Genomic DNA, 576,716 nt, shown 5'->3' with positions numbered 1-576,716 from the left:
GTGGCTTTTAATATCAAACTGTCAAAAATGTTGACTTAATGCTAAGTAGTTTCAAACCAAATTATTTTATTTTGTATCATTATTCATCATTTAATTGGTATATTTGAAGACATTAAATTGGAAGTTAATTTACTAATGTACCTTTATAGAGTTTTTTTAATGAGAAGCTACTTTTTAAAATCTAGACAGTGTATGTTTATATATAATAACTATTTTTTTATTTTTTACAACCATTATTAGCTGAACTTTAATTGGAATATACGTATACGTATACATATATAAAAAGCTCAGCTTTCTAAAGGAACAACATTTGTAATGTTATCCCTCTATCATGCTATTCTTAGCCTCTCCATATTATATAATGGGTTGGCTCCTCATAGGACCTTTTTCAAAATCCCATCTTTCAGTTAGATTTTTGCCATGTGATAGAGACAAATCAAGACTCAATAAAGTATTCTTTAAGATTACCTTAATGACTTATAAATATTATACCTTTTGACATTAATTTAGTCTGCCTATGAAGATAATTATGGAAGAAATGTTTTTGTCTCCTGACATTTATTGTGATTTGTAATAGTTTGGGAAAAAGAATGAGAGTATCATAAGAGAGATCTGGGCCCAAATATCAGTATAATAATGGATTTCTTTCTAATCATACTAAACTTTAGGTTTTGTACTTGTAGTATAGATATTATTCTTCATATTTTTATCATTAAATGTGAACATATCCACAAAGTAATTTGTAGCCTCTAAAATGGTTCAGTGTATACTTTTGATGAGGATAATAATGTTGATGATGCCTTAAATTTCTTGTAACTTTTTGTTCCTGGAGCTGGAGAGATAGTGCAATGGATAAGAGGATTGCTTCATATAATGGCCAACACGGGTTCTTTCCTCAGCGTCCCATTTGGTTTCCTGAGCGCCACCAGAAACCATGCCTGCGTGAAGAGCCAGAAGTAAACTTTATATACCACTACTGTGCATTTCCCCAATTTTTAACCCTAGAAACCTATATCCAAATTATTCAACTTGGGTAATTAGACAGAACTTAAACATACATTCTATATTTTATTGTGTCTGGTATCAAGCTATTATTAAATTTGGTTTTTAAAAATTTTCCCAAAAGATGTGTGCTAAAAATAGATAAAGGACCAAATATGCTGATCCTCTTATTGTCTGTATTGCATACCATAATACCCATTAAGTAGAGAGAGAGTAAGAGGGAAACTATCTACCGTAGAGGCAGGTAGATGGGATGGGGTGGGATAGATGGAGGTAGGGATTGTGGAGATATTGGTGGTAGAAAATATACACTGGTAAGGGATGGGTGTTCGATTATTGTATAACTGAAGCTCAAACATGAACGTTTTATAAGTGTAGCTCACGATGATTCAATAAAAAAAGAGGGGCTGGAGCAATAGTGCAGCAAGTAAGATGCTTGCCTTGCATGCGGCCAACCTGGTTCAATCACTGGCATCCCATATGGTCACCCAAACACCTCCTGGCGTAATTCCTGAGAGGAGAGCTAGGAACTGTGTATCACCTGTGCATCACCGGGTGTGACCCAAAAAGAAAAGAAAAAAAAAGAAAAGAAAGATAGAACTGACAGACATTTAAAACTTGATATATTCTACTAGAGAACATAATTACTCTAATAAAGAAAAAATCTATCTATTTATCTATATATTTAAAAAAACTTGTCCCCAAATGCTTAAGAATTAAAGATATAAATATCTATGTAACACACGACCACCTTTGTAATAAATGGTTTAACACAAATAGATAATTTTATTTGAATGAATAGTATTACCTTAAAACTAAAGCTCCTATGTCCTCTAAAGTTGTAGAGATAACTCTGTAAATATGCAGATTAGCAAGGATAACAAATGTATGAAAATATATTATTGACTTTAATACTCACTGTCATCATTTAAACTGAAGGCAAAATAAATGAGATTAAAGTTTTGAAGTAGTGTATATAATTATTTATAGCTATAGAAATAATAATTCATGGTGTTGTGCTGTGATTTAGAGATTTACAATGGTTGTGGGTAGTGTGGCTGATATTTAGGAGCAAAGAAAAGTCTGCAAGACAGAGCACCAGATTTTGCTTTGACTCAAAATGACCCTTTAGGCTAGAGTGTTAGTTCAGTGCAAGTGGACTGAGTTTGATCCTTGGAACCACATGATTCCATGAGCATAGGAGCTAAATACTGAGTTGGAGCTAAATACTGCTTGATTCGTGTGTGGGGGAGGGAGTGGGAATGCACCGCTTTATAGGGAGCTATATGGAATACTTCCGTATTTTTAGAAAATGGATAGAAGTTTTTTGACTGGTCTTCAAGAAGGTGCCAGAACAAGGTTGGGGCACAAGATAGAATGAGGTCAGGGGCCACTGGGACAATGGTGGAGAGAAATAAGAGGACACGGGAGGGAAGGCTATGGTGCTAGAATGTTTTATGCATGAAAACCTATCATTAACAATATTGTAAATTATACTTCCTTAAACATATATTTTTAATGTGCTGGATGCCAAAGCTGAAAACAATATAAAGATAACAAATGATTAGAAAATCTTTCTTAGAATCAGGGAAAATAGTACATAGCACTGGAGTAGTGGTTTACCTTCGATGCGACCAACCTTGCTTGATCCTCAAACCAACTATGTTCTCCCCAATACACCAGGAACCCTGAGCCAGGAAGTCAGCCCTAGTATGACCCTCTCTGCCTTCCTTTCCTGACTCTGCCCTCCAAGTCTGTTCTATGTCTAGAAAGACAACTCAAAGGCTAAAGAGCATGTTTTGTACGCAGAAGGCCCTGGTTCAATCCACAGCACCAAATGATCCCAAGCCCTTATTCTAGGAGTGACTCCCAAGCACCAAGCTAAAATTGGATATCATAAACCAATAAGATCCAAGTTATTTTATTCCTGGCTATCAGTACTTATGTTTAAAAATCTTATAAATCAACAGATGTTTCAATTCTTTTTCAAGTTTGATTCATTTTGAAAAATTGTTCTGAAGCAAAATTTTTTGGAATTATTCTATGTTGTAGACCAAATATCATCCATTGGGCAGGGCTGCATGATTTTTAAACAGATTTTCTGAATTTGACTTTCCAATATTACATTGTCTTCTGAGCACTCTCTGGGGTGACTTCTGACCACGGGATCAGAGTTGGTTCCTAAGCATTGCTTAGGTGTGGTCAAAAATAAAATAAATGAAGAAAACCCATTATCCCTAACATTTAATCTATACAACACAGCTCCAAAACCATTTGGTGCAAATTGCAGTTCAAAACTTATAAATATTGTTATGTTTTGATAAAAATAAATAATTTTCAAATCTGTAACAGATGCTTAGATATTAAACATACATGCTGATTCACTTGGACAAAAACCTGAGTAGAAGGTTATTGTTTTAGCATGTATTCTGTGGACATGAAAATTTCAGTATGCTTTTTAGTTAAATTGGAAGGTCATAACAAAGCCAAAAGATTAAATCATATCAAAAGTTCTGGCTTGCCTTATGAAAATAATTACAAACATTATATTTAAAGAGAATTTAGCTCATCTATCAACTTGGTATTAGTCATCATTGATGTATCTAATAGAGAGTATTGAAAAATGTTGAATTAAACTGTTTTTATTAGAATTAATTGAACTGAATCACTAGAAAAAATCAAATGTATCACCTATGAAGTGTAATTATCTTTCTTTTTCTTAAAATAGTACATTCATGACTGAGTTACATCTTCTCACACTCAAAAAACTATAGAAGCTATTTCTAAGTAGATACTTATACACCATCATTTAATTTTAATAGTTCCTTTTATTTTAACTGCTTTTCTAAATATTGTTAGCTAAACAGCAATTCTTTTTATAATTAATATCAACAGCAAAAAGGTTTCCAGTGGAGCTGAAAAATGTTCATTATTGACTCAAAATTTTTAAATTGTAGCAACTGTAATTGTTACTATGAATATCTTTTTCCGACTTTCAGCATTTTAAATTCTATGATTCTTAAAAGTTAGATATACATTAAAGAATAATTTGAATTCATCTGCTAGTACATTAAGTCAGTGCCTACCTTAGCTTTAATCACCGATGAAAGAAATGAAGTGTTTTACTGTAGCTAAACATTTAGCCATCATTGTTAATGTCCTTGATCCTTCAAATTATTTGCAGAAACTAGATGGTCAAACTTGAGAAGCGTTCTTCCAATAGTATGCTTTTTTTTTCTTAAATCATTTTTACTGATATTAGTAGAGGAGTAAAAGAAAAGTCTGCAAGGCAAATTAAAGTATTTGCAGTAAACTAAACTTCCATTAAAATGTTTTTAGTAAATGCACCTTCCTTATTTTGTCAGTCTTTAAAAACCTGCATCTACCACATTATTCTGGTTAGTAAAATGACCTTCTGTTACAAAATGCAACCCAGAGCTGAACAATGAAGCTGTCTTGCAGATTTTGCTTTTGTGATTCTCCCAGCTTCCTTTCAGCAAACACTTCACCTTCCTACAGAGAGCCATATTAAAGGCCACTTACTAATTTGGGATGAATCTTAATTGTTTTTGCTGTCAGAGTGCAATTGTGTATATGTTTATGTAAGCATAAACATATATTTATACCCAGATTAAAATTACTCATGGATATGTAAAAAATGGCACATTCATACTGTATGTCAGTCAGTCATATATAATAGAATAGAAAAAACACTCTGATTCACAATGATTTGTTCACTCTGGGGTTTCATATTGAGAGCTTATGAAATGACCAACTATATAGCTACAATACATGAGATAGGATTTCTCCTATGATGCTTGAAGGAAGAAAATTAAGGCTTTTCTTTGCACTAAAATGGTTACTTTTGTTACTTTAAATTTTATAGGAATAAGAGGAAAGATGGAAAACCCATCATCAAATCAAATCAAAACCAAATATTACCCCCAAATCTAAAGAATATACACCAACAAAAAAGAATATATCAGTCTTTCAACAGTTCATTTATAATTTTAGTTGAAAATGAAATTTAAAGTTTTTGTTGAAGATATAAGCTAGTTAGAGAATTTGAACAATTGCATGCAATCAACTCTTACACAGTTACAGCAAAATGATTGCATGTTGCTCTAACTCTTACTGGATTCCCCCAATTTTTCCTCATCCTGATGAGGTTCTCTGCTCTATTTCAAAATAAACCACTTGCAAATGCTTCCCCGAGCACTGGAGTTGTTTGAGTGTTGGGCCGAACAGTATGAATCGGTAGTAATAAAAGCATCAGCAGGATTCATTTGCAGCCTCCTGCCGGGAGACACTTTACCTTAGTAGCTCAAATTATATTGAATCGTAATGAATGAAGAAGTGGATCCCTGCCAGGGAATAGTTTGTAACTTGGAAAAGTAGATATAATTACATAATAATTCTGCCTTTGCAGAAGGTGGTTCTGCTTTAGAAGTACCTGATGTTATTTACTGCTGTTACTTGCAGCTCTGTTTAGTCATCATGTTGGTATATCAATCAAATCCAAGAATTTTATGTTCTTTTTATTTCTGTTTTACTACTAAACAAAAAAATATGTAGCGGCATCTATTTCACTCCTGCTATCTATCTAGCATTTCAGCAGCTTAACTCTTAATTCTGCCTTGCATGTTTTTTCACTGATTAGAGCTATTCAAGATAGGGAAATGCTTCACTGTTTCTCCTTATACTTTTGTTCCATACACATGCTTATTTGTTAAAGAATTTACCTGAATGAATTGCTATTATCAATATTTATATATTTAGCTCATGCTTTTCTTCTATAGGATGAAATAGCAAAAGCAACAAGGACCCTTGCATAAGAATACATAAATAAAACTACAGAGTTATTGAAAGTCATATCCAATTTGGGAGTTCTTTAGCTTTCATTTTTTTTCAATATTTATAAAATCAAAACTTTAGCAGTCATGTCTCTAATTATTATTTAGAATTGTCATGATCTTTTTTAAGAGGCAGCTCTATTGAGGAAGTCTCACTTATCATGAACTAAACTATGTGAAAATGGTATATTTTAAATAATAATTTTATTATGTGTCAGACATTTGATTTATGATTTTCAATTATGAAGTTATTTTAACAACACATGCAATCACATTAAGTACTCACATATATTTAATTGCATTCTATGAATGATATGTAACACATAAATAAAAATTTCAAGGATCAATTTTAAAGTTAATTTAGAAAATTTTAGATAAATCTTTGATAATATGAAGTAAAATTGAGTTGCAAGTTAACAATGCAACATGAAACATTTTGCCAGTAATATGGTGATCAAAGTTTCTGCTCAAAGAAACAGATACTAAATGATAAAATAGGGAATGAAGAGCAGCAATTACTGATGACAAAGAGAAAACTAATCAACAGTACTGAGATAAAAATTTAGATTGTTTACTTTTATAGATGTGTTAATGATAATTGTCACAAATTAATAAAGACATTTTATTAAAAGCTGTTTACACAGGGGAAAGGAGATTAAACTGATGATGTTGTAGACTCTTAGGTTTAGTCAAGGTATTACATGACTTATAGTTTTTTGCTTATAATTAATTTATTATTGTTTTAAATTTTATTTTTATAACGTAATAAAATAATTTATTACGTTCCATATTTCAAAGCTAATCACACCACCATTGCACCTTCTCGCCACCATTATTTCGTATTTTATCACCGTCACCCAAGCCTGCCCCAAAGGCAGATGCCAAATGATTTATTTTGTATTGCTTATTATGGAAATCCAATTAAAATGATCCAAAAAGGTTTCCTTAGAGGAAAGTGTGTGAAAATTGTTTCATCTGACCTTGGAGCCAATAAGCTCCAGTATCACTGACATGTTGTTACATGTTGAGCCTTGTGGCATATAAATTTTTTATTGTTTGTTCTTCACAATAAAACTATGAAGTTTACATTTTACTTGGGAGTTATTTTAGAATGACAGAGGTTAATTTTTTTCTCTATACAATGGTGAGCTATAATTCTATCACTGTATCACTATCATCCCACTGTTCATCAATTTACTCGATTGGGCAACAGTAACGTCTCTATTACACCCAGCCCTGAGATTTTAGCAGTATCTCCTTACTCGTCTTTCCCAATGATTGGAAGCTCTTTCAGGGTCAGGGGAATGAGACCTATTGCTACTGTTTTAGGCATATCGAATTCGCCATGGGTAGCTTGCCAGGCTCTGCCATGCAGTCAGGATACTCTCAGTAGCTTGCTGGGCTCTCCGAGAAGTATATATATATCTGTTACTGTATTTTGGATAGGAATACACCACGGGGAGCTTGCCAGGCTCTCCTAATTGGGCAATAGACTCTTGGTAGCTTGTCAGGTTCTCCAAGAGGGAGAACTATGCTATTAGATGTAGCCCAGCTGCATTGCGACCACAGGTTTCTAGGAGCTTGGTTTTATAGTCTCTGGATATTGGCCATTGATAGGATTACACGGCGCTGGGCACAGTCTCTGGGTGTGACTTCCTAGCTTCTGGAAAATGGGGGATCTGGGTGGAAGAGGCCCAATCCTAATCTGAGCAGCCTTGGAGATCTCAGCTCCGGGTCCCTGGATTCCTGCACCGGCTCCCCCATGCATTAGGCTCATCCGAACGGTGGATGGTGGCCCTGAGCATGGCCATGGCTGGGTTCCGGAGGTCCTCAACTGTCAAGGCTCTGCTGGAGGGGGAGAGAGGGAAACGCAACCCTCCTCTCAGAGGGGTCCTGGTGAAGACAGACAGGTGTGGGGGCTAGAGACTGCATAGTTCTCTTCTGGGAGCTTGGTTTTATGGGTGACCTATAGGCCATCTAATTGCAATAATATTAAATGTTAAATACTCGATGTATTCAAAATGCATATATATTCCACAAGAAAAACTAGTGCTTTTCTGTACTAGTTTACTCTTTATTATTATCTATTATTGATGGATTGGTGGTTATGTCAGAAAATAGGACTTGACTCTTGGCTATTCTCTGCAAAACTGTAAGTTTTAAGAGTTCAAACAATTATTTCTTGGATTAATATCTTTCTGTATGCCAGCACTAATTCTCAGAGATTGTGAGAAAAAAATCATAGCAAATTTTATATTGCCTTCTAATAACCTTTATCTATGCATCTTGTTGCAAGGAAATATTTTTTTCTTATGTTATCTTCCAATTACATACAGCTTCTTTCCGTTCAAGATTATATTCAAAAATTTTCTTCAGTGGGGAGTTTACATGACAGCCATCTCTTCACTCTGTGAATAACTGTTCCTCACAACAGTGATTCTCAAATATTCCTAGCACCGTAGCACTGTCATCCCTTTGTTTATGCATTTGTTCGAGTGGGCAACAGTAATGTCTCCATTATAAGACTTGTTGTTACTGTTTTTGGCATATCGAATACACCACTGGGAGCTTGCCAGACTCTGCCGTATGGGCAGGATACTCTCGGTAGCTTGCCGGGGTTTCCAAGAGAGATGGAGGAATCAAACCCGGGTTGGCCGTGTGCAAGGCAAATGTCCTACCCTCTGTGCTATCGCTCCAGTCAAATGTTCATATGTATCAGAATCACCCAATCATCCTTGTAAATTGTTTCAAAAATCTGTATCCCCAGATTTAATCCCAAAACACTAATTTGAAAGGTAGGAAAAGTACTCAAAGAATCAAGCACTTGGAGCTAATGAGATAAGTTATTTTTTAATAGCTCCAGGAATATCCTTTTAAAAAACTATACGTACGGTGGCAAAATGAAATTTGACCAAGAATTACTTTAGAATAATTCAGTGGGCACAGTGTGTTTGGCATCCAAATGAGATTTAGTAAGTAAGACAATTAATCATTCACCTCTTTAAATACTCAACTCTAAATACCAGTTAACTTTTCACCTTTCATTACCTGTCTCTATTTAATCAGCGCCCTTACAGAGACGTCAGAGAGGTCATTTCAAATATCAACCAGATCCCCCACTTACAAGCCTGCAATAACTCTCTATTGGCATTCGAAAAAAAGTTAAGTTTAAACTACTTCCTTTGCCCACAAAGTATATCTGGTCACTTATCTTCCTGCTTATGTCTCCTGCAGTATTTTCTGGTTTAAGAGAAAAACATCTGCTGCTGGAGAAAATAGTACAGGGGTTAATTCGGTGGGCTTTCGTTTAGCCCACCCCAGTTGAATAGGGGCACCACATATTGTCCCTGAGAGTTGTCAGGGAAGATCCTTGAAGTCAGAGCCAGAGTAGAACCTGATCATTGCCAGATAGAGTTTCAATGCCCAACTACCCCTTGAAATAAAATAAAATAAAGCCTATAAAAAATCTTGTCTACAAATATTTTTATACTATCCTAAAACATTAAATGTTCTTTCTGTGGAAGAGTGGCGGGTGTTGTCCTCTCTGCTCTCTGGTTATGGATTGAGACTTCTTTCTTTTCCAACAATTGCAAGTACTTACCATTTCATGTCATATTTCAAATGCCATCTCTCTTTTTTTTTCAAATGCCATCTCTTTAGGTCAGCATTCCTTTCCAAATTTTCTTCCATCAACTCCAGCCCTTTTGCATGATATTCTTACTCCCTCTACACCCACACAAAGCAGACCTACCACCTGCTTCTTCTGCTAGTACAGAAGCATTTATCATTCATTGAATAACAAATAAAACACATGTACACTTCTCTTTTTCCATGGATTTTTGAAAGTTAAGATTGATATATTTACAGTGGTGGGCTGAAGTAAGTCCATATTCAAATAATTGCAAACTAGACTATAGGCATGTCCATAATTAAAAAAAAAATCTCTTCAGCTTCAACTTTCAAATAAAATTATTGGAAGTTACAGACAAAGAAAATTAGGGAGAAATAAGGTAGTAAATAACTTACTCTGTTCCTAAAGTTAATTTGTAATTCAAATGGTTATTTTTTGTTATGAGAGAAGTAGATGCAAAAATGTTTTTAAAAATTTAAAAGGATTTTAACAATTGTTTTTAGTTTGGGTGTATTTAATTTTTGTTGTCATTTCTAGCAAAATTATTTTAAAAGAGCAGCAAACTTAACAGAAAATTTCATATTTAAAAATATTCATATTTATAAACATAAAATCCATATTTAAAATCTATATGTTATACAAAGATATTAAACTGAAATCTCAGCTGATGATAGTGTTATTTCAGTTTATTGCGTTGTAAATATTTTGTAGATACAAAGATATGTGTGGTGTTTTAGTTCAAACACTCAAAAAAATTGTTTCTAGTTTTGGTTTTGTTCTGTTTTCTTTTCTTTCTATAAAACTTAAGTAATTTCTTATCTGAATTGAGCCAATGAGCGGATACCAAAGTAAGAATAATGCATCATTTGGTGAATTGTTTTAGAAGCAGAGACTTTTGTGAAAGAGATATTTGTTGGCTAAAAAAAGCAAATATTTTGGCTGTTTTTTTAAAATATGGGTAATTTTCTCTATCACCATATGGTTTATAGCTTCAGCCATAAGTGCAGAAATTAAAAGACCTAAATTTAGATTATGCCCCAAACAGCAGCATATTCAGAGATTCCCATGAGGTAAATGTCTTGTTTTTATTACTTCCATTATGGTGAACTTGGAGAGCATTTTGGAAAATTCCCAATGACACCAACTGATTCCAAACACACAGTCAATGTTTAGAAACACAATGGAGACACAACTTATCTTCAGAGAATGTTAATTTGAAATTCTATCTCTTAATAAATAATGCATTGGGACTGGAGATATAGTACAGTGGGCAAGGGGCTTGCTTGCATGGGTCTGACAAGAGTTTGATTCTCTCCAGGATCCCTGACACCCAGCTCCTTGTCAGACATTATCCCTCAATGTAGGGCAGGGAGAAAGCATTGAGCACCACTGGATGTGACCTCATCACTAACTCCCTCGAAAAAGCATCCAGCATTGTACAGATATTTCATCTGAGTTGTCAATCACTTTAGGTTAAATTAATTGAAAATAAAATAAATTGAGTGATGTCTATCTGGAAGGGTTGTTCATCTAGATGGTAATGTTTGGCAATCAGAGTAAGCCTAGGAATTCAGTCTTTGACACAAGTATCAAGAAGTAAGTGCATGCAGTATTCACCATATTTCCTGCATTTCCAGAGCCATGAACCACAATTTACTGTCTTTCTTCTGATAATTAAATCTTGATGATTCATAATATTATTTTGATGATCCATAATATTATTTTAATTATTCATAATATTATTCAAATAATATGTGACTGAGCGCTAGCATTATATTTTTTGTTGTTACTTATAACCTTTTTTTTAAAAGTCTATAAAACATTATACTTTATATTCCCTAGAAAATAGAAACCAAGAGAAAATTAACTTTCCTTTTTGTTATTCAGCTTTACACTTTAATCTAGTTATACAGGTTTTCAAATGGTTGTGGCATTCCTGTATTCACAAGTCTGTTTTGCTGGCTTTAATTCATCTTTTATTAATGATAGTTGCTTTTTTCAAATCAGAATCTATCTTATTATATAAACTAATGTGATGGTAATTAAATCATATTGTTACTATAATTTTCTATTTACTAATTTGAAAAATGGAGATAATTGTTATTTCAAAGCCCTATGAAATGCAGTGACTTTAAAAGTGAAGATTATCATTTATAAAACAACACAAAGTTGTTAGTGAATATATGTAACATTGGATTTTACCTGTGAGATTCACCAGAGACATGCTTGAACAATGTTAATATCTCGTTTCTACCACAGATCATTTAGATCAGAATTGTTAATGATGCATCAAGGGCAGAAGTACAGGAAGACCTCATTTATTATTGCAGATAGGTTCTCGAAAACTGCAACTCTAAGTAAAAAGACATAACAAAACCAGGTTCTCAAATAACCAATAAAGACTTTTGGTTCAGTAACCAGGATTTATTTTTTTCTCATGAATGTTAAAAAGGAATAGCCTTGACCTGAATGATATTGAGGACATGCTGTATTTTCTTAAGTTTCCAAGGTGAGTTTCATATGTCATCAGGGTGAAGAAACATGGATGTATGTGATCCAATTTTTTTCATAAACTCTCACCATCTGCATGTCCATAGCTTATTATAGCGTGGAAAGAATGACCTTCCATATAAATGGATAAAAAGGAGATATAAAAGTAAAGGAAAACTTGTGGTGGGGGACCAAGGAGGCATTAAGGCACTTACCTTGCACAGAGATGACCCAGATTCAATACCTGGTTTTTCATACGGACCCCTGAGTACTGCCAGGATTGACCCCTGGGCACAGACACTGACTAAGTCCTGAGTCAAGTTGGGTGTATCTCTTCCTCCCTGTGTCCTCAGTAAAATTAGAGAGAGAGAGGAAAAACTTTTTTATAATTAACTTGCAAAGTTGAAATACTGTTAAATGTATTCAAATTCAATTTTCAATTTTGTGACAAGTAACAGTCAAGGGCATACCTTCCCCAATGAGTGGATGATGAAGCAGTGAACTGTGGCTGCTGGCATAATTATTGGTTTTGTCTGACTTTTGACAGAAAGGAAAAGGGAGAAATTCTAATTGAGTTTGAAAAGCCAATGCCTATTCTCCCAATGTAGCTGTGTACGAATCTGAACAAGCATTGCAACTAAATAAAAAAGTATGGGGGTGCTATTTTACTCCAAGTTGTAGGCTCCTTAGCTGTGAGGTTAGGTCTTTGGCCTGGGACTTCTACTGCGTTTGTAGTATACAGACAAGAGCCTAAATTAAATAGAGGAACCCACAATATATGAATGAAGAGGATCATAAAATAAGGTATCTAGGTAAAAATACTCGTTGCTACCTAACTCATAGATTAAGTTGCTTATAAAGAGAAAATTTTATTTAATTATAAAAAATTCAAACGTACTAATTTGTTTATTATCACATAAAAATTCATGTCGATTTCTATGTTTAATGCTCAGGATTGAGTGCAGCTTTCAGACTTTAAAAATACGTACCACTGAGCCTCATCCCTGTTCCTTAGGTGTGTATTTTGAGATTAGTAGCCAGTACAATTCATAAAACTTGAGATTGCCTGTGCTGTAGGTTTTTCTTTTTTTGGCCGGGGGGTGGTGGTTCGAGGGAGGGACTTGTTTAGTTTGGTTTAGGGGCGATACCAGATGATGTGCAGGGATTACTTCTGACTCTGCATTCAAGAATCACTCCTGGCAGTGCTGAAGGACCATCTGAAATGCCAGGGATGAACCCTGGTTGTCTGTCTGTGTGCAAGGCAAGCAACTCACTCACTGTCCTATCTCTCTGGCAAGGATGCTTTACAATTTTTATTTTAAATATTTTCCAACTTATTTTTACCTCTTAGGAAACGTATGTAGTATATATCATTGCATCTAATTGCTGATACCAACTAGGTGACTTTTAGATCCTAATCAAGAAGTAACTGTCTTCTACTTACAAAGTATGTTAAAAAAAAAGTTCCAAGATTTATGTCAAGCCAAAATTGAGTTGGAGCACTTTAAATTCTTAGACATCTTTTGGTTATCCATTACACTTAAGAAATAATTACAATACAGGCATCTGATTAATTTATTTCTTATGAATAATGTAGTCTTATTTGTGTATGTGAGAATATACATTAGGAATAGATAACAAGGTCTCCATAAGGTATGTTTAATCAGTCATATGGGAATTGAAATTATAATATATTTCTAACTTTCAAATAGGATAAATTCAGGTCTTGTGGAGGTACAAACTACATAGGAAATCATAAAATTCCACACTTACTATATGCTTAATTTTGCAATAAAAATCCAAAGACATTTACTTATTATTATTTAGGTATCATGCTTAAATAATTATTTTTATGGCTTTGGTTGAACACACTTACTTTCTTTTCCCCACCACCAAAATCTTTATGTCCTCTGTCTTTGTCCTTATGTTACCCCTATTTTGTCTCTTCTTCCCTTCCATCCTCTACTGCTGGATAGTCAATTTGGCAATGAAATTGGTGGATTTTCTTCCTTTAGCTTGTTCTGAAACTCCATCACTATATTCCCGCATTACTGATACTTGTTCTAGTACTTAATCCATTATATATTGATCTTAACCAGTCTCATATGACAAGGATAGGTTTAATGCCTAATATATGAAATCCCCACTCCTATTTCCAAATTAATGCCACACTAAATCATTTATGAATGTTTAGGGAAACAATAAAATGAGATATAAAATCTGGGACAATATGGCTTTGACGAGGATTTGTAGAAGACCTCAATACAGACAGTAAAAGGCACAGACATTAATATAATCCTGGGACCGCACAATAGTGCAGCAGGTTTGGCATTTGCTTTGCCCATGGCCAACCCCAGTTGGTTCTCTGCTATTTCATATGGTCCATGGAGCACCGGCAGGAGTGATTCCTAAAAGCAGAGCCAGGAGTAAACCCTGAGCATTGCCGGGTGTGAGCCCAGAAACCAAAACAAAACAGAACAGAAAAGCCCAGATCCCCATTTCCCACTTTTTTTTAAATAGTCTCTTACATCACTTAACTTCCATTTTGTCCATGATAACAGCATTTTTAAAAGGCTAAAATTTGAAACTTCATAATTAAATAGGAAACTTCTAAGGCTAAGCATTTTTACATTAGTGCTTCTATGGTTGCTACACACTATAAAATATTTAAAAAAAAATACCTAACTTGTCTTTGTTCAATTCTTTGCAAGGTATATGTGAATCTTAAGAGGGAAATATTGGAATTAAGGATTTCCTTTTCATCATTCTTGCAGTGTCTTCTTCTCTGTAATAGTATTCTAATAAAGAAATAATGTGCCTAACCAGCTGGAATCTAAAGATACAGAAAAAAAATTAAGAATATAAATTGTTATGAATGACATACCTACTAATCTTGGTGTTTACAATGTATAATAGCTATTTTTGTTGCAGTTTGAAAAAATATTTTAATTATGTTTCTTTGAGCAGTACCATTTAACTGCTAAATGATTCCCCAAGTCTGCAAACTATATATATTCTTTCACCACTGTAACATGCATGCTTTTATGAAAGTTGTATATTCTCAAGTGAGGAAGTACAAAGATAAATGTTCATATTATTAAGCTTATACAATAGTTCATATTGCATAAACTAAAATTTAATATTAATTTATGCTTAACTTAAATAATAACCTATTACATATAATATGTTCTTGGCCATAAATTAATTTATCTGTGTATAATTCTCATAAAAGCCTTAAGAAGCAAGTATTGTAAAACTTTTTTAGAAGAGGAAACTGAATCACCAAATGATAATAACTATTCCAAGAGTACCTAGTAACTAAAAGCAGGAACACTACTAAAATTGTATGTTCTGGTTCAAAACCTATAATTTCCCCACCATTTAAGACTGTTTCCTTAAAGAAAAAGTACTAGTCAAAAAGAAAAGGAATGTAACACAAAATTTTAGATGAAAATGAGGCTGAAAAAAATCTCTGTCCCTGTGGAATCAAGGTTTAGCAAAGTTAGACTTTTCCCAAAATTATGTGTTTTGTTCTATATTATCTGATTCTGAATATAAACAGGGAAGCATACACCATATAAATTCTTTATGCAATACAATTTCTTGTGACAAACCATGAATATTTGCAGTAATTTCCTCTAATACACTAGTATTATTTACAATGTTAATTTGCAAAAATGAATATTTTTTTATATTTGAAATGTTAATTTTAGAGAGAAATCCTGAACACTCAAGCAAAAAAAGAAAATTTTATTTTTAAGACTTTCTTCGAAAGGGAAGAACATGCTTTAAATATCAATATAGCACTACACTGTTAAACTGTTGTTCATCGATTTGCTCAAGCAAGCACCAGTAACGTCTTCATTGTGAGACTTGTTGTTACTGTTTTTGGCATATCGAATACGCCACTGGGAGCTTGCCAGGCTCTGCCGTGTGGGCGGGATACTCTTGGTAGCTTTGCCAGGCTTTCCAAGAGGGATGGAGAAATCGAACCCAGGTTGGCTGTGTGCAAAGCAAACACCCTACCTGCTGTGCTATTGTTCCAGTCCAAATATCAATATAAAATCCATATATTTCAAAGCATATTGGAATAACATTCTGAGGAGTTATATCTGATTTAATTTTAAACCTTTTAAAAAATCATATTTTTATCTCTGTATTTCCTAAATTATTTTTCCCAAAACCAGCCCCACAAAATAGCTACAATAAAAGTTATTCAAATATAATGTCTTTAAAAATTAAATATGTGTTATTTGATCAATTTTAATGTATAGAATAACAGAGATTTTCTTTGTAACTATTTTATTTGTTTTAGTAGAACTAAAGTATAAGTTATAAATAATTTCAGAAATTCACAAAATATTAGTGTTTTGAATAAACTTAAGCACCACTATTATTTATGGAATGTTTTGCACAGAGAATATGTTCCCGAATATTTTTACAATTTTTCCGTTTCAAAAAAAATTAATTTATGACTAGTGTACAATGTTACCAAATCTCAGGATTATGGGTCACACCTACCTGTGTTCAGTTTGGGTTACTGCAGGCTCTGTTCTCAGGGATTATTCTGTGTATGTAATGGGGATTGAACCGGGTTGATTTCCTGAAAGGCATTGTATTACTTCTCTGGCTCTAGCTTAAAACTTTTATATGTGTATAGAATTTTCCACACCAACAGCCATACTCCCCGTGTTATCCCCATTCCAAAGAACTTTCTCTCAAGAGAAATCAACGTTACCTCCTCTCCTGCTGGAAACCATTGGAATCTTCACAGAGTCTAGAAGTTTGCTTTGTTGCTTTGTGCTCACTCAATTGCTTTAGTGAACTGAAACTGTCCAATAATTATATGTTAATTCTTTACTATTTTTTCACTTAGCCTGATTGTCTCAAACAATTTATCTTGTCCATTATGAAGGCTGCTTCTTGATAGGTAATATTTAATAATTCTACTTGGATGCTTCTTACATTTCTCTCTAAGTCACTTAGTATTCTGCATGTAATTTCTTCTCGCTCAAATTTTCATTCTCTCTAAAGGGCAATTTTCTTCTTTGTTTTGTTTTGTTTTGTTTGTGGGTCACACCCGATGATGCACAGGGGTTACTCCTAGCTCATACACTCAGGAATTACTCCTGGCAGTGATTTGGTGATCATATGGGATGCTGAGAATTGAACCTGGGTCGGCTGAGTGCAAGGCAAATGCCCTACCCATTGTGCTATCTCTCCAGCCCCAGCAATTTTCTTCTTTTTCATTTTGTTTAAAAAATTCTCAAACTATGTCACATACATAAATTGCATAAAAGACAGTTGCTAGAATTTTTTATTATAGCAATTGCCAAGTTATTTATCTAGTATATAACTACAATAATTTTAAAGAGATGAGTAGTAATCTTGATAAGCAATAATATTTGTAATTTGAATGATGAAAATAAGAGTAAAGTCACTGTAAAGAATAAAAGTTCACAAAATATTTTCAGTATATGATTTTAAAAACGAAAAATATCCTTCTAAATTTATAGTATATCAAATATACTATAAATTAATATTTTTGTTTTTATCTTGAAACTTTTACTAGAAAAGATGTGGTAAATTGATTCACTGGTGGATATAACATTAGACATTAAAAAGTAGTGATATGTTCTAATATTTTATAATCATAAGAAACCTCAGAAGTCGTCTATAAAATTGTAGTCTTTGTAAATCTGTACCCTATGACATTTGCAGCCCAAATTGAGCTGAACTTCTTTTTAATAGTTCAGCCAAGAAGATAACATTATTAGCCTGAGCTCACATTCTCAGAATAACCTAGGTTACTAAATTCTAACTTTATAACTTATAGCATACTAGAATTTAGATTGAAAGCTTAATCACAGAATTTAAATGAGGATCTCTCCCTTAGTATTAAATGTCATAGAAATACTATTCTTTTAATATATTAAGACATTGATAGTTTTGACTGTTGTTGCTTCCTCATTTAGAGAAATACTAATAAAAAATGATATTGTTCTAGAGACACTAACGATAAAAATTCCCCTTTCTCCCCAGAATGTTGTTTCTAGCATTAAAACACATAAATAAATTCATAAAATGTTCTCCTGTAGAAAAATTTCTTAATATATGATTTTCATGGGAAGTAGGAAACAGGTAGAGTGATATGTTTTAGTCAATCTAAGTTGTTTCCAAAGTTACATTGTTATGAGAGGGGGAAAGTAACCTGGTATTATTATCTAGGAGAATTGTGTTGTGTATTTGTATATATATACTTATATATGCATATATATGTTGAATACATGCATGTGCATGTACATGTTCAACATGTACATGTTCATATATACATTTAAAATATATATATGCATATATATTTTATATATATAACCATTTATTTGATATTTTAGGAATGAATGCATTGATATTTATTTTCTACATTTAAGATAATTTTTCAAATGTTTTAATTAAGCTTTATTAGATTTAAAATGTTTAGTATGATTTATAATACTACTAAGGATAGGGATTTGTGGATACAGTATCCCCACACAGCACCATCCACCTCCTCTCATAGCCCTAACGCGTCCTGTACCCCAGCCTCCCACACTGGTGAGCTCAGCTTTGCAGATAAACCCTCAGGTTCTGTTTTCTTCGTGCATTTGTTATTCCCTTGCTATATTTCTTTATACACCACTTATGAGACAGCTCATGCTATGTATGTGCCTCTCCCTCTGGCTAACTTCACTCAGGACGATAGGATTCAGATCCGTCCATATAGTAGAAACTTACATGACTCTGTCTTTTTTTGCAGTGAATTAGTTTGCCCTCAGGTATCTGTACCACAGTTTATCAGTCCTCTCTTCTTGGACACTAGTTTTGTTTTTCTGTTTTGTTTTGTTTTGTTTTGTTTTAGATCATTGATCTTGTTAATAGTGGTACAATGTATATAGGATATCTTCTGAATAGAGATCTTCCATTATATACATATATATACATATATATGTATATATGTGTGTGTGTCTGTGTGTCTGTGTCTGTTTGCTTAAAATAAAAGTATATGAAAACTAACACATTTTCCATTAAACCTCTCTATCCTTTCTAACACATCAACATATATATATGTTAATATATATATCAACATCAATATATCAACATCACTTTCAGGGTCAGAGGAATGAGACCCAGCATTGTTACTGGTTTTGGCATATGAATACACCATGGGGAGTTTGCGAGGCTCTCCCATGTAGGCAGGAAACCATAGGTAGCTCGCCAGGTTCTCCCAGAGGGAGAACTAGGCTATAAGATGTCGCACGACTACAAAGTGGCCACATGCTCCCGGGAGCTTGGTTTTTAAGTCTCTAGATGGGGGCCAGGGGCAGTCCCTGGGTGTAACCGCCTAGCTACTGGAAAATGGGAAATCTGGGCGGAAGAGGCCCAGTCCGGATCCAAGCAGCCTTGAGCATGGCTGTGGCTAAGGCTCCGGAGGTCTTTGGCCACAGGAGCGCTGCTGTATATATATATATATATATATATATATATATATATATATATATATATATATATATGTGTGTGTGTGTGTGTGTGTGTGTATACACATACATATATATACATATATATGATAAATATCAAGCATATATAATGTGCTATCATTTTTTATTTACTTAGACAGCTACTAAGATCCCAGGGGAAGGAGCAGGAGCCTTTCCCAGTGATCATCAGCCACCCATCTAGAGTTCAAGATGATGGTCCAAAGCACAAAGGCACTGCTCAACCCCTGTGGCACTGGAAACTACCTGGGCCATCTCTGCAGTGCTTGAGAACTTTCAGGGCTGCACACAGAGATGCCCAGAGATCTGTGAGCAGCTGCAGATAAGAACAAGGTTGACTGCATACAAGGCAAGAACTTCTCTAGACCCAGTATTTGAAAGAATATATTTCTTTTAAGCCTCTGAGAGACAGAAATATAGGTTAGGATGACTGCAGTATAGATATAAATGCAGTATGTGCTCTTGGCACAGTTCTGTAGCTTTCCGTGGCATTGACCTTCAAAAGAGAATTAAATCCACTTCGCAAGGTTCAGCTATAAATTGATATGAAAAAAATAGAGAAAGAAGTCATCCAGACATTTGGAAAAGATGAATGAATGGCTCTACTCTTTGTATTACCAACTGCACAGGAAATGTCTCATCTTTTGATGCAGAACATTCTCTAATCTCTCTCTCTATTCTTGAGCCAGATTTCATAGGCATAGACAATTCAAAAAATGGAAAAATAAAATAAATAAAAATGAAATAATAGTAATAGTATTAAATATGGTTTAAATATATAATATGGATAGGGCAAGATTTTGAACACACATGGATATAATTTGACCTAAAAATTTGATAATCATTGGTTCACTAATGAAATTATCAGCACAAAGATAAAGGTATTCTATAAAAAATACTTAGGAAATAAATAAATATAAATAAAACTCATAATGAAGAGAAGAATTAAGATGAAAAGCTCAAGTTATAAGAACACAGATTATTTTTCATAGAATATGAAATAAGTAAATATACAAATTAAAATATTTCAAAATTATTATAATATTTTCAGGAAAATTGTGTCATCATAATTTGCACTGATGACCTACTTTATGAGATATTTGCCTACAATTTCAAATAACTTTACTTGGCAAGGTACACTGCTTAGTAATGCTATTAATGAAGCAGTAGTTATAATGAAATATGTCCTAGAAAGATGATTCATTATTCAGTTCATTACAGAGAAGCAAGTTTCGAGTTGTCTAATTGTGATAGGAACAGAAAGTGGCAAATACAGAAGAAACTTTTTACAAGGAACTATTTAAAAATAATATTTGAGCAAAGATTGGGAAGGACGTTTTCTTCTGGAATTACAGCTAACTTATCTGACTTTCTCTTTCTCATTGTCTTTCATCAGGATGTCTCCCTTGTTGAATATAAATGAATATGACATTCTTCTTTTGTGCCTTGGTGCATTTTAAAGATAAGATATAATGTCTATAATTTTTAAACCATTTTTATGAAGGTGCCTAGATTTATATTGCTGTTAATCACTGCTTTCCATGCATACGTCATTCCAGTAATCATTCTAATACCACACCCATCAACAGAAAGTCTTATTTTGCTATTAGTTTCCCAAGGACTTCTGACAACCTTCTCTACCCCATGTAAGCTCAGTTCCTTAGGCAAAATCTTCAGTTCTGATTACTTTGCCCATCTGTTGTTCCATTATGTTCCATTTTATTTTATATATGGAAATGGTCTCTTCATGTTTCTTTTATGTTTTTAATTGTGAAAGCAGTGACACCTCCATGCATGTAAAGCTATTCTCCTAAAATCCCACAAAATTGTTGCCTGATGATAAGTTGATAAAGCAATTATTTTAGAAGTATATATTTTAGAGGTATATAGTATATAAAATTAATATTATGAATAGTTATGTGTTAATACATCCTAAATTTGCAGAAATGTAAATCCTACAAATCTAAAATACAATATGTTTAAAAGAATTAACGAAAGTTTAATGGGAAAGTCTTATACTATCTTGGGATAATAATTATCCTTAAGCATGTTTTTAGTACTGACTTCAATTTGAAAAACAATTACAAGATTGATTGCGAATTCATTTTTTGGGAAGACAGTTCTGAAAAACTACAGTTGACCATAAAGAAAATGGAAAAATGAGCTTTGAGTGAAATTATGCTTGCGTAGTATAGCATGTGTGTTTTCTTGGTTTAGCCTTGACTGCTTCACAAAACTGTGTAAAACTGGCTGATTTTTTGTATCCTCCACCGAAGGATGGAACACTGTGTGCACAATTCAACTTGTTGAAGCATCCTAGAAAATTTCTTTTATTGTTAAAATTGCAGCAACGACTAGAAATTAATTATTTGTTAGAACACAAAGAACTTTTATGCTATATTCTCAATTTCTTTTTACACTGAAGTTGTGACTTGCAAATGTGAGTGAAAGATTGACTTTAAATATCTAAAGATGATTAGCTGCCAGCTCTAATCAAATTGAGAAGTAATTAGCAAATCAAAACTTGATTAGCTCTTTGCTTGATTTACTAAAATTATAGTTTATGTAGTTTAAATAATGGGGGAGGGGAGTTGTCTATACTCCAGATACAGTAGAATCGACTGTGCTTAGTCAGGGGAGTTGGGATGGTGGGAATCCACTACTTGAAATACTTTTTCAGCCTGGTAGCATTTTTGGTTCCTTTGTGATATTATAGCAGCACACATTAGCATTTTACTTTTCCACGAAGAAAGCTCTTACCTACTAAAATAATAAGTTAATTCTAGTTTAACTTCCACTTTTTTTTTTCTTTGGGGCCACACAGAGTGTGCTCCTGGTTGCCCACTTCAGGGTCACACCTGGAAGTACTCAAAACCTTTGTGATATTAGGGATGTAATGTGGGTCAGTGGTGTGCAAGGCAAGCACCTTAATCCCCATTCTATCTCTATGGCCCCACAATTTAATTTTCAAGTTTTTCTTTAATAAAAATTGTTTGGAATTTTCTTAAAGTACCTCAGTGGGTCAGATGTCATACCTAAGGATACTTGATCAGCTGAATCAGGTAGTTCAATGCTTCTCCATGAGAGGAAATCACTCCTGACCCCTGAACTATCTGCATGTTCCCAAGGGTCAGTTTTTAATTAAATTTATCTGTGACACAGGAAATCAAACCCCATGTCTAACATACACAAGCTAGTACTTTGCCACTAGCTTTATCTGTATCCACTAGAAAACTGATAGTGTTGATTGTGGAGAGCCTCCACGGGACCGTGCTTTGCAACAACAGTTGCACTGTGCTTGTAAATTGCACCTTTCTTGGTAAACAACACCTGTGTGCTTCGAAAACCATTCCTAATAAGGAACAGGATGTCTTGCCACGCCCATAAGCTGTAACTAACCTATCAGATGCAGACACGTGGGCGAAAACAAGCAGCGAGAGGTATATAAGGAGGGAAGCTGCCTAGCTAGGGCCCCCCTGGTTCCTTTTCCTTAGTTCGTCCTTAGTCCATGCTTCGTTCGTCCTTTTTCCTGTTTGCATGAGAAGGTTTCTTAATAAATAGCTGGAAGAAGAATCTCCGGGTTTCCTATTCTGCGGGAGAGAGACTGAACGAAATCCACAAATGACTTGCCCTGTTCAGTCTGGCTCGAGAAAATACGAAAGATCTTGGGAAGGCCCAGAATCTGTCCCATCTTAGTGGGGGATTGCTGCTAGGATTCTAAACCGCAGCACACACAAAAAAATCCTGATCTCCCGCTCACCTTCTAAAGTGGGGCGCACCGAACGCTTATTCTTACCTTTAGTTGATAGTTCGTGCCCACCCAGGGACGCCAGCTGTAAGAGAACACGCAACCCGGAGATTCTTCTTCCAGCTATTTATTAAGAAACCTTCTCATGCAAACAGGAAAAAGGACGAACGAAGCATGGACTAAGGACGAACTAAGGAAAAGGAACCAGGGGGGCCCTAGCTAGGCAGCTTCCCTCCTTATATACCTCTCGCTGCTTGTTTTCGCCCACGTGTCTGCATCTGATAGGTTAGTTACAGCTTATGGGCGTGGCAAGACATCCTGTTCCTTATTAGGAATGGTTTTCGAAGCACACAGGTGTTGTTTACCAAGAAAGGTGCAATTTACAAGCACAGTGCAACTGTTGTTGCAAAGCACGGTCCCGTGGAGGCTCTCCACAGTTGATAGTGTATTATTTTTTTAATTTATTGAATAACCATGAGATAGACCATTACAAAGCTATTAATGATTGTGTTTCAGCCATACAATATTTCTACACCCATCTCTCCACTAGAGAACATTACCCAGCATCAATGACCCTTCTCTGTCTCTGTCTCTCTCTGTCTCTCTCTCTCTCTCCTTTTGTGCATTATGATTTGCAAGACAGGTGCTAAGAGGTCAACCATTTTTTCAGGGTGTTCAGTACTTTTATTGGGAACTTCAAAGTCACAGCTGGAGTAGCTTTTTTAAAACTGAGTGACAACATTGAACAGCTGGGGGTTCCAGAGGTCTAGGGAGGTCGGGGGAGGTAGATAGGCCATCCCGATCCTGAGAAAGTCTTGAAATGTCAGTCTCAAAACCCACATATCCAAATTTGCAGTAGACTAGTTTCTCAGTGAGGTCCATCCCAAGACAGTGGAGATCATTCCCCAGAGGGAATGGTGGCACTTTGGATTGTGGGAGCAAACCGCTGCCAGGGACTCTGCTTGGGCAGGCACCAGCCAAACCCTGCCCACTTTGATCTACCTTGGTTTGTTCAACCTTGCATAGGACCAAGATTAACTGCGACTTTTGATCTCTTCCAAGATTTATTTATGGGTCTCTGGAGCGAGGCCGATAAATGAGCTTGTATGGCTGAGCCAAAGATGGTTTGTGGATGTGGCTCCCACATACCTAACTTTTGAGTTTTAATTTCTTAGAAAACTTCTGAGTTATTGGAGTCCAGCTGGAGGCATGGTGGTGATTTGGGGGTGTCAGGAAGACCGAGGGCATCATTATGCTCCTGATGCCCTCGCCCCTCATGTCCAGGGTGAACCCACTGTGCTTGGCACTGTGCTCTCTGGGCCCCAGTGACAGTGGCATCTGTGGCCTCAGGAAGAGCCAGGACTGAGGTCAGGGCTGCTACCTTTCAAGGCTTGGGGGACTGGCCATAGCTACTAGTCCAGGGGTCTGAGACCCATCCTCAGTCTCTAGACAGTTGGTGCTGATGGAGGGTTTTCTACATAACATGCTGTGGGCAGCGCTGGCAACAACAGGCCGAACTGGAGAAGAAATGGTGGTGGGGACATCCTGCCAGAGGCGAGTTGAGAGGGTAGTCATGGTGGGAAACCAGGTGTTCCCTCAACTCCGGGACCCACAATCCATGGTAGTGCCAAGCTGGGACAGAGGAGCCCGGTTCATTCATGCTAAATTTCTGCATAGGAACCAAGAGCCGCGGCTTCCCTGTCAGCTTCCGAGCTTGTGAGGGAGCCACTGCCATCGTCAAAAGACCCACTCCAGCTGGTGTGCCACAACAGTCGCCAGTTTAGTTCTGCTTAAAGCCACTATTTCTTTTTGTTGTTGTTGTTTTTGGGTCACACCTGGCGATGCTCAGGGGTTACTCCTGCCTTTGTATTCAGGAATTACTCCTGGCGGTGCTCAGGGGACCATCTGGGATGCTGGGAATCGAACCCGGATCAGCCGCATGCAAGGCAAATGCCCTACCTGCTATGCTATTGCTCCAGCCGCAAAGCCACTATTTCTGAGAGAAAATATTTAAGGACATTTTAGGTTGTTCATGCAGAAATGTTATGACTCCATGGGCTTTGCTGTTCAGAGTGCTACTACCACGCCACCAACATCTTCTTCTCCTAGAAACCTGATAGTTTCCTCACCTTCTGTTAGAGAATTGATTATGAGACTCAACATAATAATATAATGTTGAAATGAAAATTTTAAAGGAAACAACAAAAAAAATTCTTATTTCAAAGAGATAGTACAACAGGTAAAGTGCTAGTCTTGCATGCAACCAATCTGGTTTCAGTCCCTAGAATCGCCTCCCCCTATCTCTGATAAGAGTGATCCCTGCGGTGTTGGAGATATAGCACAGCGTGTAGGGCATTTGTCTTGCACTTGGCTGACTCAGGTTCGATCCCTGACATCCCATATGGTCCCCTAGGCACTGCCAGGAGTAATTCCTGAGTGCAGAGCCAGGAGTAACCCCTGATCATTGATGGGTGATCACCAAAAAGCAAAAAAACAAAAACAAAAACAAAAAAAAGAGTGATCCCTAAGTACAGTCAGGAATAAGCCCTGAGTGTAGATGAGTATGGTCCAAAAACCCAAACAGAAATTAAATATCCTTGCTCTTGATACTTTGTTTCTAACTTTATAGTGAAGCATCACACTGTATATGTTATCAATTCATTTTTCTAGAATGTTACATTTCTCATATTTAAACATTTTTATTGAAATACCAGATTTATATAACATTGTTAATCACATTTTTTATGCACACAGCATTCCAATACCACACCCATAACCAGAGAGCGTGCTTCTCCTCTCTATACTACATATTTTAATAAAGGTCTTCAGAAAGGAATGAAAACATAAAAAAAAAATACTTTGAAAAGCTGAACACTGCAGACATGGGAGTGGGGGCAGGAAACTAAAAAGCAGATGCAAAAAGTAGTTCTCAAAATACAACTGCATCCTTAAGTTTACATACCATTTCTATGGAGTATTTTCTAGAATTGTGTTTGAAGTACTTTTGTCTTGTCAGTTAGTGAAGTTTAGAACAAGGTCAGCAAATAACACATTTTACGTGTTGAATTTCCAGTTAAACTGGAGTATTCTAGTCCAATCTGGATTTCAGTAATCTGTCACTCAGGCTAGTATTAGATAAAAGTTATATTTGATGTCAAACTCAAATATTTAAGTTTTTATAATTTTCTTCTTTGAAATGTTTCTAGAGCTTCCATAAAAGTAAACTTCAATTCTTAGCATATTCTTCATTAAATTGATAGATACTTATCTTCACTGCTTATAAACACTAATCATTATTATACAATTCATGTATATATGTGTATGTATCACTGACACTGTATCACTGTCATTCTGTTGTTGCTCATCAATTTGCTCGAGCAGGCACCAGTAATGTCTCCATTGTGAGACTTGTTGTTACTATTTTTGGCATATTGGATATATACAGACATATTTTAATGCTATAGTAAAAATTCTCTAATCTTTACATAGTTTACTGATAAGCAGTTACTGAATTAGATTAATAGCAAAAACAACAATATTTAAAAAAAAACGATTTTAATTTTTTGACATGGTATTCTTGAAAAGAGATTTCTATTGCAAGGAATTTAAATTATGAAACTAGTATTTGTCTTCAGTTTCATGGCACCCAGCTCCAGAAAACTGCTCTTTAAGTTTAGTTCTTCCCTAGCCACAATCAAATAACAAGCTGAGAACAATATTAGATAATTATAAAGGAAAGCAGTTTCTTACCCAAGTGTACATGCATTTTAAGAAAAAGCACTGTAAATAAATCGTGAAAATATCTTAAAGATCCAAAGAAAGGAATAAAATTTTATCACCGTGACATATGGTTGCAAGATAGATATTTAGAATTCCCACAAAGAACAGCATGGTGTTAGTCTGTTTTTACTTACACTTGCATAATATACGCTCATATTCATCTACTTCTGAAACTTGGGAAAGGTTTCATAAAAAGAATGTTTTTATGTTTGTTATAATTAAGAAAACATGGTACCACTTGAATATTTTTTTTCAATTTGATTTTGTTTTTGTTTTGGAACCACATCCAGTGGGGTCTAGGGCTCGCTCCTGGCTCTGTGCTCATCATTTTTTGGTATTGAAGATTGAAGACTAGCTCCTTATCCACTGTACTATTTTTATGGACTCTCTAATTAATATATTTTGATGTAGTAGCACAGTCGTCCTGCTGTTCATTGACTTGCTCGTGAGGACACCAGTAACGTCTCACAAAGGAGTTCTGAGACTTCTTGTTACTGTTTTTGGCAATACGCCACAGATAGCTTGCCAGGCTCTGACCTAGCGGGCAATACTCTCACCTGCTGTAGCCTGCGAGATACTCTTGGTAGCTTGCTGGGCTAGCTACCAAGAGGGGCGGAGGAATCGAACTGGGGTCAGACGCATGCAAGGCAAACTCCCTACCCACTGTGCCATCAGGTTTAATTTTAATGTGGGAATTTTAATTTTAATGTGGGATTTTAATTTCGAATGACATTAAATTTCTAATTTTAATGTCATTGAAATTAATGTTTTATTTACATATGAAATTCAAGAGAAAAAATAGGTTAAGTTCCAACTCTATTATGGCAATAAGTCAAGATTGCTAATTCTTTCTCTCTATCTTTTTTGTTTGTTTGTTTTTGGGTCACACCCTACGATGCTCAGGGGTTACTCCTGGCTCTTCACTCAGGAATTACTCCTGGCGGTACTGGGAGGTTTTGACTATATGGTATGCCAGAGATAGAACTCTGGTTGGCTGCATGCAAGGTAAACACCCTACCCGCTGTGCTAATACTCCGGCCCCATGATTGCTAATTATTTCTGATCAGTTCTGGGATCCCAAATTATTAAAGGAAAAACAGGAACTTCAGGGTCCTGGGCTATGGGTCAATATGAGAATAAAACCCTTACATGTGAGGGGCTTCAAACCTCAACAAACAGAGAAAAAAACTTAAAAGTAAATAGGAACTTATTGCATGTGAAATCCAATAGCTATGTTTCTAGTTAAAAAAAAATGTAAAACAGGAATTAAATCTGCACTCAATTAGTGTTCACATGTCAATACAACCTTCTTAGTTTAATTCAATCTATTTTTATCATTTCCATAGATTTACATACACATTTCCTCCTTCATTTATTCTGTAGTGCCCTTAATTGCATTTATTTATTTATTTAATATACAATTAAAATGATTTCTCTCTTGCCCATCAAGGAATTCTTTCACAAAGCTCTTGTCTGAACTTGAATACAGATTTCTGCCTGTGTTTTAATAGTGTGATTTAGGTAATTGACAGAGACAAAGCCAGTTCACAAAGTTAATTAAAATTTTCCATCTCTTCACTTTCAATTAGTTTCATTGATCTGACATATTTTTTCTATTTAATGTCTCACTGTTATCACTAGGCAGTACACAGGTTATGCTAGTCTGTCAAATAAATAGCAATTATTAAAATAATCTTTAAGAATACACTATTTTGATGTTTTAATTGTCCTCTTGTCTTTGAACAGCTGAGTGTGGTAATTAGTGTTTACTTCATTTATGTAGCAATTTTAATTTGTTCTTTAGCATTTTTCCCCTTTCATATTTGGGAACCAGAAAAGATTTAATGAAATGCAAAGAAAATAGAAATAATATGACATTACTAACTATATTTTTATAGACAGAACATTAATCTCAGGCAAAGGATATTTAAATGAATACTGTGACTTACAGGCCATTTATTTATATTTATGATCCTTTCTTTCTTTGTTTCTTTCTCTCTTTCTTCCTTTCCTTTCATTCTTTCTCTTTCTCCCTTTCTTTCTTTCTTTCTTTCTTTCTTTCTTTCTTTCTTTCTTTCTTTCTTTCTTTCTTTCTTTCTTTCTTTCTTTCTTTCTTTCTTTCATTTCTTTATTTCTTTCTTCCTTTCTTTCTCCCTCTCATTTTCTTTTTTGCAATGAACAGAAAATTAGGTTGAATTCTATTGAAGTTTAAAGAAATTTTTATAGGAATGCTATCAATGATATTTTCATAGATTAATGTTATATTAATTTTCATCAATATTTTGTTTTTGAGGCACTGTAATTTAAAATTCTACTATTATTCTATTATTGCGTGCATATTTTCATACATCATGCCCATGAACAGAGCACCTGGCTCCCTCCACTAATGTTCCTACAATCCCTCTTATCTACCTTCTCTCTCCCCCATAAACTTAGTTCTGAGTATATTAACTTTTAGAAAAATTCTAATAGTCACTAAAGTTTTTCTTTATTGCGAAGTCATGTTTAAATGGTTTGATTTTGTTACACCTGGACTGGAGCGATAGCACAGTGGTAGGGCGTTTGCCTTGCAGAAGGCTGACCCGGGTTCGATTCTTCTGTCCCTCTCAGAGAGCCCAGCAAGCTACCTAGAGTATCTCGCCTGCATAGCAGAGCCTGGAAAGCTCCCCATGACGTATTTGATATGCCAAAAACAGTATCAACAAGTCTCTCAATGAAGAAGTTACTATTGCCCACTGTAGAAAATTGATGAACAAAGGGACCAAAGTGCTAACAGTGCAGTACAAATTTTATACACACACAAACGTGGCATTATTAATGTCTCCTAGTATTTCTGAATTTGATTTATTTAGGGGGTGTGGGATGGAGGTCACACCTACCTCAAGGCTTATTCCTGATTGTATATGTTTAGGGTCCACTCCTGGTAGTACTTGGGAATCATATGTGCTCTCAGGGATCAAACCAGGGATAATCATGTATAAGACAAGCACTTTAACCCCTATAATATCTCTCTGACATTTTCTTTAAAAAAAAAAAGTTCTATTTAGATACATTTATTAAGAGGAACAAGAGAGGGAGAGAGGGAGATAGAGAGGGAGACAGAGAGAGACAGAGAGAGAGAAGCGAAAAGAGAGAGACAGAGATGGAGACAGAAAGAGAGAACACTGGTTTCTGTAGAAGTGAAGAAGCCAAGAGTACAGATCTTGGTTTGAGATGAAGGAGAGTCTTTAGCCAGAGGATGCATCATAGAGTGAATGGAAATAAATGTCTCAAGTCACGGTGCGGGCAGATCTCCAATGCGGAGAATCTTTTCTTTCTCTTATGATGGAGACTTTATTATGGAACTTTTCTCAAACTGTCCCAACTTGATTAACTCTGTTGTTCCAGTATCATAAAGGAGAACAGCCTTGGATTCTGGATTGATTGATTGATTGTGCATGTGTGTGTGTGTGTGTGTGTGTGTGTGTGTGTGTGTGTGTGTAGTAAAAATACTTTAAGAGAAATTTAATGAAAGAAATATGAGGAAGTGGAAAGGAGAGAGATGCATGTTTAAAGGAGAGCAATGGATTCTTCACATAAACAAAAGCCAGTAGTTTTGCTTTGTTTTGTTTTCTTTCCTGTGGGGAAGGGTTTGGGGCCTGTGTTTATTCCTGGCTCTGTGTTTAGGGTTTATTCCTGGTGATGCTCACTGGACCATCTGTAGTTTAGGAGATCAAACCAGCACCATCTCCATGCAAAAGAAGCACACTATCCTCTCGACTCTCTCTCCAGCACAGGAAGAGTAATTTATATTCTTATATTTCACTCAGGTTTTTACCCATAAAATCTCACCTTTCCCATTTTCTCCTCTCACAATGAAATCTGTGCTTCTTATTAAATAGAAAATAAACTATTTTGATATAGCTTTACATATTTTACTTGTAAATTTTCATATTCTACAATTCAGATAGATAATTTAGCTAGGTTAGGTAGTGAAGTTATTTTACTACAGAATGGCATTCTTCTTTATGGAAATCAAGATCACTTAAAAATAAAATGTGTCTTAAAGCAATGACAAAAAAACAATTTAGACAATAAGCACATTACAAAAAAAAAAGTCTTATTTGAATTTAATCTACTTCACTGACTCCCATGAGAAGAGATTAGCTTCATTTTTCCTATAATGGACATCTCAAAATTAATCTCTACTTTTTAATGAGGCCACTTTTCTTTCTTAAGAGTTTGTTCTGTTTATTTAAGAGGAAATAATTATATGCGCTCATTGGTTAGTGTATTATTTTTGTAGAGTCCTTGAAAGGATCATCCTAATTAATTACATTTTAGAACAGAGAATTTAACAAGTAGTCAGAAAATATAGTTGAGATATGTGTTGCTTCTGTGTGTTTATCTAGCACTCTGTTCATCAGTAAGTTCTAGCTTCTATCTTTTAAAAGCAGTGGAAAATGTACGCTAAAATAGACATTAAGTCATTATTATTTGGGGGTAGCTCACCCTTGGCAGTGTTCAGAAACTAAACCAGCTCTGTACTTAAAGGGTCATTTCCAGCAATGCTCAAGGTACCGTGAGGTGCCAAGATTCAAACAGTCCATTGGGGTATCTCCTGATCCTAGTTAAATTTTATGTCCTATACTCTTATAGCTCTGGATATCACAGTCTTAGTATCTTTCAGGCACAAGTATCAGAAAATTACTTGAACTAACTAAAAAAATACGAATTTTAAGGATATAGATCCCATAAAACTAAAGGAAAATCTTACTCTCCTCCTCACCCTGGAATAGGCACCAACACAGCTCTTAAGGAATCATAGCTCCATGATTCTGTTATCTAAATTTTCAGATGTTTTGATTTGAACTCTCCTCTTACTCAGCTATACACTCGTATCCCTACAATGTTCAGAGTCACTTGACTTGATCGTTTGTGAATCAGATCTCATTTCTTCAGTTACCTATCAGCTGGTGAACAGAGACTGTACTAACAGTTCCCAGTCAGACAACCAGTCTTGTACTTGGAAAAGAACTGATGAAAAATCAGCATGTTAAAGAGAGTAAAGAATCAATTAATTACTTCACGATTTTGGTCTCTTTTATTCTAAGGTTACATTGTCTGCTGTGAAATTTAATTGTTTTTAGAGAAATTCCTCATCATTATCTTTAAGGTCTAATTTAATACTTGTATAAACATACAAATGCACACACATCCCATAGCATATTCAATATGCCAAAAACAGTAATAACAAGTCTCACAATGGAGACGTTACTGGTGCCTACCTGAGCAAATTGATGAACAACGGGATGACAGTACTACAGTATTACAGTGATATATATATATATATATATAAACACACATGTATATATATATGTATATATATCATAGCAGAAGGAGACAATGATGGGAAAGAACAAAAAGATAAAATCAACAATTTAAATTTGCTTTAAATATCTGGAGAACCAACAACAAATAAATACAAAGACCAGCAGAAGGGCAGAAATAATAAAAACCAGAGCAGAAATCAATAATATAGAAAGTAAGAAATCAATACCAAAAATCAATGAAACAACAAGCTGTTTTCTTCTTATATATTCTTTAAAAGAATATATAAGATAGACAAACCTTTGAGAAGAGGAATATAAAAGAGAAAAATACACAAAACACAGAATCAGAAATGAAAGGAGAGAAATTATGACAGAAACTTCTGAAATCCCAGAGATCATAAGATCTTACTATGAACAACCTCAACTCAATTGGATAACCTAAATGAAATGAACAGATTCTGAGATACTTGCAATCTCCAAAAACTGAACATAAAGGAAATAGAAAGCCTGAACAAGCCAATAACAAGCAAGGAAATTGAAACTGTAATCAAGAATCTCCCCAAAAACAAAAGTCCTTATTCAGACTGGTAGAAGATTTACTGCTGTTGATTCCTAGGTTCTTCGAAAATATCAATGAAACAGGAATCCTTCCTAACATCTTCTATGAAGCTAGCATTACAGTGATATTCAAATCAGAGAGAGACATTACTAAAAACGGAAAACTTTAGACCAATCTCCTTGATGAATATGGATGCAAAAATCCTCAATAAAATCTTAGCAAAATTAATCCAACAGTGTATATAAGAAAAAAATACATCATGATCAATTGGGATGTATCCCAGACGTGCAAGGGTGGGTCAATATATGGAAATCAATTAGCATAAAACACTACACCAGTAAAACGAAAGATAAAAATAATATTATGATTTCAACCATCAAAGAGAAAACTGTTAATAAGAACCAACATTCATTTATGATAAAGACTTTCATTGAAATAGAGTGAAAGGAACCTTCCTCAAGATAGTAAAGGCTATGCATAACAAATCCACAGCAAATATTGACATAGTTGATGGTGAAAACCTGAAAGCAGTCATACTGAGATCAGTTACAAGACAGATGTCCACTGTCTTCGCTCTTGTTCAACATTTTATTAGAAGTTCTAGAAACATCAGTAAGACAAGATAAAGAAATCATAGGGTTAAAAATTCAGGGGGGGTCAAATTGTCTCTATTTGAAGATGACATGATATTTTAATAGAACACTCAAAAGAGTTCACATACACAAAATAGACTTTTAGAAACTATAAACCAATGCAGCAAAGTGCTCAGTACAAAATAAATACATGAAAATTGGTCACATTCTTATATACCGAATAATGAATCAGAAAAGAAAGGGATCAAAGTATCTATGGCATTCTAAGTAGTTTCCAATAACATAAAACACCTAGGAATTAACTTAATAAACAAACTAGGAAATCTATACCATGAAAACTTCAAAACACTTTAAAAAATAGAAGACATTTTCTTCATTTTCAGAAAATGAAGAAAAATTCCATTTCTCTTGGATTGGAAGAACAAATATTGTTGAAGTGAGCATCTTACATAAACTACTGTATAGGTTCAATGTTATTTACACCAAATTCAAAGGACAGTCTTCAGTGACTTAGAACATTCTAGAATAAAGTTTGTATGAAAATGTAAAGACCCCAAATAGGAAAAACTGTAACAGAAAAATGAGAAACTGGTGGTAACATGTGTGTGTTTGGGGGGGATATCTCATTAACCAACTTGAAACTATACTATAAAGTCATAGTGATCAAAACATGGAATAAAGACAGACTGAGAAATGGGTCAGAATAGAATATCCAAGAATAAGCCTCCACATTTATGATCAACAAATGTTTGATAAAGATACTGAAAGCATGAACTGGAGTAAAGGCAGTTTTTTAAAAGGGGTGCTGGCAAAATTGGATAAACACATCCAAAAATTTAAAATTGGATTTTTATTTCACACCATACACAAAAGTTAATTCAAAATGAATCCAAGTCCTTGGGATCAGGCGACCCAACCTACCCGCACCACATAAATACCTCATCGGCTGACCTCCACTACCTCTACTACCCACCTACTGCCATGCTCCAGGCCACTTTGCAGACACTCAGGCCAAACCTCACACATGAGTGAAGCCCCACAGAACCAGGTAAAGCAGAACTTTGAGAATTTGGACTCCAGGCTCAAGGAGATCCAGAAAGAAAATCCTCTGTCTGCCTCCCCCAATGTCTGGCACCTCAGGGATTAAACCCAGACACCCCACCCTACCAGTGCCAGATAAATACCTCATTGGCCAACATCCACTACCTCCACTACCTAGCCAACACCACGCTCCAGGCCACTTTCCAGACACACCATAAGAAAATACCCATTTTCCAAAATTTCCGCACCATATTTGATGGGTTTCAAATATAGTGTAAACCATGGGAACACTGTAAGGATGATTAGAGGCCACCATAAAAGCCTCCATCCCTCTCAGAGAGCCTGGCAAGCTACCGAGATTACCCCACCTTTCGAAAGGCAGAGCCCAGCAAGCTACCTGTGGCGTATTCAATATGCCAAAAACACTAACAACAATGGGCATCATTCGCCTGACACTGAAAGAGTCCCCAACAGGGCAGTGTTAAGAAGGATGAGCAAGTAGAGGCTTATAAAATCTCATGGACAAACTAGATTGCCAAAACGAAGAAAGATTAAAATGACTGTCTGTACTTTCAATGCACATACGCTGGCATCACTAGCATCCACCGAGGACCTGATGGTGCAAGCGCAGAAGATCAAGTACAACATCACTGGTCTGACCAAAATGAGAAGGCATCGATCACATCAAATCATTTTTGACAATGGAGAAGAACTGTTCCTTGGAACATGCGACAACAGAGGCATTTGTGGTGTCGGTGTCCTTGTCAGCACAAACTTGGCCATGAGCATTGATTCAACCCAAATTGGACGATTATGTTTGAATAGACGTGGATAACTGCCGGAGTTTCTATCTTCATCGTCTATGCACCAACATTCAACTACGATGAAGAGGAAATTGAGAAGTTCTACATGGAACTGGAGACGTTATATAAAAAAGACCACACCATCTACAAGATCATTGTTGGTAATTTTAATGCCAAGATAGGACCAAGAAAGTCGCCGGAATAACTCAACATCGGGACCCATGACATAGAATGGAATGAACAGTGTGAGAGATTGTCTGAATTCATCATTTTGACTAAGATGATCCATGGTAACTCACAGTTCCAGAGGGCCGAATCTAAACGTTGGACATGGGAGTCTCCCGGTGGACAGTTTGACAATGGAATTGACCACATCATATTCAATCGAAGGTTTTGCCTGACCAATGTCACTGTTGTCCCAAAATTCCAAATGGGATCAAATCACCATCTTCTTTGTGCAAAAATCTATTTCAAAGAGCGGTCAGAAAGGACTGCAAAGTTTAAGTTTAAGAAGAGAACTCTTAGAATGACCACCAACTGGAAGCTCTTTGGCACGACTGCAGCAATGTGGGAAGATGCCATCCATCCTTGACAACAATGATGAGGAATTCGATCAACTGGTTCAGCACTTCCATGACTGTGAGAAGAATGCCGAGTGTGAAAAAGCCAAAAGCACAAACACCTGTCTTCAGAAACTCTCAAGCTCATTCGCCGATGTGGTTTGGCATGAGCCTCAGGCAATCACAAGCTAATGCCTGAGCTCGCAAAGCTGTGCAGAGAAGCGATAAAGGAAGACCTCAAAGAGAGAAGAGCAGTAGTGTTGGCCAATGCGGCAGAAGCCAGGAAAAGTATTTGTAACACTCGCCTGTCCTTTGCCAACTGCAAGATGAAGAGGACTACCCTTCGATGTCCCGATGGACTTATCACATCTTCCAGAAAGGCTATGGAGAAGGTTATTCACAACTTCTACTCAGATCTTTTTGATAGACACGTCTACCTGCCCACATACCAAATTCTGCAGGATGGATATGTCGGATATGTCGTTCCCAATGTCCTTCCTTCCGAAATCCGACATGCCATTTCATCGGTAAAGACACATACAGCACTAGATCCAGAAAAGGTCAGATCCAAACACCTGGAGAATCTGCCACCAGTACTCATCAATACCCTGGCTTGGCTCTGCACATGCTATGTATCTGAATTCAAGGTTCCATCCCAATGGAAAACCAGCAGGACCGTTCTGTTGTACAAGGGAGAAATCCATGACATCGGCAACTATTGCCCAATCCGCCTGTTGTCTGTCATCTACAAATTGTTCACTCAAGTCATTCTGAATAGAATAAGCAGAACACTAATCGAAGGACAACCAGGCGATCAAGCCAGGTTCCAAAAAGGACTCAGCACGATTGATCATATCCGCACAGTGACCAAGCTCATTGAACTTTCTCGAGAGTTCAAGATGCTGCTCTGTCTAATATTCATCGATTTAAAGAAGGCCTTTGATTTTGTTGAGACTGAAGTGGTCATCAAAGCCCTATCCAAACACTGCATTCAAATTCATTATATCAAGATCCTCCGTGAGCTATATTATGGATTCACCAACAGGATCCCACCATTCTACAAGGAAATTATCATTGACGTAAAGAGAGGGGTTTGGCAGGGTGATACCATTTCACTGATACTCTTCAGTGCCACCCTTGAGAATGTCATGCAATGACTGGAATGAGAAGGAATGGGAGTGAAGATAGACAGTCAGCAACTACAGCACCTCCGCTTCACACATACATCATTCTAATAACACCAAACAGTAGCCAAGTGGCACAAATGCTGGCCAAACTTTGACCACAAGTGTGGAAAGGTCGGACTGAAGCTGAATCTCACCAAAACAATGTTCCTGAAAAATGAACTAGTCCCTGATGTTCCATTTGCTCTCAATGGAATGAACATCTCCGAATACAGTAGCGATGTGAACCTGGGTCGAGAACTCAACATGAGGAATGACTTGGTGCTACAACTATGCAGGAGGAAGAGAGCAGCATGGAACACCTTCAAGAGCATCAAAGAAGTTGTTAAGAGGATGAAGAACCTCTGGCTCCGGGCACATCTTTTCGACTCCACCGTTCTTCCTGCACTAACATATGCCTCAGAGACCAGGGCCCTATGAAAACAGGATGAGAACGCTATTCAGGTATCCCAGGAGGAATCGAAAGAGCTCTGCTTCGAATATCACATTTCACTCAAGTGAGAGAAAGAATCTGGAGTTCTGAAATCCATAGACTATCAAGAATCAGGGACGCTGTCTCTTTTGCCAAGGCACTGAAAATCAGATTGGCTGGACACATAATGTGATTTAGAGATGACTGCTGGACTAGAGCTGTTACTGACTGGATTCCATGGGACATCAAAATACTGCATGGCCGCCCATCTATAAGATTGTCAATCTTCTTCATCAAAACCCTGAACGATTGAATTGAGAGTCTTTGTGTACCTGGAGCCTGCAGATACCATTGGGCTACACTAACACTCGACAGGGATGAATCCAGACATTACTGGTGCCCGCTAGAGCAAATTGAAGATCAACAGGATGAGAAGTGATTCAAGTGATACATTGAAGGAAATGTATGCAGAACGTTCCTAAATGTGGACCTCAAAGATGTCTTCAATGATATGATGCCAATGGCAAAAGTGACAGGATAAAAAGTAAAAAAAGTGAGACAACATCAAATTAAAGAATTTATGTATGTGGGATAAATTATTGGCGGTCAAAACATCAGATAAAATGCAATATCCAGAATATATAAAGCATTCACAAAAATCAGCAACAACAAAAATATTGGCAAATCAACATATCAGATAATGTATTTGTATCCAGTATATAAAAAGAATTCACAAAGATCAGCAACAAAAAAAACCCAAAGAAGAAAAAAATTAAAAACTGGGGAGAGTTAATGAACAAGGACTTCTCTGAGAAAGACCAACAAATGGCTAATAGAGACATGAAAAAATAATCACTGTCACTTGTTACTAAAAAAATCAAAATCAGGATAGCAATGTCACCTCACTCCCGTGAGAATGGTACATATCAAAAATAATGGGAACAATCTGTGTTGGTAGGGATGTGGTGAGAAAGGAAATCTCATCCACTGCTGGTTCAACTGAAGTCCTGGTTCGACCCTTAGGAAAAACAATATGAAGAGAAATAAGTACCAAGAGTTGTCTCCATGGCTTGGAGACTGGTCTCTCATTCTGGGTAACTCAGGGAAGGGACCACCAAGTAAAATGTGGTCAGAGGTCATGTGGGGGAAGGGTGATGCAGGCCGAATATAGACTAGAGACTGAACACAATGGCCACTCAACACCTTTATTGCAAACCACAACACCTAATCAGAGAGAGAGAACAAAAGGGAATACCCTGCCATAGTGGCAGGGTGGGGTTGGGGGAGACGGGACTGGGGAGGGTGGGAGGGATGTTGGGTTTACTGGTGGTGGAGAATGGGCACTGGTGAAGGGATGGGTTATCGAACTTTGTATGGGGGAAACATGAGCACAAAAATGTATAAATCTGTAAGTGTACCCTCACGTTGACTCTCTAATTAAAAATAAACTAATAAAAAAAAAGAGTTCCCAGTAAACATAAAATTGAGCCACCCTATGATATAACAATTCCTCTTTGGGGTATCTACCGCCAAGACAGAAAAATATTTACTCAAAATGTTGTATGCACACCACTATTCATTGTTGCACTGAATACAATAGCCAAGATTTCAAATCAACCTAAATGTCCAACAACACATCAATGGATCATGAAAATGTGATATATTTATACACAACTAGACTCAATGCAGCTCTAAGGAATGATGGAATCAGGCAATTTGCTGCAACATGGGTGTAACTGGAAGATGATTGTTAATTGTAGTAAGACAGAAAAAGAAAGACAAGCGTATGATGATGTCACTTATATGTGGTATTTAGAGTAACTGGGTGAGGAAATGCAATGGTTTAAAGTGGGAGGCCTAGGTCACCCTTAGCTCCAGAGCCTAGGAAAGAGAATTAAATAAATAGAGTGATGGGGAATCATAGCAGCAGGGGCAGGTGTCAAGGGCGCCCAAGCACATTGGTGGTGTAACGGAATCATAGAGTTAAATATCTAAGCCACAAAGTCAAAAACACTGAAATCATGAGACACAAACTTTAATAACTAAATTGAAAAGGTGCTTTACAAGATGGCAGGCCTGGGCAGGGGTGGTGGGGGGACTGTAGGAGAGGGAATTGGGGAACACAGTTGGAGAGACTTGACATTGAAGGCGGAATTGATGATGGAATAACTTTGTAAATCATAGTGTTTTAATAAAATAAAATTTTGGAAAAGAAAAAGGTAGTTACTTTAAAAAAGGAAAAAAATCAGTTCTAAAATACAAAAAGGTATTGGTTATATGTGTGTAATTGTGTCAATGCATAGGTATTTCTATACATACTTTTTTTTTTTTTTTGATTTAAGGTAAAACAACTTATAGAACCAGGAGAGAACTTAAAGGCGTGGAGCACATGCTTTGCATGTAGCAGTGTCAACTTTGGTTCCCTGAGTGTCACTAAGAGTGTCCTACAACACTGAGGCAGTGTAGCCCCACTTTACAGCACTGCTGGGTGTGGCCCTCAAATAAACAAAAAATATTGGAAAGACAGATAGTGATGTGTTCTATTTGTTAGATGGTGGTCTTCACATTGCGGCTTTTTCTGGTTTTCAGCATATAAACATGGAGCAACATCATCTGAAAAATTGGTATAAATACAGAGTATACCCATAAATCAAAAATTATTGGGGCTGGAGAGATAGCACAGCGGGTAGGGCATTTGCCTTGCACGCGGCCGACCCGGGTTCAAATCCCAGCATCCCATATGGTTCCCCTGAGCACGGCCAAGGGTGATTCCTGAGTGCAGAGCCAGGAGTAGCCCCTGTGCATTGCCAGGTGTGACCCAAAAAGAAAAAAAAATATTTAAACAACCTGCAGTGATATGGATCCTAATAAGCCCAGATACCTTCTAGGTGATTCTGTTGGGCAACAAAGTTTGGGAAAAATATTAGTCTAAATGACAAGATTATAGATAATTCATTTTCTCCCAGGAGATAAATAAATAGGTAGCTCATTTGAATTTACAAAGGACTGTACACATTCATTTCCATGAGAAGAATGTCTTCTGATATCCACTTGGTTATTTCTTACCCCTCTGCTTCATGCATGGCAATACAGTGGTACAATAAAAAGTAGGTTAACAGTTTGCACAAAATCAGTTTCAAAGCACCTTCCTTTTTGCATATTTTGTATTCAAATTCTTGTTTATCAAGGTCAAGAATCGTGGTTTAAAAAATTTATGTACTAAAGTATTTTAAAGTTGTTTCCATTTATTTCTTTATTGCTGCAACAGCATACATACTTTTGTAACTTGAATAACTTAAATTAGCACAGAACATATGTAAAATTATTTCAAAAATTTGAATAAGAGATAAATATATACTGAAGAAGACAAACAGCATTTTACATAGAGCTGGGAGTCAACATAAATGCTAATTTCTATTTCTAAGTTCACTCATATATGTAGGTCATATTACGGATCACTTTTAACAGTAGCAATTGCAATGAAGAAAGCAAGTTGTAAATTAGCCACGTCCTTGAAATATTTGTACCACTCATTTTATTTTTCTATGTTTTATAGCTTTATAACAATTAGTTTAAGTTTTTACCATTTATTACTTTACATATAACTTTATTGTATTTTTGTACTCTAACCATTAGAAAATATCATGATTTTAGTTAACAAGAAAAAAATGACAATATAAAAAGAACTTGACCCAAAAGAATTTGAAGAGAAATTAAACCATTGCCAATAAGATTGATATGAAATGTGAGAAAAGATGGCTATTGGGTTCAATTATAATAAAATCTTAAAAAATGAACTATAAGAAAACATTTTGAATATTTTGTTCTTTACAGATCATGTGCAAATGTACTGATCATATACATTTATATACAATATTACATTTTATTTTCAGGGAAATTTAGGTTATATGGAACCGTAAGAGGTTTCCCAAATGTCATTAATCTTATTTTTTCTAGATTTTGAATGTATTTGTTTGCATTGTACATTTTTCTCATTATATTATGTCTATTATCTGGAAGCTTAGTAGTTTAAATTTTACTCTTATTTATCAAATTAAATTGTAGCAAAAGACCCAACAGATGCAGTAAATGCTGTGTCATTACCATAGTTTTAATAATTGCTTAAAAATACATACACATGTATTAAATCATGACCTTTATAAGCCAGAATATTTTGTTCGAATTAATTCTTATGTAACTGTAATTCAGCCCCAATTTTGGGGATCTTTAAGCAATACACATTATTATCTCAGAGTTTATTTCACTCGCAAATCATAGCTCAGCTTCATGGACCCTCTGAGTCACATTATCATACAAAACTTTAAATATTAAGTTTTGGGGTTTATGTAATCACCTCACACTTTGACTGGTATAACATCAGCTAATAAAACTAGTCACAGGGCTAGGACTCAGTTTTTTGTGACGATTGAAATGACTTAGCTCTGTACTATACAGAAAATACAAAGATTTTAAGAACAAATATCTCAGTCAAAATGAGTGACAGGAAAAAGACAATGAAGTCAAATGGAAAAGAAGTGAAAAACAAATTGACACTTTTTTCATATATCAATGTGTATTGATGTGACTATCTTTACAAATGCAGCTTTAAATTCAGGAAGTCTAGGTTGTCTAAATTTCTGCATGTACAATAGTATGATGCTGATATTGCTGGATTGAGGCACAAAGAAGGAGCAATAGAGCATATTTGCAGAGAGATGCCTTTTGAGGGCATTAAATTGGAGATCAATGTGAGATATTGGAACAGATGGGTGATGTGATCTTTACCTGGGAGATTATATTTAGGTAGACTTCTTGGTAGAAAAAGGACTCAAGATTAGTGCTCATATAATTAAAAGTAACACTTTTGTTGTTGTTCTCCAGCTTTATTTTTTGTTACTCCCTTAAATTATCAATAGCGCCTTTGAAGTTAGTTAATTTTTCAAGTGCATATTCCATGTCTAATTATGACATAAGGGGACATTTATTTTATAATTCTTCTATTCTTTACATCATTGACCACAGTGCTTTAAATTTAATTGTTAATTGACTGATAACTTAGTGATAAATGAGAAACAACCATGGAATCTAGAGTTGAACAAAATCGTAGGCATCATTGAGTCAATTTGTTGAATTTTACAATTGAAAAATTAAGGGCTAAAATTGGTTAACAATGTAGACTAATATCATATAGTGTTTTTAGAATCTAGACCAAAAAGTGGTGAGAAAGTTTTTTACTTTACTCTGATAAATTTTTATACTTTACTCATATTTTTGACCCTATTTATAAAAATCATCGGTATATTTTTAGTTATTTGATATGAGAGAATTGTATGTATCTTGGGTGATATACAATCAAGCCACATCTAATGAACGTCTTATAAATAAGAAGTGATACAAGTGATACAAACAAGAATTACCAATGTCTACCTTTCATTTCATGCGAAGTCCTACATGAAACACTTTATGTGGACAATTTGATACAGTTCTTGCCTCTACTCTATTGAGTAAAACCTTTTAAAGATGGAGAATTTACCAGTACAGAGGTTACCCAATATAAATAGCTTGCCTAAAAATCACACAGCTAGTAAAAGAATGATAAATTCAAGCTGAGACTCACATGTTTAATGGATTGAAACTAGTGACTCTCAAACTCTAGACTGGATTAAAATTATTTGGAATGTTAAAAATAGCACAGCGGATAGGGTGTTTGCCTTGCACATAGCCTGACCAGGTTCAATTCTTCCATCCCTCTCGGAGAGCCCAACAAGCTACCCAGATATCCCACCTGCACGGCAGAGTCTGGCAAGCTACCCGTGGCATATTTGATATGCCAAAAACAATAACTATAAGTCTCACAATGGATACGTTGCTGGTGCCCACTCCAGCAAATTGATGAACAATGGGAAGACAGTGCTACACTTAAAAATAGACACTAGGTTCTTGTTTGTCTACCCATTCATTACAGCAGATATTTCTTTCATTTTCTTCCAAAAGTTCCTCTCCATTTGATATTCTCTTTATTATCTGATATGCCATGCTATTCAGTCTCCTCCATTCTACGGAACATAGATCACTGTCACTGTCACTGTCATCCCGTTGCTCATTGATTTGTTCGCCAGGGCACCAGTAACGTCTCTCATTAAGAGACATATTATTACTGTTTTTGGTATATCCAATACGCACGGTACCTTGCCAGGCTCTGCCATCTGGGCTCGATACTCTTGGTAGCTTGCCAGGCTCTGCGAGAGGGGCAGAGGAATAGAACTCGGGTCGGCCGCGTGAAAGACAAACGTCCAACCCTGCGCTATAGCTCCAGCGTGGAACATAGATATACTGAAAAATTCTTCCATATCTATCAATAAACTATATGGATTTTCAAGCAATAATTTCATGTGTGCTGTTACTAAAAGAATATATGATCATACCATTATTAATATTTTTGGGAATTGACTACATACATGTCATGGTTTTCATATATAAATGTATATACATTTTATGGGAATTTTTATATTTCAAAAATTATAAAAGTTAAGCAAAATAAATGAATATCCTACAGCTCAATCTATGGTTTGTCACAGCTGCAATTTATATGAAAATTTTCAAAGCAATTCAAGAAAAACAGACCATAGCTATTAGAGGTGCTTCCTCTTTGTTGCATTTCTTATTATCATATCTAAACTATAAGTATATCTGTCACTCTAACGCGAAATTATTTTTCATCGTGACTTGGCTCAAGAATTTCAACTATTCCCAAATGCTTAATAAATTAAGTCAAAACGAAACACCCAGCAATTAGAGGCAGTGTCGTATTAGTCTGTTCAGACTGATCTCTCAATTTTATATCTCTATGGTCAAGACATGCTATTACTATTTCTGAATGTCAAACATTAAATATTTCTCAGCCATTATTAACTCAGTTCAAATGTCCTGAATTATTTTGACATTTTAAATTCTATTATTGCATTTATAATGTGGTACTCAAACAATTATAGACCTACATTTAAATTGTTTTTTACTCTTTCTCTAGTAGATTATAAACTTTAGAATATAGATTATATCTGCATCCATTTTTACTAAAATAATTCACATAGGATGATTTTCAGTAAATGATTGGGGATGAACCTTATTTTAAGTAAGAAAGAAAAACACAAAAATATGTAGGAATATACACCTACATACAACCAAACAGAAATATAGGGGGGGCCCATGAAAAATCATTTCCAGAATCCAAATTATTATGAAATTTTATTTCTCCTCTCATTTTCTTTAGTACTAACACTTTATCAAACTTTTTTTATTTTTTAAATTTTATTGTTTTTAATTCATTTTGTTGAATCACCATGTGGGAAGTTACAAAGTTCTCAGGCTTGTGTCTCAGATATACAATACTCAAACACCCATCCCTTCAACAGTGCCCATATTCCACCACCAAAAACTCCAGCATACCTCCCACCCCCCCGCCCCCCACCCCCGCCTATGTAACTGATAAATTTCACTTCATTTTCTATTTACCTTGATTACATTCCATATTTCAACACAAAACTCACTATTGTGGGTGGAGTTTCCTCCAAAATAAACAGCCCTACTGACAAGGAAGCATTTGATCATTAGTTTTCCATTGCTGAGAATGAAGAGATATGAAGTCGCACTGCCGTTGTAGTGGCTGCACAGTTTAGGATTTCTGTATTTTAGTATTTTAGTAATTAATCCAGGGAGATTTATGTTAAAAATTGCATAATTTCCCTTCTTGGCAGTATGGGGCAATGGCTTAGTTCACAGTCTAGAGACATGGCTGTAAGCAGTTTCTGGGACCAAAAGTAGTCTAGCTGGCCACCGGATCATGGTCAATCAGCAGCAAAGAGGCAGCACCAAAGTGTGGCTGCCGGGGTCGAGTCTTGGCGGAGTGTGAGCCAATATTGGCCATGGCCCAAGACTGCCCAAGCGTCCCGCTGTTCCAAGTACATAACTCTCTCTTTTTATTTTTTTTCTCCTTCACGCGCCACCAAGTTCATACCTGCTTATAGTCCTCATAATATGGCGGACACCACGCCGCTTCTCCCCGGAAAGGGAAAAAAAATCGAGAAAGAGGGATATTTCCCCTCCTCGGCCGGTATGGGGCAATGGCTTAGTTCATAGTCTAGAGACATGGCTGCATGCAGTTTCTGGGACCAAAAGTCTATCAAACTTTTTAATCATGCTTTTACTTACAAGTATATTTAATATATGCTATAAAAATACACTCATTGAGGTCGGTTTAGAAATAAGTTCCGTTCGTTGACAGGTATGGAAAGTGCAGTCAGTTCAGAGCAAATCATGATTTGATATGCATGTGTGTCTATCAACACCTTTATGGAGTAAGATATGTAGGTTGTTTTATCTAACAAGTTCCATGGTGTGACTTGTCTGCATAGAGGAAACATTTTGAGTAGCACTTTCGATTAGAACCATGGCTTGCAACTGCCAGCCTGTGGATTACTGGTCTCAAGGTATGAAAATATTTCAAAGTCATTGAGCTATATAGAGCACAAGGTGTGATTCACATCTTCTCTGGACATAAAGAGCTCTATTATTTTAAAATCAATCACTGGGCAGGAGAGATAGCACTGGGGTTAAGGTACTTGCCCTATTCGAAGCTGGCCTACGTTCAACACCCTGACACCACCTCTGGCCACCGAGCACCACTAGGAATGAGCCCTTTGCACAGAACCAGAAGTGAGTCCTGAACACCGCTGTGACCTAATTTCAGTTTTGTGACCCAAATCAAAAGATAATTTGACTTTGAAAATTAAAAACAAACATGCAAACCCAACTTGAATGTAAATGATCAACTTAGCATCAGAGAATATTTAGTGTTTAAGGACCTGTTCATAGACTCCCTTTGAATACTAAATGGTTCCATTGACACATCTAAATATTTCTGGCAGAGGCTCTGGATGAGAAGTTGACTTCTTTGGGGTTGCACAAAGGTGAGGTTCTGTATTTTCTGTCAAAGCATTTGAGTATGTGTAGATCTCCCTCATTGCTAGTAGCTCCTACTCTTCCTAAAGCAGGTGGCATGTACAGTGGGTTGGTGAGGGAACGGGGAAGCAATGGGAAAACACAAGTGATGGTTTGCCAAATTTTAATTTTTAGAGAATAGTGGACAGTCTGCAGCCTTTTAGACTTTCTCTTTAAGAACTAGCCATGTCCAGATCAAAGGAATTTATTAGGCTTTTAGCGCTCCTGTGTGGTTTTTCTTTTCTTTTTTTTTTATAGCTCAAAATGAACAAATTTCCAAGTACAAAAGAAATGCTTTAAAAGAGTTCTTTTAGTCTTTATTTGAAATCTCCTGCTCTCCTTCAGTTCACAGATATGTCGTACACTGAATGGAGGAATCAGACTACTACACTTTGATCATTTCACTATCTTGTTTGATTAGTGTTTTCAAACTATGGAGTTTATCAGCAGGGGGCAGGTTGATCCCTGTGGCTTATAATGGGCAAAGTGTGGGGGGAAATAGGTTTTTAGAAATCATTTAAGATCAATCAGTTTCCTCCTTCAAGGTTTAAAAATAACATCATGGACAGATAGATTTTGACATAGAATAAAATCAGATATTTCCAAAGGGAAAACTGACCAGCATGTACAGTGAATTTTTTTCCATTCTTCCACCCTTTAAAATTGTGACTTCTCATCATTGGATAATTACAAATTTTAATCAAAATCCTTTTGAAAGGGAATGGAAGCAAGGTGTACAACTGCTCAATTTATCTTTCATTTATTGAGCAAACATCACAGTCAGAATGAAGGTTAAGGTTGCTAAATGAGATTTTAAGAATTCAGTTCTTTAGGGGAAGGCAATAATTGGGCTGTGTGCAGCAATGTTAACTATTGCTGTGAATGAGGATTAATCACCCCCTACCCCATCCCCCACCCCACCCCACACACACTATGGATTCTTTAGTTTTGGCAATCCCATGGCTCTTATTCAGTAGAAATTGCTTTCCCTCTGGTAATAAATTAACACTGAAATAGAAGCTTATTTCTCTAATATTTCAGGGGTATTTGGGGGTATAATGTGCTGTCTGCCAGTAACCTTTGAAGGTATTTGCCTGCATCAGAGTTGAGCGATCAGATCCTTGCAGACCTATGCAGTACTGTCTGCTGCGGGTTGTTGAAGTTGGTGGTAAAAGAGACCATGTCAGATTTTTCAGTTTAAATACATGTGACTTGTTTCTACTTTGCAATGCAACCATGGGCCTGGGAAACTAAAATTTAGCAATTGAGTCAGATTCTGGATGGACAAGCATGTTCCACACTTCCTGACTCAAAATAAAGCAATTTGTGAAGCTCGAAGCAATGGCCAGTTTTTAGGATTAATAGATACAAAATATCTAGGTATTCTTCATAAATCAAAATATGTACAGAATTTCAGTTGAACTATTTCATGCTAAAAAGTAAATGACCAACAAAGAAACTTTTAATGAAAAATATTTGGACAGTTTGACAGAAACAAAGATTATCCCAAGTAGGTGTTATTATTGAACTTCATGAATATTTCCACTTTTTAATCAAACTATTCAATTATAGTTTTTATATTTCAGTTACATATCAGTAGTTAATATAATATAATATAATAATATATGATATCTGTCACTGTCACTGTCATTCCATTGCTCATCAATTTGTTCGAGCGGGCACCAGTAACATCTCTCATTGAGAGACTTATTGTTACTGTTTTTGGCATATCCAATATGCCATGGGTAACTTGCCAGGCTCTGCCGTGCAGGTGCGATACTCTCAGTTGCTTGCCGGGGCTCTCTGAAAGGGGCGGAGGAATCAAACATGGGTCAGCCACGTGAAAGGCGAACACCCTACCACTGTGCTATCGCTCCAGCCCTATTATATTATATTATATTAACATATGATATAATCATTATATTATTATAATATAATAATAATATAAATTCAGATAATATATTATTGACTTAAATCAGGAGACTATTATGCATTACTATTTATATTATTAAATATAGAAGAAGTAATTATATTTTTCATTTTTTACATCATAATCATTTAAATTCTAGTAGGTTTTAATACATTTGAAATTTTCTAAACTCTGTTACATTTAACAATAAATATACATCAAATTAAATTTCTTAATTTGCTTTTTTGATTTAGCTGTCACACAACTGGGTACTCAGGTACTACTTATGGCTGGTTGATCTGCAGTGGTTATCTCTCCCAAAAGTTCTCTAATGAATATGTAGTGCTAAGATTGAACCTGGGTCTCTTACGTGAAAACTCTTATCAAATTGTTATGTCAATTAAGTCTTTAAACTATAACATATGTAAAACTTTAATAGGAAAGTTTGTTATCTGCTCACTTCAAATTTATAATTGAAACATTTTTGCTTAAAAATGCAGAAGAAATGGGTTAAGTTTTGGATACCATTTATTTCAAGATGTTATGAATTATGGTTTGAAAAATAAAGGTAGGATAAAAATGAAAACATAATTTCAAATCATTTATGTTAGAAATTTCTCTTCATCTTCACAATTGTTGCTTCATTGCCAATTCCAAGGCTGCTGTTATGATCGCTAAAATGCTCTCTTTGCTTCAAATATTTCCTCCCACACTCTTCCAATACATCCGCTGAATTGAGTCCAGTGTTTTCTTCATAAAATGCAAATCCTCTAATGCCACTCCCCTCCCTCTGATTTTTAAATAGCTCTCCAGCTGTTCCTACCCCACCTTTTCCATGTAATCTACCAACACTTCCACCGTTCCTCCCAGATGGAGCATCTTCAGGCCCCTGAAAGTGTTATTATTTCATGCCGTTGCACAGGCTGTTCTTCGCCTGAGGACTTTGTGTTCATTCTTCAAGAATCTGCCCCAACCATCGCACCATCTGGGAATTGTTTGTTGACACCTTTTCTTTACACCTCCCTCAAGAATGGTGAACAAACTCCTCTGTAGTTGTACTGGAGATCAATTATAGTACTTATCAAGGTATACTGTAATTGTTTAATTGCTTGTTTCTCAGCTAAAATAAGAACGTTGTGAGAGCCAGAAGCATTTGCGAAAAATTTAGATTCATCCCACTACAAAAGTATAACATTAAAATAATTGCCTAGTTTCTTTTCTCTCCTGCCTGAAACCTTTTCCCCCGACATCCACATCTTGAACAATAGCAATAAAATGATCTTTGCTTGCTCCTAACCATATAATTTTCATATTCGAATCCACAGTCTAAAGAAGCTATAAGTGCAGTTATAGCGGTGCAATCTATGTATAGGTTTGAATACAAAGACTACTGTCTACAAAGACTACTGACTAATTCTATAATATTAGCAATTTTCTAATCTCTCTTTGTCCCTTCATTTCTTCAGCTCTGCAATAGTGATCACAATAGTAACTATTCGTGTTGCTATTTTGAATGTTATCCTTTTAAGACCTAGTGCTAAATACTGCTAGAAAAGGACACATAGGTTGTTGCCTTTTTAAACTCTAAACATACTAGACTTAATAATTTTTATCAATCGTTTTCTACTCCATATCTGTTCACTTATTCAGTAAGAAGAGCATGTTTTTAGCATTCTCCCTTTTTCTTATCTTCACACATCAGTTTTTTAAAATAAAAAATGACTCCTTCCCCTTTTCCTTTAAAAAAATTAAACTCAATAAAGTGAATTTTTATACCACACCACCAATATCTCGTTCAAACCCTCAACCTCTGCGATCATATATATTGTCTTTTCTCTTGTTATTACTACTATTAGCTGGTACATATGAAAATCAACATGGTACCAACTCCTTCTTTTCTCATTTGCACTACAAATACAAATTTGCTGCTACTTCAGTAAAGTGAAAGGGTATTCCATCTTCCATATATATATATATATATGTATATATATCCTATTATATAACAACAGAAAGTTAATGCTGAATAATAATACTTACCCTATTTACTTCACAGCAGTGAAGCATATTTTCTTTTTATCTTTTATTCCTATATCGATCTTCCACTGCTACCAATCCACCAAAAGTGTTCCAGTTCATGTTAGTGGTAAATTCTGTTATCCTTTCATCTATAAACAATTCAGTTTTTCTACATATTTCGTCACTGAATCAAACAAGAAATGCCTTGTTAATTTGTCTACTGAAAGCTCACCCTTTGAATTTTTTTCTTTCCTTAGAGGCAACATATTTCTTGCTTCTGAAAATTTTTCTTCAGTTCTCCAGACTCTTTATTTTGGACATTCCCTGTACCTTCTGCCATGTCTATTTTTTTTTTATCTGTCATATAATCTTTGTTATTTATTCTCATGACTTTAATTACAATACTGAAATTGATAATTTTAAAATTTCCATCAGTGCCCTGCTCTAAATGTCAGACTCTTATATTCAACTACTATACTTAAAGGCACTTCTAAATTAGTGTGTATGAGAAAGAGATAGTTCTTTTAAATGTGATTCTTTTAGTTTTCCCACCATCAGAAAAGAAAAATTCCACCTTTTCATTCCTAAAGACAAAATGTTTGGAAGTTTTGTTTACACTGTCTCACATACCCTACTTCAAGTACATCTACAAATTTCCTGATGATTCCATATTCAGTATACATATAGAATGAATCCACTCATTCGATGTAACTATACTGGCATTAGTAATTATTTATTTCACATGTTTTGATAGTCTCCCTTTTTCTTACTGCCAAATTAATAGTTCTTGGAAGAATTCCTGGTATTCAGTGACATTTTATTCAGTGTTAAATGAATTAGGATTTTTTATAATACTACTACTAATTATAATTATTATTTTATTACTACTTCAACTGTTTTTTTCCATACTCTTTGCTTGTAAGTGCAAATATTTTCTTTATTTGTTCTTTATTTTATAATAAATTCATTGTACCTAATTTAAATTTAGAAACTTGGTTGCAATTTAAAATCGGTTTTAAATTGGAATTTTTTTATCTGTTTATTTAAAATGATAAACTAGAATGTGCTACCTTGTTTATTGGCAGTAGCCATTAATGAAAATAGAAATATCTTTTATGCCAAGTGAAGTTACTACTCTTTTTACCAAAGTCTTTAATATTTGTAAAAGTGTCTCTTGTATTTCTGGTAATTATCTTCCTATTGTTTCATTAGCAGTGTTATTATATTTGATTTCAAACTTTTGATTATATTGTACCTCTTTTTCTTACTTTTTCATTAAAGTTTTGGAGTTCTTATTCTCAGCAATTTTATGGTTCTTTATTGGCTTCTCACTCCTCTTAGTCTTTTAATTTAAGTTCCAGTAATGAATTCTTCAAGCCTAATTAATAGTAGGGATACTTTTGGTTTTGTAAATTTACTGAGAAAATAAATCAATTCATCTCAGTGTGAATCAATTGCAACTCTATCCTCTATGATGATACTCCAAAACTACCATATTCAGCCCCCCAAATTCCTAATCAAACTTAGACATGACTTCCCAAATTCTTTTATCTATGTTGTCTGATTTTCTCATCACTGTTGCTAGAGAGGTAGCAAAGATTTCCAAGTTTCAAGTTACCACTCTAAAATAAAGATCTAAGATTTAATCTTGCCCTCAATAGCATGCACTAATTTCAGCAGGCAAATAAGCAGAAGAGGGCGAGATGAGCAAAGGGAAATAAGAAAACCAATCATGTTCTTACAAAGGATTGGAGCAATAGCACAGCCAGTAGGGCATTTGCCTTGCATGCGGATGACCCAGGTTGGATTCCTCCGTCCCCCTCAGAGATCCTGGCAAGCTACCGAGAGTATCCCGCCCACATGACAGAGACTGACAAGCTACCCGTGTCATATTCGATATGCCAAAAAATCAGTAACAACAAGTTTCACAATGGACACATTACTGGTGCCTGCTCAAGCAAATCGATGAACAACGAGACAACAGTGCTAGAGTGCATAATCTTAGACTCAATTTGTCTAAAATGTTATAATACTAATATATAATTGATATAAAAATTATTTCTGAAAAAATTGTAATATTTTAATCATATTAAATCTTCTACATCCATTGTGTATTTCTACTCAACACATTTACTTCACTCTGTGTGGAAGTCGATGTGGAGGTCTCGTTCTGTTCAGCAGGGAGAACCCTTCATGGGGCTGAGAAGGGGACACAGCTGAATGAACAAACGCAGAGCCCGGAGGAGGGAGAAAAAGCATTTATTCTATGGCAGTTACAGTATTTTATACCTCCCTGCTGCTAGGAGGTGGTATAGTATGCACACCGGGACCCCCAAAAGAAATGCAGGGTGTGGAACGGGCTTTAGCTAGTAATAAACAAATGCTGATAGGATAAGATCAGTAAGATTAGGAGTGGCAACCTTTGCTAGGTGTGGCATGGGGTTAGCTAGTGATAAACAAATAGTGACAGGATAAGATCAATAAGGTAAAATGGCTCCCTACAACTCTGCCCCTTTCAAATGTTCAGGATTCACTGGTGACTGGTCATTGCCACTTGGGGCAGTTTATTGTGAGATAGTAAAGTGCATTCTAACTGAAGGACACTATCTGTGAACCTGGAGATATCCCGAGGAGTTTCATGCAAGTTGTCTTCCATCTTGGATTTTCTCTCAGTGGCACATAATCCCTGCTAAGATAGTATTTTGATTTTCAGTAACTTCTACTATTCTAATCAACTTGTCTTGTAAGAACTTAAAAATACCCAGGGCAGGCAGAAGAGCAGTGAAAGGGAAAGGGATTTATCACTTGTCAGAACTATTTACTGTCTAAGTAACTTTAGCTATAGCTTTAAACTTCTCTCTCCCCAACCATAAAATGGTATTCATATTATTTCCTTCCTAATATGATTGTAGCTGGAATTAAGTGGCATCAAAAAGACTAGATGTAAACACAGCACCCTTGTAAACTATGATCAGTCAAATCTTATTTTATATTATGTTAATACAACTAAAGTTGGGTGTTAGAGTTTTCAATGGAATTTTCATTCTTGTGGAGTTTCCAAATATTAAATGCTGGGTAATTAATGAGATCAATTATAGAATATTCAGGAAAATTAAATTTTAGAAAACTGCCAATCATATGATAAAAGTTAATACTGGTAAAAGTGATATTTTCTCCTTCCTCAGCTTCATGAGCATCATAACTCTCACAGCCAAATAAGAAAAATGACAAAGATACCAAGCAGTTATCTTTAACATCATCAGTCCTGATGATGACAAAGACTCTTGTTTTCCCACTGCCCAAACTAACATTTCTCGTAAGCCTAATATTTATGAAAGAAATTAGATTATTTAAAAGAAAGAAAAAAGAAATAGATTTAACTCATCTCTTTGACTATAAATGTAGATGAAATATGGTTTCTATACTTTTGATTCTCTGCAATGCCTCTGGTTATTCTCCCTGTTGTAATAGTCAAGTACATTTATTTCTCCAGGAAGAAATAGATGTGAATTTCATAGATGATAGACTTGACTCAAGTTTTCCCCAGATTATAAAATTCAATTTTCCTTTTTATTGTTTTAAAAACAAATAATTTTACCTGACAACATGTAAATCTGTTTAATACACTCCCTGTGTCATACTTTAAAGAGCTTGTTGAATTCATATTTGTTTTCTATACCCATTCCTACCCTCAACTTCATTTCCCATCATTTTATCTTGACATTTTTAGTATTCTCCTTGTGCTAGGGAAAGTTTCTCTCTTCAATAATTGATAAGATAAAGAAACCTAAGACTTCACGACTAGTTCATTTTTTACTTAGATGATTCTGCAGCCATCATTTGCAGCAGAAAGCACATTCTTTCCCCGAGGCCAAAACAATTATCTCTGACATCATAAAGAAGTTAAACTGGCACATGTGAAAAATGCTTGATGCATTTCATTCAATGAAAAGAGCAGCAAAAAGTTAAAGGTCTTTTGTAAGTGGCATTGACAGGTATTGGACATAAATACTATGGCACTATAATGCATAGATAAATATTTCCTTAGAATAACTGAAAACAACTTTATGTTCATTTTTCAAATCTGGTCAATGGTCAGTGAAAAATCCAATTATGATTGTCACAAGATGAAGTGTGAGGTATGGCTACTGCCCTGAAGAATTTTAAGTATGAATACCTATATCTTTTCAGATCACTTTCAAAGAATAAAGTGCATTTAATCAACAGTATTATATAAAAGGCAAATGTAATTGTATCAAAGTATAGGCTCTTTTTCTTTCATGTATTTCTTTCATTGAAATCTTCTGGCTTAACTTTAATAAATAGCCAATATACAAACAATAGAATGCAAAAATCCAGCAGCAATTTAGCATAGCAGCATTTAAGAGAGGGAAACATTTAAATATGCTTCTCCTAATAGAAATTATTTTTATCACTAATTTTTCATACTTCTAGCCATTATTTTTGGCATATCAAATATGGGTACAGCGGGTAGGGCTTACAGCAGGTAGCTACAGTGAGTATGGGTACAACAGGTAGGGCGTTTGCCTTGCATGCAGCTGACATGGGTTTGATTCTTCTGTCCCTCTCAGAGAGCCCTACAAGCTACTGAGAGTATCCCACCCACACAGCAGAGCCTGGCAAGTTACCCATGGTATATTTGATATGCCAAAAATAGAAACAAGTCTCACAATAGAGATGTTACTGGTGCTCACTCAAGAAAATCGATTAACAACGGACAACAGTGCTATAGTGCTACTAATTTTTGGGTTACAATCACACAATGATAAAACACCCATCTCTCCACCAGTGCACATTCCCCACCACCAATATCCCTGGTTTACCCCCCCCTTTCCCACCCTCCCCCTACCTCCATGGCAGACAATATTTCCCATACACTCTCTCTGGACTGGAGAGATAAGGGTGTTTGCCTTGCATGTGGCTGACCTGAGTTCAATTTCTTGTCCCTCTCGGAGAGCCCAGCAAGCTACCGAGAGTATCTAACCTGCACGGCAGAGCTACCAGTGGTGTATTTGATATGCCAAAAAAATAATAACAACAAGTCTCACAATGGAGACGTTACTGGAGCCCGCTCCAGCAAATCGATGAACAATGGAATGACAGTGCTATAGTGCTACAGTGCTACTCTCTCTCTACTTTTGGGCATTATGGCTCGCAACACAGACACTGAGAGGTCATCATGTTTGGTCCATTATCTACTTTTTGGCACATTATCTCCCATTTCTACTGCTTTCTCCAGCCATCATTTTCTTAGTGATCCCTACTAATTTTTAGTCTATACCTATTTAAAGCTGATCTCATGTGGGGCCATAAACATTTTGTAATGGAAATACTAACATGGAGCAGAAGACTCGAGTTCTCAGTTGTGCTACGGTGATCTCAGTAAACCCACATTTTCTCCCTGGGTTTTAGGTTACTCATCTGTAAAATGAAAGAATTAGCTTAGATGCTCTCTAGGGTCTTCAGCAGCACAAGTACTCCCCAGTTCTAATGATGTGTTATAAACCTTCTCCTGGTCCAAGTGGGGAGGATATAGAACATACAAATCTGACCCCAGGGAATAGTGCACAGTAAATGAACAGAGCTTTTCATGTGTTTTCAATGATTCCTAGATGCATTCATTTTTTTTTTCTGTTAAAGTGAGTATATTGTTTTGTTTTTCATGGGGGATTAATTAAATCAAAATCTACCATGCAGTGACTTTTACACTTTGTTTCTGTCAACTACTAGGGAGTATGCCTTAAATTAACTTGTTTTTCTCAACTTCAAAATTCTCAAATTCAGGGGCAACAGCAATAGTGCATTGGGTAGGACACTTGCCTTGCACACTGCTGACCCATACCCAATCTCTATGATCCTTTAAGTTCCCCAAAGTCTTCCCAGCAAGATTCCTGAGCATAGAAGCAGGAATAAGGCCCTAAGTACTGCCTACCGTGACCCCAAGACAAAACAAATCTCAAATGCTCCATTTTACTCCATGTTTATTAAGCATTGGTTTCAAATCCCTACTTTTACTTTGGACATTATTTCACTATTCCAATTTTTCATTCCCCAAACTCTTCATACACAACCTTCTATTATTCTTGCTGGCTCAGATCCAACATAATTCTACTTGGCCAGATGACTTTTTAGATCAGTAGACAAATAATAGTCCAATAGTATAAATAAATGGCAGGGAAACCAAACATTAAATATTAGCACAAACTAGAGCTCAGCAAAATTATCTGTTTATTTATTTATTTAATTATTTATTTAGAAGTGATCTCAATTGGTGCTCAAGACGCCTAGATGTACCACAAATTCTGGCTACCCCACTAGATGTTCAATGAAAGACCTGAGAATAGCATCTGACCCTGTGTCTCTGGGCCGGGTATCTGATCGTGCCTGCATTTTGAGGGGGAAGGGCGGGGGGGTCCTCCAGGGCTCCACCAGGTAGTGCTCAAGAAACCATGTGTTATTTGAAACCAAACTCAGACTCCTGCCTTACCTTTACCAGCTTCTGCTGTAAATAGCCTTACCTGAATAGAAATTAGCTGGGAATATTAACTCCCAGGCAGAGATGTAGAATGAATGATAAAAGAAAACGAAGACATGTTGGGATGTTAGTCCAGGGGACAGTATAGGTTTATTCGAGGTCAGCTCTAAGTCCTGTATTGGATTTCCGGTACCACTTTCCACCATAAATATTGCTAATGCATCTCCAGAGGCCTCCCAGTCTCACCCTTCTGTGGCCCTGGAAGCAGCCTCAGGCCCTTATATTAAACTGCTAGCCAGGATGTCTACACATCAGGCTTCCTGTTCATAAAATAACTTCCAGCATACAATATTACAATGCCAACCCCATCATCACTGTCACCCTCCACCAACTTTAGATCCTCTAAAATAATGCCACAAACATAAAATGATATAAAATATGTCTTCTTTTTAATTTAGCAAAAGTAGTTTGACTTATGAAAAGTTAGGAAACTTGGTGCTGTTGCTTACAAAACACATAGAATTTTCTTCTTTATTTCAGCTTCTAAATTGAATTGTGTTATGCAAGTACTAAAGAGAGTTCAAATGCTTAATAAAAGCACAATGAACCTAGTGTTGTTATACCTTATGCTTCTAGAGTTTCCCCCTCAAATAAATATGAGATAAGTTAAAGCAGTGTTTCCTGCCTTCTGTTGGTCAAAATATGTTGGGATGTAGCTTTCTGAAACTAAGCTGATAGCTTTTGAGTATAAAGAATGTCAGATAAATGGATGTAAATTGTCTGTCTCATGACCTGAGTGCTCAAAGAAAACATCAAGGGACAAGTGTTTCACAAAGCCAGCCCATTAACCAAGAAAACCCTCTGTCTTTATAAAGGAGAGAGGTTACAGACAGCACGAAAGTAAAAACCTGTCACTTAGTCACAATTTCTCTTGCAGGTGTAAAGAATGCATTCTGTGAGCCAACATTATTCAGCTTGCAAATTCTGTCTGTTCAGCTCTAAGACACTGACTATCCACCTAAAAGTCTGATTAAGAAGAAAAAAAAATAGGGTAGTCTCCAGGGACATACTAATTTCAAGCTTATGTGAGTGTTCCCATAGATAAATTCACCAAGGTTACAATGTGCTTGCTTGGCAATTTATCTAGATTACTGAGAGAGTGCTATAGAAAGAAAAATCCTTTCCCCAAAGCTAAAATAATCATTTCTATTCCTTAGGTGTAAAGAGGAAGTACCTAAGGAAAATTGAATCTTAAAAATCTATAGAATTATAAAGATAGCAGGGACTTTTTCTTTTAATGACCTATATTGAGGGAAGGAGGGAATGAGGGAGAAAGTAGCCAAGGAAAGAAGGAAGAAGGGAGAACAAAAAGAAGGAAAGATAAAGAAAAGTGTAAAAAGAAAGAAAAGGAGGGAGATAAGAATAGAAAAAGGGAAGGAAGAATGAAAAGAAGGAGGAAAGAAAATAGGCAGGGAAGGAAGGAAAAGAGAAGTAAGCATGTGAGGAAGGAGAGAAGAAGGGAGAGTTTTGCAAAAATCTTTCATATAAGATGTGTTTAAAAATGTGCCAATGAAAATATGTCACTGTTTTGTTTCTCAGGGCCATGTATATGCTTAATAAATTCCCCCAAATATGGGTATTATGTTAACATGGAAACACAGCAACTAATGAAAATAGAAAGGATTCTTCCATAATAATTTACTGGTAAAAATGAGAGATGGAAAATAAAAGCGAGCATACACAAAGAAAGGCATCATTGGATTTAAACTAAAATTTTAATAAATGTACATATAAAAATCATACACTCTAAGTATAGTCAATTTGAAGAAGAAAATACTGAGTCTGAAGGATCAAGGGAAGATCTTCAAAGATGTGATATTTGATAATTACATAAAGACATATGTTTAATAACCCTATTGTCGTGATCACTTTTAATATATAATTATCAAATCATCACATTAAACAACTTAAACTTATATTCTTTAAAAGTCAATTATTTCTCAATACAGCTGACATTATAAATTAATCAATAGCTCAAAGGAAAGTTAAAAAGTTCTATGGTAATTTGAAGGCTGAGTTAAATAGGTTTGCATCATTTATTACCTTAGAAATGACTTCAACATGATTATAAAACAAACTACAAAGATTCCAGATGTTCTTCCATAGTAATTTTAAAGTTGCTTGACATCCTAAGGCTATTACAATCTCAACATTCTAAAATAAATGATATTTCTTTAAGCAAAAAACGTGGTTTCTTAATAGCAAACTGAAAAAAATGAATAAATCATAGTGTTTCTGTAGGTCAAGTTACCAAAGAATTTTATAACAGTGTAGGGTATAAAACCATTTATACTGCAGATGTTGTTCATTAATCATGGCAGTGTATACTTTTAGGCCTTATGACCAAAATGCTTTTAACGTTTTACCTTATAAATTTTAGAAGTAAAAGTGACTTGTAAATACAACTAAATTAAATTATTTTTTGTTTTGGATGTGTGCTGGAGGGGAGAGATGATAAAAAGAAGAAATCATCTGCATGATGACTTAAGAGACAGAGAGAAAAGAGATGGAAGAATAGAGCAAAGAGACTTGAAGGAAAAGAAGAAGAGAAAAAGATAAATTGAGAAGGGCTAGAGAGATAATACAGCAAGTAGATCACTTGCTTTGTATGTGGGAGACCTGGGTTCTATCCACAGTACCCCATATTTTCTCCTGAGCACCACCAGGATTATCCTAGAGCAAAGAGTCAGAAGTAAACCCTGAGCAGTGCCATTTTGGCCCCCAATCCAAAAATAGTTTTCACTTTTTAAGGAGAAAGGAGAAAGGAGGCGGGAAGAGAAGAAGGAAAGAAAATATCATAACCTGCCTAAATTTAACTAATAAGTTTTAAGCATTTATAGGCTAATTATAGAATATTCTCTATTTTCCCTTTTTTTTGCAGAGGCAGGTGATTGAGTCACACCCAGTGGTGCCCAGAGCTTACTCCTGACTCTGCTCAGAAATCACTCCTTACAGCACTTGGGGGACCATATATAGTGTCAGGGATCAAATGAAGATTGGGCACTCTCAGAGCAAATGCCTTAGCCCCTGACTTTCTCTATTCTATAAAAGTGAACAGGTACAGTATTGTTTGGCTTTTGACAATGATCTGCTCTGAAGAAGTCAGCATTCAATTGGTTTCCTATAACTTTGACACCCTAACAGACAAATCATTTTGTCATCATCCTGATTCCCACCGATCAACATGTTGCATTAAACCCACCTCTTTGTACAGAAGCATATTCTGTTAATTCCAAAAAGCTTATAACCTTTATAACAATGGCCTCATATTATCTGAAACATCATTAAATTATAGACCCAGAGGACATAATAATCATCTTGTGCATTTCCCTCTGAAATACCAACTGGAAGCCTGAACTGTGGTTAAAAAAAAAAAATTCTTGCTATGTTATTCATAAAGTTTTGATAATATTGTTTTGATAATATCTAAGAACCTATGTCTATTATTTTAAAACATAATCCTGTTTTGACATTAACTTTTCAATGCTCTTTTTGTATGTAACTTATTCCAGATGGCCCTCTCATTAAAACTTCTGTTTGCAGCACAACACAAATTTAGAAGTCAGTAATTACTACTACAGATAATGTTCCTCCACAAAAACCTTCCATCTTAAGCTAGCAGTGACCATTAAAAGCAATTTTCTGCTATCAGTTTGATATTTTGTTCTTCCTAGACAATTATTACACCTATTACAGTCCATTCATTGAGGGTATATTATTCCTCTTCCATGTGATAACATTTCCACGAAAAGCTGCTTTTAAAAAATTCTATTACTATTTCAAACTAGATGCTCCCAGCTGCTTTAATATTTCCTCGTTATCCTGCTTATGATGTGGGCACCACTTGTATCTTATGTTGGTTTTTCCCAATCATCTAAAATTGTGTATCCAAAATTACTGAAGACATTTATTTGTTTTCTGTACAGGAACATTGATGCAGGACAATTGTCTAAGCCCCCAAGAAGGTTTCCACAAAATAGCTTAAAATTGAATTAGCATTTAAAAGTTCGCTTGATGCTGATTATATTTATTGACACTATTTCTAATTTACAAAAACATTAAAGTACCCTATCTATAATATATATTTATATAATTAGTTTGGGACTGGAGTGATAGCGCAGTGGGTAGGACGTTTGCCTTGCACACAGCCGACCGAAGTTCGATTCCTCCATCTCTCTCGAAGAGCCCGACAAGCTACAGAGAGTGTCCCTGCTGCACGGCAGAGCCTGGCAAGCTCACATGGCATATTCAATATGCCAAAAAGTGTAACAACAAGTCTCACAATGGAGACGTTATTGGTGCCTGCTTGAGCAAATCGATGAACAATGGGATGACAGTGATACATAATTTGTTTGAGAGAGTCTCTTGCCCCCATGCCTGACTGTCTTTCCTGGGCCCCTCAGAGGGGATGGGTTCTACCTTTCCTCCCCACCCCAAGCAGAGCTCTTGGTGGCAGAAGACCACTGGAATCTAGCCACAGCCATGCTCAAGGCCCCTCTCCACACGTTCAGACAGGCCTCATGCATGAAGGTACTGGCAGAGGAACCCAGGTGTGTGTAATCCCATCAACAGCCAATATCCAGAGACTTAAAAGCAAGCTCTCAGAAGGAATATCTTATAACCTATTTCTCCCTCTGGGAGAAACTAGCAAGCTACTGACATTCCCTGACCCTGAAGGAGCCTCCAATGTGCATCCCTGGCAAGGCCAAGTAGAGAGAGGCTACTAAAATCTCAGGGATATGACGAATGGAGAGGTTACTGAGCCTGCTTGAGAAATCGACGATCAATGGGATTTCGTGATTCATGATTCGTGATTTCTACATTTTATTCCGACTTCATGTCATTTCTAGTATTTACTCATGTGTTCTCTCTTTGAAATGTGTTCTGTATTCCAAGTGTCCAGGTGCAAAGGAAGAAGAATAACATAGTTAATGGAACTTCTTTTTCATGTGAACATTAGTGAGGGTATAACTTCAAACTACCAGGATGAAGTGCATATTAGAATTCATTGTTATGTACTATTTGGGACAAAGAATTGAAAAAATAGTTAAAAGAAAGACTCTATAAATCCATAGACTTGAGAGGTGACTGATATGGAATATGGAAGGCTGGAGTGATAGTGCAGTGGATAGGGCGCTGGCCTTGCACATGGCTGGCCTGGGTTTGATCCCTTGTATCCATTTGGTTCCCCGAGCACCACAGGCGTGATTCTTCAGAGTACAGCCAGGAACAAACCCTGAGCACTGTCAGGGTTAGCCCAGACACAACAAAAATCATTATATAGATTGTGATAACTATGCACAAAAAAAGTGGTAATTTTGAGCAAATTAAAGGCAACTTCGAAAGACATACATAAGATTTTCCATGTACTGGATAATGAAGAGAAACGAAGGAAATATTTGAATGGGATATGAGAAACTATGGTAACTATCTTTCAACATTTTATACTTACATAACTTAGAAGAAATCTTCATGGACCACGCTTTCGAAAGTGAGTTATAATCGCTGGAGAGAGTATAGCAGGTCAGGAACTTGCTTTACAAGCGGCTGGGCTGTGTTTGGTGTCTGGCCCACCTATGATCTCCTGAGCCCCTCACACAGAGCCAATATTCAGTCCAAGCACTGATGGGTGTGGCCCTAAAACGAAGCATAAAATAACAAAAATGAGGTATAATAAACTAGTCATTAACACATTACTGGACATGAGTAGTAATTGACTGATTATATTTATGATATTTTGATGTGACTACATGACTTTTCTGGCATTTCTACTATTCAATCTTTGTCTTCTTTTTACCTTTAATACCATGGGTTGGAGCAATAGCGCAGTGGGTAGGGTGTTTGCCTTGCATGAGGCCAACCTGGGTTCAATTCCTCTGTCCCTCTCAGAGAGCTCAGCAAGATACCGAGAGTATCCCGCCTGCATGCAGAGTCTGACAAGCTCCCTGTGGTATATTAGATATGCCAAAAACAGTAACAACAAGTCTCACAATGGAGACGTTACTGGTGCCCACACGAGCAAATCGATGAACAATGGGAAGACAGTGCTACAGACAGTGCATAAAACTCAGAAAGGAAAGAGATAATTTGTTTTCATTTTGAGGCCAAACCCAATGATGCTCAGACCTTCTTTCTGGTATAAAGGAACACCTGGCAGTGCTTGAGGAACTACAAGGGGTGCTGAGGATTAAATCAAATTGACCATATGTACAGCAAGCATCTTACCAAAGACACTATGCTGTCCCAAGAATACAATTTAAAATAGATAAATAAATAAATACTTGATGTTTTACATGTCAATAGTGATTGCTATACCCACAACAGTACTGGGTATAACTACAAAATCAGAAATATAAAGATTCGCCCCATACAAACTTAGAAAGACTGAAAGAAGACATATGATATCATGCTAAGCAATGATCAGCTACATGACAGGGTAATGATAAGTGAAAAGTTCACATGGGTCAAAGAATTTGTTTTCTTGGAGAGGAGAGAATTTTATTGTGTCTGAAGGGAAGACAATTTGATTGGGAAGCTTCCTGTAGGCATTGAGTCATAGAAACATAAAGCAACAAGAAAGGGAGGGTTATCTTTCTTGGTCTATTACCCTAGTTCAGAACCTTATCTACACTATGTAAGATGTTTGACTATTCTATAATTTGCAAGGGCCCTGGGCTTTTTCAGAGCAATGACTTTTAACTACCCTGGGCTGTGGTTTCAATTTTATGCTTATTGTTATTTGATCCCCAAACCTTTAAATTTCTCATTGGCACTAATCTTTGGGGCCCTTATCCATTAAGTACCCTACACACCATGTCAGATCAATCTTTTAAAAGCACCGCTTTCATATATCACTCCTCTGTTGAAGAATTCATAATGAGGGTCAATAGCCCATGTCTGTTTCATAAAGCCTGATAGTAAAGTTCATTCATAATAGTAATTGCTAATAATTATTTAATGAAGATTTAATGAAGATTTAACATGTACTAGGAACGGAGCCAAATATCTTTCATGCATTATCTCATTTAATTCTCATAATAAAATTTATGTTAATTTGGCAACTTAATATTAATACACAGAGACTAGCATTTGAGTCTAGAGGTCCGTATCTATTTGTTCATTGAATTCATCATTTAACAAATATTTATTAAATTCATATTATATGTCTGACTATAAAAGAATGGCAGATCACTACTGGTATAATATTATTTCCTAAGAGACAGTTGGCAATGTCATGAGTAATTTTTGTTTGTTGCACATAAAAGGATGACTATGGAGAACTCGGGGATGGTAGTAAATAGCCTACCATATGCACCACAGCTCCTAAACATAAAGTTCTCTGAAACAACATGTGAATAGTGCTGAAGGTAAGAAACCATAGATTCAGAGTCTATAATATCTACCCAATCAAATATACACCATATTCTTACGCCATTGGGAAGTAAATATTAAGATCATTACCTATGAGGTGGAAGCTATAGTACAGTGTGTAGGGAGTTTGCCTGTACACAGCTGATTGGGCTGTAATCCTGGCATCCCGTATAGTTCCCCAAGCACCACCAGGAGTGATTCCGGAGTGCAGAGCCAAGAGGAACCCCTGAATATCCCCTGGTGCATCCCCCAAAAAAACTCACTAACTATGCATTGAATATATTGGTTTTAAATTTGATAAATCAAGGAAAGAAGTGAGTAGGCTACTTTAAAAGAATAAAATGGAAGGGTTCGATTTGATTGTGTTGGAGGAAATTTTCAGAGCCATCCCTTTAAGAAAGCAGTACTTAAATTTAAATCCAGTGGCAGATAAGAATTTACAAGGCTAAGCATGTGCAGAGGCTCTGAAGAGAGAAGCATTACACATTCCCAGAGTAGGAGAATTGCCAGTGGGAATAGACCAGAGTGAACTGGGGTGTGTGGGAGGTGAGAGATGAGTCTGGTCTCTGATTGTCTTATGTATATAAGTCTTTTCTCTCTAATAAGATTGCAGATTCCCAAGAGGAGAACATGACAAATACAGTATTTATTTTCTATCCCATGGAGTACTTTGAACAAAATTGGGACATAATAGGTACACAATAACTTCTTGCTAACTTGACTTGTGCATTTTTCCTAGGAATCCAATTTCTAGATTGTATTATGCCGGTTTCTACTTTGGGGGAATGGTAGCGCCTTTGACAATCTTTCCAATTAATTCAAGGATTGCTTCCAATCGCATACCCAGTCTGAGCTCTGCCATTTGTCAGCCAGTCACAGTGTCTGCATGCTGCCTGGGGCTGCTCTGAGTTTTTTATGTAACCACTATTAGCAAATCACTTGTTGTCAGCTGGCCTTATTGTGAAATTTGAATAAGAAGCATAGATTTGTGTTAGTCTTCCTGAAGAATCCCTGCTAAGTATAATTTTATTCTCTATTGCGTAGTTGGAAAAGTTGAAGTGTTAGAGCAAATATTCAGATGATATTTAAGACGCTGAAAGAACACAAGTAGATCAATACCAGGAATATGCTAACACAAATACTGATAAGACATTTTGAAAATGACAAAGAAAGGGAAAACTCTTTGGAGTATGGTATTTTTTTTTGGAAAGCTTTCTAGTTGTTATTAAACTAAGAGGGTAAATTCTTAAGTGCTTTATTAGATAGAGAAAAATGGTTTGTACAGAACATTTTTAATTCATTCCAAATAATAGGTGAATTATTTTTAGTTTGTGTGTTTGTATTTGGGGACCACACCTAGTGATTATCAGTGGTTACTTCTGGCTCTGTGCTCAAGAATTATTCCTTGCAATGTTCAGGAGATCTCCTCTGGGATGCCAGGAGATTGAACCTGTGTTGGCAGTATGTAAGGTAACCTCTACTTGCTATACTCTTTCTGACCTCTATTCTATTTTATAAAGAAGTGAACCTGTTCGTTTCAACCCGTAAAGTTACCTAAATTCTTCACACTCCTAAGAACTGATAGCTAATGTATACCTTTTGTCAGACTAATATTAATAACAATAATAATAATAATAATAATAATAATATTGAACTTTAACAGTGGAATTTCGATTAATCTTCTTCAAAAGAAAAATAGAGGACTGCTCCTTAAGACTTTAATAAAAGGGTTACTTATCTCTACTATGGATAGGCAAACTAACTAGTCTCTATAAATGATTGTATATCCAGACACAGTAGTTCTCCAGTAATTTAAGTATGCTTACTATAATATTTTCTGACTTTTTTTTAACATCTTAGTGTATTTAATATATACTTGGTGCACTGTGTGTTCTATAAATACTCTCAATTGAGAATATTAATTGATGTTAGAGATCTAACTGCATCATAATACTGCAATAGGAATCCAAAATTATATGCACACACATGCAGAAAGGAGGAGGGGAGGGGCAGCTTTCTCATCATTTTAATAGAACTTAGCTTTAGGCAATACTTAAATTTAGAGGAATTCAAAAATATCTCTCTAATTAGCACCTTGCTCTTTCTCTGTTCTCTTGATTTATGAATTGCCTGCTTTCTGGAGTTAGCCTGATATTCTTTCTGAGGCTGCAAAAATGGTGCAACCAAACTGATCAAAAGGTCAGTTCAAGTTTGCATTTCTTTGGCCTCTTGCCACCCAGAAGATAAAGTTCCCTGAAAGAGGATTTTGTAATCAAGTCAGAGAATGCTGGTGTTTGAAGGAGTAAAAGAGAACAAAATATATGAAAAATTCATGGTCTTTCATTGGCATGCATACTCTTACTCTATTTTCATCAGGCAGTAAATGAGAAGAACCTGAAGTCTTGTTTGTGTTAACGGACCTCTTTTAGATGCTGGACAGCCCTTGTAAATAAATGCTAGCATGTCATGAAAAATTCTACTACCGCATACAAGAATAGATTTTGTCACATCGAGGCCTAAATATAAGCAGTGGTTTCCATGACTGGCCACTATTAACAAAAAATTTGCACTTAAGAACAAATGCATGGAAGAAAAGATGCTTCCTGAGATAACATTGCCATATAGGATACAGAGACAGGTGTGAGATTTACAGTTCATTAGGCATGCTGATTACATTCAGCATTAAATTAATATAGAGAGATACAAAGAAGAGTATCAGTTTTCGCAAGTATATTTTGGAAAGCACATCTGCCTAATCTTTAAACTAAGTGCTGCAGTTGAGGGTGAAGGATTTCCCATCTATAACAAAATTTAATGAGCACATTGAATTGCAGTGCAATTAGTCACATACCTTAAATTCAAAACTCTTAAAAAATGATAATCATCTGTAAGTCAGATATATACGAATGAGGGGCAGTGTGTGATTTATGCTATTAGAGTGGCATGTTGTATTTGAGCTGAATGTGACCTTAGAAAATATTTTAAATTGCCTGCTTCATTTTCCAGGTAATGAAACTGGTGTCAGTGGAGTCAAATTATTTCTCGTTTTTCTAATAAGTTTCTGAAGATTTTTTTCTGATCATTTTTCTTATATATTGGCCCATTTAGCTCTATATTATCACAGGGAGAAAAACTTAAACTTCATACCTTTACTTGCAGAATTACAAATTATAGTTCATTCATTCAATTCTTAATATTTATTTAGTAATTTTAGGATTAAAATGACTGCAAATCATAACAATGGTTTATGCAAATATGTGATCTATTTCATAGAGATGACTTATTTGGGAAGTCAAGAAAAAATATGCTAATGGACTCAACATGCGTTTTTCAATGTGTAACAGACGGACATTTTTCTTTAGCTGTTGATCTGTTGTTTTTGCCATGAAGCAAAGAATGCTTTGGTTTGCTTTTCTTACAGCTCCATTTCTCATATGTCTCAGAGTGACACAAATAGACAGGCTGACAACAGATTTATTACCTGAAGCTCAGCTGAAAAATTAAATGATACAGCTAAAAGCCAGTCTGCCTATAAGCCCACTTGCTCTTACAGGAATGAATGAATGCCAGAGAGAGAGAGAGAGAAAGAGAGAGAGAGCACAGAATAATAAAACAGTAAAAGGTTTTATAGATAAAGGGATTGGAATCAAATAATTTAATCAGTCTTGACTTACCAAAGCACAAACAAAGTCTTAAAATATCTATCCATCTTTAAATTCTTTGTCTTTCTAAATAGAGAAGGGACATCAAGTTATTTTTTAGTGGCTATTAGCTTATTACCCCATATTTGATGATGTCATAGAATTCTTAAGTAGATAGTCTAAAGTGTAAGTATTTTTTAAGATTATCTGTGATGCCTCAAAGGAAGTTAGTTTTAGCAGAGTGATATGTGAAGACAGTCAATAGACTGAAGTTAGAGAACAGAAAAATTTTTGATTTAACTATCTTCCGATAAAATTGCATGTATTAAATATGCAGTATAGGGTGGCCGAAACAGAAATGTCAATAACAACTTTTCATGTTTTAATTGAACATTTTATGATAATTTCCAAGATAATATTGATTGCAAAGCATACTTTTAAAATAACAGTCTTGAATTTCATTTTATTAAAGGTGTCTTTGTTTTAGATAGCTTCAAAAGGACAGATTTGTGTAGATTTGTATTCTTTATTTTTTAATTTCCACAATTATTGTAGAAATAAAAGTATCTTCAAATCTAGAAGACTTTGGTGTGAATAATATGCCCAAAGGTAAAACTAATCTCATGTCTTATTGAGTATGTGCCAACACTTTCTCCACTTTATGATTAAGTAAAGAAGTTATTTCAAAAGAGCTGCAGGGTTTATTATCCTAGTATACTTATGCAGTGTGGGTGAAATAATATGAACAGAATAAAATTATTTTTACTCTGACTGCCACTTAGATAATAAATATATCAAAGAAGTGTATCTTAGAAGGAACTACATCCTAAATTATTTAGCTTTTCTTTTTTTCACCCAGAGGGAAAAAAGATGGAGTATTGTAGCGGGGGGAGTAAAACTGTTTCGACAGTTCATTATTTCACCTAAAAGTCTACAAATCCCCTAATGGGTTTATTCAGATTATCTTAACATGATATTGTTCTTTATGAATGTCTCATTTGCTTATGTAATATTCCCGCTGTCTTAGGTTAACAGCAGATCAATGCAATAAAACATGTGAGTCTTTTTTGATGAATAGAACCCTTAGTGGAAATCTAATAACTTCAAACATAAAATATTGATCATGTGCTACTTATTGTCTTGAAATCGTTTAATATTAAACATCTTATATTTTCATAACATGAAAGCAAAATATAAGGTTAAAGCTTTTTCCTCCAAATTATGCCTTATTTAATCTTTTGACACAGAAAGTCACTTTTTCTGAATTTCATTATGTTATAATAACATAATGAATAAATATGGAATAGTAATATTTAGTATGTCAGTATGCTAGAATAGTTTCTGATCATAATGAACTAACCTGGAACCAAGAGTCAGATTATCTTTTTGCATGTTTGTTTCTTTGTTTTTGATATATCCCCAGCTGTATGCAGTCAGAGCTTATTACTGGCTCTGTGCTTAAGGATTGCTCTATTTTTTAAAAACTGTTTAAAAAAATATTGAATCACCACCAGATACAAAGTTGCATAGCTGTTCATGATTAAGTCTTAGTCATACAATATTCGAGCAACCAATACTTCAACAGTGTCCACTTCCATGCACCAATGACCCCAATTTCCTTTCTACCCCCAGCCTGCCTCTGTGGCAGACACTTTCTTTTTTTTTTCCTTTTTAGGCATTTTGGTTTACAAAACTGTCACTGAAAGATTATCATGTATATTAATTTAAATCCTTTCACCATCCAGTTCTTGTCCAGAGTGATCACTTCCAACTATCATTGTCATTAAGGTCCCTTCTCTATATAAAACAACTGTGGAAAATAAATAATGTCTTTATTTTACTTAAAGCACTTAGTGACAAATTTGTTCTATTGTTTTTCTTCATAAAAACAAATTGAAATTTTATATTGACACAGGTGAACATATACATTTTCTTTTTGTCCTTTTTTTTTCCATACCAGGGGTACTCAGAACTTACTCCTGACTCTGTGCTCAGGGATCACTTCTGTCTGGGCTCAGGACTTAGGGGATCATATGTGGCATTGGGGATTGAACTCAGGTTGGCTGCAGAAAGCCAAGCGCCTTACCCTACTGTACTGTCTCTCCAGTTCCCTAGGGGCTTCTATTTTGTTTTTGTTTGTTTGTTTTTGCTTTTTGGGTCACACCCGGTGACGCACAGGGGTCACTCCTGGCTCTGCACTCAGGAATTACCCTTAGTGGTGCTCAGGGGACCATATGGGATGCTGGGAATCGAACTCGGGTCAGCCGAGTGTAAGGCAAACACCCTACTCTCTGTGCTATCACTCCAGCCCCTTTCTGTCTTTTTTGAACGGTGGCTCACCTGGCAGTGCACAGTGATTACTCCTGGGTCTCCTCTGCATTGTTCAGAACCCCGTTGCCGGATCAAACCCACCTAAAAGGCCAGATATTTGGCCCATGAAGCCCAAGAGCAGTTATTGATTACGGTCCAAATGCCAGCTGCATAAATTCTTACTACAATTTTTTTTGCATGTGATTACATTTATAACATATGAAATTACAGCTAACTTTATTTATTTATTTTTTTAACTTTTTATTAAATCACCATGTGGAAAGTTACAAAGTTCTCAGGTTTATATGTCAGTTATACAATATTCAAACACCCATCCCTTCACCAGTGCCCATATTCCACCACCAAAAACCCCAGTATACCACCCGCCCCCACCCCCTACCCTCTACTGTATAACTAATGAATTTCACTTCATTTTCTCTTTACCTTGATTACATTTCATAATTCAACACAAAACTCACTATAGTTGTTGTGGAGTTTCCACCCAAGAGAGACAGACCTACTACATTTGATAATTAGTTTTTCATTGCTGGAAATGAAGAGATATGTAGCCCCACTGCTACAAGTACATAACTCTCTCTTTTTTTTTTTCCTTTTTCCTTTTCCTCCCCTTTTTTTTTCTTTTTCCCCCTCATCCCCCTTCCCGCACCTCATAGTATGGTGTACGCCACACCGCGTCGGCCAGCGTGGGGCTTTTGCTTAGTTCACAGTCCAGAGAGGTGGCTGCTACATTAATAACCTTCAATATTTCAACAAAAACTTACTGTTATTATTTGGAGTTTCCCCCCCAAGTCAGACCTGTTCAAAAGGAACCGTTTCACATTGCTGACAATTATAAATGTTAAGTCGCGCAGATGCTACCGCATCCACGCGGTTTTGGATTTCCGTATAAAGTCCAGGAAAAATTCTGCCAGAAATTGGATAGCCCAGCTCACAGTCCCAGTGCATTGCTGTAAGAAGTCTCTGGAATCAAAGTCTTTAGGTGAAGAGGGTCTGCTTCATGCTCAGCGGCTCCGGATTTATCTGGGCCGAGGGCATGCCGGTTACACCCCCTTCCCTGAGTTCCTGGGAGCCCCAAGAGTAAAAACCGAATACCTCTGAGTTTGGAGTCATAGAAGATGGCGCTTGCCACTTGGGTGCCACCAACCCGCAGTTTTCCGTGCAGGAAGACAGGATGGGGAGGAAAAAATCCACCCCCTGGCAGCACAGAGTTGTAGCCCAGTTTGCAGTCCCAGTGCATTGCTATTAGATGCTATGCTGGATGCCCAAATGTGTTAGATCTCTGGAATCAAAGTCTTTAGGCAAAGAGGGTCCCAAAATTACAGCTAACTTTAATTGTAAGTGCTATTTATTTTGGTGTTAGTATTATTGCAAATTTCTCTTCACTTTATGCCAATGGGGGCTGGAGTGATAGCACAGCAGTTGGGCGTTTGCCTTTCACGCTGCCAACCCAAGTTCCATTCCTCCACCCCTCTCGGAGAGCCCGGCAAGCTACCAAGAGTATCGAGCCCGAGAGGCAGAGCCTGGCAAGCTACCCATGGCGTATTGACTATGCCAAAAACAGTAACAATAAGTCTCTCAATGAGAGACGTTACTGGTGCCTTCTCAAACAAATCGATGAGCGACAGGACGACAGTGACAATGACAGTGACTTTATGCCAACATGAATCATTTTCATAATGAAAATTAAATAAACACAATATCCACCTATGTTATCCTATTAGGCATATATATGAATCATTTAAGAGAAAATGATGATTTTTTTCCTTGAATTATTTATGAAGTATTAAATTAAATTTAGAGAAATACTTTTTCAATATAGTTTCAGACTTGTGCAGTGATGGTATTGTATTTTTCTTGAATAATATTGATTTATATACCAAGAAGAATTGCTATTAGATGACTAGCTATATTTTGTCTTAGCAATTATTTGTTGATAATATAACTAATTATGTAAAATAGTAACTATCAATCATTTCCAACCATTTTATGTCATTAAATATTCCAGGTAATTGGCTGAAATGTTTAATTAGTTGTCAGACATCTATTTAAAGTATAATATTTATTTCAAATACCCTCAAGCAACTTGTATTTTAAATTAATATATATCTGATCATCACATTCGCTTGATTAATAGATATTTGATGACTAATTTTTAATATATGCCAATAAACAAGAACATTTCATAGGATTTGTAGTTAAGAAAGTTAAATAAATTATGATAAATTATGATTAATATATGTGTATGATGTTCATTATTATTAAGAATATTATTTAAATTTTATATAGACACAGAAACAAATAAATGAGAGATTAAAGAGATAAAAGTATTGTGGGATCAGGGAAATGACTGAAGAGCGTGATTTGCTTGCTGGAATCAATTTGATCGCTAACACTATTCACTCGCCTGAGCACGCTGGGAGGAAATCTTAGTACTGTCATATATGACCCCAATTATCGTCATTATCTTCCTTATCATTGTCATCATGTAACACTAAAATAATGACAGTGAAATAAAAGCAAGCAAAAATTTTAACAGTAACGTAACTCAAGGGAAAACAACGGGCATTTGGTATTTTTAATATTGGTGGGCATAGGTTTGGGCCACATCTGATGATACTTAGGAGGTGTTCAAGATTCTCTTTTGGCTGTTGTTAAATTAACCAGAGATAAAATAGGGATCAGCCACACACAAGGCAAGAACTTTAAACTATGCTCTATCTCTCCAGTGCCAATGTTTTCAGTACTATAAAAAAAAATACATATCTAAATTTTGTGAATGATTAATAACATTGTGAATGGATGCGAATTGAACTGAGAGAAAAGCAAAGGATGATTTTTAAGTTTCATGCTGACAATCTGAAGAATGATACAAGGGAAATGCAATAGCCAGTTGATTATCTCTTCCGTAGGAAAGGGAAAAAAGAGAAAGATATAGATCTTTCTCAGGTTCAGGAGACATAAAATAGGGATAAACAGAATCAACATAAATACTATAGCTCTATAGTGAGTATCAGAGATTTTTCTAGATCATTCACATGGACTGACAAAGTCAGTAGGTCTTTTGTTGGAAATGACCAGAGATGGAGGGCTTAGTGTGGTAAACATTGGAGATTTGATTAGACTTCAAACTTGACTATTCGGGATACCCAAAAGTTGCAGGAAATGCAGCTGATGCAGTTCTGGTAGGTAGCTGACATTAAGTGAAGACTTGCTGGATATTATGATTTAAAACACAGTTATAAAATTTTTTGAAAAATTGATTCAATTAAATGAATGAAATAAAAAGAAAATAAATGAAGGGAGGGCAAAAAGTGGTGTAGTATGAACAGTAACCTCAGTGTCCTGATTGGTGAGAAGAATACATGTGTATAATGCTCATTATTATTACCAGTATTATTTAAATTTATATAGACACAGAAACAAAGAAATGAAAGATTAAAGAGATAAAAGTATTGTGGGATCAGGGAAATGGGATCAGGGATTTTGTGCAACAGCCATTATCATAGATATATATGTGTGTATATATTTATTTATTTATTTATTTTAGAACATTACAAAGCTGTTCATGATTGGATTACAATCATACAGTTTTCTAGCACCCATTCCTCCACCAGTGTACATTTCCCAGCCCCAGGTTCCCTCCCATCAACCCCTGCCCCTCACCCCCTGCCTGCCTATTTGACAGGACTTTTCTTTTTTTTTTTTTTTTGGCTTTTTGGGTCACACCCAGTGATGCACAGGGGTTACTCCTGGCTCATGTACTCAGGAATTAACTCCCAGGAATCATATGGGATGCTGGGAATTGAACCCAGGTCAGCCGCATGCAAGGCAAACGCCCTATCCGCTGTGCTATCCCTCGAGACTCTTGACAGGACTTTTCTTTTCTCTCTCTATTTCTTTCTCTCTCTCTCTTTCTCTCTCTCTCCATTTGGGCATTGTGGTTCGCAATTTTGATACTGAAAGGTTACCAAGAATACCCCTTACCTTCTTTTAATCCTCAGATCTTATCCAGTGTGATCATTCCCAGCTATTATTGCCATACCAGACTCTTCTCTATCTTACCTAGACTTGGCCCCACACACACTTGTGGTTAGTCCCAAGCAGTCACCAGTCCTCCTAATAACCATTATCTTGTTTTTTAGAAGCCAGAATAAATAAATGGGATTTTACATGGTTTTTATAACAAGATGGACAAGATTTGAGCATCAGAAGAGTTTAATATTTTTGTGCATTGGAAAACATCCTTGATGGCTGATTTTTCACTAAAATATGAGCTATCTTTTCCACTTCATGCAGAACCACAACTATTCTGTAGAACAAATTAGTAAGAGGTAAGGAGTGTGTCCAGAGTGTCCAGACTGATGGTTGCAGGGCTTGACAGAGGATGATGAAGCAAGGCAAGTCTTAGGTTCCAAAAAGCCAGCATCAGAGCTGTGCTGTGGCTAATTAACTCAACAAGGAATTTTTATCCTGAAAATATGTTGATATATTATAACCCGCACAACCTAGCAACTCTGTGTGTATCGGATTATTTAAGCAACATGTTCAGTAAAATCTTGATTTTGTGAGACTAAAAGAAGGTAGTGAGGAGACACACATTGCTCAACAAACTGGGCACATGACTTGAATACAGCATCACATAGTTACTGAGCACCACCAGGTAAAGCACCCAACCTAAATATTTTAATATAAAATATTAAAATTATTGCAGCACAAAAGTGGCAGTAATGCCTGGGTACCACTGAATGTGACTCCAAAACAAAACAAAGGGACAAAGGGTGCTGAAATCACCTCTAAAATAAATAAATAGAGAGAGCTAAAATAAATGTTAGACATTCAGTTCCCAAATTCTAGAAAACATTTAGGTAAAAGCAAGGTTATTTTTCAAAGCATATTTAAGTAGTTAATTCTACCCAATCCTTCAGTGCTAGTTTGCTATAGTTTCGTTGTTGTTGTTGTTGTTAAATTTGTATTTGAATATTTATTCTCATGAAGCCGGGAATTTAGCTATGAGTCGACTAAAATAGTTTTAAAATACATGCACAATCAGTGATTCAACGAGGTTTACTTTTGGTTATTTTCAATATTTTTCTATACTAAGGATCAGAAGCCATTTATGGTTAATTTAATTATGAGATAGATATATTGCAAATCATAATGCCCCAAAGTAGAGAAAGAATATGGGGAAAATTGTCTGTCATAGAGGCAAGGGGTAGGTTGGAAAGATGGTAGGGGGCATCTGGGTAATACTGAAAACATTGGTGGTGGAGAATGTGCACTCGTGGAGGGATGGGTGTTTGATCATTGTGTGACTGAAACTTGAACATGAAAGTTTTGTAAGTGTAGCTCACGGTGGTTCAATAAAACAAAAAAATATGAGACAAAATTAACTATTGGGGCCAGTAGAATAGTACAGAGGTTTGGGTCTCTTGCCTGGCACACTGCCAACCTGGTTTGACCCATAGCACTGCCTGTGGACCCCTGCGTACCTCCAGGAGTCACCCCTGAGCTCAGAGACTGGAGTAAGCCTTGAGCACTGCCAAGTTGTGCTCCCAAAACCAAAAATCAAATCAAATAAGCATATATTTATTGTGTAGCCCGATATAAAACGTTTTCCATTCTAATTGATTTTTCTTGGGAACGCTAAATTCATTTTGTTATTGCAGATTAAAGGAAGCTGTCTCCTCCTCCTGCCCCAAGCCCACCTCCGTTGGCTGTTCTAAAATCCAGGGAAAGATTATAATGAAAGGCAGATATTTTCTTAAGAAATTGTTTAATGGAGAGTGCCCCCCACTCCGGAATTTCCTTTTTGGGAAATTCTGCTGATATTTCCAACTTTCTTTGATGCACTTCTGAGCCTGACGTTCTCTGCTGCCCACATCACAACCTGTTATATGTACGCAGAACAGATATGGAAATATCAGTACACTATAAGAAGTTGTGATGTGTAGGCAGCAGAGAATGCCAGGATCAGCTGTGCATATATATACATATATATGTATTATGTATATATATAGGTATATCTATATATATAATTCTTAACGCTCTAGGATAGTTTTATTTTAAGCCTCTAATGCAACAATAACAACAGTCATTACAGTAAAATTAAATAAAATGAATTAATATCTTTTCAACTAGTTGGTCTTTTCCCACCAAGGCCTTTAAGAGATGGGGTCTGGGGCTAGAGCAATAGCATGGCGGGTAGGGTGTTTGCCTTGTACTCGGCCGGCCCAGGCTCGATTCCAGAATCCCATATAGTCCCCTGAGCACCGCCAAGGGTAATTCCTGAGTGCAGAGCGAGGACTGACTGACCCCTGAGCATCGTCGAGTGTGACCCAAAAAAGAAAAAAAAAAACAGAGAGGATCTAAACCGAGGTAATTAAGGTTATAGGGGGCATAGGGGCCAGTATATAATTTGATAAAACTAGTGAACTTCTAAGAAGTGGAAGAGACAAAAGAGTTGTCATACAATGAAAAATCTATGTGAGATCACCACAGTTAGAGGAAGATCTACAATCCCAGCAGAACCATTTGCTGAGTGGTATTTTGGTATGGTTAGCCATAGCAGGAAAAACCTGAAATGCATATTTGTCAATTTTTGATAAAATTATACAAATAAGCAGTAAAACGCTACTTTTAAAATATGTTCATAAAGCCATTTGTTCAGTAATTAAATATTCAGTGTAAAGCTACTTTAACTATGGATGCTTGCAGGATTAAAAACTCTGAAATTTGCCCTACAGTGAACATTTTCTGTCTCTCTCATGGTTATCTTTCTTAAAATAATATCCTGAAGTTCGGTGGGGCTAGTGGGTGTACATTTAATTTTAATTTTCTCTGTATTTCCAGAGTTAAGTACCATAATAGGCTCTAAAAGAAGGAAGAATAATGACTTAAATATTTATTATTTCATGCTGATGATTCTTTCACTTCACAAAGATGAATAATTTAGATTCATTATTGATTACATCCTTTGTTAACGTTAGATTTATTAACAGTTTTAATTGTTTTTCATTAACATCTTTTCTCAATTATTAAAAAAAATTAGAAACTTTGCATGCCTGTGTTATTTGCTTTTCCATTCTGGAGTTTAGTAAGAATGCATCAAAAATATAAGAGATAAGACCTGAAAGTTTTTCTGCAAACAGATATTTATTCTGTCCTTTGCCTCTGTCTCTTTCTGATTTTTCTTTTTATTCTTATACCTTTTAGATAAGATATAATTTTATATAAGATATAATTTTATATAATATATAATATTATATATAAGATATAATTTTATATGAGATATAATTCTAAATAGACATATAGTAAGTTAAAAATAATCATTATTGTCACATAATTTCTTCTACCCGTGTTTTTATATCCTCTTTTATAGTTTGTGTTACATTTTATATACACATATTTAAAGCATGTCAAAATTGAATGAGCAATTAAACTACTGTCTTTTATGATTTAAAAATCCACTTGTTTCTTTGGTTTTATGTTCTATGACATAATTTATTTGAATTCTTTATCTTGCATGTCTGAATAATTACAAAATACTCCTAGATTGTATCATTTTTTTAAAACTTCAATGGCAAATTTACTATCTAAGAATAACATTGTGTGTCAATATATTATTCAAGTAAGTACAAAATAATAAAAAGGTATTTTTAGAAACTGAAATAGAATTTAATGAATAGACATGCCAGACCTTCACTGTGTCTTTTGTTTCTGATATTCCTTACAATGTCTTCATGTACTTTCAAGCTAGGTAGACTGGGGAACTGTTAACACTTCATTTTTAAATATGTTTCTGAGTGCTGGAGCGATAGCACAGTGGATAGGGCATTTACCTTGCATGTAGCCAACCTGGGTTTGATCCCCCGCATCCCATATTATCCCCTGAGAACTATCAGGAGTCATTCCTGACTGCAGAGCTAAGAGTAACCCCTGATCATTGCCGGGTGTGACCCAAAAAGACAAAAAAAAATGTTATAAGTATGTCTCTGCTGGGCTTTGACTAAAGTTTGAAATGTGATTCTGATTTATTCCATTTCTCATTTTTTAAATAACGTAATTTTCAAATTTAGTTCTCAAAATTTACCTTCTTAAAGGGTTCCCTAACCATTATAGTAAAATTAGATAGGTATCATGTAAAATCATCACTAACCTATTCATCCAGGTTAGTAACTCTGTTATATATGAAACAGACCATATTCCATTATGAATTGTGTTTTCTTTGGTGAACTTAAATTTCTCAAAGATCTTGTACCTGTGAAATCATAGTAGGATATAGATCATATACCTTTGTCAGATAGACTTCAAGTTATAAAATAATTTTTTTAAAGAATGAGATTGTACAAAATAATTGACCAGTATTTTTGTTATTATTGTTGTTGTTTAGCCTGTTAAGTTACCCATAGGGTATTTGGTATACCAAAAAACTATAATAACAAATCTCAATGGAGATGTTACTGGTGCCCACTTGAGCAAATTCATGAGCAATGGGATGACAGTGATGATGATGATGATGATGATGATGTTTTTGGCCCACACCTAGTGGTGCTCTGGTCTTACTCCTGACCTTTGCTTAGTGATCACTCATACAGAGTTTTGGGGGCCATATCTGTGCTGTGTATTTAACACAAGTGTGCAGTGTGCCAGGCAAGCACCACACCTACTGCACTATCACTCTGGTTCTGGGCTAGGGGTTAACACAAAAATATAGAGTAAGATGTTGAAGTTTTATAACAACAGGCTAAACACATAAAAATGTACTTCTTCTTACTTATTTGGATTTCTAGTTAGTAATTATTTTGTTTCTTGATACATAGAAAGTAAAAATACTTATTCTTGCAGTTGTCTTTAAGTTTATTATAATCTTTGAATATAACTCAAATGCTGTTAATAAAAATATAAAATTTTTACATATATGTATAAACCTATGGAATCACATAGGTGACAGGTAATAGCTACAGTGCCTATATGGAAAACATGCTGGAAAAAATACACTGTTTTAAGATGAAAATAAAAATAGATCCTATGCTTTGTTTGATCTCTATGAAATATTTTCATAAGCAGAGTACTATTAATAAGGTCTCAGTGACTATATAACAGTAAGAAATTTGAAATACTAATTAAATTTGTTAGTTTTATTTATTGCTACGGTACTATTTTATTGTTCAAGTTTCTTATTACAGGTATGAGACAGTTCAATTTAGCTACTCAGCACATAATATGAACAATGTTAAAGAGAGATTTATATATCATAATGAAAGCAATGTACATCTCCCCTTTTAATTCATTCAGTTTTCTAGATCCATAATCCACAAGGGAGTATCATTATCTACATAATATTCTAAACTAGTAGCTATTATTTTGGTTTATGTGATTTAATTGGCATGTACAAAATCATGTGAAGTTCAATAACCTCACAATAACTAGGCAGCTGTTAATCCTGAAAAATTCTAGTTTTTTCCAGCCTAGGCAAATGTATAATAAAATTAATTAACCTCCCATTTATTCCCATATTTTTATTGCTTATATGGTAAGGGAATCAGAAACAATTAAGTCACTGTCACTGTCATCCCATTGCTCATCAATTTGTTTGAGCGGACACCAGTAACGTCTCCATTGTGAGACTTGTTACTATTTTTTGGCATATCAAATACGCCACGGGTAGCTTGCCAGGCTCTGCCATATGGGCGAGATACTCTTGGTAGCTTGCCAAGGTCTCTGAGAGGGGCAAAGGAATTGAACCTGGGTCAGCCACGTCCAAGGAAAATAGTAAAGTAAATAGCATTTTTAATATTTATAAAATACCATAGAAATAATGAGTATAGATCATGAAATGTCATAATTTTGTTGTGCTTCTTTAACTGTAATTACAAACTACATTTCTTGGCATGGTGCATCAGTGGCTTGTTTCCGTGGCTGTGCATATGTGTCAGCAAGGCTTCCCCTTTCCGTAGTGATGAACAAGAGAGGAGAATAGGATAGGGATAGAAACAGAACATTATCAATGGCTCGGGTTGCTGGTATAGTCCTTTTGTTTATTACATAATACTTTATAATGGATGTCTGTGTATGCATAGCTTAATATAGAATTTTTTGTTTAAACCTTAAAAAATGGAAGAAAAACAGGAAAATAATACTTTCTTCACTCTTCTGCTTTGCAATAGTCAGTGAACTTTACTGATTGATATGCTGAGAAACAGGCAGAGTTTGCATGGCTGTTCCATTCGATCACCTGTATCTTTATGTTGCTTGTTTCCTTGTTCAATAATAAAATTTAAAAGACTTAATCTCTTTTACTTCATATCCTGTGATATTTTTGTCTAGGTTAGGTTTCTACCACAACTCTTGGTGACTTAAAGCAACCATCATTCAGTATATTTCATGATCTTAGAGGATCAAGATTTGGGAGTTACTATAGAGGAATTCTGCTTCTAGCAGCATTAATATTCAGCTGGCAGATGGACTGCTGCATAGTTTTTCCTAACTAGCATGTCTGCTTATAGATTCTGTTGTATGGGTGCCGTAAGGATAGACTTAACACAAAGATTCAGATTCATGAGAGCAAGTTTTCTACAGCGCAAGATGGAAACTTTGCAGGCTTCCTAGCCACACAGACCTTATATGCTGTGCTCAAGAGGTTACAGATAACCACTTAATTAAAGTTGGGCATATAATGTAGTGAGTAAATTGTCCATTTGTAACCATGTTCACAAACCACTTTGCAAATATATATTTAACATTGTGTTTAGTGCCATCATTTTGTTAATTCAATTAATTCATACACCTTTCTTCCCAGTAATTTCCCCTAGAAAGAATTCCATATCAAAAGATTCTAAACTGATTAAATTTCACTGGAACTCACAGGATGCTTTATATAAAGGTGCCTTCTGCTTTCATTTTGACTGCTTGTTATTTCCATGATTCAACCCTTTTTTCAATGGCATGCATAAGTGCATGGTACATATCTTTTAAAATTTATGACAAATGTACAGGTATTATTTCTCTTATTTGTTATAGTAGATGCAGGGGAATAAACCCTCATGTAAACGCTGCTTATACTTAGGTTAATATTGAGCTTACATGTTTCATATGCCACTCTAGAAAATGTACATTACTTCAAAAAATTCTATCTTGGTTCCCAGGTATTCTATATTTTGACTATGGCCTCTTCTATCTCTCTAAACTTACTGCTCTTTTCAAAAGCTGCCATTACCAACTTTGCCTTGCAATAAGAAATGTAGCTAACTTACTTTGTATCATTTCCCTCTTATTTTCTCAATTTGTAATGCTAGCTCGTTCTGTTAGGGTCTTTTTATTCAGACATTTTCTGTTCCCATGCTTTCTACATGGTCTATAGCTGAGAGGCTTAAATATCTTAATAAAGATACAAATACACCTCCCATAGTCTGAGAACTTGACCATGATTAGCAGTTAATGGTCAATTAGATATCTTAGAATACATCTAGATTTTTACAGAACTGATCCTTTTTGTCTTAAGGTAAACTGTGGTATTTTAATGTCATATTCTATTCATAAGTTTAAATTCTTCTAGAAAAGGAAATTTATCTATGAGTTGTGCTACCTATTTTCTGTTCATGTATAAGCAAAATATATGCTTAATTCTTTTTGTTTGTTTTTGGCGATTTAAAAAAATAAACAATTGGCTTCTAGAATATTCCCAAATGAAATAAAAATGATTTATTGAGGTTTGGAAAGATTGTACAGCAGGTAAGGCACTTGCCTTGAACGTAGCTGACATGGTTTTGATTTCCAACACCCCATAGTGTCCCTGAGCACTGCCAAGAGTTATCCCTGAGCACAAATTTAAGAAGAATTAAATTCAAGATTTCATCTAAGGACAGTAGCGAAGAGTTATAAACTGTCTGCTAGCGGTGATGTGCAATAATTTTGTACATCAATGTTCTAAACTTTAACATGATTGCAACCATATTATCTAAACTATAATCTTTTTTATTTTAAATTTTGAACTCTTCCAAAATTCTTCTGCTCTGCATCATGATGGTTAATAAATTTAATGAGGCCAGAAATATACATAATTAATATAAAAATTTTGCATGTTTAGGCATTGGAGAGAGAGCAGGACAAGTTGGATGCTTGCCTTGTATGTGATTTACCCAGATTCAATCTGCAGAGACTATTATGATCTCCTATGAATCAATAAGAGTGATAGTGATCCTTGAGCACAGAGCCATGGATAAGACCTGAACACTGATGGGTCTGCCCCAAAAATAGGGAAAAAAATTTCTTTGCATGTACAGACCTAGTATCACTGTATCACTGTCATCCTGTTGATTGTAAATTTGCTGGAACGGGCACCAGTAACGTCTCCATTCCTCCTTACCCTGAGATTTTAGTAGCCTCTCTTTACTCATTCTTCCCAGCAGTGTTGCATTGGAGGCGTTTTCAGGGTAAGGGGAATGAGACCCATCATTGTTATTGTATGTGGCATATCAAATATGCCGTGAGGAGCTTGCCAAGCTCTGCCGTGCGGGCAGGATGCTCTTGGTACCTTGCCATGTTCTCTGAGAGGGAGAACTGGGCTTTAAGAAGTCCCATGACCATGAACTGTGGCCTCATGCTTTCTCATGCTTCCATGTTTTATAGTCTCTGGATCTTGGCTGTTGATGGGATTATGAAGTGCTGGGGGTAGTTTGTGGGTGTGGCTGCCAAGCTACTGGAAAATGAGAGGTCTGGGTGGAGGAGGCCCAGTCTCTATTGGAGCAGGCTTGGAGATCTCAGCCCCGGGTGGAGTATTCGATATGTCAAAAACAGTAACAACAAGTTTCACAATGGATACGTTACTGGTGCCCACTTGAGCAAATCTACGAACAATGGGACGACAGTGCTATAGTGCTATTGTGGCATCCCTGAGACATAACAAGTATTCTATGTGTATTTATTTAAAACCTACCTGAATACCTACTAAACTCTGATTCCTCTATGCAAAATTGGATCCCCAAAAATGAACAAAGAAAACCAAACCTTAAATAATGGTTAGTGACAGATTATTTTATAAGAGGTAATAAATAATACAATATAAATAGCACAATTTCTGCACCATTATCATATGCCAGATTTTGTTCTAAATCCCTTAAATATGGATGGATTTAGACATATACTGTTATTATAATCCCATTTTAGAGATTTGGAATTTTAAGACAAAGTGATAGCTTATCTTGTTTAAGTTCACCACGGTAAGTGATGAGTTCTGGGCTCTAATATCTGTATTGAAGAGTTCTACTGCATAGATGTATTACATGATCGGGTCAAGAGACATTGTGCATAAAATTTTAATGACATTCAATACAAAAATTGATCATCTGGTAAAAACCCATTTCTACATTCATATCCTTTCCATGATTTCTTAATTTATCTGTCTGTACAAGAAGTCAGACCTGCTCTGGGGATTTTTATTATATGTTCCCTTGTACTTCACAAGTGGAGGTTTTAACCAGACCTTGTTCCACAGAATATCTTGCCATTTGTGAACTTGTCTCATTAAATATTTGTTAACCGTCTGAGAAACTGGCTATCTGACCTCCTAAACTTCACCTTCTAAAAGCCTAAGAAAAAAAAAAGATAATTAGAGTCCAATTTAATTCTGAAAAAAGTGTTCAACAATTACATATAGATTTTCCCTTTCATATTTTCTGCTACAATATTTATAATGAATCCATTCTCATTTATATAATTTTTCTCCATGTGACATTAGTTAGAAAAAGTATTCTTGAAATGTCTACACTAAAAGTTAATGTGACTTCAGATTTATTTCATAAAACTGTTGCTTAAAACTATATTCACAAATAAGTTTATTTTAATAGATTCTTTTTTTTATTTTCCTTAGTAAATCTAATAATATGATTAGAGTTGTTCAGATAATCTTCCATCTCAAGGTTTTATTCGTTTCTGATTCATTGTGTCTATTATTAAACCCAGCTGTTGATGTTTTTGAACAAACTGATTTCTGAATTAACTCTACATTGTGTTCTATAATAACCCCACTTCAGTATTATCATGGGTTGCTCCCAATTTACTTTTAGATAATTAAAGCCTCTCTTTATTTCTATCCAAGTTGCCTGTTTTATTTCCCAGAACACACGGATGTGATTTCATTCATGTTGCTCTAGGGGTCTAAAGTTGATAATCATTTTTCTACATCTGCCCTCATCAGTGTCTGCTTGCAATATACGTTGCTATATCCCTATCCCTTGGCTTCCTCTCATTAGCATTCACATTCCCACTGATATATTGTGTTTTCCTGCCACAAGCCATTCCTTGTTGTTTTCCTATAAAGTCAGTACCATTGCATCAGAATTGTTCTAATTTCCCAAGTATATTAGATATTTTTCCTTATATTGACTTGTTGTTATGATGATTATTATTTACACATGAATGCTTCTGCCTTAGAACGGATCATTTCTATTATTTGAAATATAAAATGTATACATTTCACAATACCTGAATAAGCAAATCACAAGTTGGTACAGAGAGAGAAGAAAATCTAGGTCACCACAAGAAGCCAAGCTTCTCTTCTATTTTTCTAAAATTAAAACAAAGGAAAAGTGGTATAGATAACTATTATATCCAGTAAGCCATATTTCTATTAAATATTAATGAACAGAATGTACAGTTATAATTATTAATATATGCTTTAATATGTGTTTATACAAGTATGGGTATATTTTCTATTTTATATAATTCACACATTCACTTTATATGCATTCACTTATGTGTGTTGTTATATTAATATTGATGTGCTGTTATATTAATATTTAACCACCATGTTCTTATTCACTACATAAGCCTATAATTGTAGAATAAGTAATTAAAAATTCAAATAGTGTATGGAATTGCTAGTACACCTTAGCTATTTATTTGTTTGTTTATTTTGGTATTGAGACCACACCCAGCAGTGCTCAGGGATTACTCCTGGCTCTGTGCTCAAAATTTACTATTAACACTTCAGGGATCTATATGCGGTGCCAGGAATTGAATCCATTTCAGCCGCATGCAAGACAGATGCCATTCCCACTGTACTATCACTCCATCCCACCTTACCTATAATTTAGAATTGATGAATACAATTAAAATTTTTGGAATTATACATTGCTAATAAAGCATACTAGGTTTTTTTTTTATGCTTTGGGTTTGAGAGATATGCCAGTTTAGATTTTGGTGCTCAGGACTTTCTACTGACTCTGAACTCAGGGATCACTCCTGGCAGTGCTTGAGGAACGGATGCTACTGGGTGTCAAGAATTGAACCTGGGCGAGTCCTGTACAAAGCAAGTATCCTACCTGTTGCACTATCTCCCCAGCCCCCACACTGATTTTTTTTTGTTATCATTACATGCTAATTTCCTAGGAAGTCTTTCATTTTATAGATTTATTTTAAAGAAGATACAAAAAAATATAGTTGATTTGGTAGGGCATTTTTATAAAAGGAAACATCATTATCTATCTTATGTATCTTCCTTAATTTACTATTTATATATTTTGCCTAATTGTTTATTTTTGTATTTTTTGAACCACACCCAGTAGTGCTCAGGTATTTTCATGGAATTTTATGCCTAGCTATTTTCAGGAATTAATCCTGGGTGACTCAGGAGACCATATGTGGTGCTGGGGATAGAACCCATGTAGGCTATGTGGAAGTCAAGCTCCTGTGGCCCCCACCTAATTTCCTTTCAAACCAGAAGAATAACACCTACACTGAAATTTTTGTATATATACAGATAACAGGAAGGTACATTTTACATATTGGAGACACGCAAACCTCTACACATTGTAGCAAACAAATGTTTTTCCATTTGAATATAATTTGTCTGTATAGTATATCTTTTAAAGAATATTTTCTTTTGCTTGTTTTAGCCTTTTACAGAAATTTTTTGAGAAGAAAGAGTTAAAATACCAGAAACATAGGTTTTAATGTTACCTGTTCAATAATTACTCATGTGTGATACATATATCATAAGAATCATCACAAAGAGTTTAGGTTTTTAGAGAGAGACAGAGAGACAGAGAGAGAAAGTGTGTGTGTGTGTGTGTGTGTGTGTGTGTGTGCGCGCGTGTGTGTGTGTAGGGAATCTTTCCTATTTAAAAAACGCATGTGTAGGTAAACACTTTTGTAAAATTCTAGGCTTTCACTTCCTGGCAGGGAGACAAGATAGTTACAGTTATTTTTCTATCTTTAGAATCTTAGTTGATTCTAGTCATATGACAGAATTGGATGCTGGTATCTGATGTCTAAAATTTTTATGTACCTGAAATATTCAATCATTCTCTTGTTGAAATAATTTTATATCTTTTATTATATAGACAGTATTTCAATGCAAAAATAAATTAATCGCCTCTTAAAGCCATCATAAAACAATACAATCTTGTAATATTGTTAATATATTTAGGTCGCAATGGACTTAATCCCTAGCACAGCGGGTAGAGTGTTTGCCTTGCATACAGCTGACCCGGGTTCAATTCCCCTGTCCCTCTTGAAGAGCCTGGCAAGCTACTGAGTGTGTCCTGCCCGCATGGCAGAGCCTGGCAAGTTACCCATGGCATTTTCGATAAACCAAAAACAGTAACAAGTCTCTCAATGGGAACGTTACTGATGCCCGCTTGTGCAAATCTCAATGAGCAATGGGATGACAGTGCTACAGTGCTACATTTAGGTCACAATAATAGCAATGTATTTAGTATTTCAGCAGAATATTGAATACATATATGTATGTATATGTATATATGTTGAGTGTGAGGGAGTTTCAAAATTAAAAATCAAATATGAGACTTAAAATTATAAGATTTCTATATTTTGCTTATTTTCTGCTGAGTTTTACTATAATACTTTGTATTCTAGCCAATGGGCATAATATACTATTTTAAAAATATGCAATTTGTAATTCAATGATATTTTCTTTTAATCTAGACAATAATAACTTAAAAATAAGTCAGACCATCTGTTCATAATCTTGCATAAAAACTTGGATCATCATATAACCAAATTACTTTAAAGTATATTATAACATATTTAAACATTGCTATTTTCCAATTCAGTTTTAGCTACTAAGTTTATAATTTCCACTACTGTTTCCAGTCTTCATTATCCAGAACCAAGAGTTAAATAGATGAGCTGAAATCACTTGTTCAAAACTAAATAACAAAGTTTTTACTTGTTCCTAAACATGACTTTTATCTTAAATTCTTATTTTCAAAAAGCTACTTTTGACAATTCCTCTTGGCATTTAATCAGGTTAAAGCATCGTCTGTCTTTCTGTAAATGCTAGTGAAAAATGCCAACTTTGAACCAGTGACACTGTATTACACGGTTTGTGTGTTTTGCAACTTAACATACAAGGTTTTCCTTATAGTTTATTTCTCCCTAAGAGCCGGCACTTTGTTAATATGACTGTGTACAATTTTCTGACAAGTGCTGAACCTACGCTAACAAAAAATGGTTCTTATTTATGATGTGTCAAATTACTGCTCTGAGAGTAGACCTTTTAGGTTGCATTCAGCCTTTAATTTGACTGAATTTAAATGGCATAAAATGCCTTTTAGTTGGGCCTTGGCTGGCATATTATATATCTCATTTCAATGAAAAACATTCACATGCAAATCCAGTTTGTTTGGAGTGAGGACAAATGCGACTATCATGACTGATGAAGGCTTTTGATCACAGTTCCCCAAACTGAAACCTTAAAAAGGGAGAGGCTATTTGGACTGGCATCTGCAATCCCATGAATTATTTAGTTCACATTATTCATAAATCTCTTTGAAGAGGTGGTTTTATGAGATTTTTAAGGAGGAGTAGTTATAGTTGTGTTGTCAGTTTCAATGCATGCTGTAAGTGCTTGTCTTTGCATGTATACTTTCTTTAAATGCTAAGTGTATCCTGTAAAATTTGTCGTCAGAGAGATCTAGTAAATTAATTACTTAGGTCATGGAATCTAATCTCCATTTCTTCTCAAGTCCTGCCACCTCCATAGTTTGATGTGCTAGAAGAAATAGTAGAATTAGCATAAAGTATAACAATTCAAAGAGTGTGCACAAATTGGGCAAAACACATCAACAAAATGTACATTTTCTGTTCCAACTTTATCATGGAACAAATTAAAAGCCCCCTTCTCTAAAACAAATCATCTTCCCTCAGCAACCTGCACTTAGGCAACAATCTCATATTTTATTTAGTTGGTGACTTGATTGAAAAAAATAATGGGGGGGGGGCACCCGGAATTGATAGTACAGTGGGTAGAATGTTTGCCTTCCAGGCAGCCAACCCTGATTTGATTCCAGGCACCACATATAGCACTGCAAGCTGTGATCCAAGAATAAGTCCTGTACAAAAGCAGGGTGTGACTCTCCCAAAATGAGCCAAAATTTAAAAAAAAAGAAGAGATAAAAGACATTGCTGAGGTCCACCATAGGACAAGCTTCTTCTGAAACCAAAATATTAGCAGTACTTGGCAATGCATTTACTGCCAAATCAGTAATTTATCACCTCCTGTCATTCATTAAAACAAGTGAAATAGCATCTATGTGGTGGAAAGATGCACTTGTGTGATAGTGAAAAATACTGAATATTATATTTAAAATATTTGAAAATTATGATAGACCCTGCCTTTGGTTTATGGAAAGATGCACTATAAATGAATGTAAATGCTCTTTAATTAACTGTTCCTTACAAAGAGAATGCATGTTAGGTATTTTATTCTAGACTTTAGCAGTTTCAGAGTGAATGACTTCAATTTTTGGAAATAATAACCTAAATTTAGAATTAGATTAAAGAACCAGTGGAAAACATTCTGAAGGTTATCTTTTTCCCTTGTTACAGTTTCACGTTAGGATGACACACTATATAGAAAAATAACAGTTTTTCTATTTTAAATCATTATTTAGGAATGGAGGAGGTTGATCTTGATAGCTCCACAGAAATGATGGCATTTGGACCCCTTAGAATTAAAGTAGTTGCGTGAATTACACTGAAACAGATTAAATAGATTCCCTTAAGTTATTCCTAGCTGCACTCTCCATTTATAGTTGCTATTTTGTTTTCTGGAATTAACCAATTTTCTATTAATTAGGACTTAGAGAACAGTGAGCTTGTGTTTGCTTCATAACATTTGTTTTAATACTGTAGACCAAAATCAGCATGCATTTCTGGGTTTTATAGCTTTATTTACACATCTTCTCAAAAAAATTCTCATGAAGACATTTGACTCATTCTGTTAAATGTTTGCTTGTTTCATTTCTGCTCCTTTACATATCTCTTGTCACTTTAAGTCCTTGGGGTTACTGTAAGTTTAAGCTATTACAAATGCTCTTCCTTCATATCAATCAATTTTATAGACTTTCACTCTAATGATTATAAGACTCTTGTAAGTCAATAATTGTTTACTAGGTGATATTTTGGTTCTCTGATTAAAAACTATTCTCAAAAGTTTATTAATTTCTTCCCAGGTAAATATTAAAAAGTAACTACTATAAATAACATAATAAGAATTAAATAAACTAAAGTATTTGCATATGATTGCAAAAATGATTATATGATACTCTATTATATATACATATATACCTGTACAGAGAGATCATGTCCTATATTTTTTCTCACATAAACTTTTGTGTAAGGATGTGAATGCTTATTGATGGATTCTGCATCATAATTGGTAAAAGATTGGTGGCTCAAAGGTATCAAAACTTCAAAGTATTTCCATATACTTTTATTAAGAACGTATTAAGAATTTATTATTTATTAAGAACCATACATAATGTCGTTACTATTTTGTCATTGCCATTAATAGGCATAAAATATTTCATTTTCTGGTCTATTTGACCAAGACTTGATTCAATAAGTGCTGTCGGGGATGTGTAATAAACGAACTCTCATTTTCTGTTCATATAATTGTTACATAGTTTAACTTCTCTGGAAAACTGTTTGGGGACTCCACAAATAGAAGTTCCATAAGATCCTGGAGTCCAACTGCTAGAAATCTACCCCAGGAACACAAAATCATTATTGCAAAAGACATATGTACACCTATGTTTATTGCAACACTGTCTACAGCAGTAAAGATGTGGAAAAGTCCAAATGTTGACTAACAAATTTGTGTATAAATAAATTGCACATATTTATATATATATATATACAGGTGAAAAAAATATTTCATTTTCACATGGTTAAATGAATCAAACGAACTGTATTTTAAAATAAACTACTGAATGGGTAAATTTTAATTTACAACTAATTTAAAAACACATATAATTATAGCTTCTAGAAAATTGGAAATGATTTCTATGTATTTATAATATTTACAAGACTTTATTATTTTTTTTCTTTTGGATCCAAAACTGGCTCTACTCAGAGTTTACTCCTAGCAAGAGCTTAAGGATCACTCTTGGTGGTACTCAGAGGTCCATATGTGATATCAGGGATTAAACTAGTGTTTAAGGCCAACAGCTCACCTCCTGTACTAATTTTCTGACCAGAAAACATTTTATAAAATCTAATATTGTTTGAATATCACATGTTGATAACAATTTGACATATTTATATTAAATTTGTCCATCAAAATAAGTTCCTGAGATTCTGTAGAATAATATAAAGCTATTATCTAACACTGCTCTATATTACTAAGCTATAGATTTAGAACATTTCAAAAATATGTTGCTGATCTAGTAGTAACATAAGCATAAAGTATAACTTAAAATTTATTCAAATACTTTATTAAAATACATTAATTTTTGCAGTGCCATAATATTTTATAGTAACATATGACTGGTACATATATTAGTTTGTGCATTTAATGGATAGCATATTCCAGAGGAATGAGTTTTGACAAAGCCTTGAAAACTTCTCCCTATATTTCACGAGAAAAAAGTAATAAACCTACAGAAAAATATTAATAAAAATTTTGAAAGCAGAAGGAAGCACGTACTTCACTATACCAAAGCATAAAAATGTGAAAGCATAAGAAAAAGAACAATTTATGAATTGGGAATGAATAAAGCTTAAGATATTCTTGAAGCTAAAATAATATAAAATAGTGTGAACATTTTATATGTAAACAACTAATTCTAAACGCATGAAAATAGAAAAAAAACTTTTTAATACAAAATGTCAGATTTTGGTTCATACAATTACATCCATATTTATAGAATGAGAAAACATTCTATGAAGCATGTAAAAAGGAAATAACATAAATTCCTGGTCAAAATACACAATACAAAATACGAGTTAGAAACAAACTTGTCTTATTTATCTAAAAGGCAATAAAAGGTATTTCATAGAGGAAATAACTCATCTTCATGTTTTAATATTTAAAATTATTTAAATAATATGTTAATTTTATTTTATTATAAATGATTATTATTATGCTTTGATAATATTATTATTATTACTTTTCCGTTGATCGTCAAATTTCTCGGGCAGTCTCAGCAACCTGTCCCTTCATCCTATCCCTGAGATTTTAGAAGCCTCTCTCTACTCGGCCTTCCAGCGATGCTGCATTGTAGGCTCTTTCAGGGTCAGGGGAATGAGACCCAGCTTGTTACTGGCTTTGGCATATGAATACACCATGGGAAGCTTGCGAGGCTGTCCCATGTGGGCAGGAAACTCTCAGTAGCTTTCCAGGTTCTCCCAGAGTGGGAAGTAGGTTAAAAGATATCTTTATTTATAATAAACATAATAATAATAATATCTTTATTATAAATAAAAAAAGTTAAATTATGCCTTGAATGCACATTGCACATTTCATATAAAATTACTTCATTTAATATAGATATCAAGATCTTGTGGAGCAGAAGGTCAAATATAGATATCAATATAGAGTTGCGTGTGATTTTTATATATATTTTTCATTTAATCATGTTTTAGTTAAAAGTGTTGTCAAGAAATAGTACTGTTGAGTAGGTTGGAGAGATGTATAGCAGGTAGGCTATATACTTGCCTTGTACACAACTGCTGATATTTTATCCCCTGCATTCCATATATTTCCTTAGCCCCTCCAAAATTGATCCCTGACAACAGCCAGAAGTACGTCCTGAGAACTAGTTGTGCACCCCTCAAACACATACACAAAAGAAAACATTAATACTTAAAATAGCAACATATTTAATTGACTCACCAAACATTTTATAATATAATTTTTAAACATACACAAAAGTAGAGAAACATACAATAAACATTCCAAGATTATTTTGAAGCAGTCTCAAAGGATATATTTTTCTCAATTTTTTAAAAAAATGTGATGCAAAAATATCTAGCTAAATGTTAGACACCATTTTTTAATTAAAAACATTTTTAGAATCACCATGAGATCTATAGTTGCAAAACTATTCATGATACAATTTCAGTCTTATAATGTTCCAACACGCATCCCTTTACCAGTGCACATTTCCCACCACCAATGTCCCCGCCCCCCACAGCCTGCTTCTAAGGCAGACAGACACTTCTCTCTCAATATCTCTCTATCACTGTCTCTGTCTGTCTCTCTGTCTGTCTCTGTCTCTCTTAGTTTCCTTTTAGGCACTGCCATTTGCAATACTGTTCCTCTAGTTTCCTAAGCCATCCAAAGTTCATTCAAATAATATTTTTAAACTGTACACATACATTTGATATATCTATCTATGTCTATATCTGTAGCTAAAAATTTCAAGTTTGCTTTTTAATTATTTGTCTTCCGAAATCTATTTTCTAAATTAAACGTTGCCAAAATTCTAATGCGGTTTCTTTTTTAGGGGGTTGACCACACCCCCTTGCACTCAAGGCTAATCCTGGTTCTGTACTCAGGAAATATTCAGGGAACATATGTGGTGCCAGGGATGGAACCCAGGTTGGCTGAATGCAAGGCAAGTGCCTTCCCTGCTGTGGTATCTTTTCAATCTAATCGTTACTCATATACAAGATTTAAATGAGTTCCTGATTTTTTTGTCCCCTTTGTTTACTAATTATTGGAAGTTCAATGTTGACTTATGATCCTATAAAGAGTTGATACTATTTAAATCATATTGCTTTCTTTCATGAAAATATTTAATGTCCGGGCTGGAGGGGTAGCACAGAGGGTAGCATTTGCCTTGCATGCAGCCCACCGGGGTTAGAGGGTTAGATTCCCAGCATTCCATATGGTCCCCTAAGCACAGCAGGGAGTAACCCTGTGCAACGCTGAGTGTGACCCAAAAAGTAAAAAAAAAAAAAAGAAAGAAAAAGAAAAATATTTTTAATATCTGTTAATTTCCTTTTTCATAATGGTATGATAATGAGCACTTTCTGTAAAATTGTGGTTTTCACATAGTTTTCTCTATTTCTTTGCTGGAGCTTTACTGTCACTGTCACTGTCACTGTCATCCCATTGCTCATCGATTTGCTGAGCGGGCACCAGTATTGTCCCTCATTGTGAGATTCATTGATACTGTTTTTGGCATATCCAATACGCCACGGGTAGCTTGCCAGGCCTGCTCTGCCGTGCAGGCTCGATACTCTCGGTAGTTTGCCAGGCTCTCTGAGAGGGGCCGAGGAATCAAACACGGTCAGCCACGTGAAAGGCGAACGCCGTACCACTGTGCTATTGCTCCAGCCCAACTATGAAGAGAAATTTCTACTCATCAAATATTTGGTTTTAAAAATGATTTTTTCTTTTGCAAAGCTTTATACTTTTATAGATCCCATTTGCCTTTGGAGATAGTTATAAAACCACACTTCAAGTCGATGTTGAAAAACTTACTATTGATGTTTTTGTCTATGTGTTATTTCTGTACACCCAAACCTTCAGAATGTTATAAATCACTATTAATCCAACTATTTATCTCTTTATACATGGATATATACATATAAACACATATAAACGTTATATATACATCACGTACACACACATATACAAACACATTATATATATATATATTGTTTCTCTTGAGTTTAACTATTTTAACAACTCTTTCTTTCTCAAGCATCATTTCATACATTTTCCCCTAAGTGTGAAATTTCCGTAGTTAAGAAAGAAAAGCTTGTGAACGACATTAGCTAAAATCACACTTTTCCAAGTCTTCAAATTCTAATGAGGCGTAGAAGAAAATTGTAGTGTCTAGATAATTTTAGTTGATAGTAAGAAAAAATTATTTTGGATAAATCTCCAGTGATTCATTTATTGAAAGATTGAGTTTAACTTTTTCAGCATAGTTGGTAAAAAAAATTAAAATGGAGGAAATGTAGGTGACTTTTTAGCCCTGAATTGTAACTATTACAATGTTCATATATTGAAAGACTAATTATGTGTTAAATATCATAATTTAAATATAGTAGTGGGCTGGAGCAATAGCACAGTGGGTAGGGCGTTTGCCTTGCACGTGGCCAACCCGGGTTTGATTCCCAGCATCCTATATGGTCCCCTGAGCACTGCCAGGGGTAATTCCTGAGTGCAGAGCCAGGAGTACCCCCTGTGCATTGATGGGTGTGACCCAAAAAGGAAAAAAATAAAAATAAAAATAAATGTAGTAGTAATTTGTTTCAAATCATAATTTTATTCTTTGTAAGAGGGAATAGAACACTCCTAGTATTGATTAACACTATTTTGCTAGATTTTGTCAATAATTAGATGTTGATGTAGTGGATATATATCTATATATGTATACATGTAATTTTTCTAGGTTACAGAGTTATTCAGTAGTACTTTTTTATTTGGATATAAATGTTTTAATGTAAATGTTTTGCATGTAGCTGTTCTATTGAATAACTCAGTAATCTAGGGAAGGTCACCAATCCTCTTGAGGTTTGTAATATGTGTATTTTTTAGTTTTCATTCTATTTCGTTAAGAAATAGTAATGATATATTTATTTCATTTTTATGATGTGGGCATGTGTATGTAGAGTAAATTTTAAAAAGACTATTGTGCATAATAAATGATAATTAGCTTTTATTTTATAATTATGTTTCCTTTAAAATAAATTTTGGGCAAGATAAACATCTAATGTATGTCTGCATTAATTCATTGATACTAGTAAATTCTGTCTCCTTATAAAAACTTAGGACATTTTATTTTTTCCCTTTAAGAATAATAACCCTGTCTATAAATGTACTTGTAGGATAGAGAAATATGTTAAAATACTTATTTTAAAAAATATGATATAACCTTAAAATAAAAGACATTATTCACAAAAAGTGTATGTTAGTTTAGCATTAGTTTTCTGTGAATAAATGCAAGTCATGACCTTGCTATCTATTTGTTAAATGTTTGATCATTATAGAAATTTTCAATAAACTTTTAAAGGAACCAAAAATATGTATATTCAATATTGTAGTATATTGCAAATACAGACTATGAAATAATTTTTATTATAGTAAATCTTAAAATAAGAAATAGGAATGAAAAGAACAGAGAAAATGTGACTGAGTTATATCAGTTTAATATGCTCATGGTATATTTATAGTCCTTTTATTCCAATAAAGGAAACTTTACATAGTTTCAGTTTTCAAACAGTTGTTAGTTAAGTAGTGATATCTCTTCCAAACAGTCAAATTAAAAATTCAATAAGTATAGTTTAGCTAATAGATAACATAGTGTTATACTTTACTTATTTGTTATTTGTGTAGATTTTAAAGTTAAAGTCCATTAACATAATTTGTAATTTTTACTGTTCATGGTCTTCTATAAATAGTTATGACAATTCTATTATAATGGGCATGATTTTCACCATTATGTGCAAAAACTTTCACCATATTAAAATGATCGTTTTTATCATTTATCTAATAATCACCTCTGCAAAACAGTATAAACAATTATATGTTAAAGTTATACCTTGTCAATCTTAGTAGAAAGGTAAAGAAGCATTAATGTCATTTCTAAAACTTTTCCCTGGTCAAAGTACCTTCACTTCATTGTTTTCCATTTTAAACATGAACTGTTAAAATTGCATTTTTAAGATCATTTCCAGTCACTTTTGGGTGGTATGCGATATGCACTTTACAATTGACTTATAATTGGACTGTGCTGACAATGGAAAATCTTACAAGTATTGAACATGACATTTATGACAGTATTGCTGTCATCTTGGCTTCTTTTATTGAATATGCAGAGAATTATAATTGGGCTAACAAGCCTGGTAGCCTGGCCTCTTTCCAATTATATTAACCAGCCTAGTCTAGTATTAGTTGCCTGAACATACAAGGAAACAAGCAGAGCACTTTTATTTTTGTTTCTATTTTATTTCAGTATCTACGAAATAATCTAAGAATAAATTCATCTACCTTTGTCTAATGTTTGAATATTTTTAATAATTAATCGTTCTTGTATTGATAAGTGTAAAGATTCTCTAACTTTTACTTCTCTAATCTTCAATTGAGAGAAGATATTTATAAAATATTGTTGGTATTTTATATAATAAATATAATTACCTTTGCTTAGTTTTTTAAATGATGTTTTAGTGAAATTTATTTCAATCTGTCCCAAATCTTAAGTGATTTTAAATTTGGGGAACAATTTCAAAGAAACAGGGAAAAGTGTATTGAAATATTTTCTTTGAAACTGAAGCAAATAATATTTTTACATGATATAAAATAAGTTCTGCTTGCATATTCATAATAAATATTCAAGATAAAAATAACTACAGGCATTCCACTTTAATCATGCACATCCAAACTTGGGATTGAAAGTCTTTTCTTTTCTTTTACTTTCTGAAGATCTCTCACACCATCTATCACTCTCTCTAGCTGGAGAAATCCACATTCTCTTAGTATGTTTTCCTTTCCACTTTCTAAAAATGTATCTGCTTAAAACAAGACACAAAATAAATCTTTACTATTTGAATTCTGAAATCTACTAAAATTCTGCCAAGATATGAAATACTTAATTTTAGTTAAAAACAAAGCATAAGAAAATATAAAAAAATAGTGGTTTAAAAAATGCATGGTACTGACAGTGTAACAGTTATTGATTTTACACAGTTTCTCTTTTTCTTCTTTAATTAAAGTACCTTTGCTCCATTTCTTTTACAAACATATGCAGTTTTTCCATCTACAGTACTTATTGCCTTCATCTTGGTCAAAACTTTTCTGGATAGAAATATGAAAACAACTTAAACATTTGCCCTACAGAAACAAAACACCACTGCTGTATTTAAAGGGTACAATAGTGTTATTATTGAAAAAAATATACCACAAACAACCAAATTATCTGTCCATAGGGAATTGTCCCTTCCCTCTCTTCTTATACATTGTAGATATATTCACAATTATTAAACTTAAAGATTTATAATTCCATGTATTAAAATTGGGAAATACGGAAAATCAATCAGAAAGTAATATGTATAGCATGATCCTATTTTGAAAATGTGCAGTATAATTGTCACAGGGTTTTGTTTGTTTGTTTGGGGGCCACACTTGGTGTTGCTCAAAGGCAATTATGTGTATGGACTATGTGTATGAAGGTCAGTCTTGGAGGTGCTGTGGAAATCATGCAGTGTCAGGGATCTGACCTGGTTCTATGGCATGCAAAGCATGCACTTGACTTGTTAAGGAATCTCTTTGTCCCTTGTTACTTGTTTTTGTAAGAACTGCAAAATGCCCTATCTACTATAAGCAAACTTAACATTATTTGAGCATTGTGCATTAAAGGATTAGATAAAATTTGCTTATATAAATTTGCCTCTAATATTTTAGCATGCTAAAAAAGAAAAAAAAACTAGATGTTTTTAGTTTTGTATAAAACACAACAAAATAGAAGTATTGAGTAATCAAGTAAATAGGAGCAAATTTCTTGGTTAAAGTTCCTTTAAGAGCCAGGAAGATGGCTTATTGTATCAGAGATCATGATTTGCATGTGAAAGTACAAGATTCTATTACTGGCTCACCTGGTCCTCTGAGGACCAGCTGATCTCAAGAGCACTGCCTGGGAGAAACCTGCGGACATCAAGTCGGCATTAGCCCCAAACAGCATCCGGTATGGCTCCCAAACAAACAAAAAATGTTCATCATCATCATCGTCATCCTGTTGCTCATCAACTTGTCGGAGCAGGCACCAGTAACATCTCTCAATTGTGAGACATTTTTTACTGTTTTTGGCACATCCAATACGCCATGGGTAGCTTGCCAGACTCTGCCGTGCAGGCGCGATACTCTCGGTAGCTTGCCGGGCTCTCCAAGAGGGGCAGAGAAATCGAACATGGGTCGGCCGCGTGAAAGGTGAACGCCCTACTGCTGTGCTATCGCTCAGCCCCCCAAAAAGTTAAAAAAGTAAATTTCAAGTTTTAATGTTAAAACTTTTAGAACTTTAAGAACAGTCAAGAGAGAGATTACAGGAAGAAATAGTACCCGAGTTAAGTCACGAGCCATAGACGGGCATAGTGTCCTGGTTTCAATCCCAAGCACCACATGTAGACATTTCCTCTCCCAAGGGTTACTCCTGAGCACAGAGCTTGGAAAGGCCCTTGAAGACAGCCAAGCACGGTCCCCAAACCTCACAGAACAGAACGCACAATCCATGGATTACATGTTATGAACTGTTATGTCACAGAAACAATGTTAGATCTTACCTTTCTAAGACAATTTAATTTACTTTAATAATAGTATGAATATTTTCCACTAGAATAAACTCTCTTGTTAAGTTATGAAATAAACAAAAAAATGAATGTGTTTATGTATAGACTTAATGCAAGTTTCTTGAAACCATTTAGCCCTGTTATTACCTAAAAAATAATTATTTAAAATACAGTGGACATTCCTCTGTGAACCAGCAAAAGAAAAAAAACTAATATTAATAATGTATGTTCTGGTAGTGGTAAAAACTGTAAAAACTGGAGTTATCTGTAAGTATTGTCATAGATATCTAGATTTGCTAGCAATTATTTTCTTTGGCTCCAAATCACTCAAAATTTAATGATTAAATTAAAATTTTCTATGAGAAGTTTATGAGTACTTAGTTTAAAGTTAAAATTAAGCTTCACTAAAGGCCAGTACAACAGATTAGACACCGAATTTCTCTTTAGGAGGTGAACACATTTCATTTTTTGTTTCAATAGATAAGTTTCAGCATTGCTCAGGCCACTTGCAGTGGTTTTTAGTGCAGGATACCTTCTACATTTTGAAAATGCACCCCAGTCTTCATGTATAACATTGTTTGAAGTTTGAAAATGTAATCCTTTGTCAAATTAATTTTTAAAATAGTATTTAAATTAAAGTAAGACACATTTGTTCAAAATGTTTAGAGATATAATTTTGTCTAACTGTTCTGCAAGAGTATCCTAATTTCCTCCGTTCTATCTCAGATAATGCAATTTAATATAAATAAGCTTAAATGTCTGCTTCTTAATGGAAATAATGCCATTTTAAAGTAATAGAGTTTTCTAGTGGCAAACTATGTGGCCAATCAAGAATCAAATGGCTGGCATTTAACGAATCAAGTGATTTTGATTTGGCTTTGTAAATCCTGTGTTTGCAATTTTGTTTGTGACTCAGGCCAATTAAAGCCCAGCAGGGTAAACGAGTATTTTGGAGAATAGATTTTAATCAGATAGACCTTGACTCAAACTCCAAATTTCCTACTTCTAGCTGCATCATAGTAAACAAGTAATTTGCTTTTTTTTATATTGTTGTGAGGCAATGATAACAAAACTTCCTTCATGAGGTTGCCATTAAATGGAAAATATATGTCTATCTCTTTCATTATGTCAGAAAGTATAGTCCATAGTGATACTTTCCATGATGGAATAGAAAGTAGCAGAATGGGAGACTAACATCCAGGAGTAGTAGAGATAAGAACCAGGAGGTCTGCCCCACAGCTTGGAAACTGGCCTCACATACTGGGGAAAAAGGCAGCTGGGATAGAGAAGGGAACACCAAGTAGAGAATGTTGGGAGGATCCACTCAGGTTGAAAGCGGCGTGCTGAGAGTAGACTATAGACCAAACATGATGGCCACTCTATAACTCTATTGCAAACTACAACATCCAACAGGAGAGAGAACAAAAGGGAGTGTCCTGCTGCAGAGGCAGGGTGAGGTGGTGGGGCTCGGGGTGGGTGTGGTGGAAGGGATACTGGGAACATTGGTGGAGGAGAATGGGCACTGGTGGAAGGATATAAATGAAATGCAAGTGTGAAAGTTCATAAGTTTGTAACAGTAACTCACGGTGAGTCACTAATAAAAATTTAAAAATAAATAGGTAAATAAATGGAAAAAATATATGAAAAGTACCCAGCATCATCTCTTGCATTTAGTAGGCACTCAGAAAAATCAAGTGACCTACACATATGATTCTTCCAAATGTCATGGATTATAAAATTTTGTTCAATAGTAGTAGTACACATAGCTCCACCCCAAGAGCTATGGAGCGATTGCACAGTGGGTAGGGTATTTGCCTTGAAGGAGGCGACCCAGGTTCGATTCCTCCATCCCTCTCGGAGAGCCTGGCAAGTTGCCGAGAGTATCCTGCACACAGTGCAGAACCTGGCAAGCTACCCGTGGCGCGTTCGATATGCAAAAAACAGTAACAACGAGTCTCACAATGGAGACATTACTGGTGCCCACTCCAGTAAATTCATGAGCAACGGGAGAACAGTGCTACAGTGCTACAGTACACACATTTGAACTGTATGAGTTTTTCTTGTCATTAATAAAAATTTATATTTAAAACAAATTATAAACAATTGTTGAAAGGAATGCTATTTGAAATTTTGCTGTGTGCTCTTTATGGATTTAAATGATCTATTAACACAAAATAACCAATTACCATTTTCTTTATTAAAGGTATTTTCCTCTAATTTGATCATATAACCATTAATATATCCATTTTGACTCTATTAGTGATAACATATTTTTGTTACTTAATCTCTAATATTGAATACTCCATTATTAATATAATAATATATACATTGATATCTAATACTCTAAGATCTAATATTTCTGTTCTCTTCTTCTTATGCTATCTTTTCTTGGCACCAGCGGCTGCTTCAAAGAGTAAAGTGAAAGGTGAGCTTCTATATATCCTGCATGATTTTTCCGTGATTTGTCTTCTACTCAGTCTTTTAACTCCTTTTAAATGGTTTTGTTCAGTATATAGATATTAGTCACACATGCTTAAAAATTCAAATATACATTATTCTAAATATTCAGTTTTTGATATTTTCATGAGGGCATGAATGTTTCTGACTTTAATTTCTTGTATTTTTTTTCCTTCTTATTCCAAATGGAGTCAAGTTCTTTTGTGAACTAACCTTCTGTCCACTGAATATAGATAAAATACTGATAAAACTGTAAATTGGAAAAGATATTGAATGAAATGAAGCGGTTACAAAGTCTCAAAACCATTTCAAAGAATTTGGTAAAAAGAAAAAAATATCTTTTCAAATTTTAATAGTGTAAACCGGTTTTTCTATTTGTGCATTTCTCCCCATGTTCTAATTATATAGTGTTGCATAACCCAACAATATGTGCAAGTGGATGGACTTTTTCAATGCCAGGATGTTCTCCTGAAAGAAAAAGGACTTTGTCTGGTAGTGTCAGTGATCATAGTTCTGAAAAAAGTTCAGATATTTTTATGATTCAAGCTTACAGCTTTTGTTTTAATTTTAAACTCCCAAGAACAATCTATATACTTAAAATTCAGTTTAATTTTATACAGCAAGGATATGTTTTCTTTTCTTCATTTTTCTTATAAAGCAATATGGCAATGACTTTATTGTTCATTTGCTACTATCTGCAGTTTCCTTATCTATAGTATGAATATAATTTCCCAACATTTGTTCCGAGAGTATTAAACTAGGTAAACTATGTAAACTATTAGTGTATTTTCTCTAATAGAATTTTATAGAACCTTAATTTTTTTTGTTTTCCATACAATTGACATTCTTTGTGGAGAAATTTTTTTGTTGGTGGTGATGTGGTTTTTTGGATTTTGTGATACACCAGGAAACAACCAGTGTTTACTCCTGACTGTACACTCAGAAATTACCACTGCCGGTGCTCTGGGGACTATATGGATGCCAGGGATCAAATCCAGGGTGACTGAATGCAAGGCAAATGCCCTACCACTATATTATCACTCTACTCCCCAAAATTTCAGACCCTTCATGGTTTGGTATTGTTTTGTGTTTATGTTTGATAAATGGACCAGAACAACTTCTGACTCTTACCACTCTTATATTAAATCCAATACAGGACTTTCTCCATTGTCACTCAGTTTTAGTACCCCCTTCACTTTGATTCTAGTTTTATAATATTTAACACAATGAATAAATTCATCTCTGAAGCGTTAACTGATTTTTAAGGCTTCTCAGTTACTGAGAAGCTATTTTTTGCCTAGAAATATATGTACTTTTGTGCTATGATAAAGATGTCAAATTTGTTACAATTTGTTGTATACTCCGCTTACTAGTTCACTAATTTTTTAATAAGCATAATAAAAGTCTCATTTTTGTTGCCATAGTTTTCTACCTGGTTGTGAGCAAACTAAATACATTAACAGAAAAATGAAAAGAATTACATGATCAAGAATGAATGTTAAGGGCCGAAGCAATAACACAGTGGAGAGGGCATTTGCCTTGCATGCAGCTGATCTGGGTTCGATCCCCGGCATCCCAAATGGTTTCCCAAGCACCACCAGGAGTGATTTTTAAGCACAGAGCCAGGAGTGACCCCTGAGTGTGGGTCTGGCCCAAAACCTAAAAAAAAAAAAATGTTAAGGAACATATAATCATAATCTATATAATCATAATATGTGAAAGTTAAGTAGTAAATATTTAAGAACAAAGAGATAAAAGCAATTTATAGGCCCAGAGAGATAGTGCCATGGGTAAGATGCTTGCGTTGAACATGCTGACGCAGCTTTGATTCCCAATACCACATGTGTTCCCTGAGTCTGACAAAAATGATCCCTAAATGCAGAACCAGGAGTAAGAACTGAACAACTGTGGATGTAAGTACCCTCCAAGGAAAGCAATTTATAATTTTATATTTCTCGTGGGAGTTAAAAGTGTGGTAGAGATAGAGAATGAAATATTGAAATGGATGTTTGATTCTCAAAGAATTCTTTGTGGGGAAGTAGGATTTTACACAGTAAAGCTGTGCATAAAAAAGAAGAGCTTGAAAGCATAAAGATATGGAAATGGAATAACTTGTCTACCTCAATAGATTGAGGCTATCTTTTTAAGTGCAGTGTATTTTTATGATTTTTTTAATGATAGTAAGGTTAATTTGATGATACAATAGAAGTGGAGTGAACTTGAGCCATTACTGCAATTCATTGCTTGACACCTGTCACAATAATCACATCTATGTTCACTTAATCATTCTTAAAATCAATGATGGTAATGTGGATTAAAATATGTAGGTGATAAAAGTATTAACTACAAGAAACCAGTTTTCCTCAGAGAACTATTGCTAAAAATTGAATTACATGTTTCTGTTAAGTTGTTTTAGAACTCAAACTGCCTAGAAGTTAGCAGGGTGAACATTTGTGTGTGTGTGTGTGTGTGTGTGTGTGTCTGTGTGTGTGCCTGTGTATGTGTGTGCATGCGCGTGCGCTCATTTGGCGCTGCCACATCTTATTTACCATTCATTTTGTTCAAATTGCTTTTTTGCACATGTGTTTAGGCCCAGATGGGCGTTAGGACATAGATTACTCTACATGTATATATTTGCATGTATAAAATGTTAGAGAGTCAAGAATTGAAAAGTTCTGAATTGAGCTGTGCCTCAATGGACACTTCTAACTATTGTTTTAGAGATGCAGATTCTGTGTATATAATAGAGAAAAGATTATTCAATGCTTTTATTGTCCAATTTCTATGTCAAGGAAAATGTTCTTCAAATAGGAGAAAACTGTTGAGGGGAATTAATTTTTTTTTAATATGAAGAGAATATATGAGCCTGTCATTATTTTTAAATAGTTCATTTCTAGCCCTAGTTATATCCCAGAGAAAAAACAAAAAAAATTTTGTTACGTTTATTTCTCACTCATTTATGATGTGACACACAACTATGGAAAGGTTCTAGAATATTGGAGAACATGTCCTGATGTCCTGATTTCTTTAAGGAGAAAGAATTACATTACAGAGATCATTATGGCCTGGTAAATTTTATGGCAATTTATTAATAGAATATATAAACCATATTCTTAAACCAACTTATTTGTGCTCATTTCAAACAATTTAGTAAGTCAGAAGTTATAAGTAATGTCATAAATAATCATGTTAGTATTCTTCTCATAATAAATGGGCTTGCCATCTCAAGTCTATGTTATTTCTTAACACATCCTTTCTGTTTTTCTCTACCCTCACATCTTTCTAAGTGAGTTTCATTTAATAAAAACTATCTTGCATCACTATTAATACTGTCGGTCATTATAGTAGTATCAGAGGACAGTAAGCATGATATATCTGTAGGTCATCAAATCATGTTGTAATTGTGCATTTTCTTCTCATTGCAGAAGAAAACCCTAGTAGAAAATTCAATGGTAGTTTGCCAATTCTCCTATTATGGAGGTGTTTTTCACTTTGTTTGGGGAATATTTATTGTTTTGTTTGATTTAATGCCCCATTAGTCTCAATGTCTGTGTACAGGCCAAGGGTTCAGAATGAAAGTAAAGTAGAATGATGCAGTGTTTGTATCAGGAACAAATAAATTGGACCTGCCTTGTTGGATGTATTGATGAGGAGACTATTTTCCTAGGAGATTATTCCTCATTATTTCATTTTTTTTCTCCTGAGTTTCTCCTTAATTCGCCTTGTATTAACCTCACTTCCTCATGGAAAAGTGAGGAGGTAATTAGTTTCTCAATAAGATGAGTAATTTTCTGGAAAAAGCTTTAGGCATAGCTAATCTAAAATGATGAACTCAGAGACAAGAAGAATGATTAAAGGCTGTGTTCATAAAAGTGTATTGTAAGACCATCAAATTGACAAAAATATAGGCAACTTTAATTGTTTTTAAAGTGCACTCTCATATAACAGTTTCTAATTTATAATTTTTCTTTGCATAGGTGTTTTTTTCTTTTTTTTTCTTTTTGGGTCACACCCAGCAATGCTCAGGAGTAACTCCTGGCTTTGAACTCAGGAATTACTCCTGGCGGTGCTTGGGGGACCATAGGAGATGCCCGGGATTGAACCCAGGTCGGCCCCAGGCAAGGCAAATGCACTACCCGCTGTGCTAGCGCTCCGGGCCTTTTTCATGCTTTTTATTACGGAATATATCACTATTTATTTTGTCTATACGTCTTCATGTTCCAAAGTACAAACTACTAAGAGTGAGTGTCATCCTACATCGATAAAGTCTTCTCCAGATATTTATTTGCAAGTCTAAATGAATATTCTCTTCACGTTGAAAGCATTAGCCTTCACGTTGCCTTGCTCATTTTTCTTCCTGAAACACATATATAGACTTGGAATTTCCTTGGACATGTGGATAGATATAATTCATTTGCTACCAAGGTAGAGTACAACTTTGTATAATAATTAGAAATTAGTTTAAGCATTGCTGCTTTAAGTTTGGGTCCTCATTTCCATCATAAGTAAATAATTATAATAATTTTTATTCTATCAAAACATGTCTCATCCAAAAGGCAGGATCATGAGGAAATCCTTTCTTTCAGTTGTTTCACGTGATCTCATCATGTTAATAAAATTGGTATTTCCTGATTCTACAGCTGCTGTGTGAGGGGTTGTATATCTATAATTAAATCCTAGGTTTGTGGCTTAAGGTTTCTAAACACAAAATAGTTTATAATAAGTAGAAGTACAGTGATCTTCATCTAATAGTTAGTTGGGCATTTGAGACATTTGCAAAACAAGAGTTCTAATATCAGACTACACCAAAACAAACTATATTTCAAGTCAAATGAAAAGATAGTACAGAGCTTAGTTGGAAAAATTTTTGATTTGACATTATAATATAAAATATCATGAGGCAAATGTGCTGTTAAAAGCTTTGTTAAGGATTGTCAGAGTATGATGCCACGTTTTATTATCTTCTCTATAGTAAAATACACAAATGTTTACATATATATATATATATATAAATTTACTTCATGAGACTTTCACTTTTTAACTCATTCATTTATCTGACTCTCCAGGAATTGCTGCATATTGGAAAATTAAAAATTTAAATTACCGATTATAGTATGTTATAATGCAAAAGGCTAATTTTGAAAATAAGATAAAAGTGAGTGTAAATACTTGACAGTGTAGAAAGGAGAGACTTTGTAACCTAAATATAAAAATCAGAAAGGGGGAACATTTCATAGAGAATTGATGACGAAGGGGTAAATTGTCTGATTATTTGGAAGAAAATATTTCTAAAAAGAAATCAATAAGGTCAAATTTCTTAATACATTCAGGACCTAGCTTACTTGGGGAATATTCCACCGTCCTAGGTGTTTAGGAAAGTGTGAGCATAGAAGAGTAAATACATTTATTGAGTAAATGAGGACCTAGGTTATGTAAAGATTTTTGTTTGACTCCAAGTGAGATGGAAGCTCATGACAATTTGAGCCTAAGAGAGAAGTGTTCTGATTTTCGTTTAACAGCATGGGTGTTCTGGTAAAAATAGAGTATAATGAGAGCTATTAGGAAGCTTTAACAAGAATCCGGAAGGCGGATGATGGTAGTTGGTCTAGAGTCATAGCAATTGAGTTGCTAAGAAGTGGTCATTGAAGTTACGGTTAGTAGAAGTTGCTGATTGGAAATGAGACATGAGATAAAGGTAAAGTGTAGGATGATTTCAATGTTTTATTTTAGTTTTCTAAAAACTTGAAAGTACAGAGGTATGTTTAGAAGACAGAGAAGACAAGGTGGTAATATTATGAGACCGCAGTTTTTTAAAAAAGTAAAATTAGAAATACCTTTTTTAGCCATAGAGACATACTAACAATTAAAAGTTGTCTATATAATATGAAATTCAGAATTTCATATTAAACTTTATATTTTACACAATACACTCCAATGTTACATAGCATAATATCAACTGTCTTCCTGTGCCTAAACAAAAAGGACATTGGTAAAGAAACCATACAAATGACATCAAGGAAAAAGAAAAGCAATTTAGGATTCTTAGTGCCTGATGGAATTGGGTGTATGTCAGTTGCACTGTTGCAGGCGTGGCTCAATTAACCCTAACCACCCTGTGGATGTAGAAAGGACAATTCATTGTTATTCAACATCTCCCACTATTCTGTTTACAAAACATAAAACATTAAAATTTCAAAACACTCCTGAACTCAGATTTGTTAGAAATTTTCCAATCATAACTCAACAACATAATTAACAGCACAAGAGCGGGACTTGTGCTGATGAGGGACTGATGGACCCAGTGCAAGTAGTGAGCTACCGTGGCATCAAAATGGGTCCAGGCCAAGCACCCCAATACTTAACTATAAGTAAAGATCTCGGTCATGGACAAACTCTGTCATGACTCCAAAGAGGTAGCTGAATAAGGACCCTGCTGGGGTTAGGAAAGACTAACCTGGCCTGAGGACCATAATCTGGAAAAGAGTGAGATGTCACCAGGAAGAACAAACTTTAAGCTTGATATACCTTTCACTGTGCTCATACAAAGTGACTGAATCACTGTATCACTGTCATCCCATTATTCATCAATTTGCTCAAGCGGGTGCCAGTAACGTTTCCATTTGCCCTAGCCCTGAGATTTTAGCAGCCTCTCTTTCCTCGTTCTTCCCAACAGTGCCATATTGGAGGCTCTTTCAGGGTCAGGGAAATGAAACCCATCATTGTTACTGTTTTTGGCATAGGAATATGCCATAGAGAGTTATACAATACTCAAACACCCATCCCTTCACCCGTGCCCATATTCCACCACCAAAGACCCCAGTCTATCTCCCAACCCCCGCCCCCCAGACCCCATCCCCGCCTGCTTAGTTGATAAATTTTACATCATTTTCACTTTACCTTGATTACATTCCATATTTCAACACAACATTCACTATAGTTGGAGCTTTCCCCCCAAGAAAGACAGCCCTACTGCCAATGCAGAATTTGATAATTAGTTTTCCATTGCTGAGACTGGAGAGATATGAAGTCCCGCTGTATCAAGTACATAGAATTTCCCCCCCTCCTTCCCGCGCCACCGAGTTCATGCCTGCTTAATGAATAGTCCTCATATTATGGCTGACACCATGCTGCCTGACGAGAAAAAAGGATATTTCTCGTCCTCGGCTGGCAAGGGGCTATGGCTTAGTTCAGTCTAGAGACATGGTTGCAAGTAGTTTCTGGAACCGGAAGTAGTCTAGTTGGGCTCCAGATTCTGGTTGATCAACAGCATCGTGGCTGCACAAAAGTGTGGCCATCTGGGTTGAATCTCGGCGGAGCATGCGCTGGTATTGGCCCGAGACTGCCCAAGCATCCCACTGTTCCAAGTACATAATTTTTTTCCCCTCCAATTCCCGCGCCTCTAAATTTGTGCCTGCTTAATAGACCTCATAATATGGTGGACGCCACACCACGTTTCTCCCAGAAAAGGGAAAAGAACCGGGAAAGAAGGATATTTCCTCACCTCGGCCAGTGTGGGGCTATGGCTTAGTTCACAATCTAGAGAAATGGCTGCTACTTTGATTACCTTCTATATTTCAAAAAAAAAAAACTCAGTAGTATTGTTTGGAGTTTCCCCCCATAGTCAGACCTGCTAAAAAGGAACCGTTTCACATTGCTGACAATCAAGAGATATTAGGTCTCGGCCTAACCTGTCATGGCCGCATGACAGGCAAAAACCTGTCGCAGCCACGCGTTTTTGGATTTCTATATGAAGTCCAGGGAAAATTCTGCCAGGAATTGCATCAATGCAATCTTTTACTTCCCTTTTGTGCTGCTCATGTGATGGAGAAGCCTGGAGAGAAAAACCCTGCCCTGCTGGCGGCGCATGGGCCAGTAGCTCTGATCACACAGTCTGGAGGCATTTTGGGGGAGCTGCTCGTGTCCAAAGTAGTTCAGTTGCCTCTGGGGTCGAGCTCCTGCAGCAGCAGAAAGAAAAGTACCCACGTGGCATTGTGCTTAAATATCGGCAAAGGGCGGATCCGGAAATCCTGCCCCCTGGGCTCTCCCGGGCTTCCCATGGGTACCTGCACTCTGTGATCTAAAAACCGGCAGTCGTCTCTCTGTGTTCAATAAGAAAGAGTTGAGAGAGAAAAGACCCTGCCCTGCTGGCGGCGCATGGGCCAGTAGCTCCAATCACACAGTCTGGAGGCATTTTGGGGGAGCTGCTCATATCCAAAGTAGTTCAGTTGCCTCCGGGGTCGAGCTCGTGCAGTGGCAGAAAGACCAACAGCAAAATTTTTAGAAACCAATTATTAAGATTATAGCACAGCGGGTAGGGCGTTTGCCTTGCACCCTATAGACCAAGTTTCGATTCCTCTGTCACTCATGCAGAGCCTGGCAAGCTACCGAGAGTATCTTGCCCACATGGCAGAGCCTGGCAAGCTACCCATGGCCTGTACCATATGCCAAAAACAGTAACAACAAGTCTCACAATGGAGACGTTACTGGTGCCTGCTCGAGCAAATCGATGAACAATGGGATGACAGTGCTACAGCGCTACATTTGATTTTGTGAAACTTTCCTAGAACAGAAGCCTCACAAATGTGCCATAGATTATGTATGTCATTTGTCATTGAGTCTCTGCTAGAATAATAAAGCTTAAGTTTAATTATTAGTGTATAATCTATTACTAAATTTAGTGTGGTATTTATTTACATAACATGACACATTTTGAAGGGAACCAAGTCATGAAGATTTATTGTTGAAAAGTTCTCTGTAACCTTCAAGAATAAAATTCACCTTAAATAGATTGAGAACAGGAGGCTTTACCATAATTATTGTACTATCGTTAATTCTTCAAACTTTGATAGATATGAATACACTAAAATACATTTTATATTAGCAAGACTTACATAAATCAGACAGGATATGCTTTCTTTGGAAATTATTAAAATACCTCAGTTTCATCTATATTTTTTGCAAATGAAAATAACAAATCCTAAAGTAACCTATAAATATAATGTAAGAAAAAATAGTAATGCATATCCATTATGGGCAACAGTGTCAGTAGGGGCTCTTTAGAGGAATGATATGAAGAGGAATTTTAAATACTAGAGCATTTATAGTTGCAGGTAAAAAAGTACTAATTAATATATTAAATTTGATTAAAAAATCTAAAATATTAAAAAAATCATGTGTATGCCTTTATAACACTATATTATTCAATAAGATTTAAAAATCAAATATAAATGCTATTCCACTCATTTGAGTTATACACTTTACTTTTACTATTCAGAAAATAAAATTGTATCTAAAATATGTATTTAATTTATTTTATCAAAAATACACACTGTGGCTCAAAAATACAATTTAGATTTACAAGCTCATATGATATTTGAATTATGAGAAATTATGTGGTGATTCTAAATCTGAAACACTTTTTTAAAAACATCACTTCATTAGAAGTTCTTGACGTATATAGCATGCAAATTCTTCCTATCAGAATATATATTCTTTCCATATATTTATGATATGTACTAATAACAAATATACATAAAGTATTTTGTCAAGCAAAAGAAATCAACTCTTATTTCCTATTACAAGATAATAGATTATAAAGGTGCAAACTGTTTTATGAATTTTTAATAAGCATATTTTTAAAATATGCTTGTTGTCACTGTCACTGTCATCCCGTTGCTCATTGATTTGCTCTAGTGGGCACCAGTAACGTCTCCATCGTGAGACTTGTTAATATTTTTGCCATATGGGATATACCACGGGTAGCTTGCCAGGCTCTATCGTGGGGTCGAGATACTCTCGGTAGCTTGCCGGGCTCTCCGAGAGGGGCGGAGGAAAGCATGTTGTATATATTGCTATTTGAGAAATTGTCCTCATTAAAGAATTTGACCATTGATGAGAACTAGCATTATAATAGTATCAGATAGTGGATTCTATGTGAGACTGAGAACATTTTTTTGCCTTTGAGGTCTTTTACTTCCCATGAACACATTTCACCTGATGAAACATGCTGCAAATATTATGCATTTGTATCATTCTACACATGATCATCTCTTCTGAATCATGTCTTGAAAACTACTAAAGGTGTTAGGATGTGGCTCTAGTGAGAGAACGCGTGTCTTGCATCTTCGAGGTCCCAGTTCTATCCCAGGCATTGCATATTTTCCCCCACATTGTCCAGAATGGTCCTAGTGGTCCTTTAGCATAGTCAGGAGTGACCCTGACCCCTGGAGCACCAATATTTTGGGTGTGCTTCCCCAAAACATTGAAAAATAAAGTCATTCTAAAAGAAATTGCCTGCATATAGTTTATTGGAGTGATTTGGTCATCTTTCTCCAGGCTAAAAAGGTTTATCTCCTAATAAACCTCTAAAAATAAGTGGTAAATTAAGGTGAATTAGAATGTTTAACTTTGGCATGAATGATTTAAATTGTACATCTTATTGAATTTTTTATGAGTAGTATAACAGAATAGAAATTACAATGATATTTTTAATGATATTTCTTTTTCTGAATAGGGATATTATGTTTGAAATCTCTTTGAAATATAGCTTTCAAAGGATAATAGGATAGATAGGATAAAATAATATTAATTATTTGGTCAGAGATACAGTCATAATTCATATGTGTGTGTCCTTTGATTTGATCTGCAAAACCATGAAAGGATAAAAATTTAAAAGTTCAGAACACCTTCAATCTACTGTTTCCATTGGCAACACTGGTGCCTTCTAAAGCAATGACAGAGATCATTTGTAGAATACCAAGAAAACTTTCTTATGGAGATTGGTTAGAATACTTCTCCAGTTTTCACTCAGTATCACCCTTCCACAATTTGTTTTCTAAAAAAGATACTACATTTTCATTTTAGAATTTTCTCCTCTGACTACATATACATCTATTCATCTATCTATCCATCAATCTATCTATCTACTTTATTGATCTAGTTGTTTCTACTATGCAATTCCACTTTTCTTTTCCAGGGTCTAACAATTTCTGCAAATTTACAGTCTGTGCAACTCACATTACTTTCCTGTGTGGTTTATGTAAATAACAATAATAAAAAAAACCCTGAAGCTTCCTTCTTGTTCGCAGCAGTATCCCACTGACCTCTTTTCAGCTTGAAAAGGTTCTATCTAGGGCTAACATTTTTTTTTCTCTTCCCACTGGCAATTTTCAACCTACTGTGCTTCTTCATCTGATTTCTTGACTCTTTCTTGACTTAAGAATTAATTATTGAAATGTATCAGATGCACTCCGAAAATGTCAGTGTATTTGGGTGGATTTACAAAGAAGCAAAACTTCTCAGCCAACATGATATTGGAACTGAATTTCAAGTAGGGCCTTTCTCCAGGTATCCTTTTCACAGACAAAACAAAAACATAATGCAGATGATCTATACAATCTCACAAAAAGATTTTTGCTGGAGAAAGCCATTTGTCTCAATCACTTGAAAGCAGAATGTTTACCTTTGCATCTTAGTGCCTTTTTTCTTATCGAGACTTTAACCAACACTCTGTCTAGAACCACAAGAGACTCAAAGAAGCTGTCCATCTATCCAGCTGCCTCCAAATCAGCCTGCGGCTAATTCAATCTGTCCAATTTAGATTGTTATTGATCCTCATATAAAAGGAATTCACAACTGCCCCTGTATTTGGTAGAATATTCTACAAACCTTATTCTCACACACTCAGACAGAAATTCGTATACTGAATAGCACACACACACACACACACACACACACACACGCACACACTCACACATACAGAGCAGCTTTAAACAAAATGATTAAAATCACCTGAAAGAGATGCAAAACATGTATTAAAGCATCCCCAAATGTGAGATTAAAAGAGGAAGAGAAGATTTTAGTCACACGACAGAATCTTAAACAACTATTAGTAAAACAGACTTTTAAAATAGCCCTAATTCAGTCCTCACCTTTAACTTATAATCGCCACATACTTTTACACTATCAGTTATTAGGCAGGGAAATTTACTGCACTTACTTCACTAAATAAACTATACGCTAAGCTGTTTCAATTGCATCTGTTTCATTGGCATCTGCAACAAACAACAGAGACAAAAATCTTTACTCTCATGGGTGGGAAGAGAAAAACAAGCATAATCGGTTAATAATACAGCTACACTTGAAGGTAATTAATAAAGTATAACAAAGAGAATGAAGTTGGGCCATGGTGAGGGTTGAGAAATTATCAGTATTCGTTAAATAATTAGTGTTAAAGGCATTTTTGAGTAAGTGACATCTGGGCAAACTGGAGGCCCTGAGGTAATAGTCTGTAAGACTCTAAGGGAAGAACACTATAAATAAAGAGTAAGAGCTGTACAAAAACCCTGAAACCAAAGTATGCTTGGCAGGTGTTGAAGAAGGAATAAGGGATCTGGTGTGGGTAGAGCAGACTGAAGCATCAAATGAAAAGAGTTAAAATGTGAAGTTTGGATCAAAGAAAGTACAGGGAGTAGGATGCTTGTCTTGCACCAGCACTGGCCAAACCAGATTCTATTCCCAGTACCTTAGATAGTCCTTCAAGCCCTTCTAGGTATGACACTGAGCACAGAACCAGGAGTAGACCTTGAGCACAGCCAGGTGTGGCTTAACAAGTAAAGTAAAGTAGAGTATAAGTTAGAAAGGAAAGTAGAACTGGTGACTCATGCTGGGTAAGTGGGTCAGCTAAAGACTTGACATTTGTGTCAAATACTCGTAATAAGTAATGGGGAAGTGATACATGCTAGAGAAAGTGAAGGACCATGGGTGGGGTCTAGAAGGTGAAAGGCAAATGACATTGTCCCAAAACATTTGTTTTCTGAGATGTTCTAATGTGTTACAGAATAAAAAGATATTAAGTACATGCTGCAGCTATAGCGTAAGAAAAAGTATCATCCATGGCTCTGCTGTAATATGCAACTCTTTGATTGTTTGAAAATAGGATAATTCTGCAAATTAATGAAAACTTTCCATATTTACTACAGATATTTAAGCAATGTCTTCATAAGGTTATTCAAGATTGCTAGTATAACAAGTTTTGCATTTATGTTTTAATATTACATAATATATGGCATGGCTGAAGCAATAGCATAGCGGATAGGGCATTAGCTTGCACGAGGCTGACCAGAGTTTGATTCCTCTGCCCCTCTTGAGAGCCTTGAATGCTACCTGTGGCCTATTCTATATGCCAAAAACAGTAACAACAAGTCTCACAATGGAGACATTACTGGTGCCCGCTTGAACAAATCGATGAGCAACAAGATGACAGTGACAATGACAATATATGGCAAAGTTTTCTAGTAGATTAGGTGCTGTATAAGTATACTCTGTAGAAAAGAATCACAAGTGTGGGACCAATGTAAAGAGTCATAGCAATTGATATATTTAAAGTCTTTGATATACAGAAGTTTCCCTCATTAACTTATAGGGCATTTGAATCAAAGTACACTACTTGGGGCTGGAGTAATAGCACAGCGGGTAGGCTGTTTGCCTTGCACGCAATTGATCTGGGTTCAATTCCCAGCATTCCATATGGTCCCCTGAGCACCGCCAGAATTAATTCTTGAGTGCAGAGTCAGGGGTAACATTTGTGCATTGCTGGGTGAAAAGTACAACTGTTAAGTCTTTAACATTTTACTATATGATGAAATATTTTTCAGTGTAAAAGTTTATGAGTTGAAGCTATTTATAAAGTGTGATGCCCCCATAAATATTTTTTTGTATTGAAGCATAATTTTATGGGAAAAAATGAGATTTCTTTTTTATTTTATGATTTTAGACCATAGCCAGTGTGCTCAACGCTTACTTCTTGCTCTGCTCTCAGAGAACATTCCTCTCAGACTCCAGGCACCATAAGAGGTGCCAGAGATCAAACTAGGCTCAGCTCAAGGCAAAGAAATTGACCTATTGTCTGTGCTATCAAGCCGTCCCCAAAGAAATAGTGAATCCTTTATGTAGATATCTTTTTCATTCTGCCAAAATCTTCTGAAAGCTATTCACTGCACATCAAAGTCTTTCTGTTGTCAAACTTATTCTAATATGCCCCTGCATTATTAGATTTAAAAATAAAATCACTGAATAGCTAATTTATATTCTTCTATAATCAACTTTATCTCATTTATACCTAAATAACCATTTAAAATAAACATGACGCATCATCAAAAGAAATTGAAGCAGGCAAAATAGCCTAAATTGTCCTTGTCTCTCCTTTCCAGTCAATTTACTTCTCTACCCAGGTTTTTGATGGTTATCTGTGTTAGTTCTGGAATTCTGACTGTAGCTATTCTATCTGAATACTCACTTATCTGCATCTAATAATCTCTGGGCTTTACATAAAGTGGGGTATTGAATACTAGGAGTGAAAAGTAGCCTTAATTATACTTCCTATTGCTTTCTTAACTTGAAACGTCTTCCCTGCCTGGTTACTCGCCCTTTCCATAAATGTCCTATCACCCACCCCATTTGTCGCTCTCATGAAGCACTTCACATTCTTATTTATTTCACTAGTCCCAATTACAGTGTTTGATAATTCAAAGGTATTCACTTTTTCATCTGAATTAGTGAATTCAAACATTCAAATCCCACAAATAAATGAAGAAAGCTGTAGGTGTACTATAAATAGGAAAGAAATAACAATAACAGTAAAAAAATGATAATAGCTAATTCTTATTGAGTGCTTACTAAGTGCAGATGCATTCCTAAATGCTTAAACTCATTTTCTAATTTCATTTTTATTATAACTCTAGAAGAAAGAGAATTGTTATGTCTTCATTTTATGAAAATAATTTGCATGGTAATTATTCTTCTGATATGTCTATTTCTATGGTATAACTCAATTCCCCTTTTTTCATATTATTAAATGCCTTAATGAAGCTCAGATCAAATTTTATATAAATTACCAATCTAAAGAAAGAATTACCTAGTCTATAACAGATGTGACTTATGACATATTTATGTCTCACAACACTTTGTGGACCAATGTTTAGGAAAGAATGTACGTTTAAAAAAAGTTTGGTGTACTTAGGTTGTGATTATATACAGAAGTAAGATATTCATAGTAGTAAAACCACTGTCACTAAACCAAAAGTTCTTTTTTTTTCTTTCTATGCAGCTTTTACAAATCCACTGGGATTGAAATGAAACAAAATCATAATTTTATCAGATATTTTCTTTTTTTGAAAAAGGACTCAAATGTTTCTACTTAAATCCTTTTATTACTTCAGTTGAAAGGGTCTGGATTTTCAATCGACATCCATTTTTTCATTGCTACTATCACTACCTTTACTTGTGCCATTAGTTTCCCTTGACTTAGTAGAGTATACTAATTATGGTCTCTTTTTTAATGAACAAGAGTAGAGTAAAACCTATTACTTTAAGGAATATTTTTTCAATGCATTACTATTGTTTTTCTCCATTAGATATGAATTATAAGTAGCATTAAAGCTCTGCACTTTGATGTTTGTAGAATTATATTATGGCATATTTTATATGAAAGTTCAACTTAATCTATATTCTTATTTTACAAAAATTTTCTAAAATTTTCCAATTAACTCCATATATTTTAAGGTGAATTTCTATTTAATGTATTTATTTTTATGCCCTGGTTAGCATTTTCTGAAATATAATTGATACCATCTCTGCTACTTAATTTTCTGAGGCCATCCTCAAACTCTAGAAAATTTCAACTTTTTTTTCTTCCAACTTATTCTTTTATTTTTAGTCCTACATTTGGGAACTTGGGAACAAAGTGGAACTGTTAATACTTCAAAGTGCCGAACACATAAATACTTTCTTTCTTGATTTTTTTGTCATATTGAAATGTTCTGTGATCCACTGAAGAATGCTTTGAGGTACAACATCAAGCTTTATGAGAAGCACTTAATTTTTAATTATTGTATACTTTTTTTCTAACATTTTAGTACATAAAAAAACAGGATGAGAAAAGCATTTAAAAATTTTTCTTTTGGTGTTAGGTTTATAGCTGGGCAACTCTATGTTTATTAAACTTATTTTCATGTATATATTAATCTACTTTAAGGTTAAAAAATGCCAAGCACTGTGGTACAAATAGTTATTCCTTTTAAAAATATTCAACATTGTGAATTACAAAGTTACAGGTATATTTATTATTAAAAATCAGGCATACATCATTCCAATACCAATCTCATTACTATTGTTCACTACCTCTCACCACTTTTCCTCCCATCTTTGTGTCAGACACTTTTTCCTTTGCCTACTGCTTTAGTGTTCCCTTCCTTAATCCCCTTCCAGCCCCCCACCCACACACACTCCCCTCCCCAGTGACAATCTTTCTACTGAAGACCACTCCTTTGGTCTTTGTTTCTATTGTCATTGGGGGTATGATATTCCCCTACAAAGTTTCTTTAGTATTCTACATATGAGAGAGATCATTTCAAGTCTGTTTCTCTTCCTCTGAGGGACTTATTTGTATTCGAGGCATCAAGCTTGCAGGATACTAAGGAAAATTTGTATTAAACGCCCTGGACAATAAATAGTGCAATGGTCAGGCATTTGTGTTGCTCAAGACTGACCTGCGTTGGACCCCTGCTCACCATATGATCCTCTGAGTGCCAATAGGGGTGGTCCCTGCCAGAGCAAATAGCCAGGAGTTAGCACTTACTGTTGGGTATGGACCAAAAACAAACAAAAAGATTACATTATGATATCAGCTAGTTGACCAAGATCTCTATTCAGTGTGCTTATCATAGGGTCAGAGGAATAACTTCATAAACGATTGTAAAACCCTTTACTATAACTTATAATTTCTAAATTTTAGTAAAACTGTTTTCATATAGAAGTAAACACTCTTAACTTTCTGTCAGAAATTACATTCATTACAGAATTGTATTTGTCTATTGAATATTGGGTATAGAAAGGAGAGGAATTTAACATTAAGTAAAAGCAGCCCAATAGATTTTTTTTAAGTTATTAACCAGGCCATCCATTGATTTTTCCATTACTTTATAGTTAAATTTATAAATACCATGTCAGGTCACTTTTATAAATATACAGAACTCTTACTAAATGAGGTCACTTAGTAATTGACCATGGCAGTAAGGGGACAAGAGTAACTTTGTGAGAACTTAATGCGTCTTCTGGCAATAATAATATGAGCAGATTTATGAGCACTAACATCTACAGTAACTTATAAAGAATTTTTAGTTGTCATGAATCACTCAAGGTCCCAGCAAGAGACACTCAGGATAACTTAAAAGATAATTTAATAAAGAGATAATTAACTAACTACTCAACAGGGTATAAGAAAATCACTAGGGAGACTGCCCTGCCCAGCCGTTGATGAAGGGAAAGTTTTTAACAACTAGAAAACACTAGAGGAGGCAACACACTCACTGTGTGGTCCATCTTTCAGAGTAGAACAGGAGATGGGTACACCAGGGAGTGTAGATTTCAAGAGAGGAATGGGTGGTACCGTCTGTTGATACAAAAGTCAATTGTCTTCTGCTAGTTGGTTCCTGAGAATTGTTACAATGACTTGCATGCAAAACTCAGATTTAAAAGAGTCTCTGATACAACTCAAGTAAATGGTGCAGGTTGGTCCCAATGTCCAGGCCTCTCCTTTCACCAGTGCACATCACTAATCCTGTCCCTCAATGCCTGGTCCAGGGTTTGACTTCCTAAGTCCTGTCCCTTGCCTCTTATTGCTTCCATTGTATGATGGCCTGGTCTTCTCTCTATACTATTCTCTAGGATGTGTACATTTTCTAGTATAAAATCTTGTTCCTGTGTCTCTTTCAGCCTGTGTCCCATCAACTCTCTGATGTACGGACTGTCATCAAGTCTCCAGTCATGGCATTGTGTGTGGGTTATTTGCCTGTGCTCTACTCCCCTTGTTGGGCTTCTCTCAAATTGTACCCAGCAGGGACCTGATGTTACTACTCTCCTAGTTTCTGGCCATGGGGCTATGGTAACCTACATGTGGGCAAAAATCCCTGCTGTTCATCTATCTGTGCAAAAGAGCCTGGCCTGATTCTGCAGTTAGTCTGGGTGTAAGTGATTTTGGGGTGAGAGAGAGACAGAGACAGAGAGACAGAGACAGAGACAGAGAGAAAGAGAGTACACTTGTCAGGGGGATTCCTTTTATCTGCCTTTTATCCCATCCCCGGCCATTCTATTACCTATTTTGCTTGAATGGGAGAGATTTAAAGTCACCAACTAAATTAATTACTTCACCTGGAATTCACCCTTCCGCTCCCGGTGTGATCACCTCCACGGGGAAAATTGTAAGCCCTGCTCTCCCACATGGATGTGTATGTGTGAGATTAAAAAAAATAATAATTTCAATATTTTAAAATTCCTGTGGGGCTTGGATTCAGACAATGTTGAAGCATTATATCTTAGAATTTTTGTTCAGGAAGAGAGATGACAAACTACCTTTATTTTTTTTTTCTCATGTTTGTCACTAACTTTATTATTATTATTTTTTAAATTTTATCACCATGTGGAAAGTTACAGAGTTCTCAGGTTTATGTCTCAGTTATACCGTATTCAAACACCATCCCTTCACCAGTGCCCATATTCCACCACCAAAATCCCCAGTATACCCCCTACCCCCCACCCCAACTGTATAACTGATGAATTTCACTTCATTTTCTCTTCACCTTGATTATGTTCCATATTTCAACACAAAACTCACTGTTGTTGTGGAAGTTATACCCCCAAACAAGATAACCCTACTAAGGAAGCATTTGATAATTAGTTTTCCATTAAAAGATTGTATTTTTTCAGGTTTTAGAAAAGGTCGTGCAGCCGCTAATGCGGCCGCACGGCTCGGATGTGTCCCAGTCCCGAATCCCGGAGCCGTGTTAGTTGCTGCTCAGTGTCGCCAGGGCTCCGTCTGGAGAAGGTGAGCTGGCGGCACCTCCTCCTTCCGGCACCCCGGTGTTGCTGGCCCCAATTCGGGTCCGGAGCATTTTCCAGGCCGCGTTGCTCACCAGAATGCCTGCTGCTTCTCTGTGGATTGTGGCAAGATGGCACCGAGGGTGGGTCGAGGGCGTGACTTCTGGCGGCCGGGACCACTTGGAGTTTTGGGCTGGCGCCGCCCCACTCCAGTGCCCCCCCGCGGCTCGGATGTGTCCCAGTCCCGAATCCTGGAGCCGTGTTAGTTGCTGCTCAGTGTCGCCAGGGCTCCATCTGGAGAAGGTGTGCTGGTGGCACCCCCTCCTTCCGGCACCCCAGTGTTGCTGGCCCCAATTCAGGTCCGGAGCATTTTCCGGGCCGCGTTGCCGACCAGAATGCCTGCCGCTTCTCTGTGGAGACAAACTACCTTTAAAGGAGAATATCCATGATGAATATCTCTCCTCCGTGGATTAGGTGCCTGGAAAAGTTGGAATTTTTCGATAACCTTCCTTCCTAGCTCCACAAAGGAAGCCCTCAGGCTGCACCTGAGACCCCTTATCCACACGCTATGTGAGATGTGGGTCTCAGAGTGAGGTGAGGTGAAACTCTTTTCAGGAAAAGCAAAGTCAGTTCTAATCTCAACTCAGGTTCGTGTTGTCATTTTTCACAGAAATGAATTTCTGAAGAGGTAAAAGTTAATTTAACTAAAGTAGTTTTGCTTAGGAGGCAGAGTAGAGGTGGAATGATCAAAGATGAAGGGAGAAGTAGAGAGAAAGGGAAGGCCTGAGAGATACTATAGTGGGTCAGGCACTTGCCTTCGAATCAGAAAATCTGGGTGATATATCCCTGCCACGGCCTATGGTCCCCTGCGCACTTGCAGGAGTGATCCATGAGTGCACGTCTAGGAGTCAGCCTGAGAACAAGTGGGTGTAAACTGAAAGCAAAAGAAAAGCAAAAGATAAAAGACAGAAAAAGCGAGAAAGGAGGAGGATAAAATCACATATGATTTGATTCATCTAGAGAGTTAAAAATAAAACAAGGGAGTAGACAATCTCCAATGAAAATGAACATTAAAATCCTACCAATCGTAGGCACTGGAACCATAGCACATTGGGTAGGGCATTTGCCTTGTACACGGCTGATCTGGGTTCGATTCCCAGCATCCCATATGGTCCCCTGAGCACCGCCAGGAGAAATTCTTGAGTGCATGAGCCAGGAATAACCCCTGTGCATCGCCAGGTGTGACCCCCAAAGAGAAAAACATGCATAAAATAAAAAAAAATTCTTTGGGGCAGGAGCAATAGCACAGCAGGTAGGGCATTTGCCTTACACACAGCTGACCTGGGTTCGATTCCTAGCATCCCATATGGTTCTTGGAGCACCACCAGGAGTAATTCCTGAGTGCAGAGACAGGAGTAACCCCTGTGTATAGTTGGGTGTGACCCAAAAAGTAAAAAAAAATAAATTAAAAAGATCCTACCAATTGTTCTGATTCTGAAGGGCAAGAATCATGGGCAGAGGCAGAGACTGCTAAGGCTATTCAACGATAGAGGTCCCACTGTCACCCTTCACCGCCTGTCCTCCCCCCACTCCCCCCAAAAAATCCCTCAGAAATTCCTTAGGGATTAAAATACATGCATTTAAGTGAATAGCAAATTATGAATGATCCCAAGTCTGATTCTTTTTAGTTTGATTCTTTTTGATTCTTTCAAGTGACAGCACTCTAACTACTTAATCACACATTACATTTTCAGTACCAATTCTCTGACACCAACAAGGTACCTTATATTTAATTCAATTATGACACTTTGTATAGTTAGTGTCATGAAATAGCCTGGTAGGGGAAGGCGGTAAGACATGCACTTGGAGGAACAAGGAAAATACAGATTTATTGTATATGGGTTCTGGTCTAGTGGGACTGCTTCCAAAGGCTGAATGCCCTACCCAAGGTTCAGTTTCTAGACATATAGGGCCCCTCTCTGGGGTAAAGAAAAGTCTACACTTGTGGCTAAGAAGTAAGCCTGATCTGGTACACAAATGTGGTTAAAGTAAGACTGGGAGTCAAGCTTCCCCTAATAGTGACAATGAGCAAAAAAGTGGAATCAGGAACTCGACCTCCTTTCACAATCCTCCTTAAAGTGGGTATAAAGTTCATAAATAGGTACAGGAATCAAAATTCCCTTCACATTGGTACAGAGTCTCTAGTTAGTAAGTGCGTTTAGCAGTGTCTCCAGAAGTACGGATTTTTTTCTGCAGCAGCTAAATAAAAGAGTTACATGAAAAAGATGTTTGGTAAACGGGATACCAAAGAGAACCAATATCCTCTCTTGACATGTGCCAACCAGGAAGCTGCCCGAATCTTAGTCTAGTCTTTGAGAATTTATTTCTTAGTTATGATGGAATATATCCAAATCACATTATTGGACTTTATCTCATATTCCCTTCTCCTCCCTGGAGGCTGTGGTGTGAGACAAAAAGTTCCAAGTCACATCACTTGGCCAGTGTCTCCCTTAAAACTGGGAGAACACTTTGAGCCAACTTGTTAACATAAAATCAATTAAGGTTGAAAGGCTCATGATGAATAGCCTGAATAATGACTCAGAAAATCCCAGTCATGTTTTTTAAGTCTTTGAGCCTGGAGTATCATATGCTTTTGTTTTTGGTTTTTGTTTATAGGCCATACTGGGTGCTGCTCGGGGTTTATTCCTGGCTCTGTGTTCAGGGATCACTTTGGGCAATACTCAGTGGGTATAGGATGGGAAGGGCATTTGTAGTGTCAGGGTTCAAAGATGGGTTATCTTTCACAAAGCATGTGTGATATTATTATACTTTCTCTCTGTCCCCTCCAATACTTAACAAAATAGAATAAAATAGATTTATTACTTTGATAACTGGAAAGTACAGAATATGATTTCTGACATTATTAGATGTAAGCATTTATCTAATATCATTATCATCATATCTCTCTGTCCTCATCATTTGGCTCCACTTCCTGTACTCCATCTTAATTCAAATCATATGCTATTTATTTATCTTCTCTTCCTTCTCTTCACTCTTCTTTTTCTCCTTTTCTCTTTTTCTTTTGGCTCCTTTCTCCTCCTTTCTCCTCTCCTCTTATTTTTTATCTCTCACCATCTCTTTCTGTCTCTTTCTCTCTGTCTCTCTCATTTCACCTGATCTCTAAAGTGACACCTATACCCATCACTGCTTCAAAGCCCATGTCCCAAAAGAGCCTGGAATGTTAATCATAAATATCAGTAAAAATAGATTTTTTTGCCATGTATTTTATAGTTATTTTTTATTAAAAAACTCAAACAACATGTTTTATTTACTCTATTAGTCTTTTGGTCTGACACATTTTCATTGGGCTTTCATAAAAATGTGTGGTACTAAGTACCCACTCACTTCAAATTCAAGATAAAGTGTATGTTGTGAATTTTAATGGCCTTAAAATTAGAAAAATAATTTTCTTCAATCTTTAAAAGGAATATGTAATCTATAAGAATTGAATAAACTGAGAATTTTAACTGAGCATTTGTTGTTCTTGTTTGTAAGTTTATTTTGAAGGAATTTTTTAGGAGATGGTTTATAATGATCAAAATTGATAAATCTCTAAAAATAGAAAAACAATCCTTCACATTCTCATTTTTAAAATGACTTACATTACATGACTTTAAGTGACTTTAGCTCAATAGTATATTAAATTTCACTGAAAGTTATCAAATTAGTGGAGAAAAAAGGGTCATTTACTCATTCAACTTCATTATTCATCATTATTCAACTTTGTTGTAGTCAAAATGGTACCCTAATAGATCCTATGTTAATTGTAAAATATTATTGATGTTGCTATTACATGTTTTACATTTTTTTCCGTAGTATAAAAATATATGAGAACTGTCATTAGATTGATGTCAAATTGTTGGTCTTCTTTCAAATAAACTCAACATAGATATTGAATTTTGTTACTACCTTTTTAGGTGTCTATTATTTTTATATAATTGAATAATAGTGAATAGGTTTCTGTTATAAAAATGGATTATTGTTTTATTTTCAATTTATTTATTGCAATATTTAATAAGTATACAAGAATTGAACAAATTTAATATGCTTATTTCCAAATGTTGACAATGTGTAGCACAAAAAAAATTATATAAGTGAATATCTTGCAAAGTTGAAAGAGTGGTAACATGGTATAAGTATCTAAATTTGAAATTTGGCAAAACAAGTGGATATCTCAAAGTAATCTTCAGTTTTATCATTATTGACTTCCATTAGGGCTTTATAGATTCAGGAGAAGACTATTTTTAGTGGATATTATTAAATTATATATTTATAGCCTCATTAAATATTAAGTAAATGAAACTATCAACTAGAAATATTTGCCAATGTATGTGCATGTAGTTAAGTACCATAGCAAAGGTTCAAATAACTTACATTCATATATACTTAAAAGATTAAAAGAGAGAGAAAAAAATAAGATATTGATTTGTTGTCTGTAACAAATGCGTGATGAACAATACTGTAAACCACAGTATCTAAAAAAGGGAGGAATTTGGGCCGGAGCGATAGCACAGCGGGTAGGGCGTTTGCCTTGCACGCGGCCGACCCGGGTTCGATACCCAGCATCCCATATGGTCCCTCAAGCACTGCCAGGAGTAATTCCTGAGTGCAAAGCCAGGAGTAACCCCTGAGCATTGCTGGGTGTGACCCAAAAAGCAAAAAAAAAAAAAAAGGGAGGAATTTTTTAAATGACAGAAAGTGATTGACTTGTTGATACAAATTTGCATATCTCTTTATTTATTCACCCAGATGCATTTGTTGAGCACCTACTACATGAAAGGCAAATTGTATTATTGTTGAAGTATAGAAAAGAAGTATAGTTATAAAAGAGCTTACAACAGAAGAAAATGTTATGACCCTTTCTTTACAAACTATATAATATGTTAAGGTAAATGAGTAAATAATTTAAGGAAAGTACTGTAAATTTTAAGTGTCTGGTGTTACTGAAAGTGTTGAAACAGAGATAATAGCAATTTTCTATTCAGAGAAAGACTCAATAGGTGGTATGACAAATTATTAGTATTAAAATCTTCATAGAAATTGAGTCATTAATTGAAGAGATGAGTTAATGCACACAAACGTTTGGGGAACAGAGACTGTATTGTCAGTTCTAAGGACTTAAACTTTTTTTATGACCTAAGTGTACAGTATAGAGATTGGAATTATGAGAAATAAAACTGGAGAATGAAAGATTATTCAGAAATTAAAGAGGGATTTTGCATTAATCTTTATGATCCATTGAAGAATATTTAATTAGTAAGTGACCTATTAAAATTTGCTTTAAGTTTTTTTCCTAGGTAGCTATGTTAGGAATTATTTTATTCTAAGCCAAATGAATTTAGTAACTAGTTTTATAGATGTCACCAGGGTGTGGAAAGGAAGTAAACTATCACAGACCAACAGATGGAAAAGTGTAAAGTTGAGTCGCTTTATTTGTTTTTTAATTACTCTGAATATATTATAGGCTTGGCAGTGATTGCTTAGAGACAAAGAGAAGGAAAAATAATAATAATAGGAAGGAATATATATATATATATAGAGAGAGAGAGAGAGAGAGAAAGAGAGGGAGAGAGGGGGGAGAGAGAGAGGAGAGAGAGAGAGGGAGAGGGAGAGAGGAAGAGGGAGAGAGGAAGAGCGAGAGAGAAGGTGATAGAGAGAGTGAGAGAAAGGTGTTTTGGTGGTATCACAGTGTTCAGTAAATTATCACCAGGTTGGTTCTGTCACATAATTTGCTGGTAGGAGCACAACAGAGCAGCTTGTAAGAACAGATGAGCCAGGGCACAAATAAAGCAATGAACATAAATCAGGGAAACTTAATTTAGCATTGGACATCTAGATGGCGGTCAGTGAGCAGATCATTATTACCATACTGCAATGCACAGAGGAGACTCAAAAAATATTTGTTGATGGTAATTATAAAGTTAAAATAAAACATAACTAGCATTCTCCCCTACCATCTTTGTCCAGACAAGACTTAGCTGCTTATCATTATTAGTCAAAAATAACTTGTGGATAAATAATGCATTATTCAAACCTAAAATATTCTAAAATACTACATATTTCTCTTTAAAACAGAATAAAGTATATTTATACACTTTAGTCTGTTTCCAATAAAGTGTTTCATATGTTTATACTTCTGATAATCCAATATTAGTTTAGTTTTATTTGAAGCAGAGGTTTAAGTATATAATCTATTAAATTTAAAGCCAAATATTTCTTAATATGATTAAGATTTCCACTGTAGCACTAATCTCACCCAGGATTAATTTATTTGACTATTATAATTCCCAATTTAACTTGAACCTGTCAATTACACATAATTTCTGATTGTTTTGGTGCACTAAAAGTCAATTTTCTAGCTTGATGATTAAAATAGTTGCCTATGTGTTTCTTTAATTTCCCAAAAGCAAAAAAAAAATGATAAAGATAATTATTAATGTTCGATCATGATCGTGCAAGATGGGGAGTATGGATGCATACAAAAGCTAAATTAACTTGGTATATTCAACCCTGGTAAAGTCTATTTTCAAACTAGGAAATAAAATTTGCATATGAGAACTTAAACTATTTTTTGGAACAGATTTTCATGTACTGTTCAGTCATTAAGCTGATACTCAAAGAAAATATGGTGTTATTTTCTTTTTAATTTTTAAAATTAATTTAATTTAATTTATTTATTTTTGCTTTTTCGGTCACACCCAACATTGCACAGGGGTTACTCCTGCCTCATGCACTCAGGAATTACTCTTAGTGGTGCTGTGGGGACCATATGGGATGCTGGGAATCGAACTCGGGTCGGCCACACATGCAAGGCAACGCCCTACCCGCTGTGCTATCACTCCAGCCCCTAATTCATTTTAAATGATATAAAACAAATGCCTTGGCTTTGCTCTTCCTTCATGTTATAATTAGAATTCTTTACCTGAACTTCTCTGGTAACATTCATTCTCATCTAACTCTCATCTGCAATACCCCAGTTTTCTCCAAATATATTGTTAAAGCACATAGTATTCAAGCAGGTAAAAAAAAAAATAAAAACAGATGGAATTTCCTTCACAAAGGATAAAAGTACAATTGAACACAAATCACTAAATTCCACAAAATCATGAACAATTTTATAAACTAGCAGAAACACTGCATCCTTTGCATTTAAGTATACTGTTATCTAGAACCTTTCTATATGAACATTGTCAATGACAATATCTTTTTAATGTGGCATAGCAGACAAAATAAGTAGAGAGGGAAAGACTTCACTCTGTTTATAACTTGCTGTGTAACACTTTGGTTCAAAACTTAGCTATATCACCCACACTTCCTGCAAGGAATATGAAAATAGAATCTGATCTAGAAGTCATATGCCCAGGTACAGATGAGAACAAAGAACACATACTGTGAAATAATTAATAATCTTTACCATATTTCATTCCTTGGGGATAATTTGTGTCCTCTTTTTCCTTGGCTTGTTTTTAACAACAGATTTACAGACTTTGTAACCCATTAACTTTTGCCAGAATCTATTTTAAATATGTTCTGTCTGCACTGTCACTGCCATCCTGTTGCTCATCGATTTGCTCGAGCAGGCACCAGTAATGTCTCCATTGTGAGACTTGTTACTGGTTTTGGCATATTGAATATGCCACTAGTAGCTTTCCAGGCTCTGCTGTGCGAGGTGCATATTCTCAGTATCTTGCCGGGCTCTCCAAGAGGGACAGAGGAATTGAACCCGGGTCTAATAAAATTTATATCATAAATATAAATGAATATATTTTGCTAATGCATAGACCTGATCGATAATATAATCATACATAGACTTATGAGAGAATTTAGTACTATTTCTGAGGGATTTATTCTTCTACAAAATATTAGACATTTTGTGATCCCTGTATGAGTGTTTTAATAATTTCATTTTTTTCTTGATTTGGGGGTCACAGCTGGTATTGCTTACGGTGTACTCTTGGTTTAGCACTGAGGGATCATTCCTGGCATGCTTGGGGACCATATGGGAAGCCAGGGATTGAACCCAGGTAGGACATGTATAAAGCAAGCCTCCTACTTACTGAACTATCACTGTGTCCCTAATAATTTCATTTTTATAAAAGAAACATCTATGTATATATGCAATTTCTCAAATGCAAAGTTTTTTTTTATCCTCACTACTTTGAAAAATGCTTCGCTAAAAATAAAATATACATGTTGGGAAAGTATTCAAATGATTGTGCTAGTTTTTAAGTTAAAATTTCCATTACTGTTAATGAGATGTGCAGGTAAAATTTACACTGACGTTTTTCCAAACTGTGTCTTTAAGACTTTGGATGATCTTTCAAAGATGGGTCCTTTTATTAGAGGGGTTGTTTTTCAACTCACCTATGTTTTGCTGATGGCATTTCTCTGTACAAAATATTAGACTTGTATGTTAAGGAAATACATTATTTGACCGGTACATCTGTATGAGTCACAGACGACTCACAGACATGAACTTAAGCACCTTACCACAATTCTGGAATGGAGCTTTTGCATAATTCATTTTAAGAACAGGAAGCATTCAGAAGTTAGTGTTCATTCAGAGATATGCTGCAGTATTAGCGGCACAAGGAAATGTGCCTTTTAATACATAATTTATATGAGGTAGATGATATATTTTATGGTTTCTATAATATATTATATTGATCCCTTTGTAATTTTAAGACATCTTAAAATGAATTAATAAAAATGATATCAATTATCTCAGCACATTTTATTTGTTGCTTTTTAATTCACTTCCTTGAAGATAATAATGATTAAATCAATATTTGTTAGAATGTATTAAAGAGAGATAATATATTCATATGATCCCAAGACCAAATTACATAAAGGTATATACACACATAATTTTTACTGACTTTTTTTAGTAGTACCTATAGAAAATTTTAACAAGACTTTCATCTCATCATTTCTTACTTACATATCTATCACACGGACCTGCTACTTTATAAGAGATAGGATAATTATTTATAACATATACAAGGCCTGCTTGCAGTAATATATTATCAGAACTGATGCCATGGGTCATTTCCATTTATTCTCGCCAAGGCAGGAGAGGAAGTGTGCCCACATCTGGATCCCATACAGAAACATTTACAAAACGTTCAGCCTCTACCATCCACTCACATACCACTGAATTATAAGATCAGACTTAAATATACATATCTAAATATATACTGTTGCACTGTAGCACTGTCGTCCCATTGTTCATCGATTTGCTCAAGCAGGCACCAGTAACGTCTCCATTGTGAGACTTGTGACTGGTATTATATCGAATGCACCATGGGTAGTTTGCCAGGCTCTGCTGTGGGGGCAAGATAATACTCTCGGTAGTTTGCCAGGCTCTCTGAGAGAGATGGAAGAATCGAACCCGGGTCATGTGCATGCAAGGCAAATGCCCTACCCTCTGTGCTATTAAGTATATACATATAAACTTATATATGTATGTATTGTTTGGAATCTAATGTTTGGGCACTACTTTCCTAGGTAATCTAAAATGCATATGTTTTCCATGTTCTTTTTTTTTTTTTTTTTTTTTTGCTTTTCGGGTCACACCTGGCCATGCACAGGGATTACTCCTGGCTCTGCACTCAGGAATTATCCCTGGCGTTGCTCAGGGGACCATATGGGATGCTGGGAATCGAACCCGGGTCAGCCTTGTGCAAGGCCCTACCTGCTATGCTATTGTTCCAGCCCCTTTCCATGTTCTTAAATAGGTTGTTTTTCTTGCAAGTGGCCAGCCTCAGTTCAATCCCTAGAACTTGGTATGGTCCCCCAAACCTGCAAATACTGAGCACTGAGCACCAAATCAGGAGTGAGCCCTGAGCACTGCTGTGTATCATTGAAAAACAGTACAAAAAGAAAAAGAAATACCAATTATTTTAAAGGGAAAAACAATATAATTACCCTCAATGCATTTGAGAAAGCCCATAAATAAGCAACTGACTGTATAAATATAAAGTGGGCAGGAGAGATTGCACAGGGGTAGGGCAATTGCCTGCATGGAGCTGACCCCGATTTAATCCCTGACACCTCATGTTTCCCAGAGTCCTGCCAGAAGTGATCCCTGTGTACATTGCCAGGAGTAAGTTCAAAGTACTTTCAGGAGTTTCCCCAAAACAAAAACAAAATGTTGTCATAAAATGACAACTTATAGAGATAGTGATTAGTAACAGAATAACGAATTCAGTAACAGTTAAAATAAGATATTTTGATAATAGCATTGCCTTTCTTAGAGAACAGACTTTGTATCTCAGGAATTCTGCTTTCACTAATGTTACAATCATGAATGCTTTGTGATGAGCACCTACATAAATCAAACAGTGAACAAGTATAGTATCCTATTTCATTTGGCTAGGGAGTATAAATGCAGTGCAATTATAATTATAAATCAGATATACTACTGCAGGTGACTTATGTGAAGTGGGGAAGAGAGAGGAATCTATCACTTCCCTCCCTACCCACTGGGATCCCCTAGGAAGTGGCTGGGGAAATCTAGAACTGATGAAAGTCTGCTATGAGGTCCTGCACGGTGCAGACCTCACATCTCACCAGCCCCATCAGGCAGCTAGCAAGCTGCTCCTAAATTCCACTTGGTCTGCACAACATGGGAAATGATCCCTGACATCCCATTTCTCAGGATGCCCTGGACTCAGACTGGAGCAAGAAATTGCTCTTTGCAGAAAAGGAAAGTTGGTCCTAAAATTTACCTAGCCTTTCAGATTTGTAGCTTTACCCTCACAGAAAAGAATTTCAGAAGACAGAGAATAGATAGTGAAGTAAAACTGCCTTATTTAGAAATTAGAAGAAGGGAGTGGGGAAAGGAGAGAGAGTGAGAGCGAGAGCGAGAGCGAGAGCGAGAGCGAGAGAGAGAGAGAGAGAGAGAGAGGGAGAGAGAAAGAGAGAGAGACATGAATGCATACTTCACCAGAGATGGAAAGAAATGACAATACCTATCTTAGGTGGAGGTGCAGGCTAACCATAAGAATGAGATGTCACTCTGCTTGCTTTTATATAGTTGGTTGCATAGCTTTTCTATCAAGCTGCCCTCCCCACTCTAAGTGGGGCTTTCTATCTAGTTAAGGTAGGAATTGTTCCACTGCTATAGCAATATTAAAAAGAGCATGAAACTTTTTGGTGATCTACGTCCATATTCTTATCACAACCCTTTGTTCCTGTTGAACTTTATGCAAAAAACAGTGAACAAGTCTCACAATGGAGATGTTACTGGTGCCCTTCTTGAGCAAATCAATGAACAAGGGATGACCGTGCTACAGTACGACTATCCTCACCTATGGGGGCCCAGGCTTCTCCTAAGCCAGCTCTGGCTCCAAGTAGAGTCTTCTCAGTTTCTGTGTCCAAAAGTGGGTCCATCAGTAATGCTATTAGTTGCCTTAGGGCTAGTGACACAGTAACCTCTTCAAAATCTATTTTGGTTTCATTACACCACAAGAACTCAGGACAGGGAGCTCCCCTACCTAGCTGTCTACTTAAAACCCAGATAAAATATTAAAATCTTCCTGCTTCCTCAGGTGCCATTCTGTTGCAGAAGACAGAGACAGATTTGCCTTGCAAAGAAAGGGATGACGTTTTAAAAGCTATCCTCCTCCCTCTCACCCAGGGTGAAAACAGAGATGGGTACATCGGTAATGGCCGTGGTGTCAGAATTATGTCCATGAGAAACTATTAATAATAGTATTTTAAGCCAAAAGTACATATAAAATAAAACAAAACTTGGATGTTGAGCACAGAATTGAGTTTGCAAGTGGGCTGAACGTGTCTGGAATGTTATTGTGAAGTGATTTTGGCACTGTCCTGGTAGACACAGTGTACTGATATCACTCCCCTAATTCACATGAATAGCTTCACCCTTGTCAATATTTTTCCTCAGTATAAGGTTTCTTAAGTTAAAAGTGAAATAACAGATGTTAAAAAATAAAATGAAAAATAAAATCTATTGCAGAGCCAGAGAGATAGTACAGTGGGTACGGTGCTTGACTTGCATGCTGCTGACCCAGGTTTTATCGCCAGCATCCCACATGGTCCTCTGAGCACCACGGGAAGTGATCCCAGAGTGCAGGCCAAGAGTAACCCCTGAACACAGATACAGATAGATAGATAGATAGATAGATAGATAGATAGATAAATAGATAGATAGATAGATAAATAGATAGATAGCACTGTAGCACTCTTGTCCCATTGTTCATCGATTTGCTCGAGCAGGCACCAGTAATGTCTCCATTGTGAGGCTTATTGTTACTGTTTTCTTGCATATCTAATATGCAACAGGTAACTTGCCAGGCTTTGCCGTGTGGGCGGATACTCTTGGTAGCTTGATGAGCTCTCCAAGAGGGACAGAGGAATCGAACTGGGTCTGTTGTGTGCAAGGCAAATGCCTTACCTGCTGTGCTATATATATAAATATAAAATATTTTTAAAATATTTACAAATAAAATAATAAATATAAAATAAACATTTTTAAAATATTTATTTGATATAAATAAAATTATATAAAATATGTTACTATATAAAATGCACAATTATAAAATCAGCAGCTGCAGCAGCAGCAGCATCCCATTGACCATCGAATTTTTCGAGTGGTCTCAATAACGTTTCCATTCGTCCTGGCCCTGAGATTTAAAAAAAGCAAATCTCTAAAAAACAATATAAGATAAAATAAAAATATAAAATAAATAAAAGTACTGCCCCTAAAGTACCACCAAGCACACAGAGAAGTGTGATATTGGTGAACTAGCTTTCTTTGAGTGAAGAAAATTTCTGGAATTTGCCTAACATCTCAAGCAGGGATGTGCAGGCCATTTTCCCTAAAGTCACATCTCAAGCCAAAGGAGGCACCTTTTTTTAGTCAGCCAATATATATCAAGCTTTACCAAACAGCTATCCCTCTCTACCCCCAAGCCCCAAGTTCCTTGGTAGGATGGTTACTGAGGGAGAGACTTTAGAGCAACTGATTATCTTCTTTTGATGTTCTCTCCATGGCCTTTGTCCCATTAATTAGTATAGCCTCTTCTTCCAGAGGGTCCAGCCTCTCCCAAGGAGCCATCCGAGTACCAGACATGGAACTCTGTATGTCAATGCTTTTTTAGGATCCCAGGATGGGTCTTTTGTCTCTAATGGCTTTATGCCTTGGGGATGGTTTAGGGACTTGTGAAGTAAACCAATACTCCCCCCCCACACACACACAAATCTTTTCCCCTGCAATAGTTCTTTGTGTTGTTTCTGACTTTTGTCTATTACACTACTACAGTAAAGCTCTAATACTTATCCGTGCAGCCATGAGCAGTATGGCCATGGATTTGCTAGAGCTTTCTAAAAAATATGTAGTCCCTTGAAGAAAGGAATACTTCTAATTCTTAATGGTGGCTAAAATAGAACTGACTATATTATGATATCCCTCTAACAAAATGAATGGAAGGAAAGCAGTGGCTTAAGCTTCTGTTTTCTATGTAAAATAGGCCTATTATGCAGACAGTGATGCCAACACATTTTTTTATATATAATGTGAAAACTGTTCATAAATACAATTGCAGTTGTGTTGCACTTTTTTAAATCTATGTAAGACAAGGCATAATCATTTCATTTGACTGCTAGATACCAATTTATTGTGACTATAGATATGTTTACAATTACTAACATATAACTCACATTTATATTATTTCCCTTCTAGTGCTCTTTTATAGAAGCACGTGATTTGTTGCCATTGTGCCAATTTATTCTGGGTGAATCTAAAAAGATTTCTTAGACACATTTCTTGCAGCTATTGTAGTAGATTGTTTGCGGTATGTCCATCTCTCATTTTGCTGACTATACAACTCCTCTCTGCTCTATTTGCTTTGAACACTCTTTCCCTCTAACAGCTGCCAAAACCGAAGTTCAGTCTGCAGCTGCCAAAGCCAAACTTTCTTCATATGGCTTTGACTGTGACTCTTTCCTCTTTTCTTTCTTCCCATAGTTCTATAATCTAAACATCAAGCTGAAGCATGACAGCTTTTATACCAAACCTTTTCAACCAAAGATTTTACGTTTGTTTGCTCAGCCAGCACTTAAACTCTCCTCTGACCACTGACTGGCAGTTTTACCCATGGCATCTCTTTTTCAATAATCATCCTACTTTGACTGACTCTGCCTTTTATGCATACTTTCTCCTTCTGCATTTTGTGAATGGTCATTTTCCATTTTCTTGTAATTTATGAGATAAATAAAGGCAAAAAGAAGAAAAGGCCAAAAAAAAGACTGATATTTCAGAGAATATTTGAATACCAGCTGTTATCCTATTTACATTTTCTGATCTTTCTGGGTTTTTTTTGTTGTTGTTAAGAAAAAAAATAATCCAACGGTATAACTAAGCTAAATTACTTCTCTTTTGGTCTACATATAACATGCATTTTTTCGTATATTAGAATTCTTTTGTGAACAGCAATTTTTCCCAGATGATATTAACAGCATTGGAGACACTTAGTAGTGGATAACACCACTAAATAACAGCAGCAAAGAATCTTCCACTCTAAAGCATATTAAAAATAAAACAATATGCCTAGAAAACTTCAGTGAATTGCTTAGAGAATTACTCCATATCAAAGATAGATGGAGTCAAGAAGAGACAGGAAGTTTAAATCTATAAAAAGGAAAACATAAATGAGTCTACTTTCTATAAAAAATGAGTAATGCAGGAGCAGTGACACTGTGTCTCTGAATTTGTCTATGGTTTTCAAATTTTTCAATATTTTCATGAACAAAAATATTGAGTAATAAAAATGCTCAGACTTAGAGTTATAAAGTAGAAAAGTTTACTGGAAATTAGAAGAGAAAGAAAAAGTAACTCCCCATGTGGGAGGAATTTAGAATAGGAATAAGTTAGCTATGGTTTGTTTTGTGGGTTTTTTTTTTTAGAAGAAAACCAAATCTGTGTCACAAAGGATGCAGGTAAGGGAATTTACAGGTAAGGGGTTTTCCTGTAGACCCTTTCAAATGAAAATTGAGCTTTTTGCATTTCTTATCAATTGACAAAAGTGTTATAAACACTGCTAGGATCAAACCAAGTGGTCCCACCATTTGCATTAGTAAATTTTATGTAAATTTTAGCTCACAGATGAGCCTAACCTCTAAGGTGAAATTTGATATTGGACATTGTAGATACCTATTTATCATAAAGAGCTCAGGAATTTTTGGAAGTCAAAACTGTAGGATGGAGGCAGTCAAAAATGGGGTTGTTAATAGCAGCTGGCAAGGGGAAATAGAGGTTTCCTCTTTCAGTAGATAAAAATAACTTAATAGAGAAAAATACATAATTTTAGATATATACATATCATTTACTCTTCATTTTATATATATGTGTGTATATATATATATACATGCTGACAGCATATATTTTTAATTCAAAGTCAAGTTTTCAGTAGCAAAGTGTTTGTTGTTATGTAATAAAACTTAAAATTGGCATAAGAAAGACTTAGCAAGGAATATTTACCGATGTGAAATATTTCTTCATATTCAGTTTTTTTAGTCATTGAGGGAAGTCTCAATGGATCATTCCAAAGAAGAATGTGAAAATAGTCGTTTTTTTCTCCAAAAAATCTGTAAGCTTAAAAACGATTTGATATAATTCTTTACATTCATGGAAAAAAAGGTATTATAAGATCTCTTTCATATCAATTATATTTTATTAAATTGCTAACAACAAATCTGTGAACAGACATTAAAATTATGCTATTTATAAATAGATAAATGAGGGTTAGAATATCAAGTGATTTGCAGAAGATCATTGTTAGCAAAAGCTATCTAAATATAGCTTCTTCTTTTTTTTTTGGCCTTTATTTTTTCTAATGTTAGTAATCTAGGCTTTGTTGATGTGAAGGGCAATAGGCAATAGTAATAAAGTTTTTTTTTCCATTCTCTGTGTTCAGGGATTTGTTCTGACTATACTTTGGGTACCAGGTGCATTGCCAGAAATCTAACCAAGATCAGCAACTTGCAAGGCAAACACCCTGTACTATCTATCTGATCCTAAACATCTTCTCAAACTCACAACTTTTCAAATGCACAACAACTCAGATATCCTCTTAACAGGAATCATAAGCATATATTAAACCTATTTTAAAAATATTAATCATCTCTAGTGTCTGCAAGTACCTTGAGAATTCTTAATGTCTCTGAAATGGTATGAAGGTATTCATTCTTCATAAGATCACTGTATCACTGTCATTCCATTGCTCATCGATTTGTTCGAGCGGGCACCAGTAACGTCTCCATTGTGAGACTTGTTACTGTTTTTGGCATATCGAATATGCTACGGGTAGCTTGCCAGGCTCTACAATGCGGGCAAGATACTCTCGGCAGCTTCCCGGGCTCTCTGAGGGGTGTGGAGGAATCAATCCTGGGTCTTCTATGTGCAAGGCAAAAGCCCTACCCGCTTTGCTATCACTCCAGCCCATTCACTCTTTGCTCTTCATAAAAAAGTGAATTTCCTATTTCCATATTAATTTTTAATCAAGAGTCCAAGTTCTTGATTAAAACTAGATTAACACTAATTCTCTAACTCACTACATGCATTATCTTCTTTACACTGTTGTTTTATTTGTTTTATTGGTTTTTGGGACTAAGATCTCATGTTCAGGACTTACTCCTGATCTGTGCTCAGGAATCACTCCTCTCAGTGCTTGAGAGACCATATGCTGTGCCAGAAATTGAACCGGGGTCAGCTGCATGCAAAAATAGTACGAGGTGTACCCTATTTTATTTTTATGGTCCTTTCCATTCTTTTAATTCAATTTTCTTAGCCTCTCTACATTCTCAGAAACTTTCATTTTTATTCTAATAATTGTATTTGAGCTTTTAGATTCATTCTTCAACTATCATCACCTTTTACTACTATTATTATTATTTTGTCATAGTCTTTTAGTATGATTTTTTTCTATTCAAGAGAAGAGCATAAGCAATGATAATACTTAATTTTAAGAACAACCCCTGAATTGTCTATTTATTTTATATATAGTTATTTCAAGTTTATTGTGTAAGCAACTATTAATGCCCCTTCTAACTAGTTTTCTAAAGTATGAAAATATGTATACTGTAGGTATAGAAAATGTATCATTTGTGTTTATGTAAGAATGATCTTACAGTGAAAGGCAGCTCTGTTAAAAATTATGAAGAGACATCAACGTGTAATGGACTTTTTGTGGTGGACTGAGGGGTTCTAATGAGTGAAGAGGAAAAATTCTGAATTCAGAATGAAATGGTGGGTTGTACCAGTATTGTTTTTTTTTTCTTGACACATCAGTTATTATGTTTTGAAGAATAGATGTTGTTTTTAGAGTGACAGAATCTAGTACTTTGGGACAAAGAACAGTCTTGTAAAATGATGAATTTTGTGATTCTGGGAGTTTGTTCTTATAATTGCATGATATAAGAAAACCAAAAACATATTATTTTAGTTCAGTTTTCTTGGTTCACAGATCATTTTCCTAAAATGCATGTGATTTATTCATGATTTTCATTGTCCAGTTTTGCCGTAAGTTTATATTTTTCACATTTATTTATGATTCCATTTTAGAGTTCTGAGAAACTCTAAGTGAAATTGCTAACAAAATTTCATTTAAACTTCTGTTCCTATTTTATTTGATCTGATAATGTGTCCATAATCATGTGTTAAAGTCTGTTCCACAATCTCTCTTTATGTATTATATTTAACAAATACGTGTTTTATTGTTTTCCCATTATCTTTTTTTTTTCTTTTTCGGTCACACTCGGCGATGCATAGGGGTTTCCCCTGGCTCTTCACTCAGGAATTACTCCTAGAGGTGCTCAGGCGACCATATGGGATGCTGGGAATCGAACCCGGGTCAGCCTTGTGCAAGGCAGATGCCCTACCCACTGTGCTAACACTCCAGCCCTCCCATTATCTTTGTGGTAGATTAGTAACTCTATACAGAATACAGAACAGCAAATAGATGTAATTCAAATTGAACATCTACTAAATATTATATTTTGTCTTACATGAAAAATATTCAACACTTTACCCTATAAGTAATAATTTCATGTTTGTTTCTAACATCAAAAGTTTTGCCAAAGTAAAAATGTATAAATTTTCCACCGGAGTTCTTTGTTACTTACCACCTAAACACTTTGTCATTATCAGACTTACTAGGGCACTCTTAACCTCTTAAACGGTAGCTGTGGTAATATTGAGCACACGTCAACATAGCACTGTTCCTCATGTATAAATAACCTGGATGACTGCTTTGAAGGCATTTAGTGTGAAGATAGTCTTTAGGGAAAAGAGGTTTCAGTATGTAAAATTGTGTCTTTGTGCTCATGGACGAACTCTAAGTAATAAGCTTAGTTGTATATTAGGATGCATCCATGCCATTTTTACTGATAAGAAGTAATAGAAGTTTCAGAGAAGTCATATTAGTGCAAATTTGATTCATGAAATTTTCTGTCACTAAGTTTCTTGCAGCAGCCTGGACTATTGTGATCTCTAATTCTATTGCCTGATGTCTGGTCTTCTCCATGGTATATATCAGTTCTATCCAGAAGAGTGCTCTAACTTCTAACTTATAAATCATCACTTCTCTCAAGTTCTCATGTGGCATTACAGAAAGAGTTTGAATCTTATAAGCTTCCACCACATGCTAAAACAAAATCCAAACCAAACCAAATCGAACAACCCTCCACCTCCAACCTCCCCCTGTGTAAACACACAAAAAAGGAAGGGGCACACCAGGCACAGGGCAGCGGTGCTCTATCTCTCCTGCCAACCTCGTTTGGTAGTAGTCTCCAGCTGAGAGGTTGATGGCGATGATGAGGCAGGCGAAGTAAGGAACAGAGCCAGGCTGCTTGGTCTCAGTTGCAGTTTATTCCATTCCCATCTCTATTCTCCTCTGATTCTCCTCCTGCTTATTGCTTCCCCACGCTACTTCATTCTCCTTCTCCTCTGGATCAGAATCTGGATCTGGCTTCTCCAGATCTGGCACTGGGACTGGCCCCCCAGCCCACTCTTACAGCCTAGTTTTAATCCACCAGCATGAGGGGTTGGGGCTTACACATAGGTATGGTCACAATTAATAGGGGTAAAATTCTTTGTTTCAGAGGATGCTTCTTCTAGGACAGATTCTCTTTCAGCAGGACACCTCCCCAAGAGCAGAGTACCATGGGTGTGTTTCTTCTCTCCTTGTCCACCTAACATATAAGCATTCATAATATTAATATTTTGTGTGGACACAGCAAGAGATGCATTAAGCTTATAGAAATGCTCTCCTGGGGTCACCTCGATCTCAGACTACAGTTCTCAGGTAAGATTAGTCTTTCCTATCCCTAGCACCGTCCTAGTCTCGTCGTTGCTTTTGGATCATGACAGCCTTTGTCCATGACCAAGCTCTTAACTTATAGTTAAGCATTAGGCACTTTGGCCAGGCCCATCTCGATGCCAGGGTAGCACATAACTCACCGCTTGCCCTGGCTCTGTCTCGTCCCTCATCGGGACCCTGCTTTTGGGGGTGCTACGAAGTAAGGGCAGCTGAAACTTAAGTCCAGAAAGCAGATGCCTGGGAGTGAATAATATTCAAAGCCAATTAAATCCCATGTTACAAAAGCATATTAACAACTATGTTTCTTTGTCCATACAAAAAGGACATTGCTTTAAAGTAAACTATTCAAAAGACAAAAGGAGAGGAGAAAGGAAATATTAACTTACAATACAAGTTCAGTGTCCTAGAAAGGTCTGACCCTACAAATAAACAGAGTGTGGTTAGGGGAAACAGCTGATTAACTGGTTGGGGAAGAGAGCATAGAGAAGTGGTTACAGATAGACAAAGGAATGGGAGTGACTTGGGAGCACTTTGATGGGTGTGACCCGATATACCTAAGCTCCTTGTGGCAAGAACAGAACATACCAATGTTGTCTTAACATGTTTAGAGATTATTACCAGATCAGCCTAAACTCTTTGTGGCAAGAGAGAAAGGACAAACCAATGATATCCTACATTCCCCCAAACAAAAAACAAACAAACAAACAAACAAAACCCTGTGGTCATATTCTGAAGCAGGTTGAAGAAAGCCCTGTTTTCTTTCTTTCCTGAATGTCACTGAGAGTCTCACCAAAAATATGCATGAGATGCTGCCAAAAGAGCTATACTTTTTGATAAATAGTCAAAACAGGCAGTATTTACCTCCTAAATTAACACACTACCTAGTTTTTGCATGTGCTTTACAAAATAGTTTTATGCAATAAAAGTACAACCAACTCTTGTATTTGTTGGTTTATTTTTGTTATGATTTATTATTACCCAGAGAATCTTATGTCTTTTTGTTATTTGCTTATTCTTATTGCTTCTATAATTCACTTATTATGATTCACTCATTCCTTTATGATAGCTCATCAACAAATTGTTTTCAGGTAATTTGGGTATATGCTTAAAATATATTTTTTCACTGAGATAAATAGATCTATCAAAAATGTATCATTTAAACTATTAAAGCATCATTAATGAGAATTGAAACATAACATAAGAACAGTTTATATATTTTATTAATACACCATTATAATTGGTTTCATTTGGGATCAACTAAGGAAAATTATATTTGTGAATTTCTTTAAAACACTTTTTAAGTTAATATTTATCAAAACTTCTTGAATAAAGTGGAAAATAAACAAAGCCATGATTAAAATTTAATATGGATATCATGAATTTATTTTTTAAAATCTACATAAAAATTTTTTCAACCAACCACTAATAAACAATTTACATGTATCTTTAATATTGATATTTTAGATTTATATATAAAATGCATAATTACAAGTAAATATCATATCAAGATATGAATGTACAAATACATATACATGCATACACATTTTCATTCTTGTCTAGATAATCCTAGTCATACAGTTGTTTTTTCTATACAAGTTATTTCAAGTAATTTATCAGGGAAATGCTGTATTTCTATGCTTTGATTTTATATTTCAGTTACTAGTATTTCATATGTTTGAGTCATCTCTTTATTTCATTTTGATAGAGGAAAATGCTTGGTTTTGTCTGACTTAGTCCTTCAAAAAATGCAGAGTATTGTGGCATCTACATTGCAATGCCCAGACATCGATAAGAAGAAACAGAAAAAAAAGTAGCCATTAACTTTGTTTCGCGTTTTGCTGCTAAAACATAAAATATTGATAGCTCAATTAAAAATGAGTTCAAATGAAATGTGCTTGCTCACTGTGAATTTATATGTAATTCATAAAAAGCAGCTTCTCTGCAATTCCTTTTAATGGGATATTTGTAGACAGAGGATACTGGACTGGGAAACAGGAGGCCTCGTTTCTTTGCCAATGGCAGCAGTAAAATCACAAAGTGACTACGCTTACCTATTGGTAGCAAGACAATTCACCCCGGGAGGCCTCAGTGTACCCATTTGAAACATGACCGACTAAAACACCATAATCGCTAGTGGTCACTTCAAGATTCAAAGCCAGTGGCAGCTTTGTGCTTATTTAAACTTCAAATCCATTTGAATTCTTAGAAAAACCACTAATATTAAAGTATAACAGACATTATACCAAAATGTACCACTTTGAAATCCTAGAAAGATGAAACACATTTTGTGAAGGTGATTCCTGACATCCATGAAAGTCTTATCTAGACAAAAGTGTCAAGTGGCTGGCACAAGATTGGAAACAGTTTTCCTTTTTAGTTTTTAATTTTCAACTAAACGGGGGAATTTTCTTCTTGTTGTGTTACTTTCTTCTAATATCAGCAAATGGTTTTTCTGGTAGGGGTGTGTGAAGGCATGCTTTTTCCATATAAATTACTACACAAGGGCAAACCTACAATGTTCTTAACCTTTGTATAGCAAAGAATGAAATAGTGCTTGAACTTCATGGTAGATGATAGATGGTCTTATTTACAATGTATCCTCAATGGCTCTGCTAACGCCTTTCTTGTATAGAGTAAGGCAACTCTCATTTTTATGAATTAGAAAACAATAATTCTTCCATCAAAGGTGTGTGAGCCCTGAAAGCGAGCACTTTATCAATCTAAATTAGACCATAAACATTTTGTTCAGTGAAGCATAGGCTACAGTTCATTGGTTCAGTAACATTAAATAATTATCATGTTAAGAATAACAGCATTTCCTGAACCTTGCTTAAACTCTTTGGTCAATCCATGAATCAATCTGTATCTCTCTGCAGAGAGGTAGAATAAAAATTAATGTTCCTACTAATACATTGATACAATATGTATTAAATTTGAATATTTTTCAAAGGATTAGTACAAAATCCAGTATTTATATAATTGAGAGGGGCAACATTATCTTGCTTCTAAGGCATGTTATTTCAGTAAAAAATATATATACATGTATATATGCTGGGTAAAATTTCTATTATGATTAATATTTCAGTATGACCTTAGCATTTGAATTTATATTCATGTTATTTGATTTGAGTATTTTATGATTTCAAGAAAATATTTATAAAAATACAGAGTTTTTAGTAAGAATACTTATATTTCAAAAGGGTTCCCCCTTTTTAAAGCGTTGCCCTCTAAATATTCAAAATAAGTGTAGAAAGACCAGAAATATATGCATGCTGGTAGAAGCATTTCTGAAAAGCATTTTTAGATGAAATATCTTTAATTCTTCTTGTTATATCTATAAGATAGCTGATCTATAATGAGTTGAAGAAAAGATTTTGATCTTTCCTAAGACTGTTTTGTCAATGATCAGAAAGAACTGGCTCTATTTCTGACTGAGTCAGAATGTCACAAATCAAGAAAGGTGAAGTTTTTCAGGAAAGAGGATTGTCAATGCACTGAATCTTTACAAGTTGGTAGAGTATTGTATCTATTCCTTGGTGTGTGTGAAATGTATTGATAAAAGGATCTGTGCACTTTCTGACACTATTGGAAACAAGTGGAGGTGTCATGGGGAGAGAAAGAAGTTGAGGTTAGCGGGATCTTTCACAGCCAAAGCAATCAGGAAATATAAAGCAAGTTGGGCCAATTGTAAAACTAACACAAGATTCTTACATGCATTCATATGGAAAAATAATACTTTCAGATTTATCTAACATTTTTATTATAATTGAAGTTCTTTCCAGTTATTTTAGCTCTGAAATTTTTTATTTAAAATATTGAAATTTTCTTCAGTATATTTAAGTCTTTGTGTGGTTAATAGCAAGTATATGTGTATAATCTTTGTCTATTATGCATATTTATTCTTTTTCCTAAGCATAACCTAAGAAATACTTAAATTCCTTATTTAAGCTGTGAATGAAAATGCAGACAGACTACTTCTCAGAAACTATGTTTGTATGTTTCTAATTCAATTCCACTTCTTTTGGCACTGGGGTGACTAATAACAAATATGTAGTTCAAAACAGATTTCCAAAGTGTTACTAGAATATTTGTCACCATTAGGAACCATTAACCTACTTTTTGCCCCTTTTCTTATTTTCTTTGTTTACCTTCTTTCCCTTTTTTCTTTTCTTCTCTCCTCTTTTCTTTCTTTTCTCTTAACTTTTTTTTTCAAAGGTTGAACAAGATGTTTGGTTCAGTGAAGGAGAGCATTTTTGCATATATCAAAGTACAAAGATGCTACTGAGAATCAGCAAACAGAATTCTATATTTTATTTCTTAGTCTAATTTAGGACCTAAGTTTTGCCTTTTTCTCCTCTTGCCAAGAATTATCTTTAGTGTTCAGCAGTTCAGGATGGTCTCATTTTAAGTTGTTGTTGTTTCCAGTTTGTTATTTTTTCTTTTTTCACCATCACTGTGGATGATTTCCTTGCTAAGCCTTAGTCAGTTAGTTCAGTATTGTGAGTTTCTCTAATAGATAGTCCCGTGCTGAATTATTATTGAAAGATACTTTAATCATTTTTTGTTTGTTTTTCTTTCTTGCTCACTTATTTTTCCTGATCTAAGATGTGGTCTTCTCCCTCAAAGAGTTCAGGGAAAAAAACTAAAAGAACTTTGTAATCTTCTTTTTATAAAATGTCATTACTGTCAGCCAGAAGGGAGAGAACACATAACAGAATGCTATGAAATTTTTAGTGGGTCAAGCTGATAATCCTTTGTCAATTAGCCATATGGTCACACTTAAATCAACAATAAAATGGTTAACAATCCAGCTGCAAGGACAAAGAGGAAGAAAACATTTTTATGAGTAGCTAGCAAAGGTTCTACACAATGACGAATATCCCCAAATCTGTATTTTTAGACAAGTGATCACTTTTAAAACTCTTCTAGGACTTTGGGGATCATTCAGGGCTCAGGGAACTGTGCTTATGCATACAGTGATCCCAATTTAATACATGCCCCACACGGATCCACAAACACTACCAGGTATAGCCCTTGTCTGCCTTTTACTACCTGGCCCATGCAATGCACTATCGCCAGACCTATGTATACAGCCATGTGGCCCAGTTATCCCAGAATCATCAGGAGTAACACCCAAGCCCACTGTAGCACTAGGAGTCCTGTGATGCTTAAAAAACACTGAGAATTTAATTAGCTGCATTCAATGCAGTGATGGTGCTTTAAAAGACCTGATGAGTGATAAATTACATACAATATATTTTAGATAAGGACTAAAAACTTCTTGGCTTAATATTCTTAATTTTTTACTCCTGTACTTTAAATTTCTTAAAGGTTAGGTCCCATTCTTAACTTGGTCACTTTGGAAACCCCAAAAGGATGTTAAAGTCATTTATAAAATAATGCATCACTTGTAATAAGTAGTAAAAGAATGTTTGCTAATATTTTAAAATGTATAACATGTATACATACTATATTTTAAATAATAGTTAGATATTACACTTTTACATAAAAGGTATTATATCTAAACAATTAATACTGTAGCTCTGTCATCCTGTTGTTCATCAATTTGCTCCAGCGGGCACCAGTAATGTCTTCATTGTGAGACTTGTTACTGTTTTTGGCATATCAAATATGCCACGGGTAGCTTGCCAGGCTCTGCCGTGTGGGTGGGATACTCTCAGTAGCTTGACAATAAGGTATAAAAATTGGTTTGGGGGATTAACGCTTGACTGGAAAATGATCTTATATCTCTGGCACCTGTCATTAATTACCTTTGGTGCCAAGCTTTTGCACTTTTGTGGATTTTTTTTTTATCTGTCTGTCACTTTTAACCTCATGCCTCCATTTCTCCACATCCTTTTATTTTCTCAAAAGAATAGCAATCTTATGTCACCATTTAGAAATTTGCCAAAATTATTTTAAGAACAAATATGATACACATTGTCAACTGAATAGCAGATTGCAGTCTCCTACTTGATAGAGGAAAGAGAAAATATTATTCATTATACTTCATATGCACGTGGTTTCTTTAAATTTAATTTGAGTAGCCCAAGGACATTTTTTATAGTATTACTCATGGCATAATTTCTGGTCATAGAACGGAAGCAATTAAAAACAGAATGAAAATTGTACTTTGCAATTTAAAGAGGATGCTTTCATGAAACATTTATATGTAATAGTACAATTATCCTATACAAGGATATATTTTAAATAAGGATATTCACTTTTAAAAGCTAGATCATAGTATATTTCATCTAATACCTATATTTTTTAAACCTTTGTCGCAAAAGTACTATCCTCATAAAACTTTTATCTTTTTGGTGACATGAAATGAGTGATTTTATTTTTAAAACAGACTGACGTACATTTGAAGCTACATTAGTTGTTTTCTGACTCATGCATATTTTTAACTCATAAGACACTTTATCAACCTTTCGTAACCACCAAAGTTTCTGCCTCTTTTTTAATACAAAGGAAAGTCCCAGAACCAGAAAAAATGAGGTTTATTTATAATCTAGATTTTTCCCCAAGAATTATAAAGTCTGACCTGTAATAGAGTTCTTTTTAAAATAAAACCTAAGATCATGCGGCACAACCGCTTTTGATAACATTGCAGCCATTATTAAGATTGAGAAGACCATGAAAACACTGAAAAAGGTAGCAGAGATAAATGGTTTATATTTAATAGCTAATTGGCCTAAAATTTTCAGTGTGATAAATCTTCATAATATTCAAATGTCATTTAAGAAGTTTGCATTAAACATTTTTTGCATATTGGGGCCAGAAAGAGAATACAAGTGTCGATGTGCTTGCTTTGCGCATGGAACATACTCCAGTCTGACCCTGGCACCATGCATGATCTCTTGAATACCAATAAAAGTGATCTGATTATTAAGCTAGGAACAGTGCTTGAACATTGCCGGGTGAGCCTTAAAACAAAAATAAATAAGTATTTTGCTCTTGTAACACAATTATTATCAATCAAGAAACATCTAGAAAACATGTTCATAGGGGCTGGAGAGATAGCACAGCGGGTAGGGCGTTTGCCTTGCATGAGGCCGACCCGGGTTCAAATCCCAGCATCCCATATGGTCTCCTGAGCATGGCCAGGGGTAAATCCTGAGTGCAGAGCCAGGAGTAACCCCTGTGCATCGCCAGGTGTGACCCCCCGCAAAAAAAGCAAAAAAAACCAAAACATGTTCATAAACATAACACAAATACATACATTTCCACACACATACACACAATTGCACTCATAATGCTAAAATAAGTCCTTTATTTCTACCAATTTTATATTTTGATTTTAATAAATTTCATCAAAGAATTAAACTAAGAACTCAAACTAAGAAATAAATAGAATATTTAGCAACATGTATTTTAAGAAACATCTATAAAGGGCAGTTGTATATGAAGCATTGGTAAAGAAACTAGTATAAAAAGTTTAATTATGATCTAAAATGCTAAAGCCTTATTAACTCAAATCATTTTACAAATCTTATAATTATTTCAGATTTTAAAAGTCTATATTTTGAATAGTACTTAAAACGATCTCAAAATAATTGATGCCATCCTACTTAAGAGCTTTTTGTCCTATAATAATATAATAACATTAGTGTATTATCATTGGTTCTCCTAATGTAGATATTGGTTATATAATGTTACCTGAGTTAGGTCTTAAGGACAATATACAAAGTTCCATTACTATTAAGCATATTATAACAATTATATTGTATAAGCCTAAAATTAAAATCTATTTAGATCTCTATTAAGATAATCATTTTCATTTGTTATTTTATAATTTGCTTTTTCTTTTTGTCTATACTTACTTCTGTTCTTAAGTGCGTAGATATTTTGCTTCCTTCAAAGTTAACTCTATAAAATAGACTCCATGCCAAACTGGTGCATTTGTGTATTACAAGGTACCTAAGGGTTGATCTTTCATTATTTCAGTTACATACAATCTGATACAATAAACTTACTCAGTGACATGCAAAGGGAATTACACTTTCATTTCTGAGTAAACCATGGTTCAATTCACAGTTGCTATTCAGATAAATCTATCCATGTCTACATGTTATTAGGTACTAAATTACCTTTAAAATAATTCAGTAATTTAAAAAGTAGGAGACTTTTATTAAAGGATTTTCAGAGCAAAAAATGAAATGTAATTTTAGTACATCAACCATTTCTAACATGAATTCGCTGATCTAGAAAATTACTTTAATGCACATATCAATATACAAGCCAGTTGCTTATATTTCAGCAATTTTTAAAAATCTATTAATTCTTTTTAAGCTTCTAATAAAAATGCATAAGAACTAATAATAGTATAATCATAATTGTTCCTCATTATTGTTGTCATACTAAAATAAAATTTAATTAATAAGTATTATTTAATTAAACTTAAAAATGAAAATAGGCAGCAGTGATTAATTTCAGGTTTTAGTCCTCTGAGTGAGCAAATTAAATAAAAAATTAGAAAAATGCATCTTTAATTTTATTAGAATAAAAAATGAATCAATATTTCTGGAATTATAGAGTTCAAAATAACAACATTATGTTAATTTCTGAAAAAAGGACAAGGTGCATTGTGTGGAGCAGAAGGACCTCTTCAACAAAAGGCCTTAGCAAAACTGATTAGCCACATACAAAAAGAATTCAACTAGTCCCCTCCTCATATCATGAACAAAAGTTAATTCAAAATACATTGAATATAACAATATTAAAAACTGGATATATTTAATATATTGAGAAAAACATAGGTATTACTCAATGATACTGATCTCATTGGTGTCTTCTATAATACTGTTACTTATAATATCATTTTGTTGTTTGGGAGGATACACTCAACTGGTACTCAGGACTTACTTCCGACTCTGACAAAGGAATCACTTTTAGGGGTAGTTAGGTGCCAGGAATCCAGCGGGGGTCAGCCACCTGCAAGGCAAGCCATTAACTGCTACACTACCACTCTGTTCCAATAGCATTCTTTTAAGATCACTATATTGCAGAAATAGATACCAATTCAATTTTTTTGAAAGGCTTTTTGAATGAAAAGATCCTTTAAGCTCTAGTGCAAAGACCTTATTTTGACATTTATTAGTTATTTCTTTTAAACATATTGCCTATCTTTATGTATATTGTTGATGGTAATAAATACCTTGTGATTAATACTGGATTTTAAAATTTGAGTGACTATTTTATGCACTGGAGAAACGTAAAATTTCAATGCTAAGTATGCCAAGCATTTTAAACAAAAATGTTTGATTTCTTATATCTTATAAAATACTTAAAGATGTTTATTTATTAATAATGTTTATTATATATTTCTATACAATGATTTTAGGTTAAAGCGAATGTAAATCCCAAAAAAAGCTTAGACATATTATATTTTAAAAATTGTGTATACATATCTGTTAATCCTGAAATTTCTGCTACTTAATATGGTTTGATTTGATATGGTCTTTGAATCACATTTTAATTCATTCCTGTTTATTTGCTCCTCTAGTATAAATCAGGTTATACATTATTTATTCATGTTTCCTTTTAAACCATCTCAAATTCAGTGCTTATTATATTTTCAGAATGTACATAAATATGCATATATTTTCTTTCTCTAACTTTCATCTACTTATGCAAATTTTTCATTTTGTATTTCAGCATTATCATTTTCATAAATAAATTCTGTATGACACTCTTTCATGACATTCCAGCTTATCTAATTGCATGCAGCACATTTACTCTATTCAAAGCTCATGTTTGTATGGTTTCCTCTTTTCTTCTCTAGTCCCATTTCTCTAATCCACCATTATATTTTAAATGTCTTTCATGTTATTCCTCTTATATCCCCTTATATATGTTTTATTTTTACATATTTAAGTAAAAAGAGGGAAAAAGTGAAATTAGTTTTATGAAGTTTCCCAAAAATTAATGTTACTTAGGGGGAGAGTCGAAGCTTAAGTAGCAACTTTACCTTAAAACAGATTTATTGAATACCTTTTAAAGTACTTAGAGCACTACTTTAGAGAAGCCAGAGAGGATAGAGTGGTTAGCCACTTGCCTTATGTAGCATCCTGCCTGGATTTGGTCCTCCAAGGCCTGCCAGGAGTGATATCTCAGCACAAAGCCATGATTTTCTTGTAAGTTCTGACCACTACTGAGTATACCCCAAAAACCCAACCCAAACTAACACAAACTAAAAAAATCCATAAAAGTGATTAATGGAATCAGAACAATAATACAGCAGGTAAGGTTGCCCACAGCTGACCTGGGTGTGATCTAGCTGGGTTAAATCTAACTTAGTTTGATTCGGTCAGATTCAATCCCTGCCAGATTCCCTCCCTGACTGAGTGAACCCTGAGCTTACACCAAAAGTAAGCCTTGAGCATCACCAGGTGTGACCCACAAACAAAAAAAAGTGATTAATGGTTTTAAAATAAAATAAAGATTACCTTTTAAGATACCTATAATGTGAAGTGAAGGGTATGCTTATTTAGTCACATAACATTTTATGTACTTACATAATACTTTATTTACTTGCATAATACTTTAAAGTAGGCCGGAGAGTACAGTAGATAAGGTGCCTGCCTTCCATTTAGCTGACCTAGTGTGATCCCTTGCACAACACATCTCTGAACACTGCCAGGAATGATGCCTGAGTGAAGAGACAGGGGTGATTCCTGAGGACCACCAGGAGTGCCAACCGCTTCTCCTCCGCAAAATAAATAAAAAAATAAATAAAATACTCCTTGCCATATTTTGCATATGCTTTCTATACTTTTTTTTAATGTGATCACCTCTCAAAAATATATTTAGAGGCTGGGGCAATAGTACAGCAAGTATGTCCTTTACCTTGAAGGTGACCTATCCAAATTCAATCCACTACATGCCACATAATCCCCTGAACTCTGCCAGGAGTGGTTCTGCAGTGCAGTCAGGAATAAACTCTGAGCACTTAAGGGTGGCCCAGGAAACAAACAAACAAACAATAAGTATTGACACATTGCTCTTTAGTTTCTCTTTTCATTAGTCTTAATTTCTCTAAAAGAAAATCCCTCCGTTCTAATGGGCATGCTTCTGTCTTTTTATAAACTTGAGTTACTGTGACATTTAAAGTGTTAACATCACTGTCATTCTTAATATTTCTGGTTGCCTTCAATGGCACTGCTCTCCTAATCAACTCGCTTAGTTTCCACAACTAATAACTATTATCTATTCCATTTCACTCTTCATCTTCCACATTTACTCTAGACTTGTATAAATTTATTTTAACTATTGGGACATAGAAAATTTAAGAAAGATGAGCTGTGAAAAGCGCTCATGGGGCCATGATTTTACAACCCAGAAGCCAAAGCTACCTAGCCCAGGTAAGACCCGTTACACTAGCAGATGCCACACAAAAGAGGAACAGCTGGGATGGGAAGGGTTATCCAATGGATTTCATTGCAGAAAGTTATTTCACAGCCCTATGAACAGTGAAAATGGTAACTGATTTACACTACTAGCTTTTGGGCTAGTTTGCTCAATAGGATCAGTATCAAATACCCTACTTTCCCATATGTGTCTACATTTCACATGAGCACCAACAATCCATTCTACTCTTTCTGAAAATACATCCAAATGTACTAGGGCGAGTGCTCAAAGGCTTGAGTGTATGGTCTGTATACAGGTGACCCAGGTTGGATCCCCAACACAATATGGTGCCCCACCAACAGTGACTCCTAAAACTTTAAGCCAGGAGCAGACCTTGAGCACATGAATGTGTGCTCCCTCCCTCCCTCCCTTCCTCCCACAAAAAGGGAAATTTAGGCTCATCTAGAGTTTTCTTTCCTTCTAAGTAAGCTCTAGATTTTGCTGCTACTTTTAAGACATAATATTTTAATGCTAAGATAATTAAATTTTCTATTACCTTTGTATATGTTTTTGTTAACTTGATATAGTTTAGAATTAACAATAATTTGCCCATCAGGGAATATGATATAAATGCTTCTCTCTGAGGTTCTGTATTCCAGTGGTTTTTTTTCATATCGTACAGTATTTCTCATTGTCCTCAGATGCAGACATGAATTTATTATTGCATCTCTTATTTTATTTGTTATGTAATTAATTCTGAACCTTCTGAAAGGTTTTTGAAGTCTTTTTTTCTGAAAGATAATACAGGGAATAAAAAGATTGTCTATTTGCTGAGGTTTCTTTCATTATAAAAACCAGGAATTGTGTCTGTGATTGTTTCACTGAGACATAAAATCTCCGTCATCAGGATTCCTTGTTTAACCAAAGAGTGTTTGCACAGCTTGCAAAGAATACTTTTGTAGGAAATTAAATCTCTGTAGTGCTTCTGTCTCATGGCCATGTTTGCAACCTTTCTGGACCAGAATTTCTATTCCCATGTACAAAGCAAAGCAATAGCCATAACTTCCTTGAAGGACTTAAAATACGGTCTGACAATTAGAATACAAAGGGGAAACATTGTTAAATGTTTGGCATTAGAAATTTTTGTGAATGAATGTCTTTTCACAACTATCTAAGTGTTATACCCAGGAAACATTTAAAGTACTGCCAATATTTCTTAGCTACTTATGCTTTGCTATTGTGCTCAAAATGACATGCCCTTTCTAAAGTAATCATGGAAACAAATGAAAACAAGGTTTTTGCTAAGCATTTATTCTATAGCTTTTGGAGTTGATTAAGTATATTATAGGGCATTGGTAATGCTGACCTTACTGAAATATGTCCTATCAATTATAATACTATGGAGTGTTCTTATGAACTCTACCGTTTATTTTCATTAGCATTTAACATGACTTGCTGTGTAGTGGGTGGTCAATAAATAATGTAAGAATAAATGAAATTGACAAACTTTAAGTTATTTCTTTACAAACATTTTTTGCTCTAGTCAGCAAGAAATATATCTTACTGTGCTATAATAAATGTGAAAAATACATAGTCTCAGAGTATAAGAAATACACTGCGCCTTTTTTAAGACCTCTCTTTTAAGTTATTATGTTGCTTTGAAGAAACCCTAGTTGCTTGTAGGTAATGGTTAAGGGGAAATTAAGACTCTGAAACACAGAATTTGAATATAGATGATAAAAATACATAATCTAAAATCTTGGTGGAAACTCTACAAGCTCAATATAATTGAAGCTGGGAAGGTTGAGGGAGATACAAGAAACAAGTTATCACTGAAATTTAAGTAGATTGCAATTTAAATTTAAAGCCACCTCAATTTTATTAAGAGCGCTCAGTTTAAATCATTTATTATTTTTCAAAATTTTTATAAAAACTGGACCCAGAAACACTATATTTTTGTTGTTTGTTTTGGGATCACACTCAGCAATGCTCAGGGCTTGCTCATGCTCTGAGTTTAAGAATCACTCTTGCCAAGGTTTAGAGGGGACATGTAAGTGGGCAGAGATCAAACCCAGATTGGCCAAAGGCAAAGGCAAGTACTCTGTTTGCAGTACTATCTTTTCAACCCCCCCAAATCGCTAATTTTTATATGACACGTGGCACATAAGTTAGGTTGTGAGGGTTAGAGATAGCAGCACAGGGGGTAAGGTGCTTGCCTTGTATGCTGCTAACCTGGGTTCAATACCGAGCACCATATATGGTGCCCCAAGTACCACCAGATGTAATCCTTGAAGACAAAACTGGTAGAAAATCCTGAGCAGACACTGACCCCATCTAGATTAAATATAAGAGAATATTTATTACAGATAACTAATTTTACATTTTTTATATATTCAGATATTTCCCTTTTTTCAATCTCTTGAATATGCATAAGCATATTCAAGGACTAAGATTACGTGTTTGGAATCTATGGTGTATGAAATACAGACAGCTTTATAGGGTGTGGGCTAAGAGAAGTAGAAAATGCACAAAAATAAGCTACTAAAATGGCTTAATAATCAGTTCAAATCACTTATGACCACTATTTATGGATTAAAGTGTACCCTCCGTTCTCACCAACCCTTCTGCTTCTGATTTGGCATGCATCCAAGTTTCTGCTGTGTTAACATTTGCTCCTGGGAGGAGATGAAGGAATAAAGGTCCATAAGGTTTCCATTGGCCCAGATAGTAGAAACATCTGCTGGATTCATGAGCAGCTTGCTGGCCTAAGTCAGCAGGGAGAGTTGATGCTTATCAACCCTGCCATATGAGTCGATATTTCCTGTGCCCTGGGGCTGCACAAGCTTAATCAAGAAAAAATGAGGAAACATATTTCCCCATCAAAATTTCCTCATTAAATATGCACTATATTTTTAAAAGTAATACCGAGGCATTGCAAATGATTGGTTTAGCACTAATAAAAAACTTCTAACACCTAGCAGAGTTTATTGAATTATCTTATCATTAATTAGATCATTTTTAGTAATGATGGATTTCATGAATTTAGAAATTTGCTTAGAGAGTTATAACCCTTAAACTTGAAAGTTGATTATTGTTCTCAATAAGAAAAGATAATAAGTATATCATGTACACTTCTCTTTTTATTTTAATTGTTGCCTGGATAGGCAACTTTGAATTTGCTAGCCTATGATTTCAGTATCACTACTGAATAGTGTGTGAACTGTAATAGTGTGGGAACTGTATTCCACATGTTGCTAACATTATCCCCGATATTACAATGTCTTTGCAATCACTTTCTAAGTCTAGATTCATCCTTAAATCTGGATTACAAAGACAGTAAATTAAAAAACCTCCAATAGATTTCAAAATTTAAACATTGAATTGTAACAGCGATTAATAAACTCTATCTGTGTTTCATATATGCATGTATACAAAAAGAGAAATATATAGCTAAATCTATCTCTGTCACTCCTTTTTGTTTTCAGGTCTAGTATAACACATAAGAGTTGAACTTGGAAATGAAAAAATTGTCTATGCCAAAGACTTCTAATAACAGTAGGGCTATGAAATTATTCATTCTCAAAACAATATTGGAGTAGATATAATAAAATGTGGCATTTTCATAAATTCCATATACAATTTGTGCAGCAAGAAATTTTCATTTCCAAGTTCAACTCTTATGTGTTATACTAGACCTGAAATGTGAATTTTTATCAGCCAAATATTTAGTTGTAGGATCCACACTGCTAGAGCAGCACAGAGTGATTGTCTTCATGTATATGACAATACACATGAGACCTACCGAGCTTTAGTAGAATGTAGTTCACTCACTCTTAAAATGAGTGATGTACTGCAATGCCAGCAACTAGCAGAAGTTTTGTGACTTCTTAAAATGCTACTGAATGCACAGCCCTTACTCAGATTAGACAGAGTTTATATGGACTATATCAACTCAGAGAATCCTGCAGATCTGGGGACCCAGGGCTCATTCAGTCTTTATGTCTTGCTATTCAGTGCTACTAGAGTTATGCTGTCAGTTGCCATTCTCTGATACAAATATATCTATTCAGGTTTGATACTTTGTTGCTCATTAAATCATCTCAACAACTAAATGTATGTGCTTTTACATGGTATTCTTTTCAGTTATCACTTATTTTAGAGCCTACGAATCTAAACTATACACTAAAGAATTATTTGAATACCAAATTACTTTATTAAAAAATGAGCATTTTGGAATTTTCTAGAAAAAAATTGGTAAGAACTCTTTATTCCTTTACTATAGGAAAGGAAACAGACCATTAACTGTGCTAAAATTTACTATGCCCAGTTATCATTTTGTAACCATATCTCCCAAACAAGCATTCTTAAAATTTGTGAAATAAGATTAGCTGTTAAAAATTCTACCTTAGTTAATTTTATTGCAGTTTTATTTTCAAAGTTTACATGTAAATCATTTCATGCATTATTATTTCCCCTTTCAACTCCCCAAAGTTTATGAACATAAGGTATTAAATTCTTCTCTTTCTTATCAAAAGTATAATTATTTGAGCTAACTTATCTGTACCAATCTATACAAAGTATCAAGTTTTGTTCATTTTAATTTTATCCCACAGCAGTTTCCACTTGCTTTCATAGGGCAATGTTCCCCTAGATCTAATGTGGCACTACAAAGAACTTAAACATCAAAGCATGTAAACATAGACAAGATGGGTGAAATCAACATTAATGACATCTTTGTGCATTCAGAAGTGATCAAACAGTGAAAAACACATCCTATTAACCACTGTGTTATTACATTTTTCCCCAAAGCAGTTTGTTCCTTCAGGACTATTTCAAGTTGACTCATATGTTACAACATATTGATCAAGACTTGAATAATTGAGGAAATGTCATTTTGAACAGGATGTTCCTATGTTCAAAGTTGGTTTTTGAACACAATGTTCAGATGCTCAAACTATATACCTATAATGGTCAACATGATATTTGATGCCCATTAGAGAAAGAAAAACGGTGTTTCTGTGTCTACCACTAAGGAAATGCAGTTTTGAACAAAGAAAATATTTTAAACATAATACTTCTAGGGGGCAGGATATATACAGGAGTTACTTCCGACTCTGCACTAGAGAATTATTTCTGGCTATACTCTGAGGACCAAAATGGATGCCAGGGAATGAATCTGGGTCAGCCTGTGCTAGGCAGTGCCCTACCCACTGTACTATCTTTACTGTTTCTCCAGCCCCTAATCATAAATACTTTCATATGTAGAAAATTTACCAGAAAATAATTATATTTTCCTTTTTCCAAATAACTTCTAAGAGGCAATAATCATTTCTGGTAATTTTGGGTCACACCTGGAAGTTTTTAGGGGTTATTTCTGGCTTTGCACTGAAGTATCACTCTTGACGGTGGTCAGAGGGCCATATGGCATACCAAGTATCAGCTGCCTGTAAGGAAAGTGCCTTACCAGCTGTACTGTAACTCTGACCCCAAGCAATAAACATTTACAAGTGTGCAAAATTTAATATAATTTTATATTTAAAAATTGATTGTCTAAGATCTACAGGAAAAAAATCATACATGCATAGTTTCCTTCTTTTTTGACACAGGTTGAACACTTTCCTAAGGGCTTCGATTTTGAAGAATTATGTCCTACCCAGTCTTTATTTATTTAATTTTTGCCTATAGAAGATTTATTATTGTGCACTCAGCACTATATTCTTCAAGCTGTCTTCAGAAGAGTCCTACCATCTGTGTGTTCCTTTCCAGAATAGTTCCTCCAGGTTGACATCTCAATTTAGAATTCAGTTACATGATTGAGGTTCACTGTAAACCAGACAGTGATTGTGGTCATAAATTTATTTTCTCTGGAAGGCTGCCTCTCAAATGTTTATCAGTTAGCAAGCAGAGCTAGTCAGATCTAGATCTTATTTATTCACCCAGAAAACCATGTTCTAGAAAGATAAAATTACTTTATAAGTTCATGATAATTGTCAGGTAAGTCTGTTTTAAGTTACAAAAAATTAAATCATTAATCTGTTGTACTACTTATAAGATTTGCAGCTTTCTCTTCATTGTAAATGCTTTGCTTTTCACTCTTCTACAACACAATATTTGAAGATTTATTTGCATGTGGAGAAAAGTAGCCCTGTAAATATAAATGAACAAAGCATGAAATTAACTTCTTGTTGAAAAATAATGTACTTGCACTGCTTTTTTTATTTTTTAGAAAACTTGAAATATCTTATGAATGATTTATATTAATGAAATATGTTATATTTTAAAACACCATGCTAGGTATATTTATACTTAATCTAAGTCTGAAATATAATACCAACTTTTGGTTTATTGTACTTTTGGGCAGGAAAATGAGCAAAAAAGCAAGCAAAAAAAGTATAGTACTTATCTGGTACAGAAATAGATCTTTAAAATGTTGGCAATATTTTATAATTGGAATATATTTTAGAGATGCTAAGACAGTACAGCCACTAGGCAATAACAGAAAACATCGGTCTATCATTTCCTAGGATTTCTTAAATGCTTTCTGAAGCTCAGACTTTTATAAATCAAGTAAAACATAAATTCTGTTCTAACAATAAGAGAAATAGAGAAATGTACTCTATGTAAAAAATACCCGAGGTACATGTTATGAAGAAAACGGAACTATCACACATATTTTGAATGAAGGGAGGGCAGATTTTTATTTCTACCTGCATTGTAAAGTTCTTCAGAACCAGCCCTGCTTCTGATAATCAAGAATGAACTCTAATTATCAATCCTATTATAAACCCAGTAAATGATAATAAAAATGATAGTTTTGATATAATGTTATGTAGTTAACTGGGTCACCTTCTCACAGTCATCGTGTAGGTCAGTGGGAAACGATTTTATGGTTATCTCATAGGTTTCTTGGTCTATTTTGAGTATCCAGGAAAACCTATTATCATCCTCTGGAAAGAGAAAAAAGGTGAAATTTCTACAGGAGAGTTATGATTCTTTGGTCAGGAGCTGTGGGAGCCACTGTAAATCTGACAGTGCCTTTTGTCACAGCGTAGAAGCCAAACGACGGACGAGGGCCAGGTTTTGGGTATCGGAGAGTTCTGCTCCAGGAATCGGGAGTAGAGAGGGTCGCTCACAATGGCCATAGTGAACACCAGGATCTGGTGGACAGGATTGTAAGTGGGGAAGCAGCCAATTTGGCACCGTTGCACTCTGCTATCAGAAGGAGAAAGTCCTTCCAACCTTTCCTGGCCTTGCAAGACCCACTGCCCGCCAGCTTTGTTTCTTCCCTGCCTTGGTCTGGCAGTAGCAATGGAACACGGGGCTCCCAAGTGCTTCCTGTCTCTATGGAAACTGGCAAGCGGCACCAGACTGATGGCCATGTTCCATAGAGCTGGGCGAAGGGGTGGCGCAGAAGGTGGACACCAGGTGTTAGACTCTGCAAAGCAAACTGAATCCTGAACGGGTGAAGTATCATCAAAGAAAAATGAATTCTATGTGGCAATCTAGGAAAACAGAAAACTTCAAGTTTTATTTTATTCTCTTTTCAGACAAACCTCAAAGCTAGCATGGTGTTTGGAAAGATAACAATATGACTCAAAATATTTGAATGAACAGAGGGATATTTCAAAGGTGGAAACATTTTGTTATCAGTTATCACTCTTCCCTCTACCTTTCTCACATGCTAGTGCATTCACCGAACTACTCTTTAGAATCATGAACTTGTATTGATGACATTGATGATTTCAATCCAATAGGCTTTAGTATGTGATATGTTTCAGGCCACACAACTATCTTGAATTACAACTTTCACATTAGAAGCTTATTTGTTTAGAATGTCTTCTGTAATTTAGTGGAAGTAATAGCATGCTGTGTGTGCATTTAGATATATTTTTAGACTCTAATTTAAGCAATAAGAATAATATTGAAGTTTTAAAGTTGTAAGTTCTTTGTATAAGTATCCCCAAACCAGTTGATGAAACTAATGTGACAAAGAGCAAAGTACTGAAAGGGGGAGAGAGAGAGAGAGACAGAGACAGAGACAGAGACAGAGACACAGAGACAGAGACAGAGACAGACAGACAGACAGACAGACAGATAGAGACAGAGACAAAGAGATAGAGACAGAAGAGACAGAGAAAGAGAGAGTCAGAGAGAGAAGGAATCTGTCACTGTCACTGTCATCCCATTCCTCATCGATTTGCTCGAGCAGGCACCAGTAACATCTCCATTGTGAGACTAGTTGTTACTGGTTTTGGCATATCGAATACTCCACGGGGAGCCTGCCAGGCTCTGCTGTGCAGGAAAGATACTCTCAGTAGCTTATCAGGCTCTCCAGAGGGGTGGAGGAATAGAACCCGGATCAGCCACGTGCAAGGCAAATGCCCTATACCACTGTGCTATCACTGCAGCCCAAAAGAGAGAATAGCTGGGGAAAAATTATAAAGAATAGGTTAATTGGTTAATTTTATATTAAATTGAAAATAGAGTTGCTTCTTTCTGTTATTTCTTTTGAAAAATTACATTTAATAACATTTAGCTCAGTTTGCCTCCATTGAGCTATTTATCATCTGTGCTTTTCATAATCAAAATATGAGTGTTTTAATATTTTAATATGAGGTCATGTTGGAACATACATACATTCAAAAGCAAGCCAAAATAATTCCAGTAACCAGCCTGTGGAATTAAATAAAATCTTAGACCACAATGACAGTTTTCAGGAAGTATAGTATATTCCAAATGGAAGGCATTAAAACATACGGCAATTTTATCTTGAGATGATTTTGTACTTTATTTGAAATTCCCTTCATTTCTTATCCTTTGTTATTTGTGGTTTTTGTTTGTGTTCCCCTTCACTGTTTTTAAATGTGGGTCTTTCAGAAACTGTTGCTTATTTTCAGGAAGAAAAAACAACAAGGGACCCCAGTTCTTGCTAAATAGGTTATACAATTTGATCATTCACTCTGGAACATCCGTGGCTTTAACTATCACCACCTACACTCACTCACACACACACACACTCACACACACACACATGCACACACACACACAAACACTTAGGTGCTCACTGCTCTTAGTAACTAATTAGTCAGCAGGCACAGTGTTCACTGAGCTGTGCTGGAGGCCCACATTTCATCCTTAGCACAAAAAAAGAGATGGAGAGTACCACTACCTTCACTCCTCAATTCAGGAGATAGCACGGCTTGACTGATGCCATTTGAGGAAGCAAAGCTCTGCTTTAGCATCAGTGTTTAGTACGCATCTATGCCTGTCTGCTCTCTTTCAACAATACTTCTGGATTCAAACATCACTCTTCACAGCTTTGCTTAGTGCTTCTCACTGCTCGTGGCACACTACTGTCTTTCAGTAGGTTCAAGTGAACAAAATCTTAGAATTTTCTTCTTTGTGTCCCAGAGTGCTAAGTCTTTTGTGGGAAAACAGCAAAAACATCATGAGATGAGTGAGAGGCATACAATGCTTATCTCACAGCAGTTGACAGTCAAGACTCAGTTCATTTGATTTTGAATTTGGTAATTCCTAGATCAGAAAGTTTGAAATTGTTTCTTCTCTAAATACGTGCCACTCGAAACATTAAAACATAAATCATCAAAGAAATAATGGACACTCCTTGATCTACTATTAGATCAGGCCAGAAGAATGATCTTCTTGGGATATTGAGTATTCACTCAAATTAAAGTGTCTTTCACGGGATTAAATTAGCAAATGAAAAATTGACCTAAATGCTTTCCATCATTGATGCTAGCTAGAAAGAAATAAAAAGCAATAAGTAAATCTAATAGTTCATGATTATTGTCCATGGAATAGAGAAAAAAGATGGGAAAGGGAAAGAACTGTTGGGATAATGACTAGAGAGAGAAGAGAAAAAGGATTGATGAAAAGATTTAAATTATGGGAAAAGAATTTTGAGTGCAAAATTATTGTGCTTTACAAATAGTTGATAGGCTTTTCAGGAGGAAAACTTACTGATGTTAAAACAGTGGGCAAAATTGAGAACAGAATACATGAAGAATGACTTTTTCTTAGTGAACCGCTTGTAAATGTTCAACCAATGACTATTAAGAAAACCCTATTTATTTGGAGGTTCTTGCCAATTTCAACAGTGAAAATACTCCTATGGTGATCAATTTCAAACTGTCATTCAGCATAAAGTGAGAAGAGTGTAAGTTCATGAGTTTCCACAGAACGATGCAAACCAGCTTGATGGTTTTTGTTTGTGCTTCCCTTCAATGTTTTAAAATCTGGGTCATCTGGGGCTGGGGCGATAGTAGTGCAGGTAGAGTGTTTACCTTGAATGCAGCCGACCCAGGTTCAATTCCCAGAATCCCATATGGTCCCCTGAGCATTGCCAAGTGTAAACCCTGTGCATTGCCAGGTATGACCCTAAAAGAAAATAAAAATCTGGGTCTTCTTCTGCCCCTCTACTTTGATTGTGAGCAAGTTCAGGCAATCTAAGTTACTCTTCACTCTTATATCACAATTCCCTACAAAAGTCAGTCAATATTCTATGTCGTTGCATTTTGAATACCCAGCACCTGTTGGGAGCTCCAACATAAGCTACAGGAATGTAAACAATGTAGAGGATTCAAAGATAAGTAAGAAGGCCTACATCACCTTGCCCCTTGAGATAAGATGCTTATATAAATTATAAAAGAAAATTAACAAAGATGAGGGAGAAAAAAAGTAAACCACCTCCAAAAGTAACCAGCTTCAAAAATATCAAATTGGAAACTATGTATCTTTAAATCTCTCCATAAGTTAGGTAAATTAGAAGAATTTTCTAAAATAAAGCCTGTTGGTAAACTTTGCCAGAGGAAATATTTTCATTTTATTTTTGTTTTGTAGGTCATACTCAGCTATGCTCAGGGCTTCCTCTTGACTCTGTCCTCAAGAGTCAGTTCTGATTGTGCACAAGGAACCACATAGGTACCAGTGACCAAACCCGGGCCAGTGGCATGCAATGCGGGGGTCTTTCCTGCTGTAACATTTCTATAGCCCTAGAAAATTGTTGCATAATATTTTAAATCTTTGAGGTTTGGGGCTACACCTGGCTGTAATCAGAACTTACTTCTGGCTCTATGCTCAGAAATATCTCCTGGCAGGACTCATTGTACTGTAACAGGTACTTGCAATCAAACTTAGGTCAAAGACGTGCAAGGCAAGCATGCTCCCTGCTATCTCTCCAGCTCCAGCCCTAGAAAGATAATTTTTAAATAATCAGCTTTCAAATATATGACCAGTGCATTTTAGAAATTCTTAAGGATAGAAAATAGTGTGAGTGAAGATCATGTATAATGTACCACGGCAAGACTTCCTTCTCCTACATTATCATACACTCTCCTAAGTTTCTGATTATTTTCCAGGCTCTCTAAGCAAGGTTTTATTTCGTTATGCATCTTTTGCATGCTGATTCATGCAATACAAGGCAAGGCATAATCTTACTGCCTCAAAATATGTGTTTGATGCATGTATTGAAGAGGAATCCTTACTTCGGTAACCAAGTCACTATTTTAATTGGGATGAATACTAATTTCCTTGGAAAGATTTTTTCCAAGCTTAAATTAAATGATGAACATGACAAGGAGAGTTAAAAGAGAAAAATAGCAGCTAACTTAATGCTCTCTCCAGGTTCTAACCAGATGTAAAAAAGCAATTCAAAGCCTTGAGAAGATTCACTGCCTACTACACTAGGTTTTGAATTGATTTTGTAAATCACATATCCTAAGGGTATTCAGGATTAGTATATTCTCCACATGGGTTTGCACTCTACTGGGAAAAACTAAATTATTTGACTGCAGGGACTTTAGGTGTCAGATCCCAGGGAACTGAAGTCATAGTAATTTAAAGTCAGATTCAAAGTGGAGAGAAGATGATGGGAAACCGGTTTAATGCCCATTTAAAAGTACAAGGTGTAGGTGTGCTAGTGAAGTAGCAAGAAGAGTCCCCCTCAAAATATTTTCTTTCTTCTCTGCCCAAAAAGAACAGACTAAACTAATTGTCAAATGTAAGTCTAGAGAGGGTATTTGAGTGCAGCACATTCTCTCTTGGTCAATTTTAAATAGAAATTGATGAGGACAGAATTCAGCGAGGTATGTAATTTAAAGTTTTGCTGTTAAAATTCCTCATTTATTTTTTTTTTCCACTGCGGTATGACTCACTTTTAAACAAACGGTGACAAAGTTACTATGCCCTAGCAGCTCTTATAGAAAAATTAAGAATAAAATATTGAACTTTCAGAACAAACTCCAAATGGTTCGTTGACTCTGTTTCACCAAGGCAAAATCACTTAACCTCCCAGTGTCAGTTTGCCCATCTGTGAAATGAGAAGGATAATATTTTCTTAGGGGATGTTTTGAAAAATTATTTGCAAATGTAGTAGACAAAATTGTTGCAAGCATCACTGCTCTTTCTCCACTTCTTTAAAGAAGTAGGCATTATTATTTATGTCCCAGTCAATAGTCAACCTGTCATCTGAGTTGAACTATATGTATTTGTTTATTTTTTATTACTCAAAGAATCTTTTCCATCCCATTATTGGTCAAGTTATACATTACATCCATACCTGGTAACCCAAGCAATGTATCATACAATTAGTCTGAATTTCAAATTTATGAGTTTTAAGTTTGATATTTCTGATAATTATACCTTTTCTAATGTTAACTCATGTTTTCTCTGATTTTTTTTTTTTTTGCCTCACCTCACTTCACAAGATTGAGATTTCTTCATGTTTCTTTACTAGAGGTCACCTGTTTCTGAGCTGAAGGCAAAACATACTTCACTCTGGCACCTGTTGACTTTCAAATCAACTATTATAGAATGTATTGCAGACATCTATTAACCTCAGTTTTCAAACTCTACCCTAAAAATTACTGGGATATATTCTGAGGAGTTGTTACGGTGACTTTGAGACTTTGGCATTGAGAAGACAAAGCTACTGATACAGGATCCTTATACTTGATAGACTTAATTATATAGTGTGGTCATGAACCTCCGTACTTATTTCATTTAGGTCTGGGAAGAAATGCTCCCCTTCAGGCTCTTCCATCTTTTATGGTGCCAATCAACAGGCTTCTTGGTAATAAGATTCGTTATGCCAATAGCTCCAGCATAACCTCAAGTGGTGCTTGTAGTAATGATAGAATCATTACAAAACTATTGAAGATAAGGAAAATACATTTCATGGGTGTGATTATGTCATCGTAATGTTCTTGCATATGTAAATTGCCCTTGACTTAATGAACTACTTTACTCACATAATAGTATTTTAACCTGGCTCTAGAAAGTAATTTTTTACCCATGTTGATAATTGTTACTAGACTTGGCAGAACTCATCTCCAGATAATCTTACTGAAATTACATTCATGAATAATGTTTCCATGTGCCTGAATTTTGTTTTAACTCTTAGAAGTGCTGTTATTAAGTAAAGTTATTACACAAATTATTTTGATGAATTAGTATGCTACTTAGGAAGATGAAAAATTGATTAAGTTCTCATGATATCAAAATTGACAGGGGTCATTTTAAAAATAATGGTTGCTTGATTACAAAATAAATTTTATTGCATAAAATCAGGAAACTATAGAAAGGAAAAAAAGAATTTTATCTTATTATCTCTATCTCTAAATTAGTGTAACCACTTTAAGATTTTGCTAGAAATTCTAGAAGGTAAGCATCTTGGAAGAATTCTTACATTGTTTTCTCTAACATATTTTGTATTTCTAAAACCAGTTATATGTCCTAGAAACCCTGCTAAAACAAGTTTTTATTTGTATTGGTTTTATCAGAAATAGAGTCTAAAGTATCCATATCACATAGACTTTATTCAGGATTATAAGAGCTATGAGGGAAGTATGTCATGCACCTCCTTTGCTGTTTAGAGAATTCTACTAATCCAAAATTATTCTAGGGACTTATCTTCAAAGATAACCAGGTCTAGCACCACATAATTAATGCAAGTCCAAAGGAAATTAATGATTATCATGCTACTATTTGAATATGACTCTCAACGTGTGCTTAGAAGAAAAAGAATTTCTGGAAAGTATAGAGTAGTAAAAGTAGACCTAAAGATATATCAAAACTGTTGTCTTCTGTTCTTGAATTTTTACTTTGCCTTCTGTATATATTATCTACATTTTTGTCATTTGTTTGATGTACATGTTATTTACATGTTATTTGGAGTTAAAAGTCAGATTTAGTGTCACTCTTGGGAAGTTAATCATTTTATGACTTTTATTTAATCAACATTTCCTTTAATCCCCTTTCAGGCAGCCAAGGGCAGTTTCCACTAACACAGAATGTAACGGTTGTTGAAGGCGGAACTGCAATTTTGACCTGCAGGGTTGATCAAAATGATAACACCTCCCTCCAGTGGTCAAATCCAGCTCAACAGACTCTGTACTTTGATGACAAGAAAGGTGAATATATTTTCTTTGAAATGTTTTAATCATATTCCAAAATGTCATAATTATAATGAATTTATTTTTCTGAGATGATTCAAATTATTCCTTGTGATTACCAAACTGCTGCTGCTTGTATTTAAACATGTTAAATATTAAATACTTTAGTTTGCAAGTCATAAACACTAAAGATAACCTATGTCAACTTTTTAATAAAATAAACATTTCTAATTCTATTTCAGAAAAAGTTTTATATTTTTCTTCACAATTATCTTCTCTCCAGATATTAAACTCTTACAGGCTTGTAGTTGTCTTGTGTGTGGCTTAAATATTTTTCCTGGTATTATAATGTGTCATTCTATTAATTTGCATGCTTAATTTAATGTATTTAGAAGATGTTACGTTAGTAATACTTTGAAATTTTATTCTCATGAATTGTGCTTAAAAGTAACAATTTTAGTATTGATTCATATAAGTTGACATAACTATGTGCTTCCAAGTTCAGTTAACTATGAGACTGCATTTATTTAACTTGAACTGTATTTCATTAGCTCACTGTAATTTTTAATAATTATTATAAACTTTGGGGTAAGGAAGTGAGCTTATAATAAAATATGGACCTTACACTTTAGAGAAATTTAAATGACATAGGATACAAATATATGTATATGAACCATATAGCACAACCTTAATATCTGGATTGGTGATACATTTGTGAAAATAACACTAAGAATATTTGAAACCAGATCCACTTGGTAATTATTGTGTAGTCAAATACAGTAAAAGTACCAGTATGACTTATATACTGCTATAGATTTTCCTCTTTGTGTAGTCTAGAATTAAAACGAAATTTGCATTTAAACCAGTGGTTCCCAAAGATATTTGAGCCACTACCCTCTTTTCAGAAAAAAGTAAAAGATTATGCAGACCTCCCCTTCATCTCACCAAGTCTACCTCTCTACCTTTCTTGAGCCAAAACAAACATATGGGGGATGGGGGGAAGAAAGGAAGGAAAAGAAAGTGCTCACCTCAGTGCATCTAACAACATGAATAACACCTAAATATTCCCAGTGTCCCTTGGGGATGGTATCATCCTTGTTGGAAAAACTGATTTAAATTTTATAAGGAAGGGTTGGTAAAAAAGTATTTTCGGATGCTAGAGATAGTATAGTAGATAGTAAAGTACCGTATAGATAGTATAGTAAAGCTTGCCTTGCATGTGGCTGAGCCAGTTCTGGTCCCCAGCACTTCTGATGGCTCTGAAAAAAGCACCAGGAGTGAGCCCTTAGCACAGAGTACTTCAGGGTACAGGGAGAACTCTGGGTAAGGAGCCCTACCTTGCAGGTCTGAGCCTGTGAAGTTCACAGTAAAGCAATGTTGCCCCACATGCTTAGACTAATGTTGGCATCTCTGGTTTCCCTGGACCAAATATAGGAGTTAGGGAGATGGGAGGAAAGTTCTTTTGTTGCAAGTGGTTGATTCGTATTCAATCCCCAGCAGTACATGGTCTTGGAAACACTGCTGGGTATGACTCTTGGGGTCTCCATTAGTTTCAGGGCAACTGGCAATCCCCAGAAATGCAGGGCAGAAGTAGAAACTCATTTCAGGCCCTTGGGGACAACAGATATTTAGGGATGTTGGTGGTGAGCAGTTAAAAAGTATGTTTGTTATGTATGAACTAGGTCATCTGTCGATATACATAGTCCAAGATGATAAAATAGCAATTTAGACATAATGTTTATTAATTTAATAATTTTAGCATTGTATTTAAAGAGATAATTTTATTTGAAAATGTAATACTTCCAATGATAAATTAGTCATACACAAATGTGACTTTTTATTAGAGCAAAGCATTTTTTGTCATTGTATCCTGAAGAAATATAATAATGATCTTCACTATGTAACACATATTGTACTGCTTTATAAGGTGATTTCTGAGAGTTGTGTTTACTGTAACACCTACAACTATAAGGTTAAATCCTCAGGCAAAACAAAATCTATACAAAAAGTCTCTGTCTTTTCTTTTAGTGATTTTATAAGTTCTCCTCTCCAGAACATCTAAAACTAGAATTGATTCAGGGTATTTCAAGCTAATGTATCTTCCCTGTAGAAAATAGAGAGCAACCTGTAATATGAGATTTGCCAATACTTGAAAATAAGGCAGTCCCTCTTTGTTCAGAGTCAGTCATGCTAAGAAAAACACACCAAATCCCATATGAAACTTACCATGCTATATTTGAGATATTTAATGATACAGTCCTACATCTTTGTGCTAGAAAACAGCATATATGTGATCATATTTCTTAGGTGAAAGGGGTAATGCCCCACTTATCTGAGTATTTTCTGAGCTGAACAAATAATCAAAGCAGAAGCAGAAAGGTTGGCAAAGTAAATATTGATTTTTAAAGATGCACATGAGAGTTTGACATGGCAGTTCACTCTAAAGAAAGGAAAGGATTATTTATTCTATTTTATGCAATATTTATTTATTTAGGCAACATTCTATTCTATTCTATGGATATGCACCTAAAGAAGAGAATAAAAGTTTCTCATAACAAGGAAGGAATTGAGTCACCTTCACTTTTCTTTTATAAAGAATAGATTCACATATTGAGAAGGCATACTTAATGTTAAACTTCCATCTGAGTGATACTTCTCAAAATATACTCCTAGATAATAACCTGGTGAACAGTGATTGCCTCCTTAATTGGGAAAAAGTAGAAGTTATTAGATAGAACAAGAGTTTCATTGCACATAGCCTCTAAGATCTTTGCTGCCCTTACCTTATTCTGTATTTCTAAGCAATAGTAACAGGTTCTCTTGCATCAGAGGGGAGAGACAGACTTTAGTTTACCATAACCACGTGATAATTATTGTGATCTGTGTACCTGTCTCACATACATGCCTTACCTGTGTGGGATCCTAGATTTGATCCCTAAAACCACTTCCTTCCTTCCATCTGTTACTGCCCAACTACCCTAGACAACGACCCTACCTCAACAATATAACAACCAAGAGAGTGATCATTATTGAAAGAAACTTACTCTGAACATACTGAGTAATCCCTACACTCCCAATTTATGTAGCAGATTAGAGCTATAATGAAAAAACATGTGTGTATTTGGATATTAGATTTATAACTCTATTGTGATTCTAGTGGTCAGCTAAAACAGAATGACAGAAAGTTTTAATAAAAGAAATCCTGTATTAAGTAGCAATTTAACATGTCTATCCTCTCACAAGTCATTAGTTACTGAAGTGATATTTAAGTGAAAGGAGTCCTTGGCAATAATTCAATAATGCACATCAAATCCAAGACTTTGAAAATAAAAGCTCTAGTTGTTTCATTTTGTGGAGATGTCATATCACCATTATTTCATGATGTAAGTGCAGAACCTAAGATGGGATGCCAGTAGCTAGAGTAGCAGTAACCCACAGGTGTTAAAGCCAATAAAAACTATTCAGGAGAACAATAGGAAAAAAGAAAAAGAATTGGATGTCTGTGTCACTGATTGCACCAGCATCTATAAGAGACTGCCACTGTGAGAAGCAACCTTTCTTCTGTAACTATTTTTATTTCTTTCTCAGATGTTGCCAGTTTCTATTGAGAACATTCCAAAGTTAATATGAAGGAGTAGGTTGCAATATGGGGAGATTTCATTGTCATAAATGATCATAGTATACATCTGAAATTAAGAAGGATTGATCTGAGCTAATCAAATTTTAGAATTTATATATATGTATACACAGGGATTTGTATGCATATATATACATACAGAGATAAAATGATATTAAACACATACACCTAACTTATATTATTGTATTACTGTACTAACAAGTTATTGAGAGGGAAGAAGGGAGGAAGGAAGGAAGGAAAGAAGGAAGGAAGGAAGGAAGGAAGGAAGGAAGGAAGGAAGGAAGGAAGGAAGGAAGGAAGGAAGGAAGGAAGGAAGGAAGGGAGGGAGGGAGGGAAGGAGGGAGGGAGGAAGGAAGGAAGGAAGGAAGAAAGGAAGGAAGGAAGGAAGGGAGGGAGGGAGGGAGAGGGAGGGAGGGAGGAAGGAAGGAAGGAAGGAAGGAAGGAAGGAAGGAAGGAAGGAAGGAAGGAAGGAAGGAAGGAAGGAAGGATGGAAGATAAGGAAGGAAGGAAGGAAAAGAAGACAGAAAGGAAGGAAAGAAGGAAGGAAGGAAGGATGGAAGGAAGGGAGGAAGGAAAGAAGGAAGGAAGGATGGAAGGAAGGGAGGAAGGAAGGAAGGCAGGAAGGAAGGAAGGAAGGAAGGAAGGAAGGAAGGAAGGAAGGAAGGAAGGAAAGAAGGAAGGAAGGATGGAAGGGAGGGAGGAAGGAAGGAAGGCAGGAAGGAAGGAAGGAAAGAAGGAAGGATGGAAGGGAGGAGGGAAGGAAGGAGGGAAGGAAGGAAGGAAGGAGGGAAGGAAGGAAGGAAGGGAGGAGGGAAGGAAGGAAGGAAGGAAGGAAGGAAGGAAGGAAGGAAGGAAGGAAGGAAGGAAGGAAGGAAGGAAGGAAGGAAGGAAGGAGGGAGGGAAGGAAGGAAGGAAGGAAGGAAGGAAGGAAGGAAGGAAGGAAGGAAGGAAGGAAGGAAGGAAGGAAGGAAGGGAGGAGGGAAGGAAGGAAGGAAGGAGGGAAGGAAGGAAGGGAGGAGGGAAGGAAGGAAGGAAGGAAGGAAGGAAGGAAGGAAGGAAGGAAGGAAGGAAGGAAGGAAGGAAGGAAGGAAGGAAGGAAGGAAGGAAGGAAGGAAGGAAGGAAGGAAGGAAGATCTACTCAGAAGAATAGAACAAATGCTCTTCATTGACAGTTTTTATGACACTAAGAGTTCTATAAGACATTCTGAGTTACCTGCAAAATTTGACAAACATCTCAGGAACATGTTCTATTGGTCCATGTTTAGAAGTGGAAAAGTCATTCTGGTTTACTAGGAGTTATTACCTAAAAAGGCATGCTATCAGTAGGCAGTTGATAATACTACCAGGCTACCAGAATCACGGGAGAAAGGGGAGGTCACCTATTCCCGACTGTGTAAGCCTGGAGATTTCAATCCCGCATACCTGGATTTTTCAGCATATTCACTCATGGATGAGGCCCATTTGAGCCTGTAGAAATCAGCTGTGACCATGTCCCTGATCGAGTTCTGTACGTTTTTGGCTGCTAGGGCTTGCTAGGCATGGCGGGGACTCACCCACACCTGCTCCAGGTTGTTCTGGGTGAGACACCTGGTACAGGATCCAGGGACATGTCTGTTGTGTGTTGCTTCTGTTGCCCTCTCAAAGAGATTTATAGCCGAATCTCTGAATCATGACCATTGATGAGCTTCTATGGCGCCAGAGGCAGTTATATTCATGAATTGTTTTACAAGGTTTAGGTAAGAGGATGAGGTTACTATCTAAAACATAACCACAGGTATAATATTTCTCTTTTGGGTAAAATGAGGAGGAGGGGAGTCAATTTAGGTCATTTCAACTTTAAGTATGCTTAATGTGATCTCTAGCTTTCCCTATCTATAAATGGAAAAAGTATAAATCAGATATTCAATAAAATTTGTTCACAGACATTCAATTAATGATGAGTAATAAAGGATTTTTCCATCCAAGTGAGTGTCTGTGTGAGTTTTAATCTGAGTGCTCCTGAGAACAAGGGTGTCTGGACATTGAGCATTTTAAGCGTAATGCAAGTGGTTTCTGCCATTTATCTTTAGCCTTTTAGTTAAGGAGAAGCAGAGCAGATCCCTGTGAACTACTAAAAGACAAACACATAGGGAGACAGAGGGAACATAACTATTAGCATTGCCCAATAGAAAATGCCATGATAATGGCAATATTCTGTACTAATACGGAACAATTGTCAGCAGGCACATACAAACATTCCATTGAAACTAATTAAAATTAAATAATTTTTTTCTCACTAGTTCTAGCCATATTTCTACTATTCAATACAAAATGTGACTAGTGGATTCTATTTTGGAAAGAACAGTTGCAGAAGCCAAGTAACTTATTTTATGCCATAATAGATCTTGTCCATTTGTACCCATCAGTAATAGAATATGTATTTTCCAATCTTGAAAAATATAGGTTACCAAAAATCATGTAGTAGTAGGTATTAAATAAATGAAACATTGCTATTTAAATTGCAAAGCTTTAATGGGGAATAGCGCAACATGAGATACAGAAAGTCAGGTTATAACACTTAATCTTGCCTTTAACATTAATAGAGTGAAAAAGGGGTGCTCAAAGATACCCCACCAAATCAGGTACTGGTGGAAGTTCGATAAGAACATCGTTTTTAGCAGTCTCATTGTCTACTTTGTGTAAACCTAAAGAGCAGAAACTATGAACCTATGAAGTATATTTTTAATTGAAATTCTGTTTCATTTCTGTATAATTTGTATACAGTATGTAGAAGACTTCTCCAGATAACATTTACAAAGAGAAAATAAAAGTCAAGAATATTATTGGTAGGTTGCTTGGGGTCAAAGGAAACTAGAATGATTTTAAGGTATTAGTCACTCATTCTGGCCCTTATCTGTTTCCTTTTTTTTTTTCACAAATCTTGCTTCACTTGATATAAATAATCATCATCATCATCATCCTGTTGATCATCGATTTTCTCGAGCCGTCTCAGTAATGTCTCAATTCGTCCTAGCCCTGAAATTTTAGAAGCCTCTCTTTACTCGTCCTTTCCAATGGTGTCACATTGGAGACTAAATAATAGTTGTGTAGAATAGAGTAGATATAGGGAAACAGGGAGAGTAGAAAAGAGAGGTCATATGAAAGCTATATGATATTTGGCAATAGAAATAAAAACAATCAATTAGATCTTTCTGGCTGTTTCTCTGCAGGCATAGAAAAAACAATTGAAATAGCACAGTCTGATCACTTAGTACTCAGGAAAGAACATGTCAATCCCTTCCTTCTATTGACAAAAATTACTTTGGACAAATATCTCCAAGAGGGCATTCAATATATAAATTCATTCATTCAATAGATAAATCTGTGTTTGTATTTATTTTTACACAAAAATGCAAAAGGCACAAATTTTTTGTAGATTTCTCTTTATTGAAATTTTGCTGTTTTTCAATGGTCCTCTAATATTACCTAAAGAAAATTGCATTCCTGAGGATTGAAGATAATTTTTTATTGAAATCATATATAAATGTTGCTGATATTAATTATCAAATTATACTACTGGTAATTTGACACTATAGTGGAGGCAACAGGAGAGTCATAAAATGAACTAGGTATCCTAGAATAAGGAGTTATAAAGAGATAAAGAATTAGATCCACTGAAATGAAGATACAGGTCTTCCAGGCTCTATCACAACTAGTAGTCCCTGACCACATCTCTTGCCACAATAGGCTTCCTCCAGTGTGATGGATTCAACTATTACAATTAAATATAAATTATTAAAGCTGGTATTAGAGAAATAGTACAGCAGGTAGGGTGCTTTCCTTGCATGCAGCTGAATGGGGTTTGATTCCTGGCCCTGCATATAGCCATTCAGGCACTGCCAGGAGTGATCCCTGTGAACAAAGCCAGGAATAAGCCCTGAGAATGTGTGGGTGTGGCCCCAAACCAAAATAAATAAATAAGTGAAAAATAAAAATAAAACTTCTAAATAATAGGAGGTATTAAAATAGCTAGTATTTCTCTTATTAATTTTTAAAATTATGCCAGTTAATGATATAGTTAATATGAGAACTCAATAATAACAACTTACACTTATAGAAATATATATTTATACTTAGTCCTGATTCTAAGGTTCATACCTGATGGTACTCAGTGGACCGTCTGTGGTGCTGGATATTGAACCCAGGTTGATCATATGCAAGGCAAACACCCAACCTGCTGATAATATTCAATTTTAAAAATAACTCAACATATTTATCTATTTTCAATGTATTTTTGTATTTACAACTCCGTTTAATGGGCATTTCCATTATCTATGAAGAAATGAAGTCTTGCAGATCTGAATAATAAGTAATAGATGATAAAACAGTAGTGAGTTTTTCCAGAAAAGTTTCTGATTTATGAAACAAATCTACATGGATTTAAATAATTCTGATACAATCATTCTGATGCAATCTTTATTTGGATGGTAGAGTTTAAAAACTAGGACCATTAGCCTATCTTTGCTTTCCCACTTTTACTGTTGAAATCACTGCTATTTATATGTTTATAAAATGTCATTCTTAATACTAGATATCTAGGGCATACCTTCTATGTCAGTCACATCATGTTGCAATAATTTCATATATATTAGATATTCTAGCAAATGCAAACGTGCCAAATAATCTAAAAGAATATAAATCAGGCTCCCATCAGGAAATAGTTTATACTCGAGGTAGTGAAAAATGTATATGCTCAACAGGCAATCTTAAGTAAAAGGAGTAGCCAAGAAAAATGCAACATCTGAGTGCCTAATGGTAGGAAATTACCCATTTTTATTAAAGGTTAGCAGAGGGAGTAAGCACCACAACTCTGAAGAGTTCTAATTAGAAGTTATAATTAGTCAGGCTGGTCATAGACATTGAGGTTAGAGATACAAAACTCTTGTTTCCTTCTCATGTCAATGGCTTCCTGTACTGAACCAAACTAATATCATAGGTTAGTGGATTCTGGATAGGGTTGGAAAGACAGTACACGGATAAAGGTGAGTTCCTTGAGCAAATCCTATCCCAGTTTGATCCTTAGAACCATATATAGACCCTGAGAACCAAGAGTAACACCTGAGCACTGAGCCAAGAGTAAGTACTGAGCATTGCTGAATTTGACCCCAAACCAAAAACTAACAAACTGAAATCAAATAAAAATAAAAAGTATACTGAATAGCATATTTCCAGTTCAAGAAGCAAAAAGGCAGCAAGATCTAGATAAATAAGCAGGAAATAACTGCCACAAATTTTCATGCACAATAACATTTTTTTCCGTCTAATTTTCAATGGATTATTCACTTTTGAAACCTATACCACTTTATTCTCACAACTAATTTTAATTAAATTACTTCTTTTAAAAATAAGTCACAACAATGCAACCATTTTACAAAAACAGTAATTTCTAATGTTATACAGAACAAATTTAATATTCATTGATTTCTCACCAGAGATTTCTAAGAAATAATCTTTCACTTTATCTTCTAATGATAATTGGATATTATCATGAAACATAAAAAATTCAGTGATACATAAATAATTATTACTTTAGGACCTTATGCCAGTGATGATTAAGCACAAAAGTGTTATGCATAACATGCATGTTATTCCTACATATAGATAACTACATACATTTTACATACATTTTAAATTGCATTAGTTCTATGGTAGATTAAACTATAATATCAATATTTGAGATTTTGATATTTAAAGTTACATATATACTCTGAATGCTATCGACAAAATTTAAATTTTGGACGTTTTAGAATTTGGCATGATTTTATATTTTCATTCCATTTTAGAGAAATTAGGTTACCCTGATTCTACTAACTTCTACAGTAATTTTTTGTAATGTTTCTATTTAAAAGTATGTGGATTTTTTTTACCAATAAATCAAATGAAAATACCACATTCCTGATTAGTCACATATATCATTGTCCATTTTTAACAAAGCTTATCAACAAAAAAGTTGTTTCTACAAAAGCTAATTAACAAAAAACATTATGCTAGAGACCTTTTTTTTCTATAGTTATTTCTACTTATTAACTTATTTATAGTAATTCAATAGAATTTTTTGTTATTTGCTGAGTGACAGGCATTGTAGTAGACTATTTTTGTACCTTTTAAGGGCACTCATGTGCATGTATGCCTGCTTGCTTGTGTGCATGAGTGTGTGTGTGTGTGTGTGTGTGTGTGTGTGTGTGTACTAGATTATTGGCAATTATTGTAGCTCACTGAGTTCTGTGGAACCTGTTTCTATAACGAATAGAGCTATCTCGAAGAAAGCTCTTTTCCTGAATGAAATCAGATGTCCTTTATCTTCTAATCAAAGATGTTTCTAAGCATATATTTTATAATTATGTTTTTATGTGGATGAAACATTAAACATTAGCTCAGTCAGCAATTATTGCAAAGATTTTAAATCATCTGTAAAGTACCACCATTTATGGTGATGGAAATAAAGTAAAATGATGACTATCGGTTCTGGAAAAATGCCTTCATGTCCGTCATGATATTTAAAATTCTATATTTGAGAATTAATACATATTAAAAAAAAACAAATCCAAACTTCACTAAGTATCTTATGTCACCTATTTATAGGAGTGATAGAGGGGATAAAAAAGAAAAATAGCGATAAAGCAAGCAAATTCTGATAAGGTTACTATATTCTATTTGCTAAATAAGAAACTTCTTTATAAGAAATGAAGGTAATTGATAAATATATTTTCCATGAATCTCGAATAAATCATTTGACTTGAAAATACACACCACTGAAAATAGTACTTTTTTGATTAATTGAATTTCTTTTTTTAAAAGAATAGGGCGATGGGCTAGAGAGAGAATACAGTGGGTAGACTACTTGCCTTGCACTCTGTTGTCCCAGCTTCTTTTCCAATCACCCAAGATAGTTTCCCAAAACTACCAAGAACAATTCTAGATCACAAAGCCAGGGGTAAGAGCAGGCCCAAAAACAAACCCCAAAAATTAGGATTGAAAACTGAAGGTAAGCTTTTATGTACTGTTTGTAAAATCTGAAAAATAATAATGCATTGCAAAGAAACAACAGCATGTTACTATGATCTCTATGTTAAAAATCATCACAGTAACTACAAAGAGCTCTAAATTCTCAATATTCTAAAGTAAGTAGTAAATATTTTTTCATTATTTTTATAGCTTTCATAGCACGTTTATAGTGTTTAAGTAAATGTAAGAATATTTTAACAAAATAAACCTGTCCTTAATGTATACATTCCATTTTTCTTTTGTGATTCCATGTTGCTGATAAATACGATATAATTTCATTCCAAAAAAATACAATGCCTATGGTTTTACTTTGTTTGTGTTTGTGCCCATTCTATGTTTTATTTAATTTATACATATAGCAGCCTATAAAAGGATAATTCTCATATTTATGGTATGAATCACATACTGTAGAAATGATGAATATATTTTAATTTGAGGCTGACTGATGGAATATTGGCTCTTGAACTTTGACAAAATTTCAGAAACACAGTGTCCACTGTATTTTTTTCAGCTGTTCTAAAATTCCAGGAGAAAAAAAATGGATTGGTTCAGTTTCTACTTTTGCCTCTAATGGTTTGAATGAGCAAATGAGCACTGACCTGAAAATCACTCTAATTTACATCATCTATATTCAATAAAGATTCTCTTCAGTGAGATAAATAGATCTATGCAGAATATTCATCTTTCTGTTTATAAAAATAATGTTCACACGGATTGCAAAATGAATTAGAAAGCACTACCTTAAATGTTTAAGTCAGGGAAGGAAAGAGATAGGAAAGTGGGAATGGTTCTTGTCTTTTATGTAACTGACCCAAAATCTATCCCCAGCATCCCACATGATCCCCCAAGGAACCCTTCAAGTAATTTCTGAGTTTAAAGCCAAGAGTAAGATCTGAGCACCACCAGATAGGGCCCCCAAATTTAAAAAAATATGAAAGTATATAGTTTTATACTTAAGTATAGTAATTTATTTTTTTTTTTGCTTCTTGGGTCACACCCAGCGATGCTCAGGGGTTACTCCTGGCTTTGCACTCAGGAACTACTCCTGGCGGTGCTTGGGGGACCATATGGGATGCCGGGGATCGAACCCGGGTCGGCCGCGTGCAAGGCAAACGCCCTACCCGCTGTGCTATCGCTCCGGCTGCAAGTATAGTAATTTTTAATCCCAAGGAGGCTTTAAAAATAAATAGAAATATTAGCCTCAATATCAAAAATAGAATAAAAAATAAGATCAGATGGGCTGGAGAGATAGTACAATGGGTAAGAAGTTTGTCTTGCTCATGGCTGACCTAGAATCAATTCCCAGCATCCTGTATGTTCCAATGAGCACCACTTGGAGTATCCTGAGTGTAAAGCCAAGAATAATCCCTGAACATCACCAGATGTAGCCCAAGAACAACAAAAAGTAAGACAAGGACATAGGCAGCTGCTCATTAATATCAAGACAATGAATGAGAAGTCACTTATGTTATGATCTACTTGTTTTGCTTTGGGGAAATAATATTCAGAATTGTTCATGAATAATTTCTGACTTCCTACATGAAGAAGGAAGTCTCTTGTGGAGCCATAGTAACCTGTCATTGGACCTGGAATTTCTACATACAAAGCATGTGCCCAGCCCATTGAAGCATTCCCGAGTCCCCATTTTAAGTTTATTTACTTGGGTGTCTTAAATATTTACTCCTTTTTTATATGTATAAACTCTGATTTTTTTTCTCATATCATATTTTTAGTATTTCTACTATTCAAAGCAAAATAATACAATCTAAAAATATATTTTCCCAAATCATAATGTGGTTTCTTATTTAATAAGTTGTATAAATGTGTTACATTTATACATGTGTGTTTTTAACATACTTGCTTGATTCTCTTTTATACATTCTTCGTCCCTCTCAGTGAGCTCGGCAAGCTACCGAGAGTATCCTGCCCACATGGCAGAGCCTGGCAAGCTCCCGGTGGCATATCTGATATGCCAAAAACAGTAACAACAAGTCTCACATTGGAGACATTACTGTTGCTCACTCGAGCAAACTGATGACAGTGACAGTGACAATGAATAAAATTTAAGAGCAAGTGCTATTTTATTTCTGAAATGTAGGTGTTTGTGAAAAGTGTCTCTTGGTTTTGTTCCTATTTATACTGAAATTAGTAAATGTTCTTAAGTACCAAAGGGAACTGGGAAGAATACATGTTGAATGATTTTTCTGTATGTTATGTAACACTTACTTTTGTGTTTCTGAAAGGATAGTAGTAGGTAAGCAAGAATAGAGGTAATATGAAAGGAGATAAATTTGCTTGGACTTTCAAAGTCCCTTAAAATATATATAACCCATCTTTCTCTTAACGTTGAAAACTGTGTTGTGTTATCACACTCTTTCCTAAAAAAAGTATGATTTTGTAAAAGGTACATTTTAGAGATCAATAATAATGTTCCCCTATGGAGATGATAATTAGTTATTAGCCACTTAATTCTTTGTGACATAAAATCCTACCTCATGAATTTTGCAAACTTAGACATGAGTTGGTTAGTTAAAGTTAATGAGCTTGAGAGTCAGGGGAGCTGCGTTTGAATCCCAGTTTCATCATGTATCTGTGTGTGATCTTGATCCAACCTTGACGGATTATATATATATAAACCAATCTAAGTTCCAGTTCATACACCTTTTTGAGACCACTGGGTTGTGAAGAACCACTGCTATTGTGTCCAGCTGTGCCCGCTGAAACTCTTCAGAGAGTTTGTTTTGAGATTTCTGATACATCGGAAAGGCAATGTTGCCACATTGGACAAAATAAACACAGTGCAAAAGTCCTTTATATAAGTTTTGAGAGGTTTTTATGTAACAAAAAGCTAAGATCTCAAGTCCTCTCTGTAGACTGAAAGTGACTATGTATAGATAAACACCTAAAAATGGACCTTTAAGTTATTGGAGCATACAGTGGGAGATCTGGTTTTTAAGTGGCAATATTGAACCCCACAGTTTTTCCTGGGTGTAATAACTGTAAGAAGTGAAATGCAATGAAGGTTTAAAATGATGTGAAGGTTAAAAAATCTTGGGGGAGGGGGGTAAGTATTCCATTAAGGCAAGAGAGCATGTTATCAGAGACTCATTTAGAATTTGGTTCTTCCCCCAAACACATGAAACTATGATTGGAAAAGAAAGAAAATTGAAGTTAGTAAAAACTATTCTCTAGCCAAAGAATTGAGAAAGAGAGACAGTTCTCATAAAATAGACCATTTCCTCTCCTCTTGACTAATAGGAGGGTAATGAGTTGCTTTTATAGAATCAAGAGAGGGGAGAAGTCATCACTATAAGCATCACTGCATATCTCATTAGCATCTTCAATCTCTCCTATAAGGGAGGAGATTTACTATGGATATAGCCATAGTGTGAATGTGAAAATGGCTGCCAAATTCCTTCGTCCAATTTCCTCCTTTGTAGTCTGCATACCAGTCTCCTTGAAGTGTGGGGCTCTGAAAATTTTACCAAATTTTGAGCACAATGTGAGAACTCTTTGTTTCTCTGTCCAGGGCTTCTGATAGCTCTGTAATACCTGAAGCACACAGTTAGAACAAGTGATTCCTCTAGGGTGACACATTTAGGAGAAAGAAAACTACTCTTCTTTTATTGTTTTTTCTATTCCTGCCTCTCATTTTACGTTGAGCTGGAGTTCTCAGGCTGAGACTTCCACATCTGTGGAGGCTGCCACTATCTCTATGTGACAAAGAGTGTATGGAAGGATGGTAGCCAACCTGGGAGTATACTGGTAGCTACTTTAAGCAATTTTCTGTGTCCCCTTCCATATATTTGCTCACTATTTAGCAAGTCAAAATATATATTCTCTTACTAGTCCAAATAGTGTTTTGTATTTCTTGTTTACAAATAACGGGGCTTAACTTTTAATACCCATAACCTTAGTATACAATTATATATAATGAATTATATTTTTAAAATAGAAGGAATAAAAAAAAACTTCAATATTTAAACAGCTCAGGGAAGAGAGGCTTTGAGTCTAGAAAGGTAAAAGGAAAATAAAAATGATTTTGGCAGCTAAAGTGTGATATGATGACAGCTTGAACCCAAAAGACAGCTGAGGAAATCACTGTATCACTGTATCACTGTCATTCAGTTGCTCATTGATTTGCTTGAGTGGGCACCAGTAACATCTCCACTGTGAGACTTGTTACTGCTTTTAGCATATTGAATACACCACGGATATCTTGCCGGGCTCTCGGAGAGGGGCAGAGAAATCGAACACGGGTCGGTCAAGTGCAAGGCAAACGCCCTACCTGCTGTGCTATCGCTCCAGCCCAGCTGAAGAAATAGAAAAAAAGAATATATATATATATATATATACATATGTATGTAGAAGACCTACATATATATCTTCTAGAATTAGAAAACCTTCTAATTCTTGAAGACCCCAGAGTATGTATGGCTGTCTTGAAAGTATTGGTTATATAAAATTGTTTTAAACATTTCTAAATATTTATTTTTGACAACCTCCTGTAGTTATCTTCTTGTCAATAAGTAATAAAGATTTTATAAATGACATTCCGAGAAGACTGGCATGAATGAAGTAAGGATAATACCTACTTTACAGAGGTATAGTTAAGATCATCAATAATCTTGGGAATGTATCTATTAACATAAGAGACATGTGATTTAAAAATAACAACTATCAAATTCTGTTATATAAGCATACTTAATTTTAAACAAGCCACTAGCTACAGACTGTCTTGTGCATGAGAAATGCTCATCTGAAATGAAATAGCAGACAAACATAAAGAAATGTTTTTGTTATCTATATAAATAAGGTGGGCTGGAGCGATAGCACAGAGGTTGGGTGTTCGCCTTTCATGAGGCCAACCCGAGTTCGATTCCTCCGCCCGTCTCGGAGAGCCTAGCAACCTACTGAGAGTAAGGAGCCCACTCGGCAGAGCCTGGCAAACTACCCGTGCATATTGGATATGCCAAAAACAATAACATTAAGTCTCTCAATGAGAGATGTTACTGGTGCCTGCTTGAACAAATCGATGAGCAATGGGATGATAGTGATAGTGATATAAATAAGGATTAGAATCTATATCTATTTAATTATAATAAGATCATCTCCTTTAAGAAATACTGATAAAGTACTATAATGGTGTGAGGAGCATAAAAATGATACCAGACAAGAAAATAAGGAAAAAGCTCAAAATAGGAAATGGATTTTAAGATTGCCTTAGGAAGATGGAAGAGCAAGCTGTTTAAAGTAGTTTAAAGTAGTGCTCGAAACTTAATCTGCATTTTGCTATTATATTCCTATCTTGGTACATCTTTTTCATGCAGGCTGCATTGAGGAAATAGAGCCTACTTGGTTTAAGTTGCTTGAAAAACTGTCAGCCACATAATATTCACAATGGAGGGCCTATTAACTGATTTTTGCAGAAAGAACTACCAAAGGAGAGTAAGGCAGTGTAAGTTCAGTAACTTGCTTAAGTTGGAAATGTGGATGGACAAGAATACAAGGAAATAATACCATGTCATCAGACCTCACTTTCCCCCTATTCTCACTATATATTTCAGTGCTCACTCATGGGGATGATGTAATAGCTACAAATGGAAAGGTTAGTTTAAATTGTTATACAGAAGATAATGGAGTTTTGTGGGTGTTTTTATTTTTCCCAAAAGGGTTACTCATTATAGTATTATAGTTTCAGCTTATCTTGTTGGGAAGGAAAGTAAATTGTGAGAGGTAATTGAAAAAAGGAGGTGGGACTGTCTTGTCCATTGAAATGACTTACCTCAGAGCAAGTTTACTGATGAGTCATTCATATCACAAGACTGTCCAGTTGACAGATGGCTAATTCAAACAATGACTAGACAAAGACAGGCTGCCTGCCCTCAGGGAGGAAACTTTGTTTTCCAAATTTTAGTTAATTTCAATAATTTGGTCAAGTGGAAATGACTCTTGCCTTTTTCCTCTTTTGGTCTTTTTCAAAGACTTTAAATGCCCACTCTGATGATTTGAATGTACCAACAGAGATTAGCCTAGAATAAACTGTAAAATATTCATTCTTAGTCTACATAAATGAAGAGTTTTAGTACTCACTTTTTGTCTCTCTCTGTCTCTCTCTGTCTCTCTTCTTCTCTCTCTCTGCTCTGTTTTTGCTTCTTTTTATTTGCTCCTATTTCTGTCTCTGGCTGTTTCTGTCTGTATTTGTCTGTCTCTGTTTCTCTGTCTCTATCTATCTCTTTCTCTCTCTTTGTGTCTCTCCCTGCCTCTGTCTCTATGTCTGCCTCTCTCCATCTCCCAATCATCTCTTTCTATGTGTCTTACTATACCACACCCCACCTCACAGCACCACAGGTACATAATTTCAAGGTCTCCAAACATTCTCACTGATATTTATTTTTGAAGTGAAAGGTGCAATTGTAATAAAAGCTAGTCCAGTTATAATATTGTCCTAAAAGGAAAAAAAAATCTATAAAAATTTATCAAGATCCAGGTGAGGGCTCCAAGTTTTTTTTTTTTTTTTTAACCTGTTCAGGGGAGAACAGAAAAATAAGTCAACAGATAGGGAGTCAAACTAGTGAGATATGCATTCAAGGAGAACACAGGCGAAGACCAACACAGGCTCTGGACACTTCTAGATGTCATAATGAAGGACAGGGTTCTACACCGAGAGAAGATCAATCTAACTCTTCTGGTATGCAGATTTAGATACTGGAGCAGGAGTAGTGAAAAGTGAAATCGAGGTGGAGTGTCAGTTTATGTCTTGGTTGGAAACATACACCTGCAGAAAGTAAAAAGCCAGTTGAAAGTTTAAATTGGTTAAGCATTTTTAAGACAGGGAGATAGCTTCAGTTGTAGAGCACATACTTAGCATATGTGAAGTGTCATACTTGATCCTTGACATTGTTTGACCTCAACAAGCGCCACTCGTGTCGGTCCCAAGAAGTGCTAGCAGTGGACCATACTGACAGAAACATACACACTAACTAGCTAGCTAATGGAATAATGAAATAACTAGATAGCTAATGGAATAATGAAATATCATTGAATGCATATCTCAAAGCATCTCTCACTGTGAGAAGCAAGATCATCTCCAGACAGAGTAGCAACACCCCCACCCCCCACCATCTCATTTTTATCTGATATTTGTTGCTGGAGAAATGGAGTTTTTGTCCAACAGAAAACAGGAGAAGGATGACAGTTCAAAAGCAGAGGTGGGCGGTCAGCCCTGTCAGGAGATCCCTCAGGGGTACATTTCAGGAAGCCATAAAATCAATTGTTTGGAGGGACAGGATACGACCTGAAAACTAGCCAGGTCCAAAAACAAGCAACTAAAAGCCAAAGACTAAACTCCTTCTGTTGGGAGTTTACTGGGAAGAACAAAGGCCTTAATAAAATTAGAGAATGGAGAAGACAAGAGTTTTAATTCCTTTGACTTGAGGATGTCATAGCAGTGACTCCTATTTGCAGACAAAGCACAACTAAGGCTTCAAAATAGATCTATAATCAATTTCCAAACACAGCTTGGGGCCCTGCAGACTGGCAATTCTGACATCCCTACTCTGTGTAGTCACATTTTATATTTATATATACATTTATGCTTTATATTTATGACACCCCATTCAGATGTCATATGCCTTTCTGGGTAAGCAATCTCTTACTACACTGGGTCCCTTTTCTCTCTGGAGAAGCCACATTCTTTCTTAAACATGTCCCATTTTCTCCTTAATACAGCAATTCTGGTATACTATTGTTCTTCTGTGTGTGTGTGTGTGTGTGTGTGTGTGTGTGTGTGTGTGTGTGTGTGTGATGAAAGAAAGAAACCTGGAAACTGTGCAGATTGAAGCTGGCTTCATTTCTGTAAAGAAAATACCCTTTCCTCCTCCTGAGAGCCATGGCTTCCCCAAAGTCTAGGCTGCAGGGATCAACCCCAAAGCCAGTCATGCAGATCATGTAGCTGTCAGGTGCATCTTGACAGCTGCCTTGGTGAGGTCAGCAGGAAGTTATTTTCCATGCTGTTCAGGAGCTCGTGTATACCGTACACATCCTGACCTCCCTGGCCACATACCCCAGTGCTATCATGACAATCTGACCAAGAGTGAAGTGACCTCATTGCAATCACCACTTTCTGCACAATTGATTGTTAATCCTGTACACTTTGCCAACAAACAAAACTGTGCAAACCAGTGAAAGCTTTCAGTGTGTTGTCAACGAATGACTTGAACATCTAATTCAGAAGGTAATGCAAATTGGAGTTTGTGATGATTAGTGATGACTCAAATCTTTGTAAAAATAATTTCCTTTACTGAAATGAGGATATTAGAAAGAACAGATGAATGTAAGATAAAAGATGTAAATAAGGAGAGTAATTTTTGAAAACATTTGGAAGAAAGTGTATTTGTATACATGAGTTCATATACCATATACACTGATGTACTTTGAGATCAATAGTAAGTAGAAGCACTGTATCACCGTCACTGTCTTCCTGTTGCTCATCAATTTGCTCGAACGGATACCAGTCACATCTCCATTGTGAGACTTGTTACTGTTTTTGGCATATCGGATATGCCACGGGGAGCTTGATAGGCTCTACAGTGTGGGCCAGATACTCTCCGGTAGCTTGACGGGCTCTCCAAGAGGGATGGAGGAATCAAACCCGGTCAGCCTCGTGCAAGGAAAATGCCCTACCAGCTTTGCTATTGCTCTAGACCAGTAACTGAATAATTATTTGAAATAAATTGTGAAAATATATGTTCACAGTGGAAAATATATGACATATCAAAAGAGTAAGGGAGCCTTAAAGTGTTATTAATACAAAGTGTAAGAAGAGGTAAGAGTGCCGACAAAATTACTGGATAATCGAGGAAGCTATTAGGAACCTAAATTTAAATGACGTGTGCTACAAGCTATACCCAGAACATGCAGCTTCTGACAAAATCAAAAGATCCACCCTACCTCACGTATCTTCTTTCCTGCAGAAGTCAGCCATTGTCATACTCCCCCAGGTTAAAAAGTTTTAGTTAGGGAATATATGATGGGAAGGAAAGACAGACAGTCAAACACAGTGATATGTAGCTATATAAAAGAAGCATAATATTTAGTATTTTTACATATTTTTTAGAAATTCAGCAAAAATAAAAGTGACTTGATTTTCTATATCGCATTTATTATGACATTTTCAAATATATTTAAATTTTATATGAATTAATCATAGCATACATAATTATTTGCAAGCCTGACTTTATAATATAGTTTTCAACTATATTATTTAATAACAATATTAACAGAGTACACATAATTTCTCTAGCACCTTTCAATCATTACATATATTTTATACTTATATTTTAATCATTAAAATAACAAAATTATTTTCCTGGTTATTGTCTTTTGTTTTGTTTTGTTTTGTTTTTTGGGTCACACCCGGCAATGCACAGGGGTTACTCCCAGCTCTGCACTCAGGAATCACCCCTGGCCATGCTCAGGGGACCATATAGGATACTGGGAATCGAACCCGGGTCAGCCTCATGAATGGCAAACGCCCTACCGGCTGTGCTATTGCTCCAGCCACTGTTTATTGGTTTTTATAGTCCCTCCCACCAACAATTTTTGGTATCAGTTATATTCTTTAAAATTAATATAAATGCAGAAAATAGTGATTTTAATTAGGCATGTTATTAGTGATAAATATGAAATTACTCATCTTTCTTTTACTTGTAACTTGAAAGTTTCCTCTACATTTACCAGATGAATACATGGAAATAAAAGCTCAGGAGTAGAGAACAATAAACACTATTTTTTTGAATTGAACCATGGGGAATTTCTAGAAGATTTATGACTTATTGGATCATTGATTACTCAGATGGCAGAAAGATATTCTCAGTGTGTGCTCCTTTATCCTAATGAAAAAGACTATTAACCCACCTCAAAATGTATTTTAAAAGTTTTATTTTTGTTAAATAGAGATTTCTTTTTAACCCATTTGGAGAATTGGGCATCTACATGAAAATTAGGAGCCCCTTTAGAAGAAGTATCACTGACATTACATATCAAGTATAAGGTAGAATGGAGATAGTTGCATTTTTATTGCAAGGTAAATGTTGTAAGGAGCTATTGAATTCTTTGTGGTCTAGAGATTATGCAGAAAATTCTCATTTTATTAAACTGACCCAAACTGACCCTAAAATTAAAAGGTCATAATAAGCAGACTAGAAACTGAACCCAAGATGCTGAAAATGCCGTTAATACTACCTCTTCCAGTGTTAAGGGAATCACGGTAGGTTTCATGAGATCATTCTTTTTATTGAATAAAACTGAACATTTAAGTAAATGAATAATCATTCTTAGAAAACATAATATGAAAATATATAACCATAAAAACCTGGTAGTGCTCCAGCAGTGCTTCAGGAAATTGCAATTCACTACAAATGTTATAGTGGGTGGAAACTCAGTAGAAAATTATAAGGGCTGTCTAAATCTTAGTACATTTCATTTCTAGTACATTTTGTAAAATATGCATTTTTATTGCTTTTCAGATGCACACAGTGGTGTGTGTGTGTGTTTGTGTGTGTCTGTGTGTGCGTGTATGAGTACTGCATTATGTAGTGGACTGTGCAATTTGTAGACAAGCTGTATTATCTCTGTATCAAGCAAATTAACTTTTAAATTATAAAACTCTAGAAATTCAGGTGAATCTTGTTAAATTAGGCAGCAAGAGGTTTTATTTGTTCTTCTTATAGAAATATTTGTATTTTTGAACTTTTTGATGATTTATAAAATGGACACATTTTAGGTTGCATAGCTTAGTCCAGAGGCCAGTTAAGGGACAATTAATCAAAGTTCACTTGAAATATTTCACAAGAAAAGGTTTTATGAGGCTTCTATTTAAAAATACTTGAATAATAATAATAATAATTGATTTTGTGTTATATTTTTCTAGAGAATATTTAAGCACCTAAATATATACATTTTTATAGGGTGAAAAACATTTATCCAGTAATAAAAGTTTACAGAATATCTTTATAAGAAGAGAACAAGAGTCAAAAAATAGAGTTACTCTGATAGATCAAGATTTCTTAAAGCAGGGGCTGGAGCGATAGCACAGTGGGTAGGGCATTTGCCTTGCACACGGCCGACCTGGGTTCAATTCCCAGCATCCCATATGGCTCCCTGAACACTGCCAGGAGTAAATTCCTGAGTGCAGAGCCAGTAATAACACCTGTGCATCACCGGGTGTGACCCAAAAAGCCAAAAAAAAAAGAGAAAGATTTCTTAAAGCAAATGCCCTAAATCAAGATTCCAGTATATGTTTCCATTATTTTACTTGAATTTGTTTAAATTAAGGGTTTCTATTATATACACACAAACCATAAATGTTATATTCATATATGTTCAAGTGTTTTTAATGATTATGCTATTTTTTTTAAGAATTGTAAGCTCAGGAAAAGCAAGGTAAACATATAGAATACTCTGCTATATCCAAATCAGAGATTGGCATTTGGGCTTTAATTGTTCAGAGTATTAATTTTTTCTTCTTTATAATTTAGTATATTTTAATTTTTAATTTGTGAAACAATGAATTATAACATTACATAGTTTTCGATTGTGCATCACTGATAATTAACTTGGTTCCAGTTTTTAGTGATACAGTAAACAACATAAGGTTTTGAAATAATCAATTATTGAGATGAATTTGGGGATAGTAATGGATAAGTATTTTATTTCTAATCATATTTAACTGTTATGGAGTTATTTCAATATCTTAAGTCTCATTTTTGGTCCACTTGTATTACTAAGCTTTTTTTTATAGAAATGAGATCTATTTTTAGATCTATATTCCTTATTTTAGTTCTAAACTCCATGTCCTGCATTTGGTTTACAGACCAGAGTCCAAAAACTTGCTATATCTTTTGATCTGACAATGGCTGTGATTCTTATTAATAGTGACCTAATTTAAGGGTTAAGTGCTTCTTAGAGCAGTTTCTTCCTAGCGGTACCCTGGTAGTACTCTGGAGGCTACATGTAAGAATCTCTTCCAATCCTTTGAGCTCAGAGATTAAGTACTTCCTGCTCAGTTTTTCCCATTTCTATTAAACAAAAGAAGACTAATATTTGATTCCTTATCAAAACTATCACAGGAACAACTCTATGGAAAACAAATACTTTATTGGCAAGAAAATAACTTATGGGGTCAAGGAGAGAAGATGCCTCAAGTGGTGAAGAACATATGTAATGTGTATGAGGTCCGAAGTTTCCAGCACCACAGAAACTTCTAAGTACCTCTTGGCGTATCCACTATTAATAATAATAATAATAATAATAATAACAATAATAACAAATTGCAAGCCAGGAAGCAAGTATGATCATCACAGAAGATCTATCTTTGAGAAAGTGGAAGTGCACATTTGTTTTTTGTTTGTTAAAGTTAGGGTAAGTGACTCAACACTCTATACATATTTAGGACTTCTCCAGGGGAAAGTGTGCATGTTTATGAGAAAGAACAGTGATAATAAATTCAATTACATACAATGAAGATATATAATCAGGTATCACATATACTGAAAATGGTGAAGAAACATCAGCAGTACATTTTTAGAATGGTCACATGGAGAATGCGCCACTGTTAGACAGGTTATTCCTTGTATACTGTCTCTGTTGATTGCTTCTGTTTGACAGGGACCTTATTTGTACAGTTGTCGCTTTCTTTCTTTTTTTGCTTTTGGATTACACCCGGCAGTGCTCAGGGCTTACTACTGACTTTGAAAAGGGATCACTCCTGGCCAGCTCAGAGGACAATATGGGATGTCATGGATAAAATCTGGGTGGTCATGTGCAAAGCAAGTGCCCTATCCTCTATGTCCACATGGTTCTGATTGAATTCAACAAGAATGCAAAGAACGGAATAGAGAGAGTACCCCTAGGAAGAGATTGCCTACATTTTTACAAATCATCAGTCTTCCGGTTGGGTTTGGCTTTGTCAACCCTTAAAGAGTCTGTTTCAGCTTTTTCAGTAAAGGAAAGCATTCTCACTCTTGCGCTGTTCTCATTAGTTGATTACAGGTGTGGAATAATAGAATTAATATTCACCAGGTAATTGCTTATATCACTTGAGTGCTGAATTTTCATAGGTGGCACGTTAAATCATTAACGATTATATAACTCTTCCATAGTAAGTGAATACCGGTTTAGCATGCAGGTGGTTGGGAGTAGGCCTTCATGCATGCATGCATATGGAGTGCTTATATGTGTGTGGAAGGTGGAAATCAGAGGTCTGATGACCTCTAGCACAGACCAACTCACAAGAATTAAAATTAAATACATTTTTAAGTTCTTGAAGAACACCAAACCTGTGGTGGGATGTGGTGGGAGATTTACTCTGCCCATAGTTCTATTAATTTTTCTGGGTCTGCTTTTTTTCTTTTTTTAACTTGTATCACTGTATCACTGTCACTGTCATCCAGTTGCTCATTGGTTTGCTCAAGCGGGCAGCAGTAACGTCTCCATTGTGAGACTTGTTACTGTTTTTGGCATACTGAATACACTACGGGTAGTGATTAATGTTCTCACACACATATATACACATACATGATTTTAAAAGCTAAAGTATAGCTTTTACAAAGCTATACTTTAAATTTGATGTGTATGAATGATAGTTACTATGAGAACATTTTTTATTTTTTTCCCTTGACATGTTGGCCCTATTCTGTTAATCTCTGTTTGCTCAGAGCTATAGGGAAAAATCAAAGATTGTCTAGAAGTCAAGCTCATGGGGCATTTTTCATTTGGAAACTTCAAGAAGCTGTGCTAGGTACTGTGAACCTGTAGGCAAAGCAGAGTTCTGAGTGAATTTTACTTTTTGTATTAATCATGTGTACTTTAGAGATTATAATTTTTCATTTGTTTTGATTATTCATAATTTTTCCCTAAGGAATCTTATGCACTTTGTATTTTATTAATTTTTTTAGTAAAAGAAACTGGAGTTTAATTTTCATGAGGACTTTCAAAGATATTCCTTGTAGCTATAGTGTTACTAATATGTATGTAGATAAGTATAAATGTCATATAAATGTATATTCGATACAGATATATAGCTAACCCTTTACATAAAAATATAAACTCAGTATATATTCTTTGTTTATTTGTAATCCACATATAAATTTCTACCACTTCCTAAGGTATTATTTTCTCTGTATTAAAGTCTAATAGTGAATTCTCCTTTTGATTTTGTCATAGATTTTACTTTTAATTTTGATCTTTTAGACCTTAGCCAGCTGTGGTAAACTTGTTACCTAATTAGCATAACTAGTGCTACTCCTGGCTCAGCGCTCAGAGGTTTCCTTTGGGGGGGTGTTTGAGGGCCATGTGGTGCCAGTAATTGACCCAAATCCTCCTACATGCAAAGTTTATATTCCAGCTCTTTGATTCACTTATTAAAAATTAGCTTTTTAAAAATAGCTTTCTGACTCACTTTTTAAAAATTCTGTATAAAGCATATTTTAATGCTATAAAGCACTATGCATGTTTAAAAATCATTGATAAAATATTTCTCTATAGAAAGAAAATAAGACTCATATGGTCTTGATATGTTAAATGTTGTAATTGTCATTTTTGAAAAAAGTTTTGATTTTGAGATGACATATGAAATAAAATGATGTTCTTTAGTGGTAGTGAAGAAATTAAAGAGCACACTGATAGCAAGTGACCTTTTATAATCACTTATTTAAAGTGCTTTTAGGTGAGAAGAGAAAAATTTCCCTTAGAAAGCATAGTAATGGGCTTGTGAAGTGGATTTCTCTTAGTATGCTGAACTGAGAACAGTCAAAGGTAAAAATACCCAGGATGCATCCCTGTAAGAATGACCATTTGCTATTGGTATAGACAATAACTTTATACAGTGAAAGAAAAGAAGAAGAGGTGGTCCCATGTATCTTCTGGCTCTGATTCTTTTTTTTATGTTGACTGCAGACAATAATTGTCATTTTTTAGAAACAAACTTATCAAGACCTAAAAGAGCAGTCTCCTTCTTCAAGAGTCTTGTCATGGAGTTCAGCATTACTTTATTGCTTTGAAATGTGGAAGTTATTCTTACAGTTGGAAAACAGAATGTGGTACTTCTTAATTATATGATAAGGGCCTTTAATTTCACTATATAGGTGTGACATAAATGATACTTATTTGGAAAGATTTAATGGCTCTGGTGTAGTGCTCAGTAGAAATGGAATTGGAGTCATTTGTGTTATGCTCCAAAGAAGATTCTCAGGGAAACTTCAACAATGACCCCGCCTGCATGACTAAAGCACAATCAAAATTTTACAACTATCTTCTTTTTACATAAAACTACATATCAATCAATTGACCCTAAAGATCATATCTTTAACTTTGTTGATATAAACAAAATTTATATCATTGAATTAATTGATATAAAGGGGCAGACCAGGTGAAGCAAGAGAGGGAAGCACAGTTCAGATATTAGACAAATTTATTTCAGATAATTTCTGAATAGCCATTTAAATTTGTTGATTATGGTTGTCATCAGAAAGACTTTATCTCCTTCAGTTACAAAAATTAAGGTTTGGTTTCCATAGGGAATAGGTCAATGAATTTAAAACCTGTAAACTGAAATAATCGACTACTTCCTGTGTTGGTTAGGTAGACATTTTATGGTTGATATGTAAGGAAAATATGAAAGTGATGTTTATTTTAGAGTTCTCCTCACACTCTACACAACATTAAAATAGCCATACAATTAAATATGAGAATTTATGATTCTTGAGTTAAAATGAAGTACTTCGGTTTCATTTAGTAAGGTAAACCGGTGACACACAAGGAGAGAGAATACATATGCTGTTTGATGCATTGCATAATATTTTCCTGTTTCTAAAATTGAAACTTATTTAAACCTTTACAATAGTTAAATTTGACAAAAATAGTAAAGTAATGATATTTCTCCTTTGCCTAAAATCCATTAAGAACAGAAATTTAGATAAAGAGAAATTTCACAACCTTGACAAAAACTAATTCATATTTGTATTAGAATTAGAGTGAAACATGGGAAAGATAGTTTTGTACATAGTACTTCCTTCTGCCTTCCTTTCTTGCATGGCAGTTACACTTTATCATCATTCTTTCAATGTAACTGCTTCAGCAATCTCTTTTGAGGATCTATACATACAAAGAATTTTGGACTAGATAAAAATCCTTTCATTTGAAACATTTGAATTCACTCTGACAATATACTATTTAGCTAAAAAGTAGCCTATTATTGCAATTCTGCAAGCACATTTGCTTAGGGTATATTTTTATAACACATAATTTAGAAAATCAAATTCTAACAGGTAACTATTTTAATCAAAAGGTGCTGGCACACTATCTAAAGTATTATTAGGAAATTATTTAAACCAAGAAATTGTAATGAAAGATTAAAGTAACTCATCTTTAGAATGACAGATTGCTCATATAGTTTTCTCTTTTCTAATTCCTACAAAATACACTTTATGGCTTAAGACATATCAGTACCAATTGACTTGAATATTGTTACTAATGTTCGTATGTTAGATGAAATTTTTGATTATTTAGTTAAGTTCAATTCGATTTTGTTTGGGCAACCATATCTTATAATCACCTTACCAGGGAATAACAATGCTAGCTATAGTCCTGTATGTTATATGTTTAATTATCACACAATTATATAACATAAATGTTTAAATATGTTCATTTTAAACATAGCTAAAGAAGCAGTGGAGCTAAATTCACTAGTGGGAGAATTTTATTTCATTTCTCACTAGCAGTGTAAATTTAAATGAAGGACTTGAAGTATATGTATCTATAAAAGGAGACAGATCATCTTTACCTCTTGGATCAAGACCAGCTACTAAATCTGTGAGTCTCAGTTGAAAATAAAATGGAGGAACTCTTATTCAAAATTTATAACCATTTTCAGCTTGGCAAAAGCAAAACATCAAAGGAAATTATTGACAGTAAAGATTTAAATCAAGTTAATAAACCGTCTATTCACACATATGAGCTTGGAATTATGATTAATAAATGAGATTCCAAATGGAAAGTTCATAAGCTACTTCCAAAGACAAGATGAACTCTGTATATGTGTGTTTGTTTATGTGTGTGTGTTTGTATGTGTGTGTGAGTGTGTACATATATGTGTCTGTTTGGGTCTATCCGTATATTCGTATGTTCAAAGGCTACTTACAGAGTTGTACATGCAGGCACTCTCACTGGGGCTCAGAGGATCATGCAGTTTCAGGGATGAACCTGGACCTCCAGCTCACAGAACATACACTTCTACTTTTGTTTCATTTCTTCCACCATCAAAATATGTTCACAATTATTTTTTTATAAATATTTGAGGGGGTCTACTATACTTTTAACAGCAAATGTTTAACTTAGCACTCCCCATTTCATTTTTATTAAAAAAATTAAATCTATTAAAAAGCAATACAGTGAAAATCCAGGTGATAAAATTAGGGTAAAGATGAATGGTACATCAGAAGCACGTTCTCTATATTTTTTTTTTCTCTTTAGAGGAAATCAACTTGATCGTGAGATGATGAATCCTAATTAGGTAACTTTGTCCAAGATTCTAACATGCAGAACTGTTTTGTGTAACAGCAATGGAAATCTCAGTTGCTGGAGGCTCATATAATGTGGATATAACTATAAACTAACTATAAAAGTATTGGGTTAAATTTATATCCTGGATATGACTCAATAGAATCCATGATACCCTGGCTTCTATTCTTGGCACCTCACCCTCCACACACACACACACACACACACACACACACACACACACACACACACACACACACACTACTTTGTATCTTTCTTAAAAAGAGAAAAATTAGCCCATAGATTTTAATTAATAATTAATTTTTACTTTTAAAAAAAGAGCAAAAGTAAATTGATGTTAATCACAAAACTGATTTAGTTATTATGCGGGTCTATGTAAACTCAGTTTGCAAAACTCCAGATGTTCATGAAGTGTTATAGTTACTTAAAGAACAGCACTATGAATATAGTTTTGGGTTTTACAGAGGTCTATTTACAGGTCTCATACTGGTTTCCATAGCACAGAGGGTAGGGCGTTTGCCTTACACATGGCCGACCCAGGTTTGATTCCTCCTTCCCTCTCAAAGAGCCCGGCAAGCCACTAAGAGTATGCCACCTGTTTGGCAGAGCTTGGCAAGCTACCCGTGGTGTATCTGATATGCCAAAAACAGTAACAACAAGTCTCACAATGGAGATGTTACTGGTGCCTGCTCGAACAAATCAATGAATAATGGATGACAGTGCTACAGTGCATACTGCTTGATCACTGGTTTCTGTAGATGCCATCCTTGGTCCATGCTGGTGTCTCACTACTTCCAGCCCTCCATGTCTTGGTGTTTCGGAGATCTGCAGGTGTGCAGGTAATGCTCTGTGGTCTGTCTCTCCTTGTTGGTGCATACTGCTCTTTGTTCCATTGACTCTCCTCACCAGGCCATGTGCTTATTGTTGAGAGCTGCTGATTGTCCTGCCTTCTACCTGCGCACGGAGAGAGGCTTCTGAGCACGTTCCCTACCCTGTACTCCCCTTAAAAGCATTATCCCAGCATTTAGCTATTTTAATTATCTCTCTGACTAGCTACCACTCATTTGGATGACTTAAAAAAATGTCCCATTAGTAGTCTTTAGTAGATTACCTGCCCTTCCTCCACCTTATCTCTCTGCTACCACAATAACACAAGACAGCACTGGGTAAGTCCTAGATACAGTAGAGCCTATAGTCAAAGTTATCAGAAGTTTCAAAATTTCTTATTAGAAAACTATTACTGTTGATAAATTGCTCTAACTACCCGACTGTCATGATTCTAAATTTCTGCTGTGCTCAAGATCACCTGGGGGAAGTTTAAAATATACACACGTACAAGCCTTACCTCCCAAGTTTCTGATTCAATTGGTTTGGATCCCAGCTCTAGCCGTATTTTAAAGCTCCCCTTGGTGAGTTTGATGTGCAGCCAAGATGAAAATCACCAGGTATTTAACTAAATTACTTCTTATCATCTCTGTACAATATTTTTATATTTGTGCAATATGTAAAACATCACCTATAGATTAAAAAATAGTCACCCTATTATAATAATAAAATGGATCTGAGATGATAAAGGTGACTTGGATGGAATAAAAATGGAAAAAAATATAACAGTTATTGTCTTCATGGGACTTGTAAACTGCAGCTCCACATGTAATTGAAAGCCTCTTAGAGCAATTCCACTTGGGGGTGCTTGTTAAATTTTAGATGCCTTGGACTTGCCCTGACCTGATGAATTAGAATCTCTGGAGGTGGGCCCTAGATCATGCATTTTACCAAGCTCCTCTCTTGAACATAAGCACATGAAAATTTTAGAACATGGTCTAGTGCCACATGCTTACTTCACAATCTGTTTTTTTTCCTGCAGCAAACTTAACTGCCAGGACTGTAGTTAGCACTGCTACTCGCCTGGTGACTAGATGACGCATAGTATAGCTTAATGCCTGGAAGAATAAGAAAACTGCTTTGATTTTTTCCCCCTTCTTTTACTTGACAAGCTGTGTCAGCTCTATTTCAGTTACTGAAGCAGTAAAATTCCATCTCTATTCAATTAAAGATAACTGTTCTGAATTATATGGACATTTTAAATTTTATACCCTTGTTCTGTTTATTATATTTAAATCAATCATTCTAATGAGCTATATGTTTTCTCCTTTGCACTTAAGTCATAGGAAAGAAGGTTAACATTTAATATAAAGCATTATTAGATATTCTTTGCAATTTTTAAAAATTTAACCTCAGTTTCTTTATACTATTAAAGTTATATAATACATATAAAGTTATATAACTTATATAATATAAATTAACTTATAATCCTTGTCAGAGCTGCTTATTAGAATTTAATGAATGCATATTGAAGTTAGAATACTCACCACATGTACAAAATCTAGTTATAATTGAGATCTATTGTTCTATCTATATATTTTCAATAAATGTTATATCTATATATGTATATACATAAAAATTAGATGTACATTTAGTTTCTGGGCATCAAAGCCAGGGTATAGTATTTTCAAAGCATGCTGTCCTCCACTAAGTGAGATTGCTGTATTCTGATTAATTGCTATTAGCTAAAATTAAGGAAATTACAACTGAAAAAGTTTGAACAAGTGTTGACATCTCATAAAGGACTTAGGGTAACCCGTTTCATGATAAAACCCTACATCCATTTTTACCTCTTCTGGAGAACAATTGCATTCAATTATCATGCCCAGGACTAGGTAAATGGCTATGAGTTTTTATAAATGTCAACAAAGTAACTCATCCACTAAAATAGCATGTCATTATTGTCATATCGAGTGAGAAATAATAATGGGAAAAAATGGATAACACTGAAAGCATCACTTCTTACCATCTTATTTCTATGGGGGACAAGTTCTTAAATTCAAATTAAGATTCTGCTAGAAATTGTACGTTTCCAATTTCTTATTTCTATGTAATCTACCAATACATTTCATGTTTTACTCATTTCCCTGTAATTATATGAATTGTATTCTCCGTGTGTCCTTTCTTGACAGCCATGTTTCTTTAGTTCAATAAATGTTATCAAGCATTCTTTGACTGTTCCTAATGCATCAACCTTAATTAGTTTTTGATTACTGTTAATTTCATAGCATTTTCTCTTTAATAAGTCACATCAAAATGCTTTCATTTCTGTTTCAGCAAGTTTAATTAGTTTTTGAGCCATGTTTCTATTTTCCCTTCCAATTTTATATAGAAAAAATGACACCCACTTTCTTTGTTTCTATGAGGATATCCATGACTTACAACTTGATGTTTGCCAGAAGCCCTCACCTAAGACATAGAATTTAAAGCATGTTGATTCATAGCCTTTTCATTCATCTTAATGCATGTACTTACATATTTAAAGTTCCTTCTTATTATTTTGAGAGTATGATACAAATCTGTTTGCAAGTTTTAAAAGGGATAAATAACTTGCTTAAAGCACTAGGCACTAGTATTCTGTTTGGCTCATCAATTTAAAAAAACATATCTTATATACAACTACAGACACAAAATATACTCTCTTTTCAGAAATTTTGTCTTAGTTAGCCAAACGTTTGCTTGTCAAATTCTTTAAGACAAAAAAATGGTACCCATAATTTTAATTTTTTCTTTTTTTTGGGGGGGGAGAGTTGTGGGGTGATCTTGTGGCACACCCAGCTGTGCTCAGAGGGTACTCCTGATTCTTTGCTCAGGAGTCACTCCTGGAAGTACTCATGAAACCATAAATGGTGCTGTGGATTGTGGATCTGACCAGGGTTAGATATATGCAAAGCAAGAAGTTCTGTACTACTCCTGAGTACTACTCAGTAATACTGAGTAGAAGTAATACTACTCTGTACTATTCCAGTACTACCTCCATACGACCTCTTTCTTTGGTTTTATTTCTAAAAGTTTTTTCATAACTATAATATTGAGTTATAACCTTTTATAGGATGAATACATTTATTTTAATAATATAAAATTATGATATGTAAAAAACTAAGGCACGCCAAAGGGCATGTGTACACCCGGGCTCTCCGGGTGGCTCTGTCTCACCGCCCGTGTTTGGTGCTCTAGAACCACTGTGTATGGGCTGGATAGGGATGGCTGTTGGCCAAGGACAGAGGAGGGAAGGACGAAGACCAACCTGGTTGCTGATTAGTTACCACTTATTCAATCTTCCATCTTTCTCATCTCCCACATTCCTAGCTCCATCCTCTCTCTAGATCTACTCCCTTCTGGATTCTCTTCTCTTTCCTCCCTTTTTCTCTCTTACCCTTGCCCCTAGGCTACACACAGCCTGGTAGCAAAATCATCATAAGAAAGCCCTTCCTGAGGGCTGTCAGGTTCAAAGGGAACACTACCTAAGGGCATTACAAAGCCCTTCCTGATTCTTAAAGTGTTTTTCTCCTTTCCTTAGTCTAAACACTCATTAACATGTAAATACTATTTATTTTTGTATGGACATAGCAAGAGATACATTGAGGTTTGCAAGGCAGCTCTCCTGGCAACATCTTGCCACAGACTCAGACCACAGCACTCAGGCCAGATTAATCATCCCTCACCCTAGCAGGGTCTGAATCTAGTTATTACTTTTTGTATCATGACAGCATTTGTCCATGACCAAGCTCTTGACTTGTAGTTAAGCATTAGGCACTTTGGCCAGGCCCATCTTGATGCCAGGGTAGCACACAACTCACTGCTTGCCCTGGGTCCGTATCCTCCCTCATTGGGACCCTGATTTGGGGGGTGCTAGAAAGTAAGGGCAGCTGAGGCTTAGGTTGAGAGAACAGATGCCCAGGAGGAAAATATCATGTAGAGTCAAATGACTCCCAGGTTACAAAAGCATAGCATTTGCTAAGTCTTCCTGTATCCATACAAAAGCCTATGCAAAGGACTCAAGGAGAAGAGAAAAACAATATATACAAGTCAACAGAACATTAAGAAAGAAGCTACAAATAAACACAGAGAAATGGGAGAGCTGTGATGGGAGTTACCCAGTAAACCTAAACTACCTGAGACTATGTTATCCTACAGTGATACTTGTATTTTATAATCATATCACAAACATTATTATTCATTGGTACTTATGTGTAATGAGATATGAACTGTGCTCTTTATACTTTTGTAAAACTTTTATTTACTTTACATCAAAATTAATTAGAGCAAAATGACTGTGCATACAAATGCACATCACTATTGAGCAAAACGTTCAAATATCAATGGTTCTAAATTAGTTCTAATATTCAATGCCATATCAATAGTGTAGTCACTATCACTGTCATCCCGTGCTCATTGATTTTTTTGAGCGGGCACCAGTAATGTCTTTCATTGAGAGACTTATTGTTACTGTTTTTGGCATATCCAATACGCCACAGGTAGCTTGCCAGGCTCTGCGGTGCGGGCTTGATACTCTTGATAACTTGCCCCACCTCTCTGGGCTCTCAGAGAGGTGAGGAGATATCGAACTCGGGTCGGTCGAGTGAAAGGCAAAAGCCCAACCGCTGTGCTATCGCTCCAGCCTCAATACGATAGTAGTAATTATAATAATAAAATAATCAATTTTAATAATCATAGGTGCTCTGTAAACAAAAATTAAAGTCCCAATTAGAGAATTGATTAAATTGAATATTATGCTATTCTCACATGAAACTTTTCAGGGAGAAAGTCAATAATTGAAAAATGAAACAATGAGCACTGCTAGTGAGATTAAACATTTGGAACAGCTTTACGTTTCTGTTGCTAGGCTAGAATTATGTGTGAGAGTAGGTGTGGAGGACCAGAGGGGTAAAGAGGAAGAGTGGTGATGGGAAGAGAAGGGGCTGTCAGTTAAGTATCACAGGGATTTATTTTATTTTTTTTATCTTTTTATTAAATCACCATGTGGAAAGTTACAAAGTTATCATGTTTATGTCTCAGTTATACAATAGTCAAACACCCATCCCTTCACCAGTGCCCATATTCCACCACCAAAATCCCCAGTATACCCCCCGCCCCCACCCCCTACCCTCTACTGTATAACTAATGAATTTCACTTCATTTTCTCCTTACCTTGATTACATTCCATAATTCAACACAAAACTCACTATAGTTGTTGGAGTTTCCACCCAAGAGAGACAGACCTACTACCAAGGAAGCATTTGATAATTAGTTTTCCATTGCTGGAAATGAAGAGATATGTAGCTCCACTGCTACAAGTACATAACTCCTCTTTTTTTTTTTCCTTTTTCCTTTTACCTTTTTTTTCCCCCTCGTCCCCCTTCCCGCGCTTCATAGTATGGTGTACGCCACACCGTGTCAGCCAGCGTGGGGCTTTTGCTTAGTTCACAGTCCAGAGAGGTGGCTGCTACATTAAAAACCTTCAATATTTCAACAAAACTTACTGTTATTATTTGGAGTTTCCCCCCCAAGTCAGACCTGTTCAAAAGGAACCGTTTCCCATTGCTGACAATTATAAATGTTAAGTCAGTTTTGGATTTTTGTATAAAGTCCAGGGAAAATTCTGCCAGAAATTGCTTAGCCCAGCTCACAGTCCTAGTGCATTGCTGTAAGAAGTCTCTGGAATCAAAGTCTTTAGGCGCAGATGGTCTGCTTCATGCTCAGCGGCTCCGGATTTATCTGGGCCGAGGGCGTGCCGGTTATACCCCCTTCCCATGAGTCCCTGGGAGCCCCAAGTGTAAAAATCGAATACCTCTGGGTTTGGAGTCTTAGAAGATGGCACATGCCATGTGGATGCCGCCAAGCTCTCATTTTCCGTGCAGGAAGACAGGGTGGGGAGGAAAAAATCCACCCCCTGGCAGCACAGAGTTGTAGCCCAGTTCGCAGTCCCAGTGCATTGCTATTAGATGCTGTGCTGGATGCCCGAATGTGTTAGGTCTCTGGAATCAAAGTCTTTAGGCGCAGAGGGTCCCAAGGGATTTATTGTAGCTTGCTAGAAAATATGAGATATTGCAGAAAAGGGATTCAGTGTCAACCTTTCTGATGTTCTCTCTTTTCTATATCATTATTACAAATGATCCTTCAAACATTCACTATTCATGTAACAAGATACTGCACTGGGTTTGAGTGATCATACAGAACTGACCTTCCCAGCACAGTGAACTGGCCCCCTAAACACAGCTAGGAGTAATCCCTGAACAGAGAGCAGGATTCAATCCTGAGCCCAACAATCACAGAGCCAGGAGTCAGCCCTCAGCTCAGAAGCAGAGAGCCAGGAGTCAGCCCTCAGCCCAGCAAGTTGTGGCCCAAACCACTCCCCCATCCCTCCACATTCCAAAAAGTACTATTGTCTAAGCTATTTTGACTCAGATTTGTCTCTAACAGCCCAGATGGAAATTTTAAGGTGAAAACTAAGCCATTCTACACAGGATCTGACTTAACTTCCTATCGGTCACTACAAAAGGAACATACCTTGTCGATTTTTCCTTATTGATGTTTAGGAAATAACAGAAACCCTTTGCTTTCCCTTTGTGGGAAAGTAGAAGTAAGTACTTAAATAATAAAATAATATTATTTTTATTATAATAAAATATAATACAGATAATTATATTTCATATATTATAATATGTAATATTATATATTATATAATGCAGATTATTATAGAAGACCCCCACAATGCAGTCTTGTATCTGAACCATTTTTTTTTTCAGTAAATCCTAAAATTAGGTCTAAAATAACCTAATTTTAGACCACTCCCCTGAGTGATCCTTTAAACATAGGGGTTCTAAAAATCATTTGGCCTACCATTGCATTTTCATTGCAAAAAGAAAAAGAAAAGAAGAAGAGAGACAGTTCCATTTTCCCTTGTAACTCTAGCTTCTTTAACAGGACAAGCAGAAGGTCCCTGTGCCTGCCTCTCCCCAGTTGCAACTGAAGCTACATAACACCTGTCATCCTTGGGTACCCAAATCATGACTCCTATCTTCAAATTAAATCTTTGTTTTTGACTTACAACCTGATTGTTAGTCAATTAGCCCTGAAATAACAGTCAGTCGCGACTAGCTCCTATTAATCTTAATATACTGATGTGAAGGTTGCTTTCTCTCAGGTTCTAGTTCTACTCAATCAATATGTATAGGTGGTCCTTGGTGAGGAGGAGGGATACATCTAAAGTGTCTAGTATACTTTATATAGTCAAAGCATAGAATAATGTAATAGTTGTTTGGATTAATAAACCTCATTGCAAACTATATGGAAGTAAATATATTTATGGAGCAATGGATATATATTTATACATATGAGAGTTTCCTGGTTTCACATTTATGCAGTAATAGAATCTGAGGTTTTCTTTCTTTCTTTCTTTTTCTTTTTGGGTCATACCCAGCAATGTTCAGGGATTACTTACTCCTGGCTCATGCACTCAGGAATTACTCCTGGCGGTGCTTGGGAGACCATATGAGGTGCTGGGAATCAAACCCAGGTCGGCCGCGTGCAAGGCAAATGCCCTACCCACTATACTATCGCTCCAGCCCCCATGAGTTATTTTTATGCTTTTTAAAATTTTTTTGTTATGCCAAATATTGAACCTAGGACTTCAGATATCTGCGAGATGAGCTCTAACACTGAGCCACATCTCTGGGCAAAAGACATAGTACCTGTCACAGCTTCTTTTTTTTTTTTTTTTGCTTTTTGGGTCACACCCGGAGATGCACAGGGGTCACTCCTGGCGGTGCTCAGGGAACCATATGGGATGCTGGGAATCGAACCCGGGTTGGCCGCGTGCAAGCGTGCAAGACAAAAGCCCTACCCGCTGTGCTATCACTCCAGCCCCTGTCACAGTTTTTTAAATTAACCTTAGCATCAGTGTGGTGTCTCTAATTTCATTGATATACTTTGATAAAGAAGCTTTTTGGATAGCATTACAAAATTTCAGAACATGTAGCTGTAAAAAAAATCACAGTTTTTATTTTGTAACTAATTTTAATATATGTTTATTTTTCACAACATACCCTTCTATCACACACATTACTAGCATGGTATATCTTTTGCATGTTTTTTTTTAAAATAATTGCTGTAATGCATATATTTTCCATTTCCACAGCTGCTGTAGAGTTTTTAAAAAGTCTACCAAGAAAACATTCCCGATGAACCATCATGATTAGTGCCTCTCCGTTTTGCTCTAGAGAAAAACAAATTAGCACTAGAAGGAAAATCTGTTCTGGGAAGTCGCACACTGCTGGTGTAATGACCTAGCCCCACCAGAGGATTGAACAGAATAGATCCATTGTGACTTCCCAAATGATCCTGTCTGGCAGCCTCTGGAGATGAGGAACAACAGCTGAAGTGATAGAGAAAATAAAATGTTCTGCTTGAATGCAAGTTATATTTGCCTGCCTCCCCCAACCCTCTCTCAGAAAGCGTTGCCCTTTCAGACCCAGACACCTGCTATTATTTCATCAGAGCTTTGTGGCAAAAACTAGACTTGGATCAATGAGATCTATCTTCTTGGCGCAAATAATTTCCTGTTCATGGTCACTTAAATTCAACTCAAATCTCAATTTCCTTAAGAAGGCTTTTCTATAGATTAGGTACTATCACATGCCTTCTTGGCAAGAATAGGAAGTAGCAAATCTACATTTTCATAACCCTTCCTCTCTTTAGAACCTATTGCCTCTGTGGGGATTAAGGGGGAAATACAACATATGTTTAATTCAACCTCTCCTCTGTTTATTGAACCTATCCTCATGTCTTTATTTCAGTTGTCATAATTTTGCCCTTACTGTTAGCTTCTTACAGAAGGCAAACTATGACTCACAGAACTGTTTAGGTTAAATCATTAGATATTACATTTAAAGTTTATTATAGTCAACTCTGCACATCAAATTACTTAGCAGAGGTTCCTGTATATTAAATAGTAGATTCAAGTGTTCAAATGTTAGCAAATTATGGTCACCTGTTGATATAGCAGTCAATCAGAGGTATTATCTGTGAGAACAAAATGTAATTGTTTGATTGCAATTATATCACTGCATTAATCTACATTACTTGTAGAACATGTGCACATTTGCAGAGGAAATAGGAAAAAGAAATCAAACAAGTATGATGAAATGTTCATATTGTTATGGCTTTGGAAGCTGCAATGGTTTTTAGATATGCTTAAAAGCATTTTTCAAAATGAATTTTAGGAAAACATGAAATCATATCTAAAAATATCTCCTTCTGAGATTATTTTAGATTGCATATATAAAACTGAGTAATTATATTTTGTGTGGATAACTTTTTTCCCTTAGCTGACATTAAGCCCATATGTCAAAATAGCAGAATTTTAATTTTCTAACTATAAAGTTCTCTTTATCTCTCAGGATATATTCTATTTGTCTCTCACTTTATATTTCTATTCCTCATTGTCAGTTAATGATAAAAATTATGATTTTTTTTTATTTTTTTGGTTTTGTTCTGGACCACACCTGGTTTTGCACTCAAGGCTCATTTGTGATGGGACACAAGAGGGCAGGTGTGCTGAGGTGATTGAACCCAGTTGACCCCTTGCAAGGCTGTACTATTCCTCTGACCTAGTATATGGTAGTTTTTAAAACATTAACCATAAAGCAAGAAAGTGAGTATCCTATTTTAAAAATTAAGTACTACAAATGGTTTAGGAGTAAATGTTTTTCTAACTATTGCCTTATTTCTCAAAGATAATAACATAAAAATAAATATGTATTTAATACATATGTACATAAATTTAAACTTTCATCAATTTAAAAATATTAGAAAAATTCCATTTTAGAATTATAGGTAAGTTGTGCTAATAATTAGGTATATGCAGACTTTTAGTTAATAGATACATTTCTTTTAATTCAGCAGTATAATTAAATATAACCTAAATGGTCCTGGTTTACAACTGAAGCTAAAGCTCTAGAAGGACACTAGAAAATATAAGCTTTATTTACCTATTATATTATTTTATTTCTCACCCATCTTTTTGATTTTGTGGTTGTTGCATGCTCTGAGGATTATCCATCCTTGTTTATGGTGCTTCCATAATTTGTTGTGGTGTTGAGGATAACACCAGCAGAACTGAAGCTAATATGTGCGGTTTCAAGCACACAAGGCCATCTACCTATAAGCCACCTCCTCAGGTCCATGTCCAAGTTTATTATTAATTGTTACCAAAAAAATGGATCAGATATATGCATTACATTTGACTAAGTTCAGGGCAGTAATAAAAAACCAACCCTGATGTTTGTTAAGAATTTGGAAGTCGGGGGCTGGAGTGATATCACAGAGGGTAGGGCCTTTGCCTTGCACGCGGCCAACCCGGGTTCGAATCCCAGCATTCCATATGGTCCCCTGAGCGCCGCCAGAGGTAATTCCTGAGTACAGAGCCAGGAGTAACCCCTGTGCATCGCCAGGTGTGACCCAAAAAGAAAAAAAAAAAAAGAATTTGGAAGTCTTTTCCACATGCATACCCACACATCCAGAGAACATGGATGTTTCAAGATACCGGTTCTGCAGTAAGCCTGTCTGGGAACAGTTAAAGCTCTACCTTTCCGTTCACAACAGTATAACCTTCAGAGCCTGGCAAGATAATAAAATGGTTGAAATGCTTGTCTTGCATGCAGCTAACCTGGATTGATAACTCCTACTGACTGTGATCTCTTAAGCACTGCCAGAAGTGATACCTGACCACAGAGGAATAAACCCTGAGCAAACTCAGGTGTGGCCCCAAACCCACCCCTCCGAAATTCAAAACAAAATAAAAGATAGCTATATAATCTTGGGGAGGATATTTTTTAAGTTTTAGTTTTCTTATCTCTTCAAAGTTGGTAATTATATTAGTAATTTCTTCTTCATGTGCTTTTCACGATGAGTATTCAAAGTGCTCTGAGCATCTGCTGTTTCTGAGCCTCAGAGAATTTTTTTTTCTTCATAAAACAATCACCAATTAGAAAAAACAAATTTGTATTCTAAAGAATATTTGTGTCCGACGGAGTGAGTTTACAATTCTGTTTTGTCATCCTTTAACACATTTTAATTATAATGTATATTTTAACTCTTGTGGAATAAAAGACACAGTAGAAAGCTGGATATAACTATATAAAAGACCTATTTAAAAGTGAGAGAGGAAAGAAAAGTGAGATAATTCATTTCAAAATGTTTATGTACTTCTAGTTATTTGCCCAAAGAGCACAAAAGAGCTAATTTTAAGAGACATATTCACCCTCAGGTGCAGGTCATCATTATTTATAGAACTCCCAAATTGTGACCAGCCTAAATGGTCATTGACAAACGATTGGACAAAGAAGGTGTGATTTATACAGACAATGAAATACTATTCATTTATTGAAAAAAAAACCAACAACATAAAATTCTACCATTTGTAACACCATGGATGGAATTTGAGAATAGTATGCTTAGTGAAATAAATCAGATTAAGAAATTCAAATACCATATGCCTATATTTATTCATATGCCATACATTAAGTCAGATACAAACAAACCAAAAACCCACCAAATTAACTAAATTAAACAAAAGTGCTTTAAGCCAAACAAAGTAGTGCTTAAAAAAAGAGGGAAGGATCAGCGGGGAGAGGGCTAAAAGAATCAATTTTATGGCCTGGTATAGAATTAGACTTTTCAAGGTGATCTTTATATCTATAAATTGATTAATTTTTGTGTTTATACTTAAACCATTGGTAATAAACCAATGTTACTTTAATAATTTCTAAATTGTAATAAAGCGACTTTATAATTTTCTAATATAAGCTATATTTAATCAATACAAATTTGCAGATATATTTCAGACTTTTCTTAGTATTGTGTTAAGGAAGCTTATAGATACTGAAAGAAATTTTTAAACAAGTTTTTTTTTTCTTTTTGGGTCACACCCAGCGATGTACATGTGTAACTCCTGGCTTATGCAGTCAGAAATTACTCCTGGTGGTGCTCAGGGAATCATATAGGATGCTGGGAATTGAATCCTGGTTGATCGCATGCAAGGCAAACACCCTACCCACAGTACTATTGCTCTAGCTCCTAAATTACAGATCTTTCATTGATCTTTTTGAGGTGTTTGACATTAAAGTTAAATGTGAAAATTAAATATAGTATAATATAGTATATATAATAACATATCTGCTAGTTATTATTATTTACTTTTTTAAATTGTCTTTTGGGCCACACCCAGCTGTGCTCAGGGTTTATTCCCGGGGGAGATCAGGGAACCATATAGGGTGACAGGGATTGAACCTGATTTGCAAGTCAAGAGTCTACCCGCCATACTATCTCTCCAGGCTCTCTACCAGTTATTATTAGAGACAACCTTATTAGCATTTTCTGGCTTTATCAGTCTCAGATTCCTAGCTAACATTCACAATGATGATAAATATATATATATATATATATATATATATATATATATATATATATATACACATAGTGAAACTTACTGCACTTTTTCACAAATAAACTTTTTTTTTTTTTTTGCTTTTTGAGTCACACCTGGCAATGCACAAGGGGTCACTCCTGGCTTTGCACTCAGGAGTTACCCCTGGCGGTGCTCAAAGGACCATATGGGATGCTGGGAATCGAACCCAGGTTGGCTGCGTGCAAGGCAAATGCCCTACCCTCTGTGTTATCACTCCAGCTTCTCCCAAATAAACTTTTAAAGGAAATTTCCCAAATTTGAAAACTGAATTTAAGAAGCACACAATTTGACTTGAAGAAACTGAGTACATTCATTTTATTTTATTTAATGAACAACTTCATATAGCTTGGCATCTGCTAAATTGTCATGCTTCATTTAAACATCACCATCAGCTTATAGGTGGGTCTTTTACTACCCTATATTACAAATGACAAAACTCAGCTTCAACTCATGGGAACGACTTTACTAACTCACAACCTGAGGATTGTCAATGTTATGATACGAAGACAGGCAGTGTAAATTTTTAATATTCCATCGAGTGAGGATTAGTCTTGGCCCCCAAAGTTAACAGTAAGTGGGGAATATATATTCCTCCTCCCAGAGTCAATTCCACAGACTGGTAGAAAGAATTTGAATGTCAGCAAGATGGTCATCCATCTGTGTCACAGTTCTGTCACCTAAATGGGAGCCAACCATCTGTGCCACAATCATTTCCTAAACATAAATGTGAATCAGTGCCTTTCCATATATGAGGAAACACTATTGGCCTCCATCTTGATTACTGCTTTTCTCAGTTGTTTTATGAAATATAAGAGAACTGTATCTGTTTTAAAAAGGTATTTACTGTTTTAACAATAACAATCCCACCAATTATCCATTTTAACAGACACTGTTACTTGGAAAGTCATCTAGAAAACAAATTACCAGAGCTTTTATTACTATATTCTCAGAATAAACCAAATGGGATCCTGTCACTTTGAATGAATATTCTTGTCTGATAAAATATTTCTTAATTATAAAAATAAACCATTCCCCAAAAAATATTTTTCAAATTTAGAAGTTTTCAAAATATGCATTTTTTCTTAGTGTGAATGTAACATATGGAATAGTGAATACTAAATTAAATATAAACCCTGTTAAAAGGACTTTCTGTATTTCTTAATCAAGTTAATTTATCCTGTGTACCATGTTTAGCACAGTACAAACTTAGGCATTAATTGCATTAGTATTCTTAAATTTGTGGAATCATATGTTTGATAGTTTGTTTTGTTTTTTGTGAAACATTTTTTTCTTGATTTTAATGAACTGTCCTAAGTGTATCTTATTTTAATGAACTATTTTAATGAAATAAAGTGTATCTTATTTTAATGAACTGTCTTAAGGTATCATCATCATCACGATCATCATCATCCTGTTGATCGTTGAATTTCTCAAGTGGTCTCAGTAACGTCTCCATTTGTCCTAACCCTGAGATTTTAGAAGCCTCTTTTTACTCCTCCTGCCCAATGAGGTAAACTCTTTCAGGGTCAGGGGAATGAGACCTATCTTGTTACTGGTTTCGGCATATGAATACACCATGAGGAGTTTGCAAGGCTCTCCCATGTGGGCAGGAAACTTTTGGTAGCTTGCCAGGTTCTCCCAGAGGGAGACATAGACTATAAGATAACTTTCAGGAGCTTGGTTTTAAGTCTCTGGGTGCTGGCCATTGGTGGGATTACATGGCGCTGGGGGTAGTCCCTGGGTGTGACCGCCTAGCTACTGTAAAATGGGAAATCTGGAAGGAAGAGGCCAAGTCCCGTGAAGGTGTAGCCAAATTTAATCATACTAAACTCAAAATCCAACAAATTTACTAGGTATAGGACTTTGCAATCAGTTAATTTTGCACACAAAGTATAAAAATGAAATTTATTGGGAAGAATTGGGGGGGAGGCACCAGCAAACCAACATTTAACATGACCTAATTTAAAGATAACAACAAGAACATTATGAAGAACTGAAACTACATTTCCCGTCACTTCATGAGAAACCCAAGGCAAATTCAAGACTGCAACTGTATGACTGCTGTCTCCTCCAGTCTGTTTGAATGGAACTCTCCTCTTAGGTCCTCCCACATGCTTTTTGTGTCTTTGTTGTGTCTCTGAGCATCTTCTTGTCTAAAGTTCTTATGTCTATTACATCTTCAAAAGCTATTAGTTCATGTTACATTTAACTTCATCTCAAAGTCTTAAACAAGTTTTTGAAAGAACAATTCTTTTCAATACATTCTGCAAAAAATTGGCTGCATGCTGCATAACCTGGGGAAGAATGGAATATGGTCTCTCTGTAGGCTAATCTGAGTCATGGTGGTTCTCTACTCATGGCTGAAGTTCCTCAGGAAAACCAGGAGTATTACAATTCCTAAGCGGGGAAAAACATAGCACATTTGATCCAGTTGAAAGCAACCCTCCTTGAACCAAAGTTTAAATATAATGGGAATTTCCATGTAACCCTCAAATTCCTTCTTTCCAATACATTTTTAATAATTTTGCACCCAATATTTTATAGAATATACTACTTTGTATATTCTATAATACATATTATACATATATACAGATAATAACACAATATATAATACAACAATACATATAATACATGTATTATTATAAATATAAATATATTTTATATTTTATATATAATGTAAATAATACATCATTATAAATCTATTATTATATAATATTATTATAAATATAAATGAAATATTATAAATATACATGTTTATATATGCATATATAATATTTTTGTTGTGTCTGTTAAAAATAAAATTTTGCCTTTCATTCTTTTGTGCAAGAAAATTTGCTATTGAGTGAGATATGTAGTTCATGTTTAAATTTAGAACCTGGAGGACAGTTGTGACATTTTGCAATTGTTTCTGCTGATTAATTGAAATAAACATAGAAAGTGAAGATTCTTTCCAGCTGTGACTTCTCGGTTGGAGTGATCTTTCTTAAATTGCTCACAGTTTCTACTATTTGTCTTTTCATGTAAAATCATTTTACAAACAAGGGTGAAAGTTCAGTCACTAACTATGTCCCAAGGTGGTAAAAAAAATTCTTATCTCCTTTAGGAGCAATATTAGTTTTTAAGAGCAAATCTTCTGTTCCTTTATAAAAAATTAAAAAGGAACAGAAGCATTTTAATTTAACTCTTAATTCTTTTGCTTTTTTAAAAATAAATTTATCTCCACTGTAAATGTTACTAAAGACAAATTCCCTAAAACCTAAATCCTACTTCCAAAGATGTTTTTTCATAGGGAAAATGCAATATTTTTAAATTAGCTACCATAAACTGTGTGAATAGTAGCAATATATGCTGATATATATATATATATATTTATATATATATAGAGAGAGAGACAGAGATGTAAGTGTGTGCATGTTTGTATATATATATATATATGTTTGTGTGTGTCGGTGTGTTTGTGTGGAGAGAGTTACATAAATAATATGGGAAAAAGCTTATACATGTCTTACTAAGCAAATCAGTACCTAATAACCTTGCATAAATCCTTATTTCAATGCAAAAATATTTTAATTATCACAGAGCTTTGGGCAGGTATTGTGCACTAGGTACTGAGCCCAGAGCCTTAGGCATGACACTGCCCTCTCTATGCTTTACCTCTGAGCTACAGCTTCAACGACAGCACAGATATGTTCAATGGGAACTCTTATTTATTTATTTATTTATTTATGTATTTTAATGAATCACCATGAGATACAGTTACAAAGCTTTCATGTTTGAATTTCAGTCATACAATGATTGAATATCCATCCCTCTACCAGTGCACATTCTCCACCACCAATGTCCCTAGCATACCTCCCCCTTTCCAAACCTCCCCCTGCCTCCATGGCAGACAACTTCCCCCCATACTCTCTCTTTACTTTTTGGCTTTATGGTTTGCAATACAGATTCAAAGTGAACTCTTAAGACAGTTACAAAAGTAAACACAAAGGCTGGAGAGATAATACAATGATAAGGCACTTACCTTGCAATCAGTGGATGCAGATTAATTTTCTGGCCCACATATGGACCCTTGAGCACCCTGAACACAGTGCCAGGAGTTAAACGAAGAAAATAATTCCAAAAAAGAGTTTTGAAAATTGTTACTGTGGCTGGTAAATTATCTATGTACTATAGCCAAGCTAGTGTTCATTTTTAAAGCCATTTTGTTAGTTCAGATATATTTGCTGCCATGCCATTCATTGTATTTTTCACTAGTGATCTTCTATTTATTTACCACAATAAGATTAACTCTTATTTTTTATCAGATTATTTCAACTTTCTTTAAAATACCCAACGCTTACTTACTCTTCCTTTATTGTGTAAGTTTCACTCTATCACTGTATCACTGTCATCTTGTTGTTCATCAATTTACTCCAGTGGACACAAGGTAACGTCTCCATTCGTCCCAGCCCTGAGATTTTAGCAGTCTCTCCTCACTTGTTTGTCCCAACGATTAGAGGCTCTTTTCAGGTTGGGGGAATGAGAATGAGACCTGGTATTGTTACTGTATTTTGCATATCGAATATGCCACTGGGAGCTTGCCAGGCTTTTCTGCGTAGGCAGGATACTCTTGGTAGCTTGTCGGGCTCTCATATATATATATATATATATATATATATATATATGTATATATATACATATATATACACATATATGTATTATATATATATTTTTTCCTAAATGATGTTGTGTTGTGCAGCTGCTTTGCAGCTGCACAGTCCAGAAATATGTTCACTCATGTGTGAGGCTCGGCCCGAGTGTGTGGAAAGCAGCCTGGAACTTGGTGGCGGTGGGGTAATGGAGGTAGGCTGCAGGGACTGGATCCCTTGGGCTAGGGAGGTCTCTCACCACCCCCCTCTAGGGCATCCCTGCTGCAGAGTCTGGTTGGCATGGTTATGGGGGACTCATTCTATGCTCTCTTCTGGGAGAAGCAGCCGTGAGTTCTGGAGGGTGGCCCATCTCCTCATCAGCCAAGTTCCACTCCATTCTTTAAATTATGTTAATAAATATTTCAAGCTTTACTTCCCACTGTTTCTGAAATATTCACCATCTTTAATAGACTTTGCAAACACACATGTGCATAGACTGCTTATATTTCTTTTTCCTGTCCACTACTTGAAAACATTTTCTTTTTTTACTTTCTTTTTTTTTTTACATTTTGGGTCACAACCGGGGATGCACAGGGGTTACTCCTGGCACATGCACTCAGGAATTACTCCTGGCAGTGCTCAGAGGACCATATGGAATGCTCGGAATCAAACCCAGGTCAGCCATGTGCAAGACAAATGCCCTACCCACTGTGCTATCATTCCAACCCCTCCATTATTTCTTAAATCTCCTTTCTTTTCTAATGCTGAAGGAGTGGACTTCTTTCTCAAGGTTATGATTTTTGTAAAAAGCATTGGCAATTCAGTCTCTGAGTTTATCTGAATGAACATTTTTAATTTTCTACTTTGAAAATTAATTACCATTTAATGATAATGTCATTAAAAAATACTGCTGAGCAATCTTACCTCTCAGGTTGAGTGCTGGAATCGAAGTTCACACAGACAACATATTAGTATTCTCTCCTTTCAACATTTTGACAGTCCAGTGACAGAGAAAAACAAAATGCTCATCACGAATTCTCCCACGTAAATTTAAGTATAAATGATAAGGAGTGTTTTCTCAAAAAATAAAGTACTAGATGCTATGAAAAAAATAACAGAATTTTTTTATCCGAATTTAGGAATAATGTGGGTAAGGGCAAAGCTTTCTTAGCAAGGTATACATAACTGAGACCAGAAAGGAAAGGAATAATTCAAGATAGAGCAAGAGAGAATTGCATTAGGTTTAGTCCAAATCAAAATAGATTTGAGTAATGTTGTTTATAATATATATAAAACTGATGAATGCTGGAAGTGACTGCAAGAGAAAAGCCATGAATTTCTAGATTGAGCACATTTTATAGATGGGGTGCACACTTCATGGAGTAAGACAAAACAATGGAGAATAGATATATGCCATAAATAGGGGACTGAATAAATGGTTTGATTTAGTTGCTCCTTGGTTTTGAGGCTCCTGTAGTAAACAGGTATATTTAATAAAATAGATCCATGGCCTTAGGTGCCTGACATTTGCCTGCATAACTGTAATAATTTTCAAAATAATTGGTCTCTCCCTCCAGTTGTTATTTTTTTGGTTTCCTGATGAGTTTTTCATTCTTTGTCCTGAATGCACTAAGGACTGTTGAGCTTGTTTGATTTTCTGATAAACTGCTTGTACACTTTTTGGCATCTTAAATTATTTTTCTTAGCAATACAATACTGTGTCTATAGGAGTTCTAAGTACAGAGTAGGCTCTGAATATATATAGGTTATATGCATGAATGCATAAGGTAATGAATAAATAAATTGAGTTGATAGAAATTGATATGTATATATATGTTTGTCGTTTAACTATTAAAATGACTGAGTAGCTGCATATTAGAACAGAGGTATTTTCATTTTAAAAGTTTCGTTACTATGGTTTAGGCTATTTGTTTATAATGCTCTTAAATGTTTATGGTTTTACTTTATAGTTTCCACCTACTACTAAGTTCAAAAGACTTTCTACCTTGTGTTACTTCTTCCCGGTTTATATTTCCTTCCAAAAAAACATACCCTCTTAGTCCTCTTTAAAAGTATTTAAGATATGTAACATTTCAAAGAACAACAGACAATTATCATAGGTTATTGGATATTCAGCAAGCTACAGTGATTAAACTGAACAATTCCAAATTTGGTGTTCAAAAAAATGTTATCTAACTTACTTTGTAAGAAAATAAAAATATGCCTCTAGCTTCTTTTAGACAGACTAATAATTAAACAGACATCACACAGATTAATGGGAGAAAGAAACAACAAATTAAATTTTGTACATATGGAGGCCTATAGATATGATACCTAGGAAGTGACAAAGTAATCTAAAACTTTCAGAAAAAAAAGCAATACATTTATGAAGAATTAAAGAACAAAGTAACTTTATGTATGGGTATAATTTAGCAAAAAAACTAAAGGGGTTATTTGTACAATTTTATGCCCCTTTAGTTTCTTTTTGGTGATAAGAATGTATCTTTCTACCCCCTTTGTGTTGAAGGTATCTTTGGTCAAAAAGATTCACTTCCTCCTTTCAGGTGCCTTAGGAAGGGTGAGTAGTACTTACTTCTCACCATCTTAAGTGCCTGTTTGTCAAGTAACAGTCAATTCACAGTAATCAATATGCCAAAGTGGCATATTTAGGGTCAGCCATCTGTAAGTCCCATCACTTTCCTACTTAAATTTTATTCTTTATTTTTACGTATTTGATAATAAATATCTAGAGAACAATGTACCCGTATAGAGCAAAGGAACAAGGATGTAGAAAAGTGATAAGAGTTCAAATCTAGATACTGGCAATGTTAAGACATGAAGACAGAAGGTAAAAGCTTGTAATAACTTTGATCTCTATAGGTGTCTTATAACATTTTATTCAGCTAAAATGGTTATATACTTTGCAAATAATGTTGCTACAACTAAATACTTTGTTTCACTAACTTCTTGTTTAAAGATTTCTACCACTGAAATTTTTTCTTATCAGGTATACCTTGTGTGCCAGTTGAGTTATAACTATTCATCTAGACACACATGTATGAATGAATGTGAATTATAAGCTAAAATAATTTGATTCTTTGGTATAGGTAAACCCTTTTACAACCCAGATGTGCCTGCGATTTTAATTTTATACACTTTTTCTTTAAAAATGGTCTTTCTCTGCCAGCATTGTCGTTAGAACATTAGCAGTAATTAAAACCATAAGTGAAAGTTCTAGATGACTGGGCAGCTGAAAAAGAGCAATTAAGCATCATGGGCAAAAAGACATTTACATTTTCCACATAATCAATTGTATAGGTATTAAAGGACATGCGGGATGCCAACTGGAGCAAAAACAAATAAAAACAAAGAGTAAATGAAGGCAAATTATAATAAATAGGATATATTTGTAGTTGTTATATATTTATAATACAGAATCCAAAGTTGGAGCCAAATATTGTATCAGACCTTTAATATTATTAAATTACAAAAGATAAACTAGGTAATTCCCTTACCCTTGTGGTTTATGAAGTTGCTAGGATGGCATGATTAAGAGTGCCTTGACAGGATGGCATGATTAAGAGTGCCTTGACATTCATGATTGCTTTCTTTTTATCCTGCTTTTGAGGTATGGAATACCCCCCCAAGAAGGAGCAAAAAGTATTACTGAGTTGCTTAGAGAAACATGAAATATTTCAAAAGTTAAAAACTATTCAGTGAGATTGAAAGAAATCAAATATGGACAGTTTTCTAAAGAATTAGAAAGTGAATTAGTTTATCTCACTAAATGTCTCTGACAGGGGCTGGGGAGATAGAATAACGAGCAGGGTGCTTGCCTTTCAGGCAGCAGACTAAGGTTCCTTTACCTGCACCCCAGAGGCTCCCCAGTCATCCAGAAATAGCCCCTGAAGACATGATTCCAAAAAGCCAGGAATAAGCCCTGAGCACTTCCAGATGTGGCCCTAGGACAGCAATTATGAAAAGTATCTTAAATGAAAATTTTAAAATAAAGGAGCTAATAAAATAATAGGTAAATCATATTGATAATCAACATAATAGAGTTCTTAAAATTCCAGTTTTATAAGCAATACAGATTTTTCTGGCTCAGTGTTCAATGCTAAAATTACTCTAGGAGCTAGCAGGCTGTTTTATATTTATTAAACATTTAAATGTGAAATAAGTTCTGTGACGATGCAATAAGTCAGTGACTTTAAAGATTGCACAGCCTGATAAAGGGAACAGACACATACATGGTCAGCTGATTTACCTCTTTCCTAAGAATGCTATGTTATACTAGAAATAGGAAGGAAGGAAGGAAGGAAGGAAGGAAGGAAGGAAGGAAGGAAGGAAGGAAGGAAGGAAGGAAGGAAGGAAGGAAGGAAGGAAGGAAGGAAGGAAGGAAGGAAAGAAGGAGGGAAGGAGGGAAAAGGAAAGGAGGAAAGGAGGAAAAAAGGGAAGAAAGGAAGGAAAGAAAGGAAGAAAGAAGAAAGGAAGGAAGGAAGAAAGAAAGAAAGAAAGAAAGAAAGAAAGAAAGAAAGAAAGAAAGAAAGAAAGAAAGAAAGAAAGGAAGGAAGGAAGGAAGGAAGGAAGGAAGGAAGGAAGGAAGAAAGAAAGAAAGAAAGAAAGAAAGAAAGAAAGAAAGAAAGAAAGAAAGAAAGAAAGAAAGAAAGAAAGAAAGAAAGAAAGAAAGAAAGAAAGAAAAAGAAAGTCTTCAAAAAAGAAAGACAGCAGAAAATCTTCACCTATTTATTATCTGTCATTCTTTAAGTAGACAATAAATTGGAATTTTCTTCAAGATACTGCATTTCACAGTCACTTGAAAGTATAAAATTATTCTCTTCATGCATATCACCTCTCTAACTAATATATCTACTTATAGTCCTTTATTGGTCCTTAAATATACTCATTTTAAAATACTCCATATTGATCCAGATTATGCTACTACATGAATGTGTCATGTAGAATTTACCAGTTAGGGTAAGTTGAAGAAGGTTAAAGTTACATTGATAGGAAATGTATTATCAGATTTTGTTAAAATTACAAAGAGACTTTCCTTCCATACTGTTCTCCTTCCATTCTGTGCTCCTTTCCCAGTCCCACATTCGCTCTTATCCTACTATTCAGCTCCAGTTACCTGCACTCCAATCAACTTGCTGCTCAAAAATAAAGTGGACTGCAATGTGCTGAGAACACCCTCTTTTGGAAAAAGTGAAATGGCCACTGTTGTTTCTCATGCTTGCCCTCGGGGCTCTTTTCTCAGTCTAAGTCATTTTCCAAAATACCTCTTGAAATTGTTTTTGCACTGCTTTTCGGAGGTGCCTGACAGATAAAATATGCACAAGTCATTATATGATGTTTATGTAGCTCTTTCCTTGATAAATCAAATTTTGTATTATATTCCCAAGGCTTCTGATCCGATGATGTATCCTGTGTATTTCCAACTGTACCCATTGTGGCATAATGTGAGATGCATCAACTTTTGCCCTAGTTTTTGATTTTCATTAAACTCTTGGAAGACAATAAGATTCTTTACTTTTTAAAGCATTGTAATTTTGAGAAATTATGGAATGAGAGTGACACGACAAACATCATATTAGTGCATTTTTGGCATCTCAAAAATTTTTAGAATATAAATATATTTATAAAGTTAGAAAATGTTCCTATTTTCCTCTCTTCCACTATAGTCTGGTGGTCATGAATATATAACGGTTGTTTAATTCCACTTATGTGGGCATTATAAAAGTGGTATCTTTATCTTTCAATACAACTTTTTATCTTACTTTGAATCAGTTGTTTAGGATTATATAGTTAAACATCTATAGTAAACTATGTTTGCTGCCCACCAAAAAGGGCAGAATAATTTTAATTCTTATATAACTGACAAAGTATGTATTACACAATTATTATAAAGGAAAATGGCAAAAAATAGTTAAAATACTCCATAATCTTCCTCAAAAGCTTATTAAACTTTAACCAGTTTCTCTAAATCTGCTATAAGCATAACTTATTTAACATAAATTGATTAAACTGTTTTGTTTTAGCATAAGAGTATAATCATTATATAGTAACTATTTTCTTTCTATTGTATGTAATAAAATTACTATTATAAAAATAATCAAGTGTTAGATATCTATCTATATTATACTTACTAATTAGTTCTTTGGAAATCTTAAAACGCAAATCTGAGAATTTGATTTGGCACAGTGTGTAGGGCATTTGCACTGCACGTGGCTGTCCTGAGTTTGATTCCTCTGTCCCTCTTGGAGAGCCTAGCAAGCTACCAAGAATATCCTGCCCACACGGCAGAGCTTGGCAAGATACCCGTGGTGTATTCGATATGTCAAAAAAAGTAACGAGTCTCACAATGGAGACATTACTAGTGCCCGCTCAAGGAAGTCACTGAACAACAGGACAACAGTGCTACAGTGCTACATAGTAAGTAATGTATTTCCAAGAGCTCAACGTAAGTCTTGAAAAGAAATGAAGCATTAGCCCATTTTATCAGTCTATTTATATAGGTAAAAATTAGATATGTTAGAAATGATGAAGAATCAATGTGTGGGAATTCTCTAATTTTTTGGAAGGCCAAATAATGCTCAGGGAATGTTCAAGTTCTGTGCTCAAGAATCACTTTGTGTCCTGCAAGGGTCCAAGGGAGCCATATGTGGTACAAGAATCAACCAGTGTTGACCATATGCAAGTGTTTTAACCCCTGCATTCTCAGTCTTGACCCAATGTGTGGGAAATTCAATACAACTTATAATGCTTCCCCCTAACAAAATAATAAATCCAAGACTCACTTGTTTAAGTGTATTCGACTAATTTAAAGGAACAAAATAAAGAAAGTCCCAGTGAAAATAAAAATCAATTTTTATAATATTGCCTCCAAACTTAGAGCTCAAGGGTGCTTTAACATATTTTCAAAGCAGGTTATTAGCTTCATTACTTTTGGTATCATTAAAATATTTTAAATTTAATTTAATTTTACTTTACCACCACCATTAGCAGAGGTTATAGGATAACAAGTACCTTTATTTACAGACCCTTGCATTGCCAAAGCTGACTTTTAGTTCCTGTATTTTTTTGTTTATGCTAATAGACAATAAATTAGAAAAATTAATGAACATATTTATTCATCCAATTACTAATTTTCAATCCTAATGATTGCATTGTTTTGTATTAAAGTGAACCAAAATTTTAAAATCCATAGATGGATAATAAGTATGTTTCAGATAAAAATTAGAATTTGGAACCTTGTAATAGTATTTCTGCCTGTTGCTATGAGGGATTCTAGTTTGTCTGTGTAATAATGCTGTGTAATGGTGGGATCAAAGTCATTATAGCATATGCTTAACTGCTAATGAATAGAACTTCTGTGTCATGATGCTATAATGGGTGAAATATGTTAAAAGATAGATTGTTCATTAACCCCTAAGTTATTATAACTTTTGTTTATTCAATTATATTACATTTACCACAATTTTCTTGTTATAACATACCATTTGAGCATCCATTATCATTCTGACACAAGCAATTTTGTGAGAACACAAATGGGTTTAAATTAGTAAAAGTTAATGGTTTTCTAAAGTAAACTAACATTGCAAAATTACTTTCCCAAAATACATAAACCTATTTTGATAGAGTCCATAACAGAAAAAATGAATAAAACTGCATTCTACTCACATATTTTATATACATATTTTACTTGTATACTGCCCTGAGGAAGCCCAGATGGCTGAAATGTTGGCAGGTTTCTACACCTGCAATGATAATAAACTACTCTGTTATTACCTGGAGTACGTGAGTCGCATGCAGTTACACTTTACTAGCTTCTATATGCAACTGGCAAGTCAACAGTTGATATTGTATTTTTATGGGATTGGCAAATGCATGTTGCTGAATTTTGCGGAGTTCACCTTTAGTAACAGAATGCCAAAGGCCACTAAAATACTTTTGTGTGCCACATTAATCATGTGCTAAAGCAAGACATAGAATGCATTATTACTGATTTAACATATATATAAAAAAATCTTAAATGGACAATTTTATAGGTTAACAAACAAATGGATGTTCCCAAGACACCAAAAGGAATGAGCTAAATTCAGTTATCAGTTATCATTTTTACCTACTACCTATAAACATAAAGAATATATGTGAAAGTCTTGTTCAAAATGTTTTTATTTCTCAAAGTTTTTTAATGTAGAAAATAGAACATATACCATGCTTTAAAAATATAGAAATGATTAAAGATAATAAACATCACTTACAATTCCAGTATCCATGCCATTATTAGTGTTTTTCTTTCCACTTGTAAACATAATTGAGATCATATACAGGTTATATTGCATTTTTCTAAGGAACATAAGCATTTCTTATGTCAGTAATAATTCTTGCAAATTCTTCTCATTTAAAACTCATTCTGCCTCCCATACTTTTTTCATTCGCCTTGTTGACCCTTAATATTCTTTTTTCCCACTGCTTATCTTTACTTTTTCAAGTGTGCTTTGTATGATTTCCTTTAATAGAGTAAAATTGTATATTAAATGCCCTCCTAGTATCTGACATTTTTGTGTAGTTTGGTAAAAAATTTGCTTGGAATCATATGGAATATAAATTAATGAGGAATCGTTTTATTTCTAGTATACATTTTTTTCCATTACATAGACTTTCCAATATTTTTTTTCTTTCTGTCTGAATCAAATTACTTGTATTAAATTGTTAGTGTATCTTTTATTCCTTAGTCTGATTTTATTAATACTGAATGACTCTTTTGTCTGTTATAGATTTAGGGAATTTGGGCTCTAAAGGTGAAACTGTTGATTCCTGAATATTGATGATAAATTTTAGTAATTTATTGAATTTTATTATTTTAAGATCTTTGATATGTAGTAACTTTTAGCAGAACACATATTAAAATTGGAATAACCTAGAAGATTCTCATAATCACTGAAAAATGACGCACATTTTTTTGGCAACACATTTTTTTACATGATATTTAAGATACACTATTGAGCACTGTATAATTGATTCAGAAATATTTCCTATTCACTTATGTATTATATACTGTTCTAGATAAAGGAGGTGCAGAAAATGTTGTATATAATTTATTATAAAAATTGCTCTTTTTAGGGGGGCATGAGTGGGAGTGAGGGAGGGAACATTGGAGAGAAACTTGAAACCCTAGTGGAGGGAAGAAGACACTGGGAGTGGGATTGGAGTTGGGACATAGTATGTCTAAAGCCCAAATAGGAAGAACTTTATAAAGCATGGTTTATTAGTGAAATTACATCTAAAAATTGCTTCATGTATTACAGAGATTGAGAAGCCCCTCAAATTATTTTTCATGCTTTACATTCAGGAAAGCTGGTGACAAGAATTTTAAAACCTGAGGCCAAAGACCAATATCCAGTCAGATTCTAAAAACCTATGAATAGTTAATGCTGAGGATAAAATAGATAAATACCTTAAAATATTCAAATACTAAAGTTTTCGGGAAAATATCCCAATACATACATCTCTGATAAATCTTTTCTGGAAATATTTGCACATATATCAACCCAAACTATCCAGAAACAATGTTAAAGGAAGCATCTGGATGTCCTGTGGCATACTCAAGATGACTCATAATACTAATTTAGAAATGTAATTAGAAATATCAGTTAAGAATGTTAATAATTCAGATAAGGAATCTTTGCCTCATAGACCAGGGACTTAGCAGAAATGAGAAGTGGGGAATTCCTGTGGTATGACAGGAAATAAAAAAAAAAATCTTTGTTAATGATTTTGTATGAAATATGAAGAAAATTCCATATGATTTTGGAATTTTCTTTAACTGTCATTGTTTGTCTTTGAGTAATACCTGGCAGTGCTCAAAGTCTCACACCTGGTGGTGCTCAGGAGCTCATATGTGTTGTCAGAGACTGAACCAATTCTGGCCACTTGCAAGGCAAATGTCTTATCCCTGGATTATCTTGCAGTCACTAGTATGAAATTTTTGGGGGAGAGTGTTTTTGAGAAAGATAATTTTTTTTTCTTTTTTTGGTCACACCCGGCGATGTACAGGGGTCACTCCTGGCTCTGCACTCAGGAATTACTCCTGGCGGTGCTCAGGGGACCATATGGGATGCTGGGAATCGAACCCGGGTCAGCCGTGTGTGCAATGCAAATGCCCTACACGCTGTGCTATCGATCCATCCCCAAGAAAGGGATTTTTTGAGAAATATATTCAAGAATATAGTTTCTGGGGCCGGAGCGATAGCACAGCGGGTAGGGTGTTTGCCTTGCACGCGGCCGACCCGGGTTCGATCCCTGGCATCCCATATGGTCCCCCAAGCACTGCCAGGAGTAATTCCTGAGTGCAAAGCCAGGAGTAACCCCTGAGCATTGCTGGGTGTGACCCAAAAAGCAAAAAAAAAAAAAAAAAAAAAAAATCAAGAATATAGTTTGATCAAGTCAAACTGAGGATATCTCTGAAGTATCCAAGATGTAGAGTGACCAATTGTATATACATTCTGGAGCTCAGTGCACATATATAAGTTACAAATATACTTTACTAAAGAAATAGCTATATATTCTTAAGTATATTAATATAGGTTTAATCTATTACCATGGACTGGAGCAATAGCACAACAGGTAGGGCATTTGCCTTGCACTCGACCAACCTAGGTTCGATTCCTCCCTCCCTCACGGTGAGCCCGGCAAGCTACCGAGAGTATCTTGTCTGCATGGCAGAGCCTGGCAAGCTACCCGTAGGGTACTCGATATGCCAAAAACAGAAACAAGTCTCACAATAAAGACGTTACTGGTTCCTGCTAGAGCAAATTGATGAAAAACCACATGAGAGTGCTATGGTGTTATTACCATGGTAGTTAGTAATAGAAATTAACGTAACACATACATCTTTGTCAGATGCTCTGGAATACAGTGATTAATCAGAAATAGATTCTCATCTATCTTAAAATATATTGAAACAGTTCATTTACATTTCCTAAAATATTTATTTTAATGATTGAGAGTAATATAAAGTTGATGATAGCATGAATCAAAATAATACAAGTTGAACATAGAATAAACTAATTTATAATCAAAAAATACACATTAAATTTTATCCCTGAACCCTATTTGGCTCTTCTTCCATTTGACTACTCAACCTACTTAATGTTCTACCAAGCAAATTTTTATTAATAAACAAAAAGCAAAATTAATTTTTGTAAGTCATTCATTGTTTGCCAGAGCTACCTTTGCTTTGCTTGATCAGAGAAACAACTCTGGTCATAACCCGATGCATTCTGTTCTATTTAAAGATCTTAATGATGACTCATATTATTTTAGTGAATTTGCTTTTAATAATATTATATTAAGAAGATTAACTATTCTAGTCATAACAATTATAGTACATCTTCTTTTCCTAATAATTACTTCAAAGCTATTATTTATGATTGCTTATCAAAAACACACAATTTTATTTTGATTTAATGGAAACATTACATAAATAACAGCTAATTAAAAAATTAAACTGTTGTCATCTTGCATAATGTATATTTCTGTTAGGACATTGAACTTTAAGCATTAAAGAAAGTTTTTGAGGGATTAGAGAGATACTGTGCTCAGCAGGATACTTAACATACATGTGGCCAACCTGAGTTCCATCCCTGGCAAGACATTGTAAAAAACTAAGGCACGCTGAGGGGCACGTGCACTCTCGGGCTCTCTGGGCGGCTCTGTCTCACCACCTGCTTTTGGTGCTCTGGAACCGCAGTGTGTGGACTGGATCAGGACAGCCGGTGGTCAAGGACAGGCAAAGGAAGAACGAGGACCAAGCTGGTTGCTGATTAGTTACCATTTATTCAATCTTCCATCTTTCTCATCTCCTGCACTCCCAGCTCCAGCCTCTCTCTGGATCAACTCCAGCCTTTCTGGCTTCTCTCCTCTCCTCCAACTTGTCTCCCCCACCTTGCCCTCTAGGCTACACTCAGCCAGGTAGCAAAATCAACATAAGAAAGCCCTTCCTGAGGACAGGGCATTCCAAAGCCCTTCCTCACTCTAAGTTTTTTTTTTTTCCTTTCCTTAGTCCAAACACTTATTAACATCTTAATACTAGTTATTTTTGTATGGACATAGCAAGAGATACATTGAGGTTTGCAAGGCAGCTCTCCTGGCAACATCTTGCCACAGACTCAGACCACAGCACTCAGGCCAGATTAATCATTCCTAACCCTAGCAGGGTCTGAATCTAGTTATTACTTTTTGGATCATGACAGCATTTGTCCATGACCAAGCTCTTAACTTATAGTTAAGCATTAGGCACTTTGGCCAGACCCATCTCGATGCCAGGGTAGCACACAACTCACTGCTTGCCCTGGGTCCGTCTTGTCCCTCGTCGGGACCCTGCTTTTGGGGGTGCTAGGAAGTAAGGGCAGCTGAAGCTTAGGTTGAGAGAACAGATGCCCAGGAGGAAAATATCATGTAGAGTCAAATGACTCCCAGGTTATCAAGGCATAGCATTTGTTAATTCTTCCTGTGTTCATACAAATAGGACATTGCTCTGAGAAACTATGCAAAGGACTCAAGGAGAAGAGAAAAACAGTATTTGCAAGTCAACAGAACACTAAGAAAGAAGCTACAAATAAACAAAGAGGAATGGGAGCACTGTGAAGGGAGTAACCCAGTAAACCTAAACTACCTGAGGCTATGTTATCCTACAGATATGATCCCAGAAAAACCCTGAGTGATATGTGAGCACAAAACTGGGAGTAAATCATGAGCATTGTCCCATGTGGCCCAAAACCAGGAAAGAAGGAAGGAAGGAAGGAAGGAAGGAAAGAAGGAGGGAAGGAAGGAATTTTTTGAGCTAAAATTAATTGATATCTCAGGTAACTTTATTAATTTAATTAATATTTTAATTAACTTTATTGATTTATTAATTTATTATTTTGATTAACTTTATTAATTTAATTAATATCTCAGGTAACTTTATTATTAATATTTTGTTGGCGAGAGCAATAGTACCATAGTTAGGGTTTTGTCTTGCATGCACCTGACCCAGGTTCAATCTCAAATATCACAAATGGTCTCATAAGCCTGCCAGGAGTTATCCTTGAGTGGTACAACATGTGCTCCCCCCGACCAAATTAACAACCATATTTTGAAAATCATAAAAAGTACAGTGAATAATGAAACAAACATGTACATTCAACCTATGCTTGAATCATAAAAACAATGTCATCTTGCAGGGCTGAAGAGATAGTCCAGGAATTAAGGTACATGCTTTGCATGCAGATCCCCAATTTGCTTACACCTCCATATGATTCCCTGATTACTGTTGGGTGGAGCTCTGAAGGCCTCAGACACTACCAGGTCATCTCTGGTACAACAGGGCCTGCCCAGCACCTTGTCCCAAGGATGTCACACTGAACGGCCTGCTCAAATAGCTTAATGCCATGGGGATGGGCCCTAGGAGTTCCTGAGTACTGTTCCGGAGACTTTTCAGGACCAGTTTTACAATATTTGGTTCAAATTTTAGCTAAGATATAGAGCATTGCAGAACCAAGTCCTCCTTTTTCTTGTCCTGATCATGTTATTTTCTTAAGTGGAAGGATTTCATGCATGAACAAAGTTATGATAAAGAACATATCTACAGAGAGGGGCTGAAGGAGGTGGAGGATAGGATTTTCAGTGGAAAGGAAGCCAAGGCAAAACAGAAATATTTGGAATGATGAACTCTCTAAACATTGAAATCACCACTTTCCTGGGTTGAAGAGATAGTAAGGCCTTGCACATGGTCAACATGGGATCAATTTTTGGCACCCCATGTGGTCCCCAAGGCCCTGCCAATAGGAATCTCTGTGCTCAGAGACAGGAATAATCCCTGAACACCACTGGGTATGTTCCAAAAAACAAAAATAAAAGGCAAAATTACTACTTTCCTTTTATTTTAAGAGTAAAAGGCTTTAGTCATGAATATTATCAATTTCATAAATTGTTTCATCCATTTTTGATGCAATTGTGTAAAGGGCTTTATCTTCTTTTGTTCTGTGGGTATGGTAAAATAAGTTGAATTTTTTCTATAGTTTGAATTAAATGTATTGCCTTATTGTAGTGAATGCAAATTAGTGAGAATTTACTCTTTTTTCATACTTAGGCTTATGCACTTTGATTTCAAAATGTTTTGTTTAATATTATTTGCATGGATGTTCATAGGGAAATTGGCTTGTCAGTTTCCCGTTTAAATTATTTTTCCTGGGCAAGAGATAACTAACAGTGGGAAAGATACTTTTCTTCCATGCAGTTAACCCAGTTCCATTCTGGCACTGCCTGTGGTCTCCTGAGCGCTGCCAGAACTGATCTCCAAGCTCAGTGTCAAGAGTAATCCCTGAGCACTGCCAGGTCTCAGACCACTCCTCCTACCTAGCCAAAAAATTCTCAATTTTAGTAAAATTTTAACAATTATCTAATCAAATAATACCCCTCTCACATTTAGCTCTTGTGAATATGCTGTTGTGTATACTAGAGGCTCTCCAGTATACATTCACTTTTTAACATTGTACTTTTTAATATGAATAAATTAGTCTCTGGTTGTTCACTGATATTGTTCATATGTATTGCAGAAACTTAAATATATTGTATGTATCATGCAATAACATACACTGTAACATGTCGAACTGAGAAGTATATTTTATATATTCCTTTAGAAGAACTATATCTACAGGCATTTGATGTTTTTTGTTCATACATGAATTGCTGATGGAGAATATCTCTCTATAAGAGTTATAAGTTTTTAAGACATTTCTGTGAATAGAACAAAGATCAGTTCCTCTTTAAGAGCTTTGATTCTATTGGATGGAGACCTAAAATGCAGGTGATAAATAAACAGCCAATCATTGTATCACTGTCATCCCATTGTTCATCGATTTGCTCGAGTGGGCACCAGTAACATGTCCATTGTGAGACTTGTTGTTACTGTTTTTGGCATATCAAATACACCATGGGTAGCTTGTCAGGCTTTGCAGTGCCGGTGAGATACTCTTGGTAGCTTGCTGGGCTCTCCGAGAGGGGCGAAGGAATCAAACCCGGGTTGGCCACGTGCAAGGCAAACACCTTACCCGCTGTGCTATTGCTCCAGCCCTAAGTAGTCAATAATAACACTAAAACAGTACAAAAAAAACCCATGCTGGATTTCCAGTATATGGCGATCTAGTTAAAGAGTGATTTTGCTTTAGTTTGTGATTTAAAAACCTTGTTTGTGTTTTTAAGGCCCAATACATGCAGGTTGTTCGTAGCCATAGTCCAGATGGTGTTGGGATTTATTTTGGGGTTACTTCAACATTGGGGATCCTCACTCTAGGCCCTGGCATCACCAACTTTCTATTCCTAATCTTGCTTTTCTGAGAACACTGAATTTCTTCTTCATAGGAGCAGATTTCAGATCAAGAGTTAGGTCAATCTGTGGCTTTGGCATCACTCTCTAATTTTAGTTTCCTATTTAATTTTGAGACCTCGTGTGTCATACATCACTTGTAATCTCATTATTCGTTGATTTGTTGGAGCAGGCAAGTGTGTAATACATATATATATACATATATGCATATATTGTCATGTAATTGTCATATATAGTGTGTCATGTATATGGTTATTATGTGACTCTATAGTACTTATATACTTCTATAAGAATATATATAAATATTATAAGTTTGCAACCAATGTATTAAATCTGAACTATTACTTTGTTTTGCCTGGAAAATTGTCATATCAATTTTTCCTCGTGATTTATATTTGAGGATAAAAAGTAATTTGTGATACAAACTAATAGCATTGTCAAGCACCGTAGCACTGGTAGGAGATGCATTTTAAAACCATCCTACTGAAAGGTTAAAAATTTATTTATATTTTGGTTACTGTTTCTTTTTAAAATTTATTTTATATAATCACTGTGAGATAATTACAAGCTTTCATGTTTGAGTTACAATCATACAATGTTCAAATACCTCCCTCCACCAGTGCACATTTCTCACCACCAATCTCCCCGGTATATCCCCCCTTTTCCAACACTCCTCCTTCCTCCTTGGCAGACAATTTCCCACATACTCTCTCTCTACTTTTGGCATTATGGTTTGCAACGCAGATACTGAGAGACCATCACTTTTGGTCCTTTACCTACTTTCAGCACACATCTCCCATCCTGACCGATTCTTCCAACCATGATTTTCTTAGTGATCCCTTCTCCATTCTAGCTGCCTTCTCCCCTGCTCATAAGACAGGATTCACACTATGAAGCAGTCTTCCTGGCCCGTGTGTCTACCATCCTTGGGTGTCAGTCTCATGTCATTTTATACTCCACAAGTGAGTGCAATCCTTCTATGTCTGTCCCTGTCTTTCTGACTCATTTCACATAGCATGATACTCTCCATATCTAACCACTTATAAGCAAATTTCATAACTTCATCTCTCCTAACAGCTGCACAGTATTCCATTATGTAGATATACCAAAGTTCCGTTAACCAGTAGTCTGTTTTAGGACACTCGGGTTGTTTCCAGATTTTGGCTATTGTGAACAGTGCTGCCATAAAGGTTCCAATGTTATTTCTATTGCGCTTTTTTGCAACTTTGGGATAAATTCCCAGAATTGGTATTGAGGGATCATATGGAAGTTCAATTTCTAGTTTTTGAAGGAATGTCCAAATTGTTTTCCAGAAGGGCTGGATCAGTGGGCATTCCCACCAACAGTGAAAGAACGTCCCTTTTCCACAACATCCACATCTGCACTGGTTGCTTTTGTTCTTTTGAATGTGTGCCAGTCTCTGTGGTATGAGATGATATCTCATTGTTGTTTTGATTGGCATTTCCCATATGAGTAGGTATGTCGAGTGTTTTTTTCATGTACCTTTTGGCCATTTGTATTTCCTTTTTGAGGAAACCTGTTCATTTCTTCTCCCCATTTTTTGATGGAGTTGGAGGTTTTTTTCTTGTACAATTCTACTAGTGTCTTGTATATCCTGGATATTAATCCCTTATCAAATGGTGTATTGGGTAAATATTCTTTCGCATTCTGTGGACTGTCTCTGTATTTTGGCCACAGGTCACTGTTTCTTTTGAGGTGCAGAAGCTTCTTAGTTTAAGATAGTCTCATTAATTTATCTGTTTCCACTTGCTTGGTCAGTGGTATTTTCTCTTTGAAGATACCATTAGCTTCAATATCTTGGAATTTTTTGCCGATCTTTTCTTCAATGCACTTTATGGATTCTGGTCTGATGTTGAGATCTACAAATTCATTTTTATCTGACTTTTGTGCACAGTGTTAGTTAGAGATATGAGCCCATTTTTTCACATATAGCCAGCACCATTTGTTAAAGAGGCTTTTCTTGCTCCACTTTATATTTCTTGTTCCCTTATCAAAGATTAGATGATCATATATTTGAGAGTGTGTGTACAAACATTTAATCCTATTCTATTGGTCTGTGGCTCTTTGTTCCAATACCATGCTGTTTTAATTATTACTTTTTTTGTACTACAGGTTGAGATTAGGAAAGGTGATGCTTCCCATCTTCCTTCCCACAAGAATTGCTTTAGCTATTCGTGGGGGCTTGTTGTTCCATATGAATTTCAGGAGCGTTTGATTAATTTCTTTGAAGAATATCATAGGTATCCTTGTAGGGATCATGTTGATTCTGCATAATGTCTACTGAATGGGGAAGAGCATTTACCCAATACCCTTCTGATAAAGGGTTAATATCAAGGATATACAAGGCACTGGTTGAACTTTACAAGAAGAAATCATTCAACCCCATCAGAAAATGGGGCAATGAAATGAAGAGAAACTTTCTCAAAGAAAAAATCTGAATGGCCAAAAGTCACATGAAAAATGTTCTTCATCACTAATCATTAAGGAGATGCAGATAAAAACAACAATGAGATATCATTTCACATCACGGAGACTGGCACACATCCAAAAAAATGAAAGCAACTGTTATTGGCATAGGTGTGAGGAGAAAAAGCCTCTCCTTCACTGCTCATGGGAATGCTGACTGATCAAACCGTTTTGGAAAACAATATGGACGTGTTTCAAAAACTACAAATTGAGCTCCCATTTGACCCAGCAATTCCATTTCTGGGAATATATCCCAGAGATGCAAAAAAGTACAATAGAAATGACATCTGCACTTGTAAGTTTATTGCAGCACTATTTACGATAGTAAGAATTTGGGAAAAAAATATGGAGTGCCCGAGAACAGATGACTGGATAAAGAAACTTTGGTAAATCTTTACAATGAAATATTATGCAGCTGTTAGAAAAGATGAAATCGGGGTTGAAGCAATAGGGCATTTGCCTTGCATGCGGTTGACCCGGGCTTGATTCCCAGCATCCCATATGGTCCACTGACTACTTCTAGGAGTGATTCCTGAGTGCAGAGCCAGGAGTAACCCCTGAGCATCACTGGGCATGATCCAAAAAGCAAAAAAAGAAAAAAGAAAAGATGAAATTAAGAAATTTCCATATAATTTGGTAGACATGGAGAGTATCAGGCTAAGTGAAATGAATCAGAGAGAGAGAGGGACAGACATAGAATGACTGCACTCATTTGTGGAGTATAAAGTAACATAATAGGAGACTAATACCTAAGGATAGTAGAACTAAGGACCAGGACCAGGCTTCCTGGCTTGGAAACCAGTTTCAAGAATGGGGAAATGGCAGCTGGGATAGAGAAGGAACCACTAAGTAAAAGATCGTTGGAGAGCTCGCTCGGGATGAGAAATACGTTCTGAAAGTAGACTGTGGATCAAACATGATGGCCTCTTAGTACCTGTATTGCAAACCATAACACTTGAGAGAGAGAAAGAGGGAATTTGCCTGCCACAGAGGCAGGGAATAGGTAGGAGTGGGAGTGGCAGGAGGGATACTGGGAACATTGCTGGTGAGAATGAGCACTCGTGGAGGGATGGGTACTCAATCTTTTTTTTTGGGGGGGGCTCACACCCAGCGGTGCTCAGGGGTTACTCCTGGGTCTCCACTCAGGAATTACTCCTGGCAGTTCTTTGGGGACCATATGAGATGCCAGGGATCGAACCCAGGTCAGCCGCATGCAAGGCAAATGCCCGACCCGCTGTACTATTGCTCCAGCCCTTGTAATCATTGTATGACTGAAACATAATCATGAAAGTTTGTAAGTCTGTAAAAATAAAAATATAGAAAAATAAAGTAAAAGTTTTTTATTGTCAGTGATAACAGGAATATAAAATTTTCTAATATGTACTTGAATTTTCTCATGATTTTTAATTAAAACATGAGCAGACAAATAAGACATATATACAATATAGACTCTTAAGGAACATTTGTGTAATAGAGACAATATTAACAGATGATTGTAGCATAGAAATGGATGAAACTGAAATGGCAGCTATGTTTTAAGCATTCAGAAGAATGGGACATGTTCATGTGAATGGGAATAAAAATGGTATAAGAGGAATATGGAAAAAATTACTTTTCAAGTTAAAAAGAATTTGAAACTGGGGGATCTAGAAGGTGCACCTCACCCAGAGGTAGCCTAGAAAACAGTCTTCAAAGTAGAGATTTTGCAGGCTTTTAAGTGAGTACATGCATTTAGCTGACAAGGGAAAATAATAAATGTGGATGGAAAGCGACAAAGATATGTATTTGTATGTAGAAAGGCATAGTCTTTTTCCAGGTCCACCCATCCTAATGATGAAACGGACTCTCCTTTAGCTGGAACTAATTCTCTGACCTCCAGGTCCCCCTTCTTGCTGCATCTGCCAGGCTGGGACCTAACTCCATAATCAGTTTCCAAACTAGTTTTCTTGATTCATTAGATTCTTATTTAATTACATTCTGCCCCCAGCTCTGATTTAAGACTTCTATGCCACATTATCATTCACTTGTTTTCATGTTGCTTTGCAATTATTGCCTACTTATTTTATATCTGTACGTTTAACCTCCTCCAAATAAATTGCAAGCTCTTAAAAATCAGCACAGGTACTTAGTACTTATTTGGAACTTCCTCTATACATATTCAGTGTTCTGAACAAATGTTTTAATTAATAATTTGTGTATTTAAAAGAACCGTATATTACAAGACATTTGCTTTTTAGGCGTTCCTTTTTGTTGTGTTTTTCTTAAACTATCTCGTTTTCTTTATGTCTTCTGTCACTGGGATTCTCCTATTCTCTTTTCCTGAACAAGTGCTTTTACATTCATACAGACACTACATGAAAACATTTATTACTCCTTTTTTTTTTCTTTTTGGGTCACACCTGGCAATGCACAGAGTTTACTCCTGGGTCTCAGAAAGTACCCCTGGCGTGCTCAGGGGACCATATGGAATGCTGGGAATTGAACCCGGCTGGCCACGTGCAAGGCAAACCCCCTACCAGAAGTGTTATCGCTCCAGCCCCTTGTTACTTCTTAAAATAGTTCAAAAGCAGTTTCTAAGGGATAAGGCCAACTTTTCATATCAAACTAAAGTTTCTTATTTTTTATCACTAAGGGAGAATAGCATAGCAGGAAGCTAGGAAAATAAAGTGTCCTAAGAACCACCAGTGCTCTACTTTAAATTTGTATAAAAGGTAACAACTGTATGAGTCAGTGAATGTGTTTGTTTTGTCTGTGCTGTCAGTCACATTTTTTATTAGTCTCAGATTGAAGACAAACAATGACTGACAGTTTTATGTCTTTTGCCATTTTGTGTCACCATCACAGACAAGAGGGTACTATGTCATCACTCAAGATTATCACAGTTCATGATTTCTGTTTTTTTTAAAGATTGTTTTCCTCATAAATATATGCACAAAACACCTGCTGATTATGCATTTTTTTCTGTGGAAATATTTTCTGATACTATAAATTCCTCTTCGACATATTAGATTAATTATGCTACTGCCAAATCCTAGATTGTGTTTTTAGGTTCTTTTTTTAATTTAGCAGTGCTGGGGAATTCATCTTGGGGTCTTATACAGACAGTGTAGTGCTCCTTTATTGAGCTACATTCTGAGTTTCTTTTAAGGAAACAAGAATCCATATTTAGATAAACAAGTGTTATCAAAGAAGAAGTAAATATGATGAGCTTTTCTTTCAAGTCATAGGAAAACTAACAAATTTCTATCTCTATGTAACAGGCAAGAAGAATAGTAAATGTTCATATTTTAACATAAAAACTCAGATACTTGGTACTATAGTATATTGTCTTACAGAATATGTTTTTGGGGGGAGGAAAAGAAAATTTCTTTAAATAACATATTTATTTTTAAAATGATAGCAATGATAAAAATGGAAAGGTGGCACATTTTAGAAGACCAATTGAAAGCTGACTCTTCTTTTTAATTTTATATCCTGGAATATTTTTTCTAAATCTACTTCCACATTGCATATTCTTCTACTCTTTACAATGAGAGTATTTGTGATGTTTAAAAACCGTTTAGATAAGAGAAAGCACTCTATAAATAGATAGTAACCCCAATAAGCAGAATGGAAGGTAGCAAAATATAATTGCTTAATTTTTATTTTCAAAATTTTTATTTTCTAAAAATGAGAAAAGTACAAAGAAGCAGAAATAATCCTAAATTCCAACATTGAATTATTTTCCTCTTTCACCAAAATATCTAAAGCATTCTGATCACTTAATTCTGTGTTCTTTAATCATATAGGGTTATGCATTTCCTACAGTTTAAAATAATAGTAGTCTTATAATTCGGTGAACTGTGTTTACTAAAAGTGGATGATAGGTTTATCTTTATTATTATAATTAATATTTTATAGCTATTTTTGATCCTAAATTTTGGCTAAAATTTAAATGACTTAAATTGGACTGGAGGATTATGTGAATACTTCCTCATAACTGACCCTATAGTCTTGGTTTACTTATTTCAGAAAATATTTTCAATTGATTATTTGTGCAAAGAAAATTGATGGTATTTCTCTAAGACCTTGCGTATCTAACGTTATTTTTTTCATTTGCAATATCATGTAGAAGATAAATTGATTTGTTATAAAAATTGCTTTATAACCTCTCATTCTCAAAGTTATAATGAAATTGCTTCTTTTGTTTCAAGAATTTAATAACTTTTGGAATAAAAATACAGATTAATTTTAGCTATAGAGATTACTTAACTATGTAACTTTAGTTACAGAGTGACAATATGTTTTCAATAATTTCTCTTTCTCATGTGTGCTCTGTGGTTTCTCTCATTGCTTATTCTACTTTTTTCTTCTCCATTGTGAGAGCTTATAAATTGGCTATATGCATCATTTCCATTTTTTATTACATATATGTGGTTTTGGAATCTCATAGCTGTCTTTACTTTGTTCTTAAATCTTTTGTATAATTACCTTTATCTCCACTTTATTGTATCCTGTTTTCTTTATATATCACACTATTTTCCGTTTATTTTATTTTGTTCTTTTAAAATAGACTTTGTGTCTTCTTCATGCCTGCCAAGGGTTCTGAATGTTAATTTTTTCTGGTTCCTATGAAAAATTCTATACTAATTGTTTGAGATTAGATTGCTTTATTTTCATCAGTAATATTTTTCACAAGACCATATTTTTTAACTTTCTATGGATACAATAGTGTTAACTTTATTAATAAACCTCAGAAGGCAAAGACAGCAGAATTTTAATTCACACATCAGTAGTTATTATTAATATCATCATATTGTTATTATCATTAATATTTAGTGATCTTTAAACTCTATGGGAATCAGAAACCTAAATGTTGTTTTTTCTTTTTTATTTTCTTGTCAGTTTTGCTGAATATTTTTCATTTTTACTTTAGAAGTCTCTACTTTAAAAATAAATAAGGGAAGAGGCTATGAAGAATGTCTGCCAACTACTTCTAAAGAAATAAATTACTTACTTGACATATATATATAGTTGACTGAATCTAGTAAAGAGTTGCTGAGATATGTGCTTCCAGTCTCTTCAGGATTTAAATTTAGAATTTTTTTCTTTTTTGTAGAAAACTAGTGAAATTAGCTATTTGCATCTGTTTTTTGTTTTGTTTTGGGGCAATGCCTAGTGGTGCTTTAGCAATATTCTTGGCTCTGTGTTTAGGAATGACAAAAAAAGCAATTTTATCCTAACTATGAGAAGGAGAGGTTATAAGGCAACCTCTTTGGGACCACGTGTGGTACTGAGGATTAAACCAGGGTTGGCACATGTAGTGCCATATAGCACATATAGAAGTGCCATGTTCTCTGATTCACAGTAAGCCTTTTGCATCCTCTAAAAGTAATCTAACCAAGGAGACGTTAGTGGCAGAAAATGTACACTGGTGGAGGGATGGGTGTTTAATCATTCAAACATGAAAGCTTTGAAAGTATAATAGTAATCATCATCATCATCATCATCATCATCATCATCATCATCATCATCACTGTATCACTGTGTCACTGTTATCCCATTGCTCATCGATTTGCTCTAGCAGGCACCAGTAACCTCTCCATTGTAAGACTTGTTGTTACTGTTACCAAGCCATGGATAGCTTGCTAGGAAATGCCTGTGAGCGAGATACTCTCAGTAGCTTTCGGGACTCTCTGAGAGTGGGGAAGGAATTGAACTCAGGTTGGAGGCATGAAAGACAAACACCCTACCCGCTGTGCTATTGTTTCAGCCCAATAATAATAATAATAATAACAACAACAACAACAATAATAATAATAATAATAATACAATCTACCCAAATCTACTGCAGGATGACATCCATCTGGGAATACTGCTCTCAAATTTTGGTGCTTTATAATTATGTTGCCCAAAAATATCTTTAAGCCACTAGTGATATGTTATGGCTAACTTCTGGTTTGTTTAACCATAAATAGCCTTGTAAATATTTGGTGGGATATCAACTGTCCTTTGTTTTTCCCTGGAATTAGAGGTTCTCCCATTACTGTCTACCACTTGCAGCCCTCATCTTGTAGTCCATCTTGCAGATACAGCCTGTTTTCATCTTCTGCCTATATTTAATTTATGAATTCTATGCCCTTTTTGAATACCATACATGGATCCAATTTTTTTTTGCCTAATTGGCTATTTTAATAAGATCACCAAGGTTCTGTGGAAACAAAATTCTGATTGCTGTAAAAGCATCTATAGGCTGGAGAGGTTAGTGGGTAAGGTAAATACAGGGACTACCATGGGGAAGTGGCTCAGTACAGAGTCTAGAGACTACAGTGGGTAAGGTGTACTCTTCAAAAACCTGTGCTTTGAGTGATGTCCTTAGACACTGCCCACCCAGTTTGATCCCTGGTGATAAGTAGGGGACTGAGCCCAAGTTACACCTGAAATAGTTTCAGAGCACTGAGCCAGGAGTAAACCTTAAACACAACTAGCTGTGATGCCCAAAAGATCTGGTCCAAGACAGCAACAAGAATAGCACACATATGGTTACACGTATAGCATACATATATATTTCTGTTTGCTAAATTTCTTTGTACGTCTGAACTGTGCATAGAAATGAAGTCACCTGCTTGTTCTGGCTTTCATCTCTATTATTATTATTATTTAGAATTTTTATTTTAGGCACAGTAGTTTAAAACATTGTGAATGCAGTTGTTTCATGCATGAAACACTGCAGCACATACCCTTCACAGAGTGGAATTGATAAAGAGATGCCTTTGATGCAATGCCTAACGCACTGCTGAAACAATTAAATGTGCTTTATTAAAGTCTGTAAACAGTCAATGAAATCAATGTCTTTATGTTGCATCTAAAATATTTTAGAATTATTAACAAAAATAATCTTTAAATTATATTAATATACTTCCAAATTTTTTAGAGCCAAGTACTATAGAATTTGTTCATTACACATAATAATCATGTTGTCTTCTAACTGTAGCCAGAACTGTGAACTTAATGAGGTTGCAGAGTATGTGACTAACAAATAATTAGAAACATACGCAAAATAATGTTGAGTCATTTCCCTCTCATGAGACATAAAGCAATTCAAGATTTTAGAGAATATGGCATCCTATAAATGCTATAAGATCACAAATAACAAGGGCTGGTTTCTCTACTTAAAGTAGGAAAATGCAGAAACTAGACTGATATTATAGAGCATAGGATGCTTGATTTGCATGTGGCTTTGATTATCAGTTTGATGATCCTCAAGGACCAACAGGAGTGATCCTGAACACAGAACTAGGAGCACCTCCAGGTGTGGCCCCCAAACAAAACAAACACAAAGTAGGAAGATATTTTTTATTTCCAGTATACCTTTGTATGCATCTTCTTGGAATAGCACACCATAATTTTGTCTCTTTGAAATAAATGTTAGATGAGATTTAGACCACATGGTTACATCTGGTGGTTTTATGGTTAGAAGTAAAAAATAAATTTTCTCTATGAGCATATAGATGTACTGCATGTTGTTGAAAAGAATGACACTTTATAGAAACTGTTTACTTCACACACCACATCATTTTCTTGTACTATGAATCCAGACAAATAGTGAGTTATATCAAATTGTGAAATGTATCAAGTGCTGAAAAAAATTTCCTCAAGGAAAATAAGAATGTGACAAACACCTGGGGAAATACTTTTTTGAAGAACCAAACAAAATATTCACAAACTTTTATTTGTCAGAGATCGGAGGAATGGTTCATAATTTTTTTCTGTATAAGATTTTTGAAAATATTTATCAGGCTCCTAGCCTTTGTATTTTGATGGCTATCAATAATCTTCTATCATAAAACTTCCTATATCAATTATTAGACAGAAATACTATTAATGCACTTAGTTTTCATGTTCAGAAGAGGTTACTGGTAAACGCTTTTCTTAATTCACAAAATTGGACTGAGGTATAACATATAGCAGCATTTGGGCACTAGGGATAATTAATAAATCATAAGTAACAATTTATGTTTATAAATTACTTAACCTTTGAAATTGAAAGAAAATTCTGAAGATTAAAGTTGCTAAAATTGACCTTTATTTATAAGACATGCCTTTCTTATTACATAACTACTAGTAATATTATACTTATTCCAATTTTGGCCAAAATGCAGAGGATAGCAAGTCAGCATGTAGTTGAATCTTTGACATTTTTAGGTCTGAATTTTGTAATATAAGCTTGTTATGTTCTTGTGCTCTGTGACAAATGGTGTATTTTTTTCCTCTGTAACCAACGTTTTGAAAAGGTATGAAATAAATAAACACAAAATTCCCCTATTTTAAGTTCAGAAAAATATTTTTTCTGCATGCATATATATACACATATATGCATGCATGTATATATATATGTGTATATATAGAGAGAGTAGTCACAAAGATAGTATATATTTATCTGTGTGTATATTTATTACTGTAATCTCATAAAAAGTCCTCTAACAGAAATGCCTTGGGGAAAAGTGAATCAAATAATATGATAGATTTTGTTCAGATAGAAAAATAAACGTGTTACATTGATATGCACTCATATACATTTTATCTATACATCTCTCTATTTCTCTCATTTCCAACTTATTCAAAATGAATTTTCAGCTGACATTTCAATTTCACCTTAATAATATGTGTGTAATTGGTGTGTTTGTGTGTATGTGGGTGTGTGCGCATGCGTGTGTGTGCTTTTACATAGCTTGTGCTATTTGTGTTACCGTTTTGACATACTTTCTTTTGTATTCATTTGTTGAGACTACTGATATAGGAGAAAAGTAAATCATTTTGAATGCATGCTTACTGATTTTCTAAAGATAAAACTTTGAAATACACTTGATTATAAGAGCAGTTTTTGTTGAATCATTAGTTTACAAGTGACAATATTTTCAGCAATTTTTTTTCAAATTAGGACTGCATATCGAACATAAAATGTAATTGATATCAGATGATCTTAAAGTAGCTGCACGATACTATTAAGAAATCATCAATCTAACACATTATTTTTCTAAAAAAACAAAATATACTGACAATTCCTAATAAATGAAGTAGACATGGGGTATAATGTTTCATTGTGTCAATAGTTTCTGATCACTCAGATTAGTAAATATTTAAGATTAAATTTTAATTTATGATTTAAAGTAGTATGCTGCTCCTATGTAAATTTTAAAGTAGGTTGCTGAAGTCATTACAAGAGACTTCAAATGCATTTGTGACATGTACTACTGCAATAAGGAAAAGACATTTAGACATTCCTGGCAGGAGACCAAAGCCATTACTTGAACAACTTTTATGACAGTACTCTTGATTCATGAGCTTGCTGAAGACAACTGTGAAGAGCTCAATAAATAGAAGGACAGTTTCTGTATTAAATCCAAATCAGCCTAGTGCTAAGTTCTAACTTCAGTGGAGTTGGACAAAATAAATATAAGCCCTTGTTTACATACCAGTTTCTACTTTCTCTACTTTGAATATTATTTTCCAGTGAATATTGTCCCAGAGTAATATATATAAATATATATACACATATAATACATTTATCATATGCAATTAGCAGACTTAGAACTAATATTTATTCTCCAAATGTATTTTGCAGACTACTAGAGATGAAATCAGTGCACACTAAAAATACATATGTGTAAGTGAGTTAGATAATCACCAGCTCCTATTAACTGGAATTTTACTTAGAAATATCAAATGAGGGAGCTGGAGCAATAGCACAGCAGGTAGGGCATTTGCCTTGCACATGGCTGACCGAGGTTTGATTCCCAGCATCCCTGAGAACCACCAGGAGTAATTCTTGAGTGCAGAGGCAGGACTAACCCCTATGCATTGCCGGGTGTGACCCAAAAAAGCAAATATATATATATATATATATATATATATATATACATATATATATATAATGAGGATTTTACATTTTCATAGGAACTCATTCATTGTATAAACAATGTATTAATTTTTAATTTTTCCATAGTTGGACAATTAGTTTATTTTACAACATGTACATAGTTTAACTTAAATTTGATATCAGAATTAAAACACCACTTATGAAATATATCCATATGCATCATAATTAATATTCCTTTATAATTAACATAGTCCATCATCAATACATTTTATTCTAAAAAGACTTATTTTCTAAAAGTAGAATGATGTTTATGGTTTAGTGGAAAATACTATTTCTTTTTGAATTCAAAGCAATGTTGATGAGAACATATCATGAATCATTTATTCATAACTCACTTTTATAATGTAGTATTATAAGCAGAAAGTTCTACCAAAACTATGACTTTTGGTAAAAGCTGTTACTTTGTAAATTGTCTGCATATTTACGTTTATTTTTATATAGAAGCACTAAAATATATAGAGACAGAGGAGCCAATAAGTTTGCAGTTGCATGGCAGAAGTGACTGACTTTTCACCAGTAATTCTTTCCTTCTTCTGCTTACAGCTAGGTTGCATTTTTCAGCATCCTTTGAAATGAGGCCATATGCTGGAACATGGAATGCAAGAGGAAGTGATATATTCTCCTCCAGTATTAAAATTTTAAATGCATGCCTTCTCTTTTCTCACTTTTTTCTCAGAAGTTGAATGTCTATGTCTGATGCTTTTAAAATGAACATTGCCCTCCATGAATGACCTTGGACATTCCTTTACTGTTTTACTGATGATAAAGGAGCTTCTTGTATTTAAATTCACTGAAATACAACCCTACATCCAACAGGAAACTCATTTTATGAAATAGATAGGTTTAAGGAAATCTAGATTGTTAGCTAGAGATATGAAAGAAGATATAAATATATTTTCTTTTGGTTTTGCAAAGCTCTTTTGTCCCCATAAGTTAAAGTAGGAGTAAGTAAGATACATCCCCCCATACACATACACACTTTATTTAAACACCATGGTTTTCAAAGCCGTTAATGATAATTTGTTATAGGCATTTAATATTCAAAAACCAATCCCACCACCACTAACACTTTCCTCTCCACTGCTGTATCCAATTTCCCCAACTACCCCTCAAGCCTGCCCCCATAGCAGGCCCACAATAATTTATTTTATAATGCTTGTTACCAATAAATTGTCAATGGAATGATTAACATTTCCTTAGGAAAAAATTAGTTAAAATTGTTGTATTTCACTGTGGAGACATTAGGTCCGTGTCTGAGGGATCACTAAGATGTTTCAAATTAAGCCTTCTGTGTTTATGTTCTTATTAGTTGAGATTGATTGGCTTCCACATTACGTCCCAGCCAGTCTGCTGTGTTACTTCTGGATGGTCGTAGAGTTTGGAGATGTTGCTCCAGAAAATCCAGAATATGTAACTGAGCACTTCAGCTGGAGTTAAGTTTTTAACTGGGCAGTGACTTTGGGCTGTGGGCAAGACTGCCAGGGCTTTCAGAAGTATAAGGAGGCAGCGGGAGGTAGCTCAGCCCAAACTCCAAGATCCTCTGGAGCTCTCATTCACAGGGACCCTTGTTCCTGAGTTTTCAGGAGATTAATTTTTCTGTGAGGCTTAGTCCTGAGGCCAGGGAGTCCAGTCAGAAGCATGGTGGTGACTTTGGAGTGTAGGAGAGAGTGGCTGCTGAGGTTTTTGGTGGGCACTGGTCTACCTCCCTCTGAGAATACTCCAGATGTATCAGTAGAAATGGGTGTTAATGAAATTTTTTGCTGCTAGTTGATCTCCTTCAAGATTTATTTATGAGTCTCAGGAACAAGAGCTGTAGATAAACTTACATGGCGCAGGGTGGTTCGTGGTTGTGACTGCCAGGGCTTCTGAAAGTACAAGGAGGTGGGAAGATACTTTAAGTGGACTATATTTTAAATATCTGAATCCATAAATATATAAAGTTTATAAGTATAGGTCACTTTAAACATCTAGGATAACAACTAAAGTGACTTTTAGGTTAATTTTAATTAATAAAATTGTATTAAACACAAACAATTTAGAAATGAATCTTTCAATGACTATTAAAAATGACTGTTTTATTTCAATGGTGGAAATAATTCTATTTCATGTTGCAGTAATGATATTTTGATACTCTATAAATAAGAAAAACAATCCAAATATTTAGATATTAATTGTTAAATGTTGCAAACTCTTTTTGAAGTCAGTTTACAAAGTGAAAGGTTATGTTATTCAAGGAATATATTAAAACATAAAATATTTGAAGTTGAGCTGAAATGATAGTACACCTTATAGGATGCTTGTCTTGCACACAGCCAACCCTAGTTTGATTCCTGGCATCCATATGTTCCCCTGAGTCCCACTGGTAATCATCCCTTGAGTATAGAGGTAGGAATAAGCCTTGACACTGCTATACCACCCCAATCCCTCACTCAAAACATACCTATATATTTTTTAAATACAATGTTGTTTCAAAATGTATTTTTTAAGTTATTTTGTATTATCAATCACCCAATGCACGTATTATTCAATTAATTTATTTATCTGTACTTTTGCTTGTTCAGTCACTCATCCGATAGGGAAAATGAAAATTATACCTAAAAAATATAATAATTGCCATGGACAATAGGTATTTTTGATTGAATTCTCCAGGAGATTACCAAGTAATGAGGTAAATGACAAATACCAGCATAAAACAATGTTTTATGTTACCGTGAATTTATCATTTATTCAACGAATTATTGAGTTTATGTGACTATTTCTGCATTAGAAAACTATATAAACATTTAAATGGAGTTAGTGTCAGATAGTATCGAAGAATTTATCAAGAATAATTTTGCTACATAGACCTTAAAACCACGAATACGAACTAAGGACATGCAGAGGTATTATAAGCTTTTAGGTTAAGAAGCATGGGTTTCTAATCTTTCATTTTTATAAAATAAGTTTTTAGGCATTTGAGGAAGAATATGTTGAGTAACAGACTATAAAAATAAATAAATGTATTTTATATCTTTATGACATTGTGTTTCATGATGGTTTTGAAAGTTTAGAGAATAATTGAAAAAAGTAATGAGTGTAGTATGTGTATAACTGGGCTATGTTTCAAGCTTTAGAAATTTAACTGAGTGGATGAGTTGAAGTTTTTCCACCAGGGAAGATCATAAGAAGGACAATAAATGAGGCAGCTTTAGAAAAGACAGATTGGAAGCATATATATATATATATATATATATATATAAAGTTTATATTCATTCTTTAAACATATCAATACACTGTCCATACCCAAGTTTATTTTGTTTCAGTAAATTTCAGACATGGTAATGTTTTGCTTTTTGAAACATTTTGTGATAACAGATATAAATATGTGAATAAGAATAGTGACTTTTTTGTTTTTATAGATTTGAAGTAAGAAAGATGGAGTTTAAAAATTGAAATTCTATCACCGGAAAAAACTTATTCAAACAGTGACACCATTTCCAGATTTATTGCTTGGATTCTGTTCGCATTTCTGTTCTGAAACTCCATTTACTATGGTTTCAGTAAAAATTTAGTCCAAGCTGAAACTCGGTATCCCAAATATCAGCACTGGAGCAATGGCTGTTTTTACCAATTTTCCAGAAGATTGATTTAGATTGTTTTATGTTGTATGACTGTGAAAGAACAAAACAGAAAAGGATTCACTGGCTTGATATTTTATTTTGTCTGTATGTGTTAACTCCTTTATTTCTGGAAACTTATTTATACTATTACAAATATCTCATACTAATTAAAATCAGTATAATCACATACTATTGTTTAAAATGCCTATAATCGTAAAAAAGTGGTACTGTAAAAATAATGAATGGATAATTTCCTTGATTATCTTAAGTTTTTACAGTATGGAGGTGATTGTGAAACCATACATGTTAATCCCAATTACAGAGCCAGAGATAAGATGCATAATACCTGAATTCAATCCCCAGGTTCAAATCTATGTGCATATGCATGTATATAAAGCTTACTATTGATTATATACTTACTGTTTGTACACATGCATTTTTTACTAATGGTGTATATACAAATAGTGTAAATATATAAAATAATAGTAATATATAATAATTGTATATATATATCAATAGTAAGATATAATAAGTGCAACTCTAGTATACATTGGCTATTTGAAGCTAAGGTGGAGTTAGTTAATTGTGCTTATTGTTTCTTTCTGATTTGCAATGATACATATTTGGTAATAGATTACATGTCGGTGACCAGAACATGGTTAGCTCACTGTCTTTTTCTGGTTCTTATTCTATAGATAGCAGAGATCTCCACTGAATACACAGGAGTAATTGGATTGCAGAGTCAGTGTTTTAAGTGGCCAGTTGATAGCCAAAGTGAGCAAGCAGTCACTACAGGGCTCAGTGGTCTGTGTGCAGAGACTGCACATTGCACAAGGTGGAAAGTAAAGCAGTTGCTGATCTGGGCAGCAGAGTTAGAATCATGGGAAGGGATCTTATTGTCAGGCAGAAGGCAACATAACTAAATATGGTTGGATCGAATCAAAGACCATAGGCAGCATTCTTTGATATATATTTCCAATTGACAGAATTTGGTTTAGTATACTGGCAGGTCTAAACTCTCTATAGAAGGCAATGGAGACAGCTGGGTGGCGAGGTGTGAGCGTCACAAAAAAAAATGAATGATTCTTGCAATCCCCGCAGAGTTGTGATAGTAAACTTACTTCACCAAGTGGAACTAATGGTTGGTGGGTTATTAAATGCATTTTTAAAACTTTTAAATATATGCAGTAATTGTTTTGGTTAATGTTGTATGGCTATTGAATGTCATGCTCTTGGGTACTTATGTTCAACATTAGAAATTTTATTTCCAAGATGATATTTGAAATGACGTTTATTGTCTTGCTGTAGGTTTTATTCTTCGTTATCTGCTTATAAATATTATAAACTTTATTATAAAATCATTGTGTATATAGAATTAATTTAATATATGGAGTTTTAAAAATTAATTTCAATAGGTTCAGCCATCCATTATGTACAAAATATTAATGAGCCATATATTAAACACAATCTATTAAATAATTAACATAACTGTATAGATATTATATGTATAAAGCCTGTGAGAAATACAAAGACCTATGACATTATTCTGATTGGAGGAAGTTTTAGATCAAATGTGCAAACTAGAAAACATGTAAAAACAAGGTTATTGTCTTATTTTAATAATAATCTCTTAAGTCACTATACATTTATTGTAATAAATTGTAATAATGTGTAAGCATTTTTTAATATTTTTAGTATCTTAATAGGTGATATGATTTTTTGCTTACTTATTTCATATCAATATGTTTGACAGTATTTCTGTAAGAGTTATGGATCGCCTTTATAAAATAACTGAACAGTAAAGGAAGGAAAACTGTTAATGCAAATATATGTAAATTCCTACCTGGTGCTTATATAAATGAAGTCAGATAAATCCAATAGTACTATTGTTGCTAAATTAATTTGTTTTAAAAGTAATTTATATGCGATTTTAAATTATGCCAATAACTTTTTTGACAATTATAAAATATGACTGAAATCCTCCAAGCAATTATTTTTGTTCTTTTTTTTCCCCAGTATGAATTCCATATATGCATTTCTGTGATTGATGAACCATTTAGAACCAATAGTATATCGGGTAAATAATTTTTATTCAGAGTTAAGTACTATTTAATGGATTTTTTACTTAGTGGTCAGTGCTTCTAATTTGCAGCTAAGATGAAATCCTCCAGAGGATTAAATGTTCAGATATTTGAAACATTAACTTTCCTCACCAGTGGATGACAGACATCTAACAGCTACTTAAGCATGGCCTCAGAGGGACCTATTTAACCCTTTGGTTCATTTTTAGTCTTTGTTATATGTGGACAATTCCTTTGCATTCTCATCACATATCCTGATACTTTCTCTTCAGTTATTTGTAAGATAATATTTTAAAGTCTGAGTTCCAGTGATTTGCAAATATCAGTCATGGTAAATATTGTATGTTATGTGGTTTCAGAGCAATTTCTTAAGTCGATTGACTTCAACCAATAATATTGCTATTTCTTATTTAGGTTCACTATAGGTTTGGAACTTACTACACAGAAACTTTCATTCAGTATTTCAAATCACATTGCAATTTATTATCATTTCTCTAAAAAGTTTAGTAACTTTATGTTTTAAAGTGTTTTGTTTTCCACAGTGTCAAAATGGGACACCCTTTATTTTCTTTCTTTTTCTTTTTCTTTTTCTTTTTTGTTTGTTTGTTTAGTTTCTATCCCATTGGGGTGTCCTGTAAAGACACATTAAAGAGAACTTCCTACCTCGGTTAATTTTTGCTATGCTCATATATACACAGAGTTTGACTCTTGGTATTAATTTAACGTCCATTCACTGGATAGCTCTTTATGTAGATAGTGACCATACAAGGTGCTCAGATGAAGGAAACAAAAGTTTTGTTCAAAGAGAATTCCAGTGAGTTGTAGTATACCTCTTTTGAAATATTAAAGGTTTTCCTTTATCCTTTCATTCTTGAAATGCTATAATAAAGCAAACTGCAGCTATATCATAAGCATTTACGAATCTGAATAAGCTGGTGGACAAAAGATTCGTTTAAAATATTCATGAATATTTCTTTAGACAATTCCTGTCTTGTCAAGTGCATTATCAAGAAAATGCTAGCTATAGTACAGTGGGCCGGGAATTTGCCAGATTTAATCCCAGCATCCCATATGGTCCCTTAGCACTGCCAGGAGTAATTCCTGAGTGCAGAGCCAGGAATACCCTTGAGCATCATCTGGCGTGGCCCAACCCCTTTCCCCTCAAAAAAGAAAAAAAATAATTGAACCCTGTATTAATTTTGTCAATTTTTAATTTCTTGGTAATATATTTTTCTATTTTATATATATTTACATATCTATGTTTTATAATGATTCAATTATTTTCTTTATCTAAAACCCACTATTCTGAGTCATGTGAAATATAGGTAACTTCCCTAGGTTTATATATTTTATCATTGAAGGAGCATATATTAAAAGCGAAGTACTTAGCTTTCAAAGTCTAGCTTTAAATCTAGGATTGTAACAACCAAAAATGCACAAAACCATATGATTTAGTAAGCTAAGTTGATAGAGGCATTTCAGTAACTAAACTAAGTTCTCATCAAATATCAAATTCAAAATACTTAATATCTACAGTACTGCTATAGACGACTTAACATGTTATATGATATTACTTAGCCTCATTTCAGTCTAATTTAGATGAGGAAGGGATTATTATCCACAAGGTGCCTGACTTATATCAGTGCCTAGGATTCCTGTTTTGTTTTCAAACTCAGTGCATTTCACTTTATTCAATGGAAATGGTTTAAATCTTAGCTTTTACATTTGTTTGTGTTAAGTAATACAACTTAACCTCTGTTATATTATAGAATTTTGACAAGTAGTCAAAAAAATAGAGATAAATTCTTTTTGCCAGGACGCACTGAAAACTGTAAGTTCTGTCAGTGGGACCAATGTTAGAAGATATAATTGAGCACAGGGAGTGAGTAACATGAGATTTTCCCTTTTGGTGACGTCTTAAAAAAAAGAAATATGTAATAAATATATTTTAAATAAATCATAGCCTTGAAAAGTGGTTGATATAGCGTGAATTCTGATTCGGGAAATAAATTTATCTCCCACTGTTTTCCTCTGGCAACTGAACAAGTCATATATATCAGAACATTTAGGAGAGGAACTACAAAATTGGCATTTAAAAAAATGTGTGTTGTATCCGAATGGAGTGAAAAGTACAATTGTAGTCATATTTTCCATACTATATATAGAATAAATATCTCTTGAAAATATTTATGAGCATATGTCTTCATGAAATAAAAGTTAGCAAAAATGGCTATCTATGGGGCTGGAGCAATGGTACAGAGGGTAGGGCGTTTGCCTTGCACAAAGCTGACCTGGTTCAATTTCCAGCATCCCATATGGTCCCCCAAACACCGGCAGGAGTAATTTCTGAGTGCAAATCCAGGAGTAACTGTGTATCACCGGGTATGACACAAAAAGAAAAAAAAAAGGCTATCTACATTATGTGTTAGTGTAAGAATAAATTTTATGTGTTTAACTTATAAAAATTTAGAATTTTTCAAAGTATTACATATTTTATAATTTTATGCTCTTTTCACAAAGCATAGAATAAAAGTGAAGTCCATTTAAGAATATATAGTATTTATGATACCCCTATTGCTTTGCTTCAAATATACATATGCAGTGAATTTTAAATTTTACACAATTTAAATTTTGCTTAATTTAATTATAAGATTGATATTCTAACACTTCCCCTCATAAAATTTGCATTAATTTTAGTCATAATTTTATTATACTCACTTTTAAGAAAGAACAGAGAGAACTCACCATTCACCATAGAACTTTCTTTGAGGATATCACACATGAGAAACCGATGCTGATTGTCCACCAATCTCATTTGAAATTACTAGTTGTAGATAGTAACTCTTAGATGAGAGTTTTTGAGTATACTACTTTCTCAATACATGTTCCTGGTATTGAAATATGACTTAATGGTCTATTAATAGCAATGCTTCAAATACTTCAAATGAAATGAATAAAAATCATTTTTGTTAGCTAGTTCTCAAGGACCATTTTTGCCTTGACTTGAGAATTCCTCCTACATATGTGAAGTACAACATCCGTTATGCTATCTTTTTTATTTCATAAAATGCTGTAATCTGAAGAAGTTAGTTATCAGAAGAGTGATCTGTATCCTAGGTTCTTAAACTATGTACTGCTTCCAATGTTTTTTTTTTAACTTTTAAAAATTATTTAGAAGAAATTTATGGTTAATTATCAGTAGGGTTTGATTTGTGTACCTATTTTATATACTTATATACAGAGGGTTACACAATCCTGAAGCTGTATTCCTTCTACACCTTTCTTTTTATAATGTTTCCTCTCTGTTCAGATTAATAGAATTCTATTATTCTCCCCTTAAGTTCACTGATTCTGTTCTTTATCATCACTGAACAACTGAGTCAAGCACATGAATTTAATTTATACCAAAACACTTTTGATTTCCATATTTTTATTAGGTTCTTCCTATTACAAATATATTTGCTGAATATTTTTTCAAAATAAAAATTGTTTACTAGATTATTTTTCATAAGTTCTTTAATTTAGAAACTGGGCAATATTAGCATCTGTTTCAACTCAGTGTTGATGTATATTGATTACTTTTTCATTCAAGTTTGATTTTTCCTGATATTTGTCTAGCCAATAATTCAAAAGAGAAGGTAGTTTTGGCTATTATGTTAGGACCATCCAGCTCCTATTTAAATCTATCCAAGGAGCACCTCTCTTCTTTGTTTAACACACAGGACAGTTTATACTAGTGAATCATGGTTTTGCCAATTTAATCTCTGTTGGTGCCACATATGTGGGTAGAGAAGCTTCCAGAAGCCAGGTTTCCTATTGGCACTCGGTGGTTATGTTTCTTTCGTCTATGAAAATATCACTTCTAGGACTGGAATTGATTCCTGAGAAATTGCTTCATTGGCCCTGCTGCCCAGTAGCCATTAGTGGGCAGCAAGAGTCTCTAGCCTGTTGAGGAATGATTATTTTTTGAAGGCCACTTATTTCCTCTCATTAGTGGCAAGACTTTCCTAATGTTTCTGACAGGACCTTCATTTGATCCATGATAAATTGATTCTGTATAAGCCACCATCTAGTTCTTGGTTGTGATTAGGAGAACTCAGTCATGCATTGCCCTTTTTCTTTCTACTGGTTGTGATTCCGAATATTATTCCTCAGTTCCTGCTGTCTACATCCAGTGATCGTTTTAGTTTCTACCTTGCAATGTTCTCCTTTAGTTTCCTCTTCTTGCAACGGTTTACAGCTTTGTTAGTGGGGTCTGGAATGATATTTTTACTTCTTAATGTTTTGTTTCCCATGAAGAATCAAGAGGAAAAAAATTACAGAACACCTAGAACTGTGAAATCAAGTGATCTGTAATAGAATAGGTGATTTGAAGCAACAGATGCATTCTATATTAAAAATACTTAACAGAGAGAACAATAGAGGAGTTATGGTACCAGAAAATAAAAGCCTTAATCATCAGTTGTATTTTAGGTGTTTTACAATTGAATATTGGCTCTGGTTACAATGAATATTCTAAGGTAATCTGGAGAAATATCTTGATAGTTTCAAGGTGAACTGGGGAGATAATATAGGTGCTAAAGTTTCTGCCTTGCATGGGGCCAACATTGATTCCATCTCTAGCACCACTTCACCCCCAAGGTGCCGTTGGATTTGTCACCCTCCCAAATCCCCCAGACATGTATTTGTTTTCATTGTTAACCTAAATAAATTCTTCAGACATGTTTTACCTAACTGTACCTGTGTATAGAAGCAAACCCTTTTTGCAAATTTCTCAGAGTAAGAAAGCCATCTTATCACTTCTGATAGCTATCTTATCCAAAGTTTTGTACTAAGATGCAATCTGTAGCACTGCACTGTCCTGTAACAATGTTCTCCTGTTGTTCATTGATTTGCTCGAGTGGGCACTAGTAACATCTCACAAAAACTCTTGTGAGACTTGTTGTTACTGTTTGTGGCATATTGAATATGCCACAGTTAACTTGCCATGCTCTGTCCTGCGGGCAGGATACTCTCGGTAGCTTCCCAGGCTCTCTGAAAGGGACGGAGGAATTGAACCTGGGTCGGCCACATGCAAGACAAACACCCTACCCACTGTGTTATCACTCCAGTCCATTGTGCTATCGTTCCAGCCCATTGCATTAAAAGATGTAATCATTTAATTAAAATTGATAGCGTTAGGGGTAATATAATTTTACTTTGATTTAAAATATTTTAACACATTGAAATCATCCTTTAAACTGTTTCGAGGGCATACAATTTATTTATGCATTTAATTTATGGTGAGGGTGTGGAAGAATCTCCAGCATTTCTCAGGAGGCCAGGAAGCTTCTCCCAGGGAATCTTAGCCAACTAGATCACTGATTCAGTACGAGGGACAGGTGGACTGTAGTACTAGCAATTATTTGGCCACCTCAGCCGTACTTGAGGGCTTACAGGTCCTGTGGTGTTGGAGGCAAAAGAATCTTCCAGGTCTGCAGCCAGTGTGCTTGGTGGACATGCTGTCCTAGGGATCAAAGTGAGATTGGTCACATGCAAGGCATGAACTTAAACTCCTGTGCTATGTCTCTGGGCCCTGGACATAGAATTCAGCTATATGGCTAAAGACAATATTTTGTGTTGTACTATAAATGCATAGTTTAAAACGACAGGATTTTTCAAGCAGTATAACTCTCATTTTCTATATTTATTTTCTTTTCAGCTTTAAGAGACAATAGGATCGAGCTGGTGCGGGCTTCCTGGCATGAACTGAGTATCAGTGTCAGTGATGTATCTCTCTCGGATGAAGGACAGTACACCTGCTCTTTATTTACAATGCCTGTCAAAACTTCCAAGGCCTATCTCACTGTTCTGGGTAAGTGCAAGGCAAGGTACTGACACTCTGTAATCACAAGCATAGCAATGTCTTTGCTAGAGCAATATGATACAATAGCAAACGTGTGTGTGTGTGTGTGTGTGTGTGTGTGTATGTGTGTGTGTGTGATTAGACTAATAGATGTACTCTAGCTTCCTTTCTGGTAGAATATAGCAAAAGACATTTGAAACAGTCGCTTTCCCATTTTATCAATTGGAGAAGGAAGGTGTAAAAATTTATAAGACTTTGCAAGAGCACACAGCCATTGTTTCTTTGACAGCAGGTTCATTGTTTCAAACAAACTATCTCCGCGTCTAATCATTATAGTGTACACATGGCCCTTTCATAAGCCACAGAACAATGAGCATAATAAATCCAATATGTCTTTCAGATGCCCTTCCGTTTTGTATGTCACCTTATGAGAGTCCTCTGGATTCTTAAGACTTTAAATATAACCCTTGTCTAGTTCAGTGCATTTAAATGACCCTGGTATTTCTGTATGTTGTTCTTTTTGTCTTCTGACTCTGTAGTTTTCTAGATTCCTAAATGAAGTACTTAATGTCACTTGTGCATGCAGCTTGTAGCTTCTTTGTGCTTTTTATTCTCTAAATATTGGACCATTTTGCCAAAGGTTAAAGTGACACAGAAAGCAATACATTCATAGAGATTCTGAAGAAATAAAGTTGCAGTTCAGAGCTCTCTGTGATTCCACAGACGTCAGTGGCCCAATCAGCTGAAATTGCTGCAGTTCATTGAAACACACCTGTGTACTGAACACGTTAGAGGAATTTAAAGATTGATTTTTTTTTTTTGCCCTGAACTTATATTCCTTTTTTTGATAGATAAAGGCATAACATTGCATTTGAAGGAACTAATGCATGCTCTTCTTTGGGTTAGGACTATTAAAGTTAATCCAGCTAGTGAATTGCTTTTGTGCATAGGATATGAAATATGTTTCTTTGCAATTCCCAGTGGGACGATTTTATATAAATCTTTGCCAACTTGGCACTAGGGATTCAATATGCCCACTAAAATGCAGTATTTCAGGATAACAGCTGCCTAAAGTCAATGTATTGTTCTTGAGACCTCAAGAATATATAATTGACTGATTTTAGCTTAGTAAATGGTGGTGTGACATAATTTTGAGAAGTAATATGAATGATAGTAGGCATAAAAGAAAACTAGTTAATTAATGGGAATATGTTGATGTGTCATTTATCTTTGTTTTGATGTTATTAGTTCTTTACTGTTGTTTTCAACATCTTTACATTCGATTCTTGCAAACTGAATTAAATAGCACACATTTTACAATAAAAAATCTTTCAATCTGCCTTGATTGCTGGGTGATTTTATATGAAGAGTACTAAACCTCTACCATCACTTCAGACTATTGAGCCCCAAGAATGTGTAATGTTCTACCATTGAAATCACATATGAACTACCTCTGCATGTTATTTATCTGCTTATCTATTAGATGACTTTGACTAGAAAGGGTTATAAGTGGCTAGCACTAAAAATAATATACTCTACAAAAATATAATGTATTTTAATGCAAACACCAAGATGTATTTTCCACTAAAAATGAATAAACAGTAGGCATACCTAAAGTATTATTTAAAAAAGTTACACCAAAATGCATTTTCTTGAACAAAGTTAAAAGAAGGTTAAAATATTTTGAAGGTTTTATTAAGATTAATGAATCAGAAATAAAAGGTGATATTTTAGTTAAAACTTTTTTTAGTAGAAAGAAAAGGAAAAGGAGAAAAACTTTGCTTTGAGAATTTTTTTTCCCAAGTGGCAAATCTACCTTTTTAAATACCTGTAATTAATAGCACTGTAGCACTGTTGTTCCATTGTTCATCGATTTGCATGAGCAGGCACTAGTACCATATCCATTGTGAGACTTGTTACTGTTTTTTGGCATATCGAATTCACCACAGGTAGCTTGCCAGGCTTTGCCGTGCAGACAGATACTCTCGTAGCTTGCTGGGCTCTCCAAGAGGGATGGAGAAACTGAACTGGGTCGGCCTCGTGCAAAGCAAACACCTTACCCGCTGTTCTATTGCTCCAGCCCCCTGTAATTATAAATATTAAAATATAAATGAATGGCTGTTTTTAAGATTTGCAAAAAGTACCTCCACAAGTAGATTTATTTAGTTTTTTTTTTTTTTAATATTGGGGCCACTCCTTTGGTGGGCTAATTCTTGGCTCTGCACTCAGGGATCACTCCTTGCAAGGCTTGAGGGACCATATGGGGTTCCAGGGATGGGACCCAGAACTGTCTCATGTAAAGCAAGCACCTTCCTATTGTACTATCACTCCAATCTTTGTAAATTTATTTTAAACAGTGCTTTATGCATTGTAAATGGTTTAGAGTCTATGAATATAGAAGATGTATATATACACATGCACATATAGGGAAAGACTATATGTAAAACTATATATATTCATATATATATCATAAATGCTTTTATTCTATGGTGGTTTATTTGTTTCTTTTTTAAAATTTATGGTCAGTTAACTCTGTTGAGTTCTGTTTGTCAAATATTCATCACAATAAACCAACATTAGAGAATAATATTTATTTTATTCTTCTTCTTGAATTTTAGGTGTTCCTGATAAGCCTCAAATTAGTGGATTTTCATCACCCGTTATGGAGGGAGATTTGATGCAGCTGACTTGTAAAACATCCGGTAGTAAACCTGCAGCTGATATAAGATGGTTCAAAAATGATAAAGAGATTAAAGGTAAAGAGTCCACAAATAAATATGTAGAAAATAGTTATGCTTGATATCAAACACAACATATTTCCTTCCAAACCAGTCATTTTCTGTCCTGAGTAATAAATAGTACAGGAGGTAAGGTATTTGGATTGTTTCAACCCACCTTTGTACCCTATATGGTGTCTTGAACACAGCCATGATCCCTGAGCACAGAACGAGGAATAATCCTTTTGAACCAACAGGTGTGATTTCAAAACAAAAACATATAAACAGATCTCTTTCTAATTGTGTGCCCTTTGAAAGACAGTATCCATTTCTTAAAGGAACTGCTTGTGAAGCTTTATTGATATCATTTCTGCACAATATAGTATTCTTTTATGTAAAGTAGATATAACAATAATGTATCCCTTGTTTATTTTCATCTGAAGAGTTGGAGTTGAACTCTAACTATGCCAGGCTAAGGGTAAATAAAATGTGGCTGGGTGATGACTGTTTAAGTGTAGCTAGACAAACCCACATCTTCCTAGCCCACAGATGACTGCTAGTAAGCAACCCAAATCAATGAATCCAGAACTAGGAATCACTCTTTGAAATTCCAGAAGCATAGCCAAGAGGAGGGAGGGTATAAGCACTGTTTGCTGCATCTGTTAGGACCTCCAGAAGGCAAGAAATATCTAAGGATTGGCATCTTCTCAACACCTTGCACAAGCTCATATTACTGAGTCGTGTGAGGTCATGTTTGGTACCTTAGGAAATAGGAAAGGACATCCAGGCACTAGAAACCTTGCACGAGTTGCCTCTCAAAACCTCCTGATGTTGGTACGCTGCTTCCTCTGAAACTCATGATCTTGATTGAGGTTCGGGTCAGTCCGAAGGTCTAGAATGGAGGTGTGCTGCAAAGCTGTGCCTGAGATCTCCTGTGAATCACCCAGGTGTGCCCAAATTTTAAAATATAGTTTTAAAGGCACTGGTGATTTTGAAAATTTCATTATACCTGTGACCTGTTCAAATCAGTTACCTTGAGAAGCCTTATTTAAACAACCTTAACTGTGGACCACAGAATTTCCCAGCTCTGCTTGTGTGCATTGAAGAGTTGTTGCTAGGTGTGGGCGAACACTAATACTCTGCTAGAAAGTCAGGGCCTGAGTATTTTTCAGTCACTGAACCCTAAAAACTTAGGTTTTCTAGACCTTTGTATTGTAGCAGTTACATGACCATATGAAAACAAATTCTCAGTGACTGTCCAATCCATACCAATTGAAGCAATGATCTCTTACTGGAATGAGTGAATGTGACTCACAAATTAGTACTGAGGCCGGCTCAAGCCCTTACACTTAGATATTACATGGACGAGACACAATAAACAGATGGAGGATTCTGCGTGTATTGATGGATAAAAACAAACTCCTATAAACAACCATAGGACATACCAACTCTCTAAATCACTTTAAAGCATGATCTCAGGAATGCCCTGTGAAATGAGAAACTCTATAGAAAAGAACATCAACTAAAGCAGAACTAGTTTAATTACAAATCAAGACAGAAATGCTCTAAAACAAAATGACAGAAACCACGGATAGAATGAACTCAACGCTATGGTGGAGGACATCATAAAAAATAAAAGAACTGGAAAAAACACAATTTTGAAAACTGAAGGTCTGGAGAGATAATGCAGGGATTAGGTGCCTGCCCTGACTGAAACCAACCCTAAGTCAAGCAGTGAAAATGGGTGTGGAATTTCAGAGCAACAATGGGATGTCTTGGGAAATTCATTTTACCACAAATCCTATGCAAACTTTCCAATTGACGAAGAATCCCTGTGAATACCCTCAGGCTCACTGACCTCTGATCAAATCCCCTCTAAAATAAAAATTAATTGATAAATAAATAGATAAATAAATAGATCTCTAAGACCATAAGGAAAACGGTCATAGAACATTGGCTTCACAAGGAGAGAGAAAGAGAGTGGAGAAGAGTACTTAGTTCAAGAAATAAAATAATAGAAAGGAAATCTTTTAAGCAGAGGAAGGAGACAGATACCCAGAATAAGGAAGCTCCAAGAGTTTGAGACACAGGAGTCTAATAGAAAAAACAAACCAGCACCAAGAAACAATGTCATTTAAATGGCAAAAGTGAAAGATACAAATGAAATCTTTAAAACAACAGGAGAAAAGCAAATACTCAATATAAGGAAACCTCCATAAGATTTAAAGTAGATTTGCCAAATGAAATTCTAAGGTCAGAAAAGAATAGTGTAGTATATCTAAAGTGAAAAAACCTTCTATGTGGAATTTTAGCCCGGCAAGCTAAGGAAGGTTAGCTTGCCTTCACGGCAGAGCCTGGCAAGCTACCCGTGGCATATTCATATGCCAAAAGCAGTAACAAAAAGTCTCACAATGGAGACGTTACTGGTGCCTTCTCGAGCAAATCGATGAGCAATGGGATGACAGTGACAGTGACAGTGACAGGTTATCACTCACATTAAAAGGAGTGATATAAAACTTTTCAGATAAACAACAAGTAAAATTCCTGGACACTGAACCAGTTCTGTGAGAAATACTAAGTGCTTTCCTATAGAAAAAACCCCACTTGTATGTAATAAGATAATAAACATAAAACAGTAATAAGCATAAAACAGATAATAAACATAAAAAGTAGGAAATAATAAGTATACTAATGTGTCTGTTAGAGTGAAATTGATACACTAAGTATAATAGAGGATAGAAACTTAGAACTTTAGGTGCAAACATCATGGTAACGTCAATACAAAAATTCTGGAAGAAACAGTCAGGATGAGACAAATGAACACTGGTCATTATAAAAAAGGCATGAGGAGAAAATAAGAGAAGGCCAAAGACAATAGAGAAGTTTGACTATCACCAGAATCCATAGGGGACAAATGCAATATATAGATTTATAGCAAACTTAGTCCAGCAGATTGAACTCACTAATCAAATGACATAGTGGCCCTATAGGTTAAGAAACAAAAACTAACCTTTTTTGCTAATGAGGTGTGCATTTAAGTGATAAACATGCTTAAAACATGGTGAAAAAATTATACAAACAAATGAAAATCTTAGAAAAGCAGGTGCAGACATTCTTATATTAGACAGAATTAATTTCAAGTGAAAAATGATAAAAGACAGAGATTGGTGTATATGTATGCATAAAAACTAGTTGTTTAAGTTAAAAAAGAATAAATTTAGTTTATCAATCTAATTTTACATTTTTGGGGAGCGCATACGCCATGGTACTCCTTACTCCTGGATCTGCATTAACTCCTAGTAGCTTTGAGGACCATGTGAAGTTCCAGCAATCAAATCTATATTTGTTGCATGCAAGGCAAGAAACTTATACCCAGACTTATTGCTCCAGACCCTCTAATCTCACATTTTAAGAAACTAAGAAAAGAACAATGAAAAGTCTCAGCCACTGATAGAAAAAAAAAAGCATTTTGAGCATATATAAGTTAAATAGAAATAAAAACTATGAAATATTTTTAGAAAACACTACTTCTGTGAAAAAATAAGAGACTAATGAGATTTAAAAAAGTCTCATGAGATAAAAACAAAAAGGAAGACGCAGTCTGAGATAGTACAAGAATTAAGGTTCATATAAACCTTACCTGGGTTTAATTATCTACATCATGTGGTTCCAGAACATTGCAAGGTGCACTCTTGTATTCCTCTGAGCATTCCTCTCCTTCCCCTATTCTACCTCCTCAATTCCCAGTTCAATTCATAAATTTTGCATTGGGGATTTTCTAATCCCTTTTTTTGTTTCTTTATACTCTACATATAAGAACAAGTATCTGGTATTTACCCTTTACTTTCTAACTCAAATCATTTAACATGACAGCATTCAATTCTATTAAGTGGAAAATTTTCATCTTTTCTCATATGTAGTTAATATTCCACTATGGTGTGTGTGTGTGTGTGTGTGTGTGTGTGTGTGTGTGTGTGTGTATGGTATGTTATCCCATCCAGTAGGGTATCTTTTTATATTAGGTCTAATTTCTTACTGACTGAAGTGGTTTTAATTTTGTTATAGTCCCATTTACTTACTTCTGCTTTTATTTTCTTTGTCAAAGGGGTCATATTGAATAACATCTAAAGTAAAAATATTGGAGAGTTTTTGCCTATGTTTTTCTCCATATATTTTATAGAGGCAGGCTTAATATTCATTTCGAATTTATTGCAATGTATAGCATAAAATAGGAGTTAAATTCATTTGTGTGTGTGATTATTTTCCCAGTGTCATTTGTAAAAGAAAGTCCCATTGCTCAAGAAGTGATTTATTTTTTAATCCAAAAATCTTTTTATGAAAACACAGTGAATTACAAAATTATTATATAGTTGGGTTTTTGTCATACAATATTCTATCTCCAATCCTGCCACCAGTGCCATCTTCCCTCCTCCAGTGTCCCCAGACCCCCTCTCCTAACTCCCACTCCAACTCCAGACAGTGTGAATTCTTTTTTTTTCTTTTTAAAATTTTATTTTATCATATTGAATAATCCTGGAAAAATATACAAAGCTTTCAGGTTTAAGTCTCAGTCATATAATGATTAAACCCCAATCCCTTCACCAGTGCACATGATCCACCACCAAGAACCCCAATATACCCCCTCCCATCCAGCCCCCACCTAAGTAGCTAATGATCTTCATTTTATTCTCTCTATACTTTGAATACATTCAGTATTTCAATAGAGAACTCACTATTATTGTTTGGAATTTTCCCCCAACAATCAGGCCTGCTGAAAAGGCATGATCTAATAATTTCTTTTCATTGCTGAGAATCAAGATTCTATGAGCTTGCATGGCCGTGACAGTGGCAGCGTGGTTTTGGATTTCTGATATTTTAGTTCAGTTCACAGTCTAGATGCATTTCTGTAAGAAGCCGCTCTGGGTGCCAAAATGGGTTAGAAGACCTCTTGGATCATATTCTTTAGGAGCAGAGGGTCTGTTTCGAGACCAGCAGCTCCAGATCTTATCTGGGCCGAGGGCGTGCCGGTAACACCCCCTTCCCATGATCGCCTATGAGCCACAACATTGCAAAGTTCCTACCTCTGGGTGGAAGTCTTAGGGGGTAGCTCTAGCCACGTGGATGATGCTGCCGCCACCATTTTCCATGCAGCCAGTGTGAATTCTTACATAGTGAAGATTTCTTCTTTTTTCAAAGCTTGGTTACATTTAAATATTATTTTTAAGTGCTTGCCTTCACTTGATTTTTTATTTAAAAACTTCTAAAGAAAATATCTATCTATATGATGTATTCATATATTCAAAAACATGAGATTGAATCATGCAATTGAAGTAATCGTAACATTTTCTGAGATATCAAAATGATAGATAAACTGAAAGTTGGAGACCAGGTAAATAATAAAATTTCTGTTATTTACAGATTTATGAGGAGGTTTAATTCTCTAGGAAAAATTGGCTTTATTCTATAACCTTTATATTTAAATGGAAAAAAATTTGCAATGTTCAACTTGCAATTGTTGTTTTAATTTTTGGACATACCTGGCAGTGTTCAGAACTAACTCCTGGTTCTGTGTTAAGCGATCACTACTCTTGGGACTCTGGGGCCATGGGGTGCCAGGAATCAAACCCAGGTAGGGCATTTTCAAGGCAAATGTCCTAGCCACTATTTTATTGCTCCAGCTCTCATCTGTTTCTTTTTCTACCATGAGAGTGTCTTGGACATTCCTATAGTACTTCTAGAAAACTACATTCATCACCAGATGCCTTTCTACAGATTTTAATCTTCTGTCTAGCAAGGATAAATGAATTTTTCTCCTGCAGTGTATGAGGAAGGTATTCATTGTCTCCCTTAAGTTCCCAAGGATTTATATAAACTGTCATCCATGTATAAGTTTAGTAATTTGTAGTTTGAGCATATACTATAAAAAACATATTTTTGAGGTAGATTTTACTTTAGTTTATACAGAATATTATTATAAACTTCAGACATTGTATAATTTTGTGATATTCCTTCTCTTTCTTTTTTTAGGAAATGAGATATCTATATCTATATACATATAGATATACATATACATATACATATATATATATGTATCACCATATCACTGTCATCCCAATGTTCATCGATTTACTTAAGCGGGTGCCAGTAATGTCTCCATTCGTCCCAGCCCTGAGATTTTAGCGGCCTCTCTATACTTGTCTTTCCCAACAATTGGAGACTCGTACAGGTCAGGGGAATGACACCTGTTATTGTTACTGTTTTTGGCATATCAAAAATGCCATGAGAAGCTTGCCAGGCTCTGCTTGTGTGGGCAGGATACTCTGCTACCTTGCTGGGCTCTATATATATATACACTACTCTCTGATTTGTTGCCTACTATCTGAACTCCATAAAATCTGAACTCCATAAAATATGGTGTTGCAGTGATGAAATACGAGTAGAAAGTGTCTTATAATGAGTCAGTCCAGAAAGTAGCCTAGAGCATGGTGGCAGTTGGGTAGTGGATGTTGACTGCCAGGGCTGGATCTCTTGGGGCAGAGAGAGTTCTCAACCTCCCCCCCCCCCCACAACCATTTCGGGGCCCGAGTGAAAACAACCTGGCACCTGACACCACAGAGTCCTCATTTGGTGAGGCATATATATATATATATATATACACATATATGTGTGTATATACACACATATATACACGAAATGCACATATGTATGTGTACATATATGTAAATATATATGAAATACATATATATGTGTATTTCCCTCTATGATTTTATGTAAAATGGGTAAAGAGTATCTTATGATGTGTTATGCAGCCACTTTGTGAGGCTTGGCCTGAGCCTGTGGAAAGCATTCTGGAGCTTGTGTGGTTGCCTAGTGGAGCTCAGCTGCCGAAGCTGGGTCCCTTGGGACAGGGAGGGCTCTCACCCGACCCCCCTATGGTACCTCGAGTGAAAACAGCCTGGCGCTCAAGTCCAGTGGCATGGTTACGGGGGGCCTCATTCTATGCTCCCTTCCGGGTTAAGCAGTTGTGAGTTCTGGAGGGTGGCTGATGAGCAGATTATCTGATGCCAGCAGGAGGTGGCTTATGGATGTGACCCCTGGGTGGCCATGACTGGGGGAAGCAGGCAAAGGATCTCTGTTCCCGGGTCCCATTGACCCTAGAGTTCAAGATCACAAAGTTCCGTATTACCTGGGTTCAGTGGGACTTTGATCATGCGTGAGACTCGGCCCGAGTTAGCCGCATGCAAGGAAAACTTGCCCTACCTGCTGATCTATCGCTCCAACCCCCGTTCCTGACTTTGTGATAAATTATTGAAGCTTACCCGTGCACACAATAGCATTAGTTTTACACTATAAGTTTATGCATCACATGGTTCACATTTGACCATTAAGCTTAAGTTTGCTTTGTTTTTTTAATTTAATTTTATTTTATTTTGCTTTTTGGATCACACGCGGCAATGCACAGGGGTTACTCCTGGCTCTGCACTCAGAATTACTCCTGGAGGTGCTTAGGGGACCATATGGGATGCTGGGATTCAAACCCGAGTTGGCTGCATGCAAGGCAAACACCCTACCCGCTGTGCTATTGCTCCAGCCCCTGGCTTTATCTTTAGTTGCCTGCAAGAACAAGATTTCTGATACGTATTCTAATATCGATCAAACATAGCAAGTGATTTTCAATTTAGATGTAGTGTGATTTTGTTGTGAACTATTTACAAAAGGATACTTAAGCACCTGAAAACAAGTCTGAATCTTGAATGCTGCATTTCTCAAAAAAAGTGGCCTTTAGTCTACTTTAATTAGAATTACCAGAATTAACTTGAAAAATTTAGTTTGCTGGTCTCAGTGCAGACTTCGAATGTGAAATAGTGTATTTCACGTCTAGAAAATATTTAGTCAGTAAAAAAGCATTTAGTCAGTAACTTGGTAAAAGCTCACTATGGTTTGGGATTGCTATAATTAAAGACCAGTAAGAAAGGCATTAATTGATATCGGGAAAGAAAGGGAGAGAACGCCAACCTATTAAATTCAAAAATTGAATCCTAATAGTTTAGGTATTTTTCAAATCCTATTCTTATGAGTCTATAAAATTAAATCAAAATATGCCCTCCTGTTTTAACATTTCTGAAAATTGCTTCAACAATTATTTTAAAAAGGTAACACCTTAACAATAGTCTGTGATAGCTTTGCTTGTTTCATATTTCTCTTTTGAACTCTGTGGAATCTACTTTGAAAAACTGCAGATTGTATTCTTTAAATATTCTATTAAATATTCTATTAGGTGTACACAGCTAGTTTTATTTTCTGCTTCATTTAATATCTGCTCTAGAAAATTTTAATTTGTAATGACTGAAATATTAACATGTAATATTGTGATTATAAATTTTCTAAAGCTAAACATAGAATAAAAAAGGGGTATTAGAGTTAAACTTTCTATATTTTATTTGTATAAAGATTAATTCAAGGTGTTTATTTATTTAGTCATTTACTTACTTATTTATGTCACACCTGGCAGTGCTCCTAGCTTGGCGTTCAGGGAACACAATGGTGCTGAAGATGGACCCTGAGATTCCTTCAGACAAAGCATCTGCTCCATTTCTTGGAGACATTTCTCAGCACTAATAAAAAAAATAGTATTTTTGTATTTAAAAGTATTTATAAATACTTTTGCATGTGCTGTGAGCTTTGTTCATACTTAACACTTTGAGTAGTGCTGACCATTTAAATATGATTCAGACTGAATACTTATAAAAACAAAAAATAAGATAATATTACTGATATTTATAAGTCAAATGTGAGTGTGTGATGGACAAATAGGCATATATTTGAGTTTTCTGAGTTTTGTCAGGTGCATTACATCGAATCTCTGCAGACTGCATGTGAACTATATTAAGTTCATTTTTGAAAAGAGATAAAATGACTGTTCTTTGTAAGTCTGAGTGTTTGGCAAAGTGAATACCAGAGGAGTAAACATCCTTTCTTATATTGGGCTGGAGCGATAGCACAGCGGTTGGGCTTTCACCTTTCACGCAGCTGACCCAAGTTCGATTCCGCCGCCCCTCTCAGAGCCTGGCAAGCTACCGAGAGTATCAAGCCCTGGAGGCAGAGCCTGGCAAGCTACCCATGCATATTGGATATCCCAAAAACAGTAACAATAAGTCTCTCAATGAGAGACGTTACTGGTGCCCGCTCGAACAAATCGATGAGCAGCGGGATGATAGACAGACATATTTAAAGTAAATTTCTTTCTTATATTTAAAATGTTCTTTCTTATATTTTCATTCTTATATTTAAAACTAGTATTACAGACTAATACTTTATATTTAAAGTGTACATACTAATAAAACCATCACCACACTCAAGATGTTGAAGATATTCATTAATTAAAAAGCTTGTGGATGTTTCTTTTTTATTAACTTCATTTTTACCTTTATACCTCCATCAAATTTCATTCCCAGGAAATTCCATGCTATGTCTTTAAACATTAGTTCACCTATACTAGGCTATTATAGGAATCAAATTCTATAGCATATAGTTATATTATTGAGGTTGATTCTTCTCAACATTAATATTTTGAGATTCATCAAAATATTGCATATGTGAAGTGTGAAGTGATTGCATATGTGAAGACTTTTTAATTATTATTGAATAATTATTATGTGGATTTATATTGCTCATCTATTTTCCAGAGATATACTCTGGGTTGTTTTCAGTTTTATCCCATTGCACTCAAGCTTCTATGAATAATTATGCATAGCTTTTTTTTTAATCTATAAATATATTTGTTTTCTTGGGTAACTGCCTAGGAGCAGAATCTCTGAATCATATGCTAGACAGCTTTTAAAAAAATGGGATGTTGATTTTTTACATTTAAAAAATTTGAGGTATCATGATCTATGGTAATATTAATGTGTCTTAGGATACTCTGTTTTTATACCATATCCATAACCAGAATGCCAGAGTACCAGTATCTCTTCGCCTTTGTTACTAGGCACCTAATCTGCCAACCCATCTCCAATCTCCCTGCTGGAGCCTTTGAGCAATAACTATACACTGTATTTTGCCCAAAATGATTACTCTTTTTTAAATGATGTCAAGTCATCTTATATAATATATTAAGATATATATAAGATATATATAATTTATAATTTGTTCTCTGCAGCAAGTAGACATACACACAGACACACACACACACACATATATATATGTCACTACAGAAGTATTAAATCATTAAAATGCCATGTGTATGGTTGAAATAGTATGGTATGGATGCATCATGAATTTCTTGAATACTTGTCACTGGAAACTATTACCTGATTCATCATAAAACCACTTTTTACAAATTTTGATCGAAAATGATCTTAAAGTTCAAGTTTTAGACATCAGCACACAGGGTATGCAAGACCCTAAACTTTGAAAAATGTAACATAAAGGAATAAATATATTTAAAAATTATAAAGCAAGAATAGAATAAAAGCAATGAACAGAAGAAGACAGGAGGGATGATTCAGAAAGAAAGAGCATGTGTGAGAGAGAGAATGTGTGAGAGAGAGAAAAAGAGAGAGAGTAATTGGTTACATATCTAGTATCAATGTATCCACTGGGGCTTGCTCATCTAAATATGGCTTATGTCAGACAGCAGAATTTTAGGCTCCACCTCTCAATATACTGAATGAGAATCTGCATTTTAACAAGACCAAAATGTGGTTTTATGCACACCATTTTAAGGAAAACTGCTCTACCTTACAATACTATGTATTATTATGCCAAAGAGGAAAACAGGAAAGGAAAAGACTAAAACAAAGAGAAAAATAAAAAAGAAAATTTATTTAAAGCATAAAATGACAATGCAAATGATATCACCAAACTATGCAACATAAAGTAAACCTTTTCTAATTCTACAGTTGTGTAACACAACAGCTATCTTATAAAGCTATAAATTAGGAAAAGATACAGTTTGTTTTTCTGCTACTATCTGAGGATAGTTTTGCTTTTCTGCTACTATCTGAGGAGAGGAGTGAAATACAGGGAAAGAACATGATTGGCTTTAGTCAGTGTTATTTCCTTTCATCCTATGCCATCTAATAAGACTATTAAGCTGTCACATAAGCTAATATTAAAAGCAACAAATTGTACCTTTGTTTATCTCATTTCAATGATGATCATTAAAATTTTATGTTATATACTATTGCTATCAGATTTTATGTGTCTAATTAATATTGCATTAAATTATACTTTTAGGAAGAAAACAGTTAAAGGAAGCAGATGTGAGTTCTTAAAACGCAGCTGTTATTAGAAGTAAACAATTAGAAGCAACGATTTTGAGTAATTTCTCATATAACGTATGTGATAATTATATAAGTAGTTTATGAAGGAACCCAGGATAAAGCACAGCAGGTAGGGCACTTGCTTTGAACTCAGCTGGCCCGGGTTCAATTCCAGGCACCCTGTATAATATATTCCTTGATACTTCCAGGAGTGATCCTTCAGTGCAAAGCCAGGAGTCAACCGAGTATCACAGTGTGTGCCCAACTCCACCAAAAAGGAAGTTTATCAAGATAACTTTTTATGCTACAATTACAGAGCAATGAACAAGAAGCCACGGGCATAGATTAATAGTAAAGTATATGTAGCACTGTAGCACTGACATCCTCTTGCTCACTGATTTGCTCAAGCGGGCACCAGTAATGTCTCCATTGTGAGACTTGTTGTTACTGTTTTTGGCATATCTAATACGCCAAGTAGCACAGCGGGTAGGGAACTTGCCTTGCACATGGCCGACCCCGTCCCTCTTGGAGAGCCCTGCAAGCTACCCAGAGTATCCGGCCTGCAGCCAGAGCCTGGCATGCTACCTGTGACATATTCAATATGCCAAGAACAGTAACAATTCTTACAATGGAGACATTACTGATGCCCACTCGAACAAATCAATGAACAATGAGACGACAGTGCTACAGTGCTAAATAAAATATATAAAAATTATAAAACAAGATATTTTATATAAATTTATGATATACCAAAATGTGGGGAAAAATCACAATTTATTTGCTATATCAGAGAACTATGATTGTGTTTATAGCTTTCTTATATGTTAAAGAGATCATTCCTTCTTTTTGTCTTATATTTTATAAAGGCAATGCTAAAAAAATTTCTAAATGCAAAAATCTCAGAGAAGAGCAAAACTGTCACTAAATCCCTTCCCAAAAAGAAAGATGATCCCTATTTTCACCAATTTGAGATGAAACTGAATCATGTACAGTAACAAAAAAACAATATGACATAAGTTAACATATTGAAGTAATAATTCCCATTTAATCTGAAATTGATTCTTCACAAGCAAGTTTGAATAATATTTATTTCAAAGTTTTTGAGTATTTGTAGAATTCATACACACATAATTTTTTTTCTTAACCAAAGACCACAAGTTTCTCATTTAGCTATTTTTAGTAAATTATGTACATCTTAAAATTTCAAGGTACAAATTGTAGCTTATATACATTGTTTTATGTATAACACAAGAGTTGTGTGTTTGCTCTTACCAAAGGGACTGGTTACTCCAAGAATTAAGGTTATCTTTAGTAAACTTATAGTTCTTTTATTTTTCATTTCCTAAGTAAAAAGATTTAATTTTCATTTCTCAAAGTTGAGAGGAGGAAATGTGAAACTAGCACATACCAATTTTCTAAGACTATGTAAACATAGGGTGACTTCCATGTATGTCTGGAATAAAGTCTGCTGCTTTTTGAATGTCATGCAATTGAAAAAATTCTGTTTTCTTTTCAGATGTGAAATATCTAAAAGAAGAGGATGCGAATCGTAAGACGTTCACTGTTAGTAGCACTCTTGATTTTCGAGTGGACCGGAGTGATGATGGTGTGGCAGTGATCTGCAGAGTAGACCACGAATCCCTCAATGCCACCCCACAAGTGGCAATGCAGGTGCTAGAAATACACTGTACGTAAATGCTGTTCCTTCTTCTTTTAGAATAAGAGCAAATCTCTTCATTTGCATTTAAATTTCAAATTTACCTGGAACATCCACAAATGTGCAACAAAATCTACTGCGAATTGAAACAGAACTACTCTTATTTGAATGAATCATTTTCAATGCAATGTGATCCTTGCCTGCATATCTTTCTAGACAGAAAGACAACTTAAAATATCATAAGATATCATAGGCTGATATCCTAATGATATCATAAGAAATGCTATCATAGGGATATCATAATTCCCAGCTAAATGTCCCAAAATTGTGTTTTTTATTTTTGTATATTGTATACATTTAAGGGACTGAATGATTTGAAGTTTTAGTAGAATCAATTAGAGCTAGACATCTGAGAAATATTTTGATGAACAATATAGTATGTTCTGTGTTTTTAGTGTTTTAGTTTTAGGGCCATACCTGGTTGCACCCAGGGCTTACTTCTGGCTTTGTGGTCCCAGTAAGGATCAGAGGACTATATGTAGTGCCAGGGTTTGAAGCCAGGCCAGCTTTATGCAAGAGAATCACCCACCTTACTGTCACTTACTCCCTCCATACATGTTTTTAAAAGTAGCACTGTAGCAGTGTAATCCCATTGTTCATCGATTTGCTCGAGCAGAAACCAGCAATGTCTCCATTGTGAGACTTGTTGTTACTGTTTTTGGCATAATGAATATACCATGGGGAGCTTTCCAGCTATACTTTGTGGGCGGGATACTCTTGGTAGCTTGCTGGGCTCTCCGAGAGGGACAGAGGAATTGAACCTGAGTCGGCCATGTACAAGGCAACCGCCCTACCCACTGTGCTATTGCTCCAGTCCAGACTTAAAAAAATCTCTATGAAGCATACAAATTGTGCAAATTGTGGATGAGTGCAAGAGTCTATACATTATTTTTTCTTCACTTTTCTCTTCATTCTCTTCCTCTCCTTCCTTGTCATTATTATTTGGGAGAGTGCTCCCAAACAGTGCTCAGGAAAATCCTCAGCTAACTAATGGTTAGCTTGGCTGGTGGTTCTGTGTAAGAACTCAAGGACCCTTGGGGGACTATGTGGTGCAAGACATCAAACAGAGGTGGGAAGCTTCAAGGAGACTTAAACCTTGTATCACCTACCTGCCCTCAGCATCATTATTTATAGGTGGTAAGAGCAGTATTAACTAGATGACTCCATTAGACAAAAGGGCAGTAATTTATATAATACTCAGGTGAGTATCTAATCTCAATAGATTTCTATGTTACCATTCAAATAACCTGGCAAGACATTTTTCTCTGTATTCACATTTATAAACAATTAAAATTACAGACATTGAATATTTCAGAAATGAGCAAATGGTGGATTATTATCTATCATATAATTGTGGTTAGTTTTCCAAGTTTATGTACCATTGTAGACAGACTTTAAATATTATTTAAAAAATAATTGAAGGGTACAAGAGACACAGTGTATAGGGTTAAAGTTAATGTACTGAGTTGCATGCAGCTGTCTCTGGCTCAAGTGCAGAAGTGCAGGTCTCCTTATGGTCCCTGGAGCGACCAGAGTATCCTGAGTACATCCAGGTGTGACCCCAAAAACAAAAAATAAAAATTTAGGGCTGCAGTAACAGTATAGTACATGGTGCACTTGCTTGTGATCAATTCACTTTCAACCCATGCATCTCATACGGTCCCCTGGTCCCTGTGAGGAGTAATCTCCTATCAGGAGTAACCACTGAGAACTTCCAGATGTGGACCTCCCAAAAACAAAAACAACATATTTTAAATGAATTAATAACAATAATTGCATAATAATAAAACAATAGAGCACAGGGATTACATATTCAACCTATATTGCTCAATTTTTCAAATATTAAGATCATTTTTAATCTGTGATAAAAGTCTCCATTTGAAGTAAAGATTTATGTGTTCTATAAAATTACATTATCCTAAAAATCTGAGTTTAAATGCTGATTTCTGACATGCTTAATTTGTTTTCATGTATTTATTCAATGAGGATTTACTGAGTGTTTGTTAAGTAACAGGTATTATTTAGAACATGGAGTTATGTAAATAACAATGAAAAATGTACAACTCCAAACAAAAATTGAAATAATTTCTAAGTGCCAAAGTCACTGCAACCACCAAGAGCAGAAGACTCCAGCTTTTTTTCCTGTGTACATTGTTTGTAGCAATAGCAGAAATAGTTACATACAACACAAATATGCAGCAGGAAGTGAAAAGCAAAATAGATACAGCACATTTCACGATATGTATTAAGTGTTATGAATAAATGTCAAACAGTTTAATTGATAAAGATTATAGAGATGCAGGAATAGATGTCAAAAACCGTGTGTTTTAGTATGTAACAAAATATATTTGTGAATCATTAATATAAAAATATATTTCCTTATATTTTATAAACTATGTCATTTGCTATTAATATTTGTGATACAATTAGTAATACACATGGCAAAAGGTTGTATCTTATATATTGACATATATTAGACAAATACTAATATAAAGTACATTTAATATTTAAACTAATATTTTAATAAACCTGCAAGAGACTTTTGCATTATTTTTATGGTTGCTAAGTATCCTGGTTTCTGTCTCACTATAGATCTGCTATAAAGTCTATTAAATAGAACTATCTTTTCTAATTACACCTTACAATCACAAAGTAGATTTATATGTTGTTGGTTAGACTCCAGAGAATTATTTATATTTTTGAGGCAATTTTGTATAGATTTATTAGATGTTATCCATATTTATTATACACTACATATTGTTATTTGACATTATAAATGTCCTGAGAATTTTAACTGATTACTATATTTAAATATAGATTATTAAGCAAACTTCATGGAGAAAAGCAATTGAATTGCCTAATGTTTTAGAAATTTTTACATGAGAAATGCTATACTTGCTGGCCAATTAAAAATAACAACTCGTTCTATCATGGTTTAATATGTAATTGGCTAGAAGGCAAAGACCGGATCTATTTAAATTATGCTTCCTAGTATCTAGCCTACCATCATTCAAGTATGTAAAGTTAATTAAAACTAACTGATGATAATGATGAATGTTCCTTAAGGGATGCAGAACATTCCCCAGAGATGGAATAAGGAGCAGAAAAAGTACAGTGGAAATAGGAGACATTTATCAACATTTTGTATCAAACTTACAGCAATGAAGTAAATTTGATGTAGTCTTCTACATACCTATGAAAAATGGCAAACATATCTTAATGATTGTTTCCAGATGCAATATATTATAACTGCACCTATGTACACAGGTGGTATATACACAATGTGGAAATATCCCGGGATGCAAGGAGGGGAAAATACATGAAAGAGCTGGTTAGACTAGAAATTATAAAACATAAATTTTAGATTCCTACAATAATTCAAAACAGTCTTATTATGAACAAGTACATATATGGATTCAAATAAAAATCATTTAATATCCTTCTCTCTAGATATGAGATAATATTATTTTCTGGCATGTATGACTAGAGTAAATATATATCCCAACTATGATGGAAAGTTAACTACATCTGAAATAAAGTCTCTGTATTATTGTGAAAGATGGGCTGATGAAAATAATGTGAAGTTGATAAGAAGCATAATGACAAAAAAGTTATGGAAAGAATAATATTTGCAGTACTAAATGTTTGAATTCTATAATCCTGCGATATGCAGTTTAGGACAGTATATAAACTACATCATTTAAATGATCATTTCTTTAAAAAATAGTGTCATAAAAATAACTACCACAGTGATGGAGTTTCTTTAAATTTGAAATGTAAGAAATTGTAATGCAGACTTTTCATTGGGAAGCACAAAGAACTACAAGTTTCTTACAGTAAGTAAGAGCATACTTTGCCTCTGAACAGTGTAAAGCACCATTATGTTTTTAGATCCAAATTCTGATGACTTGACCAATTTTTACAGATCTTTTTAAAGCAATAGCTTTTATTTGTCTTACTTAATCTTTAAAAAAGATCAGATATATTAGTCAGATTTTAACTATCAGGAAAAAATAATGCTACTAAAAATGAGAACTAAGCATAAACAATAAAGTAACTGAACCCTCATTTTCTTATGTGTGATATTGACAAACTTACACAAATATCAGCTAGCATTGAAAATGAAAAGACTGATTAGTAATATATTTCAGAATAATAAAACATTTTGAAAAAACACTCTAAGTACTGTTGATCTACTACTGTAGATAAATGAGAACTCTAAATTTAAGTCTGTATATGTGTACATGTCTACAATTTATATTTTGTATTTTTAAAATATAATAAAAATCTTTAATTGTAATGTTTGGTTGCTTGCCCTTTTAATTTATGGATTATAATTAAATTTCCACTTAATCAATCCATCCTACACAGGCATGCAGATCTCTATAACTCGGGTTTCTTTTGAATTATCCTTTGTTATTTATATAAAAGATGATTCCACTATTTTTCCATTTATTATAAAAGCACTTGATTAACTGGCCCAGGTTATGTTGGTTAGACAGATAGGTGAATGTCACAAATAACATTTTAAAATAGCATATCTCAGTCATCTAGCATCTCATTTATGAAATGCTGATTATCTAATTATCTTGTCTACTACAAATTATCCATGGTCCAGAGGCACAAAGTATAAAAGGGCCAGGAAAGGTTAAGTTTTCTGAAATCAAAACAAGTTTTATTTTGAATGACAAAATGCCGCATTAATAACTGACAATGTAGCAGACAGATTTCTATAAAACCCTAAGTATTCTATAAAACTCATGGAATGGAACAGGAGCTGGGAAGATAATACCAGGGTTATTATCAAACTCCAGTTATTATCCAATCGTCAACACCCAGTGGGTTCCCAGCATAGTTCTGGGTATAGCTCTAGAGACAGTGAGCACTATTGGATTTAACCCTGTGTCCTCTAAACAGCATGGGGTGATGTAGGAAGCCCCTGGCACTGCATTCTCCGGTCCTCACATTAAGCAACATGAAGTGCAAAGCCAGAGGTGGAACTCCTTTCCTCTGAAAACTGCTAGGAAGCTCCACAAAGAACAAACAAGCAAACAGCAAATCAACCATTGTGAAATCTATACGTGCTAGAATAGAACCCCCATGATATCTATCCTATCATACAATATTTTCATGTTATGTAATATCATACATAATGTATATAATAACAATTTTAAAATGGAACACTATTTGGGGCTGGAGAGATAGCGAAGCGGGTAGGGTGTTTGCCTTGCACGGGGCGGGCCGGGGTTCGATATCAGCATCCCGTATGGTCTTCCCAGCACCGCCAGGAGTAATTCCTGAGTGCAGAACCAGGAGTATCCCCTGAGAATTGCTGGGTGTGACCCAAAAAAAGCAAAAAAAAAATTGGAACACTATTAAATTTTTATAATTAATTAAAATTAACGTGGCAGATGACTAAATGGCTAACAGAAAATGGAATGTCAACTTCCTTTCTAGCTTGAATAGTTTTAAGTTACACTAACATATCATACATAATAGGCACATAATCATATCTAACTTAACGTATGCATTTTCTATTAAAGTGTATTTTTTCTAAAAATGTATTGCTTAAACTATGTATGACAGATTTTTAACACAAAAAAACAATATCAATATTCTAACTTCATTGGGTACTATTTCTTTTTTATCCTCATGGTAAATCTGGGACCTTGATAAACACCTAAATAGTCTGAAAGTTCTGATTTTTCTATAACGTCCTTTAAGTAGTAAAGATATGGGCTTTTTACTTCAAATTGAGTTTTCAGGACTGGGGAGGTGACACAGAACTTACACATGCCTGATCCCATTTGATCCCTGACACCTTCTCAAACATTTGTGTCCCTGAGCAACACTGGGAGCAGCTCTGGAGGTCTGCAAGTACCTGAGCATCATAACCTGGGTAACACTGCGTCCTTGGTCCCTGATATTGAGCCCTCAGGCTGTGTGTTGGAAGCTCTCTCCCACCTTGCAGAAAAGAGTCTTTAGAAATATCAAAACTTTTTATGTACTGATTAAATTTGACAAGTGAACCAAGTGGACGTCCTGAATTATTTTGCGAGTTAATCTATCTTCAATGTTAAACTGATTAGCTATTTTGGTTTGTTTATGCTTTCTAAAGCACCTCTAATTGTATTAAAGACATAGAATAGTCTGTATTTTAATATCATCATACCAGAACTGTTAATGTGCATTTCATTTGATTAACTACCAAGTTTTATTATTTAACTATAAATTTTAAAATTAAAGTTTCTAATTTTAAATTATTCATCATTCATTCCTTTTACAGTTATTATAGTAACTGAAATAAAATGTTGAGGAAACTAATTTTAAGCTAAAATGTTAGTTGGCTAATAAGTGATGTATTAGAAAATATGAGTTTAGGATAATGTGCTATAGAGCACACAATATTAGAGAGTTATGACTATGAACAAATACATTGATATACATATTCTATTTGTTTTCACTGCTATGTTTTTTTCCCTTAATATCTTCCTGTGACTCAACTTAATAATAAAGACATTTGCTTTGAATCACTTCCCTGATCCACTCAATTTTAAAAATGCCAAGTAGCTTCAAAAACTTGGTGTTGAATTGATGCGCATTTGCTTACATTCTTAACATGTTTTTTATATTGCTTCTTACATAATGTTCAAATTCATATTCAAAGCTTTGAAAATATAACCTCTACAAAGCTGCTCTCAGAACCTGGCCTAAAAATGTATACAATTTACAGTATTTCTTGATGCCCCATACAGACTACACTCATATGTTCATAGTCATATGCATAGTACATATGTAGAAACTCCAACTCTTTTTGCATTCCTTTGCCCTGAATTCCCTTTTTTTAGAAAAAAATAGCAATTTCAAATGCCGTGTATTTTCTAAATTGCTTTGAATACTCTTTCTCTGAATAACGTTACCTGTCTCTGACAAATAATTTTCTTCCTCTGTATTTGACCTAAACAAATCAAAATAGATACTCAGTTCAACATTGAAGAAGATTAATTTGCAAGTTAACTTAGAGCTATTTTGCTCTAAATTTCAGATTTATTTTTAAGTATATATATATTTTTTCTATTTCTTATGACACTAAACTCAGTAGGTTACTGTTTTGGGAGGGCTCCTTATTTGGGAGTAGAAGTTTAAACATATTCATCAACTAAAAAATGATTCCCTCAAAAATAATTTTCACTAAAATGCAAAGGAATTTAAAGCTGTTGAAGAAAACATTCCGTATCATTTTGGGCATTAAAAAAAGAATGTTATGAGTTAAATGGAAAATGAGAGTTTAAGTTTTACTTCAAAAGAACAAACAAAAAATAAACATCTCAGTGAAAGTCAGTGTTACACAGGAGCTAAATAATGGGCAATGTTGTAGTTGAAGTGGTTCTGGTTAACACTTGATAAATCTTGTCAACCCTCTGACTCCTAATAGAAGGAGTAAAAGTTGAGGCATGCATTCAGCTTGATTTATAGACTTTTATACTGAAAAACATTTTAGTGGCCTCTCTCAATCAGAGCATTCAGCAGTTCCTTCATTTCAGAACTAACAACTATGAAAAAAAAAATAAAACTGAACTTCATAAAAAATAAGTTCAAAGTTACAAAGATAGTATAAAGTTTAAGGGGCATATCTTGCATTCAATAGCTCAGTTTGATTCTTATACCACCTGGTCTCTGAGCATGGACGCAGCGTAGGGGCCCCTGAACAATACTAGGAGGCCCAGGTAATTTCTGGTATTATAGAGTCCTTGATTTGAACTATTGGCCATGTTGGTCAAAACCTTATCTCTTCTGAATAGAAACACCCATAAACATAAAATAGTTTAATGCTTCTTGAGTGCTTTCTAATCGGTTTTAATAAGGATAAAAATAGATGATGGATAAAGTAAATATAATTACTTTAAGGAAAGGGATCATTTACATTGGGGGCCTAAAATTATTTGCAATATAGAATGTTGGAGAATATTAGTATTCTTTATCTATTTTGTGTCAGTGATATCCCCTCTGAAACTCCTCAATACAGTAACAATCAAAAATACTTTCAGATATTGCCAAATGCCTTTAGTGTGTATAGGGACAAAATTACTTCTATTAAGAGTCGTGTAAAGCAAATTCTAAAGAGGTTTCACAAAGATGAATTGGGGACACTTTTTATTGCTTTTGTTTTGGGGTGTACCTTGCAGTGTTTAGGGTGATTACTGAGTTTGTGCCCAGATTCATACCTAGGGGTCTCAGACATATTTAGTGCTGAGGTATAGGTCTGAAATATATGTCCTATAGTGACATATATAGGAATCAAAGCTTAGTTGGCTATATGCAAGAGCCTTACTCTTTCTCTACCTTTTCAGTCGGATTTTACTTTCCTTTTGTAATAATTATATTTAGAAATTTTTATAAGGGTACATAAAGTCTTGGTTAGAAAACTATATATATAGTAAGAATGGTACACTGCTAAGTAATCCCAGTTATTTCATTTGCAAGATACGAAAAAACAATTTCAACTTTGCCTTGACAAAATGTTTCTCAGGATATTTTAATTTTAATTATGAATAAGAGGAAGACGTGGAAAGAGAAACATATCTTGCAATATTTGGGGCTACAGTATATAAATAAAATACATTTTCATTTATCACAGTAAATATATATATGAAGATGTAAAAGAGCAAAAAAAGAAAAAAAAGAAAATTGAAGGGCAGATCATTTTGATTCTGTATTAAATTTGTAGCATTTGTACGTTGGTTTTAAAAATGTTTGGATTATTATGAAAGAAAGCAAATCGTGGTACATGTTCCAGTTCTATCAGATGGAGAAAGACTTGGTTTGGAGAAGAATAGAGGACAAAGAACTTAATACGGAGCACATCAAAAGAATCAAAACCTAGTCTAAGACAACTGAAAACACATTCTATTTTGCTGTAATTAAGATCAAAGGAGAAAGGATCAGAGGCCAGAGTGACTAAATAATTGGCTAAATTACTCCTCCAAACCTCAGTTACATGTTTTTATTTATGTATGTATTTATTTGTTTGTTTATTTGTTTATTTATTGAATCGCCATGTGGAAAGTTACAAAGCTTTCAGGTTTAAGTCTCAGTTATACAATGCTCGAACACCTATCCCTTCACCAGTGCACATATTCCACCACCAAGAACCACAGTGAACCTCCCCCCCACCCCCCACCCCCGTGTAGCTCATAAATTTCACTTTACTTTCTCTTTACTTTGATTACATTCAATATCTCAACAAAAAACTCACTATTATTGCTTGGAGTTCCCCCCCCCCAAGTCGGACCTGCTGGAAAGGAAGCATTTGATAATTTGTTTTCCATTGCTGAGAATGAAGAGATATGTTACATGTTTTTACATTGAGATCAATAACAGAAATCACTTGATGTGTTCTATGACACAGTAGTTTTACAACAATGAGTATTAGTAGTAACATCCATTTTTATCATCATTAAAAGATTGTTGTGATGAATAATTTTGTTACACTCAAGTGTTACTAATAATACTTGGAAAATATGAAACTCATACTTTGTTCAACAACAAAAATAATTAGGTACAGTTTTCCAGAGACAAATTTAAACCACTTAATGTAGACAGAGTGATGGTACAACAGGTAGGGCAATTGCTTGCATGTGACTAACCCCAATTCAATCCCTGGAATCCCAGGAGTTAATCCAGAGCAAAGACAAGTGTGTTTACTCCATCCAAAAAAATGAAAGAAAGTAAAAGCTAAACCCACTAAACCAAATAGAAATAATCTCTACTGTGATACATTTGCTTTCATAAACAACCTTAGTATCATTTATGAAAACAAAAACCTACCTTAGATTTTTATAGTGTGTATATTTATAAGTTAAAAGGAACATTACAATATTACAGTTCTAGTAAAACAATGTATAGATGTGAACAATAGAACTTTGCATTATAGATTTAAGGACTATATATTTATAGACTGAATCATTTGGTAGTCCTTATGGGGAGTGATTTTTTTGTGAACAAATAAAATTATCACAAAAGATCTGTTTTTAAGGCAAAAATACGCCTCAGGCCATGAGCAATGAAAATGACTACTACTTTAAGTTTGAAACTGTTTTTAGTCACTCAATAGACTGAAAATATAGAATGATGCATTAATATAAATTTTAGTTTATGGTTGTACTTTTCACTTAGTAAGTTAGCGATCATTTTTCACAAGATAGATTTGACTTTATATGCACTTAAATTACAGTTCCTTGGTAACTAAAAAGTTGAGAATTTTTTACAGGTCAAACATTTTATTTATATTCTGTATTCACTCGTGATAGATGAACATTATATAAATGCTGACACTCTGACAATAAAGATTCTCCATTAGGCAACAGCTTCATCACCCATTGTGCTCTATTCTAAAATCCTTGCTAAGAATATATAAAATGCATTTGGTAGATTGATATCCTTACTTTAATTCAAATCCTGAATCGGTTTAGTAGACAGAGAGGTGAGTTTACTTTCTAGGTTTAAAAAGTTTTTAAAATTATGACTAGAAATATTTTGTCCCTTAATCTACCTTGTAACAGTAACTACACTGTTACTAAATAAGTCTATAATTTGTCATATAAGATATATAAGAACTATGTGCTTTTATATTTTAATACTTCAAACTATGTGTGCTAAAGACATTTTTTCCTATAAAGGCATTTTGCTTTGAAAAAAAAGGTCTACACAGTTCTTTTGTAAGTAAATACAGAGAAAATATTTGTTTCCTTAGAATTTTATGTTTTTATTATTCAGAAAAACTAATTCAATTATTCATAAAACATTAAAAAAATCTAAACTTATTAGACATTTAACATTAAACACATATACATATATTAAAATCTTGGATCTTTAATAAAATATGTTTAATGGAGCTGCATAGTTTAAAATTACAATGATAATTTTTTTCATAATAATTATTTATTATATAATAACTATTTCTCTGAGTTTTGAGAAATTTAAACTAAGCACGCCATTCCATTCATCAGTTATATATATATATATCTGTATTGTGTTGTATGTTAAAAACTGTGTTATTTAACATATAATGCTATTACATTTTGTGTTTAGTAAATATGACATTATTAGAATTTACATTTTAGAACAAACATAAGACAGGTGGAAATGGTTAGCTTGCAAAATAAAGTCTGTTTCACATTTTTTGAGGAGAGAGGAGTTTGGGCCACACATGGAAATTCATGAGCACTATTCCTGGCACTGTGCTCGGGAGTGGCCTCTGATGATGCTCAGGGGAACATGTGTGGTGCTGGGGATCAAACCAAGGTCAACTGCATACAAGGCAATGCTTTATTTCCCCCACTACCTTTATTGTCCTGTATTTAACATTTATGGCATAAGGTATAGATCAATGCATATCCAATATCACTCAGTGATGCTATACACTGAGTAGACCACATGGACAGAGAAATATCTTCCTCCAGAGTAATTACCAATCAGATACTAAGGGAATTGGTAACTGTTCCATAAATACTTCTTCTTTTGCTTATCAAGTAAGAGGACTCTGAGTAGTAACCTATCTTGACTCCCAGTTGCTTTTGGTTTAATGTATCAACAATATATTCTTTATTTGCTTTATAATGGAGATATTAAAAATGTCTTTCATAGAAGAGATGAATTTTTTAAATTATAGTTTATTTATTATGATTCTGTACTTGTCAGGTTTCTCCTAAGAATCAGAATTAATATTGTATGTACATATGTATATGCTTATGTATAATGAATAATTTATTGACACAATTATAGAAAGTGTAAAGCTTCAGTATCTGTCAACTAAGCTCATAAGCTAATAAAATGGTCTTGTTGAAATGCCTGAGAAACCAATGGAGCTGATGTTACAGTCTATGTATGGTTTGAAAGCAAAATAAGACCGAAAGCAATCAGATGTTTCCATTTTATTCCAAAAATAGACAAAAATATCATTTTTTAAATTGAAGGTCAGAAGGCTGAATACTTTTTCATACCTATAAAAAAGTGATTTTTCTATGCAAATTCTCAAATTACTAGATAAAGCCCATCCATTCTATAAAATAAAGGTTTGCTTTATTCAATCTACAAAAGTCAAACGTATTACTCAGAGTGATCTCTAAGCACAGAGCCATGATTAACCTCTGAGCAATGGAGGGTGTTTCCCCCAAGATCCCCAGCAATGACCAAATAAAAAAATAAATATTTAAAAAATTTACAGGATCTAGTGAGATAGTATTTGGGTTGAGGCAAATATCTTGCATTTAATCTCTGGCATGACCTGGTCCTCCAAACATCCTGGTGCAACCCTCTAAAACCGCAAATATTGCCCCAAGGGTCTGGGTAATCTGTTATTGAAGGACTCAAACAGTTCTATATCCTCACGCCATTGCTTTGAAACAGGAGCTCCACTGCCAGGAATTTGCCAACAGGTGCCTATGGATTTCTTGATTGATACACTTGGAAGGTATAGATAAATTAAAAAAAAATCTTGGGGTCAGAGAGATAGTAGAGAGGGTAAGGCACTTGTCTGGCATGTAGCCAACCCAAGTTTGATCCCCGGCACCACATATTGTCTTCCAAGCCCTGCAAGGACTGATCACTGGGTGCGTGAAGCCAGGAATAAATCCTGAGTACAGACAATTGTGGTCCCCAAACCAAATCAAACAAACAAAAAAATACTCCACAAATTCTCACCCAAACTTTCACAATAATGTAGGACTTGCTATCTGTAATTCTTACTTTGCAGTAAAATCAGCATATGTTTTAACCATTACAAATACCAAATTTGCACAATTATTTCAGAATCACACTTTTCTAATCTTTCTTCTCCAAAATAAATGTGGTGATGAGATTAGAAATATTAGTGTTGTATAATTGAATATTTTGAAAATATGTTTTCTGCACTAGTTAAATGTATATGATCAATATGTATTGTGTATCTTCAGATTAATTCTACTTCCTAGTTAATTTTATAATTCAATTACTAGCCATGAAGTATTTGGAAAGTTTATTTGTAACTGAGTATTTCTCTTGATTATCTTGAGTGGTTTGTCAGACTTAAATGATTGAGACTGCGTATCTTTTAAAGGTATAAATTATATTTTAGTGAAATTAACTAATGGACTGGAGAAATAGTACAGTCAGTAGGGTGTTTGCCTTGCACACAGCCAACCTGGGTTCGATTACTCCATCCCTCTCAGAGAGCCCGGCAAACTACTGAGAGTATCTCACCTGCACAGCACAACCTGGCAAACTACCCATGGCTTATCCGATATGCAATAACAGTAACAATGTCTCACAATGGAGATGTTACTGGTGCCCGCTTGAGCAAATTGATGAACAACTGGACGACAGTGCTACAGTGGCAGTGACAGTGCTAATTAATAGACTAAAATTTCACTATTGGGGCTGGAGTAATAGCACAGCGGGTAGGGAGTTTGCCTTGCACGAGGCAGGCCCGTGTTCGATTCCCAGCATCCCATATGGTCCCCTGACCACTGCCAGGAGTAATTCCTGAGTGCAGAGCCAGGAGTAACCCCTGAGCATCGCAAGGTGTGACCCCCAAAAAAGCAAAATAATAATAATAATAATAATAATAATAAAATTTCTCTATTGGTTAGTAATATGTAATTGAATTTAAAATTAGAGACTAATCCTAGGACATTTCAGTTGTTCAGCCACAAATTAGTGAAAGGTGAATGACCTTTAAAAATCTGAAGGGTTCAGAATCTATGTTATGTATTTAGGTGTGGAAATAAGAGAAACCAATAACATGTTTACTATAGGTCACACATCCCAAGATTTCAAAAGTCTCAAAGTAGAAGTCTTATAAAATGAAAGTGTTATCATCCTTTTATGTTAGCTATTTTTGTTTGGTCTATGAAATATGTGTATAGGTGAAATAATGTTTGTTAGTGATTTTGAAGGCATAAAAGTTATAAATAACTTAATTTCTTCCATTAGTGATTATTTTATTGTTATATTTAAATAAGAAATTTTGTGACACTTACATTGTAGCATCTATAACAGAATATTAAACTTTAGTAATCTATTCTAAATAAATATTTAAAATGATTTTCTACCTATACTTAGAGCAAACAGCTAGTACTATGTGCTATAGTATGCATTTTCAAAGAAATTCTGCTTAATGCTTGTGATACAGTAGCTATCTTGAGTTCTTTGTGGGTCCTTTATTATGAATCCCTGGTATTCCTGTAATAATGAAATTGTTGTTATTCAAATGCACATAAATGCATTCAGTCTATAATAATAGTATTCATAGACATCTATAAATAGTTGAGAAACAATTGTATGAAATGCTTGATATTCATCTCAACCATATTTTGCAATTTCACTTTTAAACTCAGTCTTCAGAAATAATCCAACAGCAGTGTTTTTAAGATATTCAAATATTTTTGTCAACTTTTAATGGAGGGGATGGTAGTTTCTTAAAATCACATGCTATTTTTCAACAAGTCTAAGGTAACTCTAGTAAATATATCCAATTATAAGAAATAAATTGTTTGTATGACACGAAGTACATGTATAAGTGATGATGTATAAGTTTTAATGATCTCATTAATATTGTTTTTTTTTCTAGATACACCATCAGTCAAGATTATACCATCCACTCCTTTTCCACAAGAAGGACAGCCTTTAATTTTGACTTGTGAATCCAAAGGAAAACCACTGTAAGTATTTTAATGGCAATGAATTTGTTCACCTCTCTTTCTATCCTGCTCAGTTGCAGAATTAACTGGAGAAATGAAGTTTATCTTTTCTAAGTGGGCAAAATAAATGAGTTCTAGAATAGAACTCTCCAACAAGCCCCCAAACCCTGTGTCTATTAAGTATACACTGAAGACATTCTTTTACTTTGTCACCTGGTGAAGTTTCTGTGCAGATTTCCAACTCTGTGTGTGCGCGGGCACGTGTGTGTGTGTGTGTGTGTGTGTGTGTGTGTTTCATTTTTCTTCCAGTAGGATAAGATATTTCAACCTGAAAGGACTTAATAACTCAGTTTGTGTCACTATATTATAGAATTAAAACGTTGTAAATCGTAGTTCTTCCAAGTCATGTTCTTCCATGAAAACCTTAAAAAACATTGAAGCTGTGCTAGAAAGATGGTACAGAGTACAGCTGTTGTCCTCTCAGCTGAATGCAAACCTAACATCAGCTTGCATACAGCCAACCTTAGATTTGATCCCCAGCAACACATATAGTGCCCCAAACCCTATCACAAGTAATCTTGAGTACAGAGCCAGTATTAAGCCCTGAGCACTGCCAGGTGTTATAAAAAACGTTAAAAAGAAAGATATTGAAACATATCTCAAAATACATTCTAAAAGTACATGAGTAATCATGTTCATAATAAAGGAAATCAAATGTGCATTTATTATGTCGCCTCTATCAGACTTAATTTGAAATGTAATGTGTTTGGTGGAAATGAAAATGAAAAGGTCACAGCTTTTATTTAGTTGGAGACTGATTTCATTGTTTAATATAGGTGTTCTAACACCACCACAAATCTCATAGTTTACTTTTTAATATTCATGTTTATAGGCAGCTAATTCATAATGTCAGCCAAAAAGCAGAGACAAGTGAATATAAAAGAGGGACATTATTGTCCAGACAGCAGTGTAAGTTGCAAAGTATGTCTAACATCGCCGGCTGCAGAGTAAGCATCAAAAAGAGAACGTAAGCGTCTGGTTTTGTTGGAAGAGTTAGGATTACTGAGCAGTCTAAATATATTTAGTAGTTTTGTCGGAAAAGCTCTTGCATATTTATGAGTGCGGCTGTGTACAGTTCATGGACATGTATGCACCTGTAGCACATGTAGAAAAAATGGCAAGAAACATGGTCAGGGATAGGAATTTTCAAATAATTATGGAGAGAAAGATAATTAGTGTGAGGCGTGCTCCGTCCTGATTGCCCTGAGAGGACTGTCTAATCGGGACTCCAAGATCAAGCTGTCTACAAAGTTTATTCATAAGTTTCTGTCTTGATCAAATCAAAGCTGAAAGAATGGAGCGAACCAGGGGCCGGAGCGATAGCACAGCGGGAAGGGCGTTTGCCTTGCATGCGGCCGACCCGGGTTCGATCCCCGGCATCCCATATGGTCCCCCAAGCACCGCCAGGGGTGATTCCTGAGTGCTGAGCCAGGAGTAACCCCTGAGCATTGCTGGGTGTGACCCAAAAAAGCAAAAAAAAAAAAAAAAAAATGGAGCGAACGAGCTTCTCTCAGAGAGGAGCTATGACATCCTCCAAAATACACTCTTAACGTCAGTTTGGTTTACTCCGTCCCCACCCCTCTTTCTTAACCCAGAGGATGCTTCTAAGTTTTCTCTTGCAAACGACTGGGTAGAAAAGCAGAGGAGTGAAAGCACAAGATTGCAAAAAAAAAAAAAAGGTTTTGATTTTCTGAATACAGCAAATTATTTAATTATTGGATGGTTGGAGAGATAACAGGCTGAATTTGCCTGCCAGGAAGTCCAAAGTCAAACCCCGTAGCATATGCTCCACTGAATACCTCCAGGAATGAACTACAAGCTCTGAACCAGGGATATTCCCTCAGCACAGCCTAGTATGCTCAATCTAGTAGAAATGAAACCTGTGTTTCAGAGCTTACTCCTAGCTCTACACTTGGCAGTCACTTCTGGAGCTCTCTGGGACCATATGGGTTGCCAATGATCAAACCAGGATTGGCCTTGTGCGAGACAAGGGCCTCACCTGCTGCATTATTTATAGTCCCAAGTCTTCATATTTTAGAGGGAAGAAAGTTAAAACTTGACCATATTGACATTTTTTTAAAATTTATAAATCATTATTTTAAAAAACTTTATTACTTATAGTAATAATTTTCCAATATTTACTACTCTCTTATCCTTCTTGTCAAGATTTAACAATAAAATATATTATTTTTTATGGCTAGCGTTAAATTATCTTTTTTTTTTTTTTTTTTGCTTTTTGGGTCACACCTGGCGATGCACAGGGGTTACTCCTGGCTATACACTCAGGAATTACTCCTGGTGGTGCTCAGGGGACCATATGGGATGCTGGGAATCGAACCTTGGTTGTCCTCATGCAAGGCAAATGCCCTACCCGCTGTGCTATCCCTCCAGCCCCGATTATCTTTTTTGTAATCTAACACATATACTAATTATTTTCAGTCTAACTTCTAATTCTCATAACTAGTTATCAACCAAACAAATTTTTTCACTTCCTTTTAATTTGAAAACATTTTAATTTTTTATCTTTACATATATGAGTATACTAAATTTCTCTTAATGTTTCATATACCATATACATGATCATGGAAGTATTCTGAATGTAATTTTCATAATACCAGTGTTTTTTATTTTTATTTTATTATTTTTTATTTTTTATTAGTGAATCACTATGAGTTACAATTACAAACTTATGAACTTTCATGTTTGCGTTTTGTTTATATCCCTCCACCAGTGCCCAGTCCCCTCCACCAATGTTCCCAGTATCCCTCCCACCCTCCCACCCCATTCCTTCACTCCACCCTATCTCTATGGCAGGGCATTCCCCCTTGTTCTCTCTCTCTCCTTTTGGGTGTTGTTTGCAACAGAGGCACTACGTGGCCATCATCTTTGACAAATATTTCTTTATTGCACCTAGGTTTAAAAAAAGAGGAGATGTTACTTAAACTCAGTTCAGTCATTGCTCAGAGTTTACATTCATTCTGTTGTCTTCTGCTATTTTAATTGCTGTGCCTGAGTTTTCATGTCTTACCAAAGCAACTTTTCAAAAACTAGAAAAGACTTAGTTTCAAGATGTATTTTCCTATGGCCATCCTTTTTCATTAGACACATTAATATATTTCTATTCTTTCCAGAATCTTTACCAAATGTCTACCAAGCTATTTGTAGCATGAGTTTATAGACAAATTTTTAAAAGTTCTAATGATATGATAAGTTTTGGTTTTGGGGCCACATTTAGTAGTGGTGCTCAGGGCTTCCCCCTGACTATGCATCCAGAGATCATTCATGAAAGTACTCAGGGGACACTATGGGTCCCCAGAAATCAAACTTGGACTTGCAAGGCGAGCACCCTACTTCTTGTACTATTGCCATAGCACCAAAACTTCTAATGGTCTGGTATCTTACGGCTGTCAACACATAAATCTATAAGACTTTTGAAAAAGTCATTGTATCGTTATTTCCCTTCATTTATTTAGCTATAATTTATGGGGATAAGGGAATAGTTGGGACTTACTCTGCAATCTTCAGTGCTACTGATGGCTCTGTTTTAGAGTGACTCAAGGCATTGCAAGGGGAAGTCACATGCAAGTCAATTACTTTATGTTCTTATACTATCTCACTGGTCTTTATTTTATTTTTTTTAAATCCCAGTGTCATATTATTTATACCATAGTTTATAAATAAATGTATTTGCTAAATATCTTATATAATTATTCCCAGCTGCCTTTTCACTATGTCTTCCAATGTAGATAGCTCAACTATTGATATTAATACTTTTGATAATTTCCTAAGTTTAGGCAACTTCTCTAGAATATTCCCAAATCTTCATCCTGAAATCTATCCTCCTGGGAGAGAGATAGTACAGAGGGTAAGGAGCTGGGCTTGCATGACCCAGTTTGATCCCTGGAATTCCATGGGGCGCCCTAAGCACCTCCGGGGAGTCATTCCTATGCACGAAGCCAGGAGGAAGCCCTGAAAATCTCCAGGTGTGACACCAAAACAAACAAATCTACCCTCCTGCATTTTCAACAAAGCTATACACTCCAATAAACGAAAGCATTAACCTTTTTAAAGACAGTCTAATTTCAAGTTTCTCTTTAGTTTATATTGTTTTTCCAAGAGTGTCAGATGAGGCAGAGAGGACAAAACAGAACAAAACAAAACAAAAACACAAGAGAAAACAGAAAAGGAAATCATTGTATTTTCCCAGAAGACGATCTTAGTGATCATAAAGAAAATGGTCTTAATAGAGAAAAGACAAAACAATGGCAAATTGAAATGGATTAATCAGGAAGCAAGAAAGTGGAGAAGAAATAAAGTTAATGGAAAGATAACCCATTATGGAAAAGGAATCATGAGAAGTGGAGCAGGTCACGAAGAAATCTTTATGAAAACCATGACTTAAAATAAAAATAATAGAATATAAATTTAAAAGATACCATTAAGTGTGGGAGTAATTATGATAACCCATAATTAAATTACGGGTTATCACATAGGCCCAATGTGAAGTTCCAAATCTCACATTTTATACTGGTAATCATTGCAAAATGTACAATACATTAATTTGCAATTATTACACCTGATTTCCCATTTTGTTGTTTCAGAACCACTGAGAATCAACACCAGCTTGCTTTAGATGTGTTCCTAAAACATGTAATTGTAACTTTACTGGTTAAATGATCCACCACTAAAAAATGGGGAAAGATCAGAAGTGGATAGCTGAAAAAATCACTTCTTGACTTTGTTAGTTTTTGTTTTTCAGCCACACCAGGCACTTCAGGACTTCCTCCTGGCTTGTACTCAGAGATCACTCCTGGAAGAGCACAGGGAAAGACATGGGGTGCCATGAATTGAATTTGGCAATTCCCCAAATTTACCAGCCACATGCTAGGCAAGAGCTTTATCCACTGACTGCCACTTTATATCCTATAGGCAACTTGAGAATCTTTAGTCCATAACCAAATATTACTTTTTTTTCTTTATAAAATGTGGGTTCAAGGCCAGAGTGATAGTATAACTGATAGGGAGCTTGCTTTGTATACAGTAAGACTTGCTTCACTACTCCCCACAGCACGTAGTCCCTTGAGCACTTCCCAGAGTGATCCCTGTTACTGTCACTGTCATCCTGTTGCTCATAGATTTGCTTGAGTGGGCATCAGTAATGTCTCCATCTTGAGACTTGTTGCTGTTTTGGGCATATTGAATATGTCACTGGTAGCTTGCCAGGCTCTGCCATGAGGGCGAGAAACTCTCGGTGGCTCTTTCGGCCCTCCGAGAGAGGTAGAGGAATCGAACCCGCGTTGGCTTCATGAAAGGCAAACGCCCTACTGCTGTGCTATCACTCCAGCTCAAGAGTGATCCCTAGGAGCTGGAGTAATAGTATGGTGGGTAGGGCATTTGCCTTGCACAAGGCCGACCCGGGTTCAAATCCCAGCATCCCATATAGTCCCCTGAGCACCACCAGGACTGATTCCTGAGTGCAGAGCCAGGAGTAACCCCTGTGCATCGCCAGGTGTGACCCAAAAAGCAAAAAAAAAAAAAAAAAAAGAATGATTCCTGTGTACAGAGTAAAGAATGATTCTTAAAAAATCACTGTTTATACCCCCAAACCTCTATCAAAAGTATGACCAATGTATATCTTGTATGTAAGTTGTTCATCATGTTTATTAGACAAATGGAGTGTAGACAAACAACCATAATATCTCTTTTATATATCATAAAGTGATAAGACTCATTTGTATGGAGCCTAAGGCTTCTATTTTGTCCTCATGTCTGTTGTGTCCTTTATCGTGTTGAGCTCCAGTGACAGTTTGTTAACAACCATGCCTTATTTGCCTGCTTTGGACGGAAGTCGTTGCTATTTTTCTGTGGAACAGCTGCATAACTTGGGTCAGAACCAAATTGTTCCACTTGACATTACACTAGAGGCATTTTATTCTTTCCTTAAAAGAGAGATTACTGTACATGTCTGTCTATTGTTTTAATTTTAATCTAAAGTAAGGACCTAGCTAATGCCAACCACTTTTCTTTTCCGTCCCCAGAGTTTTTGCAACCTTCTTTCTTTGGCTGACTTCCCAGACAGCATGCAGGCAGTCGCATTCTCCTTTTATAGAAGTAGAGAGGAAAAAGCTGTTATGTTACATTAAAGCCATGACCCTAAAAAGTGCAGGGCCAGCCCTCCCCATAAATTATAATTAAAGAATAGATGTTCATTATAGTCTGTGTGTGTATGTGTGTGTGTATGTGTGTGTTTGTATGTGCTTGGCTCAGACATGGTTTTTTCAGGGCTTACTTCTGGCTTTGTGCTCATGAATCATCACCCCTGGCCTGGCTCAAAGGACCATATGGGGTGCTTGGTATCAAACCCAGGTCAGCGGCATGCATAGCAAATGCTCTACCTGATGTACTATCGCTCCAGCCTATTATAGTTGTTTTTAAAACTGGTCCCATTATAACCTAACTTGATAGATTTATTTCAGAAAAGCAATGGGACAGTTTAAGTTTGAAATGTGTTTTTAGAATTTAGTCAATAAAGGGATATATAGTATTGATCAATTATTCTGTTTATCTAGTACAATGCTTAGGTTGTATTTGCTATTTAGTTTCAATTAACCAGAGTTTTCTCTTATTTTTGACATAAATCTAATATACCTAATTTCATGATATATGGGGTCCATATTCTGTATAAGAAGATTTTAATTTTTAGCAAGACATATTGCATATAATCTAACAGCTGTTGAGGTATTTTAGAGAAACAATTATATGTTCATTTTCAAAATAATAAATAATTTAATAGAAACAAAATAAGAACATATTGATGAATTTCCTCTTACTGTAAGAGAAATTAAGGCAAATGGTTTTATAACAAGTTTGTTTTCTCAGCCTACTATATGGCTTTTATAAACCATGAAATGTTTACTAATTGTCACAAAATCCAATCAGAGTAATAAGAAATGACCAAAAAAAAAAAAGGTAAAAAAGGCAAATAATCATCCTGACTAAAATATGGCAGGCAGAACCAGAACAATACATGAAATTCAATTTATTATTATTTTGCTCTTTGGGTCACCCATCAATGCTTAGGGTTTTCACCTGGTTCTGCATTCAGGACATTCTCCCTGGTGGTGCTTGGGGAACCATATAAGATATGGGGCTGCCTCGAGCAAGGCAAATGCCCCTCCCATTGTACTATTGGTCTAGCCCCTAATACATACAATTTTAAAACTCACTCAACTATAGTAATAGCTATCTTATATAGTTTGACCTAATGCATACCATATGTTAAGTACAGAATCTTTCTATTTATTCTGCCATCTATGCTATAAAAAGTCATCTAATTAATTATGAACTTTATTAGTGAATGTTAAGCTCTTACTGAAACTGAGTGCAAATCCAAATAGTTTCCATAGGTCTGAGTTTCTGCACACAGACTGTGTTCCTCACTATTTTTTTATCACCCACTGAGGTGATATATTTATTATGGATAATAACTGAAAATAAACTTATCCTTATTACCCTAGGGCCCATACATTACATTGGGATTAACTCTTACAAATATTCTTCTTATATTCTAGAATTAAGTTAATAAAATAAACACAATACATATAAATTTTTTGTATCTCTGTAATTTCATAATAAATGATTGCCAAGAGGAAGATGATAAATTATTTTGTCAAAGCATTACATACAGTTTATCTCACCAAGTTTTAAAATTGCAAGTTTTAATCACATATCTAATACCTACATTGACATTGCTTTACTGTGACAACTCCACAAACTGAGTTATTTTTGAAAATTTCATCTACAGTTCTGAAATTCAAGGTTGCATGCAGAATAAACACATTATGGGACTGTGGAGTGTGACTTTCAAAAGCATGTTTGTAAAGTGAAAGAATCCAGACTAAGGTAGAGCAAAACTGATAGAAAAATGTAACCATTTAAATTTAAGACAAATGATTATATGAACTGCTGAGAACAGGCAGAGGCATTAGCCATTGTCAGGTGGACACTGGTATTTTCCAGTGTCCTCTCAAGAAATAGGGCACTGGAAATGCCAAAGCTCCAGGAATCAATTTATAGCATTAAGACAGAAACTGTTTCTAAAAACACATTTGGAATGAATTAAATAGAGGAGTTCTTGTTCCACAAGTATGGAAAAGACTAGAGCAATAATTTCCAGATGAAAGGGAAGAACCTGTTGGTGTGTTTTAATAGACTGTTAAAATCAATCTCGAGGCTTGAAACAACTAAAATTAAGCTATTGCCTTGGTCTTGTCTAGTTGACAAACTACTAACTAGCTCTTGACTATACATATCAGATTCTGGAACATAAAAGACTTTGTTTTAGCATTTTTTTGCTAAGTTCTCTTATGATAATTGCCTTTAAGAAGAAAAAGCATACAACTATTCCATTGTAAAAATTATACTAATGTCCCTTCAATAACTTTTAATTGGACTTTAAATTTTTAAAAGAGAAATATATCTTTTCATGCCTTGTAGCCAATAAATTGTACTGGGATTTACGATAACCAGAATCTGGAAAAAAAGCAAGTGCCTGAGAACAGATGACTGGTTAAAGAAACTTTGGTATATCTACACAATGGAATATTATGCAGCTATTAGAAAAGATGAAATTTGCATATAAGTGATCAACATGGAGAGTAGAGTAGCATGCTAAGCAAAATGAGTCAGAAAGACCGGGACAGACACAGAATCACTGCACAGGTTTGTAGGAGAATAACACCTAAGTATCACCTCACTGCTTGGAAGTCGATCTCTTGTGATGGGGGAAAAGGCAGGTAGGATAGAGAAAAGACCACTAAAGTAAGTGATGGTTGGAGGGATGCCTTGAGATAGTAGATGTGTGCTGGAAGTGGACTATGGACTAAACGTGATGACTACTTAGTACCTATGTTGCAAAAAATAGCACCCAAAAGGAGAAAGAAAGTAATAAGGAATGTGTCTGCCACAGAGGCAAGGGGTAGTAAGGGGTGGGGGTGGCAGGAGGGACACTAGGAACATTGGTGGTGGGATGGTACTTGAACATTGTTTGATTGAAACATAATCACGAAAATTTGTTAGTTTGTAATTACATCTCACAGTAATTCATTAAAATAAAAAAATAAGATAAATTGTGCTGGAATTACAAATATGACTTTCACTTTATTTTAAACAATTGATGGTCATATGTCATTATTCATCCAGTATTTTAAGTTATTCTAGATATTTACTTTTCACAATAGTCTAGTGAAGTTGTCAAGAATGAGGATACCCTCATTAAACACTGCAAAGTCTTTATTTCAAGTAGTTGCAAAAAAGTATTCCAGGAAATGTATGTTTAAGTATGAGTTAAATTTATTAAATTTCCTAAAATTTTAACTGATAAATGTTATTCTTTGTATTCAGTGATGTTTTAATTGTTTTGTTTCCTTTATTTTAAATATTTGCATCTTTATTTAAGTAACATTGTTCTACAGGACTATATGTTTTAGGGCTACAATTTCACACCTCTTTAAATGTGTGCTTTTACTTAACTGCATCCAACAAACAGCAAATGACTAACAATCTGTTGAAGGCCTCTAGTTCTTCTACTCCCATCTTCCCCACCTCAGTAACCTTATTTCCTCAGAGCTCAAGGTTTTTCTTTTATTTAGCACATCTGTTTTCTTGCCTTAAAAAAAAAAATCCACATATGAGTTAGATCATTCAATGTTTGTCTCTCTTCTGTTATTTTGCTTAGCATTAGCCCCTCTAGTTTCATCCATGTTATTGCAAAAGGCTAGATCTATTATTTTCTTATAGTGTAGTAATATTCCATAATGTACATATACAACATCTTCAATATCCACTAACCTCTTGTTGGATACTTGAGATGTGTCGATATCACATCTTGGCTATTTTAAATATCACCAAAATGACGTAAGTGAGCACATGTGCTTTCTAATTAGTGGTTTGTGTGTTCTATGGATGAACACATAGCAGGGAAATAATTACTATTATAAGAGATGTTGTATATATATGCTTTAAAATGCATATCATTTAATATGTAATTGGATGTACTTTTAAGAAGATTTAGGCTATAAATTGCAGTCCTAAAGCAATACCAATGCAAATGAAATACAGTGCAAGGTATTCAAAGGTACATAGAATGAGTAAAAAGTGAAAAGGAATGACTTCATAAGGATAACCTTCTTCTTAAATACTATGCTTAGTATATCACCAAAAGCAATTTGAAGACAAAGATAGCAAGACTCTCCCTATCAAGAAGATAATCTAATACAATGGCAACCCTTGGATAATCAACTTTATAGGGTACTTAGATAACACATATTTTCCCAGTCTTCACTTGTGTGATGATATCTAGAGATGAAGGTTTCAGTTCATAGTTAAAGGCAATGGTAATTTCTTCTAAAATGTTTTCAAAGTTATTATGTTAGGAAATTAGCTCTAAGTATAATTTTTAAAAGCTACATGTGTTGACCTTCCCATTGGAGTTTTTTTTTTTTCTTCTGAGGCCCAGATGGTCTTTTGCTTCTATCTCATAGCTTCAAAATTTAATCACACTTTGACTCTCTGGAAACAAACAAGTGGTTATCTTGGAAATGAGACCGAATATATTTGGTTTTGTTTTTGAAACAAGAAGCTGACTCTCTGTAATCTCCACTGCTGTTATTTAGGCTGGGCATCTGTGTTGTGCTGGGCACTCAATCATTTTCAATTAAATGTTTCTATGTCTTGTGAAAGTCCCATAAGAGCTTGCAGAACCACGATTATATATCCATGGAGAAAATGTACTTTTTGAACATTTCCAGGTAAGCAGTTTTCTTGCAACAAAAAGCCAATTATTTTGAGGGATTATGTAAATGTTCAGTGGAAAATTCTAACATGAAATGTCTCCATATCTTATTTAAAACTGCACTGTAGAATAATGCTGTCATATAACAAATAAATTTTTAAGACATATCCTTTTGAGTACATAGGTTTACAATTTGCATTTTAACATATAAATTTTGATATTTAGCTAAATAGCTTATTTTTATCGAAAATATGTAAAAATGGCGTGTGCATTTACATGAAAACAAAATCATCAGAATTGTAGTTGTAGGAAAACTGCAGAAATAAAAGTCACCGTTTTTAAAAAGCTGATATATTTGAAATAGTATAGTTCTTTGTTTTGTTCTATTTTGTTTTGGAGCCATACACAGTGGAGCTTCCTCTATGTTCAGGGATCACTCCTCATGGTTCTTGGAGACCATATGTCATATCAAAGATCAAACTTGGGTCAGCCATGTTAAAGGCAAATGCATCAATCCTTGTACTAGCTCTCTGACCACTATATATCTCATTCTTGGTTTTAAAAAAAGTTAACCCATAGTTCAACAAGTATTCAGCAAGATGTCTTTTCCTTTGTATTTTTTCGTATTTTATATCACAATGTTAAGAGTTAACATTTCTGATCTAGTCACTTTTCAAATTAAGGATAAGTGAATTTATTCTGTGCCTGTGTTAAGCATTTTGACTACTGTTTTTAGATGGAATCAACATACAAGAAACAAAGTGATTTTTTCACTTATTACTAAATAGATGAAAAGGGCAATTACTAATTACTGTAGATGATTGTTGTTATTTTCATTAATGATAAAGCAAAAATTCTTATTCTTTAGGGAGTCATTAATTCAATCAAATGAAATGCTCTTGTTGGAGCAGAGTGGTAATACAATAGGCAGGGTGCTTGCCTTGCATTCTACCACACGGGGTTCATTCACAGGCACCATGTATGGACCCCCAAGTACCACAGGGAGTGAAGCCTGAGCATAGAGCCAGGAGTAAGCCTTAAGAATCACAGGGTATAGCTCAAAAGCTCCCTAAAAATGTTCTTTATTACATGTTTAACAATGTTTGATATATTTATTTCATTTTCCTGATATAACTCCAATCACTCAGAAACTCATAAACTTCAAAGTTTCAAAAGACATTTAAACAACAGACAATGCTTCAAATTGTAGAAAATATGAACAGCTGAAAATTGTTCCAATTAGAGTAGGAAGAATCTGTCAGTGACTGATATTGGAATAAAAATCTAAACCATAAATTCAGAGCTTCAGAAATATCTGTGATGATTTATGGAGAGGTGAAAGAAAAGAGATAAACAAATGAAAAGGCATGACGAAAATAGCAAATCCTGTTGTTATTTGTGACTAATAAATGTCTCTGAAACAGTGAGCTGTGATGAATTTAAATACTATCACCTTATATCATAGTATGGAGAGGGACATAATGAGGTGACTATAAAGAAGAAAGTATAGAGGGTAGGTGTTTGCGTTGAGCACAGCCTACCCTGGTTCAATCCCCGACATCCTATATGGTTCCCAAGGCACTGCCAGAAGTACTTCCTTAGTGAAGAGTCAGAAGTAACTCCTGATTATTGCCGAGTGTGGCCCAAAATAATAAAAAAAAATTAAAATTAAATAAGTTTGCAGCATGTGATAGGGACAAATGAAGACGTTACTGGCGCCCGCTTGAGCAAATTGAAGATCAATGGGATGACAAGTGATACAAGTGAAATAAGTTTGCAGTATGAGGTCTAAAAGACCTAGAACATCATGCATTCTCACAATAGGGTCTGAGAGGTGGTGTTCTCAACTGAAATAAAAAAACTAAAGTATCGGGGCTGGAGCAATAGGTAGGGCGTTTGCCTTGCACACGGCCGACCCAGGTTCGATTCCCAGCATCCCATATTGTCCCCTGATCACCACCAGGAGTAATTCCTGAGTGCAGAGCTAGAGGTAACCTCTGAGTATAGCCAAGTGTGACCAAAAAAAAAAAAAAAAAGAAACACAAAAATTAAACTATCAAAAAGAAATATAGAAAAGAAAGGAAGAAGAGCATGCAGAAATGTGACAGTACATTAAAAATAAAACTTTATTGCCCTGGTATAAGTGTTTATATATTGTGAATTCAAAACATTTTCTATTATAGACCACATCTTGAAAAGTTTGAAAATCTTGGCAAGTTGTGTACATTCTGGGAAAACCAAAACTATATTCTGATTACATCATTTCCTTTAAAATCATTACCCAAAAAGCTATGCCAATATTGAAAAGAACCTACCTTCAAAAAATGTGCAGAGTGCCACTTAAGACTGTTATGTTTAATAATGCATAAAAGTTAGATACTTTGAGAAATATTTCATCTAAATGATTAAAGTAGACTCTTAAATTTAAATTATCTTCTGCATTTACTTATATGGAACATTTAATCCCTCAGCTACCAGATAAATTATGTGTACTCCACTATTACTTTTCTAAAATTGTTGGTCTTAATATTAGGAAAGAAATCACAAAGCAGACATAGTTCTAGAAATGATGATTAGATGTTTAACATATATTTTATATCGCCTAAGTTTAATTAGCGCTTTTTTTTAAAGTCACTGGACTTAAGGGATTGTAAGTGAACTCTTACCCGGAAAATGAAAGTTCTGTCATTGCAACATGTGTTGAAATGAATGGTTTTCATGGATCTGTCTGCTCAGGATGCTTGTAGATGCAATCTACACAACATCAAAATGTTCTTATTTTGTATCCCGGCAGATAAAGTAGCAGATTCTGAAAAATAAAACTCAAGTGTTTGATTTTTTAAAGTCATTGAAGTTTAAGAGTTATTCATTTTTAGAAAGCACTGAAGTCTAACTTTATCCAAAAAGTTTACAGGACTAACTAATTTGGGTTAGAGGAGGTCACACTAATTCGGAAGGGAGGAGGGGTCTCACCTGACAGTGATAGGGCTTTCTCCTGGGTCTCAGAAATCCTCTTGCTGGGGGGCCCAGGGGACTGACCCTAAGGGGTGGTATACTGGAGACTGAGCTCAGGGCAGCCAATGTAAAGCAAGCACTCTACCACTCTACCTGATGTACTACTTTTCCAAACTCAAAGACTGACTAATTTTTAAGAAATTTGAAAAAAAATAGTTAAGCATAAACATTTAAAATTATAACACAGGGAGATTTTTCATGGTGTTCCAAGCAAAGTTTTGATCATATCGAGAATTGCCTTCAGGGCCATTTTTATCAATGAATAAATCTTGGGACCTAGTAAATATGACCCATTCATGCACTTCAGTCTTTAGACTGTCTCCTTACTCCTATCATAGACATGCCCACTGTCCCCCCCCACACACACACACTTTGTTTAAACACTGGTTTACAAAGTTGTTCATGATGACTTGCTACAGATATTTAATATTCCAGTACCAGTCCCACCATCATTGTCACCTTCCGTCCACCATTATCTCCATTCCCCCACTACCTCTCAAGACTGACTTTATAGCAGGCCTGCAATAATTTATTTGATGCTGCTTGTTGCCATTGGTTGACTAACAAAATTATCAGAAAATGATTTCCATAGAAGAAAATTTGTGAAATTTGTTTCATTTTCTCTTGAGGACATTGAGTCCTTGTCTGAGGTCTTACTTAAGTCTTCCTTGTTAGTGTTTTTGTTAGTTGATGTTGGTTGACTTCTGTGTCACATCCTGTACAATCTGGTATGCTACTTCATGGATGTCACTTTTGTAGGGTTTGATGAACAGCTGCGAATGAGGCTGTGCCCTCCGGAAAATATAAAATATTTAACCGAGCAATTAAATATTTAACTGGTCTGAGAGCCCAGCAAGCTACCGAGAGTATCTTGCTTGCATGGCAGAGACTGGCAAGCTACCTGTGGCATATTCGATATGACAAAAACAGTAACAAGTCTCACAATGGAGATGTTACTGGTTCCCACTCGAGCAAATCGATGAGCAACAGGATGACAGTGACAGTGACAGTGATGGCTTTCAGATCTTCTGGAAGAATAGAGAGATGGAGGAAGGTCATCAACCCAGACTTGAAAAAGCCTGGAGTTTTTAGCTATGAAGACCCATGTACCTGGAATTTCCAGCAGATTAGATTCTCTGTGGCTCTCAGACTAGAGGCAGGGGGGTTGTGGGTGGAGGCAGGATGGCTGCTTTGGGGAGTGGGAGTGGCTTCCGGGGCTGTGTTGGGGCAGGAATTGTCCCAGCCCCCTCCAAGATCACCCTAGAAGTCTTAGCCAGAAAAGGGAATCATAGACATTTTCAGCTCAGTTTTTAAATATAGAGGAACTTAATACTACTTGGATAAGATGCTATATGTTTATCCAAAATTTATTTCATGTTTTAGGGCAGTTGAATTTAAAAAAATTACTAAAGAACCATGATTCACAAAGTTACCTATAGTTGAGTTTTAGGCATATACTAATTCGACACCAAGCCCTTCTTCAGTGTCAACTTCCCTTCACCAGTGTTCCCAGATTCCCTCCTCACCCCCACCCCCACTCCACCCACACATGTCAACTTGACAGGCACATTATAAGATCTCACTGGTTGCTGCTCAGTTGGCATGTTTTCAGTTATGTTGATTCTGTTTTTTAGAAACATTGCTATACCCCTCACTCATACCACTAACATACACATGGAAGATCCTACTATACAGAAGATCCTGCTCAAGAATATAAATGATCCTAATATGCATAGAAGATTCTAATATACATATAAGATCCTACTCAAGAAAGCTCCTAGAAACAATAAACCAGTATAGCACAGTGGCTGGCTACAAAGTCAATACACAAATATCAGTCACATTCTTATATACAAATAATGAATCAGAGGAGGAAGGAATCAAGGAGTCTATCGCATTTAAAATAGTATCCAAAACATCAAGTATCTAGGAGTTAGCTTAACCAAACACATGGGAGAGCTATACAATGAAAACTTTAAATAATTTAAGGAAGAAATAGAGAAAGACCATAGGAAGTGGAAAAATATTACATGTTCAGGGATTTGAAAAATTAATTTTATTAAAATGACTTTTAAACCTAAGTTATTACATAGATTATATATATTCAATTTAATCCCCATTCAAATTCAGGCAGTATTCTTCTGGGATCTAGAAATAAAGTTTTATGGAATTAGAAAAGACCACAAATCGCTAAAACCATACTGAAAAATAAGTAATGGGGGATTGACATTTTTAGGATATACTGTAGTATTAATATTTTGTGTTACATATTGTTATTCCACTACACCTACCACATAAGAGCCACTGTATCTTCACCACAGTCCCTAGATCCTTTCTTGTCCATACCACTTCTTCCTCACCCCCTCTCCAGGGTAAATTGATTTCTATTGACAAAATTAGTTTATTTTCATTGGGTGTTACCTATTCCTTTGATTTGTTTCTTTATATTTCAAATATGAGTAACAAAAACATTTGTCTTTCTCCCTCCGACTTGCTTTGCTCAACATGCCACTCTCCCATTTGATGTACATTTCAGCTATTTGAAAGATCTAGTTTCTGCTTATAGCTGAGAAGTGTTCCATTTTGTTATTATACACAATTAATTATTCACTTATTTATTGTTGGACATTTGGTTGTTTTCTGATATTGGCTATGATAATAGGCTGAGGTGAACTCAGAAGTACATGTTCCTACTTGAATTTGTGTTTTTATGTTCTTGGGGTATATACTAAATATATATAGTATATACCCCAAGGGTCACACAGTAGCTCTATTTTCAATATTTTGAAAAGTCTTCATCCTGTTACTCAAGATTTGTTCATCATTTAATGAGAAATAAAGATATGCTTTCTCAAGAAAAGAAAGTTTAAGTTTAGATAAGGCATAGGTAATTGTTTGACTTTAAAACAAAGTCTTTGAGAGATTAACCTAAGTATTTGTCACAATCTTGAATGTTTTTCTTCCAGTGTTTAAATCTGTCACTCCTTTAGGATCATGGCAATCTTATCTTTTCGAAGAATAATCCTTTATTTATTGTGTGATAAATTGCCTAGAATTATAGTTTCTAGTATGAATATTTTATTTCTCAAGATTGCTAAACTAATCATCAATGAACGTAGCCTTATCAGTAAAAAGTATGCTAGGATTTCATAGGCACTCTAAAAAATGCCATTATTTTCAAGTCTTCTAGAGAGCAGATCTTGCATATATGTTATTTTCATTTTCAACCACAAGCTTCTGAACTGCAGACAAGAAGTGTCTTAAAAAATGAGAATCAAGTAGCATATGCTCAGATTAATCAAGATAGAAGTCTATTTGCTACTGAAGTTGTAATTCTATTGATGAAGTTAACAGTGCCAGTATCCTCCCATATAAATATAAATCAAACCTTTAAGGCAATGAGACACTCCCTACTTGATACTATACTAACACAGTAGTTGAATACAGAAGTTTACATGAATAGATAAACTCAGAATCATGTTTTCCACTTACAGTTTTACAGAGTAAGTAGGTTGGAATATTCCACTTCAAATTGTCTTCATTTATCACTGCATTAAAACCTTTGACCTTATAAAACAGAAGTACAAATGATGCTTTTAAGTAGGTGTTTTATGTTTAGTCTTTCAACTGGAATCAATGTGTATGCAAACTACAAACAGAAAAAAAAATCTCCTTGCTGTCATTAAGAAGCAAAGGTATGAGTAATATATCTACATTGACCAAAGAATTATGAGTATTAAGTAAGAGATTTTTTTAAAGCACATTAATAAACTACCAAAAGCAGATGTGAGAGTAGAGGTCAGTGGTAGAAATTTAAGGAACCAGAATAGTGTTTATCATTCTCATATGCATACACAAATAGACTAATTTGTCACAGAAATCAGTACACATACAGCAACAGTTTAGAAATACAATGGGGAATTATGTACTTAAAAAAGAAGTTGAGGAATTTCTTTCATTGCAGTAATTCCTTTAACCTTTTCTTTTTCCTCTTCACATATGATACTATTCCAGTCCTAAATATTTGAAATGGTAGGATGCAACTGACTTAACAAAAGTGAATGATACTACCCATATCAAAGACATATAAAGATATACATATTTTAGTCATCCTAAACAATGCAAGAGATATACGGACCCGGTTAATTTTTTTTCTAATAGAATTTATTATTAATCATGAAAAGCATTTTTAACGATAGCCAAACCTAATAAGGGACTGTTGAGATGCAAACAGAGAATGTTCAGTAGGAAAAGGAATCTGTAAACACTGGTGAAAAGAAGTTGACCCTTTCTTCAAGATCAGAGCTGGAATACTCTATGGCTAAAACCCAATTCTTAATAGCTTTGTAAACTGTGGAGCTTTAATTTTTCAAAGGTATTTTAAATTAAAAAGAAAAATATTTTATATCACTATTTTACTGAAAAAAATTACAATGAAAATTTTACGGGGCTGGAGCAATAGCACAGTCGGTAGGGCATTTGCCTTGCATTCAGCTGACCCAGATTCGATTCCCAGCATCCCATATGGTCCCCTGAGGTCCACCAGGGGTAATTCCTGAGTGAAGAGCCAGGAGTGGCCCCTGTGCATTGCTGGGTGTGACCCAAAAAGCAAAAATAATAATAATGATAATAATAATAATAATAATAATAATAAGATAATAAAGGTGAGTAATTACAACTGAGGTGGGGCTATAATTATTGATGATAAGAAATAAGGAACTGAGAGTGAAGTTATTGGTCAGGTTAAAAAAGGTATATGTTTGGATCAAGTAGTTACAAGAGAAATTATGTCTTGTTTTATTGACAACTTTCTCATTTTAGACTTCATTATATTTTATTACTATTAACCTAAGTATAATTATTTAAATATATTATGCAATTTGATTTTTATTTCTTTCTTGAATTTGAATAATTCATTGACTTTAATTTTTCTGTCCAAAATAGAAAATAAAGTGCAGTCATTGTCTGATTTTAGTTTTGTATGAAGAAATATTTCATTAGTTTCATCTAGCTCCTGATTTTGGCACGTCTCAAAAGAAGGTCAACCTTCAATCTCTACTTTTTCTAGTGCATTTTTATCATGACTTACAGATTATTTGGTTGGGAAAGAAATTGACAGTTTTCAATTATTGTTTCTATGATGAGAGATTCATCAGAGAGGGTCTCCACTTTTTTCCTTAACATAACACATACTTTGGTTCAAAAAGTGTTATTTACCTTTTAAAAAACCTTCCATTACCTTGAAACTATTTTTTCTTTCCTTTCTTGTTATTGAAATGTCCAATTTAGGTATATAAATTCTATGCATTTATTATATTTCATTATTCACACAGCCATATCATTTTTGTGAATGCCTCAATAAAATATATACAATAAAATATATTGACTTTCTCAGTTAACACATATATAATTAAAGGTAACTAATTAAGACTTTCACTTTTTCAAAATCATAACAAATATTTCTACTTTACAAGAAAGTCTAGTATCATTTGAATTTAAACTAGCACACAAGGACCTAGGTTATTTATTTTATATTTGCAAAAAGTTTTGTTTTTCTCCATACCTCTACCTTCAAATATCTTTTTTGTTAAAACTTGTTTTATACTTTATTTGAAAATTTGCAACTTATATTGTTTTTTTTCTATCTATATCCATATTTAAATCCTCTAGGCCAGAACCTGTTTTGTGGACAAAGGATGGTGCAGAATTACCAGATCCTGACCGAATGGTTGTGAGTGGCAGGGAGCTAAACATTCTTTTCCTGAATAAAACGGATAATGGTACTTATCGATGTGAAGCCACAAACACCATTGGCCAAAGCAGTGCAGAATACGTTCTCATTGTACATGGTGAGTACTTTCTTGTTATCATTCTATAAAGAATGAGGACAGAGAAGTAGTTTAATTCCAGACCTTGGAATACTAGGCAATATTAAACATTTTTTCTTCCAGAAGAACTTCTTATAAGTGTAAATGTCTACAAGATTCACAATCAATGTATTCCAAGTGAAACTAAAAGTCAGATGATAACATATGCTAAAAATAAAAATCGTTTTGGGTAAAAGCATTTTTATTTCAAGTATCCAATAAAATTGTGGGTGTTGACAAATACATTAAGGTTGATTTTCAATTTCATAAATAAATACTTTGACTATCAGTAAAAATAATATTTATAATTTTATTAAATCAATTGTTATGGTATTGCCATAGAAGAGCTTTGTAATCACTGTAACTATTTTCACAAAGGTTGATGGAATGTCATTGAAATACATCAAAGACAAATGTGTAGAATATTAATAACAAATACACTGATTGATTATGAACTTAAGTATTCTGTATTTTTTTTAACCTGGGCTACATTCACAATATGTGTAATAAAACTGATGAAAGAAATAACAAAACCCCAAATCAAAGAGAATGTCTATGTTTTCCTCATCTCCCAACCACAATGTTTTGGGAGGTAGCTAACACATTTTTTGATAGCGTTAGATTTTTGCTGAAGTTGATAAATTCCAAAATAAAAAATAATTAGGTGAGTTTATGTATTGCAGTATTCTTCAGAGTTTATTTTCTATGCTAAGTTATAAGGAGAGAGAAGAATTTTAGACATGTAATATTTTATTCATATATTTTAGAATAGAAAATTTCTATGTCTAGCATTGTATTCTACATAGTAAATTAATATCCATGCAATATTATATAAAACAATATTGTAAGATAATCTAAGGTACAGAGAAATATTGAAGATGGCATGTTCATTTTATGTAATTCTATGAATCTAATTATAGAAGTTTGTAACAATCTTGATCAGTCTTATAATAATTCAAAGACTTATTTGGGGATAAATAAAATATTGTGTAATGTGATTTCATTTGAGAAAACAGACTACTTTCATTTTTCTTTTTTTCTAAAGTATTGATGTTGTGGGGGAAAATTGGGGCAAATGATATTTTAAGTCAGCATAAAACTCTCCTGTTTGAGTGGGAGACTATCACCCAAGAACTGTAGAAATAAGTACCAGGAGGTTGACTCCATGGCTTCGAGGCTGGCCTCACGTTCCGGGGAAAGGTCAACTCAGAGAAGCGATCACCAACTACATTGTAGTCGAAGGCCATGTGGGGGAAGGGAGTTGCGGGCTGAATGAGGGCTAGAGACTGAGCACAGCGGCCACTGAACACCTTTATTGCAAACCACAACAGCCAATTAGAGAGAGAGAACAGAAGGGAATGCCTTGCCACAGTGGCAGGGTGGGGTGGGGGGGAGATGGGATTGGGGAGGGTGGGAGGGACGCTGGGTTTACGGGTGGTGGAGAATGGGCACTGGTGAAGGGATGGGTTCCCGAACTTTGTATGAGGGAAGTATAAGCACAAAAGTGTATAAATCTGTAACTGTACCCTCACAGTGATTCTCTAATTAAAAATAAATAAAATTAAAAAAAAAAAAAAAAAGTGGAACAGTGGAAAGGAAGAAATATCATGGGCTTTGCATTGACATATGAAAACTCTGAATCACTCCTCTATAAGAAAACGAATAATAAATGTGCTATTTTTATTAAAAAAAAAAAACTCTCCTGTTTAATTTGTATGATTTCTCAATTCTCAATACTGTTGTGTTATTGAAGATAAATGAAAGCTCGATGCTGTTGTGTCATTGATGGTAAATGAAGACAGTGAATTAATATTTTCATTTTAATATCTTGAAAATAGTAGAGCTCAGAGATTTTTAGTACCTCATGAATTGTGCAAATTTCAGTTTTGATAAAGATTATCTGATCAAATTAGACTGACAAATTAAAATTAAATGTGGTAAGCCCCTGTAGGTACACCCTGCCAGGCTTACTGCTAAAGAGAAGGTAATAACCCACAGGGTGTGTCAAGAAGATAAGTTAGATACTTAGAGCAGGATTCAGGAGAGGCTTTCAAATGCTAACCTGGATGTTTATAGCTCGAGGGTGCAGAGGTGAGGCACAGCCTGCTCACCTCTAGCTTCTAAATTCTCCTCTCCCCTAACATTGAGGGTGTGTTGTAGACCATGCCATGTTGTATTGATAGCAGTACAACATAAAAATATAGAGAATTTTAAGGGAAGTAACAGAAAAAATAATATATCTACATGAAAAATATGCCACTCATTTATTAAAGTATTTCAAGTGGGGAAAATTCATATGTTTCTCCAGTGTTTGCAAGCTAGCCAACAGCGTGATTTCCTAACTAGCCAAGCTACCTTTGGGTAGTTGGCAGTTGACATATTTCTAATAAATACTTCTCTAAGCACTTTGTAAGAAGTCGTTTTGGCATTGCTTTTTGAACTACAATTCATCAAAAGCACCCTGTAGATTAATGCTATTCATGCTGCTAGATAAATGCTGTGAAGTTCAATAGTAGTTTACCTAGGATTATTGACACAAGTAATGAGAGGCTCCATGAAACAGTGAAACCATATTACTCTGTGCTTTAAAAGGGCTCCAATTGGGTTCATTGCAAAATAAAGGTTTTTCCCCTTTGCACATGGGTATAATGTTTCATTAGTCACTGGTTGTATAAATATAAAAAGCTGCTCTCTCCTATTAATGGTTTGGCTGTTTCAAAACCCTACTAAATGATGAAATGTGAGTGGCATTTCGATCTATAATGAATGCTGTACGCGTTCAGAATGGAGTGATAAGTGATCATTTGTGAGAACTTTACCCTTTTATCTTTTACACCAAGGTTGATTTTACATTAGCTGTGATAATTTAATATAGCTTCAGCACAGAAGGGCCTTTCATGAGTTGAGACAGTTGTCTTTGACTCTACCATAGTTGCCTAGCTTCTATTGATTCTTAATTTGACGGAGGTCTGAGCACTTTCCTGTGAAATCATTTACTATCTAGATGCCAGTCTAATGCTCAGATTTTATTCTTTGGGTGTCAGTGGAAGTGCATTACTTAAACGTTATCACACTTAATTGTTAACAGCACTGACATTTTGTGTTACAGACACTCAGGGTCCCCTCCCCTCCTAATTACATCTTTGCAAATTTCAACATTAGAACTACAGATTGTAATTTGAAAGAGCTAGTATAAAATAGACCCTTAATGAAAGGCATAACAAAATTCAGCATACAAATACCAGTAGGAAAAAAAAAACATTGAATTTATAAAACATTTAACCTGTGTAGGTTCCATTTGGGGAAAAAAGCATTTTTTTTTTATAAACAAGCTCAGCATTGGGAATGTTAAATTGGTAGTCATAGTTATACTATTAATTCCCGTAAGTACAGTAGTTCTTAACTGATTTACCAATATAGAAATGTATCTGTACTCTCACATTTGTTATCATGCTATTTATTTATGTGTAACTATTGATTATTTTCATATTGGTGGTATTAAAATAAGCAGTTGCAGTGATGTTTTTGAATATTTTGGGAACTAGGATCAGGAGAAACATTCATGTGTTCACTAAATAACAGTTTAATAACATTTGATAGGCAAAGTCACTATGGGAGCAAAGTGAAAAGCACTAAAGAATTTTAGCTCACATTTGAACTAAATTAAACTTTCAGGTAATTGTGATATAAATCAATGAAAGAGCTATAGGAAAGACAACATTCAATAATGTTGTTACTAAGGGTTTATGAGAATGCAGTCTGAGTAAAAGTATTTCTGTATTATTGCAAAATAAATGCATAAATTCTAAAAGATGTTATAAGAATATCATAATTTTGTCAATACTTTTATTATGTAATGGCTACTCTTAACTATCTCCTCCAATTTTATAGCTTCCCAAGAGTTGAGTGTATATGCATGATCTTTGGTTAAAAAAATTAGTACATAGAAATATATTATGATATAATAAATTAAACAGTATTTTAATTGAATCATCATGACCTACAGTTTTTTTGAACCAGTAATTTAGGGAAAATATAATAAAAGTTATAATTGCTTGCTTTGTATTTTTTTATTTGGGGTTCTTGAGCTGCCTGGGATGAAATTACATCATTTGTATGCAACATAAATGCCTTTCCTTCTATATTTTTGCTTTGTCTAAATCAATTGCTTTCTAAGGAAGTCTCAAGTTCATAGATTTTATATTATATATTTTTCTTTCCAGTAAAGTACTATCAAGTCTGTATCTTCCAAAATACTCATTTGTCATATATGAAATAATTACAGATGATTACATTTAATATTGATTGATCTTATTTTGTGATTGGAAGGAACTTAGGTTCCTACATTATTTTCCATCAACTGATTTTAAAATATATTATTTTGAATATATCAAAGTAGACAAATCACTTGGGAAATTTTAAGAAAGCTCTTTGGAAAATGGGAAAGTCAATTGGTCACATCCTCCCCAAAGACTTTTAGTCTTCCTTCTGAAAAGGAAGTAGATTGTGAAATCCCTTTTACTTTTTTTTTTTTCCACACTCTTGTTAGAGAAGTTTGTAATCATACTTTAAAGAACAAATAGCAGTAGCTGTTGTGGGAGTCAGTCCTAGGAGACTGCTAAGAACCATGAGCTCACACAGCAAGTTTTTGAAGCAGGATTTATTTGTGCTGGTAGAACCAGTAGAGTTGACGCTGGAGGAACTGAGCCCCTGGCAAAGGCCAGAGCTCCTTTGTAGAGTATCTGATGAGGGTGAGCATCTGTAGTGTGTGGGAGATTACAGAAGCAGAATCACCTAGCATATTACTTGCACAGCAGAGTCAGTATCTTTTCAAAACGTTCTGAGCCCATTCTGCAGTCACGAGGCAGGAGATTTTCCCAAGTCCATCTCACATGCATCCTATAGTAATAGTCTGTTTCTGGCAACCCTTCAGCCGTTTATGATGAAGAGGGGGAAGAGAGTCCAGTTTCCCTTAACTTTGGGGGTAATAACGGGGACTATTTTCTTCATTGAAAATAGTGCAGAAATACTTAGAATGTAGTATCAACTTCAGTCTCAAAGACCTCCTGAGATATTAGGAAGAAAGGCTGTCATAAAAGTAGAAGAAAGTAGATGATTTATTTCTTTCTCTACCAATAGCTGTACTAACTAGAGCACATCAGATTATAGAAGAGATATTGCCAGGTTTAAAGCTTTACTGGAAAACACGCCCTGAGTTAGAGTTCACTGATGAACCCACTCTAGTCACAACGTGACTTTGCATTGTCTTATAGAGTCACGACAGAATTGAAAGTACTATTTGCAAAAAAATTTCTCACCACCTTAATTCAAATTTACTTCTCCAAGTGTAATGACCTCTACTGAGATTTCTTTACGTATTTTGACACTTCAAAATATTTTGTCAATGCTCTAATTTACTTCATTATTTATTTATTTCCTACATGTAAAATAAATTTATAGAACCAACTACTACTTTTTTATGGCTTAACTCTTACTATTCTTATTAGTGGGCTGGAGTGATAGCACAGCAGGTAGGGCATTTGCCTTGCTTGCGGCCCACCTGATTTCGATTCCTCCATCCCTCTCAGAGAGCCCAATAAGCTATCAAGAATATCTCGCCCGCATGGCAGAGCCTGGCAAGCTGCCAGTGGTGTATTTGATATGACAAATACAGTAACAACTAGTCTCACAATGGAGATGTACTGGTGCCCACTCGAGCAAATCTATGAGCAATGGGAGGAGAGTGGACATTGTCATTCTTATTAGTATAAAATTTTCCACTATGCACTTTCTCACATTTTGTTTTCCTCATGTATACATATTCTGCTTTTCTAGCAATTTTCAGCTTTATAGCTATGTAAAACAAAAATTCTCCATGAGTAGTATTATTGTGTTAAAAAGTAAAATAGAATACAAATTTGATTTATATGTCTGCAGTTACAATCAGTTTACTGACAGGTGCTGATTTGATATTCCTAAAGTGTAACCTGACAGTTATGGTTTGCTTTGTGTATTTGTTCATGTAACTATTGAAATGAATACCGATGAAAGATGTTATGTTGCCATTTTTATGTTGCCAAGATAATTTATTTCAGAAATGTTATATACACAGGAAGGATCCATCATATTTTATTGTTAGCAAGAACCATTATAAAATATTTCCAGTTTTTAATTTTAAAAGTAAGAAAACATATAACTGCTAAAAAATGTCTCTGTGTTTTGACCTAGTGAGAAGTATTAAACTACTTAATATCCTTTCAAAGCCTTAAAGAATCAATACAACTGCTCCTTTCATTTGACTCTGTGCTTATTGCTAATAGTAAATGTCAAAAATGCTCAGATACAAAAAAATTGTACACATAGATATTATATAATGTCACATATAACCAAGATTTAAAGCTATTTAAAAACTCATTTAGATTTTTTTTCAGAAACTATAAACAAATGCAGGCGCACTTTCAAGCTAGGTGCTACTGATTCTACATTTCATTTGATTTGCTTACATGGAAGGGAGTGTAGCAAAATAACTTCTTGAGGGTAGTATTTTTCCCCCACTATCATTTATATGTCGAGTATAGTCTAAAATATTTAACTAGTTTTTATAACAGAAATTAGTTTGACTTAGGACAGTGAGTACCTAACTCAATAGTTTGCAAAGTTATGATTATGAACTACTCAGAATTTAATGAGAATACTCACCACATTAAAACAAAAAAAATGTAATGCTGTGTTCCATAGTAAATAAGTTCTAGTCTCAAAGTTGGCAGTCATTGCACATTTGCTATTATAATTACCAAGCTATTTAGAAACATCGAGAGGTAGTATGAATTTTTCCGCTTAGTTGTCCTGGTAGACAAGATGATACAAATCAGAATGGAATTGAGATAGCCTTTGTGTCCATATGGGTGGGTGGGGAAGAGGAAAGTGGAGCTTGCATTAGGGACAGATGCACAGCCTAGCAAACATTAAAAAGGGATTCAGCAAAAATCTGTTCCTTCACATGGAAGCAAACCTACCAGTTGGTAAATTAATTCTATGTACCCTTAATGAGCATTTTTCCTTTGGAGAAGCTTTCTTTAGAAGCATAGAAGGAAAACTATGCAGTGTCAGAAGAAAAGGATAGAAAAGGCACCCATATGGTGCAACAAGCAGTGCACTAATGGAAGAACTCTGATTGCTGCTCTCATCTCGCGGTGAGAGTTTCCACACAGTAAACTCTGTGGGCGATTCTTAAAACAACACCTTCTTTAATTGCTGAGATAAAACATACCATTTCTGGACACCCATAAGCAGGACGAGCTGTGCTGCCGGTGGGAAAGGCGCATCTCTGCCTGCGTGAATCTGTTGTTGATCTCGGCAGAGGGAAGTGCCATGGAATAAAACAGTGCAGACTAAAGTAGGGTTTCCGTTATAGAACATGTCAAACGGTGTCTGTGTGCAACATATTCAGCACCGAGTTGAGGCTTAAGCATATTCCTGTTTGAAGATGAACACAAAGAGGATTCACCACGGTCATATCTTTCAAGACGAAAATTCTGTTCGGAGATAAAATTCTCTAAAATCAACATTTCTGTATGTTTAGATAAGACTTGGACAAAAATGTCACTAGGGTAAAAGCCCTCCTTCTTGCCTCAAGGGAGAAGCCCATCATTCAAAAATCTCAATAATTTCAGCATTTTAATATCATTTCCCATGTATGTTTATATGCTTTGTCTATCAGCAGCAGTGGCAAGAAGACAATATATTACCCATGAAACTTTGGAAGTTGAAAATAAAGCTAGATTAGAGCTTTACAAAATATGAAAAGCACTTCTACCGGTCTATGTGTTTTTTACTAATTGACTTATTCATTGAAGGCTGAAGCAGTATGCAATGTTTTGCAGGAGGAAAGATAAATGTTTGCTTTGGGGCCACGCCCAGCAGTGCTCTGGCTCTACACTCAGGTTCAGCACTTTCTCCTGGCTCCACACTCAGGGATCACTCTTGGCAGGCTCAGGGAACCATATGGTACCTGCTGGGGATCGAACCCATCAGCCACATGCAAGGCCAGCACCCTACCCTTCTACTATCTCTACAGCCCCTGCAGAGAAATTTTGGCTTTTTTTTTTTTTTAAGAAACACCAACATGCCTAAATAGAAGATACAGATGCAACATAAAATCTACTGTGTAGTTTCTTACAAAATAGTTTTCACAGAGTAACAACGTATCATATCTATGCATCTACCTTAATCTCTAGCTACATTTGCTCTAAATCAGGAACTTTTTAAAAACTGTTTCCAGACCATACTCCTAATATGTCCATTTTGACATACCTTTGTCTCTAGCCTAGATTACAGAAATATTGTCTAATGAGCTTCTTCTTCTGTATTTACACTTTCCTCTCTATTTTCCATATAACCATATTGTATAAGTACTCTAAATGTATATTTCTTTATGTATTTATCTTATTAAATTCTCAATGTTTAATTACATTTAGCTCATAACCAAAATCCTTATTATAGTCAATTTCACGACCCCTGCATGGTATGCTATGTCCCATATCTGTGCTATCTCCTAACATTCCATTGAATCATTCTGTCTCCCTGAAATATCAAGCTCATTTCCATTTTAGGAATTTTCTTCCTGTCTGGAATGCCTATCCAGGAAAAGCTGTCATGAGTGCTGATCTTAGGAAAAGTGAATTTTTACCATTAAAACTGAAGATTTGGAGCTGGAGCAATAGCACAGTGGGTAGGGCGTTTGCCTTCATACGGCCAACCCGGGTTCAGATCCCAGCATCCCATGTGGTCCCCTGAGCACCGCCAGGAGTAATTTCTGAGTGCATGAGCCAGGAGTAACCCCTGTGCATCACCGGGTATGACCCAAAAACAAATCAAAACAAAACAAAACACCAAAAAAACCCCTGAAGATTGGCTGGATATTCAGTCTTCCTTTGTTTACTATATATTATTTGGTAGTTATATATTAAAATTATTCATCATAACTGAATTTTATATACACATGTACATGTGCAGGCATGTATATATACGACTGTATACATACATACACATGTATTAGATCTGTCCATGTGTTGCTATAAATATAATTTTGTCCCATACCCATACAGAAAACTACATCTTCCTTAGAAGTAGGTATCATCTGTGTTTTGGTTATCTCTGTATCTCCAGCTCTTAAAACGAGATAGAAAAATTAAATTGTTAATTGTTAAAAATCATTGATGCATTTTAATGATCACATTTTTTCTTTGATTATTTTCTCTGTCTCATATCTTTTTATACGGGATGCCGGGGATTGAGCCCCACCAGAGTGCAGAGCCTGGAGTAAGCCCTGGGCACCGATGGGAGTGGCCCCCAAACAAAAACAAAACCCCAAAACCATAAAATCCAAAAGTATTGGAGTTTCCTGAGGCTGTTTCTGGGCCATTTTCCAGGACTGGTTGTGTGTCCTGTGGAGTCTTCGATCAAAGGCGGTGGCCCCCCAGAACCCACACGTTACCCACAGATCTCTGCACCCTCTCAGCAGAACGGCCTCCCTCGTCAAGTCCCCCTTACACTCCTAGACTCCCCCGCCCCTCTCTTGGTTGCAGCGGCTGCTGCTGAGCGGGGTTCAGGTGGCACAATGGGAGTCCCTCAACAGCAGGGCCACCACAGCCAGGCACAACACACGGCACTGGGGCTCAAACTCTGGCCTCACACTTAAAAAGCTGGTACTTATTTTTTTTAATTGCTACCGAGAGTGTCCCACCCCCACGGCAGAGCCTGGCAAGCTACACCTGGCATATTCAATATGCCAAAACCAGTAACAACAAGTCTCACAATGGAGATGTTACTGGTGCCCGCTCAAGAAAATCGATGAACAACAGATGACAGTGACAGACAGTCCATATATCTTTTTATTAGAAACCTGAAAATATATACATTATTCATATAGCAACATAAAAAAGCACATACAATCCTATATTCATATAAAATAGGTGATAGGAGTCAATGCTAATAAGACAGTTCAAAAAATTTCTTCTGATTCTGGGGCTGAACTCAGCAATGCTCAGGGTCTATGCCTAGCTTCATATTCAGGGATTGTACCAAATTCAGTGTTTGGAAAACCATATGGTGTGGGTGTCTGACTCAGACTGCTACAAGTAAAAGCATGCACTCCAGTGATGCTTTGATTGATTTCTCCAGTCCTCAATAGTTTGTTTTTTCTAGAAATCTGTTTAAAATTAGTGTTCAGTTAGGGTTATCTGATATGAATTCATCAAAGTGTATATACATATATACATACACACACATATATAAGTCCATTAATATACTTAATATACATTCAAAAAGTACCTGAAAATATTTGTTGTTGAATTATAGAATAACATTTTTTTGACAATGATCTTTGACTATCTCTGCCTTCCTTACTTTTCATTAAAGTTTTTATATTTCAGCATTGACTATTTCATGTAGATGTTATATGTGTTGCACTACTTTTAATTTTTTCCAGACACAGACATTCATGGAAAATTTGGAGTACTTGCATCATACAATGACTGAAGCCCATTCATGATCAATTTCATATCTGTAACACAAAAAAATAAGTTTTGTGTTGTATAAAGGAGTTCAACTTCCTTACTTAATGAAAAATCCTTTTCAAATTGTTTCTTCTTAGTAGCATAGTACCATAGCATAGTTAAGCACAAAGAATATTTGGTTTATGATTTTGGAGTCCAGTGTTATATTTTAGTTTATTTATTAAGACAATGAAAGGTTAAGGAGACAGGGCTAGAGAGCTGTTGACTCAAAGGGCTGGAGCAAATACTTAGCATAAACAAGACTCCATATCCTTTCTCTGGCAACACTTGGTTCCTTAGCTTAGCTGACCTAGAGCATGGCATTGTCTGTCCCAAACTCTTAAGCACATACACCCAGCACCATTATCACAGGGATTGGTCTCTGGGCCTACAAGAACAACTGGGGAAGCAAATACCTTCCCCTCTGCTCCCCATTCCCCACTACACACACACACACACACACACACACACACACACACACAAATACACACACTTTTTAAAAAAATCACTGTATCACTGTATCACTGTCATCTCGTTTTTCATGGATTTACTCAAGTAGGCACCAGTAACATCTCCATTCGTCCCAGGAATGAGATATTAGCACCCTCTTCTTACTCATTTTTCCTAATAATTGGAGGCTTTTTTCAGGGTCAGAGAATGAGAGCTATTATTATTAATGTTTTTGGCATATTGAATATGCCACGAGAAGCATGCCAAAGCGCCTATTAAAAATATATTAGATTAATAAAAATAAAATTGAGAAATATATATCTCCTTAGTGAGAAATCTACATAAATATCAATACAATATGAAGAAATTTTTGCTGCAAATAAAGTGAACATTAGCAAAAATTAGATTCAGTGAGAATGCTTAAAATGTATTTTACTCTTAAACATGTATATTATGTATGAGTGTCTTCCTAGGGGAATGATTTTGGTTACCCACAAGGTTTATGGATATTGACATTATTATTATTACATTCCCATGGTAATTATTTTTTTAAGTATAGATCAGACTAACTTGAAGTTGAGTTGTATAAATTACAATAGGAGGCATCACAGGAATTACGTAATTTCATAATGTGGCACTAAACCAACACTCTTAAGGACCGTACGCATCTCCTGAAGGCCCGAGCAAAATTTTTCACATTTATAAGTTTGTTGAGAAAAGATATTTGTTTTCAGATCAAATGTGATCCATTACTAAAGAATCAAAATAAAATCTTAATTTATTTTTTAAAAAGCTGTAAGCTTTTAATTTTAGGCGAGAAAGCACAGATACTTAGAAATTAAATCTGTGCTAAATATGTTACCTGTTTTATTACAGAAACTAGGTACATGGTACAAATATCTAGATTTATCAGTGTTTTTCTAGTATAGATGTTATTTTTTCAAAGAGTGACACTGGCCAGAAAGAAAGTACAGATTTAAGAAGCTTGACTAGTTAAGAAGTTAGCCTTGCATGTGGACAACACCACTCCAAAAAATTGCTTCTTGTGTTTGTTTATTTGTTTTCTTTGGGGTGTCAGACCTGGCTCTGTGCTCAGGAATTACTCCGAGCTCTGCTCAGGGGACACTATGGGATGCTGGGGATTGAACCCAAGTTAGCCGCATGCAAGGCAAAGGTATACATGCTCTGGCTTCCGCTCTGCAAATTGTTTTTCTCTGTTTTTTTTTTTAATTTATTTTTCAGGGGAGGGCGAGCTATATCAGGTTTTATTTGGAAGTTTTGAAGAAAGGTTGTGGTGAGGGGGAGAATACACCACTTTCTCCAGAGTGAAGGAAGTGCCCCAGGACACACGAGAGCATTAAAATATAAAGGTATTTAAGAATGCATCTCTAGAGAGGAGATGCATTCTTAAATACTTCAAATTTTTACACCCTTCAGTGCCCTGAGCACAGGCAGCCCTGACCACAGAGCCAGGAATAATCACTGAGAACTGCCGAGCAAGGCACCCCCAAAATAAATGACATCAATGTTTTGCCATAGTGAATTTACATCTCCATAGAATATAAAATATCTGTCCAAGTCATCTGATCCATTTTTTGTTAAGAACTTTTAGGGAAAAGTTTATAGGATTGAATTAGGTGGAGCTACATAGTATAAGATTATCTACTTCAAAGGCTTTTTTTTTTTCTCTTTTCTTAACTTGAAAATTCACTTTACTTTTGCAACTGTGGAACATAAAGGAGTATTTTAAAAGGAAAAATGCGTACTTTTTTTTCAAATAAATGATTGACTTTATTCATAAACTTTCCCTATAATTACACAGGACTATCTGTTACCGCCTACAGTTTAAAATTACAGTACTTTTTTTATTTTTCAAGAACAGCTTTTTTTTGTCTCTATCTCTCTCTCTGGATTCCATTTAGTATGTGAAACCAGTAGAAGATATCAGAGGATGAAAAGAGATTTATTCAAATCTAATTTTTAAAAGGGTGCTTTTTCATGAAGAAGATAAGTTTACCATCTGACTTGGAAAGGAGGTTTGCCTGGCAAATTTAGACCTTGTCAACCTGTGGTTGTAATTTAAGTAAGAGCCTTGGTGCTGTTATCCATTCTTATCCTATAATCCAAATAGTCGGCTACATGTAGCTGAACATAATGGGAAAAGATAAATGTCCCTCTCTGCACAAGCAGAGAAACAAAAAGCACACCTTTCCTCCTACAGTTATTTCCAATGGCCCTGCAATTATCAGCAGGAAAGTTAAGAATGCCCTGTTATTTTTAAGGTTAGGAAACGTGAATCACTTCTATCAAAAGAACACTTTAAAAATCTCAATCTCTCTCATATACGTCGTTCTGACTTTATATCTCTCCACTAATCATCTTTGGTTTGAATTCATTCTTGATTACCCGGGGGCCACCCTAGAGAATAAGTGACAGAAAGCAGAAAGAGAGTAGATGGCTAGAGTCCAAACTGAATGGCACAGTTTTTCTCCCTATTGAACACTAGTCCTTGGAGAGAAACAGAGGCTGTGGGGACTCTATATAGACTTAATTTTGCTCTAAAACTCCATTTCGAATGAGCCAGCATGCCATTTTTAAAAAGAGAAACTGCCACAAAACAAAACAGGTTGACAAGTTAGAAATTATTGTACACTGCATTTGTGGGGAATGGAACATACCTTTAACCTGAAAAGCTCGTTATTGGAAAAAAGGTGCTGTACCACTCTTCAATTTATTGTATACAGTGCTTGTTGAAACTGATTTCATTTTGACAAGGTTATACAGGATATGCTGCACTCTAATAAGAGCCAGTAACAAAATGCAATTGAAGGGCGTTTTTTTCGTTGTTGTTGTCGTTCCTTCATTAAGATGTGGAAAAGGAGTAATTTTGTTATTTAGAATTAAATGTTCAGGGCTTAGGGGTCTAATACTTTTTAAAAAATTGGGATGTTCAGGATGTTGCATTTTAATTTGTTAATGATCATTTAGACTTGAAGACTTTTAGAACATGGAATTCCTTTCTAAAAATCACCTTATGTGAGAAAAGGAAAGAGAGATAATTGTTTCACAGAAATTATTCATTTAGTGAATTACTGTTTCATATTAACAATGGTATTATTCTCTCTATACTAAGTAACATTATTGCCATCAGTAGCACATTACTTATCCAGAGTCAGCCAAGTTTAAAGCAAAGAACAAGTTACTTAAGGGAGGAAGAAGTGTGCTATTAAACCTATATCGCTGTTATTATTGTTGGTTTATAAAGGAAAAAAGATAAGTAAAGCATATTGAGTGTCAAGTAACTGCTATTGCCTTGCAGTTTTTAACCACTGGCAGCAAGAAGAGCTTTGCTGTGCATTATGTACATACTATGTTTTTTTCTTACCAGGCTAGACTCGTGGGCTATAAGAGCTGAGTGCAGTGCATAGGGCACTGACTTGCATACAGCCTATCTGGGTTGGATACCCGCTCTCCCATACATGGTCACCAGAGCATCACCGGAAATGATCCCTGAGTATGGATCTAGGCTCCCCCAAAACAAACCAAAAAAAAGTGGTATATTAATTTATTTTGTAAATTGGAGTGTTAGAAAAATCTGGATCATTAACATTGTTAGAAATCTAAAAAAATCTAGACTGTCACTTAGAAATTTTTGTATTGTTTCATTTGGATGGAGTAGGAGGGGCTGCCAAGCAATGCTCAGGGACCTGGGATCACTCCCTGTGATACACAGTAATCAGACTGGAAAATTCAATGCTAGGGACCGGTGATGATGTGTGCCGTGGGTCCCAAGTTTCAGGGACCACCAGGACTACACTCTGTGTGCTTGGGAGAGTAGGGGAGAGGCAGGAGAGGGAATGTGGTTCTGGGAAATAAACTCAGGTCTTTTGTGCATGTGGGCCTGACACCTGAGGATCGCCCTACCTAATGCATATATTTTTATAAGTGTCATCCTCTGTAGTAGAGAAGGATGTGAAAAAGTCAAGAAAAAATCCATGCACATAACCCTAAACAGGTTCAGAATTCGTTATGAGGGGCAGAGTAACAAAATGAAGGAGCAGGATTTAAAAGTTGAAAGATATTCAGAGAATGAAAATCAGTTGGAATTTAATGTGGTCATAGAACTCTTTACAAAGCAGGTACAAATAAGGCAAAACAAAACAAAAAAAAATAATAAGGCAAAACATTTGAAAGTAGCATTTTAGCAGGTGTGTTAGGGGAAACAGGGTATTCTAATATACTGAAATTGAGCCATTCATAGGAGTTGGGTTAAGGAAATTTGGACATGACTTACAAATACTGAAATATAGTTGATATAGTAAATATATATATATTTAGTAAGTATATAGTCAATATATATAGTTTATAGGAGAGGTAATACTGGATCACTGTCATCCTGTTGCACATCGATTTTCTCGAGCTGGCACCAGTAACATCTCCTTTATGAGACTTATTGTTACTATTTTTGATTATCGAATACGCTATGGGTAGATTGCCAGGCTCTGCCATATGGATGGAGTAGTCTCGGTAGCTTGCCAGCCTCTCTGAGAGGGGTAGAGGAATTGAACTTGGGTCAGCTGCGTGCAAGGCAAATGCCCTACCCCCTGTGCTATGGCTCCAGCCCATAGGAGAGGTAGATACATAAATAAAATGACTGTGTTACATGTAATGAGCCCATGTGCCTCTTATACTTTATATTTTACTGCATCACTGTATCACTGTCATCCTGTTGATCATCGATTTGTTCAGGTGGGCACCAGTAACGTCTCCATTCATCCTAGCCTGAAATTATAGCAGCCTCTCTTTACTTATTCTTCCCAGTGGTGCTGCTGTTGGAGGATCTTTCAGGGTCAGGAGAATGAGACTCATCTTTGTTACTGTATTTGGCATATCAAATACACCACGAAGACATTGCCAGGCTCTGTAGTGCAGGCAGGATGCATGGCATAACATATAAATTTAAACATTTTATATTTATGACATAAAATGCAAAGTGGATGAAAGTACACTGATCAAATATAATAACGCTAGAATGTGAGGTTACTTAAGAGATAAACTCATACTTAATCTGAATTTGAGGGATAGTCAAGAAAGACATGCTGTAAGTGACAATTGAAGAGAGAGCATTAAGAACGGAGTAGCTAAGTAAAAACACTTGAGATGCAGGTGATGTCTTTTGGAGGACTAGGATTCAGCATCTTTATGTTAACTTAGCACTGCAAGAAACATATAAAAGAAGTCAAGTACACATGCTCAGAAAAACTCTGGCCCCTTTTGTTCTGAAAACTGTGATGTCTAAAAGCAGTGCTTGGTGTAGTTTGGAGTTCATGTGAGAATCACTCAGGGTGGGCAGTTCAGACTGATAAATTTATCAGAACAAAGGTTAGCCATGGGTCTTGGACAAAGATTTCAGTTTCCTGATTCAACAACTATTTTGTTTATACTGTAACTGTGTTTCTTCAGGTGGATACGTTTTTCATGAAGTAACCCAGAATATTTGCTGTGCTTTTATGAGTGCCCCATCAGTTGTTCATGAGTACCTCTTTATTTTTCCCACATGTCTAGTTCTTATCAGTTAGATTTTGTCTACACTAATATGCAGTTATGCAATTGACTAGATTTTTGACAATAATAAAATTTCCCCACATTTATTATCTTTTCCTGTTTTTATTGGGGGGTGTGGGCAGAGGGAGAGAGGCATACTAAGGGTCTCAGGTCTTACTCCTGGCTCTGTGCTCAGAGATCACTCCTGACCCTCCTCAGATCACCATACTACCTGCTATACTATCTCGCCACCCCCTCCCCCCGCCCCGACCCCATACACACAAGCCCAGTTTTTAAACATAGGAACAGGATTTCATAGTCTCCAAGTCAAGTAAAAGTAATGATCCCTCTGGGCTGTTCAAGTCTTTCTCTGCAATTTTTAAATTAGGTGAGCATAAAAAGAGTTCATAAAGAGATAGGAAAGGTATGAATCTCTGGAATGTTTCAAAGTGGTAGGTTTTCAGAGCCAAAGACTTAGCATAATAGCAAAGAAATCACTTGAAGAAATTATGGGTGAGGGGAAAAATATTAATAAACATTTAGCAACCTAAGTCCACTTAGCATCCAAAAATAAAAAAATAAAGTAACCAGAGTTCTTCTCTTCAAAGATATAAAACAAAGTGGTACCAAAAATATTACCAAAAAAAAAGAGAGAGAGAGAGAGAAAGTAAAGCAAACAGAAAGCTGAAGGAGAAGAAAAAGAACTATTCTTGTTCTGTTTTGGAGATTTTAGCTTTTAGTAATTTCAACTAATCTTACAAGTTGATTTTTGTTTTAAAGTTCTAGTAAAGCATATTTATTTCAACTTTGCCATTTCACAGTAGAATTCAGTTAGTTCGACCAAAATGACTGTTCACAGCAAAGAGAGAAGCCCTCAGTGATTTTGACAAGAATCAAATTGTTTTAAAGCACTCAGGATCAAATACATTTTGCAGTAATTAAAACTATATAAAAATTTCTAAGAGGAATTTATTATTTGATGAGTTATTTTCTTGCACCAATTGTCATATTGAAATATAGGATTAAAACCCAATCCATCAAGTTGTTTTCTATGAATTTGTTTTTAGATACACAGAAAGTATATCCCGAGGTCAAAAAAAGAGAGGAAGATAAGCAAAGAAGTAGCTAGACTTAGAAGAAGTAGTAAATCATGACTTGCAGTTTTATCCTGTCTCACTGTATACCTTAAAAGCTTCTGGACAGTCCTCTAAAAGATAACCATTGAAGTTTTAAATTTTTTCCAGTTATTTGCATATAGACATTGATGGGTTAAAAATGTTTTATGTCGTTTTACACATAAGGAAATAGAGATACCATTTAGTCTATAAAAGTACCTTAAAATTTATAGACCCGACAGAAACAATGCATTTTATTATTGCTTCTATTCCCCGAAGAACCCTATTATTTGTATCCTAATTCTTAAGAATCAAATGTTATCCCAGTAATAGCAACCAGATTGGATGGGATGTATTGTAGAAGCCAACTGATTTCTACTAAGGAAGTAAGTTAACACAGGTGGTTTATCTTGCAACACTTTAGTAAAATCTGAGAAAAGAATTTAAATATCCCGTGGTGAGATGCACCAATTTTCACAATTTTTTTCCTGCAGAAATATTTTCTGATTATTCTGTTAGTCATTTAGTGGTAATAATCAATGTAAAATAAGTTATAGTGGGCCTGGTATGTGGGTAAATGTAAAGAGTGGTTGGGAAAATGGAGACAATGGTGGAGGAAAGGTGACAGTGATGGTGAAATTGGTATCGGATTGGATTACTGGTATTGGATTATTGAATTCTTGTTTACTGTATTATTATTGTTGTTGTTGTTTATGGTATTATTGAATCATCACAAATAGCTTTGAAAACCAGTGTTTAAATAAAGTGGGGGGTAAAAGAGAGAGAAAACCAAACATTAGTTGAATTTGAAAGACTTTTCCAGCTATACTGAAACCTTACTCAAATACATTGTCTATCAAAAAATAACCTAAAATTTTATTGTATGTGCTGCATATTCTGATCATAAATGGTCTTATATGGAATTTTAAATGACTGAAATTATCGCATGTTCTTATATTGTATAGCCCCAGAAGACACTTGTCTTGTATTAATTAAAAACATATATTTTGAGAAATTAATGAGGAAATGAAGTTCCTAGGAAAAAAAAGTATCATTCACTATCTTATGCATACAGGGAAATTAGAATAATATTTTTATTATTGAGGAAATATATTTTGTTTATCTCTAGCCTGAGTAGACCACTTAGAAAAGTTAGCATAAAAGTATAAAATTAGAAAACAGAAGGCGTATGTGCACATATATGCAATATCCATTCATTTATAATGCTGCTAAAGTCGTTTCTAGTTTATGATCATGGTAATTGCACTCCAGGAAATACCCATTTTCCCTAGTGATTAATGTAGCACCATTGAACTTTCAGAAGGTTGTTTTCTTAAGTTTACTAGCCAGGAAGCATTTTCCCTGTCGCAAAACAGGTGTAAACATCAATACCCAAAATAAGAGAATGATCTCATGCTGTTTTCTGAAGTCTCCAGTGTAGAGAATTCAGCAGGTTAAAATCTGTGGATTGAGCAGGGCAATTTATCAGTAGTAAAGTACGAGAAAAAAATTGGTGTTACTCAGACTAGCTGAGAGAATGACAGGGAGCCTTTTAATAGCGAAATAATCTGTCAGATGTTGAATAGGAGTTTTGTGGCAAACACGTGAAATCAAGTCTCGGCACAGTAATTACAGGTCATTTTTGAAATATTTCTAATTTCCTCAGTGGGCAAATTATATGCCTATCCACTTGAGACAGGATTTGACTGGAGGATTTCCTGGACTTCTCATAGCTTGATGCTGGTTATGCTGTTAGATTGTTATAGCCTTCTTTATGCTACCCTTTATTTTTCAGCTGGTTTTGAATGAAAGAAAGGGCAGTTAAACGCTAAGCTTTTTTGGTTTGCTTATCATGTTTCTGCATTTGAGATCATTGAAAATTTTCCTAAACTCTAACTTATTCTGGATTAGGAATTGATAGCTATGGTTCAAGTTTGTTTTCAAAAACCGTTCCTGTGTATGTCAACTAAAATAAATCATACATTTTTCAGAATATTGGTTTCCATGCTAGTTGATTCAATACCTGTTAAAGACTCCTAGGTACTCCAATATTGTTAAAAGGCATTACCAGCTAATCAGGGTAAGAACTGCAACACTCTATGCTATCCATTAACACTGTTTGTGAGAAAAGGAGAAGCAAATTAATAACAATAACAATTGGCTTCCGTTTTGGGGAGTTTGTGTCTAAAGATTGCTTTTATCATATTTTCTATTATTATTTTCCTAAAAGAAAAAAATTAAAAAGCATTTAACATGCATATACTCATCCTTTGTTAACATTTCTTTAATCTTATATTGTGGTGTTATCTGTGTTTATTATTTGTTGTGCCGTTTCCTTGTTTATGTTTTTGATAAAACATGTCATTTTTTGTTTTACCTCTCTGTATTATGTTACTGCATGCCAAATTTTTTGGAATGGTTTCTTGAGTAAATAAATTCTTGTCATTTTAAATTTCACTCTAAACATTATGAAGTAGCTTTTTATTCTCAAACAGTGCTCCAAGAATGTGCTTTTTAGAGGAGCATGCAAGAGAAGTGAACAAAAAATGGCAAGAACTGCCTGGTGCAGTACCTTTGTACCTGACAATCTGCTTAAGCCTGTTAAAGTTAAACTGAATTAGATACATGTAATTCTAATTTAAATCATCGATGCTTTTCTTTTGTTTGCATGCTATGATTTTGTTTTATATTTTGTGTTTTTTTTCCACTCACCAGATGTTCCCAACACTTTGCTTTCCACTACTATCATCCCCTCCCCTACCACTGCACCAGTCACAACCACTGTAGTCATAACCACCAGCCCAACCCCACCTGCAACAACCAGCAGCTTAAGAGGTACAGTATATTTCTTTGTTATGGCCTAGAAAACACTTGTAATGGAGCAGCAAAGAGGTATTTTAAAGGGCAGAAAGTTTGAGATACATGTTTACTTAATGATAAGATACAATAAAGGCACCTCAATGATCAGTTAGGGTTTGGAGAACACATTGGAAAACAGATAATTTGCATATAAATTTAGTCTCATCGATGACTTAGAAAAATGTTTCTGAGTATGATTAAAAGCACTGATAGCTCTACAGCTTTGAACAATTTTAAGGAGAAACATGGGTTCCTGTTTCTGTTATTGTTGTTGTTCTTGTTTTGACTTGCTCTGCTATGGTAAATGCAAAGAAAGAAGTCTTTAAGAATGCAGAGATTTCTTTGCTATTATTGCCAGGATAATCTTGATGACTTGTTATTCCTCTGCATCTGTATTTTAAAAAATAACAGAAATTGATCTAAAATTGACATAATTCATGGAGTCATTTAAAACTTTTAAACACACAGAACTTTTCACTAAATATTAAACTTGTTGCTCGAGAGAGATTTACTTAGTAGACTGACCTAGTCTATAAAAAGAATACTCTAAAATCAAATATTCCAGAACTGTCTGTCGTGATACAAGTTGATTCATAGTCTTTTGTGTAATACCTTTTATCAATTTACTAAAAAGAATTATTACCTCACAGAAAACAAACTTCAAAAAATTGAAATAATTATTAAGAACAAAAGCTATTATTATCCTATGCTTCAGAAACACAAGAAAGCTGTTATTCAAAGGTTGGTAAGTAGTGAGGAAGTAAAAAAAAAAAATCAAAGTCATTGTAGAAAAACACATTTAAGCTCAAGTTTTGCTTAAGGAATGATCAAAGTGAGTATGTCTTATTTAAGTCCATTTTTTTTCTATTGCTATGTTTTTGTGTCATATTGGCAATACTAACGAGTGTTAACTTTAACAACTGTACTTCGAATTATGCGTAATTAACATTAACGTATATGCAATAAGAGTTATACCAAGATCGGGTACACTTTATTTCACATGTAAAGGTTGTTTATTTAGACTGCTTCTTGTCATTTTTGTTCAGTTCTCTATGTTAAATTGAGTTACATGCTTTGACTTAACAAATACTATAGTACTCTATTCTCTTGTTTCAAAAAATAAGTCCTACTGTGTGTCCATTGGTTTGCAAGTTTGTTTGTAATTGGGGGGTGGGAGACCACTACTCGAGAGGACTGCAGTTCTTCCAGCATTTATCAGTTCTCACTGATTTGGTTGTTCAATGCAGGATGTGGGAATGCTTAGCCCCTGCAGTGCTGGAATGCCCCAGGTGGACATGCTCAAGGATCTCCAGAGCTGTATTCAGCGATGCTCCCTCTGGGACCATGTTTTGCAGACACAGTGTGTTACAGGCATAAAACTCAGATCTGCTGCTTATATCTCCTGCATCTTAACATCTATACTTGCTCCTCAGCCCCTATTTCACCATCATGAGTTTTCTGTAGTGGGAAATAGAATCTCTTAGAAATAAATACCTTTATTTTTGAATGACTTTAAAAACAGCATCTATGGGATGGAAAGATAGTACATTGGACAGAGTGCTTGCCTTGCACAGGGCTGACCCAGATTTGGTCCTCTGCATCCCATATGGTCCCCAAAGGATTGCCAGGAGTAATTCCTGAGTGCTGAGCTGGGAATAAGCCCTGAGCACTGCACCTTTCGATGTGACCCCAAAATAAAACAAAACAAGTAAACAAACAAAAACCCTGCTCCAAGATAAATATGCAAATGAAAAAAATGTAAAGGTCCTTCTCATAACTCTTTCTATAAAATGGAAAGAAATAAAATGAAGAAGTAGATAAAATAATTTGATATACAAAATACAAAATCAATAAGTATTGACTTTGCTTAAATTTATTATTTTTCCAAAGATTTTTACAAACAGTAATTCAAATGAAATGTGATTACTTCATACTAATACAATCTCCACAATCTCTATGATAATGTTAAGTTCTGATTATAAAAACAAGTCACATGATGGAATATTTATTTTTAAAAGTACTAAGAAGTTTTGTAATTATTTCTCCCCAAAATATTTACTTCTCCTACATATATAGACCATATCAGTACCTCACAATTTGTTTTTGAGAATACATATATATGTATAAAACTAAAATAAGAGGAAATATTTTAGTTCAAAATGTTTAACATTATTTTGTATTTGTTCATAAGTTTCTTTATGTTTGTTGTTTGTTTTATTTTGGCGTGTTAGTTTAAATGCAGTGGTGCTCACGGCTTATTATTGGAAGCATCATTCCTGGCAGGGCCCTTGGGACTGTATGTGGTGACAAACCCACATTCAAGGCAAGCACCTTACCAGAGGGCACTATATATCCAGATCCTGTTCATATGTATTTAAGTGGACTCTTAATTGCCACATTTAGCCAGTCTATTAAAATAAAATCAATTCTTTATCTTTTCAAGTAAAATCACTTTGTACAGCTCTCCTAGGATTCTCATAAAGCGTATAGTTTCCACTTTAAAAGTATGAACTAATTTTCCCTCCAAACACAAAAGCCCAAATTCTTTGAACTTTAATTGGAGCAAAACATACTTTCACATATATACTCCTATTTGTTCTTATGAGTTTAAAAAAATTTTTGAAGGCACCAAGAATCATGGATAGAAATATGAATTTTTTAAGATAAGCAATTTTAAACTGCCTATGTCATACATAAAAAGTAGTATAACTAATGTCATTATTTAATATTTATTTTTCCTTTATATGTAAGAAAAAACTGGGGACAAAGGACAGTCACTAAACTCACCAAGTCATTAGTATTTAGTTTATGTGAGTGTTTGGAGGATTTACTCAGTACATAGACATTGTTATGAATTTTGCACCTTTTCCCTCTTAGCTATATGATATTCCTCTATCCATTCTCTTAAAGTAGAAGGTTTAATATATCAAAAATAAGTAGTGTCATTATGGTTGCAAAGGAAAAGGGGGCTCTAATCTACTGTTGGGGGGAATGATGACTGGATTAGCCCTTCTGGAAAACCATATGGACATTCCTAAGAGGGGAAAATTAGGAATTGAGCTTCCCTAATTTCACTTCTTGGACTATTCCCCATGAGAGGAAAAAAATGAGAAGAGACATTTTCACTCCTATGTTTCATGCATACCTTGCAGCACTATGCACAATAGCCTAAATCTGGAAAAAACCCAAGTCTCTAGCAATAGATAAAGAAACTATGGTACACAGTGGAATATTACTTAGCCATAAGAAAGGATAAAACCCTGCAATTTGCTGCTTCAAGTATGGATTTGGAGCGTATCATACTGAGTAGTTAGTCAGAGGGAGAGAGACCAACTTTAAATTATCTCCTTGTATATGGAATATAAAGAAACATAATGGTAGAATAGTAAACTCCCAAAGACAATGGAAAAGAGAACATGAGAACTGGTCTTCAGTGGGCAACATGCCATTTGAGGGATGGTATAAGGAGTGGGCAATGACTATGGTGGAAGAAGCATTCAGTCAGAAGGAAGAGGTTGTACTAAAAGGTGGAAAACTGGGGCTGCAGCGATAGAACAGTGAGGTCGGACATTTGCCTTGCAGGCGGCCGATCTTGGTTCAATTCCCAGCATCCCATATGGTCCCCTGAGCACCGCCAGGAGTGACTCCTAAGTGCAGAGCCAGAAGTAACACTAGAGCATCGCTGGGTGTGACCCCAAAAGAAAAAAAAGATGGAAAAATATTATGAAACCAAATCAATAATTGTACCGTAAACCACAGTGCAAAAACTTTCCCAAAACTACATAGGGAGTGGGGGGAGGTCATTGGTCGAGGGAAGTAGACACTTGGTGAAGGGATTGATATTGAAAGATAGTATGCCTGAAATCCAAAATGAAAAACTTTGCAATTTGACAGTGACTATTTTTGAAAAATAGAACTTTTAGATGAGATTCTAATTAAATAGAATTTATTTACTGCCGACCCAGATTCAATTCCGCTTCCCTCTCCGAGAGCCCGGCAAGCTCCAGAGACTATCCCGCCCCCACAGCAGAGCCTGGCAAGCTACCCGTAGTGTATTCAGTATGCCAAAAACAGTAACAAGTCTCACAATAGAGACGTTACTGGAGCCTGCTCGAGCAAATTGATGAACAGGACGACAGTGCTACAGTGCTATACATTAGGATTGAATACTAGTGCAATGTGAAGGAGCATGTGTTGCATGTGACCCACACTGGTTCAATTCCTGGCACCATATGGTCTCCCAAGAGTCACCATGTACAACCCTGGGGTCCTCTGAGCACTGTTCCCGGAGTACAGTCTCAGATAATCCCAACACCTCAAGGCCCAAGCAGTTCTGCATCCTCAGGCCTTTGCATCAAATCATGAGATTGCTGGACAAGAATCTAGAGAAGCCTCTTGAACAACCTTTGGAAGCTCTTACGAGGTTACCTCAACACTCCCCCCACGAAAAATAATGTTACTAAAATAAGCAGAAAAGTAGAGATCTCAATGTTTTTACCTGTAACCTTTTTTTTGAGTTGGTTTGTTTCATCTATTTTCTCATTCAATAATTGGAATACACAGACTTTATTTGATTCTACCAGGCTCAAATGGCATATTTTAAATTCCACAGGCTATAATATTTATACATATCTCTAGATGTTTAATGACCACAAGTGAGTTCCTCTTTCATATCTCCACTTATACTCTCACCACTCCTGTTATTGCTGAGATTTCCGTCCTATGATATGAGACACATTCAATTTCAAATGAATTTAAAGAATCACAGCTGTGCCTACATTAGAAATCAAGATGAAATGAGGCAAAAGAAACTGCTCAAATAGTCAGTCATAACCTTGAGGATTTGCACTTCTCTTTAGTTTGCACATAAAATGCTTCTCTGCATGGAGAAGAAGAGGATGATTCATAGGAAAGAAATGCCAGCAATTAGCAGGACTTCCTTAGAAATCAGGGTTTTAAACCATGGAGAAATGGGCAAACTTGGCCAATAGGAAAAAAAGATGGAAAATGAGTGATATCTAGAGCTATCTTTGGATATATTATTCATAAAGTCTTTGGGTTTAAAAAAATTAGCCAAATCAAGCCTCAGAATTGTCAAAATGAAAACTCCTTAGTAGAAGCATTTTATTCTTAGGTTTTCTTGAAAATTGAATGGGTATATAGCTCCAGAAATATAACCAGCATTCTATGTATAATAGAACTATCATTTATTCCTTTTTTTTTGAAAACAGATATGTATACGTAGTTGTATTGTGCAACTAATGAATCATTATGATGCACTTTTCCAATAGTTGTTATAGTTTGTTTATTTCATTTGCTACTTTGATTTGGGGACTATAGTCAGGGATGTTCAGGGCTTATTCCTGGCTCTGTACTCAGAATCCATTCAGGGAGCCATAAGGGATACCATGTCTCAAACCTGAGGAGTCTTGTTGCCTGCAAGGCAAACACCCTAGCCATTGTACTATCACGCTGACCACCAGTAATTTGAGTTTTAATTCTGGCAAAGTTTCTTGATGTTAAAAAAAAATGTGATCACCTTTTTTTTCATTTCAATCTTACTTTTTTAAAATTATACAAACATGGTATGATAACATTGAACTTATCTACCTGTCCTTAAACACAATCACTAATTGTTTTGGCTAGTAATGCAAAGGGCACCTCAAAAATCTCCATTGTTTGTAGAAGATCCTATAGACATTCCCTACAAAAAAATCAATGTTGTGACTAGAATAGTCCTGTGATTCTTAGGATAACAAGACACATTTTAGAAGTAAACTCTCAGCAGATTTTGAGGATCAAGATTTGATACACATAGCCCCAGGTTTGGGAGATACATAACGTCCTAAAGGCTACACAACAAAGCTGCCAGGGGAGAGTGCACAGGGATTTGTTGCTCTAGGGAACCTAAGAGTTCTGAGTTTACTCTCCAAGAGTTTAAAGCCTAAAATAGGGAATTAGAATTCAGGAAGAGAGAAGCAGATTATTCAGGCCATCACAGTGACTCACCTGATTGTTAAGTACTTTCTGAGAGAGGGAACTTCTGTTTGGGGCAGCCAAATAATAATAATAATAATAATAATAATAATAATAATAATAATAATAATAATAATAATAAAATCTTTCTCTACTTGCTTACAAATAACAATGTAAGTAGTAAATAGCCTAGAAATGTTTATTCAAGTTGGATTTTTTTTTAAATAAAAAATTGATGTCAGGGACCGGAGCGATAGTACAGTGGGTTGGACATTTGCTTGCACATGGCTGACTCGGGTTCAATCCCAAATGGTTCCCCAAGAACCAACAGGACTAATTCCTGAGGGCAGAGCCAGGAGTAACCCTTGAGCATTTCTGGGTGTGATCCAAAAAGCAAAATAATAATCACTGTTGCTGTCACTGTTATCTTGTTGCTCATCAATTTGCTTGAGCGGGCACCAGTAACATCTCTCATTGTTAGACTTACTGTTACTGCTTTTGGCATATCAAATATTCCATGGATAGCTTGCCAGGCTCTTCTTCCGTGCGGGCGCAATACTCAGTAGCTTGCCGGGCTCTCTGAGATGGGCAGAGGAATCAAGCATGGGTTGGCCTTTTGCAAAGCGAACACCCTACAGCTGTGCTATCGCTCCAGCCAATAATAATAATAATAATAATAATAATAATAATAATAATAATAATAATAATAATGCCAGAGTTGGAGGGATCGCTCAGGATAGGACATGTGTGTTGAAAGTAGACTAAGGACCAAATGTGATGGCCTCTCAGTACCTATTTTGCAAATCATAATGACCAAAAGTAGAAAGAGAGGATGAGAGGATGGGGGAAATTGTCTGCCATAGACACAGGGGGAGGGTTGGTAAGGGGGAAGATACTGGGGAAATTGGTGGTAGAAAATGTGCACTCGTGGAGGGATGAGTATTCAATTATTGTATAACTGAAACTCAAACATGAAAGCTTTGTAAGTATAGCTCGTGATGATTCAATAAAAAAATAGTGTGAAATAGTAAGAAGGAAGGTCTGTCACAGAGACATAGGTGGGATGGGTTAGGGGTGGCGGGAGTGATACAGGAACATTGGTGGTGAAAAATGCACACCCTTGAAGGAATGGGTGTTCATGGTTAAGTTTTCATGAAACTTAATCTTGAAAGCTTTGTAACTACATCTCATAGTGAGTCAATTAAAAAAATTTAAATAAGATCAGGAATTACTACTACAGTCAAAAGCTTATTGTTAGAGAGTTATGCTATTGATACTTAAGACCTCACAATTAAAGTATAAACTAAGTTGATTACTTTTGTATAACAATGCATTTTAAGTATAATATTTTAAATCAACTTTGTAAAACAGAGGGATTTATTATACATCCAGAACCATTTTAGCTGAATTCTATAATTATAGACTCATACTTTTAAGCATATAGGTTGCCACTCAATTTTTAAAAGATGTGAATCATATAACTTCATGCTTTAAATCTATAACTAATCCAGGTGGGGTGGGGGGTTGAGTGACTTATGTGGAGTGGGGTAGGGAGAGGCAGCAATCTCGAGAAGGGGAATCAACCAATTTCTCTCTACCCACCTGTGACATCCTGTGAACAGCTGGAGAAATCTAAGACTGACTAGAGTCTGATGTGAGCCTTGTTTTTTGCAGTCAAGTCAGTCTTAAACCTTTATCAGACCTCTTGGATTGCTACTTTTCCCTTGTAGAAAAGAAATCAGGAGGATATGAGTATTGAATAGAAAACAGATTTTGTTTGGAAGCTTTAAGGAAGGAGAGAGAGACAGAGACAGACAGAGACAGAGACAAAGACAGAGACATACAGATAAACAGACAGACAGAGACAGACAGACAGACAGAGAGAGAGGTGAGAGGGAGAGCGAGAGATAGAATGTATGCTTCTCCAAAGCCAGAAGAAACCCCAGTTAACATCTCGGCAATACAATATGAAAGTACACATCTCAAGAGGGGACATGTGAGCATGATGTTCTTGGAAGCACTTAGCATGCTTCCTTGGTTCCAAGTTGGTATTATAGATATTTCCCCAACCTATCCCATATAGGAGCTTTCTACCTAACCAATTGTTTATTAAACAGTGGCTGCCATGGGGTAGGGTTGGAAGCTGTAGAGGTCTTCTTTCACATTCCTTTCCTGACCTTTGTTCCTGCTGACAGAGAGTCTCTTGGCCCCGCGCCTGGCTCTCTTTCCCTGGACCCCTCAGAGAGGGTGAGTTTCAGTTTCCCTCCCCACCCTGAGTAGAGCTCCCCGGCTGATGACCTCCAGAGCCTAGCAACAGCCATGCTCAAGACTCTCTCCACACGTTCGAATAAGCCTCACACATGAAGGAACTGGCAGAGGAAACCAGGCGTGTGGGACCTGGGGCTGAGATCTCCAAGCCTGCTCGGATTGGGACTGGGCCTCTTCCACCCAGATTCCCCATTTTCCAGTAGCTAGGCGGTCACACCCAGGGACTGCTCTGGGTGCCGTGTAATCCCATCAACACCCAACATCCAGAGACTATAAAACCAAGCTCCCTCCCGGAAGCTTATAGCCTAGTTCTCCCTCTGGAAGAACCTGGCAAGCTACCGAGAGTTTCCTGCCCACGTGGGAGAGCAAATTCCCCATGGCGTATCCATATGCCAAAACCAGTAACAATGATGGGTCTCATTGAAGGAGCCTCCAACGTGGCACTGTTGGAAAGGATGAGTAATGAGAGGCTTCTGGAATCTCAGGGCTAGGACGAATGGAGACATAACTGAGACCACTCAAGAAATTTGACGATCAATGGGATGATGATAATGATGATGATGATGATGATGATGATGATGATGATGATGATGATGATGATGATGATAATGATGATGATGATTGTTCCTGCTGGAGCTTTTCTCAGAGAAATTTCCAGCCTTCTTTGGGTCTGTGCTAGTCCCAGGTAAATTTCTGATCAGGTCTTAGTTTCTGTGTCCACAAGGTGGATCCTGACAGCCTTAGGGCTAACTGGTTTTATTACTCCCAAGAACTCATTGCCATGTGTGTGGTCCCTTACTGTACTGTCTGCCTACTTCAACAACTATTTCCCTTTTAGAGGATTACTTAAAGACAGGCCCAGGTGTTTAGATGCATGAGTACTACAGTACCCAGTACCGATTAGTACTCTAACCACTGCTAGCAGAGTACCCGAGAACTGAGGGGTGATAATCCTTGTGCATCGATAGATGTGACTCTATGTTAAAAAAAAGATTTCTTAAGGCAATTTTAGCAATTTGTTAAAAAAAATTGGTATACCAAAATTTAGCTATGAAATGACAATGAAAGTTACTGAAATATTTACTTTGTGCCTGCACAGAGAAAGCAAGATGGCTTATAAAATTATACTCATAGTTACTGTGGATATTTTAAAAGATTATCATTGACTAAAATGCTTATGTCATTATTTTCTATAGATTCCTACTCTTCGATTGTGTTTCATTTCTCTGTCCTCAAAATACAATAAGCTACATTAAGATAAACACAAAATGCATGCCTGTGCATTTCAAACCACTATTTGAAGTGACAATTTAATTAAATCAGGTTTAAAAGCAATAATACTAGGGCCTATGCTTCTGTTCTCTATCTTCTTGATATCAAAAGAAATGTGTCTATTTTATTTTTATTTTGTTTAATTAATGTGTCTCCTTATTCTTTGCTTGAGATAGATATTTAAAAACATAGAATATAAGACATAGAGAAACACTTATCAGAATAGAAATAAAGCCAGCACTGAGAAAGAATAAGTGGAGTAAAATCATTATGGCTTCAAGTTAGTCACTATAAATGCACTCAAATAGAACATTTGTAGTGGCAAAATATATCATCTTGACACAGTTAAATCCCAAAGTGTGCAAATCAAGAAGTTGTTTATGAGCTTGTATTATGAGTGTTTAGCTATTTAAAATGTTTCTGGTTTTATTTGTGGTAATAAAACCCAATTTGCATGGTGTTGTGAGCTTTTAAAAATTAAGTGTCAATATGTTGGGCTTTTTTTCACTTGACAAAAATTAAGTAATAACTCAGTCTCCAGATGGTTCATATAGAGAGACCTGCTTATCTGCAAAAGGGCAGGATTTCATATTTAGGCATTAAGTATAGCTACATTTCCATTAGTCATTTTAAAACAATTAATATGTTTAATAGATTCCATTTTTAAATTAAATACATTGAAGAGTTCTTAATGAGAAGAGGATACTAAAAAAGCTTTTAACTTGGAAAGAACCAGGTATTTTGACTTTGTTATAAGTACTTTGTGTAAATGCTGAAGGGACTAGTTACAGGCAGGGTACTGGGGTGTTGGAGAGTGGGGTGAGATTCTTGTCTCTAGCTAGCTGTGGAAGCACACATTTGAATAATGAAAATGTTTCAGATTAGTTTTCCAAGATTGGTTAGATTGCAAAAAACATTCTTCTATTCCAGGAGATCTTATTTGGAATCAGAATATATATTAACTTGTTATATATAGCCATTTCCAAGAGGAAATGGAGAACGGACTTGTATGAAGTTGAACTCTGGCAAAGTTTGAGGATCTTTAAATATTTATCTATTTCTTTATGGCTTTGGGGAAATATTTGAGAAAATGAATTCATATTTTCTTTCCAATACTACCTATTAAAGGAAGCAGAACATTTATGCGCTAGTCTATCTTATAAGGGCACTCTTGTGGCTTCTGCAATTTAAAACATCAAACATTTTCTTAGTTTCATTTTAAGCTTGTTTATTACTCTTTGACTTAGAGCAACTTAATAGAAATGTCTGTTCCACTAGTTTACGTTTCTGTCAAGTAAACAGTTCTAGTAATATTCCTACTTTTCATATGTAGGTGTGTCTTAATTATAATATCAGATTTCACATATCCTAATAACACATGTATTTACTGCAAAAATACAAAAATACAAACAAAAAACCTCAAAGAAGGAAAGAAAATGTCTTTCCTTTTTTTCTTGAAATCATTTTCATGCTGCTTTCTTGAAATCATTTTCATATAATATTTACATGTTAAAAAATTATTCCCTTAATCATTATATTCCAGCAAACACATGTCATTAAATAATAACAACAGTTGAGTTTTATGTTATTACGATGATAGTATATTTTATATTTTAAAAGCTTGACCACGTATATGGATAAATGTATTCCCAGAACATCTCTAAAATTACTTTAAAAATCATTAATAAACTAAACTGGTTGTATCTTTCTTACTAACCAATGAATTAAATTTATGAGCTGTGCCTTTGAAGCTGAAAAGATTGCAGGCTCTGCCCTTGCTTCTTTGACACTCCACATGAAACGCAGTTAATAACCTCCCCTGTAAGCTTGGCGAAACACTGAATTGATACTAATTATACCAACTTTGGGATAGAAGGTGACCTTGACTTCAGTTATAACTTTCTTCCAGGACAATAAATAAGAGCAAATGCTACAAAGCATGACTTTTGAGAAGGGTCTAATGCAATCTATTAACTTTGAGGAGTTTGAGGAATTGCAATAAGTGTTTGGATAATTATAATATTTTAAAAGATCTCTTGCTTCGGTAATACTGTAGTTTCTTATTTCTCTTGATTTCCAAGAATGTCCCATTAACTTGCTGTATTAATTTAAATTAAACTGTGGCCAGAAAATTAAAAACTATTTGAAGCGAAGTGTATATAAGGTGATAGCAAATCAATGGAAAGTTTTTCCAAATGCCTTCTCATATATATGTATATATATATATATATTCATATATGTGTGCGTTTAAATAGTTTTGGCAATTTAACTTGCTTATGTTTAAGCTATAACACTGCTTTTTTTTTTTTTTTTTTTTTTTTTGCTTTTTGGGTCACACCCAGCGATGCACAGGGGTTACTTCTGGCTCTGAACTCAGGAAGTACTCAGGGGACCATATGAGATGCTGGAATTAGAACCTGGGTTGGCCCCGTGCAAGGCAAACACCCTACCTGCTGTGCTATTGCTCCAGCCCCGAAAACACTGCTCTTAAGCAAACAAATGTCTTCATAAAATATTTAAGAAAAAATATCAGGTAAAAGCAATTGCCCCAATAGACAGACTTACTTAAATTACAATTAAAAAATAAGACATTCAGGCAAATGATGTCTAAGAGATTTAGTTAAAATTTTGACTTGACCAGTATTAAAAAAAAGAGTCAGTAAAATTACTAAATATGTTAGCAGGTGAGTAAAATCAAAAATTAAATGTTCTTCATAAGTATTATTTAAAAAAAGATTTGAATATAAAAGGAATTCTTTTCAAAGTGTGCAGTGTAATGAAAACACTTAATTTTAAATGAGATGAGGTCAAATATTCTTAGAAATATTTTCGTTAACCGACTAGTAAGCCAAAAATATGAAAATGCTTTTTCATTAGGAAGAAGACAACTTTTACCTTAAATTAATAATTACATTTGATTTCATTGAAGAACATAGCATTCAAAAGCAGTTGAAACAAGTGTGATGTCTAGGCACAGATTTGCATATAAAAGAATCATAATGTTGAGGACAAAGGGGTAGCATGATAATTTAGACACTTGCCTTGCAGGCAACTCATCCAGGTTCCATCCCTGGCTTGTTTCCCAAGTCCCACCAGGAATAATCGCTGAGCAGAGAGCATAAATTATCTGGAGTAAGTAAGAAGTTCTGAGTATGGCTCCAAAACAAAACAAATGAAAATAAAAATAATCACAGTGCTGTAGTCAGTTTTAAGATGAGTGACATAATGGCCTTAATGCATTTCCCTCCATAAAATAATAATTGCAAATATTGATTATAAGTTTTTATTTACCTTTTAGTTGAGCTTCAACAGAACTGACAGCACCTAGCAAAAGTGTAACTAAAGTGTTTTTAATGAGAATAAATTTCAAAAGTTTGGTTTTACATAGCAGCCCCTCCATCATGTACATATTTTTCTCCACAATATAAGTAGAGATAAATATCCTGTATAACACAAACAGATTAAGAAATTTGAGAGGAATAGCTTCATTATTAGGTAGAAATTAATTTTTTTTATATTAAGTTTCTTTTTTCCACTTAAATAACCCACTTTCCAGAAGAATAACGATTTAAATCTTGGTGTTAAGGAAACACATCTTGTTCATTGAATAATCAGAGATTGACATGAAATAGTTTCACATTTATTTATTTGGATACAAACTATCTCTCAAATAAATGAAGTGTTTTGGAAATCTTGTTATCAAGAAAAACAATTAAAATTGACCTAGTGTTAAGTTAATAAAAGCCGATCCAAATCTGGGTAAATTTCTATTAAAGGAACTTTTGTCATAGACAAATAACTTTAATCCTAGGCGCATAACTTTGCAGAAAAGAAAATCTTTTTTCTTAAGTGCTTAAAAACCATTTAATGTTTTTTTTATTGTTAGCTCACAAGACTGTATAGGTTCTAGTGGTACAATTTTACCCCTCTTCAAACTGTATATTAGCAAACAATACATTGGCTTTGATGCCAAACACTTAATTTAATTTGTCATACTTTGGCTTTTATGTCAAATTCCTAAAAGCCCGCCACCACAGAATCAATTTAATTCTAAAGCTTTCTAGTCTAGTTGGAATTTAGGGAGCTTGATACCTCCATTATCCTTATTTATTAATTAATTGATTAATTTATTTATTTATTTATTTATTTTTGTCTCAGGATTGCTTAGGTTATTTCTGGTTTCACTGTGACTCCATATTAATTTCAGTAACATTTTGTTTCCCTGATATATCAGTGTGGGTCATTTCCTTTATTTATCTTCTCCTTGCTTGGTGATTGGCAATGACCTGGACAGCAGGTAGGCTTTTATCCTTGGAAGTGGCTGGCACGTTTCATAGAATTAAGGCAAATAGGCCTGAGTAGCACCAAGGATTTTGTGATCAAATTTTCTAGGCAGAGACTGTGGAACCAAGGTGGCAAGGCCCCAGCTTATGGTTTCGGGTCGGTGGTGAACAATCTAGTAACTTCTGAGGTGCTATGTTGAAGTAGCTCTGAGCAGTGACTGGAATGTCCAAGCATCAGTGACTTTGGAGGGCCACTCAGTCCCAGCAGGGGACTTGGGACACGGTCTTTGTCAGGAATAAGCCCTCTTGGTAGTTGTCAACTAGCTTGCTCAGCTATTTTCTAGGGATTGGTGAAAGTTTCCTTGGAAACTGTCCTCAGATTCTGTGACTACATGGAGACTAAGAGAAACACACATTTACCAGAGCTGTTATCAGCAAGGATGCAAGAAGACAACAAGGTGGCAAGTACTGGCAAAACTAGCCTGTTTCACCTTTTAGTTTCTTGCCTACCAGTCCAATTCTGTCACTAAAGAATCTAGGGCTATTTCACTCATGTATTCAGTGCTGTCTAGATTGGTATTACTGTATTTGGTCCCAGTGATGAATCTATTCATGGGATTGTTCATTCGCTACATCTTAATCTCTTCTTTTTTCTTATGATTTCCTAAACTTTGTTCTTCTGACCCTCGATGCAAGGATTAGATTGTGAGATTGAGGGATAAGCATTTTCCACCATCCCTCTTTGCTTCTCAGGTTGGCATGAACCTTGGAATATCTTATTCACTGTCCTTTGATGTGGGCTGTTATTGATGGAGGCTGCGACCTGACTCCTAATTTATACCCAAGAACCTCTATGTCTCTTCTTGTAGAAGTTCTGTTCCTTCATGTTTCATGTCAGTTTCTGTAAAAATTAAATGAAATGTTGGGTTAGATTTACTCTCCTCTTGGGAGGCAGTCACTGCCATCCCGATACTCATCGATTTGTTCAAGCGGGCACCAATAACGTCTCTCATTGTGAGACTTATTGTTACTGTTTTTGACATACTCAATACGCCACGTGTAGCTTGCCAGGCTCTGCTGTGCAGGCGCGATAATTTCGGTAGCTTGCCGGGCTCTCTGAGAGGGGCGGAGGAATAGAACATGGGTCAGCCGCATGAAAGGCGAAGGTCCTACTGCTGTGCCTAGGGAGGCAGTAAGTGAACAGTAAGTGAATATTCTGTCCACCATGCCAAAATTTCATAGACAGTCATCACATTATAACCTGCATCAAAATTTTAAAGGATGTGTGGATTGATAATTCAGTTAACTTGGCACATAGAAAACTAGCAAAATAAAAGCAACTCACCTTATTTCCATTCTAAACATATCATTTTGTTTATGTTATCGTTTGTGTCTCTAAACATTTTACCACTAACAGACTATAAAGTCTTGTTCAATAAGGAATTTCAGAATGACATTGGAAGGGGGTGGGAGTTGGGCCACACCTGGCTGTGCTCTGGGCTCACTGCAAGATCTGTGCTCTGGGATAACTGCTGGTGGTCTTAAGGTACCATATGGGCTGCAGAGATTGAACCTGGGTCAGATGTGTGCAGAACAAGTGACTTACCCACTTTATTATCACTCCTCCTCCATTAAAAGAGATGTTTTTAGCTTCAAAATCACAGTATAAGTTCTTTGCTATTTTTCAATATCTTTATCCCTTGCTTTGAGATTTATTTGTAGATTTTAATACTGTATCTCAAAGCATTGTTATATGGATAAAAGAGCAAAGTTTCAGGTACCTTTCTCTTTGTCCATGAGGATAAATTTAGATAGAGTCCACCTTGAGATCAAGTCACAAGAAAAGCCTATTTAAATGAAATAAAGTTATGATAGCTGGTCATTTTATTACTCATATTTTTATTTCAAATTTTTCTATTTAATATTTGGCAACAAATTAATGTGGGGTTGTTCTATGATAATTTTAAAATGAGTGATTTAAAAATGTAAAATGACAGTGTGCCTTTGTAAAATCTAAAAAGGTATATTTATTGTGTTAATAACATGTTCCATAACTGTTCTCAGCATGAGTAGTGAGAACAACTGCTTAAGGCAGGACATATTTCTATCATCTTGATTTGGCCTCTAGGCAAGCGATCTTATAGAAGACAGTTCATCTCTCTACAACCCACTGGGCTATATGAATTCTAAGCTGTTTCTCCATTCTTGATTTCTGTGAAATACTATGGACACATATAAGTTGCCTTCCAGGATTTAAGGAACCAATATAGATTCTGATGTTTTTAGAATCAGAATTGATGGATTAAAACCCATTTCCATTTAAAATGATTTGCTTTTCAAAGAAAAGCGAAAGGTAAGAGATTAAAAATTAAGTATGAGAGTGATGGTGATATTTACCATTTCAATCACTGTTTCTTTGCCATATACCCATCTCTTCTCCTGTAATTTCCATTTTCACACTCATTTCCCCTTATGGTTTCTCTTACAAATCTTTTTACACATAAATATGATTGTAACTGTGAAAATCCAAATGAACATGATGGTGTTAAAATGAATATTGAATTCCAAATATAATGACAGTTAACTAATATATCCAGTCTGTTTTCAGTTTGCAAGTGAATATAAATATTTTCTCATGAAATACATAAAGTAAAATATAGAGTAATCAAACATTATGACATCAAACTCCACTGAGTGTGATTGTCGTGCACCTCAAACCAAATAATATAAACTTATTATAATCATAATAATATAAATCTCATATTATTTTAATTATACATATGTGTATTTTACTTGCTTAAAGCAAAGTGTTATTTGTAGTACTCAATTTGTACTCAATTTAAAATAATTATTAGCAATTTTGTTCAAATTAACCTCCCTATTTATTCTATATAAAATAACCCTTTTGTGAATGTCAATAAATTTAACTATCAACTGTTAAGTGAAGGCTGAAATGTGTGGTAGATAGACCATCCTTTAAAAGAATATTTCCGGGGCTGGAGTGATAGCACAGCAGATAGGGCGTTTGCCTTGCACGTGGCCTGCACAGGTTTGATTCCCATCATACCATATGATCCCCCGAGTACTACCAGGAGTAATTCCTGAGTGCAGAGCTAGGTAAACCCTGAGCATCGCCAGGTGTGACCCAAAAAAGCAAAAAAATAAAATTAAAATCAAAAAATGCTTCCTCTTCTAGCACCAGAGAGATAGTACAGTGGATAAGCAAGCGCCTGACCCACGTTCGATTCCCAGCATTCTGTGTGGTTCCCTGAACACCGCCAGTCAAGAGTAATCCCTGAGTGTAGAGCCAGGAGTAACCCCTGAACATTGCTATTTATGACCGCAAAATTAAAAAAAAAATTAAAAAATGCAATGAAACTCTTGAAAAATCTAAAACTTAAGTATTTGTCTTAAGATTTGTCTTAAGATTAAACAAAATTTGAATTATTCAGTTCAATAAAACAAGGTAGGCTCCAAGCAACTATAAATGCTTCCTGAGTGCCTCCAAAAGTGAGGAGTAAACCCTAAAACACAGCCAGGTGTGGCCCAAACATAAGCACACAAACAAACTAAACAAACAAAAAGTCAAGAAATGAAGGAAAAAATGTTCATTATCTTATATACTTGAGTTTAAGTGATTTTTTCAAGTATTAAATGACATGTCATTTTTCTCCAAATTTACATGAATTGTATTTAAACACAATTTTCTTGCACTATTCAAGATAAGTTTAGCTTCAGTGACATATTGTAATGTATTTTCAGGTATATATTCAAAAATAAATAACACGATGCTTGTAGCGTTAATAGTCTATATATAGTTAAGAAATCCAGATAAATATTGTGCTAAAATAACGTTTAAAGTAAACACTATCAAATGACGACAAACCCTTGGCTTTAGATAATGAAACTCAGATTATCAAGCAGTGGGAAGAAGCATGGGGAGAAATAAGAAGTTGAATAGAGATGACAGAAGGCCATTTAGTGGAGGGTGACAAATACCTTGTTGCTGGTGATGGTTTCCAGTAACTTTGTACATCAGTACTAAGAATCTCAAAACTATTGTCACCATGCTTTCTAAACTATAACCAAAGAAAGCAAATTAAAAAACGTGGAACTAAATCAAGCTGCTATACATGATAGTTTCCTATGGCAATAATTTCCTTTGTATCTGATCCAAAAATCTCATGCCTCTTGCAAATGTCTATGAAATTGTGAAAGGTTAACTTGTCAGTCTGCTATAAGAGTAAAATCTAAAATCATTCACAGTTCCAGACATATCTGTAATTAAAAATGAACAATACTTACCTCCTAGAATGCCTGTGATTATTGTAATATAAATGTGAGCATAATGAGATAATAAATGTAAAGTATTTAGAGTAATGATGATATAATTTCAAAAAATGTCTATTAATGGTGCTATACTAATCGCTGTAGAAACACCTCCACCCTGCATCATTCATGAGCACATGGTATAAATATACTATGTTAAAGAACTACCATATCTCATATTGTATCTTAAATAACTCATTTCTAACTTAAAATTTGTTGTATTAAATTGGGAATCAACACAATTAAAGCTGGGACAGATCAAATAAATTAATTAATAGAGATATTGCCTGACAGAGAGTATTTCTTCAGAAGTGAAACTCCCTTCTATTTCTTGCTGATCATTGTCATGTAGGAAAATTATGAATCTAGTATTATTGCCAAATTATCTGATTTTAAATTAAAATCCCTAATACATGATTTGGAAAATTGGGGGCTCCCAAGAAGTGCTCAAGGGCCCAGGACCACTCCCAGTGATGCTTAGTCAGACTAGCTGGTTCAGTGTTGGGACATGGCAGTGTTCAAGGACATTCATGTGTTAAAGAAGATGAAACTTGGGGCTTTACACAGGCAAAACATATACCCCCCACACTCCTGGGCTACCAGCAGGCTCAACAAATTTTATTGTTAACTATAATCCTCGGCTGGAGCCATAGCACAGCGGTGGGGCGTTTGCCTTTCACTCGGCCGACCTGTGTTCCATTCCTCCGCCCCTCTCAGAGAGCCCGGCAAGCTACCGAGAGTATGGAACCCCCCCCCCCCGGCAGAGCCTGGCAAGCTACCTGTGCGTATTGGATATGCCAAAAACAGTAACAATAAGTCTCTCAATGAGAGCCGTTACTGGTGCCCGCCTGTGCAATGAGATGACAGTGACAGTGACTATAATCCTCATCTTGAGTCCGCTGCAGCACTATAGCACTGCCGTCCCATTGTTCATCGATTTGCTCGAGCGGGCACCAGTAACGTCTCCATTGTGAGACTTGTTGCTACTGTTTTTGGCCTATCAAATACGTTACCGGTAGCTTGCCAGGCTCTGCCATATGAGCAAGACCATGAGCTCATAATACATCTTTTGACCAGGTACAGACCATGATTCCAATGTCTTACCAAGCACAATGAGGAGTTCTCAGATTCTCTTACAGCCAACAATACTGAAGAAGAAAAACCATAATAGGTGGAAAGCAGATGATGGAGTAGAATTATCTCATGACAAATCAAGCACAACAGTAACATTGAAAAAAAAGGAACTCCTGTTAATCTTTCTAATTACTTTCCAAAAATAAGTATGAATCATAGAAAAAGAGGCATATTTTTTGCACATTGCCTTGCAATGTGATCAGTGTATATTCACAAAGTAATCACCTCACAAATAGCAATTTTATGAATAATTTTAAATTATCTTGAATTTTTGGTGAATGATACCTAGTTTTTCTTTCTATTGAACATCCCTGGCAAATTAATATCCAAAAGACAAGACAGAGTTTATAATAAAATATGAATTGTAGTTCAAAGAATTGGAAGCAGTTTTGCTAATATGGGTAGGTAGTTTATAGCTTGGGGATTCCTGGTTCACCCTCTCATAAAATTCCAGCAAACTGTTCTAAAGTATTATGTATAAGGTAATTTTGGATTTGAGAATCAATTTTTGTTTTTGAAAATTAAGGGTTGTTCCAAAGGGCAGCATATCTCAATCTTTTCTGGAAACAGTAAATCTTGTTTGTAGAAAAAGACTGAAAGAGTTGCACAGCTGTTTTTCACCTTCATATTTGTAGCATTTATTTTAAAAAGGCTGTTATTTTCAGTTATTTTCAGCAGTTTCATATCCATGAATGAAAAGACCCATAAACAGACATTTGAGAGTCATAGATATCTGATTAAAAAGCAGAAATTATCAAGATTGTAGAAGATTCATCTACTATGTATTTTGATAGCAGAAATTAGTTACCCTTATTATGTCATTCTATGTACCTAAATGTAATTTTCAAACAAAAATAAAAATCATAAAATGCTTAATTCAATGCTTGGGTGAGCAAGAAGAAGGAAATATATAAGCTATGTAAAATAGAATGACAGTTTTACAGGAGACTGAAAATCCTTTGTCACCCGAGAGGATTTAAAGGGCTAGATTTCAATTTACAATCTTGATCCGTGATAATTAAAAGGTGAAAAGGTTCTTTTTAATGTTTTTTTTTAGTTCAAGGATAATTTGATTCTAAATTGACCCAGATGAATTTCATGTAATTTGATTAATAAGGTTATCTTCTCACAAATTTGTAAGGATTATTCTTTGAAAATACTATTAATTTTTTATCTTTTTTTACCACCTTTCAAAGATATGTTTTATCACCTACAAATGGTAAATGAGTATCTTCTAAAAATAACAAAACATTTAGAATGTTATTTTTTCTTTTGCTCAGTTGTTTTTTTCTGTATGAAGGAAAGAGCTCATATAGCTATGCAGGGTATTTTAAGTACTGACTCTCATAAAAAAGAAGCCTATAATAGTCCTCATTATAAACTGAAAGCTTAAGAATTGAATTCTAACAGTTTATAAAGGAGACTTTATGCTAAGTTATTTTCATTATTTCCATTATTTGATCGATCAAAAGCAAAACTGTATATCTGCAGCAGACATAAACTGAGTGAAGTTATCACATGAATATCAGAAAATGTTTGTTTCCCTACAAACCAATCTCCAATTACCTCAGAAGTTTAAGAGAGGAAAATAATTTTTGAAGGCTTAGCAAATTTTCTCATTTTATTTGAATAATTTAATTGGGGTAGAGGGTGGAGGTTAGATCATATCATGCTATATTCAGGACTTACTCCTGGCTCTGTGCTCAGGTATCACACCTGGGTGCCATATACCAAGGATCAAACCCATGTCAACTGTGTGAAGGTCAGACAACTCATCTGCTAGACTATCTCTCTGCCCTGTATTTGAATGTTTTATTACCATAGGTTTATTACGTAAAAATATAACTATATTTTTGAAATCCGAGTGATAGCACAGCAGTTGGGCTTTCGCCTTTCACGCGGCTGACCCGAGTTTGATTCCTCCGCCCCTCTTGGAGAGCCCGGCAAGCTACCGAGAGTATCGAGCCCAAGCGGCAGAGCCTGGCAAACTACCCGTGTGTATTGGATATGCCAAAAACAGTAAAAATAAGTCTCTCAATGAGAGACGTTACTGGTGCCCGCTCAAGCAAATCGATGAGCAATGGGATGACAGTGACAGTTATTAATTTCATTTTTTAAATGGAATGTTTGAGACGGAGGGAGAGCTCAATGGACTTATCTTAGCTTTTCTTGCAGAGGCAGGGGGTTACCTCCAGCATCACAAGTGTGCCATGCACCTTCAGGTCCTAACCCCTACAACCCTGCCAGGGGTGGGTCCCAAAAGTCAAAAAATAAATCTCACGGGAAAAGGAGAGTTGAAATAGTGTTCTGTTAAAATTTAAACTATGTAGCTTATTTTTGCATTGGTTTCTCATCATTTTTACACATTAAATTGCTGAAAACGCACATTTTCAATGATATAAGCTGAGTTTCTTTTCAACAACAAAAAGTTAACTTTCAAGACTTATTCAAAAATGTTTTTGTAATCACATAGGGATTTTTGAATAGGCTCCTACTTTATTTCATTTTTATTAACTTTGAATTTTACATATTCTCTGTGATGTTTTATACTTAGGCAATTGCCTAAATGTAATAGATTTATTACATGTTGAGTGTTTTAGTAAAAGTTGGTTGAGATGTAATAAACTGCTTTTACCTTTAAGATTTTCTGTGAAATTTCTACTAGAATTAATTCTTTTTAACCTTTTCAAATATTTGACTTGAAATAATATAAATAGTTATCATTAAAAATAGATAGTAATTATATATTGGTAGTAGTATTACAAAGTTAATAATTTTGATATACATGTAATATTTCATATTCTAGAAACATATAATGACTTGTAATTCTTAGCAGGTCAAATAATCTAAAGAACATAACTAGAATAAATAATCATAGAATTGATCATTAGCTATACACCAAATCATGCGCAACAATATTTTTCTTCCTTATAGATAAACCTTTATTAAATCACCAATTTTTTGGGGTATAAAAGAAAATAGCAGTCAATAAAAGATAATGTGAACTGATTACTACATATTATATTCCTTGAACAAATTCAAAATTTATAATATAGTTATAATAAAAGAAATAGTGGAAATATAATATTTTTAGAAAAAAGTTGTAAGTCAAAAATTTAAAAATAAATCTTTAATTATAAACCACCTGGAAACCATCCAGATTTTAAAAAATATATATATGCATCATATATATATACACATAATCTCTTTAAAAATGTAACATGGGAAAATTTGAAGTACAGAACGCTTTCATATGAAGGGAGAAAGGAAGAAAGGAATTGTAAAGGAAGGTAGAAGGTAAAAAGGATTAGTGATAGATTGGGTGAAAGAAAATAACAGTAAGAGAAGAACTGGAGGGAGAATAGAATAGTTACATTTTCATAAATGGCAAAAATTTTAATCAAAAAATAGAATGAAATAGAGATATGTGCATAAGTTAAAGGAAAATACACATCAATAGGTAATAAATCAACATTTTTTAAAACTACTAATTCTTTCAAGAAATATATACTCATTAGTATTTAAAATTAATAAATATGGGTTGGACTGGACGATAGCACAGCAGGTAGGGCATTTGCTTTGCACATGGCTGACACAGGTTCGATTCCTCTTTCCCTCTTCGAGAGCCCAGCAAGCTATCGAGAGTATCCCGCCCGCACAACAGAGCCTGGCAAGCTACCCATGGCATATTCAATATGCCAAAAACAGTAACAACAAGTCTCACAATGGAGACATTACTGGTGCTCACTTGAGCAAATTGATGAGCAAGGGGATGGTAGTGAAATATGGGGCTGGAGTAATAGAACAGCAGGTAAGGTATTCTCCTTGTATGTGACTGGGCCTGACCACTGAGCACAGAGTCAGGAGTAAGCCCTGAACACACCCAGTTGTTCCGACCCCAAAATAAAATAAAATGAATAAAGATAATAAAATATATTAACAAAAATTGTAAATAAGGGATTGAAAGAAAGCATTCCATAATTATAGCACATTCATTAAGAACCGATGTGTAATAGATTTATTTCCAAAAACTATATCGAGAGAGGCTGGAGCGATAGTACAGCGGGTAGGGCATTTGCCTTGCACACGGCTGACCCAGGTTCGATTCCCAGCATGCCATATGGTCCCCTGAACACCACCAGGGGTAATATCTGAGTGCAGAGCCAGGAATAACCCCTATGCACTGCAGGGTGTGACCAAAAAGCAAAAATAAATAAATAAGTAAATAACTAAAATATATAAAGGTATTTTATACCGAAATAGACAAATTCAGATTCTGAAAGGATGTGCTTTTTTAATATATGCTTGCAAAATGATATCAAAATTTAAAGAAATCAATGCTATTTTAATATTAATACCTGGCACAGGAAAAAGAGAAAATTGTTACATGCATTCTAATTTTTCTCCTAAAATTGCTTTGATTTAGAAATTAATGAAAGAAAAATTTTGTGATGAAAGAGGAAGAACATATAATTAAATGGGAGCAGTCTTGTGTTAGAACTTATAACATCAACTTCTTTATTTCAAGTATGAAAGCTAGCAAAAATTTTGTTAATCACAAGATCTCCAAATTATTCTTCTCATTATCCTTGAGTTCCAAATGTGTTGGAGATTGAAAACTTACATTTGCCCTTTAATTGTCTCTCAAAATAATTTCTAAAATTTTAAGCTTCTGAATCTAGTCTCTGGCACTTTATGATAGTTAACACTTAAGAGAATCATTATGCTTTATTCATATTTAATGGTGATTAATGTCTTCACTATGTAATCAAGATAAAATAGCCCAATTGCAAAAACTTTCTTTTTTTAATAAAGAAAACAGAAATTACTGGGGACTTAGGAATTTAAGACAAAGTTAAATGCGACAATAGGATTTATTTTAAACCTTCACTATATCTTTTGAAAAGAAAACTTAGAATGAGAATATTTAGATAGAAAAAAAAAAAGAAATATTCCTCTTTTTTTTCCCCAGAAGAAAATCAACCAATGAGAAAACAGTACTGTGCTTATTTTCTCACTGTTTGTATGGAAGGCCTGAATGATGATTGCTTTCAGCTGTTTCAAACTCTAATTTCTGTCCCTTCAAGTTAATGGGGGCCCATATTTCTCAGAATAAGCTGAAGAGAAATTGTTTTTGCAAATCTGGACTCAAATCTGACTTTGTCTTCCTGGTAGAATAACTAATAAACATTTTTTATGCTAACATAAGTGTAGACCATTTAGAAATTATATTCTGAATCTTCAGATTCTTATGATTTGATCAAATTGATATAATTATTTATTCCTATTATTATGGATATTTTTGCAAGGTAATTAAATAATATTCCAAAATTGTCTTTTGATTTCTGAAAGAAAATTTGTGATTTTTTTTTATTGGTCATAAAATACATAGTAAGTATTCTTAAGGGAAAATATTTCTTCTGTGTTTCAAATTGAAATTGGCTTTGTGAAAAATCTTGTCTGTCATGTAAGACTATTTCTCAAAATTTTACGCTGAAGTTTTTCTTAAAAACTCTATTTTTATTAAGCTATTGTTCTACAGATAGTAAGGTCATTTTATTATGTGTAAACACACACAAATATAAAATTTCATGTAAGTGATGTATGTACCCTAGGTGAAATTACAAATATAAAAATATAAATATGCTGAAGTTATTATTGCTATTTTGGAAGGTGGGGTAGGGCATATTTGAATATACTCAGGACTTACTCTTGGCTCTGTGCTCAAAAAAAAATTACTGGTGGGGTAAGGGGACCATATGCAGTGGTGGGGATCAATCCCAGGTTGGCTGATTGAAAGACGAGTGCCTTCGCTGCTGTAGTGTATTGATGAGTCCAATATAAATTTTTTAGATTTTCTGGCCTGTTTGTTTATTTTGGGACACACCTGGCTGTTGCTTAGGGCTTACTTCTAGCTCTGTGCTCAGGGATCACTCCTAGCAGGGCTCAGACAACTTATATGGGCTGCTGTGGATCAAACTCGGATCAGCCATGTTCAAAACAAGCAAACCCTCTACGTGCTTTTATCAGTTTAGCCCCATTTTTTTTCAATGATGCAGCTGTCATATTTACAAAATATCTGTGGAAAATAACTTGGAACAAAAATGTATTCCATTTAAGCCAAGTTGTGGCTTCAAATAAATGATTTACTCAGTGTAAACATTTCCCACTTAAAAATATATTAGGAGTTGACAGAAAAAAAAATCAAATTGAGCTGAATAGAATAGATAGTAATTGCTTCCCTCTTCTCCCTTTCCCCTCCTCTCCTACCTGATTCTTTTTCATTTGTGGCAACTTGATATTTGGAGGATACTTGACAATAGGTCACTCTCTGAAAAACAGCCATTGAATAACATTAATATTAGTATAAAACCTCAAAATTTGTTTATAGTACTCAATTAGTTTATATTTTTAATTATTATCACCTGATTTTTCTTAATAGAAATGGTGACCAGGTCCTATAATTAAGTTAATGATGATACGTTTACAAATGTGAATAATAGCAATTTTATTTTTCTATTATTATGCTTCTATAAATCATACTCCTACTTGTATACTCTTACACAGATATAAAATACATTCATCTGTGTTTATGAATGTATTTACATGTTTGTATATGCATATGCAGATACTTATGCTTATATGTATCTGCATGTATATATATTCTTTTAAGAAAGTGTGAGGATATTCTCATATCCTAGTTAAAGTGAATATTAACAAATAGTTGATGGTTCTGTTTTCAGTTATTATACACCTTAATAATTTTCTTTGCCATTAATTTATTTATAATAGCATTTTCTCTCACTTTTACAGAAAGTATGCTTAAAGCATACAGGTTCAAAATGATATGAAATTTCTCTTGTGCTACTTTTTTAGCAGCATTGATTCAAATGTTCATATATGTCATTCTGTAGATTCCAGCATAACTGAGATTATACTTCAAGGAGTTGAGAACCTTTTAGCAAAGAACAAAAATGTTATTCTGGTCGAGATCTGTAAGGTCCTGACATTTTTACTAATGCTGTTTTCTTTTCTCATTTTTGTAGAATAAAAAGTAAGGCAAATAGCATAAAAAAGGGAAAACTCAACAGGCTTCTCTCACTTAAATTGATGTTGGCAAGTATCAAATGAGAATTTGTTCTTTGTTGTTCAAATCTCAATATACATTTAAACATAATGAATGCATTTATGGGTATGTACATTCAAATGTGAGAGACAATATTCACTTTGTGACCATTTCTCTTAGATTTAAAAGGTTTATCTGCCACTTATTCATAACACTTTTCATCCAAAAGAACACTATGAACAATAACTAATCACTTTCACTTGATTTCATTATCAATATCAAAGTTTGAATGCAGTATAAGTTTTAAGAAAAGTTGTATATAGTTCTTGCCTTTCCCTTACTTTTGATGAAATTTTGGAGTGATTTTTATGTGAATTCACAAGTTCCCCTCATGTTTTGTTCCTTTTTTTTGTTTTCATTTTCTTTTGGGTCACACTCTACAATGCACAGGGGTTACTCCTGACTCATGCACTCCTGGCGGTGCTCCGGGGACCATATGGGATGCTGGGATTCGAACCTGGGTCTCCCGCGTGCAAGGCAAACGCCCTACCCACGGTGCTATTGCTCAAGCCCCTGTAATTGCTCCTCTTTTGTCTACAGTTTTTTAACAATCTAATTGTGTATAATTTATTTTTCAGAAAACATTGTATTAAGGCATTGTGATTTACAAGGTTATTCATGGAGTTTCAGGTATACAGTATTCCAATACCAAATACCATCACCAGGGTCAACTTTCCCCCATCAGTCTCCAGGTTCCTTCCTGTAAGGGTCTACTCCTGGGCTCTGTTCAGCGCTCTCCCTCGTCCAGCAAGGGGCCGCCGTTCGCAGTCCTAAGAACAGGGTCGAGCTTCCCTCCTGCAGAGAGAGGGGTCCGAGGCAAAAGAGCAAACCTATGCCAGCGCCTCTACAACAACCGAGAAATGAGAAATGAAGACACGATCACGATGGGGGTCCCGTCAAGTGGTTCCTATTTGTTGAGCAAACAACAAGGTTTATATAGGCTTGAAAATTTGTAGTTAGTCACGTAGTTACAGTGGTTAGAACAAATACACTTTCCATCTGAGTTCTATAGATAGGGTTACATTGTCTCATTATAGTTCTATAGATAGGGTTACATTGTTTCATTATAGTTCTATGGATAGGGTTATATTATTACTTTGATCATAATTGATAGGCTGTCACCCACACACCTGCCTGACACATCCTGTCCCAGGGTTCTGTCCCATAGTTGCATTGACCTGTGGTCATAAAGATACATTGTAACAGGTTCTTAATGCTCTGGGAACATCAGCCAGGGCCAAGTCCAAGGCTTAATATGGCACTTCAAAGCACACCAAAGAGGGCTTTTATCCCAACATCTTCCCACCCTCCAGCCTACCTCCTTGACAGGAACATTTGTGAGTTTGTTCCTTGTAGTTTGGATCTTATGCTTTCAGTTTTGTTAGTTTTGTAATTTGGATGTATAGACATCCCTTAGCTCTCCATTGCCAATGTGTCCAGACCCATTACCTCACAGATGCTTCTTATATACTCAATCAAAGTTTGCCTCTCATTTTCATTATTGTCCCCGAACTCCAATTTTGTCTTGCTAATGTAACTTTTACAGTTAGATAAGCCAAAACACATAACTATGCTTATAGAACATGGTTCACTTCAGGATATGCTTTTTTTCACCAAAATCTTCAGTGACATGCAGCTGTTGAGAACAATGCCTATTTTTCTTTGTCTAGTTGACCCCTTCATGTTCGCTTGGCCCCAGAACAGGACTGAACCTTACCAATTAAGTTGTGACCTACTTTTAGCTTAACACTGTACAGATCATGTTTCTGATTTAATTACCTCAATGCAAATTCGTATTTTGAACTGTATTGTTTTCATTTGTCCTAGCTAAGAGCATTAATAATTTAATCTCTATTTACTGGACTAGACATTAGAAAATTTACAGTAAACTTTTTAAAAGTGATGCACAGACAATTGAAGCTATTTCTAAATTTAAAAAGACAGGGGGCTGGAGCGATAGCACAGCGGGTAGGGCGTTTGCCTTGCACGCGGCCGACTCGGGTTCTAATCCCAGCATCCCATATGGTCCCCTGAGCACCGCCAGGGGTAATTCCTGAGTGAAGAGCCAGGAGTAACCCCTGTGCATTGCCGGGTGTGACCCAAAAAACCAAAAAAAAAAAAAAAAAAAAACAAATAAATTTAAAAAGACAGTTTAGAATTGTAGAGTATATTTACAAGACACATATCTGGTAATGAGGTAATGACTAAAATATGGAAGGAAATAACAAAATTCAACAGCAAGAAACCACATACTTCTATTAAAAGTAGGAAGAGCTGAGCCATTCCAAAGAAGACATAGATGTCCAGCAAGCACATAAAAAATCTTTACCACATATCATTATAAAATACAAATCAGAATAATATATCATCTATGAGATATTTCCTCTCACTCATGGCATTGGTCTAATATCAAAAAGTCAATAAAAACCAAATGCTGGGGAAGGTATGGAGAAAAAGAAACCCACATACACTGCTGTTAGAAATGTAAATTATGTCTCAAAATATTTCAAATAGGTCTGCCACCAGACATTTCTAGGTATGTATTTGAGGAATTAAGAACCACTACTTTGAAAACATGCATGCACACCTATGTTCATCACAGCATAACTTATAAAACATAAGAAATAAAAAAAAACTCAAATGTCCAGTGACAGGTGAGTAGATTAAAAAAGGTGATATATATATATATATATATATATACATATATACATATATCCCTGAGACCACAAGTTAGGCATTAGTAGTAAATGAGAGAAGTAATATATAGCTTTGGTATTAATGCTTTGGTTCCACAATTACTAATGTTGTTAAAAACAATAATTTTTAACAACAAAAAGGGTTTTATTGGCTACAAGCAAGACAGCTTATCATGTTATTCTTTTTTATATAATTTTTGGAAAAATTTTCTGCCACCAAGTTTATTTGCGGTTGTTTCTGAGATTTTTGAAAATTTGATAATTAGGGAACATTATTTGGTCAGATTATTTGATACATAAAAAAGAATGATTATAAATTTTCTTAATTTTTGTCCATGTAAGAGTGAGAGTATTCACTTATTATGATTAAGGTAAGTAGATGATGTAATTCAAGTTAATATTTCATTAATTAAAATTAAAATATCCAATATAACAATTGTTTATAGTGTATAATTGACATATAACATTATTCGTATTACTCTTATTTATTTTCCATAACCTTGCAGTAATTGTGAAACTAAGTTTTAAAATCATAAAAATAAATGTTTATGTATTATTGAGAAGTTAAAAAAAATTAATGAGAGAGAAATACAATAAAATGTAATCTGAAGGAGGTTTAAAATGCTTCTTAGAACCTAAAAGAGAGTGATTTATTATTTATCAAAGAAATTGTACTTTTTAATATTTTAATAATATATAAGTAATATTTAAATGATTTGAACAAAATCACTATCATTAATTGACTTTCATGTATTAGAAAATGTACTATTTTCTGGGATCGTAAGTCAGAGAAATCTGTTCTTTTCAATATGTGCAATTACAAACAATTTTCAGGTTATAAGTTCAAGGTCTCTCAGTAAGTGCAAATGAACCTTTAAATTCAGGTCCCCCTGATTCTTTAATGTTCTTGATTTTTACTGCATTGAATTGTATGGTCCTGAATTTAAACTATCTAAAAATAAACACTAGAAGACATTTGGTATTAAAAAAATAGAGCTTGACTGAGAGCCTCTGATATTTTGGACATAGTCCTTAGTTTCCTAGAAGATTCCAAGCTACCATACTCTTTTCAGATAAAAAGAAGCACTTGGTGCTCCCTCATGCTTACCTTCTTTAAGCAAACAAAAACCCTATTGTAGCACCCCACTTATTACTGCTCTGTGGGTTGACGAGGTATTGTCCACTCTGGCAAACACTGCTGTACATGTACAAACTGAAGTGAATCACAGTTTCACTGAGCTTAACAAATTAGAGATAATCATACCTGCACTATTCTCACACTTCTTAAGCAAGCACTAAAACACTTGATCTAAGCAATAAAGTTCTATAAACGTAAAGTTTCCCACAACTTCAGCTACACTCAAGTTCTTAAATCTTTAGTTTGCAAATGTTGGACATTCACATTTTATTAAATTATGCTATTAAAATATTTCCTTGCCTTGTTATCTGGAATATTTTTATTTGTTTCCAAACAACATGAAGATATTGATGTTTCTGGTAGAACCTCTCCATCTTTTTCCTGTGTGTTTTCATAACACTGTGATTTGATTGTGCAGATCTTAGTCAGACTGTTATGTGTTTATTCTTGGTCATCTAGATTTTGCCACTTGATAGTGGTAGTCATGATAGGTGGTACCTCTTTGTTTAGAAAAGAGAAAATGCTGGAAATATTTATGTTGATAAAAAATAATAATACTAAAATTGTGAACAATTTTTCAAATATATGAATTCTCATAGTTAGGTAAGTAAAGATTATAGATTACAGTATTTGCATGCTAGGAATTTGTAACAGAAAAGACAATTTCTAATAGATTTTGATAGCACATTATTTATGCATACTCAGAAAGCACGAGAATAGAATGATGGTAGTGTGCTACATGAATTAAACTTAAATAGGTTTAGTTAAAAAGGATTGATTATTATTTGAGTGTAAAACTTATACTCAATTTTGAAATTAAATTTGGCTATGCGGTTCTTTTAAATTGCTGTTATTATTTTGTTCGTTTCAATATGTTAGTTTACTTTGAGATTTTCTTCTAAAATACAGAAGCATTTGTATATAATGTTCCTTTAAAAAGATTCAAACCCAGGCTGGGGCGATAGCACAGCGGGTAGGGCGTTTGCTTCGCACATGGCCAACCCAGGTTCGAATCCCAGCATCCCATATGGTACCCCGAGCACCACCAGGAGTAATTCCTGAGTGTAGAGCCAGGAGTTTCCCCTGTACACCGCCGTGTGTGATCCAAAAAGCAAAATAAATAAATAAATAAATAAAATTTTTAAAAAGACAAAAAAAATTCAATTCATATTCCTGGCAATAAATTTGGTGTCTTATATTATAGAAATATTTGTTACTATGGAATATTATTTATGATCTAAGGTAAAATGGAAGGGTAAAATAATGGTTGAGTGGAATCACAGTAGAGAGAAGATAATGGTATTCATCTTTTCCGTATGTTTGATCATACATTGTTTCATAGCACACCTTCAATACCTAACTGTTCTTAATTAGACCAGTATATTCATAGGAAGTCGATTTTCTTTTTTGAGTATTATCACCAGCAGCAAAACATCCAATTCCTTATCATTGTTCCTCAATTTATTTCAAATGTTCCATAAAGCATAGTTTTTGAAATGACTCACTTCAGTTGAAATACCTGGAGGAAAAACGTTAACCTGTTAAATGTAAAAAAAAAATAAAACACATTTTTTGAAGTTATTTTTTAAATTCTGCTGTAGTATTTAGGCCACACTCAGCAGTAATCAGGGCTTATTCCTGGTCTGTGCTCAATATTCACTCCTGGTATGGCTTGGCAGACTATGAGGAGTGCCAGAAATCAAGTCCAGGTGAGTCTCATGCAAGTCAAATGACCTACCCTTCCTGCTTTTTCTCTACCTCCCTAGAATTTTTAATTTTAAAGTTTAAGTTTTTTTTTATATAAGAATACGTCTAGTCAATTTCAAACACATCACTATTAAAGCTTATGTAAACAAGTAATGGATAGGCTTTCTGGCTTCCTGAATTTACAAATATTTGACGATTTATTTGTTCTCCCACCCAACAAGTTAAAGCAATTCAGCAGGTCATATTACAGTATTATGGCCCTATTGCTAAACAGAGCTTACATCGATTGCTGACTCTCCTTTCAAATTTATTACTAGAAAATATTGATTCTGCTATTCTTTGAGCAAAAAGCTTACAGTCTGTTTTTAAAAAGTTAACATCTAGATGACAAGCTTAACATAAAGCTTTCCTTTCAACAGGTACCATGTAAGTTCTCAAATTTTAATTTTGCTAAATTTGTTTAATAGTATTTTTCATTATTTCCAATAGCAAAATGTATTTTTATTTAGTTTTGTTAAAAATATGCCTATGAGTTTATAGAACTATATGTGAAAGTGGTCTTTGGTTTTACATAATTACCACATAATATATTTGCATTTAGAAGTAGACTTATCATATATTAAATAAGAGTGAGCAATATTATGGGCAATACAGCATTGAGTAAGATGATAATTTTGATTACTCTCAAACAGTTTCCAATATAATAAAGAAAAAACCTAAGGTTACTCTAGAGGAGAATCATAAATTGTAAAATATCTAGAGCATATTTGATCCTCAGGAATATATTATTTTAGAAAATAAGAAAAATAAATAAAAGACAAACAATAAATACATAAATAACAATAATGCTGAAATCTCTAAGTTAAGGCAGAGAAATAAAATGTAACAGATTTAATAAATGAAGGTTTAGAAATACCATCTTTTTTGGCCTTGATATATTCGAAAATATACATTATTTACATTTTTTTCTTTTTGGGTCACACCCATCATTCCTCAGGGGTTACTGCTGGCTCTGCACTCAGGAATTACTCCTGGCGGTGCTTGGGGACCCTATGGGATGCCAGGGATCGAACCCGGATCAGCCACATGCAAGACAAATGCCGTACCTGTTGTACTATCACTCTGGCCCCTTTAGATAGATAGATAGATAGATAGATAGATAGATAGATAGATAGATAGATAGATAGATAGATTTAAATATATATATATATATCTTCGTAGTCTATGCATAAACATCCAACTATGATGAAGAAGAAATTGAGAAGTTCTACATGAAATTGTACACGAAATTCTACATGAAATTGTACATGAAATTCTACAATGAAATTGACCACATCATATTTAATCAAAGGTTTTCCCTGACTGATGTCGCTGTTGTCCCAAAATTCCAAATGGGATTGGACCACCATCTACTCCATGCAAAATTCAACTTCACAGAGCGGGGAAAAAAGTCTGCAAAGTTTAAGTTTAAGAAGTGAACTCCCAGAATGACCATGAACTGGGAGCTCTTTGCTACTATTGCAGCAATGTGGGAAGATGCCATCGTTGACGACATCAAAGAGGAATACGAACCAGTCGGTTCAGCACCTTCATGACTGCGTGAGGAATGCCAAGAGTGGGAAAGCCACAAACAGATGCCTGTCTTTGGAAACTCTGAAGCTCATTTGCCAATGTGGATTGGCATGAACTTCAGGCAATTACAAGCTAATGTCCCAGCTCACAAAGCTATGCAGAGAAGAGTTAAAGGAAGACCTCAAAAAGAGAAGAGCAGCAGTGTTGTTCGATGTGGCAGAAGCCGGGAAAAGTATTTGCAATGCTCGCCTGTCCTTTACCAACGACAAGACCAAGATGATTGCCCTCCGACGTACTCATGGATCTATCACATCTTCTAGAAGGAAAATGGAGAGGTTTATTCATGACTTCTATTTGGATCTCTTTGACAGTCACGTCCAGCTGCCCACATATCAAATTCCACAGGATGGATATATCATTCCCAACGTTCTCTCTTCCCAATTCTGACATGCCATTTTGTCAGTAAAGACGTATACAGCACCTGGTCCAGACAAGGTCAGACCTGAACACCTAAAGAATCTGCCTCCAATATTCGTCAATACACTGGCTCAGCTCTTCACATGCTACCTGTCCGTATGCAAGGTTCTGTCCCAAGGGAAAACCAGCAGGACCATTCTGTTGTACAAGAAGAGAGACATTCAGGACATCGGCAACTATCGCCCAATCTGTCTGTTGTCCATTATCCACAAGTTGTTCACTTGAGTCACCCTGAATAGAATAGGCAGAACACTAGACAAAGGACAACCATGTGAACAAGCCAGGTTCAAAAAAGGATTCAGCACAATCAACCATATCCAAACAGTGACCAAGCTCATTGACGTTTTGCGAGAGTTCAAGATGCTGTTCTGTCTAATGTTCATAGATTTAAAGAAGGCCTTTGAATCTATTGAGACTGAAGCAGTCATCAAAGCCCTAGCCAAACTGGGTATTCAAACTCTGTACATCAAGATCCTCCATGAGCTGTATTATGGATTCACCACCAGAATCTCACCATTCTACAAGGAAGTGATCATTGATGTAAAGAGAGGAGTTCGGCAGGGTGATACAATTTCACCGAAACTCTTCAGTGCCACCCTTGAGAATGTCATGCAATGACTGGAATAGGAAGGAATGGCAACTAAACTACCTCCGCTCCCTGATGACATCATTCTAATAATACCAAACATCAGCCAAGCGGCACGAATGCTGGCTGACTTCGACTGCGAGTAAGGAAAGGTCGGACTGCAGTTGAATCTCACCAACACAATGTTCATGAGAAATGAACTAGTCCCTGATGTCCCATTGGCTCTTAAAGGAACAAACATCTCTGAAGGCAGCAGCTATGTGTACCTGGGTCAAGAACTCAACATGAGGAAAGACTTGGCGCCAGAACTGCACAGGAGGAAGAGAGTAGCATGGAACGCCTTCAAGAGCATCGAAGAAGTGGTTAAGAGGACAAAGAACCTCCAGCTCTAGGCATATCCTTTTGACTCCACCATTCTTCCTGCACTAACATACGCCTCAGAGACCTGGGCCCTATGAAAATAGGATGGGAACTGAGAATGCTATTCGGGTATCCCAAAGAGGAATCGAAAGAGCTGTGCTTGGAATATCACATTTCACTCAAGTCAGAGAAGAAATCCAGAGTTCCAACCTCCATCGATGATTAAGAATCAAGGATGCTTTCTTGGATGCCAAGGTGTCAAAAATCAGATGGGCCAGGCACATAATACAATTTAGAGATAGACAGCTGGACTAGAGCTGGCTGTTACTGACTGGATTCCATGGGACATCAAAAGACTGCGTGGCTGCCCACCTATGAGATGATCAGACTTCTTTGTCAAAACCCTGAACAAACAGTTTGAGGCTCTTCATGTTCCTGGAGTGAGCAGATACCGTTGGGCTACTAATGTAGCAGGTGACAGGGACGAATGGAGATGTTACTGGTGCCTGCTCGAGCAAATCGAAGATCAATGGGATAACAAGTGATACAAGTGATACATATATTTATTTTATATAACATTGTGATTTACCAAGTTGTTCATAATTCAATTGTTTCAGGACTTACATGATTCACACCAATCCCACCATCAATGTGACCTTTCCTCTACAAAATACCCAGTTCTCAGCCACAACCCCAGCCTGACCCCTTTTGGGCACTAGTGGATATACTTAATATTGCTTGCTACAACACAAGCAATAAACCTTATGTCAAACCTTATGTCGATAGTAGTCACAGTATTTGTGATACTTGTTATATGTCATAACGGTTTTACTGAAGTCACTGTCTGAGGATCTCATGCTAGTTAGTGCTAGTTGAGCATTTTCTGTTCTTGTTTAGGTTCTGCTAGTTGAGCATTTTCTATTACTGTTTAGGCTTTTTGAGCTTGATGATCTGTGCGACTTTCCCATAATATTTGCTGTGACCCTACTGAGCTGACATCACTATGAAATTTTGAGGTGACACAGGTTCACAGATTCAGCTGCTTAGTCCAAGAGCCATTGATCTGGAACAAGTTGGTGTCTTGAAAATTCGATAAAGTTCAGTTGTCTAGCTGGGCCATTTCTATGTCTGAAACTGTTGGGTGTGAATACAGGCTTCTAAGCCTTCAGGTAGGAAGAGTAATCTTCCCATCATTATTCTAAGAAAGCCCCAGAATACTCAGGTTGGGCCAGTTTGCCTGGGAATACTCAGCCTTTTCTATTCTTTTGGAGACATGGTGCTGAGTTGTTTCTCTGCTACAAAGTGGCAAGAGTGGGCAGATGTTACTTGGTATTCCAGTGGCGAGGGTGGGGGGGAAGATATGGCCCACTCCCATTCTAGATTACCCTAGATTTCTCAGTCGATAGAATGGCCCCATCTTGGAGTACAATATCCCTTTATTTTACTAGTAGGAGAAGAAGGCAAAGCGAAAGCACAGCGGTTGGGCATTTGTCTTTCACGTGGCCGACCCAAGTTTGATTCCTCCACCTCTCTCGGAGAGCCCGACAAGCTACCGAGAGTATCAAGCCTGCGTGACAGAGCCTGGCAAGCTATCCGTGTGTATTGGATATGCCGAAAACAGTAAAAGTAAGTCTCTCAATGAGAGATGTTACTGGTTCCCACTTGAACAAATCGATGAGCAACAGGATGACAGTGACAGTAAAGATTTAACACTTGGAGACCAGATACCTGCTCTGAGTTATAGTGCAACTTATTCGGTTTTATAGTGGCTTTTTTTGCATGAGAAAATTTGAATCACTTTATAGTTAAGGAAATAAAAGTGTCACTGCTGTGGACCAAAGCAATAGTACAGCAGATGAGGCACTTGCCTTTCATGTTTATGACACATATTTTGTCCCCAGAACCCCATATGGTCCCCAAACTCACCAGAAGTGATCCCGAGCGCAAAGCCAAGAGTAAGCCCTGAGCACAGCTATGTGTGAGCCAGAACCTCTCCCAACTCCCTCCCCACTCCGAGCTCCCAAATACCTAACAGAATGATCAAAATATAATTTCTTAGAAGAAAACTAGTGAAAATTGTATGTCACCATACAGATACTAAGTCCTTGTCAGTGTTGTATTCATGGTCGCATGCTCCAGAAAATCCATGGTTTTTAACTGGTTAGTTCAGCTGGAATTTTTTCAGCTGAATAAGTTTCAGCTTAAATTTTTAAAGCAGAGTTTATATGGCTATGGAGGTATTTTGTATGCCTGAATGCCATGGCTTCCAGAAGTCCAGGGAAGTGGGGGGAGGTAGCCCCAGCCTGCCTCTAAGAAGGAACAGAGCTTTCAGCCTCAGTAACTCAGTATAAGAAGTTTTAGCTGAAGTTCCCTTTGAGACTCAGCAGTCTTTAGGCTATGGAGTCTGGCTAGTGGTACAGCAGCTCTGTGGAGTGTTGGAAAGAAGTGACTGCTGGAACTTTGGGCAAGCACTGGCCATCATTCCCCCTATGAGATTGCCCCAGGTGTCTCAGTTATGTATGGTGTCCAGGAAGTGTTTTCAATAACTGATATTCTTTTTTTTTTTTTTTTTTTTTTTTTTTTGGCTTTTTGGGTCACACCCGGCGATGCACAGGGGTTACTCCTGGCTCTGCACTCAGGAATTACCCCTGGCTGTGCTCAGGGGACCATATGGGATGCTGGGATTTGAACCCGGGTCGGCCACGTGCAAGGCAAACGCCCTACCCGCTGTGCTATCTCTCCAGCCCCAATAACTGATATTCTTTAGGACATTTTTATCCACTCTCTTATCCTCAGTTTGATGCTAAATATCATATTGGTATTCTGTGCTTCTTTGTTAAATAATTTTCTGCATACTTCTCATGAAGTCATATCTCCATATCATATGATATATTAATTTTATATCAACATCAAATATATTAGCTGGATTAACTACATGAGTGAACCATAGTTCCATCACTGAACTCTTAAGAATTTTATAAACCCAGGAACTTAATTTCAACATATCAGTTACAACTGATGACACCAAATGTACCTTGGAGATTGACATTACTTAAAAATCACCACCACTGGAGCACTATGTTGACACTATCACATTATGATTTTCATAAATTTCATGAAGAAAGCTCTTTCATACTATTTGTTATATAAAAGACCAATATTTTTCTGAATGTAGCTGTTGGTAATTTATCTGCCAGTTATGAAACAGGTACATAAACTTTAAAAACAGCTGGTGTTTCAGAGGACATCTGTTTTATGGCTAGGAGAAACATTAAACATTTAGTAAACAATGCTATAAAATATAAACTAGGCTTTTAAAGGATAAAAGATTCTTTCTTGTCTTTCCAATTGCTGTACTAAAATGTATCAAACAGTGCTGAAAGGAAGCATTTTAATAAATTTTGTATGTCTTTTTTATGCAATTATAAAGTATATTATAGCTGTAAATAAATAACAGTCAGTTTCATGTCATGTTTATTTCTTATATGTACATATATTTACATAATATCCTTATAGTAAACACATCATATGGCATTGCTTTAATTATATACTGGTAATGGTAAATGATAAAAAATTGTTACCAGTTGTTACAGAGAATTCAGATGTGACCAAAGATGGTTTTCTGATTATTCTCTATTTTGGAACTATTTGGAAATGAATCAAGTTATACTCAATTTTACACTTGGAACTTATAAACTGAAAGAACACTGAGCTTTGAAATATGTGTTTAACTATTTAGTGAACAATTTATTCAATGTTAACTTTGTCACTGTATCATTGTCATCCCCTTGTTCATCGATTTGCTCAAGCAGGCACCAGTAGCGTCCCCATTGTGAGATTTCTTGTTACTGTTTTTGGCATATTGAATATGCCACGGGTAGCTTACCAGGCTCTGCCATGCAGGTAGGATACTCTCAGTAGCTTGCCAGACTCTCCGAGAGGGCCGAAGGAATCGAAACTGGGTCGTCAGCATGCAAGGCAAATGCCCTACCCGCTGTGTTAATTATATTTTAAAAATTTATTTTGAACCACACCTGGCATGTTGAGGGTTTACTTCTGACATTACTCAGAGATCACTCCTGTTGATGCCCTTGGAACCATATAGTGTGCCTGGGATGGAAATGTCAGCCTTGAGCATACAAAGCAAACACTCTACCAGATATATATCCTGTCTCCTAAAATCACTCTACTGGCTCTACCAGCTATATATCTAACCTCTTAAAATAACTATAAATTTTTAATATTTTTATTTTATATAAGTTACTTCACAATATTTGATTACATTTAATATTCAAACACAAATCCCACCACCATTACATCTTCCCATTACCAAATTAAGGATGTTTTCATTCCCAGCCCCAATCCCTGACCAAAATACAAACCAAAGAATATATTTTGTATTGTCTGTTATGAAGAACTGCTGAACATGCTTACAAACATGTGTTCATATGGAAAAATTGGGAAGATTGTTTTATTTTGGCAGGACCCATTAAGACATTCTATAGGATATCACCAATATGTTGTTAAAGTTTGGGTGATGTGAGCTTTATTATATATGTCTGAGAAAAGAAAAAAATATATATACATATATTTTCCCTCTATGATTTGTTGCCTACATCTGAAACCCATCTAATATGAGGTGGTAATTATGGAAAATGGGTAGGGAGTGTCTTATGAAATACTGCGAGGCTAAATGAGCCAAGGAATATGTTCACTCATATGTGAAGCTCGGCCCAAGCATGTGCAAAGCATCCTGGAGCGTGGCGGCTGATTTGCTCCAGCCTGAATCAGATAAACAAATTAATTTAATTAATTTAATTTAATTTAATTTAAATAAGTTAAAAAATTGTTGTTACTGTTTTTAGCATACCGACTATGCCACAGGTAGCTTGCCAAGCTCTGCCATGCTGGTGGGATACTCTCAGTAGCTTGCCGGGCTCTCTGAGAGGGACTGAGGAATCAAACTAGGGTCAGCCACATGCAAGGCAAATGCCCTACCCACTGTGCTATCGCTCCAGTCCTTAAATATTTGATAACAGCTCAAATTCTTAGTACCTTGTGGTCTTCTTATTAGTTTAATATCTTGAAATTTCAATATCTGTCCTCTTTTCTCTTTTTTCTGTTAGATCTTATGTAGCTTATTGCTCTAATTATATTTCTTTTATAATTACTCTTGACTCCATATTTCCGTTGTAGATTTTTCATTATTAATTTCACATTTTTATGTTCAATTATCCAATAAAAATCTATAAGACTATATATAAAGATATATCACAAATAAGTTTACTTTTCTTTAACCCAGAATGACTCCTTCCTCCATTTTGTCTCTCAGCATATAGTGTTATACTTCTCTTTATCTTTGTCAGACATTGAACCTCCTCTGTCCTTTCAACTACCAAATTTTTACTACCGTTAACTATACTGCCACTATTTTGTTCAGATCACCTTTACCTCTCACCTAGATGACTGTAAAATTGTAGTAAATGACCTACTTTTCTCAATTTTGTTTTCCTTCAATCTAGGTTCAATTTTGTAGACATAATAGTGTTTAGATTGCAATCATGATCACTTGTTGTTATAGAGTAAAATTCCAACTCTTTAACATAGAATACAAAATCATTCACAACACTGCATTTTATTTCTTGTCAAACCAAAATGGCATGTGCCCTACATACTCTGAGTAACTTGGATTCTTCCAAATAGGCTATATTCCTAACCTGGACTTTTCACCTGAAGGTTTCTTTGATGATGTTAAAATCTTCCTTCCTTCCTTCCTTCCTTCCTTCCTTCCTTCCTTCCTTCCTTCCTTCCTTCCTTCCTTCCTTCCTTCCTTCCTTCCTTCCTTCCTTCCTTCCTTCCTTCCTTCCTTCCTTCCTTCCTTCCTTCCTTCCTTCCTTCCTTCTTTCCTCTTTCCTTCCTTTTTATTTCTCCGCTCTCTCTCTCTTTCTCTCTCTCTCTCTCTCCCCTAGAAAGCTAAAAGCATTTCTTTATCCGTGGTGACATAAACATTTCTTTATTTGTCCAGGGTGACATAAACATTTATTCTTCTACTATCATTTTTCATCTCTTTCTTTCTTTTTTTTCACATTCTTATATTCTCTTCCTCACTGAGAATCTCAAAGTTCAGATTTTTCATGTATAAGCTAAAGACAATAACATCTACCTCACATAAGTGTTCTATATGAGAAATTAGAAAAAAAACTTTTTCATAGTGTTTTGAAGATAGTAGATACTTAAATTGTTGTTTTCTTGCTGATACTATCATTAATTACAAGGATCTTATATATTACCAGGCCAAACATATTGCCTGATAAATGTTAGGTGTCCTATAAAAAATCATTAGTATGAAAATAGCAAATAAATGAAGCAAACTGGCTCTAAAAATAAACATCTCCCATTAACATTAAACAAGCTCCTGGAATAATTCAATGAGAGTTTATTACAAACATTAACCCATTCGTCATCTCTTTTCTAGATGAAATCCTATAGTTTTCCATAACTAACTGCTTTGTTGTTAGTTTCAAATAATTTTTCAATTTATCTTATTCACAGATGTTCTCAGTCAACCCAACAGTATTCTCCTATCCTCATACTTGCCTCAGACTTTTGAAGACTCTTGATGTATAAAGACTGTATTCACTAAAAACATGTCACCACCTTTTTATGCTCCACTTGGCACCTCCACTTCTCATCCAGAGTTCTCTGCATTCTGCCGACATGACCGCAGTGCCCTTGACCATTCATTAAATAACATTTAAATTTTTTCTAGATAGTTTCTAAAACAAATCACAGGTATTCTCTTATGTTTCTGACTACTATATTAACCTTATTTTCTATTCCCCTTGCTAAATATGTTCTGCATTCTTTTCTATGTTATAGCTGTAGGTGTCATGGAAAATCCTCTTTAAAATTTCTTTCCAGAGTCTGATATTCAATACCTATGTCTATTAACACTCTCAAAAAACTTCATATTTAGACAGATTAAAATCAATGCCATATCCTTCTTCTACCAGGCAGATGCAATTTAAAAATGACTTTATTCAATGTTTTTTATGTTTACTATATTATCTTTCAGTGCCTCTGTGTTTTTATTTTTAAAAAGGAAATGCAATAGCAATTGCATAATAGAGGAGATAAGTCACTAGCCTTGCATTTGGTCTTGTCATCTGCAGTCTGGTTCAAATCCCCAACACCATATATGATCTCCTGAGCACTAGTAGGAGTCACTCCTGAGCACATATCCAGGAGTCACTGGCAGAGCACCAATTTTTTTAATGATCAATAAAATAGCAAATGGAAAAATAAAAGTCTCCCAATGGAGGCGTTACTGGCGCCCGCTCAAGCAAATTGTTGACAACGGATGATTTGTATAAACTTCTGTAAGGACTAAAAAAAATTACTGTGCATGGCAAGCATGTAACAATATTCATGTTTAGTCAGTGGTAGAAGGACAAATAAAAAGTGGCCTCCTTCATCTGTATTATATAGAGAAACAAAAATTGGGACTAAATAGCAGTGAACAATGCCAAAACTTGGTCTCAGTTTTAGGAGAAGACAAATAGAGGAGAGATTGCAAGGTGAAAGGTTGAGCTAAGACTGATATTAGGTCATTGAAAGATAGTCTTGGGACCTTTGGTGTTGATGTAGAGTGAGAAACAATGTACATTACTACAAATGTTAGTATTACTGTCCAACATGATACATAAACTACAGTAGTAAAAATGAATTTTAAGAAGTATTTTGAGCATAAAAGAGAAGGTGCTATAGGGATGTTAGTAATTTAAAACTAACAGCCTTTTGCTTTTAAATGTAACACATTTTCTCTTCTTTTGCCACTGGCTCAAGTGCTATTACATAATTCTTCTAATTTCAGTATTCATTGCCCTATACTCTTTGCGAAGTTCTTAACTCTAATTTGTTCAGTTCTTTAATTTACTACTATTTCTCTTACTGTGCTTTTATCATAAATTTTAGCCACGAATCTTCTCTGTAAGAATTAACTTATCTTTTTACATTTCATATATATTCCATACATGAGTTTTTATATTATTATGATGTTTTTATGATGATGAAGTTGCCTTCCTACAAAAAATATTTTCTACATATATTTTATGATTATTTTATTAAAATCAAAATTGAAATCATCATCATCATCCCATTGATCATTGAATCTCTCAAGCGGTCTCAGCAACCTCTCCATTTGTCCTATCCCTGAGATTTTAGAAACCTCTCTCTACTCAGCCTTCCCAATGATGCCACATTGGAGGCTCTTTCAGGGTCAGGGGAATGAGACCCAGCTTGTTACAGGCTTCACATATGAATACACCATGGGAAGCTTGCAGGGCTGTCCCATGTGGGCAGGAAACTCCCAGTAGCTTGCCAGTGTCTCCCAGAGGGAGAAGTAGGTTATAAGATATCGTGCAGCCGCAAAGCGGCCGCATGCTTCTGGGAGCTTGCTTTTAAGTCTCTGGATATTGGCTATTGATGGGATTACACACCCCTGTGTTCCTCTTCTGGTACCTTCATGCGTGAGGCTTGTCAGAATGTGTGGAGAGGGTCCTTGAGCATGGCTTTGGCTAGGTTCCGGAAGTCTTTGGCTGCCCGGAGCTCTGTTTGGGGTGTGGAAGGAAGCTGGAGCCCAGAGCCTCTGAGGGGCCCTGGGGAAGACAGCCAAGTGATTGGGCAAGAGACTCTCTGATTATTTATTGGTTTCAATTTTCTCTATCAAATAGCTAATATAATCATTTAGATTAAATATAAATTCTTATCTTTTCAAGCACAAATACCATACTGATTATACATAGATATTAAATTTTGATTATTGGAGTAATATTTCCACTATTTATTACAGCCCTGTGTAAAGCATTAACTAAAAATTTTAAATTTGGCATGGCTTTTGTCCATTTGCAATTTAGTAATTTATATATACTATAATAGTACAGCAATGTTTTTAAGAAGGAGGAAGGAAGGAGGAAATAGAGAAAGAGAAAAGAGAGAAAGCAAAGGACTCAGAGATCATAGTGAAAGGATTAAAGGAGAATAGAAATGTCCGTGTGGAGTTTTCTTGTGAAAAAGAAATGTGCCACTGCTTAAAAAGATAGTGCAGCTGGTAAGGTTCTTGTCTTGAGCTCAAAATAGTTGAGTTCGATTCCTGGCACAACATTGGTCCTTCGTGCTCCACCTAGAGTGATTCCTGAGTACAGAATGGGGAGTAAACTCTGAGTACTGCCAAGTATTTTCCTCCTATACTAGCAGCAAAATAAAGATTAATGAAAAAAAAAAAAGTCACCCAAATCCCATAGATAGCCACTCTCAAGTAAATGGCTTCACAGTTTCATGATTTATTTTGGAAAAGACACCAATCCAAGCCAATAAAACTCACAGGTACACCAGTCTTCAGGCTGAAATCTCTGGGGTTCCCTCGGGGGGTGAACATGATGAGTTTCTGACCTGCCAAAGCCCCAGCAGCCGTCTCCATACCTCATAGCTGCCACAAAATAAACAGTCTGTTTTATTGCTTCACAACTAACATTAAAATAAATGCTAAAACAAGCCTATGAAACTCCCAGGTACATGGGTCTTTGAGCTGAAAACTCTGGGACCTCCTTGGAGTGAGGACAGACGGCCTTCCCCCAAGGTCCTTTATTGCCAGAAGCTATAAGAGCCACATCCTCATCTCACTGGCATGTACAGGCCCTCGATTCACAACTTCACAACCACTCTTTGAAGCAATGCCAAGCAGATTCAACTCCAAAGAACACTGGCCCATATGCTAAACACTCTAGGTTGTTCACAGTGTGGGGTTGGGCCAAGAATTGTCCCAGTTTTATAGTCCTGGAGCTTCAGGACAATGTGACTGCATTTGTGGCAGTATGATACCTCCAAATTCCACAGCACTGACAGCCCAGTAGGAACAAAATAAATAAGATGGGAAAGTAGCATACAAGTCCATGTAGCTCAATAAGTGAAAACGAAAACACAGAAGGCTTAATTAACAATAGCTCAGTAAGTCCTCAGACAATGATTTTAATAACCCAACTTTGAGATATAAAAATATCACAAATTTTCTTTTACTGAACTATTTTTGGGTAATTCAAGTACAATTTGTTTTAAAAAGAAATACGAAATTAATTATTTTGTGCCTCCCAAAGGAGTAGGCTTGGAGGGGATGGGGAATTAGGGTGAAGGGATGGTCACGCTGGTGGTGGGATTGATGCAGGAACATTGAATATCAGAAACAACTATATTACAAACAGCTTTGTAAGCCACAGAGTTTAAAATAAGTCTTAAAAAAGAAGTCACCAAAAATATATTGAATAAGGGGGCTGAAGAGAGTATAGTGGGTAGGGTATTCACTTTGCATATGGTCAAACCAGGTTCAATCCCCAATATCCCATGTTGTCCACTGAGCCCCATCCCAGCTAAAAATTACTTTCTTTTATCTAATTACTCTTTGGTGGAGATTAGACATATTCTAGACCCATTTTCAGGAGATGCAAGTAACTTAGAGGTAATGTCATTACTTGGTTGTGTAGTATTTTACCTTTGTGAATAAGGTTATTTCTAGATTCAAAAAATACGTTGTTTTGTGGTTATTCTCAATGTGTACTAAACACATTAACTAGTGACTTTCAGCCTTGAGTGACTTCTAGGAAAATGAATATAATAACGAGAACCGCAGACGAAGAGATAGGTTGAATCTCTCTGCGAATGAAGATATTTGTTACCTTTTAGAATGTTTCTTTGGAAAAATGAGTTATGTGGGATATTGTTTGACTTGTCTTTAGAGCTCTGGCTTGACTCAGTGAAAATGATGGTTATTTTTCTGACTCAGATCTTAAATTCTCTTGACTTTTATAAATCTTACCTGGATGAGATTTCCATCATACTTCTGGTCATTAGAAACATACTTATAAATCAGTGTTGGAATAAGCATTTAGGAGAATCTGAAATATAGAATAATAATATGAAAAGTGTTCTTTGCTGTTCCTTACAGTTATCAGTACTTTGACTAGCTCATGTTAATCAGTATCACATTTTTAAGATAATCTATATACATATATAAGTATATGTATGTATAATATTTACAATTACTATTTCCATACAAACTATTATTTTATATTATATTTTATATTACATTATATTTATATGTTTTATAAGTACATTTATTTACATTTCTTATATTTCTGCATTTAGAAGATAGCTTCTGTATTGTTCCTATTGTTCCTATTGATTTAATTAATAGGCGGAACTTTTTTTTTTTAATTCTTTTATTAATTCACCATGTGGAAAGTTACAAAGTGTTCAGGTTAAAGTCTCAGTTATACAAGGCTCAAACACCCATCCCTTCACCAGTGTAGGCAGAACTTTTTCAATCAGTGTTCCTGAACTTGAAATTAATATTTTTTCATTTCTATAATTGTCCCATTCCTTCTATTTTTTATTAATTAATTTGTTTTATTGAATCACCCTTGTAAACTTACAAAGCTTTCAGGTTTATGTCTCAATTATACAATGCTTGGAACACCCATCCCTTCACCAGTGCACATATTCCACCAACAAAAACCCCAGTACACCTCCCATCCCCCCACTCTTCACCCCCACCTCCGTAACTGATACATTTCACTTCACTTTCTCTTTACCTTGATTACATTCCATATTTCAACACAAAATTCACTATTGTTGTTGGAGTTTTCCAAAAAAAAAAAACAAACATCCCTGCTGAAAAGGAAGCATTTGATAATTGCTGATTATGAAGAGATATGAAGTCTCTGTTTGGGATTTCTGTATTTAGTATTTTAGTAACTAAATCCAGAGAGATTTATGTTAGAAATTGCATCATTTCCCTTCCTGGGGCAGCATGGGGCTATGGCTTAGTTCACAGTCTAGAGACATTTCTGCAAGGAGCTGCTGGTACCAAAAGTGGTCTAGCTGGCCTCCAGATGGTGGTTGATCAGTTGCAGAGTGGCCACACAAACGTGTGGCCACCCGGGTCACATCTCAGCAGAGAGCCTCCTTCTCTTTTTTTTAAAGTAGGCAATTCAATGACTCCATCCTAGTTTCAGTAATTGTTATTATTGAAAATGGATAGTGAATATTCTTGTAATCCATTTCTCAGAAACTCTGGAAAATCTCTCTTACTTTGTTCAATTGTACTACATAGGTATATAGATAGTCCTTAAAATTACCCTCTTTGTTTCAAAGAATTTGTTCTGTTTTCTATTTTCACCTACGAAGACAAACTAGAAATGTCTTCTTGGACTTCCATTTTTTGTTATGTATACTTTGAATTATACTCTCCACGTAAGAAGGTGCTTTTCATAGAGTAAGACATTTTCTTATGATAGTAACAATATTAATACTAATAATAATTGATTATACACTGGGCATTGTTAAGTCCTTTATATAGGAAGTCTACTAAGTTTTACAGTAACTCAGTCAATCATTGTATATCTCCTCATTTTATATTTAAGAGTCTTAGAATAAGCAAAGCTCTTTATTGGCCTAAGTCATAGCCTATATTTTCAAAAATATAAATATTAAGTCTGTCTGACTTCAAGCCCATTTTCTAAATCATTGACTTGCACTTCAGTGTCATATTCAAAATATAATAGAACTTAGTCAATAAGATATTTATTAAGGTATTAGATATTTATTAAGAATTATATCTTAAAGTATTTTAAAAGTTACTTTTAGGCCATATTTTTATGTACCTAGATAACCTAGATGATAGTTTTTCTTCTCTCGTTCAGATTTTCTGTATGTGTTCTGATTTAACTTTTCTAACATTTTACTAACTTGCAAGACTATCTAAATTTTAACCTTCTTTAAAAAAAAATCACAATTTAATTTTAAATTATGTATTGTCTGGACCATGGAGCTCTCAAATAATTAGTCACATTCTTTGTATGTGAGAGGAAGCCCAAGTTCAATTCCTCAAATCCTGGCACTATATGTACCCCAGAATTAATATGCTGACAAGAATGAGTCAAAGCACCATACCAGAGTACAACTTGAGCACTGCTGAGTGTAGTTTTAAAAAAACAAAAAAAAGGAAAACAAGAAGAAGCCCAACATAAATATATAAGAAAAAAATAAATACAATAGCTCTATATTCTATTCTACTTAAATTTCAAGGACCACGATAGTTGATCTTTTTTCTTCCTCCCTTCCTCCCTCCCTCCCTTCCTTCCTCCCTTCCTTCCTTCCTTCCTTCCTTCCTTCCTTCCTCCCTTCCTTCCTTCCTTCCTTCCTTCCTTCCTTCCTTCCTTCCTTCCTTCCTTCCTTCCTTCCTTCCTTCCTTCCTTCCTTCCTTCCTTCCTTCCTTCCTTCCTTCCTCCCTTCCTTATTTTTTGCCATTTATTCCCTTTACACTCATTTGACCATCTACTTCTATTCTATACAATTATCTACATAACTTTTTTTTCACTGTTGATTTCACCCACTAGGCAATGCTTGACACATTTAGAGACATTTTCATTGTAGCCAGTTAGGTGGTATTGGTACCTATGCTGAGGGAGGCTGCTGAACATCTTACCATGCATGGGACAACACCATAATAAAACATTTCTTTTTTTTTTCTTTTTGGGTCACACCCAGCGATGCAAAGGGGTTGTTCCTGGCTCTGACTCAGGAATCACCCCTGGAGGTGCTAGGGGAACCATATGGGATGCTGAGAAATCAAACCCGGGTCGGCTGTGTGCAAGGCAAACACTCTACCCGCTATGCTATCACTCTAGCCCCACATAATAAAAAATTTCTGCTTAAAGTTGTCTATAGGTCTAAGATAATAAATAATGAATCTAAAAATACTACTCAGGACTTTTACATTAGCATTAAAACTAGTAATGAACTGTATACTTTCCTCTTAAGTAAATGATAATAGTTTGGTTATAATTTTATCCTCACACTCCCAATACTCTCACTATTCTTGATGATTGTTAATATTTTCATTTGAAGTCAATATGTCAGTTTTTTAACTTATCTTTAATGTTTTTATTGGTATAATGTTTTAGAACTAGGTATATGTTATAAGAGAATACATTCACTCACTTCAAATATGTCTCCTGTTACAGTGATTGAAATATCTGTGAATTTTTTTTACCAAAAGTTTGCTCAGTTATTTATGCTTTTAGTATGCTATTGCTGTTGCTCACTCAAGTAAATATCCAAGCTTGATTTATTTATCAAAGTTTATGCATCCTATGACTCAATCAAACATTTTTCTGTATCTTAATTTCCAATCTATTTTGATATATTCCTCTGTCATCAAGAGCAAGTTTCTGGTGCTGTGAAATTGGGTTTGTCTTTTTCAAATAGTTTGAGCACAATTGTCATTTAGTAAAATAAACAAGACTCCATTATTTCTTAATGTCTTCCTTAACAAGTATAAGATTAGACTACATCTCCTAGACTCCCATTGCGTAGCACTTAAGAAGTGAGTGATATTTCTGTCTGCTTAAGTCAAGTAATCCCCAATGTAAGTAATTTACAGGAAAGCAACAGGGACTGTTAGAATAGACATATTGCAATATGTCACTGGAAATCAGCATCTCCCCACATGTTTGATCAACAGCCAGATGGAAGCTTTTATCACATTTATTTAATCTGAAATACACATGGTAATTACACTGGACCTTTGATTCAAGGCCTTATTAGTGTCTCAAGAGGAGTGAGGAAATGAGTTTGTCAGTTGCAAACTGATGTAGTCATGACCCTCTGGGCAGAATTTACATCTATCACTGCCTAGAGTATTGCTACAGATTATTTTGTATTTCAAGGAAGTAATACAGAGTAATAGGTTTGTTTACCTTTGTAAGAGAAGACAAGGAAATCTAAAATATTGTGGGGGGTAGTGTTTGGTCACTTTTGTAATTCTAAATAATCTCCTCCCAGTGGGTGGTAAATTAACAAAGTACTATATAAGATACCAATATGTCACTAACTATAATTGAGCAAAACATTAAGAAAGGCACATTCATGTTAAATACCCTTGCATTTCTTTTTCCAAACTCAGAATCCTGGTTTTGTGCAATACTTAATCTCTGTATCACTGTATCACTGTCATCCCGTTGCTCATCCATTTGCTCGAGCGGGCACCAGTAACGTCTCCTTTGTGAGACTTGTTGTTACAGTTTTTTGGCATATGAGTACGCCATGTGTAGCTTGCCAGGCTTTGCAGTGTGGGCAAGATAATCTCGGTAGCTTGCACGCTCTACAAGAAGGACGGAGGAATCAAATCTCAGTCAGCCACGTGAAAGGTGAATGCCCTACCCACTGCGTTATTGTTTCAGGTATATTTAATAGTAGAAGTAAATGGATATGAAGTGTTTTTTTGAGATTAGTAATATAATTGTATCACAAAATATTTTTCTCAGATATTTCAAGTTCAGAAAATACAGAATAACTAAACTTAAGTTAATATTTAGTGAGTAAATCTTAAATTCCCTATAAAATACTTTGGGGTGCTTCCAAATGGTCCTCAGGTGGCCAAGGAGTACCAGTGACAATTTTTGGCTAATCTGATAGGTGTGTTAGGACCCAGAAACACAGCACTGCTTAGGCTCTGCCGTGGTCGGCATCATCTAAGGAAGTCTGTGGCGTTGGAGACCCCATGACTACACACAGGTAACTCTGGGGAACTTGTGGTGGCAGGAATCATACCCAGCTCAGAATTATGCCAGCATGCACCTTAACTACTATATTCCTGATTATACAATATTTTACACAACATTAGTATATGTGACTAAGCAAAACTGGACCAAGTTAATCTCCAAAAAACTTTGTAATTAACATTCTAATTTTAAGCATGTGGAGGTCATATCTATAGCACAGCAGTTACAAGGATAAAAATTAAGATTTCAACCAAATGTCACACACTAGATTAACATTTTGAAATTGGTATAATTATTAATTTACTCGATTTTCAAAGTCAGAAAAATAAATTTAAAAGAACAGTACTCAGTCTTCTAAAAGTGTTTATAAAGATATTGACTCATCGGATACAATCAGTTTTTCAATGAAAAAATATAATTGAGAGTTTTAAAGCTAGAAAGTCACTTATTAAAAAAGAAAAATAATGGAGTTCTATTAACATAGGATGACATAACCAATGAGCAATGTTAATTCAATTATCTTTGCGTTCTGAAATGACTTCAGAAGTTTTATTACCTGATCAAAATTGTTAATGGCTATTACTGTTATCCTATAAAACCTGCATAGGATTTTTCATTCTAATTAAAATGCTAATTAAGAGACATAAAATTATTTTATTAGCAATTTACCATTTTTTTATCTTAGGTCAAAATGGCAAACATTAAATATTAGGACGTTTTTGTGAGTATCTTCTATGTTGATTGATAATATTATTAAGTTTGGTCACCCTCTCTTGCCATTAACAACTTTATTATCATCTCAAATTAGGATTGACCTTGAATACTATCTACTCTATAAATGATACCCATATTGGTCATCAACACTGTACTGGTTAACATGCTAAGAACATTCCATGTCAAACTTCATTTCACCTTCTAAATGATTCTTCATGGTAAATGGTCAGTAAATACAACAATTAACAGAAGGGTAAATCGAGGCTTAATGAGATGATACTGTTGTAGAACACTACTTCGCAACTGAAAAAATCTAGTGTAAGCTTCACTGATTGTAAGATATTAATTTTCATTTAGTGTTAATTTTTCATTATCTCTCCCAGGATCCAAAAGTTCTAAATTATTCTCTAGTAACAAAATATTTAATACATTTGGTTGTTTTACACTTAAAATAATAGAAAATGTTACAGGTAATCTAATATTTAAAATGTTTTTTGTATGTAAAGTTAAAAAGCTAGCTTTGATCATGAGCAAAAGAAAGAAGCAGAGGGAAACATTGATTGTGTGGAGAGATTGATGTTTTAATATTATCTTGAGAAAATAACTTAGTTCTTGATTTTTTTTAATGTTCTAATCTATGAGACATTCAAACCTTGATGAACAGAAGATGCTAGGAAATAATGCAGAAATAGGTGATTTTAGATAGAGCTGGGGAAAATCAAACATCACTTATTACAGAGATTTTAAAATATTTCCATATTTATCTATATATCTGTTATTTTGTGCATTTATTTTAAGCATTATACACATTAATAAATTATGTATATCATGTGTTATCTATTATAAAAAATTCTGCCTGTTCTTGACACAAAACTTCCTGAACCCTTGTAATTTCCTAATTCAAAAAGCTTTAGGAACATCTTCTGTTCCTCTGATACAACTTTAGAACCGCTTCAAGATGAGTCTGAATGGGAAAACCATATCCACAAAGAATAAACCATGACTAGAAGCTTAACATTTTAAGCCCCGTCCACAACATGGGAAGGAGGACTAGAAGTGGAGCTAACATTTGATCATTCCATTAAATTATACTGGGAAAACTGATCCATGGCATTGAGTTGGGGAGGAAGTCCTTAGGAGGAATAGGGTGTTCGGATCCTTGGAAGAAGAAGTGGGAGGGAAGAGCACTGGTGATGGATGTGGTGTTAGAATTATGTGCAAAATAAACCACTATTAATAACACTGTAAACCACAGAATCTCAATTAAAATGATAAAATCATTGTCCATGCCTATGTGAGAAAGTCTGCATCAAGTTCCAGAGTAGGGAATTCGGAGAACTTTCAGGTTGATAAACAGTGACACCGGAAGCATGACACTTCCTGAACGCAGTTCCATAAGAAGAGTCTCCGTTATGTGTTAGGGATTGGGGTTCTCTAAACTCGACTATGTGTCCCTTCATCTGACTATTCCTCTGATTTCTTAGTCATATTCTTTAATGAAATGGTGGTAGTGTTTTCCTGAGTTTTATGAGGTACCTTAGAAAATTAAATAAACCAGAAGAAAGAGGAAGTCATAAGAACACTCGATTTTTAGTCAAATGAAGCAGATTGTGGACAACATAGGAATCGGTTCCTATTTGCCTCTGAAATGGTGGGTGGTTTTTGTACATCCAATTCCTTAACCTATGGAATCTGACATTATCTACAGAAAGAAAGATAATTGCAGAATTGAGGCAAATTATAAAACACCCAGTTGGTATCATGGAAAATTGTTTGGTGTGGGCGGAAAATATCAAATTCTGGTTACTAGAAGTATCAAAATTTCTGAAGGGGAAGGAAACACGTCCAAGTAATAAAGTTCTAGTAGTGAAGAGCCAAGTTTTAAGCTATGCAATAGGAAAATAGAACTGTTTGTTACTTTCTAACACACATACCACTTCAAAATGGTTTTAGACATATAATTTTATGACGGCAAGATATATAGAATTAAAAATTAGCAGGATTTTGTTTGTTTTCCTGTTGCTTTTTTGTTTGTTTGTAGGGGGCCATACTCAATGTTCCTCAGGGACTACTCTTACCTCTCTACCTAGGAAAACAGTCTCAGCACTTCTCAAGGGACCATGTGGTGCCAGGGATCAAACCTGTGAAGCATGCTTTCAATTCATAAGGCAGAATATAGGGCTTTCATTTACTGCTACCTTAATCCTTAGTTTAAATGATCTTAGTAAATATATTTCAAAACTTTCAAATAGACATTTTCATTTGTATGACTGGATTCAAAATTCTGTGTAATAATTGCTAAAGTGATCATTTTATTTTATGCATAATAGGAAATTAGGCCCAGCACTTTTAACAATGGTGTAGGACAAAATTTTATGTATGATCATCATTCGCATTAACTTGTAAAGGGGAAATTATTTTATAAGCATAGCTGCCACTCATTAATATTTAGGTAAATTTCTTCCGAAGGATTTGTTACAGGGTTAGTAATTTGCATTTTGTATACTTTTTTCTTAAATTAAAAAACTGAAATCCATTAATTCATAAAATATGCAAATTTTATGTATGCCTAAATGGAAAACATTGTCATAATTTAAGCATGATATGTTTATGTAAACTGGTTCCTACTATTTTGGGAAGTGTGGAATACATTTTAGAATCACAAATATGCACAAAACTACCTTGGGTATATTTAGTGTCCAGATCCACAAATTAACTGTCTATTCATTAAATTCATGGTAATTATGAGGAAATGGTGACTCCTGACAGGTACTAAACAAAGCTTGATCTTCAAGAGTTAATTACACTCAATGTTAAAGTATCTTCTTCAGAATTCATGTCAAAAGAAATTGCTCTCATGCAATTCTACCTACATAATCCTTACTTCAAGTGAGTTGATAAACCTACCTACTAGACCAAAGAGTTAAAACAGTTATTTTTTCTATAATATAGTATTGAAGATGTTCTAGTACTTTTTTTACTATACACCTATCTAAGTATGTATTAAAATTGAATATTACTATATATCTATTATTTACTGGTAAAAATAGTAAATGTTATATATGTTTTCTACATATGTTTATATGTAACTACATAGTTACATAGTTACTATACAACTAGTAACTATGTATATGATATTTATATAGTTACTAGTTACTATATAACTATATATACATACATGCATATATATAATAAAATGTGTACAATAAAATTGTATATTTTATGTAATTTATATACATAAATATGTAATTTATATACATAAAATATATACAATATTTTATATATATGGGTGTGTGTTGGTTTTGGAGCCACACCCAGCTATGTTCAGAGTCACTTCTAGTGGCATACATTTTGGATAAGAATAGGAAATTCATTTTCTACTATACAAAGCTCGTTACCATTTTTAGCATTGGCCATTCTGTGAAAAGAGGTAAGGAGGAAAGACCATTTCATGGGGGCCTAAGACATAGTGTAGTGAGTAGGGCATTTGCCTTGAACGTGGCAGATCTGAGTTCAATCCTGGGTATCCCATATGGTTCCCTGAGCACTGCTTTGAGTAACTCTCTGAGTCATCACTGGGTATGAGGCAAAAAATGAAAACACCTTAAAAAAAACATTCAATGATCTTTGATATTTTTATTTCTTCTCTCACAATATCCTCATGAAATAGTCTTAGAAGAGAATGCAGCATAGCTATGTATATAGCAAAGAATCTCAGGAATATAATTCCTCCTGAAACCTAAAAAAATTTTCACATGATCATTAAGACAGCCCCTTTTTATACATTTTAATCATCATAGATCATAATATTTTCCCTTCAAGAAAAATTATTCTTTTTCAGTTCAACTTTGTTCAGTACACCTTAGCTTCAAGTTTGAGTTTGAAGCTGATATCTAAGTAATAATGATATTAATTATTTACTTACTATAATTTTAAAATTCATTTATGGACACAATGACACAATAATTTAAAAATAATAAAATGATAAAAATAGCACATTTAATAAACATGACTGTTTACATTAATATTTATTACATTTTACTGCTTTTTTATTATCTTGTACGTGGCATGTCTTTTACTCTATTCATCTGATCCACACAAAACTACTATGTGGTACATATTTCTACTTTCAAGTATCATGTATGTGGTTTGAGACAGAGAGAAGCTTAGTAACATTAGGTGAACTTCTATGGGGTACATACTTCTACTTTCAAGTTTCATGTATGTAGTTTGCGACTGAGAGAAGCCTAGAAGCACTAGTGAACAAAGGATCAATAAGGAAAAGATGGTAGGATTTACTTTTTGGTGGGAAAGACGGCTCCTAAGAGGTGCTCAGGGGGACCCAGGAGACCCACCAGTAATTATTACCCATTCAGGTCATCGTTCAATACAAAGGCCTGAGTCCGTGATGCTTTTCAGATTCTGTGATGTGCAGGGTTACTTGGGCTGCCCTGGCGGTGCTGGAAATCTTCAGGGACATATTGAGCAGTGCTCAGGATCCTCAGGGGCTGACCCTCGAAAAGCTCCATTCAGAGGACCATGTGGTGCTGGGAATTAAATTGGGTTGGACACATGATACGTATATGCTCTAACTACTGTACTATCTGTTTGTCCCTAGAGTTTACTTTTTATTTGAACAAAATTTAATATATAGAAAAAATAAGGTACAACCTCTGTTGACTAAAGATTTTAATATTTTAATATACACTAAAAGTCACTGTCACTTTCATTCTGTTGCTCATCTATTTTCTCAAGCGGGCACCAGTAACGTCTCCATCTTGAGACTTGTTGTTACTGTTTTTGGCATATCGAATATGCCATGGGTAGCTTGCCAGGCTCTGCCTTGCGGGATAGATACTCTCAGTAGCTTGCCGAGCTCTCTGAGAGGGGCAGAGGAATAGAACCCAGGTCTGCCACGTGCAAGGCAAATGCCCTACCGCTGTGCTATTGCTCCATCTAGGATTAATGCTTACACTAAAAATAAATTAAAATAATTATAATTCAACTTGATTAGTGATACATTATATATTTCAGAGGTCACTCGCTTATAATTTATAATGGGCACCTATTTTAATATTAATGGTACTGTGTTTCTAATGCATTGGTCCATTAGAAAAATGAACATGTAAGAGAAGATATTTTCCAATGATTTTAAATAATTTTATTTTATTGGAATTATTTATATATTTGGAAAAAATCTCGAACATTTAAAAATAATATGATTATTATTAAATATTTAATGTTTTATACTTAAAAATAAATATACCTTATTTCTCAAGTTGATTATTATTCTCTCATCTGTCTTTTTTTTTACTTTAGTTTGGAAATACATATATTTAAATATAGACTTTTACGCTACTGCAGAATTCATGCATGCAATTTATTTAACTCTGCTTAAAAACATACTTTAATTCATCTTTTACATTTTCACAGAGTGCACTGCCAAAACTGACATATGGCAATGTCAAGTATTAGTCATTTGTCTTCCTTCCTAATGGTTGTTCTCATTTATTTATTTTATGTGTGTAGACTGAGACCAATGATGTGCGAAGGTTTAGGTATTGTTGACATTGAAAATAGAACAGTTCTGAGTTATGGAGATATGAGTCAACAGTAAAACAAAAGAAAAGTTTAAATTGATCTCATGAAAGTAAAACATTTGTGACTATAAAACGAATTTGAGTATAACTTTTGGAAAAAAAGACAACAGTGCATTACAAGTTTACCATCTCTAACCTTATAATAAAAGCTCATTAATTTATTCGTGTAATATTTATAGAACATCTATTAAATATGACAACTAAACAGATTCCATAAAAATTTACTTTAGCTAATTATTTGCAAAAGGTAGAATAGAAAAGTGTACTTGTTTGTAGATATCAAAATCATAAATTATAAGATTAAATAAAAATTCTTACTTGGGTCTTAGAGTTCTGCTCTTTCCTTATCTTAAAGAGAGGGCACTGTAGAAAATTGCATGCTGTCTTATGTCTACTATAAAATTTTTTACAGCTGCACAGAACTTATGGTCAACCAAAAACATACTCTGTTTTCTTTTTTATCACATAGAAATCTTTGAAAACTTTTTTTGTGTTATTCACCTTCCTCTTGTTAACATTTGGTTATTCCTTTCTGGCAAATCTCTCCTCTTTTAGATGTCAGAGTTAAAAGAGGTGAGCTTTTAACTTCATTTATTGATGAACACCCAAGTTCTAACAGGTTACACTACTTTGCTATTCCTTCAGAGGTTAAAAAAAAATTAGAATATCCAGGGAAATGTTATCCATTCTAACCACAAAGAGAATGATTAAGTTAGGAAAATTATACTACTATCTATTTTGTTCTAAAGAGCACAGTTTTTGATTTTTCGTAATGTTCTACTAAAATATTTAGTTCTAAACATCTAATTCTAAAATATTTGTTCTCAAGAACAAATAGAGTATTTACCAAGTATGTGTGTAAATAGATAAATAGATGATTTTTAAGTGTTGAGAATTGAATTCATGGTAACCTTATGCATACAAGGCAAGCACAATATTGCAGAGCTCAAGCATACACACACACACACATATACACGCAATGTTAAGCACACATAATTAGGTAACTATAAATATAAAGTATTGTAGTGAGTTGTTACATAGTCAGAAAACTCATAAACCACAAAAAATGATGAGCATGTCTTGAGAGTAGACAAGTTTCAGAAGAGAAAGCCTGTAATTCAGCATGTGATATCCATATGCACCTCTTACCAATCACACTTCACTCACTGAGAGATTTTATAAATGGATTATTACTCTGACTGTGTCTTTCTATACTAAATTAGTAACATAACAAAACAGATTTTATAATTATTATGAAAACATTTAGCATAGAAAGGCCTATTTGTTCTTACAGAATAAAACATGGTGGCATTTGTGGTTTATTAGCATAGTGCGGAAACAAATTTATTGTACAATAAATACATTCTAGATGGAAAGGCTAACTGTTGTGCTTGCTGAGATTTTGAAAAATCCATTATTGAAAATCTGTGGTATAATGAAGCTTTAATTTAAATCTCATAGATTTAGAGCCTTGATGCACATTATTTATAGTTAAAATAGTATGTAAATCACCATACACACAAAAAGGACAATACGTTTGCAAGCTTTTGACTTTTAAACAATGTTTTTATGTATTGTTGTCAGAAACAGTAATTGTGCATAACATTAGGTATAATAGATGTCCCTTGAGTAAATGCAGTGATGCATAGCTCCCCACGGACTTTGCTAATACCAAAGGTCAGTATATTATTTCTCCATAAATTATGTATAACTATTTCTAATGTTTTATCATAGTGACCCACTTTGTAAAACATTAGTCTATTTAAGGGGGAGTAAGCAGACTCTTAAGTACATAGAAAAAAATCAAATTTCATGTTAGAATCAAATTAGTCAAAGCATTAAGTATAAATAGAGCTGAGTCATTTTTACCTATCACTAATTTCTAAATGTTTACATGGGAATATATTATTATATTTACATAAATTGTTTACTATAATTAAAGGACAATGATTCATTGCTCAATGCAGCGAATTTTATCTTAAGGTCCATGTTCAGTCTGGTAGTCAGTATAAAAATGAACCCAGACTCAATCGCTAACTCTTTGAGGTCACTTGAGCAATGTGTAGCTTGAACCTAAATCCCCATGCTGGAAGTGTAGCCTGAACATGGCTTAGCATGGCATAAGAAAGGAAAAAAAGGTAATGTTTATTCACTTGGTTTTCTAAAACACCGTTTTATCTTCAAGAATATGTACGTCTTTGGAGAAAGAGAAAACTAAACAAATGATTTAATTCTGAAGGCTTGGAAGCAGGGGCAAGGTGTGCTGATTGTGGGGACAGAGATTGAACGGTTGCCTTGTACACAGCTAACCCAGGTGACTGGAGTGATCACAGGCCAAATATGGTCCCAGAAAATCGCCAGGAGGAGTGATCCCTGAATACAGAGCCAGGAAGAATCCCTGAGCACCAGTAGGCATGGTTCCTCCACCCTCTAAAAAGCTCTGGAGTTAAATATTGCAGGGTTAATTTTCAAAGAGAGACTGATCACTGTTGCACGTGGAAAAAAAAATCATTATTTTTGACTGATGTAGCACTAACCGGAGGAGAGTTTGCATGCATGTATATGGCATTCTTAAAAAATAAACAAAACTGAACAATCTGAAAAGATAAAACAGTGGAATTTACCTCAAAGTTGAGGACAAGCAATAGTGCAGTGGGTATGTTACCTTGCATGTACTGGATTTGATCACTGGTTTGACATGGTTGTCCATTTCTCATCAGGAATGATCCCCTGACTCACAGCCAAAAAAGTAAGACCTGAACTCAGCCAGGTCTAGCCCCTAAACAAAAACTAAACATTTTTTTTTGTTCTCAAAATAGTAAGCATCTGATATCTCTTGAATGCAGACTTGTATAACACTTTTTGCTAAGCTTCTCAAAGACTATGCCTAAAACTTGCATGGGCAAGCTGTTCTGTGGTTTATCAATCTTTATATTAATAATAGGTGCAATTTCCTGAGTCAAAAGTTTACATGCATTGAGTAAAATAGGCTATTTATAATTCAGAATGTAGCACAATTAAATACTTAATAATTTATTATTTCATTTTATTCCTTATCCATAAACTCACTAGATATACTTTACCCATTTTCGTGTTATGTAAAACTTCTATATTAATGCTCCTTCCAACTTTCAAATATTCACATGCTTAAAATCATTCAACATACCACAATAACTAAAGGTACAAAATGAGTCTTTTTAAAAATTGGAAAAGGAAACCTTTCATTGCCATGTTCTTCAGCACTTATACTTTCTGCCATTTTTTTCTGTGTTGCTAACATACACACAATGTGCATTTTGTGTCAGACATTCTTAAATTCTTTATGTATGGTAATACATTTAGTTTTTGACAACCTTGCAAAATATTATTCACATTATAAAGATTGAAAGGTTAAGAGACTTGCCCAAATCAAACATATAACAGAAATAACTTAATATTTAATATAAACAATTTACAAATCTGGGATTTTGTGAGCATTCCTTTTACTTGAGAAACATCCACTGATTTTTGCTTCATTCTGCTGATTTCTTTGACCTATATACACAACAGAGTATAGTTTTATCTCAAGACTAATTTCATCTTATTCTTTTTATGTCAATCATACTTACATCTTTGTCATGACAGAACACTGGTTTATGGATGGATAGAGAGCAGAAATTAGAGTGGTAACTCTCTGTAGGACTCAATTCAATGCCCACATCAATTGCAAAAAGCTCATTAAAAGCAAATACTACATAATCTTAGTTATTGTAAATTTGTTTACAAATTACTGACTAAGAATAAATGTGGATTATCCAACCTTACCAAAATCTGTGTCCTAATATTTATATTTCCACATAATTAAATAAAATCAAAGAGGAAATATTCATACTATTGTTTTGGTATTGATCAGTTTAGGGTACCCTAATAAGAAGCCATAAACTGGGTAACTTACGAGTTTACTTTTCATTGTACCGGATTACCAAAATCAAAGTATTAGCATTGTCAAATTCTTCTCCTGATTTGCAGACAGGTGCAGCACTCCCTTCATTATGATTCTTCATGTCAGGTGAGGTGGGGAAGGGAAAGTTTGAGGGGAGAGACAGAGACAGAGACAGAAAGAATTAGCCCTGTGTTACTTTAAAAGGGTTTTAATCTCACAAGAGAGCTCCCACAGTGATGAAACATGTTTAAACTTAGTTAAATATTTCAGAAGTAAATATTAGAATGAGGGTTAAAGCTTCCATTTTTTTTTCTGTGATCAAATAAAATTTATTTATTAATTTATTTAAACACTTATTGCTTGTTTTCTTTAAAATTTTTTTTGAAAGCAATTGTTTAACTTTATTGAAGTATATCAGAAAATACAATTATAAATTGCTTAAGTTATATTTGTAATGATTTGAGGTTTTTGTGGGGTATATTTATTTATTTTGGGGGGGTTTGATTTGGGGACCCGGTGTTGCTCAGGGATTACTCTAGGCCCCTCACTCAGGAATAGGGTGTATATTTTGAGAGGATTTTTTTTTAATTTATTTATTTTTAATTAGAGAATCACCGTGAGGGTACAGTTACAGATTTATACACTTTTGTGCTTATACTTTCCTCATACAAAGTTCGGGAACCCATCCCTTCACCAGTGCCCATTCTCCACCACCAGTAAACCCAGCCTCCCTCCCATCCTCCCCAATCCCATCTCCCCCCACCCCACCCTGCCACTGTGGCAGTGCATTCCCTTCTGTTCTCTCTCTCTAATTAGCTGTTGTGGTTTGCGATAAAGGTGTTGAGTGGCCGCTGTGCTCAGTCTCTAGCCCTCATTCAGCCCGCAACTCCCTTCCCCCACATGGCCTTCGACTACAATGTAGTTGGTGATCGCTTCTCTGAGTTGCCCTTTCCCCGGAACGTAAGGCCAGCCTCGAAGCCATGGAGTCAACCTCCTGGTACTTATTTCTACAGTTCTTGGGTGTTAGTCTCCCACTCTGTTATTCTATATACTATAGATGAGTGCAATCTTTCTATGTCTGTCTCTCTCTTTCTGACTCATTTCACTCAGCATGAAACTTTTCATGCCCATCCACTTAACTACAAAATTCTTGACCTCCTTTTTTCTAACAGCTGCATAGTATTCCATTGTATAGATGTACCAAAGTTTCCTCAACCAGTCATCCGTTCTGGAGCATTCGGGTTTTTTCCAGATTCTGGCTATTGTAAACAGTGCTGCGATGAACATACATGTGCAGATGTTGTTTCGAGTGTACTTTTTTGCCTCTCTGGGATATATTCCCAGCAGTGGTATTGCTGGGTCAAATGGGAATTCAATATCTAATTTTTTGAGAGTCGTCCAAATTGTTTTCCAGAAGGGCTGAACCAGTCGGCATTCCCACCAGCAGTGAAGAAGGGTCCCTTTCTCCCCACATCCTCTCCAACAGCGGTTGCTTTTGTTCTTTTGGATGTGTGCTAGTCTCTGTGGTGTGAGGTGGTATCTCATGGTTGTTTTGATCTGCATCTCTCTGATGATTAGTGATGTAGAGCACTTTTTCATGTGCCTTTTGGCCATTCGTATTTCTTCCTTGGTAAAGTTTCTGTTCATTTCTTCGCCCCATTTTAAAGCTTCCATTTTTAAATAGGGGTTATGATTCAGTCCACAAAAAATGTCTTCAGAGAGAAAGCCTATTGGGATGGGTGGCATAACTCAAATGGGCGAAGAAAATGCTCCAGCCACGGTTTTCAATACCTTTCGCAGATTCATCCAGTCCAGCAAGCACTTTATCATGAGGCTGAACACCAAACCAACAGGCTTGTATGACAGGGTCAAGGATCATAGGGAGTGACCTCAGGTGCCTAGAACACCACTGGGGGGGATTTTTAAAAAATAATAAATAAGTAAATAAATAAGATAATCTTAAAATCCTACTCTCTAAATTGGATGTAAATATATTCCCAGTAGAGAAATAAACTAGAAGTGCTAAATTTATTTGATTGTGAAATCAACTCAGATAAATGAGCTTACAAATAATTTATGGTTTCTATATGTAAATGTTAGAATCCTAACCTTACGTTTAGTTTTCTAAACCTAATTTCTAGAATTTTTAACCACAAAATGTTAAGCTAAAATTCTCATAATATTTCTATTACTTCTACATAAACTATCAATTCCAAATGGATTTAAAACATCAGTGTAAGTAACACAGTCATTGAAGTGTTTCTTAGTATACATTTGGATATCAAATTTGTCCAAATTTATCCTACTCTTCTCTTGTATCATTTAATCTCTTGTCCTGTTTATGAATTTTTACTGGATGGTTCAGGAAAACTAATTTGGGCAACTTTTGTATGAGTCTTTGTTCTCTTAACTAATTCTTTTCTTTCCAACTGTTTTTTAATCTTCTATTTTGTAAAATTAAAATTTAGTTCTATTCCTATACTTATCAAAATGTTCCTCAACTTGACTTTAACCTGACTTAATTAGAAATTTTATAATATTTAGTTAGCTAATTCCTGTTAATTGAAATTGATGTGTTGATAATAATCCTATAGCCTGAAACATGGTGTTTAAATAATTTTTAGGAATTTTTATTAGCTTTTAATAAAAAACAAAAATATTTCTTTTTTTTGTCAATCTCACTAATTTAAAATTTGCATTTTTAAAGTTTAGCTTTGAATATATTTTTAATATATACGTACTATGGTTTTCATTTGGTAGAATGGTATTGAAATTTTATTTTTAAATAATTCAATAAAAAGATTTTAATTTCAATATTACCTATCAACTGATTTACAGGTTAAATCTCATATAAGCTAATAATAATGTTCACTCTAAGTAGTACTATTAAATTTAAAACTGTAAATTTATAATTTGACATATCAATTTGATCTCTGACAGTTTAGGACTCTAGATTTTGTACATCTCACTTTTATGGGACAAGTATACTCGGCCCTAAATGATTTATTTCAGAGATTAAGTATAAATTAGAATGTCTGTCAATTAAGATTAAAAAAAACTATACTTAAAGGCTATTTAATTTTCTTAGATCAGAAATTACTAAAAATAAATATCACTAGTTGTTACAATTTTCTCTTTGATATCTCTTGATACGTCAATAACCTATCGTTTAAAATAATAAGCCCTGGAACTTATAAACTAATACTCTATTCTGAAATTGCTCATATCCTGACCCAAGGAGTGAACTTCTCTTTTCTATTTGATTATTCACTCTATCTCTAAGTCTTCCATCTCCCTCCTAGATTTGTGCAATGCATTTCTTTGTATGTTTTGGTGCATTTCACTCTGGGGTAGCCCAAGCTCTGTTCCGGGAACATGGTCTCTACAGCACTCTTCATCAAGGTCGCCTGCTTCCTTCTTTAGGACATGAATTTCTTTTTCTTTTTACCTTTCCTTCTCTTTCTTTCCAACCTGGCATTCTCCTTAAAACTTAGTGTTGTCCCTCAATAAAACTACTTTACATTAGAAGAAAGCTGTAAATTTCTAACATTCTTTGTATTTTCTACATTGTCAAGTAAATGGAATGTGAATGTATTCGCTAATGTCTTGGAATTCACTTACACCAGTGTTCACAAGCTAACTGCAGCAAAACATGAGTTAATGCTTGAGAATGTTTTAAAGATGCATGATATATTTGTCTGGGTAGTAATGCAGACTCAGCTAGCTATAAAAATAAAACAACTTCAGACTGTACTTCATTTTTTTTTTATTTCTATAACAGTAGGGGAGAGATGAGAGAAAGGATATATAAGAGATTCCCACTGGGACTTAGCTATTTAAATTATGTATTATCTCTGCATTGTTCAGATGATACTTATCTGATACTCAGTTTCAATCACTTGTTTTAGTTGCTAAGAATAGAAATCAAGGACAGACTTTTAGTTCTAACAATTATGGAACAGAAATTTCAAAAATTGACCAATGATGTTAGAGCATTTAAAAATATATTTGCCAGTAGGCATGTATAGCACTCTTTATATCCATATCTTTATAATATAAATAATCCTAAAAATACGTGTTAGTTTACTTTGTGGATGAGATGAATTGTTAAGGTTAAAGTACTTATTTGATTGTATATGTATTATTTCAGAATATTCATAAATGAGATCAAATAAATATAAACAGTACTTTCTATGAAAGTGCTAATAATAGATCTATAAATGTACAAAAAACTATATATATGCAAATATGTGAAATAATAAACATTATTTTCAATTTGAACTCATTGAAAATAAATCCTAAAGTACAAAAAAGGGGAGAGGTAGCTGGAAGGGCAGATCATATGTCATCTGAGAGTTTATTGTGAAAGATTATGTGCAAAAACAACCAAATATATCTTTTACCAATAATAATCATTATCCAGTGCTCTTTTTTCAGTTCCTTCACTATACATACATATTATATGATTTATATATCTGTTACAAAAAGGTGTGCTTTTTTTTGGTGGACTGGTGTGCAGTTTATTCTTACCACTTATCAAGAATAAACATCAGCATAGAGAATATTAAGAAGGAAAATAAGATGAGAAAAGGCAGACATGTAAGTAGCACTGTCTAAAATAGCACTGTTGTTCTGTTACTCATCTATTTGCTTGAACAGGCACCAGTAACGTATCCATTGTGAGACTTGTTACTGTCTTTGGCATATCGAATACGCCATGGGTAGCTTGCCAGGCTCTGCTATGTGGGCAAAATACTCTTGGTAGCTTGTCAGGCTCTCCAAGAGGGACGGAGCAATCGAATCCAGGCCAGCTGCATGCAAGGCAAATGCCCTATCTGCTGTGCTATTGCTCCAGTTCATGGTAATAGATAAAACCTATTTATCTTACGAATAAATAAATAAATAAATAAATCTTAAAACTTAAGTATATATAGCAGACATTAAAAAAACTGAAAAAATAGCACTGATTTTTGTTCAATGAAAAATTTTTGCAATAGAGAAAAGATATATTCACCAAGGGTAAATGTTTTCTCAGATGTTTTGAGTCACTATACTAAAATGAAGAAAATATTATAGTCTGTCTTTTCCAATTGCCACTAATATAAAACTTTTCAAAATATTCATTAAGTACATGTAGAGTAAGATTAAACAGAGAGTATCTAAAGTCACAAGCAGTAGGAAAATCCTTTTGGAAGATATAAGATTAGAAAAACCAAATGCATCAGCAGAAGATAAACATGGGGAACAGAACTAAAGCAATATGTGAATTAGCAAAATGATTACAAAATTAGAAAGAGGGAGTGACATAAAGCAACATAAATTAAAGTGATTGTAGCAATCGATAATTGGATTTTCCAGGAAACAAAATAGAAAAAAGAATGATAATTCATCAAAAGCAGAGTAGAAAAAAAGATTCGTAAACTAAAGCAAACAAACTAACTTAATTTTAATTTTTAAAGGTTGCAAATGAAACAATATTCCAACAACTGACAAATTACAAAATATATCTAGGTAAAATATCAAAATATAATGAAGGAAAAAAATAATTCTGATAGTAATCAAGCAGAAAAATCAGGTCACTTTAGATGGAAACAAAACCTGAATGATTTCAAATTTATTTGTGGGGCAGAAAGCAAAGCAAATAGTCAAAACATTGATCAAATGCTCTAAAATGCTATCCAAGAGAATAAAGCCAGTGCAGTGTTTATTTCCAATAAAAGTAGTAGGTATGTAAAGGGTCAAGGACGTTGTTAAAACAAAATTTACTTTGATAAGAATCATACTCCATATCATGTAGAGATAAGCACTTTTACCTTAGATTTCAGATAGATAGGAACTGAGAAAATGAATCTAGACTTTAAGAAATGTAAGATACCTTGGGGCTAGGACAATAGCACAGCGAGTAGGGTATTTGCCTTGCATGCAGCACCCGATTAGATTCTCAGCATCCCATATGTCTCTCTGAGTTCTGTCAGGGGTAATTCCTGAGTGCACAGCCAGGAGTAACCACTGTGCATTGCTGGGTATGACACAAAAATAAAAAAAAAAATGTAGAGACCAATTACTGTCAAAGAGATTGTGACTAGTCCATTTGAATTCATGATGCATTTCTGAAATCACAAGATTCTAAATGATAGTTCCAGTATTGCTCACAATCAGTAACAGATGTAGTAGAAAAAAAATATTTATATCTATTTAATTTTTAAAATATTAAGAGAACATCTTAAATACTATTTAATCTAGAAAGAAAATCAAATAGATTTTAAAGCTAAAAATTAAGTATGATGAATATAATCTTGACAAATCACTGTCAGTGTCATCCTGTTGCTCATGGATTAGCTTGAGCAGGCACCAGTAATGTCTCCATTGTGAGACTTGTTACCCTTTTGGCATATCGAATATGCCACTGGTAGCTTGCCAGACTCTGCAGTGTGGGTAAGATACTCTCGGTAGCTTGCCAGGCTCTCTGAGAAGGCAGAGGAATTGAACCCGGGTGGGCTGCATGCAAGGTGAATATCATACCCGCTGAGTACTAATCTTGACAAATAATAGAATGTTTTGGTAAATTCGGTACAAAAAAGAAAAATAACTCAAATGAAAAGAAGTATAAGATGCTGTAATATTTAATGAAAGTTAAGAATATTTCAAATTATTAGATAAAAGATAGAATGTGTTAAAATAATTAGGTTAAAAATAACATTAACCCAAAATGATAGGTCCTACATAAGAAAACTACTCAGCTTTCTAATGTGGTGCTCAAGTACAAGATGGAAGGTGCTTACCTTGCAATTGGCCAAACTGGGATAGACCATATAATCTGTCAAGCCCTCCAGGGGAAATTCTTGAGAACAGAGCCAGGAGTAAGCCTAGAGCAATGCTGGGTATGGCCCTCAAACACTCAACAAAATTAATTTTTAAAAATGTATTTTTATTAATTATAAAATGTCGGGCACCTGAGGCATAGTATAGTAGGTAGGATGTTTTCCTTGTCTATTTCCAACCTGGGTTGAATCCCTAGTCACCCATATGGTCCTCTGAGTACTGCCAGGAGTGATTTCTAAGTGCAGAGCCAGAAGTGAATGCTGAGTATTGTCCCATGCGATGTAAAAACAATAGCAACAAAAAGGACATCAATGATTAGGATCATTGAAGTTCACAACATCGTGCATCATATATGAGTAAATTTTACCCATAAATTAGTATGTTTACACAAATATATGTCCTGTTTCTTAAAATATTCTTCGATTTCTTCCAATGCAATAAAGATTTTTTTAAGCTATAATACCATTTGAACATATAGATCCCTCACATGGAATAGAGTACAAAAATGTAGAATTATAAGAAGTGCAATTTATGGAAAGTAATCCAAACAACAAAATTTCTAGAGCCATTTACGTATCAGATAAAATTAACATTTGTTTCATGTCGCAGACTAAAACATATTTTATATTTATAAAATATAATAATATAATATGAGATGGTAAAATAAATCAATATGTTTATATATCAATTTGGAAAAAAATCTTTATCAGTAAATTAGATATAACAATAGAAAAGTGTTGCCAGTGGCTTGGTAAAATGAAAAGCAAAATATGTAGACTCAGAAAAGTGCTTCCACCTTTTCTGAGGAAGTATGTGTTTAAGAGAGAATGTGGGCTCTTCTAGAGTGGAGACAGCAAGCAAAGATACAAGTGAGGAGGCTGGAGCATGACAGTGGGTAGGGTGTTTGCCTTGCGCGAGACCAACTCGTGTTTGATTTCCAGCATTCCATATGGTCCTCGGAGCACCGCCAGGGGTAATTCCTGAGTGCAAATCTAGGAGTAACCCCTTTGCATCGCCAGGTGTGACCCAAAAAGCAAAAAAGCAAAAACAGAAACAGATACAAGTGAGATACGTGTTCAGGGAGAACACACCCTGCAGAGCAAGCCTTGGATGGCATTCAGAAGGAACTTATGGAAGAATGTCCATATTGTTTTACAAAATGGCTGCAGCAGTCCACATTCCCACCAACAATGAATGGGAGTCCTTTCTCCCTGCATCTGTGCCAGCACTGGTTGTTCTTGTTCTTTTTGGTGTCTTCCAGTTTCTGTGGTGTAAGATGTTATCTCATTGTTTTATTTTGCATGCCCCGATGATTAGCGATGTAGAGCATCTTTTTATGTGCCTTTTTGGCCATTAGCATTTTTTTCTTGAGGAATTTTATTTCTCCTGTTCATTTCTTCTCCCCACTTTTTTTATGGGACTGAAGTTTTTTTTTTTTCTTGTAAATTTCTACCAGTGTCTTTTATAGCCTGAATATTAAGCCCCTACTTGACAGATATTGGGTAAGTTATTTTTTCAAATTTCATGGATTCTTTCTGTATTTTGGTCACTGTTTCTTTTGAGGTGCAGAAGTTTCTTAGTTTAATGTAATCCCATTTATTTATATTTCTTTCCACTTGCTTGGTCAGTGGTATTTCATCTTTGAAGATGCCTTTACTTTCAATATCATGGAGGGTTCTGCCTGTATTTCCCTCCATGTACCTTATGGATTCAGGTCTGATATTGAGCTCTTTAATGCATATAGATCTGATTTTTGTGCTTGGCATTAGAGATCTGAGTTTATCTTTTTGCATATAGTTGTCTAGTTCTCCCAGCACCACTTGTTGAAGAGGCTTTCTTTAATCTACTTCACATTTCTTGCTCCTTTATCAAAGATTAAGTGATCATATATTTGAGAGATTGTGTAAAAATATTCAACTCTGTTCCATTGGTCTGTGGATCTGTTTCTATTCCAATACCATGCTCTTTTAATTACTACTGCTTTGTAGTGTAGTTTGAAGTTGTGGAAGGTGATGCCACCCATCTTCTTTTTCCTGAGGCTTTCTTTAGCTATTTGTGGGGGTTTATTGCTGCATATGAATTTCAGGAGTGTTTTGTCTATTTCTCTGAAAAATGTCATTGGTATCCTGACAGGGACTGCCTTGAATCTGTATAGTGCTTTGGGGAGTATTGCCATTTTGACAATGATAATTCTCCGGATCCATGATCAGGGGATGTGTCTCAATTTCCTAGTGTCCTCTTATATTTCTTGAAGTAGTGTTTTGTAGTTTTCTTTGTATAAGTCCTTCCATACAAAGGAAACCAATCTCACATGCTGGGGGAAAAGGCAGCTGCGATAGAGAATGGGCCACCAAGTAAATGATGGTTGGAGGGATTGTTCAGGGTGGGAGATATGTGCTGAATGTATACTATGGACCAAACATGATGGCTTCTTAGCATCTGTATTGCAAACCATAAAACCCAAAAGGATAGAGAGAGAGCGGGAGAGAGAGAGAGAGAGAGAGAGAGAGTGAGAGAGACAGAGAGAGAGAGACAGAGAGAGAATGTGCTTACCACGGGACGTGGTGGGGGTGGTGGGCAGGAGGGATACTGGGAACATTTTGGTGGAGAATGGGCATTGTTGGAGGGATGGGTACTTAATCATTGTATGACTAAAAGATAATCATGAAAGTTTTAAGTTTGTAACTGTACCTCTCAGTGAAAGAAAGAAAGGAAGAAAGAAAGGAAGAAAGAAAGAAAGAAAGAAAGAAAGAAAGAAAGAAAGAAAGAAAGAAAGAAAGAAAGAAAGAAAGAAAGAAAGAAAGAAAGAAAGAAGGAAGGAAGGAAGGAAGGAAGGAAGGAAGGAAGGAAAGAAAGAAAGAAAGAAAGAAAGAAAGAAAGAAAGAAAGAAAGAAAGAAAGAAAGAAAGAAAGAAAGAAAGAAAGAAAGAAAGAAAGAAAGAAAGAAAGAGAAAGAGAGAGAGAAAGGAAGGAAGGAAGGAAGGAAGGAAGGAAGGAAGGAAGGAAGGAAGGAAGGAAGGAAGGAAGGAAGGAAGGAATAAAATAAGTTTGGATCTGTCTAATTAAATTACCCAAAAACCAAAAAAAAAAACTAGGAGCTTTTTCTAACGTTTGTGTTCCTCCCCTCCCCCGGAAATTTTATGTACATAAAAGTTTATCTGTGCTTTTCACAGGATAGCATTGCAGTGTTCGTTGATGGAAGCATCACCTCATCCCTTGTGCTAATAGTGGTCCCTTCATAGTCTTTTCAACTCTTCCGTAACATCTCCTTTTCTGAGGGGTCATCCTTCTCTGGGTGGGGCCATGGGTTTTTGGTGATGGAATATGGGCACTGGTGAAGGGACGGGTGTTTGAGTATTTATAACTGAGACATAAGCCTGAGAACTTTGTAACTTTCCACATTGTGATTCAATAAAAAAAAAAAAAAGTAGCTTTGGGAAAGACAGAATCAGGACATGGTGTGATCCAGACCACACAGCAGCGGAATGAGTGATATTCCCTAGGAAGATTCCAGACCTATCTACATGAACTGGACTGTAGGATTACACTGCTTTGTCCTTTTCCCCTTGCCACAAGGAGCTTAGGTTTATCCCGGTCACAATACAATTCCAAATCAAAATACAGTCCTATAAGTTGTACTATGATTTCAGTCCAACCGTGGACCCAGAGCAGTGCTTGTACTAAAGCGTCCAATAGCCCTGCACTGTCCAGGGGTAAGTGTCCAATTGTCCTGCACTGTCCAGGGGTGATGAGACTCACCAGTGATGAGAGTCATTTAGTTCATTCTGAAGAAATGACGTGTCTGGATCAAAATCGAAGAGTTGTTTTTGCAACAGCTGAGAAGTGGTTGCAGCAATGAGTCTCAGTGAAGCAGCTATTAGGAGTCTGACAAATCCAAAATCGTGAGATCAGTCAGGGAGCACTGGAACAGGAGCATCACAACTTCTGGCAGGAGAACTTCAACAGAGGAATGCAGCCATCCTCTGATCAGGTTCCTTGGCAGTCATATGGTAGTCATAGCTTAAGTTTGAGAAAAAACACTTTTTTAAAGTTATCAGAGGCTTTGACAGTTGGGCTTTGATCTCCATGTCTGTGAATAGAAAGAGTCAGAGGGAAGCTCCAATACGAATGGATATCTTAGAGAGAAATGAAAAGGTGTTCCTGTTAAAAGCAATTCCTTTGTCCCTCACTGGACAATACATTTTAACTTCTTAAGCATCAGACTTTTGAATGTAAATTTTACACAACTATCAGGAACCCACACATTCAAAAAAAAAAATCCATGTTTGCCCTAGAAATCTGAGAGTCTAAATAAAAATCACAAGTCTTCATTTAAATGTAAGTAAAATTGTAAAGAAAAAGTTATCAGCTACATATTTCTGTCCTGATATACCCTTCTGAGAATCAAGTATTTTTTTAACTTCTTTTATCTCACAAAATCATTTTTGGATCCTGTCAAAAGAAACAACTTGGGGTAGGTGTGTGTGGGGGGGGGTGAGGGTTGGGTAGCATGAGGATACTAAGGTCATTGGTGGTGGGCAATGTACACTGGTGGAGGAATGGCTGTTGGAACATTGCATGACTGAAACCCAACTGAATCAAGCTTTTCAATTGTGTCTCATGGTGATTCCATTAAAAACAAAGGAATGAAAAGGAAGGAACAATCTAAAGTCCCATTTATCCTGCTAATCCTACTCATATCAAGACCAAGAGGTTTGTTTTTGTTATTTTTTTAAGTTATTTATTTTGCTGAATCACCATGTGGAAAGTTACAAAGTTCTCAGGCTTATGTCACAGTTATACAATGCTCAAACACCCATCCCTTCACCAGTGCCCATATTCCACCACTAAAAACCCCAGTATACCTCCCACCCCCTCACCCCCGCCTGCATAACTGATAAATTTCATCCCATTTTCACTTTACATTAATTACATTCCATATATCAACACAAAACTCACTATTGTTGTTGGAGTTTCCCCCTAACAAAGACAGCCCTACTACCAAGGAAGCATTTGATAATTAGTTTTCCATTGCTGAGAATGAAGAGCTATGAAGGCTTAGGATTTCTGTATTTTAGTATTTTAGTAATTAAGTCCAGGGAGATTTATGTTAGAAATTGCATCATTTCCCTTCCTGGGGCAGTATGGGGCAATGGCTTAGTTCACAGTCTAGAGACATGGCTTCCAACAGTTTCTGGGAGCAAAAGTAGTCTAGTTGGATTCTAGATCCTGGTTGATCAGCAGCAAAGTGGCCTCACAAAAGTGTGGCCACCCGGGTCGAATCTCGGCAGAGTGCATGCTGGTATCGGCCCTGGCCTGAGACTGCCCAAGCATCCCGGTGTTCCAAGTACATATTTTTTTTCTTTTTTTGTTTTCTCCTTCCCATGCCACCAAGTTCATACCTGCTTAATAGACCTCATAATATGGTGCATGCCACGCTGCTTCTCCCCGAAAAGGGAAAAAAAAAAACAAGAAAGAAGGATATTTCCTCTTCTTGGCCGGCATGGGGCTATGGCTTAGTTCACAGTCTAGAGACATGGCTGCTACTTTGATTACCTTCAATATTTCAATAAAAAACTCACTATTATTGTTTGGAGTTTACCCCCAAAGTCAGACCTGCTAAAAAGGAACAGTTTCACATTGCTGACAATTAAGAGATATTAGGTTGTGCGGCCGCTATTGTGGCCGCGCGGTTTTAGACTTCTGTATAAAGTCCAGGGAAAATTCTGCCAGAAATTGCATCACTGCAAGCTTTTACTTCCCTTTTGTGGTGCTTATTAGATGGAAAAGGCTGGAGAGAGAAACCCTACCCCCTTGTGCCGCATGGGGCAGTGGCTCAGTTCACAGTCTAGAGGCATTTCTGTGAGCTCCTGGTGTCCAAAGTAGTTTAGTTGGCCTCTGGGATCATGCTCGTGCAGCAGTGGAAAGCAAGACCTGAGCTTTGAATATGCAAATTATCTATATATTTGGATGTGTTGATTCAGAAAGAACTTAGGCAAAGGGGGAATTATTAAGACTATTCTCCACCTGTGCACAAAACAAAATGACAGACCAGTAAGGAGACTTTTTTCGTATGAGAAAGCCCTCCTGTGACAATACAAAAAAAATGGACGAATACTGGCTACTCACTGAACCATAGCAATTATGAAAACATGGATGAGAGGTTTTAAAAGTCTTCTAAGATGTGATAATGGTTGCTGTTCCTTGAAGAAACTGAATTTTCTTCTGTTCTTTTTTTTTTTTTTTGCTTCACCCGTCTATGTTATGGGAAATTTAACTTTGTCAGACATATCTGATATAGGTAGCTGAGAATTTGTCCTACATAAGAAGTATATAGTTTTGCTTTTACCAAATTTGGGCGTCCAGAGGTAGTTCGAGATAATCAACCACTTTTTCCCCCTAGACATGTGCTTCTTTAGCATAATAGTTATATTAAAAATATTTTTTTAAAAAAAAACCTAATCTGACTTTTAAAATTTTACATTTTTTTGTGGGGAGAAACAAACCCAGCAGTGCTCAAGTGTTGCTCCTGGCTCTGCACTCAGAATCACTCTTGATAGACTGAGGGGGCTGTAAAGGGTGCTGGGGATTGGACCTGGCTAGGTTGCATACAAAGCAAGTGCCCTACCCAATATATGTTGCTCTGGTTCTGATTTGTTGTTTTTATCTGCTTAAAAATATCTTTCAGAGTGTTTTGAAAGGAATAATTTACAAATTTAATGTACAATTTTATGCTCACTCTCCCTAAGTCCAGTTTGTAAGATGTAAGCAATTATGAGGTACAGTCAGTCTGATTGAGCTTTACTGCATTTTTTTGTTCAAAGCAATTTAATTCCCATTGTGCAACTTTTAACTATAGATTTTTTTTCTAAATTTTTTGACACCCCAATATTTCAATCTTTACCTTGCTGTTTTTTATTTTTATCAGGTAGTCTATCACAGGGATCATATATTTCTATTTTATTTACCTATTTTATTAAGGCAAATGTAAAAACATATGGTTAATGCAAATGTTGCTGAGTACTTACTTTAGGGTCCAATAGACACTTAAGCCTCATTGTGTATTCATCTTCCTACTCTTATGAAAAATAATTGACAAAATACTTGACAGTCGCACTGCCCTGTCCTTAATATATTCTTTAATATGCTCAATTACTGTATACTTTTCCATTGCTACTCCACTGTTCTCTCCTTCTCAGTCTGCTCTGCTGGAAGCATTTCCTTTTAGTGGATCTTTAAAAGGATAGTTCTTCAGTGCACAGTTGTCAGGCCACTTCTTCTCCATATCTAGATACATTTTTGTTCATTTGTCATAGTTTAATTTTTGGGAGTTCACTTCTGTGAGCTCGTTTCAAAAGGTTATCTCCAACCTTTCCTATGACAGTTTTATTTGCCATGAGTTTGATCTTTGATCCCAAATATCCCCAAGAATTGCTGGATATGATTCCTATACTATATTTATTTGTGTGTAGATAGATATGTTTTCCAGCCATTAGTGCTTGGGGTTATTTGAAGATCAGTGCTTGGGGGTTTCTCCTGATGGTTCTCAGCGGGTCTATTCTGCCAGGGGTCAAATTCAGGGATCATGCACTCCAGCTCCTTGAATCATCTTCTCAACCCATGGCAAATAATTTTTAAGACAAAATAATATTTCCAATAATAAAAATATATTACATTTCAGAGTTGTATTTGCCACACTGAGAAATCTGTACTTTGAGATGAATGATGAAAAGAAGAAAAGACACAAAGTACAACAATACTATGTGCATATTTCTTTACTTAGTTTATTTTATAAAATGCAAACTCAATGTCAGTAGTGATAGCGGTGTCATATCTGCAGGTAAATTGTGATTTAGTGCATAAAGAAAATATCTGTTGACTACATTACTGAGATGATGCCTTATAATGGAAAATGTGTTAATTTTTTAAACATCTGATTGTGATGCAATATGTGTCCTGTGATTAAATAGTAACTATCCTGAACAACATTTTCTTGTCTTTTCTAGATCCTAATGCTCTGGCAGGCCAGACTGGTCCTGATCATGCTCTTATAGGAGGAATAGTGGCTGTCGTGGTGTTTGTCACGCTGTGCTCTATATTTCTGCTTGGTCGATATCTGGCGAGACATAAAGGTTGGTTATATTTAATAGCTTGACAAAGTTGAAGCATTCTTAACTTTGATAAAATAATACCAAACACTAAATTTATTTTCAAATATTGTATGGGTGTGTCTGTGTGCATATGCATGTGAGAGAAAGAGAGAGAGAGAGAGAGATAAAGAGTGAGAGAGTATGTGAGGAAGGGAAAGAGTTATGTAAACACTAAACTATTTCAGGGAATTTATGACAATTTTACTCAATATTGAAGTTAAATTTCCTTAGAAAAATAATGTTTTTTCAATGGTCAATGGTCACAGAGCGAGTCAATGTCTATAAAAACAATACTTATTTTTAAAAATTTATCTCTAGTATTGAAATCCAGTGACATAAAAGAATTAGTGATCTTATTTGTAAGTTTATAGACATACACGTGTACTAGTAAGGAAAGTATGTGATGTTTTGCAATGGGCTAGGTAGAAACTATTGACATAACTACTTTTAAGTGGAGTTTCCAAAATGAACGGTGGCACATTTGATGTGATCATTATCAGCATCTTAACAAAGGACTCTGATTGCTACAGCTGCATGGATCACATGGTCTGTATCCAGCATTAAAAACATCAAAGTACTTATTACCCATACCCATTTAGTTGTTACTTGTAGTTAACCTGGACACAACTTCATATATATTGTATACCTGAACACTGAAAGAAAGCATGCATCTTTGGAAGGATGAATTGCGTGGATTGTTAAATCTCAGAATACATTTCAACTCACAAGAAATCTGGCATAAGTTTCTTTCTAAATAAATTACTGCAGTTTTAATGCTAGCTATTTTATCAGTCTCTCAGAACTAACATATGTTTGTCCAATACCCATAGGAACGTATTTAACAAATGAAGCTAAAGGAGCTGAAGATGCACCAGATGCTGACACAGCCATTATCAATGCTGAAGGCAGCCAAGTCAATGCTGAAGAGAAAAAAGAGTATTTCATTTAAAATGCAGGCCAAGATTCTGAGTTTTACTTACCAGGCTGGCTGCTGGAGAAACTGGCTATCATCTCTCAGAATTCATTTCTATCATCTTCTGCTACTTTTATTAACTTCCATTCTGTACTGCTCTCAGTAGCCAGTGTATACCAACAATCAGCTGTTGAAAGCATCATTCTTTTATTACTGTACCATCCACAATGCAGGACATTTCTTACTGCCTAAATTCCACACCATTGCTCTTTTAACATACAGTGCTTGAATATACAGCCTTAACAATGTTAATCACCTCCTTGGATCATGGTATTGAATTGTTTTTATACATTGAAAAAATGTATGCCTAGTTTTTTTTTCTCCCTTTCATTTCCCCCCTTTAAATCTTGTCCATTTGCCAATGGTCAGCTTTCACAAGGGAGGGGATTAGGTAAATACCTAATCAGCTTAAATTTAATCAGATTAGAGGTTTACAAATGTTTTCTACATGTCTATTTTCAAAGACATGTTTGAAAACATATGCCCTAGAAAACACAAACTGAAAACATTGTAATGTAGATTCTGGAATGTGAGATTACACTGTAAGGCTGTATCAATTTTCTATTTAAATTTATAGTATTTGATACAGAGGCCATGTTGTATGGACTGCAATCATGACATGACATCTTATATTATTATATAGATTCTGCCACTAGATTATTTTAGCTTCATTTACGAATAAATCTTCCAAATATTTCACTGCTTTGGGAATAACAAAGATTTCATTCATTTCTTTAATTTGATTCTATAATTTATTTGTTCCACAAGAACTCACCTTCCGAAACAAAATTAAAGTATCCATAGGGCACAATTTTGAGACATTTTAGTATCTGTATATAGTGCATATAATAAATCCAATTAAACATTATTTGATACATATTTAACTTTTTTGGCTGTAGGTAATTCAGTCATAAGTAAGCATTTTCTAATGTCCATGATATCCCTTTAGATATTATTACTTAAACCAATATTATAAGTAGATAACATGTATTAGTATTTTTGTCTGTATGTCCTAGCACTGTTCAAAAACAAATTTTTCTAGTTCTTGTTAATTTTTTTTGTTATACAATGGAAGCACAATGTTCTAAGGAAAGGTAATTTTAAGCTAACAACCAGTGCACAGCCTCAGGTTTTAAATTGCAACCACAGTGGAATAATAACCTAAAAATACACTCTTAGTTTGCTAAAATTTACAAATTTTAATTTGGCAGTTCTAGTACTGCATACCTGTGTTGGTTTGCCAAAAAGACATGTTTAAGATATGTTTTCTGTATAAATGAACTAATTCTTTATATTAAATTCCTGTCTATGCATTTTGTGAGGTACAAACTTATGAAACAGTGAGTGATAGAGAATTTCTGCCATGCTTTTAACTCCAAGGTGAAAGTCTCTTTCTCTGAATTATTTCTTAAATTTTGGTGTATTTAACCATTAAGCAATGCTGTATTCTTAAATATGACAAAGAGTCAATCTAAAGTCATATTATTTCTTCTAGTAATTCAATTATGCTAGATTAGTTCTTATTAAATTTATTATATGCTAAAGATTAAAAATCCAGTTAAATGAAAATTATTTTCCCATTCACAAGCTTTGCACCTTTAAGAAGAAAACAAATATGACAACATGGTAGCTATACTTGTGATGTCTGAAAGACATGATGGCCTATGGTTTGAAAAAATAATAGCTTGGAATTTATTTTTGGGGAATGAGAATGGTTGAGTATGACATCATGTATTAATATCAAATGAAAGACAAGGGTGCTGTATCGTAGATTATTTATCAGAAGTATAAATCTTTTAAAAAACCTTTGAATTTTTAAATTGTTTTTTATTGTTGAAGCATTTATCTTGTTGATTTCTTACAAGAGGAAAAAGGACGATGTCAGTCAAGCAGCACTTTTTCAGAATATACAGAACATAAATAATATGATGTGGTTGAGTGTTAACATAATAAATCATATACAGTATGACATTTTAAGGAAATAAGTCTGCATTGATGTGATTGCATGCTTGTTTTTACAGTTCACTCCATACCATCTGTGGAAAAATGCAATAATATGTTAATATAGTATGGTAGTTTGAGAGAATCAGGTAGGTGCTACTAGACACATTGAAACTAGAATAGGTTTATAAACTGTTCATATCTCTCAATGCATAATCTTTAGAAAGACTCCACAAAGCAAAATCCATCCTGTTAGTACAAAATTGAAAGGTCCTTATTACAGAAGTAAGTTGTATAAACTGCATCATCAATTACTATTTAAAGCCTAATTTCAGGATGCACTTACAAAATTGCTACTCTTCATCGATGCTGTATTTACATCCCTCTTCATTTCATCTATATTCTACTTGGCTCCAACTGCTAAAGTGTTGCCTAAATAACTCAATAATTATTTATAGTAGTATAAAATTAGAAATATCAAATTGGTGCATTTCAAAATGTTTGACTCTTTTAACGCTTTAGAGAAATAGAAAAACTCACTGGAACTCTCTTAAAAAAAAAACCCTAAAAACAAACAAACAAAAAAAACAAAAACCACTAACTTGTGTAATATGACTTGTGGACTCTAATAAAATATTTTGCCAGTTCAGTTAGAATAATTTTAATTAGGCATCATTTTTCTTATTGAAAGATAAGCAATTAAATGATATGTTCTGATCCCTAATACTTTGTATTTGCTAATTAAAAATTCCACATTTTAAAAATCAGGAAAATTGAGGTGACATTTTAGTGGAATCATGTCAATCACAATGTCTGGAACATGCATTCTTATATGCACATAGAGCCAAATTCTATCTCAGTTTGGTGAGCACATTAGCTCCAGAACTCAGTGTAAGGAGTGTCCTACACCACTCCTCACCCTCTCACACACCTAGTAGAATATTGAACATTATTCTTTAAACAAATGTAGTTATGTTCTGCTAATGTATTGTTTGCAGCATAAATTGATTGCCTATCATCAGAAACGTGTAAACAGTATACTCTTTATATCCTTTTTTTTCCCATTTCTGAGTGTCCTAGATAGAGTGATTATAAAAATAAGGAAGAAAAAGGAAAGTTTGTGAGTACAAGAGCCAATGCAGAGCATGAACAAAGTGTTGATGGTAGGCATGAGTGTGCGTGTGCGTGCATGTGTGCATGTGTGTGTGTGTGTGTGTGTGTGTGTGTGTTTTGGTGGGTATGGGTGGGTTGGTGTGGGTGTGGAGAGAGAGAGAGAGAGAGAGAGAGAGACTTCAACTTGTCTTCTGCTATCAGAGAATCCAAGAAGCAGTCTAAGGAACCCGATAAATGGAATTAATGTAGAAACTGGATAATCTCATATTCATTCAAGATGTTTAATCTTGCCTTGAAACCCCACATTTGAAATAACAAGTAGAGAAAGAAAATTAACTTTCCTAAAAGTGGCAAAGAAGCTAACACCTCATTTATTTTTTATTTCCTTGTAAAAATATAAATATCTCAATTCAAAGGACAGGCTCATTTGTAATTATGTACTCATGACTGTAACAGCATTGAGATTCCATATAGGCACATGTACAGCAACTGTTGATGGTGATGGCTCTTCCATGTAACATAGCAGTTATCGTGTAATTTAGTGCCACTTATTGCAAAGTGTTACTAAGGGGAACACTTAAAATCCTTTTCCTTTTTTGCCCCCCTTGCACATTAGGATTATTTGGAATGATGAACTGAAATTTGACATTACATTCATTTTAATTGTGGAGAAAATATAAAGCCTCTATCTTACTGTAACTTCCCCACCATCTTGTCAATTAGAGCCCTTAAAATGCCCAATATACCCCCCCTTGCAAATGGTAATCTTTGATAAACATAACAACACAAATAAAAACAACCGGCAACCACAGCTAAAGTAAACACCTAATGAAAATTACTGAGTAATGCTTTTTTTAAGTGGCACAAAGTACACACTAAAAACTATGCAAAATATAGGTAACTACAGTGTACGTACATGTAAGTATCTTGTACTTGCTGTGTATGGATGTTGGAAACCCATGTAATTATAATATGCATTTTGAATATTGGGAAAGAGGAAATCTTAGTGTAGATAATAGAACTTGTTTTGAAATATACGCTGGCAATATTGAAAAATACTCAGTGCAATATTTGTGATTCTATTGCTAAATACTTAATGCAAAGGGACTTTAAAGCATTCTTCAAAAAGATCCAAGAAATTTCTAATCCACAGATCCCAGATATTAAAGAATCAATTAAAAAGACTACTTTAAGTTTTCTTACTTAATTGTTAATGTGACACAAGAGGATTATTTGCTCCAGATTTTAGCAATGTTGGAGAGAAAGAAATAAACCTAGTTTTAAATTTTGATTCAAATCTATTTAAGTTTGGGATTTTAAAACTTTCTTTGATTATTGGATATATTTTAATGGGCTGTGGTATGTATACCATAGAAATATATGGACTTAATCAAAGAATATACACAGACCACCCTTAATAGTTAAGATCCTTTTTTAATGAATTTTTTTATGAAATTGATGGATTTTCCTTTTCTCTCCTATTCTAACCCAAATATACCCTTTGCACTTATACCCTTCCAAAGGCAATGGATTGAAAGTAGCAAGATAATAAAGAGAGCTAAAGGGGACAACATATAAGAATGGGTTCTAAACTCATCAGCATTTTTATGTATTGAGATTAATATTGAATGCAATAGTTATTGGATATAGCTGGTAAGTTCTCTGCCATGCATACTTACAATAATCCTTCTACCTCTCACTTTTAACATGGGCTATGATACTTCAATATAAATAGAAGAAATAATTACAAGATATCCCAGGACGCACTCTTTTGGGACTATCTTAACAGTCCACTCCCTATCCCTGGGAAATCTCAAAAGCCAACTTCTTTTACTGTATTCAGCGGTGTATGGATCTGCATTTGTTTTTTCCTTTTCTATCATTAAATGTTCCTATAGGCAAAGGACCATAACTTTATAAGAATAGTTCTTCTTATGCCTATTTAATATTTCAATGTAATATAACCGTGTTGATTAAAAAATATCTCAGTGGCAACACTTTGCAATCCAATCAGACATTTCTTATTTAAATTGCAACAATGTATTATAAACTGATACTGTTGTTTAAATTAAAACAATGCATATTATTTCCCAAAAGTATTATGTAAGTACCATGTAGAACAAAAAAAAAGTTAGCATTTAAAATCGCTTCTTATTAATGAATAGTAAATGCAAAGTATTGCCACTAATGCCCACGTTATTTTGTCTTCTTAGACATAGTATGATTTTTTAAAAAATAATGTAATAATTATTTTGAAAGGAAATAACATTTTTCAAAGCAGATTTTCCTCTAGTGGAAAAAAGATACAAAATCATGTCTCGAATTATGATGCTGGATCTATAAAATATGTTAGTTAAAGTAAGATGTTTCTATGTTATGTGATTCTGTGACAAATAATATTTGATCCATTCTTTACCATCTTTTCCATATATGCAGACTATATATGTATCTATATGTACATATATATGCTAGTCACAAGAAATGTATGGTTATTTTGTAGAGAATGGATCCAAATGTGAAAAATATGTAAAGAAAAAAAAAACACTGTTTCCCCCCATGAAATATACTGTATATTTAAAAAGAAGAAAAGTTAAAAGACATTTGAAGATTGCAGGGGCAAAAGAAAAACCTACCAGGGCTCAGCACTTAAGCACTTTTCCCACATCCAGGGTCAGAACAGCAGAGATTCCTACACGGACTTTTTAAGTGCGGTATGAAATGCCACATTACACTTCTCTTCTACACAGTACTGTCAAACCTCTAATGTTTTCTTTCTTCAGATGCTTTTCCTTGTACATGATGATAGTAGACACTTTCTCTTTATATTTGCTGATAGTCAAAGTTATATGCAATAAAATGTTTGGTGGTCACCAGTTGGTTTTTAAAAAAAAAACTATGAAATGTAAACTAATTGTTATCTCTTTATCCTTTTGCTTTCTTCTGTGTTTCAAATGTGTTGAATGAGTCTCACAAATAGAAACATAATTTAGAAAACTTTCAAAGCTATTACTCTTTCTCCTTAACAATGTATAAAATTTTAATCTCTTTACAAATTTATTTAACTGTACCTGCTGTACTTATTGTAGATTCAATGATGCAGTTAAATATTAATGCAAAGTTTTGTGAATTTGGGAAAACTGACCTATTTTTTTCATATTCAGTTCACATCAATATTTGTGAATTGGTTGTGTAGCTTTTTCATTCAACCAAAAAATATTCCCTCAAGAAAGCTCCATTTTTATCATAAATATTTCAGCATAACCAACATTGGAACAAGTCTGCCATGTTAAAAATAATTTAAAGACTTATCTCTGAAAATGGTACCCAGAAATGTGATGTTCCCAGTAATGTAGCTTCAAAAATAAAATGTTCTATTTAAATGACATGAAATTCATAACTTTTGGAAGGGTATATTTATAACAGAATAAGAACAAATTCTGTGCTGTAAAAGAGATTAACCAAAAATCAAATATATTGCACAGAAAATAAAGTAACATGATTATTGAATCTACTAATATCAAAAACATTTTCAAACAAAATGCATATTGTAATATTAGGTACATGACACTTGCATGTTGATATGCCTATATACTTACAAAGTATTCAATGTGTACTTAGTGGCGCTTAAAATATGTCATGTACAACTCTTATAAACATTCTTACAGGGTTCCCATTTGCACTTCATCTTTCAGTAAAGTCTTGTCAGAAAAAAAAATTGTCTGATACATATGGAGAAATAAAATTTGAATTTTAGTTATCTGTTGGACATTACTGAATTGTCTATTCATTTAGTTCATTTTCCTAGGCTTGGAAGTAGACGTTGAAAGATGAAACTTTCTTTTTTCTCACTGACAGGTTATAAAAGATGCTACAAAACATTTCTTTATACCACATACATTAGTTTGCATATATTTTTTCAACTGCATACATTATCCATTCATGTTAGATTTGCTCAGTGATGCGCATTTTCCTTATAAATTTCTAAATGGCAGTTTAAAAAAATTAACCAGTAGGAAAATAAATGTTATTTTATTTTTAAACATTTAATCATTACTCCTTGGAAACTATGGACCTTGTAATATGAATGAGTAAAGAAACTATTGTTGACATAGGGAAATTTGCTTGAGGATCGCCAAATTTTCAAAACTCTGTAAAGGTAATTTTACATTCACTCATGTATGTTTACTAAATGTTGACTAGGGACAGAAGCAAAAATACCTAAACATTTTTTTTTAATTTTCACACTCTAATCAGTATTATATATTTCAACTACCTACGATAATACAAATAATAATATATCCATTTTAAGCTTATGCCAACAAAAACTTGAGATAAACTTTTAAATTTATGGAGGATTTTCTTTGTGTCTTTGGAAGTTCACTTACCATAAGGTATTTTATAGCCTACTTTAACAGATTTTGTTATACAGGGTAAGCCAAAGGCTGTACAAGAATTAGTGTCATTGGGTCTGATATTTGTGTTAGACCATGAAATATTCCATTAAAATTTATCTGTAAATACAAGGCAAGATTCTGTATTGGTTTATTTTATTAATTAACATTTTAAATTTGTGTCTTCCCAGCAAAAGTAGCCATGCAATAATATGCATTAGTAAATTGATACCATATTAAAGATCAAGTTCAACATATCTAAAAGGAATTTACATTTGAAGTAATACTTTTATAGACACTACTTTTTCCAACACTACAAAACATCCTCTCTTACATATTCCAAACATGATATTTACACGAAACTCACTTTCTAGATAGTCAACTTTGTATTTTCATAATTGCAATTAATATTTGCACAGAAATTTTTGTTCATAAAACAGACATTATATAACAATCCTAGGAAGATACAAAAAAAAACTATGCTTCTTTAAGATATTCTGCTAATGTATACTTTTAAAATTACATTATTTTTTGGTGAACCTTAAACATAGTTTACAAATATTTTTATGCATATATTTGACACCAGTTCAATTTCCAGTACTACACATAGTCCCCTAGGCACTATCAGGTGTCACTCCTAAGCACAGAGGCAGGATTAGTCTCTGAACACTGCTTGGTGACTCCTAAACCAAAAGAGAATTAAAGAAAGTTTTGATACATAGCAAATAAAAATATGTAGAGGTGCTAGAACAATAGCACAGCGGGTAAGGCATTTATTTGCCTTGCAAGCGGCTGACCCAGGTTCGATTCCCAGCATCCCATATGGTCCCCTGAGCACCACTAGGGGTGATTCCTGAGTGCAGAGCCAGGAGAACCCCCTGTGCATCACCGGGTGTGACATGAAAAGCAAAAATAAATAAATAAAAATAAAAGTATGTAGAAAGAAGATGAAATAGAAAAGGTATCCTGGATGCAAATTTAATTCCATTTACTACTACTACTGTGGTCTATGTCACCAACCCAAAACGTAGCAACAGAAACCTTATGACTTAATAGAATATCATGAAACAACTCATGTAATTTTCCATCATGTTCATGCCTTCACATACAACCAATACTCTACTCTAAAGATATTCTATGCTGATTTTAAAAAATAAATACGGGTAATGCAGTGGTTCAAAATTTAGGAATTTTTTTTTTTTGAAGAGTGATCTAACTCTTTTGAAGAGTGATCATAGTGATGAGCTGTGTCAGTGTGTTGCTAACATAGTGATCGACCAGAGAGAAAATATAGAGATTAAGGAAGATGTTCCACATCCTAATTTGATCCTCAATACCTGATAGTTCCCTGAGCGTCAAGTGTAGCTTGGAGTCCCACTCACTACACGGATGATCCAGAAGAACAGGGCCTGAGGGGAACCGTAATCTCAGTCTCTGGCATTGTAACATCTTAGCCACGTAGCCAACAACTGCAGGGAGGGACCCTTGGTTTTCTAATTTAGCTATGCTTGTCGGGGAGGGAGGCTGCTTCAAAAGAATCCACAGTACATGTATTCTGCTGATGCTTTACAATTTTCATTCATTTTGTTTCTCCCAGAAAAAATATTTAGACAGAGGAAGAGTGTACTTCATAGGAACACATAGAAGATTAAAGAAACATTTCTTCACATAGTATGAAGCTGATACACAATGATAAAATGGCATAGAAAATTTGAACTCATTAAATACTTATGAGAAACAATACAACGCTCTCACAATTCTGTAACAATTCACATTAATGTTGGAATCTTTTAACTATCAAAATTGACTTTTAAGGGGGCCAGAGTGATAGTATAGAAGATAGGATTCTTGCCTTGATTATGGCTGACCCCTCTTCAATACCTTGCATCCGATATGGTTTTCCAAGCCTGCCAGAAATGATTTCTGAGTACAGAGACAGGAGTAATCTCTGAGCACCATCAAGTAGGACCCCAAATTAAAAAACCCAAAGAATTGACATATTAGAAATATATGCCCTTTTTACTCTCAAAAAAATTTATGATATAATTTCTTATATATTTGGGAGAAATGATTTAAAAGGAACTCAAAATTTCCTAATAACAACGTGTAGCTCTTTGCTAATTTAATCAAATGGAAACATAACTAATACCCATCTTTCAAAGATCAGAAATGTTGTGTATTATATGGGATTTCAAAGTGTCAAAATACCACAAAAATCTGATATCTCCATGACAGAGGAATATGAGATCAGAGTACTCACATTTTGATGACACAATCTAATTTCATATCCCTTTGTAAAATGTAACTCTTTAGAATTGAATTTATTTCCATGAAAATATGTACTTACTAAACTTACACCTTCTTCTATAAAATATTCATTCTGTGCCATTGGCTATTTTCAATTCCTAAACACCAAATAACACATATATTTTCTCAGATGACACCATAAACCCTTCCATGTCCTATAGATATAATAAAAGACATACATATACACATATATGTTTATATGTATATACATATACACACACATATATATGTATGTGTGTGTATATATATATATATATGCTTTGGTTTGGGGTCATATCTGGTGGGACTGGTGGGACTCAGAGCTTTCATTCTGGCTCTCCACTCTGAAATCACTCCTAACTGACTTTAGGGAGCAACGTGATGCCTTGGATTAAACCTATAGGCTGCTTGTAAGCTAAGCAGTATATTCTCTGTCCCATCTCTTTAGCCTCCATTAGTATCTTTAGTCATATTTAGCTAATAGATTTTTTTTGATAACTTATTAAAGTCATAAAATTGAACACACATACACACACAACTTTGTTTAAAAATTGGACATGCCTAGCCATGCACTACTAGCAGTGGTAAGAATTGCTGCTGTGATCTTGTAGCAGACATCATGTTCCCACCTATAGAAATTCTTCTCATTCACTGATTGTCTTTCTCCTATCTGATATTGTCTAAGTGTTAGGCTATTAATGTACTGCCATTGTGATAACTTGAGAATATTGTCTTGGTCTCTGAACTGAGAGCCTTAAGATTCTTGGAATATCCAGATATGCTACTTTGTCTGCTGCTGTTGGACTATGATTGAGAGCCCCTGGGAAGGTCCAGATTTTTAACAATAAAAACCAACTTGGTAATTAAGGGGTTGCACCCTTTGTTCCTGCTTCTTAAACTGTGTGGGAGGGAAACATGCTGAGGCTTGAGTGAGTCATCAATGGGCAATGACCTAATAAATCATGCTCACTGATAAATTCGTATTCAATATTCCTAAAATATGGGATTTGCAGAGGTTCTAGGTTGGTGATCATGTGAATATTCTGCAGGGGGGTGGTGGAGAACTTGAGAGGAATGGAAGTATTTTGCCCCTGCACCCCACCTCCAAGTTTTTCATATGCAATTTCCATCAACTATCAGTGAGTTATACCTGTAACTTAATTACAGTATACCTTTATTTGAGGGAGTCCACATTACACCAACATAAATATATTTTTAATTAACAGGAAAGGATAGAAGAAAGGTACTACCAATGAAGTTGAAAGTTTGGGTGATAGACTAACTTGCCAATAGCAAAGAAGGTCTGGTGACTTCCTCTGAACCAGTATACTCTGGGGGTGTGTGGTATTTTTTTCCTGAGTATGGGTCATCTAAATCTTTGCTAGGAAAACCTTCTAGACTACAGGTGTAAAGTTCAGAAGGCATCTCAGGAGCTGGAGTAATAGTGCAGTGGATAGGGTATTTTCCTTGCATGCAGTCAAACCCATACAGTTCCTTAAGCCTGCCAGGAGTGACCTCTGAGCACAGAGCTGGGATTTATTCCTGAGTACCACTGGGTGTGTCCTGCAAATAAAAACAGAAGGCATCTCAAATCAATTATGGCACACCATAATTCTGAGACATGTTAGAGAACCTTCTTTTACTTTAAACTTAAGCAGTTCCCTTCTCGAAGACAAGCTTTTGATGATTCCTGCCTTTTGCAAATTTGCTTGTATTAATCATGTAAGTCACTCTCCATTGCTCTTATCACCTTGGCAACAGGAGCATACCAGTCCATTTCAATAGCCCCTACCAATGCATCACCTTTACAATATAGTGTTTGCATCTGTCAGAATCATTACAATGCAATACGGTGCCTCATTACATACAAAAATAAACAAGACCAGATTCTACATGCAAGATATCAGCAAAGAAGATAACTGTAAGCAATGTGAATAATGGTATATATGATTATTAAGTCAACTTAATTTAATGGTAATTTAATGAGTGATTTTTTTTTTTGAGTTTTGGAATTGTTATGGCAATGCTAGAAGACAAGGATAGGCTTATGAAAACCTCAATTTGTAGTTATGTACAATTGAAGTCTAGGTAACTCAGCACTTGCAATTAGCACCTAACGTCCGGACAACGTTATGGGAGCAGTTTGCCTCTGAGGGCTTCACGAAGTCCAGATAGCTGGAGTCAAAGTTATGTTAAATTTTAGGACACACAAATGGTGTCAGAAAATATGAACTCCTGGCACACACTGAGACACACACTCATTTAGATCACAGTAGTATTCAGCAAGAGAAGAGTATTGCTCTTCCTTTTATTTACCTTATGATCCGCTAAATCCAAATCTATATTTACTTCCCAGATAAATATAAAGAACATACTTCCTTTACTAGATTTTGGAAAGAAAAATCTTCAAAAGTAATGACATATTTTCTCAGAAGAGTGAATTCGAGTAGGAAAAAGAAGTATGCCTTGTTAATGTAAAATCCAAAGCTTGAACATCCAAGAAATGAGTGTAATCCACTGCCTTTCACCATGTTTCTCTTTGTAACTGAGAATACATAGTTGGATTTGCCTTCCCTAAATATTAATGGAAGAATTATCTATTCTTCTGATAGATAATAATAATATCTGATAGATAATCAGGTGGAATATATATAATTAGTTGAAATATATATATACATATAATTAGCTGAAATACTGGAGTTCAAGGGGAAAAGCAGAAAAGGACATAATCCATTGATAGACTTGTTTAATAGATACTCACTGAGTACCAATCTTTTGCTGAGCTCATTACATAAAAAAAGTAAATATTAGGTTCTACTTGCAAGATATTAGTGAAGAAGACAACTGTAAACAAGAAATTTTAGATCATAGTACTAAATGTTCTTTCCGTGTTCAGTGTGAAATGGAAATCTGATGGCAATTTAAAACTCAGGGATACTTATGAGGAAAATGACATCTAGATAGAGATCACCAGTATTAGTAGGAGATTCTCTTGAACAGGGAGCGATTAGAACATTTCCAGTAGCTGGAGCAGAATATTCCAACGTAAAACTTAAAAACATAGAAAAGATCACAGAGATTTGAGCAAATTGCTCTTCAGTGAATGTCTACAGATATGAAGGTGATAAGATGATTTCAGAAAGGCAATAGCCAGATTATGAATTCATATGTGCTTTTGTTTGTTTGGGGGCCACACTTCATGTTTGCTGCTTGCTCTGACTTCAAGGATCACTCCTCACTGTATTTGGGAGACTAAATTAAGTGCCAGGGATCGGACCCAGGTGAACTGTGTGCAAAGCAACTGCCCCACCTTATCTCAACTAACTCTCTAGTTCTTTTTCATGTCTTTTGAAGGATTATTTTTTCTAGTCTGGGAGAAATGGCTTATCTTTGAAGTATTTCAAGTTTGGAGGCAACAAAAAAGTTAATGCTTCTAAGATATGTGCTGAAGGGTTCAACATTTCAATACTGTTAATATTTGAGGCCCCTAAATCATTGATTTCTTTACATGCCTGCTCATTTGTTGATAAAGATCATCTAAAACTAAAACTATCTTCATTAAAAGACAAAGACGGAAATGTAGTATAGAATTCATCCTTCTTCCCTCCAACCCCACTTGCCTGCTAATTTATGAAGAAAGTCTTACTTTAGTGCTATGAGTTTATTTAGATTGCTTGTACTGATTTAAGTCAATTCCATCATTTCTTTGATAAAAACCAAAACCCAACTTAGATTTTTAATATTAATAATTCTTAATTTTATTTGCACATGACACATAATTATAATAATGTATTAAGGCTTAACAATATTGACATACTCATTGATCGTTATATATTTCTCTCATTTTCATTGACTCAACTGATATTTTCAGAGTGCCAAGACATTTATTTATATGCAATGGGTAATGTTAATGTCCAATAGTGACAGGGAAAAAGAAAGAACTTTCTTGGGTGGAGAAATTTTATCCCACTAAAAATAGTGGCAAGAATTTCAGCATAACATCTTAATGCCAGCAAAAATATGAACCTACAGAAGGACTGTGGAGAAACGGTAGCCAAGTTCTCAAGTCTTCTGTATGACTAGAGGTAGCCACAAATCCCTTCTCCATGTCAAAATCAGTAACTCACAAGCAAGCTAATAGCACCAGCTGCCCTCATCTTGAGGCTAAGGACTCTTGCCAAACCAGAGTCCACGTAAGCTACAGAAGAGTAAAAAATAGGTGAAGTCCAAATCCAGGTAAAAGGATTGAGCATGCCAGGGAAAAAACACTTACAATGAGACATGCAAGTAGTCAGGGAGCGGGAATCCTGGCAGTACATTTGGAGTAGGAATAAAATAAAGATGTAATCTGTTAAAGAGTTTGTTCTTTTTTTTCCCTCTGATCCAGCCCCAGGCTTAGAACTCAGGACTCAGCCCAAATTTAAGGCCAGCCTGAGCTTCCAACTCAAAATAACATAGAACCCAGCCCAATCTCAATGGCAAGACCCCTCTCAGGAGACAATAAAATGCAGATAAAAGGTCTGAAAAGACAAATGCAGAATACTAATGCTCTGCAAACTTTGTCTTTGACAAATCCCTAGTGAAAGCCTCTCAACTACAAAGATAGCCCATAAGCCAGGGCAGTTCATTAGAAACTCCTATTAAATCAACCTTAAAAATGTAAACTGGGAATATCGCAGTTTGGAATCTCCAGGATCCCAACGTGGAATGTGTAATGTCTCTACCTTTATGAGGTACCCCTCTCCCTCTCTTCTCTCTCCTCTCTCATACTTCCTAAATAAAGCTATTATATTTCATTATTTAGAAACTTTTCTGTGATAACAGATGACAAACCTGAGAAATCAGGGTGGAAATCAGGATTTACTTCTCCTACCAAATTGCAATCCCTCAACTTTCCTGAAGTCATGGTTCCCCTAAAAACTGGGTGGTGGAGACTAGTCACCGTGCCACAGATATAAAGTTAACCTTAGGTTCAGTTTAACATCTGCCTGATAGGGGTGATGGACTTTAATATCTATGACACACAGATGCTAATGGATGATTTTACCAGTCCTAACACCGCCACCCAACACCTCCTTGAGGAGATCAGGTAACCCGAAGCAGGAGGGTAGGAGAATTCTGTCATTGAAATTACTATCTTTTTGGCTCCACATACATCTCATCTGACAACACAAAACTAAACCCTTGAATCAAATATTCTGCCTGAATATTCATTACTGAAGGGGCCAGATATTAGCACTTAAAGGGTCAAAGAGATCATCTAGGGGTTAAGGTTCTTACCTTGTACATTGCCAAAGCCTGATTCAATTCCAGGCACAGTATGTGGTCTCAGAAAACTACCAGAAATGAGCACTGAGCACTGAGCCAGGAGTAAACCCTGAGCATAAATCTGTGTAGCCCAATCCCCCTCCAAATTAAAAAAAATAATAATAAAATAAGGTGCCCAAATTTACTTGCTGTAATTTCCATAGGTACTCATCCCTAATCCTGTGAAAAGAACATCTCTTTTTCTTCCTTTTTTTTGAATAAACTCACTCAGCTAAAGTGTTCTTGAATCCTTTCACATTTTACCCTAAGACTCTGCTCCTGCCCCAACAATTTTACATAGTAAACTAAAGTTCTATGAAATAGCATGGAGTATGAATGTTTCAAAATGTGAATGTTTAAAAATAGATAAAATATTTAAATATTTCAGAAGGTGTACTTAATATTTATTGAGTTATCTATTCAAGTGACCTGTATTTTTGAAGGATTGTATATTTACTCAATTTTTAAATTAGTTTACTTATTGCTTTCCATATACAGGAAGCAATCTGCTGCTTGTTTATAGCACTGTACAGCTTAAGTATATTTAAATTAACTAACAACACATCCTCACTTATGGTCCTTATAGCTCATGTCCTTATATGCTAGGTCTCTATATGTTGAGCAGTTGGTTATATCTATGGTTGTCAAATTTTACATCTGAGCTCCAACACCTGTATATGTAATGATACACAATCAACAATTAGTAATCACCGTAGCACACCATTAGCTTTCAACGTTTTTATACTTTCAGACAAGAACTAATCTACAGCACAGCAGTTGAAAACCAATGGATTATAAGATCTAGGCTTGTGTAAGTATACATCACTCTGTGAGGTTCTCACCATGTTGAAATTGCCTAATGACGCATTCCTTTGAACATATCCCTGTGGTGAGACAATATTTGACTGTAGATGCAGTATGCCCAATTTCATGGCTTTCTCTTATTGAGGTTCAGATAGTGTTGCTAGTGAAGAACTAATTGACAACAATGTCTAAAATTGTGATAAACTAAGTAAAACAAAGACTGATAATTTGATCACTTTATGACCTTAACAAGTCCATATTTTGTGATATATCACAAAATTTATTCTAGAATGTGTATCAATATTTTAAGTTGACTGTGCTTGAGGCAAACACATCCCCTCCTTACTCCACTCAGCAACAACACTACTTAGGAGTTAACTCCCAAGCACTGCTGGGTATGGACCAAAATAAATGAAACAAATAACACAAGACGACAGGCAGAAATGTATTTTCTCACAATTCTGGAGGCTAGAAGTCTGAGATCAAACTGTCTGAATATTGAAGAAATTATTGCTGGGAAGTTAAAAGGTAAGTAATCCAGTTGCTGTAATCCGAGATATATATAAAAAACAAAAACAAAAACAAAACCTGTAAATGATGAAGAGCAATCTTGAAAGTGACAGAAGAGAGACCAGCAGTTATTTACATTACTTTCCAGTCTGGTTCTATAAAGGTTAAGACGATGAAGACATATTATTTTTAGATGGAGTGGGGTCAGAGCGTCATTTTCCTAAGCGGTGCTTTGGAGGCCCAGGGAGCCTTCAGGCAATTCTCTGCAAACCAGGCCTCAGTTCAATGAGAGTGTGTTGTCCACAGGCAAGGCAGTGCTGTGAATCATCCGGGATTGGGGTTCTGAAGGGTCTCAGGGAACAAACCCAATTGTGCTCAGGGGTCTTTGAGGTTGTAACTGCTCTCAGGACGATGCAGTGCCAGAAATCAAACAGGTGAGTCCACAGACTAGAACCGTGTCTGCTCAAGACAGGGGCTCCTCGAATTGTGGCATGACATAAAAGAGAAAAAAAGTGGAATCAATATAGAGACTGATAATTAAGAGCGGGAATATTGCTTCTGTAGAGACAGTGAAAAATTCTGATCTTTCTCTCAACTTCGGTCTCTGAAAAGTGGGGAGGAAAGATGCACTTTTACTCATAAGCACACTGGTCCCTTTCTAACCCAAGCTAATAGGTGATTCTATATTTATATCTATTTTTTTCTGTATAGTTTTTAAAAAGTTTTTTTTTTTACTTGCCTGTATAGAACCCAGGTTTGATCCTCAGCATTCAATACGGTCCCCCAAACACCACTAGGAGTAATTCCTGAGTGCAGAGCTAGGAGTTATTCCAAAGTGTAACCCCAAAACCAAAAACTCAATTCCAAACCAAAACAAACCGAGGTAACAGCTGGGAGATGGGAGAATCCTTTAAGCAATTGTTAAAAGTAGCCTGAACTCAGCCAGAGCAGATCTATACAATGCAAATTAAAACCCTGAGCCTGAGAACTAGAGCCTAAAGCTGAAACTATTCATATTGGTAACCTCGAGGGGAAATCCTATCTGGCTTTGCTGGTCCTTTGAAAGCCTCTGGAAAGCTCTAGCTTTTTCTGAATGCTGTCTCCTCACCCCCATGCTGCTTGCACTTTTGAGCCTACTTCACCTTCTTGACCAGAGAACCTGCACATTAATTTTTTTTTTACTTTTTTGGGTTATACCTGGTGATGCTCTGGGGTGAATCCTGGCTCTGCACTCAGAAATTGCTCCTGGCATTGCTTGGAGGACCATATGGGATGCCGGTATCAAAACTTCAAACCTGTGTGTGTGTGCTGTGTGCATGGCAAATGCCCTCCCTGCTGTGCTATCACTCCAGCCCCAAACCTGTGGGTTTAATAAACACTATTTTACTGAGATTCTTTGTCTTAGTCAAACTTGATTAATCATCTTATAAAAGAATATAAAACATGGGTTCAATATAGGACTATGGCACTGCTTATTTGCAAATCTTCCCATAAATTGAAATAAATAAATTTCAATAAAATTTGGATTTTATTGAAAACGTATTACAAATTGTCAAACACTTGCACGCCTTTTTGGGTCTTGATATAGGCAGGTAGATTAGGGAAGGGCCCCCCACATCATGGCAATAAAATTCCTAGGAAGTAATAAAGCCACACAGTAGGACCAAGCCTCACGCGTGAGTGAACATATTCCTGGATCACGCTCCCACTTTGCGGCCATGCAACACATGACTATAAATGAATATATATGTATATATATATATGCACACACACATATATACATATAAATATAAATATATATACATACATATATATATATATATGCATCCCGGAGAGCCCAACAAGCTAACAAGAGTATCCCACCCACACGGAAGAGCCTGGCAAACTTCCCATGGTATATTTGATGCCAAATACAGTAACAATAGCAGGTCTCATTCCCCCGACCCTGAAAAGAGCCTCCAATAGTTGGGAAAAGCGAATAAGGAGAGAATGCTAAAATCTCAGGGCTGGGACAAATGGAGATGTTACTGGTGCCTGCTCCAGTAAATCGATGAACAGTGATACAGTGATACAGTGAACAAAGCCACAAGTCCTAAATCTGACTCAAATTGTGAATACAGAAAGAAAGACCTGATAAGATCTTCTCAGCAACTGATCCGGAGGAGATTGGGCCCCTCCCTACAGAAAGGGCTTGAAGGAAATTACTGAACATTCTTCAATTCTTTCCTTCGGTCTGATTAACCCTCAGCCAGCTCAGACCAAGGAAGTCTGAATCCCATCCTCCAAGAGAAGATCCAGCAGGAACAGAGGTCAAGAAAAGAGTTTCAAAGATCACTCCAGACTCTACCTCCTTGGAAGAAACCTTAGCAACAAACTCTTACCTAGCCGGAAATCCCTACATGGTGTAGCTTGGGAAAATCCTAAAAAAGCCACCTGAACAAAGGAAGGGCGCACATATGCTGCCAGAGCCTGTAGGATGACATTACTTTGTCCTTTCCCTCCTTGCCACAAGTATCTTGGCCTGGTTTTCCCCGGAGTTTAGGCTTACCCCAGTCACACCCATCAAGGTGTTCCCGAATCTCTCCCATTCCTTTGTTTAGCTATAATCACTTCTCCATGCTCTCTTCCCCAAAAGAGTTAATCCGCAGCTTTCCCTTAATCTGACTCTGCTAATTTGTAAGGTCAGAACTTCCTAGGACACTGAATTTATATTATATAAGTTAATATTGCCTTTCTCCTTTTCTTGTGCCTTTTGAATAATTTATTTTAAAGCTATGTCTTTTTTGTATAGACACAAGAAGACAATATTATGTTTTTATAACTTGGGAATTAATTGGCCTCGAATATTATTCCCTCCCAGGCATCTGCTTTCTCCATTTAAGCCTCAGTTGCCCTCAGTTACTAGCACCCCAAAAGCAGGGTCCCGAGGAGGGACAGGAAGTATCCAGGGCAAGCGGTGAGTTATGTGCTACCCTGGCATCGAGATGGGCCTGGCCAAAGTGCCTAATTCTTAACTATAAGTTAAGAGCTTGATCATAGACAAATGCTGTCATGATCCAATAGTAATTATGAGACTGGGACCCTGCCAGGGATAGGAAAGACTGATCTGGCCTGAGCACTGTAATCTGAGATTGAGATGGCCCCAGGAGAGCAATTCTATAAGCTTTAATGCATCTCTTATTGTGTCCATACAAAATAATTAATATTATGAATTCTTATATGTTTGCTGGCTGAGAAGAGAAACACATTCATGGAACTCTGCCCTTGGGTGGATCCTCCTGCTGGAAGAGAATTAAGTCCTAGGAGAAGCATCCCCTAAGAGAAAGGAACCTTACCCTATTGATGGTGACCACACCTATGTGTACGCCCCAACCCCCTCATGCTGGAGAGATTTAACTAGGCTGGAAGAGTGGGTTGGGGGGCCAGATCCACGGGGCCTGATCCACAGGGGCCAGATCCACAGATCCAGGGAGAGACCGAGAGCTGGGAGAGAAGCAGAGAGAGAGAATGGAATAAACTGATCGAGCAACAAGTTTGGCCTTCTTCCTTCCATTGCCTACCCTTGACCGACAGCACACACAGTGGTTCCGGGGCACCAAACGTGGGCGGTGAGACAGAGCCACCCGGAGAGCCCGAGAGTGCACTTGCCCCTCGGCGAGCCTTAGTTTTTTACAAGAGCCCATGTGCTTCTTGTGTCCATGTGGCCTAGCACGTATGGCACCTGAGCACAAGTGGCACCTGAATCCCCCGTCTTGAGATGTGGGCTTTCATGCTTTCATATCTAATGCTGGTGTGCATTTAGGAGATTGTTCTGCCCTTGGATAAGCCTCTCTCTTATTGAGCATCTCTCTCTCTCTCTCTCTCTCTCTCTCTCTCTCTCTCTCTCTCTCTCTCTCTCTCTCTCTCTCTCTCTCTCTCTCTCTCTCTCTCTCACACACACACACACACACACACACACGTACACTTTCCCACCCTCCTCCCCTTTTAAAAACCTCCAAATAAATCTTTTACTTCACTGCTCGTCTACTCCTGTAATTCTTTTCTGTGAGGCAAGACAAGAACCCAGTAACCCAGGATAAGTCCTGGGACTGACTTTCCTTTCTTGCAAAGAGCAAGTCCTCACACCAACCTGAGTCTGTGGCTCCCAGAGAAATCGGGTGGTGGGAATCAACTCCTGTATCTAGAAGACCAAGTTCATATCAGGCTGTGTAATGTCATAGCCACCTGGTGGGGCTGGTGTCGCTCTGACCTGTGCCAACCCAGGGCTCATCAGAGACTTTATCAGTCCTAGTCTTTCCAGCTGGGTTTGCAGTGGCAGAGGTAGATGGGAAGAAAGTCAAATCTCTCCACAAGTCACCCATGGGGACCTACTGACTTCAGTCTGACCCTCAAGATCTCATTTCTAAAATATAATTTAGAGAAGCTAAAAAAATGAGTGTTTGAATATATGTGTATATATACACAATACAGACATACATATACATATAGAGAGATGTCTTTGTGATATAATTATTGTTAGATTGTTATGACTTGTGGCATAAAGACTGAAATCTCTGATTTCTTATTTCCTTTTGTTTTCCTGCATGATACATCTTTGTCCGTCTCTTTATATTTCTCTTTCTATCATTCTATTCCAAGTGTTTCTCAGAGTCAATTACAAACTTAAAGGTAGCAATTGTAGCACTGTCCTGTCATTGCTCATTGATTTGCTCAAGCAGGCACCAGTAACATCTCCATTGTGAGACTTGTTGTTACTGTTTCTGGAATATCTGAATATGCCATGGAGAGTTTGCCAGACTCTGCTTTGTGGGCAGGATACTCTTACTAGCTTGCTGGGCTTTCCAAGAGGGATTGAGGAATTGAACCCAGCTTGGCCTTGTGCAAGGCAAATGCCCGTAAGTTAGGTTGTAAGTGTTCCTATTGATATAGTGTTTATGTTATAGTTGGTAAAATATTTTGATTTTCTTTAGCATGTATGGTCCAGCATTCAGCTGGGAACACTCCTGGCTGCCATCTTGGAGAATTCCTATAAGCTTTCAGAACTGTTATAAATTTTTACCATGCAAATGATTAATCTAAACCCATGTGCTTGAAGAAATTAAACTCATTTGCAATGTTTTGCTCTTCACATGATTCACTATCACTATCACTATCATCCTGTTGATCATCAATTTGCTCGAGCAGGCCCAGTAACGTCTCTATTCGCCCTAGCCCTGAGACTTTAGCAGTCTTTCTTTACTTGTCCTTCCCAATGGTGCTGCATTAGAGGCTTTTTCAGGGTCAGGAGAATAAGCCTCATCATTGTTACTGTATTTTGCATATGAATATGCCACGGGGAACTTACCATGCTCTCCCATGTGTGCAGGAAACTCTCTGTAGCTTGTCAGATTCTCTGAAAGAGAGAAAGAGGCTGGGAGGGAAACTCAACCCGCCCCTTTACGAGGGGTCCTTGTGAAGACAGCCAGGTTCTGGGGTCGAGAGACTCTGTGTCACTCTCTTTCCGGAGCTTGGTTTTATGGTCTCTGGATGTTGGTTGTTGATGGGATTACACAGCAGGAGCAGTTTGTGGGTGGGACTGCCTAACTACTAGAAAATGGGGGAATTGGGTGGAAGAGCCCAGTCCCGATCTGAGCAGGCTTGGAGATCTCAGCCCTGGGTCTTGCACATCTAGGTTCCTCTGCCAGTTCCTTTATGTGTGAAGCTTGTCCAAGTATTTGGAGAGCGGCATTGAGCATGGCTGTGGCTTGGTTCCGGAGGCCTTCAGCTGCCGGCACTCTGCTCAATGTGGGGAGGGAAACTCAACCCACCACCTCTGAAGGGTTCTGGTGAAGACAACCAGGCCTGAGGGCAAGGGACTCTTCACATAATTCATATGAAAAAAAGTCAACTGACTGGGACATTATTTTACTCTTAAGAATAAGCCTAGTTCTTGTTTCAACAAATTAAATTGCATTTATTTATATAACTAATATATTTTACCCTATCATCTTCTTTTTAATTTCCTCTGGTATTTAGGTGTTAGAGCTGGAGCAATAGCACAGCGGGTAGGGTGTTTGCCTTGCACTTGGACAACCCGGGTTCGATTCTTCTACCCCTCTCACAGAGCCTGGCAAGCTACCTAGAGAATCTAGCCCCCAAGGCAGAGCATGGCAAATTACCGGTGGCATGTTCAGTATGCTAAAAACAATAATAAGATGTCTCACAATGGAGATGTTACTGGTGCCTGCTCAAGCAAATCGATGAGCAACTACAGTGCTATCAATTACATATGTAGAGTATAATCACTTTTTTTTTATGGAAAGAGAAGATAGTGAATACATCCAACTTTTTATCCAGACTATCTTCATACAAACTGCCACATAATTTGTATATATGAGGTACAAAAGCAGTATGAGTAAGTGAATGATGGATATGGCTGGATTAGACTAATAGGGGCTGTATGGCTTGAATATTGTAGTTTGCTGTCTGCTTTAGGCTTTATTTCATTTGTTTCTGCTGTTTGATTTCCCAGTTTTATGTTGATTTACTTTCAGTCCCATTGAAAAGGCAGAAAACTATCATTCAAGGATTTAAAGTCTATCCTCTCTTCCGAAATGTAAGCGTCTAGTTGTTGGGGTTTGTAGATAAACTGGAGTATTCCTCAGGAGAGAGCCCCAGGGACTTACTTTGTTCTTCTTCCTGACACCCACAGACCTGCAGTTCTGGCCTTCCTCTCAGCAATTTTAGCCTCCTGAGACTCAGGGTCAGGTACCCAGCTGCTCTTTGTCCACTTCACTCCCCTTGGTTCTCTAGTCACCTGTGTGAGAACTGCTACTTTCCAGTCATTCCTGGGGGACAGGCAGGGGTCAGAGAGGGGCTGCCATCACTCCTGGCAGGGTCAAAGAGGAAGAGCATAGCTTTACCTGTGCTCACCTTTCCTAGATTTGTGTGGAGGGGTAGGGGTGGGGGTGGGGGTCACACACAGCGGTGCTTAGGGGGTTTACTCCTGGCTGTGCATGAAGGAATCACTCCTATTGATGCTTGCAGAACCATATTGGATATCTGGAATAGAACAGAGGTCTGGGGCAAGTGCCCTACCAGCTGTACTATTGCTCCATCACTCCCTCCCTACAGCCCCCCACAATCAGGTTTGTATCATATGCATCAATCCCCTGCCCCTAGTCGATTCCATTCTTTGTTCTATTGGTTATACCTCATGTTTGGGAGATTTAAAGTGACCTATTACAGTATCTAGGTTACCTGGTTCGGAGCCCTCTCCTCCACTGCCACCATAACACTATTTCCCTACTATTCTCTAAATAATATAGAGTGAAATTTATTAAATACTCGTTAGTCAGATGTTGAAGTTTTATCACAGTTAGACCTTTGCTGGATTATATTTCTTTTGTGATAGAATTCTCTTAATAGTCATGAGAGTGTTATCTAATAAATTTTACATATCAGAATCTCAATAATGTCTTTATTACCCTAGAGGACAAATTAGCTAGTTATATAATTCAGATCTCATTATTTTTTTTTCCTGGTTTCTTGGAAATGTAAAAATTCTTGGTTTACAATGAATAATGGTATTGGAAGACTGTTACTTTATTTTTAATGTCTAGTTTTCTTTCAAGATAATTTAAAAATTTCTTTCAAAAATTAAAAATGGTTAATAATGAACAGTTTAATTGGTAACTATATTTTCTTGATTTTATTTTCCCATTATCTCTTGTAGATTCTTACATGTATCTTTCTATATTCATTTAACAATCTTATATTTATATTATAGGCAAGTTTTGAAATGTCTTGTTTGCTTGGGGGCCATTACTGGTGGTGCTCAGGGCTTAATTCTGAGTCTATGTTCAGAGATCATTCCTGGCTCTGTGCTAAGGGATTTCTCCTGAAGATGATGTTCAGGGGATCACAAGGCTTGTGGGGATCAAACCAGTATCAGCTGCAAGCAGGGCAAATACCTTACCTATTGCACTATCTTTCCAGCTGTTATGTTTCTAATCGTTAAATTTACTTCCCTCACTTATTCAGGTCTATGGCACATTTTTCTTCTTCTGTTTGCTTAGCCAAAGTTATTGAGTCATTGAATATGCCTCTAGAATCAGTATTGTATAGAGTCCTGATTATTTTCCTCATTGAACCATGAATTTGGATCTAATAATTAGGTCTTTGATCAATTTGGATAAGTTTCTGTGCTTGGTGTTAGTATAAATACTATATATATAAGATATATATATACACATTGCATGTGCCTAACTAGATAAAAAAATATATATATATATACATATATATGTATATATATATATATATATTGCATGTGCTTAACTAAATGAAGAAAGTGTGTTCTTTATCACATATTTATTAGGGAAATAAAATCAAAATAATGAACTATCACCTCCCACTAGTGAAATAGTTATTAATCTAAAAGAAGAGAAACAACCATTGCGGGTGGGGATGGGGGAAATGGAACTCTGTTTCCTCATTTGTAAAAACAAGAAAATTACAGTGTCTAGCATAAAGTATTTTTAGAGGGTTTCATTGATATGCTACATGTTGTTTTGATTATGCAGAAATGCTATATTAATAACTGGCACATAATACAATATAAAATTGACATATTAGTAATGATTTATATGCATCTACATACATACATGCCTATCAATATAAAGCATTTTCATGCTGTTTGAACTTTTAAAAATTGAGATGATTGTCATAACTCTTCTCTTTGTTTTTACATTTTAATAGGAATACTTACGTGCAAATTAAGAAGAGTTCTTTGCCATCTCTTAGATTACAGTTTGCTGTAACTTTTTTACTTTGTGATTTACAAAAAAACTGACTTAAAAATTTGCTGATTCACACTTTGGAACAGAGTTGTCATTTCTGAAACTCAACTACCTTGCCTACTCAACTACCTTGCCTACCCTTTCTCCCTTCTAACTGGTACCATCTACTATATCTAACAGAATTTAATACATATTTCTGTTATTTTTTTCCTAGTTAATTAATCTGCTGTGGGTGTTTTTTTTCCAGAATCGGTTCAGGAAAAAATTATTTTCAAGTTGAAACCTTACTCAACATTAATCCAAGAAAAAAATCACAATTTATGTTTAAAAATATTGGTTTTGTCAAGTTATTTATTTACCTCGCCCTAACCCACCATACCCCACAAAAGCAATTGATTTAGCGTGAATTCTTCAGATGCTCTTGACTAGTTTCAGATATTTGAAAATAAATTGATTAAAAATGTGCAAAAACATACTGGAGCTTGATTACCTTTGAATTCATGTACATGTTCTCCATTTATCTGAAAACTAAATTGAGAGTAATTTTTAATTTTTTTATTTCTCTGACTAGACATGAGTATTTTCTTATTAGAGATATACTTCTCTACCCAGAAGTACTAGAAAATAAGGGAACAGCACAGTATGAAATAGAATGTTTTCTAAAAAATTGCCAACTAATAACTGTTGCTCTAAATTTATATGACAAATGGGAGATAAGAATATTAAAACTATTCAAATGTCACTATTACTATGATGGTCACATGAATTCCAGTTAGCACACAGGTAGGGAGTTTGCCTTACATGCAGCTGACCCGGGTTCGATTCTTCCACCTCCCTCGGAGAGCTCGGCAAGCTACCAAGAGTATCCCGCCCGCATGGCAGAGCCTGGCAAGATACCCGTGGCATATTTGATATGCCAAAAACAGTAACAAGTCTCACAGTGGAGACGTTACTGGTGCCTGCTCAAGAAAAACTCGATGAGCAACAGGAAGACAGTGATAACAGTGATGACAGTGATGCAGTGATAGTATTTCCTTAGAACTAGAACTGTTATATAGTATAGGGAAAAAAGATAATCTCTGTGTGTTTAAGGAAATATGTATATTATATTTAAATTGGTTTTATGTCTAAAGTGTTTATCAAAGTCCTGCTATGGATTCAGTGTTTGTCAAAGATAATCTTCCACTGTGACTCATTTATCAGTATGAAACAAGAAGAACCTGTTATCTACTAAATAAGACTACAAATGACTATTTTCAGTTAACTTTTCTTTTTTTTTAACAATCTATGCTTGATATTCACAATCATTGAATATAGTTTTCATACTAAGAAGCAGCATTTCTTGGGCCTTGAGCTACTGCTTTTTATTTTATTTTATTTTTAATTTTAATTTTATAAAGCAGTTGACAATATTTGATTACATTTATATTCAAACACCAATCCCATCACCATTACACCTTCCCACCACCATATTTCTGATGTTTCCATACTACACCCAATACAAAACCGAAATAATATATGTTGTATTGCTTGTTACGAAAAACCATTGAGAATGCTACAAAAAAGTTTCCTTGGAGGAAGAGTGTGAAGATTGCTGTATTTCACCGATGGGTCATTAAGCCCTTCTATAAGAGGTCACTAACATGTTAAAGGTTGAACCTTGTGTATATATATATATATATGCATATATATGTATATATATATGCATGCATATATCCCGTTGCTCATCGATTTGTTCGAGCGGGCACCAGTAATGTCTCTCATTTAGAGACTTATCGTTACTGTTTTTGGCATATCAAATAAGCACGGGTAGCTTGCCAGACTCTGCTGTGCGGGCTCCATATTCTCAGTAGCTTGCTGGGCTCTCTGAGAGAGGCGGAGAAATCTAACTCGGGTCGGCTGTGTGAAAGGCAAACGCATACCCGCTATGCTATTGCTCCAGCCCATATACATGTACATATGTATATGTAAAAAAAATATTTCCCTCTAATATTGGTTGTCTTTTACATTGAACCCCATCAAATGTGTTGTGGTACTGTTGGAGTATGGGTAGGGTATGTGGTATAAAATGTTGCAGCCGCAGGGTCCAGGAATAGATTCACTTGTGGGTGAGGCTCCACTTGAGCATGTGGAGAGCGGCCCTGAGCATGGTGGAAGTTGAGTTCTGGAGGTTTTTGGCTGTCGGGCTGTGTACCTTGGGGTGGGGAGGGGCCTCACCCAACCCCCCCTTCGGAGCATTCCAAAAGAGACAACCTGGCATGGGGTCCGATGGCATGGTTATGGCGAGTGTCATGTTATGCTCCCTTCCTGGAGAGAAGGACATGTGAGTGACCGAGCCACTGCTTTTTAGATGCAACTATAAGCAAATCTGGATCTTCAATTCTTTACTTGCAGATTTTGGAAGTTTACTAGCCTCTATCGTCTTAATATGATCCAATTTCTTGAAATGTATCTGCACACACACCCATGCACACAGAGACACATATCTCACTGATTTTGCTTCTTTGGAGAATTTGAAATAATAAGCTCCATTTTAACCCAGGCTTTATCTTGTGTTTCTATTCTATTGCTCTAATATTTCCTAGGGTTACTTCCATTAACTGAGTGGATGAAAATATAATGGTTTCATAGTCAATTCAGATAAAACTATTATCCTTGTCAGGTGTGAGACTATAGAGAAATGTGAGAAAAATGATGAGTGTGCCAGTTATCGAGTATATTCATCCAACTGTTTTCCCTCCATAAAATGCTTTAAGATACTATGCCATTCTCAACTCCATTGGTATCTTGTAATTTGTCTTTTCATCTCTACCTGTCCAGGAAATGATGACCTTTTATCTTTAACTTCAAAAGACTTATTTCTGACTTAGCTTCCCTGGGGTAAAAATTACACAGAATCTGATAAACTGTCACTGATTCAAGTAACTCTGATGAAAAAGCCATATACTTCCTAGTCATATACTTTTATTATTATGCTTCTCTTTGTAGCTCAAACAGTGCCAAATGCAAAGTTTACAGCAGTGGCTGATAGAGAGATTCTTTATCAGCAGCAAAATAATCCAAGGGAGTTATAAAATCCACATGGTCAAATCAAATTCAGAGAAATTTGACTTACTCCTAATGGCAATGATTAACTTCACTAAGAATGTGCTTCCAATTTAGTCTGTCAACCACAGTCTCTAATTCCATTGAAATGTTTAAAATGTTATGAGTCAAAATTCTATGTGAATTCTTAATAAGCTAGAAATAGTAGAAGTTAACTGGATAACTTAAGAAATAAAGGGGTTACAGTTATGTCTAATAATGTCTTGTCTAGACTTAACCTTAAAATAAAATTTTCATATAAATCTCCTTGAGAGCTAATTATCTATAAGATGGCATTTGACATCTTTAAATAATATATGATGTTTTTGAAAATTATCTTTATTTAGAATTTAGAATCTGACAAAACCAAAAAGAGAAAATCATACACAAATAAAATTAAGAGAAAAGAGAAAAAGGAGACAGAAATTTGCATAAAGGTATACTTGATTTTCATTTTATTCCCACATTAATATTTGTTAAATCTGTGTGGATTTGTTCACCAGGTGAAGGAAAGAGCATTGAGTGACTTAGTCACCTAAACTAAGAGCTTTATCTAGATAATGTCAATATCTCTAGCACCTCCAGAATTCTAATTGTCTTTCTGTACATAAAATTGAATTAATATGGCAATATCAGTCACTGAAATTTTTTCCTTATGCCCGTTAGTTTGAAATAAATATATGAAAAAATTATTCTTGATATTAAATGTAAGGATACAGTCAATAAAATGTAAAAAATATTATATTGACTCACTTATGTTAATGAGTTTTTTAATTTCTAAGTACATTTAGTATTTAACTTTCATACTGTTATAAATGCTAAAATCCTATATATTAGAAGTCATTGTTACCTTTAAATATTCAGAGAATAGTTTAAAGAGTTATATAATTAAATTACGGTTACCTATATTTCATATTATCATATTAAATTCAGATTAGAATATTTATAATTGTGATTAGCTAATATGACAGATAGAGTAGAATATAGCTGGGAGAGTCATATTTTATTAAAATATTTAAATACAGGGGCTGAGTGATAGTATAGCGGGTAGGGCGTTTGCCTTGCACGAGGCCGACCCGGGTTCAAATCTCAGCATCCCATATGGTCCCTTGAGCACCGCCAGGAGTAATTCCTGAGTGCAGAGCCAGGAGTAACCCCTGTGCATTGCCAGGTGTGACCCAAAAACCAAAAAAAAAAAAAAAATTAAATACACTAAATAGTTACTACAATAATTTATATATTAATTCTGAAATTTTAATGTATGTGTTATGGCAAAAATGTAAACAAATACAGTTGCTTCAGAAAAATAATATGTTACTGATCAACAAAATAAGAGTTATGTTTTTACATTTTATCAGAATAAATATTTTCTATTTCCAAAATTTTTATTGTTTTAACCATGAGAACATACTGATTTTGTCAAAGCTTTTAAAAGTCTTTTTAGATTAGTATGCAGGTTTTTCCATTCACTTTATTAATATTTCATATAGAATGATTAATTTTGCATATACTCAACCAAATTTCCATTCACAAGATAAATCCCATTTGGTTATGATTTACTACTCACTTAAAGTGCTTCTGACTTTGGTTTAAAAGTATTTTGTGGTGGTGATTTTTGCTTTTTTGTCTATATTTATTCAACTTGTTAATCTGTAGTCCCTTTTTTATGAAGTTAAATAAAGTCTTTATAGAATGTATAAAAAAGTGTCCCTTCCTTTGTTTTTAGAAGTCCGTGACATATTTTGTTAACTCTTCTTTAAACATTTGGTAGAATTCATCAATGAGTTCATATGGGTCAAAGTTATTTTACAGAAGTTTTCTTTATTTAGTAATCTAAGCGCTTTTGTTATTTTAAGTCTGTTTATATTTCCAATTTTTTTGTTTACATTGTCATAATGTGTGAATTTAGGAATTTGTTAATTCCTAAATCTACTTATTTAATTTGTTTGGTGTAGTGTTGTTCATAGCTACTACACTTTTTATTTCTGTAGCAATAATTGTGGAATGTTTTCTTTCATTTACATTGAAATGTGAGCCTTTCTTTTATGGTCGATGTAGCTAAACATTTGCCAACTGTGTTCAGAGAATAAACATTTTGGCTCATTGATTTTTCTGTACTGCTTTTCTCTGCTTTTTAATTGTTGTTATTGTTGTTTTGCTTGTTTGTTTTGGGGCCACATCTAGCCTCTATGTGGGATACTGAGGATCAAACCCAGGTCTGCCGCTCATGCTTCTTAACTGCTGTCGTCTTGTCATTACAGTCCCATTATTTCAAGTTTTTTCAGTGGGAAGGGATTCTAATTTTTCATTCAAGATTTCATTTTTATTTCCCTTTGACTTAAATTGGGTTTAGTTTGTCTAATATTTCTTATTCTTTTTATAACTATACTTTTGTCTAAGAAGTGGTTTTAGAACAGTATTTTTGTTTGCTGGTTTACAAAATATTGAGAGGAAGTTACAGAGATTCCCAGTCAAGATTACTACCCAAAATGGTTCTACAATTCCAATGGGGCTTGTCACAGAGAATGAGATAAATAAACACACAAGGAGACAAATGCACAAGGTCTGTCTAAGCTTTAGGGTCACTTGGGAAGCAGGCAAGAGTTCACAGATGGACCATTATTCACTATAATTATCCACAATTTTTAAAATCCACAAATTTTCTATCCCAACCTGAGTCCTAAAACATGAGTGCTTGTCTAAGTTGACAGACATTGAGGACAACCAGTAAGCATATCACAATTCAGCAGGCACACTAGAGCTGAGGCTGAGGCACTCATTTGCAAAGATCAGAACTAGATAGGACTCCTAACTCAAAGCCTGAGTACTCAGTCTCAAAAAATGTACTCAGTCTCAAAAAATCTATAATTCATCAGGGAAAACAGATTATCACAAGTGTTTATACTACATATCAGAAAATAGCAAGAGCTATGCTAGACATAAATTGAAGGAAGTCAGAATGATATAGAAATCAGATTAATCTTTTGAAAATTTGTGGATAGAGCTATAGTTGGAAAGATGCTAAGATATCAGGATGATGGGAATGATGGGGTATGGGGTACTCAGAGGTAAATTTAATAAAAGAAAGGGAATGTACTAGATATCACAATCAGTATACCATTCTACCAATTAACTTATCCATGCACATTTGATGATCATATTATCACAGATATATAGTGATTGATTCCTGAACCCAAACTGAACACATATACAGTTGCATGTGAACATGTATTTTATGATATATGACCCGGGGCTGAGACCTCCAAGCCTGCTCAGATAGGGACTGGGCCTCTTTCACCTAGATTTCCTATTTTCCAGTAGCTAGGCGGTCACACCCAGGGACTGCCCCTGGCACTCTGTAATCCCACCAATGGTCAACATCCAGGGACTTAAAACCAAGCTCCTGGACATTTTATAATGTACTTCTCCCTTTGGGAGAACCTGGCAAGCTACAGAGAGTTTCCTGCCCACATGGGAGAGCCTCGCAAACTCCCCATGGTGTACTTATATACCAAAACCAGTAACAATGCTGGGTCTCATTCCCCTGATCCTGAAAGCGCCTCAAATGTGGCATCGTTGGGAAGGACGAGTAAAGAGAAGCTCCTAAAATCTCAGGGCTAGGACGAACAGAGACGTTACTGAGACTGCTTGAGAAATTCGATGATCAACAGGATGATGAGGATGATGATGACACTGTCAAAATTTTATAACACAGAAAGTTTCAAACTTAGTTCCAAAGCACTATATGTAGTAGCACTGTCCTCCTATTGTTCATCAATTTCCTCGAGCAGGCACCAGTAACATCTCCATTGTGAAACTAGTTGTTACTGTTTTGGGCATATTGAATACACCATGAGGAGCTTGCCAGGCTCTGTCTTCTGGGTGGGATACTCTCCGTAGCTTGCAGGGCTCTCCGAGAGGGACAGAGGAATTGAACTCAGGTTGGCTGAATGCAAGGCAAACACCCTACCCGAAGTGCTATAGCTCCAGCCCAAGTTCCAAAGATAGTAAGATAAAGTTGTATTCTGATCATTACCATTGAATGAATAAACTAATAAGGATAAACAATTATTAGTGTCATACAATATCCTTCAATGTTGTATTAAATACATTCTTGCATTTTAAGCACATTTTGAAAAAACAAATTTGAACTCCCATATTAAATATTTGAAATGGCTATTAATACTCAGATATTTTAGAATATGTCACATAAATTGCTATTTCAAATTAACTTTATACCATCTTTAAATTGAAAGCATATAATATTTTAGAAACTCTTGACCTCTAATGCATGTACTCTATTTGAGTTATCAATTTCCAACATTGGTTGGAAATTTCGAACCAATGTAGTAGTTAATATCCAGTTAACAAAACTGGATAGTTAACAAAAATATTTTGTTAAATAGTTGAACAAAAATATTTTGTTCAATATTTTGCTATATATTTTTAAATATCATAGTGTGTAAATTACAGATTGGAATTGCAAGTCTGAAAAAAAAAGGGACCTCAAATATATAGTGAATCATGAATTGTTAAATACATTTTGATTCTGTTGAATACATGAGAACTTTATTTAAGACTATATAGTTTTTCATACTAGAAATCAATTTCAAAGCAATTGAGACAGAATTGAAGAGTTACTGAGTGTTGTCAACATGACTACCCGTGGCATTGAGTACAGCTCTCTAAGAGTCTAGGAAAAGCAGAGGAAATAGATGGATTAAGAATGAATGATGCAGTCTTAGTGACAATTTTCTACACTCTGGACTCAAATTATCTCCCATTTTTACTGTTTTCTGAATGCCACTATTTTCAGTGGAAAGTATCAAGGTACCTTATTTTTTAATAATGGCTATAATTAAATGTCCAAAGCACCATTATAAGAAGTCGGGTCAAAAATCATCCTCTCATGCCCTTTTCATTGAGTCCCTAATTTTCTTGCAAGGGAAACACTTTGTCTTCTTTGGAGCCATGAATTCACCTGTTATCTTTTTGTTTACATATCTTTAACAAATCACTCGTTCTTTTATTCAAATCACAGTGATATTACATAGTTACATAGTTACAAAGTTTTCTATGATGCTTTTTCTGTCATATAATGTTTCAACAGCTGTCTCTCCACCAGTGTACATTTCCCACCATCAATGCATCAATGTCAATCCTCCCACTGCCCTCCCGTCTCTGCCACAAACTTCTCTGTTGTGGCAGGCACCTCTGTTTCTCTCCTCTCTCTGTTTCTGTCTCTGTTCCTGTCTCTGTCTCTGTCTCTGTCTCTGTCTGTCTCTTTCATTTGGGGCAATAAAATACAGTTTGCAATAAAGATACTGAAAGATTATCATGTATACCCCTTTACCTACTTTCAACACTCGGTTGGAAGTTTGACACAAGTGTGTCGGGTGCAGAGGGTAGTTTGTATAGAGAAGGGACAGTATGACAATAATAGCTACAAATGATCTCTCTGGGCAATAACTGAGTGTTGTTTGTTTATACATTTAAAGGGAACACTCCTCATATAGTCTAGATTGGGTATTTGGCCATTTATTTTTTTTCCTTTAAGTGTTAACTAAAGCATCTTTGACAAATTATAACTTACACAATACCAGAAAATATGGTGAATCATGTGCTGCATATTAGGGTTTTAAAAATAAATGGCATGGTACCTGATTTTCTGGGGCACGATTGTGAATGGGATTGCTTTTTTCATGTCCCTTTCCTCTGCCTCATTGTTTGCATATATGAAGGCCATGGATTTTTGGGTATTGATTTTGTAGCCTGCAACTTTACTGTATAAGTCTATTGTTTCTAAGAGTTTCTTAGTAGAGGTTTTAGGCTTCTCTAGATATAGTATCATGTCGTCTGCAAATAGTGAGAGTTTGATTTCTTCCCTTCCTATCTGGATGCCCTTAATCTCTTTTTCTTGTCTAATAGCTATCGCAAGTACTTCCAGTACTATATTGAAGAGGAGTGGTGAGAGTGGGCATCCTTGTCTTGTGCCTGATCTCAGAGGAAAGGCCCTTAGTTTTTCCCCGTTGAGGATAATGCTTGCCGTAGGCTTGTGATAGATGGCTTCGACTATCTTGAGGAAAGTTCCTCCAAACCCCATTTTGGCAAGGGTTTTCATCATGAAAGGATGTTGGATCTTGTCAAATGCTTTCTCTGCATCTATTGATATGATCATATGGTTTTTATCTTTCCTTTTGTTGATATGCTGGATTATGTTGATTGATTTCCGAATGTTAAACCATCCTTGCATCCCTGGGATGAATCCCACTTGGTCGTGGTGTATGATCTTTTTGATGAGTTGTTGGATCCTATTTGCTAGTATTTTGTTGAGGATCTTCGCATCGGTGTTCATCAGGGAAATTGGTCTGTAATTTTCTTTCTTAGTGGTGTCTTTGTTTGCTTTTGGTATTAGGGAGATATGTGCTTCATAGAAACTGTTTGGGAGAGTTCCTGTTTTTTCAATTTCCTGGAAAAGTTTGAGGAAAACAGGCAATAGGTCTTCTTTAAATGTTTGGAAGAATTCGCCAGTGAAACCATCTGGGCCTGGGCTTTTGTTTTTGGGGAGGTTTTTGATTACCGTTTCAATTTCCTTAACATTGAAGGGTCTATTCAGGTATTCCAGGTCTTCTTTCTTCAGTCTTGGGAGATCAAAAAATTAGATATTGAATTCCCATTTGACCCAGCAATACCACTGCTGGGAATATATCCCAGAGAATCAAAAAAGTTCAATCGAAACAACATCTGCACATGTATGTTCATCGCAGCACTGTTTACAATAGCCAGAATCTGGAAAAAACCCGAATGCCCCAGAATGGATGACTGGTTGAGGAAACTTTGGTACATCTATACAATGGAATACTATGCAGCTGTTAGAAAAAAGGAGGTCAAGAATTTTGTAGTTAAGTGGATGGGCATGAAAAGTTTCATGCTGAGTGAAATGAGTCAGAAAGAGAGAGACAGACATAGAAAGATTGCACTCATCTATGGTATATAGAATAACAGAGTGGGAGACTAACACCCAAGAACTGTAGAAATAAGTACCAGGAGGTTGACTCCATGGCTTCGAGGCTGGCCTCACGTTCCGGGGAAAGGTCAACTCAGAGAAGCGATCACCAACTACATTGCAGTCGAAGGCCATGTGGGGGAAGGGAGTTGCGGGCTGAATGAGGGCTAGAGACTGAGCACAGCGGCCACTCAACACCTTTGTTGCAAACCACAACAGCTAATTAGAGAGAGAAAGCAGAAGGGAATGCCTTGCCACAGTGGCAGGGTGGGGTGGGGGGGAGATGGGATTGGGGAGGGTGGGAGGGACACTGGGTTTACGGGTGGTGGAGAATGGGCACTGGTGAAGGGATGGGTTCCCAAACTTTGTATGAGGGAAGTGTGAGCACAGAAGTGTATAAATCTGTAACTGTACCCTCACGGTGATTCTCTAATTAAAAATAAATAAATTAAAAATAAATAAATAAATAAATAAATAAATAAATTTTAAAAAAAAAATAAAAAAATAAAAATAAATGGCATGATTTAATGAATGGGTACATATTCAACAATTACCAAAGAAAGCCGGGAAACATATTTCACTTGTAGAGCACTTCCCTTATATGCATGAGAACATGGGTTGGATCCCTAACAATGTACAAAAAAAATAAGTTGCAAGTGGAATACTTATTGCATATGATAACACATATATGACCAGATGTAATTAGAATACATGAAACATATCTTTAAATGGGTTTGACATTTATTCATTTTCACATGATTGGACTAAATCAAATTTGATATCCCCCTTATGAAACTTCATTGTAAAATCTCCTTCTTGCTGTGGTAGCAGCAGACACTGCGCAGAGCAACATATGGGGGCTGTGATTCCTGCAGCAACAAGCACAACGATGTTTAATAGATTTCTTCTTTCTCTGAGCTTTTTATTTTTGCTCGTTTGTTTGCTTTGCTTTCCAAGCTTTATAATATTTGAGACTCATAGTGGTGTAAAAGATAAGGTAAATAGAACAGAGGCAATTTTTGATCCATTGCTCAGCTCAGCTTGACTCCTTTCAGTTCTTGTACCACTCTCTAAGAAGCACTGAAAAACAATCTTACCTTAGTGAGGGTAAGTGAAAGATACAATATTATATAGCTAGTCAGTAAGAGGAATTGGAATTAGAATTTATGTCTGAGTTGGAGAGTTTGTGATCTCAGTTTTTCTGCAATATAGATAGCAGTGATAACACCTAAAATAAGTGAAAGTGACTTTAAATGGGAGAGAAGCCATATACAAAGAAAAGGCAAAGGAGATCTCTCTTTCACTGAAATGCATCAAATTCTACTTAATCAATTGGTAGGGGTTGGCTTTCTAGGACCTTTGATTAGAATACAGATAAGTAACTCAGATGGCTCACATTTTTGGAAGTTGATAACAGCAGTAATTCATAAAATACATACTAAGAGACTGGAGTTTTAAATCTGAAGTAAGAAATGGTTTTATAGGTTATTATTAGGAAAATTTTGTACAGTTATAGGGACTAAAGTTAAACTAACCCTTAGAACCTGTAATTAAATTTCTTTAACTCTTTGCCTATGGGCTAGGTGAGTAGGTGTGACCAGAAATAATGTGGTATTTTTTCAAGTTTAAATAAACAGCATAGTATTCATTTTTGGGAGTTTTAAGGTCTCTTGGAGAAATAAATACATTATGGGCATGACTCCACTAAGCTAATTAGAGGGAAAGTCATGAAAATGTGCAGGATTGATTGTGCTATAAAATCAAAACAACAATTTATACTCAATGATAGAATTGTCAAAGTTCTGTGCTAAGGATTACAAAAAGATAACACATAAAATCTGACCTTGCCAGGGATTTAAATTTACTAGGAAGACCAAGATCTATGTAAACATAACTGCAATAAAAACATTTAAATTGGCAAATTAGATTATCATCTAGCTGGAATAAATATTTTTAGTAATAAGGGGGAGAAGTTAATGAAATGAAAATTCAGTTGTTCGGGGATAGGGAAGCAAAATGGATTATTAAGGCATTTCAGCAATATTATGATTACTAGGTTGGTTCAGCTCACAGCAAGTCCAATTTGACCTTACAAAAATTAAAATCTCAGTCTTCTAACAAGACAGAAAATATCAGATGAGTAATGAGCAATTACTAGTCGATACCCAGACTCTGACAACTATAATGTTTACGTGAAAAGTGCATCCTCTAATGCAGTGCAGGGTTATTTTTATCAGATAATAATGTTTGCTGGCATCTTAAAGCACCTGCTACTTAAAGTTGTGTGTTGGCAGAAAGTCACCAAACTGAAAATTATGGATGCAAATTTCCATTGTTATAAAGCTCATTAGTATAGAATAATAACTTAGCTTGCTAAGACATACTCTTTTTTTTGTTTAAAAAAAAGTCTTTTGAGTATATCATAAAGACTATATCCATGAATGCATGTGTGTTGAATTATTTTTAGTGATTAAAGGGGAAGATTTGAGTGACAAACTTTGCTCACTATGCCATGAGTCAGAGAGTTTGGAACACTATCAAGTAGAATGGGAGGTAAGGAAACTCTTAAAGGATAAAAGAATAAAGAACAAAAATGCAGAGACAAAACTATCTAGTGGACTAGGACTACATAGTCGACCATGTTTGGGAGAAAGAAGGAATAAAAAGTAATCAACATAAGCATAGAGCCTAGAGAAAATCAGTTGATGTATTGGGATTGACTGATGGGAAATACTGTATGCCTGACTAGCAGAACATTTATAAGAATAGAACAGTTATCTAGGCTTGGATTAGCTGATATGGCAGCCCATAAGTGGAGGGGTTCTATTCTGAGATAAAAAGCTATCTTACAAGTATGCATGAAAGCATTTTAACGAAAATAGCACTGTAGCACTGTCATCCCATTGTTCATTGTTTGCTTGAGCGGGCACCAGTAATGTCTCCATTTGTGAGACTTGTTGTTACTGTTTTTGGCATATCAGATATACCAGATAGTTTGCCAGGTTCTGTCATGTGGTCGGGATACTCTTGGTAGCTTGCCAGGCTCTCTGAGAGGGGAGGAGGAATCAAAACCAGGTCAGCCATGTGCAAGGAAAATGCCTTACCCAATGTGCTATTCCTACAGCCCTTTAAAAAAAATGTCTAAAAAATTGAATTATCCACTTTGATCTGACTTTTGTGCTGGCATTAGACAGAGGTCAGAGTTCATTCTTTTGTAGGTAGCTATCCAGTTTTCCCAGCACCACTTGTTGAAGAGGCTTTCCTTGTTCCACTTCACATTTCTTGCTCCTTTGTCAAATATTAAGTGGCCATATATTTGGGGGTCTGTGACAGGATATTCAACTCTGTTCCATTGGTTGGCAGATCACTTTTTAGCCCAATGCCATGCTATTTTAATTACTACTGCTTTGTAGCATAGTTTTAAGTTGGGGAAGGTGACACCAACCATCTTCTTTTTCCCAAGGATTTCTTTGGCTATTCATGGGGGTTTATTATTCCATATAAATGTCAGGAGTGTTTTGTCTATTTCTTTGAAAAATGTCATGAGTATCCTGATAGGGACTGCATTGTATAGTGCTTTGGGCAGTATTGCCATTTTGATAATGTTAATTCTCCCTATCCATGAGCAGGGGATGTGTCTCCATTTCCTAGTGCCCTCCTTTATTTCTTGAAATAGTGTTTTGCAATTATCCTTGTATAGGTCCTACACCTCTTTGGTTAAGCTGATTCCAAGGTACTTGATCTTCTGAGTGACTACTGTGAAGGCAAATGAAAAAATGCTCCACATCACTAGTCATCAGGGAGATGCAAATCAAAAAAACAATGAGAGATCATCTCACACCACAGAGACTGGCACACATTCAAAAGAACAAAAGCAACCAGTGCTGGCGTGGATGTGGGGAAAAAGGGATGCTCCTTCACTGTTCGTGGGAATGCCAACTGGTCCAACTTTTCTGGAAAACAATATGGACAGTCCTTCAAAAACTAGAAATCGAACTTCCATATGACCCTGCAATACCACTTCTGGGAATATATCATGAGGATTCAGAAGAGCACAGTAGAAATGATATCTGTACCTATATGTTCATTGCAGCACTGTTCACAATAGCCAAAATATGGAAACAACCTGAGTGCCCTAAAACAGATGACTGGTTAAAGAAACTTTGGTACATCTACGCTATGGAATATTATGCAGCTGTTAGGAAAGATGAATTCATGAAATTTGCTTATAAATGGATAAACATGAAGAGTATCATGCTAAATGAAATGTGTCAGAAAGTGAAAGATAGACATAAAGGGACTGCAGTCATTTGTGGAGTGTAGGGTAGCATCACATGAGGCTGACACCCAAGGACAGTAGATACAAGGGCCAGAGGGATTACTGCATAGCTGGAAGACTACTTCATGTGGAGGGGAAAAGGCAGATGGAATAGAGAAGGGATCACTAAGAAAAGGATGGCTAGAGGAACCAGTTGAGATGGGAGATGCATGCCGAATGTAGATAATGAACCAAACATGATGACCTCTCAGTGTCTGTGTTTCAAGCTATAATGCCCAAAAGTAGAGAGAGAGTATGGGGAATATTGTCTGCCATGGAGGCAGGGGGAGGGTGGGGAAGGGGCGTGGGAAAGGGTGGGTATAGCAGGGATATTGTTGGTGGGGAATGTGCACTGGTGGAGGGATGGGTGTTTGATCATTGTGAGATTGTAACCCAAACATGAAAGCTTGTAAATATCTTATGGTGATTCAATAAAATTTTAAAAATTAAAAAAGAAAGAAGTTATATGAAAACAAATTGAAGGAAATTATAGGGACTGTATAGAGGTTAAGGTGTTTGCCTTCTAATACAGAAAATGCCAGTTTGTTCAAGACAACACACATAGTCCCTGAGCATGTCCAGGAGTCAGTGCTGAGCATAAAACCAGAAATAGTCCCTGAGTATCAATGGGTGTAGTTCAACCCTGTCCCTTTCTCCCCCTCTCCCCACCCCACATATAATATATATATATATATATATTTTTTTTTTTTGTCTCAAATGGACCTGGCACATTTTGTGGGTGAGAATATGAATCGACACACTTTCTATGGGAAAATGTCTAAGAGTTCTTCAAAAAGCAAAATGAAAATGTCAAGTAATCCAACAATACCATGATTCAACATGTATCTGAGACAACCTCTGCATGAGAGCTGTTACCAACTGGATTCCAGGGGATGTCAAATGATTGCGTGGTTGCCCAACTATGAGATGGTCAGACTTCTTCGTCAAAACCCTGAATGAATGGTTTGAGGCTCTTTGTTTTCCTGGAGCGAGCAGATGCCATTGGGCTACACTAGCACACGACAGGGATAGATGGAGACATTACTGGTGCCCACTTGAGCAAATCAAAGATCAATGAGATGACAAGTGATACAAGTGATCTGAGCCATGTATCAAAACTTGCTTGAGATAATAGTTTTATTTTTATGACCAGATAATTTACAATATCTAAAATATGGAGTCAATTTAAATACCTATTTATGGAGAAGTAGATTAAGAAGCTGATGTACAAGATATACTGAATGGAATTTCTGCTATGCTTTTTTAGAGAATCCACTATGACTTTTGGAATAAAAATAAATTCAGTTTATGCTAAGTGAAATGAAGAAGTGAAAGACAAATGCCAGATAGTTTTATTCTTATAAAACGATTAATAGGACTAGAGTGATAGATAGTACATCAGGCAGGACACTTGCCTTTTACACAACCAGCTAGGGTATAACTCCTGGCTCCACAGATGGTTCCCGAGTTCTGTCAAGAGTGATCCCTGAGTGCACAGCCAAGAATAACACCTGAACACCACCAGATGTAGCCAAAAAAGCCAAAATAAAAATATTAAAGCAATGGGGAAAATGAAAATTAATTTCTACATTTGATAAAAAAATAGTGGTAATTTAAGAGAGAGACAGCGGGATTGGAGAAATTAGTTGAGGGGTGTTTTCAGTGTTGGGATGGAACTGAAACTCTGATAGTGGTGAGAATTATAAAAGTATTGAGATGTGAGGATAAAAGCCCTGAAATTCTGTAGTAGTATTGAAGAACAATAATGTTAAGAAAAATTTTAAACTGTGTCAGTTGTTCTGCAGATAGCAATTTGCTTAAACAATGGGTTCTTGGGCAAGATACTACATTTTTGTTTTGTTTTGTTTTTTGGGTCACACCTGGAGATGGACAGGGTTAATCCTGGCTCACGCACTCAGGAATTACTCCTGGTAGTGCTTGGGGAACCATATGGGATGCTGATAATCAGACCCAGGTCAGGCCTCATGCAAGGCAAATGCCCTACTTGCTGTATTATCACTCCAGCCCCTAAATACTAAATTCTTAACAGTGGATCCTGATCACTATTTGGGTTCCATAACTTAATACAAGGGGGGTTGGGGGGTTAGAAAAAAAAAGAAAAGAATAAAAGTAGGCAACAGTAAAAGACTGATGAAAAATTGACTCAGAATCAATCAAATAATGAGTCCAAAGGTGTTATTGTCATTGATTGCTCATATTACTTTTCTCAGGGAATAAAAAAGTTGTGAGTGGAAAAAAAGTTATAAAAAACCCTGTGTTAAATGACCCTTTTTAGCTTAGATAATTCCATTTTTTTAACTTTATTGAATCACTGTGAGATAATTACAAGCTTTCATATTTGGGTTACAATCACACAATGATCAAACATCCATCACTCCACCAGTGCACATTCCCCACCAACAATATCCCCGCTATACCCACCCATTCCCACACTCCCCCTGCCTCCATGGCAGACAATATTCCCCATACTCTCTCTCTAATTTGGGGGCATTATAGCTTGCAACACAGACACTGAGAGGTCATCATGTTTGGTTCATTATTTACTTTCAGCATACATTTCCCATCCTGACTACGTCCTCCAGCCATCATTTTCTTAGTAATCCCATTACCATCTGCCTTCTCCCCTCCACTCATAAAGCAGTCTTCCAGCTATGGGGCAATCCTCCTGGCCCTTGTATCTACTGTCCATGGGTGTCAGCTTCATATGATGTTATTCTATACTCCACAAATGAGTGCAGTCCTTCTATGTATGCCCTTCTCTTTCTGACTCATTTCACTTAGCATGATACCCTCCATGTCTATGCAATTATAAACAAATTTCATGACTTCATCTCTCCTAACAGCTGCATAATATTCCATAGTGTAGATGTACCAAAGTTTTTTTAACCAGTCATCTATTCTAGGGCACTTGGGTTGTTTCCAGATTTTGGCTGTTGCGAACAGTGCTGCAATGAACATATAGATATAGATGTCATTTCTACTGTGCTTTTTTGCATCCTTGGGATATATTCCCAGAAGTTGTATTGTGGGGTCATATAGAAGCTTAATTCCCATTTTTTTAAGGACTGTACATATTGTTTTCCAGAAAAGTTGGACCACTCGGCATTCCCACCAACAGTGAAGGAACCTCCCTTTTCCCTCACATCCACGCCAGCACTGGTTGCTTTTGTTCTTTTGAATGTGTGCCAGTCTCTGTGGTGTGAGTTATCTCATTGTTGTTTTGATTTGCATCTCCCTGATGACTAGCAATGTGGAGCATTTTTTCATGTGCCTTTTGGCCATTTGCATTTCGTTTTTGAGGAAACTTCTGTTCATTTCTTCTCCCCATTTTTTGATGGGGAGGTTTTTTTCTTGTACAGTTCTACTAGTGTCTTGTATATCCTGAATATCAATCCCTTATCAGATGGGTATTGGGTAAATATTCTTTCCCATTCTGTGGGCTCTTTCTGGATTTTGGTCACTGTTTCTTTTGAAGTGCAGAACTTTCTTAATTTGATGTATCTCATTTGTTTATGTTTGCTTCCACTTGCATGGTCAGTGCCATTTCATCTTTATGATGCTTTTAACTTCAATCTCATGGATAGTTCTGACTATATTTTCTCTGTATACCTTAAAGATTCATGTCTGATACACCACAAAGAAAGAGAATTATGGACCAATATCCCTGATTAACACAGACGCAAAGATCCTCAACAAACTATTAGCAAATAGAATCCAACAACTCATCAAAAAGATCATACACCATGACCAAGTAGGATTCATCCCAGGGATGCAGGAAAGTTTAACATTTGCAAGTCAATTAACAAAATTCATCATATCAGTAAAATAAATAATTAAAGTCATATAATCATATTAATAGATGCAGAGAAAGTATTTGACAAGATCTAGCACCCGTTTTCGATGAAAACTCTCATCAAAATTGGCAACAAAGAAACTTTCCTCAATGTGTTAAAACACAAAAAAGAAAAAAGAAGGGGCAGGCCGGGGAGCACCTCACCTCACTGGGCATAGGGCGCAGGGCACAAGACACAGGGCAGTGGTGCTGTCTCTCCCACCACCCGAGTTCGGTAGTCTCCAGACACTTCCCCCACCCCGGGGAGATTGACAGCGATGATGAGGCAGGTGAAGGAAGGGATGGAGCCAAGCTGGTTGGTCTCAATTGCAGTTTATTCCAATCTCCTCTCTATACACTCCCATCTCTTTCTCTGCTTCTTCCTCCGAACCCTCTCATACAGCACATTAAATCCCCCGCATCAGGGGCCAGGGCTTACACATAAGTGTGGTTACAATCAATAGGGGGTAAATTTCTATCCCTTAGGGGATGCTTCTTCTAGGACAGATACTCTTTCAGCAGGACACCCACCCAAGAGCAGAATCCCATAGGTGTGTTTCTCCTCTCCTTGTCCAACTAACATATAAGTATTCATATTATTAATCATTTTGTATGGACATAGCAAGAGATGCATTAAGCTTATAGAATTGCTTTCCTGGGGTCATCTCGATCTCAGACTACAGTGCTCAGCCAGAGTAGTCTTTCCTATCCCTAGCAGGGTCCTAATCTCGTTGCTTTTGGATCATGACATGGCATGTCCATGACCAATCACTTAACATATAGTTAAGCATTAGGCTCTTTGGCCAGGCCCATCTCGATGCCAGGGTAGCACACAACTCACTGCTTGCCCTGGGTCCGTCCCGTCCCTTGTCGGGACCCTGCTTTTGGGGGTGCTAGGAAGTAAGGGCAGCTGAGACTTAAGTCGGGAAAGCAGATGCCCAAGAATGCATAATATTTGAAGCCAATTAAATCCCATGTTACCAAAGCATATTAACAATTGTCTTTCTTTGTCCATACAAAAAGGATATTGTTTTAAAATAAACTATTCAAAAGACATAAGAGAGGAGAAAGACAATATTTACTTACAATACAAGTTCACTGTCCTAGCAAGCTCTGACCTTACATATTAACAGAGTTTGATTAGGGGAAGAGCTGAATAACTAGTTGGGGAAGGGAGCATAGAAGTGATTAAGGATAAACAAAGGAATGGGAGTGACTCGGGAAGCACCTTGATGGGCATGACTGATATACCTAAGCTCCTAGTGGCAAGGGGAGCAGGACATACCAATGCAGTCTAGAATTGTTTAAAGATTATTACCAGATAAAGCTAAAGTCTTTATAGCAAGGGAGAAAGGACAAACCATAGTGCAGGCCTAAAATATGTAGAGCTATATTCCAACACCTCAATATAGTCAAAGCCATCTACCAGAAGCCCATGGCAAGTATCATATTCAATGGGGAAAAACTAAAAGCCTTCCCTATCAGATCAGGCACAAGATACAGTTGCCTGCTTTTGCCACTCCTGCTCAATATAGTACTGGAAATCCTGTCCATAGCTGTTATCCAAGAAAAAGATCTCGAGGGCATACAGATAGGAAAGGAAGAGGTCAAGTCATCACTATTTTCAGACTATATGACACTATACTTAGAAAACCCTAAAGACTATTAGAAATAATAGATCAATATAGTAAAGTGGCAGACTACAAAATCAACACCCAAATATCCATGACTTTCTTATATACAAAGAGTGAAAGAGAAGAAAAAGATATTAAAAAAAAAATCCTGTTCACAATAGTACCTCAGAAAATCAAGTACTTTGGAATCAGCTTAACCAAAGAGGTGTAGGACCTAAACAAGGAAAATTACAAAACACTACTTCAAGAAATAAAAGAGGACACCAGGAAATAGAGACACATCCCCTGCTCATGGATAGGGAGAATTAACATTATCAAAATGGCAATACTGCCCAAAGCAGTATACAAATTTAATGCAGTCCCTATCAGGATACTCATGACGTTTTTCAAAGAAATAGACAAAACACTTCTGAAGTTCATATGGAACAATAAACCCCCACGAATAGCCAAAGCAATCCCTGGGAAAAAGAAGATAGTTGGTGTCACCTTCCCCAACTTAAAACTCTATTACAAAACAGTAGTAATTAAAACAGCATGGTATTAGGCTAAAAACAGACCTGCAGACCAATGGAACAGACTTGAATATCCTGTCACAGACCCCCAAATATATGGCCACTTAATATTTGACAAAGGAGCAAGAAATGTGAAGTGGAACAAGGAAAGCCTCTTCAACAAGTGGTGCTGGGAAAACTGGATAGCTACCTACAAAAGAATGAACTCTGACCTCTGTCTAATGCCAGCACAAAAGTCAGATCAAAGTGTATTAAAAGACCTCAATATTAGACATGAATTTATAAGGTTCATAGAATAAAATGTAGGCAGAACTCTCCATGAGATTGAAGCTAAAAGCATCTTTAAGGACGAAGTAGCACTGACCATGCAAGTGGAAGCAAACATAAACAAATGGGTCTACATCAAACTAAGAAACTTCTGCACTTCAAAAGAAACAGTGACCAAAATCCAGAAAGAGCCCACAGAATGGGAAATAATATTTACCCAATACCCATCTGATAAGGGATTAATATCCAGGATATACAAGATACTTGTAGAATTGTATAAGAAAAAAACCTCCAACCCCATCCAAAAATGTGGAGAAGAAATGAACAGAGGTTTCCTCAAAAAAGAAATACAAATGGCCCATATACCTTCCATATGTCTTTATATGTAGATGGTTTTCCTTGGAGATTTTCCCCGGTTTCCTTTTCAGATGCCTCTTCAGATTTATGTTTTCTGTTTTCCATGAGGGCTGTATCAAACATAAAATACAGGGATTTTTGTGCTTTCTCAGACTTACCATCCATTAAGTGTACAGGTTATGTCATTTTCTTCAACATCTTATATGTTGTCTTTTATCATTTTTGCAGTATCACCATTTAGCTCTTTCTCTTGGTATTGTTAAATAACCTATGTCAGAGTAGGCTGATAACAAAAATGTTTCTCATGAGGAATTTATCATTCCTTAAAGTTTTCTTGTCAGCATTTGAGCATCATGTCTTTATAAACAGTGAAATCCCATTTGTCCCAGATACTTGCAATAAGATATATTTTACTGACTATCTCTATGAAAATAACAATTAAGCAAACAGGCATAAAGTCTCTCTTTTTAGTTACTTTCAATTCCTTAACTCACATATAAATCAGCTTTGAACTTTTTCCAGTTTGAGGAAAGCACAGTTTTTAAAAATGTAACATTCGCTCTTCCGACTGTTTACTCCAGTTAGTACTTACTTACATATTAGTATATTTTTTGGTATAAATCACTTCTTGCTAAATATGGAAAATATAACTTCTCCTTTAAAATATTCAGCGGCTCATACTATTTTGCTTAAAAGATTTTCACGATTATTCTTTTTACTTGGGCTGGAGCAATAGCACAGTGGTAGGGCATTAGCTTTTCATGCAGCCAACTTGTGTTCGATTCCTCCGCCCCTCTCGGAGAGCCTGGCAAGCTACCGAGAATATCGCAGCCCCACATCAGAGCCTGGCAAGCTATCCATGGCATATTTGATATGCCAAAAACAGTAACAATAAGTCTCACAATTTGAGACGTTACTGGTGCCTGCTCAAACAAATTGATGAGCAACGGGATGACAATGACAGTGACAGATTCTCTTTACTCATGTTCACTTCTCTTCTTGTCTTGGTTAATGTTCAAATTTGTATATATACATACACACAAAATTTACTAAACCATTAGTTATTACAGCATTCTAACAATTATGAATCAATAATTCTTCAAGTGACCTTGTGAATTGTTATGTAACTTTTAAAAATGGTAGCCTCTGGGCTGGAGTGATAGCACAGTGGGTAGGGCGTTTGCCTTGCACTCGGCGGACCTAGGTTCAAATCCCAGCATCCCATATGGTCCCCTGAGCACCGACAGGGGTGATTCCTGAGTGCATGAGCCAGGAGTGACCCTTGTACATTGCTGAGTGTGAACCAAAAAGCAAAAAAATAATATATATATATATATCAGAAAATATAAATAGCTACTTTAAACTACTTTTTTCCAAATGTTTGCAACTTTTGACAGCATTTAAAAAACTATATAATCATGATTATCTAGTTATTTTAGATATATTTCACTTATAGAGAATAGTGTTATCTTCCATAGTTAATAGCTCAAAAATAGCCAAAGTAAAATCAACAAGTTACCGAAATTATAATTACTAAAAGTTTATTGGGCAGATGTCAAAAAGACTAGGAAGAGACAATAGTTCAACTAATTAACTTTTATTGAGATTACATTAATTATACTACTGTATGTGTTTTAGGATACAATTTCACATATTGTCAAAGAATATGTTATCAAATCATAAACACTGATAGAGTGCACCAATATTTGAGTAAACTTTAAATCAAAACATAAAGCAAGGCTTAGGAGCATATTATTATAGAACAATGTATGCATTGATGAGTTAGGTCCTACTTATTATTCACAATGATTGATTGCAATATTGCAAATTTTCTTAAACAGTAGAAGAATTAGTCAATGATTGCTTTATAGCAACTCTGGGAAAGGGTTTAAATTTGCTTGTTATTTGTAAACATCTACACAAGAAATTTTCCGAAGCAGATCAGGCTAGCCTCACAAATTAATTCAAAACAATCATTTTTTTATAAGACTAAACTGATATCACTCTTTTAAGGAGCTTTAAAATATATAATCTTTTGATTTCATTACTTTTCCTCTAAAATATAGACATATTACTTTATGCCCTTTAATAATTCATGTATTTTGTTTCCAGCATCTCCTGGATAACTCTGTTGGGACTATATTAATTGTATTTACTCAGCAGATTTTAATTTTCATTAATTTTAATAAAATATTCTTATTTATTTTTAAAACATATTTAATATTTTCATAGGGAAAAGGTGAGTGGCAAGAGATATCCCTATGGAAACAGTACTACAGAGCACTACACCAGAGTCTTTTATTTATAGTAAGACCTTAAAAGCATTATATTTGGGAATGAAGTCACCTTTCTCTTTATTTATTTATTTTTCTTATTTGCTTTTTGGGTCACACCCGGCGATGCACAGGGGTCACTCCTGCCTCTGCACTCACCCCTGGTGGTGCCCAAGGGATCATATGGGACACTAGGAATCGAACCTGGGTCAACTGTGTACAAGACAAACGCCCTATCCGCTGTACTATTGCTCCAGCCCCTACACCTTTCTCTTTCATTTATTTTTATTTTTATTTTTATTTTTTTGCTTTTTGGGTCACACCCAGTGATGCTCAGGGGTTACTCCTGGCTTTACACTCAGGAATTACTTCTGGCAGTGCTTGGGGGAGCATATGGGATGCCGGGGATCGAACCCGGGTTGGCCGTGTGCAAAGCAAATGCCCTACCTGCTGTGCTATTGCTCCAGCCCCCACTCTCTCTTTTATTTTTTTAAACTACATATGCTCAATCAAGTTCTGGATTTTCTACCTAAAAAATATTAAATAAAAAGAAAGAAAGAAAACCCATGAGTAGACTTCTCTCTAACCCTCACCTGTCACCACGCTAGTCCAAACAGCACCACTACTAGCCTCCTGCTGCTTTCTTGCAGTCCAATTTTGAATAAGTTCAATTTATTCTCTACATATTAGTCAACTTAATAAAAATGCATTAAAATTATGCCACTTCTTATACTTAAGCCCTTCAACTGCTTCCCACTGTCATCAGAATAAATTTAAAATTCTCCACTGACACTGAATTAGTATATGAATGTCTGCATATTTGCCAATGTCATTTCTAGCCCTTTCTCCATATCTCAATAATTTAGCCATACGGACTTCCTGTCAAGTTTTAATGTATTCCAAACTCCCTATAGTATATCAATTGTTATATATTCTATTTTCTTTTGTCCCTTCATGTCTCCAAGACAGATATATATCCCCGTTCATCATGCTATTCATGGCTAAAGACTTTTCATACTTCGTGTCCTTTTCTATTACTCACATTGTTTGAAAAATTTTTCTTAAGATTCAAACTCTGGGTTATTCAGTTCTTCTCCATCTCTGCATTGGTTTATTTTCTTTATAACATATACACACATATAGTATGTGATTTTCTTGTTTTGTATTTCCTATCAAGAAGTGAGATGGAAAAGTGTGGAATTTATGGTATTTCTTAAATTAACAAATGTCCGACCTAACATAATTGGTATTTGTTGAGTAGTTACTAAAAATGGAGTGAATTCAATCATTTGGGTAAAGGTGATTTCAGTGAAAGAATTTGAAAAATAAAACAATGTTAGATATATGTAGTAAAACTAAATTTCTATTTGCTAAGACTCAGTTACTACTATAAATAAAAATATATAGATGCCATTATAGATAAAATATATAGTTACTGCTATAAATAAAAATAGTACATATAAAAATTTATATCAGCTTATTTAAATTTTGTAATAATTATCAAACCCTTCTAATAATATTTAAATCATGGTAATGAGTAAAGTGTTTATTAGTATCACTTGTATCACTTTTCATCCTGTTGATTTTCAATATGCTCCAGTGGGCTTCAGTAACATCTCCATCCATCCATGTCGCGTGCTAATGTAGCCCAATGGGATCTGCTCGCTCCAGGGACATGAAAAGCCTCAAACCGTTTGTTTAGGTTTTTGGTGAAGAAGTCTGACCATCTCGTAGGTGGGTGGCCACTTGGTCTTTTGACATCTCATGGAATCCAATCAGTAACAGCTCTAGTCCAGCGGCAGTCTCTAAATCACATTATGTGTCCGGCCCATCTGATTTTCGAGGCCTTGGCAAACGAGATAGTGTCCCTGATTCTTGATGTTGACGGAGGTCAGAACTCCAGATTCTTTCTTTCACTTGAGTGAAACATGATACTTCAAGCATAGCTCTTTCCATTCCTTTTTGGGATACCCGAATAATGTTCTTATCTTGTTTTCGAAGGGCCCAGGTCTCTGAGGCGTATGTTAGTGCAGGAAGAGTGGTGGATTCGAAAAGATGTGCCCAGAGCTGGAGGTTCTTCATCCTCTTAACCACTTCTTTGATGCTCTTGAAGGCATTCCACGCTGCTTTTTTCCTTCTGCACAGTTCAGGTGCCAGGTCATTTGTCATGTTGAGTTCTCAACTTATGTACACATAACTGCTACATTTGGAGATGTTCATTCTATTGAAGGCAAATGGAACATCAGGAACTTGTTTGTTTCTCATGAACATTGTCTTCATGAGATTCAACTGCAGTCCAACTTCCACAATCACGATCGAAGTTGGCCAGCATTTGTGCTGATTGGCTGATATTTGATGTTATGAGAATGATATCATCAGTGAAGCGGAGATTTTGTAGTTGTGACTGTCTATCTTCACTTCTGTTCCTCTTCATTCCAGTCCTCACGTGATGTTCTTGAGGGTGGCACTGAAAAGTTTTGGTGAAATAGCGTCATCCTGATGAACCTTTCTCTTTACGTCAATGATCACTTCTTTGCAAAATGGTAAGATCCTGGTGGTGAATCCATAATACAGCTCACGGAGGATCCTGATGTTTATTAGTAGCTTACAGAAATTATTAGGACCTGAAACTATAAAGTAAGAAATTTATCAGAAATAAAAGAATTTGAAAGTTCAGCTCTAGATTTATGACTCTTGAAATTTATAAATGGGTAAAAATCACTGGCATTCATAATCTGCATAAGTAGAAATAATAAAAGCATAGGCAACTAATATCTATTAGCCATGATAATCCATCAAGCAAGAAAGTTATGACATTATGCAATGCATGTTTGCATATAGTATGCCTAGGAACATAATAGTCACGCATGATTATTGATTAAATAAGTAGGTGGATTCTGCTTAACCTCATAAGAAAATTAATTATTGCAAGGTATTTTGAAAGCCTAGTCGAAATGATTAGACATCTGCAGAAAGAGATTTGAAAAATCGAGAAGAATTGAAAAACCTAAAGACTTGCTAATTAGCCAAGTTTGTGAACAAGATATCAGGTTGTCACTACTGGTCAACCTCCTCCTGAAGTTTCTCCGTGTTGCATCATTCTGAGCTTGGATAATTTTTTCAGAAATCTAAGAAATTGAATTGGCATCATCTGCTTTTGAAAAATATATTCTCTCAAGATTTCCTCCCTTCCTTCCTTCCTTCCTTCCTTCCTTCCTTCCTTCCTTCCTTCCTTCCTTCCTTCCTTCCTTCCTTCCTTCCTTCCTTCCTTCCTTCCTTCCTTCCTTCCTTCCTTCCTTCCTTCCTTCCTTCCTTCCTTCTTACCTTACCTATTTTTGGCAAGGCATATTTGTTTCTCTTCCGATACTTCAGTTAAAGGAAGATGTTTTCTTGACCCTCCTCAAGGAAAATGCAAGGGTGTATACATAATAACTTCAAATAACAGTTGTTCACTGTGTGTATTATAAAGTTATTTCAGTATTTCTGATCATTAACATTTTAATTTGTATTTTACTGATTAGTTTTATGTGAGTGTGGAAATTATTAACCAGTATTTAATGGGTGTGAATTCCATCAATTTCACTTCCCAAGACATGGAGTGAACTATAAATTAGTCTTATACATAAGTTTCTTCAGCCAGAGTAGCTACCTCACTCTTAACTCTAAAGCTATTGTAATTGGTGAAGGTCATTGGCTGATGATCAGATCAGATACATAAAGTACTAATTGTTCATAGTTTAAGAGAGCAAAGGCCTTGTAGAAATAAAAGCCTAAATTGGGCACATGGGTTTAGACTTTATGACAGCCAAATGGATAGGAAAGTTTATAATGGAACCAAAGCATCTGTTAAAACTAACTGTTATCAATTATCTGTGAACCAAACCATGCTTTGGTGATGGACTATTACCACTTTGGAGACATAATTAAGGACTATGAGGTCAAACATTTACCTTTTTTAAAAGAGAACCTCAGTATAAAATTATACATAACCATATAGCATTCAAGGATATTATTAAGGAAAACAACATCCCCTTCAAATATAAAAATAAATGAAACTGATATGACTCAGAAGTCATTTACCACAAGGTAATTTTCTGTATCATGAAAGACTTACAATTTTCCAAGGATTTTCAGTTTGCAAATATTGCTTCTTAATAAAGCATAACAATTATTGGTCTCGGGTCTGAATGAACCACATAATAAGCATAAATCAGATAAATGCTCTTTTATCCCAGAGCCTCTTCAGGGGATATCTATCGACGGAGATCTGTGACAATGGACACACTCCAGTAGCTCATGAATCTTATCTGCTAAATATAGTAGGTAATGGAGTAAAGATCAATAAAAAGATTAATGGTTTTAATTACCCCTATGTATCCAGTTGGGGGTGAAATTTTACTCGCTATTTTCAGTGGAGGTAGCACACCACAGTTAACTTTCCAGTAAAGCTAATTTGACTTTCTGCTTGGTAAATTGCTCATCGACAATCCTGTAATGAGTCTGCTCTGTGTGGAACTGAAGACTGAGCACACATCCACTTTCTAAAATCACAGGGGAAAGACCATAAAACTCATGAATCACGCACAAACAATTTTCTTGTGAGAAAAATTAAGAAATAACATCATTCCCAGGCAAGTTTTTTCTATTTGAGTCATATAGAGAAAGCAAAAGGGCGACATATGAATGCTCTATTTACCAAACTCAGTGGAAAATGCTGATAGATACCAACAAACATCCTCTAGAGAGGTGTGGAGTGACTGACAAAAGAAACAATTTTTATAACAAAAGAGCAAAGACAACTTTATAAGATTTACTTTTGATTGTGGATAATTTGAGAAGAAAAAAAAAGCTGTTTCATAGGCCAGACAAATATTTGTAAATACATATTTAAAAATAAATGGGGTGGCTGGAGTGATAGCACAGCGGGTAGGGTGTTTGCCTTGCACACGGCCGACCTGGGTTCGAATCCCAGCATCCCATATGGTCCCCTGAGCACCACGAGAGGTGATTCCTGAGTGCATGACACAGGAGTGACACTTGTGTATTGCCAAGTGTGACCCAAAAAGAAAAATAAATAAATAAAAATAAATGGGACCCTACTGGGTTTCTAACAGTTCTTTAAAAATTATTCTCTAGTGGGCCAGACAGAAATTTCAGTGGTTAGAGAGCTTGCCTTACATACCAGGCATATGCTTACATATGCTTATGCTTACATATACTTACAAAGCTCAAAAAATCATTACATATCAGGACTTGCTATTCAGTGCCCCATAAGGTCCCCTGTACCCTGCTGGGAGTGATCCCTGAGCTCAGAGCCAAAATGTGGTCCAAACCACCTCCCTCTCAGATTATTCCCTGGTGTAACATAAGCTTTACCAGAAATACAAGAGATTGAAGATCTATCGTGGAAAAATAATAGCATAAAATTTGTTTGAGCCAAATAACTGCTGGCTGATGAAATAGGAACATTCTCAGAATTAAATATCACTCAGTACCTTCCCATACTCAAGACAGGACTTACTGACCTGTGTTAAACCTGGTAGCCCCCAGGTTGTATTCCAAGCTTCCTTATCTAGCCAGCTCATTCTGAGCCTGGCAGCCCCCAGGTGGTATTACCTAGCATAGCAACCAAGCATAGCAACCAAACCCACCAACCAAGCATACTTTTCACACTTGTCTTCGTTCAGTTTTCCACCAAAGAAACTTAAAATCCTACCTAGCCTCTCTCAGGGCACGGCTCTGCTCTAGACTGCCTGGAAGTCAGTAAAGTTCTCCCAGGAGCACACCGCAAAATACTTCTCGTTTCTTCACTTTACTAGTCTTTGTCCCTCTGTCAGCACTGGGTGAAATCAGCGACTTATCAAATAGAACCATAGCTTTAATGGTTTTGTTTTTGTTTAGTTTATTTATTTTTATTTATTTATTTTCTAAATGAAACACCATGAAATACAGTTACAGACTTACAACCTTTCATGATTATGTCTCAGATATACAATGATCGAGTACCCATTCTCCACCACCGAAGTTCCCAGTATCCCTCCTGCCAATCTCCCATGCTCTGCCCTGCCTCTGTGGCCGGCACATTCCCTTTCACTCTCTCTCTCCTTTTGGGTGTTATGGTTTGCAATATGGTACTAAGTGGCCATCATGTGTGGTCCATAGTCTTCGTGCAGCACACATCTCCCATCCTGAGTCAGCCCTCATTTTTTTTTTTTTAATTCTGGTGGTGTGGAAGGTTAACATAAAAAAAAAAAAATTCTTGAAAGTATTCACTTACCACTTCCATATCATTTGTGTTAGTTCCTTTCTTCCCAATTAACATTATTAGAATGTTATAATATAAAAGTAAATTAGGTGATGAGGTCCAAATGTTAATATGCTGTTGAATGCTAATGCCCTAAAATGACACTGCTAGGGCTATGAGTTCAGATGGTCATTCAAGCCACATGTAATGGAAGGTGAGGAACCTATATTAGGAAACCATGTAGCATGCTATTTTAAATAGAGTCTTTTATTTTCCTTATTAAAGGAAAATAAAACATTTCACAGAGCAGTTTGATTATTTCCAAACACCTATATCTCCTAATTTTTTTTAGGAATATACTTGCAAGATCATCCTAAAACTGTCTTTCATTTTGAGGGTAAGAAATGAGTATCTGAGGTGCAGCCATTGAGCAAAGTAAATTTTCTATGGAGTTCAGGATATAAGCAGTTTGTGTTGATATGTGAAGCAAAAATATTGAAAGACTGCAGCTGTGGGGGGTTGGTTCAAAGGGCTGGAATGCATGCTTTGTCTGCAAAGAACCACACGTTGGATCTCCAAAACCACTTGACCTTCCAAGCAAGTGGTTCCCATACACTGCTGAGCAAGGCGCCCAAAATAGTAAAAGATAAAAGAAGGAACTACAGCAAAAGAGAATCAAAATGTACATGTTTAACAAACTGTGTGAAATATTAGTTTGACATTTTTTGGATTTATTATTATTATTTTTAATAAGAATTTTATTTTATTGAATCACTATGTGGAAAATTACAATGCTTTCAGGCTTAAGTCTCAGTTATACAATGCTGAAACAACAATCCCTTCACCAGTGCCCATATCCCACCACCAAAAAACAAAACCCACACAGTACACCTCCCATCCCTCCCCCCACCCGCACCCCTCCCCCCGCCTTGTAACTGATAAGTTTCACTTTACTTTCTGTTTACTTTGGTTACATTCAATATTTTAACACAAACCTCACTATTATTGTTAGGAGTACCCCACTAGAGTCAGACCTGTTGTGAAGAGAAATGAGGTCACGCGGTTTTGGATTTCTGTACTTTAGCAACTAAGTCCAGGGAGATTTCTTCCAGATATTGGATCATTACAAGCTTGTAAACCCCATCTGTGGTCATCATAATATGGCGGTCACCATGCCCTTCATCCCTGTAAAGGAAGAGGCGAGAGAGAGAAATACTTTTCCCCTCCTGGGCGGGCATGGGGCCATGGCTTAGTTCTCAGGCTGGAGATATTCTGTAAGGAGCTGCCCATGCCAAAAGTAGTTTAGCTGGGTCTGGATTCACGCTTGTGCAGCTGTGGAGAGGCCGCACACACGTGCGGATCACATCTTGGCGACAGGAGGGGCTGGTGTCACCCCACATATTTTGTTTTAATATATATGACAAAAATGTCCTAAGAAACATCTGCAGAATTAATAGCTTGTACTCATATAGAAGCACTATACATTACTACCTTATTTATAACAGTGGGCACAGCCTGGGACAGGCATCTTTTCCCAGTTAATGACTGACTTGTGCTCAAGAGGATGTTTATATGTTCCCTTTTCATTATTTTATGTCTCCAAGAAAAAAATGTACCTAAGGGAGTTGACTGCAAATAAAGCATTTTGATCACAGACTTAGTGACAAAGATTAGCATCTGCTTGAGACACATTGTGAGAGTAATCTCAGGGTTTAGTGACCAAGGACAAATGAAAAGAGATAGTGTGTGACCTATGCACTTTGCCACTTGCATGATATTAAACCATATAAACAACAAAGAAATAAACTTTTTAATATTTATTGAAAGTGTACTAAATGTTTTCAAGTTCAATGGCATCCAAGATTTTTTCTGAAGATGTTTCCTATCAGCTAATGTTTAAATAAAGGCTGAATATAAGGTAGAACAAGCTGCTTGGAGAGTGAAGGAGACTCCAGCTCCCACAAAAATTGCTAATTTATGTCACATAAAATCTCGACTATATAACCCTAGAATTTTGCAGGGTGTACTACAAGTACACTTGCAATTACTGATGATTATGACTTATTAATGATAAGCAATGAGTGTGTAAGATAGTAATTATTTGGATGATGAATTACCTTGATGTGTAGGATTTAAGTGAGGTCAGAGAACTTTCTATTTCTATTTATTTTGGCTATAGTAGAAAATTATAATTGCATTTGTTCTGGAAAAAATCTATCTTGTAGAGTTAATAAGAATAACACAAAATAAAGAATGCTGAATATTTTCACCCAACAACACTTTAGATATAAAGACTAGAATTTACTACTGTGACAATAGATATAAATAGAAAATTATTTTCAGTAAGATGTCTTGTACCTGAAATAATAAATAAAGAAATATTTCTGTGAGAAATTGACATTGTAGAGCAGTAACATTGGTTTGGATTAACATTTTTGTGAAATTTCCTTTAAAATATATGTGATAAAATTAAGTTTAATTTTATAAATTCTTTGTTTTTGCTTTTGTTTGGGGGCCACACCCAATGATGTTCAAGGATTATCCCTGGCTTTGTGCTCAGGAGTAACTCCTATTGGGACTTGGGACCACATTGGATTCTGGGAATCTAACCAGGTTGGCTGTGTGCGAGGCAAGCACCCTCCCCACTATACTATCTTTCTTGACACATACCTTAGATTTTTCTTTAAATAATTTTTCAGTAATTTCAAAATGTTTTATCATGAATATATGATTTAAAAAATAAAATTAGAAAGCCAAAATATCAATTGTATATTAGTGCCAGAGTGCTAGTACAGAGAGGTTATTTCTTTGTACGCTGCTAACCTGAATTTGATCCCAGCACCCCATATGGTCCCAGAGTACCAGGAGCAATCCCTGAGCACAACTAGAAGAAAGCCCTGAATTTCTCTGGATGTGGCCCAAAAGTGAAAAAATAAAATGTATAAATTATAGGCAAAATATAGTACTTCCCTTATGCCATGATTACATATACAGTATGCACATTACACAACTGTGTAATGTGGAGCAAGGGGAAGATTTCAGAAAATAACTACAAAATAAAAGTACATTTCCTCCTTGAACTTTCTTTTGTCTCTCTTGTCACTCAGTAACCTGTGTTATGGGCATGTTGGTAGAAGTGCTGGGCTTTTCTCCCACACTAAGCACAGTTAGGACTTCTGCCTGAAGGGGCTCTGTGACTAAAAGTATGTTTAGAGAGCCCCAGCAGGAATGTGTCCTTGAGCCAGGCAAAATCCTGGGAGCTAGGTAATGGGACTGAAAACACTGCGAGACTTTGAGTACCCATGTACAGAGTAAACTCTGTTTCCACCTGCTTTGACAGCAGGCCCAAGAGAGGACAGGTTGGTTGAGGTCATTTAGGGGTACTGCCACTGCTAGGAGTTGCCCCTGACCAGAGATGAGCCCAGAGTCACTGGAGAGGGAGAAGTAGCTTGTTACTGCCCCCAACAAGAGAGAGACATGGGGGGGGGTGCGGGGGGGTAGAGAAGAGGGCAAGAAAGAGAGAAGGAGGGGGAAAGGATAAGAGCCCTCAGCCAATGGGTGGCTGTCAGAGAGAGCAATGGAAAAGAAAACGGCACAGCGCCCCCATGAGCTGGGTTCAGTAAGCACATGAACCCTGGGGAGGAAAATGTATAAAGGGTAAGTAGAGAACTAAGTTGTGCAAAGGATTCTTGAAATCGAGCTCCTGGAAGGAAGATGAGACAGAGATGTGGGTGATAGATTAATTGAAGTTCTTCTTTATCAGAAGTGGCACCTTTATCAGAAATGGAGGGATGGGAGGAGGGTAGGGCAGAGAAAGAAAGCATGGCGAGATGTGTTCTTATCATCTGCATCCTCATTAGAGATTTTGAAGCATGAATACAACACGGTATTCATGGTGTTGATCTCTCTTTGTAATACCATGGCACAGCACCGTGTCAAAGCAGTCTTAAACTTCAGGCTGCCTCCCTGAGGGAAGATTTCTTTGAGGAAGGGGACTGTTGGGGCCGTTAGCAGTCAATACTGCACAGTTGGAAGATTAGTGCACCTTCTGGGCTAAGGAATATCAGTGGAGCACCAACAATACTCACTAGAAAATGATTTAATTTTGCAAAACTGGATTTTTTAAAGCAACGGCAGAAAAAAAAACAGATTATCGAGAAGAAAGAACATGGATATTAAAGCTATGCCATTCTTGGTTTTGCAAAGTAAACTTGGCAGAATCCCAGTCTTCTCAAACATAAGATGGGCATATTCAAGTAGATATATTTCTAAAATATCTGGGATACTGCCTGGAAATTCAAGATGTTCTGTAAGTGGTAATTACTTCCCTCTGACACTAATTACTTATGTTCAAGGTTTTTATTCCTAAAAATTAACTAATCTTTGTAGAGTGCTTCAGAGTTTGCTAAGTTCTATACACATTATCATATTTAAACTTCTAAGGTTTTCTGAGGTCAATAGCTTATAAATTATGTATAGTCTTTTACAGATCAGCAAATTCAGAGTCAGAGAAGAAAATGGAGATAAACCATGCTAGTTACCTATCGCTGGATTGCCATCACTCAAACATAGTGGCATGAAACCTCACCACTTGGGGATGATCAGAAATCAGGGTGTGGCTGACCTGAGTTGTATGCTCAGGATTGGATAGTCATGGGGAAGGTATTGAACAGATCACACATTGACCTATGATCAAGATATGAAAAGAAACTGTCATCTTCTCAGGGTTCATCTGGGGAAAGCTTCACTTTCCAGAGTGTGGCTGTTGATAGGATTTTACGTTTCTTACACTGGTGAATAAAGGGCTTCCCTTCCTTGCCTTAAAGTCTGTCAATACATCTTCCATCTGAGAGAGTAGACCTGGGAGAAACATGTGAAGTACTAATGAAAAAGTGCTAGGGAGATGTTAATGATGGCCACTTGGAATCTAACCAATGATGAGTCAATTGAATTTTTACTTTACCATATTAATATCTTTTAAAGCAACCACTGGCACTGGCCATGCTCCACTTGGCAGAGATTAGACATGTATGTGAATACCAATTTTTTTTTGTATCTCTTTGTCAGAAATCGTGCTAATACAAGATATTGTGTAATTTACAAGACAATCTTCATGTTATTATTATTCTCTACCTTAGGAAAGGACATTTTTGATGATGAAATTTTACAGGATCACAATGCTAGTACAAACTGGCACCCAGATTGCAATAAGAGGCGTATAAATAGTCCGGTTTCTGATTGACTAAAGTGGCATCTACTCCTTTTATGGCTTATGTGGCTAGTTTTATAAAGTTAGAGTTCAAAAAGTAATTAAAAAATGAACAAAACAAAGCACTAATCAAAGGGATCTTATCCCTTATTTTCTTTATTAATCTTGATAAAAATCCAAAATAAAATATTCTAGAACATGCACAGAATTAATAAAACAAGGACAATTCTGTTTGATGACAAATAGCATTTTTAATATCTTTTCTTAGTCTTTATCATGTGATGGATGGCTTTTCCCTTGCTAAGGCAGACAGAATGGAATTTTACCCAATGTGTCAATGCTTATGATCACTATATTATTCAGGCTTATGCCACTCCACTTGTATCTTATCAGATTTTAAATTACCATAATAAACTTCTATAGTTAGACAATATAGGAGACATCTTTTAAAAAGCCTCTAATCTTATTTTCAAAGTTAGATAAGAAACAATCAACACTTTAGAATAAAAGTGATACCCCTAAGCTGGAAAGTAAGAACTTAACAATAATATCTAGACTAATCACCATTAGCGATCACAATAATAATACTTGCAAAATAGAAACACTGGTTTAATTAATTGTAGCATCTGCAGGGCAAGACAATCTAGAATCTGATGGTTTATGAAGATTTTTTATGAAGATGTGCAAAACTCATCCCAGTATTCACTAAATATATCTGTAAATGGACTTAAAATATATGATAACGAAAATGCAAATGTAACTCTCATTGTGAATTCCATTAGTATGTCTATTGTATGGTAACAAACAAGAGTTTTTTCATCATTTTAAATTCAATATTCTCAACCCCCATTCTTGTCACCACAGGTGTCCAGGTAAAATATATTAACATCTAAGAACTCAACAGGGGACAATAAATTAAACTACCAAAAATACAAATGTTTTGCATTTGATTCAGAAGTTTGTGTTTGCCTAATTTCTGGTCTATTCTCAGTCTTGCTTAGATTGAGTGTACAAACAACTTTATATCCTAGTAAATAGACAACTTGAAAGAATGGAATGAATCATATTTATCTGTTTTTATCAGACAATCAGGATTTATCACATAAACTACTAGAATTTATCACAAATTCTGATATAAAATCTTCTGTAAAATTCAGATTTATAAGTATAACACATTTTTCATAAATATCGAATTGACAGTATTATAAAACTTTTAGTGTCCCCAAATAGAATAAATGAATCAATTAGTAACAAAGACCTTAAAAAGAACTTTGAAATTTCAATGAAGCACAGTCATAAGAAAGTGAAATTATATAGACTACAAACCTACTAAAAAGACTGATTTACATAAATACTTTTGCATAAAAAGCAAATTATAATATTTAGCTCATATTTCTATGAGTTTCTCTGTTGCTTGTAAAATCATTAATTATTCAGGCATAATGGCAAATGAACATTTAAAAATATCCAATCTCACAAATAATTAAAGAAATAAAAATTAGGATAATAACATTTTATTTTAACCTAAAACATTATCATGTTTAACTGCAACAAAGCAGTGCTTACAAAAAGCACTTTAAGTCACACACACCACACTCCATATACATATACAAAAAAACAGTAAAATAATCCAAATTTGTACAGGAATTAAAAATAAAATTGCATATTCTTACAGTAACATGAAATATTTCAACTGAAGATCACTATTTTCTTGGGAGAATGTTTACATATTATTTAAAAAACTAAAATAATACAGTGTAGACTTTATATATAATACACAATATATAGTATATAAACATGTATGAAATCTCTGTCTCTGCCTCTCTGTCTCTGTCTCTGCCTCTCTGTCTGTCTCTGTCTCTATCTCTGTCTGTCTGTCTGTCTGTGTTTCTCTCTCTGTCTCTCTCTCTCTGTATATGTAGAAAGAACACATCAGTACATTATACCTACCTGTGCTGGGGAACAGTTGGGGTACTGCTTTTTGTGGTGGTTGACCCGATAATTTGGTATTCATGTGTTTCTATTGTACTTATATTGTATAGGGTATGGTAGCAATAACCCAACTGTATGCTTGTCTTCAACTTGATCTATCTCCCTGGTCCAGTATCATTTTGGTATCATCATCTGTTTATGCTTTTTATACATATGGTATCACAAAATGTTATTAGACATCATCTCAAATTATAATATGGGGATATTTTTGCATTTTCTAACTTCACAAATTTAGCAAGAGTTATCTTTTATAATCAGAAATAAACTTAATAGGGTCTGAAAAGATAGAGCAGCAAGGGAGGGTGCTTGCCTTGCATGTGACCTACCAGGTTCAATTCTTGGCATACCATATGGTCCCTTATGCACTGCCAAAAGTAATTTGTGAGTGCAGAGCCAGAAATAACCCCTAAACATTGCCAGGTGTGGCCCCAAAATAATAACAAAAAAGAAAGAAACTTAATATTAGAAAATGGAAGGAAAAGTTAAGAAACTCTTTAGGTAACATAATTTAATAAGTTATTCACCTCAATTTTTAAATTAACTTTACTTATTATCACTCTTGCTTTTTTTGGAAATTTTATAGAATGTGAGAAATTGTAATTAAAGAAATATCCAAATACACTTAAGGTGAGTTTTGAATATACAAGTCATTACTTATGATGTTAATGGTTAGTTCTTGAGAAGTATATTAGAACCAGATATGAAATGTAGGTGATAGATTCCTGTGATTTTATTTGCTAATTTGAGTATCACCCTCTAAAATTAATAAAAAATTAGCTTCTATATCCTCTTTAAGTCTTGCAAGACACTAGTTAGGAAAGCACAGCTAATGAAATTCTACAAAGTGACTTTGCAAAACATTGTTTTTGAGCTATGTTTAAGAAATTTGTTCTTTTAGAATTTACATACCTTATTGAATCTAAAAGAAAATACTAACATTTTATTAAATATGATATTTAATTTGCTCTAACACTTATAATTTTAAAGAATTCAAGAAATTATTCATTTAATTAATTTTCATATATATCAATACTCTAACTTTGTAAATGAGTGGTAAGCATGGGGTCATGTGAAAAGAACTAAGAAATAATTCTTGAAAAGAAAACTGTAGCACTGTAGCACTATTGTCCTGTTGTACATTGATTTTGCTTGAGCGGGCACCAGTAACGTCTCCATTGTGAGACTTGCAGTTACTGTTTTTAGTGTATCAGATACGCCACATATAGCTTGCTGGGTTCTGCCGTGAGGATGGGATACTTTTGGTAGCTTGCTGGGCTCTCCAAGAGGGATGGAAAAATTGAACCTGGGTCAGCCGTGTGCAAGGCAAACGCCCTACCTGCTGTGCTATCGCTCCAGTCCATGAAAAGAAAAAGAAAAAAATTATTCAATTGTAAGCACTTATGGAAATCCTGGACATATTTCTTTCAGGAAATGATACTTTCACTTACATTATCAATATATCGGGCTAGAGTTGGCTCTAAGACCTAGTTTTAGATCTCAAACTGCATCTCAAATTTGAAAAATCAGGTGATTCTACCCATGCTGTTGAAATAATTGAAATAATTGCTCTGGAGGTGAAACCTTTGGAAAAAATATAATCTACCTTTTGTTGTTATTTCTCTTAATAATATGGCCCAAAAGGAGAGAATGCATTTTCTTATACTAAGTTTACACCATGATGTTCATTTTGGTTTGTACAATGGATGATGAGATCCACCCCCCCAAAAAAACAAAAACAAAAACAAAATAAATACAGAGGAAAATAATCAATAAAGGAGAATTTTGATGCCCAGATACAGGTAGAAACCTCATTCTGAATATTTCTGAAGTCACAGTTGTATGCTGTAAAAAACTAAGGGACGTCGAGGGGCATGTGCACTCACGGGCTCTTTGAGTGGCTCTGTCTCACTGCCCACGTTCGGTGCTCTGGAACCACTGTGTGTGCTGTCGGTCAAGGGTAGGCAACAGAAGGAAGAAGGCCAAATTGGTTGCTCGATCAGTTTATTTCATTCTCTCTCTCTCTGCTTCTCTCCCGGCTCTGGATCTCTCTCTGGATCTGTGCATCTGGCCCCCCAACCCACTCTTACAGCCTAGTTAAATGCTCCAGCATGAGGGGGTTGGGGCCTACACATAGGTGTGGTCACCATCAATAGGGATGAGGTTCCTTTCCCTCAGGGGATGCTTCTCCTACGACTGATTCTCTTTCAGCAGGAGGATCCACCCAAGGGTGGAGTCCCATGAGTGTGTTTCTCCTCTCCTCATCCAGCAAACATATAAGAATTCATAATATTAATCATTTTGTACGGACACAATAAGAAATGCATTAAAGCTTATAGAATTGCTCTCCTGGGGCCATCTCAATCTTCAGACTACAGTGCTCAGGCCAGATCAGTCTTTCCTATCCCTAGCAGGGTCCTAGTCTTGTCATTACTTTTGGATCATGACAGCATTTGTCTATGATCAAGCTCTTAACTTATAGTTAAGAATTAGGCACTTTGGCTAGACCCATCTTGATGCCAGGGTAGTACATAACTCACCTGCTTGCTCTGGATCTGTCCCGTCCCTCGTCAGGACCCTGCTTTTGGGGTGCTAGGAACTGAGGGCAACTGAGGCTTAAGTGGAGAAAGCAGATGCCCTGGAATGAATAATATTCGAAGCCAATTAAGTCCCAAGTTACAAAAGCATAATATTGTCTTCTTGTGTCTATACAGAAAAGACATTGCTTTAAAGTAAATTAATCGAAAGGCATAAAAGAGAGGAGAAAGGCAATATTATAATATTCAGTGTCCTAGGAAGGTCTGACCTTACAAATTAGCAGAGTCAGATTAGGGGAAAGCGGATTAACTGTTTTGGGGAAGAGAGCATAGAACAGTGATTACAGCTAAACAAAGGGATGGGAGTGACTCAGGAACACCTTGATGGCTGTGACTGGGGTAAGCCTAAACTCTGGGAAAAACCGGGATGAGCTCCTTGAGGCAAGGTTGGGGGAAAGGACAAAGTAATGTCATCCTACAGTATGTATCGCAATCCTAACCTTAAAGTAGTTGTAAACTCTGCAATTGTCATGAATCTCAACCAAGTGTTACAGGGGTACAAAAGCATGACCATTTAATAGTTGAGCTATTAATTTAATTGTTGAGCTATTTAATTGTTGAGCTATGTAATTGTTGAGATCTCTAAGGTAGACTCTCTTCCAAGCAGTATTTTAACTCTAGGCTAGAGCTTTTTCTCAATAATGACATCAAAAGATAAAAGAGGTGAATAGGTAGAGGTTTGGGAATTTAGCTCAATGGTTAAGTATGGGTTTTGTCAATGTGAAGATTTTAGATTGATTGAGGCCCCAGAAAAAACAATGCAAATGAACACAATGTTTTTTACTTACCTGACAGCGAAGATACCATGATCATGAAAGTATTCCCCAGATGAAGCTGACACTCTGCATTCCAGCCATGCTGACCCCTAAAATTTTCCCAAATGTGAGAACCTCATTTACATAATTTGTGGCAGCAGCAGATTTTATTTGTGTTTAGCCCTGAAACAAATTGGGAACAGTGGATAAATAGGTGGGAAATTTTGTATTCACATAAACATCATGCACATGTTTATCCATGATATAGAAGTCAAGGGAAGATACAGAAGTCTCCCTTCCTCTCCCATCCCTTTCGGTCACCTATTTCCCTCCTTTCTCAACTCCTCCTTACCCCTATTCTCCCTTCTCCTCCCTTCCCTTCCCATCCCCCTTTTTTCTTCCCCTTCCTCCTCTTCCCTCTGCTTTTCTTTTCTATCCTTTCCCTACCATCTTCTTCTTTTTTTTTTTTCTGTTTCTTTTCTTTATTCTAATCCTGGGTGTTAGGTAAGGTCCTCAAAATCAGAGAAATCAGGAATGTGGCTTACTTCATTTTCTTCTCTGTTCTAGGTTCTGATGCAAATTTTTCTACCTAGCTCAGATTCTCCTAGTTGGCTTTGTAAGTACCTTTCCATATTGTGCTAATCATTGAATTCAGTATAGCAGAAGGAAATCATACAAACATTTTTTTTTTAGTTCAAGGTCTTTTCCTCTATGCAGTAGAGCAATTAGGAATGTAGATATAAGGGTCGAATTGTGAGAATGGAATAGTGGTACCATCATTTACTAGACACTCTCAATGTAACACAATAGAATATGTTCCTCATGTTGAAGTTACACAAAAACTCTAGATAAGTCTTGAGATATACCTCCAAAACATTGTATTAGTGCAATTGGGAAGAAATGAGGGGCAGAAATTAATAAACTAAGGTAAATAATTCAGTTGGTATTAATAAAAGCAATACAATCTATTTACATTACTGTATTACTGTCCATGGATGGTCTTGGTCGACATGATGAATTCAGACAGTCTCTCACCCTGATCGTTCCATTCTAGGCCATGTGTCCCAATGTGGAGTTCTTCAGGCTACCTTCTCGAACCTATCTTGGCATTAAAATCACCAACAATGATCTTGTAGAAGGTGTGGTCTTCTTTATAGAACTTCTCCAGTTCCATGTAGAACCTCTCAACTTCTTCATCGTAGTTGGAAGTTGGTGCATAGACGATGAAGATAGAAACTGCAGGCAGTGAGCTACATCTATTCAAGCGTAATCATCCAATTCGGGTTGTTAGGCATTCGAATGTATTGATGCTCATGGCCAAGTTCGTGTTGACAAGGACACCAATACCACCAATGCTTCTGTTGTCGCATGTTCTGAGGAACAATTCTTCTCCAGTGTTGAAAATGGTGTGCTGTGATTGATGTCTCCTTGTTTCGGTCAGACCAATGATCTCGTACTTGATCTTCTGCGCTTGTACCATCAGGTCCTCAATGGATGCATCTGATGCCAGTGTCTGTGAGTTGAAAATACAGACAATTATTTTAGTCTTTCTTCGTTTTGGCAGTCTAGTTCGTCCCCGAGATTTTTTTAGCCTCTCCTTGCTCATCTTTCTTAACGCTGCCATATCGGGGGCTCTTTCTATGACAGGTGAATGAGGCCAATTGTTGTTACTGTTGTTGGCCTATTGAATACGCAATGGGTAGCTTGCTAGGTTCTGCTGTGCGGGCTACATACTCTCGGTAGCTTGCCGGGCTCTCCAAGAGGGATGGAGGCTTTTAGGGTGGCCTCCAATAGCTCTTAGCGGCATTCACACCAAATTTGAACCCTATCAAATATGGTGCGGGAAAAACAGGCATTAAGTGTTTTATGGTGTGTCTGAGGCCGCGAGGTAGGGAGAGCAACCTGTAGCGTGGCGGTGGCTGGGTAGTGGATGTAGTGGGGGTTGGCCAGTGAAGTATTTATCTTGGGTAGGGTAGGACATCTGGGTTGGACCCTCCCTCAGTTGCCATCAAAGAGGTGGTTAAGAGAATGAAGAACCTCCGACTCTGGGCAGATCTTTTCGATTCCAACGTTCTTCCTGCACTAACATATGCCTCAGAGACCTGGGCCCTAAGCAAACAGGATGAGGATGCTATTAGGGTATCCCAAGGAGGAATCAAAAGAGCTATGCTGTGAATATCATGTCTCACTCAAGTGAGAGAAGGAATCTGGAGTTCTGACCTCCATCAACAGTCAAAAATCAGGGATGCTGTCTTGTTTGCCAAGACATCAAAAATCAGGTGGGCCGGTCATGTAATGATTCAGAGATGACCTCTGGACTAGAGCTGTTACCAACTGGATTCCACAGGACGTCAGAAGACCTCATGGCTGCCCACCAACTAGATGGTCAGATTTCTTTGTCAAAACCCTGAATGAACGATTTGAGGCTCTTCCTGTTCCTGGAACGAGCAGATATCATTGGGCTGTACTAGCAATTGACAGGGACAAATGGAGACATTACTGGTGCCCGCTTGAACAAATCAAAGATCAGTGGGACTACAAGTGATACAAGTGATACAAGTATCACTGTCATCCCATTGTTCATTGATTTTCTTGAGCAGGCACCAGTAATGTCTCCACTCGTTTTAGCCCTGAGATTATAGCAGCCTCTCTTTACTTGTCTTTCCCACGAACTGGAGGCTTTTCCAGGTGAATGAGACCTGTTATTGTGATTTTTTTGGCTTATCGAATATGCCACGGGGAGCATGCCAGGCTCTGCCATGCAGGCAGGTTACCCTTGGTAACTTGCCGGGCTCTCCAAGAGACATGTGTATATATCTATATCTATATCTATATCTATATCTATATCTATATCTATATCTATATCTATATGGGCTGTAGCGATAGCACAGCAGTAAGGTGTTCGCCTTTCATGCTGCCAACCCGTGTTTGATTCCTCTGCTCCTCTTGGAGAGCCCGGAAAACTACCAAGAGTATCGCGCCCACACGGCAGAGCCTGGCAAGCTACTCGTGGCATATTGGTTATGCCAAAACAGTAACAATAAGTCTCTCAATGAGAGACGTTACTGGTGCCCGCTTGAACAAATCGATGAGCAATGGGATGACAGTGACAATGATAGTAATGTATTTATATGCCCTTGGTGATGATGTGTTCTTGAGGTCCAGAAATATGTTAACTCAAGTGTGAGGCTCCACCCGGACATGTGGAAAGCAGCCTGGAGGGAGGCATCTGTTAGGTAGCAGAGGTTTGCTGCTGGGTCTTGGTCCCTTGGGATGGGGAGGACTTTCACCCACCCCCTGCTGGGGTGCCCCGAGTGCAAACAGCCTGGTGCAGAGTCTGGTGACATGGTTATGGGGGCCTCATTTTATGCTGTCTTTCGGGAGAAGCCATGAGTTCTGGAGGGTGGCCAATGAGGAGTCTATCTGGTGCCAGCAGGACATGGCTTCAGGTTGTGACCCCTGGGTCACCGGAGATTTGGAGGAGCAGGCAGAGGATCTCTGCTTCCGGTATCTATTTACCTACTGGTATTAAAGTATAATATGTTTTCTTGTTCTTTTTGGATCAAACCCAGCATTGCACGGGGGTTACTCCTGGCTCATTAAGTCAGGAATTAGTCCTGGTGGTGCTTGGGGGACCATATGGGATGCTGGGAATTGAACTCGGGTTGGCCATGTGCAAGGCAAAAGCCCTACGCACTGTGCTATCGCACCACCCCTAATATATTTTCTTAACGATTGTATGACATCTAATAATTAGGCATAGTTTATAATTTTCCACTTTTCTCCTATGTAGTCAGAACATTTTCAAAATGGTGAAGTAAAATTTTAGACACACAAAAAATTTGGTTTCAGTTATCAAATAGACACTATAGCTTTTGCATCACATAAGTTGGGAAGCATTTTTTGACACAAATATAATTAGCATGAAGAATGGTTTTTAACATATGATTTTTGGTGTGAAAAGTTTTGAAGTGACGCATAAAGTATTTTAATAAGTTAAAAAAGAAAATATATGATGGATAAATTCATATTTGAGAATACTTGATACTAACTCAAGACAAATTTTTAAGTAATTATTTGAAAATATCATCTTTGACAAATCATAAATTTCAATTTTGATGACAATTTTAAAAATACAGCTAATTGCTTAATTCTCAGTTACTAAGCATGTTACTTTCAACTTTGTAGTCTAGAAATGGGGAAGAAGAAACAAAACACATTCACCTAAATTATAGTATTTTATATTTTTAGAAATTACCATCATATGAAATTCACTATCTGCTAATCCCATTTCTTTTCTCTAGTTCAGTTAATGGTGAAAAATTTCCACTTCTTCAAGAAAGAGGCAGCTGAAAGTACATGCTTGTAGCTTTCAGAATCATTTCTCAAGGTGATGTAGTTCTTTTGTAAAAGGGATTCAGCTAATGGCTCAGATCTGAGCTTTAAGTGAAAAAATATGACTCTCTTGGTATTAGACTTTGTTCTCTAGATCCATTATTTTTTTAGTTTGTTTTGTTTACTTTTTTTTCAGGATTTTTGAGTCGACTGCTTATTTATTTCAGTTCTAGGCATACCAAATTCCATACCCCACATACCTGATGTTTCATGGTCCTATCATTCTTGTCATTATTCAAATTCTGTTTCATACATTAATGTCTACTCTTTCAGGACTCCTGCTTTTAAGGTGTAAGTCATCCACTATGATTTTCTTCCAGCAGGAAATAACAATCCAAGGACAAAAGCTCTGAAGTGACAATATTTGAGGTTTCTCTCAATAACTTAATGAAGATCTACTCTCTCTCTCTCTCTCTCTCTCTCTCTCTCTCTCTCTCTCTCTCTCTCTCTCTCTCTTCACCTGAGGAGTGTAGAACTTTAACTTCTAAAAACCAGCCATCAAGCAAACATTTATATCACTTGAAATTGTATTTGAACATACTCTGTTAACATCCCAAATTTCATCATTATTCTTTTGGCACATTGGCACATAGAATTTTTGCACAGCACAAATGACTGCAAAATCTAAATCATGTGTAGTGGTTAAATTTTACCTATACTTCACTGAAGAGATAGTACTTTAGGGAATGTACTTGCCTTGCATACGTTCAACTCTATGTTCTGTTCTGGTTCCCCATCTATCACTCTCACAGGCAGGAGTGATCTCTGAGCAGAAAGCCAGGAATAAGCCCTGAGCACCAGAGCGTATGGGTTCAAAGCAAAACCAAGAAAAAAACCCTAATTTACAATAATATATTGTCACCTTATTCGAAGTGAATGTTAATTGTTTTAAATTACAGAGTATAGCACTGTCACTGTAGCACTGTCTTTCCATTGTTCATCAATTTGCTCGAGCACGTATGAGTAATGTCTCCATTCTGAGACTTGTTGTTACTGTTTTTGGCATCTCGAATACACCAAGGGAGCTTGCCAGGCTCTGCTGTGTGGATGGGATGCTCTCGGTAGCTTGCTGGGCTCTCTGAGAGAAATGAAGGAATCGAACCTGGGTTGGCTTGTGCAAGGCAAACGCCCTACCCGCTTTGCTATTGCTCTAGCCCTTTAAATTATAGAGTATAGATGAAAATATATAATATATAATAATACATGGACTGGAGTGATAGCACAGCAGGTAGGGCGTTTGCCTTGCATTGACCAACCCAGGTTTGATTTCTTCATCCCTCTCAGAGACCCTGCAAGCTACCGAGAGCATCCCGCCCACACAGTAGAGCCTGACACGCTATCCATGGTGTATTCGAGATGCCAAACACAGTAATAACAAGTCTCACAATGAGATGTTACTGGTGCCTGCTTGAGCAAATCGATGAACAACAGCATGACAGTGCTACAATGCTATAATAACATATGCAGAAATAATTGACTCCCAAAGTTTCAGACAAGGCATTGTAGACTATATTTTGTTTCTTTCTTGATTTAATCCGATTATTATTTCTCTATTTTCACCTATCCTAAAAGGTAAGTATAGTTATTCAAACTTTTTAGGTATCTGTCTGGAATATATATAATCTTACAAAAGGGTATCTATACTTACATATACTTATTATTATACTTCAAAGTATATACTAAGGTGTATACTATTTATATTATTCTTTGATGTTATATGTCATTATTATTTGTGAAGTACTTCCAATGCTGTTGATCTTGTTACTAATATTTATTTATAAATTAATTCCTAGGATGTTTAAAATAAACTTATTTGAAAATTACTAAACATTTTGTAAATATGCAAGTGTAAAAGTTGAATCATGTGTTGTTTGTTTTTATTTTATAATTTTTATTATTAAATATGTTTCAATGTCTTATTTTTACTATGAGGCTTATCATAAAATGTTTTTATATAATTTCCTAAAGCTTGTCTAAGAGCAGAAGATAATCTCTAGTTTCTGTGATTTTTTGTAAGTCAATGTTCTATTCTGAGGCCATGAATTCTATTTTTAAAGTAATTTTAGGTTTCACAGGGATTTTCCTATTGAAAAGGGCAATAAATGCAGTATTAACAGAGATGTCAATAATACAGCAATATAATGAAAGGATTTTTAAATATTTCATACATATATCAATAATTACTTATTCAGATCCAAGGCCTTACTTTCCTTGGAAATTACATCATTTTTGTACATTGGAATTAAGTCAAATTTTCCAGCATCTTTATAAAAATACTCACAGCTTCAATGCGATGTTTGTAGCCCCCAATTTGTGACTCTAAAATGGACTAGGTAGTGTATTCCCTCGTCTTTTAGAACTTGTTCTCTGTTTCTTCCATCTTCCTAAAACTTATTTCCCACTGAACAATGTCAACCCAGCATGATCCTGCTGTGGTCACTGCAGAGCTCCGGGATTGCCAGTTCTTCTGTGGACAGTGTCAGTAATGAGTGTGAATGTCACCTGATGCTCTGTGACCTCCACCTGTACCCTTCGAGGTTCGGCATTCCCCACTATTCCGTGCTGTCTCCTTGCTGTGTGCTTCCTGCTCCTCTCTTCTGGGAGGACATGCAGTGCCCACCGCCCCCCCAACCCTCCTCCGCCCTTTCGACTAGCTCTTTTCTCTCAGCTTCTCAGCTGGGAAATTCCTCCTACATTTTTTTTTTGTGAAAGCTTACACAGGCTGCCTGATGCTCTCTCTTACGTTTTACAGAAGAGAAGCTTGCAGAATTGATCCCTTGATATGACATCCTGAAGTGAAATCTATGGGAGGTCAATAGTTTCTCGTCTCTATCTCAAGGCTACCCCTCTACCAAGAAGTAGAGAATGAGTGCCAGCACCTCAAACTTCCTTCTATCTTGGGTGTGTGTGTTTGAGGGTGGATGGTGGAGGAGTTGAGTGACCTGGAGAAAGTAACTCAATCTCCCAGATACTCCTTCATTTTGACAGCTGCTGTTGCCCGTCTGTTCTATAGTGATGGTGAAGTGATGGATTTCCAGCCCATACTCACACCCTCTTTTCTCCCCAAATATCCTAAGAAATATCTTTTCAAGCACAAATATTTCCCTACAAATCTCTTATTCTTTCCAGGAAGTTAGAATTCCATCTAATTTGGGGGCTTAGAACTGCACATTAAAAAAAAAAAACCAAAGCAAAACATCTTTTGTCTTGCTCCCTTCTTACCTATCATACCTTGCAAATAAACCATTTTATTCTAGATATAGCAGTATCTCAAAGGGTTTACGAGATTCCTGAGTTTTCTTTGATTTTAATATTTGTCACTTAATTAGGTTTCGGTGTCTATGTGTTCCGTTAAAAAAAATTGGCACTAAATAAAAAGTTTCTGTTTCAAAAAGCTCTACCCAAACAAATGTACTTCTTGACTACCGTTGCTCTTTATCTTTAGGCATCTGTTACCAAGCAAGTGATGCAAGCAGAGAGGCACTGAGCTCACAGCATGGTCTTAAAAGGCTGGATTCAACTGGGGTAGAGTGTACACTCTTCCCAGCCCTTGCTGTCCAATATTAGAGAAGTTGCGCTTGTGCACTCCCATTGAACTTGCCTGCATACGATTGCAACATTTCACAGTGATTAGAGATGTGTTAGCATATCTTTAATTCAAAGTGGGGTAAGACCGTCCCTAGAAACAAAGTGGCAACTGAGCAATGTGCAATGTGTTTCTGACCTAGATTTCAGAGGTATGAGGGAAGGGGATTCTACTCCATACAATCTATTAACAGCACCTACTGGGGAATTACAGATGAGAAACACCTGAGGTTCAAATGCAGCAAATTAGTTGATACATTTGCATCCTGGATTTCCTCATTTGAAAAGACTATTTAGAGAAAAGACTTAGAGGTAAATGTATTAGACACTGAACAGGAGAGGGTCCATTAGCACTTTCAAAGGGACATCAGCCCCATTGGAAAGAAGAAAACACAGAATTAAATTTTCTCACCAGGATCTTCTAATGTGTCACCACTCGGTGAGGAGGCAGCCACAGAGGGAAAATTTACATTGACATTTTCTCACTAATTTCAGAAGCGAAGAAGAAGAAAAAAAAAAGAAAAAAAGAAAGGAGAAAGAGAATAGAACTGCATAATTTTCTAGTCACAATGACTTTGCTGCTTCTCTGAGAACAAGATGAGCAAAGCAGGAAGACATGTAATAAATCTAGTCCTGCTCCATTGGCTGGGAGACAGTATGGCTGTGCTAAGAGTTCTGGGGGCATAATCCCATAATTCAGTGGTTTCACTACAATGCGTGTTCCACTTCTTTTCCCACTGAGCTCATTTATAGTCCCAAACAGTTTCTTACTGTCACTTCCCATTTGTGTTGCTGATTTCCATGTTTTTTCTTTCCTCAAGAGATCATTCCTGTCACAACCCATCTTGCTTCTGACTTGCTGTCATCTATCCTTGAGCTGCCCCAGACCCTTTCATCCACTATTTTCCCCAGTTTCCATCACCCAGAAGTTAATGAGGTAGCCCTTCTCCCAGGTGGAACTGCGAGAGGTTGTCTCTGTGCTGGGACAATTGTGATCTCGCTTTTCCTATGTTTATGACATGCCTCACTTTTATTTCCCCTTTAATTCCTCTGTATTTGTTGCAACCGTTAAGCAGGACACTGCATTTCCATGGACAAACTGAGCTGAGCTCTGAAACAGCTTTACAACACGCCGAGGAAGCCGAGAGTTGAGTACTACTCCAAACAGTGCTTTTCTTTGGATGCTCTATGGATGGTCACTCCCATCAGGCTGGCTCGGGGAAAGGCTCATTCCTAGAGGCCTGGGACATGCAGTTGCGACTACAAGAATGGCAGGCGCCGGAAGTTCTAAAGCTGAGAGCTGGGTTAGCAAGTGTCTCCCCTAAACATCATGGATTTAGCTCCACTCTTCAGTGACAAATTGTGAACTATTGAGAGGTTTTCTTCAGTCCTATTGATCAACATGGTAGAGTTTGTCATTGAAAAACTAAAATATTCAGAAACTTTTTAACTTGTTCTTTTTACCTGCATACACTGCTTTCCCATAACAGAATGTGTATGTGCATGCGTGCATGCATGTGTGTGTGTGTGTGTGTGTGTGTGTGTGTGTTTAATGCCTGTGCTTATGTATGTCTGATGATTCAGAGACTGGAAAGATGAATGAGAGTAGTATTACTCCTATCATAATCATATAACAGGTATTAAAACATAGTTAAAGAAAAAATTCTATGTCACATTTCAGTCAAAGGTGCATTTGACATTGAAATACAATTTCTAAAATTCAGGCTTCTTTATTGCACATTCATGAGTACCATGTTCCTCTCTTGATTATGGAAACAAATGTATAGTTCTTTACAAACACCTTCTCTAGGAATTTGTAAGACTTTATAAAGTAATTTCATTGTTTTATATCTGATTGAACACTTCTTCCCTTTGTTGTTGTCCTTTCTGGAGGGTTCCTGGGTTGTTGAGCTCTCCAGGTACTCCACACTTGGTTTTAGTGCTCACACATCTCACCTTGGTTTTCTATGCTCTCATTCTCTTGACTGGGGAGCACCTGACATTGAATATTTGTTGTGAGACTTGGGTTTTCAGTGTCAGCAGTGTCAACTTTGCAGCTGTTGTTATGGGTCTCAACAGGGATCAGATTCACAGCCAAAGCATTGTTTCTGATTCCTGTAATTTTCTTCAAGATAATGCTCAAAATTCGACCTGATAAATTATGAATAAAGAGTAATACATACATACTAATCTAAATGACAAGCATCAGGGGTCACAGCAATAGTGCACCAGGCAAGGTGCTTGCCTTGCACATGATGGATTCAGGTTCAATCCCCAGCAGGTATATGAGCCCCCAGGAACTCTAGAATTGATTCCTGAACTTAGAGTCAGGAGGAAGTCTTGGTCAAAAACTTAAACACATATATAAGCATGATCAATTCATATAAAAAAGAAAAGAAACTTCAAAAGTAATGAGGGGCTGGGAAGACATTACATGGAGTAAGGGACTTGCCTTGCATACAATCAACCCAGGATAAATTCCCGGCACCCCATAAGATTTTCAGAGCCCTCTCAGGAATGGTTCCTGAGATTAAAGCCAGGAGTTCTGAGTACAGCTTGATGTTGACCAAAACCCAAAATAAGGTGATGAGATTTGTTTCTGTGCATACTGTACATACAAGTGATTACCAAATAAAGTGTTATAGGAGTATGGTAGATTTACAAACATAATCAAATGTAACACAAAAATGTTTCTTAACATATACTAAAAATGTTTTAAGATGTTTTATACAAATAATATACAACTAAAATTATTTTCTCCTGACTTTAATTTTAGTACTCCTTCAAGTCAATTTTCAACTCAGCCAACATTGTATTCAAAACTCAGTAATAGGATATGATACCTTTATTTCATTTGAATGGATATAAAGTTTTTTTTTTTTTTTTTTTTTTTTGCTTTTTGGGTCATACCTGGCGATGCACAGGGGTTACTCCTGGCTCTGCACTCAGGAATTACCCCTGGCCATGCTCAGGGGACCATATGGGATGCTGGGATTTGAACCCGGGTCGGCCGCGTGCAAGGCAAACGCCCTACCGGCTGTGCTATCTCTCCAGCCCCGGATATAAAGGTTTTTAAGAGCAGCTATTTATTGAGATTATACTTTGGATCTTGGTGATATATTTTCTGGGCTCAAGTCTAGTGGCTCTGCTGCTCAATATAGCAAACTCAAAATAGCACACTCAAGAGCTGTATTTGGCAAGCTACTCAACTTTTCTATGCTTCGGATCCTTTTTGTTAGCTTTTGTATTTTAAAAAACATCTTGATATAATGAGACTAAACATTAAAACTATTCCTAAGGGTTATTATATTTAAATCTATTGATACATTTTTATATATTTAAGCCTGGCACCTAATAGTATGCATTTTGTACATTTAACTATTACCTTTATTTGTAATTGCAGGTTTTCTATGTAAATACTAATTAGTACTTATCAAGATATTACTTATCTCTCTATTTTTTTTTAATATGGGAGTCACATCCAGCTTTGCTTAGTGCTTACTCCCAGTTCTACTCTCAGGGATCCCTTCTGGCAGGGTTTCAGGAAGTCATATGTGGTTACAGGGATCAAACCCAGGGACCATATTTTCTACATAATGTTTCTGGTTCCTCTCTTAGGTTTTATTTTAATTTTTTTTTAACATAAGTCAGTATATGTTTTTTTGCTTAATATTTAAAGGTGTCCCAGAGGCACACAAACCAATTTCAGAACCCAGTGGCTTCTGGCAGAAATCACTCTGGACTTAATTACTAAAATACCAGAAATCCAAAATCATATGCTTTTCATTATCAGCAGTAGAAAACAAATTGTCAAACGATGCTTTTTCGGCAGGTCTGATTGTTGGGGGAAAATTTCAAATAATAATAGTTGGTCTTTGTTGAAACATTGAATGTAATCAAAGCAAAGAGAGAGTAAAGTGAAAATCATCTGCCACACAGGCAGGGTTGGGGGTGGGAAAGTGGGGGGTTTGGTGGTGGAACATGTACAATGGTGAAGGGATGGGTGTTTGATCATTGTATGATTCAGATTTAAACCTGAAAGCCTTGTAACTGTTCTCACTGTGATTCAATGAGAAATTTTAAAAAATATATTTAAAGATGTATATAACTATTATCATTTATTATAAAATAATGTTATGTATTTTCAAGTTACATTATATTTTTCAGTGTTTACATAATTCTTTCTTTTAATGTATGCCATTTGAAACCTGCATCATTTTGAGGTATATATATATATATATATATATATATATCTCAAACTTACCTACTATATATATATATATATAGTAGCTGTGCTGAACAAAAATCCATCAGCATTTTTGTTCATCAGCATTTTTGATGGTAAAATATCTCCAGAAATTATGTTACACAGTTATTCAACTCTTGTTTGCTGATTTTTTAATTTAATTTTATTTCTATAAGGTTGTTCACACTAATTTATTACATTCAGTATTCCAAAGCCAATCCCATCACCATTACACCATACCCACCACCATTATTTCAAATTTTCCCAACAACCACCCAAGCCTGCCCCAATAGCAGGGCCTAAATATTTATTTTGTATTGCTTATTATGAATAGTTCTATATAAGTGATCAAAAATGATTTCCTTAAAAGGAATTGTGTGAAGACTGTTGTAGCTCACCCTGGAGCCATTGAATCCTTGTATACAAGATAACTATCATGTTATTACAGGTGAAGCCTTGTGTGCTAATAATATTTAAATTGAGATTGGTTTTCTTCTATCTTACATTCTATCCAATGTGTTCTACATCTGCAACATCAGAGGTATAGAATATGAGATATCGTGTGGCCGCATGCTCCAGGTATTTGAAAATTTTAAATAAGCTGATACAGCTGGAGTTAAATTTTTAAATGGATAGTGACTTTGGGGTCTGAGGCATCTCTGCAGCTTGTTGATCTCTTCCGAGGTTAATTTGTGAGTCTATTGATCATGGTGGGTTATTGAGCTTATATGGCACCAGAGGTAGTTTGTGGGCATGACTACCAGGCTTCCAAAAGAACAGAGGGATGAGGGGAGATTGCCCATCCCCAACTCTGTGACAGCCTGGAAATTTCAGTTACAAAACCCGCATACCTGAGTTTATTAACAAATTTACTCCTGGATGAGGCTTGTCTGAGTTTGTGGATATTGGCTGCAAGCATAGCGGCAATTGGGTTCTGGAGGTTTTTGGCTGCCAGGGCTCTGTTAGGATGTGTGTAGGGGACTTACCTCCCCCTATATGGTGCCCCAGATACGAGGTTCAGCCTGGCGCGGGATCTGGAGGCATCTCTGCAGCTTGTTGGTCTCTTCCGAGACTTATAATATTTCCGAGACTAACAAATATTATATTATAATATAATATTTATAATATTACAATAAATATATTTTATTTAACAAACATTATAATATATAATAAATATATTATAATATTTGTTAGTCTCTCCCATTTTCTTATTTTGAACAAATTAAAAATAATAATTTTATACTTATCTGCAAAGCAGAGAATTGGAATGGGAAAATACAAGAGATACGTAACTTGTTGCAAAGACAGGATCATACCAAAAGGTATTTATGAACAAATTCCAGAGCTGAATTTTCTTTAAGATGTAGATGAATCTACTTTTGGAAGGTTGAGTTATAAAATGCCACTGGTGCCTCTGGAAAGTAATGTGATGGAAAGAGGCTAAGAGGAAACGATTTTCATTTTCTTATAATAGCCTTTGTTTATTCACAACTTTACTCCTGCCTTTTCAAATCTCTTTAAAATAAGCCTTAGAAAAAAGTTCGAGTCAAATGAAATAGGCTCTTTAATTCTACCTTCTTATAATTCTGAAGCTACCACTGACCCTCCTCAATGTGGTCTTCCTTTTTCCCATTAATTACCTTGTTATCTGAGAGATGCAGCAGCTCTCCCCTGTCTGCTTAGGAAGAGTGCCAACAGGCCAACAGTTGGAAGTGAATTAACATGATTGTTTGGGGCTTTAGAAAGCCCTCTCCGCTGTCTATTCTTCTTAGATTCCTCATAGAGCCACTTGGGTATGTTTTCTAATTCAGTATTCTGTGTCCACTGTCCAGTAAACGTATGTTTATACTGTATGTATATAACCAATTATACTGTGGCTAGGGGCAATGTCTCTTCTGCATTCTTCACATGCCAATGATTAGAAAACCTGGTGTAGGACTCCTGGGCATGCCCTCAGTCAAGAGGTGGGGAAAAAGGTTTAATCTATTTGGCAACTGTTTTGCTCATTCGGATGATTGGTTGTGACCATTGGGGAAAGCAGGCCTCTTGCTTTGTGTTCCCCAAAACTAACATAATTCCTCTCAGCAGAGACTGGTGCTTATTAGCAAAAGCGTTAAGATTTGGAACCATAATAAGGATACCAAAGTGAATACACCCAGTCTATTTCCTTAGTTTGATTATGTTGACTGCCTCCATTTGTCACTCAAGCTTCAAGCCAGTTTGGCCAATTTGATTAAATTGACTGGTTCTTTCACTGAAGTGACCAGTCAATGCTAACAAATTGGTTGTGTTTGGAGAAACTCATTAGCTTTTATCTCTCACATTGTGGTGGTAATAGATACGGAATCTAAAATTTGACACAGCCTCTGCTGTTGTGGGATCTTTTAGGAAAGGGGTAGGAAGAAAATATCATGTTTGGAGTTTTATATATGTGAGGAGAAGAAAATAATCATTATTGATTTGGGCAACAGACTTGCCGCTGGTTACTCATTATTATCAAGGGGATTAGTTTGCGATTATGTTGTGATTTCTCGCAAGGATTTTTATTAAGCACTTGGTGTGACTGTCCATACTCTGAGCACCTGGGTAGTCAATTAATGTGTGACCAGGAGGAAAGTAATATCAACTGCAAGTATCCTGTAAATAGTTCCTTGGAAGAGATGAAACTGCTTTCTTGCCAAGAGAAGCAGCACCGACCATAAACCTGATTCTGGTGTTTGCGTTTCATTTATTTCAGACTTCTTGTTTATTATCCCAAGGGCCACATATCTTCAAGGCTTCTGCATGTCAGCTGTGTAATTGCTGTAATAATAATATGGTATAAAGTCAGAAGCATTTTACTATCCAGAAAAAAAAATAAAAAAAAACTGGCATTTTTGTGTTGTGTCCAAGCAACAGTTTTAGCTACTAGCTACATTAGTCACAAGGAATGATTTATAAGAATAAATTAGAGGATGAGTCTAACACTAGCCTTTTGTGCTGTTTCATTTTCATTGTAAGTAAAATATATTCATCTCAGGACATGTTGCCAGATAATACAAGGCATGCTCCCAGCTCAGAGTACAATCAGGCCCTCTGGGAGAATTCATGCTGGATCTGTTAGGGATTTGCAGGTTGCAAATCAAGGGAACTGAAGCTGATCTAAGCAAGGGAAAGTTCTGTCAGGTGGTTTATAAAGTTTAGTAGGATAATCTGATGCTGAGAAGGCAGAACCTGAGTTGCAGACTGCAATAAACATTGCATAGCTACTCTATGTTACCAGTTGGATGGGAATCTGTGACAAGCTCTCCAGTCTTTATCCAATCTTACTTGGCTATTCCAACTAAATGTGTTCAGTAGGGAGGAGGTCATTGCCCAGCAGTTTAATAGAATGGTTCCAACAAGAATAAGAAATGGAAGTGGTGAGGCTGGAGCAATAGCAGAGTGGGTAGGGTGTTTGCCTTGCACACGGACGACCCGGGTTCGATTCCCAGCATCCCATATGGGCCCTTGAGCACTGCCAGGGGTGATTCCTGAGTGCAGAGCTGGGAGTAAACCCTGTGCATCGCCAGGTGTGACCCAAAAAAGCAAAAAAAAAAAAAAAAGAAATGGATGTCCACTTTATGCAGGCTGGAGTTAGTCATTTAAAAGAAGAGTGTAGTTTCTCAGTGTTACCATATTTCAGAGACTGAGATGCTTTCTATTCTGTTAATTAATAACCTTTCCTCTTACAGAAACAGAACAAGATGAACTTCTCTTAGTGAGCCATGAGAGCTTGACCATTTTCTTTAAAACTGAGTTGAGAGTTTAATGTATATATAAAAAAGAATATTGTTTTAATGTAAGCTTTTTGAGGAGATAAGTTTTGCATTGTTTAGAACATGTAAATATTTTCAGGTAATTTAATCAATAATTCATGTCCTGAAGTAAGCAAATAATTCACTTCTTTAAAAATGTTGTTTACTTATTTTTTTGTATGTCTAGTTTCTTAAAAAGACAAGAGAAAGGAAAGAAAGGAGATGGGGGAGAGAGAGAGAAAGAGACAGAGAGACAGAAACAGAGAGACAGAGAGAGACAGAGACGGAGACAGAAAGACAGAGGCAGAGACAAAGAGAGAGTATAAGAGAGAGAGAGAGAGAGAGAGAGAGAGAGGGAGAGAGAGAGAGAGAGGAAGAGAGAGAGAGAAAGATAGGAGACAGGAGAAAGACAAAATTTTAAAACGTGGATTTTTACTTTGAATTTTCTATATGTTTTGGGTGAGTAAATTCAATCCCCAAAACATATTTTTCTAAAAGATAATCATCCTCCACTGAGTTTAGTTTATGAGAAGAAAGCAATACAATTCTACCAGCGATCTTTAGAAGCCTTAAGTCATATAATCAGATACTTAAAGAGCCATTTATGCAAAATATGACATTCTATCGTATTTGATAGTTTTCTATCTCTTGATGTCCTGACAAACCACCTTACCAAGGAAAAAGGAAAAATTGTAAAAAAAAATATCAAAGAGGAGTTAAGCACAAAGAAGTAATCTACTGTTGGCCGTAATCAGCAGTGAAGAATCCGGGCCATTCCAGCAGCACCGCAAGCCAGAGAATGCTCCGGACCCCAGACCCGGCCAACAACACCGGGGTGCCAGACGGGGAAGGTACAGGCAGCACGCCTTCTCCAGATGGAGCCCCGGTGACACTGAGCTTCTACTAACACAGCTCTGGCATGCGGGAATGGACATCTCCAAACCACGCGGCTGCGTAAGACCTTTCCTGATATACAGATTATATGCTCTGGGACGGCTCTGCCACCCCTGAGCATCCATTATCCCAGAGGCACAGAAACCAATCTCAGAGCGCAGCGGCTGCTGGCAGATATACTCTTGGACCCTGAACTGAGCTATGGCCCCGTGCAGCCCCGGGAGAAGAAGGGTTTCTGTCCCTCGGCCTTTCCCCAATGCAACAGCATGGCAACCGCCACCGTTCAATATCAGTTGGACAGAGAGGTAGGAGTTTGCAGTGATGGGACGGGATGCATGGGGAATCTTGCAATGGGGGAGGCAGAACCGGCCCTGCCTCCTGCCCAAATGAGACCCCGAGTGGTCACCCATGGACAGCTCCTCCGCTCCTGAACTGCCATGATCCCAGTGCCACAGAAACCAATCTTGGAATGCAGCGGCTGCTGGCAGAAATACCTCTGGACTTAATACCAGAATTCCAAATCTGGGTGGTCGCTTTGCAACCGTGCAACATCATATGCTCTTTGTTACCAACAATAGAAAACATACAATCTAATGATGCCATTCTGACATGTCTGGCTGTTGGGGGTAAAACACCAAATAATTATAGTGAGTTTCCTGTCAAAAATTTAATGCAATTAAAGTAAGGAAAGAGCAAAGTGATAATCATCTGCCACATGGGCAGAGGGGGAGCGTGAGGGGGGGTAGGCTGGGGTTATTGGTGTTGAAACATGTGCACTGGTGAAGGGATGGGTGTTTGAGTATAGTATGACTGAGACTCGATCCTAAAAGCCCTGTAACTGTTCTCAGGGTAACTCAATTAAAAAAAAAATAGGTAAAAAAAAAAAGAAGTAATCTACTGTTAACTATAAACTCTTATTAAGATTTAGGCAGGGGAAAATTTTCTTATTCCATCTGGATTCTTCTGAGAAACTGGATTAAAAATTAGTATCTTAAAGAATAGAAAGAGAAAGTCAATTTAAAAAAAATTAACTGAAATTAACTGTGGGAAGCTTACATAGTTGGAAATAAAGCAAAACACGGTAGAAGATGTCTATATAGAGACCAGGACACACTACTTTTTCTAGCAGTAAAGATGAACCTTTTGACTAAAAAGTGCATGTTTATAATACTTGGATATATATATATAAAATTCTTGGATTATATCTCCATTCCTCAAACTTCTAGGCTGTAAAAGGGGTGGCAAGAATTGCTTTGTCAATTATTCAAAATGAGGATTCTGTTGAAAAATTAGCTCAATGGGCTGAGCTACTGCTTTGCATGTGGGGAGCCCAGACTCAGTCACAGCACCCCCACTAGGAGTAATCAATCCCCAAACACTGGGTCTGATGAAAACAAAGACTAAAGCCAGAAAAAGGGGAGGGCAAGAACAGAAATAAAGACAAGAGCTTCTTCCCAGCCTCCTAAGCCATCACTCTCTTCTTTGAAAATAACCTGCATTCCTATTCAGTGCGACAGTTTCTCCTGAGGCCTTGACTGACTCTTAGTTCCTCTTGCCAAGGTGATAATTTTTGAAGGAAATCTACTTTGGACATATTGAGCAAACTTCTCTGACCCTTTGGGGAAAACAAGCCCTTCCTCTCAAACATATGTAGCAGCAGCACTGTGTAGCAGCACTGTCCTCCCATTGTTCATTGATTTGAGCAAACAGGCACTAGTAATGTCTCCATTGTGAAACTTGTTGTTACTGGCTTTTTTTTTTGCATATGAATACACCACTGGTAGCTTGCCAGGCTCGGACTTGAGGTTAAGATACTCTTGGTAGTTTGCTGGGCTCTCCGAGAGGGACTGAGGAATCGAACCCGGCTCAGCCATGTGCAAGGCAAGCACCCTACCCACTGCGCTATTCCTCCTTCTCAAACATATGTATTATGTACCATGGTCAATTCTCATTTTAGTGTTGACATATGTTTTTTGTTTCTGTTTTTTTTTTTTTTTTTTGCTTTTTTGGGTCATACCCAGCGATGCACGGGGTTACTCCTGGCTTTCACTCAGGAATCACCCCTGGCATTGCTCAGGGGAACATATGGGATGCTGGGAATCGAACCCGGGTCGGCCGCGTGCAAGGCAAAAGCCCTACCCGCTGTGCTATCACTCCAGCCCCAGTGTTGACATATATTAACAGGAAGAGAGTAGTTCTGTGGCACTTTGGTTTATCAAAGGCAAGATTATAGAATGTGAACAAGGAAGTTGGTAAAAAGGACAAAAAATATAGTGTGCATAGAGTATTGAAATACTTCGAGTATTGAAATAAACTACCAAGTGTTTGGATGCAGGAGCTATCCACTGAAATGGAAACTCCATGAAAAGCAGGACTGAAAAAGAAGAAAGAAGCTGGAACCGAGTGTGATGTCATTCTTTTTTTGTTTGTTTGTTTTTCTTTTTGGGTCACACCCAGCAAAGCTCAAGGGCTACTTCTGGCTCTGCACTCAGGAACTACTCCTGGTGGTGCTCGGGGGACCCTATGGGATACTGGGAATCAAACTCAGGTTGGCCCAGTGCAAGGTAAACGCCCTACCTGCTGTGCTATCACTCCAACCTCAATGTGGCGTCATTCTTGACCTTCTGGAATTCTGGTCATAACTGACCATCACCAAGAATACTGACTGTGAGACAAGTCTGACTTTATTTTAAATAAAATTTTTAAATCCCTCATATTTATGATTATTAAAAGATTTAATACCGGCATTTTTCTGCTGATATTTGTTCTCATAGGATGAGGCATGTCCTGCCCAAATCCTCTGCTTTGATAAGACAACAGCTGTGCATCACTCACCACAGGACACCAGTGTCCTAGTTTAGAATTCACTGATTTAATGATCTATTTTGGCAGTCTTCATCTTTTTCTTCTTTTCTTCTTCAGGTAATTACTCAGAAACATGCTTGGCATGGTCTGGAAAAATCTGTTTAATATTAAAGCCATTGAAATTAAAGATAGAAATTTTACTGAAGAAAAATAGTCTTGAACAGATTCTGAAGCTTCATTGTGAGATATTTTCTTTAGTCAATTTCCCTATAATAATAACTTTTACAAATGTAAGTATATTCTTGTACTATTTTTTTTCTTTTTCAAAACAAAGTATTCTTTTCTTTTTTTTATTTGTTAGTTTGATTTTTGGGTCACAATTGGCAATGCTCAAGGGTTACTTCTGTCAGTGCTGGAGACCATATGGAATGCTGGTATTGAACTCAGGTCGGCGGCATGCAAGGCAAACACCCTACTCTCTGTATTATTACTCTGGCCCCCTAATTTCTAGATGGGATAATTTATTATAAAGAATAATAAAATAATGAGGGATAGATATGACTGACTCAGTGACAAAGCACATGCTTTGTCTGTATGAGGCCCTAGTTAAAATTCAGCAATCTATGTGTGGAAGCAATCTATATATTGCTTCAGAGATACGTTCTCTAAATTCACCACTAATTTATGTTTATTTTTATAATATAACAAGGTGATCTTTGGGTACAGTTTAAGATTGATAGTATCTACCTACCCGATACTTGCTAAATACAGTGGAAGCAATCAATAGAGAATTTAGGTTTAAGTCTGTTTTTTATTTTTTTGTTAATAAATTACAGTCACTTTTGAATGAGACTGTATTTACTGCATCCTCCAACCCAATACTTCCTAGTAATGGTAAGATTTTCTACTTCTGTAATTTATTGCTGTGTCCAAATTTTCCATATCTACAACCTTAATCATTATAATTATAGTAAAAACTATTCATTGAAGCCTGAGAGATAAGAAATGAGTCCATTTAAATTCTTGCAGCATTTTTCTTGAAAATCAGCACACCTTAAGGGTAAAAGTACACAATAATAAAAACCATAAAAAAGTAACATTCATCCAGAATCATTCTAGGCACAGTAGATTATAAAACTGACTAATATGTGATATGTTTTTGGACAATTTAGCTAAGCATTTTTGACAGCCTAATATAGATCACTTTACTTAATCATAGTGCTGATTTTCTTCACCTAAAATAAGTTAGCAAAGAAGCAGTAAATTACTTGTAAATATTAAACATTTTAAAACTAAGTAGGTAATATAAGGCAGAATATCTTAAAATACACATTGTGTAGTTAAATTCATTTAAAAAAACAACTCAAGTTCTCTACTACTTGGGTATCCTATGTAATCATAGACATGGCATATTTCATTATTTAAAATTTTTCATAAGTGTAGCTTTTATATTTAAATCTCTGAGAAATGTTTGCTAAAAGAGATACCCTGGTGAAATACACACTTTCTCACTTATGCTTAAATTAACATGGTCTATCAGACAAATTCGGGTAACCCAAAGAGGAATCGAAAGAGCTATCCTTGGAATATCATGTTTCACTCAAGTGAGAGAAGGAATCCAGAGTTCAGACCTCTATTGAAAATCAAGAATCAGGGAGCCTTTCTTGTTTGCAAAGGTGTCAAAAATCAGATGGGCCGGACATGTAATGCGATTTAGAGAGGAGAGCTATTACTGACTGGATTCCACAGTATGTCAAAAGACCGAGTGTCTGCCCACCTATGAGATGGTCAGACTTCTTTGTCAAGACCCTGAATGAACAGTTTGAGGCTCTTTGTGTCCCTGGAGCAAGTAGATGCCATTGGGCTACACTAGTATACGATAAGGACAAATTGAGACGTTACTGGTGCCCACTCGAGCAAATCGATGAACAATGGGATGACAAGTGATACAAATGATCAGAAAAATAGATAGTGAGTAAAGATATTTTAGTGAATTATGATTGATGGTCTGGGAATGAATATATTACTAGTCTACTGATGTATAAAAGGTCTTTGACTCTCTCATAACCATCACAGTTTGGGTTTCCAACCTCCTATTTGGCCGAGTTTTGTAATACAGAGCTGATATTTCTGTCTCAAGGCTTGATATCTTTAGATGAACAAGACTTTCTTCTCAAATCCTTTAATGACTATAAAGAAGGAAGTTGAGGATGAAAACCAGGGATATTGGTGGTGGGAAATGTGAAAGGACAGTTGTTGGAACATTGTCTGACTAAAACCCAATGGTGAACAACTTTGTAACTGTATTTTATAGTGATTCAAGTAATAAAGAAGAAGGAAGGGAAGGAGGGTGGGAGATAGGAGGCAGGGAAGGAGGGAAGAAGGGAGGAAAGAAAGAAGGAAGGAAGGAAGGAAGGAAGGAAGGAAGGAAGGAAGGAAGGAAGGAAGGAAGGAAGGAAGGAAGGAAGGAAGGAAGGAAGGAAGGAAGGAAGGAAGGAAGGAAGGAAGGAAGAAAAGAAGGAAGGAAGAAGAACCTAGAAGCCAGGGGCTGGAGTGATAGCACAGCGGGTAGGGCATTTTCCTTGCACAAGGCCAACCAGGGTTTGATTCCAGCATCCCATATGGTCCCCTGAGCACCGCTAGGAGTAATTCCTGAGTGCATGAGCCAGGAGTAATCGCTATGCAACAGTGGGCGTAACCCAAAAAGCAAAGAAAAAAAAAAGAAGAAAGAAACTAGAAGCCAAGCTCTGGATACTTGATTAGAAAATCCAAATTTTAATTCAGGCATGAGCTCCCTAGTCTTCAATTCTTAATCATAGACAACATTTCTGGTTATTTAAAAATTTATTCCTAGAATTTTAACTTGTACTTTTTTTTGGAATGAATTCTGTGTATCTTTATTTTTCTTAAATTTTTGTGTTCATTTTTTTTTTTTGGTCCTATGCGTTAAATAAGGCAGGCTCCTTTTCTGAAGGAGTGCTTTCATATAGGAAATTAATACTTTTATTCAAGCTATAAATTTTATGTTCTTACTCAAAAGTTTGTAATATTTTAACATGTTTTTGCCTCTGGATCCAGAGAGATTGTATAACTGGAAGGCCACTTGCTTTTAATGTCAATACATCTCCGTAGTTTTTACTCTTTTCCCTTTTTTCTGCTTTCTCTGGCAATATTAGATGGTGGAAAGTGATTATCATATTATAGTACTGTATATTGTGTTTGCTAAAAAACTTTGAGAGTTTAGATCATGGAATGGGACATTAATATTACATAATTACTAGTTTGAAAGCGGTAAATAATTCCTATTAATTGAATAAATCAAGTTGAAATTATGTTACTAAATATGCTATTCAGGACAACAACAGATAAATCTTATGTTTGTTTTAAATGTGAATATGTACAATAAGATGAGATTTATGTAAATGATAATATCTATGTTAAGTCCTCTATATGATATAAAACATAACTTACTTCACGCAGTCTGTTGAACTCTTGTTCAACAGAGATTTTTTTAAAGTAATAGAAGTTCTGGTCAAAAATGCTTTGCTCTATTGGACATGTTGCGTCTGCAGTGACAGGCCACCTGCCTGCAGGCCAGTAAGACAATGACATTGCTGTGAAGTTACTCAATGGCAGAAATAGCAAAGAAAATGTCTTAAAGGCACAAGCCATCTTTATGATATGTTAAAGATATCTAAGCTAATAGTGCTAATGCATTCTTACATTTTAGGAAATCTACTTGAGATAAAACGTTCAAGTAGCCTGTGATCCATATATATATATATGTATATGCATATACATATATATATATAACTGAGTTAACTTTGTAAAACTAAGGACCAATAATGCATAAGTAGTGTTTCTCCTTTATTAATCCGCTCTAGTTAACTGAAAACATTTGGAAATTAAGTATAACTTTTCCTTTCTATAAAAAAATATGTCTTTTCTTTGTGTAACTTAACTATGTAAACTGAGATCAAACATATAAAGGTTGATATACTCAGTGAAATCGTTTGCCTATTTTCTAGTTCTTTAGGTCAGGTAATTAGTTGGCTTTGAAGAAAAGAAATTACAGAACTTTTTTGAGTTTTCTTCAGAGGGGTGATTATTTTAGTCAATAAGCTTATTGAAGTAATTTTACATTAGTTTTCCAGAAATTAAGATATCATAAGAATATATATACGCATTTTATTTATCTATCTCTTTGCAAACTCAATGTCTCTTTCATTTGTGATCTTTTATTGAGTTTTGTCTTTTTTTAATTTATTTTTTTAAATTTTTAAGTCTGGGCTGGAGCGATAGCACAGCAGGTAGGGCGTTTGCCTTGCATGCGGCCCATCCGGATTCCATTTCCCCATCTCTCTTGGAGAGCCCAGCAAGCTACCAAGGGTATCTCACCCACATGGCAGAGCCTGGCAATCTCCCCATGGTGTATTCAATATGCCAAAAGCAGTAACAACAAGTCTCACAATAGAAATGTTACTGGTGCCCACTCAAGCAAATCGATTAGCAATGGGATGACAGTGATACAGTGATCTCTTGCTCTATCTATCTATCTATCTATCTATCTATCTATCTATCTATCTATCTATCTATCTTCATTCTCTCAATCTGATCCATGTGAACAAGTCTACTGAACTACTTTGTCATATCTAAAATAACTGGTTATTATTTGATTTTCAAACTTCCTTTTACCTCAGAAAATCTTTATGTCAGTATAGTCCATAATCCAGATAAGTTTGTACCCTTTTTTCTGTCTTAAATATGATAGTTACAGAAATTACTGGAGTTGGTGAACAATATGAGCAGTTTCTTTCTCATTCTTGTTTTATTCCAATCCCTATAATCTTTATATGAAATAACTGTTTAATGTAGGAAATTTTCTTTACTTTTTTAAATATGAAGATAGGACCCAAATAGAATGATTCTCTATTAAAATAGTAAATAATACAGCTTACGTTCTTTTCTTTCCTAGTGCAGTTTTCAACAGGACATAAAACTTAATCAATATTGACCAAATTAGTATATGAATTAATACGACACTCTATATAATAAGACGTTATACCATTTAGTTCATCTTGTTTTCCTCACTGCTAACAGAAAAATAAAAAAAGAAATTCAGGTAGCACAGTAAAATATCAAATTCTGGGGACTTCTGACAACTTATAAATATTATTTCTTTCGCACTGAAAACTAAATCTATTTCTCATGCTTGCTTGCTTGCTTGCTTTCATACCCACACACAAACAATCGGATTTTCTTGATTTCCGACTCCAATAGAATCAGGTCAGCGGTAAGGATAGAAGCAATAAATCTCTTTATCTCTGTTGACTTTTATGGAACTGACATCCCTTAAAATATTTTTCTTGACTTTGGTGCTTTTTTACTGACTGATTAGGCAGCAGGGCAAGGCAGTCAATTGAATCTCCCCAAATCTAATATTAAAAGCGGGAATGAGAGACCTGAGGGGCAACAGAATAAGTGAAGAGGGACTAAAGGAGGTCCAATAATTCCTTCCCCAAAAAATCAGAAATTGCAGTTAAGCGTTAGCCTTTCTGTCTACCCAAGTTACTGTTTTTGTGGTCCTGACATTCTGTTTTCTGTCATCAAGCAGCATACCCTTGTTTGGTGTTAGTAATAGACTCAGCTTCTGAAAAATGGATTGATGAAAAGCATATTACAAAGTAAAATGTACATATCTAATGCCAAAGATGAAGGAAACATTTCTCCTTTGTGATGGAATAGACAACTTATCTAAGATAATTGAATGTGTGCAACAAAATGTAAGCCCTTGGAAATTTTATTTGTGTTTTGTGGTAAAGTTTTTACTTTGGACACACTGACATTTACAAGAATGGATAAGGAGGAACATCTGGAATATTAAACTGCAGAAGCACATCATAAATACTCATTCTTTTCATTTCTAGTAAATATGGATATAGAGGGCACCAAGGACAGGGAAGCAATACTACAGAGATTATTGAAGATACAACATTTTAAAAAGTCAGACACACCAAGATTTTTGCTCCTGTATCAAGTCACAAAACCAAATTTCTCATATACAAATCCATCTCATTAAAAGACACTGGACTGGGCACAAAAGTCAGATCAAATTGGAGTAAAGACCTCAATATCAGACATGAATCCATACACTACATGGAGGAAAATGTAGGCAGAACCCTCCATGACATTGAAGCTAAAAGCAGCATCTTTAATGATGAAACACTGCTGACCATGCAAGTAGAAACAAACGTAAACAAATGGGACTACATCAAACAAAGAAGCTTACACACTTTAAAAGAAACAGTGACTAAAATACAGAGAGAACCCAGAACTTTTAAGTCTCTTTCTCTCTCTCTCTTTCTTTCTCTTCCTTCCTTCCTTCCTTCCTTCCTTCCTTCCTTCCTTCCTTCCTTCCTTCCTTCCTTCCTTCCTTCCTTCCTTCCTTCCTTCCTTCCTTCCTTCCTTCCTTCCTTCCTGCCTTCCTGCCTTGCTGCCTTCCTGCCTTCCTGCCTTCCTGCCTTTCTTTTTTGGGGGGTGTATGGGTCAACACAACAGTTGTGCTCAGCGATCACTCCTGGTAGTGCCTGGGGTACTCTATCTAGTACTATGGGATTGAACCCAGTTTGGCTACTTGTAAATCTATCACTCCAGTCCCAAGGATATTAAAAATATTTCACATAACTGGGATCAGAATGAATATTAACACAAATCTCTAGCATTCTAATGTTCTCAGGGAGTGTTGGGAGTGGGAGCAACAAGTAGAATATTTCTCCTTTTATGTATTTTGATAGATCAGGAAACAAAACTTCAGAAAAAAAAACTCTTGATATGACCCTTATAAAAATAGTATTTTCTGTTACAAAGGAATTCCTTCTTTCCTTTGATCCACTTAATTATTGTTGTTATATGGTTCTGTAGTAGCACTGTAGCACTGTACTCCCGCTGTTCATTAATTTGCTCGAGCAGGCACCAATAACGTCTCCATTGTGAGACTCTTTGTTACTGTTTTTGGCAAATCGAACACACCACAGGTAGTTTGCCAGGCTCTGTCATGCAGGCGGGATATTCTCAGTAGGTTCTGTGGTAATAATATATATTATATATATATGAATATTAAAATTGCCTAAATAATATATGGGCTGGAGCAATAGCACAGCAGTTAGGGCGTTGGCCTTGCACGTGGCCCACCCGGGTTCGATTCCTCCGCCCCTCCTAGAGATCCTGGCAAGCTACCTAGAGTATCTTGCTCGCACAGCAGAGCCTGGCAAGCTCCCCGTGGTGTATACTATATGCCAAAAACAGTAACAAGTCTCACAATGGAGACGTTACTAGCCCACTCGAGCAAATTGATGAGCAACGGGATGACAGTGATACAGTGATACAGTGAAATAATATGTATTATACATATGGATGTGTATACATCTATACATATATATAATTTGTATCACTTGTCATCACATTGATCTTCAATTTGCACGAGCAGGTGCCAGTAATGTCCCCATTCATCCCTGTCTCGTGCTACTGTAGCCCAATGGCGTATGCGTATGCTCGCTCCAGGAACACAGAGAGCCTCAAACTATTCATTCAGGATTTTGATGAAGAAGCCTGACCATCTCGTAGGTGGGTGGCCACGAGGTCTTTTGACGTCCCATGGAATCCAGTTGGTAACAGCTCTAGTCTAGCAATTGTCTCTAAATTGTATTACATGTCCGCATATATATGTACATATATGTGTGTACCACATATATCACATATATTATATATGTACATATTATATATATGATAATAACCCTAAGTGTTTCAGGCTTCATTCGTGAATTACCCCTTTTCCTTCTCCCAGAGAAACTTACTGTGCTCTTTTGAGCATCCCTAATTCTCTGAGTTTATCTTTAACCTTTCTTTTTTGTTTTACATCTGATTGTCACCGTTGCCCAAGTCAGTCACAGTAATTCTGGATTCTGTGTTTTTAGTGAATTACCTGCTTTTCTATTTTCCCTATAGTCTTTTTGTATTTTACTAAGTGTAATGTCCTTCGCCTAAACACAGAAAGACCATTAATGCTATGTTCCTAATATTTGACAGTTGACTGACTCTGAAATATATCTACTCTTGGGCATCCATCATAATTACTTGACTCAGGCTTTGGTTGCTGTAGTTCCTTTCACCCTACAAGGGAGGTCCTGCCATGGGACTAGGATGATGGACCCACCATGGGTGAGTGACAAAACTACCCTGGCATCAAAGTGGGAGTGTCCAAAACATAGCAATGCACCGTCTTGATGCAAGCTGTTATAACCTAAGAGATAGGACCCTCATGGGGAAATAAAGCTGAACTGGACTTTTCTGCAGATTCTCTCATGGGTGAGGCTCCTCTGAGCCTGTGGGGAGCAGTGGTGAGCATGGTGGCAATTGTGTTCTGGAGGTTTTTGGCTGCTGGGGCTCTGCTGGGGTGGGGAGGGAAACTCAACCCACCCCTCTCTGAATTCTCCAGTCAGAAGAGCCTGGCACATCTATTACCATTTTAGACATATATGTATCTCTGTTCAGAGACTTCAAACTCTTATGTTAAGCAATGACAGACTTGTCAAATTATAAACTATTATTTTGGGAGATGAAGCAGTTTGTTGTATAATTGCTAATGTCAGTATAAGTTAGTCATTTCTATTAATGTTGAGATGTGAAAGAAATATATCCCATTCACAGTGGTTTTGAATGACTATAAAAAATAAACAAAACATTCTCAAACATATAAATCTAATAAAAATAGTTTATAATTTCTATACCTACTTTTGCTAGTACTTGCTGTTGAATTTGATGATCCATCATGATAAAATAATTCTTGCTACTTTATAGTACATGTCATCAGAGTGAATATTCAGTTTCTTTTTCTTGATAGATGAACTATCATATAACAGGTTCTTTCCCTAGCATTGCTCTTGATTGTTGTTAATTTTAGCCTGGTGGCAATTAAGAATCCTGGTTTTCTCACCATCTGCAGAAGAGTTATTCATTAGGTAGGACACCATGAGGAACAGATAAGTGTCTAAGGATAGATAATTGAAAGTCACTGCAATTCCCCTCAAATACATTGCCCACCTGTCAGGCTCTTTGGCATAACAAAATTATTTTTCTGTCAATTTTCAATTTTCCAATAGCTCAGGAGATTCTCAGAGAATATCAACGTCTTTAATTGTTGAAAAAGATGTCTCAGAACATCAGAGCTTTCTGTTTCTCAGGGCAAATGATTAGTTTGCTAAATATAAATAAAAATCCAATTTGCCTGACACTTTGGAATATCTTAAAGTAAATATGCAAATTAGAAAATCTCCACCACAGTTACATTATAAATTAGGGCAAGCTTTAAAAAAAAAATACAGCACACTTAAAATCATTTTTAGTATTTTTTGGCTTTGCCCTACCCTCTCTGATCCATATCAGATCCTTATTTGCTTTTTATTCTACCCTTTAGTCTTACTCCCTTTGAAGTTCATAGCTTTGAAACATACTATTATGTTATCTCTTATCTTTTTCTTTTCTGCAGCTTTTTTCTATTTCTTTTGCTAGCTATTTGTGTAAAGTTGTGCTTGTGTGTAACCTATGAATGGGTATGGGTTTAGGAATATACTTTTATTTTTTGCTTTTATTCTGAGAATTTAGGGAAAAAATAGTTGAAAACCGTGTGAATGGAAACTAAACAACTTTTGCTATGGTAATTTTTATCTGACTCACACTATGTATATATGTATATATAATATATATGTATATATATGTATATTTGTGTGTAAGTACATGTGTATTAGTCTATGCAATCCCTTATAACTGATAATGATGTCTTCTTTCCAAGTCAGTATTAAGTATAAGCTCAAGTGAAAGAAAGCTTGTTTTTTCATTTTTTAATCCTAATTTAATGACAAAGTTCCGTGGGTTGGGTGCCTAATTTGCATGTAGCCAGCCTGCGTTCAATCCCTAGCACCCATATAGTCCCTAAAGAGTCAGGAATAAGCCCCGAGCACTGCCAGGCATGGCTCTCAAATCAAAACATTGAAATAAAATAAATTTAAGTTTATTGTTATGGTTAAAGATTTTATTGCATTTACTGTGACCTGGGTCAGTGATGGAGCATATGACTGGCATGTGAGAGATCCTGAATTCCTGAATTTGATCCTTGAGACCCAAGTGTGTATATATATATATATATATATACATATATATATACATATATATGCACACACATACATATACATATATATACATATATAATTCTTTTTTTAATTCCCTAACATTAAGCAAAATAGATAAACTGGACCTTTATTTGTTCATGTCCTGTATCTCACCTGCTCTTCTCTGAACACTGAGATCAAAGAAGAGCCCTAGATTTTAGATGTGACAGAGGTAACATTTCAATGGTTGCCTCCTTGCTGGCCGTTTTCTAGAAATGCTGCCTTATTAATCTATCAGTTCATAGCTGTGAAATTCTACTGTAGATAAGTGGGAAATTCCCCTGGAATCTAGTTGGGTTCATGGAGCAATTAACGCTAGGCAGATTAGGAGTGAAAAAATCAAATTTAATTCCATAACTATGAAAAAATTATAGGGCTATAGGTTCTAGAGTAGATGGGACAGACCAATGTATTTTGTTGGTTGGTTTGTTGAGTCAATGACAGTGATAAAGTAGGGCATTAAGGAGAAGGAGAGGACTCATGAAAAGAGAGTGACTCCTATGACAAATTTAGATGTTTTGGATGATGTGGAGATTATTCAGATTCTGTACCAAAATTTTTGCATGTGGGAACTCAGATTAAATCTACACACTTCATGGGACATAAGTACCTTCAGGAAAGACCTTTGTGTACCAAGGTATGAGTAGATCCTGGAATATTATTCAAAACACCCTAGAACAAACAAGCAGAAGATAGATTAAGCTTAAGATGTTTTCCCTGCCATGAACTAGATTGCTTCAATTGGATATTTCTGGATCTCAATCTCAGTTTTCTTAGGTTCTTTTACTAACAGAGAACAGTTTGACTTGAAACTAGAATATTGATCTTATAGCTACATGGCAAGTGACAATATTGAAAAAAAAATACTGCCCTAAACATGGGAAAATCTATCTGAACATTCTGAAGAGACCTGTCTTTCACCTCAAAATTAAACTTGTTGCCAACTAGATATAATGCTGTGCAATTTTCACAACCAATTTTTAACTAAATATAAGACTTTATTTGTAACCTTCCTCTTAAATTTTATCTTATTTATTTTGCACAAAGAAATCTGTTTTGAAATAATCTTGCAAGTGCTTCTTTCATCATCTCCATCAGTTGTATGCCATTTAAAAGCATAATAAGCATATCGCCTCTCTTTTTTGTTGTTGTTTACTTTGGCCATATGCAGCGGTGCTTGGGGCTTATTTCTGGTTTTGAGCTCAGGGATCACTCCTGATAGTATTAAGGGAATCACATAGAGTAATCATAGATCAAACCTGGTTTGGCCACGTGAAAAGCAAATACCTTACCTGTTATACTATCCCTCCAGTCCTTTTATCTATCTTACTCTAGTACAGAATAAGATAAACTGCTATCTTAAACTAAAAGAAACATTTAATCATGTGGACATTCATTCATCCATTAACTATACATTTATTCTTTTATCACCCACAATCTATCACATGTCCTCAATCATATGCAAAGAATAGTATTGTTGCAGCCTAGTGATAAGTTTAGAAGTGTTAAAGGATTAGTAGCTTCAAGAGGGGAGTCTACCTCTTTGAGCTTTTCCCACCTCCATTCCCTAGGTGATGCCTGAAAGGGTAGAACTGATAAGGTTTATCACAAACACCTACGAAACAGGTCCTTAAATCCCACCAGCTACACTCAGCAATCATCAACCTCTACATGTGTCCAATCTGAGCAACACAGCACAAGAATTAATCTCAACATACAGTTTCTTGGGGATGTTGAGTATGCAAAGGCTCTTTGCAGCAAAAAGGAGGGTCAGCCTTAATTTCCCCTCCCATTTAAAAAAAAAGTTTCAGGAAAGAGATAGATAATGTAATAAGAAAAACTTATTTGGAAAAAAGAGAAGGAAGGACAGTTTCACACTCAAGAGAGACTATGGGATTCCTCAGAGTGCAGAAAGTGATCAAGAATTTTGGGATAGGGTTGTATATGAGTATTTTCCAAAATTATCTTAGTTCTGAATTCTTGTGAATACACAAAATTAATTGGGGATTTTTATGGGAAAAAGTTTTTAACATTTGTGGGTCCTTTTCCTTTCATGAGGAAAAGCTGTGATTACTCCAAAATCTCTGAATTCTGTTCTTAGTTTGGAATTTTGCATTGTAAATGTCTCTAGGGCAGTCAGATTGTCCCTATATTCCACAGGCTTTTATTCCTTTGCATGATCTCCTGAGCATGATCGCCAGAAGTGAGACCAAGTACAACAGGATATGGCCCCCAAACAAATAATAAAGGCCCATAAATTTGTTGCTCAATAATTGTTTTCTATACCAGCATCTCATGCAGCTGTTATTTGAATTACCCGCACAGTAGAAATGCTTGACACAGTCAATTAAGTCCTGGTCATATAGAGAAAAAAAATGTGAATTTTATAATGGAGTTCATCTAGAAAAACAAGGTTTTCCTGAAATGCATATTAAGGGACAGTAAATGAAAAACTTTATTAGAATGCCATGCATATTTACAAATTATGACTAATTTTTTTTCTCAGAATAATTTAGTCAGTGGCAATTAAGTACTCAGGGTAATGGAGTAGACAATATTAATTTAAAGTTTTGTGTGGTAGATGGAACTGTGTGGAAAGCCACAAAGTGGGAAGAAGTAGTTAGAATAATGCATGTGCAAGTGATGTAGGCAGGTAGACAGGGAAGGGCCCTCGGCAATGAAACTCAGGTCAACAAAACTTTGGAGAAGGAAAGTTGTAAGGTTCATCCACCCAGTAGGTACAGAAAACAGACCTGATAAGACCTTCAGCAGACCCTGGGGAGATTGGACCCCTCCCCATGAAGGAAATTCCTTGAAAACCCTCAGACCTTTCCCTTAATCCATAATCTATCTTCCTTAATTTTAATGATTCAGTATAGAGAAGATCCAGCAGGACCAAAAGGCGAAGAAATGGAGTTTCAAGGGCCACACCCGATTCTACCCACTTGGCAACAACCATACCAATGGACTCTTATCTGGGTGGAGGCCCCATATGGGGGCAGGTTGGAAAAACCCTGTAAAAGCCACCTTGAACAAAGGAAGGGCGCATATGTGCTGCCTGAGTCCATGTGCTGTTTGTGCCCACGTGACAGACCACATGCCGTGCCTGAGCATATGTGTTACCAGCATTTCCCCTCTTGAGATGTGCACGTTCATGCTTTCCTGTCTAATGTTGGGATGTGTGTAGGGCTCTCTCTGCCCTTGGAGAAGCCCGGGTTCTTCGGGTTCTTTCTCTCTCTCTTGAGTACATTACTCTCTCTCTCTCTCTCTCTCTCTCTCTCTCTCTCTCTCTCTCTCTCTCTCTCTCTCTCTCTCTCTCTCTCTCTCTCATTCTCTCTCCTGCCACAGCTTCAAACACTCTCCAAATAAAATCTGTTTTATTTCACTGCTTGTCTACTCCTGAAATTCTTTTCTGCAAGGAGAGACAAGAACCCAGTAACCCTGGGTCCCACGTGGCAGAGGCGGATGGAGAGAAACTGATGGTCTTTCTCTCCTCTTGGCTCACGTGGTCCACCCCATAGGGACTACCTACAACACAAGCACCTTCATGCCTGTCCCATGGTGACATTATCATTGCAGTCACCGGGAAGAGAGGATCTGATTACAGTATTCAGGAGCTCCTGCCTGGGACAAACATTAAAGTTTTATTGTCCTTGTTTTGGCAACAAGGCTTCTTCTGAAATCCGCTTTATCTAACAATGGGGCACTGCTCCCGACCAGCAGAACATTTGTGGTTTTCAGAATAAGGCAAAAGTAATGCTCCTTGCAGGAAAGGCAAAGTCAGTCTATCTCCATGCCAGGTCCTTTGTTCTTTGTGTTTTCTCACAGAACAACATATTAGCACTGTATAGCACAGCAGTAGGGCATTTGTCTTACACATGGCTGACCAGGGTTCGATTCCTCCACCCCTCCCAGAGATACTGGCAAGCTACCAAGAGTATCGTGCCTGCTCAGCAGAGCTTGGCAAGCTACCCGTGGCATTTTCTATATGCCACAAACAGTAACAATAAGTCTCACAATGAAACATTACTGGTGCCCACTCGAGCAAATCGATGAGCAATGGGATGACTGTGATTGTGACTGTGATCACTGTATCATTGTATCACTGTCCTCCCATTGTTCATCGATTTGCTTGAGCGAGCACCAGTAATGTCTCCATTCATCCTTATTGTGTGCCAGTGTAGCCCCATGGCATATTGGGGGCTTTTCAGGATCAGGGGAGCGAGGACCATCATTGTTACTGTTTTTGGTATATTGAGTACACCACGGGTAGCTTGCCAGGCTCTGTCATGAGGGCGGGATCGGTCTCATTTTAGCACTACGGTAAAACAAATAGATTTATTTAGGAAATGCAATAGAGAAAAGAAAGAGAGAACCAGTAGAGAACAGAAATTTTATAGACCCGGCTAGAAAGTGCGGGTTAACTCCCACCTGTAAAACCCCATAAAGTAAAGGGAGTGGGTTTAGAACAGTGCTGACTGCTGTTTCTGTAAAGCTCATTTTATAGGCTGTCCTCAAGCTGCCCTGGGGCTCTCTATGCAGATAAGAGTTCTTGCTAAGACTTTGTCAAAGAAAAGAGATTCTGAGTTCCAGTGGTGCTCTTTATTCAGTCTTATCAGGGTTTTTGTTCCTGATACATTATCCCTTGATGGATCCTGGCCTCAGGCTTTTAGTTGAAGGCTTCAATCTGGAGCCAGAGGCTGCTGGGCAAAAGGAATCCTAAACATTTTATTTTATTTTCTTATGACTTCCTGAAATTTATTTCCAAGTCTCCCCTCCAACCCTCTCCGGACTGCCTTCTTCGGTATGAGATTTTTGAAATGTGATATGTTTAGGTGCTATTAAAATCTTAGATAATTAGATTTAATATAACAAATTGGTAATAGCAATTCATATCTAAGATAGTAACTTATTGCTATTTATTTGGTCTGAGGCATAAGTAAGTAGCACTGATGTAGGCAGGTAGATAGGGAAAGGCCCCTGGCAATGAAACTTAGATCATCAAAGTCTCCGGGGAGGAGAATCCTGAGACTGACCCACCCTGTGGATACAGGAAACGCACCTGATAAGACCTTCAACAGACTCTGAGGATAATAGACCCCTCCCCAGGGGGTTCCCCAAAGAAGGCCATCACCACTCCCAACCTCCCTGGTAACCTCCTTAGCAACGGACTTTTACCTGGGAAGAAGCCCACACGTGGGGGCAGGTTGAAGAGACCCTATAAAAGACACCTTGAACAAAGGAAGTGCGCGCATATGCTGCCTGAGCCCATGTGCTACTTGTGCCATGTGGCCGAGCACATGTGTCGCCCGCATCTCCCCCCTTGAGATGTGTACTTTCATGCTTTCGTGTCCAGTGCTAGGATGTGTGTAGAGCTTCCTCCACCCTTGGAGAAGCCCTTGTTCTCTCTTGAGTGCGTTACTCCTACTGGTTTTTCTTTTCCACTTATCCCTTCCTCCTTCCCTAAGACCTCCTAAATAAAATCTGCTACTTCACTGCTTGTCTACTCCTGAAATTCTTTTCTGCGAGCGAGACAAGAACCCAGTAACCCTGGGTCCCGGGTGTTTGAGGCGGTTGGAGAGAAAGTGACCATCTTTCTCCTCCCTGCTTCACGAAAGTCACCCGTGGGGCCCACCGACATCAGCACTATAGCACTGTCATCCGGTTGTTCACTGATTTTTCAAGTGGGCACCAGTAACGTCTCCATTGGGAGACTGGTTATTACTGTTTTTGGCATATCGAATATGCCACGGGTAGCTTGCCAGGGTCTGCCGTGTGGGTGGGACACTCTTGGTAGCTTGCCGGGATGGAGGAATTGAACCTGGGTTGGCCACGTGCAAAGCAAATGCTCTACCCACGGTGCTATCGCTCCAGCCCCAGAGGAGGGGGTATAAGTAAAAGCTATTATATATAAGCAACATTTCAACATCATAACTGGATATTGTATCTCATTGGCTAAGACATTTTCACTGGAAAGATATGGCCAAGTTGTGGGATAACACTCATAATAAAGACGCAGGAGTCTGAAGTGGTGTCATATCCGAAGGAACTCATTTGCCTTGTCCACACACACTCTGCTCCTGCGCAGATGTCATTTCTCCCTAGTCCTATGTAGCAGGTTTTATTTTCCTGAAAGCTCACAGGATAATTCAAACAAGCCAATTTTATCTCTCTTTTGGAAGCTTGTTAATAGAAGTATGCCAGCTCCCAGTACCCCTGGTTGTTCATTCTTCGTATGAGCAGCCCCCGTTGGCCCAGCTTAACACTGCTCCTTCCCCCCCTGGACTGTGAGCACAGATGACTAATAAACAAAATTGATCTCATTTGCCCAGGGTTAGGTATTGTGTGTTCAGTCATTCCCCTAACCAGCACGGTGAAAAGGACATGGTGAATACATCAAGCCCTGACTTGGAGAAGCAGGCATTAGTCTGAATAGAAAAGTAAACAGACATTTTGATGAGAAAAAGCCAAAGAATAAAGGTCGGCATGACCAGAGTACCTGTAGTACAAAGTGAAAGTTAACCGAAATGTGAAAACGTACTGTTGAGAGATAAATACACTTAAATAGTGATCATTATCCAAATATTATTCGAAGAAATTAGATCTGATATTGTTCAAATCAATGAGTTTTTTGATAAAAGAAGTGTCCTGATTAAAGCAGTATTTGAAGATTAGAGATATGTAAGCAAAAAATTATGAAATCTCAGAGTTAGTAAAAATTCTAGTTCCACGTCCCATTAAATGCTCCGTTCTCCTTTTATAAGATTCTGCCTTATAATTATCTGGTATAATGCTAATCTTAATTAAAAATGCATTCTGCTTCCTATGCTATACTTAGTTATCATTTACCTATATATTGAAAGAGCTATGCTTGGAGTATCACATTTCACTCAAGTGAAAGAAGGAATCCAGAGTTCCGACCTCCATCGATGATCAAGAATCAGGAACTCTGTCTTGTTTGCCAAGGGATCAGAAATCAGATGGGCTAGACACATGATGCAATTTAGAGAGGACCGTTGGACTAGAGCTGTTACCGAATTGGGTTCCACGGGACATCAAAAGACCGTTTGGTTGCCCACCTACGAGATGGTCAGACTTCTTCGTCAAGACCCTGAACAAAAAGTTTTATCTCTTCATGTTCCTGGAGTGAGCAGAGATCATTGGGCTACACTAGCACGCAACAGGGACGAATGGAGACATTACTGGGGCTCACTTGAGCAAATCGAAGATCAACGGGATGATAAGTGATACAAGTGATTTACCTGTAGATTTGTTTTGTGGGTGAGAGGACAGTTTGGACTATACTGAAGAATGCTTAGGGCTTACTAGTGGATCTATGCTCAGGGATCACTCCTGGATGTGCTTAAGGGATAATTTGCAATACAGAAGTTTTTGAACCTGGGTAGTTTGGGTATAAAGCAAGAAACTTAACCCTTGTACTATCTCTCTGGCACCTTGTAGCAATACTATATTAAATTAAAAACTTTTATATGTTAGCTTTATTTCTTAATTACCTATCCGTGGGACAGTTTCTTAATATACATACATGCATTCATCTATACATTTATGTGTACATTAATACACACATACGGTGTTTAAATCATTCAAATAACTATCTATCTAAGTATATAAATTGAAATGTCAAATATATTTTGGCATGTACTCAAGTGTAATTCATCTGTTTTATTTCTGTTTAAACTAGAATTATTTATTATATTATTCTTTATTAAAAAAGAAACTGACCTATAATTATTTAGACAGAAAATAATTGACCTATAATTATTTAGACAGAAACTAATGACCTATAATGAACTGCAACATAAAATTTTGTTTTAATAAAATAATTACTGAAATTTTATACCTTAGAAATATATAAAAGTAAAAAAGTAAATTGCTGCTTTTTTTGATATAATTTGTTAAAGATTGTTTCTATTATTTTTGTTTGAAATAATTAACATTGCACATCTTTTGAAAACATCCTTTGGTATCTCTAAAGGGAATTTACTGATGATGAAAAGCCTGAAATCACCTTTGCATTAGTCAAGTTCCCACTGGAACATAAGCGTTCAAATACATTGAAATGCTTTAGATCCCCTTAACTACAGAGAATGATGCTTTATAATTGCATTGTAATCAGTGACCAGAATAAGTATGTAAAATTTCAAGAAAAACGTTTGAGCAATAGCTCTTTCATGTGAGAAGAATCGCTGGGTCTATATTTTATGCTATATTTATTTTTAGTGTGCTATTTTGGTGTTGTTAAAATGCAGACAGTGTCAAATCAGGTACCCCAATGTAGAAAAAGTCATCTACCCTTTCTGCTTTCATTTGAATGGGCACTTTATAGATTTCAGTGTCAACTACATTTTGACATGCCTTTAAGTGTAATCCATCTGTTTTATTTTTGTCTAAACTAGATTTATAAAGTTGAATATCACATTAAGTTTGCGTTAGTTATTCAGGTGATTTTTTTTTTCTACATAGAAACACCCTAGAGCATCAAATCTTTTTTTTTTTTTTTGTATTCATCTTGGCTACTAGAAAAATAGCTTTGTAGTGGTTACCTAAAAATGAAAACTGCTGGGAACTGAGGAGAGATGTGTGTAGTTCTTTGTCCTGACTCTGAGCTTGTAGGACACACAATTCTACCCTGAAGAATGTTTCCTGTGGGATTTTTATGCCTTTATTATAGAAAATAGAAATTTGAACATGGGGATATGTTCCCTTTTTTATGACATTGTAATGTTCTGGACAGATAAATTCCAAACTCCAAGGAGCAATCTAAAGCCTTTGAAACATAAAGACTGGAAGTAACAATAAGTAACAAACAAAAGGAGCTTTGTAAATTTTACAGTTAGAAGTCATTTTCTCACATTACCTTTCATATTTTTCTTCAAAGCAGGCTAAACTTCTCAGTCTGAACATATTGTTAATACAATATAGTTCCAATTCCCATGACAATCTGTTGAACTTCTTTCACCTTCTGTTATTGCCAAAGACTTTTCAACTACAGTCAAGTCCAAGCATAACATACCCTTTAGGTGAGCATAGGAAGGTAACAATAGGAGGCGAATATGTGAGAATTAAGAAAAAGTTTCGACTAAGAACATTACCTTTAATAAATTATTGATGAATCACTGATAAATGATTTAATATAAATTGCTCAAAGGAGCAAATTATAGGTCAAATAGGATCTATTGGGGTTACTATTCAGTCGATCATATTGTATCATTTCTATATCCATTAAAGAAGATTTTGCATTTCTTCATTTCTTTTTAGCAATATGAAGAGCATATAGGTATAAATATGTTTACTTCTGGAAGCATGAGACATAGACAGAAAGGGAAAAAGACTATTTTCAGAAATACTCTAGTTCTTAAACTCTTAATAACTTTAGGAATAGTTAAACAAATAAAAATAAAATAAAAATATTTTAGCAGCACACTTGCATTCACCTTTTTTTAAGGGGGTAGAAGAGGGAAATTTTCCTCTGAACATCAAGTTCTTTTCCAGCTGGTTGAACAATAGAAACATCAAAAATATTTGCAATATAAAAAAAAACTGTATACCTATAGGATTTTACATGAATGCAAAAATAAGGGCTTTTAATCTGACCTGTGGAATGAAAGACATGGAGTTTCAAGTAGAGAGGATGTTGATATTGACAAAATCCAGATGTTCTACAAATAGATACTCTGGAAATAGATGTTTGCCCACCATGTATAGTGGTTTCTCACATAGTAAGACTGTTTTTAGATAACAAAACACACACACACACACACACACACACACACACACACACAATGAAACTAAATCTGGGCAATACCACCCATCCTTATTCTTCTAGATAGTTAAAGAGAATGGTGATAGTTTCTGATGAACATATAATAAACAATAATAGACCTTGGAGTAAGATAATCCATGTGCCAAGGTGACATGAGAAAGGCTATTTCGGATATCTTAGTGATACCAGCCTTTTCATGTTTAGTATCTTTGTGGTAAAGACTTACTGAAGCACTTTGACTATGAGAAAATACCAACAAGGCAGTTCACAAAAGAAAGGACAGCTAAATTTTTATTTTTCTGATGACAAGTTCATGATTTGGTTTATTAGGTAGAGGATGCATCCTTTATGGACTTCAAGATATAACATGTTTTGATTTTTATTTTAAAAAAGTCATTGTAACTTTAGACTATAGTGGTCTAAGAAATGAAACAGGGAAAATTGTAGGAAGTCTATGCCAGGATTTTATAAACTATTTCCAATTGTGACATCTTTTTGCCTGAGAAATTTTACCTAAACCCAGGTATCTAGATATGTAAAATAGGTATAAAATTATAACATCTACCTATAAAAAGTCATAAATGAATTTATCTTAAAATGACCCCGCATTCAGTGAGGGGTTATGACCTACAGTTAAGGAACCTAAGGTCTATGTAATGAAATAATGTGGTAATATAAATTAGAAGAATCTCTGTAGAAGTGGTGTAAACTTATTAGGATTTATTCTGGTTTTTGTCTTGTGGCCAGACCCAGCAGTACTCGGGACTTACTCCTAAATCTGCACTAAAGGATCACACCTGGCACAGAGTACCAAATATAGTACTCAAAAATGAACTCAGGTTGATTACATATTAAACGAGGGCCTTACTTACTGTACCATCTCTCTGGGTCAAGATTTAAGAATGAATTTGTGAGTATTTATATCAGTATTATCAGATGGATCAATATGTGGAGTTTGAGAAAGAAAGAAGCCAAAGATATTCCAACTATAATCACTAGAACACCGGGATAAATTGAGAAATCTCACGTTTGTTGCAGAACACTGGAGGAGATTTCTTTCTTTCTTTCTTTCTTTCTTTCTTTCTTTCTTTCTTTCTTTCTTTCTTTCTTTCTTTCTTTCTTTCTTTCTTTCTTTCTTTCTTTCTTTCTTTCTTTCTTTCTTTCTTTCTTTCTTTCTTTCTTTCTTTTTCTTTCTTTCTTCCTTTTTTACTTTTTTTGGGTCACACCTGGCAATGCAAAGGGTTACTCCTGGCTCTGCACTCAGGAATCACCCTTGGCAGTGCTCAGAGGACCATATGGGGTGCTGGGAATCGAACCTGGGTCGGCCACGTGCAAGGCAAATGCCCTACCCTCTGTACTATTGCTCCAGTCCCTTAATTTTTTTTATTGAATCACCATGAGAACAGTTACAAAGATTTCAGGTTTAAGTCTCAGTCATACAATGATCCCTTCACCAGTGCACATGTTCCACCACCAAGAACCCCAGTATATTCCCCATTCCACGCCCCACCCTGCCTGTGTGGCAGATTTTTTTTTGGGGGGGTCACACATGGCAATGCTCAGGGGTTACTGTTGGCTTTGCACTCAGGAATTACTCCTGGCTGTGCTCAGAGGACCATATGGGATGCTGGGATTGAACCCAGGTCACCCACATACATGGCAAACGCCCTTCCCGCTGTTCTATTGCTACAGCCCTAAGATGATTTTCACTTTACTCTCTCTTTACTTTGATTACATTCAATGCTTCAACAGAAAACCCTTTATTATTATTTGGAATTTTCCCCCAACAATCAGACCTGCCAAAAAGGCATCATTTGATTATTTGTTTTCTATTGCTGGTAATGAAGAATAGATGATTTTGGATTTCTGGTATTTTAGTAAATAAGTCCAGAGTGTTTTCTGGGTGGGGAGCAGCACCAGTAGCGCCCCACCCCATCCCAAGATTTCCTGTGCGCCCTGTCCCTGCAAACTCATACCTCCGTCCAAATGGTTCTGAATGATGGTAGCTTCCATCTCGTCAGAAGGAAAGGCCGAGGGACAAAAAACTTTCCCTTCCCGGGGTGGCACAGGACCATAATTAGTTCACAGTCTAGAGGCATTTCCGTAAGAAGCCACTGGGTTCCGAAATTGGTTTGTGTGCCTCTGGGGCATTCTCTATAGTTTTGGGCATTATATTTTGCTTGGATATTCAACATTACCATTAAAGCCTGTCTTCTAGGGGCAGATGCTAGATCATCTATTTTCCATTGTTCACTTTGTATATCAAGAAATGTCATAGCAGCACAGTTTGGAGAAATAATCCCGGTCCCCACATACTGAAGCCCTGTTTGTAAAAGTTCATTATTGCCAGGATTCTATCTGGAGAAGGCGGGGAGACTGCACCTCCTCCATCTGGGGCACCCTGGTGTTATCGGCTCGGTTTGGGTTCCGGAGCATTCTCTGGTGTTGTATTGTCTGCTGGCCAGGATTCTTCCTGGAGGAGATTTCTGAGAATGAAAACTCCATTAACTTTTTTAGACATGTTAAGTTTAATAAATATTCAGGAGTATGCTAGGCAAGTAGAAATTTTAAAAATGGATTTTATCTGGGTTTTAGGTGGAGAATAGAGAAAGGTGTTTGACTTTTATCAGCAGAAAGATAACAATTTCTTCTTTTGGTTTTTGGTCTATACATGGCAGTAGAAAAAGATTACACCTGGCTCTGTGCTCAAGGGTTACTTTGAGGGTGCTTGTGTGATCTTATAGAGTGACAAGGATTAAACATGGGTCAGCTAGATGCAAGGCAAGCACCCTGCCTTCTGTTTGTAACTCCAGCCCAGCAGAGAGATATTTAAAATCATTAGACCAGATTAAAAAAAAGTTTAAGTATAGATGTGGGTAGATTTTCAAGGCTAAGTCATTTGACGTGAAGTCCATGGTAAATAAATCATATTATGAGTCAAACTCTTTCTTTTTTTATTATAATTTTTTTATTTTTGAGAATTTTATTTTATTGAATCACCATGTGGAAAATTACAATGCTTTCAGGCTTAAGTCTCAGTTATACAATGCTGAAACAACCATCCCTTCACCAGTGCCCATATCCCACCACCAAAAAAAAACAGTACACCTCCCATCCCGCTCCCCACCCCCCCGTACCTCCCCCCGCCTTGTAACTGATAAATTTCACTTTACTTTCTATTTACTTTGTTTACATTCAATATTTTAACACAAACCTCACTATTATTGTTAGGAGTACCCCACTAGAGTCAGACCTGTAGTGAAGAGATATGAGGCTGCACGGTTTTGGATTTCTGTACTTTAGCAACTAAGTCCAGGGAGATTTCTTCCAGATATTGAATCATTGCAAGCTTGTAAACCCCATCTGTGGTCGTCATAATATGGTGGTCAACACACCCTTCATCCCTGTAAAGGAAGAGGCGAGAGAGAGAAATACCTCTCCCCTCCTGGGTGGGCATGGGGCCGAGGCTTAGTTCTCAGTATGGAGACATTCTGCGAGGAGCTGCCCATGCCAAAAGTAATTTAGCTGGCGTCTGGAGTCACACTCGTTCAGCTGTGGAGACTCAAACTCTTTCATGAAAATCTCTGCCAAACAGAGAAGATTGCTATCTAGGATAATGCAGATAATTCTACTGCTCTAATCTTCCTATATGTATAATGATATTTTGTTTTTGTTAGTTAAGGAACTAAAAGTAGCAGGCCTACAGGCAAAATAAATTTAGCAAACTCATGTAGTCTTGCCCTGGTACATGAAGGGACAGACGCGTGTGCTTTTTATTGGCTGTTCACTCCCCATCTGCCTATATTGTACATACATTCATATAGTACCATGTTTGTAAATAATATAAATAAAAATATTTCCTTGGCAGAAAAAAGGATTCCCACTCTTGTTTTAGCTGGATGCAATATTACTTAATATGCTATTGAATGCTTTCATTTATGATTAGCTTCTATAATTCACATAAAGCCTTATAAATAAAATTCACCTCCATCAGTTATAGATATGGAAGACTACCGTTATGTTACATGAAAAACAGCCATATTTGACAAATTTAACCATTTATAGATCTTACTATGTTTGATATGTCTCTTCAATAATAAAATGGGAATGGAATTTCAGTAAACCCATGACCATCTTTGACTTGAAGAGCTGTTACTGTCACTGTAATCCCGTTGCTCATTGATTTGTTCGAGTGGGCACCAGTAACGTCTCTCATTGTGAGACTTATTGTTACTGTCTTTGGCATATCCAATACACCACGGGTAACTTGCCAGGCTCTGCCGTGTGGGCTAGATACTCTCGGTAGCTTGCTGGGTTCTCGAGAGGGGCGGAGGAATTGAACACGGGTCGACTGCATGAAAGGTGAATGCCCTACCGCTGTGTTATCGCTCCAGTTAAATGCTATACATGTTGTGACTCTGGTTCAATCCCCTGAGATGTATGGTCCCTGAGTAGTGTTGGATGCAGCCCTGTTTAGATCCATACCACTGGGTGACCAAGGCAATCAATCCCCAGTACTACAAGGTCCAATCAGCATGGCAACTTGTGGCCTTTGCATTAAGCCTTCAGCTGAACTGGCTGATATTAGCCAGAAACAGGCCTAGGGTTACCTGAGAACCACTTGAAAGGGAGTGGAGAGCCCCACTCCAACTCCCTCTACTCATTCATAAAAAATGAACAACAAAAAAAAAAACCCAAATTGGTATATGTTATTTATTCATTCCCTAATCTATCTGAGAAGGTTGGAGAGTAACGTGGAATCAATAGTGTGTCTTCCACTACATATGATGTATGCGGGAATAATACATTTTGTTGAGTGTGTAAGGAATAAAAACTAATTTTGTTTTACTCTTCAAAGTTCTCAGCTGAGACCTCTATAATAAAAGGTAGATTAGAAAGAGAAAACACACAGAAATTTAATAACACGTGTATATCATCCATACATGGAGGCACCCAGGGATAAACAAGTTGTTCTCAAAGGTGAATTAAAATTTAGGATTAAATGTCGTCTTAAAAGGGATAAGGAAGTTTGGCATAGGCCCTTAAGGTTAGAGTAATTTTAGAATTTTAGGAAATGATTCCTTAGAGAATACATAGGCAGTCTGAATTTAAAGAGAGTTTGGGTAAGTTGTTCAAATAATCTCCTTTCCTGTGGTGAGTTCATCTTTCCCCATTGATGAAATTATCAGAGATATAATTTATAACAGCTCACATTCTTTTAGAGAACATATCATTACATTTATAAAGGAAAATTAGAGAAGGCCTCTTACTGTATTTTTCACATTCCTCTAGTTTGTACATACATGCATACCTATATATTTATGTATAAATGTGTGTAACAAAATAGCATATTTCAAGGATATGAGTCTAACTATTCTTCAGTAGTTACCAGGGTACCTTTTGTCTATATGACCCTCTCATGTTTTCCATACAGAAAATCCTGCAAACCTCAAATCTGATGTTGACAGGTTTCCAAAGTACTGTATTACAGTTGAAAATAAAATGAGGGGTTTTTGTTCGTGGTGGTGGTCATGGTGAACATTTCTTATGAAACAAAGCTACCTTACTTCAAGACTTTTTATTTTTTTTTTATTAGTGAATCACTGTGAGTTACAGTTACAAACTTATGAACTCTTGTGTTTGCATTTCAGTCATACAGTGATCGTTTACCCATCCCTCCACCAGTGCCCATTCTCCTCCATCAATGTTCCCAGTATCCCTCCCACCACCCCCAGCCTAACTCCCACCACCCTACCCTGCCTTTGCTGCAGCGTATTCCCTTTTGTTCTCTCTCCTTTTTGGTGTTGTAGTTTGCAATAAGGGTATTGAGTGGCCTTCATGTTCAGTCTATAGGCTACTTTCCACACACATCTTTCAACCCAAGTGGGTCCTCTCAACATCCACTACTTGGCGTTCCCTTCTATATCTCAGCTGCCTTTTCTCCCAGCATGTGAGGCCAGTTTCCAAGCTGTGGGGCAGACCTCCTGCTTCTTATCTCTACTACTCGTAGGTGTTAGTCTCCCATTCTGTTACAGTATTCCACAGATGAGTGTGATCTTTCTATGTCTGTCTCTCTCTTTCTGACTCATTTCATTTAACATGGTACTGTCCATGTTGATCCACTTATATGCAGATTTCATGACTTCATCTTTTCTAATAGCTGCATAGTATTCCATTGTGTACCAAAGTTTTTTTTAACCAGTCATCTGTTTTGGGGCACTCTGTTTTTTTCCAGATTGTGGCTATTGTAAACAGTGCTACAATGAACATACAGATGCTGATGTCATTTCTACTATACCTTTTTGTCTCTCTCTGGGATATATTCCCAGGAGTGGTATTGCTAAGTCAAATGGGAGCTTAATTTTTAATTTTTTGAGAATCGTTCATATTGCTTTCCAAAAGGGCTGAACCAGTTGGCATTCCCACCAGAGTAAAGGAGAGTCCCTTTCTCCCAACACCCATGCCAATACCAGTTGCTTTTGTTCTTTTGGATGTGGGCAAGTCTCTGTGGTGTGAGATGATATCTCATTGTTGTTTTGATCTGCATCTCCTTGATGATTAGTGATGTAGAGTATTTTCTCTATGTGCCTTTTAGCCATTTGGATTTCTTCTTTGAGGAAGTTTCTGTTCATTTCATCACCCCATTTTTTGATGGGGTTGGATGTTTTCTTCTTGTAGAGTTCAACCAGTGCCTTGTATATCCTTGATATCAACCCCTTATAGGATGGGTATTGGGTGAATATCTTTTCCCATTCTGTAGATTGTCTTTGTATTTTGGTCACTGTTTCTTTTGAGGTGCAGAAGCTCCTTAGTTTAAGATAGTCCCATTTGTTTAGCTCTGTTTTCACTTGGTTGGCCAGTGGTGTGTCATCTTTGAGGATACTGTTAGCTTCAATGTCGTGGAAGATTTTGCCGACCTTGTCTTCAATGTACCTGTTTGATTCTGGTCTGATGTTGAAGTTTTTAGTCCATTTTGATTTGACTTTTGTAAATGGTGATAGGTAGAGATCTGAGCCCATTTTTTTGCATGTAGCAAAATTTTTCCAGCCCAATTTTTTAAAGTCTCCACTTCACATTTCTTGCTCCCTTGTCAAAGGTTAGATGATCATATATTGGAGGGGGGTATCAGAATGTTCAACCCTGTTCCAATGATCTGTGGCTCTGCCTTTGTTCTAATACCATGCTATTTTAATTATTCCCACTTTGTAGTAGAGTTTGAAGTTGTTGAGGTTGATTCGTCCCATTTTCTTTTTCCCAAGAATTGCTTTAGCTATTCATGGGGGCTTATTGTTCAATACAAATTTCAGGAGTGCTTGCTCCATTTATTTAAAGAATGTCATAGGTATTCTTACAGGGATCACACTGAATGTGTACAATGCTTTGGGGAGTATTGCCACTTTGACAATGTTAATTCTTCCAATCCATGAGCAGGGGCTATCTTTCCATTTCCTCGTGTCCTCTTTTATTTCCTGAAGTAGAGTTTTGTAGTTTTTTTTTTTTTTTTTTTTGCTTTTTGGGTCACACCCAGAGATGCTCAGGGGTTACTCCTGGTTCTGCACTCAGGAATTACTCCTGTCAGTGCTCGGGGGACCATATGGGATGCCGGGGATCGAACCCGGGTCAGCCGCGTGCAAGGCAAACGCCCTACCCGCTGTGCTATCGCTCCGGCCCCTGTAGTTTTTTTTTTTTTTTTTTTTTTTAATATATATACAAGTCCTTAACCTCCTTAGTTAAGCTGATTCTGAGGTACTTGATATTTTGAGGCACAATTGTGAACGGGATTGCTTTTTTTCATGTCTCTTTCTTCTCTCTCATTATTCATGTATAGAAAAGCCATAGTCTTTTGGGTTTTTTTTTCTTTTTTTTTTTTAATTTTTATTATATCACCATGTGGAAAGTTACAAAGTTCTCAGGTTTATGTCTCAGTTATACAATATTCAAACACCATCCCTTCACCAGTGCCCATATTCCACCACCAAAATCCCCAGTATACCCCCTGCCCCCACCCCCCCTCAACTGTATAACTGATGAATTTCACTTCATTTTCTCTCTACCATGATTATATTCCATATTGCAAAACAAAACTCACTATTGTTGGAGGTTCCCCCCAAGGAAGACAGCCCTACTAAGAAAGCATTTGATAATTGGTTTTGCATTAAAAGATTGTATGTTTTCAGTTTTTAGAAAAGGTCGGATATGTTCCAGTCCCGCAACCTGGAGCCATGTTAGTTGCTGCTCAGTGTCGCCAGGGCTCCATCTGGAGAAGGTGTACCAGCTGTACCTCCTCTGTCTGGATCCCTGGTGTTGTTGGCCCGGATTCGGGTCCGGAGCATTTCTCCGGCCACGTTGCTCACCAGACTGCCTCCATAGGTGATATTCTTCTCAACGGACCTACAAAATGTCGGACACCACGCCTTCTCCCGGAGGGGAGAGAGACCAAGAAGGAAGGCTATTTCCTCCATTAGCCGGCGTGGGGCAAAAGCTTAGTTCACAGTCTCCATACACGGGTGCAAGCATTTGCTGGAACCCCAATTCCTAAAGCTGTCTCTGGTTCCCGCTCGTTCCACATCCACCGGCTCTGCAGAGACATGGGCACCCGGGCCGAAAACCCAGCCGGCCGGAGCGGAGCCCCGGCCCTGGCGGGGGCTGGCCCTGTATCCCCGACTTTTGGGTTTTATAGCCTGCAACTTTACTATACAAGTCTATTGTTTCCAGGAGTTTCTTGGTAGGGGTTTTAGGGTTCTCTAAGTATAGTATCGTATCATCTTCAAATAGTCAGAGCTTGATTTCTTCCTTTCCTATCTGAATACCCTTAATATCTTTTTCTCGGCTAACCACTATTGCAAGTACTTCCAGTACTATGTTGAACAGAAGTGGAGAGAGTGGGCATCCTTGTCTCGTCACTGATCTTAGAGGGAAGGCTTTTAGTTTTTCCCCATTGAGGATGATGCTTGCCATAAGCTTGTTGACTCTTGCTGTGGAGTCTAATTTTTGTGATCCTGAGTATCTGTTCTTGTGGGGAATGGGATTCCTAATTAAATTGTTCTCTATGCCACAGTCTATAGCTGCATAAAAGCATAAACATTTCACTAAACCCTGGGAGCAGATGCTTTAGTGATTTGACTAGTGTTCACTAGTTGATTGCTTTTCTCCAAATAGTTTCCATTATTATCATACATCTAACCTGAAGAATCACAGATAATAGGTTGGTAAGTACTGAATAAAGCGCTAGAACTAATTTTAGTGATAAAAATTTGAACTTTGAATAGATAACCTGGATGACAAGATTTCTGAGGAACTTGAGAAGGATATTGAAAATTTTGAAGACACATAAATCATTGGAAGACATGGAATAGTTTATTATAGGGAGTCATTTTATATGAATTCTGCTAATCCCCATTTCCTGGTATTCCTGCCATTTTATTACATTCCTTGAGATTGAGATGATTCTAACTTTTCCTTTGGTAAGAAATAGAATTAATAAAACTATGAAATAATGTTTATGCATTAAGGTTTTGAAAGACTCTAGCCCTGTCTTTCTAGTAGAATCATTGTTTTTTAAACTTACAAGCTTTTATGAAGCAAGCTGTCCTTATGAGTAGTCTCCACCAAAAGGAATTGCCAGTTGTTTTTTTTTTTATTACTAAAGGAAATGAGTGACTGGGTCCTGAAAAACCTTCCAGGAATAGAAAAGTGCCATTAATCAGATGATTCTGGAAGAAATTTTTTACCCAGGTGGTATTTGAGGTGACTATAAACCAACTGACATCTTACTTGCAGTCAATGAGAGAACCTAAAAATGGAAATCTAGAATAAATTGTGCCCAGAAACTATAAGAAACAAAATGTGTATTGATCTAAGATCATAAATGTTGAGGTAATTTGTTATGCATTCACAGATAACTATTATCAAATCTTCACTGTCTTCAATTTTTCCTTTCTTGTGATTGTTGTCTTACTTTGTATTATGAATTGACTTCTTCCATAATGGGGGCATTGACTTTGGAGTTTACACCAAGTAACTTTCACATTGGTGATCAATCACAAGATGGGGACATAGACTCCAATGACTTTGGAGTTTACATTCTATAATTTTCACATTGGTGATCAATAACCTTCTCCAATTACTGAGGATAAACACTTAGATAGGCAAAACAGGGCATGTCCTTTACCTTCTTTATGTATCCCTATTGTACTTAGAAGAAAATGTTCCATAGTTGGGGACTTTACATGACAGGTAATATCTTCCCGTGCTTGCATTTTTTCCCCTCCCAAATTTATCTTTTTGATTTGTTCCTCAATCTTTGACTTCCCCTAACCATTTCCTATCCACACTTGTTCTGTTTTTGTCAAATGTTTATACTTATTCAGTCCCTTCAGAGCCGACAGCACTCTATGAACTTTTACATCTTTGTTATATTGTTCTTCTCTGATTTCTTCTCTTATGAACGTTTTCATTCTTTTATTTTCACCAAAACTGTTGTACTCTCAACAACCTGTTCTTATCTTCAAGCAGAGTAATACCCAACTTCAAGAAAATCAGTTTTTATTCCCTGTCAATTATACACAGAATATTTAATTGATATCTGAATTCATTTTGTTTGTGTAATTACTGTACTTACTACTTGCTTTTCTCTAATTAAACTATAAGCTCAATGATAAAAAGGATTCTAGTATTTTGCATTTTAGTGCTATAAGTTTAAGATTTGTGAAACCAGTGATGACTTAATGGATCATTTATGAATAATATTGGACTCAGAATATTACATTTGCCATTCAAAACCCTGCTTCTTTTTCTTTCATTTTTTGTTTATAGAACAAGAAGATGTTTAAGAGGTCAAATAACATTGCTAGTGGTTTATCAAAAATAAATATTAAAGGAAATTTCATAGAGAAGAATATTATCTCAATTGCATCTATGTGGAGTTTTTAGGAATTTTCTTCTGTTAAATATAGATTTTTTGAACAATTATAAATAAATCCCAACTGAAATATAATTTTAATATCTATGTCTGAGGAAGTAAACCGAAAGTTCACTGTAGGTATATGGAACTCAAAGGATCTTGGTGATATCTGCATGTGTATAACAAATGTCAACTGGAAATTAGGTTTCACACAGAGAAAACACTGATTTGAGATAATTATTTGCCCTGGTGTGTTTTATATAGAGAACATAACTGAAGCCATGAAATATGTGAGATTTCCTATAAGGAAAGAGTAGGAAGAACAAAGATGCACTCCATTTTTTAAAGTTTTGACAGAGTGCAGTAGCAAAACAAACTAAAGAATATCCAGATAACAAGAAGAAAGTGGGACCAACACATACGGAAAGTTAAGTGAAGTAAGGTACTTAAAAAAACTAGTCACTGAACTTAAAGTCGCTAGTCATTTAAACTGTAATAAAACACAATTTGGTGAAATGGGTGCTAAAGCAGACTCAAGAGAAATGACAAAAGACTAGAAATTTTAGAACAGAATATTTACATCTGAAGAAGTGATAAAAATAGATCAAAATTTGTTGATGGCAATGAGGCAATTTCTATGATGCATATGATTCTTATGCATTCATCCTTTAGGAGAAAGTCAGGCCATTTTCCTTAATCTCCATATGGTGGAAGAAAATTCAGTCTTTGAAGTATATTTTCATCAGAATTATTTTTTTGGGGTTGCATTTATTACCCTTTGTTTCCTAACATCTGTTTCTCCTTCATTATTCTTTAATAACAGGCTGAGAGTAATGGAAATCATCCAGGAACTGACACAGAATTGAAATAAACCTGGATGTGAGTCTCCAAACTTAGCTTTAATATGATGAAAACTAATTGTGCACTTATACAAAGCTGACTTACTGTAAAATTAGAAACTTTTGCAACCTTTCTTAACAGTCTCCCATTCCCCACTTCTATCTATTTGAAAAACGTATTTTAATTATGGCCATAGTGAATAATTTGTTTATTTATTCCTACATTTCATAACTGAAAAATTCAAGACCCCAAATTCTAGAGCTTTAAATTTTAATTAGTAGAAGTCTACTCACTTATTATTTGTCTTCAAAACACACACACAAACCCAAATATTATATTTTCCTCATAGATTTCAATTTTGAGCAAATAAACTGATAGTCTATCTGGGTAAACATCACATGCATAGCAGAATGAATTATATCAAATAAAACCAGGTGAGAATGTATTCTCTTAAGATAAGTAATACATGCTAATATTTTATTAAAATGTGTATACACGCTTGTCCCTTCTACATCTAGAATACTATTTTAAAAACTGTCACTTTAGACTTTGCATAGAAAAAACCACAAAATTATCCTTATGTTCAGCTAAGGAATGTAATCTCTAATTATAAGTTTCATAACAAGAATGATTTTCTCCTGTGAGGAATAGAGACAAAGAGAGACTTTTATGGAAACACAGTTTGAATGTTTTGTGGGTTTTTTTTTTTTTTTGAAAATTACAATTTGAGCTTTCCATCAGCATTATAAAAATAAGTTTGTCAGTATGAGAGAAGGAAGACAAAGCAGCCACCCACTTTTCCTGATACCTGCTGTGCCTTCCAAATGATGATTTTGGAAACTTTTACTTTTCTATAACAAAGAAATGGCATAAAAGTAAGACTGCGATCAGGTTCTCTTCTATGACATTATTTATAACCTCAAAATTATCAACATAAGATTGAAACAGCATATTAATACTTTGGTAACTGACACATAGCTTATCCCCGAGAGCGGTGTTTTGCTGATAGTAGTTCTGTAATTACAACATTTTATTACATGTATAAATACACATACATATTTTCTCCTGTGAATTAGATGAAAATTTTAGTTATGTTAAATAGAAAAGCATCAGAAAATCTTTCTGCTAGAGTAGATGTGGATGTTATCTCTATGGTAACTTTAAACAATATAATTTGTCTCCTAATGCCATAGCAGGCTGTTATATTCCAATAATTTATTATGAAAGAAATAAATATACTTTTGTGAATGTCCAGTATCAATAGCTAATTATAGAAATAAAGAAAATATTCACTATTTAGTATTTTCTTCAGACCTTCCAGTTTTATGGAATACATATTGAACCAGTACTAAATTGCATTCTTCTCTTGACCAGATCATGTTTTACAAATCAATACTAACTCTCCATCAGAATCTCATCCTGTTCCTTCAAATCCAAATGCCAGAATACTAGAATTCTGCAGTCTAGTTCAGGGCATCTGAAGAGTGACAAAGTCATATCTGATTATGATATGTATACAGGTTTGGAATTGACTGTTTAATCTTCAAAACTTGCTTTATCTGGTGACAATAGCTCACATAAAGTAAATCTTTCCTTTAGAAGAATTGAATCCAAATTGAGGTTGGTCACATTTTCTGCATATGTTATACATTGAATAGAATTTTATATAAGTACTTGGGAATCAATTCTTCCCTTGTTCCTACAGCTTTTTCTCAGTATACATGTTTCTGCAAAAGAGTTAAAATTTCAATAGAAAATGTTACTGTGTAATAAGACATATTTTGTGTGTATTTTGTACATACATCTTTTTTTCTGAAGATAATTGTGTTTTCACAGAATCATTAACTGTATCAAACACATTTTTCTTCTTCTTCTTTTTTTTTTTTACTTTCTTTTGGAGTCACACCGGCGATGCTCAGGGGTTACTCCTGGCTCTGCACTCAGGAACTACTCCTGGTGGTGCTCAGGGGACCATATGGGATGCTGGAAATCGAACCCAGGTCTGCTGCATGCAAGGCAAAAGCCTTACCTGCTGTGCTATTTCTCCAGCCCCACACATTTTTCCCTGTAAGCCCAAAATGCAGATATCCAACCTCTTTTAACACAGATTAGAACTTGCAAAACTATGCTTTTTACATTGACTGTTTTATCCACTTCTGTTATTAAATATCTGAACACAAGTTCTGGTCTAAAATTTGGTGTTTTCTAGAATCATGATTGATAAAAATATCTAACCTATGCACTTTTGTAGAACTGCCAATAACTTTTTAAAAAGCCACAATGTCTTTATATGTTATGCTTCTTTATTATTGTGCCTGATCCATACACATACAAAAAACCCACAAAAATAGTTTTAAGCTATAGAAGCTTTCTGTCTTTTTCCATTTTGATACTTTATTCAAGTCTTTGAGTTCCCTAAATTCTTAATTTCATGGTATATAAAATTAGAATAATATTTATTTCATACATTATGAGACTTAAATGTGAAACAGCATGTAAAATTGTTTACATATTGCCCCAGGACTGTGAGTCTGTTTATAACTATTAATTGATGAATATGCTTTCATTATTACATGACTGAATCTAACTGCAAAATGGAATATTTCTATTGAATATTAAAGCTTTATATCTCTCTACAACATATGTGTTGAAGCCCTAATCCCATAGATTGTTCTTTGGTAGTTAGGACTGTAGCTTGCAATGGATTAGCATCCTACTATGACAACATAGGGATAGATATGATCTTTCTAATTATCATCTGATTACTGAGCAAAAGTAAAGGAAGCCATATACCTCAAAGGTGTAGTAGAACATTAGAACACTCACCTCTAGTGATGTAAATTACAGACACTGTAGATGTCTCATTCCTTCAGAACCATCAGGTGTTACCATAGTGATCTCTGAGTACCACAGGGCTCAAGTAGCAGGACCAGTGATAGCAATAAGAGATCATCTGCAGGACCTGAAGAAGATTATCACCAAAACCTGCCCAGGCTGTTTATAGATTTCCAACCCCCAAATGATGAGACAGAAAGACATTTGTAATTTAAGCCACTCAGTCAATGGCATTTTGTTATAACAATCCATGGAGTCTCTCTGATATGTTCAAACTCATCTGAGTGCTTATTCTACCTAGAGTAGAATTCTAGTTAAAACTCAAATTTCTGGCATTGTGTGATAGATTTATTTGAACTACATGCACTCTGAAAAGAAATAGAGTATGGAGTATCTTTCTTTTTGTCTTATCTCTGTTTTATTATTCGTGAAATATTAAACCCAAGCCTGAAATAACCTTTCAACCCTCATTTGTTTGGTGGTTTAAATTGCTTAATAATTAGCTCTTAGATTTCAAATTATTGAAAATATTATTGGATTTATAGAAAGCACACATGCATTGGGTATAAAATTTAAAGCTTATAGATTTCAAAGTCATTGGGAAATTTTTAAAAACATTTATTTAGGTATAAAAATAAATCTTCAATAGCTATAATCACTACTTATGAGAAACATGTATTTTATCTTTAAGTGAAATGTCACCATTAATTGGCATATGATTTACGTTACTTCTTCAAGTAAATACACCATTGTACAGTTCAAGTAGATAGTATTAAAAAGTCTCAAGGGCATTACTTTATGGCCTAATCTTACTATTAGATAAGGCTTATGAGCCAGTAATGTCAGAGAACAGGGTAATGGATGAGGCAAATGGTAAATCTATTTGTTGATAAGCTGGCTGAGGGATTTAAAGATAGAGGAGACATATTAATAGCGAAAATAAGGATGGACCCAGTAGAAAAGAATAAAACAGATCTAACATTTTATTGTATGAGGGGTTCAGAAAGTTATTTGTTCCTATGTTGGTTTCTTGAATATATAATGTCAAATATGAACAATGAGACTTGAGACTGGCTAGATCCACTGTATCCCTGGCATCCCACTGATCTTTGATTAGCTCAAACAGGTGCCAGTAATGTCTCCAGTCATCCTAGCCCTGAGATTTTTAGCAGCCTATATCTTTTTTTGAATATATATATGTATATATATTTAATTTTATTGAATAACTGTGAGATAGTTACAAGCTTTCATGTTTGTGTTACAATCACACAATGATCAAACACCCATCCCTCTGCCAGTGCACATTCCCTACCACCAATATATCTGGTATACCCCCCTTTCCCACCCTCCTCCTGCCTCTAAGGCAGACAATATTCCCCATACTCTCTCTCTACTTCTGGGCATCATGGCTTGCAACACAGACACTGAGAGGTCATCATGACTGGTCCATTATCTACTTTCGGCACACATCTCCCATCTCGACTGATTCTTCCAGTCATCATTTCCTTAATGATCCCTTCTCTATTCCATCTGCCTTCTCCCCTCCACTCATGAAACAGGCTTCCAGCGATGGGGCAATCCTCCTGGCCTTTGTATCTACCGTCCTTGAGTGTCAGCCTCAAATTATAGTTATTCTATACTTCACAAATGAGTGCAATCCTTCTATGTCTGTCCCTCTCTTTCTGACTCATTTCACTTAGCATGATACCCTCCATGTCTATGCAAAAATAAGCAAATTTCATGACTTCATCTCTCCTAACAGCTGCATTGTATTTCATTGTGTAGATGTACCAACATTTCTTTAACCAGTCATCTCTTCTAGGTCACTTGGGTTGTTTCCAGATTTTGGCTATTGTTAACAGTGCTGCAATGAACATATAGGTACAGATGTCATTTCTACTGTGCCTTTTTTGCATCCTTGGGATATATTCCCAGAAGTAGTATTGTGGGGCATATGGAAGCTCAATTTCTAGGTTTTGAAGGACTGTCCATATTGTTTTCCAGAAAAGCTAGACCACTCATCATTCCCACCAACAGTGAAAGAACTTCCCCTTTTCCCCACATCCATGCCAGCACTGGTTGCTTTTGTTCTTTTGAATGTGTGCCAGTCTCTGTGGTGTGAGATGATATCTCATTGTTGTTTTGCTTTGCATCTCCCTAATGACTAGCAATGTGGAGCATTTTTTCATGTGCCTTTTTGCCATTTGTATTTCTTTTTTAGGAAACTTCTGTTCATTTCTTCTCCCCATTTTTTGATGGGGTTGGAGGTTTTTTCTTGTACAATTCTACTAGTGTCTTGTATATCCTGAATATTAATCCCTGATCAGATGGGTATTAGGTAAATATTCTTTCCCATTCTGTGGTTTCTTTCTGTATTTTGGTCACTGTTTCTTTTGAAGTGCAGAAGCCTCTTAGTTTGATGTAGTCCCGTTTGTTTATGTTTGCTTCTACTAGTATGCTCAGTGCTGTTTCATCATTAAAGATATTTTTATCTTCAATGTCATGAAGATATCTGCCTACATTTTCCTCTATGTAATTGAGGTCTTTAATCCACTTTGATTTGATTTTTGTGCCTGGAATTAGACAGAGGTCAGAGTGACACTAGAAAATGGAGACACATCCCCTGCTCATGGATAGGGAGAATTAACATTATCAAAATGGCAATACTGCCCAAAGCACTATACAATTTTAATGTGGTCACTATTAGGATACCCATGACATTTTTCAAAGAAATAGATAAAACACTCCTGAAATTTATATGGAATAAACCCCCATTAATAGCTAAAGCAATCCTTGGGAAAAAGAAAATGGATGTCATCAACTTCGTATTCAAATTGTAATACAAAGTAGTACTAATTAAAACAGCATGGTATTGGGCTAGAAACAGACCTGCAAACCAATGGAACAGAGTCGACTATCCTGTCATAGACCCCCAAATATATGGTCACTTAATCCTTGACAAAGAAATAAGAAATGTGAGGTGAAACAAGGAAAGCCTCTTCAACAAGTGGTGCTGGGGAAACTGGATAGCTACCTGCAAAAAAATGAACTTCGCAGCCTCTCTTTACTTGTTTTTCCCAGCAATGCCATATTGGAGGCTCTTTCAGGCTAAGGGGAATGAGACTCATCATTGCTACTATATGGCATATTGAATATGCCACGGAGAGCTTGCCAGGTTCTGCAGTGTGGGTAGCATGTTCTTAGTACCTTACCAGGTTCTCTGAGAGGGTGAACTAGGCTATAAGAGGTGGCGTGGCCATGAATACGCCATAGTATTTTAAATCACCTGAATCAAGACTGGCTAGATTATCCTACTTTATCAAACTGTGGGTTTTGACCCCTCATAATGTGGTGTGTGGGGGGTGAAAAAATTGTAACAATAAAAGTTTCTGATTGTTCTACAACTAAAAATTAACTAAAAATCAACACCTAATAAATCACGTATTTCTGGCAGTACTCATCTTTGTTACCTTTATTAGGATATAAGAGACCATGAGTAGAAAATTATTCAAATACCTTTGATTTAGAACATAATTATCAAGTCAGTCCTAACTAGTAAGCACTTTTAGTAAGATGTCCATCTCTACTGAATTCTTATTTGTTCATTTAACATTCAGAGGAAATCCATTTAGTGGATTTGATGACAAAGATAGTGATTTTTCACCCCAAAAAGTTTAGGATATCTATCTTCAGTAATTACATGTAGGTGGATCTCTTAGGAGTATAAATTGAGTCACATATGCATTTCAGATTTGTCTAATCTGAAACTTAAGTATGTAGGAGTCTTACCTAGAAAGCTACTCAATGAGTGAAGATGAGATGAAAATACAATCTCAATTTGCTGATGTTTTCACTTCTGTAGAGACATATTTCCTGATGTAGCTTAGTTGCACTATAATTAAATAAAATTGAATATTATTCATTTTATTTTAAAATTTAATAGTGATTCTATGGGTGAAAAATTATTACACTGAATATTTTTTATAAAAAACTCAAGCACACAAAAGTAACTCGCAAACTATACAAAATATATGAGTATATTCATTGTGGAGTATAATTTAAACAGAAAAATTAGATTAATTTCACGGTTTTTCAAAAGTTATTTTTAACTTATTAAGTACCAAAAAAATATATGCAGGATGCATATATTTCTACTTTATTTAGAAGTTATAAACCTTGAGCTGGTGAAATAATATGGTGGGTAGTATACTTGTCTTAAACATAGCCACCCTGGATTTGATCCCCAGTATCACAAAGTTCTCTTGAACATCACCAGGAATGAGATTTCTCATCACAGACCTAGGAGTATGCCTGGAGCACTGCTGAATCTGTCTAAATATCTGCCCCCCCAAAAAAATTATAAACTTGTGATGTGTGATAATTATTTAAATTAGCAATAATTCTACAAATACATATGTTACGTATTCTTTGTTATAGCAGTTTTAACGTACTCTTGAAGAGGAATTACAGACTAAATATCATTTAGTCTTCTTTTACTCTTATGGGTCTGTTTATCATCTTTGGAGAATTTCTCTTGTGAAAGGAAATCATACAAGTAATGGGTTTCAATATATTTTGAGGAAGCACTTCTGCAGGAATTCATAATTTCTTTATTAAAAGAGGTTTCTAAAATCATTATTTACACAGTTTTATATTTGTGGGTGTATAACTTGCATAGTTTAAATATCTTGAAGTCTTTAAAGCCAAATAATGTGACTTTGTTTTTCTCAATTATTTGAAGTACATATTTAAATGAGTCAAGGGGTCCATAAGGACAAAAGACTGTATTTTAAATCACTCAAATCAAGTGTCCAAAAGTTAACAGGGAAGGAGAAGACTAATTCAATAATTGACCTATTCATTTCTTTAGTTTATACTTTTCAGAATCTGTAACAATAATAACTTGGATGACTTAGTAGTTGGGAAATTTCTACCTTTGTTATCATAAGAAAAATGGTTGGAATAAGTAATTAAAATATATTATGCACTTAAGAAACTTGGGCCACACTAAACTATGGTTATGGGTTACTTGTGGTTGTACTTGGAGCACCATATGCAGTGGCCATGGATTTAAGACAGGTTGGCAAAGCAAATACCTGACTTGCTGCTGTCTTTCCAGCCCCAATGTATGCAGTTATTTTTTGTTTTGGCTTTTTGGGTCACACCCATCGATGCTCAGGTGTTACTCCTGGCTACACATTCAGGAATCACTCTTGGTGGTACTTTGGAGGACCATGTGGGATGCCAAATATCAAAGCTGGGTTGGCCTCATGCAAGGCAAACACCCCCACCCGCTGTACTATTGCTCTGGCCCCAGCTCAATGTATACGCTTTTTTATAAATGATTTCAGATTAAAGTCCAGCATGCCAAAATTAAAACAAACAAACAAACAAACAACACATTTTTTTCCTGCCAAATATCAATTTCAGAGTGAGGAACTTCTAACCATAGAAATAAATTTAAGACTATCCCTCCTACCTCTATAAAACTCATAGCTGAAGTCTTAACACATGATTGAAACTTTAAAAAAAAATAAAACATTTTAAAACAATACTATGTGAAAAGACAGCTTAAAATAGAAAAGTGAAGAGCAAAAGAAAATATTCATATACCACAAGGACTTCTGAGCTGTGTCATTAACATGAACATTGAAGCTACAAAACTCAGAAATTCTAGATTAAGTAAAACTATAATCTATAGAGCCATGATGATAGGCTTAAGGAAGGGCATCACACTATAATTTGAATCCCTGGGATGTCAGAGCTGTATCTGGTCTTCTCCAAAAGAGTTCTTAGCTTGGAAAGTAATGCATTCCACTGAAAACTACCAGCTGCTGTTGTAATTATACCTCTGAGAAAATTAAACCTGAGCTATGACCATTGAGGGAATAAGTGCCTGTTTCACAAGCCTTTGCAAATGGTTTACAATTCTTTTGGTCAGATGGGAGAATTTTAAAACTCATGCACGTAGAAGGATTTTCTTTTAAATTTTATTTTGTTTTTATATGCTCTTTGGTTTAGCCCAAAGATCACGGCTAAACAAAACAAAATGCTCTTAGGAAACAGTAACAGTCCATATACAAGAATAGCGATTCACACCAAGATGTGGAAACTGTGTCTGTCCATAAATCATCTTCCCAGAGAAGATATTTCTGCCCACATTATAAAACAATGAAATGCCACATCATTTCCTATCCTTTACCATGTTGTGTTTCTGCTTGTCACACCTCCAACTGACATCATATACTTCCTTAAAAACTAGTTTTTTCCCTCATAATAAACTTGTATCAATAACCTTATGCATGAAGCACATATGTCTGGCATCCATTAATCACTCCTCAAATATTTGATGAAATTATTAAATAAAAGTTTGAGCCAAAAATTGGATAACAAATGACAAATTTTGATTACTAATTTATCTATTTTTTAGCACAGTTTTTATCAAAAAAGGAGATAGTACACAAAACTTATAGTTCTCTTTGCTTTTCTATATAACTTTGGTATTATTGGCAACAAAAAAGCCTAAATATTACATAACTCATATTCAAAATGAGATTGATCTCTCTCATTTTTTTTGGTCATTTTGAAAATATGTGAGTTCTCTGGTCATTGAAAATTTAAGATTAATCAAAAGAAGTGTGTGGTAGGGGCAAGACCACTGAGAAAATAAAGGGACTGGATATAAATCACCATATTCATATTATAATTTCTTAAGGGAAGTATATACATATATATGTATGAACACACACAGAAAAAGATAAATTTTTAAGACACATATTAAGGCAGTTTATTTTGAACATTAATTATCAAGGACTTATTAATGGCTAGGGGTCTACTAATCTCATTTCAGTTATGTACTAAATTAGTAGGTGAAACAAATGAAGATGGAACGACAAGTGGTTGGAGAAATGGTACAATGGGTAGAGTTCTTGTTTTGCCCATGGATGATCTCAGTTTGAACACTGCACCTCATATGGTCTCTTGAGAACAAAGCCAGGAGTAAACCCTGAGCTGCTAGGTGTGGCTCAAAAACAATAAAAAAAAAAAGGTGTAATGATGTATCAGGGCATTTTCAAATTTAAGAAACAGAAACATTAAGATATTATCTACAGTAGGAATCAAGAACATCTGCAGAAACATTATGATATTGATACATATTGAATTTCCAAGAAGAACAAAAATCAAATGATTGTCATTTTGATCAGTATATTATTGGATATATTCTACACAAATATGCTATGCTTAGTCCAGATGTGATAGCACATTTTATCTCCATCATAGGGCTAGCAACTGTATATTGTTGTAAGTTTACAAAATATAGTCACTGCTAATTTATTATCATCTATTTTAAAAATATTTACTTGCGGGGCCAGAGCGATAGCACAGCTGGTAGGGCATTCGCCTTGCACGCGGCCGACCCGTGTTCAATCCCCGGCATCCCATATGGTCCCCCAAGCACCGCCATGAGTAATTCCTGAGTGCAAAGCCAGGAGTAACCCCTGAGCATCGCTGGGTGTGACCCAAAAAGCAAAAAAAAGAAATAAATAAAATAAAAATAAAAATATTTACTAGCATCTACTCTCTTCCCTGAATATATTAGCACACCATAGATTTGAAAATTAAGTAGCTAGTAAAATGGATATAGATTGTATAGACTTGATAAAATTTTGATTAAAATGACAAAATTTGTCCTAATTTTTTTTTTTTTTTGCTTTTTTGGGTCACACCCATTCATACTCAGAGGTTACTCCTGGCTTTGCTCTCAGGAATCACTCCTAGTGGTGTTCAGATTACCATATGAGACTGAGAATCCAAACCAGGTTGGCTGCATACAAGGAAAATGCCCTACTTGCTGTGCTATCACTCCATCCCCTGTCTTAGTAATTTAAAATAAAACAAATTACAATTGCAATTTACACGGTATTCAAGTTCCCTATATTTATTTTATAACTAGTGATTAGTTATACTGACTTTCCATTGCCACTCCTTTTTATTGGTCATCATTTAATTTTGTGATTTCCTTTCCCAAATTGTCCTTGGTGGTGATTAGGTTGGCCATATTTTGCATATAATTTTCTAACTGGGCATCTTAACGGGCATGTTACATCTCAGCAGGTCACCTAAGTAACTCTTGTGTCACAACTAAGGGTGGGACAGATTGTCCAGGGAGCCAGGATACTGACTGGAAGGCTTAAGCTTTGATGCTAACCCTTCTTGAACAAACAAAAAAAGGCTGGAGCATGGAATTTACCATTAATGATCAATTAAATTCTCTAACATCTTTATGTAAAGAAGCTTTCATAAAACTTCAGATTGTCCAAAGAGCTTCTAAATTGGTGAACTCATGGAAGTACTACGAAAGTGGCTAGCCAGAGATGGTATGGAACTCTTTCTATTACCATACGCCTTGCCCTAAGCATCTCTTTATCTGGTTGTTACATACATTTACATTAAATTAGTAATCTTATTAATTAATGGGTTTCCTCAAGTGCCTTAAACATTTCATCAAATTAACTGAACCCATGGATGTTGTCATGGGATTCTCTAATTTATATTCAATTTGAAGTACAGGTCATGACCTACATTTACACCTTGGTATCTGAAATCTTAAGAAAGAGGTTGAGCAAACTTCCAATATTTGTGCACTCAGTCAGGAGCACATCTAGCTACTTAGGTTTGAGACTAAAACATGAAATTATGTTGAGGTAAGTGTGGTACTGTAGAACTATGCCAGTAATGTGAGGAATTTGATAGAGTCTCTGGATAGAACAGTCAGTTCATATCTGGAGAATTGCATTTTTTTTTTCTTGTGGGGAAGTAACTGCAACACTTTAGAATACTGATTCAACACTCTACCATAGCAGAATAGTAAATTATATCCAAACTAGGTATTTACATAACACCCCCCAAAACTGAACTTTTTTCTATAATCCAGTTTTTTTATTGGTATATGATAGAAAAATCTTTTTAAAAGGCAAATGTCATCATTCATGTAGTGGAGAAATTGAATATTGTATGTTTTAAAGTATCTCATAAAAGGTTGTATTAGGATTCACAAACACAGAAAAATTATACTATATCAAGTAGTAGGAGAAAATATAATGTGTTGCTAAATCATGGCAATTAATACTTAGTAGGCTATTGCTTGGGAAGCATTTTATTTTAAACCATTTAGATCAAACACAATTTACAAGTAATAAAATAATTATTCATAGATGAAATGTAGTTTGTTATACAGTTTAAATTGTTATACATTTTATTGAATAAATATTCTCAAATCATATTTGAAACATGCTGTGGTAGAATTAAAACATCTAAATGTGGCATTGAAAATGGAAGGACATAGTTTGTTATTCATTCCTGACTGACTGAAGAAATCTCACAAATTATTATAATTGAAAATAGTTTTAAAATATGCCTTGGGAGTTTAGCTTCAGCCTAGGGAAATTAATACCTTATTTGTTGTCATTGGGCTATAAAGTTTGAAATCAGTTCTTATTAATTACAACATTATTTATTGAATACATGTGTTTTTATAGACATGGTGGAAGTGGCTAAATGTAGAATTTATGTTAGCTACACGGGTCTTCAGAATGTCAAGAAAGATTGTCCTGAAGATATTACTGTGATCAGAGCCAAATTAAATAGAGGGAAAGTATGTGGACAAAGTCTACATATATTTTGAGAAACTTCAGTCCTTACTTTAGAAATTTACCGAAGCACTAAAGAACAATTTTTATTAATTAAAGGTTTTGATTTAAAAAATTATGATATTGTCACAGCATCTGACCTTGCAATAAATTTGTAAAGCAAGTTTTCTCATCTATAGGCTAAAACTTTTACAAATATGGAATTATAGTCCATATATATTTAATATGTATATAATTCCTTTTTATTTGTTTATTTTTTTTCTTTTTTGGATCACACCTGGTGATGCACAGGGGTTACTCCTGGCTCTGCACTCAGGAATTACCCCTGGTGGTGCTCAGGGGACCATATGGGATGATGGGAATCCAACCCAGGTGGGCCACATGCAAGGCAAATGCCCTACCTGCTGTGCTATTGCTCCAGCCCCCTGTATATAATCCCTTTTTAAAAAGAGACAATGAAGTAAAAGCAACACAGTAAAGAATTGCCTTAGCTGTTAAGTTTCTTGTTTAAAAAACATTTACAATCCTATTTTATAGTAGAAAGTATTCACATTTAATATATAAAGAAAACAAAAGAAGTAGAGTGTAACAACATTTTTTTCTATATGTACTACTACTTTTTAGAAACCGCTAGATACTTTGAATATTATATATTTATATATTAAGTATGTAATTATACTTTGATATAGTTTAATAAGCACAATTATAAATTATGCAAAAACCCGTTATTCCTGTTTAAAAATGATACGCTTCAAAGAAAATTCTGATTTCATAAGTCACATATGTATTATGTGATGGATTTAAAAAAGCACTTAGATAATAGGATAGACAATATATATAGTCTATATATATACACACACTTATATACAATTATATATATATGTATTGTCTATATATATATATATATACACACACTTATATACAATTAAGTGTATGTTTCTAAAGGTACCGGCAGAGGAACCCAGGTGTGTGTAATCCCATCAACGGCCAACATCCAGAGAGAGATTTAAAAGCAAGCTCTCAGAATCAATACCTTTAGCCTACTTATCCCTCTGGGAGAAACTGGCAAGCTTCTGAGAGTTTCCTGCCCACATGGGACAGCCTTGTAAGCTTCCCATGGTGTATTCATATGCTAAAACCAGTAACAAGCTGGATCTCATTCCCCTGACCCTGAAAGAGCCTCCAATGCTGCATCCTTGGGAAGGCCAAGCGGAGAGAGGTTTCTAAAATCTCAGGTATAGGATGAATGGAGAGGTTACTGAATCCGCTGGAGAAATCGACGATCAACGGGATTTTGTGATGTTTCTAAAATGACATTATAAAGTAACACATTATTTCTAATAATATTATTATGTAAGTACTTGCAAATAAATATTTCCTGCCTTTCATTTATTTGGTTAAGCCTGAAAGCTTTGTAACTTTCCACATGTTGATTCAATTAAATAAATAAAAAATAAAAAACAAACAAACAAAAGATTGGGAAATATATCCCTATAGATATTTCTCTACCTCTACATCTATGATACAAATGTGTAATGGAATATTAGTCAGCCTTTGAAAATAATAAAATTATGAAAACTATCACAACATGGAATGACCTTCACAACATTATTCTAAATGAAGTAGTTCAAGTAGGTCAAACATAAAAGAAAATTTTTTGTTTGTGCTTATATTTATGTAGTAAATAGAAGAAGCAAATCTACAGATAATAAATGGAGCTGTGGCAATTAAGCACTTGGGGGAAGAGGAAAATGTGTAGCTATCATTTAATGGTTGACAATTTCAATGTGAGATAATGAAAAGTTATGGAGATCAATTGTGTGACTATGGTTGCATAACAACATAAATGAGATTAATGCCTCCAAATCATGCACTTAAAACAGCTAAAAATGATGCCCTCATGCATATTTACAATGATTCATTTTAATGTATTGAGGGGACTTTATTTGGATTGTTAATTCAATATAGTTTTCCTAAAGAAAGGAGAAAATTTTGCTAATATTTGTGAAGATAATGCTGTTAGTCAGAATACATCTAGATATTTTAGAATATCTCTTCAAGATATTTTAGCCACTATTTAAGTATAATTCTCATAATAATCTATACAATATACTTTTCAAATTATTGCTTTTATAGAGATATATGAAATTCAAAATTTGACCCTCATACCAGATTTAAAAGGATTTTCTTTGTCCTTAAATTCAAAGTAAAGCACACTTTGACAAACTTAAAAAAGAATGTATTTTTTCCTACACTCAGACAATGAAAGTTTCTTAGCATAAATTTTATTCATTTTGCAGATGTGATAGTTTGTGGTCATAATATAGTTGGCAAAGGATATAAAAATGTTTCCAGACAATTTACTATGACTTGGCAATTTCACTTCCTTCATATCAACACATATAAAATTTCAGGAAAATATTGTCATAATTGTCCTTGGTTAAAAATACGTTATATTGAATTTAACAACTGAATAGTGGTAATAATTACCAAGGCCTCAAACTACTAATTCTTAAATGGATCATGCTGGCAATATAGTTTGAAGAAAATTTTGATTTCATAAGTCACGTAGGTATTATGTGATGGAGTTAGAAAATCACTTTGAGGGGCTGGATGGATAGCACAGTGGGTAGGGCATTTTTCTTTTCTGTTTGACCTACCTAAACTATTTAATTTAGGATAATGTTGTGAAGGTCATTCCATGTTGTGATATTTTTCATCATTTTATTATTTTTAAAGGCTAATATTCCATTACACATTTGTGTCATAGATGTAGAGGTAGAGAAATGTATACCTCTACATCTATATCTACACCTACATCTACATCTACCTCTATATTTACAAATGTATAGATCCCAATCTTTTTTTTAATTTATTTTATTGAATCACCATGTGGAGAGTTACAAAGTTCTCAGGGTTATGTCTCAGTTATACAATGCTCAAACACCCGTTCTTTCACCAGTGCCCATATTCCACCACCAAAAAAACTCCAGTATACCTCCCAGCCCCCACCCCCCACCCCTGCCTGCATATCTGATAAATTTCACTTCATTTTCTTTTTACCTTGATTACATTCCATATTTAAACACAAAACTCACTATTGTTGTTGGAGTTTCAACACACAACTTGTTGTTGGAGTTTACCCCCCAAAAATACGGCCCTACTGACAAGGAAGCATTTGATAATTAGTTTTCCATTGATGAGAATGAAGAGCTACGAAGAGGTTTAGGATTTCTGTATTTTAGTGATTAAGCCCAGGGAGATTTATGTTGGAAATTGCATCATTTCCCTTTCTGGGGCAGCATGGGGCAAAGGCTTAGTTCACAGTCTGGAGACATGGCTGTAAGCACTTGCTGGGACCAGAAGTTGTGTAGCTGGCTCTGGATCTTGGTAGTTCAGCAGCAAAGCGGCCCTGCAAAAGCATCTAGATCCCAATATTTAACTGTAATGAACGAAATAAATGAAAGGCAGGAAAGGTTTCTAATTCAAGACATTAGAACATGATCAACAAATGTAAATATCAATGTCAATATCTTTCAATTATAAATAGCTTTCTAATAAAATCACTTGACCTGAATCCTATTTTTTATAAGTCCATGTCAAAAATAGGATTGCAGGGAAAAGAAAAAAAATGTTTTAGGTACCATAATAGATGAAATGCATAAGAAATACATTTAGAGAATTATTTTTCCACTATTATTTGTTATTATTGGTTTTGGCACTACACCCGACTGTCCTAATGCTTATTCTAGCTTCTGTGCTCAGGGATCACTTCTGGCAGTGCTCAATGGTAATACAATACCAGAGACCAAACATGTGCCTGCCGCGTGCAAAGTAAGCAAGTTATGTGCTGTACTTTCTCTCTGACCCTAGTTTTCTATGCTCACTAAGACCTTTAATTTCAAATGTATATGACTCAATATTTCTTTAAAGATCATAGTGGAAGGGTATTTGTAGAAAAGTGTTATGTTATACACATGGGCTTAAGTAGTACAGAAGAATATAGTTCCTTTGAAAAGGCTGGACTCAATTTCTCATACATGTAAACTATATGTAGTTTTTAAAAATCACTTTAAATTATATATTACTTGTATTACTTGTCATCCTGTTATTCATTGATTTGCTTGAGTGGGCACCAGTAATGTCTCCATTTGTCTCCGTTATGTGCTAGTGTAGCCCAATGGCTTCTGCTCACTCCAGGAACATGAGAAGCCTCAAACTGTGTATTCAGAGTTTTGGTGAAGAAGTCTGACCATCTTGATATCCTGTGGAATCCAGTCAGTAACAGCTGTAGTCCAGCCTTCATCTCTGAATCCCATTACGTGTCCTGCCCTTGATTTTCGACACCTTGGTAAACAAGACAGCATCCCCAATTTTTGATGTCAATGGAGATCAGAACTCCAGATTTCTTCTCTCACCTGAGTGGAACATGGTACTCCAAGCATAGCTCTTTCGATTCCTCTTTGGGATACCCGAATAGGGTTCTCATCCTCATTTTATAGGGTCCAGGTCTCTGAGGCATATGTTAGTGCAGGAAGAATGGTGGAGTTGAAAAGATGTGCCCAGAGCCCAGTTCTTCGTCCTCTTAACCACTTCTTTGACACTCTTGAAGGCATTCCCTGCCACTCTCTTCTTCCTGCTCAGTTCAGGTGCCAGGTCATTTGTCATGTTGAGTTCTCGACCTAGGTACACAAACTGTTGCATTTGCAGATGTTTGTTATACATATATATATTATATACAATATATATACACATATATATTCACAAAAGACCTACCAGCAAAATAAATTTTCAAAGAAGCTTAGGATGGCAATTTTATTTTGGTTTTTGGTTTATGGGATCAAATCCAGGGCTAAATAAATCAATTACTCCACCACCGAGCTATACAACTGGCTCTAGAATGACTAATAATCATTTAGATTTGCCAAAACTATCCTCAGTCTATGATTAGAACATAAATGGGGTTCACCTTCATTTTAAACTTGTTGAGAATAAAAACTAACTAAAATCTGAACTTTTCAAATTCCCACTTACATGGTTGGTTCAGCTGTGCAGTTGTTGTGTTGTAAATCTTTCTCACGCAAACACTTGCTTTGCTGGAGATTTTCCGCAATATGTCCTTGCTGCTTCCTTTTGTTTAAAGACTCAGTGAGCCACAGAGATCAGAGGATGTAAAAAAATATAAGTGCAAACCGGACCTCTGGCCACATAAGACCCAGATCTCCAAACAGACATGCTTCATCCTATTATCTCCACCAGAGCAAGGGGACGCAGAGTATCCCCATCCTCAAATAAACCTGGTCCTGATGCTGGCTGCTCATCTCTGTGATGCCTGGCACAAGGGAGAGGGTATCGTAAACAGGACATCGAAGGCTCAGAATCCAAGGAGAAGCTGGGGAGCAGGGGGCTGAGTAAGAAAGCTAGGCATGTGAAACCCACCCCCAGGAGCTCTGGGCTGGGAGCAAGTGTCATGTGAGTGTCAGGGAGCAGGGCAGTGAACAGGGTGAGACTGCCCACTTGTTCATCTATTTCTGTCTCCCGAGGGCCACAGGCTGGGAGGGGGAGAATGGAGTGGGGGTGTGGATTTGCTGTCAGCTTGGCCACCAGACAAAAGAAAGAAGGAGATTGTAGAGCTGAGTGAGAAGTTTCCCTTAAGGAAATTTGAGTAACATCTGACCCTGTTTGAAGATATGATCATTCACAGAGAAATCTGCAAAGTGCTCCACTTCCAGGTTGTCTTCATGGCTTGATCTGATTTCTACTTAGAAAATAAAAAAATAAAAAAAAACTGAACAAACTAAAACAGCAAAAAAGAAAATACAACAATTGGGTCGGGGTCATAGTATAATGAATGGGTCAGGTTATTGGCTTGCATGCAGCTGACCTGGGGTTTGAATCCCCAGCATCCCATGTGGTCCTTTGAACCCCATCAGGAGAAAGCCCTGGGCAATGTCTGGTATGGCCTGCCAGATAAAGCCCCCAAACAATCACCAATAACAGAAGCAATACAATGATAATACTTCTCTAACGTTTCAAGTAATCTTTTATCCTTTTGAGGTCCCAGCATCTCATCTTTGCTGGTCAGAGATCCCCTTAGGGTCACTCCATGTCCTTACCCCTTGATACTACAGGGTCAGAAATGTCACTTATTTGTGGCACACAGTAGGCATGCCAAGCTCACTCTCCTGATGACAAGAACTCACCTCAGTCCCACCCTAGACCCCTCCTCCCAAGAGACTGCTTATTAGGAAGCAATGCCATTATTTCCAGGTTATTTGAGGACACAGAAATAGAAAACATATGCTTGTTTTGGAGTTTTAACTATATAGGCAAACACATCTGTCTCTCCAAAGAAATTCAAGTGCTATGTTTCTACTTAGCTAAATTCTCACATTTTCCTCTTAAAGTGATGCGTTAATCCTCAATAACCAATTACTTCTCTAAAATGTGAGAGTTCCAGAATAACAAACGTGAATCATAAAACCCCGAATAACAGAAACAAAAAATAAAAAATACAATTAAAAACTTAATTTAGATACAAAACCTAGGTTGAACAAGCAAACTGAAATAGCTCTGTTGATAGTAAAGCATATTCTTATTTCCTTAGCAGAGAGGTGCTTATAAAATTTTTGATATTGTAAAGTGTTTATCTTATATGCACAAAATAAAATATCTTTGAGATAGTGATTTTCTTTCCTTGAGTAATTCTTCTTTTGACAAGCTAAGTATAGTTCACATATAGACTTGTATCTTTTTCTAGAATTGAGAACAAAAATGAGAAAAATATCAGATGAACCTGGCAAGCAGTTAGGTGGATAGCATGGAAGAAAAAACAAAGAAAAAAGTGAAATGCCAAGGACATTGGAGGTGAATGGTAAAGTTACAGGGAAGACAGAGCAGGAAGGAAATGAGTTGCTATTCAAGCAGTATGAAATTTTAAGTTACAGATGATGAATAAGGACTGGAGCGATAGCACAGCGGGTAGGGCTCTTGTCTTGCACCCGGCCGACCCACGTTCTATTCCTCCAAGCCTCTAGGAGAGCCCGGCAAGTTACTAAAAGTGTCTCACCGCATGGATGAGCCTGGCACTCTTCCCGTGGTGTATTCAATATGCCAAAAACAGTAACAACAAGTCTCACAATGCAGACGTTACTGGTGCCCACTCAAGCAAATCGATGAACAATGGGACGGCACTGTTACAGTGCTACAGATGATGAATAGCTTCTAGAGTACTGCATAATAATGTACCTAGGGCTGTGTACTGTTTTGATCACTTAAAATTCTAAGAGGGCAGATATTGTGTTCTTATCACCACCACTACTACCAGCATTATCATCAAAGTGGAAGGTCAGGAGGGACATGTAGAGATGAGTAAGGAATTTATCCATTGATAATACAAGAGTCAGCAACCAATGAACATGGTTTAAAGTGGATGACACTACACATGAGTAGGTATAGACTTAAAACTTTGCTCATATATTGAGAGTATTATTAACTGCTATGTTTTAAATATCAAGAGTTTGCATTGTGGTAGTTAAGCATATATAATGAGCTCTTCAAAATGTTGTATGTATGAAAGCCATGACAGAATGGAATTGCTCTACTAAACAATAAATTATCCCTTTATTATTATTATTATTATTATTGAATTACCGTGAGATACAGTTACAAAATTTTCATGTTTGAGTTTCAGTCATATAATGATCGAACACCCATCCCTCCACCAATGCACATTCTCCACTACAATGTCTCCAGTATTACCCTCCACCCCCATTTTCCAATCCTCCCTCTGACTTTATGGCAGGCAATTTCCCTCCATTCTCTCTCTCTACTTTTTTATTCCATTGTTTGTATATCTTAAACTTCTTTTTTTTTAATTAATATTTTTATTGAATCACCATGTGGAAAATTACAAAGCTTTCAGGCTTAAGTCTCAGTTTTACAATGCTCAATCAACCATTCTTCACCAGTGCACATATTCCACCACCAAAAAAACCACAGTATACCTCCCACCCCTCCAGCCACCCCAACCAATCCCTGCCTGTGTAACTGATAAATTTCACTTTACTTTCTCTTTACTTTGGTTACATTCAATATTTCAACAAAAAGCTCACGATTATTGTTTGGAGTTCCCCCCCTAGAATCAGACCTGAAGAGATATGAGGTTTTGGATTTCTGAATTTTAGAAAATAAGTCCAGGGAAATTTCTGGTAGAAATTGTATCATTGCAAGCTCATTCCTCACATTAGTGGTCCTCATAAGCTGGCAGTTGCCACGCCCTTCCCCCCCCCCCAACCACAAGGAAAAGGAGAGAGAGAAAAACCTTTCCCCTCCTGGGCAGGCATGGGGCCACAGCTTAGTTAACAGTCTAGAGACATTTCTGCAAAAAGCTGCCGGTAACAAAAGTAGTTTAGCTGGCCTCTGGAATGATGCTTTTGCAGCTGTGGAGAGGCCGCATACGTGCGGCACCAGGGTCACATCTCGGCAGAGAGCGGGCTATCTTAAACTTCTTACCATTTGCATCAGAAATTCCCTTTGACAATGCGATCATTATTATTACCAGAGAAAACTAGTAGCAAATAAAATATGCTCTTTTTATAAAGGGTACATTATTTTAATATTATTTTATGAATATTTATCATAAATAAATTAATCATATATCTATTATATGCTTAAAAGTAGTATAAATTCACATAGAGGGTCAGATTGATTTAAAATAATTTAGATGCTAGAGTTAAAACCAAAGGCATTGTACTTGCTGTTAGCCTTATAAATAAAGAGCTAAATTGTACAATCAATGCTGATAGAACTAACAATCTTGGTCAGTTCTTCCATTATTTTAAATATTATTAGAATTATTTATATTGTTATTTTCACAAGAAAAGCAATTGATATATGTTCAGAATATAACAGAACACTTAAGATGTTGATAACTCTAAAAGATAATATTTCTTTAGTTATTGCACTTATGAAGTTAGTAGGTCAGAAGATATGAGATATATATTTAGACTACATCTAGCAATAGAACTGGAGTGATAGCACAGCAGGTAGGGCATTTGCCTTGCACCCAGCTGACCCAGGTTAGATTCCTCTGTCCCTCTCGGAGAGCTCGGCAAGTTACCAAGAGTATCCGCCCACACAGCAGAGCCTGATATGCTGCCTGTGGCATATTCGATAAGCCAAAAACAGTAACAACAAGTCTAATAATGGAGACATTACTGGTGCCCGCTCAAGCAAATCGGTGAACAATGGGACAACAGTGTTACAGTGCTTTATGTTTCTTACACTGGTGAATAAATACTGCACACGTCTGTCATTCTTCATCAGAGCAAATAGGAGAACATGAGGAAATTGCTATAATCCTTCCTAGGGTGGTGGCATACATTTTCACGTCTGTATGAACAGTTGGATGCTTTCTCAGTTCATCATTCATGAGTTGTTTCACCAGCCCTGTCAATAATTATTCCTCTAAGGAGCAATCATTCACATCTTACAATCCTCTAGGACTACAAAGTCATCCAGAAACAAGGAGTTAGACTGACGCTGTTTACTTCAGCCTCAAATGGCACTCGTGTTATGACATAACCTTCCGGTACCAGATGGAAATAGGGTCCAGGAGTAATTGGAAAGCTCTGTGTGTTTGGCATAGTAGCATTCTCAGTTTAAACACTTGCCTTATGGCATGTTTTTGTACGTATTGAATATTAATGTTTATTGCGGGGCATAAAATATATGCAACTTAAAGAAAAAAAGCAAGAAAATATTCAAATGTTATTAAAAAGACACATTAGAATTTGTGATAGGCTGTTCTTTACACATGATTTTTTTTTTTTTAATGGGGATATAGTAGTCTCTAAGGATTCCGATGAGGACAGATAGATCAGGTCTGCTTTGGCACTAGAGATTTACAATATGAATGTATTAGAATATATTTCTTCTGTTCCTTAAGTCTGGAGCAAAGCAGTGTCCTTGATTGGAGGAAGGTTTTTAAAAGGCACGTCAATGTGAAATAGATGATTTGGACATTTTGCTGACACTTGGGAAATTTTTGTTTTGAAAGAATTTTTATGCTTTTAATTCAATAGCCAAAACAAATAAATTTGACCAGGTGAGACAGACTATTAATTTAGACAATATCATTTGAAGCTGTGAGTGAATAGCAAAGCACCTTCTTTCAGGTGTTTTTTTTTATTTAACTTGTTTCTTTTTCTTACATCCATGCCTATTTATTTGACTTAAGCTAAAAATACATTTTAATTTAGATAGATTGTATTATACTATTATCCTGACCCTGATTCAAATAGCTAGCACCACAAATAGTTCCCTGAGCACCATCAGAATCATTTCTGAGCATTGAGCCAGGAATAGTCCTGAGCACTGCTGGGTATAAAGCACCTAACAATGGTTACTTAGTTATACTCTTTTTGTTGTTTTTTTGGTGGGTGATATGTTTGGCGACCTCCAGCAGGGCTCAAGACTTACGTCTGACCCTTGAGCAAGGGTCACTCCTGGTAATGTTTTGCGGACACTACGTGGAGCGGGAGATTTACCTGGGGTTGACTATATGCAAAGCCAACATCTTAAACACTATATTATCTCTATCATTAATTATTTTGTTTTTAAATAAATGATTATTTTAATTACAAGACTAGAAAATTAAATTATTATTTTTTAAATCTATGCTTTCTTGAAATTTACCACCAACAACACATAAAACTAAATGAAATAAAGTTGAACTAGGTAAAAAATATTCATTGAATTAGTTTAATGAACTGAGTAGTTCCCTACTTCATATGTAGACTTTGAGCTAGAACCAGATTCAAGTATTTCCACTTGAAATTACTTGGGTGAAAACCCAAATTAAAAGTGCCTATCTTTCTGCTTGCATTGTCTTCCTATGGCCAGAGGTTTATTTTTTTAATTTTTTTTTTTTGTAATATGTGGGCATGATGCCAACCCTAACTCTATACCATAGTCACTGTTCAAGGCAATATTCAATTAACCCGCATATCTTTTCTTGAGGTAGGAATTTCCCCCTGGGCCCCTTATTTATTTATTTATCTATTTTTTATTAAGGCACCATGAATTGCAAAGCTCTTCATAGTTGGATTTTTTGACACACAATGTTCCATCACCAATCATAGCACCAGTGTCAACTTCCCTCCTCCAGGGTTCCCAGACTCCATCTCATGCACTCCCTGATCCCTTCAACCCTAAACCCAGCCTGCCATTTTGACAGGCACCTTTGAAATTTGGTTACTAAGGTTTAAGTGTTGCGATTTCAGTTTTGTTGACTCTGTGGTTTGGTTGCTTCGCTCTATCATTCCTGAACACCACCAATGTACCTGGGTCCCCTTGTCCCCCAGCCCCGTAGAGATGTTATGAGAAGCATCAATAGTGAACTTTTAAAAATGTGGAAAAATAATTCACCTCAGGGTAGTTTTAGTTTGCTTCTTTGTGGCGAAAAAAAAAAAGGTGATAGCTATCATTTTAAAGTAAAAAGGGATTTAATCTATACTTGTTTCTAGAAATCCAGTTTTCAAGCAAATACTTTCATATTAAGGAGTTTCTGGAATCTCAGGGTTATTACTTTACTCAGGCAATAGTGAGTCACATAGACATTATTTTGAATCTCTTATTTCCTAGAACCCATGAATTTTGTTTTTCTGTATTAAAATTTATGGTATCAATAGACAAATCACAATTCTATCATGAGGATTAAATTTGAAAATATAAACACTGTACTGGGCAAGAAACATCACAAGTGCTGCCAACATCTATTAATGTATATAAGCTAGAAGTGGGTAGAAAAATCAGACTTGTATGTGGATGTGGTCTAAAACAGATAATGTGTATGTTTCATAAAAATGTAATATCATTTTACTTTCGATAGACAGAAATGCAATTTAAGGAATAATTTTAAGACGCAAATCTTAAAATATACAAACAAATGTATATTTGGTATATGGAATTTAAACACCATGTAAAATTCATATATATGTATGTTTTAATTATATTCTAGAAAAATTAACATTTAAATTTAAGTTCTCTATGCTGTTATCTTGGTTGTCATCATGCATTTCTTAGGTTAAGCAGACTTAGAAATGATCTACAAAATATATTTACCCAAGTTAAAACCTGAAAACATCAATTCTCCTTATTTTGGAAGACCTGAGATAAAATACAAGAGGTACAGTTTTACTTGTGGCTATCCCAGTTTGACCTCTGGTATTGCATGTGTTACCTTGAGCATCATCAGAAGTGACCCCTGATCACGGAGTCAAGGTAACTACTGAGCTTAACTATTGGGTATGATCAAGGTAACTATTGGGTATGATCCCAACACCCACCCAATATTAAGTAATAAATAAAACCTTTAATTTAGTCTTTTTAGGATATTTTTAAAGAACATATATTTAAATGACTAATAAAAATATCCTAGAAATATTGTATCATTAGTGATTGAGATAAGCTGTAAATTCTAATTAATAGTGATTATACAATATAAAAATCAGTTAAGCTTCAGCATAACATTATTGAGAATTATTGAGAATTGAGCATAATAAAGATTTAATTCCTTTTTTATAACCTCAGTTCAGATCTATGACATATAACATATTATGACATATGTTTCAATTATATTTATTTATATTTATTATAAATATTGCATTACCTCATATATCACCTTATAATATTTACAGTTTAATCATTTTTTCTTTGCAATATAATATTTAATATTTTATATATTAATAAATTCATGTTTTGGGGCCAGAGAGATGGTACAGTGGATAGTGCACTTGCCTGGCAGATTGTCAACCAGGGTTTGATGCCTGACAATCCATAAGGTCAATTGGAGTGATTTCTGAGTTTCATGCAGAGCCTGGATATCCCCTGATTATTGCTAGGTGGCTCCCAAACAAAAACAAGACAAAATCCAAACAAATACAAGACAATTTTATGTTTTCAAAATAAATTATTGATATATCTTCTGTTTGGTTTTGGATAACATCTGGTAGCCCTCAGGGATTACCCACCCAGTGCTATGTGCTTGGGTGTCACTCCCTGAAGAGCCAAGAAGATTATCTGGTACTGGGGACTGATGCTGGCTGCTGTGTGTAAAGCATATGCTAAGAATAATGAGCTCAGATAGAGAAGGGACCACCAAGTAAAGAGTGCTAGAAGGACCTGCTCGAGACGGGATAGGCGGGCTGAAAGTAGATTATAGACTGAACATGACGGCCACTTAATACCTTTGCTGCAAACCACAACCTCCAAAAGGAGAGAGAGAGCAAAAGGGAATGTCCTGCTACAGAGGCAGGGTGGGGTAGGGTGGTTAATGGGATGGCAGTGGTGGGAGGGATGTGGGGACCATTGGTGGTGGAAAATGGGCTCTGGTAGGAGGGATGGATACTCGACCATTGTATGACTGAAACGCAAGCACGAAAGTTTGTAAGTCTGTAGCAGTGATTTACTAATATTTTTTTTTAAATAAAAAAATAGAAAAGAATAATGAGCTCCTTTCCAGCTTTTATTTGAAGCACTTTTAGTGGCTTAGTGCTTCATAAGTAGGGATTCAAGAAAATAGCACAGGTTCCAAGGGCACAGGAAATCAAAATAGATGCTCAGAACCTCATGGGCAATGGAACCTCACTAAGAGTGACTGAGGACAGCCCCAGCTCTGCAGAACCTGAGCAGCACGGCATTCTTGGGTCTGAACATTGAACCTTCTGGAACAATTGGCTAAACATTGCCTAGACTAACTCTTGGACCCTCCACTAAACATTACTTTAGAGACCCACCTAAACACTTTTTATATAAGGAATAAACAAGTAATGAAGTGAAAAAATACCATCACTATTAAAGAAGATAGATCTGCTAGACTCAGTTTGTCTCTCACACTTTCAAACCATTGTACCTGTAGACAGTTTAAGTAGCAGTGGTTGTGTTCCTTATCCTTTAGTAAGAAAAACACAATCAAAGAGTAAAACAAAATAATAGTTTACTTTGACTATGCAACGTATTTCACAAATTATGTTATGAATAAATCACAACCTCATTTCTATGAAAGCATTTTTTTTGTAATTAGACCTGCTTGCGCCATATTAAAGATCCTCCCTATTTAGCTCCAGAACTTGAACTTACAATGAAAATTGCATTAAAATTTTGGAAAAGGTCCAAAATCCTTTAGATGCTCTCAGTCCATTTAGTGTTTGAAAAATTAATCTGATTGAAGTCACTCTGCGGCCCAGCTCTTAAGTGAATTGCAGAACAGAGATAGATGGCAGATGATAGATTGATAGGTAGATAGCAAGAGCACGATGTGATGATTTGGTATGCACCCATTGTGGAATGATTACCGAGATTGAGATCATGAAGAATTATACCTAATCATATAGTTAACTCATATTTGTGTCTGTGTGGGTTGTGAAAGGGTGCTGATGATCTATTTTCATTAATTTTTAAGTACAAAAATTCTTCTGAAGGCATTGTTTCATGCCACATTGTTCTGTTGTAAAGGAAAAAAGCAATCACAGCAGATGTTGAAAGAAACAATATTATTTAAAGATCTACTTTCAGGATTAGAGCCATGGTACAGCGGGTAGGAGAGAGCACTTACCTTGCACATATCTAACCTAGGTTTGATTCTCAGTACCACATATGATCCCTTGAACCCTGCTAGGAGTGATTCTTCAGAGTAGATCAGGAGTAAGCCCAAAGCACCACAGGATGTAGCCGTGAAACAAACAAAAACATAAACAAAAAGATCTGCTCTCTGTATCTAACTCATTTTGCGTAAAATTTAAGCTTTAAACTACTTATGACATATACTATAGATAATAATTACAAACAAGACTGTGATATAAACTATAATATAAACTACAATACTGTCTATTAGATTAATAGAACTTCGTCAACTACTGGAAGATTGCACATGCCCCTCCCCTTCTCCTTGACAACTATTTTACTTTCTCTTTTCAAGTAGCATATTACAAATTGGAGCTTTTTGCTGGTTGAATACTTTTCATAGCAGAAAAGAACTATACTTTTTATTTGAAATTGTTTCATGTGTTAGAGGACATTTAGATTGTCTTTATATTCTGACTATTGTAAATTTTGTTTGTATTTTTATGCAGTTTCGTTTGAATTTTATTGTTTCGTATAAACATATTCAATCTCTTCCTTAACTTTTTATACTTCTAGAAGTTCATACTTACTCATAAATATATGATTGCACTGTTGTTTCACTGTTGTCCTGTTGTTCATCTATTTGCTCAAGCGGGCACCATTAACATCTCCATTGTGAGACTTGTTGTTACTGTTTTTGGCATATAGAATATGCTATGGGTAGCTTTCCAGGCCAGGCTCTCCGAGAGGAACAGAGGAATCGAACCTGGGTCAGCTGCATGCAAGGCAAATGCCCTACCTGCTGTGCTATCGTTTGAGTCCCCTTCAAAAAAGAAGAAAAAAAAGCATTGGGGGAAATATCCCCCAAACTATGATTTGGTGTTCTTTTGTGAATTTATGTTTTAAAAAACAGGCTTTGATCTTACGGAAGATACACAAGAGGCCTGGGTGCCTGGGAGGAAGAAGCAAGTCCATGGGCCAAACAGGAAACAGTTTTCCTGATGAGCCCCTCAGGACCCTTGGGAGGTCCTCTGAGCTTGCCCCCAGTAGGCAATGCAGAGTCTGAATCAGAATTTGTTGTAAAGAAAAAAAAAATCTGAAAAATACAAGGATGTAGACTTGACTCGATGGATGCACAGCTGAATAAATAAATTCTCATTTCAAACAAGGCGAAGGCTGGACTTGCCCCAACACAGTTATCAAGTCCAGCCCAGCCCCAGCAGAGCCTGGCCCTCATGCATTTGATTATGAAAATATATTTTTCATAAATCACTGTCACTGTCACTGTCATCCCATTGCTCATCGATTTGTTCGAGCGGGCATCAGTAATGTCTCTCATTGTGAGAAATATTGTTACTGTTTTTGGCATATCCAATACACACTGGTAGCTTACCAGGCTCTGCTATGCGGGCACGATACTCTCGTAGCTTGCCGGGCTCTCCAAGAGGGGCCTGAGGAATCAAACACGAGTCGGCCGCGTGAAAGGCGAACGCCCTACTGCTGTGCTATCACTCCCGCCCTTTTCATAAATATATAAAAAATAATCATACATAATCATAAATATAATTCAGAATATTTAAAACTAAAGAAGCAACTTGTCTTTGAGCACTAGGATGTGAAATTTTTAGGGCTGAAGTCCTTTCCAGAGAGATGTGTGTATACACAGTATTGTGATAGACCAGTGGTTTGCAATCAGTCTCCATCTTGTCTCTTAGGAGGCATTTTACATACCCTCTCCCAATATACTTTTGGTATTTTCAACAGTTATGAGAGGTAAATTTTGGATCTAGATACCAATGACTGAGATAAAGTACAATGTGCAGGGCAATTTTATCTAAAAAAGAATCCTACATCCTCAAATGTAACCATTGCAGAAGTTGAAATCCTGCAACAGACTTTTTTATGAACATATAGTTTACTTTATACATTAAAACACTTAATACCAGGTCAATACTTTTTAAATTGAATTATAACTATATGTAGTGCTAAGGGATCCTTATTATCGGCTTACAGTTTATTACACAATATATGTATAGCAAGAACTGGTTATTCATATAGAAATGGATATAAAGGCACCTAAACATGAAGACCTTTTGCAATTATAGGTAAACCAAAGATGAGCCAATCTGCTTTTCCCTGCACAGGTGAAGAATTAACTGACCTTTCTAAAGAATTGATGTATCTGGCTTAACTAAGCATGACATTCTTTGATTTCTCATTCGAAATGCCATAGAGTATCATTCATGACTACTGATATTGAGATGTAAGAATAGCATTCCTGTTAAATTCTCTATTGAGGGCAGAAACAAACACAGAATGTTCATTCTACAGGAGCTTTTTTTTTTTCCTGTTGTAGAACTTGTATGTACAGATGGAGAGACTACCACGCAAAAAATGCAAAAAAATGGGATGTTCTCATTCCTGAATGCACAACTAGTTATTGAAACAAGATCTATAGTTAAAATATCTATCACTATCAAAATGAGGTCATGATTTGATGACTTTAAAAAATGGAATCTATGTATATTGAGATGCTATATTAAGATGATTTATAATGGAATTTTGCTCAGCTGTGAGAGTTTTGAATTGTCCTTCATGACTGACGCGACCTCTTTTGCCATCCAGATAAGATGGAACTTACTGTATAATGATTTTTCCTTCTCTGGAATATACTTTCTTTGTGCTAACATTACAATCAGACTGGTAACATTATTTTCAAATCACAATGTGCCATGTATAATATTCTACTTTAAATCATGTTACGCCTTTAAAGTTGTCCAAGTGTATATCAGTTTGTCAGAGAGTTTACAAGGTGTCTAAAAATTTATTTCTACTCAAAAATATGTAAATCTTTTACATTTTCAACAAAAAAGTCTTATTTATGTCCTTCAAGTATAGCCTGCAGAGATACTTGCAGTTTTCATATTATTGAACTAATACTTCTGGTTATATGCTGTCATATATTAATAGGACCATATAATCAAATCATCTCCCCTTTACAATATTTACCTCAAATTCAAGAAAGACAGAAGTTTTTGGTTATTAGAGATTATAAAATTAAGTAATTATATTTTTCACTGAAGGAGATTAAACATTAGTATACAAGTCATATCAGTATACATAAAAACTTCCACAGAATTTTGCCTTAATTATAAAGCAATACGTATTTTTTTATTTTATTGAATCACCATGAGATAGATAGTTGCAAGCTTTCATGTTTGAGTTACAATCACAGAGTGATGAAACTCCCATCTCTCCATCAGTGCACATTCCCCACGACCAATATCCCCAGTATACCCCCCACTTTCCCAGCCTCCCCCTGCCTCTATGGCAGACAATATTCCCCATACTCTCTATTTTGGGGAATTATGGTTTGCAATGCAGATACTAGTTTATCATGTTTGGTCCATTATCTACTTTCAGCACACATCTCCCATCCCGACCGATTCCTCCAGCCATCATTTTCTTAATGATTCCTTCTTTATTTTACTTGCCTTCTCCACTCCATTCATGAGACAGGTTTCCAGCTATGAAGCAGTCTTTCTGGCCCTTGTATCTACTGTCCTTGGGTGTCAGCCTCATGTTATGTTATTTTATACTCATAAATGAGTGCAATCCTTCTATGTCTGTCCCTCTCTTTCTGACTCATTTCACTTAGCATGATACCCTCCATGTCTATCCATTTATAAGCAAATTTCATGACTTCATCCCTCCTAACAGCAGCATAGTATTCCATCGTGTAGAAGTATCAACGTTTCTTTAACCAGTCATCTGTTCTAAGGTACTTGTGTTGCTTCCAGGTTTTGGCTATTGTGAACAGTGCTGCAATGAACACATAGGTACAGATGTTATTTATACTGTGCTTTTTTGCATCCTCGGGATATATTCCCAGAAGTAGCATGGAGATCAATTTCTAGATTTTGAAGGACTGTTCATATTATTTTCCAGAAAGGCTGGATCATTCAGCATTCCCACCAACAGTGTCCCCTTTTTTTTTAAATTATTATTATTATTATTAGTAGTAGTAGTAGTAGTAGTAGTAGTAGTAGTAGTAGTAGTAGTAGTAGTAGTAGTAGTATTCTATTAGTGAATCATCATGAGGATACAGTTACAGATTTACACATTTTTGTGTTTGTGTTTCTGTCATACAATATTTGAGAACCCATCCCTCTACCAGTACCCATACTCCACCACCGACGAACCCAGTATACCTCTGACCCCCCAATCCGATCTCCCCAACCTTACCCTGCCTCTGTGGCAGGGCATTCCCTTTTGTTCTCTCTCTCTTTTTGGGTGTTGTGATTTGCAATAGGGGTATTGAGTGGCCATCGTGTTCAATCTACAGTCTACTTTCAGTATGCATCTCCCATCCTGAGCAGATCCTCCAACCACATTTCACTTGGTGTTCCTTTCACTAACTGAGCTGCCTTTTCCCCAGCATGAAAGGCTGGCTTCAAAGCCATGGAGCGAACCTCCTGGTACTTATTTCTACTATTCTTGAGTGTTAATCTTCTATCCACAAATGAATGCAAAAGCATCCCTTTTTCCCCACATCCACACCAGCACTGGCTGCTTAAAAAACAATATTATTTTGATATGGAAAATGGTCAATAAGGAATTTTGAGACTACTGTGTTTTTTTTTTATTTCTTTTTGTGTTTGGTTTTAGTGCAAGTTTTAAACAAAAATCTGGAAACTATTATATCATTGTAACCCAGATTCCACCGACAAACACACACAAACATTTGTTTCTATTTTTGAAAAAGGAATGTAAGTGAATAATTTGAATGGGTTTGATAATTTCTAAGAGTGATATTAGTATTGAGCTGATCCTTCCAGGTTATGTACTAACATATACTAAGAGTTAATAAACTTAATTGTTATATTTTTGAATTCATATTTTTAATAGTGACCAAAAGAGTTATTTTTCTCAATATCTTTAAAAAGAATATATACCTTTATGACTAAAGTGATTTTAAATATGGTTCACAAATGATGTTTAATGTCATCCAAGTGACTTTTGCATATTCCGGTCATTTCAACACTTGTTCCTTGAGTTAGTACATCTGTGTCTCAGAGGATGTTTTCTGATTAATCTTGTGTGAAGTGAATCTTCTCTAGGCTGTCTAAGTTGGCGATCTTTCAGCCCTTGTTAATTGTACAAGCAAAGACTGATTGAAGTCAGGCAGAGAATGAAGGTCTTTCTCTTTACGTCTTCATTTGTTTCTACCTTCCATTAAAAACCCTTTATTAACCTGTGATAATAATGTGCTTCTTAAATGGACAGACTGCAGTTCACCAAAATCAGAAATATATTAAAGGATTCACAATTTTTAATGAAAATTATTATTCTGTATATCTCTTCAAGCATTTAGTAAACTGAAGCTTCCAGAGGAAACTTCAGAACTTTCCTGTTTACAAAGCCTCCACTTAGAAAATAAATTTTATCATCCAGAAACTAAGCCTTATTAGGAGTTATTTAACATATCATGTTAAATATTATGTTAATGTAATAGAAGTCTAATAGGAAGGCTCTAATATTTAAAGAGTTGCTTTATCAAGTTTCCTTGTTAGTCTCAGCAGATTGTCTTGTTATTTATGACTATTTCTGATTACAGTTTAATAACACGATATTGCTCTGATATAATGATGTGATTTATCTACATGGTATGTACTAGCTCTCAGGTAAATTACAATGTATTTTAAACTTTGTGCTACACTTAACATTAAATTATATTCAATAGAGAATGTCTCAGGATGTCTTAAACATAGCTTAGGGAATGTATCACTGTAGCACTGTTTTCCCGTTCATTGATTTGCTCCAACGGGCACCAGTAACGTCTCCTTTGTGAGACTTGTTACTGCTTTTGACATATCGAATACACCACAGGTAGCTTGCCGGGCTCACCGAGAGGGGTGGCGGAACCGAACCCAGGTCAGCTGGGTGCAAGGCAAACACCTTATCCACTGTGCTATGGCTCCAGTCCAGCTTAGGAATTAACGATTTTAAATTTTATTATTACTTGTCTTCTCTCCTGAATTCCAAGTAAAATGAAAAGCAAACAAGACAGGTAGGTTTAAAAATTACTCATGAAGCCACATAGAAAATAGTTTTAGATTTGTGTCTAAAAGGGACGGGCTGCTATCCCTTTGCTTCTCTCAGATTGCCCCTTTACCTATGTACACTTGTGTATGCATCAGAACTTCCTGTCCCAGGAAAACGCTGTGTTCATAAGCTATTTGCATTTTCAAGACCACTCCCTTTTCACAGTTGAGGTAGGAAACAGTTAAACAAATGCCAGATATGAAAGCTTCTAGTGTTTTAAGTTTGAAAACTCAAGAAATATGAATCAGACAGTGTCTGACAGTTCCCACATACCTAGCAGCCAGAGAGAAATCAATGATGAGGAGTAGAGCCAAGGAGGGGCATCCTAACACAAGCGCCTTTATAGAAAAATGTCATGTCAAAAACTGAGTACTTTCTCCAACATAACATAGTCTAATAAGATGTATTTCACTTAATTGATTGACAATTCCCTGATAAGATACTTTTATCCTCCTCGTAGTAGCTCATTAATTTTTTATCCTCCTAAAATGAGGAAAAATGTCAGTGTGTCCTCAGGGATTCTGTAGCTCTGCTGTTAAAAATGACTGTGAGGGATATAAAATTTTGTGGACAAGAACAATAATCCAAAAAGAAAAAAACTAAGTTGATTATGAAAAAGAAATTATTTACATGAAAGTAATGATTTTTCTCTTTGTTTAATATTTGGGGAAAATCGAGATTTATTTTGATTAAAAATTTACTATTGTGTAAATCTTACGGTTTTTAGTACTAACTGCTTTTTTATTTGAATATGCTAATGAAATCTGACTTTATAAGGTGCTTTTGGACTATTGGGACTTTGTGTTCAATAACACTGAGAAAAACTCCAGAAGAAGAGTTTGGAAATCATATCTATATATTATTTTCCTAAACCAGTAAGGTTAAATATATGCAGATAGTATGGACGTCAAGGAAAGGATGATTTTTAATTTTTGTGATTTGCAAACCCATGAGTAGTGTACTTAAGGACCCTGCCTTGCAGGTATGAGGTTGGGAGTTTTATTCTTGGAATCACCTCCCATGGAGAGTGTGATTCTAGCCCTGCCCTTTGCTGGAACAAAAGGTGCTAGAACAAAGGGTGCTATCCAGCACCCAACTATACAGGAATTGAGACCAAGCAAGTAAAACACCTCCATTCCTCTTCACCACAATGATAACAAGAGCAGAAATTAAAAGAGAAAAGTGAAAAATACATTCTTTCCCGGAAGCCACCTTAAAGCTAAGAATTTGATGCAGTGATTATGCAGTAGGGAATGAAATTCATGTTTTATCTAATATGTTCTTAGTCAAACCTTATTAAAATATACATATATTGATCATTTTATAGTCAAAGAGAGAATATCAAGAAACACAGTTTTGACTGCTGAGGAGCTGTGTATCATTTCAATTATTTTTAATGGATTATATTTACCGAAGAAGATCTCCATGTTCAGGGGCACCTCCTGTCTTTATTAGCCAACTAAGGCCTGTGATGGAAAGTGAGGGTTCAAGATTTTGGGTCCTGTGTGATGAGATAGAAATTACCTAGAAGTAAATTTGGAAGTTATATTTAATTTAATTTATAATTACCTCGAAGTTATCAGGTTACTTCAGAACTGAACTTGAACATGTTTAGGGAACTATACGGAGATGGAACTGGGGTCAGTAGCATGCAGGGCATGTGCCTAAGCCCTATACTAACTCTCCAACCCCCTTGATTCTTTATCTCTAGTATTTTGGCCATAAGAAAAAGATTGAAGACACTACATTTCTGTGTATCACTGAGAAAATATTTGTTACCTCAGTTTCAAAGCAAGTGCTAACATAGACACGCTAAAGGAAAAACCCCAAAGCAAACAGGCCCTCAGATCATGATTCTAAGCTATAATATCCTGGTATCCTGTAGCAACCTCTAAACTGATCCTCAAGAGACATAAAACATACATAAGGAACACATGTGTGTTGCTATCCATTCTGGGAGCAAGCCCAGGGCCTTTCTTTGGAAACCAGTTACATTTTAACTTATTCCAAAGGAATTCTTCAAGATTTTATGCCCAGATTTAAGGGAGAAGGAAGACTGCATTCTGGATTATAAAGGTGGTGAAATAGTGCATTTATTTTTCTCCAGTTTAAAAGATAAGTGCATAGATAAGCAAGATAGAAATACAGAGACAGCTATAATGAGTTAATATTGCTTCACTTAAAAAGTTATATATTTGGTAGATGGTCTTTTGTTACTGAGCACTCGATAAGATTCCTTAGAGAAATAAAGTCATATGCATTAAGAACATGCATCTTGGGGCTGGAGCAATAGCACAGAGGGTAGGGCATTTGCCTTGCAGGCGACCAACCAGGGTTCTACTCCCAGCATCCCATATGGTCCCCTGAGTACCACCAGTGGTGATTCATGAGTGCATGAGCCAGGAGTAACCCCTGTGCATCACCGGGTGTGACCCAAAATGCCAAAAAAAAAAAAAAAGAACATGCATCTTAATTCTCTCTTCCCTTCTCTCTCTCTTTCTTCCTCTCTCTCTCTCTCTCTCTCTCTCTCTCTCATACACACACACACACACACACACACACACACACACACTTACCCTGTCTCTTTTTCTCGCCCAATCTTTGACAAAGATCTTTCTGTTGCACCCCTGCATGGGCCTGTGAAGGCACTAAACGGGTTAAATAAACACAGGGTAGCAAAGCAATGACCTTATCGGGAAATTCTCTGCAGTCTCCAAATGAGCTGAATACCAATACGGAATTTGCTTGCGTTGTGTGTCTTTCTGCTTCTCCCCATCACTTTGCTCAGTCGTGAGATCTCATGAAATTTTGTGGCAATGATCACAAGCCAGTCTCTAGTCTTTTATATTAAATGTGAGTTTTCCAGGAAACTTTTACAAGTGAAAAGAAAAAAAAATACTGAGAAAATTGAAGACTAAAGGGAGAACAGAAATATTCCACAGAAATGCATTTACTCTGTAAAGCGATGCATTTATCTCTACTGATGCTTTCTATGTCTATTCTATATTAACCTCATCTGATTTATGCTAATATCTTCCCAAAATGACAATAGAAGTAGAAGCTAGAGACTCACACAGAGTATTTGCTTTACTATTACTCCACCTACTGGAATCGCCTTCCACTGACTATAAATTCCTAGAACCTGATATAAAATAATGAGAGAAAGGAAATTGGAATTACATAGATGTATGGACAAGACTGCTTTCTTTAGTGTTTAATAGGTCAATAGTTTCTGTTTTGACTCAATAAGACAGAGTTACCCTCATTTTGTTTTGCTCAACTTTCGAATTATGACATCATGTAAAAACTACTCTGATTTTTATTATTGGGGACCACACGTGGTGATGCCTAGCATTTATTATTGGCTCTGCGCTCTGTGACCACTTCTGGAAAGGTTCAGGGGTCTACACAGGGTGCTTGGGCTCAAACTGCATGTAAGACAGTCACTCTGTCTCCCTTTAAAGTACTTTGATATTGATGTAATATGCTACACTGTATGTTAATAAATAGGTAATTATCTAATTATTTTTCACTGATACAGGCTTGTGTCAAAAATAAATTATAAATAAAACAGAAATTTCAATTTTTTAAAAAATTATTTAAACAAAATTCTAGAGGAATATAGGCATATTTTGCTACAACAATGTAATTAAATTTTTTTGTGCAAATTCAAAGTAGATTGAAGTACTTCAAACTATGTATACAAATATATATACATATATATAAATATACATATGCTTATATATACTTTTGATTTTTTTGGCCACACCTGGCAATGCTCAGGATTTGCCACTGACTCTGCACTCAGGAATTACTCCTGGCAATGCTCGGGGGACCACATGGATGCCAAGGATAGACCCAGGGTTGGCCACTTGCAAGGCAATTAACTTACTTGATTTACTATCTCTCTGGCCACAAATGATATATCTTTATTACACAGACTTTTCAGCTTACTTTAAAACATATGAACCTTCTACAAGGAAAAATATATTTCATATTACTAGGCACATATTCCCCAATTTTCAATATTGGAATACCTGATAAATATAATGTAGTTATATTAGATTTAATTAGAAGTAGAATTAAACATCAGATTTACATAAAATACTTAACTGAACAGGTGATTTGTCTTCCTCTCTCTATATTTTAATATATATCTTAAAATAACCTATAAAGTTAAACTCTGAAGTGATATCATCATGAGGAGAGTGGGTCATACCCCCCCGATGTTATTCTGGGACTGTTTCAGATTGCACGCTGCAATGCTGGGGACTAAACTGGGGTTCAACTACATAGAAGATGAACATCTTTTCCCCTGTTATATCTGTTTGAACCAAAAATAGTTTTACTGAACTCATTATATTTTATCATATTTTAAATGAACCAACGTCAGCTACATTTATTTTGAAAGTGTATTTTAAATTAATAGTTGTTTATAATAATGTGGAAACAAATTGATGTTAGCCAGTCTTTGCATTTTGTGTGTGCTTATATTAAGAAGTATAATATGTGTGGTTATTGCCAATTTGCACATTTTTATTACCTTTTCTCAAATGTGCTTATGGCCTGAGTAGTTTGCCAGGCTCTGCCATGCAGGCGAGATACTCTTGGTAGCTTGCCAGGCTCTCTGAGAGGGACAAAGGAATCGAGCCTGGGTCAGCCACAGGCAAGGCAAATGCCCTACCAGCTGTGCTATCGCTCCAGCTCCTACTTTGCTTACATTCCATATTTCGACACCAGTCTCACCACCACTCAAACCTGCCCAAAAGGCAATGCTAGGTCATTTGTTTGGTACTGCTTGTTATGGGTAGAATATAATGCAAACTATCCGTGGCGTATTGGATATGCTAAAACCAGTACAACAAGTCTCACAACGGAAATGTTACTGGTGCCCACTCAAGCAAATTGATGAGCAATCAGATGACAGTGATACAGTGAAATTTACATAAATAGCAATTACAGGACATTTATTTATTTTGGTTTTTGTGCGCCACTCAGCTTTCTTGTGACTCTAAGTAGAGCTCTGGGGAAACATATGAGTTTCCAAGGATTCAACCTGGGTCAGCTACATGTACGGCAAGTTCGTTACTTGCTGTACTAATTTTCAGCCCAGAACAGACATCTTTGTACCAACATCTAATATGGTTTTGGGAATCTTTAAGCAATTCCATTGACTTTGTATAGAAACTGTTGATTCTTGATTTAGAATTTAGGATAACTTTAAATATGAGATAAAATTTTTTATCTTATTTTTTTAAACTGGGAGGTAAATGAATGTTTTAAATCAGTTCAATAATAGCTTAAATATATAAGTTATTTCATATCATCATTAACAACCATCTTAATAAATCTGGCAAAAATCAGACATGGTTTTATATATATATATTTATTTATTTATATATATTTTTGATGGAAAATACTCTTGCCTGAGCAAAACACAAAATGAAGTTCTTTTCCTCTGCAGCACAATAAGAGCATGTGTTGGATATAGGAGAATCAACACAGCTGGTTGTTAGCATTATGATTATGGATGCACTAGTTTGGATAAAATAAGAACTGGCCTGAATCTTTGCTCAAAGATTGAACTGAAATGACCCTTTAAGAAGTTAAAATAGTTTTTAATATTCTCACTCTCCAATTTCATATGACTTGTTTTTATATGAAAGATTGAGAATATCCTATTTTTTTAGTTTAAGCAAGAAAAATTTTAAAAGAAAAAACAAAATAAAAATGTATAGAACAAGATGCATGCCAAAGTTTAGTAACCCAGCTTTAAAAAACAAAAATGAGAAAAGATGTTGAAAACCAGTATGATAACAGTATATGGTAGCATGAGCCTGAGCAGGTTCAAACCCTGGCATCACATGTACTCAGAGTCATGTGTGAGACCCTGGTAATTCCTGGCACTATAGGACCCTGGTATTCCACATCCTCAAGCCCTGACATAGAATTTCTGGATAAGGGGTTTCTACATAATCCTGAGCATCTCTTGGTAGCCCCTGCTTTCAAAATAATTAAATTAAAAAATTGAGTTAAGATAAAATTAATTTCTTCTATGTAAGTCATTCTCGGTCGAGATTCTTGAGAAACATTAAAAATTATTTTGCCGGGACTGGAGAGATAGCACAGCGGGTAGGGCATTTGCCTTGCACGCGGCCAACCCGGGTTCAAATCCCAGCATCCCATATGGTCCCCTGAGCACGGCCAGGGGTAATTCCTGAGTGCAGAGCCAGGAGTAACCCCTGTGCATCGCCAGGTGTGACCCACAAAGCCAAAAAAAAACAAAAAACAAAAAACAAAAAAAAAATATTTTGCCGATAGACTAGAACAAAATGTATGGAAGGGTGGGTTTGGGCCATACCTGGCAAGATTCAGGGCTTTATTTTGACTCTGTGCTCAGGGATCACTTCTGGTAGGTTTCAGGAGACCATATCTGGTTCGAGGGACTAAACCTGGGTCTGCCACATGCAAAGTGAGCAACCATAATCACTGTACTATATCACTGACGCTAACAAAATGAGTGTTTAATGTTCACAAGTTTGTTTTGTTTTGTTTCTTGAGCCATACTTTAGAGAAATCAGGGCATATTTATGGCTTTCTGCTTAAGGATTACTCCTGGTGGGTCCTGGAAATAGAACTAAGGCAACAGAGCGAAAGACACTTGCCTTACCCTCTATACTATCTCTCTAGCCCAAATTTCCACAACACTTTTAAGAATTAATGTATGTTTTGTTGCTGGTCAGTATGCATTTTGTGTTGTTTCTGGCTTAGAAGATCATAATCACACTATACTGATAGGTCATTTTCCTAGTAGACCGGGCAAATTATAGTTGTTTAGTTTGATCTGGAATATGGGCATAAGTATCTGTAAAATATTAACATAAAAGTATGTAATTCAATCACACATGCAGTTATCACAGAGTGGTTGGAAATAGAACCAGTGTGGTTGGAAATAGAACCAGTGTGACATCCAGATTGGCATGGAGAAGAAACGGGTCCCAAATATCTTCTGTTCACAAATCTTCTATTCACAAAAATTCAGATTTCACTATTTTTGTCTGAACAAGCCACTAGTGTTGCATTTCTCTTTAAAGGGAGTTGAGTAAGAAATCATAAACCAGGTCAGAACATTTTAGTATCCTCCTGCCTACTGATTAACATCTCTGAGTAGAATCACTTGAATTAAAAAGCCAGTTAGCAGCAACTGAAACTGGAGTTTTAAGAACAAGTGAAGGCAGAGGCATGACTTACTCACTGATATACATAAGTTAACAAACAAAAATTACACTTGCATTTTTGGTGGGATGAAGCTCCCATCCAAAGAAACTATGAAGGAAAAGGGGTGAAATGAAATAGGGGATATACAAAATAAAAAGTGAAGGAAAAAGAAAATGGGGGTAAAGTTCGATGTTAGAAAAAGAAGTAGCAGAGAGTGATGAGAAATTAGAAAATAGGAAAGAGGCAAGCCATGCTTAGACAAGTTAGGAAAAAAATAAGGAGGGAACAAAAGTCACAAAATTATCAGTTTCTCTCTCTCGCTCTTTATTCCTCTCTCTAAATCTGGTTCAACATTTTTCTTCTCTTACGCTTTGTCCAATAATTTTCAAACAAACCTGATTTGAAATAACTCCCTGCTACCCATTATCCAGGTCCCAGATTTCTTGGCAGTTTTCCTGACGATCTTCTCAAAACTCAACTCTAACACCTTTTCATGTGTGACGACACAACACTCTTTCATATTTTTGAGAGTCACAAAACTATTTACAAAATAGTTAGAATGTTGAAAAATAGACATCACGTGAGTTCTTTAGCATCAACCAGACTACTGTTATTTCAGAATAGAATTAAAAATAAAAACAGATCCTGTTCTTATGGCCTGGTGGTTAAACATTCTGATAATCTTAAAACTCTTCAAAGAAAGCAAACATTTAAATATTCATTGGTCTATCTTTAAACCGGCACTGAATCACTTAGACCCTTTTCTACTGTGATATTTTGAAACAAAACAGAGTTAGTTTGGTCTTTGTCTGAACTTTTAGTCTGAGTTCCCCAAACAACTGTAATTTTCTAATTTTAATTTCCCAATTTTTTTTTAAAAATGATTGAATCACCGTGATAACAGTTACAAAGCTTTCAGGTTTAAGTCTCAGTCATACAATGATCAAACATCCATCCCTTCACCAGTGCACATGTTCTACCAGCAAGAACCCCAGTATACCCCCAATCCCACCCCACCCTGCTTGTGTGGCAGATGATTTTCACTTTATTCTCTCTTTACTTTGATTACATTCAATGTTTCAACTGGAAATCAACTATTATTATTTGGAATTTTCCCCCAACAATCATACCTGCCGAAAAGGCATCATTTGATTTTTTTTTCTATTGCTTATAATGAAGAGCATGTGATTTTGGATTTCCAGTATTTTAGTAATTACTTAATTACTAAGAGTGATTTCTGCCAGAAGACAATGGGTTCTGAAATTGGTTTGTGTGCCTCTGGGATTATGGCCATTCAGGAAGGAGTGCGGGAGCTGCTTGTGGATGACCGCTTGGGGTTTCATCTGGGTGGGGAGCAGCAACGATACCATCCCCCCATCCCAATGCTTGCGCCATCACTGCAAACTCATACCTCCCATCCAATGGGCTCTGAAAGTTGGCGGTTGCCATGCTGCAGCTGTGGAGAGAAAAGTCCAAGGGACAAAATCCTTTTCCCTCCAGGGGTGGCAGGAGACCACAGCATGGTTTACAGTCTAGATGCATTCTGCAAGATGCCACTGGGTTCTGGAATTGGTTTGTGTGCCTCTGGGGCTCTCTCTATAGTTTTGGGCATTATATTTTTCTTGGATATTCAACAGCACCGTTCAAGCCTACCTTCTAGGGGCAGATGCTAGATCATCTATTTTCCATTGCTCACTTTGCATATCAAGAAATGTCACTCAGCCGTGTAAGCAGTCGCGGTTCAGAGAAATAATCCTGGTCCCCACATACTGGAGCCGTGCTTGTAGAAGCTCACGGTCACTGGGATTCCATGTGAAGAAGGTGGAGAGACTGCACCTCTTCCATCTGGAGCACCCCGGTGATACTGGCTTGGTTTGTGGCCCGGAGTACCAGAGTATTCTCTGGTGTTGTGTTGCATTGCTTGCTGGCCAGGATTCTTCACTGCTGAGTGCCTAATTTCCCAATTCTTTTTTTTTTTTTTTCTCTTTTGGGTCACACCCGGCATTGCACAGTGGTTACTCCTGGCTCATGCACTCAGGAATTATTCCTGGCGGTGTTGATATGGGATGCTGGGATTTGAACCCGGATCAGCTGCGTGCAAGGCAAACACCCTACCCGCTGTGCTATCACTCCAGCCCCTAATTTCCTAATTCTTGAAGAATAATACGAGCAACCTTCATTGTAATATTTGATTTCTGTCCCTAGTTTCTGAAATAGTTACTGTGTGATAGAGATGAAAATGACCATTATTATTACAATTTACTATGTATCATCAACTGCTTTTAATCACAGAGGAGTTGGTGTTCATGAGATAATTTTTGTAAAGCTCCTAATGATGGAGAACAGGTTGCAACTGGAGAAAAATGGAGTGCATTTAGATGGTTTGCTCTTTCATTACAAACCCCTGAATTTCATAGGTCTAGGAGGGAAGCAGGATTGGAGTTTACAACTGGTAAGCAAAGATTTACAACTGGTAAGCAAAGATTGATACAACTCTTTCTACATAATAAAAAGGTTTAATATTTGCCACTCCAAATATTTATCCAGAGGGGAGCAGAAGTAAATGAGCTGAGTATAGAACTGAGTATATTGTAAGTTCCACAATATACTCTTCAGACATGAGATATTCATAATTTCACAAATCCTAGACATGAAGGGAAGTGGGCCCTCTCTGTCCAAAGGGAAACATGGACACAAGGAATCAGCACCATGATTGTAGTGCAAATCATAATCTATACCCTGATTCAGAAAATGTGTTTTCGTCAAGATAAATACAGATATAAAAATATAACATGTACTTCATTGAAGTGTGTAGAAACATCCTAGACCTTTATCCCTTCCATATTTGCTGCAATTTAGTATATCAATTCTGATTTCACATTCTTTTCTTCAAGTTCTATTATTTTAATATCTCAATTACTTTCTGATTTTCACGTAAAATAGAGATCAGCAAGAAAAATCTATTTCCTGCCTCTTGTACATATCAATGTGCCTTTTATTTGTGAGGTTCATCCTTTATAATTCCTTCAACTACCACATCCAATTCATTTTAATACCTTACTGACTCTACTTTCTAAATATACTGCAGACACATTTTCCTTCCCTCAAAACACCTTGGTTGATGTCCTTGACTAAAATTAGACACGTATCACTATTTCACGGCATTAGTAAAACACACATTTTAAAATTGAGTTGATGCTGATGCTGAACAAAATGTCTGGAGTGGAAGGACAAATTAGTTTATAGCATAAACCTCTTTCAGGAAACAATGCTTTTGTAACAGCACTAAAAATTTAAACTTTTTCTGTATTAATTTATTATATTAATATGTTCCAAAATACAGTTAATACTCAGTGCACTTAGTCAAAATATTTCTTTTTAAGATTTTGACTGATTTCTTATATATCTACAGACTTAAATATTACAGCTCCAAATTTTTATTCTAGTTTTTTGGAGGACACATCTAGCTATGCTGAAGGCTTATTGATGGCTCTGTGCTCAGTGATATTTCCTGCTAGCGTGCAGAGGATCAAATGGGTGCTGGGGATAGAACTGGGGTTTCTGTGTGAAAGATAAGCACCTTGCCCTCTCTACTTTGTCTAGCTGCTCACTTATTTATAAAAATACTATTTTGTGGACTGAAACGATAGCACAGCGGGTAGGGTATTTGCCTTGCATGCGGCAGACCCAAGTTCGATTCCTCTGTCCCTCTTGGAGAGCGCAGCAAGCTACTGAGAGTATCCCACCCACACAGCAGAGCCTGGCAAGCTACCCATGGTGTATTCAATATGCCAAAAAGCAGTAACAACAAGTATCACAATGGAGACCTTACTGGTGCCTGCTGCACCAAATTGATGAACAATAGGATGATAATGTTACAGTGCATTGCTACTGTTTTGTATGTTGTCGATTAATTAAGTAAAGTTCATTTATTATTTTTAAGCATGTTTTACAGTGGCTTCAAAGTTTAAATGCATTGAAGACTTATAAATCAAAATATAGAATAATTAGCATTACTCCAAAATGTCCTAGTTGGATAGAGCAATGTAATTTAAGTATTCAGGAAACTTGGACTGGAACTAGAGCACAGCGGGTAGGGCATTTGCCTTGCATGTGGCTGATCCCATTTCGATTCCTCCCTCACTCTCGAATAGCCCAGCAAGCTACTGAGAGTATTCAATATGCCAAATAAAGTAACAACAAATCTCACAATGGAAACATTACGGGTGCCCACTTGAGCAAATCAATGAACAATGGGACAATGACAGTGCATTCAGGAAATTTATGTAATTTTTACACTATTTTCTAAATGCTAGTATAGAAATATTGGATTTAATTCAATGATTCTAAATCTTATCATAGAAAGTGATAATATTTGCCATCTACATTTTATGTTATGAACAAAGTTCACTAGCTTCCACATAAGTGCATCTGATACATGATTATATGTAAATAAAATAGCTTTTGTTGTTTTTATTCAGTTGAGAGCTACAAGAGCCTTCTGAAGTTTAGTCTAAAAGTAAAGTATGGAGAAAATGGGACTGTTAAAGTTTAAGATGATTTCTTTGACATTCAAGATTTAAAGGGAATGGCAAATATTTCTAGTGAGAAAGAAGTCAACTGTGATGCTTAATTGGCATTCTAGGCAGTAAAATTATTTATTTAGGCTAGTGATAGGCTAGTGTAAGTGCACTTTTTAAAAGCCATTTAGGTGGTTGTTCTGTTTTTATTTTTTCTATTAAAATTGTTTTAATTTTGTAAGCTAACCTTCTTCTAGCCATGCTAACTCTAAATTAATATCTGTTATAAATTAAATTACTTTGTGCTATTTTTATGTGTTTGGAAATTAAAGAACTAGGAGCATATTAGTGACTAAATTTAGGAATAAAAATAGAATCTGCAGCAAGGAGAGCAGCATACAAGTGAAATTATTTATACCAAGTAGCACTGTAGCACTGTTGTCCCATTGTTCATCGATTTGCTCAAGTGGGCACCAGTAACATCTCCATTTCGAGACTTGTTGTTACTGTTTTTGGCATATGGAATTCTCCACGGGTAGCTTGCCAGGCTCTGCCGTGTGGGCAGGATACTCTCGGTAGCTTGCCAGGCTCTCTGAGAGGGACAGAGAAATCGAACCTGGGTCGGCCACGTGCAAGGCAAATGTTCTACCCACTGCGATATTGAACCAGTTCTTATACCAAGTAAAATATTAAATTTTATTTGATATTTGATATTTATCAAAATATCAAATATCAATGGTGGTAGAAATCAAAGTTAATTGAGAAAGTATTAAACTTCTTTGGATTTTGCCTAGCTTTCTAATATAACTCAAGGTTAATATAACTCAGTTTACATTTAAGTCATACATTAACATAAAACATACCAACTGAGGCTCTAGAAATTGGACTGGTGGTAAGATATTTTTCCTACACATGGAAGACCCTGGTTTGATGGCCGACTCTGCAGCTGGTCCTCGAATCACTATCAAGAGTGGTTCTTGAGCACATAGCTTGGGGTAGCTCTGAGCATTGCTGGGCATGACCTAAAACTTAAAACAAAATGTATGTATTTAGCTGCAATGATGATTATTCATTTGGTGTTCAGTTCTTTATTTAATATCTCATCCAACAAATATCTAGCGAATATTTGCTGTGTGTTAGATACCTGGCTAAAGACAGAAATTAAAATCTAATTACAATAACACATTAGCCCTCAAGATCACACAGGGAAATGAACATGTAGAAAAACAATTGGAATATGTGATAGGTGCTAAAATAGAGACAGACAAATAAGCTGGAAAAGCTCAGAAGAATAAAAATTTAATTTGGAAGTACCAAAGAAGTTTTCACAAAGGCATTAGCCTTTGAGCCAAGTAACAAATCTAACCAGCTAAGTAGGTATTATTTATGGTTAGAACAAATTGAAGGAAGTTCCAAGAAAGAATATATAATGCACAAAAAGACTAAAGTATTAATATTAATAATAATAAATTCAATTAGCCTAGAAATTTACTTTGTTCAGTTTATGTGTGAACATCACATAGGAGGAGATAAACTTGCTCAAGAGAAATGAAATTCAAGCACACATATCTAAATTTTCTAATTTTTATATGATAAAAAGTAAAAGGTAATGGTAAATTGATTTTATTAATATGGTTTTGCATCAGAAACTTATAAAATATTACTATTTAATAGTAAAATTGTAATTGAAATATTTATTACTTTTATTAACAACTGTTCAAGTAGAATATGGTCTATACTTTCACCACATTTCAAATCAGACTCATCATATTTCAGTGTCCATTAGACAAACGATGTAAGTGAATAATTTGTTGGACATTGTACCTAGAAGTTTGGGTTGTAAAAGTATAATAACATGATTTCTTATATGTAGATATTTAATTTGAAAGAGGACACATTATCAGCAGTAACTCGTTGCAAACAAAACATTTTTATTATTTAATTGTGCAATTACTAAGGTGTTTAATAATATGCACAACCATAAATTTAGTCATACATTCCTCAAAATGACTACTTGTAATGAAGACACAATTACACTAAGACCACTTAAAGATTAATGCTTTTATATGATGAATAATATATTTTGATTAATCCTAAAACAAAACATAATGAAAGATGACTACTGTATGTATGTTATTCTGGCTTCTATATATCATATACTAACTGAAATTAGTACCAAAAAAGTTAGCTATCTGAGGACAGTTTCTTTCTGAAAATGATGTATTTAAGCAACCTCAAGCTTCACATTCAACCAAATTTATTTATACAAATAGAATCAAAAATGAGGAGAGAAATCTGTGTTAGTATACAATTTAGTTTGTTTTTATATTATTTAGGCGTATTCTTGTTCTTCTGAACATCAATAAATGTTTTATATTTTAATTTCTATTATTCTAGTTTGCCAAGATGTCAAATGTCAGATGGGCCGAACACATAATGCGATTTAGAGATGACCACTGAACTAGAGTTGTTACCGACTGGATTCCACGGGATGTCAAAAGACTGCATGGCCGCCCACCTACGAGATGGTCAGACTTCTTTGTCAAAACCCTGAACGAACAGTTTGAGGCTCTTTGTGTTCCTGGAGTGAGCAGATAACATTGGGCTACACTAGCACTCGAAAGGGACGAATGGAGATGTTACTGGTACTTGCTTGAGCAAATCGAAGATCAACGGGATGACAAGTGATACAAGTGATTTTTAATATAAAAAATAAAATAGCCCAATATGGTATTAATGTACTTTGGAAAACAAACTTAAGTACTTTTTTGAGTTTTAGGTCACACCCTGTAGTACTCAGAATTTACACCTAGCTCTGTGTTCAGGGATCACATCTAGCAATTATCAGCAACCTTACAGTGTGCCAGGTGTGTAATCACAAAATAAGGTGAAGCAGGTTCTCTCTCCCGCCATGAGTGTTCAGTGGTTAGGCACTTCTCCCATCATGGATGGCCCTGGTAACAGACGAAAGGAGGAGAAAATGGGGCCCAGCTGGTTGGTGATCAGCTGTCATTTCTTCTTCTGCCTCCTTCCAGTCTCACTGCCCGTATTTCTCCTTCTAGTCCACTCCTAAAGGTTAGTTATCTCAAACAATCTCCAAAGGTTGGGAGTAGTAATTACAAACAGGTGAGGTAGCACAATCAACATAGGTATAGCCCTTTCTTGAGAACTCTTCTAAGACAAAGATCTCCTGCCAGGTGATCTGCTCCTGGGCATGTTTTTTTCTAAGGACTTACTTCTCCTCTCCTTAGTCATAAAAAATAACCAGGATTTACTTACTTCTTAAAAATATTAGTTATTTTGTATGGACACAGTAAGAGATGCATTAAGCTTATAGGGTGGCTCTCCTGGGGACATCTTGCTACAGATCCCAGACTATGGTGTTTAGGCCTGTGTGGCCCAAAAATCAAACAAATAATTACTTAAGTTTATTTTCCAAAGTACATTAATACCATATTAAGCTATTTTAATTTTTATATTAAAAAATCACTTGTATCTTTCCTAACCCTAGCAGGAATCTTGTCCATTTGTTTCTCTTTGGATCATGACATAATTTGTCCATGACCATGCTCTTAAACTTATAGTTAAGTACTTGGCGCTTGACCTGTCCCATTTGATGCCAGGGTAGCTCACAGCTTGTCCTGGGTCCATCCAGTCCCTTTGTTGGGAACCTGATTTTGGGGTGCTAGGAACTAAGGGCTACTGAGGCTTAAGTCGAGTAAATATGACAGATGCTCAGAAATTATTTGGAGACAATTAAGTCCCAAATTACAAAATCATAGCATAACTCTTTTCCTGTGTCTATACAAAAAGGACATTGTTCTAATGTAAACTACGCAAAGGACATAAGGAAAAGAGAAGATATTCCACTTACAAATAAGCATCCAGAGATCTCTGAAGAGTTTGACTTGATAAGTCACTTCACAAGTCACTGCTTAGAGGAAAAGGTGATTAACAGGCAGGGGAAGCAGAACACAGAGGGGAAGTTAAAGATGAGTCTAGGGGATGAGAGTGCTTCAGGAGTTCTGTGATGGATGTTACTCAGTAAATCTAAGCTCTGTGCTGTGGAAGAGAAAGGTTGGGTGAGAAATAGAAAACCAATGTTAAACCTAAAATGTCTAGGACGATAATCCAACACTAAGGACTGAACCCAGGTCAGAAGTGTACATGGTAAGCACTTTACTTACTGCGCTATCTTTCATGTCCCTAATGTAATGAATGATTCTGTCAATTCTTTCTTCCGTGAGTGTCAACTCAAATGATACAGACATAGTTTCCCATTTTACTCTTGCAGTCTGGAGGTGCTTCCCATGTGTTGTTGTGTAGCTTGGTGACTGGAGTTAGGATGTCATTGTATGTTCACTGTGAGTTTTGAAGAAGCAAAATAATGGGCTGCTATATTAGCGGTTTGACCAGTGCGTCAGAAGGGGTCCTGATGGGAGGTCAATTGGTGAGCCCGAGTACTTCTTCCTAGCAAGTAGGGCTCCAATCTCATACCTCAGTTTCCATACAGGTATATTTTTCAGAAAGTATACTAATAAAAACTTTATGATGTGTAAAAGGAATGATGTAAAACAATGCAAGAATCAGTGAAAAAGAATAATTTGAAATATAAAGAAAATATACATTTTCGATGACCTTAGTAGGTAATGGTTCTTGTTTGAGAAATGTGGCTGTTGTCACATTAGAATATTTCTCTACTCTTTTAAAGGGAGTCACTTTGTTTCCTTGGAAGTACAAAGTCAGGCTGCCTGTGAATGAAGGTAGTTGTTGAGTATGGTTGTAGTATGTAGGGTTCTAAAGAAAGGAAGCTGAAACAATACTACAGAAGATACAATGTTTACCTTGCATTTAGCCAAACCAGGTTCATTCCCCTGCATCCCTTAGGTTCCCCGTAGGCCATCAGGTGTGACCCTGAATGCAGAGCCAGAACTAACCCCTGAGCATTGCCTGGTATGCTTCCCCCCCATAAAACAAAAAATTAAAGACATGTAAATTTGGGAAAGGAATATGTAGCATTTAAATATGCAAGTAGATGGGCACTTATTCAGTATGGGCAAGTAAACACAGTTATATATTATTTAAACCATTGTTTGATTTTGCTTAGAAATGTAAAATAACACCCCATAAGCAAATCAATCTCATTATTTTATAACACATCAATTATATTTGTTGATGTACTACTCTTTCAAAAAAAAATAAAAATAAAGGAAAAAAAAGAAACATTTGTACTCCCCAGCATGTCTAAATGAGCAGTAGACTTGAATGGTTTCTTGGCCTACTAGTTTTTTTTTTTTTTCTAACGGAACAATATTCAAGATATTTGCTTGAATGTACATACATGTCAATGTATTTTTTCTGTACAAAGTTTGGTGGCAATGATTTAAATATTATCCATGTCAGCTTTTGAAAGTAACACCACTAGCTTTTTTTAAAAGAAATGTAATTAGGACTCTAAAAATATTTTATCAATTCCACTCTGATATTCATCAGCTGATTGTATTTGATCATTCATTAAAGGTGCCTGTAAAGTGATTTTCTAGTGGTCTTTATTGCTGTCAATACATACCATTTAAGATACGGACTAGTCAACATATTTTTTGTGGGTACATGTGAACATGAATTTAATTTGATGTATACCCATTTGACGATGATATAACTTCTTTTTTATTTTAAAATTATTTAGAAACTTACATCTTATTAAATAATAAAATATTCAATATTGCAGCTGTAGCACTGTAGCACTGACATCCTGTTGGTCATCGATTTGCTCAAAGGGGCACCAGTAACGTCTCCATTGTGAGACTTGTTGTTACTGTTTTTGGCATATCTAATACACCACAGGTAGCTTGCCAGGCTCTGTTGTGCAGGCAGGATACTCTCAGTAGCTTGCCGGGTTCTTCGAGAAGGACAGAGGAAATAAGTCCAGGTCAGCTGCGTGCAAGGCAAATGCCCTACCCACTGTGCTATTGTTCTAGTCCATATTGCAGCTAAATTCAAAATATTAAAAAAATAATAATTTGCCTAAATATAATATTTATAGGTATTATACTTTATAGGCAAAAACATGTCCTTAAATATTTGTTTCTTGAAAGTCACACCAGGTTAAGAAAATATGATTATAAAAAGTTAGGTGTTCCTCACAAATCAAAGATACTTAAAATTTTGTGGACTATTAAATGTTTAGTTGTTAATTTTTTATTTTATGAAAAGTGTTTTGATGCTCAAAAGTATGAAATTATACTTTAAGTTGTTAAACACAAAACTTCTCTGTGCTTCCCATGTAATAGTTTTTTTGTAAATTTTATGTGGAAGTGGTGTAGGCAGGTAGACAGGGAAGGCCCCCTCCCAAGACAATGGCAAAAGCCAACCTTGCAGAAAACAGGAAAAACATGAACTAAGGCCTGATAAGACCCTCACCTGGCAAACCAACAGACCCAAAGAAGTTCCTGCAGGAACAAAAGGCACAAGGCCAGGAAAGGAATTTTAAAGAACATCATCACCATTCATAACTCCCCTGGTAACTTCCTTAGAAACGAACTTTGACTAGGTAGAAGCCCACTTGGGGGCAGGTTGGAGAAACCCTATAAAGGTTACCTTGAACAAAAGGAGGGTGGGCATATGCCCATGTGCTGCTTTGGCCATGTCTCTGAGCACATGTGGTGCCCAAGCACATGTGTCACTCCAGAATTTCCTCTCTTGACATGTGTACTTTTGTGTTTTCATGTCCAATGTTGGGATGTGTCTAGGGGCTCTTTCTATGCCCTTGGAGAAGCCTGTGTTCTCTCTTGAGTATCTCTCTCTCTCTCTCTCTCTCTCTCTCTCTCTCTCTCTCTCTCTCTCTCTCTCTCTCTCTCTCTCTCCCACTTCACACCTTTAAAAATCTTCCAAATAAAATCTATTTGCCTTGATGCTTCTCTACTCCTGAAATTCTTTTCTGTGAGGGGAGACAAACCCAGTAATCTTGGGTCCTGGGTGGCGGAGGCAGATGAGGAAAAAGTGACCATCTTTCACCTCCCCGCTTCATATAAGTCACCTGTGGGGCCCACTGAAATCAGAAGGGTATAGTGTTTAGAGTTATACAAAAGGTTTTTCAAAAATTAAAGTTCTGTACCAAAATTTCACTATAATTTTAATTGGGTAAATACCTTTGTCGCTAAAAAGAAATAATATATAGCATATATATATTTTTTAATTGCAGCACGTCAGTCAGATCTGACAGGAATATATGAAATAGAAGGGAGATTTCTGCATAGATAGGAGGTTTTCATCAAAACCTCCTTTTGATTTGATTTCATCAAATCAAAAATTTTCATCACAAATTTTTTATAAATTTTGTGCCAAAAGCAATGATATAAATATAGAAAATATAGTCAAATGTAGATGTTTTATTTTACAAGTGGTTGCACAAATTCACACTGCAACTATCATTATGTAATGTCCTAAAATAAATAGAAGTTCCTCAGTAAGAAAACTAGTCCTAATGATAAAATTAGCTGTTTTGATAAAATTAGTGCTATGGACTCTCAATAGTTTACTTTAATAGGCAAACATACCTTTTTATTATAAATGAGATTAATTTATTGCATACTCCAGCAATGGGTTTACATTTTTCTTTAGGATGGTTTTCTAAATAACCTAATTTGTTTGTCCTTAATGAATTTCAAATAATTTGCCCTTAGTCTGGTAGAAGTGAGCATTAATCCATTCATTCATGAAATATTTATTGGAAACCTGCTATTTCCAAGTGTATTCTAGATGCTCAACATAGAATGATAAATAAACAGTCTTGATACTATTATGAAAGGTTTGCTTGTACATAATAGTTAATATATGTACAAAGAAATATTTATTATGGTGACAATAGCTTTGTCAGATATAAATCAAAGTGTACTAGGTAGCAGCAGAATCAGAAAGAGGTTTTTCAATGTGAAATAGGTTTGGCAAGGCAGTGATCAATCGGAAGGTAGAAGTTGAAAAAAGTGCTATAAGAAACATGAAAACAAGCATTGATGTGTCTATGTTATGGGAGAATATTTGAAGCAGAAGGAAAATAAAGCACAAAGTACTCAGGAGGGAATTTGTCTAGGTGTTCAATAAGTATTAGGGCATGAACTGAACGGAGTGTAGAATTGTAGGTGATGAGGTCAAAATAGTAATAAAAAGGAAAACAGATCACGTAGGGTCCTGTAGGTCATTTAAGAACCTTCACACTTACTGTGAGCTGGGAAGACATCAAATGGGTTGGGGCAGAGAAATAAGATGATATGACTTACTTTTTAAAACAACAATAAAGTGTATTGAGAAGACGCATTAGGAGAAAAGAAAAAGACAAAAAGATTATGATGGAAATGATAGCAATAATTCCAGTAAGTGATAATGATGGAGTGAGTAACCAAGGGTTTGTTTATTTTTATAAAAACAGTGTGAAATTATTAGTGTCTGAGCATCTTTGAAAGCATGCACAATATCATTTTGGAAAAATTAAATTCTGAAACATAATAATAAAGTTTAAGCTTAATTATGTAGAAATATCTGATTGTCATAATTGAAATAATAATGACCAGAGGAGGATAAGGTAGAAGAGCAAATATCAAAAGACAATGGCAGAACTGAGGTTAACACAGTGAGTGCGTGGGTGATCTCATCTCAGTGTATGATGGCTTCACTTGAGGTAAATCATCACACTGGTAAATAACAGACTGGTTTAGGGTGTGATATTGGAACACTGTATGCATAAAATCCTATCAACAATATTACAAATCATAGTGCCTAAAATCGAATATATATCAAGGACCGCAATTTATGAATGGTGATATTAACTTGGAATTAGTTTATACCATGATTAGTTCAGGAGAGGTCAAAACTAATGGCATATATGCATAGGAGTTAATTGCATGAAAATTGGTTTTCTTTATTCATTATTATTGTTGATATCATTTCTTTTATTATAGTTAAGGCAACATGGTTACAAGAGTGTTAATATTTGTGGTACTAATGTACACAGTTAATGTACTCTCTCCACCAGAGTGCAAAACTCTCTTAGCGTTCTTTTAGTCTTCCTCTTCATTGCACCCACATCTCCCCCTGCCACCCCACACCCTGATTCGGTAGCTAAATTTTGTACAGGCAAAGCATTTTTCATTAATTGTTGGATAACACTGGGTTGTCTTTGCTATTCCCGAAGAGAGCTTAAGTTCTATTTAGCCACACCTACAACAGTGCAACTGATGCACAACTAATAATAATATATTGTTTTTCTCTTTCCTTTATGTCATTTGTATGCTTTATTTAGCGCTGTCCATTTTGTATAGACACAGGAAGAAAATTGATGTTATGCTCTGTAACATGGGAGTTAATTAACTCCAAAATAATTTTTACTCCTGGGCATCCATATTTACTTGATTGAAGCTTCAGTTGCCATTAGTTACTAGCACTCCAAGAGCAGGGTGAGGATGAGGGACTGATGGGCCCAGGGCAACTGGTGAGCTACGCTGCCATCGAAATGGGCCAGACCAAGGGCCATAATACTTAACTATAAGTTAAGAGCATGTGGTCATGGACAAACTGTCATGACCCATAAGAAGTAACTGAATAAGGACCCTGCAAGGGTTAGGAAGACTAACCTAGCCTGAGGACTGTGGTATGGAATATATAGTGAGAGGTCCCCAAGAAGAACCAAACTTTAAGCTTAAAACATCTCTTACTGTACTCATACAAAATGACCTTGCTAGAAATATTAGAAGTAAATTTACTACAACTATTTCAGTGGATTACTAGCTGAGTAAAGAAGAAAGCAACGCATCCTGGATGGAATACTGCCCTTGAGCAGATTTCCTAGTAATCTGGAGTAATCTCCTTAGATGATATTTTCGTCCTTGAGTTAATCTCCTGGAAGAGTGGCCTTGACAATTCTTTGTTGATATATTAATGTTCATCCTCACCTTTGTATCCCCATCCTACATTATTTCTATATAAATTAGGCTGTAAGGGGCTGGGGTCATCAGATGATCAGAAGGGTCAGATGATTGCCAAAGTGAGAAGGTTAACAGTTCGCCAAGGTCAAAAGAAGAGAGAAAGAAGAAGACTTAGGAGGTCAGACAGAGAGAGACAACAGCAGCAGAAGAGTCCAGAGACTGAAAAATACAAAGGCAGACTAGAGACCAAGAGACCATAAGAGAGACTACAGAGAAGAGAGTAGGAGACTAGAGAGACAGAAAAGAACACAACGCCACACACAGAAACAGAGCACAGAGGAAGAAGATAGAAAGAACACAACAATGAAGAGAAGGCCACAAGAAGCCAAGGAGGGAAATTGAGAACTTGGAGACTCTGAAGTCCTCAAGGAAACTAGGATGATGAAACTAATGACTGACCAAGACTACGGCCATAATGACAACTATAATTACGCCAAAATGGGAGAAATCAGACAAGCCAGGGAGTCTGCCTGTCGCCCATCCTTCGCCCATCCTTCGCCAGTCATCCCTTTTCCTGGGGAGGCCTGTACCCAGCCTGTATGCGGGCCTGCATTTGTAACAGCTCACCATTCTTATTTCTTATCAGTTGTGTTGATGAGTGCAAAAACTCACAATTAATCAATACTCTTTCCTTGGTTTCTCTCTCTCTAAAACAAATATGAGTGAGAAAATCATATTTGGCCTTCTCTATCTGATTTATATAAATTACAGTGGGCAGGGCATTTGTCTTGCATGTGACCGACCCGGGTTTGATTCCTCCATCCCTCTTGGAGAGCCCAGCAAGCTACTGAGAGTATCCCACCCTCATGGCAGAGCTTGGCAAGCTACCATGGAGTATTCGATATGCCAAAAACAGTAACAACAAGTCTCACAATGGAGACTTTACTGATATCCACTCGAGCAAATTGATGAACAATGGGAGGAAAGTGTCACAGTGCTACAGTGCTAACATTTTAACATTATACCCTTGGGTTCCATTCATGATGCTGCAAACTGCATGATTTTATACTTTCTTACAGCTGCATAAAGCTCCCATGTATATGAGCACTGTTCTCCCATTGTTCATCAATTTGCTTGAGTGGGCACCAGTAATGTCTCCATTGTGGACTTCTTGTTACTGTTTTTGGCATGTCGAATATGCCACAGGTAGCTTGCCAGGCTCTGCCATGAGGGCAGTATACTTTTGTAGCTTGCTGGGCTCTCCGAGAGGGATGGAAGAATTGAACTGGGTTTGCTGTGTGCAAGGCAAATGCCCTACCCATTGTGCTATTGCTCCAGTACCAAATTTCCAATGAATGGATAAAAGTTTTATGTATATATATATATATACACATAATACATATATACATATATATGAGCTTTATGCAGCTGTAAAATATTTATGCATATATATACATCTGTTGGGACTGGGATACGTGTATATATATGCATAAATATTTTTACAGCTGCATAAAGCTCATATATATATGCATATATATGTATAAAACTCCTTTATCCACTCATTGGAAATTTGGTTTGCATATTCTTGCTACTGTATTAAACTTACTACTGATGGGAAAGTCATCTGGGTCAGCATTTATAGAAAATAGTATGGATATTCCTTTTAAATGTAGATTAGAACTCTCATATGAGCCAGTGACTCTACTTCTTGGCATCTAGCCTCAAAACACATAAACATTGATATAGAATTATCTGTTTGATGCTAGGCACTTTTTATGGTTCACATGAGCACTGCCAGGAGTGAACCCCTGAGCAACAGGCAAGGGAGAAGTAATCCCTAAACACTACTGGTTATGACTCCAAAACCAAACCAAATCACAATAGTCTATGTCTACTTGTGAGGGGGACAACTTCCAAGAGGTGCTCAGGAGATCAAGTGATGCTGTGCAGTTGATAACTCTTGACCATTTCTCTGTCCTACAGTGTAGCTTGGTCTCTTTAGTGGTAGGAATCACCCAGGCTACAGTGCTGAAGGAACTTATCTGGTGATGCTCAAACCAAACAAGTGACATTTAACCTCTAACCACTGTACAAACCCTCTGGCTTCCTGGAAATAGGTTTCAAGCAATGGAACTGAATGAAATCTTTGCGTAAGACAGTAAACTATAGAAGAATAGATAATCCTATGGCCTTACAAATTGGCAAAATAGTAAGAAAATATAAAAATGGTTTGTCTTGGAAAGTAAAGCCAAACAAGGTCTGAGACAAGTAGGAGATGATATGGAAACAAAGATTGTCTCCTAGACAAGGCAAATTAGATAGAAATTGAAAAGTCACCATTGGTACTTGGCTGTAAGAAGAGACTCTTGAACAAGTGGGGAAAGGTAAGAGACTGAATGTAGCAAGCACAAGAGAAAATAGGGGGAGCTAGAAAAACAGTACAAGGAATTATACATTGAAAGGTTCACTGGAAAAGTATAGCAGGAAAATAAATTATTGTCAGAAGGGGATATGGAGCTGAGAATTTTATGTTTTTATTTGGACTGGAGTAATAGCACAGCAGGTAGTGTGTTTTGCCTTGCATGCAGTCGACCCGAGTTCAATTCCTTCTTTTCTCTCTGAGAGCCCAGCAAGCTACCAAGAGTATCCCGCTCTCATGGCAGATCCTGGCAAGCTACCCGTGGCATATTCAATATGCCCAAAACAGTAACAAGTCTCACAGTGGAGACATTACTGGTGCCCGCTTGAGCAAATCTATGAGCAACGGGATGACAGTGCTACAGTGCTATGGTAGGAATTACTGACATCTAGTTTACTGAAAATAATTTAATAGGTAGTAGTAAATCAAAAAGTAACAGAAATATAATTTCTAAACTATGTGACCTTGTGTGAAAAAGAACAGACTGCAGTGCCTATGAGGAGAATTGATCTTAGTTAACCCCAAGGTTATAGAAAGGAATGAATATAGGGCAGGAATATCCATTTGAGCTGGTGGAAGTTTTTTTTATTATTGCTCCTTTTTTTTCCCCTAGGTTATATTGAAATAATGTTATCAGCTATGAGTGACACTGGTGATTTGAAGATCTGTAGACAAGTAAAAAAGCATTCTTGGAGCATAGATTATTGATTGGACATAGGGAAATTTACTTTGATTTATCCCCTAACGTGCACACGTGATGGTAGTGGCAATTATTATAAATTGAGGCCAGACACCATTATGGGCTAGCTTTGTCCTGTTGTGTTCAGCTATATTTGTATAGGTGTGCAATAAGCAGAGAGCCGGTTTTAATTATATATCAGGCCTTGATTAGCGAGTATGCTAAGGAATGAGAGAAGTGGGTGCTAGAGTATGGCAATCAATTTTCCACCTGCAAAATTTTTTCATTTTGTGATCATTTATTCTAACATTATTTTTGCTTAAATAGTCTTTGTGGTAGAATTGCAACAATTCCAAAGGTGTGTAAGATTAAATAAGCAAATTCACAAAAACCCAGTGCAATTCCATGTCCCAGAGATAGGCACTATAAATAGCTTTGTCTATCCTTCTAGACATTTTCTATGAATACATAAACAGATAGATTTTTTTAAAGCAAATATTGCTTCTCACTATTCATATAGTTCCAGTACTTACTTTTTTCACTCAACAATATATCACAGGCAAACTTTCAAACTTCCAAGTTCATACTTAAAAATCTATCTCATTTCACAATCTGCAATTGTATTGCTGAACCATAATTTATTTAAATAATCACTTTTTGATTTAGGTTGCTTACATTTTTCTCTATTATGGTTAATGCAAAAGAAAGAACATCTTTACCTGCAGAAGTTATTAGGCCTTGAATTATTCTTCTGATATAGCTTACTAGATGAATGATTGTTTAGTCAGAGTGTACACTATTTCATAGTTTCTACTAAATGATAGCCAAAGGATGATAACAATTTATTTCTCTTCCAAAATCTCATCAACACTAGATATGAAAAATGATAATTCAATTATTATGAGTTGAGTTGTGAAGTGCTTTCACATCTCTTTTTAGCATTTTTAAAACAAAAATGAGATCATTTCAAAAATGAGATCACTTAAATATATAAAAAATATATGACAACCATATTAGTCCTGATAATATTGAAGTTATTTTGCCATTGTTTTATCATATCTCTATTTTATTTCAATTGAGTAATAGAATATTTATGTAGATCTTAATAATTATCCTATATATTAAACTTTCTCTGTTCTAGGACAGATTAACATGCCCTAAAGATTTTTTGGTGGGAGGTTAACATATACCATATTATCAGTTATATTTTACATTCCTTCTCTATTAATAAGTGCCAGGAGGGAAAATTTTTATTTGTTAGAATCACCATAAATCTTGAGTATCCAGGATGAGGTCAATATGCATAGCTACACAATAAATAATTATGAAATTATTTATAAATGGCTGCATATAAATATACAGCCTCGCTTATTAGTAATTTTACCACAAATATAAATGTCCATAAATGAAACTATATTGTATTTATTTCTTTAGTATTATTTACAATTTGACACTTTGATCCCTAATTATGTAAATACTCATTTATATTATTAACTTTTTGTACTATAGTACTTTTTCTCTTTACAATTAATATAGATGTGTTATTTTCATATGGATCTTTTAATTTTTTACTTATAAATGAAATTGCCATGTAAAAAAATTTTCTCTTTTAGGATATTAGATGGGCTGAAGCCATAGCACAGCAGTAGGGCATTCGCCTTTCACACGGCTGACCAGTGTTCGATTCATCCGCCCCTCTAGGAGAGCCCGGCAAGCTACTGAGAGTATTTCGCCCGCAAGGTAGAGCCGGGCAAGCTACCTGTGGCATATTGGATATGCCAAAAACAGTAACAACAATTCTCACAATGACAAAAGTTACTGGTGCCCGCTCAAACAAATCGATAAGCAAGGGATGACAGTGACAATGACAAGATATTAGATATTAATTCACTACTAAAAATGAATTAGTATTTATTAGCAATATCATGTTTGATGCAAAATTATCAATCTTTCACTTTAGAGTTTTATCTTTTATCTTTTTTAATGTATCTGAAAAAAAGTTAATTTGTTTTATATTTATTTAAATGTTTCATGTTTTACTCCATATTTACTTTAGGTAAAACTAAATCTCTTTTGTGTGTGAAAAAATGAAGTCAGGATCTAAAACTATTATTTTTCTGTCATTTATTTCTTGGTCATTCTCCGCAGAGATTTTTCATTTATTATTTTCATCTATTTTTCATTTATTATTGGTATTTTATAATTGAGTTTTGAATATTTCTATTATATTTTGTGATATATTTCATTAATAACAATCTTTAGGTACATTTTGTAAATTCCCAAATACATGCTTATTATTTTCTGATCAATTCTTAATATTTTAATTATATAATAAAATTGGTTTGATACTTCTTTTCAATTTGATGAGCTATCTTTTGAATACTTAATTTTATTAAATTTCAATGTGCATATTTAATAAAATATAAGTTGATAACAAGGATGTTCAACTACAATATAAAGTACAAAAAATTATTATTAAAGGGAGGTGTTAATAGCCTAAGTTTCATTTCTAAAATGTTAACTTCATTGCTGTTATTTCTGATATGCTACCTAATTTTTTTTCTTGAGCTATACCATCCTAAATTGTAACACAAGGAAAATGACAATGTCTATACCATCTCACTTACAAGTTTTATAAGATTCACCTTAGGGCTTGTTATAGAATTTACAAATATATTATTCATAAACAGGGAGTTCTTCTAATGCTTTCTTTCAGTGTCCCAGCATCTTTAGATAATGGTAGGTAATTAGGTCTTTGAGGACCAGTGTACTGGATCCTAGAATCTTATAAGCTTCATTAGATGTTTTGCTTGGAAGGCAAGGCAGACAAGGTCCAAAATTCAATTACCAAAGTTGCAATTTTCAAGTTTATCCTTCAGAAATGTTTTCTTTGAATATTAAAATGTAAAGAAATGGGATGCAAGGAGTAAAATTAAACCATACCTAAAATCATCAGCTTTAAAAGAAAACAGCAGCATTAAAGAACAGTTTGCAAGCCTTCAAGCAGAACCCCAACGCCAAAAACTTCCCAAACCCAGCCACAGCCATGTTGTGTAATCCCATCAATGGCCAAGATTCAAAGACTACAAAACAAAGCTCCTGGAAGAGAGCAACGCAGTCTCTTGCCCCTGTCCCTGGCTGTCTTCACTGGGGCCCCTCGGAGGGGGCGGGTTGAGTTTCCCTCCCCGCCCAGAACAGAGATCCAGCAGCCAAAGACCTCGGGAACCCAGCCACAGCCATGCTCAAGGTCACTCTCCATATACTCAGACAAGCCTCAAGCATGAATGAACCAGCAGAGTAACCCAGGTTTGTGGGACCCGGGACTGAGATCTCCAAGCCTGCTCAGATTGGGACAGTGCAGATCTTCCACTTTTCAGTAACTATGCAGTCACACCCACAAACTGTCCCTGGTGCCATGTAATCCCATCAATGGCCAAGATCCAGAGACTATATAATAAAGCTCCCAGAAGACTTCTTGTAGTCTAGTTCTTCCTCTCAGAGAACTTAGCAAGGTACCGAGAGTATCCTGCCCGCACAGCAGAGCCTGACAAGCTCCCATGGCATATTCGATATGCCAAAAACAGTAACAATGATGAGTCTCATTCCCCTGGCCCAGAAAGAGCCTCCAATGCGGCACTGTTGGGAAGTACGAGTAAAGAGAGACTGCTAAAATCTCAGGGTTAGGACAAATGGAGATGTTACTGTGCCCACTTAAGAAAATTGATGAACTACGGGATGACAGTGATACAGTGATTGTGAGCCTTTATTCATGCACATATAGGTACAAAGTAAAATATTAAAGTTATATCTATGGG

The 576,716-nt window shown here is 35.6% G+C and overlaps 1 protein-coding gene across 1 annotated transcript; it reads left to right on the top strand.

Annotated features, from left to right (window-relative positions):
* Positions 1-100,639: 100,639 nt before the first annotated feature.
* On the top strand, positions 100,640-405,075 carry CADM2 (cell adhesion molecule 2). The gene is made up of 10 exons (XM_004606996.2): positions 100,640-100,659; positions 101,206-101,282; positions 165,222-165,371; positions 250,760-250,912; positions 253,522-253,659; positions 266,401-266,571; positions 281,210-281,300; positions 300,817-300,995; positions 397,139-397,264; positions 398,113-405,075. Exons 1-10 carry the CDS (start codon positions 100,640-100,642, stop codon positions 398,229-398,231), a joined length of 1,224 nt encoding a protein of 407 aa, XP_004607053.2. The 3' UTR covers positions 398,232-405,075.
* Positions 405,076-576,716: the final 171,641 nt, after the last annotated feature.

This window comes from Sorex araneus, chromosome 2 (assembly GCF_027595985.1).
Source record: "Sorex araneus isolate mSorAra2 chromosome 2, mSorAra2.pri, whole genome shotgun sequence".
Taxonomy (NCBI): Eukaryota; Metazoa; Chordata; class Mammalia; order Eulipotyphla; family Soricidae; genus Sorex; species Sorex araneus.
Note: the sequence above shows the minus strand (reverse complement) of the source record. Positions and strands in the feature narration are given on the sequence as shown.

Excerpts from the sequence above, each read along its gene's own strand:
- CADM2 (XM_004606996.2), top strand. The coding sequence starts at position 100,640 with ATGGAGCGATTGCACAGTGG. Across the intron at positions 101,283-165,221 it reads TTCAAAGAGTAAAGTGAAAG|GCAGCCAAGGGCAGTTTCCA; the intron begins GTGAGCTTCTAT and ends ATCCCCTTTCAG. Across the intron at positions 300,996-397,138 it reads ATACGTTCTCATTGTACATG|ATCCTAATGCTCTGGCAGGC; the intron begins GTGAGTACTTTC and ends TGTCTTTTCTAG.